Source organism: Ischnura elegans, chromosome 8 (genome assembly GCF_921293095.1).
Source record: "Ischnura elegans chromosome 8, ioIscEleg1.1, whole genome shotgun sequence".
In the NCBI taxonomy this organism is placed as follows: domain Eukaryota; kingdom Metazoa; phylum Arthropoda; class Insecta; order Odonata; family Coenagrionidae; genus Ischnura; species Ischnura elegans.
In genome coordinates this window covers 104,463,567-105,032,006 of record NC_060253.1, presented here as the reverse complement: position 1 = coordinate 105,032,006, position 568,440 = coordinate 104,463,567, and the positions used below count along the sequence as shown (strand labels likewise).

Genomic DNA, 568,440 nt, shown 5'->3' with positions numbered 1-568,440 from the left:
GAGCTCATACTCAATCAGTTCGACCTCCTGGAAATTATGAGGAAACCAATATTAATCACTGCCGAGGAATATTCGGGTCTCAATTACGTTTGTGGGTATGCTGTCAGGAAGGCATTGCAGCACTTAACCATTGATATATGTGCATGTTCATGGCTTCAAATGAGGGTAGTGAAGATGCCTATTTCAAAGACTTTACACGGCACACGGAATTGCGCAATCTGACGTACGTGCGAAGGAGCAATCAAAATTGCGTCGTGTAAAGCGGTGAATTGCTAGAACACATGCGAGAATGCGTGGACGCGAGACGGCAAAATAGCCCATGTTCTATTTTCGTTAGAACAGGGGCTATTTTGCCGTCTCTACTTACTACTTCCTCGGCACCACAGCCCGGTATGGGCTTTGGCCTCCGTCAAGACGCCTGTCCATTCTCTCCTGTTCTGCACTTTCTCCCACCATCTGACAATCCTCATAGCCTTTATGTCTTCTTCCACATCCTGCATCCATCTTTTCCTCGGTCTTCCTCTTTTTCTCTTTCCATCCATATTTCCATGTAGAATCTTCCTAGGCATCCTTTCTTCACACATTCTTTTTACATGACCTAGACAAGCTAGCCGTTGGGTCTTCACAAATCTCGCTATGCCTTCGCCTCGGATAATATTTTCTATTTCCTTGTTTGTTCTTATCCTCCAAGTTACCCCATCTGTCACGGGACCATATATCTTTCGCAAAATCTTCCGTTCAAATATCCGCAGAGCTTGCTCGTTTCCAGCGGAGATGCTCCATGTTTCTGCTCCATATGTCACGACCGGTCTGATAAGTGTCTCATAGATCTTGAATTTCATCTCCTTAGATAGAAGAGTTGACTTCAGGAGCTTAATATTAGCAAAGTAAGCCCCATTTCCAGCCATTATCCTCTTGTCGATCTCTTCTGTCATTGAGTTCTTACAGTTTAAATTAGTACCGAGGTAGCTGAAATATTTTACATTTTCAAAGTTGCACTGCCAAAATGTAACGTTTTGAGCCCATTTTCTGTCTTCCGTGGTCGACATTTTCATGTATTTTGTTTTTCTCTCATTGATTCTGAGCCCTATATTCTTACTCTTCTGTTCTAAGATTTTGAATATTTCTTTCAGTGAATCCATATTCCGTGCCATTAGAACTATGTCGTCGGCATAGGCACATGCCTGAGTAGATTTATGCACAATTTTCCCCTCTAACCCCAGTTCTTTCATGGCTTCATGTAGACACAGATTAAATAGTACTGCTGATAGAGAATCTCCTTGTCTTACTCCAGTTGTTATCTTAAAGGCTTCACTAGTCTTGCCCCCGATATAGGCCTTAGCTTGAGATCCTTCCATAGTCATATTTATCAACTTAATTAGTTTTTTTGGTATTCCAAATCCCTCCAATGCCTTCAACATTTTTCTTCTATTGACACTATCAAAAGCTTGCTGGAAATCAATGAAAAGCATATGTAGGTCAATGTTGTACTCATAACATTTCTCCTTGCATGCATGTCTCATTACAAAGATTTGGTCGGTTTTTCCTCTTCCCGGCCTGAAGCCACATTGGTATTCACCAAGGATTACTTCTGCATACGTGTTAAGTCTCCTCTGCAGTATACAAGAAAGTATCTTATAAGTGACATTTAGTAATGTGATTCCCCTATAGTTGCTGCATTGCAATTTATCTCCCTTCTTGAATATAGGGCAAATTAAACCAATCTTCCATTTCTCAGGCATCTCTTCTTTCTCCCATATTTCACATATCAGTCTACGTAGGTTCTTTGTTAAATTTTTTCCTCCATACTTGATTAACTCCGGTAAAATTTGATCTTCCCCGGGAGCTCTCCCATTCCGCTGCCGTTTCAACGACTCCTCCACCTCCTCAATTGATGGCCTACTAATACTGGTGTCCACCCTCATGTCCAACATTTCTCCATCCTCCTCATCTATCTCATTGACATTCAGTAATTCCTTAAAGTACTCGGCCCATCTTCCCATTACTTCTTCCTCTGTTCCAACCAACCTCCCATTCTTATCCTTACATGCGTTTGTTCTTGGTTGAAATTTATTCGTCATCCGTTTGATTGCCTGGTTTAACTTTCTACTTTCATTTTGTGTGTTCAGTTCCTCAATCTTTTCCACATACCCTTTTAAGTAATTTTTTTCTTTTTTCGTAGTATTTTATTTGCTTGTCTTCTGCTTTCTTTATATCTTTCGACATTTTGTCTTGTCTCTTTCTGGATGGTGTTTCTTCGATCTATATTCTTCCTTTCTATAGCTTTTATGCACTCATTATCAAACGATTCTTTATTCCTTGTTCTCTTTCTTTCTCCTATGGTCTCCTTTGCAGCCTCTTCCATAGCCTTCTTTATATTAAGCCATTTTCTCTCTACCGAGTCATTTACACTCAGGTTCTCTGCTCCTTCTTCTAGTTTCTTACCCAGGATTTCCTGGTATTGGGCTACAATTTTGCCGTCTCGCATCTGTTCTAGCAATTCACCGCTTTACACGACGCAATTTTGATTGCGCCTTCGCACGTACGTCAGATTGCGCAATTCCGTGTACCGTGTAAAACGGACTTATTTCTCCTTGTATGTCTGTAATAAGTGTTGGTCTTCATGCATTGGCCATTGTGGTGACTCTAGCAGAACCCAAGTATGAGGCTACATTTCTTAAAATTATCCTCCTTGACGATAATTTAAGAGGAATTTATGAAGACAGCTGTTTTCAGTGCAATGTACCGAACAGTTATGTTTTTGCAAGATTTATTAAAACTCTGACAAATGTATTTCTAAATAATTATACTAAAGTGAGGAATAACAGATTGGATGTCGCTAGACACACTTCCAATAAGAGAAAATACTCTACAATAATGCGACTGCTTTCAATTCGGTGACTATATATTTCAATAAAATCATCTGTTTTATACATGACTAATTTGTATCATTCCTGTCTGCTCCTGCTTCACGATCAGCAATGGATGCACGATTATCCCGTGGTAAGTAAAACAGCAGTTTTTTAGTGGATTTCCTTGCCGCAAAGCGATTTCTTTTGCCGATATTCTACGCCGAAACAATAGACTTAGTCGCAGGTGATAGAAATCCCGCAGGCCTCCTAGATGACGGGCGCGGGACGTTGCCACATCGGTCACTCCGGCCTGTTTAAAGACGGCCGTGCCATGACCATACATTCGCCAGCCGTGCAGCTATTGCTTCAGCAATTTTCCTGTGGTCAAAAGACACTTCTTAATAAGCCTACACCGCGTCCATGGAAAAATGTATTCCTCTGCAGGAAATTACGTCGAGAAGCAACACCAGTTTCATAGCTTTCGGGTGAGTAGTTAGAAAAAAATCGGAGGCCTAAGTACTCGAATTCATCTCGTAAATGCTTAACATCTTAAATTGAAGATCTTTGCAACACCTAGAGTGATGTAGATGTGTAATTAGGCTACAATGGAACCCCTCTCGTAAACTCATTTATGGCACCTGTAGTTCCAGTTTGCAATACATTCGAAGGATTTACGTGTTTATGGCAGGATTTACTCCACGGAATTCAATTCATTGGCTAAAATTGCATTCCAAGTAATCTGCCCACTGGATTTTAAGGTCTTACTTTCTGCAAGAAACAAATCCACGAACTCTTGTGAGGAGGTGGATGAGGCTGTGTTACGAACGAGTGTAACCACCCTCACGACGATTTATAGTCGTAATAACCAACAGACCGCAAGTCCGTCTAATAATTCATCAAAAAGAAGACGCATGTCTTATACTATACCGGTCTTCTTTGGTCACTCGCTTAAACCTAATTACATCATCTTGACATTTTGAAGCATATAAATAACATAGCTGCCAACATTTTCCTGAACATCGAACATGATTTTTTTATTTTTAACTCTTAATTATTTTCTCAGATTTTATGCAATGTTTTTGATATTTCAGAAACAGTCAAATATTAAAAAGGGTCTACTCCACTTCCCCTGAACATTTTTTGATTTTGACGTGCGTTTTAACGTCCATGTCCAAAGATTGATAGGAATATATCCGCCCTTATATGGAGCCTTAAAAGATGGATCACATGAATTATATCATCTGGTAGAAAACCTAACATCTGTCGTTTTTGAAGCTGCCTACGCGCTCGTGATCGAAAAATGTCATTCAAAATGGATTTTTGAGCAATCGATTTTTTTCCGAAATGAAAAGCGGTTTTTCAAAAAAAAAATCGAAATTTGAATCAAAAGATCGATTGATCAAAAAATCTACGGTTATATTAAAAATCAGTTCGCACGAAAAATGCTTATTTTTAATTCGAAAAACGCTCAGAATAGACGTTTGAAGAGTAGGGACGAAATCCCAATAAATCTTCTTCGAATACCTGATTGAAGCATACAAATTTACAAATTCACAGGTTTTGGGATCAACGCTTGGAACAATTCAGCTTCAATAAAATTTTTAAGAAAGATCAACTGATTGAGATGCTTTCTCCTTCACAATTTTACCGGACTAAAATAAATCTTTCCCTCGGCGTTATCATACGCCGCGACGAGGTCATACGAAATCGACGAGGTCAGGATCGAAATTGAAAAATCGAGTTCGGATCAGGCATAAATGATAAGCAAAACAGGATTTTTCGTATATAATTTTGTATTTATATTTAATTATACATAATTTCGTCATTATAAATACCGAGAGAGTGTTGGTTGGATTACCTTGATAATGACAAAGTGTTGAAACCATGGTCGGTCGTTGAGTGTTGAATTAAATGGTGTGGAAATTACCATTTGTGTTTTTATCATTTGGATCGAAAGTCGAATATCATGGCTCGATTTCGATTTCCTCAATCTTTGATTGTCAAAACGTTTTTTGAGATTTCCGATTCTAATCGAAATCAATTTTTCCATCACTAGTAAACCCCGCAGGTGGCTCAATTGATCGCTCTCTCTCGATTATCATCGATTATCGCAATTGACTGGAGGTCAAGCGATCATCGTAAAGGAGGATTGCACCAGCGATCCATTTATACTGCTTGAATTTATTGCCCTCCGAGATATCGGATTCCTCAAATGATTATTGCCGCAATATCACTAGTGCACGAGCAGTTAATTGGTAAGTGACAGATAATCTATCAAATATACCGGTTTTTGTACCATGGAAATTATTATGTAAAATTTGAAACATAATTATCATTTTCAATGAGCATTAATACGCAAAGAAAATGAAATTAGTGCTCTTAGGTTGATTTTTGGCTAAAACATACCTATAAAAAATCCAGTACACTGAAACGGAAGAGGAATGAGTCGTTTGAGACGTGATCATAACGTAAATATAGGGAGGTGAAATGCGCGGAAGATAGAAGAAAAGTTGAACTTAAAGAAAGGTTGAAGAAATACATAATATAGATCTAACATACTTCACTATTTGGACCTCCCTTTGATCGAAATAATAGTAGCGCTCGGCAATAGTTCACATCGTAAATTTATACCCCTTGCGCTGCATCTCAAAAAATTTTACTTGTCAGTATGATAATGGAACTCGATTCGTAATGAGTAATCAATTGAATTCACGACTTAACTCAGATTTAGTGAATCATTATGAAGTGAAATATTTATTTTCGTGGAATGAAAGGCTGGACTGAAGTATTAAGAACTCGTTAGGAGAGAAAAAACGAACAGTTGGAATGAACTCCAGAACATAACGAAATGTAGAGAGAATTCTTGCGGAAAACTCGTGGTAGTAAATTGAATTCATCATCATTAGGGTGCCTTCATAGCTCGGCGTTGCGTACTTGGGGGCGAAGCTAACTCATCGCAGCAAGTTGGAGCCCTTCACAGCTCTGCGTTACGAAAACAAATGAAAGGCAAAAAGCGTTGGCTCCTAAAAATCGGCCTGGGAGCATATCATCTTATGATTTCGAGCCAAACGCACAATACATATTTTTTTGAGCATTTTTACGCAATCTCATTTCTTAAAATATCTTCTTAACTATAAATAGCATTTGGAGATAATATGGCGACCATAATGTCGATAACCATGAATGTAATGATGGCCCTTGCCTGTGCATTATTATGATCTTTAAATCTTATTTCCTAACTCGGAATATTCGAAAAATAGCTAATTACATACACTCTATGAATATGAGTAACGTGGAATGTTATCATGAATATTTATTAATGATAACTGTCGTTCAAACAGATTGTCCTAGTTATGTTATCTAAATAGCTCCAACTGAGTAATCATGAGGACACAACTATTAGATATCAATTGGAATTTAAACGACCGTAGTCACCAACCAGGAGCTCTCACGCTGTATTTAGCTTGTGAAACCATTGACGGGTATATGCTAATCTATGCTCCTCAGTGATTGTAATCTAATTTAGGGATATCATTTATCTTATGTTTAGGAAAGATACGAAATATCTATACTTAACACTTCAAAATAATAGTAAATAATGAAATAATTAGCATTTGTCACTCCAATTAGAGCTAATCTTGCATATACCTAAGCTTCCCATAAACAAGCATCAATTCGAAATCGTCGGCATGCTGCCGCCTTCACGCAGAGAAAATCCGACAGGTTCAGTTTTTCTGCGATGACGCAGCGAGCTGGAGACGTGACGTCATCAATTCTCAAAGACGGGCTCTGATTGGCACGCTAGCCGCGGTGTCAACTCAACGTCGAACTGTGAAGGCACCCTTTCTCAACAAACCTAAGATTGGTTAGACGCAGCTCTCCATTCCTCTCTCCTATCCGCTAGCCTTTTCATAGCGACGTATTTCTTCTCTTTTACATCCTTTACAACCTATAATATGTTACTCATAAATTGATTAGCTACGCCAATAATGTTTCAAGGGAAAGTCCTCTAGTGGGTCATTGTTTGTGATGTCACCCGCCGCGCATTTAAATGAGTTTACATAAGCTGCCAACCACGTCGCTGTCAAGCAGAACGATCCGAATTTCACGAAGATATACGGTTTTCAATCGAAATTAGTCCCCTTGTGTTCCTCAAGTCCTCCATGGTCGACCTGTGGAACCTTTCGATATTTCGATTTCTCTCAGAGGTCAAAAGACGTCTCCATTTCAGACAATTAATTTGCCTTCATCTTCGTGACCTCATATAAGCCATTATCAATATTCATACCAATGCCTCTGGCTTTCATGCTAATCATTATTACAATTATTTCTCATCGAATTCCCAGTGTAATTTCTGAATAACTTGCCATCTTCACTACTGACTGTGATGGTGATTTGTCTAAAGACTTTCGTCAATACCCGTATCATTATTAGTTTTATTAGCCCCTACTAATATTTTCTTCTGTCAAATTCCACTCGATTGTATTTTTTGCACTGTTGCTCTGGGGCTTTACAGTACGTGTAATTTTGGAAGCCTAAGAAAATGAAAGGCTAAAAAAAATTCACCGAAAGTGATGTTTAGAATATATTGAATTAGTTCGGCGATTATTGTGAATTTTATTGATGACAAGGTGATAATGGAAATAAAAGGGAGTATCTTTTAAACAAATATCTAAAAATTAATTAAAAATTAAGGCGAAGATATAAATATAGATAGGAAAATTGTAATTTCAGCACTTTAAATTGGACTAAAGTACGTAAATAATACGTAAAATGAAGTAAAATGGCAATGCAATAGAAGTTAAATGCAAAGATATTGGGGCATGCTGCAGCAATTGAAAACTGCCATGGAATGGCAAAAGGGCATAGAAAAATTCGAAATAAATTTGTTAAAATCTTAATCGATAGAAATTAATGGATATAAATGTTAAAATATCAAACCTTAAATGATGTACAAAGCTGTCACAATTATATTTCTTAAATTACTTTTCTGTTTCAGGAATGAAAAAAGGTGGAAAACAAATTTCCATAATGTTGATCATGAATCCTTTTATCTTGGAAAATTCAAGTCCATATCGACTGTGAATAATGTAGATACATTCTCCAAGCGAATTATCATAGATAAGAAACCAAGTTTCGTGGAAATGGCGGTTTTTTGGCGTAAGGAAAAATATTTCATAAATGTTTTGAGTAATAACTGATGAAAACGGTATTATTATAGGTCTATAGATGGAATTATTAGAAATTCTAACGGTGACTGTGGCATTAAATTTGCGGCCGAGTGATAAATATTCGTTTGCTTGCCCCCTCCGATCCTCCGACTGTCCCCTGTGTTCTGGCAACCACCCTCACCTCATAGTCTCTACTTCATGTCCGAAGTATTTTCGTCGCTACATCTCTCCCGAAAACCCTTTAGATATTCAGTGGGTCAGTCTCCCTCTGCAGCAGTTGTTCCTTTAATGTCGTCCTGATTCTCCTATCTCAAAGTCGGGCACACCTGGTCTCTTCGCTATATCGCATTTCCTCTTCACAACAAAACAACTGTCATGAATTTAAAAGGGAGATTTCACTGCAGAAACTCGGTTGAAAAACGATGCTAACTTTTTTTCAATATGAATTTAAAAAATTAATATATTTAAAACACTTAGTATAGTAATTAAATTCATTCTCATATAGCATTTATTCTCACCGTTTGAATCGACTAAAGGTCTATTTTGATTCGAGTAATGTATTTTGACCTCATTTGATCAATTTATTTACTTGGAACTCGGGAATTAAGTGATGAGTTAGCGTTTAAATTTTTAAGTAGTTGGCTGATGATGCTAATGCTTACACTGTTTTTTTACGAAATGCATTCTTCATTTTAATGTAAATTTCAAAATGTAGGGGCAAGGAGGCTCGCTATGGCAGCCAATGGATTTTTTCCTGAAGAGATTACTGAGCATCGGATTCGTGTAAAATCTGAAAGCTTTGCATGATGTCTTATTCTTCACTATAATTTCCGTAGGGAATAAAATTTAATTCATGTATTTCTGAAAAATCATGGATGAAAACGGTTATTTTTGATGTGGCACCCTGCTCTGTCTTTCTTTATAGTCTACATACCATACACTTCCTAGACCTTGAACGGTCACATTGGTATCAAATATTGCATTTATGGACCTTTTTCACTCTTATAGTACAATTATATCATTCCTCAAGCATTAGATTGAGCCTTTTTCTTCTTTTTCTAGGACCTCTGGATTTTCCATTTTAAGTTGCAGGGCCTCGTAACCTCTTCTTCACATAATGTGTTTGAATAATTTACTTTCATGGCTTCTATGCTATTGATAAGAGTTCTCTTGGACTTGGGCACGTCGAGTACTTCCTTGTTGGACGTTCTTGCTTAAGTTTTTTTTGTTCTCCAGTTTAAGTTTTAGCTCACTTCTGCAGCTTTGCATTTCCATGGCTTATTATCAATCATCCCAAAATTATTTTTCAAAGTTATTTCTATTGAGCAATGCAATAAGTTTGTATTGATTTTGAATGGGATCACGTGAAGCGTTCAGCCCGCCTCGTGAATAGGGAAGTGCACTAGTGTTTCAAATGCACCAAACACATTTTTAAAATTAGAGTTCAGAATAACATAATGTCGTAAAACCACAGTTTAAATCCTAATAATGAATACTTGATTCGAGATGACCGTCTGAAATATGGAAAAATTCAAAGGCCGCTAAAACGGGTGTCCATGTTGAATATTGGCCGTGACGTCACAAGGCAGTAGCAGAAGGCAGCTTCTACACCGTTTAGTTCTACCACTATTATTGCATAGAAAAATTACAGAATTTGAGGGTATCCGTTTTTTGCTGTCATAAAATATCTTCAGAATATATATGTGGCTGCTTCTCTTTTGAGTAAACGACTTCATCATTGCGTAATATATTAATATTCATTTACGTGTCAACTTCAAGTTTGGAAAGAGTAGTACGAATAGCACATTGAATCTTTAATAAATGCATGATGGCGTTTATTTTTCGCTGGGTATATTTGGGCACAATGCCGTTTATCATGCCAAAACTTTTTTTGTAAGAACCGAGTCAAACTAATAAACCTATTTCAGACGTTTGCTGCAAGACTTATTCGTTGCGTATGTATTCACGCCGGCCGGAACGTTCGCCCTTCGCAACTAGAATCATGGAATGTTAGCCTTATTTCCGAGCTGGCTGGTTGTTGCAATGGTTCGCTGTCCAGGATGGGTTCAAGAAAAGATAATCTTGGTTGGGAGAAGGAAAATTCCAACGATTTATAAATGGTATACCAAACGTTGATGTATTTATGGTTACTGAATTTTTGAATAAGGAGGACAGGTTCAACGCTCCATAGAAATGCGAGACGTTAAGGCTAACAAGGGGAGACCGCGTAACTTGCTGCATCTTTTTCAATTAGGGCGTTAGTTAGGCTGTAATTAATTAATTTTCATGCGTTACTTTTTACAATTTAATATATATAAATCCAAAATATCCACAATCTCCTAATGGATCTGTTGGGGTAGCGGTAGCGTGCACGATTCAAAGGAAAGACCTCACCCGAAGGACCGTGGTAAGACTACGTCATGGCATTATTTTTTGTTGTCTTCATTGTGATCATACGGCATCAAGTTTATCATTAATTATAATTACAGCAATCATTGACATGAGACAATTTTTTTATCATCATTATGGCGTTTAGGTATTTTAGCAGTGTCATTACAAACGCAGAGATACGATGACTACAAGGGTTGGTGTGCGCTAAAATGTTAATTTTTTCTTTGCTTATACTGACCAACTTCCACATTAAAAATGAAAACCACTCTTGCAAGAGCACATACCATTAAAGGCTCGCGGCAAGCAACAATATGCGTACAGGCATAATTAATAAGAACACAAAGCGAATATAAAATGCCATATATCTCGAACACTTGTGATTCACATTACTCCAAAGGGAGTTTACTTACTCAGTACATACCTCAGTACCTACCAGTTTACCTCAGAAGCAGTGCTAAAAGAACCATTCTGAAATATAATTTCAACTAACAAATAGGATGAAATAAAAGTTGATAACCCTGGCCCGGGCGCGCTGGCGTATAAAATACGTCAATCTTTGAAAACCAAGGATTTCAACATTGTACGTACATTCTGGGCTAGAATGGTCTCGTGTATTCCTACAATGTACTTTGACTGCCTATATTGCGAGTTTTCAAAGTTCGAGGTATTGTAGCTAATGTTTTAGATCAGCAAGATGAACCCGTCACCAGTGGAGTACAAATTACGCCGCGCGACCTGCCGTGTACCTTTATATCTGTATCACCTATAAATGTACTAATTTCAACAAATAAAGATTAACTTTAACAATAATCGTTTGTTATCATATATGCACATATCATGGGCAAAGTACGCATTTTGTCCGGTCGTGTAAAAAAACAGTCGCGCCGTAATTCTTTAACCAAACTACTTTCAGTTTATAAATTACGTAGGTCTACGCGGAAGATGCTATATTTTGACTCAACACACTTTCTGATGTGACTGAGGTACCTATTAAGTAAATTATTATAATATAAATATCAATTTGATCTTACAATACCTTCAAATGATCTTCAAAACAGAATATCATCGATAGGTAAGAGTCAGGAGCAGCCTTGAACCATTTATTCCGTATAGCTTGTGCTTAAGGCACGGGAATGAATATCTTCTCCAGGCTTTTGTTTCGACGTCGAGATGAAATTTGGAACAAAAAATCATTTATAATTCTATTTTGAATTCATGTTTTCGGTACTAGACGACATTTTTAGGAAGCAAACTCCACCGATTCCTGGAAACTCTCGCCGCGCTAAAGAAGGCGACGGAATACAGCGATACTCCACTGGTGACTACTGCCTTGTGACGTCACATCTCAATCAAGATGGAGGCACTGTGTTTCAGCGCAACATGAAATTTTCCGACTTTCAAAACGTTTTAAAGTACATACCCCAGATGCAGAAAATAAAAGTGACTATACTAATGTTTCTTTTTTAGGCTAAACTTTCAAATTCAGCAATAAAAAAAAATTAGTGCACTTCCCTATGTTATTCGTTATCCCGAAGAGCAACTTTACTTAAATAGCGAAAATTATTCTCATCATTCTACTTCCCTCATCGCAACCATCAGCTATTTTAAATCTATTTACTTCCACGCCAAAGCTTCATAAACAACATAAAACGAATAGTTAGGTGAATAGTTGTTACCCATTTTGGTTTTCCGAATAGGCCTTTTGCAATGATGGAACAGAAGAAATTTTTTAAAAGTAGCCCTAAAAAAGTAATTGAAGATAATTGAATTCGATCCTTAAAGTTATAATATTCTGCACTGTTTACTGCACATCGGAACGGCTTTCTGATATAGTGCCTCTCTGATATAGTGCCTTTCCAATCTCTTATCTAAATTTACTGCTATGTTAACACAACTTTAGCACAACAGCCAATAAATACGGGCAGACCAGATCGAAAGCCGTTCCGATGTACAGTAAACAGTGCAGAATATTATAACTTTAAGGATCGAATTCAATTATCTTCCATTACTTTTTTAGGGCTACTTTAAAGAAATGTCTACTGTTACATCATTGCAAAAGGCCTTTTAAAAAAATTTATTTCGGAGTGAAATAAAATGTCATTAACAAAAAATTAATTAAAAAAGGTGTTAAACAGATTGTAAAAAAGGTACCTACTGTAGAAAGTATCGTGAATTTGTCGCTCGTTGATCATTATAGATGAACCTGTTAACTTTGTGACGATACCTTGGCCCCTTTTTGTTGGGGCCTTTTGGAAAAATTCCCTGATTTGACTTCGTCAGGTGAAGAGGGGATTAGATGCACATTAATCACGTTGCAACCCATTTCGTGATTTATGCACAGTGTACGCAGGTAATGATTCAGGGATTTTCCCGTCGTGGTGCGGTGATGAATGCCCTTCGCTGTCCGTTTGGATCCGGCCAGCGGTGAAAGATGGAAATTTTACATCTTGGCTTGACTGACTGAATCCATACCTCTGGATTTGAAGGATACCGCCGAGAATTGCAATATTGATTTTACGCCATTCAACCGTTAAATAAATAAATCGAAATAATTAGAGTTCTCCAGATGATATAACATAAGTAGAATTAATTTAGCACCATATTTTATATGACATGGCATGTCGTACATTAGAAGAAATATTTTATACGTAGCTATTTATATTGTTATTTGCCAACTTCTCGATTTTTCTTATTCAGTTCCTTACATTTTGGTCGTTGGTAGATTTTGCGTGAGAGATATCCATTAAATTCATATTTTACATTATTTAAACTTTCAAGTAGTCTATTTTGTGTTGTAAAATAATTTATGACGCCATACTCTATTTAAATGACTGTATTTTCTCTTAATATGTTTATTAGTCTATTAAAATGACTGTCCTGCAAGAAATCATATAATCAACTGGCTAGTATTACGTTGATTATCATCAGTCAGTTCGTCATAATTTAATTTGTGGCAAGTGCTTGAGTTAAGACTTGGCCTAAAAATGTTGATAACTATACGAGCAAAGATCTGTTTCGCCGAATAGTACATATTTATTATTTTTCACAAGCTACTTAATACTCTACGCAGTAATTAATACCGATGTCAAATTCCATACGCTTGTTAGAGGCTCTAGATTGTATAATTACCTTTTTAAAATGAGTAAATGAAAAAAAACACATTAACAATTTTCTAACCAACCTCTGGGGAAATTTAACATTAACAAAAGTAAAAGAAGCTATTTAATGAGCGAAATACAAGTCCGCTTATGGAGCTTACAATAGGGTGGTTTCCTTCATCAAAGAAAACGAAAGGCATTGATTGCGATTCGTTACCCACCATTAGTGTATTCATAATATACAAATTATTTTGTTTTAGAAATACCGGGTTAGACGAATGGCAATGGTCCATTTTTATCCTCATTTGAAAAGGGCCAGATTGGCGCCCATGCGATGCCACTCCACGTGACGTCACAGGGACCTAGTTTCTATACGAGAAGATAGGAGTTATACGTAGTCTGAGGTTACCATTGCATGCATGAGGCGCAGAGCTCAGGGAAACATGTCTTAACAATCACTTATTAAAACTGGCTAAGGTCGGAAAGTTTTCCTCGTTTGATAAGTTATTAATAATCCTTATTTAAGCCAAGCGCTACCAGTCAGCAGGGTACTAGGCTAGCCGCTAGCAGCCTGCGTCGTATCAGCGCTAAGCCTCGCCTCAAGGTCACCTCGCAGGGCGGGAGGGGGAACCAGAAATACGTCACGCGGAGAGACTTCCCGACATTCATACTTAAGCGTCGCGTTTTCGCGCGCTTGAAAATTTTCACTTTTCATTTAATCGCGAAAAATAGAAATCGTTATTTAAAAATCTAAAAGCGTGAAATACGTACTCCAGGAGTAATAATCTTTCGATTTAGACAATAAAAAAATAATAGGAAACCACCCTATTCAGCTTATGGATTTCGGCATTACATCAAGGAAGGGGTAGAATTGAACCAGAACCTGTTAGAACGAAGCAATCAAGAAAATTTTATAGAGTGCGAATTTCTAATATCCATTAATTGTTACAAATGTTGACTATTTTAATGTACTACTACGGAAAAAGCTATGTGTACCTATAATTTAAGTGTACTTAAAGAACAATAGGACAATGTTTTCAATGCAGAGGATATTTATAACGACAAAATCATTTTGAATTTTTGAATTTTTCATTTAAATATTTTCCCAAATGAATAATCCCCTTACTTGTCAATGGCATAGTGTACACTATTTATTTTGAGACAATCATAAAGAATCGTATCATATTTGTATTGCCTCTTTTCTAACGCTAGAGCTAAACTCTTTGCTACTTTTAAGTTGCTTCAGCCATGTACGCCGTAGTCACTAAGTAAACGAAGTCCTTGCCATGGAATTTTGGTAGTATAATGTTATTTAGCCTGCATTGAGATAATTTCTATGAATTAATTATGGGGATTTACTAATGACTTTGTAGATATTAATCAACATTCATGGATCATTAGAGTAATTGGAATAAAATTTTTTTGATTTGCGTTGTTTCCCGTATATCATTATCGCGTCTGTTATGGAATACATTATTCCTTCCATGTTTGAAAATGTCTAAATTACCATTGTAATTTTCCTGAGTAGCGCTGAATCGCAAGTTTTTTTTTATAAAACGATCAAAAATGAAAGAGCATTTTCACGGTGTATTTCCCCAGTTTGGATGAATAGAGTTGAGGAATGAAAACGACAGCCTTTCCTCCGCTGAGAGGAGAATCCTTCGGTGCTATCTCATTCGCGTTCGCTGCTTCGGCATTTGACCCACTTCGTGGCGCGACGGGTGAGCTGAGTCGCACAATGAAGTTCTTATCTGTATCTTTGGAGGCAATGCATGCGATGATATGAGTATTTGAAACTCAGAGGAAAAGAAATGTTTGAGGCAATAAAGGTGCTGATTAAGCCTCAGAGATATAAGACAAAATGCCGGTGAAGCATGTGAACATTTGTTCTACGCATTCAATGCAAATAAAAATAAAGCATTCTGGTTTTACTGTATGGAATTACGTCTTGTTGATGGTAAAGAGAGCACTCACATGGCATTGACGTAGACATTTGTATTTTAGAACACCGACCCAGATTTCAATTTTTAACCGCCATTATCAAGGTCATTGGGGTAGCCAGGAATTTCGTTCGGGGGGGTCCAAAACCAGGGTGAAAATGTTTTGAAAAACAGGGTACTCAATATATGGTTTTAAACTAATTTTAACTCTTTTGACAATCTAAAAAATTTCATTTGTCAAAGAAATCTTTTGTAAATCCATGATTTTTCAATATTTTATTTTCTTTTATGAAGGAAAGAAATTGTGTTTTTTTCGAGGGGGATGGGGTGTTCGAACCCGCCTGGCCTTCCCCCTAGCTACGCCACTGTACGGAACAGAGCGGAATTTCGTGGGCTTGTGTAAATTTTGGTATTTATAACATATTAATTTACGATTTTGTTGATTTTTGATTAATCACACCACATGGCTATGACCTGTTACATCACATGACCTGTTACCATAGGACTGTGGCGTTACAGAAACCTAAGCATTACTGGTCCTTGATTATCATACGCAGCAGAAGAAAAAAGGCAAATCATGCTGAATGAATTAAAAAAGCCACGTTTTTATCCAAGTAAAAGGAAAAGAAACCACCTTTAATAAAACTAAACCACTTTGAGTATGCTAAAGGCACAGCGTTTTAATTTTACAGATGAAATACTGCATGTTCGAAAGCAAAAACTTGGTGCACATAAATTTCAACATCTTATGCCAAATCCTTTCTCTGTTAATATTCATTACTATGCTGCAAATAAAATCTCAAAAAATATGATAGCGAATATCACTCAATGATCAATGGAAGTGTCAAATGTAAGGCGAGAGTGCATCGTGTCTTTGGCTTTGTTTTTATTTGTAAATTTCGAACGCGAGACCTAGGCCAAGGCTGCGTGGTTTATTTTCTTCTTTTTAGTTTAAATAAAAACGTGGGTGTGTTCAAATTAATTATTCAATTTATTGCAACTTTACCGTAGTGAATTGTGATACCTAGTAAAAGTTGCCTACTAGAGTTGATTATTTATGTTTCTGCAAATGCTATTCACATCTGATTACTCTACTCATAAAAAATTTTTCACTGATCGAAAAAGTAAATGAAAATTAATTGTTTTATTCAAATTTTTTAGATTTAGGCAATAAATTTTGACGCAAGGCAACACTAGACTTTTTTTAAATTAACGCATCTGCAATATCGATTCGGATATGCCCAAAATTTGCGGATATTTCAAATTGCTTCGAGGACTAATTGTAAGTGGTCAATCTAGACACCTTAGTAATTTAGTACACTCACATGTTCAAATTTTTGACACATTTTCATTTAAAGTATTGAATTTTTTACCCAACTCAATTGATATTACCACCGTATTGATTTCCTTAATAGTATGATGCCCGAAAGATATCTGCCAACAATAAAGACTTGCAAACTCAAGGGATAATATCCATTTTTAAAAACTGGAGAGCTAATTTATTCGCCTCCATTGTGGCAAATATTCGTGTAATCATCAATTTGTGATATCTATTCCAATTATTGATGCCGTAAAGTATTGAAAATGTTTTTATTAGAAATCCGTTTCGGTGAAATTATGCATCTTTTACAATCATGTCATGGTTTCCCAGCCATGAGCCAAAAGCGAATGGCACCTCTGCATCTTAATCTGGTAAAAATGATGAAGAGCGATTTTCGCTTCGGCACATGTGATCAAGATTTAAAAAGGAAATCCCAAACTTTCATGGTCTCCTACTCCTGACATTTCGAAGATAGAGAAGATGGCCTGTTTGCAGATTTCGTTCTCAGCTGTACCCGAATTAAATCAATGGTTTCTGTTATTTCTAGCGAAATTTCTATTATTTTATCTCCATTGCATAGAGGAAAACAGAAAACAGTGCTAATTTTGTGGGAAAAAGCTCGTTTGAATATTACTATGCCAATAAATTCCTTCATTGGATGGATATAAAGACAATATTAAAAAGCTAGGATGTAAGTAAGCAAGTTTACCAACGACAAATAAGCTATTATCGTGGAAGCTGAGGTTGCAAATGAGGTTTGTATGGTAAACAATTTTGGTCTGAAATAAAGTAACTATGAAGGCAAAAATAAAAAAGGTGATAACTGGCTATAAAGACTATCGTGAGCAAGTAACAACATTATTTCACCCAGAAATATTGTTTAACGTCTTATTTCCCATGACTATGAGACAGAATTATCGAGACAAAGTCAAGCACGTGTATTTTGGATTGCGCCACATTCCCACGGAGTTCCATGTTATCAGGCAACGAATAGGGTGGTTTCCTATTATTTTTTTATTGCCTAAATCGAAATATTATTACTCCTGGAGTACGTATTTCACGCGTTTATGTTTTTATACGACGATATCTATTTGTCGCGATTAAATGAAAAGTGAAAATTTTCAAGCGCGCGAAAACGCGACGGGTAAGTATGAATGCTGGGAAAACTTCCGTGTGACGTCGTTCTGGTTCCCGCTGCCGCAAGTTAGGTGACCTTGAGGTGAGGCTTTGAGCGCTGATACGACGCACGATGCTTGCAGGTAGCAGAGTACCCTGCTAGCTGGTAGCGCTTGACTTAAATATGGATTATTAGTACCATATCAAACGAAGGAAACTTTCCGAACTTAGCCAGTTTTAATAGGAGATTATTAAGACATGTTTCCCTGAGCTCTGTGCCTCATGCATGCATTGGTAATCTCAGACGATGTAAAACTACTATCTACTCGTATAGAAACTAGGTCCCTGTGACGCCACGTGGAGAGGCATCGCATGGGCGCCAGTCTGGCCTTTTTCAAATGAGGTTAAAATTGACCATTGCCATTCGTCGAAGCTGGGATTTTTAAAACGAAATACTTTGTATATAATGAATACACTAATGGTGGGTAACGAATTGCAATTAATGCCTTTCGTTTTCTTTGATGAAGGAAACTACCCTATTCCACAGTTTCACGTACAATTATCTCGTACTATAAATATTTATTTCTCAGGATCCACATTACCAAATACTTCCATATTCTTCATTAATATGAACGATGTGCATGGATTTCTGAGGTTGGTCTTCAGATCATAATTATTCGTGAACTTTTCACCGTCACTTCACTTCACTCTGTTATTGCAGCCTCGTAAGGATTGATGACAAAAATTTCAAGTTCCTCAATATGTTTTGCTGCATAGTTACCAAAACAATTTGAGCTAAGACTTATGATACTTCCAAAATTTTCGAGCATTATAAAAAATACATTAACTTAAGTAATGTAATTACTGTTTTATCATTGTCATGCTTTTATACTTAGCCACGGTGATGTTCAAATAAAGGAGTGATTTTTAGTTAAAAAAAAGACGAATAAATATAATCTGAAAACCAAGCCTCATCACGGGGGCAGCTAGGAATTAAGGCTGGGAGGGGTTTAGGTGCAACTAATACCGGGGTGTGTGGGGGTATGGAATACCCACCAGGATAAGCGGTAGGTGCGAGATTAATAAATTGCGGAATTTTAAGATAAACGGTTCAAAATGGTGAGTTTTTCGGCTTTCTGAGGGATATTTTATTAATCCTTACACTATTCTATTAGTAATATCAATCCAATAAAGTAAAATGGATTAAACTTAAAAATTTCTCAGAGCTCTAGGGGGGGGTTTAACTCCCCCCCCTAACAGCGCCACTGAGCCTCATCAACTCATCGTCATCAGTCCTAAAGAAAAAAAGTGGTCTAGATCTGCGACAAAGTAGTCTTTCCGAATTCACATGGATTCTACTTTGGGATTACGAGTAGTTTTCGGGTTATGGAGAGACACGCTGGCAATATTGAACGCTATCTGTTCCTACTCCGACTGCCATGATCCCCTCTCCATGCATCTACCCACCGATGAATTTAAGGGGGTGGGTTGCTGATGAAGTCACAATGGAATGGCGGTTACTCTGCCCTCGATTCTGTGCAGACAGTGGCGACGCCCCTCGGCTAAACTGGTCAACTGAATCCTCCGTGAATTACCGCTCAAGCGAGACCTTCAAGGCCGAACGGGCTTTAAATCAGACGAGATTCCCTTCCCAGAATTCCCTCACGTTGTCTGGAAACGAAAACTCGGTTCCACGAGCGCAAATGTTTTTTATTGCTATCCACACATTCATTCACCTTTTGAGTACGAAATTGTTACAACGGAAAATAACCATTTGGCCTAATTTGGTCCTATTGTCTCATTCAATCGTATGCACATTAGATATTGGTATTAATAGTTGCATTGGGAACGCATATTTTCTACCTTATGCCAAAAAAATATTTGAATTTTGCCCCTTCTGTGTAATTACATTAAAAAGAAGGAACATTTGAGAATATTTTGCTATTTTACGTATGGCTCTTCTCGGAAATATTTCAACAAATGTAACAAATTCATCATACTATGCAGCCATTGACCTCGAGAGTGTCATTAAAGGAGGATTTCCACCGAATTTTTGTCAAGGAAATAAACATTTGTCACATCAAATGTGAATATTGGATTGAGTTGGAGCTCGCGATGCTTGAGAACATAGGCGGAGTCAGGGGTGGGGCACGGGGGCACGTGCTCCCCCCCCCCAGACATTCAAAAAATGGACAACAGTTTTAGTACGGTTATCATTATTTCATTTTTTTTGTGTATTACGGATCCTCAGTCATTTAATTTCATATGAATAACTTTCATGTTAAAATAAAAGAAACATTTAATAGAGTAATTGTTGTGTGCCGTTTTTAATCTCAAATATGAGAATACCGTTTGCCTATCGTGCCCTTGTGCCTCCTCCCCCCCCTAGCAAAATAAATCCTGGATCCGCCTTCGCTTGAGAAACATCAGCGGGATGATATGCGCGTGGGAACGGCAGAGAGCAAGCAAAATACAAGCGAATCCGATCACCTCACCCGATAGATGGAGCTGATTTCGGGAGGAGATCTTTTCAGTCCTTTTATTTGGGTGGGAAAAGGCGGCTACGCCCTGCGCATGTCTTTTTTTTTAGTCGGGGGAGCGACCGCCGTCACCAGCGCAACAATCGCCGGGCGCCGGAAGCTCACAATCAAATCAACTTCCGCCCCACCCCCTCGCCCCACTCCGCGAAATACTCTTACACGTGTGCCTTATGCTCGTGGTGTATCGTCATGGTAATGATGCGCCCGCCCGCAGATAGGCTTTTGTTTGTTTCCCTCCACCATGAGCCACGATAGCGCACGCCGCTGACAAGGCGCTCTGTCTATGAGACCGAAGCATACTGACATACTCGCCGGCTGCTTCTATATCCCTATCGCTACCCGTTCCAGATACAGTTGGGACGTATACTGCTTCAGGCGTCGTTTTCCAGGGGCGCTGCTGATCGCTGGCCGCATTAAGGGCAGAAATTGTATTACTTATATGGTTTCATGTCATCAGTAAATGCAGACATAGAAGGGCTTAAAATGATGTGATTTGCTTTAAAATCAAACGAGCCGTCTTTGAGATATTGGTCTTCAAACTGTGGTGATAGAATATCATAACGAATAATACTTCTGTAGCCTTCCAAATTCCCTTCTGCTTTTTTTTGTCAATTTTTCCGCTGATCTAAAAAATGAATTTAAGCACAGCAATTATGTACGGTGTTTTTGCAGAATTATTATTTATTAGCTATCAAATATCACTCTGAGCGTCACACAGGCAATACTTCCGGTACAAAAACAAAAATAAATAAGAAGAAATACCAAGGCATCACATTATTATTAATTATTTTTTGTAGCCTTCAAAGGTATCAAGTTCTTCTGAGTGCTAGCTGAAATAGAAATGATGGAGATGAATGTATTTGGATTCAGCGTGTGAAGAATATAAATCACCGTGAATTTATGAATTTAAGCGTGAACGCACTTCGCTTATAGCGTCGCGTCTTCTTCGAGTCACGTCGCGTCGCTTGTCCCCGATCTTTTATCTGCGACCCTTCGGTCTTCTGCCACACTGATACGACCAGGCGTAAGATTCGCTGAGGACGTCGTGCATACACCACATTCCCAAATTACGAGGGAGGAATGTGGGAAACCTAACGAGATAGTATAACGAGACAGTATCAGGTGTCACTCCAAGACTCGTAGCCGTCATAACGCCGCTATTCACGTTTCCGACAAAAATTTGCAATGCCTCGTCTAACCTTGAATTTATGGGCAGACCTATCTCATTAAGGCCGTTTTACACGGGGCGCGGAATTGCGCAGGTTTGAGCTGCATTAATTTCTAAAATGGCGTGGAATTGCGCGAATGCATGAACGAAATTAGAACAGGAGCTATTTGCCGTCTCGCATCCACGCATTCTCGCATGTGTTCTAGCAATTCACCGCTTTACACGACGCAATTTTGATTGTGACTTCGCACGTACGTCAGATTGCGCAATTCCATGTACCGTGTAATACGGCCTTTGAGGCTATGGTATATGTCTTATTTCAACCTACCTCAGTATATGCTCTCAATAAATAATTTCACAAATATTAATTTTCTGTATGTTTCATTTAAATGGGCAAAATTTCATTTTAAATAAGGGAGAGGGTTTAAGAATATGCTGTTAAGTCGTCAACCATCGGTTTTGGGTGACACAATCACGGAAAGTTGAGCTCTTTTTACTCGATGATTTCAACATTTGAATTGATTTCGGTTTGTATGCCAGATTTACAAGTAATTTAAACATTTTTATTGATCGGAAGAAATTGATACCTCGCCTTCAACTGAGCGAAAATTCTCAGGGAAATGGGAAAAAAATGATCTTCATACGAAAGAAAGTTGTCACAATCAGTATTACCTGAATTTAACAAATTTAATAACTATAGCAAGGGCAAAAACATGAAATAGATACAAAAATTTTGCCATTCTTCTCATTCAGAAAGAAATCTTTTTCAAAACACCCAACAGCTGACAATAGCCAGTGCAAGCTCTACGAAATGCGAAGAAATGTTATCAATATAAATGGTGAATTGTCTCCCTTAGTTTCGATAGCATTAAAATAGTTATTCATCAATATTTATTTTGAGTTATACCTACAGTTGCATTAGTTTCTATTTAGGCACCTCTTTTCTTTAAAATTACAGTCTGAGTTTTTCTGTATTAAAAATCCTTAGCTCACCCATTGAACTAATTATAAGCTCAATATTTGTTCACAGGTATTATTTTATATCCTGCTCGATCGTTCAAAAATTACTTAATCATTGGGAAACATTTTTGCCTCTAAAGATACTTCAGAAACATTTCGGAGAAGATAATGTAATAATTTTATGGCATTATAAGAACTTGTGTTTGTAATCCAAATATATATTGACGTAATACTCTGAATAAAATAATTTAGGCCTGCGTCAAAATTCTCTACTCAAATTCTCTACTCTCTAGTGAAGTTATACGGGGAAGGTAATGTAATTTGTTGCGGCCGTCAATTTGCAAAAGTATATTGTTAAAAGGTTTTCCTTAAGCAATTCTTATGATAATGATTTTTAACGCGATTATTTAGGGTTTTAAACTGAGCGCAAAACACCTTCTGCCAGCTGGTCACTTCACTGAACGCGGCAGCTATATCATTACTCTCCAGTGATTGCAATAAGGGAATCGAAAGGGGATAGTTTCTTCGAGGCAATCGTCGACTGATTTTCCCGCAGCCGTCATTTGCCACGCAGAGATGCAGCACACTGCGAGTTTGCACAAGAACACAAAATCAATACGTATAATTCCCTCTATTCATTTAAGATAAAATATGCATATATTTTTAAGATGATAGGTAAATGCATAATGAAACTAAAAAAATATTTTCTCCATTTGGATAATTTGGAAACTAGGAAAAAAGGAAAAAGTAACGCAGCGTTATCTGCTTCGCAGATTGGTGGGCATTAGCAATGAATTTCAGCTCTATCTCTCTGATCAATGTTAAATAAAATGCTCCAAAAGCCGTATCAAGTTACACTCATCCGTTTTACACTGACCCGGAATTTGCTGCAATGGTTTGCGAAATGGAAAGGACTGCAGAGACCAAACACAGCCTCTCAACCGGTAAGCCTTTGCACTCACTCACACGCCAAGATGAAACTGCCGGGAGAATAAACTCGAGAGGAGCGGGTCAATAGGAAAGTGAGAAGCGAAATAGGGAATAGGAAAGTGAGAAGTCATACATCTTGACCCGCTCTTCTTGAGCCTAACCTCCCGGCAGTTTCAGCTTGGCGTGTGGGTATAATATTTTATTTTGTGAAACAGCTAAGTCTTTTCTTAACCTTTGTGCATCATGAAGGAGTTTCACCATGTTACGCCAACCACCATCGCATTTTTCAGAAGTATAGATTGAATACTTAATCATTGCGTAAAACGGATAAGTGTAACTTGTAACGGCTTTCCGAGCATTTTATTTAACATTTACCTGTCAAGGCCGTAGAGCTCTCTACTTCATATTCAGTCTATCCGTGTGAATTATTTATTCCCGCTTCACCTAACGACGCGCATATAGTAAAAAACATATGCTCTCAATAACTGCAATTCGATTAATTTACAACACAGATGTCAGCTACTGAAATAGGTCCTTTTATATTATTTTTATATTATTTTTGAATGCTCTGTGGTTTTTGCTCCCCTAAAGATTTTATGAGAAATGTTTTACTTTGGTTTATTAAATACTTGATGATATCGCATAAGTATTATACATGCTTTTCTTATGTTTTCAAAGACTTATTAATAGCCATTATCTTATACTTTAAAATTTTAGGTAAAATTATCCGAAATGTAGAACAGTATCCCCAGATCAGCAAAGCACAAATTGAAATAACTTTGGTGTCAGTCCACCCTTTATTTAAATCCTATCTAGGTTGCAGTACGGCATGCCATTACGAGGGTACAAACTGTTGCATACCCCATGAAGAGGTAGAAGGATGGGGCAGCTTAGAATAACAAGCGGGGGTGTGATGTTTTTTTGGAGGGGTGCGGAGTTGCCTTGGGGATGTTTGCGTCCGGAAAATGAAGATTTATTAGTATCAAGATTTATGCTAAAATTTAGGCGCAAGAATACCTGGGCATGCACAAAAATATACGATTACTTTAAAGAATAACAGCATATTAGAATTACAACATACCGAATTATGACAAATATACCGCAATACTGTACTATATCGTTCATCTCCAACAAAGTGGGTGTTGCTGTTAGGAGCGGGAGACCAATAGCAAGGCATTGCGGAGAAGTCGGGAAACATAAATAATATGCGGTGACGTTTCTCCGCCCTATTTCTCTTCATCTGAAAGACCTTTTGAATCAACTACCGTACCACACGGCTATTCCTCCTAACAGACCATAATATATTATAAGACCTTTTCTCAAAGCTTCTAAAAGAACCATAGGATGAGAAATTCATGTGCCAAATACGTTTCCTGACGACTTCCTTCCGGCAAATTGCGTAGTAAAAGTTTCGTGAGCCAACATATATCAGCAGCGAGCGTATGGAATCCGGTGCAGAAAGACTTAATCCGTGAACTGAATAAAATACAAAGTAAGGCTGCGCGTTTCGTCAAAAACTGCTACGGGCGTACAGACAGTGTTACCCAGATATTAAGCGAATTAGGTTGGAAGCCGTTGGAGACTCGGAGGCTGCGCGCTAGGCTTAGATTGCTTGAACAATTGAGAATGGATATCTTTGAGAGAGACACAGAGAACATAATATTAGAGCCACACTATATTTCCAGGTCCGACAGAAGCGATAAATTAAGAAAGAGGTTTTACCGAACGGATAGATATGCGAATTCATTTTTCCCCCGAATCATAAAGGACTTTTATAAACGCTAGTCCCAACCTCGTTCGATCACTTCATTTTTTTGCTGTAAACGGCTGGTGTCCTAACACCTCCTGCCACACGTCTTTTAGGCGGCTTGCGGGGTATTATGTAGATGTAGGTTTGCACATTAATTCGTGGAAATCGAAACGATATCGAACCGAAGATTTTAAAACCTTGCTTATCATAACTTTGGTTGAACAGAACGGGATTAGTGAGATATCTTTCAGAGATGGTCATGCAGTGGCGGTTTGCCCATAAGGACTCTCGGACGCCGCCCCTCCCAAATATTTGAAAAAGTAAAAAAAATAAGTATCCATTAATTTATAATTATACATCTGATTAATCAAAGCGTTTTTTCAGTCCCATACATCGAAAGTGTTGGAAAAACACGAAAAGAAATAGCGCGAGAAGTTCGTATTTGTAGCCGTGGGGCGCTGGCCAGAACGTCCCAATCCATCCCCATGCAGTTATATGGAGAGTGGTAGTGGTGGGGGCCGCTGGTGCTATGACGCGTCTAACGTTGTGTCTTATGGAAGTCTTGGGACGTCGTCCGAAAATGCGCAGAGCGACGAGTGAGTTGACATCGCTGCGCAGGCCGGCGGGCGTATAATCTGGCGTCTACTTGGTGCTGCCACAGAAAAGGGACCTACGGACTCAGAATGGTCACTGTACTGGGTGTAGTTATACGATTTTAATTTTTAATTACTGGTAGGTATTGCTACAGTAAATAAATTATCCGATTATGCTTGCGTTTTTTGGTATTTGAATTCCGGAACACATAAAATCCAACCAGTTAAAGGCCGACGAAGGAAAACTATTCTCGAGTATTTGACACAGTTCTGTTATGATTACGAATTTCAAGAACCTTGGGGAAACTAATATTATAATATTTAGGCCTTAACAATGTATTCATATCTTCCCGATGATTAGAAATGCGGTACCTATTTTTCAGATAAATTTATCAAAAGACCTGCAGTATTAGGAAAAATCAGTTAACATTCCCCACTGATTTATAATTTAAGAAATAGTTGCGTGCGTGATAGGGTGAAGGATTAAATATGATTTAAATCGTTAAGCGCGAATTTAAATAGAGTCATTCAATTAATGTCATGAAGTGCCGCGTACAATGCACCTTTTGTGCGTAGGTTCATCATTTTTCTAGCCGTCCTTGTTGTATTAGTTCATGTTCACCTAATTCCTCAGCGGCAGAGTGGTAGCTGTCTGACGGAAAATGCCCACTTGGGTCTGATTTAAGTGGCCTCGAAGAGTTCATATCAGTGCGGAAATCCTTACAGCTCCCATCTGTGGCTCAGTCGAGTCGTCTTCTTTTACGATCTAGAACTTATTTTCTATTATATCATGGCAATGATTTCGAAGACACGGTTATTCCAAATGCGACCCGTTGGCGTCTCGTGTGTTTACCACATATGAATCTTAGACTCAAGGAGATGGTCCGTGACGTCCTTTGTTTGCTTGAATGCCTTTGCTGACCTTAAATTCGTCCCTCAGCTGAATCAGCATTAGTGGACCACGACTTCTATCTCCCTCGAGTCGTCCTTATAGTAACGGCAAGACTCTCGGAAAGAACGGAGTGAAATGAGTTCAGACATCATTTTCGAGGAGTTAATTGTGCGTAATTGCCGATTAAGAAGTTTCTTAGTGCTGTGTGTACATTCAAGAAGACAATTTTGAATTAATCAACAGTGCTCGTTTTTTTAAGGGAAATATAGGGAAAAATTGTCCCAATTCTGTGTCCTGGCACCTTGTTCTTTTTGGTCGTATTTTTCGTCGGACTATTTTTTGTGGAGTGCGCCCCCCCTAGCATTTGACGCACGAGCCGCCACTGTGGTCATGGTGGTTATGTTGGGACCCCTTAGGCCCATGTTATACCAGACGCGAGCCAGGGGTGATGACCGCTCGAGTGCGACTCTTTCCTGGACCCTTCCTGGAACTTTCTGCCATAATCCGGGTCCTCGGGAGACGGCGGTCACAGCGTGAGCTTACCCAAACGATACGACCTATTGTAGTACATTATTTACTTTACTGATTCCAATACTAATCCAACCATAAAATCGTTTAAATATGTACAAAGTTAAGCCCTGATGATAGTTTAAAATAAACAGGAATGTTGGCTAAAACTTTTTTGCGTAACATACGTTGACCTACACTCCAAGAACTATTTTAACATGAATTAAACGAGGTCAAGATAAGGAAGAAAAAATAATTAGGACTATTATCTTAATTAAACTGAGACGGGATGTTTTCAAACATCAGATGTAAGGCATTTTTTCTTATCTCCATCCAACATATAAACAATGATACCTATGTCTAAACTGCTCAATAAGTTGTGTTAGGCACAATTTATATTTTTATACTTTTTTACAACGCACGTACTTCTGTTATAAAGGTATACTTAACTACGTGCGTGATACTACAAACTAACTACGTTCGCACGTGGAAGAGCGTGAAAAATTTGTCATCATAGTTCTCATCTTTCTTGCCAAAAAATTTGTTTTAGCAGATTATTGTTAGCTCATCATTGGGAAACTAAAGGAATACAAATCCAAGTGATTTTGCTAAAATTTAATATACTATGAACTATGATGACGCTAACCCAAAAAAGAAAATAGCCCTTTCTTTTTTATCATCATCAGTGGTCAACAATCCTGAGTTTGGTTTGACGGACAATTAGCTAATGTTTTTCACGCCCACGTATTTCAACCTCTTTCTCAGCCTTCTGTTCCTGCTCAAAATATTTAATTCGAGGTCTTCCATTTCTGTTCTTGCCATCCACTGGTCCCTTGACGATTGTTTTCTTCAGACCAAAATGACTCAAGATATCAATTCTTTCTCCAGAATAAAACTATTTCGAGGAATTTCAGGCGGCATAAGAGAGTGCAGATTATAGTAACTACAAGGGCAGAGAAACATTGCTTAACCTGGGAGAGATTTTTCCCGCTAGCACCCTTACGAACGGGTACCACCAAGGATTCAAGGTGTTAGCGTGGGCCTCTCTCTCTGTGGGGTCACAATCGGGGGCCCCACACCCTTAGGAGCCCGCGGCTTGATCTCTCAAACGACCAGACGCATCGCCCCTCTTCCAACCCCCCCCCCCCCCCAGGAAAAAAAGTAAATACTAAGAAGTAAATATACTCCTAACGGTGGAGCGAATATAAGTGCGTCTTTTGATCGAGGTTCTACGATGAGAAATAACGATTTTACTGACAGTGATCAGATTTTAGCCGACTACCTCCAAAAAAATGGCTGTGCCGAAGCTGTGGGAGGGGAGAAGGGATAGCAAGAGTCAATTTTTCCTTCCTTGATCTCCGCTTTTCCACGTGGATGCTGAATTCAGGTTGCAAGGTTGCTCAAAAGGTGTTTGACAGGAAGTGATTTTTCACCGTTTTACATTATTTTATCCATTCCGTCGCTTGCAGATGGATGGATAAAATTCTAATGGTAACTGATTGACAATGCCCTTTTCACCATAAGTATTGGTTTGACTGGCTTTAATTTGAATGGCCATTTAAATTGATAATAGCGGTGGACTTGAGAGCATACAACAATTTCCTGGAAAAATAGAAGTTTGGAGTGCCTTGGAATACATTTTTAACATTCATGGCCATTTAAGTTCGGTTCTCAACTCAACTTTTACCCTCTTAACTGCGACATTCTGAAATTGAAAGGTTGTTTACTGAAATTCCAGTTTTTTTGCAGAAGAATGTAAGATATGGCAGCATTCCAGTCACTTTCCAGGGTCTTATACAAAGCTGATAAGATTTCTGTATTTGAATGCTGAGTTAATATTTATATTGAGAGTCATGAAAGATGCACATGTATTCCATAAAAGGATTGGTTCAGCAATAACCTGGTGAAAGAACTGGAAGCTCTTATCAGCTTTGTGTTGTCTTTTATACTCTTCGGTATCCAAGTTAGAAGACACAAACGAGAGCGAGTCAGGTGAAAACCTTTCCTTCATCACCGTCTTCCTGCTTCGCTGTTCGCCACGTGACATATTTTCCCGGTAGATGTTTGCACGTGGCGTTTTTCTCTCTCCAGGTGTTTTATATTCCATAGTTTCAAACCTATCGTGTGAAGCACTTACAAGACATATTTGTGGCAGGACTCTGAAGAAAGTATGCGTGAAGATTGTGGTGGGAAAAATGTCGGATGAATAATTGAAAGTGAGGCGCTATTTCGCACTCGTCCGGCCACAGTTTGAATATGCACATGGCAGAAAGTCTCAATTCGTGAGCTTAATAATATAGAAAGGTAAGCCACGGAATTTGTTTAATATCGATAATAAGAAGACATTGCGAGAGAGATGTTCGGGATCTGGATGCGGATGTTATTTTCTGAAACTGTATAGGAGTCAGATTTTAGCATTGTCCAACTCCATTTTTATTTATTCAGTTTTACTTTATTTATTTAATGTAGTTGGTTTTTTCATTTTTTGATTGTATTAATTCACATGCTAATGCATGTTTTGCAAGGTTGATGTTTCCATTGTTTAAAAGATACAGTGTCCGGCGTGGTACGGTGGAAATCTTTGATATTCAGCTTATTTAGCTCAGCAACCACTTGTCTGTTTCCACACTCTTTTATTTACACCGACCATGGTTTCGGCCTTGATAATGGCACAAGTTGCCGAAACCATGGTCGGTGTAAATAAAAGGGTGTGGAAACAGACAAGTGGTTTTAATAAGCTGAATTTCCATTGTTTATTATTTATATAAAAGAACGTTGCTATGGGTTTTTGATAAAAAGAAGGGAATTGTTGAATAGATAGTTTTCAAGAGAGAAAACGCATAATTAAGAGGGGAAATGCCAAATTGAGATTTCAAGGACGTTTATATTATTTGAGGGATTCCGACGACACACGAGCGAACTCAGAGCGTTATAAATATTTCTCACGAATTAGGCTGGGAGTCGCTTGGTAATGGTATTGGCCCGGCTTAGATTGTTTGAGCTACGAGCAACACGTACCTGTCATAGTGACTCGGAGAACATAATCTTAAGAACTAGGTCCAACAGAAACGATAAATTAGGAGAGATGATTTGCCGAACGGATAGGTATAGGAAATCGGTTATCCCTCGAACAATACTTGCTAGGTGGCACTCAGTACGCACATCATCTTTTCGTATTTTTGTTATCGGCTGCTGGCGTAACCAGGGGCGCAGCTAGGAATTCTGGGGGGGGGGGGGGGGGTTTAGGTACAATTAATACCGGAGTGTGTGGGGGTATGGAATACTCACCAGGATAATCGGTAGCTGATAGCGATTAATAACTTGCGGAATTTTAAGATAAATGGTTCAAAATGGTGAGTTTTTACGGCTTTCTGAGGAATATTTTATTAATCCTTACACTATTCTATTAGTAATATCAATACAATTAAGTAAAATGGATTAAACTTAAAATTTCTGTGAGCTCCTGGGGGGGGGGTTTTAACCCCCAAAACCCCCCCCTTGCTGCGCCACTGGGCGTAACCACCTACCCCCCAACGCCGATTTAGGCGGCTTTTAGGGAAGTATGTAAAGCAATTAAACACCTTACCTATCACTCTAAAGCTTGCCTTTAGGAACTGTCGACCTGCTTGGCCTGGTTAAGCATTCGCACGACACGTTGCAGGACTTGAATGTGAAGGAAAGTAGAAAAATCAATATTAGCTACGGAAATATGTATGCTTTCGATGCACTGATGGGAGCATACGAGCTTGGGGGAATGATATAGAGAATGAGAGAAGTTTTTTCCACCTCCAGGAAGACCTAGATAACATCCTGCATAACTACGACAAGTGTGTGTAATATTTCTCCAAAATAGGTATCCTGCGATACATGTTCCATTGCTTGGGTAGCTTTAAAACTAACGCTTAAAAATATGTTCATGGATGCATTATATTTCCGTCGCAAAATTTATTAGACCCAAAGCTACAACCTCCTTGTAACTTTGTGCATGTAAAAGATGTGGTACAGAGTAACCTATTAGAGCTCTTCTGGGAAGATTCCTTGGCATAAAAGCGACAAAATAGCCACACTTACTGAAAAAAAGGCCAGAAATAAAATTGTTCTTACCAGAAATTCTGAGATCTTTCAATATTTGGCTTAGAAATCAAATTTTGAACCTCTTAGTACTCGAATGCATTATCAGGGATGATGTAATTTATTAAGAATTCTATTCTAGAAACTACCGCATATAATCAGAATAGCGTAATCTGGAAAATAATGTGCATTTATCAGACTACCCGAAGCAAAAGACTTGTGCACTTGAGTTGGGAAATGTGCTCCAGGCCATTTAACCTGTCCAAAAGGAAGGATGTTGCTGATGAATGGTCGGAAGAGTGCGATATGTCACATGAATTATGGAGAAGCTGAAGGGAGGCGTGGCACTTGGGACGGAAGATGAGAAACACTTGTATTTGTGCGACAGTGTGCAATGAATTCAGGGCGCCTTGCGAGAGCTCCAATTTGCATTTTGCGAAGCCGTCATTCAAGGTGCGTTAGTACACATACGTACATGCTTAGACTCTCGGGTCGCACGCGGGCGGCTAGACGTTTCTAGGCTTCCTCCGAGGATTTTCCAACGGCAAAGTAAATGCTATTTGTTGGACTATCGTCGTTAAAAAAATATATCCTGAATGATTGATTTCTTTTTTTAGCTTTAAAGTCGTATCTTAAAGGGACATTTCACAATAGGTACGTTTTCACAAAAATAGATAATATCTTACCATTTTAAACATATGATAAGATTATTTCATGAAATATATAGCAAAGGAATCCACCATATGTCATGAGCCAATGGCTCGTTAGAAGTTGCTTATATTAGCAGCACACGTGAAATATTCGGTTGTTGTGGTTAAAATTAATATCAAACAACATAATTAATAACCTCATTTCAATGCTATGAGAGAACAGCAAACCATTTACAAGGTGAGTATTTTTTCAATAGTAACATTTTAAAATCACTCTTAAATGTCGAAATGGAACTGATTCTGAGTATCTCATCATATGCATATTTCAATAATTTCGGTACAACTACGTTTATTGCTACCAACCTATGTTATGTATGCATTTAATACTCATGACTATAAAAAAAGCAAATTTCTATTTTCCTCGGTTTTGAATTTCCGAATATGACCGTATTTGATTTTTTCCACCGGTCACAAGAAAAGTTTTAAAAATAAGTATTACCTTGGTAAATATTCTTGATCCATTTCATAATCATTGAGAACTTTTAAAGCTGATGTAATACATGGAAATTAAAGTTGAACGGAAATTTCAAATTTTAAAATTTACTTTTTTATCCAATTATTAATATGTTAGTCTATGTTTTCAGTTAAGTCTAGTATTTAATCAAACAATGCAACCAATAGAGGCATCTAAATTAGCAATTTGGTGTTTGTTTGATTCACGTATTGAATGTTGTCTCCCGTCAAGTTCATCAATGCTTGCATGTGCGTGGAAAAAATATTGAACTCAATAAAATAAGTGCCGCATTGTCAAAACATTGGTATGCAATGAAGCACTGGGTATGAGTTACTGTAAATAGTGAAGGAACTCTACCGTCGTTTTAAATTCAGCAGAACTCAATGATGTAATTGCTATCAAACTTTGTTTGTTTGATGAACATGTTGCCTTTTGTCAACTCCTATGCGTAAGATTTTTCCTGCGCTTAAGGTAGCTGCATCTGCCACACAAAATTTCATATTTAAAAATGTGGTTAAGAATTTAAAAAGACATCTGCATTAAACGTCTGCCACATCAACTTTCAGATTTAAAAATGTGGTTATTAATTAAAAAAGGGAGTGTAATTCTATTCTATGACAGTCTGTGGAGTATAACCGAAGGGCCAGCTTGGAGTCTTTTATGAAAATGATGTCTATCTCAATTGTGGCTGAATCAAGCGCGCAACAGGCTTCGCAGTTGATCGAGGATATTTGCTCCTCTGTGGGCTCAGCTGTTTCGCCATTCAACAAGTCTGCTGCATGGATGCATAAATATCCGGGACGCAATTCACAGTTTTGGAACTTTTAATGCAAAACTCATCGTCGCGTCGGGGGAAATGAGAAATGCCCGACATTGAGAAGAAACTCAGTTTGTGGCCGTGTCGTCTTAGAAACACCTGGATAGAAAGTTTAAAAAAATATATAAAAACGGCATTTCATTCCGTCGTCCACGTAAAATCCTCTCGAGAATTTCGCGAGCAGTTTGAATCCGGCAAAGAAAAGTTTAATTTAAGAAATGTGGCACCACGACTCGCATAAAAAAATATTGCCTCTAAAAGGGAGTAAAATATCTTCTACAGCCATTGCTGAGCGGAGAGGAAGAGAAAATACAGGCGACAAGTCGGAGCGAAAGAAACTGGATGAATTAAAATGCAGAGAGCCTGAGAGTAAATGAAGTTGGAGAGTTAAAATCGGATCACTTCCTCTATCCGTAGATAATGCCAGAAAAGATGTAGATGGACAACAGATGCTTAGTGCTTAAATGTTTCTCCAAGTAATCCCCATGAGTGAGCCAAAAATATGAGATCATTAAAAATTATTTAAAATTATATAGATACAGGTCAAGAAAGCTAATCATAAGATCAATTTTTAAAGCAATGTGAACCTGTCTTTCTTGGATTAATAAGGATGATTTGAGCCCAGGGTTGAATATTGTTTGCATCGCAATCGAGTAGTAGAGCTAGTGGTGAGAATTAATCCAATTGAATATTTCCTGACACCAATAATAGTAACAGAGTATTGGCATATGAAGGGACTTAAGGAGTATACCTAGAAAGTCCGTAAGTCCCTGGTTTCGTGTTATCAGACTCATGACTTTATTATAGTTATCAATGTCAGAATCGCTTTAGTGTACTTAACTCTTTGGTAATTTAACTAAAAAAGTAATATGGCAGCGTATGAGAGGTTACAATAATGGAATCAATGAATCGTGTCGTTTCCACGCAAAACAAGAACCGAGCGTTTTTATTTCTTAAAGCAAAAGAAACATCACATAACCTAATAAATGATTCACGAAATGCACCTGGCAACAGCGGAATATCGCATTAATGAAGTAATAACGGAAACTACAACAACAGTTCTCATTTAACGTTATTTATGATTTTCACTATTAGTGAAAACAATTCAATGATTGTAGGTTCGAAGATTTTCGCGGCGTTGATTGGATGATCTCTCCATTCTTTTCGGGTTTTCTCCGCGTCCGTTCTGTTTTAGTGACAACAGTTTCGCTCAAATTGCAGTAGCAGCAGCAGCGGATCAGGAGCCGCCGCCGCCTATATAAGGCGGAAAATTTTATGCCTTTAAAAGGCGGAAAAATATTTTCCGAGTTTCCTCACCTTCGCCCTGAAAACGCTGACTGCAATGTCAGCGAAACTGTTGTCACTAAAACAGAACGGACGCGGTGAAAACCCGAGTAGAATGGAGAGTAATTCAATGATTGGTTTGACGTTGCACTCAGTTGTGTGAACAGCTCGCAAATTTCTCCTCTTTTATTCCCTCATCACCTGCCATATACATTTCATCCAAGGCCCGTATTTCCATTCCTCTTGTATTTCTGCAATTTCCTTCATTCTCACAGACGTTGAGAAAATTACTGAACAGTTAACATTCAAAGACACCAAAAGAGGTACTTACTTACATAACTTAATAATTTCCTTGAAACAGTGGCATTGAGTTTTATCTCCATATGTACATATGTATGTTTACTTCTGCCTTTTGCTGTATAATATAAAGCATAGGTTACCCTAACTCATCAAGGTTTGAGGTAGAATTTTAAATTACGTATCACACTTACTTCAAAATCGCAGCTTGACAATCAACCATCGCGTTTTTGATGAAATCACATAACGCATTGCCGTTGGCATTTTTTCTCTCCATTTCCCCATCATTCTTTCGTTGAGTTTGACCTTCGAATAAGGTTTTTTCGCAAAATGAGTTTACTCCTGCAACAATTTGTGTGTTAAGAAACCAATCTTCCCATCATGGGATATGCACACAGAAATAGCCACTCAAGGCTTCAATCCAAGCAGTGGTTTGGATTAGATCTTATCGTTTTATTGTTTCCAGTTCAAATTGTCGTGATTTGTTTAACGTGCAACTATCGAAATTACTAATCCTTTCGCAAAATTAATTACAAAATGTTACAGGCGTCACTTATTGCTATATTAAAGTCACTACGAGTGCTTTGGGTCATTGTTGTGCCACGCCTTTGGGCCGAAAAAATGAGTAATCAGCTGAAGATCTGAAAATATCAAAGGAGTTTTTTTGAGGGCAGCAAATTTACTTTTTCATCTTTGATTTAAAAGCAATTGGCTGAATGCCTTTTTCTACACACTTATCATACAAACTATCGCTCCAATGTGTGTAGAAAATTGCGATTTTGCACTTGAATAAACGGTTGCTGTCACAGGAAAGACTGCTGAGTTATTGTTTCAAAACCCAGCTTAAAGCATTATCAAAAAATACGGGACGAATTAAGGATTTTCTTTTCAAATGCACGAAATATTATCTTTTTAAGGAATTCACAATGAAAATAGTTTCGCAAAAATGAAGGAAAGCAAAGTTGAAATTGAATCGTTGAGTTCCGGTGATGAAATTTGTAACAATCATTCATAGTTCAAGATAAAATTTAAAGAAAATGCTGTTGGAGGGAAAAGATTGGCTGTGACCGATAAATTCATACATTTATTGTGGCATGTGTTGACACCAAGCTGACTGGACATTCGGCTGAGACTAATTTCAGGAAATTTAATCTATAATTTCAATGATGGGATATGCGAGGTATTAATTTCTCAGCCAATAACTTATAAAATCATGGCTTTAAAAAAAGCTCATCTCTAACGCCTGTCACGCTACTCACTCAAATTCATAAGGAGAGGAAGTTGATAAAACTAATTTCGAAAAGTAAATTGCGACAATCCAATATGATTTGCATAAGATGTAGATATTTTTAAGAAGTAGGATTCAAAATCTTTTCCAGTAGGCAATTTCTACCTTTGAAATTTACGTTTAATATAAATTGAACACGCATTCGCATGATTATGAGTGAGATAATTCTGTGCGTGAATTGTTTGAACAAATAGTTGTGAAAATGAGCAGTTATTGGTGTGTTACATTGCGTTTGATTAAGAATTCACGGTAAGAAATATCCTTATATCTTTCTTAGACCGGTGGAAAAAGTCAGCAAATGTATTGCAAGTGCTTTGCCACGGTTGTCCAAGGCGAAATACTGTGAACGTCAAATGCTGACGAACATTTTATCATTTTTAGTCGCGGAATTTGGTCTGCTTTATATCAGTATTATGCTAGTCTAAACTTTTAGTGCATGACAGGATGGATATATATTCCTAGGGAAGAATTCAATGAGCAATTGTTGATCAGAATATTCATGAGTGATTTTGAGTCTATTAATGAGTATTCAATGACCTGGATTATTTACACATATGTTTCGCGAATTATTTTTTAAAAGACGGCGTTATTTGAAAATCAATTAATTCATAACAAATTTGTAAATGTTAAATGGAAATTGTTTTGTTTTTAACATTTCCTCTTCAGTTTAAAATTTCAAACATCTTGATTCTAGAGCATTTTTCCCATCATTAAAATTTTAGCTTATATGTTGCATGATTTTAATGCAAATTGCCAACACAGATTGGTATGAAATACAAATAAAACGGAAGGACAAGGAAAATCGTCTTTATATCCCATCATTTGAACTTCCATTGCATTATCCTGCAAATGAACCTTCCTGCTTTAAATTATTCGCAAAGTTCGGTGCTTTTATGTTCTTTTCTCTAGGCATAGCAAATTTCCCTAAGGTATCACATCTATATTATTATTACTTTTGCAAGTTTTTCCATGCGAATGAAAACATTGAATTGATACATTTATAGTTCTGTGATCCTTAATTACTGTACACATGTATAGCACTCTACAGTAGGGCCCCATTTCTTCATTTCCCTAGATAATTCCATCTATTTCCTTACGTTCTCCTTCCTAGTATCCTTCTTTATTTTCCCTAAGAGCTTATTCAAGAGATGAAAAATAGTTTTAATAAAATATTTTAAAACATTTCCAAAGGAAAATCTTAAAATAATTTCGAATGAAATCATCCCTTCTCTTACAACCATTTTATTCCCCTCCTAAAATTGAGGGTGTGGGAAGGGGGTAAGTACAAGTGATTTTTTTTCTAAATAGAGTTAGTCACTGAAATGATAGAAGAAATATACATAAACTTATTGGCCTACTGATACGAGTGAGTCCCTCTTCTTTGCTGACATCGAGTGGAAAATCTAAGCCACTACTAAATATCTAGTTTATTTCGTTTGCTTTATTTGCCTAATTTCTCTACCTAACTCTGTTTAGAAAACAAATCACTTGTACCCCTTAGCTTCTCGCCCCCTCTAATCTTCTCGCCACTTCCTTCGGCTCTTGGTTTGAATTTAATGTAACTCATTAAAAAGGAAAAGCATTATCTGCAGTACTATCTACTTTTTTCATTGTTTACTTAGTTTTTTATGTTTGCGGCCAATTAAGCTGAAATATCATTCCTTATGTAAATAAAATGCTGGCAAATTATATCTCTTCCGTTTTCCGAGAGAATACCAGAAGTTTTGGGATCTTTTCGGAGAAAATCCTTTTCCTTCCAGTCGAATATCCCGATTTATCCCCAAAATATTACCATCATGTTTCTCCATTTTATTTTGTTAGAGAAAATAAATAAGTAAATTTGATTTCACCATGTTCATCTATGCAAAGTAAATGTCCCTGAATTATGTTGCATCCATATTTTCGTTACTTTTGAAAGATTTTCCATGCGAATGAGCACATTGAATTGCATTGCTTCTAACCATCTACGATAAGAAAAATTACAATTCTTATTAAATATCGAAACAGAAATACTTTAAAGACGTAGGGAAAGAAAAAATAAAAACGGATAGTTTTGTGAATAATAAATCGGGAATTTTGTGTTTTTCGCTTGCTTTCCTTCGCTACTTCTATTATTGCGAAACCGGATGATGTTTGATTTCAGATATGGAGCACGGCCTAGTGCCGTGTTTTGCTTCTAACCAGCTACACATTTTCCAATGTCAGTTACTCAGAAGCCACTCGTACTAACATGAATCTTTTGGAAGGAATGAAGAAATATTTAGGGAAAAAAGGGTCCAGAGTAGATTGTGGTGTGGTGGTCGTTGCGTCGCCTCAATCGTCGGCTGGAGACCGCTTCCCATGTCAATACAACCTAGAAGCACACGCGTAGCCATGGAAATTGATGAATCCTAAATGGCAATTCCATGTTCGGCTGCAGCAGCTCGCCGTAATGCCGTGAGAGATAGGGAGGGGGAAGGTTAGGCTTCCAGATACTGCAACACTGGATCGAGAAATATTGATGGTACTTTATCGATGTATTGCGGGAATTATGACTGCAAAATGTAATAAAATTTACGCAAGGCCGAACTATATTTCCTTAGTAAAACTAAGTGCAATTTATCGCGTTTATCAAATTTACCATGGGGTCAACGGAACCATATTCTGTGTTTTTTCTATGATAAAAATGATCACTGTAGGTGATGATTTTTAGCCTAAAATTTACGCTTTTTTATGTAATTTAAATATAAACGTACCATTGTCATTTTAACAGTTAATTATTCGGTTCATGTCTCGACGCCTTAATTTTATTAAAGTAACGTGAAGAGGGAAGGAAATTTGGCATTATTCTAAAATCTCATTTCATACGACAGAAATGTTGAAATTGATGGTCAGATTGCTATTGCTATTCCATAGGATGTGTTGCCTCAATAGCGAAATAAGTTAGTTCATGGTTTTTCTTTCGAATAAGCATTGTTATACTCCCATTATTTTTCAACTCGTGGTTTTTTTCTGTAGGAATTGCATTTATTTGTTCAATCTTAGTATTAATTAGAGTTATTATCTTTTCTACTTTTATTTTTTCAATTTTGCAGTGACCTCTGTGTATGCCTAAACAGTTACTATCCCTAGAACTAAAAGAAAACATAGATTACTTTTCTGTTCCTTAAATTTTCCTATCATTACGAGCCCTATTTTACTGGAGGAATAACCAGTGTCAAGCGGGGATGGATGTAAAATAATGAATGCGATGTTAGCAAAGTTCTTGGAGGAATAATGTGGAATTGGATAGAGATCCCCATTCCTTTGCCTTTTCTAATGTCATTCACTGTATTTTTGATTTGTTTTAGCCGTTTAATACCCAGTGGAAGTCGTTTGAAACCATAGTTAGGGCAGTTTTCTCCTCAATTATTTATATTTTGGTCAAAATAAAAGGAATTGGATAGGAAAAACATTATTCGGATGAAATAGAAACGTAGCTTTACTTTAAATATTGCAAAGACGTCAGTTATGCATAAAATTACAAATTAAGAATCTGTCGCAGAAATGGACTTATTTTAAAGTTCATCATACGATTTTATACGAAGAAAATAAGAAACATTTAGTGTGCATTTGTCCATATAAATAATTAAGATACAATATTTTAAAATTTTACTATATATTATTTATAAATAAATTTTTAGAGTAAAAATTAATCCTACGAAATCAGAAATTTTCTAGATACCTATTTACGATGTATCTATCCTATTCAGCGTTCAAACTATTTCTTCTACACGGAGTTAGGTATTTTACGATTGATACTCGGATACATTTACTTGAAAGTGCCATTGAAAAAGAGAAAATTGCTGACATTTTCTAATTTGACTTGAAAGCAGTGGCTATCGTCGGCTCAATTGGAATATATTTTTTTCCCATATTTCTTCTCATAAATTGCCAAATTAAGTCATCTTCATCGCCTCGCATCACTCCATCGACGTCGCATCATTTCAGTCACTCAAATCACTGTCTTAGTCCTTTAACTGCACCGTTAGTCTTTGATTAAAAGTCAAGAACGCTCCTACGGCAATCGCAAAACGAATTGATATCAAAGGTAGGTTTCGCACTGCAAATTCTCCAGTGGATCTTGGGTTATTCACCAAATGAGGCGCGTTATCTTAAGATTCAAATCTTACCTCGAGGCTTAAGCTTTAAAATTTTAACAACCGCGCTCCTCCTCCTGCAGTAGGTAACGTGGGCGAAATGCGGAAAAGTGCCTAAATGCTGAGGGTTCGCCATGTCAGTCTCGTGGTAAAGGATGGCGAGTGGGTCTTCGCGGCGTATGTTTCGGAAATTAGCCGCTCCCCAGGTGAGCGCAGTGAAATGCGGACGCCAGGCAGGTACTACAACGCAGGGAGGGGGCGGAGCGCTCCGTGCGATGTCATTTGTTTCTCTCTCCAACCATTTCGCTCGCTTTTCAACATTTCGTCTTCTCGGAATCGACCGCGCTAACGTGGCGCCGCCCGCCCGCGCGCGTAGAACCGTGGGGCGGCGGAGTGGGGAACTATCGCGCAGCCTCGCGGGTCCGTTAACAGAGGTCACCAGCAGCGCCTCGGCTGAATTTCTTCCGTCGCCCTCGGCGTTTCTCCACATCTCTCTCGACGGAAGTTCAAGGAGGAGGGCGGGGGAGGGGGGGGTTAGGCGAACGAGTCCTCCTTGAAGACGTTTCCTCACCATCCAGCCATCTCTCAAGCTCTCTCCATTTTTATGGAAAGAAGAAGACGCGCCCGTTTCTCCTTTACGCCCTATGAATAGCGGAGACGTGAGCCCACGGCGACCCCCCCCCTCCTCCTTCACCCCCCCCCCCACTCCCCGTGTCGAAATACTCGAGAGCCAGAAAAGCAAAAAACCCACCCCATTAAGCGGGCGGAGGGGGAGGGGAGGCTGAGAGGTCAGGGGGACAGTAGGAGCGTGAAGTGGACACCGTACACTTGCTTCTTCAGTCCAAAGAGAGCGCTCCACTACGCGTATATGTATCTATGTCTTTGGTGCGGAGATGGGTCACAGGGTCTCTCAGTGCAAGCTTGGTTCGACTAGGTGCGGGTAGAATTCATAGTAGCCTGATGATAGCATTAGATGCTGAAACCCGGGTCGTGCTATTTAAAATATAGTTTGGAATAGAGCAAAGTAACTTTATTTCATTCTATTCATAGTAAACCACAAGCGCGTGAATTTTGCAATTGCAGTCTAGGAGGGAGCAGGTCCTATCTAATAAGGGAATCGTTCTGAATTGAATTCTGCTATGGTAGTTCTACTATGCGTCAGCTCGCAGTATTTGTAAAGAAATTATGTATCGACTACAGAAAAGTAAATGCTCTCTCCTTAGTCTTCCATTTAAATGACGCAATAAAGACGAAACTGATGAGGTCTAATCGGTTAATAATAGAAAAACGTATGTGGTACATAGTCAATAAGTAGCAAAAACAAAGTAAAATCGTGGAAAAGTATCTGTTACTCTGACGACATGCCATAAAAAGATTATCTACTCAATTAAAAATTAGTCACTATTGAGATGAGTCAAAGGGTGTCTCAGTGCATCAAACCGAGGATTGGTTCGGTTAGGTGAAGATACAGTTCACAACTCAGTAAACCACGGGTGCGTGAATTTTACATATGCATGTTTTAGAGTGAACAGGTAAAAGTAATTGAGCTAAGTCAAAGTTATTATTGTTTTAGAAGTATTCTATCGATTATGGAAGGTTTTCATGAAGTATTGAAGAAGTATTCTGGCAGTCTCCCTTCCTTCAAGCTCTTCCCTATTCAATGCGCTATAAGACCCACTCCCTTTCATTCTATCTAAAATTCCTATTCTCTTCCTCCCTCTTCTTTTTCGTTTATCTAACATTCAACCCCCTAACATCCACATCCATCCCCCACTCAGTACTCGCTCCTTTCATACCTTCTATTTCCACCGCATCTCAATTTCCTCTCATCACCCACCATGCCCAGCACTTCGTCCTTCGTCCTTCTCTTCGTCCACTTCTCCTTCTCCATTCTTCTCCACACCCACATCTCGAACGCCTCCAGCCTCCTCTCGTCCTCCTTCCTTAGTGCCCACGTTTCCGCACCGTTACTGTTTAAAACATTTTATCAATAAATTGTATCTTTTCTCTGATTCCACAGCCCGGTAGGGGCTTTGGCTTCCCTCAAGACAGCCGTAGATTTCTTTTGCTGCACACTTAAGTCTTCGATCATATGCCAGTAATAGATTTGTTGCTAGATATTGGTCCCACCGTCAAAACTTCTTCGTGTGTAGGTTGCTCTAAAACCCGGGCGTCATGCAGATCGTGCGTCGTGCTGTTCATAGAAAAATAAAATTAACTAACTGAAAGCCAATCCCTGAGAGTCAATCTCCTAAAAACGTTCATTTTCTACTGGCAAAATTCAAAATATTAATATTTGTTTATAAAAGTCCCAAAATTGTGTAATTACAGTTTGTCTATCATCATATCCGTTACCATCTGTCATGTCCGTGGACTGCAGAGCTCACGGAAATAATGTCCACGGACATGATGATTTCCTCTCAATTAAGTTAAAGTTGAGACTGACAATAGGTTAAGACACTGTCCTTACTACGTTGCCCTTGAATCTTATAGCCGTAAATGAAATCTCATTCGTAATTAATAAAGCAATCAGAGTTACCTCTTGTTACTTGGCCAAGGTAATGACTTATGATCTTGAATATTTCAAAAAAACTGAACAGAACCTTTTCTTTCAGCATTAAAACATTCACTAAATCAAGTATAAGCGCAAAAAACACAATATAAATAATAATCTCCTTCTCCAAACACTGGTAATTCAGGGCTGCCACCATCTCCTGTGGATAACTCCCCCTTTTTTTCAGTGTGTCCACGGATATTACTTTTTTGGAAGGGACAAATGTTTATTATATTTTATAATAAATATAATGAAGTATTAGCAACCCAAAAAGGCTATTTTGTAATGTTTGTACTGTTGTAACTTATGTAATAAGAAATTTTAGAATAAATTATTTAGTGAAGCATGTTAATCCAATAAACACCTCTTCGAAAATCTATGTGGGACTGTCTACGGACATGACGAATCATAGTCTGTGGGCATTGAATTTGGGAAATATAATTTTTCCTTTGCTAATTTTTTACTAAGTAAAAGATAACATAAACTAATGAGCTACTTTAGTTTTGTCTTGATAGTTTTAGTTTTCATGGCAGTCCGTGGACACAATTCTGTGCAATTGTGGGAGAGTGACCAATGGGATCTTCAGCTAAAAATACAAATGGCGTGATGTTAGTGACCCGAGCAACAATGTTGGCAACAATTTCATCGATGGTGAAGCTTGTACTATCATTTGCAAAAGTCTTGCAACAAATCGAGCGGCGCCACTTTCGCTCCACAAAGATTGTGCCCGGAAATTGTATGGTTTTCTGGTGTATGCAACAATCCAATACTAGTCTTCATGGTTCAATGCATGGAGAACGGGTCATTGGGTGGATGAGGTATTTTGTCATCGTTTTCAGTCTCGGGATTTGACCGCTTCCATTTAAGTGAAATTAATGTTCATTATATTCCCCCAAACACATTGTAGCATTTAATGCAGTAGGAAAGATCGAAGGTAATTCCTCGGAGAGATTTTAAAAAGTTGGTAGCTTGGCTCTTTTTGAGTGATCTCAGCTCTTTTCAGAGAGCTGGAAATCACGAGTCGTTCACTGTGAATATGGCAGACTTTTGTTTACATCTATCGACTCGGGTTGATGTTTTAACACAATATCTACGACATATGATACGAGGCAGCTTTGAAATTCCCAGTGTTTCATCGTATAAATATCTGAGCAAACACGTAAAATATGAATTAGTTAAGCTGATCGGCATTAATCGTTGCGTAAGTAATAACAGAGTTCTCCGACGTCCGTCAATCGGTAAAGATGTATTCCTTTCCACTTATTCAAAGTATGACGAGGAAAACTTAATTCCAGCTAAAAGTCCCATTTTTAATGATTGTCGGATTTCAACAGGTATTGTTTGATAATATGTTCTACTGCTGAATTAGTGTGAATGCGAATAATAACTCTAAGCTGCTATGTCGTTGATGATTAAGTTATCTTATTTAGATGCAATCATTTACATATACACTGATGAATTCGGGATAATGTAGGATACTTACTTAGCATTATTAATTGAATTATCTACTTGCATTAAGTAGGTTACATTGTATTAGGAAATGTGTTTGTTGGCAATACGTTTTATGTTTAAGGCATCAGTGGAACTGCAGCTCATTTCATAAAACCTTTCAAGTCGAGTAAGAAGGACGTAAGCAAATCGTAACAGAATTTCTGTTTGTAATGAATGTATACGCTTGCTTCATTAGAAATACAAATACCGAGTTTGAAACATAATAACAAATAATAATAACTTAAAAAGACGATACCATACCGAAGTCGCAGGCGACAACATCATTATATTCCTATTGTATATACTAACCAGCCTAAACATAGAGTATGCGAAAGCCTCCGTGCTCAAGTTATAATCATATAAACGAATAAAAGACTAATATACCGAGAAAGTGATTATTTTGATCAAATTCGTTCAAGTGAGATGCCGTAGGAGAAGCACATGAACTAACATTAAATAATAAAAATTACCGCATGATGACCTTGAGCTAGAAATAGCTCAGTGGATAAACATACGGGCTGGTGATTGGAGGGGCCCGTGTTCAAGTCCTCCCCGTGGCCGAAATTTTTTTATCCTCCGCACAGCCGTATTTTATTTTAAAGTTTTTTTATTTTTGAAATTTATGTTAAGAGGGTACCAGCTGTTAAAATTGAGCATTTTTTGCAACAATTTATAATTTAAATGACCGTGCGACGGGAATCATGCGTAGTTAGCGCGGTAGGACGAATCAATTGCATTTTCTTGAAGGAACTCCAATCAGAATCACTGGTGAATGTAATTCCTAGTGCTATATGGTTTCCTTTACAGGTCCGTAACTGCTCAACATTATTAACCTTTGGAATGAGAACTATCGTAATAATCTAAGGTTCCATATACGTAATTTCTTAAATAGATCAATTTTATCTGATTAAAAAGAAAATTATGAATGATATTTTGCAGCGATTATGCTGTCCGTCTATGTAGTATGCTGCCTATTTGTCATAAACTTGCCGCCATTTCCTACCAAGTTAATTTTTCCAGTAAAGTTTTTCAGAATAATTTTATCCTTTTCCGTTTCGTAATTGAACAGTGAAGGAAACTTTTCTTAGAGATGGAAAAATATATAAATTAAATGAAGAATTTTACTTTTAAACTTTAGGCCTCAATTCTATAATCAGTGATTTTTATGCAGTGATTTTTATGGAAAGGGACAGAATGTGAGACCAGCTGATGTACTCAGTACAATCTTAGGAATAACCTATGTAATGGTAATCCTTAATCGCGCACGCACCACGGCGCTCATTTTTAAATATAGGAAAGGCTTATCTTGAGGATTTATCAACTATTTTTCTAGTGCGTACTTTCTTCAAGCAAATTGTGGCATCAACATGTATATGATAGTGCTACAAATTGGCCCTATTTACACTATTTTGGAAGGACGTGAGAATCACTTACGGTCTGCAAGTTTTACTCCAGATAACCTACTTCTCGTCCCTGGCTGGTAAGGTTGCGATAAAGATGTAGGGCAAGACGAGGTGCAGGACCTATAAGCTGACCAAAACTACGGCCCGGGAGCACCCGATTCAGCGTTAAGAGCTGAGGGAGCGGCTAAATTATGCGCAAAGTATTTTACCTCCCTAATAGATGCGCAAAGTATTTCCCTCCCTAAAAAAGGGCGAATATTGGTTTAAATTGACTTTCAATTTAATCTCTGTCCGTTGTTGTTATTGGACACCTTACCAATGGAGGCATTCATGGATAGGGAAAAGTCGTACTATTAAGTCACTCTTTAAGTTGGTTGTCCTTAATAATATAATAATGGCCGAAATATTAAAATCGAAACAATAACTAATTTATTATAACAAAAAGAAGATTAATGCGACATGATCACTAAATATGTTAGTGCTATCGTAAAAATTGAAGCCTCTCCTAGATATGTAAACAGTAAAAATAGAGACACATTCTGCTTACAACGATGAGGCCTAGCAATTTTTTTTGGCAATCAAAATTACATTTTTTTCCGAAGAAACATTTCCATCGGTGTAAATATATTTATCCAATTAACAAATTGATAATTAATGAAGAAGAAAGCTTATGGAGCTATCTTTATCAGCTTCAACCTACGTAAAGAACTATTTCATGCCAATCAATTAAATATGGTGGAGACGACAGAGTCGTGTTTTTTTCCGGAAAATTGCCAGTTAATTTTTTTTCATTTATTAATTTTTCTATATCGAACAAATATTTCAACAACTTAATATGAAGTCTCCTGAACGACGTTGAATCCCTAAAAAAAGGGTTACGAGCGAGTTGATTTCCGTGTTCCTAATGGCGAAATCGTGCCCCCAGCCGGCCTTATGGGGTTTACCATTGGAAGCCAGGCGTCATAGGTACCCACTCTTTTAACGGGTAAATATTTTCAATTATCTACTCCAGTCAACTACGGGTACAAAAATAATCTCAAACGCCGCGACGGCTTAACAACATCTACGCTCGTTTACTCAACTGAACATCGTAATGATTTCCTACGTCTCACTCCCGTGTCACGATGACCCGTTCGTGAGTCGTTCCCGAGCTACCATGAAGATTCATACCTAGATAGTGATCATTCAAACTTAATGGTGGCCAGAAATCGACAATGGAGCGAAAGTGGCGCCGCTCGATTTGTTGCAAGACTTTTGCAAATGATAGTACATTGTTTACGTACTGTGGGTAAATCAAGTTTCACAATAAATTCTATGGCGCCAAAGATCTTCTCAAACCAGAATCTTCTAGTTTGTGTTATTATTACTACTTGTAGAATTTAAGTTTTTCCCGGCGTACGCTCTGCAGGAATAGTTCTCGGGTTTCCCACCGGGTGTAGATTTTGGTCACAGGTCCCAACGTTCCGATGGCTAAGATCAATGATTATGAACAATAAGAATTTCAACTCCTGAAGACGATGGTGGACTTATTCATCGAAACAGTGGGACCTGTGAACAAAATCTACACCCGATGGGAAACCCGAGAGCTATTTCCTCTAATTACTACTTGTGAGGGAGTACTATTGAAAGTGCAGTATCGAGGATATAAATATTGTATAAATAACTCGGACAACGTGCGCCTCCCTCTATTGCTTTTTTTATTATTCCAAAGCCTCGCTCATGAAGAACGAAAATCGATCAGTGTAATGTTAAATGGTCTTGGTCGAGATTCGTGACGTCAGCCGCTAAAGGCGACGTGCTCGATAGCGATAATAACCAAGATAACTTGATTTCAAATGTACTTGATGACGCAGGACAACTATTTTATCTGACAATTTACGAACTAATTGATCGAAGCTTTCACGGACTTGTTAAAAAAATGAACAACGAATTTCCATTATGTCCCATTCATATCTCTGCGACAATCAACGTGCATTTACGCTTCCGAACCCACTGCTGCCCTCGCATGTGGAAGTTTTATAATGCGTCTGGATGTAAATGACAATAAAAAATTATATTATATTACGCTGCAAATAACTTCACCCACATTGCTTTGACGTTGCCACACGTTTTTCCTCGGAATGACTCGAAATTGTCATAATGTCCTTCTCTTCATTCTTCGTTTCACGGTTGTCAGCCGCGGCAACAGCGTTGACAAATTATCAGTAGTACCCATTAGTACCTTTGCATTAACAAATAACCGCAACTTCAACCAAGGGGCAATTGTAAGGACACAACGTTTGACTTGGCTACGTCTTGCGGAAATAAAATAATAATACAAAATAAAAATTAACTTTTATAAAAAACAACGTTTTTATCGCGATATGAAAAGAATACAATACATTTTCCATGAGTCTAACAGAGTCTCTAACTACATTGCTCTTTATAAAATGAAAAATAATATCCGCATGCTCCACTAAAACACTCAATTTATACTTAAAATGCCCCGAAAATGCTTTAGTTGAAAAAAATCATCATCTCTTCTTAGTGAACGTATTCTTAGGTTGCGAATAAAGTAATTTGCCACCCTTACGTGCTTGAGTCTTATGCGATTAGGTCGCAAAATCTTGCTATTCGACTTACCAAAACTAATGTGATGAGTCAGGCATTATCAATTTGTTACCATAATTACCATTAGTACCCATAGCACCAAATTCATTGACTTGTTATATTGGTGCCTCCCCGTTGGAGGTAGATCTTTGATTGTCATATGGGATCGGTGTTGTACGCCGTTAAGTGAACTACTCGAAATAAAGTTATTGGCGATTTCGAAAACGCCATAAGGAGAAAATTAAATTTCCTGACGATAGCGAAAGACATTTCAAAACTCTAGGCAACATTTGATAGAAAAGCCTGCTCTCCTTGCTCTGCTATATTCTTTTCTCGAAGTCATGAATAAAGGAACAAACTTGTATCCAATTTGCCTCGCAGCTTAAACTTTCCGAAAAGCCCATGGGAGACAATCATGCAGTGTTAAGCAGGAAGTAGGGGAGAGAGCAATTTGGTGGTAAACAAATTGATTCAATGCTGAATGAGATTTTCTCGGGTAAACATCCGCGTGGGAGCGTCTATTTTTTCCAATGCGTCGAAACTCGAAACGTTGAAGAAATTGAACTCCAAAACCCGGCTTTTAACTAAAAAAAATCATCCTGATTCGATTCGCCGGGAGAGCGCCAGCTCTTTCTTCGAATCGATTCATCCTATATGAATTTTGGTACGTCGATTAAGAAGATGTTTTGAGATTATCGCGTAAAACTGAAGCGCGTGACTAGGAAAAATTTCTTTTGTCCAAATGAGGCCTAAGAATATGTGTAATAAGACAAAAAAGATGATTTTTATACTCAAGCATTTTTGGTTCATTTTTTTATCTCATTTGATCGACATGACCTAGCCAAGCTAACTGTCGGGTTCTAAGTTAGAACTTCTAACTAATGTCCCCATGTCTCAGTTATGGGCGTTGGTTAACATTTATTATAGGAAATAGTGGTGATCGTGACTATAGGTTTGGGATAGGGTTAGATAATTTTGTGCTTAGCAGAGAGAGAGGAGCCAGCGAAGTATTCGAAGTGCACCACGGTTGTCCAAGTCCAAATACTGTGAAAGGCAAATGTGATGAACTTTATATTGACGATTATCTGGAATTTTACGAATCAATCCCAGTGGTTAAAGAAAGAATTTTGCTGCTAATATCAGGGACCCTTAAGGAAGGAGCCTTACGTCCCTCCCAAAACAAAAATCATCGCCTAGCGGGGTGACCTAAGGGAATGCCTGTCTACCGCTACCCTTGATGTGTGGACTTCATACGCCTCTGGCTTACGTAGGAGTGAACTCTACCTGAAACTATGGTAACAATACTTAGGACTGAAGCATGGATTAGTTGAAGAAGCCAGTTGGAATTGAAAATTATGATTACTTAACATGTATATGTTTGCACCGTAACATTAACTCTCATGGTATCTATCTATAGATACGAAGTAACTGCGTGTGTAGTGGTACATGCAAAAATTTCAAAAGAAGTATGTAGTATCTGAGTATCCTGTTGCGAATTACTCATGAGATATTTTTAATTGCTGTTACTAGATTAAAAGTTAAGAGGAGATTACAATAATGCAAGGTGGACAAGCTAAGCGAGATATTAATCGGCCATTTGAGTTTTTCATTCGGTATTGTATTTATAAGGCTGTAGAACTCAATCCCTCCCTTTTGCACGAAGACAAAGATGTAAAAGATAGGTTCGAAGGAAAACCTAGCTAAAAATGGAATGTCACCGGTTACTTAGCTACTTTTACTCAATTTCTCCCTTAACTAACTTTGGTTATGCGTAACACGTGAGAATATATTCCTAAATTCCATATGCTCGCTTGTTTATATAAAGTGAGGCCGAAATAGTGTGTAATAGAACCTCTTGTATAATCTTTCATCCGAAAACTTTCCCACAATCCCCTTGACGAATAAAATCCGCTCTGCCATACATTATTCTTATGCTTTTTCCCCACTATATGTTTGAAGTTATCGTAAATCCCAGATATTTGTAGCCGTTATTCTGACACCATCCAGAACCAACACAATTAGAGTTGGACGACCTGCGCAAGAAATTTACTGCCGAGCATTTGCTCAGACGAGATGTTTCCACGCGTGAAAATACATCAGTCTTCCACCACATAAATAGCTAGTCTGACCAATCCAACAGATTAAAAATATGTGTTGATGTTGCACTTGAAACTATCAACAGAATTAGGTTTCTTCCTGACCTTACAGTACATTAGTGGACGTGTTTTCGGATTATTTATCTCTTTCTATTGTTTCATGGCTTAAAAAACAAACAAATATGCGTGTAAAGCCTACTAATCGTAAAATTTTTTTTCGATTATCAAGGCTTTCATGCAGCAATTTGTTTGTATTGACCACACTCTTGTGGTACTCCAAAAACTTATATTTGGTTACAACCTACAAATCATTGCATGAGAGCCTTGTAAATACAAAAATGAATCTAAAAAAAACAAATGAATAAACTAATCTCAGGTTTGCGCGCGGGTTGGAAAATGGCCTTGAAAATGGGTGACGAGACGAAAACCGAAACGTCGGCTGCCTTAAATTTTCTTAACCGCGCGAAAACCCGAGAAAAGTTTATTCATTCATTTCGCCGAGAAAGTTTTCAATTGTCCTCTCATGTTTTTCGTTTGCTTTTTTTATAGTAAAATAAATGGAGAGCTATAAATAATCAATGATCAAGTCTACATGCAAAGTTGAAACTATCCTAAAAAATAAAAATTACCGCAGCTACATTCAATCAGCTCACTACTGGCTTCGTTAGCCTATCCAGTTCATGAGGTTGAGTCGGTGTGTCACCACATTTGCCCGCCCCCCCCCTCCCGCCCCCTGACCACGTGCAGTTCCCCCACCCTCTGCCCACCCCATTACCCCCACCCCCAACCCACTCGTAACACGGACCCCACTCCCCCTTATGACGTCACGCTCCGTTCGCGCACGGCCATTGGTCCTTGTCCCCCGTGACCTCTCCCCCCCCCCCTCCGCCCCCCCCCCCCTGTCTCTCGAAATATGAGGCAGGAGTGGCATAATGTTCGCGGAGAAACGGAGCGGGTCGGCGTTCCCACCCACCCTCTCCAAAACGCACCCTTTGACGAAAAGGGAGGAGGGAAAGGGTCGGCGGTCAGCTCACATTAGACCAAGGGCTCCCTTTTCTCTCTCTCTCTCTCTGGATATTCCCTGACCGATGCACGTGCGTTATAAATTCAGGGATACACTAAGTTTGCGATGTTCTACAGGGAATCCATTCGAGTCAGGATTTCGGTTGTTGATGATCAGCCCTGATCTGCATCTACATACTGACCCGCAAACCGCCTCAATAGACGTATGGCGGGGGGTGTTAGGACACACCAGCAGTTTACACATAAAATGGAAATGCTCTAACTTAGTCACGCCTCATATTAATTGTAGTCTATTATCGTGCGGGGGAAAAGAAATTTCCACATCCATCCGTTCGGCAAAGTATCTCTATCACTTTGTCGTTTCTGCCACACCTGGAAATGCAGTGGGGTTCTAATATGATGATCCCCATGTCAATCTTAAAGATATCACTTTTCGCGCTACGCTTTGATTTACTTAAGCAATCAAAGCCTAGCGCGCAGCCTGCGAGTTTTTAGCGGCTCCCAACCTGATGACTTTGACAGAAGTAGCGCAGAAGAGAGCCGAAATCGTAACCCGGAAACAAACTCAAGTGAATTTCGTAAATATCAACCGCTGCGAAAGCAACTAATCCAATAAGTAAGCATTCTCGGTAAATGCCAGATAAACGTGAAAGAGATTAGCCAGATAGACGTGACTGTGGTAAGGCCTCATTTGGAGTAGGTATACTGCAAGTGTGTGGTTGAAGCAGGACTGATAGTTGAAATCAACCGAGTACAGCACAGTGTTGCCATATTCGTGATTAGAGTTTACGATAAAAAAAGCAGCGTTTCCAACATGTTTGTCGAGTTAAGATGGGAACCTTTACATGATCGTGGGGCAAAGTTTACGCTGAATTTAATAAGCTAATTCGGAGAAGAGTTTGTCTCAGACAACGAGGCAGGACACACCAGCAGTTTACACATAAAATGGAAATGCTCTAATCCTTCTTATCCTTCGTTTACCGTCGTCCAACCATAGAAGACGATTAAGACTGCAAAACACAGAGATGTATGATGTCATCCTTACATTTTACTATCAGGGGTAACAACAGTATACCGATTACTTAAATTAATTGTGTCAATAGGTGGGACGAATAATTGCATGTTTTTATTTTCCCCATTGTTAGTTTTGCCTTTGCATAAATGTGCACGTATTATTTTTTAATTACGAGTAGTATTTTTATGATCATGAGGTGTGCATGTAGGGATTGTCGAGCATGCTGCGTGCTGGTTATTGATCACCCCCTACCAAGTGGTTTGCGGGAAATTATGTGGACATGGATCCCTCAAATAGTAAGCAGTGGAAAGATGAGTGGAAGGGTAGATTCTCGCCCATTCCCTGGGATTGCCTATATTATCTTCGGAATGTCCGACAGATCCTTCGCAATTTGCTTCATTTCGTTTTATCTTGATGAACATTGTGAAGGTTATACGGATCGTCCACCCAGCCTGTTGCCTTATTGTTACCAATTATTCCAATCACGAGTCTTCTCTAATCCTTACAGTTCAATGAGGTTTGGACCTGAGGAAGACGAAAATATCATAGACGGAAATGGATGAGAACTCGTCGCATTCAATTGCTTGCACACTACCTCTTTGGAACTCACTCATAGTTGAATCAATATGTTAATAACTTTGTGCATTCCATTCGGCTTTATTTAGGAGAACCTCGACCGCTTATAACTCTCCCCTGTCATTATCAAGAAAGATACTCACCTAAGGATCAGCAGACTCTCATTTCCATTCAAAGGGAACAAAAGTAGTATAGATCCTTTTAAGATTTTTAGGGGCAACTAGTCAAGCTTAATATTCCTCTTTTTTTGTAGATGAATATACTCTCATTTTTGGGAATTTTTTTTTTTTAAGTAGAGCTCCTAGATGCTTACAAATGCCAAAAAATATGTTTTAGAAATAAAACCAAGCCGGTTCACTTGACCACACTAGGTCTAGACGAGCGGTCGGTCGACGTTTCGATTCGTCAATAGAGGGGGTAGGGGTCTTTCTTTAACTCCTCCTTCCCTAATAGAAGCACCCCCACACACGCCTGAAACGTTCCGCTTCCCTCGGCAACTTGTTTGAGCCAACGGCGACGAACGGCGCGCCTCCCGAAGGACCAGCGGGATGCGCCCGAATTATATCCAGAGAGTCTGTGAGTGTGAGAGGGAGAAGATGCCACTAATTTAGAGCACGACTCCCCTCGCCACCGCAGCCGCTGTCAGTTTAAACTGAAGGAGGAAAGGACGGAGATAAGGGGATTCCGTGAATACTCTTCTTCTGCTTTCCCTCTCACCCCCCCCCCATTCCTCCTTACACTTCCCAGAAGCCTTGACGTCTCAGCCGAGCCGCAGTGTTTTTTTTCTCTCCCTCCAACAACGTTGTCAACTTGCTGAAATCCAGGCAGTCCATGCTTTTTTTTTGTTTCAGCCATATTAAGTTCTCAAAAATTTCTCCAGAGACTTGGAAGGCAAAGAAAGGGACAGTTAAAATTGGATTATTATTCCACCTCAGTCCTGTGACGTAAAATTAAGATGTCTGACTGCGTACTAACACACTCAATTACGCCCAAAAACTTTTTATTGATCTTAATGTTAGAGAAATCCCTTTGCCTTACCATTCCGGCTGATATTGAGAGACAGGCCCCTCGTTCAAGGAATTTAAATCTCCAAAACGCATGTCCTAACTTCAGTTAACGAGACCCGTTGCCTTTCTGTATAGTAAATACTGTTAAGGGAATAAATATTGAGATAAGTTACAGTTTAAATAAAAAATTCTAGTTTCCTCAAAATGCTCAATATGCATGTACCTATCTCTCTTGTCACGAATTTTTGCGCGATATATGTGATTGTTTCAGCAGATATGTTTCTTAAAATTTTTCAAAATAATTTTTTTAATCAATCTTAATTTTTCTATAATCATTTAAATTTTTGCAGTCATCAATACTTTTTTCCTAATATCGTTGCAGACTCTTCATTTCTCATGATAAGATATTGCATTCTGTACGTCACAAATGAATGCCCTTAATTTTTCGCTTATAATTAACTTGAACAGGTATTAAGTCGCGTTTACATAGTTTCACTGTTAATATTGGAATTTTTGTTTCATTACGCTCCCAAAGCCGTAAAATGTTTTCATTTATTCATGGACCTGAAGACCGAAAATAGTTCTCTAATCAATTAATTTTCACTTATAAAGCTCTTCCAATTTTTAAAAATCATTTTCGTAATTACATGACACCTTTCTAACAGGATTTGAAAGTCGTATTATGATGCATTTATTGTTTTTTAAATTATGATTAATCACTTATAAAATGGATCATAAAATATAGCACATTAAAAATTCAAAAAGTAAGGTATAAATCTGATCTTATGAACTCATTTAGAGATCCCTATTTCCAGTTTTGGTTTTATCTAATAAAGTTAAAAAAAGACTACTTTGTTAAAGGAAGCGTCTGTATTACGACTGAATTATTTTCTGTGCTCAGAACCATACGCATTATCATTTGCAGAAATTTTCAGTTCCAGGCTGCAATAATATCATCGAACTCATTGATTATGAAGTAATTCCCCTCATTGTTCCCAACGCAAATCTAAACCAATAGGTTCGCACTGGCCCTTCGCAATGCATTTGTTAAATTTAGAATTCTCCGTGAATATAGCTAATAATGTACATGCAATTTTTAATATAATAATTTATGATTTTATTTCATTCATTCACATGATTCATAGCATACAATAAGTAGCAGGTAAAATATAATGGAATAAGACACCCCAGGAGACCATTCTCATGGTGGGTTTGGCTTCCGATACATAATGACAGCGGAGAGAAACAAAAATATCTGAGCTGATGGCGAGAGTATGCACAGAAAGATGTCATTATTTCAATAATGTCAAAATAGCCGCACAATCCGAAGGGGAGACCCAAAAATAAACGGACGCAATTTTAAAAAATAGTCAAAATTTAATTTACACTGATATATTGTTTCAAACGTTTTTTCGCTGCACGAAACACCGTTGGGACTCGTCGTTTCCGATGCCTTGCAGCGCCGCCTACGATTTTATTTCCACCTCCGTCATGTGACCAAAACATTTCCCTTTCATCACCATTTTAAATCCTGGGGAGCAAAAAAGAAATCACAAGGTACGAGATCCGATGAGTAGGATGGGTCAGAAAGTAGTGTCATGCAATTTTTTTTACCGCTGTTTGATCGGAATTCAAGAAACGGGGGACAAAGTTCACCGCAATTCGTCTCATTTGCTAATATTCAGCATAAATTCGATGCAGCAAACTCCACGAAGACCAGATTGTTCAGCTAGTTCGCCTGTAATCCTCGCACACAAGGGCACGAGTTTTTTCCCATATTTTCATCAGTTGTGGACCTGGCCGGCCCGGGCGTTGAGTGTCTTCGATGTTCGTCCGGTAAATTTTAGGTCCCTCTTCGTAGCAACAAAATAGAAATCATTATAACAAAAAAAAACTACTTATCCTATCAATCCGTAGCCAATAGTTTCATAAATTATTTCAAAAATAGGTTTGAAGAATAAGCATTTTATTCAATTCGAAGTTGTCTTAATTGTGTATTACCTATTGCGTTGATGGCGGGAGTTTCTTCATCCGGTCACTAGGGCGCAGGCGGCGAGTGTGACCCGAGAGGATAGGCAACCTTATCAGCTTTCGTGTGTGGCGCGGTGGTCTCACGTCGCAGGATACCTTTCCTTTGCCACGGCTTCGATTTCTTCTGCTGAATTCTGGAATGTCTTGCGGCGAATCGATAGCCTTCGTCCGAAACAGACGATGGACTTCGAGAGGCCACGCGAGATCACTCGCACGTTGGTTTTCTCCGATAAACCTCGAATCGATCGCTCCGTGATTGTGGCTATTGGAGAAATGGTATTCCGTGTATTTTTATCGATACGGGCTTGTTTATGCCAGTCGATAAATCACAATGGCTTTCCAGTTATCTTGGTTCGACGTTTAAGAATATATTGTATGAGATATCAGGAAGGTTGTTAGATTTAAAACGTAGTATGCACGAAACTTGTCGGTTCTAATCCGGGGCACTCTCATTCCGGGAAAGCTGTCTGCCGGAGAAAGAAATCGTGACACCAAAGCGTAAGGCAGAATAATATTCATCCGGGATTGGAATAAAAAAATTTTTTTCCTTTTGTCAAAATGCTATCAATACGAAAATAAAAATTTGGACAGCAGGTCCGAGGTATTTCCATATGGGGTCAAACAATAAATAGTTTGTACACAGCTGGAATAATTTAGTGTTTCCAAAGGAACAAGTAAGAGCAAGCAGAAGGAGTCAAAATCATTGGTAATTTCTTCGACGACAGTAAATTTATAAAATCAAGCTATTTCTTTTCTTTCACGATATCTTTTAAGGCATAAAGCCAATAAATGAATGCAGTAGCAGCTATAAGATCAATAATTAGAATTTTGAGCACTGTGTTGCATAATGGCCCCTAGCTTAAGGTAAAGCACACGGTTAAACATAAAAAAATATTTGTAGAACCAATCCTGGAGTTCAAATGCTATAAGTATTATGGTTACAAAGATATTCGAATTCGTTGCTAACGAGCAACTAGTTTTCTGATTCCTATTTACTGATCACCTATGGCATAGATTTCATCGATGAAAGGTTTAGAAAAAAGTCGCTTAGTTTCCATTTTTATTTTTTTAGCAGCAATCGCGACAGTTACCATCACTTAATTTTAATATAACCAACAATAATTACTTGAAAAATTTTTCAACGTATTTTACGCATCACACTAGAATCCACCCTCAGTACCCTCTAATGAAATAAGTCAAGCTCTGGATCAGTTATGGTACATTATTAGTTAATAATTTGAATTTCCTCATTTTACAAGTAGGGGTAAGAACCAGTTCATCGTGTCGAAAGATTTTATGAAGAAAGAAAATTATAGAGTAGCCTAAAAAGTATAGAGTACTAAACTGTCACAATGTTTAATTTACTTTGGAAATTAAATAATGCAAAAAAGACCATTTCCACATGAAGACATCGCGTGTTTACAAGCACTTCATTTTTTTCCACTTTTCGTGACATCTTCTTATACCCGCTAACTTCGAGTAATGCTGTTTTTGATTTTACCTGTAAGTACTTACTCAGTTACTTTCCTGGTAATTTTTTTTCCAATAATAATTTAAGTTTATTCTAATTTTAAGATATATTCAGCCTCTTTGCGCGGAAATGAAAACTTTACAGCTGATAATAATAAGGTAGTTGAAATTATTATATGCTATCAATTTCAAAGTAAATTTTGCATAATTTAATTTCGGGGGTGAATTAATCCCTGTTACAATTTAGTGACTGTGTTTTGGGTTATTTTAATGTTTTCCCATGAAAATATCTAAAAATCAGCATTTTTTGATCACTTATACTTTTCTTTACTCATATTCTTTCTAAGTAAGCTAAAAAATAATGGCATTTTAATTTAAATCAATTTGCTTGAGTTCGGGTATTATGGCAGCACATACCAACTACAAACTTTAAATGGATTTCATATTTTTGTTTGGATGAACTAATTATTACAATGGATCAGCAAATATAAAGAGCATTCTGAAGTATCGAAATTCGATAAAAATTCAGTTTTTTTTAGTGGGCCACTCTGGTGGTGAAATCTAAACACTTCCTGGTTGAGTGAAATTGGACTCTATTCGAGGCAAACGGTAATCATTATGCACGAAGGGCCCTAAAGTAGTATGTCAAACCCGCATCGTTGATTTTTCAGTGGAAGGTCCGCCCACTTCGAAGATAACGCCTTTCAATTGGAAATTGGGGTGGCAAGAGGGCAATGACCAATCAATTTTTGGACACTTCAATATTTTTCCATGAATTTGGGACCCCGACACTTCCTTGTTCAAATAGATTACGAATCGATAATTGTGAAGCAAACTGATTTATTTGCGCTAGATTTTTCGAATTGCTTCATGGCTTAAATTCCCACTATGTATCTGAGTAAAAATACGTATTGGCCGACAGTTTGGTACCATTTCGTTGATTTGTATACTTATTATTATTTTTTAAATTGTTCCCGAAATATTATTCAAGAATATATTTTTTGCGATAGATAATGGCGACACCGTGTGGCAAAACCGCAGTTACTAAATGTTCTTCAGAGATAGAATTTTTCTTTTTGTCCAAATAAAACATTTAGAAATGCATTTTTATCACAATGATGGAAAGCTTTTAGATGCTAAAAATGCTCAGTATCGTTGTCAATTCTCTCTATCGCTGCTTCTAACAATGCGGCATTAATCTGGTGAACAGGGCTCTCGCAAAGCATTGTTGACGTTGACCGCGCGACATACAATTAAAACTTTCGTTGTCGGAAGAGCAGAGTAAAAGTTCTCGGAAGCTTTCTCTCTGGTGTAACCGCGTCGACCGCTCTGAATTGGGTCTGCAGCCCCAGGAGGGTCAATGCTTAATCAAAACACCCAATGCACTGCCCTGCGAAGTGCCGATTCAATTAAGCTGCGCGCGAATCTGACAAACGGGCTCCGCAAGCCAAAATGGTCGGATTTCACTCACCAGGAACTGCGTCCACTTTAAACGGGGAGAATGACAGAATGAAGTCGCTAATTCCATGACGACTGGCAATTTTGTGTTCTGGAAACATTCATAACGTAAGAGGTTAACTGATGAGTAATTCTACGTTGATTCTTAAAATAGGAGTTGGTTGTTCATGTTCAGGGTACGTTGAATGGTCTTTTAAAAACCATTTTTAAACTAATTTTGTATAAAACCATCATTTAAGTTCATGATCATCATTTTTAATCATCAATAGATTTAAAGATCAATATATTTCACGGAAAAAACCTTAAAATAATTGAGGATATTCTAAAGAAAAACCATTTTCCAAAGAAACTTGTTCATTCTATACTTCACAAAAACAACACTAGATTTTCACGTACTCAAAATTCACTAAACAAAAATGATTCAGCAAATACAACATCCCCATACCGTGGAATCATCTATATTGGTAAATTATCTGCACAAATTACGAGGGTATTCAAAAAAATCTATATATATAAAAGAAAGTCGAAAATCGTGTTAGTTAGAACACTTATAACTCGAGAACGGCTGCACCGATTTCAATGAGATTTGGTTCTTTGGATTCGTCTCAGGCGGGGTTAACATATAGGCCATTAAAAAAAGTATAATTTCACAAAAAAAATTCATCTCTTTCCTATGGACATGCTATTAGGAGTTATAGAAACACAACAATTGATAAGTCGGTCAAAACTACAAATTAAATAATTTGTTTTGTTTTTACCACTTTAATAACTGAATTGAGTAACAATATAACATTTTAATTACTAAATATATTCAAAATATTAATTAAATTGAAATTACATTTTAAAAATTTAATTCGAGCTAATTGTAAGCCCAGCCGTGGCCCAGCTCGAGTTGACACTTCACTACCGTGTTTGTAAACAAATCTCCAAGCAATTGTTGACAAACGGTAATGTCCGTGTTCCTGTCGAGGAATCGCGTAGTTTTAACTCATTTCCTTGAAATGATTGCAAATTAGTTACAGCGAAAGGTGAGCTCATCAACAAAGAGTTCCAGAATATGATTGATCACCAAAAGAATCAAAGATGGTTGATTAAGCGAGCAAGAACGAAGATGTGGATGACTAAAACGAGGTAAATTAAAATAGTTCGTACTCTGCATGAATTCGAATCTTTTAAATGTGTAACAAACGAAGACGAAATCACCAACTATCTATCTGAATATTTTAAGTCCTTGGACGTACCTGGCTTACCAAGGCATGATTCACAGAAAAATGTAGTTTCTGTGTTCATGATCTTTCGAAGCCTAAACCAACCATAACTATCCAACGGAACGTGTTTGGTGATTAAAATAATTGGTAATGAATGTGATTCACGCAACTTTACTCAAAGGAAAATTCAAAGGTGAGGAAGTCCTTATTCCGTAGATTCCATGATCTCAACTCATATGCCCTTTTGAGCTACGTATTCAATTTCCAATTCGTGTTGCATTCGTGATAACGATTAAAAAAATCGCATGGTCAGTCTTTCAGTTTTTTTTTTGTTGTTTGTGCTCATGTGCTAATGAAAACCCATGATTTTCTCATGGTCAATTTAACGTGCTATGTTCACGAGTCGATAAACCATCCTCTGTATTTCTTCTTTCGCTTCAAGTGCGTAGCTAGGATAGGGGGTGTTGGGCGCAGCTAATACCACGGGTCAGTAGGGTATAGAAAACTCGCTAAGGTAAGCGGGAAGTGTGGGGGCACTTCCCTCAGACATTTTTTAAGATAAACGGTTCAAAATAGTGGGTTTTGTGGCCATGTGAATATTTAAATATGTTTTGTTTGTTAGTCATCCGTCCCCCTAATATTAATAACAAAATCTTTCATAAAAAAATTCTCTAAGCTCTTGGGGGGGGGGGGTTTATCCCCCAAAACCTCCCCTCGCTGCGTCACTGCTTTGCTTCGCTATATTTATTTAGCGTCATCCGCTTCATCTTGCGCCTTATAACAAAACAAAAACTGTTGTTTATCAGAAGGTGCTTGACGCAAGACATTAAACCCGAATGTGTAGGGCTCACCGTGGTGCGTTTACGCATGCAGTACGTTAACGCAGTGCATTTTTTCCAAACAGAGATACTAAAACTGGCGCGCCTTAAGTCATTTAATGCGAATGCTGCCTCAAAGGGGCTTTTCTTGCACGATTTTGAGCATCAGTTAAGCGTCAGTCTGGGGTTGTGTCAACCTGCCCCCTGAATGGGCCAAGTGTATGCAACAGACTTGGACCTAAAAACAATTTTTTACAACTAATAACGCAAATAGCCAACAACTGAATGCGTATAATTTTTATTTCATGAACTGCTTTATTAAACCACAATACCCAAAATTTCTTAAGCTAAAACGTAAGAAAATTTGTTGAAAAAAATCCGCGTAAACGTGCTCCGATTCACCCTATGTAGATTTAATAAAGAAAATGTCTTTCTGACAAGCAATTTTGGTACTCATTTACGTAGTTTTATTGAATTTGTATCCTTATTTTATTATAATAAATTAAACATGATTAAAAACGATACAGCCGCTCTTGATTTATAAATGGTGTAAGTAAACTGTAAGTTCATTGATTGTTAGGCGGTACGAAGTTCGCCGGGTCAGCTAGTAAATTATAAAATTGCACACAAAAATCATAACACTCTAAACAAGCTCCTACACACAAAAATAAAATCTGAAACCCCTAAAAATCTAAACAGTAATATAATATATAAAATTTCTTGCCTCGATTGTGACACTTGTTATATAGGACAAATATCACAATATTTAAAAAATAGAATTTCACAACATAAATCAACAGTAAAAGGTGGTATAACTCTGTGTGCTCTTGCTAGCCATAGCATAAGCAATGGCCATAGGCTTGATTTTGAGAACGCCGAAATTTTAGATCATGAAGTTATATTGAAAAAAAAGACTTTTCAAGGAAATGGTTTATATTTCAAAAACAAAAATTTGTTGTAATAAAAAACAGACATCGATAACCTCAGCAAAATTTATTTTTATTTAATACATCAAAATTAATGGTAACCTAGGTTGTGGCAATACCTTAGAAACAAAACATAAATAAATATGTTCAAAGTTTAGAGGTATGTCAAAAATTTTTGTATATTCCATTCTGTTCTTATATATATATGTTTATATATACATATTTCTTTAAATTATATTGTATTATATAAAAAAAAACCAATTGTTCCTTCTTTATGTATAAATATTGTGTATCGTCTTATTCTCTGTATTTTATATTGTTTCACACTTTTTCTAACATAGCCCTGAAGATGATTTAAGAAAATAAATCGAAACGTTGGCTGCTAACTTTTGTATAAATGACCTATACTCCAGGAAATACCATATTATATATTAAATAAGGAAAAAAATATTAATAATTTTGAATTTAAATAATTTCCTTCTTCATTTTAAATGCTATCAAAATGTGTTCATACGTGCAGGTTTTCTGCGCCAGGCTATTGTCTAATGAACACTTATCAGTATATAGTATTCTACCGATTAAGGTAGGTTTCCATGGAGTGATCTGGGAGGCTCCCTTTCCTTCCAGCACTACCTTCTTTAATTCACTGAAAGGCCTACTCTCTTTCAATCTATCTAAAAATTCCTATTATTTTCCTTCCCCTCCCTCGTTTCCCTAACATTCTACCCTCTAACACCATTTTCAACATCCCCTCCCCCCTAAGCACTATCTCCCTCCATACCTTCTGTCTCCTTCGTATCTCATCTAAAAGCTACCTCTCCTCACCCACCATGTCCAGCACTTCTTCGTTCCTCTTTCTTTCCGTCCACTTCACCTGCTCCTTTCTTCGCCACACCCACATCTCGAATGCTTCTAATCTTCCCTCGTCCTCCTTCCTCAGTGTCCACGTTTCCGCACCGTACGGAGCCACACTCCAAATCAAACTCTTCACTAACCTTTTCTTTAAACTCCTACATAACGATCCTCTTGAAGCTCCTTCCTGTTCATGAACGCCTCCTTTGCAAGTGCAATTCGATTCCTGATGTCCTTGCTACTGTGTGCGTTTTCCTCTAATGTGCTGCCCAAAGAGTTAAACTGCTCTACCTGTTCAAGTTTTTCTCCACCTACTTATATCTTTTCTCTCACATTCCTCGCTCGCGAAACTTTACAAAACCGCATTACCTTAGCCTTCTTGTGATTAATCCTCATCCCATACTCCTCGCATGGGATGAGGATTAATCACAATTATCAGCATATATGGTCCTTCATTTTTTTAGATCTGCAAATCATTGAAAACTTTCGTAAAATGTGTGAATCATGTCCTTATAATGCGTTTCTATAGTCAATTTATGAATAGCTGAAGTTGCGATCCGACGTCATCGATCATCATGGAAATCGAGAGTATCCATAACTTGAAGAAACTGATTCTCTCGTTAATATTTGAGCTCCTCCAAATAAAAGCACCATTGCTTTGCAAATAACTCAAATCTATTAATAAAATTTTGAATATTGGGGTAGTTAATTTTTATTTCTCTAAAAAAATAGTCAACAATGGGGTTCAAAGCCATTTCTGCCTCATGTGCACTGAATTGTTAAACAAACAATGGAATGCTGGTCGCTAGGCTCCATGCCTGTCTGAAGTCGAAGCCTGGCTTTTCGGGCCACTTTCGGGCACTCCAAACATGGCCGAAGCCAATCCATCTTAAAACGGTTTTCTTTACTCACTTTGCTCTCTTTCATTTTATCCGGATCAAATCTTACGACTCAATTCACTTTCCGATTGGAAATCAAGCTGAAAAGTTTAGTGAAACTAAAATCCAGATGAAAATGAAATATTATAAGACTTTTATCATGATTTTGCCTGTATCTCGACGTTTTTCGGAATTTAAAATAAAATATGGAGATTTGTTTTAAAAAATGACCACCAAAATCCGATGCACTGCGATCGATAAAAGGAAGGATGATACTAGAAAATTACGACATACCAATAGCCTACATCAAAGTATATTGAAAACTTGATTGAACAGGAAATGTTAAATGTCTATGTGTATTTTGAGCTATAGAGTTTAGCAACGAAACGATAGGAAGTATTTACCACGGGAGCATTAAAAAAGTTTAACAATGTCTGTCTCGAAATCATTCGTACCAAAAAATTATACTACCTTAAAGCCCGCATGACACTTCCCAATTTATTGGCCAATCTATTGGATATTGGATTGTGGTCCAACTGACACACAACAATTTCTAGTCCAATATTCTTTTCACAATATTGGACACAATTTCCTACCCAGTTTGGAATTTAGAACAGGTTCTATTTTTTCGCGGCCAATCTCCAATCAGAAGTCAGTTATGTTGACTCCTAGTGGCCAAAACAAGAAGCTCTACGCAAAACATCAGGTTTGGCTGTAAAACATTGGATTTGTTCCGAAAACTCGCTTGAAGTTTCTAAAATGTGGACGAAAGAATTGTTTCAATATTGATTGAAGAGTACTAATCACACGAATGCTTATGCAACGTAAAATCATCGAAATACAATGGCGTTCTCTAGCGGGACATTAGTACACTACTTCGGCCAATATTGGTGTAAATATTGATGCGTGTCATACTGTACGTAACGCCAAATATTTGAAACAATATTGCGTGCCGATTTATTGGCCAATGAATTGGAAAGTGTCACACGGGCTTAAATATTTCTAAAATTGCGAAAGGGTAGTTTTTGTAAGATTCGCCGAGGCAATTACTGAGAACTATTTCTCAAATATTCCCGCAACCAAACCACTCCTTTAACTTTAACAGAATCAAAGAGATCACTCTGGCATCACCGCATAGCGCTCGAAGTGAACCTTTAGTAATCATTAACTCAGGGTAGCCAAATTTTTGATAAATGCCTAGGCCACGAGAAATTGCCTTGGTATTGAATAAATAGTAGATATCTTTTTTTAAATGGAATTAAATTGGATAAAAGTCCCTTTGAATGCAATACTTGGCCTTATGAAAGTTGTGAGGCCATAATTATACTGGTGATCATAGTTTTATATTAGGTGCCCGGCTAAGTTCTCGCTGTTTTATTAATGAAATCACAATTTTATTGTAAAAACATTGATACAAATTAATCATTCAAAGTATTTTCTATCGCTAGCTACAGCTTTTTCCCATCTTTCTGGCAGAGCTCGAATAACGTTGCGGGAAAAGGTGTTCGTCTTATGTGGCTATCCACTAATCAAGCCATTTTTTTGAGGTCTTCATGTGAGTGAAACTGCTGATCTGCCTGTCCATGTGCCATTAAACCGAACAAGTGATAATCGGAGGGCGCAATATCTGATGAATATAGCCAGTGACTTCCCACTTGAGTGTTTACAGGTAGGTTTTAACGGGTTTGGCAACATGAGGTCGGGCGTTGTCATGCTGTAGAATCACTTTGTCGTGCCTCTGCTCGCATTGTGGCCGTTTTTCGCACGGCACTCAACTCAGGGCGCGTCCCGTAATTCACTGGCAGTACTGCTACTGCTGCTGCAAAACGGAACGGAAAACAATACTGCCACTGTAAGCAAATCAGTGATTTCGGAACGGTCAACAGTAGCTGCTGTTGATAATTTCGCGGGAAATAGTGGACATAGAAACCCCTTTGACAGAGATTAATTCTAGATATAATTGGGATTTTATGGATTTCAAAATACGGGTTTAATACAGATTTAATACTTTCTGTGTTTGTAGGGAATGAATCGTGCAAATACCATTTTCTAAGTAAATTGAATATATATGTTGTAAGCATGAAAGTTCGAAATTGATGGATTGCAGCCTAAATAAATATTTTTTTTAATCCATTGCAATTGAGGATAGACATGTAAAACTTTTAAAATTAAAAGTACTTCAATCTCAGGTTGACAAATGCCTTCAAACAGTGCGTAAACATAATCAAGAGCAATTTACAAGGCACCAATACAGGAATCAGGTGTACCTCAATATTCAAGTTTGAAGAAAATTTAAACGCAATACTCGCTATACACTTCACATATTCGTACTTCATGCAATGGCACAAAACAATTAGGTCAGTATCCTGAAGCTTAAGCAGACGATAACATACGTACAGTTAATATGGTAGAATAATGTAGTAATATTTGTAGGCTCGGCATTAACAACGGCCGTATTTACGTCCTCAACCCGACGTTGCCACGTCTATCGCTCGGGTTGAATAACACTCGAAACCGACAGTCGGCTGGAAAATTTCAAGCACACCAAATCCCGAGCAAAAAGATTCCGACACGGAATGAGAGATCGGGATTATTCCGTGCCGGAATTATTCCCGAGCGATTCAAGCACACCCCCCTGGTCCCACTAAACAAACAGCATAACCTACGAGGCGGGAATATCAGCCGAGCCGACGACATAGAGCTATGACCACGTAGTCCCGAAGAACTTCTTTTCTTTAAGTTTCTGTAATTAATCCATTTTTCATCACTAGTCATGATGCGATGTAGAAAACTTTTTTTTTCACGATGGAGCAGTTTTTCATAGGTGACAAAACGTCGATCAACGTCCCTTGGCTTCAAATCGTAAGAAACCCACGTTCCTTGTTTTTGAATCATTCCTATCGCATGCAACCACTTGGAAATGGCTAGACGAGTAACTCACAATGCTGAAACAAGCTCTTCTTGAGTTTGGCATGGATATAGAGTTAGGCAATTTCATAGAGTAATGCCTCCATTTCAGTGTCTTCGGAGGTTTCTGGTCTTCCTTCACGCGGACGGTCGTCAACGTTGAAATGACCATCTTTGAAGCGACGGAACCAATCACGGCACGTTTATTTAACTTGTAACAGCATCTATTAAAACATTTTGGAGGCTTCGATGCACTTCGACCGCCGTTTTATTCGAATTAAAGAAGAAAATCAACTCTTCCCGCAAATGACGGTTACTTGGCAGTAACTCGGACAAATTCACGCAGCAATAAGGATTTGACGCCAACACAAACTCACCATTGTCGTGAAGCGGTTTGTTTACCAAATGCCTCTTGGTTCATGACGTGTTCGATAAGTCGAAGTCGACCTCGAATCACTGATAGAGCCATGTAATAATAAACAGCGGGAACTAATTATTATTATTATTAATTCTTATGCCTTAATATAACTAATTATTATTAGTAATTCTTATGCGTTATGAGAGAAAGTGTGTAATGAAAGTGTGTGTGTTAAGAAAAGTTATCCATGTGTAAATTACTGTAAATTCACAATCGAATGCAATTGTCAAGAAAACAAATCACTCAATTAAACGAAATAAATGTATTTTTTATGCATGTTAGCACCAGTCATTTTCTAAATAGTGTATGATGGTAGCCTCAAACCTTTCCACAAAGGGGTACCTATATATTATACAATTATTACAGGTTTTTTTTTTATTTTTCTCGGTGTAATGTATTGAATATGAGTGGAATAAAATTATATTATTAAAAAAAAACTTAGTTGCGCACCTAATAAAGCCTGAGAAATACCTATTTGTGCAAAATATGTTGAAATAATGGATAGTCGATTGAATCGAGATGCCTGGATTTCTAAATTTAACCACCTAACTGTTTGTCAATCCGACCCACATCACCTCCCGTAGACTGAGCATGAACGTTGAGGTGTGCTGGTAATGAGATTCCTTCGCGTCGTCCCACTAGAATGAACGACGGGCCTTACGCGGATTTACGCACCAGGATTTTCAGCATGTTTCGAGTTTCACCTGAGGTTTGCGTTTCAGATTGCCGTGGTCACTCGAGGTGCCGAAATTGACGCCCAATTTCGACAGTGAGGAGAGGAGAAAAAGGCCAACCATAGGCTTCGTATTTCTCTCATCTACACACGCAGGAAAACTCGTCCTTCCACAGCGAACCACAGTGATGAATCCAATACTAAACTGCTTGAATACATTGGTGGACGGGATGAGTATTCAGTGGAGGGATATATTATAAATAATTCATAACTTCACATTAATCAAAAACATTTTTGAATTTCTCATCCATAATACAACCGGCCTCGGTGGTGGTGGGGTAGAGTTATCGCTTGTCAAAGCGAAGGTCGCGGGTTCAACTCCCACCTGAGTGGGCTGCTCCGGTACAGGTTAAGTGTAGTTGTGGTACGTTGTTGCTTGTGATATTCGCCTATTGTAAAAGCCTAAAATGCGTTGTTTTCGGGGAGATAAAGATTTGAAAAAAAACTAATATATATTTTAAATTAAACCGACCGTAGTTCAAACTGTTTGCATTCACCGTTAAGGTTGTACTCTGGTCGCTAGGTGAGCTCATTATGTACATGCATGTCCAGCGAAGGAAATTCAGAACTCAGTAAGGAAGGGAGAAAGTGAAAATTAAAGAAAAATGAATATAAGGAGGGGCTGAGGGCTGAGTTGTGAAGAGTAGTGGAAGTGAATCATCTTGAAGTTAACGGTAGGGTCTGAATTGGAGAGTGGGAATGGGAAAATGTGTTCATTTAGAAGGTAAAACGTTTCACAGTTGGTGGACAGTACGATTTAAAGCCACCCCAGGAAATCAAGCTGACTTAGCACTACCGGGTTTTAGACAGTATTTGTTGTTTCACTCGAGTGGGAATGAATCAATATAGTGCAAGATTTTTTATTGCTATGAGCACTTCAAACTCTATCTTTTTTTCCACGCCATATTTAATTTCAACTGCCAGAATTTCACTCGCACAAATTCATTTTGTCAATTGACGAGTCATCGATTTTGGTATGTTTGAGAAATTTTCCTTCTAAGGTAATTTCTGCGGAAAAGCTATAATTTTTTCCAAATACTGAGAGAGTTTTGAGGTATTTTACAATTTAAGCTGATATCAGGAAGGGATAAACTATTAGACAGAGGAAACATAAAACCTTAAATGTTCCTAACTCGGCACTAATCCAGGATTGAGCGAGTAGAAATGTTAAAACACTACGCCAGAAATATGCATTGGCATCACAGTTCCACCTTTTTGCTTTCATGATGGTCATTAAGTAAATGAGATAAATGCATTATAAGTTTTCGCTATCAGGATTTAAACAATTCATTTAATGAATAGGAAATTTAAACAATTGGTAAGTAGTACAACGCATGCGGAATTACTCAGGGTAAAAATAACGTTCTGAATTTTTCAGTACATAAGTGCTCCGATGTGGATTACCAGGGAATAAATACCTAATTTGTGACGGTAATTTTAAGTACCACAATAATTTATGAAACCGATCGCGGCATTTTTCACAGTGACCTATCTTTTGTATAAACTAAAGTCAGAATTACAAGAAACTAAACTTATATATCCCATAGAGCAAGTGTAGAATGGGATCTTAAGTCACTCTAATCCACTTCTGGTCAAATGATTAGAGGAAATCAACCAAGATTTGAGCGCTTGTTGGTACATGAATTAGAAATAGGTAAGTGAATTTTAATTTCAGTACCAGAGTTGGTAATTGGGGCTCTTGAATAAATTAAGAGGAATATATTTTTGAAATTTTGAGTTGATTGGAAAGGGGACTGGAGTCGGTGCCCGCAGAGTATGAAAAAAGGAACAGCGCTTTGTAATTAAAAGTTGGATATCTGAGCAGGACGCTTCGCTCCAAAAACAAATCTCAAGGGAAGATCTCGTGGAGCATTAGTTCCTTGCTCATGTCGTCTACATTGGGTTTGACCTCGGCGCATGGCAGTAGGAAAGCTTAAAGGTTTTTCACAGGAAATGCCATTAAATAAATGTGCATATTTGACGCAAAACGAGACACTGTTGTTCCCTTCCTAAGTTCAGTTCCAAGCTCAGAAAAGTCTCCATTCCTGTGACTTCATTCAACACTCATCGGGAAGACAGAATGTTTTCGTTCCTGATTCAAATTTATATTCCATCAAATTTCCAACTTTATTTCAGTAAAATGAATGTCAGCATCAGAGTATTTGATAGATTTTTCTCCTTTATTATTCTACCAGTTAGACAAGATAGCTATGACAAAACTTCAAGCTGAAATTCAGGGCGATGCGAAAGTTATAGAAAAATTGTTGCTGCAAGTGCGCCGGAAACTTCAGAATGGGAAATACATATTTGTTAAAAGAAAAGGAGGCGCAAATTCCTGGAAGGGCAGGCGACGCAGCTGGGGCTTGAATGGGTGGAGTTTTTAGCTATCGACCGTGTGGAGTAACCGAATGACTAGCTAGCATGCACAGCAACTTTGAGAAAGCGTTTGCTTATGTGAATTGGATGAGAATTCTCACGGTCCGAAAAGCATGGGCTCTTCTAAAGAACAGTATAAAAATATTACGCAGAAAATCTGGAGAATAATTGATACAACGATTGCTATTTTAATGTCTCCAAATATTTTGACTTGCAAAACGAGTATCACGGAATAATCGAAGGCAAGATTAAAGTTTTAAAAAATTTAAAGTGATTAAGTATTAAGGAGACTTCATTCAATAATCGTTGATGCAGTCAAAATTCTGTTCAACCGAGCCTATTTTTAACGGTATTTTGATATAATTTCGTTCTTTTATACTGACTAGCACGAACAGACCGTACCAGAAACTGAAAACTTACTTGCTGGCTTGCACATTGATACGAGTTCCAGGCAAGTCACTGTAAAAGCCGTGGGTTATTGTTAGCTGAAATAAAAGCAATCATCGCGAAAAAATAGAAAATAGAAAAAATAGAAAATCGTAGCATCCATGTCGATTCGTTTTAGATACATGCATCTAAATTGACTTAGCGCGGGATCTTAATATTATTGTTCATTTTGGCCATCTTCCAAATTCCCCAAGACCGTCTGTCATCATTTATGGGAATTAGACTTTTGGTTGACTGTTTTGGATGAGTTATTGATAGAATGAAAAGAAGAAAGCCTCATTGTGAATTTAAGAGGGAAGACCAAATCTTGGGGAGGGCGAGTTGGCGATAATTTGCAAAATGCTCCATGGAAACCTATTTTAGCCGGTAGAATAAAAAAATAGTTGCATTGATTAAGCATTGTTTTATAAAAATGACTGTAATCTCCATTGTAGCAACTTATTTTCATACCAATAGCCGAGAGAGCATATGGTTATAATATTGCAAAATATTTACTCATTTATGAATCTAATTTTTAAATTTTATACGATCTTATAATTTTTAAGAAACTTTTATGTTTTACAAATGTTTAAATTTTCAACTAATGTTTTCATTTGTTATTATGTTAGCATAGTGATTTAATATGCATAGAAAATAAATATGATATAAATTTCAACTCCACGACTCAGACGGAGTCGGTTCTCCTTGTTATTCAGTTTTTATCGAGATGGAAATCATTTAACTCCAAAAATTTGATCACATGCATGTTTTGCATTTTAATACGTAATTCAATAAGTAGAACTTGTCATAAATCTTATTCACGATGTGGTGTGGGTTATTCTCATTTTGTCAACATGTGAGAGGCATTCTCTTCTTATTTCCTGAAGATGATAGTATTCGTCAAGCATGTTGTGGGAAGGCTATCGGATGAGAAAGTAAAAGAAAGGTGTTGTATCGCTACCGTCCGGCCATAGCTTGAATATTTTGCGGGGCGCATGGGATCCGGCGCAGAAAGACTTAAAACGCGGACTCATTGAAATACAGAGAGCGATACACAAATGCTAACCGAAGCAGACTCGCAGACTGCACACTAGGCTTAGATTGCTTGAACAATTGAGAATAGATATCTTAAAAACGATATGGAGAATATCACGTTAAAACCTCTCTAAATTTCGAGGTCCGACTGGAACGATAAATTAAGAGAGAATAATTTTGCCAAAGAGATATTTAGCCAATCGGGAAGATATGGGAATTTATTCTCCCTCAGTATCATAAAGGACTTAGATGAATGAACACGAGAATTCGTTAGAGAATTTCCTTTTCATTTACAAACGGCTGGCGTCATAACATCCCTCGCCACACGCCTAATACGGCTGCTTGCGGGGTAGTATGCAGCTGTATTCGTCCACACCTACGACTGGAGCTGAACAGTTGACTTATATAGGATCCAACGTGTGAACACAACTTTATACTGTAATATCCATTAAAAGGACAGCGATAATGCAAGATGGACACCGATAGTGCAGCAAATTGATGGGAATATGATTGACTTTCATTAGGAATGTAAGAGAATGGACAATACAACTGAAAAGATTGTATAATAGAAAAAGGTCATTTTTAGCTCTTTGCATTGATATATTTGATGCTACATCACGTAAAAAACTGCCGTATGCGTCTCACACATGCATAATAATTGGAGCATGCATGCGGCTTTAAGGCGAATTCCAAGGACTGCCGACAGCCGCTGCTTTCCTTCCAACATTGTCGGAGCGGCAGTCCGCAAATCCGTGAGAAAAACTCGGCAGATATGCGTGGCGAAAATGGGCAAGGGCAGCCACCAAGGACCGCCCCCATCCCTCGCAACTAACCCACCCCCGCTGCTTACAGGCGCCGGCGCCTCCCCTTTCCCCTCTTCTGCCGCCACTCACCCACCCTCCATCGATCTGAACCACCCCAACCCCATTTCCGTGCAAGACGCACGCAATTTCGTATTCATAAGGGCCAAAGGGTCCGCCGTGAATTCTTTATACATATTTCATACATATATATGGATTGGCGTGAGCTTATTCGTGACAGTTTATTCCTAATCTAGAAGATTATGTTCCCGAAAAATATGGGGGGATGATAAAAACGAGAATAATTTCTGGGGAAAAAATATAAATGCATAAAAATAAGAGGGTTGACGGGGAGGGGGGGTGGGAGGTTACAAGAGAAGAAAGCATTTTTGATCACGTGACAAGAGGGTGAGTCACGATAGGGGGAAGGAGGCAGGTGGGGGACCGCCCACCCTCCCACCCTCCTCCCACCCTCTCTATCTTAATGGTTTCCCTTAATCATAGTGATCGGTGACGTCATGCGTCACGTGACCGGCCGGAAGCGGAGTTGCAGAGTTGCCGTGGGACACGCACAAGGCGCTGCGACCCCTCCCCCTCCTCCAGACCGACCTGCTGGACACCCCCAACCACCCCACGCATCTAATTCGTGGTTTCCACGCTGCCGATACATGAAGGCGGGCCCAACCAAGAGAGACACATTTTCCACCGACTCAAATTTTACCCCATGAAGAAAAGTCATTGACCAATATCAGTATCTCAGATCCTTTTTTTTCCCCTTTGGAAATGGTTGGAAATAAACCACTCCATATCTCTCCCCCTCTCTCTCTCTCTGCCTCTTTAAAAGCTTTTTCCAAATCTAATGGAGTGAAATTTTGAGTTAAATTGCCGACATGGTTTCTTGACGAGGATTCAAGGGTTGTGCCATTGATCTTGGATTTATTATAAAAGGTTGTCATCGAAATTCATCCCTGCTGGTAAATATTTTATGATATCCTGAAGCCACCTTAAAAGTGGTATATTCTTCATAACCTACTTGAAGTGTCTCCCTATATATGTATTATTACTTGTACAAGTAGATTCTCCTTTCAATACGAGGATTAAGTTATTTTTTCACCGAAATCTCGTTATCTGACCAACAGGAAACAAAAAAGTATTTTTTGGAAAAATCAACTATGAAAACTTAATGTAGATATGACAGTTTAATATTTATGATAGCATTTGAGGACCACAGAAATCAACTCTCGCATCAAAAGAATTCAATTTGAATTATATTATACGAAATGTATAATTTGATGATGCCTGCAAGAGTTTAAAACATTTTTAGCGTAGCAAACCAGGTGACATGCCTTGTAACGTTTGGCATAGCTTCAATTCGCACGGCATTCAGCAATACAAGAAAATATTACTTGGATTATTCATTTTATTCATATCCCTCCTTTATGAGAGACCTGTAAGAGTAGTGTTGTTAATTACTGACTAAAACTTAAAACGTTACATTGTTTAAATTTGCATTGTGTTGCCTGGGAAATTTATTTTCTATCATTTAATGCTGTAAGAAATAATTATTAATAAACAGACACCCATTAACGTCTTGGCTGTGTAAATCTGTAATGAGAACACTATCAAGGTTGGCGTAGGTTTGAAATGATGCTAATGCGGGCAGTCAGAGGTGATATCGTGCAGCTTACCTAAGCCAGAAGATAAAGTTTCAACGTATCCAGTGGTATGAATACTCTTAGTAGAACTTTGTAGGTAATTTAGCATAAGTAGTTGCTTAGTATATGACATTTCCACAGTGAAGAAAATTCCATGACTCAATCAGATTTTCCAGGGTACGGGACACCCATTGTGTGTTTATTATCGTATTTCTTACAGAGAGAAACGTAGAATTAATTTCCAGCGCTCACGGTAATGAATTTAAACCAGTGTAACTTAATTGCACCTCCAGCTTGAGAACAACTCTCGCTTGCAGAGTTATTTTCCTAATTTAAAAATAATTTCCGTCGGAGCTAAACTGATCTATAGTTGTAAGTGCTACCATGGGAAAGGGTAGGGGTGGATCCAGGATTTTTTTCTGGGAGCGGGAGGGGAGATCTGATAGACAAACGGTCTTTTCATATTTGAGATATAAAAAAACAACATACAAAAACTAATGTACGAAATATTATCATTATTTTATTATGAAAGATATTAATATGTAATTAAATGATTGGGGCTCTGTAATTCACAAAACAAAACAAAAATTATGATAATCATAGTAAAAATCTTCTCTATTTTGTAAGCGTCTGTGCTCCCGTGTCCCTCCCCTAAATCCGCCTCTGTAAAAACGTAAAATACTGTTATAACCATTAAAATCGCAAAAGCCTAGTGAGCTAATGCCATCAGAATAGATTCTATTCTTATCTTCTACGAAGTCATTCGATTATAATTCTTTTCCGCTAATAATTACGGCCGCTAGATATTAGAAAGCTACGTGATAGTGAGCCTGTCGGTTGCTTGAGCAGATTTTATTTTATTCTCAAACCACCGGATTCAGCTCTTATCGGCCGGGGCACTCAACCGGGGTATTCAACAAATTTAACAAGTAAACGTACACGAACAACCATGGCCTGGATCGGGGAAACGTACCCAGACGGGTCTCGAACCCGCGACCTCTTGTTTGGTAGACGATGGACTTTCCCCCGCCATGGCGAGGCCGACAATAAGAACAAATATCTTTTTAATTTCCAGGTAAAAAATCGTCTGATAATCGCAGAACATTTCAAGGTCCGACGGAAAAAATAAAATAAAAAAGATATTTTGACGAGCGGATTGATAATTAACTTTCATTTCATTTCGCTGTATAACCTAGGGCCTTTCTGCCCCTAAGGGCATCACTAATGCAATCACATAATTTAACACAATCTATTAAAATATCTAAAAACAAAATTAACATCAAAACTCAAAAGATAAGTAACTTCTGTGAAAAAAAGGAAAAAAATGGAAATCAATGGTGAAGGTACAAACATTTAGAATGGACAAGAGAAAAATCTCGTGTTACAGCAAGGAAAAGAAGAGTAACAAACTCATTTATCATATAAACTTTTGGGAAATACAGTGCTAAAAATTAGCAATGCCTTTACCTATTTTAACTAAGGTACGGGTATTCGTTTTTCCTCAAAGCAATAAAAGATTTTAATGAACGGTATCCCGAACTGAAGCTGTAAAATATCTCAGCAGAGTAATTCTTTTGTTTTCTCATACAACTCAACGGCAGGTGTCTTTTCAGATACTCCTCCAAGGGTCTATTGAGGCTAGTCGCGAGGCGGTCTATAGATTTCTCATGATTCTTTCTCCCTGAGACTTCCTGACTCCAGACCTGCCACTTTGGGAACGTATATTTCGATTGCCTGCCGCGTCCAATGTGCCCGTCCAAAACGACCCAGATGCAACATTATCGTTCGATCCCATCTCTCCTCGCTCACTGCTTCGCGCGGGTGTGGTTGGTTGCGCTGGGTTGAACCGCTTGGATCGAACCATTCGTTTCACTCAATACGCATCACATTTGATCCCTTCAACCCCCTTCTTACCCTTCTTTCATTGTTGCGCAATGGAGGAACGTCACGTGAGGACACAAACATGCAGTCTGTTGCAACACGGCTGGGATTCCCGATATTCTCCAATTTATATTTCTCTCACTCTCCATAAAAAGAAAACTTCGATTTTTTTATTTTTTTGTTGCTGTCATTATGCTGATAAATGTCGCGTGGCTGGCCTCTCCCTTCCATTCTTTCCCTCTTTTAAGTGCAAGTGCTCGTTGATCACGATGGGACATCGTGCGATTTCCAATTGCTCCTGAAACCTTACTTTACCTGATCAGTATTTATCGTGCGCGTAACTTGCTAAAAATTTTGCTGCCGCCATTTCATAGTTGAAAAGGTGAAACCCTTGTAAACAGTTTTCTATTGCCAATTCAAATTTCTTTCTATCTGCAAAAACCATGAGAGTTACTATAGTATGGCGTACAGAATAACGAATGATCTTTAGTACCAAGTGTTAGTGTTAGTGCATTATGGCTGCTTTAAGATTTCTTTTTAGTATCCGGAAGATAGTTGATCCTCCTTTCGTAGATGAAAATTGCATGTATATCGAGAGCGTTACAAATTTGTATTTATATTCCATAAGAATAGCAGAAAGTATGAAACCATTACTTATATTAAAGTAGTTTAAATTGCTTAGACCTAATGTAAATTGTCTTAGCAAGTATTTTAATTATTCTGCTTGTAATTGCAGTATTTCTTACGTAAATTAAATAAACAGCCCTATAAAACTTAATTGCAGTTAAATTTTCATTAAGTATTAGAATAACCTTTTTTTTAAATTCGATTTGTTCATGCAGGTGTTTTCCCTAATTGTCATTACATAATGAGAGACTTTTTGTAATTGCATGTAGAAATTCTGCTGCTGGCATCAATGCATTAAAGCTCACATCATTTTGTTGACGGGAAAATGTTTCAAAGATTTTTGGTCACTTCGCTTGCTTCGCATGGTGAGTTCTTTGATTTTAAAAGTCATTGGTATCAATTTATTTAAAAATGTATTTGCGAGGGAGGAGTGAGATATTCAAATGATTGTCAAGTTCTTTGGTTAATAGAAAATTTGAAGGTTGACTTCTTTAACATTTCCGTACGAGCACAGCATAATACTGAGGGAAAACATGAGAATGCAATATCGAATTAAAAGTGTTAAGAAAGTTTAGATTAGACCTTAGCAACATAAACCATTTTTATATACGTAATGTTTTCATGATTTCTGCTCTTCTTATGGTCGGCGCGAACTCTAAAAAGACAAAAATAGGTGGGGAAAACTGCAATTGGAAAGTTTATAACCCTGCTAGAGTTTACCGTTAATCGAAGAATTGACTACATATTCATTCATGTGCTGGTGATAAGCTTTGTGATTTTGAGTGGATTTGAGCCAGATGTCGGAGGGGGGAAGAAGGGTGATGAAAGCACAGTAAACTTTGGAGCGAGGTAATTTTCCTTTATCGGCGATGGCCGGAGGCAACTCTCCTTTCCTTTTTCACACTGGTCACTTATCAGGTCCCTCCATCCAATTGCGTGCCGAAATTATGGCAGACCGTTCCGTGGGAGACTTCAACAGCTGTTGCCACGGCAAAAACCTCGCATGTGCGTGAATAGCAATGTCGTCACGGGGGAGGAGGGGCGTTTACGTATCATTCGATGAATTCCACCGGATTGCGTAATAATCGTCTTTCCCTGAGTGACGCCAAAAAAATGACTGCGTATAATAATTCTCATGCTGCTGCGCTGGGAATGCAAGTATAGCGCTGCCTTGAGGCACATGTAAAATTCATGGTAGTATTTTGATAAAATCACTTTATTTAAATCTGATTAGTATAAGGGCAATGAAAAACTACTCTCCTTTTCGGAAGGTTACGTGCATCAAGTGGAAAATGGCTCATATTTTGGGTCGGTTATGTAATGTCTCGTGAAGTGTTTTCGGAGCATGTAAATCAGTGTGAATGGTATGATCTACCTGAGACAATATTTATCTACACTTAATTCTGAAGTACTTTTCGAAATCCTTACTTTAAAACATTCTCGAGTAAACCTTATTCCTGTATCGTGCTCTGGTAACGCTAACAAGACATTATAAAACCGACCATTAAAGTATTCCATTTTGGTATGCAGAAGTAATGGACCGCAATCGTGCAAAATGTGACTGAGTTGGCTTTATCTAATCCCTTACTTGGTTTAAAGCCCCCATTGTTTTCCTGCATAGAATCGAGTATATTGGGCGGAAAACGATTTTCAAGCAATGTGGTAGCTCAAAATTCAATGAGAATTATCAATAAAAATTGACTTTTAAAATGAGAAACAAAAGTAATATTGGCTGACATACTAATGGTAACGATTTCAGGGAAGAACAGTATACCACCATCAATAAAGCTAGATATGAACGCTTCAGAAATGTAACTAAGGAAAGGATTATTCTCATCGGCTATTTATCTTAGTTAAGGTTACGCATGAATGCCTTGATTAAAGCAAAAACAAATTTCCAAAACGTTGGCTTTGCGAATTTATTAACTTAGCCAAAATATAGAGACGTGTGCTCTATGAAACATTCTACGAATATAATAAGAGATTAGGAAGATTACTCATCCTATTGGAGAGGATTGTTTGTAAATAAATTTAAACTTATGTATTCTAAACGTTATCATATAGTTAACAGATGGGACGTTTCAAAATAACCAATACTTTATCCATGCAGCGAGGAAGAGTTAGCCATTAAAAATATCCTAAGTCCATCAAATTTTCACTTCGATTTATAGATTACAGCCGTCTCAGGAGAAATTTTGGATGAAACCCCTTGCCGTTGCAAATTTTAAACTACAAAGGTGATTTTAAGAGGAATTTTCAGCCCCCATTTTAATTCCAGAGAAGTGCACGAAACTTAATTCCTAGTAATGGTGGCGATAATTCAAGCATGGAATATGATTCCATTTATGTCCATCGGTTTCAGTGATGAACATGTAGCCACTCAATAGTCAGTGAATCAGTTGCGTTGTGCAATTCGTCCATTCAGAATCAACACCCGTTTCACATCTGTTGGGCGTGCTTCAAGTAAGCTTCTTGGTTCCATGTCCGCTTCTTTACATTTCCTTGGTATCTCTTCTGGTGTGAATCTTGCAATTGCAGTTAAGTTCAGCCTGAAAGAAGAATGAATTGCATGTTCTCTGTTTACAATTTTGTAAGTTGGTTGCAAATATATTTTTGGTAATGAACGAGCTTCAAGGATATGACCCATCTGACGATAATGAATAATGAATTTAACTAAATTTAGGGGTTGAATTTGTCATTGAATCAAAATGTGGAAAAAATGACCCGTAAAGTAAAAGGCAGGCACGGAAAATGAATTAAAGAATCCTCCCATTCATATAACATTTTGAATTCATTTGTGGCTACCTTGATAAACAAATACGACCTCTCATATTTATCATCTTTTAACCTTATTTTACTATTCATATTAACTACGGTAATACAACTAAACCAACCTTAATCACTGCTATGCCTAGATAATGCAGAGGAAGAATGATCACTTATTTATCAAAGATTGAATAGTACCTACAAGTGATGTAAAAATCTTTTCATTTTTGTACAGAGCCAAAAACGAGTAATGCAAACTAAATAGTTAGCTGTAATTCCTGCCATTTTGGGGTATCAAGGTCTTTCTGAGATGAGGACGAGCAAGAGAAAAGTCAATCAGTTGGAGTTATTCCTGGACTAACGGCTTTTAAAGTCCACGGTTCTTCACGCTACTTCCTGGTCCAATTGTAAGATATACTGTAAAGGTCTTGCTCTATGCAATTCCCTTCTTTGAATGGAAATAGTTCCAAGGGCATTTTAAATGCTTCCAATTCTACCTCTTCTCCCGGAACTCCCCACACCACAGTCCAGGGTTACGAAATCAACCCCTCACAAACAACCTTCCATCCCTCTTCCTTCCATTATTGATGCTTATACATGGGGGAGATTTTTGGTCTGGATTGACTCCCGATTGTAATTAAATATCTCCTATCCTCTAAACTACTCTATCGTTAAGAAAATTAAATATTACTACCATTAGTAAAACGAATGCTTTAAAGAAATCCTTCCAAGACCAAAATACTTCTAATAATTACTGCGCCATAAGAAAGGTTGAATAAGATTACTTTATAAATGCTATTCCACGAGGCAATCTTTGGGTACCATTGGTGAAAGACCGTAAATTTGCTTTTATGCAATTTAGCGCACATATTCGCATTTTTAATGCGCCATGAAGGCAGTGACAATTAAGGGAACGCATCAATTGATTGTATGATCAAAGTAATTAATTAAAATCTTAGATTTATTATGGTCTTATTGAAATAAAGCTTTCTTAGTGGTGGCCCTCGTCATCTTAACATTGCGTAGGCCCCAATAATCCTCAACAGATTATCTTACTGAGGAAACTAAGTTTCTAATTTAAGTATACCGGGACTAGCCACGGTGATAACTTTTACGGGAGTCACCCGCAACGCACATAAGTTTCTAATGTTTACCATGAATGCTCCTTTCCATTCTTATAGGTCTTTCATTTGATGCAATGCATTTGTCTATTTAAATTATTATAATTTTAAGGCACATATTTATTTTTTTAACGCATGTTAACGATTTAACAGTAAGTAAATTTGTGTTTGTTAACACGCGCAGGGTGGCGAAAGACCTGCATGGCTGGTGAAACACTGCTAGACAGATAATTATGAAAAATATTTATTCAAGGTGATTATCAAGCATTGGATGTTTATGGCATTTGGTCAAGAATATAAGAAGTACGAAAGTTTCTGGTTAAAATATAATCCTGGATGCTGAACGCGTTATTTTTTGGCTTTTTCTACATTTGTCTATATTTCAAGCGCATATAAGTATTTATGTAGCACAGTTTGTACAGAATATTTTAACGTACCAATGGCGTACCTTTAATATCTTTCATTGTAGCAAGTATTTGAATGAGCATTTGTCCTTTGTCTTCTAGATGTACTCCTGAAACAACTTCAAAATATTATTTCGACTGCAAAAACACGTTTCACCCTATCATATTACAAAATAATACTATTGCATCTCACGTAAATTTCTTAACTTTTCTCCGCGTGAAACATTTTTGAAACATGTTTATCTTGGTTGAAAGCGTAAGGAAAAAATGTACCTTGTGCGATATTGTAGACATCTTCTTTATCTTAAACGTTATGACCACGATTTTGGTATCGAGTAAATGTGGAGGTCTCTTGCCACATGGATAATAAATATTTATGTATTTTAGGAGCTAAGTTTAAAACATTTGATGTGTTAGCAAATTAAGCCATTCAGCAAAAATAATCGAAATACATTTTCACGAGAATTTAAATAGAGAAATTTCTTTCCTTCGTTCTACGTAAACTCTTCCATTTTTTTGGGAAAAAGTAATGTCAGTTTGATGATGGTATGAGTGTGTTATTTAGGGATACACTGTGTGCCATTGATTTTGTCTCTTCTTCCGGGTCTGAACGCGTAAAGTTAGTGCCGTACCCTAGGTTGGGAACCACTGACACGTGCCTGCTTCGACCACATACCCTCTCTCTCTCTCTTTGTTTCCCGCGTCGCCACTAGATGGTGCGCTAACCGTATCATTTGCCTTTCTCCTCTCCCCGCTGCCTATAACTCAATTGCCAACAATTGAGTGCCTATCGAGAGAAAAAGTTTCCATGCATCTCAAAATGCTCACAACATGTCGAGGAAACAAATAGTCCATTAACATAGTGAATAAAACGAAAAATTAATAGTATATACTTGTTTCGCGAAAGCCTTGCGGGCCAGCGCTGCGGCCGCGGCGACTGCTAAAGGACTGAATCGGAAAGCAGAATCACCTGAAACCCTGCGCGCCTCCGCCTCGCGTCGCCTTGACACTTCAAGACATTACGACGCCGCAGCAATATGGAGTTCACCCTGCTGGACTACAAAAGTTAGTTTTGGATGTACAACCAAAAGCAGGTTATGTGCACTGCACTGCTCACAGTTTAAACTTGGCAGTTGTAGACAGTCTCCGCGCTCTTACATGTATGAGGGATATTATGGCTTTTGCCAAGGACTTAATAAACACCGTAAGGGAATCCACCAAAAGGATGGGACTTTTCAGAAGCATACGCTGTGAGAGCGCCAACGATCAACCTGGTCTACGACCTCTTTGCCCGACTCGATGGACAATGCGAGCTTCCAGTAGGTGAATTCTTCTCGGGTTTCCATCCGGGTGAGCTCCATCTCCATCGCTGCCGACGTTTCGATAGAATCCTTTTCTATCGTCATCAGGGCCTTATGTCACCGGCCCTGATGACGATAGAAAAGGATTCTATCGAAACGTCGGCAGCGATGGAGATGGAGCTCACCCGGATGGAAACCCGAGAAGAATTCACCGCCATCATACGCCGGGAAAAAGTGAAATCTTGCGAGCTTCCAGTATTTTGAGAATAGTGAAAAACTTTGAAGAACTTCTAGAGTTTTTCAAAACATTTAGTGCAGAGGACAAAACAGAGGCTGGTTACAAATGTGCAGGCTACCTTGAGTCAATGTTACAATTTAAGACTCATTTATTTTTACGTCTTTATTGCCATGTAATGAACCTAGTAGAGGATGTCAATGAAAAGATTCAATGCTCTCATCTAAGTGTTGCTGATCTTGGAAAAATATATGAGGGCTTGATTTGTATATTGAATGGAAGGCGTGATAGTTTTGAGCACTTTTGGGAATTGTATTTTAAAGAGAAACCTTCACAAGTTAATGATCCTTCGCTTCCTCGGAATCGACTTATGCCAAAGAAATATGAAAACGACAAAGCCAGCTCACCGCACACTTTCAAAACTCCAAAGGATTACTACAAAGCTATCTACATTGAAGTTTGTGAAACGGTGCAATCTTACATTACTGAGCCGTTTGCATCCACTGGACTCACGCAGGTTATTGCAGTTGAACCAGAGTGTTTGCTTCCAAAGTAGTTCCATTAACGACAGCGACAGCAGAACGGTCATTTAGCGCCCTTAGACGTCTGAAATCATGTCTTCGATCAACAATGGGACAGAAGCGATTGAACAACTCGGCTGTTCTCCATGCCTACCGAGATGTTTTGGATGAATTGGATATCCGACCAGTCATCAGCGACTTCACATACAGTAATCCGGTCAGACGGTCGACATTTGCACCTTTCTAAAGACACTCTTGCACTAATCATGGTATTAATAGAAATATTAAAAATCTTTATAAAACAGATATATTCATACAGAATGTTACATTTTCAGTTTCAAAATGTAAGTGATAGGTCAGTACTGTATTTATGTATTATGATTATATCTATGTTTCGTACTATAGCACTGTATTATTTATTTTCAAGTACTTCAGTATTTTTAGAGAGTAAGACCCAATTATAACCCGCTATTTACATACTTGTTCACTGAAAGTATTAGGCGTACTTTATAAACGTTGCTAACTGTATTAAAGGATTAACGTTGAGCTATTGTTTTAATTCAATGAACCCGGAGTCTTCTTCAAAGTAAACTTAAATTACCTACATCACTTATTAATAAAAGTGCTATTGCTGTGCAACAGCAATATTTTATGTTTTATTCTTTTTATGATAGTTTAGGATTTATTTATATATATTTTAATTTGTTCAGAGCTACATATTCACTGCTCTGTAATAGTCTATGAGCGTAATTATAACTGTAAATGAAATTAGCTTTTTACCAAAATACCGTGCTGTTGATGTTTTGTTTCTTTTTTCAAAGTCAAAAAATGTGTCAGGCTTGTAGAGTTTCCCGAAGTGTCGAGTTATAGAGAGTCGAGTTTTCGGGGTTCTAATGTTGATCACATGACCCCTCTAAAAGGCTTAAAAAAACACTATTTTTTATCTAAAATTTAGAAAATTTCCCGAGGCAAGACCGGCGGTATGGGCCCCCCCAATATTTTTTATAAGTCGGCGCCCCTGACGATCACCAACTCTTGGAGATATCCCGATCCACAATGTTGCTTCGTGAATTTCAACATAGCCAGGAGCAGACCGTCTGATTCATTAGTAAGTTTTGCCTATGTAATTTATTGTTCAAACCCATATCATTCTGTCTTATTCCCATTATGGAGTATCTTTGAATTTATTTTCGCCAGTGTAAATTAATTATTAAGCAAAATGGACAATGTATCCTAGGAGATGCACTGAATCATTTAATAAGTAATCAACGTTTTAAAAAAAAGCTAATTAATGACGTCTTCTATACTATGATCTAATCTAAAAATAATAATTTTTACCTCAAAAGCTGAATTATTGACCGATGATGTGTTCATTTTGGTGCCAGGGCAATGGGATAAGACACCCCTCGGAATTTTAATAAGGAAGATCAATCCTCGGAGTAAAGAAAATCTAAACCACAGTCACCATTATTAATGATTGTAATCGTGGTTTAGATTTTAAGCCAATTATTAATAATTACTAATCACAACCCCGTAGACCATTTCAGACTCAAAGATAAAAGCTGATTCACTGATTTTTTAAATGAGTGATAGGGTTTTTTTATGTGAAAATTATTTTCCCATTTGATAAGGCCACGCAGAATAGAGAACGCATCAGTATATTGATGAAAAATCCTTCAATTTATTTTATAATCTTACTTTTAAGTTCATGAAACATGCATATTCTTTTGTTTCTTTTGACCTTAAGGTCACTTCTTAGTTTAAGCAGCATCTGAATACCCGCTTGTCTTCTATATTTACTCCCGGGCACATTGTAGATATTTTTTCGACTGCGATAATGCTTATCCCTTTTTTTCCCGAAAAATGGCACTTTCAAATCCACATGTTTTCTATGTCGGTCTTTTATTTCAGCTACTGATTCAATTCGAATGAACTTTGTAGTTCCCTTTGAATGAGATCCCCGAAAGAACTTGAAGCATCCGAATTCCATTGAAAATGCTTTTTAATATTTATTCCTTAACCGTCTGCTTGATGCGAGGAAACTTCATCGATTTATCGGAAGAGCACAAGCGTGCTATCGATTCTCTCAGTTCTTATTCTTCGGAACGCGGGAGGTTAGCGGTTTACCTAAGGCTGGCAGCCACTCACTCGGAACATGGGTCTACGTCTTCTAGAAAATCGCGTCATTTTGGTATCAGGATCACGGCATAAGGTGCTCCTCAGAGCAAGGGCGGTTGACAATTACAGTCGGCTTTTGCGCATGCGCGGCATAGATCAAAAGTTTAAACTACCAGATGACTTGCTCCCTATCCTCGTTCTTTGAATCCCGAAACGGATATTTTATTCTTGTTCGGTGTACTTGCTCTGTGGCCAGGAGAGTCACAATTTTGAAGAATGGCATCGAGCTAGCCGATTTAATTGTCTATCACCTCCTGACTTTCACCCAAAAGGAATTCAATGAGAATCTGTGATCAAGAATTGAAAATGTTCCAAAAAAATGCTTAAAAAAAAAGCAAGTAATACTTGACTATAGCAAAATTTCACCTATCGATTTCAATTTATTTTCGCAAATAAAATATATTTTTAAGTGCTTATAAACTTAGTTGCATTATTAATAACTGTGGCTGATGAAGAAAATTAGTATTTATCATACGGATAATGTGAAAAATTAGAGCTTTTACTACCCTAAATATGCAAGGTATTATTCTAGATGCCAAACAGTCATTGTGTGAGGTAAGTCTAATGCCAAGTAGTCGTAGAGGGCAAGGAAAGATCGATTTATCGGAAGGCACGTTGTGCTAGCAATTACATAGTCGTTCTCTCCCGATGGGCGAAGAGCAGTAGTGGTTAACCCCAGACGGAACCACTGACACGAAACACGAGCCCAGTGGCGGCTCGTGAGCCAAATGCTCGGGGGGGGCACACTTCACTGGGGGGTCAAAATTTTTTAATATTTTGTGTATTTCAGTGAGTCTTTAAGGCTATCTAGGTATTGAATTTGTTTAATTTAAAATAATATAATTGAAATATTTATAATAATAAAATTTAAACCAAAACGAGGTATTCTGCAGCACTGCAGCACCAATTAGACGCCAGGTTATAATGCCACCAGCCGTAGCGGCGATGTCATCTCACTAGATACGTCGCTCTGCGCATGCTCGGGCGGCGTCCCAAGACTTCCATAAGGCACAAACTTAGACGCGTCATAGCACCAGCAGCCCCCACCACTGCCACTCTTCATATAATAGCATCGCGTTGGATTGGGACGTTCTGGCCAGCGCCCCGCGGCTACAAATGCGAACTTCTCGGGCTATTTTTGCGCTTTTTTTCTACGTTTTCGATGTATGCGACTGAAAAAAAACACTTTGGTTAATTAGGTGTATAATTATAATTGAATGGGTATTTATTTTGTTTTTCCTTTTTCAAATCCTTGGGAGGGGCGGCGTCCGAGAGTCCTCATGGGCAAGCCGCCACTGCACGAGCCTATTTCGACCTAGAAAATGGAATATTTTAGTTTCCAAGACTAGTGTTTCAGTTTTGATTCGCTTACACAATAAAAAGTTATGGTACATTTTCACACAATTTATTTAACTTGACCGATTTCGTTCGGTTTCGGTTTGATTCGCTTGATTTTTCCGAAAACTTCCGAGGCTCTGACGCGCTTCTCAAAAGTCTTCCTCGCCGAATGAGGGTCTCTCCTCTCTCTTTCTCTTTCCCTCCCTACAGAGCCACTCCGCCGTATAGATGGCGTGCAGACTGTTTCCATTCCTCCCTACCCTTCCTCAAAACGTCCCCACCGTACCCCGCGAAAGGGGGGGAAGGGTGAAGTCGGAATGGCCACAGGGGATGTATATCCCGCGGAGGAGGGATCGACTCCGTCGTGCCAAACATCTACCCTCACCACACCACACACACACACACATGTAGCGGAAGGCTCTCGCCCCATACATATGTAATCAAAATTTAGTGCACCCCCGCCCCGAGACACGCAGAGAGAGAGAGAGAGGGGGCGGGAGAGTGTAAGGGAAGAATCGACCGCCGTGGCGCAGGGCACGCGGCTTGCAGGGAAGGGAGGGTAGGAAAAGGTGTCACTTAGCGCGATGAACCGCACAAAGCATAAAGGGCCATTGCCTCCTCCTCCTTCTTCTCTGCTACCTTCTCTTGTTTTATTATTTTCACGTGCGAACGGAAGGAAACCGAAAGAGAACGGTATATTGTTCACAGTCATTTGCGTAAATGTGAAGCAACTTTCTTCAGAGCATAAAAAACTTACTCCGTACGCACCTGCATAAGGTTTTAAGGATATGAAATCATGATACTTATACATAATGCTAATTTTTAACATTAATTATTTTCCTTTAACTAATAAAACTGCACATGTGAAAGTTTAGCATTTAGTATCTAATCTGGCTATCATGCTTTATAAAAAATACATATTATAAAAAATATAAATTTAACCAAACATTGAAAACATATTAAAATTAAACAAAAAAGTATTCAAACTAGCTAAAAAACAACATTTAACATTGAAAAATTATGCTTTTAGACAACATAAATAGAATTTAAAAAAATGAAAATAGAGAGAAAAATAATAAAGATTACTTAGCAAGGGTGAAGCTTAAAGTATTTAGGCATTAATAAAAATACACTACGACAAATATCCTGGCCATTCCAATTAAAGGAAAACAAAAACTAGTTTTGTGAAAGGAGGTTCCCTTTTAGAAAAATAAAATAACTAAGAAAAAGAAGTCACTCACTTCCTTTATAGAAACATTGAGGTTGATGAATTGATGAATATAGTATAGGCTAAGTAGTTGGGCTTTGAATAAAATGTTCTGAATACCATTATTTGTTCTTAAGATCATTCAAATTTAACGAGAAAATAGCCAATGGGAATCGGCAGAGATGAAATTGATATGGCAAATAAGTCATTTAATATCATTTCATTCTAAAATATACATAAAATACCACCCGAAACGTCAGTCTGAGGCGCTTCTGTAAGTAATTATCATATTATCATCATAACCATATCTTACTGTTTAGTTTCACAAGGAATAATATCACTATTAAATATCATTAATGTTATTCTTTGAATGTAAACCTTTTACTTAAAATCAATTGATGAACTAAATGGACTAATATATGCAATAGTTTAGTATGTACAAGGATTTAAAATCTTTTCATTGCATCTTGCATCCCCTCCGTTCCGTTTTCCTTGTAATATGCTTTTTGGCTCTCGCGGAATAACAATGGAACTACAAAACATATCGTGACAGCAATGTTCAGAAAAAGGAGCTTAAAAGACCAAGTCCTCTGGCGTGCTTGTTTACCATTTTTTGAAGTGAGCGGAAGAGATTCAAAAAGAGACTCGTGTTTTTCATCATATTTTTGTAAATCCGGCGAAAAATTTTCAAGGATATTAAAAAAATATTATCTTACCTATTTTCTTTCTTTAAAGCTGAAAAATATTTCCTTCATTCAGTGGGCATGATGTATTAAGCTTTTATGAATTAGATAGAAAGACAGGGTTAATTTTAGTAATTTATGGAACTTATAATGAACATTTTCACTATTTTAAATTTATCCTATAATTATGCATGTATGAAAATTCTTAATTCACCAATTGTAAGCTTTATTGAGCTTCCTGTTTTGTTTTGGTGGTAATCAACAGCCTATGGCTAAAACATTCCTTATTGAAGACAGACGACTATTGTTTAATGGTCACCGAAAAAAATAGTCATTTTGCCATTAAATAAAGACATACAAGTCCAAGGTACATAGAATTCTCCAAAGTTAATATTTTTACAAGTTAACCCTCGCTTTTTGTCGTAACGTCTCATTTTTTGTAATAAATAGTGTAGTCAAAACATTTCCATAGAAGTAGAATCTTTTATGCGCTGTAAATATTAGCGTTTTTGTAGCTACCTCAAATAAATTTTTTTTGCATTTTGATGCAAACTCATGAGTTTTTCCCAAACTAAAATATTCAGAAAGTACAGCCCCTCTCATTAGAATAGTGTTCGTATATTCCTCGTTTTTCTAATCTTAAGCCCTGAATAGCTACAGTGAATTTCTTTAAGCAAGAAATGCCACCGATGAACCGAAATATTGCCTGTCTCCTAATCAAAAATGTTAGTACATTTTCTCAAGTAAAAAGTTGGAAAGTAAAATAGAATCAACTTTGTTCGCTCAAATGAAGATCATTGTTCGTTGCATGGAAAAAATATTATTTAATGTTATCCTAACTTTTTAAATCAATCACGTTTAAAATTGTTGACTGATCCTAATGCGTGTTATTTAAATAAAAAACTGGTTTTAGATAAGCATTTTAAAATTTATTTATTAAAATGAAATTTCACCTCATAGTTAATCATATAACGACTGCCCTAATTTTTACTCATATCAATATTAAATACTGGTAAATGGATACCTATTATACTCTTAAATAAAGACCCATTATTCAGGAAAAACGGTTTCTATTGGCATTGGAAGAACATGTGGGAGATATTTCTATTAGATTTTTCAACTGATTTGAAATTTTTCGTAATATTATTTCTGTTTATAGAGACACTCCAACGAAGAAGTATGTTGCCTAGTAACCCAGTTTACCTCTCCACAATTTACTCTGACGTGTTAACTACTCCAATTAATTCAAAATTCATGTCGTTTCTGTGATACTGCTACAGCAATACTCTGTGCCTTTTAGGTTCAATTGTGGAATTTGAGAATTGACATGAATTTCATTCATCCTTCTAGTGGCATGTGGTGAAATGAAATTATTTTGGTTGTACTCCAGACTTAAAGAGATAACTGATTTTTTGGTATTTGTCGTGGTGTTGACCCTTTCGTATGAGCATGAGAAAAACTCATTAGGTGGTTGAAATACCGGAATGGAATACTAAAAGAAAGATTCAAGTGACTGTCTTACTGTTCCTTCTTCCTATATGTGGTGATTATTTCGTCGACATTTGAGCCCTTAGCATCCTAATCATGTATCATTGCAATTAAATATACCGATTATTGAATGAAGAATAAAATACTCAATAAATCGGTTAGGAAAGACAAATAAAAGTGCAGCAATCATGTGTAGACTTCACTATTTATCTCTTTAACCCTTAAAAGCGGAAAAAAACTTTTTGCTTTTTTGCTGTTTTGTGCTAGGTTTTCTTTGAAATATGAAGCAAATTGATTGGAAAAGATATCACTCAATATCAAAAGAACGTCTACATACGGGAGAATTATTCCGTTGGTGTTGATTCTCTGCCCAAAAGAGAAGCTTAAACTCGAAGCGAAATTAGTCTAAAGTATACACCAGGACTAACCACGGTGATAACTTATACGGGAGTCACCCGCAACGTGCAATCGTGCGAAAGATCCACAGAGAAAAAAAACATTCGCCCGTACATAGAACGCATTGAGGTATTCGCTCTTGACTAGTTTAAAGTATACCGGGACTTTAAACTAGTGGATCTTTCGCTCGAAGCGAAATGTCAACCTAGCTATGGCTACAATGAAATGCAGTTCAATGTCAGGATAGAGTATACATGCTTTTCCCTGAGAGTCTTTACATAGTCAAAGTTGTCAGTTTAGCCTAAAAAATATGTAAGAGTCTTTAAATAGTCAAAGTTGTCATCGGGAGAAGTGGAGTGGGGCTCTGATTCGAAATTTAGGGCTCAAACATCGCGATATCTCTAATTAGAGCGCAGTCTTCATCTCCTTCGTCGCACGTAGGTCGTCTCTCTTCCTCTTAGCGAGCATATACACCTGCGGCGAAATATATCTCCTTACGTCTTCCTCCCAAGAGTACTCGCCTGTCTCTTGTTTTTTTTATTTAGTTCCATCTCAATTGCCAGTTGTCGCTTCAGTCGCGGAGAGGCCCTTCCGAGAGAGGGCCCATATATCCGCGAGAGACAGATGAAGATCGTGAGGAGCGTCGGTGAGGGGTGGGCGTGTGACGTCGTGGATGGGCACGCCAGGGGGCGCTTTGCCGTGCGAAGTGCAGCGTGACACGCGTGTCTTTTCACAAACACCCCCTCCACGTCCTATACATGCGCACCTCTTTGTCATACCGTGCGAATATCAAGAGATAATTCACAAATTTGCTGCGCATAATAAACGGCCATGATTAATGATTTGACAATAACTGCGAAGTTAAGGCGACGAGCGCGTAACGCTTTAAAGTAATGGAGTAGATTGGTCCTTGATCTTACCATGAGAGCATTAAGTAATGCTGATATCATTATAGAAATTAACGATACACATGTACACCAGGGTCGCAGCTAGGAATCAAGGCTGGGGGGGTTTAAGCGCAACTAATACTTACGGGTGTAAGGGGCATTGCATACCCACCAGGATAAGTGGGAGTTGCGGGGGCCCTCCTCCAGAAAATTTTAAGATTAATGGTTCAAAATGACTAGTTTTACCACTTTATGACAGATATTTGATTAATCCTAAAATTATTCTATAAGTAATACTAATCCATTAAGTAAAATGGATTGAACTTAAAAATTTCTCTGAGCTCTGGGGGGAGGGGGGATTTATCCCCCAAAACGCCCCCTCGCTGCGCCACTGATGTGCACAATATGCACACAGATGGAAATGTACGAACAGGTACAGGGTGAGGAAAAATTGTACCACGAAATTTTAACAATGGAGAGATGATGCGAGTTGGAACCAAAATTATTAATTATGTTTAGGTCGATAACGCACCATTTTTAAACTACAGATACTTTGAGCCAAGCGCACCGATTGGCCGCGAGTTTGCTCTGTTGCCGGATGCTCTGGACAGCTCATCACTTCATAAACTTTGCCTGCCGAGATCGCATTTCGTATTTTTCATCAATGCTGTGTACATCTCTGTGAAAAACCTGAGGTTATGCGATGGTTAATCCATGAAACAAATTCTCTTTTTTTCCTTATCTTGACCTCGTTTAATTCATGTTAAAATATTTCTTGGAGTGTAGGTCAACGAATGTTATGCAAAAAAGTTATAGCCAACGTTTCTGTTTTATTTTAAACCATCACCAGGGCTTAACTTTGTACAAATTTATTGATAAAAAATAAAAAAAAATAAAAATAAATTTGTACAAAGTTAAGCCCTGATGATGGTTTAAAATAAAACAGAAACGTTGGCTATAACTTTTTTTGCATAACATACGTTGACCTACACTCCAAGAAATATTTTAACATGAAACAAATGCATGCAAAACTTTTACTGTCGGAAGCGTTCCTATGAACGAATGGACACAGCGATATGAATGGACAGAATTAAGTCAGATCTCTTATCGCTGATCCGTGATAGGTTAATTCTTTCCATATAATGCACGAGGAGAATAGAATTAAAGATGAAGTTACATTTCAAATGATGATTATTTTTTATGATTAAGTTATGTGCTCTTTATGAGGAAAAAATCCTGATCACCATGCCAAAATGCATTTTATTATCCGGTGCGTACAATAGAACGAGAAAAATTTTCAAGAACATTCTAAATTTACTCTTTCTATCCATAGGTTTCTCCAGTAAAATAGAAAACTAGTCTATAAATTAGTGGCAGGAAAATACGTGAAAGCAATCAAAATCAAAAGATATCAAAAAGATCAAGCAATTTGTGCAGTGATTACATTTTAAGATGATAAAGCAGTGATGAGAATACTTTTAGAGGATTGTATCAATAAAAGTAACACCCATACCAGCGTAATCAGCTATAGCCGTGAGGATTAAATGCCATTGTTGGAAAAACCGTTTATAAATTCAATTTTTTCTGGAACTGAAATTAGTTACCTTTTCAACTGAACATGGGCAGGAAATATAATGGATCGTTTATAAACTCTTTAATTGAGATAAATTACAATATAATCGGTGACTTAAAGGGTAATATTTTTCCCCGGCTAGTTAGGTACTCATGAAGAAACAAGAATTTCTTTTTATTGGGATGCCATTCAAGGGAGCCCTGATATAATATCTTACTTAATTTATCAATTCGCATCTCATTTTCAGTCCCATCCACTTCTGCTTTCTCTATCACCCTGTATACATCTCTGCACGTCCACTTGCACCCCCTACCCCTTCCCCCCCCCCCCCCCAAAACCCAAATGGGAAATGAAAACAGTGGCGACGACGAAAGAATCGCCCGATTTTTCAGCGCATTCGTTATCTCGGGTCGAGTTACCATAACCATTCTTTCTCATCGGACATAATCACTCGGCTAATGAATCGTGGCGCATAATAATATTCGCGAGGGTTTTCCGCTGTCGCGACGTGATCTAATTACCCGGCTCGGTTCAAAGAGCGAATGAATTTAGCATCGCATGAAACTTTCCCGGCGCACATTTAATTTTTCTTCCCTCTCTTTTTCGGGGCCCGACATGTGTTTAGCAATTGAAACATCATTCCCAAGCGAGTCATAAATTAAAACGCGTGCCCTTGTATCGCTGTTATCCAGTTTTATAGCGGCGGGGAGGCAGGGGCGGTGTTGGAACGAACAAGCGGTATCCGTGTGGGGGGGAAGAGAAGGTTAGGAATCGGGATCCACGGTCGATGGGAGTGTTGGTGGAGGGAGGAATGGGGAAGGGGGTGGTCGGAGAGTGGGGACGGAGGGTGCGTTTGTCGGATGAGGGTGAATTCTGAATGGGGGAGAGAGAGAGAGAGCGCTTTCAAAAAGGCGTGTGGCAGTGGGGGCGGGCGGAAGTTTTTTCCTCTCTCATCCGAGTCGGCTGCGTTTGACTATTATTTGCTCGCCGCATCCATCTCCTCCGGGATTTGAAAAGTCAGTTTTTTTTCATTATTTTCGATGTCACACATAGATGCAGGGTAATTCTGAAAGGGAGTATGCATGCAGAACTCAACTGAGAGCTACCCCAAGTGAATTTCTGGTGTTCTAAAATTCAAAAATGGGCTTTTTAATCGTCATCCAAGTATACAAAATGTGAAAATTTATTCGAAATAAAAATGATATTAAGTGGAGAGGTTATTGGAGTAAAACAACTCGTAGAGTAAACATGCTGTCAATGACATAAATACAGATTGTCAAGTTCAAAACAATGGGTGAAAATACGATTTGTCTCTGCAAAGAATTCATTTGATTTGACCGGAATTCGATGTGAAAAATGAGGGCTCATTCCTTTCAGCAGTAGCTCAACACCATCTCTTGTGCCACAATGTCGAATTGATACGAAAATTCGCATGTTCCGGAAAATAGCTTGGCACAACAATGGATAAAAAGTTAACAGATTGCGTACCTTAGATCGCGATTTTTGTGATCCGGGCCCTATCTGGTCAAATAATTTGAGTTTTCCATGAAAAATTACATTCGTACGCACTATAACCTTTTCAACCGTAGACGGAACCGCTCTCTTCGTTATGCCTTAATCTAGCAACACTTCATTATATTTCTATTACAATAGTCAATGATTTTGCGTGATGTACACATGAAAACATATTAATGATTCCTACCACCTACAGTACTAAAATCCTTGTATTCAATAAAGCCAAAGGGGTAATCTAAATGTGGATTGGTATTGAATATTTTAATTCTCACAACGGCACTCAGCATTGACGGTAATAGTTTTTTACTTGTATGCCATCAGTATTGCACGTTGACTGTTTGACAATTGAATTTATTTTAGTAGCTACGGTAACAATAAAGAATTAATTTTCAACTCTCATTTTTCAAGGGTTTTTATATCATTTATATAAGGTAAGTTCAAGTTAATTAAGTATATAAGTTATCAGATAAGTTTTTGTGAGACTCATATTTTCACTTAACTCAATATTTTTTAACAAAAGAAACTAATCCAGGCGTTTTTATACTAGTGAAGCTGAATTATTCTCAGTCAGTGTCTAAAGCATACGTCGGAGAACGTCATAATGCAAGAGCATTTTAAAACGAGGAATTATTCGATGCATATTTATTTATGGATGTACAATTCTAAAGCTCTTAGCTCCAATTCTCATATTCGAAGATCGATTTCAGAATATTATTTTTTTACGAAAAACCCTCCATACGCTACCCAGACGGCACAGAATCCTCCGTATCTAATTCGTATGCAGATAGTATCCATCGACAAAAAGCGACGGAGCGGTAGTCAATGGATACTATCTACATACGAATTAGATACGGAGGATTCTGTGCCGTCTGGGTAGTCTCTCTACTTATATATTCCACACCATTTTCCTTGTATCTTTTGTTGGTATCTTCATGTTGATTAGCCACATTTCCCATCCATTATCGATAAACTTACCACACACCCTTTTTGCAGCTAGATTTTTTTATCATATCTATGATGTCGTCTCTCGCTAATATGAATTCTTACATTTCTCAGAAAAAGGCCAGCTTGAAACGAAATGAAATAATCTTTATGGAATAGTAACAGGAAAAGATTTGGAGCCAAATTGCAGTCTTAACGATATCGTATATAAATGAATCCTTCGCAGTAATTTTAGAAGCAGCTCAAGCAGTCTGACATTTTCAATTACATACGTGATTATTGGCAAGAACCTTCTGCTATTAATAAAATATTAAATCTGAAATGTAAATATGATTAAAAATATAAACCTGAAAATTATTTCTTACCCACAGTTAATAGGTCTATTTAAGGGATTTATGCGAGAACACAATTCAGAAGACTTTTTGGTTCTCAACAACATTAATCCATAAAAGATGTGCAATAATTATTGAGTCCTCACGATAATTATTATTGCATCATTTCCTTGTCTCTCATTAGTTAAGCAGAAGCAACTCAAAGATAGGGATTGTTTTCTTAAATCCATAATTCTGCTTGAAATTTAGGATGCAGTCGAGTAGGGCCAAGCGACTATGTAGCAAGCGAAATATTTCAATATGAAAAGATGATATATATTTTAGGGCAATTCACGCATTCCCTCTTGTCTAGTAATTGTAACTAGTATGAATAGTATTAATACGCTTCTATAAAAAGAAGGAGGAAGAGAATGTTAAAAAAACAAAGTAAGTACAAATTCATGATTCCCTTGTTATTTAAACATTATCTGAAATGAAATCCAAATATCTGAAATAAAATCCGAAGGTCCAAGCCTGATGGAATGGAATTTTTCCATATGGATATAACACTTATAATTTTTCAAGATTATAACATTTATTACGAGCTAGGTTTCGATGTCACCGCATCATCTTCCAGTTACCTTGATGATAATGTAGCTATATTGTAACCTAGGTAGGAAAAAAATTTATAACCGAGAACAATTGGAGTTATTTATTTCAATATTAGCTGAAATACTTTTAAAAGCACTCAGCACTTTAGAAAATTTTGATGAAATGGAAAAATAGAAAGGATTTCCATATGAAGTAAAGGGTGGGAAATTGTGTTTGTTGGGTTGGCAGCATTGACTCTCGGATTGGGAAAGGGAAAGGTGTGCTTGGCACGAACGGAGGGGGTGGGGAAGGGACACTGGGGGGTGGTAAGGGACCCCTGCCATGTTGCGTGCAGGTGGAAGATAGAGGGGGTGGGGAGTGGAGGGCGTGACTTCCCCTCCCCCGTTTCCCTAGAAACGAAAACGTAAAGGCATCCATCGACTCTCGGAAAGGGAACAGTGCCTCCTCCTTCCGTACGTTCGCTCCTCCCATGCCTGAAAAAGCCCCATTCTCCCAGAACTACGTCACGGGACGCATTAAACCGCAACAAATTCGTGAAATCATTCGGTGTTTCCCCTAAATAATGGATTTTTCCTTCTTCGGAGTCTTCGCCGATAGGCAGGGGTGAGTAGGGGGAGTTTCTATAAACCCCACCGGCTTTCAGTGGCAGCAGCATCGGCTCTTACCTGCTCTCTTTCTCCTCCCTCCATCCGCAGGAGAGCAGGGGCGGGAGGAAGAGAAGGCTCCCTAGTGTTCTCGGCCACGACCACGAACAACGACTCTGCCAAACAGAAACACATACATTTATAGACACTGGATCTGCGACACCAGCCCATAGGTAATCCAGAACATTTTTGCCGAGAAGCGAAGTATGCCGTAGTGATCCAGCAGTTATAGTAAATGTTACCACGCTTGCAGCGGGATAGGACGGCCACAACATAAAGTTCCTTTGGCATTTCTCTTGGATTTTGCAAATGATATTCACAACATATTAGAATAATAATTATTTTGTTACTCCACACACAAATCACATGACAATAGCAAAATTGAGTAATGTTAGGTAGCCGCGAAGGATAACCTGCTTGAGGCTACCATCCAAAATAATAATACATTGTGCTTTACATACAGTGTAACTCATTTTGTGTTACCTTGGTAATCTATACTAACAAAGCTTAAGTGCGTACATGAAAAAAACAACTAAAGTAGTATTTATAATTCATTTACATCAGTATTTTATAACAATATTTGTTCTACACTTTCTTCAGTGAGAAGCCAAGAATGTGCATTTTGCAAAATCTTTTCAAAAACTTTTTAATATGTTTAATAGTTGCTGCCTACTAACTTTAAATGGAATAAAAGGCCCTTTGATGCCCTTTGCAGCAGTCTTCGTCTATGTCTCTAATGATTAAAAAAAAGTTCTTGCTAAAGTCTCTAGTATCACTCATTTCATTCTTCTGTAAAGCATTGAGTGCCGCCGCACTGACCACTGTGCTCTCCACCTTCACTCATATGTCCCTATTTTTAATCATTAGTCCCTATTTTTACAAAATTTCCTCCACATCGGGTTTTGGGAAACATGTTTTTGGTGGCCACCCGTCGCAAATTCAAGCCTTCTTCACAGGTTTCGGTATCTTTTAAATGGCCTTCCTCACCCGAGGATAGACCAGCACCCCGGAAAATGCCGTCGCATAGATTTTGCCATATATTCTCCATAAATTGTGCATAAAGACTGACGGCAGCTATATAAGGTTTTTTTGCGTATATCTTTTGGATCTTGCATCTGGAATTCCCACTTTTTACAAAACATTCGCATAGATATACTCGTCTGAACGTAAGAAAAATGTTAAATAATGCTACAACACTATGCGCTGACTATACTATACTTAATACCATATGCTTCCTAATGCTAGAATATAGTAGGTATAATTCTTGTTGGCGTAATACAAATGTAATATTCGTCATGCCTCTAATATTTTGAAAATAAAAAAAACTTAGGCTCGTCACCGGACCAATTTTTGAGTCAAAAACAAATATTAAAATTCGATAGATCTATAAATATGTCTAATTTAAATTTAATCACGTAAATTATATTACCAAGACCTGTTATCACGTAATCATGTAAGCGCAGGATTCATAAACTGAAACAATAACTTGTGAAGGTTTAGTTTTTAAATGGCGGGGCTCTCAATGAGAAATTTGACTTTTTCTGCCGTACTTGCGAAGACCAGATGTATATTTCACTTAAAAAAAAACTCTCCAGTAAAATTTAAAAATAATAGCAACGCTCGGAAAAATTCGTCTGATCTAATTAGAAATGCAATGGTGTTGTTGCAATTTTTAAAATAAATAATTGAATGACTCGACAACAACGCTGTGGTTCTGAGGCAGCTGCAATAAGTTGCCCTTTTGCGTAACTTAACATCCTCACTCACCCTCACTCTTTCCGCGAACCCTTCGCAACTAATTAGTGATTCTCAAATGGAAACCTCCAGCTTATTATGCATGCGCCATGAAACTGAGGCCTTTCACTTTTTTGTAGCACATCTTCGCAATTTCCCTTCCTCAAACATTCTCTGTGGCCATACACTCGTATGGCATAATAACGGGTGAAAATGCAACTAATGCATTGGTCTCTCACTTCATGAATCTGGCTTCAAACCCCGGTTTTAGTGGAGATATTATTTCACAGATCCGCAAAATGAGCTGCAGATACAGCACTCCTCGTCTTTTTTGTTCTTGTTATATTATATGAATTTTGCTGTCCCTACGAATCAGGAGAAATATTTTTCGTTTTTTTCCTGCTTCAATTTTTTCATACCTTTTCATTATAACCAACCAGTTACTGATTACACAGGCCAACAAAAAATTTTGTTTGAAAACTTTTTTATTTTAATAGCTGATCTTTATAGATTTTTATGTGCCAAATCCAAACCTGGCCTTAGTTTTTTTGTATCACCCATAGTTTCCAAGCAATATGTATTTTATATTTAGTCTAATACCCCTATACGGTATATAGGGAAATCGACGAAACACTGCATAAAATTATCATTTACATCATAAAATTATTTGTATTTACTGTTCACTACATCGTGATAAAATTGTTTGTATTTACTTCAGCGTGATAATACAGGGTTCACTTGTCAACTGGAATTGGTCTACATTTTCTTTCCCTTTTTTCCTTGAAGCTTCTTCTGTAGCTTTTTCTGCGATGAATCGCTTGCTGAACTTCTCGGTGAAGTACCAACAGTAATCCCCATTATCTTCGTTCATTAGACCTACTTTTTTAATTTTATTATAACTATAAAAAAGCTGTTAAATTGTAAAAATATTCCTTGATTTCATAAATTTAACTGTAAAATTCGAATCAATGGTGGGTGATACAACTTTAAACCATCATATTTGGATTCAGCAACTTTAAAAACATAAAAATAAGGTATTTTCAGTAAAAAAATTTTTTCATTGTTGGCCTGTGTTATTCTTTTACTCGTCGATTTTACATTCTTTTGGATACATGTATTTTTGCTTGGAGCTCTTTTTATGTGCACCAGACTTTGGACTGAATATGACATATCATGAAATAAATGGACTATTGATCTTATTTAATGTTAATATCAAGTCTATAAGTAGTACAAGTATTCATAGAAAGGTGAGGTAAAGGTTCTGAAAACATTGCGTTGGCCTGCGAATTTGGAAATCAACATTGCACAATTCCTTTGCACGTGGGCCGCATATTGGTAGAGAAATACGATTTGGTGCGACCAGAGCTTAAATCTGTCTTACATTTGAGTTACTGATAATTTTACATCTCCTTTACCTAGTTAAGTAAGCTAGCTGTGATTTTCGCGTAGAATTCACCTAAAATTCGATAGTCTCCAAACCCTTGTTCATCCAATGCATAGAACAAGTGAGGCTGACGGTCTGGTTATGATGTTCTCATACAGAACAATATCCAAATTTACTGCTTTTTGACTTATTTCTATAAAAATAAATATACTATGTATGGCAATGGCACAGCAGTGCTAATTAGTTGAAAAGTCTAAATATTACCTGAAAATATGAGGAAAACACTTTAAAAGATCTAATCTCGTCTTTTGCCACAAAATGATGACAATTGTGCCTTACATTTTCCCTTACCCTTAAATTAATGGCGTCAATATAAGTTCAGAAACGGTTCTTTCTTGGTCCAGCTAAGCGCTAATTCTCGTGAAAAAACTGTGAAAATTGAAGCCGGTAGATGCTAAGGCCCACCAATCGGAAGGCGAATCAGTGAGTGTTCCCCTTTTTCCATCGGACAGAGGTTCTTCAAAATTTCAGTAATGAATTATATTGCCATTTATTTGGGAAATCAGACGCAAAATAATCTCACTGTTACCGTTTTGAAGTACGAAGGATTATTGGGAGTCATCGCTGCTGAGTTTTAGAATACAGCAACATTCCAGGTGTTTAAATTGACATTTTCCATGATATTACTTTTTCTATACTATACTATATAATTCCCAATGATGGTGTGATGGCCAATGACGAGATGAACTCGTGCAAACATTCGCCCTTGGAGCAGTAAGGTTTTGATTTTAATGATCAGCAGGGTGAGTAAGCACTGTGATTGGAGTAATTACGAAAGCAATAACAGAGAAAGTTTTGTCATACTTATTCTGGTACCGCTTCATCCACAGGGTGAATTTTAGTTCTGTTTTTGGGATCACCGCACTACTCAAGCGTTTATACTTTTTCATGATTTAATGAGATAAAATGATTTTACAATGAAAATGATTTTACCTCATATATCACTGCCTTTTGCTCTACTCGACAGCATTTGTTATGAACTCCGCCAAAGAATTTTCTTAACACTAGAACCGCGGACGGGACTTTTTTGTCCCATAGCCCTTTGCAAATGTGTGCCATTCATGTACTTGTGGTTTGATTCCTTTGAAATTCAGTGACTTTTACTCATTTTTTATGCTCATTTGAATGGTCATATTGAAAGTATTGTGCGATGTTTGGTTCGCGAAAAAAACGACGATTTACCTAGAGCCGCGGGATGGGACTTTTTTGTCCCATATGGGGAAAACATTTAATTTCAGTTCTTTTGCACACTTATTTTTTATTTAGCATAATAACAGTTTATTACGAAGGGGATCGATGCACAGATACCGTTATTCTGCCAGTTAGAAGCGCAGAAGAGAATAATCTGTGCCCTGCGCCGGCCGCCTACTCACGCAGCGCCGTCACCGTCACCTCAACACTTTAGCTGTCAAAATAAGTTTAATGTATTCCTAGTTATACTTAATAAAACGTTTTAAACATTACCTAAGCACATGTTTTGTTCACACAAAGCACAAAAAAACCGTCATTTATACTTAAACATGACAGGATCAACGTATTTTTACAATGGGAGAAAAAAGTCCCATGCCGCGGTTTTGATGGGGTTGGAAAGTTCAGCGGTTCTAGTGTTAATAGGAACAAATTTCAAATTAGGGCGTTTCCCGGAATTATCCTATTTAATGGAATAAAAAATCAACTCCAAAATGCGATTTCATTTGCGTATATTGTGTTGAATGCAACAAGTTGAGAGCTTCGCCATAAGTGCGACGAGAAAGTTGACTCAATGGTAATGGTGGCCGCTGAGGATGAACGTTGAATTTTTGTCTGCGACCGGTGGACCAGTTTTGGTTTTATCGTTTAAAATATTAACGAATGAATCACTCCGATGAATGAATGTTGGGGATTCTTTTGAAGCTCCATTTTATGTGGTGTTGATTATAGAGTTTGTATTTCACTGAGGTTATCACTGACTGGTATTTATTCTTGATTTTGTCTTTTACTTTGTAATTATATGTAATGGTATACGTAAGTAGTTTTACTAACTCATAATGCTGAAGTGTAGTATAACTAGTCGTTAATAAATGCGATTGATAGCCACTTTAGAATGCTAAGTTTTTATTAGTCGTCTTATAACTTGTGAATTGGGTTTATAAGTTGTCATAATCATTAAAAAGCGCAGCTAGAGCGATACGATAGTTTTTGCAAAAATTTTTAACATTGTACTTATGTTTTCATGATTTGCTAAAAACCCTGTGGGAAACCGGATAAATATTCCTACAGCGAAAGTACTAGATATAGGAGAGGTCTTTATGACAGATAAGCCAACGTGATGCTAGTTTTGATATCGTATAAAATATCGTACACCACCATCATATCACTAGTAAACAATCCTAATCGGCTTGACGCAGCTCTCCACTCAGTTCTGCTCTTTTCGAACCTACGTAGTTCTTCTATTTCACATCCTTATTTACCTACTCCATATATTCTACTCCAGATTTTATTCCTTAAAATAATTTCCTTTATGTTCTTGCCATCCACTTGCCACTTGACGATTGCCTTCACACCTCGAGATAAGGACGATTGGGTTGCTTTGCCTTCGTACTAAGGATCTCACTAGGCTTCCTTTTTCTCCGACCTTTATCAAGTATTAGTAAAATATAGTGAATGCAAAAAGGGAATGCAAAAGTCGGAATACAAAAAATACGGAGTGCCACAAGTGTAGCTCCTTCAGTATGGCGGCAAGTAGTACATTCAATGGAAACGAAGACGATTTTCTGCAAACATCCGATTCATTTCTTCGATAAACGTCCCATTTTGGTGCAGCGAAGTGGTGACATCGAGACCAGCCGCTAAGTGGAAAAATATGGATGATTGCCAAGTGTTCCATTTCGTTATGGAATTACTCCAAGGCGCCATTTCTCCGGCGATGAGTTTATGACCACTGGAAGACAAAAGATTGGCCCACCAAATAGTGGCGCTAAATTTATCTGCCATCGTGTTCCAATTCCGAAGTTGGCCTTCCAGAAATAAAAAAAAATCTCCATTTCTAATGGCGAATATATCCTTCAACGTCTGACGCCCACGTGAATGACCCATCTTTACCAAATTCCTCTTCATTGGCCGTGATGCCAACGCTGCTTTTTCTCCATCAGTTTCATGCATCCTTTGCGTCCACTTCTAACCCAGGTCATAAGAGCCTTCTTAATGCAAAAAGGTAAAAAATGCCTATAATATGAGTGAACTTTCTTCTAATGTCATCTATACATTGCAATACGACGCCACTTCAAAGTTCTCTTTACTCTTGGAAATAGGAAAATGTCAGTCGGAGCCGTATCTGGCGAATAATAATAATAAAATGTCTTTATTCGGGCGAGGTTGAGACTAAGAAGTCCCCTCTTCCACCTAACCCCTCCATAGCGTCAATGCAAACATATTAAAAAATGGTGGACAAACGTTTACAATACAAAGAATATATAATATACACTGTTTGTGAAATTCCAAAAATATAAACAACTATATGTGAAAATTTTGTGTAAAAAAGATTTCTGTTTGTGGGAAAAAAACATGAGGATAAAGGTGTAGTATCCTTCGGCGAAAAAACCCACTGCAGGAAAACGCCCACACAAGAAGGGGGGCGTGAAAAACCTGCGAAAACCTACTGAGTGAAAGCCAAAGTCGTGTTATTTGTAAAATACAACATAGTAAATGAAGTACAAAGTATACACAAATATTACTCATGCAATTAAGATATAAAATATAACATATATATATATATAGATATATATACATGCTTTCAGAGATACATATCACTTTGTCGTAAAATATGGAGGCTGGGGCATCTTAACAGTATTGTTTTTGGCCAATCATTTACGAACAAGTGTGAGCCGAAAATCAGCGAGCTCATAAAACCACATCTAACTCTTGCGGCTGCCACAGACAATGCAACCGATGAATACAGCTGAAAATTTTATCAATCCTTAGGAGCAACAAAAAAACAAAACCATGAGTAAAATACGAACACAATAAAAAAATGGCAATCGGACTCTCCAAACTCGAAAGAAAAAATGCAATTCCCATTATTTTCTAAACAAACCTCGCATGTGCGCTAATGTGTGCAAGCTATAGTATGGTATGGCAAGAACGTGCAAGTTTGGATTATTCCGAGAAACAATTATTTTACTTTCTTAAACGCTTTAATGATAACTCCTTTATTCCCATAACGATAGCATAGAATTCGGTTCAAATACTTTTTCGCATAGCAAGTTTTACGTTACCTCCACTTAAGTTATAGTATGATGACATGTATTCTTGTGTGAAGAAGGAAATGACGCATGAGAGCTGTTTTTTTCGACCTCTAATAGGGTGGTTTCTTATTATTTTTTTATTGCCTGAATCGAAAGATCATTACTCATGGAGTACGCATTTCACGCTCTTAGATTTTCAAATAACGATATCTATTTTTCGCGATTAAATGAAAAGTGAAAATTTTCAAGCGCGCGAAAACGCGACGGCTAAGTATGAAATCTGGGAAAAAGCCGTGTGACGTCGTTCTGGTTCCCGCTGTCGGCGTGTGAGATGACCTTGGGGCGAGGCTTTGAGCGCTGAAACGATGCAGGCTGCTAGCAGGTAGCAGAGTACCCTGCTAGCAGGTAGCACTTGGCTTAAATAAGGATTATTATTACCCTATCAAACGAAGGAAATTTCCCGAACATAGGTCATTTAAATGGGTGATTATTAAGAGATGTTTCCCTGAGCTCTGTGCCTCATGCATGCATTGGTAACCTCAGACGTTGTAAAACTCCTATCTATTCGTATAGAAACTAGGCCCCTGTGACGTCACGTGGAGTGGAATCGCATGGGCGCCAATCTGGCCTTTTTTTAAATGAGGTTAAATTGACCATTGCCATTCATCTAAACTGGGATTTATATAACCAAGTAATCTGTATATTATGAATACACTAATGGTGGGTAACGAATCGCAATCAATGCATTTCGTTTTCTTTGATGTAGGAAACTATCCTCTTGGTCATGAGCGGAAAACAAATTGATTGAATAGCAATTGTTTCTTTGCTAAATTGAAGACTTCGGTAAGGGATACGGCAATAGAATGCCCCTTGTCGGAAATATATTCCCATGTGACCACCAATGCTTAGGGTAGCATGACCTTCAGCACTAAAAGTTCATTTTTGATGTTTGAAAAAATTCAACACTGCTTTTTTCGCTACTGCTCTGTTTTTCGCTGTAATGAGACCAGTATAACCGTTCTCCGCCCGATCAATATTAGAATGATGAAGCAGGTGAGATTAGATGTGGTTAAAATTCGTATGCTCAGCTCTCCGATATTCACTCGTGACACAGTGGGGGAAAGGACAGCTCATTTGCATTTTCAAAGCATTGCACACAAAAATAACTGGTTATGGAGAAACGCAAAGAGGTGCAATGTTATGCAACTATTCGATGAGTAAATATGGACCTGATTTTCATATATAAATAATAGGGTAGTTTCCTTCATCAAAGAAAACGAAATGCATTTATTGCGATTCCTTACCCACCATTAGTGTATTCATAATATACAAATTATTTTGTTTTAGAAATCCCAGTTTAGACGAATGGCAATGGTCAATTTTATCCTCATTTGAAAAGGCCAGATTGGCGCCCATGCGATGCCACTCCACGTGACGTCACAGGGACCTAGTTTCTATTCGAGCAGATAGGAGTTTTACATCGACTGAGATTACTAATGCATGCATGAGGCACAGAGATGAGGGAAACGTCTCTTAATAATCACCAATTAAAACTGCCTAAGGTCGGAAAGTTTCCTTCGTTTAATAAGGTATTAATAATCCTAATTTAAGCCAATCGCTACCAGCTAGCATGGTCCTCTGGTACCTGCTAGCATCCTGCGTCGTATCAGCGCTCAAGGCCTCGCTCCAAAGTCACCTCACTTGCGGTAGCGGGAACCAGAACGACGTCACACGGAGTTTTCCCAGCATTCATACTTAGCCGTCGCGTTTTAGCGCGCTTGAAAATTATCACTTTTCATTTAATCGCGAAAAATAGATATCGTCATTAAAAAATCTAAAAGCGTGAAATACGTACTCGAGGAGTAATAATCTTTCGATTTAGGCAATAAAAAAATAATAGGTAACCACCCTTTTTGGTCATTTGAGTTTTTCGACACCGCGCTCCCAACCTGCGCAATTCTTTTTGCACTGAAATAATGTCTGCTCTTGCATTGGACCCACTGCCCACTAGTAGGAATATCTCTGATCTTTGATTCACTCACACTACCATAAATGGTACGTACAGATCCTCTGAAATACTCTCATTCTCCTCACATAGTATAACCAACATTTCCCATCTAAAATGTTGGCTGATGGCTAATAGTTCAATTCGACAATGAGCGTCTGTTTGGCACCCAAAAACATTAACCCTGGATCTCCTAATTGGAACATACATTCACACTTTTTGGCTCATTCCGAGGTGAGCTTTTCGCTCTGCTATCCAAAGAAATATTCGTCTTTTCAGCTGTGATTGTGAGTGAGCATGGAGAGGTTCACGTGGAGAGAGCAATAAGATTGCTGACTTTACTCACACATGACTTTGGCCTGATCTGTCTTATTAAAAATAACAGCAAGCTGCCGCTCACCTAGTCAAAGTGTCTCATTAAAAAAAAAGGTTCATTTTTCTTTGGAGAACGTGAGCATTAGTAAGTTCAACCGATTGAGACGCGATAGCGTGGAAGTTTGACATATTGAAAGAAAATGTTATTGCACTCTTGCGACGCGTTTCTCCTCTGTGTCACGTGACGCGTGCTTATACCACATGGCTACTCTGTGGGCTGAAACTTGTAAAATAATTGCGGTAAAGTGCAATAAAATTTTATTTTATTTAGAAAATCAGTACTAATACAGGCACGGCACAAGAAAATGCGCTTTGGACCTATTGCTCAGAAGTTATCATATTCACAATCTGTGCCTTAGTCCGAGGTGAGCTTTTCCTCTATAATTCAAATAAATCTTTGGGTTTCGATACTGATTGTGAGTTAATGATCACCGATAGCCTCGAATTGAGTTTAACATCATAGGCAATACCTTGTGGAAATCGAGAATCGATATCATGATATAGATAGTTCAGTTGTTTTATCTTTATCAAGATACAGATAGCCTCACCAGTAGAGAGCAATTGAGGATAAAAGAGGTATGGTATTTGGAGCAGATGACTGGCGACTAAAGCCATTTGTGCCACGAGGGCAGGGACGGGAGGGTGGAAAGAAACCCGGCGTCGGTAATAGCGTGCTCTTTATCGCCAAAGGGACCCCTGCTTAACGTCCCATTCGACGGACGGACTGGTATGCTTTAAGTGTAGTACTCCACACTACACTCAGGCAATGTGAGTGACCTCTGAAAATTATCTGCCACCGACGGTATTTGAACCCAGGCTCACGGGGTGTGATTCCAACACTCTAGCTACCGAGCCAGCCCGATCCCCTGCAGATAAGCAGCAGAAATTCACTAACAATTGACAGTGAAGATATCTCGGGTCTCACTACGAGTAAGGTCCTCCATAAGTCCCTCCGACGTTTCATTGTGCTATATGGAGGACTAACATAAAGTGACCATACGTCCCAGTTTACCCGGGACAGTCCCGTTTTCAAAACGCTTGTCCCGGTGTCCCCGCGATGTTCCCCGGGACAGGCAAATGTCCTGGTTTTTGACTTGTATCTGTGTGAAATGCTGAAACTTTTATTTTGCGTCCTTTTAGAAATTTGTTGCCCTGACAATAAAAAACAACAATAAATAATCAATAATTACGCCACTAATGGTGCTAGTGAGCTATCTTACTGCCTTTATCCTGACACTGAATCGAAAGAATATGGAGGGAGAAAAACTGGTATCCGACATTAACGACATTAGTGTCTCTTTTTGTAATTTCTACTTGCAGTTAACGTAAGCAACACAATAAATTGAATGTTTGAAAGTCTCCCATAGTTTAATATCCTGACCATTTTAAAGGGCAATGTTTAAAATTTAAATACCCTACTCCAAAAGTTGCGCGTGCGAAAATGCTTTGTGTCTATGTGTCCCGCTTTGTCCCTTCCAAGATATGGTCACTTTAACTAACACCCGGTGTGAGGCCCGAAAAGCCCTCACTGCCATCGCATCGTTCGCCGGGAAAAAAACCTAACATTACATCACTCACATATGACTTTGAGGCGACTTTTGCAATTGAAATAGACGACAAGATGCCGCTCGTGTAGCCAAAATTTCCGATAAATATGGATCCGATGGATTTTGGTTTGGCAAACATGGGGATTTGCATTAAAACATGCGCCGCGGTGGCCAATGTGGAGCTGGCGTGCGCTTAGCGGCGCCTCGTAGTCTATCGCGCGGCGCCGCAAAAGGAGCCAGGCGCCACCCACCCACCCCCACCCCCTTCACCACTTTTATTTCGTGTTTTTTTTATAAAAAGAACTCCCCCACACTCCAGGGACACGCCATGGGAGAAATTTCACCTTATCTGCAAAACAGTTTGGCGTTGGAAGGGGGGGGGGGGGGAGTTTGAAGGGGTGCGAGGGAGTTTAGGGGGTGGGTTTTTGATCGATCGGTGGCCGCGGACGATTGTTTACGTGACGGCTATTTTGGTTTATTGGGGCGCTGTTGGAGGGGATGCAGGACAGGGGGCGGACGGAGACGCACCCCTTCTTGCCCCGCGCGAAATTCGGGCTCTCTCTCTCTCCTACCCCCCGGGTCGATGAAGGGCCGCCAATGAGCACATCCATCCACAGTGGGTGGTGATGAAATTGATATGGGGAGGGAGGGAGAGGAGCCGAATGTGTTGGCAACGCAATTTTCATCATCATCATCATAGGATTGGGTGTAATGCTAGAACGGCGAATAGAATAGAGGGCAATGGGATTATTGATTTTAGTTCTCAAAGAAAACATTTTACTTACACGCATTTTTAGAGGGTAGATTGTTTGATTAAAGAAGAAGGAGGAGAAATATTTTTAAATGTCATGAATCATCAAAACAACATAGCAATTCTCATCATCATAATTCAAAAATCCAATTCCAGGGGTGCCGACTTGCAAAAAATATTGGAGGGGCCCAAACCGGGTATCTTGCCCTGTGACATTTTATAAGTAGTGAGTTTTAATTTTTTAAGCATTTTAGAAGAGTCATATGATCAACATTAGAATCCTGATAACTCGAATCTCGATATCTGAACACTCCGGGGAAAATCGACAAGCCTGACACATTTTCCTCACACCCATAACGAATTTTTTAGGGGACTCGGGCCCCCTCAGGCCCCATGGATTCAGCGCCACTGAATCCAACACAAGATTCGGTGTAGTGTCTTAATGGGGTACATATAGTATAATCAGCGTTACATTTATTACTTTAAGTTCTCAATGGAATCATTTTACTTACTCACAATATGAGCTAGTAGAATGTTGAGATAACGAGGGAGAGGAAGGAAGAGAATGGGAATTTTAGAAAGAATGGAAAGGAGTAAGCCTTACTATAATAAGCTCTTATAAAAAAATTTTTTTAAAAACCAACCTTTATATTTAGATTACAGGGGATGAGCAACGTTAATATATGACACAAAGCAAAAAAACTCAGTGACCCCGAAAAACCAAAAGTGACTATAGTGACTACAAGTTTTGGGGGGCTATAGGTTGACTGGGGGGTGGTTAAAGGGGGGTTGGAGAGAAAAAGTTATATTTTCATGTATTGTCATCGGAAATGAAGAAGTGTGCAAAATTTCAGCGTTTTTGCTTCACAGGAAGTGAGTCAAATTTGAGTTACAAGATTTGTACCAGACAAACAGACAGGTTGGTGAGTTGATATAAAGGCTGGAAAAAGCGGGAAGTCCATGAAGGGAGGGGACACTTCTAGAATACTTTTTAAATACGCCATGGAAGTGATCCTACCTTAATCGGTGGAATACGTTCATAATAATTCAAATAACAAATACAACTTTATTGTATTATGATGAGGAAAGAAGAAGTTAGCAAAAGTAGTAATTTACAGTATATTTCATCGATTCCTGCGCAACCTCTGCCGTGGTGTTAAAGTGGATACAGTCGATTCCCTTACAGCGCTGCATTATTGGATAGAAATTATGTGAATAGAATGAAAAAAATATTATGCTCTTAGGATATGCTCGGTTGGAGGTCATTCCAAACACTTTCACATGGAAGCGAATACTTGGAAGCGAAGCGAAGGTTATCGTCGCATTCAGTCAATAAATCCCATCAGACACATCACATTATCTTCGATGTTGCCATTTCAATCTCGGTCTCAGGAAGGGTAGCTCATCATTGAGAACTTTACACCAAAGATTTGACCTACCATGGAAAAAATCATTCAGCTTTTTAGATTTGTATACTTAGAGCCCAAACTTAGTGTTTGAAAGCGTGTGCATTCCTCCTAAATTCAGAAGAGATGAGATGTTACATCCTGTAGGGCCTGGGACAGGATCGCATAAGCACATGTTATTAGTGACGCAGGCCTTTCCACTGCCACCGCCCAAACCATCAGTATAGAAGCCGTGGTCAGTGAGACGAACCAAATCAATGCGTGTTACTTCTGGAATCTGGACTGGTGAGACAGGCAAGAAGAAAAATCAAAAATACATATATGAGACTCTCCAATTTTATCCAGACAAACACCGCTCTGAGCTTCTATATACCAATTTAAGGCGTATTATTTTCTAATGATTAGTGTAAAGTCAGTTTGATTTTGATGAGTATTAATGGTAAAAGGTTTTGAACCAACAAATTGACTAGACTGTATGCTTGCCGTAAATAAACGAGATCAGCTTCTTTTTTATGTTTAGTCATCGAGCTAAGCAGTAGCGTTCACACAATTACCTGGCTTACACTCTACACCATGTCTCATGCAAGATATCGCGATTGAGTTTGTACAGAATGTTTCACTTTGTAAAACGACCGAAAGAAAATACAGCTTGAATCTCGCGACTGAAGTTGAATGACACCAGAAATGCAGCATTGCCAGCACTGGCTCACCAGGTCTATGGAGGCGTGCTACATTAAATTTCTCAAATTGATTCTACACTTAAATTGCCAGGGTTGCAAAGAAAATCATTCAAAACAGCATTAAAGAGGGCGAATGAGTTCCTCATCAGAGTTTTTTGGCTTTTGTTCTTGTCGTTCATTGACAAAAAAGATAATTTTTAGTAATGATGTTAATATCAACATTTACATTGAATTTTTATTGTGCTCAGTGTCCTTGCATCACTGAGAAAAATTTATGGGCTTACAGAATTCTCAGAAATAATATCTTCCCGACATCTTATTTTGCTGTTTGTGGGAGGCGACCGACAGCTTAAGACATTTCCGTCATAGGAAAAGGTGAGGTAGATGTAGAGGAGGGACACCGTGCATTAGTCTGCTCGTAACGAAGGACGCCGAGGGGAACATCGCCTCATCCGACGGAAGGAGTTCTGTGCTTGAGGTGCCCTCCACAAAGTGATCAAGGAGGAGATTCATTGGTGGCCAGTTCACTTTGTAGAAATTCTTTGCGATAAGATACAAACAACTGTAGTAGTTTTCCACATTATTTTCATTCGCTCAAACGGCTCAACCTCAACGTTTACATGTCATTTTCAAGAGCTGTCCGGTGACATCTTTGCACAGATCATTATTCAAACAGCTCGCGATAATGACGTTTGAACGCTGAAACCGTTTGAGCAAATAAAATACAGTGGAAAATTACTACAGCCGATTGCGTCTTATTAACACTAGCATGCCCGACCTATCCTTAAGGCCTGGTTACAGGGTTCATTAACCCGTACGGGTTAATTTATGAATGCGTGTCTGTTTGCATGTCTGAATTCATGGACGTTTGCGTGAACGAGAAGCATGAATGAGCGGCTACACGGTACATGCGTTCGCACAAGTTTTCACACATTTTCTCATAACGCGAGGCGTTTAGTTTTTGTTTATTCCCTTTACAGTGCGCAAAATTTAAATGTGTAAACAGTATCATTAGGTAGGAAGCAGACGATACCTACCAGAAAATAATTTTCTTTTCGTTGTTTCCTGTAGGGCCAGAAAATTTCACATAATGGTAATATATTTGCGCTGCCGTGTAAACAGTTTTACACCCTATAATTCCCGAGTGGGTTAATTTGTTTTGGGACCAATTTTGGAACCATGTTTGCATATCTTACTCAAAATACTTAATTACTTCCCAGTTTATTTATTAATATTTTTATAAAGTATTTGGGAGGGTAGAAGAAAATTTAATTAGACAAAATTATTAAAATTGTAGTAATTCAACAATTTCTATGGTGTTATGGGAAACTAGCCTCCACAAATTTGTGAATGCCTATCACTTTTCCTCTGATAGATTTGGGAGGTACAATGGACTTCAATGGTGTCAGAATAAAAAAAATTACAATAGCATTGTGTCAAAAAATCAGTAAAAATCATACCGTTACATTGAATAAAAAGGAACAGTAAAAAGGTTTCAAATGGATTTGATAGTCCGGGTGAAAATGGGCATGGGTATGATACGAGCATGGCAGGCATAAGTGATGAGAAAAAATATAAAAAATAACAACATCAGGCCTAACTTTTGCACAGTGATAAACCAAACTAAATAATTAAAAGTCATGAAATATGAGTCTGAACTTTTCTTACTTTCAAAATAATCAACATAAATATTCTCTTTTGGGCCAAATTGACGCAGCTGGGCGTTCTAGTGTTAAAACAAGAAGGAATCGGGAAGTCTCGTAATAAACGGCCATCGCGGACTAAATTTAAACTCGGGGAAAAAGCCGAAAACTGCATCCATCGCACCTTGCCGATTTCCAATGAGACATACATTGGAAACATTTCTTAAATCGATCTATACACTTTGATACACCATAACATTTCCCTATTAATAAAAGATTCTCAAAAAAGGTGTTGAAAAACGTTTTAGTTTTGCAGTGGGCCATTTCTTGCGAGGCGGAAAATTTTCCTTGAACACTATCATTCTAACTGTTTCCTTTGGCGCCTCACTTGTCCTGAAATGCTTGTGAGCGGTCGAAGGATAGAGAATTGGAGGAAATGCATTTTTAGAGGCCTTTGCGAGTCGGAAAAAGCGTGAATATCGACGGTATACTTCATAATTGCCTCAATTCCACGAATATCGCGTCGCGAGGTGGATTTTATCTGGAGGTAACCAACGCTTAATGCCACGACTGAGCTAAATTTACCTCCTCCTTCGTAGGCCTTTTTCAGGTGGAACGCAAATTTTTTTACCGTGTCTCTCGAAAGCTTTCGCAGCCTGCGAGCTTTTTTTTGCATCACTCGAACGCTCTGCAATTCATCTTCATGCCAGATTTCCCGCTGGAAAAGATACTTCTCATTTCTTACCTTTTAATCCCATCGTCACTTCACCTTTCATTTGCACTTCTCAGCTATCGAGCTGGAAATCGCAGTCTGGAACCTTTTTTACTTCCTCACACGTTATCTCATCACTCCTTAAATGGTAATGGTCACCTGTGCTGACGTCCTGCGGTCAAATGAGAAAATACTCAGTGGTTCTTAAGGTCATTCAACAGGGTTGATGTAATTGGAACAATTATTACTTACTCTCTCTCATTCCATAATGTTTATTTATGAATTATATATTTATATTATTTTTTCATCTGTCAAAGAGGTTTTTTATGCATTACATATGCACTAGCATTTGTATAAACTATACAGTTTCCGGAGTAATTCGGTGGAAATATTTGAATTATAATATAATGAAAGCACTTGCCTATTTCCTCAATTATTCATTTCACCGACCCAGGTTTCGGCACTTAATGCCAGTCACTGTCAAGGTCTTAAAATGAAATAGACAAGTGCTTTCATTATGAATAACTGTTACTTATTATTTTTCTATAATTTATGTATATAACTTTATTTTTCAATCACATGTTTTTGTAGTTTCTTGATTTCTTGAACTGTATTTCGTATGATTAAGCTCTTCATTTAACTTTAATGATTGTTCTAAACATTTTCCTTATTTCAAAACCAATTTTATATTTTGCAAACGGATTACTTAAACCGCCCATAAACTTTATAATAACTCTTTCTGTGTCATTGCAGCCCTCTCAGTGCACCTTGGCCCCTCCTTCCTCAATTTTCCTCGAATACTACCTGTCCTAATGTCCTATAATTTCCCCAATGCATTTCTCGATGTTCATCAGCCTCAGGTCAACAATAACATCTCATTCTTGATCTGCCCTTCTGTTATTCCATATTGAGCGTCATCTCTTTCTCCTTATTGTATTTTAGGCAATTATTCTTCTTTTCTTCTCTCAAAATGACCTAGATACTCTGTTCTCCTTAATTTTCCATACCTTGCAATGAATGAAAGATAATGAATGAAGTAAATCAAATTTTCAAAAAATTGAACTTTATATGAATCCAGGCATTTAAAATGTTATATTGGACAATGATAAACCTGAAGGTGAGCGGTCGAACTACAAAGGAACAGGCGTTTAAGAAGCAAATCAGACCGATGTTAGAATACGCCTCATTAGCGTAGTACCCGTATGAAAAAGGACAAACAAAATCCATTCAGAAAGTACAAAGAAAGGCAGCAAGGTAAATAATTGGGAAGCATAAAAAGACTGAGAGAGTCACTAAAACGCTGCAAGTACTGGGTTTGGACTCAGAAGGACGGAGAAGAAAATAAAATTGGCTTTCCGCACGCCTGCGGGGGAAAGAAAGCACTGCCAAGGACTACGGCGTAAGATTGAAACCCCAACTATATAGGTCGGAATGATCACCAATACGAGATGAAATGCTGGCCACAAACGACCATACTAAAAATGTTCTCGTATATCAACAGGACGATTGGAGATTGAAATATTGGAAATTACAATATTTGAGATATACGAACATATACATCTACATAATACCCCGCGAGCCACCTCTAAGACGTTTGGCAGGGGGTGATCAATCACCAGCATGCAGCATGCATTTGGACTCCCACATGCACACCACACGATCCAAAAAGCGTCACGTATACTAACAAATCATACTACCATATGCTGTTTGAAATAAAAATAAAATTAAGAAACATGCAATAAGTTTTACATAGGTTAGTAGGCTACACTACAAGTCATGCACTTGCTGCCGCTATAATCTCTTATTGATCGTGGAAAAAAATACATTCTGAATCTGTCTGTTCTACAATCTATCTCTCTTATTTTATTTATATGATCTTATCTTCCGTAGTATGTTTGCGTCCGTAAGATATGGTTAACTTCGTTAAAAAAGATACTGCTCTTGAATTTATCTAAAAGGTTTAGTCTATTTTTCAATCTACAGAGATTCCCATCCGAGTTTATCAAAGAGGTCAGTTACACTAACAAGACCATCGTAACGACCTTTCACATACCTGGCAGCTCTTCTTTGCACGCGTTCTAACTCTGTTACTAAGCCTTTTTCATGAGGGTCCCAAACACTGGCAGCGTATTCCAAATGTGGTCTAACGAGGGAAAAGTATTTTAAAGTATACCGGGACTAGCCGCGGTGATAACTTTTACGGGAGTCACCCGCAATGCACAATCGTGCGAAAGTTCCACAGAGAAAAAATCATTCGCCTTGACCGGGATCCCGGTCAAGGCGAATGATTTTTTCTCTGTGGAACTTTCGCACGAGGGAAAAGTAGCTAATTTCTCTCACTTTGTCGTCGCACTTTCCTTATATTCTTTTAACAAAACCCATTTTACTCTTAGCTTGACCAAAACATAGGTTCCTAGAAAATAGTTCCCCTGATTTTCAGCTGTGAAGTCAACGTATCAGTATCTCTTGGCGTTCTCATTCGTTATATCTCATATCATTTACGTAATACCCGGCAACCCGCCTCAATAGGCGTATGGCGGGGGATGTTAGGACACCAGCTGTAAACAGATACAAAGGATATGCTCCTTGTTCCGCCAAGCATTCAATTTAATCCTTTATGTTTCGGGGGAATAACAAAATCCCTTATTAATCCTTTCGGCAAACTATCTATCTATCTTAATTAATCGTTTCTGTCGGACCTGGAAATATAGTTGGGTACTAATATGATGTACTCCGATTCGATGAAATACAGAATGTGAAAAGCTACAGCTACTTGGGAACTACGTTAACTGAAGACTGGAAAAGTATAGGAGAAATAAAAAGAAGGATAGGAATGGCGAAAGAAGTTTTCAAGAAGAAGAAAAGAGCCTTGTGTAACAAGGCACTGGAATTAAAATTGAGGAAGAGATTGGTGAAATGCTATGTGTGGAGTGTGTTTATGTATGGATGTGAGACTTGGACGATGGGGGAGAGAGACAGGGACGGGATTGGGGGACAGGTTTTAGATGTGGGTTTGGAGGAAGATGGAGGGGATACGGTGGACGGATCGAGTTAGGAATGAGCGAGTGTTAAATAGAATAGATGAGAAAAGAACGTTGATGGACAAAATAAATCAAAGGAAGGGAAACTGGCTGGGACATTTGATGAGAGGGAATGGCATTTTGAAAGTAGCTTTGGAGGGATCGGTGGAAGGGATCAGAAGAAGGGGAAGGAGAAGGCTGAAGTTCATTGGTAACATAAAAATTGGAAGATATGGAAACTTCAAGGAGATGGCCGGAGACAGGAGGGAATGTAGGCAGCATTGGCGCGGGGGACCTGCCGACGGGCAAAACACCACAAGATGATGATGATTCGCTCTGAAAGATATCGACCTCCTTGACGGCGAGGAAAAGGTCTCACCTGCCGAACCGAAGCTCACGGGTTCGAGTCCCACCTGGGTAGGTTACCCCTTTCTAGGCCATGGGTGTTCTTGTACACTTAGTTGTTGACAGTTATGAACACCCAGATGTAAAGGCCAAAAAAGACCTTTTTTTCGTTGGTGTGGCAAGGTATAAATAAAGCTATTCTTAATTATTCAAGCAATCTAAGCCTAATATTTATCCTCCGAGTATTTAGCAGCTCCTACCTCAATTCGTTTATCATCTATGTAGCGCAATTATTAGGCCTAAGTTATACTGAAGGGAGGCTCAAATATTGCATAGATAAGAAATTTTAGAAAAAAACTAGGAAATTGTCTTCAACCATGATATGGCCAACCAAGCGACACAATAACCACACGTTTATTGATTAATATCCTAGGTAGGTCACATTTCACCGTGAAGAGCCGAGCTTCTTCCAAATCCTGCTCATAATAGCTTCCAACTTCTATCGGCTGAAGTATTTTCATTTATTTTCTCCGGACCACTCCGGAGAAATTATATCTAAAGTTCTCGCAACATTAGAACAATTCACAATGTATTTTGCATTGCAATAATTTTTGCTTGCACATATTACTCAATGAATTTAATAAGCAAAATTTGGGTATATGGAATTAGAAATGATAAATATCTCTTTTCTGCAACTTCGAGTGAGAAAGTAAAAGGAAGGTGCTATTTCGCATTCGTTTGACCGCACCTTAAATATGCAGCGAGCGTATGGGATCCGGTGCAGAAAGACTTAATCCGCGAACTGAATAAAATGCAAAGGAAGGCTGCGCGATTCGTGAAAAACTGCTACGGGCGTACAGGCAGCGTCACCCAAATGTTAAGCGAATTAGGCTGGGAGCCGCTGGAGACACGGAGGCTGCGCCCTAGGCTTAGATTGCTTGAGCAATTGAGAATAGATATATTTAAGAGCGACACGGATGACATCGCATATAGAGCCAACCGCACTATATTTCTAGGTCCAACAGAAGCGATAAATTAAGAGAGATGTTTTGCCAAACGGATAGATATGGGATAAAAGATACAGTGTCCGTCGTGATACGGTGGAAATCTTTGATATTCAGCTTATTAAGACCAGTTGTCTGTTTCCATACACTTTTATTTACACTGACCATGGTTTCGGTAACTTGTGCCATTATCAAGGTACATAGCCTTGGGTGACAGCCTTTTTATATTGGTTTTTCAGGAGGGGGGGAGAGGGAGGGAGGGGTGGGGTTATTGGGGTGTGTTCATTCCGAGATTACTGAATACGTCAATGGGCGTTGGGTTGGAGGTAGGGTAATGTTCAGAAGGGGTGAGTGGGAACATATGGTCGTTACATAATTTAAAATTAGCGGGGTAATTAACAATTTCAAACTGTTCTAAGAAATCCAGTTTCCGCCCCTTGTCATGTACATGTAAAATTTTTGCATCAAAATTGCACTTGTGTTGTTCGTCATTCAAATGTCTTCAATTCCTGATGAGTCGTCGTTATTTAAAAAACATCGTCCATGCTCTCTCATTCTCGTTTTAAAGATAAGACTTTTTTATATTTTAAAGGTAAGGCTGTCACCCAAGGCTATGTAGCTTGATAATGGCACAAGTTGCCGAAACCATGGTCGGTGTAAATAAAAGTGTGTGGAAACAGACAAGTATTTTAATAAGCTGAATAGACATGGGAATTCGTTCTTCCCCCGAACCATAAAGGACTTATTTAAATGTTATTCGTAAATTCATCTGAGTATTTGCATTTTGTATGCAAACGACTGGTGTCCTAGCACCCCCTGTCACCCGCTCTTCAGGCGGTTTGCGGGGTAAAATGCAGATTTATGTTTTTCTTAAAGGTTGTAAGACATTGATTTTGCTCCAATAGCTGGATATGTCCCTTGCTCACCTCAGCTTTCTTTTCTCTTAGCTCTCCCCCTCCTCTCGTGTAATTGGCTATGAGTAAGATTGCTCGATTATTGTTGAAAGCTCTTGATTATGGCAATAAGTTGATGAAACCGATCGAGCTCAATTAACCGTGTTTTGCTCTGTGAAAAAGTACTAATTCTTTCCCTATCATGGATAATTTCCCCAAATTAATTACTCTTTAGGAGTGATTTTATTCAAGGTGCAAATATTTTTTTTTAAATAAGGGCAGTGATAATCCTAAGATTTATGTCAGTTATATATTTTATAATATACATTACCCAATTGCGAATGGTATGAGACTGGTATGACATTTTGAAATAAAACAGACTGCGAGGTGATAATTCCCTTTTTCATAATTAAATATTTCGTGTATGAAGGAAAAAAGCTTCAATTTGTCCGTAAAGATTGCTAGTTTCTCAATGCTACGGAGGTAAGCTTTTTTCACCCATTAAAAAATTAATTAAAAATTCAGGTAAGCATATGTCCATGATAAAATATACTAACAAATTGATCCTCCCCCTACTCCCCTCACGCCTTTCCATATACCCCCTCCTCCTCCTACCTGTGGCTCAGGTATACCTACATGAGAGAGTGTCTATTTCATCACCTTGAAAATGGCATAGAATGTAGAAAACATGGTCGGTGGTAGACTTATACATTAATTAAAGTGTGGCATTACTATTTTTAATTCATTTTTTATCATGGATATATCGCATTCCCACCACGTCAATCCTCAAACGGTTTCATTCGTATATGCGTACATGCTTCCTACCCCCTTGAATTACGGGATGTAGAGCAGGGTGCGCAGAGGCGCTCAGTGAACGCACGGATGGTGGAAGCACGCGTTTGCGGTCGCAACTGTTCAGAGCGAAAGACGGGCGCTTGGGAGTGGGCAGCAGGGCGTGAAACGAGCACTTGAGCCGCCCTCTCACGGAGCCAAGGCGAACCAACGCATCGCGAAATCGGTCACAGGCGGAGCGTCCCTCTGTGACTGCATCGCTAGTGCAGCTTCCTTCGTCTGAGCTCAGCAATTCCGAGATGGGGATTATTCCTTAGGAACCATAGATGCGCCCAGACCTACGTCAGCAATTAAAGGGTCTAGCAGGTTAAGATGGTGAAAAGTGCCCCCCAATATTTTGAGAAATAAAAAATATACACTTAAAGTGCATCCAAAATTATGTGTAAACCCGAAGTTTCAGGCCTCAACAATGGAAAATAACCCCAGAAAAATCTAAGTGTGATAGGCATTGTTTATGTTAATGTTTATTCTTAATCAATAATATTAGAAACTGACCATCAATAGTTGATCTCAACAGTCAAACCAAATATCCTCCTGGAATGCATAGATGCAAATGACGCAAAGCAGTTATTCGTGTTTTTGACCCTGTTCCACCAATTTTAAAAATATGAAAAAAATTAGGATTATACGTTAACATAGGGGTAACAACATATATTTTTTCGGCGTGTCTATTGTTTCCTCAAATTTTTAATTTAATTTTGAAAATTTCAATCTTATGTAAAAGTTTAGTTTTCGTTTCAAAAATTTTGAAAAAAATCAGTATGGTAGACCAAAATAGTATGCACAATTTAAAATCAAGAAAACGATTTTACAAAAATAAAAACTGGAGGTATGGTTAAAAAAACTAAAAATCGTGTTTCAATTTTTTCTGGGGTAAGTTTCCATTGTTGAGGCCTGAAACTTTGGGTTTACACATAACGTTGGATGCACTTTAAGTGTATATTTTTTATTTCTCAAAATATCGGGGGGGCACTTTTCACCATCTTAACCTGCTAGACCCCTTATTTTTGTGGTATGCCATGAAAAATTATCTGGGAAATGTTTGTCTGATGTACCTCTTCCTTCTGATTATTACTCTATGATGAAATAAACACTTGCAAATTTCCACTTCTATAAAATTTATTCCGACCTAGCTGCTACATCATCTTCAAGGTGTCTTGAAGAAGAGGGAGCCACCGTGATGATGATGTAGTAATATCGAATCCTAGGTCGGAATAAAGTATATAATCGTGGAAAATCGCCATTTTTTATTTCAATATGGAAAATATTCCACTCCATCACGCTTGGATCTTCGGATTTTATTTATTACTGTATTCTCTCATTACGTATGTACTCGGTGCAATTTTACTTTTATGTTTGATTGAGAAAGTAGGAGTAAAATAGCAGTGATGATGATGATGATAATAGATGCTGATTTAATTATTTATGGGTAAAATCCATTCGAAAGTTTTACGTAGTTATTATAAATGAAGCCCGCTTATTTCCGCACTCACTGACCATTTAGACCGTTTGGCTGCTTTGAGGCGGGGAGTCCCGAAAAAAATTAAACGCTATTAATTTTTGCGACCACTCTGTTTTCCGTGGTACCCCTTTGTAATACTTCCCGTAGGGTCCATTGACAATGAATAGTTTCTTGTGCTTAAGGTAGTTACAGCGCCTTGGTAAAAATCGCAAGAATATGATGAAATTTTTGTCACATATTTTTTGAAAGACATACTTTCAATTATTCAAAGAAAAATAGATTCCCTTATGTCGTTTTTGAGATATTTGACGGTGAAATTAAGATAATTTAATAGTAAAGAGAAATACCAAGCTGCTTGTAACAAGTTGTTGCGACGGCACTCATTTGAAGTAAAATTTAGTGACGACTCTAAATATATGTTCTGGAAAGCATAATTTCATAATGAAATGAGATACATGTTTGCGAAAAACTGCCTGAAACTGGCAAGGCGGCTGGGAATCTCCGGTACAAACATCGCAAAACGAAAACCACTACACCGATTTCGCCTCAATTACGCAAATATATTTCGTTTCCAGGCTTTTACATACGTCTTACATATCCTCTCTTTATAAATAAATATATTTCTGCAGGATTTACCACTTAGATTGTGAATATTTAGTCAAAAGTGTCATCAACAGTTCAGTGTGTAAAGGTTAGCAGTAGTGTTGAAACTAGTCAATTTGACTACTGCAAAAACCTTTTAAAAATCATTTTTGACGCTTGCATTTGCTGAGGTCCAAAATTGTAAACACACATCATTCCTAATTATGTTTTCTTTTGTTTAATTATTTGGCGACTCTTTTGCGTAAACAAAAGATATCTCGAGTACACCACTTGACTTCAGCCGATGCCGCTCCAGCTACTTTAATTTTCAGTCAACCAAAATGTAGATTCAGGTCTCGTGCTTTCCCTAACTCCGCTTCAAATTTGATTTATCAGCACCATTCGCCAGAAATAACCACACCATCGAGGTGAAATGTCTGAATCAACGCGCATTTCCTCGGTTGGTAGGCGCAGATACGACAAAAGAGTGGCTTCGGGGGTCGATTTCCGCTTTCTCATCAATAAATTCATATGGTGAGTATTTCAGCAAACCTATTTTGTATGAAAGCTATTACAATGAGGGCAGAATTTGCTTTGTGCGAGGTTTTTACTGGGTAACTTCTTCTGGGTGACTTTCCTCTACCCTGTTATATCGGTGCAGATATTTATTTTCTCCAAGATTGCAGCATACGTGTCACGGGGGCGTTACTTCTCACTGCCCGTGATATCAGCCACTGCCGGGTTATCAGGCGTGTGAGGAAGTGCGTCGTTACTATGCAAGTCCGAGTCGTTTCCAGGGCAAATATAATTACCACGCATACTGACGAGGAACGAGCTTTGAGAGGTCGGTTTTCGAGAACAACTTCACTCGGACCAAGAAAATTTTCGTCCAAAAAATTGGAAATTTTGCATGGGTAACCATGTTGCAAAGCGTACCTAACGTTACACATAACCCTGTGAATAAGTGAATCACTAGCCTCCCTGATAACGCTCAGAAAATTTGCAATACCTCAACGCATAATATAACAATTGGCTTTCACTCGCAGACATTCAATCATTTGATACTAAAATATATTCAATGTACCCATGTTTGGGTGCATTGTATATATTTTAGTTTCGGAAAAGTTTGCTCGCCGCTATTCTGAATTGGTCGCAGCAGCCAACTTTCCTACGCTCGGAGTATTTGTTTGGTTTCACGTCCAACTATAGTAGGTATAACAGGATAAAGAAAGATTTCCATTGTGGTCAATAGTTGGGAAGATATCCTTAACAATTATAATATGAGAATAAGCCTCCTGATGGCAGTATCCTTTCTTTTTACTTATTCTACCATCATTGTGCATGCAGGATACTGAGGTATTTGCTGTTTATCATTATCCCATGAAACTGGTGACCAGCAACAGCAAAACAGTATCACTCATTCGCTCGCCGATTCAACCCTCAGGTTGGTTTTGATAGGTGAGGGTAGAGGTCAACCAAAACTAAGCCACAGAAGTGTGAAATCACACATTAAGGCTAGTTGAGGAAATTCCTTTCCCTGCGATATGTTAAGGGGCGGTCTGGCGGCAGGTCGGCAATCGCCGAGGGCCCCTTGATTAGGGCCCCCTACGACGCTCGAATCTATCGTTAAGCGCAGGGGTCTCCAAAATACGGCCCGCAGAGGGCTTTCATCCGGCCCGCGCACTCGTTTCAAGTATTGAATATTGTATACTTCAGTAATCGGCAAATTTGCTATCCGACCCGCGGGGCGATACGGAACTTGGAATGTGGCCCTCGTGGCCTAGTGAATTTGAGACCCCTGGTTAAGCGTATAATGAAAGAGACGCAGATTACTTGAACCAATATTTTTTCTTATAAAATTATGTGTTTTCATTAGTTTTTTTTACACTTTACGCATACTCGGAGTAAAAACATTATATAAATAATAAATAAAAGTGTCAGAAGACGAAAGAAAACACGAATCTTTTTGGAAAGGGTTATTCGAAAAGGTTACTTCAGAGTTTATTTTAGATTTCTGCGCAGTTTCAAGGAACAAATTCACTAAATAATACGTAATAGAACCGTAATACATAATAAATATTATGAGGTGTGAAATTCTCACTTTTCATCGTTGTTTCTTACGAAATTGCTATTTTTTTATTGCTATTTTATTTTCTATATGAATTGTAAGAGCCAGAATAGCGTCAAAATCTATTTCCGGGAATGCAATTTTCTAAATCTTTCCGGGTGAGGACTCCCGTGTCCCCCGGATTAGAAGGGCCCCATCATCAGCCCTAGGCGGGGCCCCCAATCAGCCTAGACCACCTCTGAACATCATGAACTAACAATTAGAGGATTTTGGGTGTTCGAAGGCTTCAACTGGGATTTGAACTCGATTATCAGACAAGGGCTCCATCCACTTCACCAACACGCTTGCCAAAACAAAATATTAATTACCAGATAATTTTTTTGTGGACGACCTTCACTCAGTCACAGTTCATGAATTTTCACCTACCTGTACTTACGTCATCACGTCGCAGAACACATCATAACCTTAAACGATGCAATAACGATTGATGTTAAAAAAAATCGAATCTGAAACACCCTTGAATTTTATCTATTATTTACGATGTGACGGATGATGGCAAGAGTTTACCAACTTTAAGAAGAGAATATGATTTCTCAATTTCAGTCCTGATACTATGCCTAACGAAACTGAATACACCTTAAATCCAATTAAAACTGGATACCGTACTCAGTCACTTTTTCCAGTATGTACCTATGTTATAATGTGCGAATCGCCCTCGGCTGAATGATTTTTTTGTGATTCGCCACACTATTTCGGGATCTCGGTCGCCTTTGCTTCCGTTCTCGTTTGTTTCTAGTTCAAATTTCCCCCGCACGAGCGCAGGAATCGCGTGATCCAAGGTTGGAACAACTCTCGCCTCGGTGCACAGCCGCCCTTATCTCAACCCCCGTGGCCCTTGGGGAAACGCTCGCCATGCGACGCACCGCTCCCTTCAATTGTTTCTCGATAAGTCTTTCGTAGTTTTCCACCCGATCGATGATGGAGCCACGATCTTTCGAGTCCATTTCCCCGTCTGAGTCGCGGGAGAGCTAATCGCAGAGTGGTTTGCGGGGAGCCCGCTAGGGGTTTCCGTCCTTTGCGGGATATACGCCGATTGGAGGAATCATTATTACGAAGGCAAGGGAGAGAAAGGAGGGTGGGGGTTGGATTGGAAGGGATTGGCTCAAAGGGGTGGCTTAAAAGGGGTTGAAGAAAGGACGAAGGAAGAATAAGATGGGAACTGCAGGAAGGGTAGAGAGAGAGAGAGTAAAGAGATTGGTGAGGATAAATACTTGGCCTTCAGACGAGGGAAGATTCCTTCTTTAAATGTGGGATGGGAATGACAATGGTCGGCTTCTTAAAGACATTCATAAACACAGTTGTCGGTGATGGAGAGTAGTGCAAGTTTTTCGATAAGTTTTTCATTCGACATTCACCGTTGCATCAAAAATGATTTATAATCATTTAAGAAAAATCCTTTGAAAATTTCAACGGCTTTAAAATTGCCGAGAAATATTGTACCATTTTAAATATCCGTGGCGTATCGTGAATTTGATTAAAAATCCCTCATTCTCAAATTTAATCCGCTAAACATTGAATGCCGGAATATTCATTGTGAAGGTGACTCTCAGGTGTACTTACAAAAGTATTAACACGGAAAACAATAGCTTGAAGAGGTGAAGGAGTTTTATCACTTAGGATGCTGAATTACCAACGATGGACGAGGGTAAGAGAGAAATAGCCAGTAGAATAACACAGGCGAGAAGGGCTTTCCACAAAAATTAGAATATTCTTAAATATGAAAAGTTCAAGTCAATATCAATAAACATAAAGAAATAAAACAAAGAAACACTCACACGAGAAAATAAACTCGGAAGCTTTCGGAACTAACTTCTTTCTCAACCTCGGTAAGAATGGAGAGGATAGGAGAGTGTTGGAAAAGGGAAAAGTGGGGAGAGGGGGTTAGGAAGAGACGTTAGGATGCGACGTTCAAACCCGGAAAGCCATTGGCTTGCAAGTGCCAAATACATGCCAATTCGAAGGCGTGGAGATTGAATATGAATTAAATATGAAAGTATGTACAAGTGTAGTGGTTAGGAAACAAATTATCAGATACTAAAATGTGGAGCATGTTTCTCTATGGGAGGGATATTGGTCGTAAATAGGTGCAGAGAAGTCAAAATTGGAAGCATTCGGAATAAGATGCTACCGAAGAATGTAGAAGATAAAATAGATTCACTGAGTGAGTGATGAGGAAGAGCTAAGGAAAGTGAGAGAAAAGAGAAGTCTTATAAAAAACTATAAACAGAATACGAGAGAACTTAGCTGGCCGCATTCTGAGACAAGATGGCCCGATGAAAACAATCGTAGGACAGGTGGAATGTAAGAAGGGCAAGGGACGGCCCCGAACGAGTTGCTTGGGACAGTTTAGAAGGGATGTAAAAGAGAAGAAATACGTTGCTATGAAAAGGTTAGCGGATGGGAGAGAGGAATGGAGAGCTGCGTCAAACCAATCTTGGTTTTGTTGACTAATGATGATGATGACTTTTTATCGTCTTCTTTGTTCTGAATCTTGATTGCTGAATGAAGTGGATCCTAATTTGGAGTAAGATGTGTTTAAATCATGATCAAGCTTTTACTGGAGTGCTAGCTTAAATGTAGCATTCACAAACTTTAAATTTCGACGCATTATTAAAACCATAAGAAATGTATGGCCTGAAAATGTTTGCAGTTGCACAATTTTCTGCCAAAGTTCCTCCCAAGATTCGGATTTAATAGAGAAATGTCATTTCAACTTTCTGTGTGGTATAAAACCATGAAAATATGGTGAGCATTTAACATAAGCACTGAAAATATGAGATAAAAATATTTTTAGAGCGAGATTTAAATAGTAATTTACGTCATCTGTTCATTCGCGGCCTTGCTGTCTGTGTTGACTGAGCTATTTGCTGACAGTGCTGAGGTATTGATTACTCTGTCAGTAAAAAAAACCCTCAGTACCTTGATACAAATAATTTACCTTCGTTTTCACTTGAAAACCATTAAGTCTTGCTTCTGGAAGTTAAATCACACTCAGAGATAGGTATAAAAATTACAAAGTTAGAAGCAATAGTCATAGAAGAAGTATAGAATAAAAGAATAGAAGAATTGTTGACATGATGCTGGAGAATGATAGTGAAAATGAAAGGGATTATTGAGAGGGATTACACTGTTTTTTGGGTAGGAGTGGTTCATTAATTTTCGTGGCACCTTGGTGATATGCAATAAAACTAAAGGATAAATGTCGTCTGGTAGGCACAGACAGATGGCTTTTAGGCATTAATCTATTAATTTTGAGTACCCTACGTTAACCTGGTAAAGTAAAGACTTTCATTTAAGAGCCACTTTAAAAATCTTGCGCCAAGGCTATTTACTAACAATAATATTATTAGAGGGTATAACTCAGAAAAGCATTTTCCACACACATTCCTGTTATTAATTTTGTTAATTTCATTTCAATGCCATTTTTCTTCACTAATCATCACCGTATATTTCTTATGCATCTAAAAAGAATCATTTGGAAAATATTGTTATTCAATAATATACATAGTATTGCGATTGTTTTCATAAGGTTATCCAACCGACATGCAAAAGTTTCTGGAGTCACCAAAAGCCCCATTCTTTTTCGATCCCGGACCCATGGGCTGCGAAGCCATTCTCCATCTTATGTCATTTCAAAATGTTTATGAGCAATAAATATTGTTATTACATTGAAATAATATTGAAATTAATATTTGTAATTTTCCACGATTTTCAATTTTTTTCTGCTGTTATCAATTATTTCATTACATTTGCTTCAGCTTTCTCTAATTTTTTTATCTAAAGAGTACGGGCTGTTGAGTTGAGAAATTATCTCAGATTATTATTAAAAAGCATTCTTTTGAGAAATTATTATTATTATTATTATAAAAATACCAATTTTCCATATATTACGGGAGAAGAGCAAAAAACGCTTTCTCACTTGCCGCTACCGCTAACCACCACTGCTCCCCTATCGACCGTAGAGAGGAATCGTGGATAAATCCAGAAGTACCTACTTGTCCTTGTGAGGACGCAAGCCAGCGCGTGTTCTCCGCATAGCCGTAGACACTTTGTCGGCGCGCGGAGGGGAAGGGAAGAGGGGGGTGAGGGGGGTTGGGGTTGGGGGGGGGGGCGTGGAGGGGAGGAACACGCGAAGAAAGCCACGGCGCGTGCAGATTAGCGGCCTCTGCCCCCGACCCCTTCCCCTCGCCCCCCCCCTCCCTTGAGTCGGGGGGAGGGAGGGAGAAAGGGGTTGATTTGGAAACGATTGAGATCGGAAGGAGAAGAAGGTGGGGTGGGAATCATTGGGTGAGCGCGAGGCAAAATAGACATTCCGTGAATACTTACAAGTGCGCAGATGTTCCGACACCATGTACAGTCGCAAGTGTATAGCATGGTATGGTATAAAAGGGTGGTTTCCTATTATTTTTTACTGCCTAAATCGAAAGATCATTACTCCTGAAGTACGCTTCGCTTTCACGCTTTTAGATTTTTAAATGACGATATCTATTTTTCGCGACTAAATGAAAAGTGAAAATTTTCAAGCGCACGAAAACGCGACGGCTAAGTATGAATGCTGGGGAAACTCCGTGTAACGTCGTTCTTTGGTGAAGGAAACTACCCTATTGGAGAAGTCGTTCGACAGATCAGGTCATCTGTGCCGAGGATGGGACATTAAGGACCACGACCAAAACAGTTTTATAGTGACATTTTCAATATTTTTGTGGATCTCTCAGAATTGGATAGGTAGAGTAGGAGTTTACTTCAACGAGTTCAGTGGGATTCAGATGAAATGTTCCTATATCTTTTCAGTTCATGAAGAAGCATCGCAGAAGCAATCTGTGTATTATATGCGGCTAACGAAAATAGCGGCTTATAGCTTAACTAGCAGCTTCTACTATCTATTTGAACTGTTTCTTTATGTAAATGTTAAGGTTTGATTTATACTAATCACTGGGATTATATTCATATATATGTGGCTGTGAATATATTCAGCAATCTTATTCATTTTTGTCTGTTAGAGGATAATGAATGCCATATAAGTGATCAATTGATGGGCCTTAACGTCCCATTCGACGTAAAAATATACTTGAAGTGCCTGAACACAGCACTCAACACACACCTCTGAAGAGTTTGCCACCTCTTTGCCATCGCCGGGGTTCGATCCCGGACCCGTGGGCTGTGAAGTCTACGCTCTTGACACCGCTCCATCCCCAACCCTGAGTTATCAGTGGAGGTTTCACAATCATAGAAAAGACCTTGAGAATTACGCAGTACACTCAATACCAGTCTTTCGTAAGAAATAATGACACCACTCATTTTGGTTGATTTTTCATGTGATAATTTTTTCCCGATTATTGGTTCATTTAATTGAATGACACAAAGTTAATGCAAAAATATGATTCTTCGTTAAAACTTTAGCGGGTACTCGTCATGTTGGATGGCTCATGGGCTATGTCGCCGCGACAATTACTGGGAGGCCCAGTAATAGACGGGGCGACATAGCCCACATGTTTTTATTCCACAAAAATATGATGTCCAAAGCGTCGCTTTTTATAGTCCTTGCAACAAATTTCCAGGTATCCTTAGCTCATCCAAATTTATTTTATTCTTCATTTTTGACGGGCACAACTTTGAATTACTTGATAAATATATTTAAAAATCAGGAAATCGACTCTTTGGACGAATTATGACTTTCGAGGGTCTACATTTTTATATGTATCCGACAACCCTATGAAAAGGCAAATGATGGAAATGGTCACTTTATGTTCGAATGCCCCCGATGAATAAGTCAGCGGTCGAAAAAGAGGGAAGAATTAAAGTGCGACTATTTATTCTATTGTGGCGTGTTTTCGAGTGATTTATCGGGGAGAGAGCAGTGGTCAGGTGAGGTTGACTTTAATAAATACCTCGCAGGACAACCTTCTACAGCCTTTCGCCGATAAGGGTTGTTCACGAGAAAAAAGCGAAGCCGATAGATAGGCAAGGTGAGGAGGGTTCAATAACATTGGGAGGAGGGTGGGTGGATGGGGTGAGGAGGAGGAGGGGGAGATAGTAGGTGGGGTGGGGGGAGTGGGGGTGAGGAAACTAACTCCGAGAGTCGCACTTGAGTGGTTGGATGAAAGGCGTGCTTAAAATATGAGAGAAAGGAGGATAGAATACTCGAGCTTTCATCCAAAAATGCTAAAAATATACGCACTACTCTTTTGCAGTTTCACTTATTTAAATACGAACTCCCAAGGTCATTTATAAAACAAAACATATTCCGACGTTTTATAAATTTATAATCCATTTTCAAGGTTTATTATATGAAAAGATTTGAGGTAAAATAAATACAACAAACAAATGAAAATGACATTTAGTCTAAATCATGATCGGTAGTGAAGTTATGCATTAAAGTGTGGAATCTATTATCTGTTGTTCATATTTTAGTATGGATATGTTGCATTCCCACCTTGTCAAACATGAAATGATTTCAAATGCAAATGAAAAGGTCTTGTATTAAACATTAAGTTAGCATTGCAAGCAATATCCAATAAAACATTCTGAAAAATACATTTCAAAAAAATAAAATGAAGAAATAATATTATTTATTTCTTTTATTTTATGTATTTTTTTACGCTCACTCTCGGTGCGACTTCTCGGGAACCAAAGGGCAGAAAAGAAAGAAATTTGAGGTGATACTCTGCAAATGTCTGATGAGTAGTGCTATGCGAGAGTCTCGTCTCGGCGGTCGAGGCGAGACTCTCGCACAACTCTCGTTCAACTCTCGGCATTGTCGGGACGAGACTGTCGGCGCGGCGAGAGTCTCGCCTGGGTCGAGAATCTTGACGAGAGTCGAGAAGTCTCGCCCCTTCGAGATATCTCGACACCGGTCGAGACTCCGGGGCAATGCGAGAATTTCCGATGAATACCGTAATCGTTCGATGATAGAGTTTACTAAGGTACTAAGGTAATTACCCTTACGACTTTTTCGGATTTATTCACACTATAAAAATATTTAATGATTCACCTTCTGCATCCAATTTTTTTAAGTGTTGCATGATGCTAATAGGAATCCTAACAAAAGATTTGGGAAACACTTATTTCCTTTCCCTGACCTCAATATTTAATATAAAATTTGACTCTTGAAGTGTAGGCCTTTAAATGGAAATGAATATTTTTCCGACGTTTCCGTTTATTTACAAACCATTATCAGGGCTTAAAATGCAATTGAGCACATAATTTTGATACACAGGCATGTTAAAGGGTTACATCAATGTTTCTGATTATAGTAATATAATAAAATAAGAAACATTCACTTGTAAATTAACAAAAAAGAAGAGATCATAGTCTAATTCTATAGCATTTTATATAGTACATTTTTTCAATGTCCATTTATGGTAACTAAGGTTCATGGTTACCTGTTGATTTTGGTTAATTAAATAATAAAATATGCTTAAGTTGTCAATGTCGACCATATATTACAACTATTTTTGGTGCCGGAAATATGTAACATGTCTTAAAATAATCTTTTTGTTAAATTATTTTCAATGACTAAAATAGAAATAGTAACATTGTTTTGAGGAGCCGGGAGTCTCGAAGGGTGTCGAGATATCTCGAAGGGGCGAGACTTCTCGAGTTTCGTCAAGACTCTAGACCCAGGCGAGACTCTCGCCGCGCCGAGTCTTTCGTCCCTGGAAATGATATTCTCGTCTCGACCGTCGAGACTCACGGGTGGTCGAGAGTTATTTTCACAGATTTAATTTCACAGCAACTGTAACAAAACTGGGGGCGTCACAAAAGAAATTCGAAAACTTTAAAAATAAGGGCCACTCTATTGCATTACGATCCATTTTTTGAAACCATTTTTCTCAAACGACTGATTTTATTCGCTCTTTAAACATCTCCTGACTTTCATAATCTGATGAACCCAAATAAATCTCGGTTAGCCATCCATAGCATAAGTGCAGTGAGATGAATTGAACTAAAGAATAACCGCAAATACCTGAGTTTAAACTTCCGCTTTACTTTCCACTTGTATGCCGAACAGTCCCTAGAGACATCTTTTTATTTCAAAGGTTTTACGTCGATTTTTCTTGAGAAGTGGAAATATGGGGTTATTATTATACAACCGTCCTTCCTTCACCCTACGAAGATCACGTATTACTTTACTAAGACCTAACCTTATGCTATATAAACGCTGTTTCTTGTTTATAGGCCCAAAAGTGTATTACTTATTACCTGATTCATGACTGAAATCAAAAAATAATAACGCAATTATGAAAAATATACACTCTTCGTTGTTTACAATGCAAAGTATGGAGAATATTTTCTGTGATATAATACCATGTAATACATGTATCGTACTTAGTTCAATTCAAATGCTGTGCCTAAAATGTTTCTATGTCAGCATGACCCTTTGTAAATGATGGTAGCCATAAAACAGGTTGTCCTTAATGGCTACCTAAAGTTACTCCTTTTTATGTAATTAATTCTATTCTGTACTTTTTATTTTGTTTGGAGTAATACAACAATTTATTTTATTATTATTATTATTATTATTATTATAGTAATACAAGAAAAATTTAATCTTGTAAGATCAAATCCTTGAGTTTGATTTAACGAAACAAATGCAAACCGCTATTATTTACTGAAAACCTAATTTCACGCATTGATTCTCGGTTATATAAATGGCATCACCGTAGAAAGAAAAATGTGAAAGGAAGCCAAAGAAATGGCTGTGATAGAAGAGAAAATCAGTCAAAATTTCCCATTTTCAGGGGTGAATGAATCGATCGAATAATTCTCACTTGTGTTTACATTGAAATTTATTTATCACCATGAGCAAATTTATTGGCTATCGATTAATCTGTCATCCGCCTCAGCTCATTGCTTTGACGTACCAGATTTTAATTTCACAGCAGGTAATAGTTATCAAGAGGTTATGTTTGGTAAAGAATAGGCCAATCGGTACAAATTGTTTGGCCATAAGTTCTAAATATAGGTCGTAATCAATATTTTATCAATGTAGAAACGTCCGCAACGAAGAAATTCGTTGCATTTATTGAATCCATAATTTTCAAAGTAATTTACAATAACGGGCATTGTCACTTATTTTAACCATTAAATTATCTTCCCTTAATATTTTAAATTTCCAAATTTCATAAAGTCATCAAATCGCTCATGTGTGCACCAAAGCGTGAACTATTATTTTGTATCTGGTAGGACTAAAATACATTTTGGCTGCCAATCGCTCCATTAATCGTTGTTTTTGTCCATAAAATAAGCACAGATATAAAATATCAGTATTAATACAAAAGAACCTCGATCATCTCCATCAAAAATTCGATTATCAATTTTGCCCTAAATCCGCAAAATATATGTTCTCTTCAAATACCTGACATTCTGACGTTTAAATTATTTATCAGTTGTTTAAAAAAACTGCATATGTATTGAAAAACGGAATATTAACTCTGAAATTTTATTGGTGATAGAGTACTTCTTATATGTTATGTAGATTACAGAGAACTATCCCTGAGATATACATGATGATGGAAAATGCTTTATTTAAAGAAGTTTTGAAACGAAGAGCAGGCAAAGAAGCTAAAGTAGTAACTATGAATGTAGTAATTTCGTCTTAAAGTAAGTCGAACTTAATTATGCCACGATTTTGATAATTTTTTAGTAGCTGCAAGTTTGGTGTGTCTATATATATCTTGAAGATTAGAGTCAGAAGCATTATCTTGTGCCTTTTCGAATATGTGCTTTGCCTTCAAGAAATTTACCCATCCAATCCGTTTCTCAACCTCGTGAAATTGAATTCAAGGAGTTAAGACTTGAATTGGTAATTTGAATTACTTATGCACATGAAATGAGTGCAATCGATTGTTGGGAGGGATAGACCTAATATTCGTACTGCTCAAGGGAAATAAAAGAGTGCATCACCTGTTTTTAGAGCGGCTCATTTGTTTGGAACGGTCGACTCATTTGCACGCGTGTGTAAAATACACGCAGACCTCGATGGAATGTACCATAGAGTGAAGGGCTTGAGGTAAATATTCATCAAAATATTTAGACATGCAATCCTCAGATTAGTTGATTGAACGGCTTCTCCGATAAATCCTTCACATGTTGCCATTTATTTTCATAAACATTTTTACTTGAACTATTAATCACACCAGGTTTTTCCTCGGAGAAGTGCTTCCTGTTATGTTTATCAGATCATTGATGACTAATTTCCTACGAATATTTAGTTATTACTATCTATCTATCAGATACTGTTCTCAAAATCACTTGACGATGGCATTATGAGAAGATTGTTTTTTGTTATTTTCCGATTTCCGAGAAGCAAAACAAATGTTACATGTTCCAGGAACTATTCATTTATTAGTTAGAACTATAAAAATCACTCAACTTTTAACTGCATTCCAAAAGCATATTTCATACAACTGGTATTGAGTGAATATCGCTCGACTTTGCACCGAAAGATAAAAAACGGAAATGAAGGAATGTGGGCTTATTCACGTGCAGAATGACGTCAGGTCGGCCGGCTGCTGCCTCAATGCAATTCACGGGCGGAGATTTTATCAATACAATGTGTGAATACAGGAAATTTGGGTATGATAAAGTGCATTGGTGCATTACAATAAAACTAGGGAGAAATTTTCCATGAAGAAATATTTTACGAGTCCTTTTTTTATTCCGGTCAAGCCAAATTTTGAAGGATATGTAATCAAATAAAATATTTCATTTTCTATGTAGAATTACCTCTCTTAAAAAAAACTTTTTCATCCAGATTTTTATTAATGCCCGTTTACTAATTCTTCTTCAGCTTTCTATAAGTGGATATAGTAGGTGCATTATTTTCCTTCTCAGCAGCTCCTCCTCTATCCGGTGAAGTTATGCTACTTGTAATTTTTTGTGATTGATATCTTCAATTTGAGAATTTATTTTCATTATCACGTCATCCTAAGTGTTGTATCGTAGCCAAACACTAACGAAGGAAGACCATGTCATGCCTATAAGATTAGCGTCTTCCTAAATAAAATAAATCCATGTAAATGTCCTAGGTAGATTATTTCCTTTGAAGTCGTAATACGCTTATTTCCGTTAATTATATCGATAGCGAGAATATTATTGCATTCAATACTTAATAGAAATGCTATCCTAAGAATGGTATAATGCAGACCTCCATTTTTTCCTCTCCAAAGATATTTCCTTCACTTTCGTTATGATCGTCTTCCTTATTCATCTGTTCCAAGTACTATTCTCTTGGCCTACCTCTGCGCCATCTCTCCTTCTATTTATCCCTCCATTACATCTCTATAGTTATCTCCATCTTGCGGCATGGCCTATCCACCGGACCCTTCTCTGGGCAATAATTCTCCACGATTCCATCTCTTCTCTTCTATCTCTGAATCATTCTTCGGCGTACCTCCTTTTGTGTTGCTTTACCGTCTATTTGACCGATCCAGCACCCTTCAACAGGATCAGATCTCGAAGGTTTGGATACTTTTAAGGTTATTCTGATGTCCGTTTGTTTCTGATACGTAGTGCACCACTTCCCGCAAGAGTGCTTGCACATACTATTTCTATGTGCTCATTCAAATGTCCTTGGACAGGAGGATGTTTTCTTCGTGGAACACTTCTTAAATTACATTTGGTGAACCCTTTAGGTCTTACTTATTTCCTGTTGCGATAGCGATATCGTCAGCGAAGCATAAAGTGTTCATATTTATCTCCACTTGCATAGATTCCTTTCATTCCTCGTTCTTATATCCTTACCTCATCCGAGCGGGTACAATCATCTTGCGTAGGTTACATCAATGGATGGAGCATTGCACAGATCCGGATTAGAATCCCAGAGGTGCTCACGGATGCCGACGCACAGAATATCGGTAAAAAGCCCTTCGGGGTGTCGCTCGCTATAGGGGGGGGGGGCTCCTCCTACTGCTCAGTGCCGGCATCGAACCCTGGGGACGGTGAGGCTCATTAGCTTCCCTCCTCTCCGCTCTTCCCACCGGAAGGGGAGTGAGGTCGGAGGCCGAGCGATCAGGCGCACGCTTACGCCGCTGCTGCCATCTTCAGACTGGGGCCCTGGGGCAGCACACGGCTGCACGCACTCGGAGAGGGTAGAGCACGCCTCCGTGATGCGCCCGTGCCGTGCCGTGGTTGAGGGGGCCGTGCGGCGCCACCCGAGAGTCAAAGGAGCACCCTGGGTCGAAAAAATGGAGCGTCACCGCGCATGCTTGTGGACGATTTTTTTTATTTCCTCCCCTGCTAAGGATTATTCAAAGGCAGCGAGAATGGAGATCGTATGCAAGAAAGTGTTGGTTTGCCAAAAAATACTTTACTCTGCAATTTTTACTTAACCCTCAACCGGTGACGTGCGGTCTGAGAGACCGCTGCGTTTCTAAAATTGTGAATATTTTCAAAACTGCTATTACAAAATATCTATAATCCTCGTGAACCTCAAAATTTTGTATAATAAGGACATAGATTCTTAACATTTAACGTTTCTATTGCTTATTTCTGAAAATTTTCTACTGAATTTTAGTAGTGGTCTGTGAGACCTCACGTCACTAAATTGGAAAAACCAATAAACGTAATGCTGATGGAAATAATTCAAAAAGTTGCCAACAGAATTCCTGGTGATTTTTCAAGAATAATAATAATAAAAATTAATAATTTGTAAGGAAGTATTTTTAGTTGCATAACGTGGATAATTAAGTACATAATTTAAAAAAGTACCATAGCAAAAATAATAACTCAAGTATTTTTGATATCAGGTTTTTGATCCTGTTTCAAATAATAATGTTTAATGAAAAGGTTGGTTCGCATTGGGAATGCATAATAATAAATATAAGTTTTATAATAGTTGAGAAGTCAATGAAACATGAAAATAATCAATAAAAATGACTACGCAACGTTTTATGAAATTTTGTTTTATTGCGGCCTCCCAGACCGCGCGTCACTAGTAGTGTAACGAGAATTTCACGTCACTAATTAAGGGTTAAAAGTTGATCCTCTATCAATTTTTGGGGTAAATTTGAGAAAACATTCCTCCCCCGTTACATCACCGTGAAGGGATGGCAACCACACCCAGGATGGAAGCGTTATTTGGTGTTATGTCATTGTTTTTTTTTACTTTCTCCAACTATGTACATAATTTCATGCCAATTGGTTTAATTTCAAATAAGTCGTAGATGAAAAGCGTTAAATTTCCCCGACCCTGGGTGATTGAGAAACTGTTATAGAGTTGTTATAATTTTGAAGAGCTGCACCAACCAACTTCCCTCAAACTTTTACGCCCGTGGACAGAGGCAGAAATATTTTTAGGTTATCTTCGCATTTTTTAGAGAGTTTTTCCAAGGCAATGGATAATCACAAGATCATCCTTGATGTGGGTGAGACATTACCAACAGAGATACTTACGAAATGAATCATTTAATCACGTTTTTACTTCACTTCTAGTTCATTTAGGGATATAGACCTCCTCGCACCTCTTCACTGAAGAGAAACAACCACTTTGATGTGACAATACCCTCTGAGTGTGCGATGGAGTGTGATTAGGTGTCCTCACCAATGAATTAAAAAGTTAACGGGTCAATCCTCGGCGATTCTCCTTCTGCATGTAAAAACATAGGGTCGCATTGTAAGAGATTTCGTTGCTTGAGTTTGGCCCAACGTTTATTGAAGCCCTTTACAGTTCGGGGGAAAAATACCTCCCCCGGCCTATCCGTTGGACAAAATATCTCTCCTATTCTATCGCAGCTGTCGGACATGGAAGAAAATGATATTCACCGTGTCGCCTTAAAAGATACCTGTTCTGAATTCCTCGACATGGGCTAGAATTTGTTAGTTCACTTCAGTTAGGGGAAGTGTGATTACCTGTGAGTGCTTAGCTTCTGTTCAGAGGGATACTGGGTTCGAATCCTGGGTAAAGCCTTCGGACACCTCGATTACAAAATTCCTCGAAGCATGAGAACCTCCAGGGAAATTAATAGACCATCGTGGCCTGAATGTGTGGAATCCACACGTGGCCTATACCTTAGTTAACGGTGAGATCGGTGGGACTCGGTGGCGGCGGGGTTGAGTCCTCGCGAACCAATCTGATGGTCGCGGGTTCGAGTCACGCCTGGGTAGGTTGTTCGTATTCAGGACATTGGGTTTTTCTGATCATCTTATCTTTTATTCGTTGTTTGTATTTGTTATTGTTATTCGTTGGATTCCCCCGATGCAACTGAGCTGTTTTCTGGGTGGTAAAGCTATATGAAGATATGTTTGTCATTCTTGGGCGTCAAGTGCTTTGGGCCCGAGAGGACTTTCACTACCCAGCCCACGGTTGATGGCTAAAGCGTTGCCATGTCAGAAGGGGACTTTTATCGCAGATTGGACAAAATTATAAAATATCATCGTAGAAAGACGATTAAAAACGGCCGTATTTCTGGTGTGATCAAGAAGACGATAAAGCCAATAAATTGTTGATAGCACTAAAAGAATTGTAAAATGCAAAATGTACTGCACGTGGCCCAGATGGGTGGGGGCCCTCCCGGTGTTTCGGGTTCGTCCGTCGCGAGCTCGGGTCCTCGGGAAAGGGTCGGATTAGGCTCGGAGTCGAGGGTGAACCCTAATTAGAGCGACTGACCATCGGTAGTCCCCACGAGAGCGACATTACCCATATAAAATACAACGTTTAGGGTAAGCACTGAGTGAGAAGCAAGTAAAAATCATTCCATGACTAATTTATGCTTTATTACTTAGGAAGGAGGACGAGAGAAGACTCGAGGCATTCGAGATGTGGGTGTGGCGAAGAATGGAGAAGGTGAAGTGGACGGAGAGGAGGAGGAACGACGAAGTGCTGGACATGATGGGTGAGCAGAGGCAGCTTTTAGATGAGATACGGAGGAGACAGAAGGTATGGATGGAGCGAGTACTTAGCGGGGTTGGGATGTTGAAAAGAGTGTTAGACGGAAGAATGTTAGGTAAAAGAGGGAGGGGAGGGAAGGAAAAGAATAGGATTTTTAGATGGAATAAAAGGTAGTAGGTCTTATTGTGCACTGAAGAGGGAAGTGCATGATATAAGGGGAGCCTCCCGGAATTCTTCTTAAGCACTCCATGGAAACCTACCTTAATCGGTAAAAAACTATAATAACAAATAGGAAACAATAGAGTGTATCCAAATGATCGTAGCCGTCGAAACACCACGAAAAAGAAAAATACTGTTCGCTAACCTTCCACGCGGCAGCGGCGCCGTTCGCAGCATCAATTCCACGAATGCAGAGGGCGTTCGTGGAGGTCGCAGATGGAGGAGTGGGGTCGGGATTCATCCTCCTCTGCTCCTTGTGTGTCTTTGCGAGACCCCTCATTAGTCCTCGCCCGTCCGCGTGTTTCCATGGCAGGGCCCATTTTCCCAGCAGCCCAGAAGACTGCTTTTTGAACCCTCCACACTCGAAAAGGCCAAACACCCCCTCCCCCACACGCCCCGAATGCGACAGAATCCTCCACGCACGTGCGCCGTGTCACGCGCCGTGTTCCCCAAATTGCGTCGGGATCACTTCTCTCCCATTATATGATCCAACTGCGCGACCAGCGCAGGACCCACTTGTTCCCCAGAGGCCTAACTTGATGCTTCGAACGCAAATCGGAAATTGGGGCGCGTCGACCCACGGTCCGCGAAAATAATTAAACGATTCACCAAAAGCACGCCTTCATGGTTGGACAATCGTAGACATTAAAAATTTATCCAAGCATACATTAATGAGAATCTTAGGTACTACCCGTTTTTTGACCAAGATTAATCATCTCATATGATGTACTACCGAGATTTGGAGTATCAACCGTCGTAAGATTGCCGAAGAAAAGTTTCTCGAGTTTTCCACCGGTTTATGTCTTTATTGCCTCCCGACGTTTTGAGCAGCGACTTGCTGTTAATTCTGATAGGTAGAGGGAAAGGGGAAGATCCCGTTTATTTGGAAGATCCCCGGAGGATGATTAGCAAGTCGCTGCTCGAAACGTCGGGAGACATGGGAGACATCAACCGGTGGAAAACCCGAGAAACTTTTCTGCAGCTGATACGCGGGGAAAACCTAAGATCATACGAGGTAAGATTGGCTTGACGCAGCTGTCCATTCCGTTTACCTATCCGCTGGCCTTTTTAAAGAGACGCATTTCTTCGTGAAGATTTATCGGGATCGCCACCGGGTCAGGAACAGCAGTGCTGTCGATATTTCAATGTTTGACTCGGTCATCATCCTCAGGGCTGTGAGCAAACTCATCGAACAATAAAAATCACGATATAAAGAAAACTAAGACCAATACAAGACGTGCTCATTGAGTTATTAGGAAATAGTGTTGTATTTTCCATCACATGACGTTCGCTACCCATAGATAGCCCAAATAACGGTTTACTCTGAAGATTATAAAGTATGGGTTTCAAAACTACTCGTTAAATTATCTACATTTTATGTCAACAATTTCAGGAAATCCCAATCTAATATTATATTGAATTGGCAAGTGTCCATTTCTCTCCATTGATTTTCCGGTTAGCTGCGTCGAGTTTGAGTTCTGATGACGTTTCGTGGCATATGCTGGTCGCATCTCCAGATCAGGTCTGAGACCTCAGGTTCTGAAGATAGCATAGGCCACGAAAGCAAGATAGCAAGAAGCATAGGCCACGAAACGTCATCGGAACTCAACTTCGATGCAGCCAACCCGAAAAGCAATGGAGAGAAATGCAATCTAGCGCTGCGAAAGCTTCAAGCAGAAATTTTGGCGGGAGTCCAATCCGCAGAAAGTTATCGTAAAAATTTTTAAATGAATTTTCGGCCCAACTAGAGCTATTATTTTCTATGAACGGATAACGAATAGAGTTTTATGTCTAAACTTTGAAAATGTACAGTGAAGGTGGTTTGCTTCAAAATTGTGTTAAATGAATGCATGCTGTATATAATCTGATGTTTCAGGCGAGATGGAGTGGAAACGTGACATAATGAAAAAGCCGGAGCAATTTCCGCAATTTTAAATTTATTGGTACTACCGGTTTCGCTTTACAGCATCATCAGGTACTTGTAAAGCAAAACCGGTAGTACCAATAAATTTAAAATTGTGAAAATTGCTCCGGCTTTTTCATTAATGCATGCTGTTTTGGAAGTCGCCGCTTTACTGGACTGGGGCATCCATGAGAGTGTAGTGATAAAGGTGACGGAGGACTCGAGGTTGGATGGGTGACGAAGAGGAAGGATCGGTGGAGAGGAAGGGGGCGCTTGAGGTTGGGGGTACAGGGGTGGTAACCCTTGCGAGGAATACGGAAAGGCAACCCTGTGACAAATTAAGCAAGGGCCTGTCCAGAAACTCCCCGATCGATAGTCAAAACATCGAATGAGTGATTGGGAAAATCTGCGTGTTGTGTAAGGGAACGTGGCGACCGTGCCATTATACTGGAGCGAAAGAAAAATGGTTATTGGAACGCGGATATTGACGCGATTACTGTGGACGAAGAATGCTTATAGAAAGGTTTAAACATCCACGTTCCACGCAAGCGACAAATGCCACAGCAAATGATGGCATTTAAAAAACTTAATCTTTTATTCGGTGTTTGGTTCCTATTTCTCTATTGCTATTCACATATCCAATAGCAATTACGGAAAGATAGCTTACAATTGCTCCACGTCTCAACGGCAATATCTCTAAAAGCAAAGATAGATCTATGCTCTTCCGGTGAATGGACTAGGTAAAGTTTTTTTCGGGTTCCCATCCGGGTGGGAGCCATTGGAGTCTCGTGGGCTACGCGGTGGGATTGGTTTGCTTGAGCAATTGAGAAAGGATATCTTTAAGAGCGTCACGGACAACATCGTATTAGAGCCACACTACATTTCCTGGTCTGACAGAAACGATAAATTAACAGAGGTATTTTTTCCTAACAGATAGGAATAGGTTTTTCCCCCGCACTTTAAAAAGACTTTCATAAAATCTGGGCGCAATTTTGTTACAGAATTTCCTTTTCATTTGGAAAGAGCTGGTATCCTAACACCCCTACACGCCTAATACGCCTATGGACGAGTCTTGCAGGGTATTATGTAGATGTGTGAGGGTCCATTTTCTCCAACGTGTCGAGGTCCGGCAAGGTCTTCGCCATCAGGGAATGGTGCTGGTGCCATGACCGTGGCCTTTAATGATACTTGTATCGAAGTTGCGTTATGATCAGCATCATTCTACATCTACATAATACCCTGCGAGCCACCTCTAGGGTGTTTGGCAGGGGGTGATCAATCACCAGCATGCAGCATGCAATTGGACTCCCACATGCACACCACACGGTCCAAAAAACGTCACGCATACTAACAAATAATACTACCATATGCTGTTAGAAATAATAATAAAATTAAGAAACATGCATTGAGTTTTACATTCTCTGATAACTAAGAACGTGGCGGAGATCGAAACTTTGGAGAAAATCGACACTCTCAACTGGATGGAAATCTAAGAAAATCGGAATCTCCCTTGGCGTAATACCATGGGTAACGATTATTGATAGCCAACCTCAGCCATGATACATTCAAGGTCTTGAACGGTAGAATGTACTGAAACTGCATTTATGCATGCAGCATATAGCTCAGAACGAGGGCGGATTGAGGTCGTTGTATTTTGGAGGAGGGAGGGATTCATTACTTTCCGCGGTGCCTTGCTGTTATGCAATCCCATTTAGAGTTATCGTGCCTTGGGTCTTATATGCTAGGTAGACAAGTGCCTAATTTCCCGTTGTCCCGTTGTTTCATAGATGGAATCCGTTCCATCATAAATGAAAAGGATTTAGGACGTCTCATTCACGAACTCCATTAAACACACTACACTATTCGTTCTGACGTTTTCACATTATTTTTTAGGTGTCTACTCGGGTCGATTCTTACTAACCGACGTTTTTAAAACCCTGAAGACGATGGGCGAGACAACGGCATCTTACATGCATCTCTCAACATGCAATGAAGAAGTGACCCGGTGGAGAACCAGTGGTGATAAAATATGCAGGGAAAACACCAGGTTTCTTGCCATAACTCTACCCTACCTCCCGCAACTTTACACGGAGTCGTGTGTGAGTGCCTTTACTCATTCTATGTACACGCATGTGCAGTGAGTGAGTCCACAACTTCACTCGGAGGGGAAGGTCGACATTTCGGCGCGAGGGGAAGTAATAGTGCCCCATCCCCCCTCAATTTCCCCCACCCCCTCCCCTCATTTATCCACCCCTCCTCTTCCCACCCTCCGCCGCCGGGCCTTAGTATTGATTTTCGCCACCGGAAGTGCGGGGCAGCAGCATGGTTGAGCGCCGGCCGAGGAGGAACTGTGCCCGTACAGCGCCACGGCGAACGGTGCTGCCCTCTCGCGAATGACGACCGATCACGTGACACACAATCACGCGCCGCCGAAACAGTATCCTTCACGAGGCTTCCCGTAACGTAGGTATGAAGGAATAATCCTCGGTTGTGGTTTTGGGTAATTGGTCCCAACGCTAATAAGGTTGGGTCTGCCATATTCTTCGAGGGTAGATTATAGAGCCAAATTCTTATCGGTTTTTTTTAAACTCAATCTCTACACCTTCCGGTAACGAGTTGAAATGTTGGAAGATATGCAGGTCTTATACAGGGTTAAAACTTCCATTGTCACCAGCAATGTTTCGGGGCAGTAAGTGGCCCTCATCATTAGGACTAGTAGCCTATTAACATCTACATCAACGACAGTCACCAATCAGCCAAAAGATTGGATTGATTTATCACACCAATAAATCCTCCGATCACAAAATATTGTAATATTGGCATTATTCTTTTGTTTTACATCCTTCGTCACCTTCGTAATCCTTCGGACTTTATTTTCCGCGCTTCCTGTCCACCTTTACTTCAACGATTGTCTGCTTCAACTTGCGTGCCTCACAATTTGTCCGTTGGTGTAGTACCTTCATCGTCCCTAAATTATAAATCTAAGCAATAATGCTATATAGAACTACATATGCTCTTTAATTAGCCCTAAGCAAAGCATAGCCGCTGCGTATTAACACAATAACAACTGTACTAGTAAAAAAATAGCCTTGTATTTTTTTTATTTCTTTTTGAAATGTAATCTTCTTGTTGAACCCGCAAGGAAAAAACTTTGTACACTTCCACATATTTATTTTATTTTATGACCATGGTTTCTTCCTTTTCTAGTTTTTTAGTCATGAATTATAGGTTCCACATTGCTACGCCAGGCACCATCCCATTTGTGAAAAATGCTAGTACTGCATGTTAGTTCAAACTAAAATTTATTGGACTAGCATAAATTTCTTGGTGATGTTAATGACCAAAAGTTAATTGCCACTATCAAGTTAGTGAAGCTGGAGTTGAGTGGAGATCAGTCACCTTGATGACGGAGATGATTAGCTGAAAATGAGTTCTGCGATCAAATAAATTACGAAATTTGAAATTTGTTTCCGTTGCCATGCCAGCGACACACATCTACAAAAAATCGCAAGAATATTTATAATGTATTGCCATAAAAGGATGAAGAACGACTCGTGCTGCAATACGCCGGCGGCAATGGGACTTTAAAGCAGGTGCAATAGATGCAACATGCAGATAAATCATTTGCACCCGGTCTCGAAATTAGTATTTTTCGGGAACTCCTTCGCAAGTGTCCAAATGTGTCCAGCGCAGCAGCTGAGTAGGTTGAGCGCTTGCCTGTTTTTCGATTGGTTCTAGGTTCAAATCCCAGTTGAAGCCTTAGGACACCCCCGAACTAAAATACTTCACTCGCCTGTGTCTGGTTGGTCTCAACTCTCTGCCCATCCGATCCCACCTGCGGGATTAAGCCCTGAGAGATTGAGGGAGTCCTTCTGTTCAGATGGTTATTTCGCCCGCATTGCTACACGGATCTGCCGGTTACTGAAAGCCTTCAAATAGTCTGAAACCTTCAGTGATTTTAAGAGTTTTCCATCCACTCGATGCCATAAAAACAAAATGATACAAGGATCTTCGGCAAGGACTATTTTTTATGCATTTCGCTGCATATCGAATAGTTTAAAGCGATGCTACTACGGCGGCTCGGATACATGTGGCAGTGGCCAGCTGTCACCGAGCAAGCATTATAAAACGCAAGTTTTCTATGGCTATCCCAGATCAATGCATAACACATAAAAAAGTATTAAAAACAAATCGTTTACGAGTAAAATAATACGAGTAAACTGGGTACGTTATTTGGTGATAATTGACTAAAAAAATTAGTCCGGAGCCCCACATCCGAACGAAGGAGCAGGTTCATAATCATGGTAAATTGTTTGGAGGTCAAAATGAAAAATAGACAACTTTGGTAACTTTTCACTGGAAATTTTTATTGGCACGAGGCGTTTCAACGCTGAGGCGTCATTTTCAAGGTACTTAGTTAAGTTTCCTGAAAATATTTCACTCGTCAGCGTATGTAAAACATAAACTTACAAGGTTAGAACGTCATCCAAGGGTGCGTTGTTTATAGTTGCTTCGGTGGATTCGCCATCATCACAGGTCAGAAATCCTAGGATTGGTTTGACGCCTTTCTCCACTCAATTCTCCTATCAGCTAATCTATCCACGCCGACGTATTTCTTCTCTTTCACATCCTTCTTTACCTGTTCCATATATTTTTTAGAGTTCCCCCTTTTCCGTTTTTGCCACATACTTTTTCCTTTATCAGGCCATTATGTCTCAAGATGTGGCCTATTAGGTTGCTCTGTCTTCTTATTAACGTTTTCCTGAGGCTTCTTTTCTCTCCTACTCTTCTTAGGACTTCCTCGTTACTAACTCGTTCAATTCATTTCATCCTCATCATTCTTCTGTTGCACCACATTTCGAAGGCCACTTTCTTTCTTTGCTTTCTCCGCTGCGGTCATTGTCCATGTCTCAACCCCTTAGGGGAGCACACCCCAATTGTGGGGTCTGATAAATTGTTTCCTTATTTCTATGTTTAAATTTACTGCTGGAAGTAGATATTTATTTCGATGGAATTCTCTCTTCGCCTGGGGTATTCTGTTGATAATTTCTTTCTTGCATCTATCCCATCGCTAGTTATTTTGCTTCCCAAATAACAGAATCCATTCACCTCTTCAAGTTGTTGTGTTCCCTGTTTTAATGTTAATCTTGACTTCATCTCCTCTGCTGAATACTTACATCTTGGTTTTCTTTGTGCATATTTTTGATCATATTTATCCCTGACACTACCCATATTAACCGGAATCTTTTTCAAATCCTTTCCTGTCTCAGCTATGACGGCTTAGTCATCGGCAAATCGTAGCGTAATTTTTTTCTACAGTCATATTTACTCTAACAGCCTTTTCTTTTATTTCGTCAATGGCTTTCTCGACGTAGACGTCGAAAATAACGGGTGACAAAGTATAGCCTGGTCTCACTACTTTCCTAATTCTTGCTACTTACAGCTGGGTCCTCACTTAGTAATCGCTACTCAATTTTTGTATAAAATTTGGATTATTCTCCTATAATTGTACAGAATTTCAAAGTCTTTCCCAACATTTTGTTCCAATTCACGTTATGAAAAGCTTTTTTTACATCCATGAACGCAACAAACGTCGGCTTGTGGTTTTCCGTTCTCTTCTCTATGATCAGCCTCTGGGCCAATGTTATTTGCCTAGTGCCTTTGCTTTTTCTGAATCCGAATTTATCCTCATCCAAATATTCTTCTGCTCTTCGTCCCATTCCTATATAGATGTTACTTTTTACGCATATTTTATCAAGCTTACGGTTCCAAAACGTTCGACGTTCTCCGCTCTTTTTCCCTTAGGAATTGGTATTACCTATAACGCTTTTTCCTCTCATAGCCCTTCACTATCTCACCTGTTGAATACATTTCATTATGATTTGGTATCGCTGGCTCAACGTATTTTCTACAGCATTAGTTGTTGGCCCTGATAGAATATCGTCAATTCAGATAGTATATTCATCCGCTGGTCTCTTAATGCCGCGTCAAATTCTGACCTTAAAATTGGAGCTTCAATGTCATCTGCCGTCACTTTCCTTTTGTATTCAATAACTTTCCTTCTTAGGCTCTTTCCGCTGCATAACTCTCCCAGTTATTTTCCATCTCTTCGCTTTGCCTTCGTTTTCAACCATCAGTTATCCATTTTTGTCCCAAAGGGTATTACATCTTATGCCCCTTTCCTTAAAGTGGTTCCTCACTACCCTATAGGTGTCCTCTACTTTTTCATGCACAAGGCTAATCAGTACATCTTCAAAGATATTTTTCACCTACGCTTACCTAATTTACGACATATCTCGTTTCTTTTTCTCTTGCAACTATATATATTTTTTTCGCATTATTGTACTATCTTTTTTTCAATGAGATCTAAGACTTCCTGCGAGATCCATGTTTTTTTTCAAAACGACTTTTCTTCTGACAGGAACTTCTTCAGCTGCTGCTTTTTATCCATGTCTAGTGATGATTATGAAAACTTATTCGATCGCCTCCCTTAAATACTACTGGTTGAACATCACTGGATGCAATCTAACTCGATGATTTGACCCGCTTCGAATAGATTCTGAATATTGGCTGCGTACTCCATGAGATATCAAGATGTAAAAATATGACACTAATGGTCTCGGTATGTAATCGCAATATCAAAAATTCTATGATCATCTTCACTCTCGAATTCATGTTCTTGATTCTGTATTCAATATCCAAGCTAAGGTTCTACATGTTCTGTAAATACCTCTGAACTATGTCTGCTAATATTTCAAGTAGAAACTTGTGCAATTAAACGTTCAATTTAAGGCTGCGAGAGCTAAAGTTCCGGGAACTCTGTCCTCCGCTGGTTTGTGGCCATGGATTTTAATCCCAAAAAATATTCATCACCAGCACCGGAATGATGAAATGCTAAGAGTTGCCGATACAATTCCGTCACTTTTTAATTCAATGTCTCCTTCGCTTCAGTTTATTTCATTTTTTTCAAATGTCAACTTCGGACGGAGGTAGAGTGAGTCGCAAACGATTCTCTTATGCGGCAAAACGCGGAGAGGGAGCTCTGGTGTGAACAGCAGTGGGTAATACAGGCCAGGGAGGAAAGAGGGAAATAATGTCTATCTCGCATTTGGCGAGGGGGAAGCGAAACTCTTTGAAAGGTCACACGCCACGGGAGGGATGCCGTTGTTTCCCTGACACAGCCGTGAACTTTTCCTTTCTCTGAAAATTCGACCATTCGGGAAAATTCTGCTCCTATCCATGATTAATAATATTTTACCATAAACAATCGCAAATTAAATTGACCCTGTAAGTGCATGCCAAATAAATGTATCCAAGCAAAACAATGTTCTGTAAAATCATAGAATTCTGTAAACTCGTTTTTATTCCAAAAAATCGACTGAGATACATAAGCTTTAAATTTTATGGAATAGCTGCCTAGAAAGATGTATTTTGGAATGGTTAAAAATATAAGGCGAGAGATGTATTCGCATCCTATTAGAGATAGGGTATTTGAAGAACCTGCCGTAGGTGCTCTGCAGCGGAAATAAGAGATTCGAATTCTCCAAATGTGGTGTCACGCGAATAAAAAGAACCAACGTTCCCCGCGATTTCTGTATGGCATGCATTGGGAGGAAGCGACCGACAGCAGAGATTATTTCCGCCATGGAAGGTTTTTAGGGAGGCAAGGGTGGAATGGAACGGCATTGGCCATCTCTTCACGCAAGTCGCCTAGAGGACCACATCTTAGCGCCCCATCCGGCGGACAGCGTGCTGCAATTGGACTACCCTCCACAAAACACCCGAGAAAGGATAATAATAATGATAATAATAACAATGATAATAATAAAAATAATAATAATGATAATCGTCAAAATAATTAAAATCGTCAAAAGATGCATTAATGAAAGAGGTAATAAAGGCTGACGTGGGATACACACCATTGAATTTTGGAGAGAACCAAGATCGGATTCAAATACCAGACCTAAACCAACAAAAGCAGGAATCGAAGTCTAAAATCTTGCATGGAAAGTTCCCAACAGTCATACAGGAGGATTGGGTTGACAGAAACGCCTCTCTGAAATGGCTCCAAGATGGCTATTTATACCCGGAGACTGAAGGGTTTGTGATGTCAATTCAAGACAGAGTTATACGAACTCACAACTATGAAAAAAATATATTAAAACTTGAAATTGCAGATAAATGTAGAAAATGTGGGAAAACGGGTGAATCCATTGAACACATAACTTCGGGGTGCTCAGCTCTTGCTGGTAATGACTATCTCAATAGGCACAACCAGTTGGCCAAAATTATCCACCAAAACCTAGCAACTACCTATGGACTTTTAAAAAATACTCCACCATATTACAAATACCATCCTCCTGCCGTACTAGAGACAGATACACACATCCTATACTGGGATAGACCGATACTTACAGATAAAACCATAGATTACAATAGGCCTGATATTTTATTGATCCACAAATTACAGCAAAGAGCAAACATAGTCGATGTAGCAGTGCCTCTAAATCACAATGTTGAGTCTACGGAAAGAGAGAAAATACAAAAATATCAGAATTTAGCCGGTGAAATAAAAAATATTTGGAGGTTGAAAGACGTCAGCATACACCCACTGATAATCTCTGCGGAGGGAGTCTTGTCTAAAAGATTCAAAAAAGAAGTTGAAGACCTGGGAATTAAAAAACAACTGATTAACCTCGGGCAAAAAGCTGTTTTACTACAGACCTGCCAGATCGTGAGAAGATTCCTGGGTCGGGCATGATCGGACAGTGTAGGATAGGGTGAATTCTCTTCCTTAGCATCCGAGCCTAATCCTAAATTGACCTTGGGATAGGTGAATATTTCCAGCTGGTTTTAATCAACTGAGAAAGTGCATAATGATAATTATACTAATAATTATCTCTGCCACTAGAGTAGTGCCTCATTCAATCCATCAAGGTTTTAAAACTATTGGATTGCCGAAAAACTTGTTCATTTCAATACGAAAAGCAGCAATTTTAAATAGATGTCGGATTGTCAGAAAATTTTTCAACAGAGAGTAAAAAGACGAGAGTGCTTAGTGACACCCGTACCTCGCCTAAAACCAGCAAAAATGCTGTTAAAAACTTTTTTTTAAATAAAAATAATAATGATGATAATAGTAATAATAATGCTATACCACTGTCGCATAACATCGGAAAGACAATAGCCGAAAGGATAAATAAATACCAAGAATTGCAAAGCAACAGAAATAAAAAAATTATGGAATATGAAACCGGTTTTTATAGCTCCAATAGTCATCTCTGCTACCGGTATCATCCCATAACATATACAAAATAGTTTCAAAATACTCGACCTTCATCCAAATATATTCATCAAATAAGAAAGGCTGTATTAATTTCAACCTGCTATATCACAAGAAAATATCTCAATGAATGGGGAGAGAATTCAAAGAGTTACCTAGGTGAAAACCAGTGCTCTTTACAATAAAACAACTATGTGAAAACTGAAGATAATTTAAGGAAAAAGATAATAATAGTAATGATTATAATGATAATAATAATAAATGCATTTGTTGATACAGTAGTGATATCTATTTGAACATAGTATCGATTTACAATGGTCTGAAAGACAAGCCAATAGAACGAGAATAAGCCAATCAGACACTCATGAAACAAATGAGGGAAATTTTCATGTCAGCAATAGTCATAGAGGTTTCAGCTTTAACGAACAACACTGTGAAAAATAACAGAATTTCTTCTTCTAACACAAAAATGAAAATTAAACATATCGATAAACAAATAAATCAATTAACTCGGTCAGTAACAACGTAACAAAACTCAGTAATTCATTCACAGAAACAAAAACTCAATAACAACGCCACTAAATTAACAACTTTTTTCAATCAGCAGTGTGAAAAAATAACTGAATTTCTTCTTCTAGCACAACGATGAACATTAATTGCATAAAGAACATATACGTAAATGAATTAGTATACGACAATCTCTGAAAATTTTCTGCCACCGCCGAGATTTGAACCCGGACTCAGGGGTTGCGAATTCATCTCTCTAGCCATCTACATCTACATAATACCCTGCGAGCCATCTCTAGGGTGTTTGGCAGGGGGTGATCAATCACCAGCTTGCAGCATGCAATTGGACTCCCACATGAACACCACACCGTCCAAAAAACGTCACGTATACTAACAAATTATACTACCATCTGCTGTTAGAAATAAAAATAAAATTAAGAAACATGCATTAAGTTTTACATAGGTTAGTTGGCTACACTAAAAATCATGCAATATATTTATGAGTTCTATCGCTGCCGTTATAATCTCTTATTGATCGTGGAAAAAATGACATTCTGAATCTGTCTGTTCTACAATCTATCTCTCTTATTTTATTTATATGATGTGATCCTCCGTAGTATGTTGGCGTCCGTAAGATATGGTTAACTTCGTCATAGAAGACACTGCTATTGAATTTATCTAAAAGGTTTAGTATATTTTTCAATCTACGGTCCGACAGAGATTCCCATCCGAGTTTATCTAAGAGGTCAGTTACACTAACAAGACTATCGTAACGATCATCACACCAACTCGGTCGATTCCTCGTTGCATGTGTGGTCTCGGATGCATCCGAAAAAGACGTCGTGATCCTCGAAGTTCTCTTCCTCCAGACAGAAGCGGCGGATGAATCCTTATCAGGTCAGCACATGTCAGCGTTTCCTTCGGCTGATGCGGAGGGTTTTTCGTGCGCCCTGGGTGATGCGCTGTGCCAATTTATTACGGATACATCCGTCGTGCGGCTTCACCTGTGGCAATGCGGACACAATCCTCGCATCAAATTACACCGGCAGGCTAGAAGAACGCAGTAAACTAGAAATATCGACTAGTTTGATCCCCGGGGAATCTCTAATTCCTCTCGCAGCGTTTGCTACCAGTAAGGAAAGAAGGAACGTAGGAGGAGGTGTTTCAGGCATCATGAAGATGAACGTATATACTCAGTTACCCAATAAGTCTATCCTTTGTTACACATAGGTAAAGGTTGCAAATTTTCTCAATCCATTATCATGAATTGCGTCAACATTCGTTACGATGCCGTTAATATTACCCATGTCATTGCAGGGCACTTATTCTACTCTTGCAGTTCGCTCTCGTTGGACGTAACTGAAGAAGTGTTTCAGGACAAGAAATTTGCGTACAGAATATACATATCATTTTCCAACGCCGGTCCAAGAAGATGCTTTGGAGCTGGTTAAGTTATTAGTCCGGAATACAATTGGCTTGGATGGAAAAAGAAAAACAAGCATTAAGCGTTGTACACCCCAAGTCAAGACGGCATTCGAGATGAAAAGGCCGCTCTTCAGCTCCAAAAGCATTGGGAAAGAGACAAGGATAAGGTATGTGAAAGCATTCGAGTGAATAGTGAAATTGTACGGATTAGAAATTACGGGACCTGGAGCTGGAGATCAAGTGGGCGGGTGGTGCTCCGAAAAGAAAAAGAAGAAGAAAGGGAACTTGGAAACACGGTGCGCCACAGAAAGACTTAACCGTGTCACAAGGCAGAGATATTGCGTGAAGGCCATAATGAAGAGACAAATAGAGGGCGGAGAAAAAGGTTGTCACGAAACTATTACCCTGGATAGTCGATGAATGGAGGAAGCAAAATTACTAGTCAACTGGGAAATGAAAAATTTCCAATGGCCGTAACAGGGGACCTCGTCACAGGTATAAACAAAACACTGTGTTCGTATGCTGCAACGGGAAGATTCACAGCAGTGACCATCCCCAGCCTCTCTACTGTAAACCCTTCATAAGCACTCGTTCAACTATGAAGGAAACTTCGCGAGGGTTTTGGGGGACCTCGCTAAGGTTTTTCCGTTGAATAAACTCACACTAAATCAATCGCTTAACTCCGAAGGAACCTTCGTGAGAGTTTTTGGGAGGGCCTCGCTAAGGCTGCTTCAGTTAAAAAATCACACACACACACAACACTTACTCCGTGGGTTATATTCCGAGAGAATTGCTCAAAATCGAGCGATGGAAATGCCACCTGGACGGGAGAAGCGTACCGGTTTCGGAATCCAAGATTCCCTACTCAACGCCACCGAGGATTGAATTAATAAAATTACTGGTGATCCATAGGTCGAAAACGGGCCATTTTTAAACTAAGGAAACTTCGATTGGATAAGAGTTTGGTCCTGTTGCCGCGCTACCACTGAGCTAGCGAGCTGCCTAGAATACATCGCGATCTCCAGGAGAAAAGAAAGCAGTCGAGGTCATGAGTTGTCTAGAGCATCCGGCAACAGAGCAAGCTCACAGCCAATCTGAGCGCTTGTCACTAAGTTTCTGTAATTCAGAAATGGTGCTTTTTCGACGTGGACATTAATAGTAATTTTGGTTCCTTCTGGCATCTTTCATCTAGGGCTAAAATTTCGTGACGCAATTTTTCGCCACCCTGTATAATGGAGGAAGACAAGCGATAAGTGCTTGAGTAAAATTACTTGAAGTACTACCAAAATAAATAAAAAAGCATGAGTGAGATAAAGGAATTCTCCTAAGGTTAGGTAGAAATGGAGAGCTGCAGAGCATGTTTATGTTAGCGTTGCAATGCTATGGTTTCCATGGTCACCTCCCCTCCTCCCAAATCCTCGTTTAGAAGAGAACAACGTGAGGCGACTTAAGAGGAGTTCAGAGGACGCCCTCCATCTGTGTTTTCGGCTGATGATTACTCGTTCCAAACTTATGTTTTCATTTTGCAATTCCCATAGCGTATGAAGCACAATTTTAAAAGTATTTCACTTTATCTCAAATATAATTCATAAATCAAGGCCATTTTTACCACTTTAAAGTTATAGGTCAATAGATAAACACCTCAAAATAACTTCCAAAGATGATGCAATACACTGCTCGTTCAATCTTTCTTTTACTTTGTGCATTCATATTGAAATGTTCATGTTGTATATTATATAAAATGTTTATGAATCCAGGATTGTTACTAAAGTCTGTCCGCTAGATCGATTTATATTGGTGATGGATTATTTGCTAATAATCATATCATGATCTTGAAATTCTCAGGGCGTATAAAGCACCGCTTTAAAAATTAGACTCTATTTCAAATACAGTGAAACCTGCCTTTAGCGGAACCTGAGTTAAGCGGAAACCTGTCTTGTCCGGAAAATTTTGTTGGTCCAGGCGGTCACATAGGGTTTTACGTGCATTGGTGCCCTCTGTTAAACGGAAACTGTCAAACGCGGAAACGGAATCGATTCTCGGGCACGTGTTTCTTGGTTAAGCGGAATTAAAAAATAATCCATGGACAATTTTTACCGTAAGGAAATAAAATCCTAAAATGTTTTGTAAAGCCCTCCATAGAAAATAATCCAACGGAACCAGCTAAATGTGTCTTACGTTCACTATGCTCTACGTCATTATTGACTGACATCATGTCGCAGGAGGGACTCAGGACAATATTGCATCAACCTTGACCAAAACACTTCCGCGTCTCCCTAAACCTAGTGCTAATTCTCTTCCAGTGCCTCGTGTCCATCGTCCCTAGTGTAAAGTGCAGTTTCGTTTCACGTACATTTTATCAAATGCTCCACAAAAATCTCCACCCCTCTTCCCTCCCGCCACCTCCTTTCTTAACCACTCCGCCAACCAATGCTTGCACACTTACCTCCCCTCCAACTCGTAGAACCCTCTCTCTACATGCTCAATCATTTTGTGCATCCTTACTCGCAACTGAGTAAGAAGGAGTCTTTCTCCAACGTGCTGCCGACAGCGTAAGAATACAACGCAGAATGCTAAGAATAAAGGGAACTGCTGATTGATTTCCGCCATGCCACGAAACGTATTAACGCTGAAAAATAAACTGGACTTGATTGAGTGCTTTGAACGAGAAAAGCTCTCCGTGAAGTAGATACAAGAGAAGTTTAAGTGCGGAAAGATTCAAGTTTACGAAGCAATTAAGAAGAAGGACGAAATTAAGAGACTTTGAAAGAGGTAGGTTCTAAGAAACATATTTCTTCTTTTCCCATGCCACAATAGTTTTCAAAAAAGACACACCATAAAATAATTGTTGTTTGCGTCGATTATTTTAGGCCTTAGTTTAAATTCAAAGAGGAAAACACCTCTCTGCGAATATGAAGAAATAAACGAATTAGTTTGGGAATGGTTTGTGCGAGCAAGATTGTCCATTTCATTGTTCCATTGTCAGGTCCAATAGTCCAAGAAAAGGCCCAGGAATTAGCAATTTCTTTGGGAAAATTGGATTTTAAGGCCTCCAATGGATGGCTAGACAGCTTCAGAGCAACACGCAATGTTGTTTGGAGCAGTGTTGTTGGCGAGTCAAATGACGTTGATATGGAAATCGTAGAGTGGAAATGTATGGTTCAAGTAAAAATTAAAGACTATCAACCATGCGATATCTACAACGGGGATGAAACCGGAATGTATTTTAGGACTCTGCTGTCTAAAACACTGTGCGTAAAAGGAGAAAACTGCAAGGGTTTGTATGCATTTCCGGGTTCTACTTCTAGAAATTAGGGTAAAAATTCTAACAATGATGTCATATTTACACTTATTCTTTGTTCTGTAGGAGGGAAGCACTCAAAGGAGCGCTTGACCATTTTCATTTGTGGGAATATGGCAGGGGAGCTTCTAAAGCCTCTTGTCATCGGGAAATCAGCTCTACCACGATGCTTCAAAAACGTTGAAATTGAGAAGCTACCGGCCAAATGGATACATAGTAAAAAAGCATGGAACACGGCTTCAATCATGGAAGAGTGGCTTAAAAGTTTCAATGCCGAAATGAAGAGGAAAAATAGGAAAGTCATACTTTTCCTTGACATTGCAACCTGTCACCCTAAAATTCACCTTACGAATGTGGAGCTAGGTTTCCGGCAAACACAACAAGCATCACTCAGCCAATGGATCAGGGAGTAATTAGATCGCTGAAGGCACAATATAGGAAGTACATGATGCGACCATTATTAGCTGGTGCAGATGCTGCGAATTCAGAATCGGAGGTGATAAAAAAATATCAGTGCTGGATGCCATTAATTGGATTAATTTGGCAATGAAAGATATTAAACAATGTTTCGCCAAAGCTGGAATTCTGCCAGAACTGATCCCCGAGAAAGGTAAGGAAAATAATTTATATCCTAATGTATCACCAATGTAAATGCATATTTACGCATTTACAGGATTATATATATTGTTATTTTAGAGCCAATGGTGGATCAAAGCGAATTGCAGCAAGTAATAGGCATTGACATGAATGCTGAGACATTTGTGGATTTCGACAACGATCTCCTCACGAGCGATGAAGATGGTTCCTTAATAGCCAATAATAAAGAAGACGAAAGCTGTGACACCGACGAAGTGACCAAAATATGTGAAGAAAATAAAAAATCGCATAGAGAAATGTTGGTTTCATTAAAAGAATTAGAAGAATGCAATCTCAACAATGGTAACACTGATTTGTATAACATCTTACATGGGGCCATTGGCAACGTAGAAAATTGTATTCTACAGGAAAAAAAGGAAAGACAGACAAAAATGACTGATTACTTCAAATAAAAAATTTAAAAATAATGCGATGCTGTTCCTTTATTATTTCGTCTACGTGTAGAATTTGAGTCAAACCAACCTTTTAAGGAACGATTGCAATAGACGTGATATGACTTTCGCGGTCTTTTTTGAATTGTCAGACCCTGAGTTAAGCGGAATACTGTCTTATCCGGAAAAAAGTGAAGGTCCCGAGAGATTCCGCTTAAGACAGGTTTCACTGTATTAAAAAAACCCACACCGGAAAAAGTAATTAAAAGGGTAAAGTTTAAAATTTAGATACAGAAAATTTTTGACAACAGTTTCTGTCACTCGCTATGTTGTCCGTTTTTTGTGACTTTTTTAATGCAATTGGCTAATGTTATTGTTTCGTGTAGCATAAGTTTGTTGCTATATATTTTCTTAGATTTGTTGTATTTATGATATGGGTTTCCTTCACGGTACAAGAGGGGTTACTTTAGAGGGCTATGAGCTCTTTATTGGGAAGTTTCCTCGGTGATGTTTGAGAGAAACTCTGCTACGGCGTCAACCTGCTCTTAACGAAAGGCGCCAAGTGGACCATGGTGGGTTAACCACCATCCGAAGGACGGAGTTCTGTACATGAAACGCCCTTCACAAAGCACAATAGCAGGAATTGGGCAGTTTCCTTCATTAAAGAAAACGAAAGGCATTGATTGCGATTCGTTACCCGCCATTAGTGAATACATAATATAAAAATTATTTTGTTTTAGAAATACCGGTTTTGATGAATGGCAATGGTCAATTTTAACCTCATTTGAAAAAGGCGAGATTGGTACCCATGCGATGCCACTCCACGTGACGTCACAGGGACCTAGTTTCTATACGAGTAGATAGGAGTTTTACATCGTCTGAGATTACCAATGCATGCATGAGGCACAGAGCTCAGGGAAACATGTCTTAATAATTAAAACTGGCTAACGTCGGAAAATTTTCTTCGTTTGATAAGGTATTAATAATCCTTATTTAAGCCAAGCGCTACCCGCTAGCAGGGTACTCTGCTACCTGCTAGCATCCTACGTCGTATCGGCGCTCAAAGCCTCGCCCCAAGGTCACCTCACTTGCGGCAGCGGGAACCAGAACGACGTCACAGGGACTTTTCCCAGCATTCCTACTTAGCCGTCGCGTTTTCGCGCGCTTGAAAATTTTCCCTTTTCATTTAATCGTGAAAAATAGATATCTTCATTTTAAAATCTAATAGCGTGAAATACGTACTCCAGGAGTAATAATCTTTCGATTTAGGCAATAAAAAATAATGGGAAACCACCCTATTGGGTATTCTCCAGAAAGAAAATCTCTGCCACCGACGTGATTTGAACCTGGTCCTTCGGTTTGCGGAAAATAAGAGAAGAGAGGGAACTCAGAAGCTCGATGCGCCAGATATAAGGCGGATTAAATCATCCCATCGAGTTACACCAAGTTGCAGGCTAGAAGAAAGCGGTAAAATAGAAATATCGACCAGTTTGACCCCCGGGGAATCTGTTATTCCTTTCGTAGTAGGGTTTACTACCAGCAAGGAAAAGGTTTCATCATCGTCCACTAACTGAGTGGATGATGAGAGTCTCCATTTTTATGAGAGGAGTCAAACCCTATCGCAACTACTCAGCCGTGGCTATTAATCCATGCGCTTCAGTATTAAGCCGAGATTCATGTAATATTTCGCGAGGGTCATTAAGGGCGCATCCTCTCCCCGCTGATGACCCCTCTCTCTTCTCTCTCTTGAGGATTTCTCCCGACCACGCACTTATATTTTTCTCCTGTCTTCCCCCCTTCCCCCTTCAAACCCTCCTTAGCATCGGAAAGTGGAGAAGATGGCACCCGCGCGCAACCGCGGCGCGCAATGATAAAATGAAGGCGACACGCGCCCACGTCCCCACGAAATAACCATGGACTCACTCATCCCAAGATTTTATCCTTTAAAGGGGAAAGGATAGCAGTGGGCCAACCGATTGGTAATTTTGATGGTAAACCTTGACAATGTTACGCTGCACAGTGTGCTAGAATCGAAAAAAGCTGGCCAAAACCTCAAAATCGATTTTTTTGAGCTAGGAAGTTGAAACTTAGCATACTTATTCTCAAATAAATTGTGCATAACTTTTCAGATTATTTCTTTCCTGTGTTTTCACGTTAACAATATATGTGAGGTCAAAGTTGAACAAATTTAGCGAAAAACGACCAACCTAGATTTTTTCTGAAAACTGCCAACTTTATCCTTGTGCAGTGGTTTCGTGAATATATTTTTTGGACAACACTGTTATACCATCTTAATTGATACTTCTTTTCTTCCAGTTGAGGGGTTTTTAAAGATTTTGTTTCATCAACAACCATAGATATATAACAAAATGGCGGAGCCTGTTTTCAATCTATTTTTTTACATAAGCGTAGAGAAAAAGTAGATGTTTCCACGGACTTCCGCCAAGTGACTGATACCACGTCGTTCTATGAAGCGTCTGCATTGTGGATCTAAAGTCAAACCTTGCACCAACCATGGTCGGTCTCAATAAATTACCATGTGGAAATAGCAAAGTTGTTGATCCTTCTATTTCTGCAGCTCACAGTGATCCGCTGGTCAGTCTGCGCAGTTGTCAAAGTATCAACTCTTTATGCATATAAGGATTGTTCTTGTGCGAGCAATGCACTTTTTTCTTGGCGTAAAAATATTTCCACAGCTTCTCATCCAACCTAAAGGCTTGTTTACACGAAGCATTAACCCGCTCGAGTTAAAGCCTAAATGTATTAACGCGAGAATGAACACGAAATTGTACCGTGTAACCACCCTTACCTGTGCGAACGCACGAACAGTAAATGGAACCCGTTCTAATTAGGTCCATGCTTTCGTATACGTTTCGTTCCGGTCCACCAAAATCATTCATGCAATCAGAAAGTAACTCGCCTGTGTTAATGTATCGTTAACCATTCCTTAAGAAATGGATTTCCCTCCTGAAATGTGTTTTGTAGGGAAATATTTAAGAAATCATTTGGCATAGCAACGTAAAAACTTTGTACCGTACCACACAAAAAATTTTTACTCATTGGACCACCCCTAGCCGATCCAAGTAGGGGTGGTCGCATTAGTAACTAACCGTCGTTCGAAAATCATTTCTTTGCGCACGATGAGTGTTATTCCTGCTGGAGGCAGAAGAGAGGCGAGTGATGCAATCTGGGCCGGCTTACATCACGCGTGGACGAAGTGTCACGCGGATCAATCATTTTGTCACGCTTAGCTGGGGCAGTCGCTAGGGAGGATGATTCTGTATTATATAGAAAGAGTGCAATGGCGCTGATTGAAATAGGTCAGAGTGGCAGATGGGGCAATGATTATTTCGTATTCACGGGCACTTAATGACTTTTATGAATAATACACGAGCTTATCACTCAATAACACCTTCACATTTCACGTTTAACATAAACTCGTTATGAAATAATTTGAGTCCAGAGTGTGCAGATGTGAAAACAGTGAATTATTGATGACGCTTTGGATAATTCATGCGTGAATTCATCTGTTTTATAACTCTTGTCATATCATTTTTACATTTATAAAATAACAACCGTAATAATTTGAAAAATAAATATATTTGCATAGTATTATATACTATATTTTTAAGCACACGATATGTAAAAAAGTAGTTTTTTTTAATCAATGCCCATCGGTTGTGAGCGGGAAACGTACCCTTACTAAATGCATTATGCTTTGGCTCTGAGTGAATTAATATTCGGCATAGATTTTTCGAACATTAGCAAATTACATTACATGTTTTCAGGTTGAAATGGCAATTAGAGTATTTTCAAGAGTTTTAGAATAATTTATTGGCAATTTATTTTATGCTTGTGATTTCTATATACCCACAGTTTAAGTGTAAGAAAGTACGCCAGGCTTATCTCCCTGGCAATAATACGAAAGAACTTGACGTCTGAATATCTAGTAAATAACCGCTCACTTCTCAGCACATTGTGCGACCCATGAAGCATACCGACACCTTAAATGTAAAACTTCGTAAATCAAAAATATCAAAATTTGCAGTATGAACAAAAACTTTTTATTTTCCTTCCTGTACAACAATTGAATAACTGATTTGGTTTTAAATTCATTAAATTCGATTTTAAATAATATTTTTCAGCTGCATTTTACGAAATACGAAGGTTTAAAACTAATGGCATAAAACTCTAATACTCTAAAACTCCCCTCCTCGCTAAGTATTCGCTATTAGGGGGTAGAATTTTGGGTATACGAGGGAGAGAAAAGAATAGGATATTTAGCCTTTATAGGGTAGTTATATTAGGATAACACACAAGTTCAATTATTTGGGCAGCACCTAAGGGGAAAATGGTTATTGCAGTGAGGTTATCAGGAAGAGAATTCCGATAGAAAAGGAAGGTTTCACGAACAGGAAGGAGCTTATTAGGGAATCATTTTGCATAAGTTTAAAGGAAATGTTAGTGAATAGGGTTTTGCAGATGGAAAACCAGAAATATCCGTAAAAAGACACCCTATATGCGCAAAGTAAATACATACACATAAAATAACACCGAGGGATGAAAAGGCGGAGAAGATTATTCCCTAGCGAATATGTCACTTTCCGACAAGTTCCTGGCTACTAGTGATTTAATCTATCGGCTGCTCCTAGGAATGATGTAATTCAGAACTTTGCTTTAGAGGACCTACACGTAGCTCTGAGAATAAACAATTCTTCAATAATATATTTTCAAAAATTGATAAGGACTTAACTTTTTGGGAATGAATTAATAATCGTATGCTTTATAAATGTAGAAATTAATGTCTGCACAAATAAATTCTCGCTGAGTTAGTTTTGATAACATTAGTACGAATGCTTTCCATCAGCAAGGGTGCAAACATTCCCTAATACGCGATTATCCAGCTTGTTTTCCTCGATTGTTATGGGAAATTATGTCGGAATAATTTTTTTGAGCGTTCTTTTATCTTTAGCTTCAGTATTCAATTTCAAAAATCTGTTTTACAGTGCTCCGGGAAAAAATATTTGTATTCTTAAATATTTAATTATTTATGGAAAATGTGAGGTGATTAAAATTATTAAATATTTTTTCGACTGTTTTGATCCAAATGTATCCAAAAGCATCGCATAATAATAAAACACCGCTAGGTTTTGCATTTCGTCAGGCAGTTTTACGTTCGGTTTCTTCTGTATTATCTTTTGATAATGAAATTAAAGACGTGTTCTAATTCATGTTAGGTAGAATTTTAATCTGACCTCAGAAATTCACTATATTCATTTAAAATCATTCTCAATATTGAATTCATTTTCTTCATAATGCCGCAAAACTTAAGCAAAAGTTAATGATTATTTTCAACATTTTCAGCCTTTGTAAATCATAATGAAACTTGTCGCGAAAAGAGAAATTATTGGATAATTCTTAATCAGCAGAAAAATTGCATTATTCTCTTCCTTGAAACACAACAAAAAATGGGTTCTCATTTCAAATTGCTATACTTTTTACAGTTTTGTGTCGTGATTGCCTCATCAATCCATTATACTGCACTAAGAAAGAGTATAGTCAGAAGTCATTTAAGTGTATAATTTAATTAACGCAAAGGACAGAATTGATGAATGATATTAGTGGTTATCTTAAATACCCAAACTTTTTTAATGTTGTATTTAATCTCTCTATCCTATTCATTTTAGTTTTTCTATTCTCTAATCCAATATTATGTGACTTAACTTTTTAAGAATCATGCCTTAATTCACTTTCAAACCGTTGATCATGCTCCGTCAAGTTAATGCAAACTTTTTCATATGACTTTTTTTTTATAGAAAACCGATTATTTTCCTTGAGAGGTGCTCTATCAAATTTTCTTTTCCTTCTTTTGATAGAAGCAATACTCCATCAAATCCTTGATCTCCCCAAAAGCTTCATCAGTTTTCTCAACTATCTCACAGATACACCATCCCTTCATCTTTTTAACGGAAGTAAATTTGGCAGAGCAGGTATAAAAGAGATATTTTCTATTATATCTCCTATGATGCAAAAGAAAATCTTCGCATTTTCAGATTTGAAGTATTGCACGCAAACCGGTATCTCAGTAATTCTCTGTGAATCTTTACGTCATCTCTGTGTAATGGATTGCCGAAATGTTTATGCCTTTAACAAATACCGTAAATAACCTTGTGGTTTGATAGTATTTACGGTGTGCCGATTGAAATATTTTACTGTTCCCCCCTTATAATAGTCAAACCATTAGTTTTGCACATCCAAATACCACATTAGTGTTCGGAATTCAGTACACTTTTGAGAAACGGGTTTTTAAGTTTTGGTCATCTCATAAGAAAATATACAGAATTGGAACATCCCTAAAATATCTGTTTTTCGATCTCATCCATCTACTGGAAAACCCACTTCCGACAACTCACAGATTCAATAACTCACTCATACAAATGTTTGGGGTGGACGAGACGAGATACGACAATTATTCATACAATCGACGCCCTCTATAAGCGCCTGAAACCCTAGTAAAAATTGTCGAAACACTCAATTTTATATTTTCTATCTCTTGGAGTTTTCCCTCTAGAGTCCATACTTTTTGGGGAGTGTAAGGGGGGGGTCACAGTATCGATTTTTCAAAATAGTCCCCTTACCCTAGCCAGCATCAGCGAGTATGGTACATATTAATATATCCAAAGCATCATATTAATTCAAACCATTATTTCTGCACATCCATTTACCACAAGAGTTTTCAAAATTCAGTGCACTTTTGAGATACGGATTTTAAGGATTTTTGTGATATCATAAGAAAGTAGAAAGAATTGGAATATTCCTCATGAATCTCTTAAGGCCGTTTTACTCGGTACATGGAATTGCGCAATCTGACGTACGTGCGAAGGCGCAATCAAAATTGCGTCTTCGCACGCAATTTTGTGTGAAATGTAAAGCGGTGAATTGCTAGAACACATGCGAGAATGCGTGGGTGCGAGACGGCAAAATAGCCCCTGTTCTAATTTCGTTCATGCATTCGCGCAATTTCGCGCCATTTTATAAATTAATGCCGCTCTAACCTGCGCATTTCCGTGCCCCGTGTGAAACGGCCTTTTTGGTAGGTACATATAAGTTTTGACGTACACTCACGAAACTATTGGTAAAGAAGAGTATAAGTGCTATAACTCCGCGGTTAATCCTCTCTCATGAGATCCTCAAACACTGGTGGTGCTTTCCGAATGAGTCCTCGGGGGAAAAGAGCAGCTCACTGCTCCAACTTCATCCTCGTCTTTCCCCGAATACGATTCTCATAACTCCTAATTTTCGCTTAGCTTGACCAGTCATTTCCCAAGCGTGTTTTCCCCGAGAGAGGTTATTATCCGCACTCCCAAAGCAACGATTCCATGCTTTTAGAATTCTCTCCTTCCAGAGGAGGGATTTAAGGATGTTTCTTTCTTTATTCACAATGATCATTACTGTGCCTATTTACCGATTTAATTAAATTTTTTTTTTGCCTAACACCGGTTGCTATTGATTCACTTTCCCCATGCTGAAGAAATACAATTATTTGTACACAAAATCCTATTGTGCATGACCTTATATAGAGGACATCAGCCATCACTTTTTGGAAATCCATCGCACTTGACACAATGAATTTTGTACTATTCCACAGTAATTTTTTTATTCTGCAATTATTTAGTCGCGAAATTGGTTTCAGAAATTCTGTGTAATTTTCAAATATTTAACAAGACAAAAACTGTTTGGCCGAGCAGAAAGCGTTGCACAAAGGCCAAGTGAATTATGCTGAGAGCGGCTATTCTCTCGGAGGCTGGGCAGTAGGCTTGGATTGCTTGAGTTATTGAGAATATATATACTCTACCTCATTATAATTCCGACAGAAACGATAAATTAAGAGATATTTTGCCGAAGAAATAGGTATGGGAATTCGTTCGCCCCGAAGAATAAACGACTTCTATAAGTGCTGGATGGAACTAAGGGAATAGGGTAGTTTCCTTCATCAAAGAAAACGAAATGCATTTATTGCGATTCCTTACCCACCATTAGTGTATTCATAATACACAAATTATTTTGTTTTAGAAATCCCAGTTTAGACGAATGGCAATGGTCAATTTTAAACTCATTTAAAAAAAACCCAGATTGGCGCCCGTGCGATTCCACTCCACGTGACGTCACAGGGACCTAGTTTCTATACGAGTAGATAGGAGTTTTACATCGTCTGAGATTACCAATGCATGCATGTGGCACAGAGCTCAGGGAAACATCTCTTAATAATAACACATTAAAAATACCTAAGTTCGGAAAGTTTCCTTCGTTTGATAGGGGAATAATAATCCTTATTTAAGCCAAGCGCTACCTGCTAGCAGGGTACTCAGCTACCTGCTAGCGGCCGGCGTCCTATCAGCGCTCAAGCCTAGCCCCAAGGTCACCTCACACGCCGACAGCTGGAACCAGAAATACGTCACACGCACATTTCCCATCATTCCTACTTAGCCGTTGCGTTTTCGCGCGCTTGAAAATTTACACTTTTCGTTTAACCGCGAAAAATAGATATCGTCATTCGAAAATATAAGAGCGTGAAATGCGCACTCCAAGAGTAATAATCTTTCGATTTAGGCAATAATAAAATAATAGGAAACCACCCTTTTACGACACCGCAGTAACCTGACTGGTTTTTATTTTTCATAAACGTCCCCGTTTACCAATGCCGACTGCTTTCGATGCTGTTTCGTCCTCATCCATTGACTCAGTCTTTATATCCCTAAAACCTATTCATTACTGATATCCCAAACTGCTCTCCTATTTTTTAAAATAACTCTTATGCGCCAAGCGAAGGCAACTGCAGATTTATTCACATTGTATTCAGTTTTCTCCCAGGCATGTGATCCATTTCTTCAAGGTTAAAATGCACTTTTTCGATACATTTCATGTGGAGGGAATATTAACGTCCAACTGGCGCCGTGGCTTAGTTGGTTAAAGCGCCTGTCTAGTAAACAGGAGATCGGGAGTTCGAATCTCCCCGGGGCCTATTATTTTTAGAATTAAATTTGAAAAAAATGCGTCGTAATGAATTTCTGGAAGAAGAATAACTCCCTACAACATAGCTATATATTCGGGGTATCCAGTTACAGACTGTTGAATCCGTGAAATATCTAGGAGTTAGACTCAACAATGACAACGAGAAATAACCGGTCAAGCTAATCGTAAAATGGGTTTTGTTAAAAGAATATTCGGAAAGTGCGACGACAAAGTGAGAGAAATTAGCTACTTTTCCCTCGTTAGACCACATTTAGAATACGCTGCCAGTGTTTGGGACCCTCATGAAAAAGGCTTAATAACAGAGTTAGAACGCGTGCAAAAAAGAGCTGCCAGGTATGTGAAAGGTCGTTACGATAGTCTTGTTAGTGTAACTGACCTCTTAGATAAACCCGGATGGGAATCTCTGTCGGACCGTAGATTGAAAAGTAGACTAAACCTTTTAGATACATTCAAGAGCAGTGTACTTTCTAACGAAGTCAACCATTCCTATGGTAGCATATGGTAGCATAATTTGTTAGTGTACGTGACACTTTTTGGACCGTGTGGTGTGCATGTGGGAATACAATTGCATGCTTCATGTTGGTGATTGATCACTCCGTACTAAACACCCTAGAGGTGGCTCGCAGGGTATTATGTAGATGTAGATGTATTTTAACTTCATACAATATAATTCGTCTCTGTTCAACTCCTCCTTTCATTCCGGTTTACTATATAGGTTGTCTTCCCATACTCAAACATCTACTTTTACATATCAATCCACAATCCGCCTCAATATATGTGTGGCGGGTCGTGTTAGGATACAAGCTGTTTAAAAAAAGGAAATAGGGTGGTTTCCTATTATTTTTTTATTGCCTAAATCCAAAGATTATTACTCTTGGAGTGCGCATTTCATGCTCTTATATTTTCGAATGACGATATCTATTTTTCGCGGTTAAACGAAAAGTGTAAATTTTCAAGCGCGCGAAAACGCAACGGCTAAGTAGGAATGATGGGAAATGTGCGTGTGACGTATTTCTGGTTCCAGCTGTCGGCGTGTGAGGTGACCTTGGGGCTAGGCTTGAGCGCTGATAGGACGCCGGCCGCTAGCAGGTAGCTGAGTACCCTGCTAGCAGGTAGCGCTTGGCTTAAATAAGGATTATTATTCCCCTATCAAACGAAGGAAACTTTCCGAACTTAGGTATTTTTAATGTGTTATTATTAAGAGATGTTTCCCTGAGCTCTGTGCCACATGCATGCATTGGTAATCTCAGACGATGTAAAACTCCTATCTACTCGTATAGAAACTAGGTCCCTGTGACGTCACGTGGAGTGGAATCGCACGGGCGCCAATCTGGGTTTTTTTTAAATGAGTTTAAAATTGACCATTGCCATTCGTCTAAACTGGGATTTCTAAAACCAAATAATTTGTATATTATGAATACACTAATGGTGGGTAGCGAATCGCAATCAATGCCTTTCGTTTTCTTTGATGAAGGAAACTACCCTATTAATTGCCAAAAATGTTAAATGGCACTGAGGTTTTGCAACCGGTTGGGTAATAAAATGATTGCGAAATAGCAAGAAGTCTACTTTCAACTGCATAATTTGCAGCTAGCCGTGGGATTTCTGGAAGTATGTATGGGGCTAAGAATAGTTCGCTTCCTATTGCAGCGAACCGGGGTCGAACACCGATCACATGTTTCAGAGGAGATCCAATCTCAACTCGGGCGATGTGCAGTAATCATTTTGAGCAAATTGCTACGACCGTTAGATTGGACGTCAACCTGTGATCCCCTCGGTGTCTTTCGTTTAAAACAGTCAACGCCAAACTCCAACTTCAAACGCCAACCGGTTGGACGCCAGGTTTCTCTCCACATGAAATGTTTCGAAAAATTGCATTTTAACATTGAAAAAATGGATCATACGCCAGGGAAAAAAGCTTAAGTGCATCCTCCAGGCAGAGGTTGGCCATTGCTTTTTCAATAATGCGGCCATATCATGAGAGCTTTGAGCAAGTATCCAAGTTGCGAAGTTGTTTCATTTGAATTTAGAACTCCACTTGAATAAAATTTTATGACCGAACTTCCTCGTGAAGGAAAATGTGGTAAGTGGAGAAGTGTTTCAGGGGTAATATTATCGTAAGAACTTTTTTAAGGGTAGTGGTTACACTGCAGTTAAGGTATTTTACTTATCCGAGATTTTTTTATCGCTCCATGAAAGCAGAAGCGCTCCAAAAAACCTGAGTTACATGATGTATAAGGATAAAAATTTTCCTCATTCTACTCTTTTCAGTGCTGTCTACATTTTAATTATTATGATCTGGAGTAGGGTTTGGAATGATCGTTATGTTACAAGAGAATAGAATCATAGGTGAAATTATGCGGCGAGAGCTGGAGTCCGAATGTATTATGTTTTATGCTTATACCAATAGCCTGTCTGAAGTGCAAATTTTACGGCAGTTTTTATGATACTATTGGATTTAAAGGTGCAATATTTCCTTGCAACGATACACTGTTATGCAAAGATGAAACTCTGAATATCTTTCATTAAATGTAATCTAATACGTTTCTAATCAGATAAGAGCTTCGCGCGGTTCACGATTAATGCGATGCTAAAATTCTCATAGCCACTTCACAATAAAGATAGTGTTAAATTTTTATGTTTCATGAAAAATTAAGTCCTCAAAACTTTTATTGCCAAGATGAAGAATAAGATCCATTGTTATACTTACTGCAAAAAAGGCTTATTAGAATAATTTAAAAAAAGAGCTCTCTTGAGAGTTCCTTTCCTTTATTTTGTAGTATAGGTTTGCTTCCCTTGAGACATCTTTTTATTTCAAAGGTTTTACGTCGATTTTTCTTGAGAATTGGAAATACGGGGTTACTATTTTACAACCGTCCTTCCTTCACCCTACGAAGATCACGTATTACTTTACCAAGACCTAACTTCACGCTGTATAAACGTTGTTTCTTGTTTATAGGCCCAAAAGTGTATAACTTATTACCTGATTCATGTCTGAAATCAAAAAATAATAACGCAATTATGAAAAATATACAGTCTTGGTTGTTTAGAATGCAAAGTATGGAGGATATTTTTCTGTGATATAATACCATGTAATACATGTACGTACTTACTTCAATTCAAATGCTGTGCCTAAAATGTTTCTATGTCAGCATGACCCTTTGTAAATGATGGTAGCCATAAAACAGGTTGTCCTTAATGGCTACCTAAAGTTACTCCTTTTTATGTAATTAATTCTTTCTGTACTTTGTATTTTTTTGGAGTAATGAAACAATTTATTAATTTATTTGAAAGAATTTCTATATGGTCCATCTAAAAAAAGCCATCGTTATAAACTCATTTCAGATGAAATAGAAATAAAACGATAATGTTTCCACGCATGCGACCAAGGTTGAATTGGCAAAAGAAATCGCGTCCAGTGTTAAAATACCAACGTTTCTTTTCCAAGTATGTACACTTTGTCACTCCTCAACGCTAACGATCTGCCCTTATTGCGCCTGGAGTTTATATATTGTTTTAAGGCTAGGAGGGGTTAAAGATAGATATAGGATACTTTCTGAACATTTCTCTCTTACTAGAAACAGTACTTACTTACTAGAGAGTACTAGAATGAGCTAATCTTTTGTCCATCGTCTTTGCTGAAATCGTTGACGTGCTTCCTATCTCCAACGCCTCACTGAATAATTGGATTCTACATTATACCTTATTGGCTAAGATTTTTGCATTCGTCATGTCGACGTCGTGGCCAAAGGTGGAGTGTTCTGCGACTGCTGATTTAAAAAAAATAATAATTGCCTTTTTTTTCATATACGAACTTGGTCCTTCTAAGCCATATGGCTTGTCAGAAGGTTCCAGTTATTCAATACAACATGTGGCACATTGAGAGCATAGCATTTATATTACAAGTTTCAACTTCAACTTTAGGGGCTTTTAAACAAAACTATGATGATTTAATATATTTTGTACATTTCAGATTAAAATAAAGAAATTAAAGGTTTACAATATCACTTATTGACCAATCTTTCACTTTTCTTTTAATGGCGGCCAAAGATTTGAGATTACATAAAGCCTTTGGCATACAATTAAAGGTATGAGGTACAACATACTTCAGCAACCTTTTACCGTCCATGTTATTATAAAGATAAGTTTTCAACAAAGGACTGTTGCGTTTGTCCATAGAATGTGTGTTATTACATTTAATTATTTGGAAAAGGTTCCAGTAGTTATGTCAATGAGGATTTAGTTCAGCTGTTCTAATTTGTGACGTTTTAATTTTCTAAATACACTAATCTCATTTCAATTTTCCGGTATCGTCCAGTTGCTATGATACCCGGCTCTCACCCAGGTTAGAAACTAGAAACCTTTTTGCCTACCTCGGTGGCGGCGGGGTGAAGTCCTCGCCCGCTAATCCAGTGACGGGTTCGAGTCCCGTCTGGGTAAGTCACCTCTACCCAGGGCGAGGGTGTTCGTGCTTGTAAAATTGTTAGTTGTTGGGATCTTCGATGCAAAGGTCATTGCGAGCTGTTTTCGGGGAGTTGGAAATAAAATTTGAACGTTACTTGGTGGAGCGATGAAATGTTCAAGGTGAAACATAACCCAGTACTGTTCCGCAAACTTTCTATTATTAGATGTCAACTAGTTTACACGTCTATACGGTCATTATCAAGACTAATCTTGGCAATGATCTTGATAATGGTTAGTCTTGATAATGACGGTATAGACGTCGAAATTTAGTTGAGAGCTAATAATAAAAAGTTTGTGGAAGAGTACTGGGTTATGTTTCACCACTAAGCAAATAAACGTTTAAAAAAAATTACAGAAGAAGTCGGTGCAATCATTTCCCAAAATGTTTCATCTACGATTGGGGTTTCTCGAGCATCCCTCCCCTGACGCCCGCTGTATTCTCAAGGAGATCAAACATTTCCGCAAGATATCGCCGGACACTGTTCATTATGTAAGTTAAAGTTATTAACGTAGGTATGCAAAATATGACTTCATGATTCTCAATATTCTTGTTACTACACAGCTTCAAAGTTCGCAAAAATTACTAAATTCTCTCTAGCTACAAGAATTCCCTGTGACGTCAGAATGCGAGTAAGCAGATTCGCTCCATGGCAATAACAAAACAGTAACGACGATAGCAAACATCTACCACGCTGTAAACATTCAGTGCCACGTGGTATTCCCGCTCTTGTGGCGTGTTCCTTGTCGGCTGCATCTCTTGCACATGATTCGAAAACAAGCGGAGGAGAGGGAGGCCACGTGCGGGAATGCAGAGTTCGGAGCCGAGGCGGCCACGTCACACACGTCGGATTGAACCGCGCGATCATTATCATGCTCCCTTGTGCGAGAGAGAGTCTTTCTTCAGAGATGAAGGACGGACGAAGACGAAAAGGAAGGAGACTCTTCCGTGGTTGGTCCTTCGACACGAGGGGGGTGGGTGGCATTGCCAGAATGGTGGAGAGGGTAGTGGAAGGGTAAATGCATCTGCAGAGATAATGGGGAACTTGCATGAATTTTTTTTATTTCACAGGCGGACAGAAAATTATTTTCTGAATTCAACAAAGGAAAACGCATGTAAATCTTAGTTTTCCTTCGCGAGATATTCAATGATAAATATAACGAATTTTAAAGAGCGCCAAAAACTCCCTCCTCTCCCCCCCCCCCCCAAGCCTCTGCCGACGAAGCCTCGATGACGTCATAGGTGCCTAAATATCACACGAAGCAATTGTTGTGATTGTTTGTAATAGTTGCCAGCACTCCAGCAGTTGTGAGAGCTTCGTTTGTGAGGCGTGTTGATTGTTGTCTATTTAAAGCAAAATATCCGACGATAGAGGCTCGGAAGCCCTCATATTTCGTATTATTTATAATATTAATATCTGAGTAAGGGCATAAAATATAAAACTGGAGCAGTTCACCCAAAAATTTTATAATACCTAAATAACATCGTTGTAGAAGTCTGAACCACGGCCGTTGGAAGGGGGATACATTAATTGTAAGTTGATGTTATCGACGGCATATCATTCATTTAAGTAAGTATGTAATTAGAACAAGTTTGATGTTTACTAATTCCGCTATGCTTTTATATGCAATAACTTCATCCGTTTATTCGTAGGTACCGGAGAGTTCGTCGTTTAGGACTGCCTGTGCTTGTATTATGAGGTGAATTCCAGTCAATGCAACTTTCGCTCGATGATTGGAGACATTCAGGAACATTTTTTGTGCCAAAATAGTGTTATTTTCAACGTGACATCTCCCGTTAAGCTACTGCTAATAATCACAGTGCCAGTGATTGTAATGCACAAGGTTTGACAAGGTTGAAAAATATCGTCCAAGAGTTGTTAGTGTTCCATAGTCATTAAATTGTAAAAAGTGCTATTACGCTATCGATAAATTTCTAACAGTAATGTAAAAATTGTCATAGATTACATAATGGTCCGCAAACCACCTCATAAGGAGTGTGGCGGTGGGTGTCAGGACACCAGCCGTTTACACATAAAAAGAAATGCTCTTACGAAACTAAGCCAACCATTTATTACAACTCGATATTGTTGGGGCGAAAAAAGAATTCCTAAACCTATCCGTTCGGCATAATATCTAATTAATCGTTTCTGTCGGACCTGGAAATATAATGACGTTCTATCATGATGTTGTCCGCATCGCTCTGAAAGTTTCCATTATCAATTGCACAAGCAATCTAAGCCCAGCGCGCAGTCTCAGAGTCTAAGTATGTTCAGTTTATGCTCATTGCATATTCTACATCTATACGTCTATACGGTCGTACTGAGATTCATCTTTAATTTACGGCGAGATGAACACATTACCCCTTATTTTAAAAAGCTGTCCTGGTTTGATCTTAAATCAAGGAGAAAATATAACATGGCTTGTTTTATGTTAAATCTCTTCAAATATGGTAGCCCTCTGTATTTAAAGGATCATTTTTCCCCAGCTGTAAACACACTAATGTTGTTACAAGACAAGATCCTAGTTTTTTGTATGCCCCACAGTTGCGCACGGCTACCGTTCAGAAGTCATTTACTGTTGTTGCCTCAAAGCTGTGGAACGGTTTGCCGAAACATGTAAAAGACAGTGCATCACGGGAAATATTTAAGAAAAGGATTGTCACCCACCTACTTTCTGGCTACCCATGAACACTGGTCATGTAATTAAATAATCATTTATATGCTCATTGATGGGATTAATACCTATTGTTGTGTGAGAAGTAGTAATCTAGTTCTTGTTTCATTTGTTAAGCCAAATTTCCTTTTTTAAAGTTGCATTATTTATTTCTTGGTATGTTTAGTGTTCGCTTTTTCTGTTAGAAAAAGAAATTATTCTTTTCCAGCTTTACTATGTTAATTCTAGCTCACTATGTTAATTGTATTGCTCACCACTTTAACAATTTGTATGTTACAAAGGAGTTAAAACTCCTAGAGCAATAAATGAGTTTATTATTATATTTATTATTATTATTATTATTCAACGTGCTGCCGGACGAGTGCGAAATAGCACCTCTCTTCTACTTTTACATTCAAACATCTTCCCACTACACGCTTGAAGAATTCTATCCTCTTCAGGGCTCCACCACAAATTTTTCTTATATGATTTTTTTCTCACGATAGTTTCGAAGTTATTGTAACTCCCAGATACTTCACTTCATTTGTCGCATTTATGTCGACACCATCCACAACATAGACACGGGAATAGTTGGACAACCTACGCAAGAAATAAATTTACCGCCGTGTACTTATTTGCTAAGATGAATTTCTATACCTCACTCTTGGCTCTGCACATGAACGTTGGTTAAATCCGATGATAGCATTTCAAAGTCGGAGTAGTCGCTAATTTCGCGATAGATGACAGCGTCGTCATCAAATGAACAATGTTATTGTTAATTCGGGAGTAGAGGGCATTTATGTATATAATGAAAGGGGGACGATCACCTTACGATTATTTGATAATAATAATTAAATATTGATCATAAGAGTAGTGCAGTAGCCTATTGTGGTTGCCTTCTAAGGGTCACGGGTTCAAATTCTGGACGAAGCCCTCGGAATTCCGAAAAGAAAATTATGGAATTGCGAGGAAGTTGAACTTGCTACCCTACACTGAATATATGCAATTCACAAGACTGTGGCTTGGATCGTGGTGAGCTCTATCGTAACCTATCCAAACCAACCTTCGTACTGAATCACTGAGTGAGTGGGTTGCAAATTATATCGGGCATATGGCCCGCTAGTGGGACACAAAGTTAGGCGATCCATTCACCAATACTAATTGTAAGATCTCTGCAATTCATCTCCCTACTCAACACAATGTCGTGGTCAGAAATATTAATGGAGGTTGGGAAAATTTCTGGTGGGAGTAAGATACAATACAGCTCAATTCGTTGCAATACTTTTGGAATGTTCTGTACATATATTTTTATCAGTACATGGTGAGATGCATGCAGTGGCGCCGACTCCATGGGGCTTGAGAGGGCCCGAGCCCCCTCAAAAATTCGTTATGCGTGTGAGAAAAAATGCGTCAGGCTTGTCGATTTTCCCCGTAGTGTCCAGATATCGATAGTCGAGTTATCAGGGTTCTAATGTTGATCATTTGACTCTTGTTAAATGCTTAAAAAACTTAAAACTCACTACTTGTAAACTTTCCAAGGCAAGATTCCCGGTTTGCCCCCCCCCCCCCCCAATATGTTTTGTAAGTCGGCATCCCTGGATGCATAGAGCAGCAGATGAGGGACATTTATTTTCACAGCCACGAAAACAGCGCCTCTACAGCGCAGGAATCAAACGAAAAACAATATAGGACGATCACAAACATCGATGCACTGGAAAGAGGCAATCAAACCAGGCGGGACTCGATCCGCGACCTCGGGTGTGGCAAGCGAGGATTTTACCCCGCAGCCAAGGAGGACAGCGTAACATTCTCGACACGAAACAGAAGAATTATGTGGGTGTTTAAAGATTATCCGATAGATGAGTTGAGTGTATGTGTAGCTGGTCAAGCCAATCTATGCACTGATGGTGGTGATGATAGTAATGGGACGTTATTTTTTAACGCTATTTTTTTGTGACATATTAATCGCTTACATCTTACGTGATCATCTTGAAATCTTCATGGTATATAGGTTTGACCGATGTATACATTAGCCTGTGTAGCAAGGATAAAAATTAACATACAGAAAGCATTTGGTTTAGCCGGGATTTGAATCCTACCTTATCCTAGATACTCTACACTATCCTTAGACCGTACCTTATTGTTCGTCAGGAATGCCACCAGTTATAACACCAAGCCATCTAGTTCTAGACCGAACAGACAGTTGTACAACAGGGATTAGCCTGTATGTCAAAGTTGGAAATTGTACTTTTAATAATTGTACAAAGTGTAATTTTCTATGCTTTATCTAGATTCAAATGCACATTATAGTCCACTCTGTATGCTCCGAACATTTCCACGTAATAGCCGGTACGGAGAAAAAGTTAGTAGTAGATTATCTGTTGGTAGTGCCTCAGCGAGAGAATCCGGCACCTCTGCGCAAATGGCGGATTTCATGGAAAGAATAGTGCAAAACCTGGTGACATTAGCGCGAAAATCGTGGAGGGGTTTAATCGATTTTGAATTAACGGATAATTGGCGTGATCCATTGAGAACGCGCACAGTCGCATTCAAGTTTTTCATGCGCTTTTTACGTGTTTATTTTTAGTTAATTAAAACCCCGAATCATTGGAAGACGACATCTTTGAATGACGAATAACATGGATATTTTATGGAACGGAGAAGTGGAATACGGAAAAGACACCGAGATACCACTCCACTCAATATGAAGACAGTGTTGGTGCGAATGTTTAAGGGTAGTTCTGAAGAAGAATTATAGATGGCGTCCCGTTCACGATAATTTTTTTTCTATAAACGCCTCGAACCTTAGAAGTGATTTTTATGTCAAGTGTTTGACTTAAACTTATATTGCTAATTGAAAATGGTTTTCTCGGGTTCCCTCCCTGGTGAGAGCATCCATTTTCTCCAACGTTTCTTGGTTCGACTCGTTCCTTTTCCACAGGGAATGATACCGAGGCAGCATAGATATCACTCCACTCAATTTTGGGTAAGCATCGGAGGACAGAGAGCGTATCAGAAATGTTAAAAATACTGGGTTAGGAATCTTTGGTGGGCAGTAAGAGAAGAAAAAGGAGAAAAGTAAGAGAAGAAACCGACTCTGCGGCATGTATAAAACATTTAAAGGGGATGAAGCACGGAGAGAACTAAGCAATTAAGTGGGAAAACCTAATTTCATTGGTAGGAACGATCATCAGTTCAAAATTAAATGCCGGGCGCAGAAGACGAATCTTTAAAAAAATTCCTACCTCAATAAAACAATTATAGATTGGAACAGGTTGCCTGCAGAGTTATTTTAGCCCTTTACTGGTAATGTAAAAATATGCTGAAAAAGCTGAAAACAGTGACTTAATTTTTTTAGAAATTTTAATTTAATTTTTAAAATGTATACACTGCCTAGTTAATATGTGAATTTTTGGATATTTTGTGTTTTCTTTTTTGGATGTGCATGTTACCACCTGGCCAGTTGCCAAATTGTAACTGATTACGATAATGATATTGGTGTTTTAATGGTGGCCTGAAATGTAGATGGGTTCTCTTCCGTCGCCGATTCTCGTCCTCCAATGACTTAATAGTTTCCAGCTTTGGCCCCTTCGTGTTCTTACCCCTTGCCTCTATTTCTAAATACCGCCTTTGCAATCGGATATCCATTGACTCTTTACATATTTTCGGCCATGCATGGGGTGCTCTCATAAAATTAAACAGTTAATTTTTTTAATGTCTAGATAAGTAAGTTAAAGTTCTCCATGAGAATAAACTAAAATGGTAAAATTCCACACAATTTTATTTATTTAAGTACCGACCCGGTTTCGACACGTAGTGTCATTATTAAAATTCTGTGGAAGTTACCCATTTTAGTTTATTCTCATGGAGATCAAACATTTCGGCAAGATATCGCCAGACACTGTTAATTATGTAAGTTAAAGTTATTAACGTACGCAAAATATGACTTCATGATTCTCAATATTCTTGTTACTACACAGCTTCAAAGTTCGCAAAAATTACTAAATTCTCTCACGCCACAAGAACGCCCTGTGACGTCATAATGCGAGTAACCAGATTCGCTCCATGGCAATAACAAAACAGTAACGACGATAACAAACATCTGCGAAGATACTGGTTCATACCTTGAAGGGTGTGTCAAAAGCAGTTGTGAATAGTTTTAAAGTTTTTACGGTGTGTGTATTGCCCAATGGATTACTTCGACTTCGTAAAGACGCATTATGGAAACATTCGGAAGGTAGATTAATTCATGGTCGCTCATTTCTTCTCCAGTAATAAAGATTTCTCGGCGCGAAGTTGATAAACAGCGAAATTCAAGTGTAACATAAATTAAATAAACAATCTCGTTCGCAAGTAATCTAAAGCTTGGTTTGTATTTCATTTAACTACTGTCATTTACTCATTGCTTTTAATGTTTACTTGGTGCAATATTAGAATATGTGAAGTTAACTTTTTGGAGAAATACAACAGATCATATTTTACGCCGATTTACTTAGCATTCCTAATGGACGAGAGACATGCGGTGTTTCAGCAGTTTTTTAATAAACGTGAGCGCTTGCACTGCTGGGGCTAAGGTGACACCAGAACATGAAGTGAAAACAATAGTCTTATAAATACAGTGGAAATCGCCGTAGATAAGGATGATAAAAAAGTTTGCTATTTGTCAAGACTGTGCTGAATCTTCCAGTATGTATGTATACATTATTTAAACCTGTCAACTATTCAGGATAAATATTTCCCATGACTAATGATGAAATTAACATATAATGCCATGCAAAAAATATATTGTACTGAGAGATGCATGTGTTTTTCTAAAACTGAGACAAATAGTCTACTGCACGACGTAAACGTATTGTTTACTGGACTCTGACGTCACGCATGGCGATGGGTCGTTTGGAGCGCAAGATTACTTTACAATTTTCAAAGAGGAATTTTACGAATAATACGCAGGTAGGTTAAAGAAGAACTGCTTTTACTGTAATTATCATAACTAAGGATATTTTTTTATCGCTTAATCATCCATTTTCAGTGGAATTGAACGTTCGGAAGAGTATTTCCGCATCATCAACATAGATATCTTTTTTATGTGCTATCCAATGCTCGGCAATGGTCGGCTTGGTCGCTCGGCTAAACGCAAGTGTCGCCGATGTTCCTATAGTCGCGTTACAATAGCGATACCAATCTCCCCGATATACTCCTCCCGAAACATTGGAGAAAATGGACGCACTCACCCGGCGGGGAACCCAAGAAACCCTTATTCAGCGTATTCGCCCGGGAGAGCACAAGATCTTCCTCCTTGATAATTGTTTTTGCCTAAAGTTGAGTAATATGTACGTGTAACCCGTGTAGAAAAATAAAACCAGTCGAGAGTTATGAGTCTTCTGAAGAGGAGGCTGTTTTGCTGACGCTCCGTCTACCACACAGCGCACGTATGAGAATCATATCTCGTCCTTTTCCTCATCTTCCTTTTTCCCGATCCCGAAACACATCGCCGATGCATCGAGTACAAGTCTCTCCCACGCCTAAATCCCTCCCCTCCCGTTTCCCCCCCTCTTTCCCCCTTCCACACCTGTCGTATGGCGGCCGTAGTCAGTCAGTCTGCGCGCGGCGGATGAGGGGAGGGGAAAAAAAGGCTCACGGTTTTGGGCGAGCGTCGCTTGGCGGCGCTGGGTCTCTCCCCTCCCCTCCATGCGCAGGTGGATAAGGGCGATGGAGGGGAGGGGCGCCCCTCCCCTCCCCTCCGATCATTCCCTCGCAAGCGGGAGAAAGGAGTGCGCGCGAGTCGATGTGGGAAGTCCGCCGAGAGGCCAACACCAGCTAGCTGTCTGCGTCATTGTTGTTTCGGTTGTTTGTTGTCGTTACCGTTGTTGTACGTCCTCCGGTTGTTGTCCATTGTTGTGTTAGTGCTGTTGCGCGTACGCCGCTCGGTCGGATGCAAGCGTACTCGGCCCGTGGTTCAGTAGTGGGCGCGGGAGAGCCTTAGCGTGTCATCCGCGGAGGCCCCGGGGGTGGGGCGGACGGTGGGATGGGGTGTCGGAGGAGGCGGAGGAGGGGCTGCATTCTCAGGAGACGGCCGAGGTTCGACTCCCGGTGGGAACAGAGCAAGATGATGTGAGGAAGAATCTAGAGGAGGAGACGTCTAACCCATACATATCAATGAGCTACGTCCATCTTTTCGTGTGAATTCCTTAAAAAAGTAATCATCTTCATCAAAAATATTACCCATCGCATCAGATCCATGAATATCTATATTTAATAAGAGAGAAATATATATTTCAGTATAAAAAGTATTAAATATCGATAGTTTTATCTTATTTCTAAACCTATTAGATGAAAGTGATGTCAATCGAGTGATATTTGTATTATTATCGATATATATGTGAGAATGATCTCGAGTTGAAGTGAGGACTTTTCGAATTTGGCACAAATTATCTCTCCCGAGTGTTTCTGCCCTGAAGGAAGTGTGCTATGGTCCAGAGGAAGTGATCGTGGCGAGCCGAAGACCCTTTTAAATCCGTGGGGACACCGCCCTTTCCATTGTGCCGAAAACAACACCGCCATTGCTTTGCGCTCCGTCGATCGTCAACTGGTGCACAAGCGTCGTTTGTTTTAAATACGCAGTAGTACGGGGCGGGGGTGCACAGGGTGCCGGAAGGAGTAGTGGGGGCAGGGGCAGAGCAAACACCTGCCCGGGGCAGGCGCCCAATTAGCAGCAGAGCCCCCGAGGGGCCGGCTGTGTCGTCCTGCGACCCCTTCCGATATAGAAAGGGTGTATTCTCAGCCTCCTTTGTGTTCGTCCACTCGAGAAGAGGGGGGGCCACTTGACCCCCCTCTCACACACGGGGCCACCCCCCGCACAGCTGAGGAGGGGAGGGGGTGTCACGCAAGTGCACGCAACGCGGACTCACGCTGCACTCAACGCGTCACGGACGAACCTGGTGTACGGAGAAAAAAATTTAATGGGGAGAAAGAAATGAACGAAGTAACTCCCTCATTACTTGCTACTTTGAACCTAACCAATACACGCATTGAAGAAGTGTGAAGAGTAGTTGGACTTATAAACCTAGATGATACTCTGTTCGAAAAGACTCAGCAGATTCGTGTGATCATTCGATTTGTTTGATCACACGCACTTCGTTCACCGAAAAAGGTCTGGTGTTGTTTACAAAAAGCGTTATATTTACGCCCGTAAAATAGTTAGGTCACATCGTGTCCTTAATACCCAAAGTAAATAGCTGACCAATCCGAAGCTGAGGGCAAGGGTTTACCAGAGAGAAGATTCGTGATTCCGTGAGGCGCCGGGGTCGCGCAGTTTCTCGGAAGCACGCGGGAGATAATCTGGGAAGGCTGCACGGCCTCTTTGTCGCACTGCCGAGTCATTCGCGCAAAATTCGCCTCGCGTCACTCCTTTGTTTCCACTCCATTCGACGCCCGTGACGTTTCATATCGCCCCCTCCCACCCCTCCCCTATCCCCCCACCCACACTCTCTCCCCCCCCTCCTACGGCGAATAATATCGCCGTTCGGTTACCGCTTTTCCGTTTCCGCCTCCACCCCCTCCTCCTCCTTCCTCTCCCCCCACCCGTCCTCCTCCTAATCGCCCTCCCCCACCCCCTGGTGATTATTTCGCCTCCTCACTCGCCATAAGCCCGCAGTCACTTTACACAAGGCTCGCAACCATCCCACAATTCCTAGCACGCCTCCTTCCCCGTCCCCCCTGACACCACCAACCAGGCCGTGGGCAGCGAACCTTGCCGCAGGGCCGGCTTATAGCAGTGGAGCGTAGGGAGGAGGAGGAGGAGGATAGTCCGCCGGCCGTGACGGGAGGAAGTGTCGTTTGGTGGAGGTGGGGGGGCACAGGAAACGCGTGCGGCCCGTGTACGGGGGGGAGGGGGAGTGCAGACAGGTGCGCCGTCCTGGTGGAGATATCTCCTCTCTCTACGCGCCCCGCGACGCCACAGCCCCGAGTCCACGGTGAGGCGCCGAGGAGTGAACAACAGCACGCCAGTGGACGGAAACAACCAACTCACCGCCGCCTCACGAACACAACCAAGAGCCAGACATCCAGACCGAGAGAGAGATAGAGAGCGCCGGGTTTCTCTCCCCGAGGCGCTGTTTTGTAACAAGTGATTTTGGAAGAAGAAGAAGACCTTTTACTAAGGGATCGAGAGGAGTTGTTGTTGAATGTGATTTTCGTCGAGTGGTGCCGTCGCTTTTTATAATCGCCCAGATCAGCCCGTTTGGTGGATTACGCGTCGTCCATTGCGTGTAGAAAAAGAAAATAATAAAAATAAACAACGCGATCGCCCTGCAAAGCGGAGCACAAGCGATCACGTTGATGCGAGCGGCTCGTGCCAGGCTCTCCCCTGAAGGATAGCGGCGGCGGCGGCGGATATAATATTTCATTCCCGACCGTCCAGGAGATCTGCCAAGAGGGTGTGGAGCAGTGTGTGTTTTGACGTCGACCTGCCACCACAGTTTTCTTGTGCGAGTGGGGTTCAAAGCGCGGTGCCAGACAGCGGCATTTTATATGATTCATTAATTTCCGTCACCCTCGACCTGTTTTCCACGACGTCTGCGATGACGCGGTGTTCCCCCAGAGTGGTAGTGCTCCGCTGAGCGAGGACGGACATCGGCTTGTACGAGCAGCAGAGAACGGAAGAGGAAATATAGAGCAGTCGTTGTTCGCGAGCAGTTTTCGTTCGCGAGCAGTTGTTGTTCGCGAGCAATTGTTGTTATCGCGCGTGTCGGTGGGAGCGGAGCGCGAGTTTTCGCGCAGTCGGGCTTTGACTCTCCCGCGGGATCAGGGGTCGTGGAAGGGAAGGACCGGCATCTAGGTGGACCGGGCTCTGCCCCCGCCGCCGGCCCGGTCTCCGCAAAGGCGTCACCACGACTACCCCGGCGTGCAGGCCTGGGGCCCAGCTCCGGGGTTTTCCCCCAGCGCCGGACCCCTGCCCGGAGGAGGCCCTAGGCGGGCCGCGGAGCAAAAGGCCCCGGAGGACACCGGAGGAGGAGCAGCCGGAACCGGAGGAGCGCTCTCCGTGCAGCAACGGCGGCGTCGTCGTCGTCAACAACAACAACAACAACAGCATAACGACGAGCGTGGATCAGAGCGTGGCGCTCGTCGCCGGAAACACAATTAAGCTGGAGAACCACGAGTCGGGGGCGGGGGCCGGAGGCGGCGGGGGCGGCGGCGGTGGAGGCGGCGGGGGCAGCGGAGGCGGTCTGATGACTCCTGGGGCGCTGGTCGCGATGGAGGCGCCCAATGCGCTCAGCCAGAGCATGGACTCTGTGAACACGGCCGCCGGAGAGGATGAGGTACGAACACTCCTCTCTACATATTTCATTCCACTTTCCTCTTACCTACCTCTGGGCAATTGTGCAGGCCCCTGGCATGCCAGTGGGCGTTCATTCTCTTAAGGTTTTCAAGGGAATGCACTAAAAGATCTTGACTCTCAATCATGTCATTTTGTAGCTTCTCGGACCTGTTACCATAGTCTCTGCAATCCTCACAGGCGTAGCCTTTTGTCCTGCGCAATAGCGCTGGTCTTTGAAATTCCAGTGGGCCTACATTCTCTTAAGGATTACAAGGGAATGAACGAATAAATCTTGACTCTCATCCATGCCATTTTGTAGCTTCTAGGACCTGTTACTCTTACCTCTGCAATCCTCATAGGTGTAGCCCGTCATCAGGTTTTTTTTCAGACATGCAGTCACCCACAACCATGCTTTTATTAACGAGAGACTCACTCAGGATTCGAACCCGCAATGTCAGGGTAAGCTGCCGTGGACCTGCGGCCAGTGGACACAGCACAATATTGTTATTACTCATTATTTTCGCACAGATCTTTGTCCTTTCGATCGCACTCGTACTAATTTCCTAATAGTTTTGAGTAACCCTAATAATTGCATTGGTTAAAATTTGGCATATGTTTTTACTGTAAAACTTGAATATCCTACTTTTATCAACGATTTCCTTATTATAGCTTTGCGTAAAACTTTATAAGAAAACACCGAATACGAGGGCGAATGGCTTCATTGATTTGTTCACTGTTTTTATATCTAATTAAATAATTCCATAATGATCATCGTGTCGTTTTTGTATTTTCTCAACATTTCTGGGGCTGACTTGTATGCTAATAAAATTTATCCAATCATTTTAGCCGTAACTAATGAATATGAAGCATACGGGCTGAAATAATGAGGTATTTTTAGTAAGATTTTATTTTTGGTAGTGGTTTTCCCAAATATATACGCATCGCTTCCTTGGAAGTCTCGATGTTCATGCAAGCGAAAGAAGTATATAGGTTCATAGAGGAAATTATGTGGAAGGCGCGTGAGAAATTTCTTTTCGTGTTGGGTCTTTTTTATACCTTTCCATCAACGTTTCAGTTATCTTCTGGCTGACAGGTTTCACAGTCCTGAAGGTAATAAAAGATTCGATCGCTGAAAAGTTAGGAGGGGTGGTGAGCCTAACCCAGTATAACTATAACGCTTTCCCAGAGTATTAATCGATTAAGTTTTTTTTTAGATTTAAAACCTTCGCGTTTTATGAAACGTGGGGTGTCTCTGTACTAAAAATTTGACTTATTAACTGGATAACTTCGTTCTGGCTTAGCAATAACAGTGTTTGAGGAACAGTTTATCGGGATACATGAAGGAGAGGGATATTCAAGGCTCTGACGAGAATCCACCATCAGTTTCTTTCTCACCATAAGTAATTGTGTCTGCATGATGGCCTACGTTTCACTCGAATACCTTCTGAATACCGTTCGACGTTTCACTCGAATAGCTATTCCCTTCCTCCCTTCAAGGTTAGTTTTCTCTGGAAACGTCATCCGTGATCGACGCGAAGCAAAACCCGCGAAGAATCAATTATTAAATAGGAGGGTGTTTTACATGCTTGTCCTCCAACACCACTTGACCGCCTCCTCCCAAGAGAAATTCTTCCTCCTAACCCACCCTTCATCTACCTGAAGTCGAATTCAGCGCCACAGAAATTAGGAGATCGGAAATCAATATCCCTCGAAGTACAACTTGTTTGCCTGTCTCTTTTTTGTGGTAATTTACTCGACAGCTTCTGGAATCTTTCCAGGATAATAGTTTTTGCAAACTACCAGTGATTCCCAATCTGCAAGCATGCATTTTATTTTTCCTCGAATGGTTTAAAGCCGCCTCCCATTAATCCTTGAACTATGTCATTTCGTCATTCTTCCTATGTTGTATCCTTCTTCTAGTCTGCTCCTAGTTCTTGTCTCTTGTACTTCCTTCGAGGTCTCACTTTCCACATTTTTGTCAGTCACTATGTAGACTCCCTTGTATCATCCTTAAATTCTGTAATGCATATTTAATTCGAATGAATTAACTAACTCGCCCATTCCATGCCTCCTTGTAAAGACTTTAACGTTTAACTGTACGTAGAAGTAAGTGTATAATTTGAAGCATTTGGAGTCGCTCTCTTTGAGGAAAATTAATGTTTCATCCGAGTAAAAAAGATAAGTTTAAAGATTATTTTCGTCTTCAGTAGGTTAGCCTTCGTTAAAATCACTTTCAAGTGCTTGGGGGCGAGATGTATATTGGCAGGTTGAAAATTTTCCGAGTATGAAAATTGAGTTAATGGCGTCAGCCATTTTAAGTGACCACTGTTCTGAAATACTTTAATTCAATCTAGCTTTCAACCTTTTCCTTGTTATGACAACGGCTTTTGCTAGTTAGTCGGTGATTGAGTCAGGTTTGGTTTCCCGTCATAGATTAAAACAGGATGTAGCTTTCATAGAGGGCTATTTTATCGCCAGTGCACGGAATATTTGTAAATATTCTTAAGATGACATCCTGTTCCTAACTAGACATTTTTCCCTGAATTCGAATGCTTTGTTGTTATTGAATTGGTAACGTGAAGCAAAGGAGTGTGTCAACAGTGATAAGCAAATAGTTTCTTTCTTTTTTTATACATTTAGGAATAGGAGGCTTATTTCTGCGTGCATTATGTTTACTTGGTGACTGTGGTGTAAGGTGCAGAATCACGCATCGTGCTTGCGTCGTATTTTCTTAGGAAAGAAAGGTTATGTTTATTTGTTGTGGGTTGCTATATTTTCCTGAGTATGACGTTGCTATGGAAGCTAAAATTTAAAGGGGTTTCACTGAAAGTTTTCTATTAATCACCCTGAGGTTAACTTCTACACAGCCGTTCTCACCTTTAATTACTTCCGGTTACAGATGTTAAAGCCTGGATAAGTTGAAGTTTAAAAATGTTTTTGGTAATCCTATTAATTTAACTTTCCTTCTTGAAACAACTCATTTCAGCTCTGTAAATCAATGGAATTCATTCATTTTTAGTCGATTTTCACTCCGATAGATTTAGATTTTATATTGATCAGTGAATGTATCAGTTATTGCAGACTTCAACCGCTTATACACGCCTTACGTGGTTGAAAGACCAAAAAATGTGGGATTAGGGTCCGTGACCTGTTTTTCCCTTTTCATACGGGTCCCACACTATTGACGCGTACTCTAAAATCGGCCGGATTAGTGTCTTATACGCCTTCTCCTTTGTAGTTCAATCACTTTCCTTTAGATTCCTCATCACCCAATGTAACATTTTGAACGCCTTTTTTGTTAATTGTTCGACATTTGCCTCCCACCCTAAATCTTTCATTAAATACACCCCTAAATATTTACATCGGTCGCTTTTTGGAATAACCGTTCCTGAATATAAATATTCTCTCCTAGTTCCATTTAGTTTCCTACTAAAAGTTATAAATTTACACTTTTTTACTTTTATGTCCATTCCATTTTTTGACACCCAAACTGTCATTTTATTTACGTCATTTTGAAGCACTTCTCGATCGCTTTCCCTTTCTATTCTCCTGTAAATAATGCAGTCATCTGCTAAAAGCCTAATATGGGAGTTAATGCTATTTGGGAGGCCATTTATTTAAATTAAGAATAAAAGCGGTCTAGGGACGCTACCTTGTGGGACACCCGACGTTACTTGTGCTTCTTCGGAGCACATTTCCCCCACTTTAACCTTTTGCGTTCGACCTTAACAATTTCGACAAAAAAATAAAGTCTACTGTCTGTTTGAGGTGGTAATTTTCTCATTTTTTCTAAAAGCCGATTGTGCTCTACTTTGTCGAATGCTTTTGACAGGTCGACAATTATTGCATCCACTTCTATCCCTTCATCCATAGAGTCTGCAATTTCTTGGCAAAAACCCAGTAGTTGCGTTTCACAGGAGTGCCCCTTTCTATACCCATGTTGAAAATTGAACAACCAGTCTGTGCTCTCCCATAGTTCCCAAAGATAATCAGCAATTATCTTTTCTATTAATTATATTAAGGTTTAAGATTATTAGGTTTAAGATTATCTATTAATTATATTATGATTATTAGGTATTAAGGTTTGCACATGGGGTCCATCGCTGAAAGACTTAATCCGTGAACGTAATGCATAGGAAATCTGCATGATTCATCATAAAAGTGCTTTAAGGGGACAGTAAGCTTGACACAGCTTTTTCAAAAAATTAGGCCGCGGAAACGACAAATTATGAGAAATATTTTGCCGAACGGATAGGCATTGGATTCAATTTTTCCCCGACCTGTAAGGGGCTAGATATAATACCGGGTGGGACTCAATGCCCGCATCTCCAATTACGACTGCGTCACTGTTAACAGGCTGTTGTGTCAGCAGTATCGTAACCAAACCCCTATCGAAGCGGATCATATAGATGTAGATGAAGACGCGATCACAAATTTATTTCACGGCAGAGGATTCTTCCCTTGTCCTCTCGATGTGACCGCACATTTAAATTGGTTCATAGAAGTCGCGTAACTGCCGGGCGCAGCGATCCTAATTTCATGGGGAAATAAACCTTGATTAGGTCTGCTAACCGAGCACGTGTTTCTCAATGGGAAGGAGGCTTGAACGTTGACAGGTGCAGGAAAGTGGAAGCATTCGAAATGTGGTGCCACCGAAGAATGGCGAAAATAAAGTTGATTGACCGAGTAAGTAATTAGGAAGTGCTAAGGAGAGTGAGAGAGAAGAGAAGTCTTCTGAAAATCTTAAGGAGAACTTAGTTGGCCACATAATGAAGCATGGTGGCCTGATGAAAACAATCGTAGAGGGACATCGTGGAAGGGAGGAAGGAAAAGGGATGGCTCCGAATGACTTACAAAGGAAAATGAATGATAAAGGATGTAAAAGAGAAGAAATACGTCGCTATGAAAAGGCTAGCGGATAGGAGAGAAGAATGGAGAGCTGCGTTAAATCTATCTTAGCATTTTGACTATTGATGATGAATTGAAATTTGTTGTCGTGATGTTGTGATCTATCAAATTCAAAGCTTTAATCAACTAGTCTTCATGAGTTCAGATAGTTACTCAGCTGGAAAATTCTGGGGAAAAGCTGGATCGCTCAGCTTTCATCGCCGCGCCGTGGACAATTTTGGAAACTGATTAAGAAGTAAGTACGAAAAGGCACGAAAAGGCACGAAAATCAAGCTCCGAGGAGACGGACTTGCACTTCCTTTACGCAGTGGTCCCATTGACGCAGATTATAAAAGGCTCGCGGGCCGCGGGAGGAATGACTCTGGGGCGTCTGATAGCGGTCGTCGCGCTCTCTTGCCGCCGCCGCCGCCGGCGGGCCGCACTCAGTCGCGCTTCGCCGCGCCTCTGACCCCCGCCGTGATTCGCTCCGCGCTTCCATGGAAACGGGAGCTTCTTTTAAAGAGCTCACCGAGGATAGGAAAGTGCTCTGCATGGAAACTACCACGAGTATTGGAACGGAGAGCTCTTCTAGATGTGTTCACTCACTCATCGGGCGTTTAAGTGTGTTTACTGAAGTCGCCGCTCGCGTTTGCTCACGGACGAAACGATCCAAATTTCAAGAGGGAATAAATAAGCTATGAATAAACCGTAAACCGAAATTCATGTTCGTCATGGCACGATTTAGCAAAGTCTTTTCAATGCTATTCAAATCGATTGTGAACACTATTAAGTAAATATTGGTAATAAATGGACCTCTCAGGAAATCGATTAAAAATACGCCTCAAGAGGCAAAAATAGTCGAGATTCAACGGAGCGGTCTGGTACATCCTACATTTTCCCCCCTTGGAATCTACATTTTTATCTTGCTGATTATTTTTGGCAATATACCTAGATGCAACTAATTTGTCATTGATATAAATTCAGGGATAAGTGAAAAATTTGGAGTATAATTCAGAGAAAACTAAAGGATATTGAAAATAGACTGTTTGTGTGAACCTTGTATTGGTGGCGTCCTGTCGTAGGGCTCGGATGCGAATCCCTATAAGAGAATATAAACGGTATGAGGGTATGGTACTATGAAATTGGTTTTTTTCAACTTTTAATTTCTTCTGAAATTATTTCTTTTCTAACTCAATGTTGTAGCTAAAACATCGTTTTAATTTCCCTCTGTATGTACAAGAGGGAACTTCGGCCTGGGAGCCATTAGGAAATATTCAAATGTCGCGTGGTTCAACCGTCTGCGATGATGGTATCAGTTTTATATAATGGAACCTTTGCTTGCGATGCGCACTCCACAGACATTATATTGAATGAATGTACTTTCTAAAAGCAAAGTAAATCTTATTTTATCGAAGAGCACCAAACATGAAGCCGTGAATTCCGAAGAGGCATAAGTCTACTTGGCGAGCATTGGAGATGAATAGCTCCCCATGTTGCTTCGAATTTTTCTTCAAATGGTTACTTAACAGTGTAACACATTAGTTCCCCGGGAATATTTGAGATGATATCTGAATGGACTCGCACTGTTTTTACATGCACGGCTTCATTAGTCCTTCCGAAGTAGTACCTACTCTACATATTGATGTTAAAAAATTCTTTTTTTTCGCTTTAAGGGAGAAACTCAATTCTAAAATCAGAAATTTCTTATGAAGTGCAATCATGGGGGTTTTCTAACTATCGATATTAAAGCTGCATTGTTAGATATCTTTTGGTACTTCGATATCGTGATTACTCGTTGAAATATCATCCGAAGAAGTGATGAAACGACGCAGCGAAAACTCCAAAATTCGTAAAGGTCTTATGTTGCGTTTTCTGGTGTTCATTTTATTTGCGTAGAAATTATAAAGGCCACAAATAGTAAATAAATATTGTTGTGACAAAACTTATAAAAAGTAATGACTATAGAATCGCGGTGAAAATTAAACGACGGAATCTCACCGCACCAACTTTCCTCGTGAACTTATACAAGAACGAAAGTCAGCATGCGTAATTTCGGTGAAAATGGCGCCATAGTCGATTTATACTATCGGTGAAAGAGCCAATTAAAAGACAAAGGGCAATGCGAAATAGTCTTTAATAATGTAGTTCAACTTTTCTTCTTAAGAGAATGTATCAATCCTGCCACCAGTGGTATGGGCCTAATTTTTCTGTTTTTATTGGTGATGAAGGTAAATAAACAGAGATGACACCCTCGTCAATATTTCCCTGCGCCTCAAACTTTAAAATTATACCACAGTGATTTTTCAGATATAAAAGTTTGTTATTTGGCATAGAGACAAATTATTCAAGGACCTACTCTATATACTTATAATGAAAATTTTAAAATACTTGCTAATTTCCAAACGAGCAATACGTCATGACCATTTAAACCGCTTTATCATATACGTTTCATGTGAATTTGATGGTTTATATTCGAAAAATAGTTTGTAAAAGATGAAATATAGCAGGCATGTCTGATTTGTATCACATTTTCTCGGTGAATCATTTTGAAGCACCTACAAAGCACTTGGTGACCGCGGGTGTCATGGGATTGCCATTGGGTCAAGTGGACATTCAGTATCTCGCCATGAGATAGATAGGTGAGCTCTGCTCTGCTCCTCGCGGGCAGTTGAGGATAGCATACGTGTGAGTGAATGCCATTGATTTGCGACTCTTCTCTTTCGAGTGACCCTCACCGATGAAACGACTCTCATTTTAACGGCAATTTCCACCTCCCATTTAAAGACCTATTAATATTCTGTTCTGCACGACGAGGTTGAGCGTCTATCCCCAGCAGCCATGGATTCATAAGTACCTACGTCTTGCAGTGAATGATTTTTGAGAATTTTCCACGCTGTTGTATTCGATAAAAAACCTGTTATTTTCCGGCTTTTCTTCATTCTGTAATCGGTTCTTTAGTGCATTTAATCTTTTTCTTAGTCTGGTTCATTATTGTTAATGTTTACTTCATTATGATGTTTATGTTCATTATCATGTTAATACGTAGAACTCTCCGCATGATTTTAGAACACTTGTCAGTCGCGGATATTCTATCCTTCCCTTTGAAACGTTCATTCAACCTTTGATGGAGCAGGTGTTCCATCACCTGCTCCGTGTGTCGTTCAAGGTGTGCCATAGGGGTCATGTTCATTCAAACAGATATTGGTGACAGTGTTTGACAAAGGGCAATGCATTCGATTCTCGGACAGTGAGCACCGCCTCCGTCTCAGCTTGTGCTCCGACTTGAGACATTGTTCACTAAACCCAATCTGCCATCTGGTGATGTTACTGGTTGGCATACCTGACCGGCAACCGGGAGATCTGGGTTCGAATAACGGCTGAGCCAAACTATATTTTAGTGGTGAATTTTATCCTTGGTTTATATAAATTAGTGAACTACTTACGTATTTGAAGTGGAGGCCCGCTGGGAAATTTTCGATCGGTGGGCGTTGTTAACCGGAGCGCAAATGTTATTAGAAGGTTCTGGGTGGTCCTTTTCCGATGTTTGGCGCAGGTTTATGAGGTGCAGCGTAGGTTTATATATCAATCCCAACGATTCAGAATTTCAACAACGGGAATCCTAAGAATTTCCAAGATTTTTATTTGAGTTGTGGGGTACGTTTACTGCTGAAATGTAGGGGACAAATCATGTTGAATGGAATAGTAATTAATAGTACGGGTACATGTAATTAGCCTTGGAAGAGGCAATTAGAACCTATTACCGATGTCACTCAGGAATAGTTGTTGCAGTACTTTACCACTAAAAATTAAGCATTTATCTTAACTAATAGGGACTAATTTGTGATTGGGTGAAATATTAAGTGCTGTTTCAATTACGTATTATCACATTTTCTCATAGCGTTGTTTCCTTATTGAAAGTAGTTCCAATTTTGGGGATAGCAATGGACTGGATTTTAAATGGTAACTTTAAATTAAAAAATTAAATGGTCCAAATGCAATGATGTAGTGAGTAAATTCTTTGGTGGAAAATTATTAGCCACGACTTGGATTCTAGCCATTAGTAATAATACCTGGAGCCGAGTGCTTAATCCCTGTTCACTTAAGATATCCGTATTTGCCGCAGCAAATCAGGAGCTTTGAATTTTGTATTCAGAAATGCGTTATTTCGGTGCAAGAAATGCAAAAATGGAGATTCCGTAGAGAAAAAATTTTGAACAGTCTCTAATTGTTTCATAGAAATGTTGTCTCGCTTCTTTGTGGGTTTTCAGTCCAATGAGTTGTTTTTCGTTGTCTGAAACGCCTATTTTCTATTCTCTTTCCCTTTTCGTTGTTGATAGTGACTCAGTCCAAATGTTCCACAAGAAGGATGTATCATCCCTTGAGACTGGTCCTGTAATTTTTTTGTTGTTTTTTCCACGACAAATTACTTGATAAAACCAGCGTTATCATTGAATGAGTAATGCAAAACTTCGTGGAATATGGTTATCAATTCCAATGAGAGCAAAACTTTGTTATTCCTCGTAAAGTTTATCTACTATCGGCTTCGACTTGCGAGGACTTTCCCTTAAGCATAACCTTAAGAGTCAAAATTGGTCGAAAATAAATGTTTCGTGGAACAATAAATTTTTCGATCTCATTCATTTGAAATTCCATGGTTATCTTGAAAATTTCTAAGCACTAATACTTGAACTTTTTCAGCAATTAAATTTTCCCTCTGTTACTGAAAACTTTCATCTGAAAAAATACTGACGTATTAAGTATTTCCAATTTTATGATGCAAGTGGATGTTGGCAAGGATGTGCCTACTTCTTACCATTGACAATTACAATAGATAAAATATGTTGGTAACGAATAATTCTTCAAGTAAGAAGGCCAACCGAGATGATTCACTTTAACTCTCATTACTATATTTCTCCTTTTATCACACTTCAGCCTGTCATTTCATATAATATGTTATTCATCAGGTTCCCTTACTGCCGAGTGCGCCCGGCAAGTTATTAACCTCTCTTTCTTATTCCTCGCATTGTATCATTGAACTCCCCACCAACTATCAAACTTCTTCATTCATTATTTATTACTTCAACGGTTGACTTAATTGGTTACATACGTGGCGCAAATTCATCGTATTGTAGTTCAACCATCGGATATAACATATAATTTTTCTCCGCCAAAGTTACGCTGTTTATCATCTGAACAAAGGCGTCTTCAGTTTTTAGTAAGTAATTTGACTTTATTAATTACCTCAATATTTGATCCAACGTCATTTTCATCGTAACGGAGGACTTGTTGTTGGTCAAACACTCAAGCACGGAGTTACTTCATCAAGATAAGCTACGGCATGCTTGCAATTTAAAATTTTCTCCGCCAAAAAATCGAGTTAAACTGAAGAATTCGATCAAATAACCGTGCCACCAAACACTTGCCCTCACCATGAGTACAAACATGACTTATTAAGCAAATTTTATATAAATTAAATTATAATTTCGCATTAAATATGTTAGTAGTCGTTTATAAGGTTAGAGTTATGTTACTTAGTTCCACTTTTTTTCCGAGAATTAAAACTGATTATTAAAAAGTGTCTGTTTCGGAGGATTTCCCAAAGCAACATACGACATGATTCACTCGTCCAATCATTTTAGTATCGAGACTTTTTTTGAAACAAAGTCATTCTTCAGTCAAGGCATTTTTCTCTCCAAACATATATCTCTGCCTTTTAGTCCATGTATACATATAACCGAAGAATATAATTCAAATGTAAAGGTAGTCCTCAGCGGAGAACTGGGTGCAATGTATGTGAATGATGCTTGTCTTGGGAGTTGGTTACTCGTCGAATCTGCGTATCGAGAGAATAATGAGTCCGCGAGTGCCTTCCGCCTTTTGCCTTCCACTTTATTCATTGGCCTCTACCGCTGAAGAGGGAGAGAGATAGGCAAGAGGAAAAGCATCACTTCTCTCTCTTTCTCTCTCTCAGACAGACTCGAATGCTTATAAACTTGAATGCACTCCAAAATCCCTCGAATGTCTGCCCCGATGACACCTCTCAAGTTTTTCGATTCGTTTAAAGAATCTCCTCCCCCTCCCATTTGCTGGCGCGTGCATGGCGGACCGCCAGACCCAACCCCTCCCCTTACGCTTGCGTCTGCCTCCGTCGCCCCTCCCCCCCAACCCACCCCCCGACGCGAAAGATTTTGGCGTCACCCCACTACAGCTCCCTCCTCCCACCGTGCGAGGGATATCGCATCAACAAAGGCCCTTGTGCCCACCGCCCCCTTCACAATATATATATGTGTGTATGCATCCACTAAGGTAGCTTAAAGATACCTACCACCCAGCCACCACGGAGAGTGTCACCCGACCTAGATAAACAGTTTAAAACTCGACTCGCACCGCGAAAAATATTCTCAGACTGAGATTCAAGGGAAATTAAGGGTATTTCACAGAAATGTTGGAGTCCATGTTCGTACCTACTATCCCGCAAGTCGCCCTAATAGGCATGTGGAGGCGGGTGTCAACGCCAGCCGTTAGCATAAAAAAATAAGAAAATAAAGGAAGGGAGATGCGCGCACTAAGTTCCACCTAGCATTTTTTAAAGTCCTTTATTGTTCGGGGTGAAAGAGAATTCCTATACTTATCCTATTAGGCAAATGCTCCTCTTAAATTATCGTTTCTATCGGACCAAGAAATATGCAGTGTGGCTCCAAGATGATGGATCCGTGTCACTCTGAAAGAGGGTATACATCACGAAGAATTCACGCCAGAGCCCTTCGTGTTTATGGCTTCTTCCAGGTTAATTTGTTGGACAAGTGAAATTTAGTGGCTGATTTACTTCAAGTGAATTTTGATGACGAAAATATGACCGTCGATCAACTTGGCAAATCACATCCTCGTAACCAATTTTAATGTTAAAAAGATAAAAAGTTAAAAAGATTTGTGTTTAATGTTTTAAGATCATTAGCATATTTTATTCCGGGGATGCATCGTTTGGTTTGTAATAAAAGCTCATTCCTATACGATACAAAATATGATCATGCGATGACCATGTAAATTATTACTTTGAGTCGATAAGGGTGGTGGCCATTTAAAATATCTTAGGTTTCCAATGTATATTAACGTGCTCGTTCTAGATTTCAGTCCCATGCGATAAAATAGGGATCATGGGTATCAGGATACGTGCATTTGGTTCCCTCTCGCCCTAAAGAATACTTGAACAATTTACTAATGAAGAGAATTAAATGTTAAATTGATAGGCGTCTTTTCATTTGCCCGCGTTTCGGTTACACGATAGCAATAAAGCTTAGGATACTTATGATATGATTCTGGAGAATCCTTCGTTGTAATATTGATGATCCTAACCTTCACTTCCGCTGGGGTGTTTGAATTCCATTGTGGGACTTGTACAGGGGCGTTTTCTGTTGCAGAAAGTATTTTCCGTTCCGCAATGGTGTACACGCATGAATCATCTGCGCCCAATGTAATTCATTGCACCCGGCGCGGGCGGTTAAAGAGCGATCGAGCGCGGCGCGGCGCAGGACATGCCGCCGCACCCGGGTGCCGCTCGCGAGTGTGTGGATGGCTGCGCGTCGGCGGCGCGGCTGAAAATGGCGATGGGGAGCGCGCAAAGATATGAATTCCAGTCGCGTGCGCGGCGAGCGTTGCGTCATTCCTACTTGCCGACGCCGTGCCGTTAGGAAAGGAGTTTGATCGATGTGCCAGCGATATTTTGGCCTTGAATATCCAATCTCGATTGCATTGTGTGACCGCTTTCGAAAAAGGAAAAGTGTTCTGTGACGAATGAAACTAATGTGCGGGTGAACTTCGATAACTATGACTTCCGTGTGCCGATCTCAAGCGAAACTGAAGTTGCTGCCAAGCAAATTGAAACAATTGAAACATGTCGGCGATAAAACTAAGTTTTCTTGGATATCACATATGTACTTGTACCACTTATTTTTTACAGAGCGCAACCCGGGTTTCAATGAATTATCATCATATTCAGGCGCAAATTAATGTGAAGATAAATTTTCTGAAACCAGGGTCGCGCTCTGTAAAAAATAAGTGGTATAAGTAATTGTGTGATATCCAAGAAAACTTATAATGTAATACCACAAAGTTAATCAAGAGTTAGTGAATTTTGATAAAACTGTAGTAATTTTCCCTCTAATGTACACATTTTTTAATTTGGATGTAAACTGTAATGAACAAATTGCAGGCTTTAAGTCAGGTCAACATTTGCTGAGCTTGGCGTACCCTGACGTAATAATTTTCATACCTATGAGTAAAATATTAAACCAATGCCTCAAGAACACCTCAACCACTCTATTACCTATGTATTCGATTCAAGATTAATTAAGATAATTGATGTGCCTGTAGATAAGATGACTGAATTCTTGAGTAAAATGAGAATGATAATCAGGCAAATTTCAATAGTATTCCTATACTAATATCATTAGTATTATTACAGTAGACTTCATCACTCCGAGCCAACGCTCAATTCAAGTTGATGCGAACTGAATCGAAACCGGTCGCCAACGAAACTTAAGTCTTTATCTTTGAATGGCACCCATTTTTTTTCAGGAAAAGTTTCAAAGATGTTGGTTGCATGTACTGCATGTTTGGTTGCTTGCGTGAATGTAATTCACCCCCGATAGTAATCAGTTGATCGGATATGTTTGCCAAGAATGCACTCAGGTTGTCAGTCCATAAACTTTATTTGACAGTCATTCACATTCGACACAATACAATCAAAAGTAAAATTTTCCTTAAAGGGTCATTTCATTATTGTAACCTTCGAATTCAAAGTCAAGAGTCATCACATGATTCGTTAGTGCGTACTTGGAAGTGATTTTAGGCCTATTGGTATTGTATACAGACAATTATGGTGTATTTAGGAAAATTGCAGGTCATATTAGAAATACCTTAGTTACCTAACCTACCAATTTGTGATAGTTTGGTGTAAATATATGATTAGAGATATTCAATCAGTCTTAATACACAAGCCCGCTCCGTTGTCGCCAGAAATATTATCGTCTGAGACCGATCACTACTTTACCCGAAAGCTGATTTTGTATGAGTGCATATAAAGTTAATAGATGTAGTGCTTTGAAATACGTCTGTCGCGGAATAGCGACAGAGGACGGTTTCTTTCTCCGACAGTAGCTTATTGTTATGTAGTTCCTCCATCCTTCCGTTGTTATGTAAACCCATCCTGAGATTCTCATGCTGGTAGCGTACCTGATCAGTAATCGGGAGATCCGGGTTCGAGATCCGGCATATGTTTGCCTAATATTTTTTCATAGTGAATTTATTCCCTGGCGTGTATAACTTCGCACCCGTGCGCGTGACTGCTAAGTTATTTGTTTCATGCAGTGCTTTGGAATATCTATATGGATGGATTTAATATGAACCTTAAAACTAGCATGCTCGACCAATGCTTAAACCCTTTTATGCACGAGTTGGTCATTTTGACCCAATATGATCAGGTTTGCATATTTTACTCAAAACACTTCATTCCTTTCCAGTTTATTTATTAAAATTGTTTATAAAGCGTTTGGGAGGGTAGTAGAAAATGGAAGTAGACGTAAAATATAAAAATTGTACTTGTTGAACAATTTCTATGGTGAAATGGGAACTTGCTTCCACAAATTTGTGAATACCTTTCACTTTTCCTCTGATGGGTTTGGGAGGTACAATGGATTTCTACGGTATCAGCTTTAAAAAATTACAATAACATTTTGACAAAAATCAGTATAAATAACACCGTTACATTGAATACAATGGAAAAGTAGAAAGGCTTCAAGTGGATTTCATAGTCTGGGTCAAAATGAGTCATCCGGGCATGGCAGGTATAAGTGATGAGAAAAAATAGAATAAATAATCATATCAGGTCTAACTTTTGCACAGTGATAAACCAAACTAAATAATTAACAGTCATAAAATATGAGTCTAAAACTTTTCTTCCTTTCAAAATAATCAACACATATACTCTCTTTTGGGTCAATTTGACCCAGCCGGGCATGTTAAATAACGGTGGAATTCTCCTGCTTCCTGGCTACACACCTTGCTCTTGAATTAGATTTCGGAGGATTGTGATTATCGAGGGGCAGGCACTGCTTTCCACCACACAGATTCACCACAGCGCACGCAGAGGCTTATAGCATTATAACACGCATCATCACCATCCCAATCCATCTATCCTCCATTCACTCTTCTCTATTCGCTAACCACTCCCCCTTTTGCACCCTCATCAGCCGGTGACCCGGTCTCGACCCCTTTGCGCCCCAATATGCAAACGCGCGCCTTCCAAAGGGCTGTTTTTTGCCCCACCCGGGTCGACCACAAAGAGACAATATTATCTCACCCACCCGTGGCTTTGGGTTCAAAGACTTTTCCCGCTTGATTTGGGCCTTCCAGAGAGGCGACTACCCTCCCTTCGCATGCTGCTCTGGCTTTCTCATTCACTGATGCGTAGTCCTTTGACTGGAACAGGGTTCGGAACATCGGTTTTTCTTGCCTAGGAACTGTGGGTACAGCGAAACATGGGGGAAATGAGATGCTGTGTGGAGGATTTCAATTATTGAAGGTTCGTATGAATTCATCATCGTGCTGGTTAGCAAAAAGTGCAAGTGCTTAATTAAACTGACGCTCTGATCTGCTTCTTATGATATCCTCAAAGTACTCACTATCGGTTATTGAACGGAAGGTTAGTTTGGTTTGGGGAGGGTAGAGCTCATCCCATTATAAGCAATTGGCGAGTGAATTTCTGACTTTTAGGGCGCTGGGTCCAGTTCCTTTCCCTGCATCATCGCACACTTCCAGGATTTTTTTGTGTCCGAAGTCGTCACTGAGGATTTGAAAGGGGTGTCCTGTTCAGGCTTTCTCATTCAGCCATTTTGACTGGACTACGGTACTGAACTTATTTTATTTTTCTTATTTATTTTATCATTGAAAATACGGGTAGTGCTAAACCGTAGGAAAATGATATGCTATGCAGGAGAATCCAATCATCGAATAATCCCACGAATTAATCATCTTAGTGTAGGTTCGAAGATTTTCGCGGCGTTGATTAGATGATCTCTGCATTCTCTTCGGGTTTTCACCGCGTCCGTTGGGTTTTGGCAACAACAGTTTCGCTGGCATTGCAGTCAGTGTCTTCAGGTCGAAGGTGAGGTAACTCGGAAAATTTTCCGCCTTATATAGGCCTCTTCATCCCGCTGCTGCTCTCTCATTGGTCGGTGGTTGTCCATCTCTCATTGCTGGTCTCCCATTGGTTGGTGGTCGGAGAATCCTTTTCCATGCGATATGCAGGCGGTAGCCTTGATCCCTGTTGAAATTCGACGGCGTTTTTCCTATCTCAATAGCTTCTCTGATAAGGTGAGGGAAGTATTTATTTTCTTTTGCTATTATCCTGGCGTCTTCAAAGAGTATGTTGTGTCCAGGTTCACTCCAATCATGCTCAGACATGGCTGAGAGTTGGTGCTGTTTGTTTTTAGTAGCCCTTCGATGTTCCTGCAATCGGATTTTCATTGATCTGTAAGTCTCGCCGATGTAATATTTTCCGCATGAGCAAGGCACTTCATCTTATCATTTTGGTGGTTTACAAAAGATGCAAGTGCTTCGTTAAACTGATTATCTGATGTGCTTCATATGGTATTCTCTAAGTACTGAGTGATTGAAACGGAAGGTTTGTTTGGCTGCGAGAGAATAGGGCTTACCCTGGTCTGAGCCGTGGGGGTGTGAGATTGGCGCATTCAGGGTAAGAGGGTCAGTTCCTTGGGCAAACTCACGTTTTTGTTTACGGTTTCCGAAGGGTTCACCCGAGATATAAACCAGTGACCGCACAGTGGCACTTTTGGGGCTGTTTCCAGTTCACTTATTATGAACAGCCCTTTCGCGAGGCCAGGGCCCGTAGCTATTTTCTGTGCCAGAAATCGTGGGTAGTGCAAAGCCTGGAGAGAATGGTATGCCGCTGCAGGGGTCTACAAGTACACTGGGGAACAATTTCATATACAATTTCTGTTGAATTCGATTTCTGAGGTATTTAAGGTGAAATAGGCTTGTTGATTTCAAAAATTGCGTTACTTATCTTCGACCGCGTCAAGTTTTTTCTCAGCACCTTATGAATGTGCATCTGACCACACCCCGCTGGATTGAGCGTGGATCACAGGGTTGCTCTACCATTGGCTAACATTAACCTACTCCGCCTGGCATCTTGAAGTCCGTATTTTCACAAAAGTTATTGAGGTGATGCTAGCTACAGCGTAGGAACAATGTTGGTTTACATGTAATACAATATATAATTCATTTTGAAAAAATAATGATTCAATGCTCGTTATACATCAAGTAAAATTATAACTTAGGCTGATCGCCAGACTCGAACTTAAAAACATAGAGATTGAATGGTACACCTTCTTTGTTCCCTTTTGTTGTTTTTACAACCTCAATGGTTGACGTCGATTTCAGCAGTAATATTTTTTCGAATAGCATTCATTGAAATATTTTTCTGATCGCGGAGTTGCCGTACCTACCTTCTTAATCTCTCAATACGAAAGTGGCAGGATCGTTTTGCCAGATAAATTTCTTATTTAATTTTCACTGCAATAAACCAATGAATTTAGAGATAATATAGGAGTAGAAGCGTCACGCTATGATCGAAAAAATATTTTTTAAGTTTCATTTACTAACTACTTTCAAATCTCCGCATAAATATCGCCATTTTTCCCATTTTACAGGATTTCATTGTCGTCTTTGCAGCTTTTGATTACCACGACGCCAAGTCGGGCGACGTACTAGAGTACTTAAATCCTGTAGGGAACACGTTTATTCACGGTTTCGTGTGATTGTAAATTTTCACTTGCTTAATCGTTACTTATCAGCCTCCGCTCCGTAATTGACCCCGTCAGTGTGAATTCGGCGAATGAAGTGACTCCGTATTATTCTCGCGCGGGAGCTTCATTTATTTCGCCGTAATGGAGTCGCCCGCCTTTGAGTTCACCACAGCATGTTTATTCTCCATAGAATCACCTTGGAAGCGAGAGGGGCGCAATTTTCTTACCCCACCCCCCTTCAGGGAATCTTCCCACGGTGCATTGCGGAATCCATTCACTGAAAAGCGCGAGGGCGCCCTCTTTCCCAGCATTCCTCAAACACGCCGTTCCCCCATTCGTCCCTGCGTTGTCGTCGCGAGCACCGAGAGAGGCTTTGGATATACCTACATGAGGGGAGGAGCGTACCCAAGATCATAACTAGGTGGGGCAAAGCCAAGTTGTGACATTAGTTTATGAGATTATTTCCTTGAAAAAATAGCTTTATTATAGTTACATATTTTTTTATCTTATTTTATTCTCAAACCACCGAATACAGCTCTTATTGGCCATTTTATATCGGAGTTTTCAACAAATTTAACAATTAAACGTACACGAACAACAATACCCTGGACAAGGGAAATCTACCCAGGCGGGACTCGAACCCGCGACCTCTAGTTTGACAGCCGAGGACGTTACCCCGCCGCCACCGATTTTATATCTTATGCTAATGCATATGATTTTTCGTGTGTTTAAATAAAATTTGTTGAATACTTTCGTTTCAATGCAGTACTGATTTTTCTTGATGACTTTTGCAATTTTTGCTTCTAAGGGGGGGGGGGCGGCGGCTGTCCCCCCCTTCCCCTCGCTGGGTACGCCCATGGGAGGTGCCAACTCATCGTCCTATTCAAGCTTGATTTTTCTTGCCTCGTTTTTATCGGTTTCCAAAAATGTTCACGTCTCGGCAATGCATAGTGAGCGATTGGCGACTTGTTTAAATCCATTCGAATGCGCGGTAGCTCACTTCACATCTACAGGCTGTCTAGAGAATCCTGTAATATTCTGCAGTATTTGTAGCTGGAACTATACGCGAGTTTGCTATCGGTGTTACCTCAGCCTTGGTGCGAATTCTTTGGGATTTAAAAAGACAATTACGGTTGCGAATCGCATAGGTGGAACAATTTTTGATTTACTCCCCCAATAAATGCAAAGTACCAATCCGAAACAGGATTGAATTACTGAGTGGGTGAGTGCATGTAAAGAGATACGTGTTTTGCCGTTAAGATAGGAGTCGGCCGAGTTTGACCCCGAGGAAATTTCACTCATCTCGCATGGCCGTTATTTTTCAGTAATTTTATGCAAAAAAATTAAAAATTACGTTTATATGGTGAAAACCCTATGTTAAGCGCTCAGTGATTCATCCCCAAGGTTGGTTAGGATAGGCAAGGGTAAAGCTTGCACCAAATTTAACCATGGGCGAGTGGATCTCATACATTCAGCATATCCGGCCCGTTTCTTCCACGTCGCACTTGGATAATTTATTCTTGGGGGTGTCCGCAGAAATCACTCGAGATTTTAGTACAACCCCCTCGGATGAGCGACCCTACGCTCTACCCACTGGGACACCATGTCGATCGTCTATTACGTACACATTTGAGTGAATACAAATTTTCTGTTTTATGATTCAATTTTTATACATTGGGTTTTATTTATGCATATTTTTAAGGTAACAATGGTGGTTTTTTCATCAACGCAACTGGATGATATCGGATACATCTCATCCAGTCTCCTTCTGGATGTAACCGGAGGGAGGAGCGATACTAAACATTAAAAGTTATTTCCGCGTTGCAGTTCACTCGATAATGGTCGATGCTGATATATTACTGTCTGATATTGAGTGCGTCGTGTCGTAGTAAACTCATTGTAATACTGTGGGAATGATTTTTTTATTATTTTGAATCAAATTAGGTAATCGTATAGAAGATGATTCCGTTTTACGAATCACTTGAACTGGCTTCAGCTCATGTTATCAATTTCCGGTGGCTCTTTGCCATTCAACCCTATCGGTTCTATTGTCCGGGAGCAGCCAAGCTACACTTCCGCAGTGAAGTTGATGGAGTGGTCCTGTGTCTGCGATTGTGCGCTTTGGGCGATACCTTTCATAGTACACTCCCTTCTTTGTGTTTACCTCTGGGTCCACCTCTCACGGCCAGCCATTGGACCTCTTCAAATCTAAAAGACAAAGGCCGCGTCACAGTTGATTGCCTTAACATGGAAAAAATCTATGGAGTTAAAAACTTGAGAAGAGCGTCTACTGGCTCGCAATAACTAAAAGCGGCATAAAGTCCAAGGAATAGTTAGACGTCGAGGAGAAGCTAATTTCTCCTAAAAGCTGTCAGCAGAAAGGAAGGGAGCAATGTCTCACGATGCTTACCCGCAACACATAAATTACCTTAATTAATTTTGAATGTGATTGATGGAATATTTCACTTATAACTCTCGGTGATTTTAAACCCAGTTAAGTCAAGTTGAGTATTATTTCATTTAGCCTATAGGACAGTGTGAGGTGAAACTGGTTAAGTGTAATCGTCAAATGCTTGTGCCAATGTGCAGAAATTTTGGAATATTTCTCAATAAAGTCGAAAGAAGATGGATTAAATCTCATAAAAGTGAAATTTTATGGAAATAATTCGTTGCGGAGTAAAATTACCCCAGATTATATGATATGCATGCTTAAAAACTTAAATAAAATCGTCTACCAATTATTAATTAAGCTATCTTTGTCCAATTAGCTTTGTAAGGTTCATCATCCAGAATCAATTGTAGGTACTGGGAGGAAACACAGTTCGTCATTTAATCAAGTTGAACATCAAGTTAGACTTGTGGAATTCCAAGATTTCATTATTTTTTCCCCGCTTAATACAGATTCACTGTCCGGAGGAAATATGGAACAGACGATGAATGAAATGTTTTCCTGGAGAGTTGTGGAATGCTGTAAAATCAGCGTGGGGGTTGAAGGAGAGAGTTATTGGAGAAGTGGGTAGGTGGCGCCATAAGGCTCCTTTCGGCATTCTTGCGCTCTTCGCTATTACTTCCCAAATAGTTGAGCGATTTAATGAAATAAGCCGTTCGGGCTTCCGCCGCCTACGCTTCAGAAGTGGCGGCGGGCCTTTCATTTTCCTTTGAGAAGAGCGCGAGAAAGGGGTCTTGCCCTATTCCCGAGACTCGAGGAAGACTTCGTCCGAAGGAAGACGGTGGCGGAGCATTGACCTCTGGGTTTTCCACCATTTTGCTGCTGACCCCGTTACCTAATGATTTTGAAGAGCATCCGCACGCCCTCCGATTCTCTTCTTTCTTTCTTTTCCACCCACCCAGGGGCAGGTATTCCTTTCCAGCATCCCCCCAACCCACCCACCCCTTCCCTCTCGCGTTCCATTTGGAGAGCAGAATGCCTCCTGCGGTGAGCCTAATTGAAAAGTCGCCCTTGAAAAAGTGAGAAGAAAGAGTCAGGAAAACGGATGTTTCCGAGTTGGAGATCAATGAATTCGTTTGCATTTGGACGAATCGGATGGAATGTGGGGGGGGATGAATCCGAAAATCAAGAGAAAGTGAAATTGTAGGATATCGGACTGGTTTGAGGGTTAAATTGCTGGCTGCCCACCCGATGGGCCCGGGGTCAAATTCCAGCGGTGGTAGTGATTTTTTCAGAGATTATCCGATTCCGGCTCGAGATCTTTGTGAAGGAGGAACTTCAAGTACAGCACTTCGACCGTCGAATGGGACGTTAATCCGTGGTCCCCATGGCGGCTTTCGTTAAGAGCAGGCTAATGCTGATACTTGATTTCTCTCCAATATTCCTCCCTTATCCATCCCTCATTGCACGAATTACATCATCTATAGATTGCCTCTTCCAAATACCATACAATACCGTGAAATCGCAAAGTTGTCAGTTTAAGAACTCCGGTGAAAATAATCCTATTCTTTTCCTTCCTCTCCCTCGTTTCCCTAACATTCTACCCTCCAACACCATTTTCAACATCAGTACGTGTAAAAATGGGACAGTTAAAGATGCATCAAAATTCATAAGCATCTCAATATTGAACTGGATTTTAAAAGCTAAACTAATAATTGAATCAAAATAAAACTAGACATTCACCGCTAAACCTGCAATTCAGAAGTCAACAAAATCACAACCCTAGGGAAGCCGGCGACACAAATTTATATGACCCGCAAAGCAAATAAATGATTTCAACCTGTAGGTTGAAAAAAATAATAGAATAAGTTAGCTCTCTTTGCCACTCGTCTGATTTTTTTCTATCACCTCTTTTTAGTGCGTTGAGAAGTTGGCGAAGGTCAATTTATAGCACTCGAATGGAAGAGTAAATATATTCATAATTGTTCTTGAATAGAATGAATTATAATTGTTATTTATATCAGTTTTCGGAAACGTACTTGGCAATTAATTAAGCTCCTCAGTTTGTGATCGATTATTCTTCAAACTTGAGTGAAGTAACATTTGGAGACATAATTGTTAAATAAAACACTGCAAAAAGAACTCATAGTTACAGGCCGTCGAGAGATATGTGATATTTTTGGGACCCGCACTTAATGATTTCTGGAATTGCTAGCGCATCCAACGCATTTGCGTGTATAATTTCATTGCTAGTCCACAAGGTGAGCTGCGGTTGAAAAGGCAGCGGTAGTCATGAAACGAATGATAAATTCGTTGAAATAGCCAGCGCCTGCCGGGAGAGGAATGGGGGAGAGTAAGAGCGGAGAGGAGGGGGGCAAATAATTGAACAAGTGCATCAACTGGGGCGAACGGTGGTTGCCGTTGGGCGCAAACAGCGCCTCTCGTGGCCGTGTGCGACGATTAACGATGAGTGCCCCCTCCTCACCCCCCCCCCCCCCCATGGGACCGAGGCATAGGCGTGCTGAAAGTAAACCCGCCTTATTGGATGCGGGTGACATTTTGTTTTTCCTGGAATAGGTGCAAATAGCATGCTCAAAAACGGCTGCTCGCTTCATTTCAATTGGTAATTTAAGAACTCGAGGCATTGGGTGACAAGCATCTGGTGGTTAAATGATGAACGAGAACTAAAAATAGTATCTGTACTTCAATTCTTCGACCACTATCTTTTGCAATCAATGACATCGGAACTGTTTCCAGTAAAGGTCACTAACCTTTCGGATCATTCTTGCTCGAATCGACGTGGCTACTTGGGACGCATGTGCTTCTTATGCGGAATACTTCTGTAATCATTTCACGTGGTATATTTATTGTGTCTTATTTTAATCAAAATCATTCTTTATTTGTTGGGTGGGCCCTATCATTTAGTATCGTGGACTTCACGGGGGCATTGCTAGTCTTGCACTTCTGAAATATAGGTTTAGCGGAGAATTAGTCACAGAAGAATTTGCAATATCAGTGGAAATATTGAAATAACTCATTTAACTAATATTTATAACGACCATATATCACACAAATATGAGCAATGAATGTCATGTTTTATTTTTATTTAATTATTAGTTGAGTTATTTAAATCCAGGTCGCTAGTAAGGTTTTTTGAAGTTTGGTGCGTCATAATTTTTTTTCTGGTATATTTTCAAAATTTTCACTAAAAATCTTTGGAGGCTACCAAATTTAGTTATTTTAAATGTCACAATTTGAACACTTATTTACTATCGTATGAACATTTCTATCGTAAAAAAGATTTCACGGACTTTTAGCGAGATTATTAAGTTTACCATTCGAGTGCCTGGAGAAATTTTTGTGTGTTTACCTCACATGAGACAGGCCTGGGGAAGGAGTATGGCGTGAGGTTCTTTAGAATTATGCTTACGTCCCCGTCTCACGTCAGATTCTAGCTGTGTTCAATAACGAATTTCTTCAGAATATTATGATATTAAATACGTTGCCTATTCCAGTATTTGGATACCTTTGCACATAAATTGCACCTTAAAAGAACAACACCTCCAATGGTATGATCGAGGCGAGAAAGTTAATTTTTTATGACTAAAGCGTAGTGTAAACCCACCGCATCGAATTTCCTTAAATGGTTTCAATTATTCAGATAAAAATTAATTGCCGATAAATAATTTTTAAGAAATTACAATGCTTTTTTTCCTTGTTCTCTGCTAATGCCGTAGTATATTCCTCAATATTATGAAGAGATTATCTGAAGAATTATTAAGAAAAGTCTAAACGCTATGCGTGGCGCTGATCACTCCCATTATCACTTAGGGAGCAACAATGTAGATAGCAAAACTTGCTGATTTTTTTCGAATCAATCGGTTATCGGCATCTGACACAATGATAGAGATAGGATGATAGAATGATGTAAACATCAGCATGTGTTTGCATAGCTACTTCTCGGTAACTATGAAGTTTTAACATCAGTTTTCGTGGGGAAAAAACATACTTAAAAGTTTCCTTTTTTCCAGAATAAATATTTCATATTGCAGGATCCTTTAGAATAAATGTATATCGTGTTTTCTCATGGTCATAACGACTAATAGTTGAGCAATATCACTTGGCACGGCTGGAATAACTTTCTAACATTTTCATAGCACCCACATAATAAAAATTTGTACAAAAAGAGGAAGAAAATGAAAGCGAACACTGAATAAAAAGCATCGATAATTTGGTATCAATTAGCCCGAAGACGATAAAAAAGTAATTCATTCAAAAGTCGGCAGAAATGAAAAGCCTGAACCAATCGGAGGCTCGAGAAATATTCATCGCATCAGTTAACCAGGACAACATCAAACTCTTCTTGGAATAAGTTGGAATAAAGTATTTCACGGCAGTAAATTTCAAACCATTATAGCCAAAAAAAATATTCTTTCATTAAGTATCTAAATGGAATGTCCGTGTAATTATTACGAATGAGTGCAGATGAACAATTTGGGTAAAAAATACAAAAAAGCTACGGCGGTAATATTGAGTACCGTTCTAGTGTTTATATAAGTATATTAAAATACGTAAAATGGGTAAAACATTATCCTGACGAAAACAATTGTGGAGCGACGAGTAGATTACCTGAATGGAGAAAGGTAGGCTTCGAAAAAAATGTATGGGATTGGTAAAGAAGGATATGAAAGAGAAGAAATACGTCGGTGCGAGAAGATTAGCTGATAAAACAATTGAGTGGAGAGCTGCGTCAGACCAATTAGTTCTTAGTATCGTTGACCATTTATGATGATGGGTAAAATAAATCGAGCTAAAAATATATTGAATAATGTAATAATATATGCTTGGTACCCAATACATTTGGATGTCTCTTGAGAAAGTTTGTCGTCTGTTTGAGGATTCTGACACAAAGCTTTCCAATATCCTCGAAGGATTCCCTTTCAAAACCGAAGTCAATATTTCTCGCGCTTCGGTATATTTTTTTCGTTTTATCTCGGTTCTGAATCCTTGGGGGAACGCGTGAGTGTTCGACACGCATCTCCGATAAGCCCCTAACGAATGGATCTTGGGATTCGTAAATATATTTATTTATATGTGGATATGCGCGTGGGTGTGCGACCGCTCGTGTTGATATCGAATATTGATGGCTCATAAAGCTTCGAACGAAGGAAGTCTCGGTTGAAGCGACATTGCATTCTAAGAGTTTGCCGTTTGTATTTCTATTGCTATTCGAGTTGCCGAATGAATATCCAGGTACACTAGGATGAATACATGAGTTTTATTGAAGTATTCTAGCGGCGAAGTTTGGTTCACAGTGTTGTACAATTAGGCTGATCCAGCCCACATCGGACCTTTGTCTTCAGTTCACAATAGTGCCTACTCCCTTTCATTCTATCAATAAATCCTTTTCTCTCCCTTCTCTTCCCTCGCTTTCCTATCTCTCTTCCTAATGATGTGGATTTTAAAATCCTCTCCCACCTCAGTACTCGCTCCATTCATCCCCTCTGTCTCCTCCGTATCTCTTCTAGAAGTTTCTCCTCACTTCCTCGTTCCTCCTCCTCTCCGTCCACTTCACCTTCTCCATTCTTCTCCATACCCACATCTCCAATGCCTCCAGTCTTCTCTTGTCCTCCTTCCGAAGTGTCCACGTTTCCACGCCGTAAAGCGCTTAACTCCTGGTCAAACTTTTCACTAGCCTTTTCTTAAAATCCTTTCAGAGTGATCCATTCGTAAGCTATTTTCTGTTCATGAACGCTTCCTTTTTCCTTCAAAGTACTGCACAAATAGCTGAACTACTCCACCTTCTGAAGTTTGTCACCTCTAATCTTGAGATTTGCATTCCTAGCTTTTAGTTACTTTACAAAACCGCCTAACCTTGTACTTATTGTGATTAATTCTCATGTCATATCCTTCCCACCGTTGAATACATGACTATTTGGAAGAATGAAGAAGCACTTGAATTCATAAAGTTAAACTCATTAGTATGAGTACTCAATGAATAATAACACCGATGGGGTGAATAAACGAGTACTCGATTGAATTATTGATTCTAGTATGGCTAAATGAGCATTAAAATGACTTAGAATGAATTTTCAATGCGAGAATATGTGTAGGAAAGAAGCTTCATGACAACCTTGATAAGAATATGGAACAACCTTATAGGCCATATCTTGAGATATGATGGCCTGATGAAGAGATTGTTGACCAGTGATGATGATGATGTCACAAATTCACGAAATTTAGCCTGGGACAACTCCCTCTACTTCCATTAAGAGCCGTTCATTGTACCATTGTTATTTTTTAAGAGGTTACCATGGGGAATGGGGTGGCGTGGCCCAACGAATCCCGCCCCCAGCGCGAGGGCGAGGGGGCGGAGGTCCCATCTGGCACGCGCAAATCCGCGAGTGTCCAAATCCGGATTAAGTCAATGGAGAGCAAGCGGCGGAAGTGTTATGTGTGGATGCGGTCGCCTATGCCGCTCCTCCTCCTCCTACCTCGAAGTGTGGTGCGGCAGGAGTGGAGAGAGCGGGCCGCACCCGATCATTCACCGAGGGAATGCGATGATGCCGCGCCCGGACACTTCGCTGCCATGCCTCTCCCACACTCCGCATGAGCCACTGAAGGGCTCACTTTTTGCGACTCGAAAGCCCATGCATTTATTCCCTAAAGGATGATGCCTTGTCGATCCAACCATACATTTATCTCTCTGATCTGCAGTTCGCGAAAGTCCCTGGTAGTTGCTCCATCTTACCGTAGCATCAGGTTGAGGCAGCTATCATGGAAAGAAACATAGGTTGGCGGCAAAAATATCCTAAATTTCCAGGTCCTTGGGATTATCCATGAAAACGATCATCACCATCGTAAATCAACAATTGTTAGATAGGATTTACGCAGCTCCCCTACCTGCTAGCCTCTTCATAGCAACGTATTTCTTCTCTTTTGCATCCTTTACAACTTGACCAATATGACTCCGTCGGGGCCGTCCCTTGTCCTTCTTCCGTTTCACCTGTCCTTCCACGATTATCTTCATCAGACCATCATGTATCATGATGTGGCCGACCAAGTTGACCCATAATTTTCATTGGGCGTTTTGAAATGACTTCTCTTTTCTCCCACTCTTCCTAGTATAATGCATACGTTCCTTAATTTAAAAATGCATAAAATGTGCAGCCAGGTTTTACTTTAATTAAAATATTTGTCCAACAATTGGCTGTACAGTATCTTTCCTTCACTATTACATGACTACATCATAAAAATGGAGTATATATTTGCGCATTAAGCAAACACTTGTTCTTAACCTCGTTCAAATACTAAATACCCTTATCCGTGCTCTTGCCATCTTGAATGCCAGTTACTATTCAAAAATATTTGTTATAAATAGATTACGTCTGATGAATCGGTCAATGAGTTTTATGCGTCTATTTTCTGTTTCGGTCAGAAATCTTCTATCATCTTGCTTTTCCCTTTCAAGTTCTATATTTGTTTTATAACGAGCTTGCTCTTACCCGTATCCACATCTCAACGGCTTGTAAGCCTGCTCCTCCATCAGCCAAACCATATTACTCTTTTCACTCAACTTTCCGCGTGAGTACAGTCAGCCATGCGTTGGATGAGTTCTATGCTTTTGCGGCGCCTGGACAACATGCAGATCTCTCTTCATTTGGTTATTTCGAAGCGTCTGCTCAGATTATGAATAAACGCAATAGCCAACCCTGAAATACGTAAATATTGTCTGCTGAATTAATGAAATAAGCGTAAAGGCTAAATAACCATGTCAATGCTCGCTTGTTTCCCATTCTGCCTGTGATTGACTGGGGGGTTTCCCATCTCCACTCCGCTCAATTCCAACTGGGGTGGCTAGCCAAGCGGATAGATTGTTTAGCTTCTGATCGAAGGGTCTCGGGTTCGAGTCTTGTTGTTGCCTCGCCATAATCACCGGATCTTTTCACCACGGTTCTATGTCGCCTCTGGGAAATTAACCTAGAATTAAATGTGTTGATTTCACATTTCTGTGGCTTATTCTGAGGTGAGCACTATCCTCACCCATCTACGCCAGCCTTCGGGTCAACACTGTTGATTATCTGTGTGTACTCAGACGCCTGGTGATCTCTGGAGATAGATATTGTTCTACCGTTACCTAAATCTTTAACCTCGTCCCTGACGGACCCTACCCTACGCCACTTCGCATTAGAAACGCATTCTGTGTTTGGATTCCCTCGAACATGTTTGGCCCACCAAATGGAACGGAACCATTTTCTCTGATAGGTCTGGAGAGTTTATGAGCATATATTATTTCCCATGAGATATATTGAAGATTCCTAGGGTATTTTCTGCATGACTTTTAAACATTTAAAATTATACGCTACAAATACCTTCTCCTCTAATTTAATGTTTACCTATTCGAGGCTAAACTACAATTTTCCGTCAAAATCACACCATTCATGTACCTACCTAATATTTAAAAAAAACTGCAATTAAATGGCAATTAACTACTTTATCGTATCGTATAAAACTTCTCAAAAAAGAAAATTATCACTAATATAGCAAAGCGTCATTTTTTGCTATTATAGAGTTCCTTACCGTTTGACGATAGTTAGGAGAATTTATAAAATAGATTTACGCAGTATTAAATTATTCATCTTTATGAAATATATCGTGAGAGAAAGCAGGCAATTGAAATCCTAGTGGAGATATTTACTGTCATCTCATTTTTATCTAATCAAATTTAGTACGAAATTGTGCATTTTATCACTGTGGCTAATACCAATGCTCTTAAAAAAAAAATTTTTTGGAAACTCAATTTTTCATCTGATTCTCCTAGTGATACTTTCGGTAACTGTCATTGCTCCTTCATAAATCTTAGAATAGCCCTCATGCTAATTATGGCAAATATATATTTCATTCATGCTTACAGTTTATATCAATCGGGTGATAGATACTTCTCTTGTGTTGAATAGTGCCTCGATGTCCGTGAAAGTGGGGAGTGAGGGGCTAAATTGGGTTTGCTTGCGTACGTTTACTGGCGGCCGGAGCGGGATGGAGTTGCGCTCGATTGCTCCCGTTGCAGATCGAATTCAAGTGCGTTTTAATGGGCTCTCGCTACAACGAATGGGAAGAGTGAATGGAGGCGCCGCTTGAATGACCAGCGGCGGAAGAGTTGGGAGCGGACGGCCACCCTCGGCTGTTTTTAACGCTTTCAGATATTTCGGATTTCGAGGGTACGCGAGTGCGAATTAAGTGCTGCGGGTGCAATGTGTGCTTAATGATTGGCCGAGTAATTATAAGGACGCTCGTCGGCAATTGGGCCACTGGTGATGGAGGCTTTTTTGATGGACTCGAAACGTTTCAGTGTGGGTCGTGAACGACTGTTGTTACTGTAGAGCAAACAATTTTCTTAAATTTTTATGCACTTTAATGCCTTGTTGCCCTCATCAAGACAATATGGCATGTTTAGGCACAGCGGAACTTCTTTTAGAGACGCTATTTGCGTCAAAAAGACTGAAAAAAGTGAAGAAGTCACGTCACCTACGGGATACTAGGCGAAATGGAAATCATTGGAGCCTGTTTACAACCAACCCGCTCCCTTCAAAAACATTTCACCTTCCCTTATTTAGAATAGCACGCGATATAGAAGTGTGTGAATGCTTTTGAATACTGAAAAAATAGTAAAAGCAGAATTTGTCCGACAACATCGCTGAGTTGAGTATTTGATCCAATGGTGTTTTTTTATGACGTTGATGCTGAATGAAGTTACTACTGTGAAGGTTACTTGTGGTCGCCTCTGGGACATACGATCGTAGTTCTGTGTTTCCAAACAGGCATATTTAAGATGTAGTTTACTATGAAACGTGTTTTTAATGCGCAGCTTTACGAGTATCTATAATATTTAATGGGGTAGATAGCAGGGATGGTACATTCATTTCCCAATCTTTCCGAAAAAAAGATGTTTTATTACGACTATTACGTCTTACGGTCTATTTTTTGTAAATCCCCACGCCCTTCGAATCCTCGCTGATCTGCGTCCTGGTGTCCGTTGACCTGTCATTATAGGGCTCGGGGTTGAGGGTGGTTTTTTTGGCTGATTAGAGGGCATTTGGGAGGCGGGACTTTTCCTTCTCCCCCTTCTCCAAGCAGTGCCTATTCCCACCCCTCTGTCTTTCCCCCCATGGCAGACAGGAGCGGGGGTCCGTCACCATACACAGACAGACGGAAGGGCGTCTCCCGAAATCACGACTCTCTTCTCTTCTTCCGCGGAGAACTGGAAAAGCCTTCTTCTCGCCTTTCGCCTCTCGTACTCAAGTTGCGCTGCGTCGGCCCCTGCCTGCCACTTTGAGCAGATGAGAAATATAACCCTTCCTTTTTCTGAGAGAGAACGTTCATGTCATGATGAGGATGATTTGTTTTTGGGCGAGGATAATATTGAGCTGCTAAAACACATTTTATGAATGTTTAAAAATCTTTTAGCTAGGGATCATAGTTGTAATACTGTAAAAACATTGTAAATCCAGAAATAACTATAAAATTTTGTCTAATATTTTATTCTTGATTCCCCAGTAAAAAAAACAGTTGATCGATGTGGTAGAAATCGGAGAAAGGGCTGAATAACGGATATTTTCTAAATGGCGGTCATCCCATAGAGAGCCACAGGCGTGTTATATCGCTGTAAATTAAATCTATAATGAAGCTATTCCATTCAATTTTTTTTAATCGACCAAAGCTTTGGCGTCGAACTTCATCAAAAGAGGCAAAGTCAGTTACAAGCCCGGATGAGATGCTGAGGTTTGGTCGTTTAGGTGATAATTCGTCAAACTTTACCATCTACAATGCGCTCCTTTATTTTTCTAGTGTCCTAAAGGCTAAGTACAACAGCATTTAATTGAAATAGCAATTGTGACATTTCATTTGTAATTGTATAATTGATACTGCAAAATTTCTATAGCTACCGTATAGTTTTGCACTGATTGTTTTTCTGAGTATCATTCTATTATGTTATTACTAATTTTATGTTGTTTATGCTGTTTTGTGGTAATATTGTTGAATTTATCTCTCAGGATGTTCGCAAAAAGGAGCGTAGCGTTGATGAATTCTTATCTAAATGACCAAGCCTTTTATAATTTATCCGTATCGTTTATAAAAGGAAACGTTGGTCGATAAACTACAGCCATAGGTGAATTACGGCTGTGGTTTACGTTGTTAGCGTATACATATACGCGGTAATTTATATTACTCACCGCGGCGAGATGGTAGTATGCAATACATTGCACTGATAATGCGTGAGAGGTCTGATTTGCGTAGACAAATGGCTTTTCATTCATCCATCAATATTAAATATTGTTTTTAAAGCTGGTGAAATATTAACATTCATTAGAGAGCCACCTTCAAAATTATCATCTTTTAAATTTTTATAGAAATCACGGGGGAGAGATGGCCACCTCTTACCCACCTCTTAGTTATTCAGCAAGGATTTTTCAATATATTGCTATTACCAAGTACTTCCAGAGCGGAAGCGCTTTACGCCCTCTCTCATCTACTTCCCAAAACTGCTTCCTTCCTTCTCAGAACGGAGGGCAGGAAGCAGTTTTGAGGAGTCGTGTTCTCATTTTTGCCTGGACCCTCCTCCTTCGGGGACTCGACTGTAAGAAGTGAGAACTCTCCTCCCCAAATAAGATTATTCACCTACGCCGAGGATTTCGGGCCTTGGGGTTGCTTAGCAACATGAAGTGGGGCTCTCCAAAGTCCTCTTCTTGTTCCCGACGTATCGCATGCACGCAGCGCCCTCCCGTGAATCATACTCGCGATTCGTGACTCTCAGGTCGTGAAGGATTTTCATTTTCCCTCATCTTTAAGCCCTGAAACATTCGCTCGCGACGCTTCCAACAGAGACCTCAGGGAACACACTGCATACTATACTCATCAACCGCACCTGATCCTGAGATCATGAGGGTTATAACATATAAATGAGGTGTGTCTATGAAGTAGGAATTTTCAAGTTGAAATTGTTTGTAGCAAACAATAAGGTAAAGTCGAACTGTGGGGGTGGAGGAATAAGAGCGCTCCTCCCTAATCCCAGAACGTTTATCGGCAGATATTGAAAATTAAAATCTTCTAAAAGAGGGTGTGATTTATTTCAGTCCATGCGTGAGGAAATAAATACAATGTTAGCCGTAAAATATCTCCCCAACGAATTAATTAATGAAAACGTCCCTGCTGTGTCAGTGAAATATTTTGCTAATATTTCACGGATTTATTTCGTGAGCAGGGATATGTGCCCATGCGTGATTCACTTCAGATTCAATTTCAGAATTCCCAATAAACTTGTTACTTTTCGCTATTGTCAGAGAAAGAGTAGCGAGTTATTAGTCTCCCTTGAATTCATACATTCCTGGGTATTGATGTAATATTTATTCGCTTTGAGATCAGATTTATTCTCATTTTTAATTTTACTCAACACTTAGGTCCTTACATTCGATATTTTATTCGAAACTTGGACCTTTTCTTTCCTCCTAAAATATATTTTTGATTCTCTGATTCTCTTGGAAGTGCATACTAATGGGGTAGAAGAAAATAATAATGTTTGTCTCTTTTTTCACGTACGAATAAGTTCTCATTTTAGGCGTACATGCAATTGAATATTTAATTTAGAATATACAATATAGAATTTTTTTAGATGCACATACAATTCAAAGTACGAAGGAGTATAGCCAATAGGAGAGAAATTGCAAAGACTGTGAGAGTGGTTGTCTTTTTTTCGTACATTCTGTACCTGTTACGGAACTTATCCTCTAATGGACTTGGAAAATTAAATAGAGTAGTGTTTTCTACATTTTTTAAAAATAGCTGTGTCAGGCGCAGCGGCAATTCAGCCATTTTCGTGAAAAAGTAGTAGAGATGTGACCTTCATTCGTTTTCCTAGTTTAGTCGATTTCCGTCAGTCTCCGATCATATTTGTTCGTTGGGGTACGATTTTTAATGCCCGTCGACTTCCTGTTGTCAGTATCTAAACACATGACGAAGGATAAATCCATGTGCCTAATATAATTTGATCATCATGGCATTTTTTCTTGTACCCGTCTTTTTCCGAAGTCGATAGATGAAAGATCGCTTCAGCGAATGATTTAGAATGTATGAATCTGTTCTTTCGGCGTCTCGCCTGCATTGGATTTTCATGTAAGGTTATTTTTCACTAAAACAATCGCGAAAAAGAATCAGCAGGTTCAGCTCCTTCTACTAAAGGCCATATTTTTCTTTGTCTATGGTATTAAGTTGAAACCTCTGCTTAATTCTTATTCATTCACTTTGTTCTGATCTGTGATGCTTCCACGTAACTAGCATTTTCTGGTGGCATACTGCTATCACCTATTGCGCTAATAGTAGCAGTTACTCATCTGAAGAAAATCCATCCCAATGTTTTATAATGATTTATTAAGTTCCCCCAAGATTTAAAGTGAACCAAGGAAGGTCGGTGTAAAACATCGCCCATTCTATCTACATCTACATAATACCCCGCTAGCCGCCTAGAGGGCGTGTGATAGGGGGTGTTAGGATACTAGCCGTTTACAGCTAAAAAAATGAAGTGCTCTAACGAAGTTGGGATTAGCGTTTATTAAAGTCCTTTATGGTTCGGGGGAAAAACGAATTCCCATATATATCCGTTCGGCAAAATATCTCTCTTAATTTATCGCTTCTATCGGACCTGGAAATATATTGTGGCTCTAATATTATGTTCTCTGTGTCGCTCTTAAAGATATCCATTCTCAATTGTTCAAGCAATCTAAGCCTAGCGCGCAGCCTCCGAGTCACCAGCGGCTCCATTGAAGAAAGCTGGATGCATTAGCGCCAAAAATTGAACAGTTTGACTTGGGAGTGTTAATTCTTGTCTCGGGTTCCTTGAAGCCGCCTCCCCTGCCACTGCACTCGTGATAACGCAAGGGGTGGGTAAATGGCTCACAAGCACACGCGAGCGAAGTGTCTCTCGTTTTCCGGCGCATCTGGCTCCCTTCACAGTTTCGGCGAAAGCTTTTCGAGGTGAGGCGAGGGAATGTGAGGGAGCGACCGTTATGACGCGGCGGGAGGGAAGGTGTTGGGCTGGTGGCGGAATTAAGATCGGACGGAATACGGCCCACCTGCCTGCCATTGCGGGGTGGAACTAGGGGTGAGCCCTCTCCAGCATTTCGGTCGAGGCGGAAATTGTGAATTGTTTCTGGAAGAGAGAATCCACCTCCACTGAGAGTGAAATTGACAAATACTTTCATTTGCTTTTTCTAATCAATTATAGGTTACATGCGAATTGAAATTAATTTATTAATAATTTTGGGGTTTAATCATCATTACAATTTTCACAATTGAAGGGAAATTCAGTTTGTTAAATCCAATTTCCGTAACTGTCGCATAGTAGATATGTATTTTTTTTTCTTATACACCCAAGAGTATTTTCTTCCGCAATTCTCAAAATTTTTTCCTTATTTTTCAAAATTATGTGCAGTCACAAAATATTATTATTATTTAAATCATAAACTCGTAACAAAATCAGAACGCGCAATTATCCTTTCTCTATACCTATCACATCACCATCATTATTTGCGATGAAAAATGGATTTTCTTCTGCAGCCGATTAAGCATAGTAAAATGGAAATTTTTTTGTCATTTTCACAAAATTAATTTCTCCTTTCCACAAGTTTTTTTTCCTCTAGGAAATCTTGTTTAAATAATGATATCATATGGTGTGGGGGCGGTGGGGGGAGCATACATATTTATATACCATCTGTTTCAGGTTGTGGAACAAGCGTTACGCTACGTACGTTAGCCCCACCCGCCCCTTAACCCTGACGTAAATGCAAATGCGACGGCGTCTATGGGGATACGTACGTGCGTGCGAGTTTCGGGGATGATCCGCGCGGCGGCGCCAGTGAGGCGAGACCTAAAAGGGGCGGGAGGGGGTCTCTCTCTTGGCTCACCTGGCCAAGGCACACACTGCCGCCACGCCACGCGAGAGAGGGTCGACCCTTATATCGATCGAGATATATATGCCCCCCCACTCCCACCTTTGCCTGAGCACCCCCCTCTCCATCGTGGAGGGGGTAGGGGGTGGGAGGGGGACTCTCTCTCCCTCCCCTCCTCTTCTTGTGTTTGTGAGAGTGTGTATCGATTTCAGAGCCACCCCCTCCTCCTCCTCTCCTCCCCCTCCTCCCCTCCCACCGCCCTCCCTCTCCACAAAAGTAGTCTTCCACGAGTGCGAGTCGACCCTCTAAACCAACCACCCCCATCTCCAAACCCACCCCCTCCCCTCCTTCATCCCCCTCCCACCCTCTCTCCGCATTAAGCCTCGCATGTGATTGTTGTCCTCGTGCACACTTCCACATGCATGTGCACACACAAACACACACTTACCAACAAAATATAAAAGAGAGAGAGAGTAATAATTACAAGCAAAGGAAATAAAATATATAATAAATCAAACGGGAAAAAATGTAATATTTTCAAAAAGTGTGCTCTAATGCTTTCCCGGCGAATGTATGGTCAAAAAAGGCTCTTTTGGGGTTCTAGCCGGGCTATCTCTCTCCGCTCGGCTGAAGTTTCCGAACCCGATTCGCGTTCCATCATCATTTCCCACACAAATTTTAATCTACAGTAAACTGGTTGGTTAGGGTGGACATCGGAAGAGCATTTGAATAAAAAACTCGTAATAGATACAGAAAGGTATCATTTTCGTGTTTCGAAGTGTGGAGTGGTATTTGGAGCTGGCGATCGACAGCTTACGGCATTTGCGAATCTATTAGGGGAAGCTGGGGAAGGGTGAACGAAACCCAGTGTGTCGGCATTAGTCTGCTCTTAATCGAAAGGAGCCAAGGGGACCACGGCTTAACGTCCGATCCGACGGACTAAGTGCTGTACTTAACCCTCCGTAAAGCACTCAAACAGGGACCGGGCGGTCCTAAAAAAAAGTGTCTGCCACCGCCAGGATTCGAAGCCGAACCCACTTGGGTGGGAAACCAGCACTATAGCAACCACACCAGCACGATCCCTTCAGTGGCTCAGGGGTGATCAGAGAAACAGAATTTGACTCACTGCTAGGATGACATTAAGGTAGCTTAGAATTGCTGGATTGCTGCGATCACTAATATGCAAGCACAACTTCCACGAATGACTTATATATGACAATGGAGCTATAAATATGTGATTTTCGGTGGCTTAACCGCCTTCACCGGGGTAAGGTTTGCAACAGAACTTGATTTACTGTCAGTGAAATATTGGTGCAAGTAAAGCTTGCATCATTTAATATTTGTCGTGCTCATGTTAATCATTCCATATATCTTGGTAAAACAAATATAAATATTGACATGAAAATTAAATAAAAAGAAAAAGTTTATAAAAAACGCAAAATATCGAGTGAAGCGGTGGTTTGGAAAGGGGATGAGGGGGAGAAGGGAACAGCACGGGAAATAACTTTGACCTTGCCGGGGAATTGAGGAAAAAACGTCGAAACTTTGCTGTTTCGTTAATGTGCACACAAGCTGATGAAAATTTCTACTCATAATGGGCTTATCTTCAAAAGCTAATCGAAAATTGCGGTGTCCCTATCGCCCTGGTCAGTGGATGGAAGGAACCGGAGTCCGCTGTTAGGGACGTTATTTTACAATTTCCTTTATTTTGTCATGCAAGCAAGAGTTATCGTGTTGTAAGGCTCACAGAGAAAGTACCAAAGTAGAATGGACAAAAATGCTCTTCTAACCGTTAATGAATATGAAAGAGCTGTGGTTTAATGTAGAGCCATTAGGAAAGGTACGGAGAATATAAAAAAGTGCAATTAAGCATAACATAAATGCATAGTTTCTACTTTTGATTAATAAAAGGACTTATTTTAGGCTCTTTGTATCAAGATTCTTAACACCATTTTTAATCGCACTAGCCATTTTTTTCATGGTCGTGATTTCTATATTTATAGATCGAATGTTTCCTCTATTCAACTGACGAAATGAAAGCACGCATGTGTTGGAGTTCATGAACGAGCAAATGCGATTTCTTTCCGTGTTGAACTGCGGGCGTGTAAGGTCGCAGCCTCTCCCGTCCAGAGCTTAATCAAAGCAAATGTTTTGACGTGTGCACCGCCGCGTTTGCTGCGAAAACACACAGTTTCGAAGGCATTGGTGTGGCTTCTTGAAAATGCCCCGAGGGTCAACGTCTGAAGACTGAGAAACAGTCACTCATGAGGAAATCACAGCGATCGGTCGGTGGACTTCCCGGGTTTTGTCTCACTTTAATCTTTCCTTTCAGCCGTTAAAACTCCTGGAGAAGAGTTTCGTAACTCCTTGCTTACCGGTGAAAAGAAAGCATTGGGCGCAGCCTCATATGAAGGTGCGTTAAGCGTCTTGGTTTTTATTGATGCGAAAGCATGTTGGGAATTATTAAAAATTTAAATATGAAAATGTGATCGATCTCTGGAAACATCTCGGGCTAGGAGTCACCAAGAAGAAGAGTCTCTCTTGGAGAATTCTGAATGCTTTTTACGTATTTTCTGAAGGTTTCCTATGACGAGATTCAGCAACTTAGCCAGACATGCGTGAACGATGTGAAAAAGGAAATTAAAATCACGGCCATGGTCAACTCGCAAAGAAATGGGTAATTACAGCAATTCATCTTGGTGGTGGGAACCATTTTGGTAGGGAAGTAAAAGATATTGAGAAAGCTACAAAGGATATATATCCGGAGGCCTTGACCCTTCTTTCAATGGAGAATGAAACTTTCAAGCACTCATAATTCAATTGTGAGTTCGCGGAATGTGTGCCACGGACGAGAGGCGGCGGGTTGGAAAGTTCCAACTTCTCAACAATCACACATTGGACCGTTTGAATGCTGCACCGCAGTCGACTGTCGTGGCAGATGAGATACGTTCGATTCTCGATACGGAGAGAGCAATATTTTCCGCTTTGTCGACCTCTTCAATACGCTTGAACGCCTCTGGTATTCCATAAAAAAATCTGGATGCGTGGGAATTGATGTGAGGAGATTTTTACTTTTGTACTGATCTGATTTATATTTGAACGAGAGAAAAATTGACTCCGCGTCGCAGGCTTCTTATTTCTTAACATTAATTTTATTCCCTAGGCCTTTTGTACGTAAAGAGCTCATCTTATGATGGCTATTCCGACAACGAGTATATGGTCATTACGTAATGGAAGTGCGCGCGACTTAGCGTCAGCCTCCACTAGAACTCTTACCACACGTCCGAGTAATTGCCTTTGTCGATATTTCATGTGGAAACAGCATTGTAGAAACATTTTATTTGACATTATGGTTTTTGACACTTGATTATATGCTTATATGTACTTCCCTCCATTTGCTCGAAAGTTTATTTGCATATTTTTTTCATTCCAGCCAGAAAACAAGGCCCATTACGCCGGTTATTTTGTTGTATCTGGTCGGGTTACTCACTTCAAAATGTTCATTTTCGTTATTTTTTGAGTCGCTTTTATAAAATTGCGTGTACAATTTGAAAAATATTCCATTATTATGTCTTTGAAAATAATCAGTTTTTACATCTTATCTCGTTCTGTTTTCGGGTTCGAGGTGTAAAATTGAAAGTATGCGTTTATAAACAACTCTCATACGTCAACTCATCACCCTCCTCACAACTTCATAGCTAATCATTCTTTTTAATATAAATATCTCATGATTAACAACTTTGCAAAGTCGCAACACGATGTGACGGTTCACGTTTTATCTGCTAAAGGATAATTTGATTTATTTTTTCATTGAATTGAAATGTTTCATTTAGGAGCATCGATAAAGTTTTGCTTTCAGCACTTTAATACGATAGATTTTTGCCCGTCATTTAATCGATTTGTCAGTTTTAATTAATGCAGTTGCATTTTTTTGTCTGATCGCGAGTTTGAAAAATTAAATGATTTAATTTTTATAATACGCTCTTAGTATAAATATCTTCAATCATTTGTGTGCTGAGTGAGTGTTGAATCCAGTCGGGGTTGTACCATACAAAGTTGTGTGGAGTACGCAAAATTATCGATATATAATTATTTAATCCTCGTATAAATTCAACCAACATATACGACGTTTACGGCACCAGCTATTCGATCTTATCCCTCTTACTCATTTATCTTACTGCATTATTTCTCAGCCCAAATACGAAAATATCCAGCCAGCTCATACGGAACCACAAACTCGTACTCTCAGTGGTGAACCTTTGATCGCTTGCAAAGGGATACGACACCTATAATCCTTCGTTATCGAGGTGGTATTGAAAGAATGAGCGAGAATTTGGCGAAAGTTTTGGTTTTCTAAAGTAATAACTGGCGTAAAACCATCGTTTCGAGGTCCTATTGATTCACCGGCATTAAGGTTTACGCTCAATTGCACGTTTTTCCTCTAATGATGCGGAATGAGTGAGAAATGAACTTATCATTTATGCTAATGAAGGACCTTACCTGACTCACAACATGAAAATATTTATCTCACCAGTAAATACAGAAATATTTCTTTCTCAGACGAAATTTCATCGGCCCAATTCGCGATGGGGATTGTTTCTCTCATGGAAATTTTATTTCATCTCTCTTCAATCGACTGACCTGCGATTTCGCGAGTAAAAATAGAAAATGGAAGGCCTCAAAAAGTTCGAGAAGTGTGTTTGGCGTGGCGTGGAGGGGAGAAGTTTATCCTACCGTTGGAGCGGCAAGTGACGACATATGACCGCAGTATGCACACTTATGCTGCGGTATGATTTCTTAGCATTTAATCGGGCGAGGTGGGTGTCGTGTGAAGGCCTGTGGGAGAGCGTGTGGCGTTGAGAAGGAGTAAGGGGGGGGGGGAGGACTTAATGGCAGTCAGTCTCTCCTCCTCCACACTGCAAGGGGGTGGGGCAGAGTGCGCCTCGTGACGTCAGACCCGGCGGCGCAGGGGGTAGGGAGTTGTTGAGTGTGGACATGAAGCCTCCTTCTCTCTCTCTCTCTCCGGCAGAGGGGGTTGGAAGTGAAGGGGGTGGGGGAGAGAGAAGTCGCTGGTGGTTGATGGTGCCCCATGAATTAATAAACCCGCGAGAAGTCTTCGCAGGGTACGCCAAGATGGCGCCTTTATTCCCCTTCCCAACGGAAGAAACAGAAGAACAGAGCTGCGCGCACGACTCCTCCGCGACAAACGCCCACCAGCGGATTATTATTATTATTATTCCAAGCAATCCTCCACAATGCGTATCATCTGCATAATATATTTATACCCTGGAGATTGGTTGCCACCGCACAATTTCAATGGTCTGTAGTGAATGAATTTCAGTATTTAAGGTTCTACGTGTGCCCTGCTGGTAACATATGAGAAACTTCAGAGGCATGCGGAAAACAGCCAAAGGTTTACCGGCGTGATGGGAATTTTCTTATATTCATTAACTTTATGGGTTTCCGCGCATTTTTTCAATTAATAACTTCACGTCTCTCCTCCTATTGTTTGCTCACTTGGAGGTGACACGTCAGGCTAAGAAATTGCCCTACAGTTTCTGTGTGATAAAATAATGGTCCACGATATCTTCAGAGAGTCATTAAATAATTTTTCACTCCTAAGGTTCTTGCAATAATGGGCTACACATTCTGTCTTTTCCTAATAAGGCGGACTAAGCAGACATCATTCATAATTGTTGCATGATATTAAATAAGAAATCGTAGAAGGAAAAGCTTTTATAGTTGAGAGTACGCTTAGATAACATGCATTAACTTAAATTCTGAGATTCATATAATGCACCTCACCTACCACCAAAGGCTGGAAAAATAGGGAGTAAAAGGAATATTTAATTGAAAAATAAGAGGGACATATGCTCAGCTGTCTTGGTGATAGCATCCAGACGCTATATGATTCACAACTTTTATTACCGTTCATGATCTCAGGGAAGGATGAAATTATGAATCCTTCCTATTTTTTATGGCATATTTTCATTAAGTCTCTCTTTTTATAATAAATACGACGTAAGTTGCAAAATAACTTTGTATCATTATCTGTCAGCTTCTTCATTATCTCCAAATTGCCTCGGTGCGGATGTACACTATTTTTCCTGTCTGATTACCTTTTCATAGTTATGCTTGCCTTCTTCTCCATTACATCCAAATCTTTCATGCTTACCTCAGCTGCAGAGTTGCTTTGTCACTTCCCAATTTTACACCTTTCCTTCGATGGCAATCCCTTGCTATTATATCTCTCTTTGTAACCGATCATGCTGTCTCTTTTTCTCGAAATGGTTTGCCCGAGACGTCTCATATCTTTCACTTTTCCTAGGTCTTCCTCCTTGCCAACTTGTTATAAGCATTTCCTTATTATGTTAAGAAGTCAAAAAGTAGAAATCACACCTGAATAGAATTATATTACATTCGGTGTTTCCTTTTCACTTTTGAAAAGGCGATGGGAAAATATTAGCTAAATAATTTCCCCCTTGAAATCGCCATCCAAAGCAAACTCTGCTCCCAAAATCTTCTTCTTCGAGAAATATATTCCCAATGTGACGATCTTCGACGTTAAAATGCAAGTTATCGTTGAATATCAATAGTAATTGACAGTGACGGATCCAGGATAGGGACAAGGGGAGGCTAAGTTGGGGTTAAAATTCCAGTAGTAGTGAGTGTCGGAAAAAATCGCCATTCTTTCTAGTGTAAATTGGATACCCAAGGAGAGGGGGCTATAGCTCCCCCATAGATCAGCCACTGTTAATAGATTAGTCATGCAATGTTTTCTTTTCATATTCACTTTTTCTAGCAGCTTGAGTTGGCTTCAGCGTCAAGCACCTTTTTTTACGCCTAGATATTATGAGGCATTGACATTTTTCACGCTGTCCGGTGACGGGGAAAACTGGGAGAATCCGTAATTATGCGTGGATTATTCTTGAATTCCTTCCTTGTACCTGGAGTTTAAAAATATTTTATTTCAAATCCATTTCACATAAATTTTGCCAGTTCAACGCACATTTTCGGGCTTAGAATGTGTTCGTAGTAATTTTAAGTGCAGTAGCTCAGTATAATTTTTTTGAAAACTGGAATGTCTGACAAGCCAACAGAATCGAAATGCTTTTCTAAGGTTCGTAAATACGAAGAATAGTGTCGGGCGGCGTCAACATCTACTTAGGACAAACAGCTTCTTGACATGCATTGAATAAATATAAACAAAGCATTCAAATTAGGCACGTAAAATAATACATAAATATAATTCTATTTAAAAGTAATGGATTAATATTGGGTGTTTTTAAATAAATATTTATCGTCGTAATCACGTAAGATTAACCTGGAATTTTGTAAAGTTTCCCTGTAAAACTTGGAATCATGCCTAAGTTTTTCTACTTTTTTTTATTTCTTGGACACCGTGTTTTTATTTTAGTGCCATTTTCTCCGTTGCTTGCGTGATATTGGGTGTATGTTGTGTCAGCCGTGCGGTGGAGGAGAGAGTGGCTGAGGGCACGGCCGTGCGTTTTATGTGGGGCGCGATGGATTGATTGCGGGTGGAGGGGGGAGGAGAAGAAAGCGACGCCGCCGCCCCTTATGGCGAGGCGCACTCTCAGGGCCGGCTGCAATTTGCCCACTCCAAGAGTGCGCGGCGTTGCCACATCGACCCACTTGTGCACCACCTCCTCTCTTCTTTTTCCGCGCCGCGGCGACGACAACGCAGTCAGCCGGGCAGGCAGGGGTGGCGCCTAGGGGCGAACGGAGGAAGGCCCGCCCCTGTCTTCTTTCACTCAGGTGGAACGGAGGCAGTCAGGCGCAGGCACGCAGAATAGCGGAGCCGAGAGCTCCCGTCCACGTCGTGGAGGTGCATTGTTATCGCCTATTTCGAACTGCAATTTGGCATCACTGTTGAACGCGTGAACGGGTTGCTTGTCTCTAGGATACCACTAACTTTTGGATGGAGAAATATCAGCTAGAAATTTCTATAAATTAACTATGCGCGTAAGTTTGAATGCCGTGTAGATGTTCCCTCCTATAAAATTGTTTAATGATGAAATTGGATTTTTCATTATTTTGGGCTACTTTTTAAATTGTCAATGAAAATAAGGAAGAGTTCTGCAAAATATGGAGCTGTTTCTGCAGACCTCAAAGTTATCCTCCAAAATGATGGTAAATGTACAATCCCTATAAAAGGATAGTCAGGTGAGATATTCGATATTGACATCAGTTAAATTTGCAGTAAAGTCTGGGAGAGTTTTTTTATTGGGAATCGCTGTTATTATTAAATCCAGTTGGTAATAAATACATTTTTTTACACATTAGCGTATGTGCATGATGAATAAAATGAATCCAATATTTTATAATAAGGTGATAATTTGCTCTTAATCTTTTTATTTTCAATTTTGCAATGCTAACACGGTCAGTGACTTTTGTAGCACCGCGCGGAGGGACGGACACGATTAATGAAAAAACCTTATAATAGTCATTTGTTCTAAGTAATTCAAAATTCTTACGAGAAGGAATGGCAATTGAGAGTGTAGTGGAGAAATTAACGTCTCTATTTCGATTACCGTCTGAGATGAATTTATTTTTTGTGGCAGTTGATGGAGCCAGCACTCATTTCCTGTGGGAAGATTTCAATTGAATAAATTTAGCCCCAACTTCGAGGAAATCCCATATGCACTAGATATCGAAGAGAAAGATATTGTAATATTTAATTGGAGAAAGGATATGAAAAACATGGAAAAGGAAAGAAGACTATCGAATTAATGAACAGAAGGAAAGTAGATTATTCATATGCTCCGGCTTAAAATATTGCTGGAAGCGTAATTGTTTCTGGAGGTTGTGCCTATATATTTTTCTTTCTGTCATCAAACCCTTTTTAAATAGGCAAATCAGGTTTTGTTCATTTAATGAAATTAGTTTCTGTTTGCTCTTACTTTTTTTCCTGGCCTCTCTTCTTGATTTATGTCGGTGTAAGGCCGGAGGGGGCGCTTAAAATTTCAAAACTGTGATTTATGCTATGGGATATGGCCACTCGCTTGAAAAAAGGGCCGATATAACTCATTATATCTGAGGAGTGATAAAATACACTGAAATTTTTGAAAATTAGCCTTTGGAGTCGAAACTTTTTGTATCTTCTGAGAATACTTGAGTGAACGTAGGTTTTATTTCGTTATACGACGTCTGTATAGATCCCAGTTTACATTACGCACACCAACTCAGCCTAGAGAGAGTCAGGAGCTTGTGGTGTGAATTTCAACCCCTTCCAGGGGTCAAAGCCAGACCCTCGAGATAGGGAGCTGCTAATCCAGCCGCTACTGTATCCCCGATCCCCTTGTAATTCAATATTCTCCCTCGCTTGGAGGTTATCAGGAGGTTGCTGTAGAGTATCCACTGCACAGGGAGATCACCTATCTACCCTTCTTCTTCAGTTCTGAAGCTCTGTTAAACCATTTCCGCTTCACGGACAACTCTTGTTTCTGAATTAGTTCTGCACTTGCGCAATTATTATTTCTTCCTTAATGATATATTTTTAACTTATAGATGCATTTTAATACATTCTTCAGCGCTTGGTGATTTGTAGGATGCCTTAAATATCCGTGAAATAATTGGGCCTAGCAGCGGGTATTATTTTTTCTGAAAAAAATCGTTATTGTGAAATTGATGCATTTTAAATAATTTTTCTCAGTTTTTATACTTTTTATGGAAATTATGAAGCAGTCGTGAAATGACATTAAAATTGTGTCACGGGTGGGAATAAAAGCTATTATTCTCCACCTTTTACACATTTATGCCCTTCAGAGGAGAGAAAAATTTAGTATATAATTTTCATTAAATTTGAATGAAGAGCTTTAATATTTTTAGAGCCTGATGCTAAAAGTAAAATGAGCCTGTAAAACAATTGTCATTCGTAGGACTTCCATGTACTACGTGCGCTTCTCTTCTATCTCTACCTTTTATCCATGATTGCTCTCTGCGATGCCCTCGATATCCAGGTCTTCTTTACTTTTCCCAATTACTATATTTTTTCTTAACGCACTCAATCGCATATCTAGCAACTCATTTCTTTTTCCAAATGGCGTATTACTGGCTCTACAGAGACATTTTTGTGTTCGGGTAATTTTTTATTTCAATTTGATGATTTTTTGTTATTATTTACCTACTGTTATAAAGCATGGATATTCGTAATTATTGTTGTTACTTAAAATCTAAGGTACTTGACAATTATATCGTATGTTCATATAGCTTCTTGAGTCCATAATTCCTTGACTCATCACCCATTCATAACGATATAGCACAGCAGCAGGGGTATAAAAAAAAGGTTTAAATTTATTACAAACATGAAGTTTCTAACAGAATGATCCTCCCGATTCTGATTGATCAATTCATATTCAAGGCTTACTTTGTATTATGACCATTTCATGTACATAAGTTGCATTTTTTTTTTTCTTGCCAATTTTCAGTTTCAGTTAGAATTTAATATACTTTATTTCTCTTTTCAGGTAAGTGTCAACCCAGAGCCATCGCTGTTGGATTATAATTTCCCCCACGGGGACTATATCAGCTTTGTGAGTAAAAACCAGCTCAGGTCAACACCTTCTCATTGTTTTTGTGTTTTGGCCTCACTCCGCGGAAGGATCTAAGAAAATTATTTGTGCCCCTGAGAAATCTTAATTCCTTTTTCATCCGTGCAGTAGTTCGAATCTTCCTTCCTTTTCTCCCTGCCTAATAGTTTGAACTACGTCACGCTGGAGACAGAGGTGGTCTCCACGCTCTGGGTGTCACTTATGCATTTTGCTCCCGCATTCGCGAGCTCAGTTCCCCCCACGCGTCGGGTGCTGCTTCTCCGGTTGACCTTTCGCCCCAAGACCTTCCCTCAAATGTCACGCTGCCGCCTCGAAATGGGGCTCGTAAGTCTTCATTGAAATGGCCGATCTCTCGATCCGTCCGTGCTGCCGCATGGCGCCCCTCTTTTTTCATGTGTTTTGTTACCGTTGAGAACGCGAATCATGCGTTCGAGTTACATGAATTACGCGATACCAGTGCGCGATTACTATATCTTCTTCAGTACGTGGTGACCATAAGTGACAGTGGCGCAGCGAGAGGGGGGGTTTTGGGGGGTAAAACCCCCCCAGAGCACAGAGAAATTTTAAGTTTAATCCATTTTACTTAATTGGATTGATATAGGATAGTGTAAGGATTAATAAAAGTATCCCTCAGAAAGCCGTAAAACTCACCGTTTTGAACCATTTATCTTAAAATTCCGCAATTTATTAATCTCGCACCTACCGCTTATCCTGGTGAGTATTCCATACCGCCACACACCTCGATATTAGTTGCACCTACACCCCCCCCCAGTCTTAATTCCTAGCTGCGCCCCTGATAAGTGGTGCCATCATGCTTTATATTGTTGTGTTTGCTTACGTATCTAAGTGAGAGGCAGCGATTGTAGTGAGGGCCTTGCATTAAAAAATTAATCAGAAAAACGTGGAGATCTTCTGATTTATCCACAAGTATAGGGTGCTTCAATTAGATAGAATTTAGACCACGGTGGAGGAAAGTAGCATTTGAAAAAATCCAAGGATTTAATGGGGTCGAATGAGTCCTGGATTCAATACCCGGCTTAAGCCTTCCGACAGCACGAAATAAAATCTTTGAAGTTGGAGGTGCCCCAGGGATAGGAATTGGCTGAAACGTGTGATTTCACGCGCCTGTGGATTAGTTCGGGTTGAGCTCTATCCTCATCCATCCATTATTGCGTTCGGGTTCGAATTGCTGTGCTACTATCCAGAAAATTATATAGAAATAATGGCCATTTAAAGTGGACTAAGAATTCTCCATTTAAAAAAGTCACAAAATATCAAGAATTTCCCATTTAAAAAGTCACAAAATATCAAGAATTTCCCATTTAAAAAGTCACAAAATATCACCTCACAAATTGAATGTTGGGTGAATTTCGGCGTAATGATTTTTTAAACTGATGAATAAGACCGGTTTCGGATTTCTAGTGTTAAGTTCCTACGCACTTTTCAATCGTAATTCTAATAATTATTTTGTAGCCTGAGTAATATGTTCAATTAAATATCTGGTAGTTAATCAGATTTCCTTACTTAATCTTAACAGCCATGGCTAAAAAAATCCCTTTGACAGGGAATGGAGCCATGGATCTCTCTCACTTATCCGGAACCGAGTAGATCTATTCCCTTATCGGGTTCCTTAATTTTAATGGCAACTTTTAGGATTAATTTAGGGACCTGGAGATCGTAGTGATCCGGAGAGCCAAGTGTTCGTGGTTCGATTCCCGGCCCCTGGAAATTTCCCCTCTAGCAATGAATATCACCAGCCTATCACTCGGCAGCATCTAAATTTATCATTGATCTAGTGTCATCTCTGAGTGGCCCCACTCTCGCAAAGTGCGTTTCTTGTATCTGAAGGACAGATAATGCCTAGGCCAGACACAATGCTAATACGGTAGTTTCCTTCATCAAGAAAAAAGGAAACGCATTGATTGCGATTCGTTACCCACCATTAGTGTATTCATAATATACAAATTTTTTGGTTTTACAAATCCCAGTTTAGACGAATGGCAATGGTCAATTTTAACCTCATTTGAAAAAGGCCAGATTGGCGGCCATACGATGCCACTATAAGTGACGTCACAGGGACCTAGTTTTTATACGAGTAAATGGGAGTTTTACATCGTCTGAGAGGTAACATGTCTTAATAATCACCTATTAAAACTTCCTATGGTCGGAAAGTTTCCTTCGTTTGATAAGGTATTAGTAATCCTTCTTTAAGTCAAGCGCTACCTGCTAGCAGGGTACTCTGCTATCTTCTAGTAGCCTTTATCGCAGCAGCGCACATACCCTTGCCCCAAGGTCACCTCACACTGCGGGGCCGGGAACCAGGATGACGTCACACGGGGTTCTCCCATCATTCATACCTAGCCATCGTGTTTTCGCGCGCTTTTTTCACTTTTCATTTAATCACGAAAAATAGATATCGTCATTTAAAAATATAAAAGCGTGAAATGCGTACTCCAGGAGTAATAATCTTTCGATTTTCGCAATAAAAAAACAATAGGAAACCACCCTACTGAAATTGAATGCCAGCAAATCATTGCTCACTAATAGCAGCTATTAAGTTTTGCCTCCACGTGATTTTGGCGTCATTCAGTCTTAACTGTCCCTTACAAATGTTGGTTTTCCTACAGCGATTGGATCTCCTCACCCTTAGTGAAAAATGTCTCTAAAAATTACAGGGCAATTGATGCATGGGGTCGGAGGTCGTGCATCGCCTAATAACTGTGGAGATTAAGGTTTCGAGCACTGGTAATTGATGCGCGCTGCTGCACTGACACTCGAGGGGGAGAAAAGCGTTCGCGATGCAGCGTTGCCACATCGTCGCTGATTACGTTCCTCCCCACTCCATTTCCTCTCTCCGCATCCTCCCACAGCCAGCTGACTCGACAGCTGAATTGTTGCCGAACAAGAAATGTTCCCTCTCTTTCAACCGTGGCGAATGCTTTTCAAAAGTATGCAATGACGATTCATGTGGAGAAATATTTCATTATCATAAGACAGCAATCCAAAGATTGGTTTGGCGGAGGGGTACTTAAATCCGCTCCATTATAACTGATAGCCTGTTCACATTGACGTATGTTTTCTCCTTCACATCCCATGCATTATGTCAGTAGACAAAAAAAAAAACATTCGAAGTGACCTCTTGTCTCACATTTTGTTCTAGTTTCTTTTTTTTAATTGTGCATTTAAATGTGGATGCTTCGAATCTCTTTATCAATTTGTCGATTTTTACTTAATTTATTGAGATAATTTCTTTTTCATTTTCTGATTTATTATTATTTATTGATCTAAGCTCTAGTAAAATAAAGAAATAGGTGCAAATATTAACCAAATGGACCCAGTGGCGCAGCGAGGGGGGGGGGGTTTGGGGGATAAATCCCCCCCCCCCAGAGCCCAGAAAAATTTTAAAGTTTAATCAATTATACTTAATTTGATATTTGATTGATATTATTAATAAAATAGTGTAAGAATTAATAAATTATCCCTCAGAAAGCCGTAAAACCCACCATTTTGAACCATTTATCTGAAAATTCTGCAATTTATTAATCTCGCACCTATTGCATATCCTGGTGGATATTCCATACCCCCACACACCCCGGTATTAGTTGCATCATAACCCCCTCCCCCCCCAGCCTCAATTCCTGGCTGCGCCCCTGAATGGACCTAACGTACTGTCATTGCTCAAGTATAAAAATGTAGCTACAATCAGTCATTGTTAAATTATTATTTCAATTTTTAACTGTCGGGCTATAATCGAAGAAAAAATCGAAAATTAACCAAGTAGGGGAGACAGGGGCAAGATGACGAATGACTTATTTCAAAATTATTATTCCATTTATCCCTACATTAAAAGTCAAGTAAAAGTAGCATAAGCAATGAAAAAATTCGAATATCTTCCTTAGACATTTTCAAACCGTGGTTTCGACTTTCGAGGCCAACATTTCTACGCAGTAACATATCGATCGGTGAAGTCATCCCTACGATTTCATGGTTATAAGGTAAAAGAATTATTTTAACCATTCCTGTTATAATTTTCTGGCACTCTGCGTAAGCTGTCAAAGGTAAACGAGAATGAAATTCCTAAACGGCTCGCAGTACATGAAGAATTTCGGTACCTGTTCTACATGTGGCCATTAATTTTCTGCTACAATTGTTCACAAAAATTTACTCCTGCTTCTATCTTCTGATGCAATTTATCGGGGGAAAGATGACGTTTTTGCATCAGTTATAGCAAACGGTAAAATTTTCTATAATTTATTCTAATAAAAAGATCCTCTCATCAGGAAATTATAACAAAATCATCGTAGTAATGTTTTTAAAGAAAACTAAGTAACCCGCAGAAAATGAAAAGGATGATTTCTTATAAATTTTCTGATTTATTACTATTTTTACTGAGATAATCTAGTCACTAGGGCGGAAAAGCCGAAGAAAACAAGAGCAATTATTAACCAAATGGGTCGAACGTATTTTCCTTGCTCTCGTATTAAAATATTGCTACAATCAGTTATTATTATGTCATTATTTCAATTTTTTTATCACCCAATGGAATTAATTCTTTCAAATGGCTGATTGTTGACCACTTGTCCCATCTTTCCGTCCGTGCAAACGAGCCCGCTTTCTTTGTATGCATCCCCACTCAAGTCCCCCAGAAAAGGGTTAAAAAAACACCGAAACACGGTGGAATGGGAGTTGCCCCCTTGCAGTGATCATTGCCATTGAACTTTGACCCGAAACTTTCTCTGCGAGCGCCGATCGTAGGCGGCTGCGGTGGTGTCGTGGTGCTCCTGTTGAGAAATTGCACCCTTGCCCCTTCTAATGCACCCCCCTCACTCCCCATTCGAACGGACGCAGGGGTAAAGTGTGCGCACGGCGTTCCTCACGGCGCCGGTGTGTGTGTGTATGTTGCGGAGATCGGCCACCGCCGCCGAGCGGCGCGCCGGTCGGTGACGTCGCCACCGGCGACGCCGTTCCGTCCGTCACATGGGGGAGGGGGTGGGGGGCGCCAAGGCGGCGTTTTAAAGGCGCCTGCTTAAAGGGGCGCACCCGACTCATATCGCACTGCCCATGATACCCATGTGGTATGCAACGGTGCGGCATACACAGCGGATATAACAAGGGTTTTCAGGAGGAATCTGCAATACTTCAGGAGGTGGGAGGGGAGACATTTTTAAGCATTTCATTTATCCCATAAGTATGGGGTCGCCGCTATTTAGTAACTCTCAATGGCCCCGCAAACATTCTGTTGGATGCAATTTTATAGGGTTAGCTTGCAGTTATGAAGGAAACACCAACATTTGTTGCAGTTGTCGATGATTTTCAGCATTAAATTTTCAATTCCGAAAACACCATTTAGCTTGATAAGCAAATCCTGATTCTCATTATGGGCACGGAATTGTATGGAACGAAAAATTTTCTTTTCTCTTGTATTTCTACATAATTTGGAAATGAAAAAAATAGATTTTTCAAAAGAGAAAAGTATTAGTTAACATTGCAGTTTTGAAATTAGATTTTGTTGCAAAAAATTATATTTTACATTAACATAATTAATATTTAAAGTATAAGAACTTGCATTACTTGTTTCATGATCTAAAACCCAAGCTAACTATCTTTTCATTCACCGACGATTGCGCGGATGAAGAACTTAGTTAAGCATGTCCTAAGATGATATTTGGACGTGGGGACATGGTATGGGAAACTTGGAACTGAGAAATTCGAATCGATGCGATATCTCCTGGTTCCGTTGATTCGGTGTGGAGGTGTATCACTACAAATAATTTCTCGTGGCACGTGGAGCTCATGTGATGCACCTTGGGGATGCATGGGGACGAGGTTACGTTGCATGGCGAATGTGAAAACTATTTATTCGTACTCCATACGATTGCTGAAGCTGTAAATTGCATCTGAACTGAGAAGAACAAGCTTTTTCCGAAAACTCCAATCCCAAATATTTTTGGTGCAAGATAAAGCATTTCCTCTTAAAATTATACGGCAAATTGGTGTTTTTCCCGTCTTATTGGAAATTCCCGAGGTGAAAGAATCTATTTCATGGAGAGGTGGTTCCGTTCCTGTCCTTGCAAATCTTTAAAGTTGGCCCGCATCACGACGGGACGACCTCCAAATCCCTCAAGTGGATCTCTCTGAACAAATTCGAGAATACCTGCTTTGCTGCTTTAGGTTGAAGTGTCTTCTCTTCACCTACGACACACACTCGGCTCTTAGAAAATTAATTTTGAATTTTGCTGTCACGTGGTACATTTACTGACCACTTTACATGACGCAGTCAACATAATTTTGAAGATAACTCGTAATGCTCACTTGCTTCCATTTTTATGCGTTTTTAAACCACGCACTATTAAATACAAACACGTCCGAAAAATAAGTAAATCTCGTCATAATGGAATAATCCGTGCCATACATCGATAGGAAGAGAGAAAATATTTTATTAACCGAGCTACTTGCATTTAGGAAGTTGGAAAATATTTTTTCCAGCATAAACGGGTTGGAATCCACAAATCCAATTCCTAAAATCGGTAGCAATGTGCCTGCAAACAAAAAAAAGACGTCACGCGTCACGGAATCTGATCTACGGCGGGGTTCGAAAGGGTCCGATGGGAATCACACAATCGCTGGGAATAAGGAAGGGAAGAGAGCACTCGTTATCCTCGGCTGATCCGCTGGATTACTGAGAGTTATTGCCCGCTTCCACTTCACCATCTCTCCTCCCATTTCAAACTCCTTCCCGCGTCTTCGTCCGCTCTTCCTCCCTCACTTCTCTCAACTCGTCTGCAGGGTTCATACCGGTACGGGTAAAAGAAATGTCAGGGAAATTAGGGAATATTCAGAGGAAAACTGCAGAGGTGCAGCGAAAAGATGAGGTTCATGGTTATAGCGGTGAGGTAGGCGTTTGTGTTTCCATCGCGACTGGGCACCGAGCTTCCCCTTGTCTTCATTTCTATCTCTATTACTTGATTTCATTTCTGCTATTCGATATTGAAATAAATACTTGCAATTTTCAACATCACCTTTAAGGTACAAATGATTCCTACTTATTACAATGTGGAAAAATTCCGCTTCATCATGCTTGAATCTTCGAATTTTAAAATATCCTTTGACTTTGTTTCGCCGTTTTTCTAGCTGCATTTTTCATTTAATTATAATCCAAAACTGCTTTTCCATTTATAAAAATTAGGGACTCCCATTCTGAACCCATCCCTCACGAAATTCCCTTTAGCTCTTGAAAATTCTAAATACTAATGGGGAACATTTGTACGAATTAATTCTCAAACCGAGCCGACAAATGGTACGAATTTCACCAATGCCATATCCTACCGTTTTGTGCTCAATGAAATCAACCCTGTCATTGATGCTACTACCGCCCTGGAAATATCATTGTTTGTAAGGGTGAGTTTTTTTCTTCAACACGCTATATTTGTCGATTATAATAGCTTTTGCACGGAAGCCTTGATGATGGAAAAATAAAGTTCCAAAACGTTGGCCTTGCACGTTGGTTTTTTCATTTATAAAGAAATAGGAACTTGTACTCCAGGGAATAGTCTACAAACCGTCTCATTACCTTTTTTCTGTTTTACCTAAACTATTAGGTGCATCCGCCATCCTAAACCGCTTCATGCGTTGTAATAAATTAATTTCCTTGGTCATTTGGGCTGTTTTTCTTACAGCTTATTATTTATTTGATAATAATTTTTCCACCCTCCTTATTCCATCTGTCCATATCTACCTCACTGGCCATATCTATTAGCCGGTGGCGGATACAGGCTATAGGTTAAAATTCCAGCAATGGTGGGGGTCGGAAAAATTTACCATTCTATCTTGTGTAAATTAGATACCCAGGGGGGGGCAATAGCCCCAGTAAATTCGCCACTGCTATTGGCTATACTTCTCTACATCATCATCACGTAATATTTTCCATCGTTACTTTCTTTCTATTTTTATAAAACTGTCTTACTGTAATGATAATTTCAATTGCAACTTCATTTCTCTTCATTGGCATAATATTTTAACCTTTTGAGCTCACTTTTTCCATCACCAAAATCTGCCTGGCTACAGAGAGTGAATGAAAATCTATTCTTTTAGCCATCAGTATCTTCCTTGAAATGATTTTTTTCTTGTACCATCCTTCTTCCAATATTCTTTTAGAACTCTAAACCACTAATCGTACTATATTTTATCTCAAACCATAAATCCACTTTGCATCTTTGCAAACTGATTTTCACCGAGCTTCCATGTGATGCGTTTGCCAGCGTTTGAGATGAGAACGTTCTGTTAAGCAAAGCCACGTAATCCCATTCCATGGGATCGAATTTTTAGCCCACGTTTTATTGATCGATACAGGATGTCCGCTGATCTCTGTGTCTTCTTCTTTAAAGGAAACTTTCCGTCAAAATGTGGCTTTCACATTCCAATCATCAGTTTGACTTTAAAAAATTCTTCCTAAAAGTACTTTTTCCATCACAATTTTCTTGACCAAAATAGAATGCATCCACAAGCTAAGGTAACTAAATTCTTTTTCCTACATATTTGTCTTGGAATCTAATATTAATGTAATATTTATTCAATTCTCGATGAATCTTCGGTGACATTAAATATGACCATTCCGTCGACGCACCCTAAATTTAAATACTAATACATTTAATACTTCATTTTCGAGTTCTTCGCTTCATTTGTGTTCCAAAAGTTTTGGTCAATACTAACAGTTGACATTAGGAAATGTTACTTTACGATTTAAGAAAACCTACCAAGAATAATGGGCAATTTGAATTATTATAATCGGCTATTTATCATTGGATATAACCAATCCGATAATACTGGAAATTATTTTTACGATAAGGAACCATATTGTTGCTGTGGAAGAGGTTTATTCCATTAACCGTTTTGTATTTCACCACTTAACGGCGTTTTCTGGCGACTGCAGAATTCATCGTGTTGCCGTTTTTGCACAGGGCACAATATTGCACATTTTCAATAGCAGTGGTTTTGTAACTAGGCCGGGTGCAATTTTTCCACCTTATTACTTCCACCTTCCACATATTATGCATTGGTGAAAGCGTTTAAGCGATTCACGACTTTGCGAAAACAATTTTAAACAACAGATCATTAAGCGCAATAGATGGCAAAACTGCTTTTTCATTGTCGTTGCTTGGAATCTAAGGGTTTAAAACTTCACAAAATGTGCTTGAAGGAGTATTTTAAATAATTTGTGAATCACTATATAGGTAGTATATCTCTGTATTTTCCCCACGTCACTTCACTTCACTTTATCCCTTCCAAATCAGTTTTATCCTCCGACCCCCTATACGCAGCTACGCTATGGAAACTGAAGCGGGTCACGGTGGATTATCAACAAAAAAATACTATTTAATAATACGAATTAATTGGAACCGTATTCCCTGCTAAGAGTATGACCCCTTCATACTTGAAAGGAAAAATTTCGTTCTACTATTCCGTCAAATATAAAATAATTATAATACTACATATATAATGGGCTCACAGATGATAAAATCGACATCAAATTTTGAAAATTGAACCGCAAAATAAAGTTAATGTCTTCATTTTACCTATCTTGACCTATATTTTTTACCAAATTTTAACCAAATTGTTACTGTATCCGCGAGGAATCTGCTACTGTATAATGATTATGTTTAAAATTGACTATCACCCATAAAAATGACCGCGTTTTACCAAGGAAAACCTGAGGTTTACGGAATAACTCGAACGATGTAACTTAAATGGATAATATTTAATTCCATTAATTTAAACATTATGTAATGATAATGATTACCTGAAATTATTGCACTATAATTTCATGCATCTCTATAAATCTTTATTGATAGAGATGCAATGCGTTTTGAAAATAGATTGATAAAAATCCATAAGTACTATTTTTTAAGCATTGATTTTTTAACAATCCCCGGGTGGCTATTTCATTTCAAACGTGATTGAAGTTTTAAATTTAGGCGATGGCACATTGTTCGATTAATAAGTTTTCATTAGCACTCAGTATTAGCGAGTCGAGGCCGTAATTGGAGAAAAATATTTGGAGGGAATTTTTAGTATGTTTTTTCCCGCATTGAATGGAATTTTTTCTGTATCGTATTATGGTGTAGAGGTGTTTACATTTCTTTTAGAGAAGGGTAACAGTTATGAAATGCATTAGTTGTTCGTGTGAAGTTACAATTGAATAAATTCCAGGATATTGCATTAAAACAGCGTCCAGACTAGATAATTAAATCATGACAGAAGCCATGGGTTTGCAGGATCGAAATATTAGATCAGCGGTTACCGTCGGGACATGAGCTGTCACATCATCATAAATACCTAGTTTTTTTTAACATTGGGTACACAAATTTCGAAATCCTTCACGAAACAAATTTTTTTGATAATTTTGGGGGGAAAAGTTTACCTTATTTGCGTCAAATAAAAGCAAAACGACACTGGAATGATATTTGTGTGTCATAACACGCCACCTACGCGAGAGAATGTTCCGTTCTTTAATATTGTAATCTCAATTTCGCTGGAATGCTGCGACACGTTGCTGTCTTCTCAGGAATCTGGCTGGATGAGACCCGCCCACCTTCCCCCGCATCACACTGTGGAGCAGAAGAAGGAACTGATCTCACGCCCAGGGTGGCTCATTTCGTGAGGCAATTTTGGCATCAAATATGCGAGCAGCAGGGTTAAGGGAAGGAAGAATGCAAGGGTGAGAAAATCACAGGGACAGGGTTGATTGCGAGGGAAATATTTTAGTAGACAACGTCACTATTACATTTAAACCGCCCCGAGTCCCTCCTCCCGTTCATAAAATTTTAACAAAATTACGTTAACAGTTAATGAATAAATATCAGGAGCTGAGAGGTTTCAAAATGAATTTTCCTCACAATGAGTGGAGTGGATCAACCCACTGACCTATTAGTCCGCACTATCCATGGTTAGCTAGGTAGTAACACGTATAAGAAAAAGCCCTGAAGTGAATAGGATTCTTCAAGTGTGTGGTGGGAAGATTTTCGGATGAAAAAGTAAAATAAAGGTCGCTTTGTCGCACTCGTCCGGCGCACAGTGGTCCCAAATCGAAAAAAGCTGGCCAAAAGTCGTTTTTTCGAAAATTTTCAAGGAATTTTTGAACCTTATTTTCGGATTCTACAGGATATGGTCTACAAAATACACTACTAAGTTAGTATTTTTGTTCATCAGAGCGGCTGCAGTGATCCATCAAACATGGAGCATTCACCGTAAAAATCACAGTTGCGTGAAATCGGTCGATTTTGAAATTGTCTACTTAATTAGAATTAGATATTATAATTTTTAAACAATTAATGCAGTTCAATAATATTAATAATATACTTATAATATAAATTTCCCGTTAATATTAACTTATTTTTCGTATCAAATACGATCAAACATATGAGAAAGTAGAAAATGTTCTCTTGGTTTATTCAAAATAAGTTGTTCAAAATTTGTCCAAAAATAAACAATGCAGTCATTTTATATGCATTTATGTATGTTTTAAATAACTAATTCAGTTTTATGATATGCATAATTTTAATTTACTATCACCAGTATAATCTCAAATTCCAATGTTAAAAAAATTAATTGTTTAAACAAAATGTGAAATAGCAATAAAATTATTGCAAATACATAAAAAATAGTTATAAATTCAGAATAAGCGGGTCAAAAACAATAAGAATAGACCTTTAGGTCAAATATATACATAATAACAACGGCGTAATTAATTTTGGCCAGCTTTTTTCGATTTGGGACCACTGTGCGGCGTCACCTCGATATGCAGCGAGAATGGAATCCGGCGCACAAAGATTTACTCCGTGAACTCAATGAAATCTAAAGAAAGTTTCGCGATTTGTCAAAAATTGCAACGGGCGTACGGAAAGTGTTACACGAATTAGGTTGAGAACGCTGGAGACTCGGAGGCCACCCTCTACGCTTAGAATGCTTGAGCAATCAAAAAAAGATATCTTTCAAAACGAAACGGAGAATATCATATTAGAACCCCATTATATTTCCAGGTCCAGAAGCGATACATTATGAGAGATATTTCGCCTAGCGGATTGGTATGGGAATTCATTTTTCCCCTCAAGTGCCAAGCGGTACTTCCTCAGAGCATTTCCTTTTCTTGTTCACGGCTGGTTCACCCTCCGCCTAAAGGCTACTTAGGCGGCTTAAGGGGTGGTTTGTCATCATCAACTGGTTATCTGCCCACTGTTAGGTTCCAAGTGCCAAAGTCGTCTCCATCACACTCTGTCCAAGCCTCCTCTTTAGTTTCCCCATGGCTTCTTCTTAACCTCACTTCTTCTGTCATCTTCAACCTTCTGCTTCCTCTTCCCTTTTCTCCTTCCAGTGTTCCCTTAAAACCTCTATTTTAAAATCTCCTTCCATCTTAAAATATGCCCGATCCAATTCCCCTTTCTCTTTAGTACAGTAGTATTTACTTAGGGGTAGTGTGTAGATGGAGCTTATTTTGGTGGAAATTTGCGCACGTGCAGATTTCCGCGGTCTTTTTGGAGCTTCCCCCCATTCGCTTGCCAAAATATTTCCGTTATTTCTTTCTGGGAAATAAATATGTAAAGAAACGGATCTTGTCCATATTTTATTAGAAAATATCATTTGTGCGCTACCGTCATCAGCCAATACTGGTCATTATTGACTGACAGCTGAAATTTTGACACATTATTTGGCATGATATTTATTAAGCCAACTTATGAGGTAGGATGGTCTGGTGAGAACAATCGCATAAGGGCAGGTGGAAGGGAAGAAGGGCAAGGGACGGCCCCGAATGAGTTACATCTGTGTCAAAATTTCAGCTGCCACTCAATGATGACCAGTTATGGCTGATGACGGACGGGTTATAATGGATGTAAAAGAGAAGGAATACGTCGCTATGAAAAGGTTAGCGGATAGGAGAGAGGAATGGAGAGCTGCGCCAAATCAATCCTAGGATTGCTGACTTATGATGAGTATGAATAGTAATTTGGGAAAGAAAATTTGCTTTCAATCACCTTTTTACACTTCCTCAAATAAGTAATCCTTCCTCAGAAATTCTCGTTGACTTGTGACTTCATTTTTGAATGAGATATCCGATTCTTCACGAGCTTAATAGGTACGTAATAGGAATGCTAGATGTCAAAGTATTTTCTGCATTGATAAAAATATCAGCGATGTAAAGATGAATTATTTCTCTTTAATCCGAAAAATTAAGAGCACGCATGATGTGAATTTCGAAAACATTTTGCGTTCATAGGGGGAGTTGCGATATCCTTAATCAAAGCAACCCGCTCACCGCCGTTGCCAAAATGGCGATTCTAAATGCAACTCGCCGCCATGGATAAGAGATGAGCAGCCCACTGTACTGTTCCTCCACACCCCCGCCCTCCTCCCACAATTCCCTCTCCAACTTCCCCCGCCTCCCATTCTCCGGCCGCCCGCGAGTTGCTCTGGCTTCTGCGATTTGCAGCGAGAACATGTTCGTCTCCTCCGTTTCCTCTGTTTGTTTAGGCCAGTCTACCGATCTTCTAAATTAGGCACTCGTACGGTTTCCTCGCTGTGGTGATGAAATCGATCAGACGAGCCGAGGACTATTCCGTCCAAGGATACTTCTTCTGCCTCTTTCACCCTATTTTCACGTTGAGGACTCGCGTGATGGAGGAGGTGGACAGTCCAGTCTGCGTCGGGAGCTCATAGAACTTGATGAATTTCATGCGATCCTTTAAGCGGTCGTTACAAATAATATATGCAGTGATATTTAGAGTCCTCGAATTCTCCCGGCGAATCATACCCGGAGTGGTCCTTTTGTTGCGCTACTTCAATTGCATCAGCTCACCATTGCATCTTCACATGTGTCTTCTCCATGTCCTTCTTCATTTATTCTGTAACTGGTAAAACTCATTCGAAGGCTTCCTTCACTGTGTTTCCCGTTCAACAGTTCTTCATTGTTTGTATTTTTCAGATCATCTCATGATTCGTTTGACTATGCGATTCGTTTTTATGGTGTTTTTCACAAAAATTTCCCCATTAAATAATTCGTCTGATGCGAAATCTCATCAAAACCTTTTACGATTATTGCTAATCAATTTTTCACTATCAATCTAAAGTCTATTCCAGCGAGGGCGTTTCCTTCGTAGGTGTCCAAATTACCGTTTCTGAGCAATGTACCAAATACCATAGCCTGGGTTAGTATTGACGGCGTGGCGAGGGCCTTTGGAGTGTGCAGCAAGGCATTCCCGTTGGGGCAGGAGGGCGCCCCGGAGTATTTCAGGCGGATGGTTGGTACAGTGGTCTCGGCGGCCAAATAAAGCGAGCGATCGATATGTAAGCCGGGAGGGCACTACCACCGTCTCTCTCTCTCTCCCTTCCCATCAACCCCCGCGGCCCACCCCCGCCCACTGAAAAGCCCTCTTTGCCGTGGTCCTCCGGAATGCCTCCAATTAACCCGACGAGCAAGCAGTCCTCACCCCTGGTGGCCTCAGCCTACAGACAACGCCGCTATCTCTCCTCTGCACGGTCAAGCATTCTTTCAGTCGCAGCGGTGAAGTTTGAGGGAAAACGAACGGTCTTGTGGGAGGCTTGATACCGAATAATCCGTAGTTATCTGCCATCACTATATTCAGTATTTGGGCGAGATCCATAACCCTGAAATATGCTTCCGATTATAACCTCATTTTGACGGGAGCATTGACTATATCTCTGAAAACAAAAAAAGCTGCAATAAAAGATCAGAAATTGGCAATTTAAGTATTTTTTTGTTTAATAAATCCAAATTGATGGTAGCTATGACAATATGTACCAGCTTAGTTTCAGTCAGTAAACAAATCATTGCAAAAAAGGCATGGCAAACTTTTTGTCTCTTCTTTTTCATTTTTTACTTTTAAATTCTTAATATTTTTATAGTAAAAAGCATTGTAATCTTATAATATTGTTATCATAATCTTTCGTACCATTCATGTATCAATTTAATAATAAATAATATGCCTTTATTCGGGCGTGGTTGAGACTAAGAAGTCCCCTCTTCCACCTAACCCCTCGATAGCGTCAATGCAAACATATTAAAAAATGTTATATAAACCTTTACAATACAAAAGATATTCAATATACACTATTAGTGAAATGTCAAAAATTTAATGTAATTATATTCATTAATAGCCCTGAAGAAGATATTAAAATAATATATCAAAACCAAATTGGCCAAAAATTTTGCATTACATTCGCAGACCTATGCTTCGAGGCGTAATCAACACTATATCAGTACTCATTCAGTCAGTGATTCAACCGGAAGGTTGGTTTGGTAAAGTTAAGACTCGAGCCTAAGGTAGTGGTCACCCCGGACTAGGCGTGTGGACTTCACATATTCAGGGTAAGAAGCTATAGCAGTTCGTTCCTTGTGGCCACGTCGAGGATTTTTGTTTGAAGGTGACCTAAGACTTGGGATATGAACCCGAGACTCCTAGACCAGCAGCCAAATTCTCAATCCATTAGGCTGTTACGCTCTCCAATATCTGTTATATCGTCAGGCAATTGTTTTTTTCCCAAAAACCTTTTTATTTCTTCAAAAAACAGTTTTTTTGTTGTATCACTCCTTCAAGCAACTTTCTTTCTTCCTTTTCTTCCCAACCATCTCGTTCATATCAACAAATCTCTAAACGAAAATAGCAGTATAAAATATCAAACGTTACTCTGCCCTCATATCCTGTAATTCTGAAAAAGATGGAAGTATTATTGTGTACGCCATGCGTTATGATTTCGGCAGCTGTTACGTGTTAATTATTCTAGCGCCACATTCATTAAAGAAAAATACCTATTTGTAAAAAATATAAAATAATTGATTAAATAAATTAAAATGCTTCATGATGATTTACCGGGCAATAATGGTGGTCTAGCGAGGCGTGCCTTCTCGGAGTTACCCGAAAGTTCACATAGTGTGCGTAAATTCCATTCACGATAAAATCATTTGCCTTTACCGGAATCGTAAATGACTCCTTAGAGGAAGAAAATGCCTCAATGGGTCTATTTGTAGTTCACCTGGCGCGGATTTGGGAAATCAAGGGGTAGGATTATGGTAGAGTGTATATTTTTTTAGTGTAAGCTGTTGCTATTTAGTTAGATACCACCACGTTACTCCTAAAGCATTTCACAGCCAAAAGAATTCTTATTTACTGTACTGCAGCACTTTCTTGAAGTAATACTTTCTTTACGTGAGCTTTTACTTGTATTTTGGGAAATTTTTACCATTTTAATCGGAAATTTTGTTCCTAATTTATTATTTTGTTTTTTTTTCGGCATCATTTTCACTTCAATTATGCGTTTTATCTTATGAAGTTTGTCAGAAAACTTTCCACCTTCAAATTTTTTGTCAGAGGCGAACTCGCATCAAAGCCTTTTCTCTCATACTCAATGAATGGCCTTCAAAAGCCTGCAATTATCGCTGTGATCCCACAACTTATTTAACTTTGGCCGCCGCTCCGGAACAAGGGCATCACTGTGCGTCAGCGGTAGTGGGATCATATGTGTAGTTGGTTTTTTAAGTGGTTAGGGCATATTCTTCTCGGGTTTTACACCGGGTTACAGTGTTGGTATGTGGTGGCTGCATTTTGGCCTCGCCTGCATGGGCGAGGGGCGATTGTGGTGCCCCCATGTGGGTGGCGGCGGCGTCCGAACTAGGCGCCGGCATTGATTGGCTGAGGGCTGTCTTATCTCCCTCAATTCGTCTCCTTGCCCCTCTCGTCAATGCCCCAAGCCCACAATCCACGCTACTCACCCGGTGATTCGGTCTGAAGTTGGGATCGGGTTGGTGTGGTGGCTATAGTGTTGGCTTCCCACCCCGTGGGCTCGGGTTCAAACCCCGACGGTGGCAGAGAATTTTCAGAGACTGCCCAACCCCTGTTTGAATGTTGTGGGGAGAACATTTCAAGCGCAACACTCCGTCCGTCGGACGGGACGTTAAGCCGTGGTACTCTTGGCGCCTTTCGTTAATAGCAGGCTAATTCTGACGCCGGGTTTCTCTCCACCCTTCCTTACCTACCCTTCCCTCATGGGGCTAATGACCTCAGCTGTCGGTTGCTTCCTCCAAATAACGTACTATGCAATCGTTTTGAAGTTTGTTTTGGATAGCTGAAGGTAGAGCTCATACCGAAATAAACTAAAATAAACTTCCCAGCGAGTGACACCCAGAGTTGAGTGGATTGATCCTCTGCCTTGGCCATCACGCTGTTCGAGTATTTTTATGGGGAGTTCGAAGGCTTTGCTCAACCCGAAATCTTCGGTTAGTAACCTCACGCCATTTGGGCACCAAGGTCCTCGATCCATTCCATACTTTCATAATTACAGGGACGATATCCGTGGTTGATATGAAAGTAATTCAACGGTGTCTACGGGGATTAGGTTCACCTTACCTTTTGACCTTCGTCCCAATTTCATTATTTTATCCATTTTCATTTCCTAGGCCACCATGAGTATTCATCTCTAATGATGTGCATATTTTTCTCCGATTGCTGGGAATGCTACCATGTAGATAATTGGTACAGATATTCCACTGGGAAATTCGATGTCGCGCCGTGCACCATTGAAGCTTCTGTGGTTAGGGGGCTCGCGATACTATTTCCTGGAGCAACAAATTGAAATTCATGTAAAAACCCACGTTGCTCCGTGGTTGACGAACTCAATTGAAACCTTCAAGCACCCCTAAACAAAGTTCACGTAGTATGAGGTGTCACAGGAAAGGATCTTCACGATAGTACAGGAAAAAACGGAAACCGTTGTTGCCATATTGTGGATAATTATTGGAGGAATGTAGCTGGAAAAAATCTTATTTATAAACAAAAGCTTGAGGGCCAATTTTTGACAATTTTCTCATACCCTTCAAAGTTTATCAAACTGAATATTGTAGCTAACATTTTTTTGCTCTTCTGAATTTTGGTGGCTTAATTCCAAAAAAATAATTCGTGCAGTGAATTGTTATTCTTTTTCTTTTCTCATTGATTCATTTGCATGGTTATCCAAATAGGATCGTTTTTTATTAATAAAATTCGAAGTAATAGAATTAAAAATGTTTTACCCATACGAGTGTATAAATAATAATGTTATAATTTGGATTAGCGTTATCCCCAATTATTCATATCAATCCAAGACCTTTGAATGTAATAATTTACGAATGAAATGGGAGATTCATGTTCTTAGAGTATATTTGCTACTGAAGAATACGCAGTCAATAAGGCAGATCGGATCCGGACATGGTCAGCTGGCGATAGCCATTCTATCTTGTCCATTATTTTTATGGCTGATGTATTAACTGAATATTAACCTCTATGTATGAGTAAATTCTTCTGCAGAGAGAGCATTCCTCTCAAAGCACTTACAGCATTGACTTAGTTGCCATATCGTAGTAGTGATTCCGCCCGAGGTTGGTATGATTGAATGAGAGTCCGGCTCTCCACAGACGAATCCAGAGGCGTGTGAATTTTCGCAATTTCAGGATAACTAATTCAGTTCTCGTCCATCTCCGGGCCATCTTGGGTATCGAGAATTATTTGGAACCCAGGAACCTTCGTTCAGCAGCCCGAGGCTCGACACACTAGGTTACCTATTTCCCATTGGTTTCAATAAATTGGCAAACATCAGCTAATTGGTTCACAATTTAATTAATTTTAAGAACATTTGTTCGACTTTAAGGTCGTTTTAAGCGATATACCCTTCGTTACTGCAAATTGAACTGATTATGAACTGAAATTCATTCTTACAAAGAAAATAGAATCTTGCGTAACTTCGTGGAGTCTGTGATTCATGTTGAGCAAACGAGAAAAAAAAATTGTAAACTTCCACAGGAAAGGTTTTTGCTCAAAATCGTGCATCACGAGATCAGCTTAAAGTGGAAATAGGGGAACCCATGGCGAGACCATTATTCTCTTGGTATTTGCTGCCGTTTTATGGGAGGAAATTTTGGTCTATGTACATTTTAAGGAAGATTAAAAATGCTTTAACTATCAAGAAGGGCAACAACTGCACTCTCAAGAACTTAATTTGTTACCCGAATAGTCTCAAAGATAAGTATGCCGGTGAAACATTTGGTGACGTCTAAAGTATCCTGTTTTCGTTAAAAGTTTTTCCTTGTTGTTTCAACATACAATACTACTAATTTATAGAAAACGTGCAGTTAATATTATTAAAATAAGACATTGCAATATTTCCACTGAGTTTTATTATTACACTACGCGTTTCGTCGTTACAAACAACATCATCAAGTGTTCATACAGGATATTCGTACGGTTAAACATGCTTATAATGAATTTCAGTGGACCATCGTTCTATTTTGTTTTAAACGGGACTTCACTACATCCATTATAAAGGAATTTGCCCAATGCATCATAGGATTGTCGACAAATATTCCATATGTCGTCTTTTTTTAGCCACCGATCCGTTAAAGCTAACCATCGTCCCAGGCTTTCCATCAAACGGTTGTCAAGGGAAGGATTTTAAGATCAACGTTAGAAGTATGTTGTGATGGCCAGTCGTAAGAACAATGATGATAAGGTAAGGAACGGCGAAGATGTCGTCATTTCTATTTATTTATAAATATATTTATGTATAACTTATGAAAGAGGAAATAATTCCCCCAAGGGACCAAAGAACAGTTCGTAATATCGGGGATTTCATACCATCCGAACTCGTTACATGGGCGAAAATAAACATTGGCGATCATAGGAAAGTCAAAAGAACTAGTAACTCACCTCGTTATAGGAGGGATTTCGTTATAAGCGTGATCGCTCTAAGCGAGTTTTACTCTATTGGAATTAACGTAAGCATTTGGAGCGTTGAGGAATGATGAGCGTAAAGAGAAGTGCGACGTCATGTGAGGCCGTGAATGGGGATGGAGCAGGTGTCGCCACTATCATCTGATGCGGGAGAGGGGAGGGGAGGGAGGTGAGGGGGGGTGGCCTTCTCCCCCTCCATGCATCTCCTCGCGTTCCCTCACCCCACCCCTCATAATAGCACGCGCCGAAGGCAAGCCACGAGAGATATGTTATGACGTGTTGATTGCATCGCGGCGGACATATCTTCCGGACTGAGCGAGCGACGAAAAAAACATCAAAACATCGCTGGATACACGGGGGACGTTATTCTCTTTTTAAACCTTCTCTTTTTAATTCTCTTTTATATTCTGTTTGAGGGGGAATGGTGTATATTTTAAGGGTTGCGGGAATTTGGACACTTGTCCGATTAAACAAAAATAATAGCTGGGGTGGATTTGCAGCGGTGTGAATGCTGGCGATCAGCGAAACCTGGCATAGATAATACATACAAATATATTCCTAAGCACTGCATTTAACAGGTAAACTTGCACGCAGTCACGCGCACGGGTGCGGATTTTCACTGAGAGTGAAATATTCCCAGACGAAATCGTTAAATTCCTTCTAAGTCGCACTATTTTTTCATCGCTAATATCAGCCTCGGTACAAATGTGGTGTTGAAATTCTCGGATGGGTTTACTGTGACCCTCCATTTCTCACTACCCTATACTACTTCTTCCAGTTCCGTGACGCTCTTCCTCATAACATTCTTCTTAATATTTACCCATCTATTTGGTCTCCTCAGGTACTTTTTCGTCAACTTTTCCCTTCATAACGCCCCCTATCCCTCCCCAAATGCCTCTGCTTGGGATTTCCTAGGCTTTTTCTTGGATTGATGCCGTGGTCAGATTTATTTCTATGTATTGATGAAGCCCTACCGTTCTCTGAAAAGGACTTCGGAGTAATTAAAGTAGATATTTAATTTATATGAGTTGGACATGAGATGCATACTTAAACGAGTGTAATGGGAGATAGTATAGTTAAAGAAGAAATAAACATTTGTCTTCGAGAATATTTCACATATCCACTAGCAATTGAATATCTGTAACATTTTGAATCTCTTAACTGCTTCAACTCAAGAGACGAAGAGCGTGATCTCGTGGATCTAAGAATCATTTCTTGGTGGTTGTGTTCATCATTTTCTCTCGATTACTTCATCAGTTCTCAAACACCCGTTTTCAATTCTTGAAGAAAGACCTAATTCCCAGGCGGCCGCCTCTCTGCCGTTAACATCTAAGCCCAGGCCCCTATTCAGTTCAATGTTGAAATACAGCTAATATTGAGACAGCTAAAGACCCGTTCGAAAAACTTTACTTAGCGTAAGTTTACTCCTTATGGCTCAGAGCGATGGCTGACATAATCCTACCGTTACAGCTTATTCGTCGTATCAGTGGTGAAATTGATTCCGTATGATGTTTGTAAGTATATGAGACTCTTGATAGGCACAACTCTCTCCCTTGGCACTGACTAATCTCTAGGGAAATTTGAGATTTTATTATTTAATCACTACCATTAATCCAGTGGCGCCGTTCAAATTTTACGTGAAATAGCAAACAGCGTATTAATAGATTAGAAGATTCTGGCAATATTCCACAATCACTTAAAATCACTGCACGGCCTGAAGTTCCGCACCTATCCTTTCCCAGAGGCGTCGTCGGGCTCCTATTGCGGCGGCGCCTCTTTCCTTTTTTTCTTCCTCTCCGCCCCCTCCCCGGGTGATCGGGCGTATAAGCCACGGGCTTGGTTCCCGGTCCCGGTGTGTTGTGCCCTCGAAAGGTTCGCCCTGAACCCTCATACTCTCTGCACGACCTGAAGATCTAGCGATTTGATCGTTGGATTATTCTTTCTCATGGGGTAATCCTCTAAAATCGCAGGCACCGTAATGGCTTTGCCTGGTTACGCTATTTAGTGGGCCCTTTTTACCTTATATAGCGTTAAGGTGTTTTTCCACGTCTCATCCCTTCCAACCCTCTTTCCTTTTTCCTTCCTATCCTCCCCCTACCCGGGTGATCGGGCATATCAGGAGGATTTCTGGGTCCCGGCCCCGGTATGTTGTACCCTCGAAGGGCTTCCCTTGAGCTCTCATTCTTCTTGCACGACCTGAATATAATGCAAAATATATTGAAACCGATCATTTATGGAAATAAAACTATCTGTGGCAAATTGGCAGCACTAACTTTAAATATACTAATATGTTAGAATTCCATAATACTTAGCCTGAAACGACTCTCTGTACTCTTGCAAATTTTTCGAATCCACGGTTATGTCGGGTTAAGTTTCTGCCTCGGGTCGTCGTGTTGCATCGCGCCCCGTGACCCCTGCACGCGCGGACACGCGTCGGCGACCACGCCTCACGGCGGCGCACGCGAATGCGACACGCGCCCGCGAACCGGCCCTCCCTCTAAGGGGGAGTTGAAGATGATGCCAGCCACTGTGGCGAGAGCTGACGGACTGAGGAGATAACTCTGGGAAATAACCGTAGGCTAGCCTGCGGTGAACCTTCACGGCGTCATCCAACAATAAACGACGAGAGTGCGAAAAGACTACAGTGAATAAATGGGGTAGGAAGAATTTGGTGAGAACCCATACCAGATTCTGCTTCACCAATTGTAAGATCCGATGCATCCCTCGTGAATTGCTTCAGGTTTCTTCTCTGGTTTACGAATAAGGTTTCTATTTTCCCAAATCCATCAGGTGCCTTCTATTCTGTCGTTGGCGAGGTGCGATTTGGCGCATTTTTTCAATCGCGGAGCCGTTGACCGAAATGTTGCCGAAAATGAAGTGTAAATCCGGTGTGGAACCCGCAAACAATTCCATCGGGTCCATTCCTCTTTTCAGATCGTCTCACTTAAAGGCTTAAAGATTACTGGTTGCTGGAGGATATTTCTTCTGACAGAAAGTTCCTTTGCCTGAGCTTGTGTCCTAATTATTCCTTCCTTCCTCTAATACCATTCGCGTTATTCTGCCTAAACTAATTTGGTGAAAAAAATTCCTACAGAATTAAATTATTTGACTTTTCACCGAGAGCATAAAACCCACCTCATACAAATGGATCAAAACATTTTTTTTTAGGATTAATGACATTGTGCTCGTATTATGGACAGTAAGGAGGCTGGATGAATAAATCCAAGGACTTTATCCCAATAATTTTTGTCTACGTCTTCTTCTGAATGCCCTCGTCTATTGTTGAAGTACGCGAAGCACTTCATCTTCATGGCTCCTGCCTCACATTCAGCCCAAAGTCCTGAGTTTCCTTTTCCGTTTCTCGCATAATCTTCTATGGATTATTGGTACCGGCAGGGTAAAATTTCTTAACAGTAATGTTCCAAAATTCCAGCTAATCCCTCAAAAGGGATTTTTCTTTCCCAAATCAACAGATTACTCTTTCTTTAGTTCTAGCTCTCTCAATGTTGCCTTTCCCATATTTCCAGGGTGAGGCAGCCTAAAAGTCTTTTGGTATTTTCATCTTTCTTGTGCATAGTAAATAATATAAGTTGAAATTTGAAATGTTCATTCCCCTTAAAATGCTTCGGTTCATGATATATACTTATAAAATATTTTCTACAAATAATTTATATAATGGCCGAGGATCAAGCGAAAAAATCAATGAAGATAAAGAATATTGTGTAAAGAATCATTCATTGTCGAGTGTGGTACTCTTGTAGGCCACGGCATCCTAGCGAAACAACCCCTCTCTTTCTCCCCCAACCACGCAAGGTGTAGCGTGAAGGGGGGGGGGGAAGGTCTCCGCCTCATCTTCCTCCTCCTCACGACGAGGCCTTCCGCTTTCATGAAAAAAAATCACCATTCACTCAGCCACCGCCAGCACCTCACTGATTTTTCGCTGAGACCTTAAACCCGCAACTAGTCGGTTTAAAACGAATCAATGCTCATTTCGAATCCTTCCGAGTGAGGTTTGGATTAAAAGGAAATAGGATAGTTTCCTTCATCAGGGAAAACGAAATGCATTGATTGCGATTCCTTACCCACCATTAGTGTACTCATAATGTACAAATTATTTGGTTTTGGAAATCCCAGTTTAGACGAATGGCAATGGTCAATTTTAACCTCATTTGAAAAAGGCTAGCTAGATTGGCGCCCATGCGATGCCACTCCACGTGACGTCACAGGGACCTCGATTCTATACGTGTAGATAGGAGTTTTACATCTTCTGAGATTACCAATGCATGCATGAGGCACAGAGCTCAGGGAAACATGTCTTAATATCACTTACTAAAACTGGCTAAGGTCGGAAAGTTTCCTTCTTTTGATAGGGTAATAATAATCATTATTTAAGTCATGCGCTACCAGCTAGCAGGGTACTCATCTACCTTCCTTCAGCCTGCGTTGTATCAGCGCTCAAAGCCTCGCCCCAAGGTCAACTCACACGGCGACAGCTGGAACCATAAATACGTCACACGGACTTTTCCCAGCATTCTTACTTAGCCTTCGCGTTTTCGCGCGCTTGAAATTTTTCACTTTTCGTTTAATCGCGAAAAATAGGTATCGTCATTCGAAAATCTAAGAGCGTGAAATGCGAACTCCAGGAGTGATAATCTTTCGATTTAGGCAATAAAAAAATAATAGGAAACCTTCCTATTGGATGTATCACAAGTCAAAATTTTCACATTAGACAGTAGGAGCCTTCTGTAAATTGTATGATTTTTAGCCATTGAGGATGATGATGGTGTACAGATTACGTTCTGAACATATTTTAACGAGTATCCAACTCTCAATAATGCCCAATTCCCAAATGAATTGTAGCTCTAAACTTTCCCTGGATGGTATAAACTTTAAATTCTCGTTTGGCATTTGCGCCCATGCCTCCTCTGGCCTGTTCTCTTTTTAACTATTTGACGAGACATCCGTAATTTAGCGTACTTCTGTTGACTTAATAAATCACTGCTCAAGTTTCCGTTTCGTCTCGATTCACCTGACGCCTTTGAAGGCTTCGAATGCATCTTCGATCCAGCCAGAATTGTGAGAAAACGGTTTATCTTCGCTGTGAAAAATCTCATCCTCTTCCGAAGTAGCAGGTATCGTGTGACCCATGCTCGTTCAAGCGGAAAGCAAATAAAAAACTCGTGCGTTCAGCGTCGATGAGGTGAATTACTGTGCCGTCCACGTGTGAAATGGGGGCTGTGCAGGTTGGCCGAGTGACGCCCGTGGGAAATGGTCGTTTAGTTGCAAAGACATTCGTGTTTAATGTCAGGTCTCTACTGCTGTGCAATGCGTCGGTGACTTACTTTAAGTTTTGGCTGAATATATCTCATTGCCATGGAAAAGCTTGCTTGCCTAAAAACACCTGCAGGAGAGGTGGCTAAACCGTCATGCGAAGAACGGCAGTAATTAGAAGACCGCAAAGGTGCCTAACAGCGCAAATTAAAGCTCCAAAATTATGATTTTCAAAGAATTCCTCCCATCTGTGGTAGCTTTTCACATTAAAGTGTAGGTATTGTTAGGCTGCGTAAAATGGAGACTGTTCGGCGATAGATTTTACTCGACTCCAATTTATTCCCACAGTCTAAGTCGATTGAAGCGCATATTTTACTAAACTGAGGTATTTTAGTAACTCTTACGGAATGGATTTGTTACTTAAGAAATTAGTGGGTTTGGTGAGCTGTTTAAAGTTCATATTTTGTCATAATATCAACACTTTCCTATACCGTATGATAATCAATTATTTAGTCACTTTGAAATTTACGTATATCTTAGTTTAAATGTGCATTTTTAGATGTATCAGTATATTTACATTACAATTTCAGGAATGCTGCTGTGTAGTTGTACTTTCAGACACCTTTTCTCCTCCCGTAGTCCTCACTCAGGTCGACGATCACAATTAATCATCAACTACTCGTCGTCAATTCCTCATAGCTAAAATGTTTTATTTCCCTCGAAAAGGATCTCTTTATGAGCATTTTAAAAATGTAAATTTTTGTGCGAAATAAAAAAAAACGATAAATAAGGTCAATTTTATGAATCGTTGCTTTTGCATGATTTTTGGAAGCCATGCGGGCGCTTGGGGTGGCTTAAGGATGAAAAGTTCTGTGATAGAAATTTCGTTTTTCTCTAAAATATTGCCAAATATGAAGATACATTCCAAAAGTTTAGCGTAAAGGGAGGCTCAAAATGATGACGCGTTCCTAGGCTCAAATAATGTTGTCATTTCATCAGTTAATCAAGCAGTTATGGGCTCAGGTGACCTGTGATTACTCCCCCAATTCCCGCCTAATTTCATGGGTCCTCCGATGCTCGGGACTAAATGAATTTCTGAGGGAGTACTTATCTAAGGTCGCGATTCAGCAGTTCTCTCCTGCTGACGGATCTCAATGGATTATCCCGTCAACATTTCCCAAAGTGTTTCTCCGTGACTCAGGATCTTAGCCTCGTGCAAAACGTTCTGTGCTGGGAGATGCTGTGTTCAGCAACGAATGATATTTCAGGCTGACACAACCTTATGGCCAACCTGTCCGGTATAGTCCACAAATCTCCGCGGAAGGGAGAGACGCGTCATGGATAGCCATGGAAGCCTCGCCTCGGTAGCATAACTGGTTAATGCAGTCGACTGGAAATCGGGAGATCCGGGTTCTAATCCGCCATCAAAGTGAATGATTTTTATCTCTATGGAATTCTCGCACAATTTATGCATTGCGGGTGACTCCGTAATGTTTTCAACGTGGCTAACCCCCATATATTTAAAATTTCTCCTGTTTTCTGTGATCCTCGGCATTTAAAGGAGAGCCTGTCCCGGCTGCAAAGCCGACATCACGATATTAAAATATTTTTTTGGTGGTGGGTTATATCAATATTTGTGGAATAAATGCCGGAATTACATTTCGTGGGAAGCCCTTCTCGTAAAATTCGGATTTATTTTTGGAAACATCGCCTCCGTTTTTCGGATGGCCCGTGGGAAATGTCCTCCTCGCGGCAACCGTGGTTTTAGGAGGAGCGCATTAGCTGCGGGACGCTGAAATTCTTCGGTTGGGCCGTTCGGCCGCGTTTTTCCTTCGCCTCGGACTGAGAACATTGCACGCTGCTCTTCGGCGGGAGTCGTTGAACTTATCGCCGCGAGGAGGCGGAACTCTTGGGAGCTCTTTTTCATTCTGCAGCCGGGGGGGCGGACAATGCCACCCCCTCCCCTCCCGCCCCACCCACCCCCACCACCATTCTTCCCCTCAAACGAAGAAGCGCGGGAGGGGGGCGAAGAGGAAGAGCAGCGACCGTTCCGCCATCACCACCCCTTTTTTCAAACCCGGAGGCATAAGCAGAACATGCAGTTAAAAACCAACGACTTACGGGAACTCTTCACAGGCATACTTCACATTATTGCTGATTTAGGTTTAGATGGAGCATTTTTGCGAATCAGACCGATTGTCTCCCATCACCGAATTCAACGCTGTGAAGCCCAAGCCCAAGTATACATCTACATAATACCCTGCGAGCCACCTCAAGGGTGTTTGGCAGGGGGTGATCAATCACCAGCATGCAGCATGCATTTGGACTTCCACATGCACACCACACAGTCCAATAAAACGTCACGTACACCAACAAATTATACTACTATATGCTGTTAGAAATAATAATAAAATTAAGAAACATGCATTAAGTTTTACATAGGTTAGTAGGCTACTCTACAAGTCATGCAATTTATTTATGAGTTCTATCGCTGCCGTTATAATTTCTTATTTATCGTGGAAAAAATGACATTCTGAATCTGTCTGTTTTACAATCTATCTCTCTTATTTTATTTATATGATCTGATCTTCCGTAGTATGTTGGCGTCCGTAAGGTATGGCTAACTTCGTCAGAAAAGACACCTCGGGACAGTGGCTTAACTATGGGGGGGGGGGGGGGTGAAGGGGACAGATTCCCCCCTCAAAGTTTCAGAGAATATCATAGTATACTGATGTTTCCCTGTTTTGATGATTTCCCACGGAATTATGAATGAAACCCAAATTTGAAGTGCCACATATTCAATGAGGTTGGCAACTGAGCGGTCCAAAGTAAATAACAGTAAAATGGCGAAGAAAATTTTTTCCTTCATAGACCACAACCATAGAGATTTGAAATCAGAATTAGGGCATGTACCTACTCTTATTTTGGATAATTTTAAGAGCTATTTCAGGCTTAATACGTTGGATTTCTATCACATACAGCAATTTCAGTAAATAAAATTTGGTGGAAAATTGTCTCAAATTGCCCATGACCGGTTTCAATAGATTGACCAGTAGATAATGAAGAATGACCTGAAGAAAATAAAATATACATTGGAACCGGTTATGTATATTTGAAAATTGCCTGTAACTAGTAATGTACTTATTATAATTAAATCCTCATTTCTTTTAGGTAATATCTGTCCAGTCCTTTTGAGTCAATCGCGCCGCCGTCATCATGTAACTAAGCTTCTTTTGCTAAGAGAAGGCTAATACGTTAGCACTTTGAAGCCCGTGGTATTTTCATGTGCGGGCTATGTGAACCCCAGGGTTTTTAAATATGTTTTGCATAAAATCCAGTTAGTTTAGAAGTAAGTACTTTTAGAAGCTATTGAATAGTAGCACCTTGCATAAAATAATGTCGGATAGCTGAAAAAGAGGCTTCATAGTTGGGGCATATTGTACGGAATATTTTCCACGGAATTTAATCCCATTGGTCGGGTCCCTGGCAGAAAATATACATCCCGAGGAAGACTCAGACTTGTACTTCAAAGTGTAAACCGGGTTTCTCTCCACCCTTTCCATCGGCGCAAATGACTTGTGTTGTCGCTCAGCTACTCCAAATTTCCTCTCCCCTTCAATGCTCCGCCCACCGCTCTCCACTTGGCTTGGGCCACCTAGATGACCTTTCTCGTTTGCCCACCGACCCGAAGCGTTCACCACATCACACCAATTCCTCCCCAAAAATAAACTGCCCACGTGTTTCATCTGGCCCGAAAATTGCGTGCGCGCCACGCCATGACACTAAGGAAGCTCGATCGCCTCGCTCCACCGGCCCTGCCGCCCCTGGCTCACGCTAAGGATGTTTCCGCCAACTTTTATCTACCTACCAATGAGTTAACGTGCTCATTTTATTATAGTTAGTAATCTACCGGTTAAAGGTAGGCTCACGTGCATAGGCAAAGGGAATGAGGCGTAGAAAGACTTGAAATCTAAAGCGATTACATGTATTGAGAGTTGTTTTAGGCAATTTCTCGTGAAATTTCAACGCATTAATAAAAGTGACTGACTTTTTTCCGATAATATGTCAACATCAGCTATAAGATTAATTAACAGCGCCCTGGATTCCCACTTTGACGATAATGATATTGTTTCCTTCATCAACATTTGAGTATACTAATGCCTTCCCGACACACCCGTGCGAACTTCCTACTCCAAATGCCAATGCCTTGGCTGTCCATAATTTAGCGTTATCTTTCCTACCGTCTTTCGGCCCTTTTAAGTTCTGTCCCGACTGATATTAATCGCATTTCTTTGTAAATTTAATAATTTACCGTCTTGGCATCATCTCATTTAATGCTAAATAACCGAGTAGCTTGCTAAATACTCAGTACGTGGGCAACGTATTGGTTCTTTATTTGGCTGCATAATTATTTTGTTTTATTATTGAGGGCAGTCTTAACTGCGTCCGTCTTAATTCGACTTCAACAGATATTTTCTCCCAAATGCGAGAGGATGAATTTCTAAGATAGCAGTCTTTCATTTATTCCCTTTCAGTCTTAGAAATCGAAATCATAGTGGATTTCATTCCTCGTCATTTACGGCGTCAACATGCCACGCACTGTTGATGAGTTAGTTAGCGAAGTTAATTCCTCTCTCGAAGTTCCTGGAGTTAATTCCCTGAAGCATTCATCTCGGAGTTGTGATTGCATTCTTTGATGTCATTTGGTTATCACTGAGGGACCTAACTTCTGAACTTAGATGCGTATTTCTGATTCATCCCTCAATAGTACTAATGTACTACTTGAAAAGTTTTACGCTCGTTTTCATCATTCATATGGCGTATGACCTACGTACTTACGTACAGATTGTTCAAATACAAGGAGCAATCAACGTCAGCCTAACCGAATCCAGTCCTTTTAAAGCACTGCATTACAAAAAAGTAACTGTGTTCGCAGCACGGCAAATTTTATCCTTGGTGTATATAACTTTGCACACGTGACTTTAAAAAGTGACCTGTTTCACAAAGTACAGTGCTTTGAAATACGTGCGACGCGGAATAGCGGCAAATAAGGGTTGTTTTCCCCGCAGTGGCTTTATAACCCCGAACTCGGTCTCCGGTGTCACAGTGTGGACTTAAGATTTGCCGAATAATATACAGGAGAGTAGGTCCCCGAGAAAAAAATTTATCCGATTGTTAATGAGGGTTGTTGCCTCGAAATTATCAAAACTTTCGTTACCTCCCCGACCCCCACTACTGTTGGGAGGTCTCCCCAGACCCCCCCACCTAGCCCCTTGTCCCCATCCAGGATCCGCCAATGATTGAGACGTCAACATCTTGTTCGGTATGCCTAGTCTAAGAATTGTCTTGGAATAAGATTGCTTGGTGGTGTAACTAGCAACATACCTGACCACTTCTTCTCTTCATAACCCCTCTTGTACTTAGTTGCTCGGTCTTTCATGCTTCTTCCTGTCTGACCGAATAATCAAACTTCGCTGTCTCCACACATAAGTCTATAAATTTCACTTTGGTCCGTCATGACCAATGTGTCTGTCACTTTGGAGAAGCGGCGTTTAAGATTTAAGCCGTTGCGAAAGTCTGCCTGGATATCCAGGTGCTTAGGGTAATAACCATGTCATTCCAATTCAATTGACTGAACTGTTAATGAAGTGCTGCCGATGTAATTAATTAAATTCCCGCCTTACATGCTTCTCTTCACAATATTCACCTCCTCCCCTATGCTCTGATTTGATTTTTCCTCCTTAAAAGAAACAGCCAATAACTGCTTCTCCCGTAAACCAGAGACCACCACGGTCACCTCCAATCCACGGGAGTATAAATCTCCGCTCAGTTTCTTCGGGACGAGATGGAGTAAAGGCGCCGAAGACATCGCTGCGAGATGGATTCCGGCGAATTTTGCAAAATGATTGGGGATGTTGTTGCCAGACCGTTCCCGCATTCGAGACGAAAATGAAATGACTCTTCAAACGAAGTGCTCCTGGGGTATGGAGGTTGATTAGGCTGCCGTCGCGAGGGCATATTGCCTGTAGCATCTAGATTTTACTTCGCAAGTCGCTTCAATCGGCGTGTGGTGGGGGGTGTCAGATTACCAGCCGTTATGTGGACGCATTCCTCCCGCCCGATTCGACTTTGTTAGATTACTCCCTTTAAACTGATGTTGTCATTTCCAAATGTGCAGTGTATACAGGGTGTCCCATCTATCTTGACCACCCGAAATAACTTTTTGTCCAGATGCAAATTCAAAAATGTGTCAAGCAAATGTTCATAAGCCGTCAGGGGGACATTAATCAGCATGATTGCCTTCCTTGTAGCTTAGTTATTTACAAAGATATGAACAGCAGTATGTCTTTTTTAAATGTCACCCTATACTTTTAATTCGGCAATTCATTTCCTCTCCTAAAGACTTATTCAAAATTGTAGCACAGTGGACCATTAACATAAACACAACGTTATGAAAACATAAGAAACTCGTCCACTTACTCGAGTTAGCAGTAAACAAATGACAAGCAAGTCAAAACATAACACAAATGTCACTCTCCTTTACAACAGTACTGTACAGTACAGTACATGTACCTTGCCCAGGAGTCGATCATTCAAAGGTGCTCAAAGTGGTGACCCTGTACAACGATACACTGCTTCACTCGTTGAATGAAACACTTATTTACTTCTTCCAGTGTTGCCGGCTGAAGAGAATTACAAGCACGTACGATACGTTCCTGCATATCCTCCTTAACACTGTGTTTATGTTAGTGGTCCACTGTGCTACAATTTTTAATAAGTCTTTCGCGTTGTATGCGAGGCATCCGGCAACTGGGCAAACTCGCGGCCAATCGTTGCGCTTCGCTCAAAGTTTCTGCAGTGGAAAAATGGTCCGTTTTCTTCCTAAATATTATTGTTAATTTTGGTTCCTGCTGGTCTCAACCATCCAGAGCTTAAATTTCGTGGCATGGCCTCTAGAATTAACCTTTTTAAAATTTTCTGTATCTCAAATATAAAAACATACATCTGAGGAAATAATTAAAAGGCGAAAAGACCTACCTAAGGTTGAGTGTGCGTCCTCTAAATTTAGAAGAGAGGTTAAAAGTTTATGCTGGAATTTTGTAGTTAGGTATGGCCAAGTTGTTGTGAAATTCCCTTCTTATCCCTGGGCAAAACGTATTCCTATCCATTTGAGGAAATATTTCTCTTATTATATCGTTTTTGATGTTCCTGAAAATAGAATGGGGCTCCAGAATTATGCCATCTCTGTCACTTTGAAAGAAGACTGTTCTCAATTGTCCAGCCAATCACTGTTCATATAGCCTTTCAGTCTCTGATGTCTTGCTGATGTCAGTTCCAATTAACGTTGAATTTCTAGCGGGAGGGGCAGATGTGCTCAAATATTACTTCCATGCGCGATATATCCATTTGCCTATTTTTTCCCAATAACTGCCTATTCTTTTCCTTTCTGAAGAATTGGACAACTTTTTTTATCTAATATTTTTCTAATGAGTCGATTTTTTACTTGTTATTGCCGTCATCTTAAGACCCACAAAGCAACAACACCCAATGGTGTATTTCATGATGACTTTTGAGAAGGATACAACTTCACAAATTCGCTTTTTTTTATTACCAAGGCTTTTGATAGAAATCAAAACATGTAATTGTGTCATTATTATAAAACATGGCATTTCCGATGGCTGTAAATCCCACTTTTTATTACAGCCTTAGAATGCCACAAGTTATAACGCCCTAGCATGGCCTTCTTTCATAAGTGGTGTCCTAACTGAAAATGACGGAATATGTTCTGCCTTAAGTTAACCTCGTAAATGAAATGACAATACACCCTGGTTAGTGCAACCATGGGTTTTTAATATCATCAGTATCAGCCACAGAGAATCATCAAATGTTGACGGAGATTGGAGAATAGATTTTCGATGCTGAGATTTCCTGAATATTTTTGCAATGCCCATTTTCGCCGCAGGTTACGTAGCACTAATCAGATGTCGCCTGTAAGGCTTCTGTGCTAAACGCTTCCAGATGGCGCTATAAAACTTGCGCTAAAATATATATATATATATATATATAACCTGTTACTTCGTTTTATCTACATATTATTATAATTTATTACAAATTCCTCCTCCCGCACCAACTGATTCTCTACTCGTATTTTAACAGATTCATTGTGCCATTAATGGTTTATGTCGACGTCGGAACTTAAGAAATGACTAAGACGTTGTAGCGATGCAATTGGATCATTTCCGGAGCAGAAGGTCACGCATGGAAATTCTTGTAAGTGATGGATGACGGCCTTAACATGTTAGGCCGTTTTCTAGGTTTTAAATGACGACAGTTTTACGTCGTCAGTGACATTCTAGTACGAGCCTTTTACGAATTGCTCGCGTTTCGTTGAACAATGGTGGCGCCAGTGTTCTCTTCACGCTTGACTCCCTCGCGAAATAACAGTTCCCTTGCGAAAGCATTCGAAGGTGACGCAAACCAACGTCGACCTCAACAGCCACCATGGATCGCATTTTTACTTCTTTTCATCCTCAGAAAACTTAACTTCCTCGGTTACCTGGCAAAGACATTTTTCTCTCAATCACGCACGCAATGACAGTAATCTGTGTTGTCATTGTTGGAATTTGCTTCAGGTGTGACTATTTCGACGAACGAATTTTATTCTGTACCTATTGTTTCGTTTTTCAACGTCATCTAGCCATGCCTTACGTCGAGGTATCCATGTACTGTTGTCTCCAATTATACCTATGATGTTCTCGGTGTTGACGCTAGAATTTAAGATGAGAAATGGTTACGATATAAGGAAATAAGGCATTTATCGAAGATTTGGTTTATTTTTTGTTAGAAAAAGTATTTCCTGATTTTCATCCACATTATATTGGGACTGCAAAATTCTATTCTTCAATTGTTATTTTTTTACGTACGCGATTGCAAACATAAGAATTATTTGCACCCTGTGGCATGAGGCTTCAGATATTTCCAATGGAATAATAGGAAAAAAGGTGGAGATAGATAGTTCGTCAAACAGGCAAGTGAAGTATTCCTTGATATGGCAGTCTGCGTGGGAAAATTATTGGATTAGTAGGATAGGAGAAAAATGAATTGATTGACGGTAATCGGAGGAAGAGGGCTTCCCGTGATTGAGTGAAGGATGCGAAAAAGGCTATTGAGGGAAAATAGAACAAACGGTTTTGTGAAATAAAGTGAAGATGTTGAGTCGGAACACTAGGTTAATAAAAGGGATGGAGTCGGAAAATTTTGGGCTTTCAATACAATAATATTCATTATTATCCTGCTCCATGATTTCGAAAACATACATATTTTCTGTTATGTTATTCCAATTTTTAATGAGAAACCCTATTACTTTTGTGCGATTGAAATACGATAATAGTCACGCAGTAATACAATAATAGTGTTCTTACAATAATGGTATGAAGCCCCTGAAACCAGAAAATGATATAAACGTATGCTTTATGCTACTGTTTATGATCAATTATTTCCAGCGAGATAAAGGGGAATATCATTTGATAATAAATAATTAAATATTAATGTCCTCTGTTTTTGTGTTTTCAAAACAATTCATGGCTGCATGAAAGTTTATCTATGTATTGTAACTACTAAATGCATGAATTGTTATCGAAGATTTCAATATAAATTAATCATGGAGAGCATTTAGAGTTATTTTTCCCCTAAACGCCGAAATCTCTGAGGCTAATTTTTCGCAAGGGCTTACTTTGAACGAATTGCTAATTTTGCCTTTCAGAAAGTCTATTCATATGCGTCCGCGAGGCATGACCCCCGATGGAAAGACTCTCGACACGATGTTCATTTGGACCAGGCGATTTTCACGTGCGCACGAAACTTAATCGCCGCTCGAAATTAGCCCTACCTCGTACGGCAACAGTTGCCGTTGTTTTCCATATATTCTCGCTTTTTCTTAAAAATTTTTTGTTTTCTTTTATTTTTCTTAAAATTTTATTTTATTATAATTTTTATGTTAAAATATTTCCTGGGGTTTAGGTCAATGTAAGTTATAGCCAACCAACGTTTCGATTTATTTTAAATCATCATTGGGGCTCTTAACTTTGTACATATTTATTGATGTTATGTTACTAAGGTATTGCCACACCTAGTTACCATTAATTTTGATTTCCTGGCATTGTATTTTTATTACATTTTGCTATGGTTTTTGTTCACATGCGTATTATTCATTTTATTCGTTATGCATCGACAAATGTTACTAAGATGAGTCATATATGAGCTACTTTTGTTTAAAACTTATTTGTAAAATGTACTGCCGAGAATTGACTTATTTTTATCGTATGGCAACCCGTGCATAAGATTGTATCTTCTAGTTGTGCCTAATTTCACTGATAATCTTTGTATTTCGGTGTAATATTTGGGCAGTGCAATGAATATCTTTTTTATTATTATTTTCACGCTCAAAATATCTGCTCTTTCTAGCAGAAATCATTTTATTATTTTAAAAGGTTCTAATGCTAAATTAATATTTTCTATATTTCAACGTCTTAAATATGACCCAAAAAGACCATGGGGCAGGGCTGTGATACATCCGCAGGTCGGAAAATGTTGATGGCCATCCCAAATACCCTTAATTTCATCTTCTAGCAAAACTCAAAATATGTGACTATGACAGAGCACCAATTACTACCCAGAATTTATTCGACGAGGCAAAGGGCACGGAAAAACAAGAGATCGCCTCGAAGCGAGATGTTCTCTGATGAGAAAAATAAAATAAAATCCTTAAGAGCTATGATTTTTCGACTTGCGTGAATGAAACATGAGCGTTCACCGTGTATATTTTTTTCCACACAATCGCTCGATACGGATGCAAGGAGTGGAAGGAGATGGCGCCGCTGAGTCTGGCAGTTTGCGCAGCAAGTTGAAGGAAGGCCTCGCGGAGTGTGCGTCACAATAGTCTTCCTCTTCGGCGCAATTCTCGCGCTTTCCTCTTTTCCTCGCTTTGCGTCGCCGTCATATCAGATGGTGCGCCGTGGACGCTGCTGCTATCTGATGAGGTCACTGCCGGAGAGGAGGGGGGCGGGAAGGGGGGAGGGCACCGTTGCACAAATTGGAACTATCGCCCCCGCGTAACGCCTCAAGTCGGCTTCTCTCTATCTCAGGTAGAAAGGACACTTTGGCGCGGAATTACACGTATTTAGAGGATGCACAATCAATTCCCCTGGCACGAACATTACACTAAAGACTAGTTAAGGGGGCTGGCTACTTCCCGTCCTCCAAGTAATTTCGCAGAGTCTGAACTATTCATTATTAGCAAGTAAAACGACGGCGGGAGTTTCACACTGCCTAGTAAGCCGGAAATTCGTCGTTTTCAATGTGATGGATGTTCTCTATCTTTATGCTTGTTTTTTGGCCTCATATCTACCCGTTTTTAGTTATAAAAATTCAATATGACGCGATAGAATTAAAGCATCTTACCACCAATCACATTCCTCCTACCAAATACATTTTTTAGCTGAACTTAGTGGAACTAATTGGATTTTGATCAACTAAGCAGTAGATGCTATTGATGAAGAATAAAATCCAAAAAGAGCCTAGATGTTTCAAACATTGATGCAAATGTATTAGATTTTAACATTATGTTAGGGCATGATGAAATATCTTCTAGCAAACAAGGAAAAATATAACATTGAGCTCAGTAAACGTTTTCATTTCATGAAGTTATAATGGATTACCAAATGAAGATAGTGATTGGCAATGTTGTGAGTTACACCATTTCACACGTTCTAAAATAAATTTGTATTAAAACTTCTACGCGGGCAATTTTCAAGAATGAAATGCATTTCAAGAATCTCTTTGCGTCTATTTTTTAACCAGAACCAAAAAACATATATTGGCGTATACATACGAAGCGATCGTGAGCGCTCGCATGAAAGCGAACACCGTTTCTCGTGTTTTTTATCCAATATTTTCACACCGATCTGTCGCAGACACCAGCTCCGATATTCCAAGAGCCGACGAAAGAGCTCAATGAACAAGGCTTACCTCCCCTGATCCCTGGACATGCACGGGTCCATGTAGCAGTCCTCTGTATCTTCAACACCATACAAGCTTCAGTTGTTTGGGATTTATCACTCCCGGCGGTGTAAAGGATAACACTGACACTCTTCGGCATTTTTATTTGAGTATGTTTCGTGTATAGATTATGGACAGGGTGGTCATATTTTAATAGATCATCATAGTCACATAGGTGAGCTTCTATGATGGTTTTGACGAGGTTTCGCGCTATGCAATGAAAAAAAACCTTGCTCTATCTCTTCGTAAATAATGCAGTAAAAACCTGCTCCAGCTTAAGTAAGTATTACTTTATCTAATAATTAAGTCTGGATACCATCAATGGATCTGTTCTTCCATTTTCATTAATCTCCGGGGTCCATTATTGTAGGATTCAACCGTCATGTTCTTACTTCAACAACAGAAGTAATTTTATAATAATTCAAACATTTTCGTGGCGAGGATCCAACATATCATGTTTAGCAGTGATTTTATGATATTGCGCGGTCAATATAAATTTTTTTAAACGAAAGTTTGTCATATTTTATACTCCTTCAGCAAATTCATAGACATTGCTTAAAAAGTCCAAGTTAACTGTGCATTTTTATGGAATTTCCAAATGAAGTATTTCATGAAAAGCCCAATTTTTATCTTTTAACAAAGCAGTCAAAATTTTATGGAAAGGATATTATATTTTTATGGATATTCAATGGCTCCTCTTTCAATGAACAAATTAAGATGATTTTTCGTACCGTGGATCCAAAAGAAGGGGAGGATTCAATGCCCCCTAGTGTTATACAAGAGAAACTGTTGCTTCTTGAGGTAATGAGAGAGAAGACTGAGCCTCCACATTATATCTTGCTGTCCCAAGTAGACTCCAGTCAAACTCTCTTCTGAAAAACATTTCAAATAGCAATTCCTACCTCCTTTTCCTTGTCTAATTTCTCCCATAAACCCAGCCACTAATGAAAGAAAATTTTGAAAGTTTTGTATTAATTGTTTCTTTGATTTCTCTGAAAATTGCTCGTTGTTATACATTAATCACATATTATTCCACTCAGTTGATCAACAGTCTTGGGCTTATAAATCTGCTCTCTGGTACGCCATGACTACGAAGCACAATGCATTAAGACATGTTCATTACTGGGGAAAATACGCTTCTCGTATGATTTCTCCGCTTCATAATTGACAAGATGGATAGGTTACCGCTTCATTTTTTCTATAATTCCATGTTTCTCGATGGAGTTTACTTTACCCAGTGCCAGAGATTGAATTTAAAATATCATTCGAGAATTCCAAACGTGTAAAACTCCGTATTTTTGGCCAGAGGAGGAAAGTATTGATATTTGTGTTTGGATAAACCTGTGTTGCATATCGATGCATTGTTTTAACAATTTTCACACTACTCCAGAGTTCAAATTATTTGACGGGCAATGAGATTGAGTTTTTAAATCTGCTTTAATTTTGGCAAAACTGCGTTCACCCTCGTATCACTACATTACTTGTTTTGTTCAACATCCGTAAAAATGCAGAAAGATTTAAATTACTGTAAAATATAACATAAAATAAGAATCAAAATCGCAGAGCTCATCTTCCAGCAAAACATGGGTTCAAACCCTGTGGAACCAACAGAGGGATGAATTTGTCCCAATTATTCGTCTTGCGTCGCGCGAATAGTGAACCATTGGCCAAGTGATGTGTGTAGCACGTGACTGTGATCATGTGTGCAAGCGGCCTCGTGACCGATCAAGTTCTCCAGGGTTCGGAAGTGGAGGGGGTGGGGGGACACGTGCGGGCGATTCCATTTCACAGAGGTCGCTGCTGTAACACATCAAAACTACGCTTTCCTTCCCATACGTTTCCAAAAAAAAAAAAAAGAAGTGAGGATGATTAAATAGATGTGTGAATCACCGCGTGCACGGAGTTTGCATTTGAAGTGGATCACTCGCGAAAGGGTTCACCCCGCGAAAAGGAAGGTGGAAGGGAACTGGAGTTGGAGAGTTTTCATTGCTTGATAATTTTCGTATTCCTCTCGGGTGTTTAGTTTTCCCTGTGTACTAGAAATAACATTCAATAAAAACTATTTGAAACGAGTGCGGAGCTGCACTTTTTGGCCAGAGTAGGATGATATTTCTATTTTCATTTTACTTGAATTTGGTTTTATTACTTTGTGAATAATGAGATTTTCAGGTAATTCATTTTTTTAAACAGAATCTCTCTCCTTTACTCACTAGATTACTCGGTAATTTTCCCAATAAATAAAAATTGAGTAAAAATAACATTCACTAAATTTCCTAAAACGCGCTCCATTTCTTTTTTTCTTCCAAAATTAAGCTGATATTGTAACTTAAAGCGAGTAATACGGTGAAATGAATTAATGGCATTGCCAGAAACAATTTACGATTCATTCATAGAGGAAATATATTTTTGGCTTGTTCCCTCATAAATTTCACTAAAGACCATGTCTCAAAAATATTTTAGGGGTTTACTCACCCTTAAACATCTTACACACCCCTCGCAACCTTTCACCTGCTCTGACCTTGGAATTGTCTATTCTTAGGTGCTCATGGCGTATATATGTCAGCTATATCTTTTGCCTGCACACAGTTTATAACCCTTAACCGGTGACGTGCGGTCTGAGAGACCACTGCGTTTCTAAAATTATGAATATTTTCAAAATTGCTATTTCAAAATATCAATAATAATCGTGAGCGTCATAATTTTGCATAATAAGGTCATGGCACTCTTAAAATTTAACGTTCGTATTATTATTTATTTCTGAAAAGTTGAAACTCAATTTGAGTAGCGGTCTGTGAGACCTCACGTCACTAAATTGGAAAAAACCGATAAACGTAATGCTGGTGGAATTGAGTCAAAAAGTTGTCAAAAACAATTCCTGGTGATTTTTCAAGAATAATAATTATATTATAAATTTGTAAGGAAACATTTTTAGTTGCATAACGTGGATAATTAAGTAGTTAATTAAAAATAGTACCATAGTAATAATAATAACTCAAGTGTTTTTTATATCAGTTTTTTATCCTGTTTCAAATAACAATTTTTACTGAAAAAGTTGGTTCGTATTTGGAATGCATAATATTAAATATAAGTTTGATAATAGTTGAGAATTCTAAGAAACATTAAACTAAGCAATAAAAATGACTCCGCAACGTTTTATGATTTTTTTCATTGCGGTCTCCCAGACCGCACGTCAGTGGTGGTGTAACAAGAATTGCACGTCACTGGTTAAGGGCTAAATGAGATGATGTTCTACATAACTCATTTAATTCTTCAGGACTAATATATCCTTCCCTCCCACACAGAATTTCTAAATCCTACACAGAAACATAGACTGCCAAAAAATTGACAAGAAAGTATTTTGGGCAATCCCAACAAATATGGTACGGACGTTCTGAGCTGGATTATCACAAATGCTGAAGATCCGAAGACGAAATGCCTCCTCCTGATGTAATGTTTGCGAGTTTGGTAGGATGTTACCAATGGCGAACTCAGTCGCCGAAAATAAGTGTGTAGTCGAGCATTCTGTACACTCAATGTTAACGTTGGAAGTGCACACTTTGCTGCGCCATCCTAAGGGCTTTAACACATGTTTATATATAAGTATATTAAAGTCATTAGACCAACAGAAAGGGCAAAACAATAGATTTTAAAATTAAATGAAAATAGCAACTCGACACCATCCGAAATACGCTCTCACATCTACAATACGTTACATAATGCCAAAACTAACATACGCAATACCGCCGTGGGTTGGATTAACGAATAGGTCCAACCACGAAAAAATAAATATTACAGAGCGAAAGTGCTTGAGATCAATCCTGAACATAAAATTGCGGCATCACGACATTAATGTGAAGGCCTTGTATCAAAAGGCTGGAATAAAAAAGATCGCAAAAGACATTATATGGGAACAGTCGGCAAAATATTTCGAAAACTTGGAAATGAATGAGGAATTTATCATCAGAGACTTATCTATCCCGAAAACTGACAGTTGGGATAGATATAAAAAGGACGGAAGTTAGGCGAGAGTAGCCTAATATGGGGAAAAAAAGAGGTCAGACAATGCGAAAAATCGAAGACATAATCGGTAAGTGCAAATATAAGCTACTTGCGGCACCGACACAAATAATCACGAATTCCGTGAGAGAACATGAGGGTTCCAATGAAACAATACTTACTCCTTATAAAATCTGTAATTTTTACGAGTCGCTACAATTGATAAACTCAGTCACTGAAAATAAGTATGTAGTCAAACTTAATATCAACCTTAGTAGTACACACACAGCTGCACCGGCCTAAGTGCTTTAACATATATTTATTTGGAATTGTATATAAACGTCATTAGACTTAGAAAAAGGACAAATACGAGCGGTTGAGCGAGATTGGTGTGTCTTCCAACTCCGTTTGGTGCTCGGGTGCGCGCGTCGTGAACGCCCCCCTTCCAGTGAAACGTTCATTACCCCTCCGCCAAATTAGTGTATGGCAGAGGTTGCTACTCCCTTCACTTTCTCCCCTCTCGTTCACCCTTTTGGGAGTTTTCGAGGGGAATGGTTTGGCGGGGCCGGAAGTCGGGACGCAAAGGGGGAGGGTGCCACTACTCCCGCCCCCTCCCCTGCGTGTCACGTCAAGTGCGGCCGTGTTCGTCGTCCAAGCAGCCCTCTCCTCCCCTGGCACGGCCCTGGCGTTCACAGCCAATGGAGATTGATCCTGCAGCAGCCCACGCGCCCAAATGAATTTACCCTTTCATTTACTGCTCAGGAAATTACATCATTTTTTCCTTCATTTGGATTTGGGATTTTTCTGAGAATTTTCATCCCAATCCAAGCTTGAGCCCATTTTTTTTCCTTCCGTTGAATATCAGAGCAGCAGAGAAGTTATGAGTGGAAGTATTCGGAATGTGGTGGGGTAGATGAATGATGAAGATTTAATGACGGACAAGCGGATGGCAAGAAAGGCTAAAGGCGACACAGAAGGAGTTTGTCAGCTCAGACGTTAGACGTCACCTGATGATGACGTCTAACATTGAAACCATTGTCGCAAATTTGGGAATAAACATTAATGTGAAAGCACAAAATTCTTCTTTTTAATTTTAATAATGAATCGCTTTCACCATGTTACGCCTCAAACAATCGATTTTGTCAGCTCAGGTTATCATGGACGTGAGAAAAGAATAAATACGCAAATATCTTAAAGTTAGCGGATAGGAGAGTGGAGTGGAGAGCTACTTCAAGCTACTCACCGCAAGTTCCTATAACTGATAGTTAGGTATGCATTTACCTTGTTGTATCCCTTCTATTGCCCTTGAAAATACCCTTCCATAAATGCGAGCTCGTAGCTGAACACTGCTTTGGATGAACATTGAGCGTTACTCAGTGTTGCTACGGATTAGGATGGAAACGGGTGTGGAGTCATGAGCGGAGGAAGACATATTGATTGAGCAGTTGAGAGCCAGCAAATTTAAGGGTGCGTGATATATTTTAGAGACTTAATATATTTTGAGGCCCGATGCGTGCGATAAAATACAAAATACACATTCATTATAACAAAATACATTAAGTAAAAATACATTCAGAAGTAAGACGGGTGGATTTAATATAAATCATGTTTTCAGGGAGCAATTTAAGACCACAATGAACATATTCCCTTAATTCTAATAATCCCAAATCTATTCAAAAAATTATAATCGGCCTCTTTTGTAGGCTAGCGGATAATGTCCTGGCTAACACCCTTATAACCCAGCGTTATTTCTGAGAAAATCAGGCTTAAAGGTTAGTCACTTGAAATATATGAAAATTTTCAGATAAATCAAAATTATTAACTGCAGCTTTATATTTGACCATTTGTTAATGAAAATGACCAGTTGTTCATAAATATATATTTAATTTGTTAAATTAATGAAGCACAAATAAGTTAATGATGCACAGTGCACACATTTGTAAATGACGTTTCTTCATGTTGCTAGAGGCAGCACTTGGTTAAAAGAGTTAATGCCACTCGCCAAACAGAAAATAGATGTTCCCTTGAGTTAAGCGGCGTGTCCCTTGAGTGTGGGAAGAACACGGCCAATGGAGATGAATCTTCGAACTTCCTGCTCATTCTAATGAATTTGCCGTTTCATTTACGGTGGATAAGCGATTAAATTGAGGTTTTATATGGTTCAGGCCGTGACGTAACCAGGATGCGATTTACACAGCATGTGTTTTTGGAACCAGTTTTAAGGGTACGCAGTTTAGACAGTTGAAATATAACGAACTTGTGAATTATAAAAAAAATATTTCCATCCCGAATTCAGTTTTCAGTTATTTTATTTCAAATAGCATTTTATACTTTACATGCTCTTAAGGCCTGTTTACACGGTACATTAACACGTGCGAGTTAATGTGCAATTGCGTGTATGATTTTTTTGGACCGGAACGGAGCATGTACGAATACATGAACCAAATTAGAACAGGTTCTATTTTCTGTGCATGCATTCGCACAAGTTGGGTGGTTACACGGTGCATTTTGGCGTTCATTCTCGCATTCATACATGTACATGTATGAACGTACGAACGGTAATTAACACGTACGTGTTAATGTACCGTGTAAACAGGCCTTTATACATTAATAAAATTGTGGTACATGAATCACTAGGTCATTGGCCTAAAATTCGAGTTTTAGTTCATCAAATCTAATGGTTCAAACCAATTATAATGCTGTTCTGCCGTTCAAAACAAATGTCCACTGCAGATATGTATTTTGACGAAGGATTCATTTCTCTGTCTCTTAAAAAAAACCTACGTACCATCAAAATTTGTCATCTTAAATGAGGACTGCGTGTTATTCTGTTGCTCAATCGATCCACTTGGTCTCCCAAATTCTTCCGTGGTGCCCTACTTCAAAGGCTTGCTTGCTCTTCCCTTCTGTCACATTTATCATCCAAGTCTCACTGCGATGTTGGACGATACTCAGATGAATGCCCTGATAAACTGTTTCCTGACTACTTGGCTTAAGCTTCCGGCGGTCAGTAGATTTTTTCCCTGATATAAAGGTTCTTCACCTTTGCCATCCTGAGGATATTTCCTTCTATGTATTCGTTAAAAAAATGCTTTGCTCGAAATATGGGATGCATAGAAAACCTTTTGACACCATCGTTCCCCTCTGGCATTGATGACTTTTCACAGCATTAATTACGAGATTAATCGATATGTTACACCCATACTCATTATCCCATTCCTATGAATTCATTTGAAAGCTGATACTCTAAGCAAAAAAACTAAATCAAAAAAGGGAGAAGGGTTCTAATCATCACTTCGCAACCGGTATCAATAAATATTATCTTTATGTCCTTCACCAAACGTATTGAAATCAGTTGGTGAAGTGAAATTGAAGAAATTGTGGAAAGTTACCAGTAACCATTAACTTACTTATGAGTTAGAGCTACACCGGATTAAGCTTGTAATAACTCTTTACATGCACACTAAATGTCTCGGTCATGCGCGGGCTGATAGCTCACGGTATATTCCCTGTTGGTGATTACAACAGCTGATCGTAATACCGGCTTTTGAATTTTTATTTTCGTATCATTTTCCCTAATAAAAGTATTGCAAATTTTGAGTCTTAAACTTTACGTAGGTACTCGGCACCATCTACGCCCTCATGCGAATCACATCACAATGATAGCTATAGGGACCAGAAGACTGACCGCTCCACCCAGCATGCATCAGTAATCGCACGCTCCTTCCCGCCGTCACTTTTTTCATCGCATATTCCGTTCCTTTCCACAACCGTCATTCATTTAAAAGCTTAGCGTGGCGTCACGATTGCTGTTAGCGGCCGTGCGTTATGATTGGCTGAAATACGGTGCTTCTGATGGTTTTAGCGACGGAAAAAGGGATGGGGTTTTTCCATCCCTGGAGCCATCGCAGAAAATTATCGCTTGAAATGGTCCTTTTTTCCGCCATCGTTCAGTCGTTTCGTCGTTCAGTCGTTTAAAAGAAGGCTGTACTCCTATTTGAAGCCTGGGGCTTAATTCAGTCTCCTCTACTCATTAGAGTTATCATCTTAAAGTTGTGATGTTATCAAAACTCTCTAGATAAATGTGTATATGTATGTGTGTGTGTTCATTACTGTCGAAGTTAAAACTTATATTTTTGTGTTATTAGTATTGAATATTTTACATTTTTTGTATAAATATCTACTACTTGTTAGCCTAGCAATATTATCCATAATGCCTTATTTTTGTCAAAATGCCTTTTATTAAGAGTAGAACATTTCCTTTATTTTTCATTTTTTGCTCTCATAGGTTTTACCTAGAACAAAATAAAACTATTCTATTCTATTCTATCGTTTGGCCGATCCCTGAAACTATCTCTCAGAAGGGAGGGATAAAATAATCGTGTGATCAAGGCTCTAACTAGGAAGATTGAGATGATATTAAGGAGAGTTCACTGCTGAAGCTCTCCCCTGCCCCGGGTTTATCGGGTTGCCACTGGAGACATAGAGAGCAGCAAATGGGCGGGACGACGAACGACCCGAAGAAAACAACTGGCCCATGAATACGTGACATCAGGCACTCGTGGGTTCCCTTGGATGATATCTACTCTCAACTCTCCAGACTAACCTCCGATTTCACTAACTGGGTGATTAAATACATTATTAACTGGAGTATGTGTCATCTTGTATTTAATAGCCCAGCGGATGGTACCTGTTTAAATTCACCTGAGGATGATATAAATGGATTTTTTATGAATGAAATAAAAATTGATGGCATTGATGCTACATAAAATATAATGAATTGCTTTTGTAAATTTGATTTGGAAGAGCGTCTTGTGGCTGCGATTAACGTCCATATCGGAAATCGAATTTAAATAGATAAATTTGGATCTAAAAATATAACTACTAAAGACAAGGAAGACTGTTTAAAAATTGAACAGGAGGATTTAACTCAAAAATCCCTTGTTCCCTGCCATGATATTAATTTCCAAAAAATATCTCGAGCGGAAGTGGTTCTAAAATTCGAAAGGTCTGCATAGAATTCTATGCTATGCACAAGTGAGTGGAAAAGTTAACATTAATAGGGTGAAAACTACCCTAAAAATTATTTATCGCATAAGTTTTTTCTTATTGTGACTATGAGTAATATATGAACTGATTATTAAAAATTCTATGATTACACTTTTAATAATAATTTGTGATGTGTGTAGATGAGGCAGTGAGTTAGTCAGGACACTTTAATTTTTATTGGAGATGAGTGGTTGATATGAGGATAGATAGTCGGAGCCTCGCTCCCTGCCTTGATCTTGAGCATGATCACGTGTGGATTTGAAGTTGGGGTGGGGAGGGGTGGGGAGGGGATCGGGCGCGTGGCAGCAGGGAGCTCAACGAAGCGGAAGCGGTCTGGGTTCGAGATGTCGCGGACCGATACCTTTCTGGATTAAATAAGGCATCCTGGATGGAGATGTGTGCAGGGGTCGTTGTCCCTCATTTCGACCCATCGACGAGCCAAAGCGATCGCATGAATAGCAGCCGTGCCATCTCACATTCCCTGCAGATGTCATTACTTTTTTTACTTTCCTCAGGCAATACATGATATCGTTCAATAAGGTTTTCAGCCGGGTGAGAGTGTGCATTTTCACCAAAGATTTGAGGTCTGGCATGTATCTCATTATCAGGGGTCTGATGTTAGGATTTATCAAATATCCCTCAGAAAGACGTAAAACTCGCCATTTTGGACCATTAATCTTCAATTTTCTCTGGATGAGGACCCCCGCATCTCCTGCTTACCCTGGTAGGTATGCAATAACCCCAAGCCCGTAAGTATTAGTTGCGCCTAAAACCCCCATTGCCTTAATTCCTAGCTGCGCCCATGCCAGAGATGGCATTCCCTGATGACGAGGAACGTTTCGGACCTCGAAACGTTGGAGAAAAAGGAAACTCTCACCCGGATGAACACCCAAGAAAACCTTATTTAGTCTATTCGCCGGGAAAGCTCCTGTTTTCTCTTCAATACATGATATGGTATGGTGCTTGGAGGTGGTGTTCGGCAGCTCATGTCTTCGCGCCAATGGGAAGGGTGGAGAAAAACTAACTTAAGGCGCCATGGGGGCTACAGCCGTACGGCCCATCCGACGGGCGGATTGCCGTAGTTGAAGTTCCCACCACAAATCACTCAAGCTAGGATCGGGCACTTTCTGAAAAACCTCCACCGGGATTTTCAGCCCTTCATGTTGTCTTTTACAAATTAATCTGAATACATACTTGGTATTAAGGCTTGCATATTCGATCTTTTTCTTCGTGCTAATTGTTGTACTGGGTTGATTCTCAGGCCCCGATGGAAATTAATTTGTTACTTCAATCATAAAAGAACACGTATTCTCCGTTGTAAAGATTCACGCACACTGGAACTAATATTTTTTTAAAATCAACAAAACAACAATGCACATGGTAACACAGAGAAATTAACATTGAAATTGCATTCACATATATACTTATATACCAACTCTAATAACTTTTTTTTCCATTGTTTCAGGTGAGTCTTCTGATTGCAAATCCGGTTGGGCAAACTTTCGCACATCGATCGGGTGGTAAGTGCTGTCCGCTAATGCAAAGTTTGAATCCCAATTGGAGGACGATAACTGTTTGTTTTACGAGTATCATCTGCCGAGTTCCTCTTCAAAGCCAACGGGTTAGCCGCCGCGTCGGGTGGAGCTCAAAATCCAGCCGGCCGCTCGCCACTTAAAACTAAAACCCCCTCATCTCACACAGAGAGAGAGAGGGGGGGCGTCTATCCCCCCTCTCTTCCATTGGCAGGGCTCATCGGCCAATCAATCGATCAATGAGAGGAGGACGGAGTGAATTTTTCATCGGTTCCCGTGTCCTGCCGCCGGCGCTACCGCGGTTTCCTTTAAGCACTCACTCCCCTGTAATCACCAATGGGTTTACTTAGCCGACGAAAGTGTGCAGTTGCAGCGCGGATTTAGTCCCATGCAATTTGGATAATTCTTTTGAAAAATCCCCACTCATTCACGAATCCATACGAAGAGGTCAAATCTATATGTGATCAAAAATATTCATTTTCTTAAATAATTTTTTATCGACCAAAATTACGAAATCAATGTTTCGAATCTTTTAATAAATCTGTTTAAAATGCGACAAGGTTTAATTTTAATCTATCAGGACCAAAGTTACGCCTAAATAACATTTTTACATCTACCCGAGGCAGACTTGCACGTAATTTTCCTTTAGACATAGACACACTGGAGCTGCAGTCCTTCGCTGACACGCTCGAAAATTCAGCCTCATGAGGTTTTAGGTAAATATAGCTGTCTGGAGCAGATAGTCTTCAACAAATACTCCTGTTTGCCAGCTATCAATTGTATAGGATGTAATTAATTATTTCATCTCAATAAAATGATGTCGTGCATTATTTCAAAGACTTTTGGCCAGCAGCAATGTGTAAAAGACATCAATTATCGGAGCCATCGCCAAAAATAAATAAACACGTCGTCAACACCTGATGGAAACGGTCGCTTGGACCCATTACCTTTCCACTGCTGATTTTGCTGCCACTATCAGAATCTAGAGTATTCGGCAATCGAGCATTACTTTAGTTGGTTCCCCTTATGACGAAAATCAATGTTACATCAAAGACCTAACATAATTGAGCGTTCGCTGAATCGCCGATTGGCGCTCAGCGCATCATTTGAATACTCCCAACACGGCCCACCGCAAGGTGCTGTAAATGGTATTCAAATTTGAATGTGACGATATTACTTTTTGAAGTGCTTGAGGTCCAAGGAACTAATTTGAAATCATTTAACGACATTTCTAAATTAATGTAACACCATTAACTACTAATTGTAAGTATAACGCGCCCTGATGCGCAACGTGCAGGTCAACTTTTGGCTGTTTTCTTTATGCATCAACACAAATTACTGTTTTTTTTAATACCTTTAGTTCCTAATTGTCTTTTGCAGATTCTGGTTTGTAAAAAAGAGACGTTAAAAATTATTTGCTCATTTTATTATGAATTATAATCCTCACACCATGCTTTCGTCTTCAAGCGATACCTGGATGTGATGCAATGTAACGAAATCTGGATCGTTTGACAACTAACATTAATAACTGAAATTAGAAAGTTTTGTTTCTATCATGGAAAAGTTTCACATACATACTCCGGATACAGTTCAATTTGTTAAAATTTATGAGTCAGAGCACTTTAAATTTAAGAATCTAATCATGAGAACAAAAAGAACGGGTTAAAAGAATAGGAATATTTTTTTAGCGCGATTTGTCTTTTCAGCCTCTTTTTTATTTTTATAACCAGCGCCAACGATTGGGTGCATTTTGGAATACGTGGATTATTTTCTACGACGATGTTTGAATGGGGTGTATAACGTATGCGGTAATGATTCTAGTGAAGGAGACTATTGTCGATTGCCACGAAAGCCTTCATCATCATTAATCCAATTTCAATAATCAGTTTTGTGTTCCGTCGCACCCGTGGTGTTGGCTCACTTGGTGCAGTGCTTGGTGCGATACGTCTATTTAAACCTCCCCTTCTTGCCTATCGCCGCGTGTCCAAGTGGGGTGCGTGCGACTCCGTGGGAGCGCATGGCAGGGGGTGCTAGAATGCGAACAAACATGCCAGCTGTCCCTCCCCACCATCTCGTTATAATCGATTGTCCGATTTGTTTAGGGAATTGAAAGCCAGCCGAGGAGAGAGGCTCGCTTGGGTGCACGCATGATGACCCTTTATTGCCGCTGCTCTCATTAACGTCGTCATCGCACGGGACCCTTAGAAAAGGCGGGAAGTTTTCGGCTAGTCCCATAATTCCGTGCGATCACGATGGCTGGAGTGAGAAGTAGAAATATGTCTTAAAATAATAGCTTGAGTTGAAATGTAAACGAAGAAATCTAATCTAAATATGCTCTTAAAAATGCATTTCATGAAATAATTATTTTATCGACTAAAGTTACGTATGAATAGCATGCATAGCATATTTACATCTACCCTAGTCGGACTCACGCGTGAGTAATTTTGCAGTGTGAACCCCTAATTTGCTAAAGTGAATACGCCCGAATAATGGAAATACTAATGCCAATTAAAGTTAGTGGGAAATATATCTCAGATACCGGTTTTTTTTATTAACTTAGATAATCGTCAGTGCTGATTGTCATAGGCTGAGTGCTAATGCGCAGGAACTCTCTTTCATTACAGTGTGTATTGTGGGAGTTAAGGTCTGTAGGCAGATCGCCTTAGTATGGGTGAAAAAATGACGGGCTTTGAGTGCGCTGACCGCTTATTAAGAGTCGGAATTCACATTGGTTATACGGGAAACACGGTCAGTTCTAGGGATATGTGACCGTTGATGGAGGTGGCTGCTGAGTAGATGTGGTCGTTTAGGCAGGTTCCTCCGTATGCATTCCGATTTTACCGCATGTATGTTCTATCCTGCCGGCCGCCTCAGAAGGCGTGTGGAGGCAGATATTAGCACAATAGAAAACAAATGCGGCTAAGAAGTTTCGGATTTTCTAAAGTCGTTTTTGGTTCGGGGTAAATGAGAATTCCAAAAGCGATCCGTTCTGGTAAATGTCTCCATTAATTTATCGTTTCTGTCAGACCTGGACATAAATTGGGGTTATAATATGATGTTCTTTGTGTCGATCTGAAAGATATTCATTCTCAATTGATGAAGAAAGTATCCCAAGCGGGTAGCCACCGAGTCTCAAGCGGCTCCTATTCTAATTCGTTTTATGACAACGTGGAATTTCTCGACGCCCGTCGCAGTGTTTGACGAATCGCTCTCCTTTCTCTTTTATTAATCTCACGGATTAAGTCTTTCTGCGCCATCCCATATGCTACTGTATATAATGAATGATTAATTATTTCTAAGCAAAACTACCAAACGTCCTCTGTAGTTTTGAAAGCTGAAGTTATTCCCAGTAGCATTCCCACTACGTATTATAATTTCGTACGTGCCTTTGTTCCGTGTTTATTATATGCTTTCGTGTATGTTCAAAGCCGCAAAGAACATCATGAGCTATCTATCCCTTCTAGAAGCATCTTTCACAACTCTAATAAATTATTAATAGTTGAAATGCGCCCAAAATGGCAGCATAAATCAGGCTTTTCTTGACGGCTGTGCTGGTGGCTCCTCTATGTACTGTCACTTTCAAATATTTTAGGACAAAGTTCATGGTGACACTTCTGCTTCTCTAGGAAATTTAATTTCCCTAACTCTTCTTGTTGTCTTCATTCGCAGAATGTTTTCGGACCGTTCACTTTTTTAAATTAATTTACAGGTTTCTAATAAACGTAAATCCGTTGCAATTATAAACTCGCCTCCCGCTTTAATATCCATGGCAACTTCCTCAGTCTCTTGTCCAGTTTCCTCCGTGACAGATCCCAAAGAGTAATACTCGCTGGTGTCTCATCTTCCTGGTCTAACGTTACCTCCGGAGTGCCTCAAGGTAGCGTTCTTGGACCTTACCTCTTCAACCTATTTATTGATGACCTTGCCCCCATTGTCCGTTCTTCCCAAGTCAATACATTACTCTATGCTGATGACTGCAAACTATTTAAAAAGATAAATAATCTCGCAGACTGTAATATGCTACAGGATGCCGTAAAAAAGACCACAGAGTGGTGCATTCTCTGGAGGCTGCAATTGAACTTAAAAAGTGCACCACAATGACAATATCTGCGAAGAAAACTCCTATCCTTTTTGATTATGCAATTAACTCCTTGCCTCTTAATCGTGTGTCATCCATGAAAGATCTTGGAATTATTGTGGACCAAAAACTTCTGTTCTCTGAACACATTCATGCGATCAAATCGAAAGCCATGTCACTCTTAGGACTGCTCTACCGGTTCACGGATATCTCCAGGACTAAGGCCCTCCAATCCTACTTCTCAACCATAGTTCTTCCGGTGATCAACTATTGCTCCCCAATTTGGTCAATGTCTGCCCCCACTAATCTTGCCACCCTTAAAAGTGTTACAACTTTTTTTGCAAAAATTGTAAAATTTAGAAACCCAAATCTCCGCGAGTCACCTACTAGTGAAGTTTTATCCTCTTTATCCGTCCCTAGTCTATCCCTTCTCCGACTTCAATCAGACATAAAATTCATTTATAATACCCTTAACTCCCACTTCGACAGTCCTGACATTGTTCCCTTCCTCAACATTAGAGTACCTTCCCGCCACACCCGATCTACTTCTTTACTCCACATTCCTACACCCAGGCTATCTGTAATTAAGCGCTCTCTTTTCCATAGGCTTTCCCTTTTAATAAATACTCTACCCAGTGATATTGATCCGTTTGCTCTGACACTTAAAAATTTTACTCATGGGGCATTAACATATTTATCGCATTAATGACTAGGTAGCCGGATAAATGTTTGTTTTTCTTTTTTATTCTATTTAAATTTGTAATCAAATCATTATTATTTAATTATTTAATATTTGTTGTAATAAGTGCACTTTAAATTGGCAGTATTGCTGTATGTGTATCTCTTTATTAAAATAAAATAAAATAAAAATAATTGCTTTAGATATCTTTCATGGTAATGAGTCATAAAAATTAGGAATTGGGCAAATATTCATGAATCCTTTTTATGGATGGATACATTTTGAATTTTAGGTAGCTTCAGTGGTTAACACAAGAGTGGAAGTCAAGAACATTAAATTTAAACTCAAGGCTAGTCACAAAAATTATTAATATTTTTAAACATTATAAATATGTCATACATTATGACACGTGGAAAAATAGCACATGATAAGAGGGAAACGTAATTAAAATAAGAGAAAAAAAAAAGAACATACAAGGGAATACAAAAGTGTAACTCTTTTAGTGCAAAAATTTAACTTTTTATAACAAAAGTGTGATGATAAATTCATTTATTCATAGTAATGAAAGACACAATATAAAACAGTCACACCACTAAATTTTCGGTGGCACCACCACCTTCCTCGGAGTTTGGAACAAGGGTGTTTGCATTGGATAAAGGGCAGCTGAGGGAGGAGGGATTATTGTGGGGGCCTTGGGTCCAGGGGTGGGGGGAGAGTGGGCTGAGGTAATTAAAGTGATTATCCATTGATGCTTAATCCGGGATGATGAAATGCTTTGAATAGCCAAATGTATGTTAATTGAATTAAATTGAGTTGAAGTAGGTGATCACACATATTCACACACAAACACGCATCCAAAAAGAACATTTAAGAACAGTTGCGAAGACTAACCATATCCGTGCTCAGGGGCGGTTAGGAGTGATTGCGGGCCCTTAACCAAGGCTGATGATGGGACTCCCCTTGCCGAGGGATTCGGGAAATTTTAGAAAATCGCATGCCCGGAAATGGATTTTGACGCTATTCTGGCTCTTAAAAACCAGGTAAAAGTTAATGAAAAAATATCAATTTCGTAAGAAACAATACGATGAAAAGTGAGAATTCCACGCCTCATAAAATTTGATAATGTATTACGGCTCTATCATCTATTATTTAGTGAATTTGTTCCTTGAAACTGCGCTGAAATCTAAGGAACCTATAAAATAACCTTTTCGAATAACCCTTTCAAAAAAACACTTATACTTTATTATATTTTATACTTTTATTTTATTTATTTTTTTTAAATAATCTGTTTACACTGAGTGTGCATAAAAGTGTAAAGAAACTAATAAAAACGCAGAATTTTTTATTGCAAAAAAAACTTTGGGTAAATCTGTCTCTTTTAATTAAGCCTTTCACATAGGCCTCACCATAGACGCGAGCGTTGTGGCAGCTCCCTAAGCTCGGGGCCCTGGGCGATTGTCGCCCCTGTCAAGACCGCCCCTGTCCGTGCTGGCAGTGTCGTTCGTTCTTCCTTGCTGGTGCTCTCTCTCTCTCCACTTGTTTCTTCGATGAGAAGAAGGAGTCGCAGTCAAGGGCCATGCCACCTACCTACCTACCTCTCTCTATCTCTCCAACCCCCTCCCTCACTCCCCCCCCCCCGTCATATTTCCCCCCTCCCTCTCCATATCCCACGAGTGTGACTCACCTCGCCACTCGAATCGGAGGGGAGGGGACGAAGGGGAAGGGCGGGCGGGGGAGGGGAAAGGAGAGATATCCCTCCCCTCCTTCCGCTGGTTTCCGAGAATAATAAAAAAGGGGTGTTGGTTCGCTCTGTCCCCGCGGCGAGGCGTTCTTTTCGCCCGCCCATCCTCTCTTGTCTTTTTTTTATTATTTTTTTTCGGCCCGGCCGTGGGAATTACATTGTGGCGTCACGCGCCCGAGAAACGAGCGTGTGCTATCGTAAAAGGCGAAAGGGACCTGCCTGCCTTATTCATCTCTATTCGGTTGGTAAACCTGTCCGGATGGTAATAATTTAGATGATTCAACTTGTTTGACGATGATCCTCCACTTCGGGGCTTCTTCCGCGTTGGATAATCTCGTTCAGCACTCGGAGGAAATGCATGAGAGAGCGCTCGATGAAGCTGGACAATCGTCGAAAGCAAGGCCAACATTGACGACCTAACTTCAGTAATAGTATGGGAAATTGAAGAGGTTAGCAAATGAGGAACTTGTATGATGATTTTAGTATAATCCTGACACTTATACTCCTTCATAAGCGTTACATTTGACGGAAAAAATTCATTATCGATGTGGACAACAAAAAAACACGCCATTGTCTCGTCGTGGTTGAACAACCACACCCATTGGAACAATCACGTAGCATCTTAATATGCATTTATAGTCTGGATCAAATGCGATGAACATGAAAATCGCTCTTGCTTATGTTAACTCTGTGGTCTGACCAAAGTTTTGTTTACTATTTAGCAGCCTTCATGAAGTGGCCCAAGTTGCGAAATAATCTCGGATACAAGTGAAACTAATGTCGCACGATGACATGATGCGACGCCGAAGAAACCGCAAAAGATTTTCGTCTTCAGATCCATTTCTCACCCGTTATTCTGTAGTTCAACATGCAAGCTTTTATTTATTATATTAAATGCTACTTTACACTTGAAAAAAAACTAATTCCCTCTTGATATTTTCGATTACAAAACCGCTATATCAACAACTGAGATGTTATAGGCAACTATGAGCGGTGAAATCGACTCCTCGAATAATAAATGGCCACTTTAATGTTGAATCGTTTTAATTTTCCCCCGCATCTTACACAGCATATCTTCTCCGACTGTTGAACTCACTGTGTCGGTGTGGACTGAGGTGCCCGTGAAAATGAACGGGTAGAGGAGTAGGTTGTCCGTGGGAGGGGAAATGTTGAGCCGCGTTCTCCTTTCGTGAGGAGAGGAAATGTATTTTTGCGCCTTTGACTTTTTCTGACGCCTTCCGAGGGCGCTGCTGAGGTTGTTGCGCACGGCGACTCTCGGCGCCGCCCGTGACTCTGTCCACACAAACATCACGAAAGCGAACGTGCCTTATGCCTCGTTCTCAGCGCACTTTTCTAAGCACTTACTCGTTAGGTCTCACTCTGGCAATACTTTTTCACTGAAAACGGCAGTTGGTGCCTTCGCGAGTGAATTTTTTTTTACCATTCCTGTTGAGAAACTCAAGATTTCTTCTTTTACAACATCATAAGACAACAATACTAATACTGTATTGTTGCAGCTCTCATATCTAATAGCCTAGAGACGTATTTCTTCTCTGTTACATCCTCCATAACCTGTCCAATGTAACTCATTCGGGGTCGTCCCCTGCCCTTCTTCCCTTCCACCTGTCCTTCTACGATTGTTTTCATCAGGCCATCATGCCTCATGATGTGGCCAACTAAATTTTCATATCTTCTCCATAATGTTTTTGGAAGACTTATCTATTCTTCCTCTCTTCCAAGCTCTTCATCATTACTTGTGCTCTCTTCTTGTACATTGAATCAATTTTGAAAAATTTCAAAGTATTGTTTTTCCGCGTTTCGTTGCCCTGAGCTGCTTCGCCGACATCTTCATAAATCCTGACCATTATGGTGTCCTCAGCATTTTCCAGTTTTTCTCCCTTTGCAGTCATATGTTGCAGTTACCACTCCTAAGTCGTCCTTAACTGATGGGTGTTCTTCGATTAGATCAATATCATCTGTATGAATATGTGAATTGGATATTCGTATCCTAAAAAGCATTCCATAGAGGACAAAAATGAAAGCTAGCCTATTAATGGGATGAAGAAATAACTCAGGTATTCCAGAATCCGATTGCCGTTTACTATGGGCATAAAAGTGGGAAATTTTAGGATCATACGTAAGTTGCCGTCAAAATCTGTGGATCGCGCGTTCAGGCAAAGAAGACAAGGAAGTAGGTATTGTAGGCAAATTGGTTTAGTAGGTGTTTAGTCACTAAAGTATAGGTGGACCAAGAGGAGCATAGAATGCAAGCAACGGGTGCTCAACGCCGGGAAAATGGAGTTGGGTATAACAAATCTCAGTTTAATAAATTGAAAGAGGGCACGACACGCTTTTCGAGATTTATTTGTCTGACGACGGAGGCCACCCCATATTATTAATTCAATTGGCCCGTATCATCATTCAAAAACAACCTCAGAGATTAACGGTCTAAAATAACGCAGCTCATCGAACACGCACCGGACACAATCTCTGAGCTTATTTTTTAGGCCTTCTAAATTTCCTTGCCGAAGTTTTCTCTGTCCATTCATTAGTATGTAGCATACCTATCCTGGAAGGATGACTAAGCCTTTGAGGAAGAACCTGAAATTGATGGAAGTTTACATTTTTCGGAGGTGAATTTGTTAAAGCCAAATAAATGGAAGTAAAATGTATCTGGCCGTCAAACTTGTTTTTACACCCCTTATGAGATTTAAAACTACTTCTGCTCAAAAGGACCAAGAGTTTTTCAATGGAAAAATGAAAATTATGCGATAAAATAGTGCTCTTGAAAGTGATTGTGTTAATTAGAGTAAGTATGAGCCCTAAGCAATTCTAAGTGGGCTGTAAAAACGGAAGGAACTTAGTCATCCTTCAGTTGGGCTATCGTCAAAGCGTAGAAAAAGAGTTAATCGATGACGGGGAGGAGTGTGGGGGTTCATATAAACTTTTTTAAGGCTGAGAGATCCAGAGACGACCACGCGTTGGGAATCACTGCTCGTAAGGAGCAGAATAGCATTCCTTTGGTCGTAGTCATTCGCTTCTCACACCTCACGATATCTTCCTTTCAGATGAACAACACTGTTTGAAATCTTTGTTACCGATTTTGAGTCTTCACCAAAGGTCTTTTGTTATACTTCTGTTGACTCAGTAAGTCAAATTTTTGACATTGCCCCACATGTTCACGTGCTCCGGTGCCGTTGGCAGGCAGTCAGCTGCAAGACGTCTTATAGAATGGCTGTTATACGAGAGTTATTCCTTTTGTGTCGTCATAAAAGTTTAAATCTGAAGTTCGTGTTTTAATTATCGTAATCTGGATGGTGCTTCGGAATCGAATTTAGTACCTTCCGCGTGCAAACACAATTGAACAAAATACATGGGTTTGATTTATTTTTTTCAGGAAAAATAATAGATGACGCATGGTACGCGTTATTTTACGACATACAAGTCCCAGAGTCTATGAGCTAATTTTTCGTGCTTAATTTAAATTTGCGCTGATTTCACCCTGCCTTCGCCTCAGCGTCTAAAGGCCGTTTTACACGGTACACGGAATTGCGCAATTTGACGTACGTGCGAAGGCGTAATCAAAATTGCGTCGTGTAAAGCGGTGAATTGCTAGAACACATGCGAGAATGCGTGGATGCGAGACGGCAAAATGGCCCCTGTTCTAATTTCGTTCATGCATTCGCGCAATTCCACGCCATTTTAGAAATAAATGCAGCTCTAACCAGCGCAATTCCGTGCTCCGTGTAAAACGGCCTTTAGAAGCGCCAAATGAGTGGATGTCGTTCAGCGGAATCATTGCGCACTCGCCTCGATTGACGTGATCCGCCGTTCGGATGAAGAAGATAGAGGAAGAAGAGGAATCCGTCTTCTCGGTCGTCGAACTCATCAGTCCCGGGGGGCGTTTCTGCGGCGCGAATTGTTGCTCGCGAGGAGGATTGGATTGCGGATGGGTGATGAGGGGGACTGCGGACGACGATTTCGATTCCGTAAAAACTGAAAGAAAGGGCTTTCTGGGCTGATGCAGCTTAGCACTTATAAACCGGAGGTCATCGATCGATGACTCGCCGAATTCATTCACATGAATTGGTTCTCCAATGCGAAACAATGGCAAAATTAATTTAAGCAGAGCCAAATAAGTCCTTCAGAAGGCTAAAATATCTTTAACCCTTTCTTACCTGGCATTGCTTCCAAGGAACATCAAATTTGAAGGTCCATTGTAAAAAAGGGGTTTCTTTTTAGCTCTGTAAAAGACAGATCTGAAATGGAAATTATTTTATTCTCGAATTGAATGGATATATACATAGCTGCCATGAAAATAATGATGTGTGGAAAATATATCCATTTTAATTTTCGAATCTTAATATTTTATTTTCTTCAGAAGAAATACTGGGACAGAAGGGGTTAACGTAGAACCTATTCCTGTTATTCTTACTGTCTTTTCCTCTTAGAAGTTCATCATCCCCGACATATATATAGAGATCCTCGTGTTTTCTGTACTAAATAAAAATCATTGACATATCATCAGCTGTTTTAAGCCCCCACCAAATTCTTCGTAGTATTCTCTCGTCGGTAACCATTTCTGTCCATGACATTTTTATCTTCTCCTCTCTTCTTGATGACCACATTCCTGAACATTACAGATTTTTCCTCTCTTTTTTCAGAGTCCACTTATCAAATCGACGTTTAAATTAAGGCCCAAGCAAAAAAGACTTATAGTATTGGAATTATTAAAATTGAAGTGTTTAAGGTTCGGACGCATTTAAGCTAAAGATGTATATTTGCCTTATACTTGAATCCAACATGTGGGATAACCGCACAAAGGAGAAGTACCGTTTTTCTCAAAACCCAAAAAGGAAGGTTCAAGGAGCTTTATGCCTTGGGTGACTTGTACCCTTTGGTGGATGAACTGTCTGGATTTCATATCTGTAGATCATTTCTTTGACTTAGTCTGTGGTGATCTCTATTCTCGCCTGTCCTAATTAGCCATAGCGCTGATTTTCTGCGTGAGTGATTGAGCTGTGGCTGTACTGTTCTTTCACATGAACCATATCGTGGCTTCCCAATTGAAACCATGATTTTCAAAATTAAACCTGTCAACGAGGCGTGAAATTTGGGATGAACATTTTTTTTCCATATCTTCGGGGTCATTGGTACTTACTCCTATGATTTCATTTTCTATGAACAGATTTTACGTGGAGTAGCTCACCACCTATTCATGGAGAAAAATTGACGTGACGTCACAGGGACCTAGTTTCTATACGAGTAGATGGGAGTTTTACATCGTCTGAGATTACCAATGCATGCATGAGTCACAGAGCTCAGGGAAACATGTCTTAATAATCACCTATTAAAACTGGCTAAGGTCGGAAAGTTTTCTTCATTTGATACCACTAATCATTCACTAAAATTACCTAAGGTCTAAAAGTTTTCTTCGTTTGATAAGATAATCCTTATTTAAGCCAGGTGCTACCTGCTAGCAGGGTACTCTGCTACCTGCTATCAGTCTGCGTCGTATCAGCGCTCAAAGCCTCGCCCCAAGGTCACCTCACTTGCGGCAGCGGGAACTAGAACGACGTCACACGGAGAATTCCCAGCATTCATACTTAGCCGTCGCGTTTTCGCGCGCTTGAAAATTTTCACTTTTCATTTATTCGCGAAAAATAGGTATCGTCACTTAAAAATCTAAAATCGTGAAATACGTACTCCAGGAGTAATAATCTTTCGATTTGGGCAGTAAAAAAATAATAGGAAACCACCCTATTCAAGTATTCAGTTGTGTATTTCGTGTTTCGGATTCCCCCGTGCGCCTGTGCACGGCTCTTTCTCCTTTCGCCAGTCATAGTCTTCCTCTCTCTCTCACTCAATCTCTGCTCTCTCCTCGCTCCGTCGCTGCCCTCTTGGTGGTAAGGGAGGGGAGGGGATTGGGAGTGTGAAGGGGAGTAGAGGGGGGGGCGCTGTTTTTGTGCAGCGGCGGAAGAGAGAGCGGTCACCACGGACGGTTGATCGCCCCGGCCTTGGGGGGGCGCTGCTGCTGGGGGGGGGGGGGGAGAAAAAGAGGCTCTCCTATTGTTTGAGGCCGTGAAGGGGGAGGAGCGCTTCGTCGTCTCGGAGCGGTGCCTGCCCCCTGGGAAACGGTGCCATTGTGGTGCACGGGGGGGCGGTGGCCGTGGTGCTCTTCCATATCTCGTGGTGGATGGGAATCTCGCGCATGCGCGGTCGCGACAAGCGATTGTTATTTTGGAATCCGTTTCGATCACGTTAACGGAAATTCTTGAAATTAATCTCAAAGGTAGAGATTATTATTGCAGGAATTTCATTATTGTCAGTGTTTTACAGCGAGGAAAAAGCTGAACTCATGAAAGCATTAAAGAAGATTAATACATTGTTGTGCAGGTTTTTAACGATTTTACGTGCTCGTAAGTGCATTTGGCCTCTAATTTTTGTTTTAGTATACTGTGATTAGCCACGGTGATAACTTTTTTTCCTCTCTCTCTCCTTTGCTCTCCGACTGTGGCGCCGTGCGCACGACTTGGACTGCTATTCTCATAATATGCTCAGCAGTCCATACCACCTTGTCCGGTATAGTCCACAATTTTCCACAGGGGAGAATGACTCCTCGGCCGGAAATCGAGGGATCCGGGTTCGAATTCCGGTCAAGGCGAATGATTTTTCCCCTATGGATTTTTCGGACTCTTATTTTTGGTAGCGCGCACGTAATTTCGAAGTCATTCATATATTTTCGAAGCAGGAGAAGAGTTCGATTGGCTAAGCGTTTAGCTATTGATTGAATAGTTCATTTTCCGCGTGTAACATTTCGAACACACACACAAAATATCCTTTAAATTTAAGGCAACTTGGCAGAGGAATTGGTCTCCTTTTCCTGTGCATTTGAGCTTCACACTCCTAATGCTCTGTCTGGGATGTCTTCCTTTCTTCTTTAACCGAACCAATCCTCAAATCAACGCACTCGGCGATTCAATTTACTATCGAGGTCCGACGCATTCTTCGTCTTTAGGAAATCATTTCCTGGAAGATATTAGTGCAGATTATCTGCCAGGTTCGGTAGGTTAACATTTAAGATTATACAACAAATCATCGGTTCGCGAGTATACTTCTTGGAAAGGTGACATGGTAGATTAAAAAATAAACTTTGTTGTATGCCGCGCAGTGCATATTAAAATCTCTACCGGTTTCGATCTTTTCAGATCATTATCGAGATGTAACAGAATCTTGTTTCTTTATTTTTCTGTTACCTCTTGATAACCACCTGAAAAGGCCGAAAGCGGAAGAGTTTTTAATAAATACTGTAGATATACAACAAAGTTTGTATTGAATCTATCATTATATATCACTTCTATTTTTTGAGTTACCAATGCTAAAAATATCCTCAATTATTCTATGGATATGGAGGAACGTTGGACATCGAAACTTGGAAAAGAAAGTGGACACTCTCACAAGGCTGGACACCCGAGAAAACCTTATTAAGCTGACCTTCTTATTTGCAAAAGACATGATATTCGTCAATTAACCTCTTTGGGAGTTCGATCCCATTCAAGCTTTACAAAGAAGGTGCGAGAGAGCAAACGTTGAAAATTCCTTAGCATTAAAAAAAATTCACCGTTTCGTCCGGGACATGATCCAGGAACTCGCGATTTCACGCTGCGGTTTTTTAATCTGTCTAGCACAAGCGGGTAGGTACGTTTTTTTCCTGCTGGGGCATCTTCGCTTTGCACTGCCAGCGATTCCGCGCGAAGGCCACCATCGGCTCTGTCGCACATCTTCCCTTCCGTCAGGATAAAAATCTTTTTCCGCTTAACTTGATATCCAGAGTAATTTTCACCTCTTATTCTCAAGCAGGGAGGCCAATTCTAGGTTTCTTATTAATGTTACGGGCCGGGAGTAGCTGGTTGATAAGAAAACATGTATTACTGTTGTTATTTCATGTAGTTTTCGTGCATATGGATGAAACAAAAAGCGAAAATTCAAATGACGGAAAATTTTATTATTGATATTGGTAGTTGTCAGTGCAGACTACCTTTCAAGTTTGGTGCGCTAAAATTAAAGATAACGCAACACTTATATATTTTGTGATCATGATCATCAGTCAATAATTCTAAGATTGGTTTGGCGCAGCTCTCCATTCCTCTCTCCTAGAGCCCAGGCCCTGGGGAAGAGGGGGCCGACTTGTGGCCTCACCTAGGCCTGGTAAAATAAATAGCAAAGTCAAGTCCTATCCGCTAGCCTTTTCATATTTATGTGTTTCATCTCTTTTTATCCCTTACAGTCTTTCCTGTGTAACTCATTCGGGTTCACCCCTTGCCCTTCTTCCCTTCCACCTGTCCCTCTACCAGGGATACTGACTTACAAAAAATATTGGCGGGGCCCAAACCGGGGATCTTGCCCTGGGAATTTTTATGAATAGTAGGTTTTAAGTTTTTTAAGCATTTTAGAGAAGTCATATGATCAATATTAGAACCCTGATGACTCGAATCTCGATATCTGGACACTCCGGGGAAAATCGACAAGCCTGACTCAATTTTTCCTCAGACTTCCTTTCCGAAGGCTCGGGCCCCCTCAAGCCCCATGGAGTCGGCGCCACTGCCCTCTACGATTGTCTTCATTAGGACATCATGTCTCATAATGTGGCCAGCTAAGTCGCCCCTTCTTATCCATCAGGTTTTTAAAAGTGTTCTCTTTTTTCTCACTCTTCTCAGAACTTTCTCATTACTTACTCGGTCTAACCATCTTGTATTCATAATTTTTTTTGTCTTACCTATGCAGAAGATTAGTCTTCAATAATTCTATGAATATTGTAGATTCACATTTTCCATTCCGTAACTATTGTTATCGCCATTGGTCCGAGAGTAGGTCAATCATGGCAAGTAACAGTCGTGGAATAGGTTGAATGAATCCCCTCTCTCTCTCTCTCTCTCTCTCTCTGCAACAATAGAAGGCACGTTTTTCTCTTTGATTAGTAACGATTATTTATATTTACTAAAATTTTCATGGGTTTCTTATTAACGCAGTACTCATACTTCCTTAGAAGGCGGTGACTTACATCAGAACCGCCAAGGTTGCGTATTATCCTCACCGATAAGGTTTTTTTCTTCCTTTCAACAAATTAAGCTAAGCTTGCTTGCGCAAATGGAGTGAATCGCGCGGAGGACCTTTGGGAAATCTAGAGATGAATGCACAGGAATCACCCGCGGCTCGCGCCGTCGTCTCTCAGCCAAGATTCAATGTTTGCTCGCGTGGTTTCGCTATTTTCTTTTCATTCGTAATGAGAGAGACTTCCTTCGAACTGATTAGACTTTTCCAGGAGGATACATATGTGCTTCGGCATGAGGAACTCTTGGTGAAAGGAGACTAGAGGAGGTTAAAACCTCGTTCTCAACAACTTTACCACGCGCAACTTAAGAGAGAGAAGAGCGCCATTTGGTTTAGAAAACTTAAAGCGGCTTAACTAAACTAACTGGTAAGCTTAGCTTGAGTTTGAGATCTGCAACACCGAGGTAGATTTAGGACTAAGGATTGAGTCCTGTTCTGAAGTACGGCCTTCAGACTCAAGTTGGGTTTGAGTTAGAGTCGTATTTTGAGAAAAAAATAACGGCGACTCAAGTCACTTTAGCCAGATTAATTGTGGTGACGTTAAGTGGTTAAATTTACAAAATAATAATATTCTATCTACGCTAACCAAGTCCAGATTGAGTTATAATTACGAATTTAGTGATGTTCTGTAAAAGGGTCCCTAAGAATAAAGTGCGACTGAAGAAGAAGGTAAGATATTCAACTGAAGCATTTGTGTCGTCTCTCCGTTTCTTGGAAAACTTTTTTGATCCGTGGTGAATATGTGTATAGAGCCGATCCCTTCTTCTGTGGATGAGAGGTGGAGCAGCGGACGTGAATAATAATATCCTCTCCTCTCTTTCCTCGCATGCTGCCTCCGCCACGGTGGGGCATACTGACATGAGTGGAGGCCACTCTCTGAAGGGAGAGGGCGCCTCCCACGGCCAGAAACAAAACTAATTGGGGGGGTGGGAGAAGGCCCTCCTTGTTTCGCCTGCCCTCTCCCGAAAACAAGAGAGGAACGCCACTCGAGTGGGGGTCGCCCGTCCACCCTCTCGCCGAGTGGGGTGACAGTTGTGTGCCTTGGTGCCAATTAGGACGAGAGTGGGGCAAGGGGCGGCTTCGGCCGGCCCTGAGGCAGAGGAGGTTTTTGCCAGCCCTCTCCCACGCTTCTGCAATCATCATAAAAATGTAATCATCTAATTATCAATTGCTTTCCCCGCGTGTGCATAACACAACCTTGAGAACCTTACGTACGATATTCAAATTGCTCCGAACCGATTCCACAGGTGGTTCGCGACAGTCACGGGAGCGGTACTCATAGGTGCAAATTAAAATATTACTATAGTGAAGAGGATGGAAGGATAGGATTTTTTTAGGGGATCGTTTTGGTGAGGTATTATCTTTCTATACCTTAGGCTCGGGTTCAAATCCCGGAGGTGGTGGAGATGACTTTTCATAGACTGCCCGATCATTGCTCGAGTGATTTGTGGAGAGCGTTTCATGCACTTCGTCCGTCGAATGGGACGTAAAACCGTGGTCCCCTTAGCGCCTTTAGTTAAGGTCATACTGATGCCGACGCTGACGCCGGGTTTCTCTCCCCCCTTCCTTCCATTACCATTACCTCATGGCGGAAATTACCTCAGCTGTCTGTCGCCTCGTCCATATACAATACCATCCACAGCTTGCGGCTTGACTACTTGAAAATTTTTCATGTCAAATTGGAAAAGTATGTAAACTACTCATACATAATTTTCATACGACCGGTTTCGTCACGGTGCAACGTCCTATGATACAGGTGAAGGAGAAAGCAATCAACTAGGTTGCTTTACTTAGCCTACCATTATCTTTTGTCAACATCCTTCCGCAACCATTGAGCATGTGTTCCTTCTCCCCCTACCAGAGGATGTCGCATTGGCACGAAACCGTCGTTCAGGATTGTCTATGCGGTTTTTGCTAAATTTTTCGCTCTGACATTGTTATGTACCATTGGTATGTGTTGTATTGGTGCTTTTATGTTATTTTCCCATTCTAAGTATTGAAAAACTCAATTCGCCGTCGTCAGTGGACAATTCCCTGGGTGGTGACCTTCGGCGTGGAAGCCGGCGGGCAGCCAAACGACACAGAAATTACGCCGTTGCTGTAGAATTGTAACATTACGAGAACAGGACTAGAAGAAAAACATGTGAGATACAGGTAGTTTTGATACAATATGGGTAAGTTGAGCTTGTAGTAGCTCTTCAATGTGTTCCAATCAAAACTGTTGCGCTTCATAAGCCATGAGTAATGCACTCTAGAACGGGTTTTCGCCTGCGTTTTCATTAGGGGTTGTGTGAGAGTATGATAGAGTGCGGTTTTAATGAATTTAGTCGCATTATTTCACTTTTGGCAGTGGATTATTACCAATTGAGGGGGACAGCGTTAGGAACCACAGCAATTAGGATATCAGAAGTACTTATGTGCATCACGAAAAGTGACTCCACGTACCTACATGAAATTACGTCTTCTTAGCGTTAAATATTGTCATTATCGTAGTATTCTACCGGTTACCATAAGTTTGCATGGAGCGATTTAGAAATTTTTCGGTCCTCTTCACCGCCATTATATATTTCCCTCTGCATTTCACAATAACTCCTTTCATTTTATAGTGAAAAAAAATAAATCTTTTTGCAAATGTTCCACGAAACCTTTTTATTCCGACCCTGAATTTCATCTATTATATAGTCATTAAAGGACTACATAATTCTTAGTTGAAACCGAGGGTCGGAATGATAAAGTTTCGTGGAACATTACGAAGGTGTTTATTTAGCACTATAGATGCAATGTTAAGCCTGAGCACTTGATATATATCCTTTCATCTGTCTAAAAATACTATTCTCGTCCTAACCATCCCCCACCAACCAGTCATTCGTCTCTGAGGTCCGGCAATTAACATTAATGGATTATTACGATATTTTAATATAAAATTAATGTGAAAAAACACAACTTTTTGAACAAACTGCGCGTGGGTATGCAATAGCGTTGAGCTGAGATAGGCTATTTAAGTCTTTCTTCAATCTAGACTGTGTGCGTTGAGTCGATATTCGCTCTCACCTATTCTTACCCCTTATTTTTCTGCCCATTAATATTCCCGATGATAGCTTCGCCATGCGATCGTCAGCTGTCGACTGCGCATGGAGAAGCGGGTCGCTACAAAGGGTCCGCTGGGGATTAAAACGTCATCACCAGGGGGTGGAGGAGAAGAGAACTTCAAGGGTGAGATGGTGTTTGCGAGCGGAAGAGTAAGGGAGGTGGCGCCACTGTAGCCACGGCGCGGTACAGCCGCTCGTGCATTCCGAGCCCTCGGCGCGGCAACAGCTGTGTGCTCGCGGCCAAAGGTCACTCGAGGAGTGGACGTCACCTCCCGCCATCCATCAGGCACCTGCTTAGGTGGGACGAATGACAAATTGGTACAGAAATGCTCGGGAAATTAAAATGAAATTATTTCGATCGATATTTCCTATGGATAATCAATTAGCTAACTCCGAATGAAAGGCCAGAATTATTAGGGGCTACAAGAGGCTGATGACTACCTGATCATAGCCTAAGAAAACAGTAACAAAAACAGCATAAGTTGAATTTGATATGGAATGAGAAGTCGGAGCCCATTGTAGTGAACAAAATTAAATGCATAAGAAAACCTTAAAATCGGCATTAAATTGATATGCCGATGGGGTTATTTATATAAAATACGGCGGTTCTCAGATTTAAAAAAATAATGAAGAGTTTCTATTTGAATGATTATGATAGCAAATTCATTTTAATCGATGTCTAATCACGGAAGAGCTTGGAAAGGAATGAAGTAAAAATTAAATGGAGATATCAATTTGTATTAAACTTGTAAACTATTTTCAAAAGGATATAAGCCATTGCTAACATTTATACTGTCATGAAAAAAGTAGTGGTTTTGCGGGAGCATCTCATTATTTTCTTTCATCAGCCTTGAAATCTGTCACTCATCGGATTACATTTACACTTCTGTTGAACCTCTTTCTTTTCATACGAATTTCTCTTGGCGTTCCTTAGTATACTTCTTGGAATGGTGACATTGTAATTTAAAAAATAAACTTTGCTGTATTCCTTGCAGTTCATATTCCCCCATTTTTGTTCATATCACCTGTGTAGTTTGATACTGTCACTGTGAATTCTTCTTCTTTGTCCTTTTTTGTGGTTTATTAATTTTGTAGTTCTTTACTGAGTTTCTGTAAAACGGCATTATTTCAAAAGATAATATCCAAGCAAAAAATTATTAGGGTTAATAATAATTAATAATAACAAAATGCCCTTGTTCGGGCGAGGTTGAGACTAAGAAGTCCCCTCCTCCACCCAGCCCCTCGATAGCGTCAATGCAAACATATTAAAAAATAGTAGGCAAACGTTTACAATACAAAGGATATACAATATTTGTGAAATGTCAAAAATATGAACTATTGTGTTTGTGATAATTTTGTGGAAAAAAATTTCTGTTTGTGGGAAATAGCATGAGGAAAAGGGTGTAGTATCCTTCAGCGAAAATACCCACTGCAGGAAAACGCCCACACAAGAAGGGGGGCGTGAAAAACCTGCGAAAACCTACTGAGTGAAAGCTAAAGTCGTGTTATTTGTAAAATACAACATAGTTAATGAGTTACAAAGTACACACAAATATTACACATGCAATTAAGATATAAAATATAACATATATATGCAAGCATTCAGTGATACATATCACTTTGTCGTAGGTGCTGCTCAGTGTCATGTATATTTACCAGCTAGTTGTGAAGTGAAAAGTGCTTTGTGTAGCCTCCTCTTAAAAGATGCCAATGATGATGAGTTCCTAGTTGAAAGGTAAAGATTATTCCATAAGGGTTGAGTAATGCATCTGAATGTCCGAATTTCCAAATCACAAAGGGAGCAAAGTGAACGATTCGGTCGTGCGATCCGCTCTCTCTTGCGTGCCTTGATTCCAACGGAGGCTTTTCTTGGAGGACGAGGAGGACCACGAGCGTATTCAGCGGCGCTGGACCCGCCGCCCGCGGGGCCTATCTCTTGCAGGTATGGGAGGGAAGCGGCAATTGGAACCATTTCAGCGAGTTGAAGGAAAAATGCCGCTTGGAGTGTGGGATATTTTGGCAGTCTTCTTGGCTCGGAGCGCCAGCGCGACCCTTGGCACTTATCTTATCCATCATATCAGAATAGCGCGCGCACGCCGGAGGCCACAATTAGATTGCCGAAAGATGCACGCAATTTGGCCCATCCGGCGGGGAGGGAGACGATTATGCGGATCGCTTTGTGAGAGGAGGCGAAAGTGCACAGGCGACAGCTGTTCGTTCCTTTATGGCTCGCTCAGGGCGCGATATCGCGGTCTCCAACCTAATCGGCGAAATGCGGGAAAAATCGCATCGGTAGGAAGCGTGCGGCTGGCGAAAACAGTTTGCTGTGGCTTGCTCAGTGATTGGGTATTTTTACTCTTTAGATAACGGGAGTGCTAAATATAAGTCACTTCCGGTCTCCGGTTTTTGGCCTCTAAGAAGCCAGAAAGTTTCCTCCATAATTTACCTACAAAAAACATTATTTATCATTCAAAGAATACACATTCTTCTTGGTCATTAATTAGTTCATTTAGAAAATATTTTCCCTTTGTAGAATATACAAACGAAAAATTGCGAAGAATGTTATCCAAAGTCATTTAACCATCTGTTTCTTAATATTTCCATGAATTTAATTGAAAATTAATATTATTAATTTCATCTTCGTTTATTTAAATGTATTTTTTTCCTTTTATAGTGGCAATATCTTCAATTTCGTTTTTGTCGTTCGTCATTTTTATAATTTCGCTTTCAATGGACGCTGGAAAAAATGTCATGGTTCCATTTTCTCAGGCCTCCACTGTGTGAAGGCGGATTCCCACAGATGAAAAAATGGCTTTCTTTTGGGCTATTCAGCTGGTTTATTTAGGCCTAGTCGATATAGCATATTACGACTGCGGATGCATGAAGGGTGTCGGGTTTAAATTCCGGCTTAAGTCTTCGAACACCCTCAGCAAAAATCCTCTGGAGGTACCTGATGATTATGACTGTCCTCATACCCTGAGTCACTGAAACCACTCTCCCGTGAATTGGAGTGAGTGAAATGCAATTGATTCTACTCACTAAAGATTCTACGTAGTGCTGGTCTGTATCCTTAACCCTTAATAACCCAATGTTGCTTCTAAGCAAAACATCAAAAATGCATAAATTTTCAGCCTTATTTGGGGAATATAAAAACTACACATTAATTTGTGGTGCAAATTTTAATGGCGAAATATTTAGCTACCACGATAAACATGATTTGCTGAAAAATTTTCAAGTTTTCGAAATGAAAAATCTTGATGTTTGATTTCTTTCTGAAGTAGCTCTGGGTTAGAAAGGGTTAAGCTTGGAAGTAGTCTACACCTGCAAGGTATTGACAAAAAAGTAAATGCTCTAACGAAGCTCCGAAGACTTATGCATTAACGTCCTTTTTTGTTCGGGGGAGAACGAATTCCCATACCTATTACTTCGTCAAATTATTATCTCCCTTAAATTATCGTTTCGTATCCATTCTCAATTGCTAAGACAATCTAATGGTGCTGTGTCCATCCTTATTTAGGTACAGTGTTTGACATTTAAGTCAAGGTTCGTCTCCGATGCGTTTTTCTCTATTTAAGGAGGTATATTGAAGACTGAGCAATTCATAACAAATACTTTTCGCATGTATGTTATTTATGAAATACTTTTCCAAAATACAGGATATCCATCAAAGTTAAAATCGAAATAATTCTGCAAGGTGTAAGGATGATTCTACCCTAAGTGGCCCACTTTTTCTGGTCGTCATTCTAAGTCGATAATTAGGGGATCAATTTTTGAAATAGTGATGATGATTTTTTGATAATGGTTTGATTAAATGGCCAAATAATTACTGCTACGAAACATGGTTTCGATAACGGCAACAACCAAAAAGAATTCATATTTTGGTTTAGTTTAGGGTATGCTTCGTAGTTTGTAAAACAAATCTCTCGGGAACATTTTGCTTGCGCCAGTCGTGTAAATGATGAGACTGTCATTTTTTTATACGCTATGCATTGGACTACATTTCTCTAATTAAGCCCAATGAGTTGGCAGAGTTGGAGTTATCGAGAAATCTGAAATTCTTCATTGCCCTATTAAGTTACGTAATGAAACACTTAGGAGATATGTCACCTACCAATGTTCCACGGGAATTTTTTTATTTACCGACCTGGTCTCGGCCCTTAGCAATTCATTATCAAAGTATCACTATCTTACCTTGTGATGTGACCATTGCGAGCCTCTATATCGTCTCTCACTGAGTCTGGGTGTATAGAAGATGGTTCGTTGTGAGATGCTGTTCCCTTGATAGGGACTTGTAGAATTAACGCCTAGTTTGGAAAATAGAAAACTTTCTGACCCCAACGTAAAATTCTTCTTTGTTTTACCCTCTATCCAACTTATTTCCCATCTCCTTCGCAATGTCTCACTAATACCTATTATGGAGTTTTTGAATTGTTTTACGCCATAAAGCACATTATCTGTAAGCATCTAAATTTCGAAGTAAATATTTTTTTATGGGACTGTCATTATGGATTTGTAACTAACAGGTCAGCCACTAACAATCTGATCATCCTTACGGAGCATGTGATTAATTCAATGAATAAGGGATGCCAGGTGGATGTACTGTGTGGTGTCTGGGCTAAAAAAAGTTTTCGACCCAATAAATCATGATATTTTGATTGAGAAAATGTGTAAGGCTGTTATAATGGGCAACTTGTCTAGCTAATTTAGATCATACATGTCTCAAAGAAAGCAATTCGAGAACAGTTTCTTTTAAAAATTGAATTGAAGAATTTCCGTAAAATTCAACTCAATACGCTTTTATGCGTCAATTAATTCATCGGCATTATTTTTTCAAACGCCCATCTCTAAAAGATTGTTTTATTTGGGGATATTGGAGCATCCATTTCGTGAGCGTGAACTATAGTAGCCACCATCGAACCCGGAACGCTCGAGAGGGAAGATTCGTGTGGGAAATCGGTTTGGTGAATTGAAATAGGATACTCAATGGGAGAGGCTCGCAGAAACTTCGGTGGCTTTGTTTCCGGGGGGAAGCGAAGGGGCCCATCCCACATTCCCCCCACCCTTCCTCCCACGCTCGCTGCCTCCCAGAGTTCCGTGCGCGAGTTTCAATGCCACAAAAGAGCGGTCGGCCAGCAGTTCCGCTCCAGGCCACCGGAGCCGGAAGTGGCGCTGCTGCCCCTCGCCCTTCCGCTTGACGCGCCTAGGCTCATGTCGTTGTTCTCGTCATTATGTGTATTATTGCCTCAGCGCCGCCAGCGTTGCTTTAAACCCACAGCCACCCTCCCACCAGCAATTCTCTCGTGAATGTCTGAGGCCCTCGCTGTTATGTCATCGCTACACTTTAATGCAGTAGTATCCAGCACATTGTGAGCATTCATTCGCTTTATAGCAAAGAATTCTACACTTCGTATTTCCATTAAAATGTTCTATACACAGGAAAATATAGGGACTTCAGAGAAATGGCCGGAGGCAGAAAAGAATGGAGACAGTGCTGGCCCTGGGGACCGGCCGACGGGCAGAACACTACAAGATGAAGATGATGACACAGGAAGGAGAATCCTTTGTCACGAAATTTTAACCGTGGATGCTGATGCCAGTAGGAGCCGGATTTACCATGATGTTTCGGTAGAAAATGCACAATATTATTGAACTATAAAAGCGTTGAGCCAAGCGCTCCGATTGGCCGCAATAGGGTAGTTTCCTTCATCAAAGAAAACGAAAGGCATTGATTGTGATTCGTTACCCACCATTAGTGTATTCATAATATACAAATTATTTGGTTTTAGAAATCCCAGTTTAGACGAATAGCAATGGTCAATTTTAACCGCATTTGAAAAAGGCCAGTTTGGCGCCCATGCGATGTCACTCCACATGACATCACCGGGACTTAGTTTCCATACGAGTAGATAGGAGTTTTACATTGTCTGAGATTACCAATGCATGCATGAGGCACAGAGCTCAGGGAAACATGTCTTAATAATCACCTTTTAAAACTGGCTAAGGTCGGAAAGTTTCCTTCGTTTGATAAGGTATTAATAATCCTTATTTAAGCCAAGTGCTACCTGCTAGCAGGGCACTCTGCTACCTGCTAGCAGCCTGCATCGAATCAGCGCTGAAGGCCTCGTCCCAAGGTCACCTCACACGCCGACAGCGGGAACCAGAATGAAGTCACACGGCGTTTTCTCCGCATCCATACTTAGCCGTCGCGTTTTCTCGCGCTTGAAAATTTTCACTTTTCATTTAATCGCGAAAAATAGATATCGCCATATAAAAATCTAAAAGTGTGAAATGCGTACTCCAGGAGTAATAATCTTTCGATAAAGGCAGTAGAAAAATAATAGGAAACCACCCTATTTTTCCCCGTTGCTGGGTGCTCTGTACAGCTCGTGACTTCGTACCCTTCGAATGCTTTGCCTGCTGGGGATCGCGATGTATCCAAGATATCCGGCAAATGAGAGAGAGAGGTGAGAGTGACGGCTTTCACAGAGTTAATGATTTCAGCGGGGATGGCAGGGTAGCTTTACTAGACACATAACCACCCTCAGACGACCATCCCTACTGCACCCTTGACTGCATATCTATGACTCTCGTTGTCATTTCAGCGCAACAATTCATTGCAGAAGAATCCAGCTCAAGATTAAGGTTCACGCGATTTCCAGCAAAGTACTCCACACTCGTCATTTAGTCTAAAATTCATTATTTCTGCTCAAAAGCCCTAAAAATGGTTTGACGTAGCCCTCCACTCAATTCTTGTATCAGCTTATCTTTTCACGACTGAATACGAGATTGAAGAACATTAGATTAATTCTTATTAGATTAATCAATCATTAAATGTGAAAGAGAAGAAATACGAGATTCGTATTTCTTCTCTTTCAGTTCCTTCTTTGCCTATTCCATGCATTTTGTTCGCTTTCACCTTTTCCGTTCTCGCCCTCTACTTGTTCCTCGACGATTGTCTGCATCACGCCGTCGTGCTTCGGCCGGTTAAGTTGTTCCGCCTTCTTATTTAGGTTTTCATACGGAGTGCATTGAGGAGCCATTGATAGAAGGGTCGTCATCAACAGGCACAGCTAATTTCAAGAATCATTCATAGTCCTTTGGGTCATAGAAATTTTCAAATTAGTAACGTGTATTTAGAAGGATTTGGTGCTTTCCCGGCTAATGCTGTTGATAAAGTCTTCACGGGAAATTGGCCGGGTAAGGATGGACATTGCCGCAAACGTTTCAATAGCCTTCTCTGCCAACGTCTTTAGGGCGAAACCTGAAGACGATGGCAGAGAAGGCCATTGAAACGTTTGCAGCAATGTCCATCCTTACCCGGCTGATTTCCCGTGAAGACTGTATCAACAACATAGTATTATTCTCCGACCGTATAATTTATCTATACATATTTTATTAATCTATATTTAAAATTTTTGGTGGAATCATTTAAAATTCGAGAGTGAAAAGTGAAACGGGTATGCGATATATTATGAGTAGTATGTATGGCTTTAGTAGTTAGGAAAACGTAGCACAACCAGGATTTGTATTCTTTCTATGAGTTTTGAGTAAGTGTTCAACCAAATGAATTTCGCGACGAGTATGTGCATCCTGAGGAAAATAGGTATTGGTCTGTGAAACAGATGACTCATTCGCCTACGGCTTTGTTTATGGTGCCGAAAGTAGGAATGAGGGTTATCAACAGATGTTGTTTTGCCGTAGGCTTGTGTATAAGAAGAGTGTCATGGCTAACGCCCTTGCTGCTTAACTTGTACGTCGAGGAGAGAGTAATGGAGGAAGGGAAATTGTGAGAGGTCGGATTCAAATAGATTTAAGTAGAATAGATTTATGCTTAAGTTAGTTACATTCTTTGAAAAATCAGTTATCGATAGGTCAACATAGATTAGACAGCAGGCAAAAAATCCTAAAATGTTTTTAAAACTTTGGAGTTTTGGCGAAACTTTATTGTGAGATCTTTTGCGTCTTTCTTCCTCAATTTTCTACTCAATCTTATTTCATAACTATTAGAAAGTGGGAAGTAGATAAAATTCAGAGCTATGACCTGTGAGTAGCGATAAACCTCCAGTTGTTGATGTTGAGGCTTCCGTGAAAAACAATTTCCTTGCGATAAGCATTTTAGAAGAGAAGTGACGAAACTATCCACATCCTTCTATCGAGGGGGACAGAAATACCTACGCTACCTTTTGCGGCTCTTCATTCGGAATTGTAGGTTCTAAATCAAGACTTTCTATGTATTCATTACATCGAGAGGAAGTGAGGGTAGCGTTAACTTCATTTCTAAGTTTTTAGAACACTGGTTGAATTGGGTTGCTCTTAGCTACCCAAAATATCTTATAAAAGGTTTTTTATCACAATCATTTGGTCATATACAATACTCTAATTACTAAAACTGCAAGGAATATCTAATTTTCGAACTATGAATAACGGAAAGTTTCCCATATGTTTCAGTTCTACAAAATTGTCGTTGGTATGCTTGTTGATGTCAAACGATTTGTCCAAAGGTGATGCCGAAAGGTTATAAATTTTGGTTCACCGAGTATAACTTAGGGATAATATGTTTGAATATAATCAAATACAGAACTAAGACTTAACACAGAACTTCGGATATTGTCAAGTTTCTATTAATGAAATGCCATTTGTTTATTGAGAGCTGGTAGCTGGCAATTATTCCTTCGTTTACTTATAAAGAAGTGCATGTATATCGGGATTTAAAAACTCTGGCTTATAGAGCATGAGCAGGAGCATGTACTGTCACCTTGCTAGCGTGGTTATTCTTCGTAAATTCATCAAATTGTACTAATCAAAATAATATTTGGTTGGCATATTCTATCTTCATATTGGCCACTACTTTATCCATTTACTCTCGGTTGCTTATCGCTTCCTCTATCACTCATGAAAACGAGGTGGTAATTAAGGGACTCCCGCCGTTCTTCGGACTTCTCCATGCGTGGAAAATTTGAAAGCTGGACGTTGATCTGCGGTCATCGGAAAGTCGTAATTCTCCTCAATGTAACATATGAAATGCGGAAGCCGAAGGATATCTCCAACCGTCATCTAGTCGGTTGCTGCGAAAAATTTGAGGGCCGAAATCCGTAAAACGCGCGGAAGACGGACGATCACGTTGCGTGAGTGCGCCGCGGCGTGAACAGTTGAAGGGGAGGAGCGCAGCATGCTTTTCTTTTCACCGTGGTGACTTCCAGCAGAGAGATGTATTTTTCTCTTCGGATGGGATCATATTGTAATTCATATTACAGGCACTCGAACGGTCTATTTGGAAAGGAGCAATCGCTTATTCATGCTGTTCCATGGCAAACTGTACGTAGCTGAAGCATGCCACTATCGATAAACTTCATGGGTATAATTGTTTTTAATCGTGAATCAAATTAAATACTGAGGAATGTGGAGGGATTATTTAAAAATCGGTGGAGTGAGCTGAGCTCTACTAGGATGAGGTTTAGGATCACAAGATAACGGAAATAACGCGTGAGGCTTAAATTTGAAAAATCTGAGTTAACGTGTTATGAGCTATTTAAGTTTAAGAGTTACAGGAGATATTAGCGAAGCTTTTCACCGTTGATAGAAGTTAAAGTAGCATGCATTTCGTTATATCTCTTTATGATATTTACAATATCGTTTTAATTTTTACTTTATATTTATTAAAACCAGAGTTATATAACTATCATGCATAGACTTCGACAGTTTCTTCAATAAATCTTAATAAATTCTTCTTCTCCATCAACTTCGTAATTCTAAAAACTCGGACAATGTTCATTGCTGAAATCTGGGAAAAAAATTCTTCCATACAGAGTTGAATGTGTTCATCACACCAAGTTCCTCAAAAATCGGTGATCGATTCCACGTGGAATTACTCATTTTTCACATTGTGTTCACTTGCGTGTAGCAGCTACACTACACTGTAGCTCCATAAAGGTACCCCGCTGGCTACTCCTCGTTTCCTTCAGCATAGTTCACCATTGTCCTCCAAATTTTTCATCCTCCCCCAACCCTCGAACGCCCCCCTGCTATCATCATCCCACAACCACTTTCATGTATATCATATCACTTATTTTGGATTGAATTAAATAAAACTTTGCGTAATGTTCACTTTTTTAAGTCCATTCAAGTACGGTAACATCGTTGAATAAAACGTGAACAGTGCAAAGGATTCATTTATTTCCATTCGAAATTTTGGTACACCACATCTCACCTCAGACGTATCATCAATTGTTTTGGAGGTAACTTTGTGGAACTTGCTCGCGGTTAAGTAAATATATTGATAGCGCCATCCATTCCACACAGTTTATTCGGTAGAACCTCGATCGGTTTCAACACTCCTGCGTCTGTTCACAGAGAGGAAATTTTAGAATAGCATAACCGGTCGATGTTGTACCGAATAAGGGTGCAGATGGGTAATAGCCAGAATTATCAATTCATATGTGATTGCCTCATACAGATGAAATATCACTTCATGAATCGTGCGCTGGTCATTCACGATCAGCAACTTAACTATGCGGCCGAGATGAGACGGGTAGCGCGTGGTGTAAATAGGGCGTCTGTGAACGGATCCTTTTTTCGCAGCAGACTTGGCGCATGCTGTTGGCGCCACAACAATCCAGAGCGCCGCCCCGCGGTGATGCCAAGAATCTCCTCTTTATTACAACGCCAGTCGGGGACCCGACCAATCTTTCGGAATCAATATCGGACACTTGTCGGGGCGACTTCAATTCAACACCCTTGAAGGATAAAAGATAACATTACGCGCAACGCTTTATTTGAATGTGAAATGAAAACTAATAATGCATGAAAGAATCCTTTTTTTTTCAGATTTTATCAATGAAAGTTGTCCGAGATACTGCTATTACAAAATTAATATCTTTTGTAAACACAAATCTTCCATCGTGACACAGAGGGTATTTTTTTAGAACCATTGTCTTTTCCCAGGTCCTTTTGAAACGATTTCATAACTGCGGTACGCTATCTAACGGATGACTATAGTTATTCGGTCATAATGTAAAATTTATCATAACTTTGACCAATATCAAACCAAAACCTGAACTTCCAGAGGCTCGGTTTTGTTTTCCTTGAGTGTAAATGATCGGTCATGATATGTCCAATAATTTAAGGATCATACATTTTAGCCTTGTCCTATTACTTGACTCGACATGACTTGCCGTTGCTACGAAGTTTAAAACTCGCACAGATCGTCAGGCAGAGCAACTTCAGATGGTGTAGGGTGACATATGATAGTGTTTAGTTGAGAGAATTTAAAATATCTAACTGAAATAGAAGGTGTCAAGGAAAATATTTGTTTAATCAACAAACAGGAAAACTCGAGTTAAGTTCTCAATACTCAATTTCACGATTGATTATATCGCTGGCGCTGTGATCGAAATAAAATTCTATCAATTAGTGTGGTTTTCTCTCATCTGAAAAAGCCTCCCATGTGGGAAATTCATTTCTTTTACTCTAGAAAGCGAGTAAAATGTTTTACGAAACTTCTTGTTTGTTAGCAATTTTAGGTGGCGTCCATGAATTAAGTGATAAGGTGATTTTGGCGATATTTGAACCCCCTCTCCCTTGACGAGATATAGTGAGAATTCGTTCGATCCCCTCCCTCCCTCTAATCTCACGTTAGAATGTTCAAAATCCTTATTTTCACTATGCACACGTTAATCTGCGCTTCATTGCCTTGGATTTGTTTTAATAAGGCAACTTTTAAAATTATTTTTATTTAAGATTAGTCGATTCAGCCCAGTTTTCTCGCAATCGTTTACCCTGTTTCTTGCGCAAAAAAGTTTCGTGAAACTTTCCAGGGCTCCCCCTCGTGAGATTGGTTGAGAATCGGCTTGACCCACCAAACGCCTCGCGTAATTAATGGATGCCACTTTATGAGCTGAAACGTATTTTATAATAACATGTGCTGTATATTAATATCTATTTCGGGAAAAATGTGGTAGACTGAAGTATCTTAGCTGTCTGTAAACTAATACTATGGTAGTGGTAGTAATTTTAGCCCTGAATATATCCCGAGTGAACTAAAAAAAATGTATGATTCGTTGACGACAATTTTACGAGGAACCGATGCAGGTGTGAGACAGAAAATTGCCAAAATAAATAAAGAAGATAATAGTGATAGGTCTAAGACTGTCTGAAAATGGGTTAGAGTTTTAAAAATGGCGCATAAGGCCAAAGGCGGGAAGTAAATGGCGGGAAACTTTGAGCAAAAGCCAAATCCCTTTTGGCAACATCCGTCGCATTCGCTTTGGCTTTAAACTGAGGCCAACCCTCCGCTTGTAATGGAATTGCAGAGGAGTATGAATATGGCAATTACACTTTGATATTGAGTTTGTAGTGCTAAAAGTGTGGGTCCCATGAGAAAGGTCACCGCTGAGTCAATCACGGCAATACGGAGAGGGTGAGGTTGACTTAGGTGGGGCCTTTATGTGACGAAACCAATATCATATTCCGATCGGGTGCCTAATCGTGCTTCATAAAAGTATCGTACTAAGCAGTGGAAACGAGACTCCAGGGCGGGCTCGCGAGGTTACACTCCTGGGGAAGGGACTGTAAGCGCTAGCTTTTCTCCTCTGCACCCAGAAGGGGGATGACAGGAAGGAAAAAGGAAGGAGGCGCCGCCGCGATAGGAGCCCGACGACGCCTCCTGGGAGGGGATAGGGAAGGAAGGGAAGGGACGAGGAATTCCGCACCGCCACAAAGGCGGGCGGGTCCTACTATTAGCGAAACCAAGCATAAGCAATTAATGTGCCAGCGATTTTAGTGCATTTTCCTATGAGGAAGAAAAATCCATCTATCAAATCGCTAGATATCTTACTAAGCAGTCAACATGCATGGGTAAATGACTATGTAAGAAACATTCTAATTATCGTAATCGATTCCGGAACACGATCACCAAGGACCTTATGCCACAGTACAATTCTCAGCAATTAGGGGTGTACCAACTTATCATTAATATTATTAAAACGCACACTTTTACGCTCTTCGATATTAAGAAATGAAAATTTTCGGATCGTTTCGATTTAATAGCAATATTTAATAACCATTTTTAAGTTGAGATTTGCATCAATTTCAGTTGGCATATGTAATCTCACGTAACTTTTATTACTTATTGCGATTTAATATTATCGCAAGATACCTCTGTAAACATCATTTTAATTTCGTCATGACGCATATTGTATCACTTTTTCATCGACTTATGATCATACTATTGTTGTGATCTACATTTTTATGCACAAGCATTGCCGTGAGAGCATTTCAGAAATTTGGAAAGATGATATTCCAAAGACGACTTTAAACTACCCATAAGCTCAATTTTTTAAGGTCTATTGGGCATGATGAGAGGGACATATTTTGAAGTTTCTCCAAAAATTTGCTATTAATGCGTTCTCGGAAACTTTTCTTCTTCTCCCATTGATATTTTATTCGTTCTAAGAAATGTTGTCTCTTAGGTAAAGTTAAGTCTCCCTCAAAAACCTTGAAAAACTGTCGCCAACATACAGGCTGGCCAACGCAGCGAAAACGCCAGATATAGCATACCTATAGCATACCATCGCATGGTATTTGTACGAGGCAGCGGACAGCCTAGGTCATTTTTCCCATGAGAGGAGAGTGGGAAGGGAAAGGTGGGAGAAAAACCCGGCGACGGAAAGATCCTGCTTAAGACCTGGAAGCGCCTAAGGGACCCTGGCTTAACGTCTCATCCGGCGGACCAACATTTTTCCTTAAATTACCCTTTCCTCTCAAGCGAGGATCGGACTAACAGTGATAAACCGTTGCAAATTGAACCCGAGTCCCCGGGGTAGGATGCAAAACCGCACCAACCCGATCCTCAGAAATTCATTCATAGTCTAAGTTGTAATCCTAAGATTCGTGCACGTACACCAGCGCTCCCTTTCCCGTATATATTCCAAGTTAGTTCTATTACCTCCCTTAAGGCTCTTCTTCCCCTTGTCCTTCTTCATCTTTCCTATTGCTACTCATCCCTTGGTCTTCTCCTGGGGACTTTTCCTTCTCTTTTTCCTTCCCCTATATTTCCCCCTTATCTGCTGTGCGTGGCCAATTGTGTGGCGTTCATTGCAGTGCAATTGCGTGGCGTTCATTACGTGGCCAATCCGCCGTTTTCGTCTTTGACGTACAGTGATCCATGCTGCCCTTTCTTCTCCTGTTATTATAAATACATCCTCATTTCTCCCCCTATCAGTCCATTTCATCTCCACAATCTTCCTCCAGCATCAGATCTCGATTGCCTTCATTCTCCTTATGATACATTTTTACACTTAATGTGTCCTCGGTATTATCCTATGTTTTATGGATTATTTTCTGGGAAAATAGTGTTCTTTGCAAAACACCCCAGACTTGATGAGTATTCGATGCATCCTTAAGCTGTATGATTGAACACGAAGGTTGCCGGTTATTGGAGAAAAAATAGGAATATATTATCCTATGAGAGCTCTTAGGGTAAGAACATATTCGTCAGTGAGAAATTCATAGAAAAACTTAGCCTAGTGCTGTAATTTTCGCCAAAATTTCCATGGGGTTTGGTTTACTTTGAATTGACCGAAAAATCAGCGTGACTTGGAACGTGCAGTGTCGAAGCCTTTTTTTCATGCGATTTTCCTCCGTGTTTTGTTTTCTCACACCGTGAAACCTGGAAGATGACATTTGGAAATGAAAAATAAGCTGTAAATGATATGGCATCTAGAAGTAAAGTTTGGAAAAGGCGTCGATACGATTAAAAATACTCAATTTCAGCACCTGTTCGGCAACAGGTGCTGAAATTGTGCGGCAAGTTGCTATTATATCTCTTCAGAAGAATGATAGATGGTACTGATTAATAATAAATTGTTTAATACTCCATAAAAATAAAAAGTACAGAATTAATTACATATAACAGAGTAACTTTAGGTAGCCATTAAGGACAATCTGTTTTATGGCTACCATCATTTACATAGGGTCATGCTGACATATAAAAATTTTAGGCACAGCATTTGAATTGAAGTAAGTACGTACATGTATTACTTGGTATTATATCCTCCGTACTTTGCATTCTAAACTACCAATACCGTATATTTTTCATAATTGCGTTATTATTTTTTGCTTTGAGACATGAATCAGGTAATAAGTTATACACTTTTGGGCCTATAAACTAGAAACAACGTTTATACAGCGTAAGGTTAGGTCTTGGTAAAGTAATGCGTGATCTTCGTAGGGTGAAGGAAGGAATCCTTCATTTTTTTATTTCAAATGCCCCTAAGCTGTGCAGATAATTTTTGTTAATTTCAGAATTTAAATTTGGCGCTAATTTTTCCATGAACCGTGCGGTGGAGGTCCATCCGGTGGAAGTAGAGAAGCCGCAGAGATGCTTCACGTGATGCTCGTTTTGGCGCCCGGGTCGCTCGCTCTCCCGAGTCGAATGGGACGCGCGTGTAAATGTCCCTCCCTGCTCTGCGGTCGAATGCGGTCGCCTCGTGGTCACCTTTGCCACCGAACCGGAAAGCACGAATTAAACTTACAAGGCGACCGCATGGGGCAAATAAAACAAAGACCGCGCGGTTCCATGGCTCGGGTGGCCGCAGCGATGGAACCTTGCCGACACTTGGCCTATTGAAAAGCCTGAGTGATAGCGAGCAGCAATGCAATAACTTTGTATGTTCGACAATTATAATCAAGTGGGTGAGAAGCCAAGGGGTACAAGTGGTTTCTTTTTTTATACGTAGTAAGGTACACGAATCATCTATAGAAAACAAACGAGACCAATTAGATACTTAGTAGTGCATTTGAACTTCTACTCGATGTCTTCACAGAACAGAAACTCGCTTATGTCCCTTGGCAACCAAGTTTTTGTGTATTTCTTCTGACAATTAACATTACCTAACTCTGTTGAGAAAAAATCACTTGCACCCCTTGGCTTCACACCCCGTCAATTTTAATTATGCGTTACCGCGGCCGCGGGGAAGCTTGGTAGCGTAGAGGGTGGAGCACTTGGATCGGAGGATCTCGGGTTCAAATCTTTGCTGAAGTCTTTGGACACGCTAAAAAAATAATCCTCGGAGTACAAGGTGGCCCATGGGAAGGAACTTTCACCAACTATGGGTGAAAATTTCACGCACCTGTGGATTGATCAGGTTTGAGTCCTTCATTTTGAGAATTAAAAAAAGGTTGATGATATAAAAAAAACTTACAGGTGCACGTGACGTGAGACAGAGGGAGATATCTGTTCGGGAATGGACAAGGGGATGAAAAAAGAGCGCTTCGCCTTTGTTTTAGGCGAACGAGATATCGAGCTATCGGTGTATATGGGAAAAAAATGTCATCGTTGGTCAACTGATACCCATTATTGTGGAGGGTATTCTTCAACTTCTCATATGCATCCATTCTACATACTTTTTGCGCGAAATTAAGAGGATGTGGAGATGGGTAATTGAAAACCTTTCCATATCCGTCACATCCATTTATCAAAGATTTTTTAAATGTTACGTAATGCCATCTGCAGGCTTGATCCTATGACTTAGTTACATAAGCATAAAAAATGATCAAAGACTCTTAAAACACGATGACACTACAAGGATTAGCCGGGAACTCGTTGCAATTTATGAGTCTATCAAGAGTCTTGCTAAGTGGTATTTAGGTATTAAGTATGTATCAGTATATTTTTCCTTGAGTTTTCCCTTTTTTACCCCTGAAAGTGTTCAACGTAGGTGGTGACGCATTGTCCCCGAGGGAAAATCAAATGTTTTTTTCATTTCTGTTTCGATAAATGTATGTGCCACATTTTGTGATGGAATCTAAAGAAATCGGATTGTTATTTTGAATTATAATAATGGGTGAGCATCTTCCACGAAATAATATCATCAAATATTAGAACGAGAGTGTTTTATTTCTTCTTGCACTTCATTGCATGTTTTTAAATTTTTGATTATAATTTTGGTTTTACCTAGCCAAATATTATGTCCAGATAGAAAGAGCGTACTTCGCGATTTCGACATGAAGTCGCTCCTCAGAACAATGAAATGTTTTCGTACGCGGAATGGAATCTCATTTTGTGAATGCTGTAAGCGCAGGGGATACCCTTGAGTAACAATGGCTGGCACTAGTCACTGGCGGATCATTTGTTTACTCAGTTTTGTTGAGGTAAGGTTAGCAAAACAAAATGGACTTGATACGGGCTAGGGTGAATAGTTTGCGATGATTAGACACTATTAAAGAGCTGAAATGCAATAATTGCTATGTTAATAAGGAATGCCAAAGTTTTAAGTGATAATCACGATCTATGCCAACCCCGGACTTAACTTCGATTGTGAATAATAGTGTTATTATACAGCGAATAATAACACCATTGCAATAATACAATTAATACGTCATGCGCTAGCTCCTACGTTTCATAAATTGTAGTCGTTAAAATATTAGTCATGTTCCCATCGTCAATAGAAATTATTTAAGGATTTTTAGAGTGTTGTCGGCGTTTCATAGCTTTTATAGAGCGGTTCAAATCAATTCTTAAAAGGAATATCCTGTCTCGGAAGTGAATTTAACGGTACGTATAGTTCTCTGCTCTTTCTCGTCAAATTTAAAAATGACTAATATTCCCTCATTAAGGAGTTTCTTCTTTCTGAAAGTTCATCGTCCATCCCATGTACTGATTTGTAGAGATCTTTATAGATATAATCATCATTATAAGTGGTCAACAATTCTAAGATTGATATGATGGAGCTCTTCTCTAAATTCTCCAGTCAGATAATTTTATCACGCATGCGTATTACTTATCTTTTACATTCTTCTTTGCCTGTTCCATTTATGGTAATAGTATTATGCAAACACTAGAAAGATAGATGCAATGCCAATAAGAAATTCCTCGTGCAATTAGGCATAAAGATTAAATGTTTATGCAGTACGCCTTCAAAAGAAGAGAAAGGACAATGAGGGAGGACTGGGAAAAGTGCTAATGATTCCTCTGTGAAAGATATCCTCTCTGGTATTCGCTCCATCATCTCCACCTTTTCATCTGTAATCACGCACCGCAAAGACGCGAGTGTTTGCGTGATATTTCGAACAAGGGGACGTGTGAGTGAGTGATAATCAGAGAGGCCTTTGTTTCGGCAAAGAGAGCGATGGCATCACAAAGACATCGATCGAGAGTTCTGCTTGGACTTAATTCACGGCGCGCCGAAGCCGGGGCTAGTATATCTTCCGGGCGCAATCACCGGCCGAGAAAGACGCAATCATCACTGCACAGGGACACCAGGACACAATGGAAAGCTGAAATTCTCACACATCCGCCACAGATCCTAATACGTTATTGTCATAGTGAATCCTTTGCGTCTGAAATCATTGCGGAGCGGCAAGCCGAAAGAAAAATTTAATCCTCGAATTAGGAAACGTAAAAATCTACGATTGACAAGGTTAACAGGTCTACATTTTTGAAGAATTGAACTGGCAATATTTATGTCTCCCATTAGTACACGACGGAGACAAAGATATTAAGTTGAAATTCGTTTCATATTTTGAAACAAGAATATTACACCATTTGAACTGAGAAAAATGTATTTATAAGCCTTTATTATTATTATTCAGCGTTATCGGTAAAGGGAATAGTGGCTCCTTTGAACTCACACTTCTTTCCGTAAAAATATAAAACTCTCTCCTCCTCTAACGATTCAAAGCATTCATCTCACTCTCTCTCCAACTGAAAATGTTCATTATTCACGTCAGTTCCATCACACCACTCTTACCCGCCCCCTACTTTGCTGTAAGGTATAAATAAGAAAGACTGGTGTTTCTCGATGTTTGCAGCAAACTCTTGGCAATGACGATGAGTGGATGAAACCGGTCGAGGATAAATCGTTTCTTATCTATTTTCTTAAAACTATTTAGCTAAATTAATTCCCTATCTTGGAAAATTTCTACAAAGTATGCTTGTCGATGATTATTGTTATTTATTTCGGAGACTACCATTCCATGTTAATTTTTGGTTCTTCATCTAAATCCGTTTCCGTGACTACTGAATCGAGTAATTGTTTACCTATGAATCCCCTACTTCCTCGATTTCCAAACTTCTTCTCTCTACTTCCCTTCCAATACTTTTCAGTCTCTTTTTCGTCTCACGTTCCTTTTGCAATGCCTTCTTATTTAATTATAGATTTATTCAAATAACTTATCGTGGAGTGGTCAGCGGCTTGTATTTACAGATTCACCTGCAAGAATACAAACAGTCCGAAGATTTCACCGTAGAAAAATCATTTAACTTGTCAGGGACGAGAAACTTGATCTCCCGAATTCGCACCGGGCTATACCCTGCTAAATCCTGAGCTAAGTGATCCACACAAAAAAGTGAATGGCGATATTGAAAAATAGATATAGATGAAAAATTGTTTTCGCCAGGGTTTGATTGGATCGGTCAATTCGATCGGATTTGGTCGGGGATGGCTGGAGCATTTCTTTGAAACTTTACCAAATCTATTTTATAGAAATTCAATGCAATTTCAGCACCATTCCATGGTAATTTTTGGTTAAGCCTGAATCTTTTGAACTTAATTTTTGGTAATTACTTCATTAAAATCCGTTTCGGTGAGTACTGAATCGAGCAATTGTTCACCTATGAATAAAGTGACGCATGAAGTGCTGTATAATCAGTTAAAGTGTACCTTATACGTAAGATTTAATACGTATAATATAATCATAGAGCTTCCCAAGAAATATCAATATCGCTTATCGATCGAAATAATGCAGCAATGCATCTAAAGATAACAAGTCAACTCTTGAATTCCTAATTCCTGTTGATACTTACAGGAACCATTTTTATTATACTGCTACTTTAGTTCCTTTTTCCGCCTTTCCTTCCCGTGCCCTTATCAAATCTCAGAACAGAGGCACACGCGGTTTCAATTCCGGGAACTATTCATCTTCCCCTCTTATCCTTTGTCTTTCCGTGTGTGCGAAGAGCGAGTCTCTGCGGCGCGCAATGTGTCCGTGATTGGTATGGGGGTTTAGGGGAGGCAATGGGCTGGCACCCGGCGAAGAGCATTTCGGGAGGACGACAGTGGACGCTAATCTTTATTTAGAAGACGCACTATTGGCGCCGCGAAAGACGAAGCGATCGCACTATACGACCTCCCCACCCCCTCCCCCCTCTTTTACCCCTTCTGCGATCACTACGCCCTCTGACGCTATCGCGAGCATTGCCTCCTCGTGGCCTACCAGCCTTCGGTCTCTCCCTCGTAGCCACAAAGTAGAATAACAATCGCAGACGCATCTGGGGGGGGGGGAATGTCCCCCGCTCCCATACACTCAAAAAATGGACAAGATTTTTAATAAGGTTATCATCACGTTCGCTTTGTTTCGTGTATTAAAGAGCCTCAATCATTTCAGCCTTGAGCCCATGTCAAGAAGACGGATTTGCCGGTCATTCGCTAGTCAGCGTTTGAGAAAAAGCATCGCCCAAGTGGGGAAGGTCCTCGAAAACTGTCGTTATTAACGTATTAAGTATTTCATTTTATAACTTATATATTAGAATAAAGGGAATATTTCGTACACAAATTGTTGTATGTTGTTTCTCAAGTATGAGAAGACCGTTTGTCTGTCAGTCACTTGTCCCCTCAGGAAAAATCCTGAATCCGTCCTTGATAACAATGGACCTTAGAACTTCATCATCTCCTTAAACCATCAATATGACACCCTTTCCCACTTCGCTCTCATATCTGCTAATCATTCCGTATTTTTGCATATTTCTTCTCTATTACACATTTGCTTACTAACTTTTCCGCAGTAACTTTTTCGGGGCCGTACATCGGGCCCTTGGCTCCCGTGAACCTGTACTTCGACAATAGCCTTCATCGGGAAATCATGCCTCAGGATATGGCCGATTAATTTATTTGATCGATTTCATGAGTAATTTTTTTCTATAAATTCCTACAAAGGAAGGCTCAAATACTTTGCTCTCTGTAATGCCACTTTTCGGACCATTTTTATCACACTAACTAAGAGTTACTAACTACTGATATCTAGGTAACCATCGCGCGTTGGCGAAGCATCGCTTTTACCGACAGACGGTGGTCAAGGGCTACCACGGTTACGACGGAAGTTGTGTGAACAAGTGATTATCATTGTTGGATGAACCAAAATATATGAATTCCCGTTTCATTTCCTGAAACGCAAGCGCTTTTGACTTCCGTCTCCGCGGCTGCACCCTCATTTAGAGCCCTTCGCATGAAGTGGATAAAGTATTCGTCCCTCTCTGCGCGTGGGGATGAGGGCGGGGAAAGGGGGTGGTCGGGGGATAAACACGGTGGAGAGATGGCACGTGGCCACGGGCTGAGAGCGCGCCAAGGCGGATCAAAGGGAGAGATGGCTGCTCCACAATGCCACGCTCTCCCACATGGCTATTTCAGGCCTCCCCATTTCTCTATGATACTGCCTTGAAGCAACGCGCCCGTGATAATAGTGCGTGGACATTGGCTGCGTCAATGAGAGTAGGCGCCGTCATAAAACAGTGACCGATATTAAGAGGGCGGGCGGCCTTCGAGCAGAGATTGACAGGTGTGATTGGTGTCGATTGCGGTGAGCAGCACTGGCTTCATACCAGGATTTTTTCAATTCATATGCCGGCAGTATCGCTCATCACATAAGGGGTTCTATTTGATGGGTTGCTGCATCAAATTCTTATTAAAATTGTGTTGATTGTAGTATGTGTCAGAAATGATTATATTATAATCAGTAACGAGTCTAATTAAATTAAATTTCTATTGTGGCATAATCATTTTCATTTTTATGTAGTGTAAGAAGAATATGTAACTATTTTTATTTTTTTACATGTTGTTGTCAGATTTCTGTGCTGCATTTTTCATGTATTACTATTGTAAAAGCGTGAGCGAACGTTGTTCACTAACGAGTATATTATCCCGGGAAACATCCATCTTACTTATGAATTGAATATTCACCTTTGAATAAGTCTATTTAAAATACTTGTGAGAGTATTTCGACTTTATACTATGCTTGGCTCGACGCGTTTCATGTTCCGCATAGTTCTCCGTTTACGACTCCTCCCATGGTATTCAGTAATTTCAGCGCCAAAAGTTTCATTTGCTGAAAAATGGTTTCCAGTTAGTTAATTTGATGACGCGTAGTAATATTTCAAGAACATGATAACTGCTATCACGCCTGTCATTTTTTCTAAGGCGAGGAAATAAGAAAGGAGCCCTTTAGATGCTCTTAATGCATGGAATTTCTAGATTAGAAAACATCAATTCTTAAACGGTGAGCCAAAGTATTGTTGCGCGCGCGAACCCTTACCCGTCCACTAATTTTGAAAGTGCCAGAGCAACGGACGCACGCCGGGGTTATCCGTGCGTGGTCGGAGGGCCACCTGGCGAGGGCAGCAGCAGAGCCACCTGCCGGCGACGGAGGCCGCCGCCGCCATCTGTGCCCGTGCCGGGGCAGAAGGCGAGAGGGGGGGGGGGGGGAGCCCTTTCGGAGCGGCTACTGAGCGTCTGCGGCGGCGAAGGAATTCCCGGCGATGCATCTGTCGCCGTAATATCGGGCCGACTCAAAAGTCAAGAATAATAGGCATTGAGCGTTTATTTTCGTACGACTATTGGCCTCTCAAACTTAATAATAGCTCTATCCATTTATTGCGTTTAGCATACACGGTCCCTCTTAGCCACATGGCTTGTAAGAGGGTTCCACACACGAACATGGCATGCGGCAAAGTGCAGAATGATATACAAAACACTTAACAACAAATTACATTCATAAAATTAGCTAACATTAAAAATATAGATAGTAAATTTTGGCATTCCACGTTTTGAAGACACAATCTTTCATACCAAATATATTGAACATAACTAATTTAAAAAATTTAATTTCCTCCGGTAATCTTGCATATACCCCTTTCTTTACTTCTGCCATTCCTTTCAGATATCTAAGGTGTGAAGGAATGCTATAAAAATGTCTGGTACATAGTTGTTTGCTAATCATTTGCCATATAAATTATTACCCGTTATTATCGATGAATCGATTGGTCAGCAGTTATGACATTATATTTTTACTCATGTGTTTTAATTCAGAATGCTTACTCTTAATTAATGGGTTCGATTCCCGGTCAAGGCGAATGATTTCTTTCTCTGTGATATTTCGCACAATTGGTGCATTGCTGGTGAATAAGTAAGCAAAATCAGTACTGTTGAAACGAAAGCATTCAACAAATTTTCTTTAAACCCACGAAAAATGATATGCACTAGTAAAAGATAGGCAACTAAAATAAAACTATTTTTTCAAGGAAAAAATCTCATAAACTAATGTCACAACTTGGTTTGCCCCCTCCCTAGACCATGGCCTGTTCCCCCCCTAGACAATGGCTCCCCCCTCCCCAGGTTATGATCCTGGGTACGCCGTTGTCCCGGTTACTTAAATTAAACAACTTTTCAAATAAAATTTTCTGCCGCCTTAAAGACTTAAGACTCTATGCTGGTTTTCCGCTCACTCTGTTTTACCAGGAATTTGGACTGTTCAGAGAAATGAATGAGCAGCAAGAGAGAGGGGCAGCACTTGAGATGATTTTTCATGATAAGCAAGGCAGAGTTCTTACTTGTTTCCCGAATTCTGTCAGGCAGGTAACCTTTACTTAGGCAAGGAGTAATGTATTGGCTGAGCTTAATGAAAAATCGGAAGTAAACCTGTATTTTGGGCATAAAGTGAAAAATATTCCAAACGCGCCGCGATAATGCGTTATAAAGAAGCATGAAGGTGCGGTGAAAAAAATAGACAGCGCACACAACGGAAAGATTTGAATTGCCATCCTTCCCTCGATCAAACAGAAAGAGTAGCTTTTGCGTATTTTTTAACCGAGGCTCCCGATTTTAAAGCATGTTTTTCCCATTCAAATTATTATTTGAGTTTCATTTTCCTATATTTTATTCGACACAAGGGTTGCATGGGTGAACTCGACTTATCGTTTTCGTTGCCACTGTATTTTTGTTTCCATGGAAGTGCTCGTGAGTGGTTGGAAGTATGCTTTCGAAGCGGAACACGTCAGGAGAGGAATCACATCACACGCCCACACATATTCGCGCACGTATTCAATTCAATATTTTTTTCAAGAACGTGCACTGAACCTCTATCGCGTGTCATGCTGGTGAAAACTCACTCCTGCCAGACACCCTTGAGTTGCCTCGCACGGTGCTATGGAAACGTTTCCTTTAGAAAAGAGCTCAAGTGATCCCATGAGAATATGGTAAAATCTATAATTAGTTCTTCCAATTTGACTTTAACTCCGTATCTGTTTTTATTTTTCTTAGCAGTTAGTCCGTTATTTTTTTTTTCTTTTTTATTACATACCCCTTATTGTTTCTTACAAATCATCCTATTTCTCACCGCATATTTTCCTAATATTAAAATGCCTGCTACGAGTCACTAAAGTTCTATTGGGTATCATCATCACTGGTCAACAATCCTAGGATTGGTTTGACGCAGCTCTCCACTCAGTTCTCCTATCAGCTAATCTTTTCACTCCTACGTATTTCTTCTCTTTCACATCTCTCTTTACTTGTTCCATATATTTTGTTCGAGGTCTTCCTTTTCCATTCTTGCCTTCCACCTGTCCTTCGACGATTGTCTTCATCAGGCCATCATGTCTCAATATGTGGCCTATAAGGTTGTTCCGTCTTCTTATTAAGGTTTTCATGAGGCTTCTCTTCTCTCCTACCCTTCTTAGGACTTCCTCGTTACTAACTCGGTCGATCCATTTGATTTTCATCATTCTTCTGTATCACCACATTTCAAAGGCATCTTTGCTTTCTCCGCTGCGGTCATTGTCCATGCCTCACTTCCGTATAGGAGCATACTCCAGATGTAGGTTCTTATAAATTGTTTCTTTACATCCATATTTAAGTTTTCCGCTGTAAGCAGGTCTCTCTTTTGGTGGAATGCTCTCTTCGCCTGGGCTATTCTGCTGATAATTTCTTTCTTGCTTCTCCCGTCACTAGTTATCTTGCTTCCCAAATAACAGAATTCATCCACTTCTATCAGTTTTCGCCTCCCTATTTTAATGTTGGTCTTGACTTCTTCTCTTCTGCTGCATACTAAGATCTTGGATTTCTTCGTGCTTATTTTCAGTTGATATCTACTCATTACCCTAACCATATTAACCAGAATATTTTTCAAATCCTTCTCTGTTTCTGCTATAAAGGCTATGTCATCGGCAAATCTTAGCATGCTTATTTTTTCTCCATGGATATTCACTCCCAATGCCTTTTCTTTGATTTCCTTAATGGCTTTTTCAATGTATACGTTGAAAATTACGGGTGACAATGTACAGCCTTGTCGCACTCCTTTCCTAATTCTTGCTTCTTCACAGCTGGGCCCTGATTTTATCACGGCTACTTGGTTTTTGTATAAACTGTGGATGATTCTTCTGTCATTATAAAGAACCCCAATTTCCTTTAGGATTCCAAGCATTGTGCTCCAATCCACGTTATCAAATGCTTTCTCTAAGTCCACAAACGCAACGAATGTTGGCTTGTTCTTTTCCATTCTCTTTTCTATGAGCAGTCTTAGGGCCAATATTGCTTCCCTTGTGCCTTTGTTTTTTCTGAATCCAAATTGGTCCTCATCCAAGTACTCTTCTGCTTTTCGTTCTATTCTTCTATAGATGATCCTTGTCAGTATCTTTGATGCATGTGTAGTAAGGCTTATGGTCCTAAAATCTTCGCACTTCTCCGCTCGTTTCTTCTTAGGAATAGGGATTATAATGTTCCTCTCGAAATCCTTTGGTATCTCACCTGTCGTATACATTTCACTAATGATTTTGTATAGCTGGTTCAACGTCTTCTCTCCTGAATTTTTGATTAGTTCTGCAGGAATGTCATCAATGCCAGACGCTTTATTTATCCTGAGGTCTCTTACAGCCGCATCAAATTCCGATCTTAAAATTGGGGCTCCCATGTCATCGGCATCCACTTCCCTCTTGTTTTCGATAGCATTCGTTCTGAGGCGACTTCCTTTGTACAAATCTTCCAGATATTCCTTCCATCTCTTCCCTTTTTCTTCGTTTTCAATCAATAGTTCTCCGTTTTTGTCCCTAAGGGTATTACATCTTACGCCCCTTTCCTTAAAGTGGTTCCTCACTATCCTATAAGCGGCCTCTACTTTTCCATTTTTAAGATTGTTTTGCACGTCTTCGCAAATGCTTTTCATCCACGTTTCTCTAGCCTTCCGCGCTTTACGACATATTTCGTTCCTTATCCTCTTGTAACGATTCTGTCCTTCCTCTGTTTTCGCAGCCTTGTATTTTCTTCTTTCTTCAATGAGATCTAATACTTCCTGCGTGATCCATGGTTTTTTCATAACGACTCTTCTTTTACCAAGAACTTCCTCAGCTGCCGCCTGCAGACCACTTCTAATGGTTTTCCAACTCTCTTCCATTGGTTTGTTGGTCGGATCCTCACCTATTTTATTTTCTACAGCCTCTTTAAAAGCCAGTTGATGCTGAACCTCCCTCAATTTTTCAACCTGCCATATGTTTTTCACGGCTTTCTTCAACTTTTTAAATTTAAGGTGGCATTTCATCATAACTAGGCTATGGTCACTATCGATATCTGCCCCTGGATAGCTTTTGCAGTCCTTCACCTGGTTCCTGAATCTTTGTTTCACTAGAATGTAGTCGATTTGGAATCTTCTACGGTCTCCTGGCATCTTCCACGTGTATCTTCTTCGCAGGGGATTTTTGAATAAAGTGTTTGCAACCACTAGCCTGTGCTCCGTGCAGAATTCAAGTAGCCTTTCTCCTCTTTCATTTCGGTTACCCAACCCATATTTCCCAGTTATTATTCCGTCTTGAACTTCGCCGACGACAGCGTTCCAGTCCCCTAAAATAATAAGATTTTCTTCCCCTCTTACCTGCTTGATAACTTCCGCTATGTCTTGGTAGACATCTTCTACTTCTTCGTCTTCATAATCTGACGTAGGCATGTAAACCTGTACCACTACAGTAGCTACGGGTTTAGTATCTATCTTCACCATTACTATCCTTTCATTAAACTGCAGGTAGCTTTTAACACGCATCCCGGCGCTCTTTCTAAGCATTATGCCTACTCCAGCATTACCATTTAGCGATCCCGTGTGTATCATTCTGTAGCTTCCACTCCAAAAGTCTCCTTCCTGGGGCCACTTCATTTCGCTGATGCCTAATACATCGAGGTTCATTCTTTTCATCTCCACCTTCAAGTTCTCTAGCTTACCGCAGGTACGAAGTGATCTGACGTTCCATGTTCCTATCCGTAACATTCTATCTCGTTTGACCGATGTACCCTCTCGAGTAGTCCCCGCCCGGAGATCCGAATGGGGGACTAGTTTACCTCCGGAATATTTTACCCGAGAGAATTCCATCATGTCATTATATAAATTGAGTGGAGTTGCTGTGACTCCTCGGGATGATAATGTGGTGGTTTCCCCTTGCCTTCCACATCGCAGTACTACAGCCGTTAAAGTAAATGTTACCACGCCCGTAGTGGAATGTGTGTCGCTGTACCGACCAGTATGGTCTCCACCTTCGCACATGTGAAGAAGAGCTGCTGCCCTCTCCCCCGGGTGATGAGAGGCATAATTATTGGCGGCCCCCAGTCGCCAAGTCACGGTATCTTCACAGGTTTTGGTATCTTTTAAATGGCCTACCTTACCCAAGGGTAGCCCAATACCCCCTCAGAATACCGCCGCTTTTTGTCCACGACTGCTTATTCGACGAGAGAACTCGCTTATCTCGCAGCTAACCTCTATATCTAAAGGTCGACCCACAAATCCGCAACCCGGTGGACGCACTCGGCGGCTTTAAGCTCAGCCGCGAGCTATTGGGTATACTTAATTGAATTCATGTGTTTATAAGTAAAGTTCCTTGCCCTTATATTTTCATAGTATCAAGCATTCGCGAAATATAATGGGAGACTTAAAAGAAAGAAATTGGATTTAATTCTCTTTGCATTTCATGCCGTTGTGCGCACTAGCCTTTGCCCTCAATTATTGATTGGAGCTGTAATATATATTTTTACCCTATATTTTCACCACTAAATCTGGAGAGAGATAAAAAAAATATCTTGCCCCCGTAAAGAAGAGTGATAAACAAATTCCGGTGATAATGTAATCGAAAAATATGGTCAAAACTTTGTTAGAAGTAATAGTATTTGTGGATCACAAGTGTGTTTATTAAATTTTTAATGTAATTTTTGGTTCTCATCTGTGCATTTATAAACAGGATGTTCTTTTTCTCTTTGCAGGTAAGCACAAAGAAGGATCTCTGATCTGGAGGAAAGTTTGCGTTCGTGGAGCATTGACTCATGGCCTTGGCCGGGGGTGAGTGCTCGTTGATTGCTCAACAGTTCTTGTTTTCAGCAAATTGGTTAACGTCTGGGTATTGAAAAACATTTCTATTGCTTCAGTTATTGCTATTATTATTCGCAAAATCCAACTAAAAATAGATTTGTTGTAATCCATGATTATTATGTTCGGGTTTTATATCGAACTGTGAGCTGTCATTGTGGCCAAACTCTCTTTTATAAGTTTCTTTTGATGTTTCACCGTTCTCTGGAAACCTAGTCAAGGAAATTAAATTGTTATGGTAACTAAGGTTGAAGAAAATAGGGTCCTAATTTTTTCCTGGATCATGAAGCGTAATTCAAGGAGACCAGGATGGTAGAAACTAAGAATTGTAGGTTAGCTCTTTTCTGCTATAAATTTAGTTACTACTTTACTTGGTTCCAGAAAAATGGCAACTTATTACCTCTTTGCGTGCGATACACCTAGTTAATGTGCACATTGGATTTCATGATCAAAAATATTCAAGTTGAAATCATAATGTTGCCCTTAAGCATTTTCATATACCCACATTGAATATCTCTCAGTATTCTTCCACCTATTGTGCATTAAGCGTTAGGAATAACTTCTATTTTGTCATGAGAAACATTTGTATTCTTACCTTGGGTAATCTTATTCAAGAATGTAATATTTAACGTGCGAACTCGCCTGGTTTTATTGTAAATGCTAATGTCTATTCCACGCTGACTGAAGTACTATCCTTTGTCATTATTATGGGCCCCAGCAAGAACAGACGGATATTGGGATATGGTCTTGCCGCTGAAATGAACCTATAATGACAGATCGCAGTGATTTGTAGTAAAGTATAAATTACGCAATTTGGAGTACTTTCGCAATTATAAACACCTAACAACCCCTCCCCGCTTAGTACTCGCTCCATCCATACCTTCCGTATGTCATCTAGAAGCTGCCTCTCCTCACCCACCATGTCCAGCACTTCATCGTTCCTCCTCCTCTCCGTCCACTACGCCTTCTCCATTCTGCTCCGGATCCACATCCCAAACACCTCCAGTCTTCTCTCGTCCATTTTTTCAGGGGAGAGATTGTTGGTAGGGTTTCATTCCAGCAGTTTTTTTTTCGTGACACCATCACGTGGGCTACCTTTCGTCTCACTCCTATCCGTCAACCTATCTGGCATTGGTTGACTGGAAATAACTGAGAATCGATGCATGAATGCAGCTCTAAGAGTCATAAGAACGCGCAAGTCTTTCCACTGCGACAAGGCAGTAGCCTAAAAGAAAGGATGGAGTCACTGACCAGGCTAAAAACTGTGAACTGTTCCTTAAATATGCAGAGATACCGACAGTTCCATAGTTACCAGCTTACTTCTTAGTGATCACTGGTTAAAAGTGTGTGCCATTGGTAACAAATGATTACAATCATGTCGTCACCGAGGAAAGATTTTCTTGATAATAGCGAAAGCGATAAAACTTACGATTGCCCGGAAAGCTCGAAGTGAAGAATTGTTTTCACTCGCATCGTCTGTGTCTATATTTACACAATGGCATCAAGAGCTATTCATCAGTTATTTTTTGGAAGTCTAGTGGCAAGTTGTAAATCAGTCTCGTAAAAGAATGAGAGCGTGGAAATTGAAATGGGAACTAGTTACACCCCTCTCTTCTCATATTTGTTTCATCAACCATTACTTCTTTTGACGCTTTTTTTCCAATTGGTTTTACTATATTCTCATCTTTGCCATTTCTGTCAACTGCAAATGTCTAATGCGTCGATTACTATTTCATTTCAGTTTGAAACTAGTGTGCCACACGCTCCGTTCGTTTTCTTTAGGTGAAAGACAGTCTTTCCTATTTAATTTATTTTTTTACCCCGTTAAATCTTCTCCGAGGAGTTCCAAGTGGGCACGGACGGATAGTTAATTAACACGCCTCTTTCTTCCCATTCACTCTGAGACCCTTCCTCTTCTTTTCGCTTGATAAATCCCTGTCTATTTAAGAGAACGCATCTCTCACGTTCAACCGGTTGTATTTTCTTGCACGATGTGTTACTCCTAAACTATCATCCTGAAATATTCAGAATGTATACCTATAGAATACTGTTGTTATTATTTTTGTGTGTATCAATATTGAAAATTTTACATCGGTGAAAATACTGAAGCACATTTTTTAGCGCTGAAGTGCAGGGAAATAATGAAAAAAAGCAATTCTATGTGCCCTGCAAATTGTGAGATGGTATCGTAAGTTTTGGATGAGTGAGGCTTCATCACAAAGACTGGTGGAAAGTTACTAATGCTAAAATGTGTACGCAAAACCGCAAAACATTTTCTCAGCCCTTTTGTTTGCCTTGCTTTTGTTGAAAAATGAGAAAATGTTTTGCTGTAACGTGTGTACTATCTAAATTATCTATCAGAATTTCTTTCTTTGCATCTACTCGGAGTTGATACAGACTTCTCTACAAATGCCAGTGAATGTTCCATTAAGGTAGCTTTATAACCCCCGGTAGGCATGAAATTATCTTAATTTCAGAAAATAAATGTAGAATTCAACTTCAAAATTATCATTTACTTGATACTTTTATTTTACCAGCATTTATTGCATTTACCGGAAATTCCTTCCATTTCTCAGATCATAGTGCAAGAAGTGTTTAGCTAAATGTGGTGAAGCGATCATAAGAAAATTCATATCAGCTCTCAATGAAATAAGCCAACTGGTCCATTTCGTTCCTTTAAAGATTTCCTCATCGTTTTTTCGCTAGAGATTTTGGGACTAATAACTCCAGTTTTTCTCCTATTTTTGTTAAAAAGAAGCATATTTTTAAGCTTCAGGCATCAGTTGCGAGAAATTTTCTTCCTAGTCTCATTCCAATATAGACCTGATTGAATTAACTTTCTATGCGCCATAGTGCGTACTTTCCAGGATAAGCTATAAACGTTCCACAACTTAATTAGGATTTCACTGGAATATGTTTGCATTGAGTGAGGTTGAAAGGATAATATTATTTCTCCGATAATGAGTTTCAAGATTGTCTGTGATAAAACATGAAAGCAATTTTCGGCCGGCAATTAATGACAACGTCCGCCTCTTCTCGTTTCATGCCTGCTACGAGAGTGTGAAGTTTTGTTTTAGGGTTATTGTGACTGCTATGAAGTTTTATTACACTTGCGACTGTAGTGTACTGAATCGGTTAATTCCATGGCGCAATCTCAGTTGGGCAAAAAGGATTAGAATAGAGGGATATAGGAAATTAGAAAATTTTCAGACTTGTTCAGTATTTTCTAGTAGACACTTCAAAGTTATGAAATTACAATCTTACTATCTTGACCATTCTTTTTAACTTCAATTATTTACTAAATACGGAACACTCGTACTATTCCATGTAAAATAGATATTCTTGAAACTTGGAAATAGCATCTAATAACTTTTTTAATCCACTTAAAAATTGTAAATTTGGGCCTCAAAGCTACAAAAAGGTCGAAATTCTATAACGCAGACAGTAATTTCTTCGACCGGTCTGCCTAAAAATACCTTCGAATGGAGTAAAATCGCGGAAAATTGTACATTTTTATTTTAATATGGAAACATTCCACTCCATCACGTTTTGGCCTTCGGATTTTATTCAACCCAGATTGGTTTGGACTGTTAGTCTTTTCCTGGCCTTGACGGATGTTTTACATTTCTTAAGGTGCTTACAGATTAAAAAAGCGGGAAAACCAAGAAAGCGAAAAGGTTCTCTGGATGAAACAATCTGGAACTTTCAACCGTGTCAGATTTGGAAACACACGCCGACGTTTCGACAGCTAACTCCGTCGTCATCGTGGGGGAATGAGTGCCTTAACAAATTTTCGATTGTCTTATTTAGGTCAGGTAGGCCGAGGAAGTGCCACCTGATTGGTGGAGTTTTCCCTCGTTCTCTTCACGTGTCGCACGATTTGTGTCCACGAGCGGCTGAGTTGGAAAAGTACTCGTTTATTTCAAGAATTTAAGCAGGAAATTCCCTTTCTTACCGTATTGCGTGATATTTTACCAGACTATGTCACTTGTTTTGCTGCGTGCAGTGGAATACTAGAAACCTAAAGCTACTTTGCTTAAATATTTATGTATTATTATTTAAGGTAGTTGAACTAGTAGTGGCAGCTTATTTTCTTCGTTTTGTCTTTCTATTTTCGTTTTTTTTATTCTATAAATATGGTAGTATACCTACCCTTTGATTCCCTCGTCAATTATTTGGTTCTTGTTGATAAACGAAGTCAACTTTGACTTCGTAGATTACTCCCTTGATGGTTCTGGCGGCATTTCATTAATTTTTCTGCCGTTTTTTCGATTTCGCCTCCCACGTGAGCTGATAAAAAATATGCTTTTGGGTCTAGAACCTGCTTCCTTCATCATTGATGTCTTTGCCTCATTTATCGTTATCTCTCTCTCATTCACGAAATGCAAATTTCTCTTCTTCGCTCCATCTAGTGTGTCTGTTCGTGAAATGACTCCTCGGACTTTGATGTCTGTTTTAATGGTTTCCCCTGATCTTTTACAGCGATAGGGGGCCTCCTTTTGGTCTTATACCGCCTGTAACTCACTCTGGTGTTGACTTTCACGACCCCCTGAATTTCTTAACTTTCCTTATCCACTATCTTTATCGGTGCTGCAATAGGTGGTCGAATGTCTCATGTTTTTTTAATCGATGAATCAATAGTAAGACAGTGCGAAAAATCCACAGAGGAAAAATCATTCGCCTTGACCGGGATTCGAACCCGGATCCCTCAATTTCCGGCCGAGTGCTTTAGCCAGTTAAGCTACCGAGGCGTCATTCTCCCCTGTGGAAATTTGTGGACTATATATATTTATCACCGTGGCTAGTCCCGGTATACTTAAATAAACAATGATACGACGCATAAAATGTGTGAGCAATTTTTCATTACTCTCGAGTAAATCATTTTGTATTATCGAATTTGCTCCTGTAATGTGCGATTCGAGTACATCGTATTCGAGTCACTAAACGTGAGTCATTAAATGTGGATTTTTAGCCATGTCTCGAGTTCTAATTTTCTCCTCGTCACTAGAGTGTTCTAACCCTCCGCCCCCAACAGCATTTTTCTGGTTGAGACCATGTGAATGATATCTCAAATCGAGTTTTATTCTAAATTCTACTGCTCTCTATCGCTGCTTTAGTGGGCACATGACTGCCACTTTTTTCCTCAGATTTCCTTACACGCAATTTGTGTGAAACTTTGTAATATCCAGTATATAAAGGGCATACCCATGTAAATATATACCTTATCTCAAATACTAAAATGCTTCTCAGGAGTTTCTCTGAGTGAAAAAGTTTCATATTTGAGTTCCAGGTTTATGTTGGCTAATTACTTACACAATAAGAGTGACTTGGCTCAAATCCACGCGCTAATTTATATATCAATACGGGTTTCCGCGGAGTTGTAGTGCCATCATATGTGTCAAATATAGTGCGTTGAAACCCTGATCGGTTTATGAATTAAAGTGGGAGTTAATGATAAATAATTTTTCCTGATGAATGTTACATGCTTCCATAAAATGTTAATCCTTATACTATCATTCATATTGGAGTGATAGTTCAACTGGTAGATAGGTGTTGATGATCTCTCTTTTGTACTTCCGATATCCTGTGTGTGCTAGCTGCCCTTAACATATATATCTATGTACAAAAATATTTGTTCCTGCACGATTTCTCTTATGCATTTGCTAGTTAGTAATAATTCTTCATTTACGAGGCAACCATTTATTAAGTGGCCCATCTTCGTTTACCCGTTTACGCTCCATTTGAGTCTTTCTAACTATGCTGTTGCCACAGCTCTTCGTTAAAAACCTTTCAGGTTTAATTTAGGTTCAGGTAATAACGCTTGGCACGGCTTTAAGGGATCCTGGTTAGAATCCAGAGAATTGAATTCAATTATTTGGCCACTATGTGCTATACACAGCTCACATTAACTAGCTATAAGACGATAGATTATCGGTCGTTGTTATGGTCGATTATTTCTTAATCAAGATTCACATATTAACCCGCAATTCGCCTCAATTAGCCTATGGTGGAGGGTGTTAGGACAAAAGGAAAAAATATGTGCGTACTGTGTCCATTCAGCATATATTAAAGTGTTTAATAGTTTGGGTGGAAACGTATTGCTAAACCTGTCCTTTCGGCAAAATGTCTAAAAAAATTAGTTTATCATTTCTGTCAGACTTAGAAATATGGCTAAGTTATAAAATGATGTCCTCCGTATCGCTTCTTCTCCGTGTCGGTTCGGCTGAGAAAAAATTAGCAGTATACTACACCATATTTATAATTTTTAAGAATGAATCTGCCTCATTAAGAAACACACTTATTTTTTCTATGCAAATGTATCATGTCATCGCCCGGGAAGTTCAATGGATATTTTTTAGCATTTGTAGAGCGCCTAGTATTTCAAACAATTAGTATGAGGGTAGTTAATTCTCGGTTCTCAAGAGATAGGTCTGTGTGAACGCGTTATGTCCAATCCAATGTGTTATCTAGTGATCAGTGGCGTAGTGGAGGGGGGGGGGGGTTTGGGGGATCAATTCCCCCCAAGAGCTCAGAGAAATTTTTAAGTTTAATCCATTTTACGTAATTGGATTGATATTACTTATAGAATAGTGTAAGGATTAATAAAATATCGCTTAGAAAGCCGTAAAACTCACCATTTTGAACGATTTATCTTAAAAATTTCCTGAGGGAGGGCACCTCCTGCTTACCCTGGCCTTCTTACTCCATGACCCCATCCCTCCAGTATTTGTTGCGCCCAAAACTCTCCCTAGTCTTATATCCTAGCTGCGCCCCTGCTAGTGATTGCGACCTATTTTCTTCCTCTTATCGAATGCGACCAGGCTTCTGTGTGTGCATTAATTTTTCTCCAATGGCGGCTGATTGATAATGCTCTCTCCGCCACTGCCTGCAACCCCCCCAGCGGAATTATTATTATTATTAAATTGTTAAAAGTAGGCCATTGGCCTGGTGGTAACATGTACATATGATGCAAAAACAATAGAAAACATTATAAGAATCCCTTAGTCCCTACTTCTTCAACCGCTTTTTAAAAATACGTAAATTTTTAGGGAAGGGCTCAAATAGTTTTTCTGGTAGGTCGTTCCAGTCCCTCATGGTCCTATTCAAGAAGGAGAACTGCTTTGAATTTGTCCTTTGTGGTCGGCACTTATCTTGAACTGGTGATCATTTTTCCCAACAAAGCTGGGTTTTGATATGTTCTTCCCAAATTCTTTCCATGCCTCTTTGCATGCTTTCTTTGCCTCTTTTCCTCCTCTCTTGTAAACTCTCCCACCTAGAACTCTGAGCATTTCTGAAACACTTTCCGTTTTTTTATGCTTTCCCAACACATTCCTAGCAGCCTTCCTCTGCACCTTCTCCAATTTATGCGCCTCTCCTTTAAAATGTGGGTCCCAGACAGGAGATGCGCACTCTAATGTTGGTCGTACTAGGGTTGTATTGGCCATTTCTTTGGTGGCCATGGTGCTTCCTCTGAGGTTTTTCATCACCCAGTGCAATACTTTTAAAGATTTTTTGATTGCGTGTTCGATGTTTAAACCCCATCCTGAGTCACGGAATGTCGAATGGTGGAATGATGGACGCGACCTCGCGAAGGACGTCCTCGGTCGCCTCGCTTCGACCTCTCGCTCGCTCTGGACATCGATCCCTGTCCCCTCGACTGCACACCCCACCCTCCTCCCCGCCCCCAATCCCCCTCCCCCTCCCACCCTCCTCACATCCATCAACTCGGAACGCGCGCAAGACTTTATTATACGGCAACACCTTACTTCGGAGGAAGCAGGGGAGGGGTGTCATGGTGACGATTATTATGAGGCGGGGTAGTCACAGACCTACCCTCACATGCAATCAATACATTCGGCTTTCACCCGGTGAAAATTCATGCTGAATGGAGATTAGTAATCTTGGTAAATTTTCACTAGTTGATTATCTTCATTCATCACATACAATATTTCAATCGTGTCAGGCGAAACATGATGGAACTCCTTCATGATGAAACACAAAAGGAAAGACAATGGTAGGTTCCACAATTTAATAATTACTGCGACCGGTTTCGAATACATGGTATCATCATCAGGCACTTTTGATAGAATTGTTTCCACTTATATTAGTCAACCTGACGCATATGCTTATATGCCTTATGACGCTGCCAACCATTCCCCTAACTTTCCCTCCTCCCTCTTGACTACTATATAAGTTGAAACAATTCTATCAAAAGTGCCTGATGATGATACCATGTATTCGAAACCGGTCGAAGTATTTATTTAATTGTGGAATCTGCCATTGTCTTTCCTATTTTGATTCACATACAATATTTTTCATCACCCCATGGCGAGGACATTTTCATGATATTGTTTCAGCCACTTCAAGGATTTTGTCTGGATATTGGTCGCAATGAATTTAAAGATTTTTCACTAAACACAATGATGGGAACATGGGAGTGCAGGATAGAATAAGTTGATTTTAAGACTTTTCATCACTTTTCCTCAGCAGATCTTTTTTCATGACGTATTTATTACTCGTTTAAAGATGTTCACTATCAACTTGATTATTTCAGGGTGCATTACCTAGACCCTTCTCGACTGTCTGCCTGTCGCAACTTCGAAAATTATGGCTAAATATTATACCTAAGATAAAAATGTTCATGTTTGAGATACAGGAAAATGTCGAAATAGATGTGCTCTGGAAATTCCAAGATGATTGCGAGAGTAATAGAAACGAGCCATATGTATCCAAAATACGACCGGTTGAGAAGTAGTGATGTGTCATCTTGAGCGATCGGTATTTTTTATTTACCTCTCGCTCTGCACTATGGGCTACCTTGTAAGCATCATCAACCCTACCTAGGCTGTTAAATGTAAGAAACTGCCACTGCGTTCGGTCTCACAAAACGTGATACTGATGAATCAAGGTTTCGTCAAACTTTATTGGTTTATTGGAATTTTTTTAATTGTATTTGCTCGCGTTTATATTTTTATAACACACAGCAAAGTCCGCAAAATTTAGAATGTTATTGTAAAAAATGTCCGTTACCTGGTGTAGATATACTGCGCAGACCCTAGTTAATATTAGCCTGTCAACTTTGAAAATTATGCTTCAATTTTTCCTCACGTAAACAACTTTCATGTTCGAGATTGTGGAAAATGTTGGCGTAGGCCTTCATCATGTGGTCCCATGCAAACGTAAATAAATAAATGATTCCATCGAAATTCTTACTTATTTTGCTTTTCTTACAATCAGAGGCCTTGGTTATTAAATGAATGCACCGAGATTATGATTGTTATTGGGCAATATGAATAATTTAATAGTAATTCTCTTAAGTAAGAAAAAATTAGCACCAGAATCGTGCTCAATAATTGAAAAACTATAATTAATAAAACTGCTTTGCATTTTGTATACCTGATGGCGCTATAGTTCCTAACATCGGCGTGCTGCCAAATATTCATATAGCGGGCAACTTGAGTAATTTGGAGTTCATGAAGCGACCCATTCATAATGAAAGCTAGTCTAGCAGGCATTCTGAACGCAAGGATTGTCTCTCTCTGATAGTTACTTCCTAGGTCTTAAAGGGCATAAGAGCCTCCCGTGCATAAATATAGTGTGTTCATCGCCGAGCACACTATTTGAGCGAGGGTTGTTTTCCTTCTTACACAGTGGTGGTGGCCGCATGAAAGGCTAATGGCATACCTGCCTACTCTGCCCAGATTGTCCACTCAGCCCCATTATTCATTCAGAATTTAGATTGATGCATAAACTTGAGTGCTCAGGTGTCGCCTTTAAATAATGCCTTTTCGCGATGAAGTTGAGCCTTTTGTGTGGAATGAATGTCGCATCGTAAGATTAATGCTCCAGCCAGGCACTTGTGGGGTCTTGTAGCTGCAGAATTAGTTATCAAGGGATGCGACCGAGGTGAGTTTATGGCACCTCTGAAGAAGAAGAAGAGAGGGATTTATTGATGCAGTTAGGCCACCAGTTGAATAATAAAAAAAATAGGAGAGTCTATAGATGCTGCTGTTAGCTTCTCTTTGTAAAATATTTATCCTTAGACAAACAGTTTCTTAGCTATCACTGACTGCAATAGCAGACACAGAACTCATGTTATAGTGAGTACCGTCCAATGGAAAAGAAATTGCGACTCAGATGCTGAAAGCGCAGCTAAATTCTAGTTTGGTGGCATAATCTGAGGTAAGGTAGATTCCCAGATTTACGTCGTCTTTAAAAATCATATTATCGCTCTACACGTGCTTTAGAAGACTAAAGTATCGTCAAACGTGCGCTTACGTATTATTTATTAAGGTAAATGGGTGCGTAATGATGATTGAGCAAGCTGAAACATCAGATGGGGAGTTATATGTTTTTTAAATAGTTATTGGAAAACTGCAGGTTTTGTTTACCCTTTTTCTAGCTTCCTCAATAGAATAGAAGTATATGTATGCCGTGGGCACAAATCCCCAAAGAGCAAGGCAATATATTCAAACGACAATACTAAAGCGAATACTAAATAATAGCCAAGAGTTCTGTGCCTTCACTATCTAATGTCTTCACTGAGCTAGTTTTGTGAGATTTAATATGAATATGGCAAATTACAATTGCCCGAGAACTAATCGTTGGTGCAAAAATTTCACGATAGACAGGCATGTGGATAGTTTTCCTTGTGAGTCCTTGGCTTAAATCCGAATTCAATGTAATTTTTTCCAACCGAAAAGTGTAGTTAACCATCACACTCATGCATCTCATCGTTTCCATTTTGTTGCCCTAACTCATTTGGTAGGTGTATCCTTCTGGATTGAAATCGGCGTGATAGTTGAGTGAGATTTGCAGCCACTTTATCTTGAGCGAACTTGATGCAGTTGACTTTTTCATAATGCATCCTTTTTTCGCCAAGGCTTATAGCAGTCAATCACAAAGGTTGCCTTTTGCTCTCTTTCTCATGTTATAACTGCATTAATATGTACTTTCAATGGTTTTCTCCGCTTTACAAAGTTCCCATGGTAAATTTACGTTACGGGTCAATCCATTTCAAATCGCCCAGGCAATGTTGCTCGACATTTTTTATTATCCTGATTTTTTTATCGATGGTTCCCTACAAGTAGACAATCACAAAACACCATTTGAAAAAAATTTAGAGGCCATAATTTTTTTGCAGCCATTTTTAAAATGGCGGCTGGGCAAATTTTGATGAAGAACGTGTTTTGCAAAAAGTTTAAGTTCGAAGCTATTTTAAAAGATATCAGAATAATTTGAAAACCAATGTGTTTATCATTAAAATAAATTTTGAAGACATTTTTAAAATTTTACTATCATAAAAGACAGTCAAAATCTTTCCGTAAAAACTCGGGAAATTTTTCAAAACACGTTCTTCATCAAAATTTGCCCAGTCACTCTTTTAAAAATGGCTGCAATACAAAAGTATGGTTTCTTATTTTTTTCAAATGGTGTTTTGTGATTGTCTACTTGTAGGGAACCATTGATAAAAAAATCAGGATAATAAAACATGTCGAACAACAAATTTTATTGATATTGGGTGATTTGAAATGGAATGACCCTTACCCAGCTCTTCTCAGACACTATTTTCTAGTCTATATGGGTCAAATAGTACCTACGCTTTATCTTCGATCGACTTCCGTTAAATTGAATTTCAAAGTTTCCAGCGCCAAATGCAACGTCCTTGTCTCACAGCTTTGAAGAGGAGGGGCTCCTATTGTGGTTGGGGCGTTAATGTCGAATTTATTGTGTCAGGCGAAACTTGGTGGAACAGAATTGTCACAATAAGTAAATTAAGCAGTTTTGTACTGCCCGAGACGGGAGGTGATTCAATCGAGAAAGGTAATATCGACAGGATAGCTATACGATTGGGGAGTACCAATTCTATGAAGTTCAACTCACTCCAATGGAGTTTGAAGTAGTCCCTTAAGTAGAAGAGTTGCTACCTTGGTAGTGCAAAATATGAGTTTCTTTCCTGGATGTAATAAAATTGTGGGCAGTACAGAATTGATAAATTTAACTTATTCTGATGTATTCAGCTATTATATGTCTCTTGAATGGTTCGCTAGCCTGTGTCCTTTGCTTTTGACTGAAATTAATGGATCCAATGGGATCGTTTTATAAAAGATTGGGTGAAAGCTAGTTGCAAACATAAGCATTGTTTCCTGCAATAAACCTGGGCAGTAAAATAACAATGGCAATAAAATTGTGGGCAGAAATAACAGCATTATTTCACTTCTGATGAGGTGCTTAGTTTTAAAATGTCTCACGACTTGCTGTTCGCCAGTTCGCCTGCCTGCTTTTACTGTTGATTTAATTACATAGCCTCAATGAGTATCACTTTGAATGAATTGGCTGCAAAGTCGCGGAGTCATCCGAGGAGTTCTCGCGCGCCCTCTTGCGGTGGAAATTGTCTCTGTCTCTCTCTCTCCCGAAATCGACTCACTCCCTGCCACTCTCCCCTCGCAACAAAAAAGAAAGACCCCTCTCTGTCTTCCGACCCCCGTTTTTTATTCGCGTCACTTTCGTGACATCATTCCCAGCACCCCTTTTTCTTTATTTCACCCTTTTCGAAGCGCTACCAGCACTTCTTCACGCGGAAGGCAAGAGAAGGCGAGACGGTGGCGCCATCCGTGCGGGGCGGCGAGCCGGCCAACTAAAGTACTCGACGAATGCTGAAGGGTGGGAGGGAGCCCCCATCTAAAAAACATGGCCATAAAAAAAGAGGGGAAGGATGGTGGCGGTAAGGGGAGGGGGTGGGTGGGGGTCGCTCCGATACACCTGCTCCAAGGTGCACCCCCCTCCTTTTCACCCCAACTACTCCAATTTCCCCCTCCACCACCACCCCCTCACCAACCCTCTGGGCCGTGACGTCGACACAGGGGTGGCGCGAAGTGCGGTGTACGCCATGGGAGAAGCAGCGAGATTGCATTGCCAAGAAAAGAATTCCTCCGCTTCAATTTCAAAATTCAGCTCTCTTCTTCTCCTTCTTATTCTTCTCTTTGAAATATAAACATTGGAAATTATCCTCTTTGTGCGTGGCTGATTCTTCATCTTCCATGGGCGTACCCGGCGAGGGGCAGGGGGGCGGCAGCTGCCCCCCTAGAAGCAAAAATCGCAGAAGTCTTTATGTAAAATAAGTACTGAATTGAAAGGAAAGTATTCAACGAATTTTCTTCAAACCCCTCGAAAAATTATATGTATTAGTGTAAGATATGTAAAGAAATCAAATCTATTTTTTTAGAGAAATAATCTCATGAACTAATAAAGCGGTGTTATAATTTTCTTAAAATGTTGGTTTCATTCACCTTTTCCATGCTAAAATGTCACGACTTGGCTTTCCCTCCCCCCCCCCCCCCCCCCAGACCATACTTTACCCTACCCTCTAGACCATGGCTGCCCCCCCTAATTATGATCCTGGGCACCCTCTTGTCTCACCTTCGGTTTCCAATGGTGCTGCCGGGGTAAGGTTCCCACTTGCTACACCTAGTGGTCAAGAGATCGAACCTAGTCCGGGGGGGCATTTCCTCATTCAGGGCATGGACGGTCTTTATTTCCCAACTGTTTGTATCTTTGAGATTTCTGCCGCTTTCCCTGGTTTGTATAAGAAGCCGAGAAATAAATAAAATACCAAAATGTTAAGATTTTTCTTTTATAAATGAATTTCAGTTGTGAATAAAATGTCCTATAAACATTCTTTGCCTCTAGTTGAACGCAAAACAAACATTCTGCAAAATTTTTCAATGATTTTAATGATAGTACTACCTAATCGCTTTGAGCATTACCTATAATGCCTGATTTGAAGCTTTGCCTGGATTCTTATCTACTTTCTTATTAAGTAAATGACTATGTTACTTATTTCTGTAATAATTCTATTCCATAGTTGATTGATTTTTATTAATGACATTTTATTTACTTTATTCTCTTCTGTTAATGCATTTACCCCGATTGCCATAGATCGGTCCCAAAATTCCTGACCGTCCCCTCCTCTCTATTTTCTGTATAAAATTCCATCCACCCAATTCTGGAGATAGCTCAAAAAAAATGTGGCACAGCAGTTTCCTCTGAGAAATTAATGGGGACTAGTGGCCTGCGCTCGACTCACTCGAAAAATCCAGATCGTACGAGCAAGAGTCAGACACGGAGAATATAATTCAAGTCCCACGCTCTGTCTGCCGCGAGTGCATCGGCAGTCGAGCAGGCGAGATGAGGGACTCGTCTTCCGCCCGCCGTCAACTACAGCGCCTCGAATAAAACCACAATGGTGCCGAAATGAAACCGTGCATCATAAATTCTTACAATTGATTCAGAAATAGCGCCTGTTTACTTTATTCATCCCTATGTTTGGCCAGTGGCCTGTTCTCCTTGAGCACGTGTCATATTGACCTACTCTCGTCTTCTTAATCTTCCAGTACTTCATTTTCCATTTGGTACAACTTCCCAAGTACTTCCTCACACACTCACAATCAGCAGCATCAATCTGTCGTGCATAATTGCAGGTCATAAAATATTGTTATAACTTTTCGTGACTGTGTTTATTTTTTTATATTTTACTAGGTCCATTGTCAATACTTAACCTGTTGCTGATGTTAAAAAAATAACAATGTAAAAATGATTTTTGACTGGTAAATAGTTTACTATGGTGAAACGCTCATATGTTGCCGATGTATGGATATAAGTCATTGGACATTACCCTCTTTTCGTACCTACCTTAGAATCAATTGCTACATTTTAGGGATTACTGTAACTATTTTATTACTTTTTATGTAGTTTATTTTCAGCATATTCCATCTTAGGCCCCTCCATGTTTCAGTGGCTGATTATTATACATAAATACCTTGTCTTAGAAGGCATTCCTTCAGATGTTCCCCGACAATGTCAGCCTTAACGTGAACTCGGAAATGATGTGTCTTTAATGGTCTTGCATTCATGAACCACTCGGTCGCGTCAAGGATTAGGGACCCTGAAAATAGAATCTTTGCGGTGGATTTGAACTTGTGGAGCTCGAAAATGATAATCTTAAGAATTATAGGACTTGAGAAAAATTTAGTGATCGTGGCATAATGATATGACTTAATATGGTGCAAGTATTGTTCATTTATTTATCGTAATATCTCTTAAACGTACACCTATTTGCTTCGTATTAGGCAAGGCTAGTTTGATAAATGCAATCCACTCCATGAAAAGTCCATGTCTAGTTATTCTGTCTGGTAAGTAGTTGTGAAATATCATTCACATAATGTTAGTCCGATGTAATTTGGTAGAGAGGTCATGTTTAAATTGCATTTAGTGAAAGTTGATATTGTGATTTTGGCCCAAATGCATGGGGCGTCCTCCGTTAGCTGATTGAATCCTTGGCTCATTCATAAGTCTATTCATAGTTCAATAAAATCTTCCCGGGTTAAGGCTGTTTCAGGCCAACGTTTCGATGAAACACTTCCTCATCATCATCTGGGATAAGACTATGTCTTAAATGTTTATGACTCTTGTATTATTTATTTCTTCTAAAGTTATTTTTTATAGCAATGATTATACAGAAGGGGAGCATTTCATTGTACGTTTCATTTTATTGGTTATTATAACAGTCAGTCAAAGGCCTGATGACGAGATTTTTCGTCGACATCCCAACCCGAGAAGATTTCATCAATAGTATTCGCCGGGAAAATTAACGATCTTTTAATATTCATGGTTGCATTGAAGGGGACGGACATCGCCCGATTCTCCCGCAGACCATACCGAATCCATTGTCCCCTTATGCAATTCGAAGATATCGACCGCCATCACACATATTGTTAACAATGAAGTAGGAATATGTCCCTAAACAACATTTGCTCACGAAATTTGCTCCGTTTCATTTGCGCTGTTATTCGATGGGCGGAGAGTAATAATTGAAAATTTACCCATCAATTTTCCTCATAACCTAAATCATCTTGTCCATGAAAATACCTCCTTTGAGGCTGTGCAACACAAACAGTTTGTAAGGAATGAGCGTGAGTTGTGGATAGAGAGTTAAGATATGACTGCGTATAAATAAATTTAAAAAGCCAGAGTGCAAAGATTCATGGGAAACTGTCAAGTTAACATCTCCTTTTCTTCCTCAGCAATGCCTGCCCCTGTCGTCGCCTGCTCACGAGCCGTAACTTGGAGGCTATTCCAAGCTGGAATTTCCACTTCCACAATTAACCGTGACGATCATGAGCCGAACGGGAGGAAATTCGTCTCGTGGCTTACTGTATCAAAATTATGTGTCTTGTTACGAACGGGAACTTGCCCCAAAAGCATTCATGTGGACCTCCGCGCTCAAGTTAGCTGTCTTCCGGTGAAGCTTCAGTGAGTTTAACCTTCCGTCGTGGGCATTTACGATACGACCACTCGTTATCTTCCGTCCCTTCGTGCTTTATGGCGTTTATTCTGCTCCCAAAATCAGCTCGAATTTTTCACTTAGACCTCTGAACAATCAGTGTAATTACATTGATAAAGAGAGCGTTGCTATACATTTATCTCACCTGATACGGTAATTACATGTAATACACAATGGCGTACCCAGGAGCATAACTAGGGGGGGCAAGAAAAGTCGTGACGTATTATTATGGAAAAGGTGAATGAAACCAAAATTTTAAGAAAATTATAATAGCGCTGTATTTGATTATTTCCTTGGAAAAAATAGTTTTATTTTAGTTACATATCTTATACTAATATATATGATTTTTCGTAGGTTGAAATAAAATTCGTTGAATACTTTCGTTTCAATTCAGTACTGATTTTGCTTAATGACTTTTGCGATTTTTGCTTGTAGGGGGGACAGCCCCCTCGCTGGGTACGCCCATGGTAATACAGGTCATGGGCAGATTCTTCATTTATCGTTTGCATATACTCAGTGAAAACATTAACATTTTTATTAAATGATCATGTACTAGCCAAATTCTTCCTCATTCATATACGTAAGACAATACGAAGAGTCGTGACGTGGAAGTTTTGGCTAAGATTATTAAACTGATATTATGTAGGGATATCGATATTTTCCCATAGTCCTCCATGAATCAAGTTTTTTATCCGCCAAGCTAAGATCTTTGGAGGCCTAGGACGTAATTGATGCTGATTCAAGAAGTGATCCTCTTTAATTAGCAATCGCAAGAGTCATCGAAATATTCGTTTTACACGGGTTTTCCCGCTTTGGCACGACTCCGAGAACTCGAGCGTTTTCCAACTGCTTTTTTTTCAAAACCTTTTCCCTGGGATACCCGCGTTTGACATTTATTAATAGCGGTGGCCACTTACAAACAAAAATCCCCTTCTTTCTCTCATGAGAACTTAATTCGTCTTCTATCTGCTGTCGTGCTGCCATCTCTCGACGTCGTGCGAGAACATGCGCCGATCTTCGCGGGAGACATGTAGGCGCCTTCCCCTATCCCCCCCCCTCCGTCCCGCGCTGCCCCCTCCCCCTGCACTTTCCTCGAATTCAGTGCTCCCTGGCGACGTCGCTATGAATCACCCGGGAGCACGGAGCGGCATTATTCTCTTTCATTCCGCCCTCCCCTTAAGTTTCCGGCGTCCGCACTAAACAACAGACTTTTCTCTCTCTTCGGGAACAGCGGTAGTTTGGGTCAGGAAGGAGGAGGCTGATCGCCGGCTTTGAGAAATTATGGAGCGCGAAATTCTTGTGCTAATGACTCGAACTGCCGCCGCGTGCAGAGCGAAAAAATGGATTTTACGACGCCGTCGAGTTTGAAGGCGAAGTTCCCGCGAGGAGGAGGGAAGTTGGTTTTGCCGCTGGGACGGCGTGGCGCTCCGATCGGGCTGCTGACAAGTGAAGTGAGACGCCGCGCGTCACAAAATTCGCCTTCGGGTGGAAAAATGCGGCGTCAATGAGCGATGAATGTCTCTCTGTGTAATGGAACTCGGTAACGACACCTTTGTGCCATGAGTGAGGGTTCGTTGGGCAAATAGCACTGTTCTCTTCGATTTTCCTTCCTCCTCATCTCTCGTTGAATTGGCAATTACAAACTTCTCCCAATCTTCCTAAAGGCCTTTTAGAGTTTTGACTATCTCTAACATTTTATTTTACCCTAGGAGTAATATAGCGAGCGCACACTTATTTTAATTTTTCGGAGGCGAACTGCAAAAAATTAACGTTCAGCATCTACTACTCATCTTCATTTGCCGCTTTTTCTCCGCGTATTTAGCTGTAGAAAGGACAGATACGTTCAGGTATTCATATTCTTGCTTGCAACCCCTACGTTAGTGCCCTCGTGTTTGATTATTTGGCCCTGTCTTCACATTACGTAAAATAATGTAGTGCTTACTCCGATCAATGACTGTTCGCCAACAGTGGTGAATCATCCGTACCCAGAGCCAGTCTTACTGGAACTAAATATCAAGGGTAGCTTTTAAGTACCGGAGATTTTAAAAATTCTCTCGAGGATGTGTTCTTAGTTAAAAAATATAAAGAGATCTCCTCCAATCACCTGCAAAATATTTATCTTTCTAAAGTTAAAGATAATGCACAAATTGTATTCAATATAATGTAGCAATATTTTCCAAACTAATTTCATGGAAACACCCTCTAAAATCAATTGATTCAGTGATCTCCAGTTTCCGCACCTGCGATTCCAAAATATTTCCCCCATCAATTTTTTTCTTCGTTTCTTCCACCTTAGCATTTGTTTTCCAAAGCGATCCATAAGTTGTTCTGTTTTGGTTATCTGGTACAATGTTAAAATACGGTTTAGCAGATAGTAACCGTCTGCGTAAAATAATTAGTTAAGTGGCTAATTTTGTATTATTATAATAGATGTCATGTTCTGATGCGCATCATACTATTTTTTTAATTAAACGGCATATTTTTAGCTATAAACCTCATTTTTCATGCATAACGACTGGAGTAGTATTTTTTTAATTACTCATTTTAACTTGAAATTTCCATTAAATGTATCGAGAAAATTCCGAGTATTTTCAATAATCTTCGGCAGTGCCCAATTTTAAGGGCATATTATGAAACATTCTCCAGACTAATTTGTTCTTCGTTTTTTTGTGTGATCATACTTGGATGAAGTGATCAGTACAGTATCAATGTTCAGCTTGTAGTCAGGGTGGACGATTTCTCGTCTGCTGAATTTTGATGCATTTAGTTTATTCCTACATTTGAATGAACCTTACCTTATGATGACTGCCTGTCATTAGTGGAGGGATTAATGTGTCCATATTTTTTCTGGCATTACCTCATTACCCTCCCTCTCACCAGGCTTGTGAATAGCAGCATCATTTTTGACGGGCAATAAGGAGAGACTGATAAACAATCGAACGCTCTTTGAAAAAATCCCCCCTAGTCTTCTCCAATTCCTCGGTCTCAACTTTATCTCACATTCCAATGCATTCTATTTCCAATATCGCAATCATCCAGATCGTTTGCGGATCGAATCTCTAGCCAATGGAACTGTACCCGATAAGAGCCTGAAACTATATCCATACGACTGTTTATTTTTTAATTTGAGAGCGACGCGAGAATATAACGATATCCATTCATTAGAGAGCAGCGCGAATGTACTCATTAAACTCAATTGCTTCACCACTCGCCTTCGCATCTGCTTATTAATCATATTTACTTGCGCTCTGCTTCTCAGCATTCACAAAAAAAATATAAGTAGCTTTTTTTAAATAACTAAGGTACGTATAGCCATCATTACTTATCACGTAGGTAATTAAATGTTAACATAAACGAAATATTTATTTCTTGACCTAATTGAAATAGCTGTTGAGAAGTGGAATTTTGAAATTATAATATAGGTTGATTAGCATGCCTATGCATGCATTAGTAAAAATATTTCCTTTTAAGCTTCATATTATACGTCAAAATAAATTATGGTTATTGAAGACATTTTAGCATACAGTTATACTGAGCCTTTTTTCTGTTGTTCTTTTTTATCCAAGGAATTCTTATTGCAATAATTATTTTGTGTTAGTGACTCCTGTGCCAATGTAGCCACGATTCCCTAAATTGACTGTTAGTCCATGCAGTGCAAAGAGAGGAAAATATGCAATACCCGAAACCTTGGTCATGTTGTTTTTAACAGTCATTTCATTAAGATTTCTGATACCTACATCAGATATATCAATTCCGTGTCATTTCATGTGAAAGAGTAATAGTAGGTTTGGGGTTACGGGTGCGTCGACAGCTAAGGTCATTAGCACCACGCGCAATCAAATTGCGACATAAGCATATACTATAATTTCAATTTAGTGCGGCACTGTTGACAATATTGATGTAAACGTCAAGCCAATCAAATCGAATTCACAAGACCAGTTGTCTTAATGAATTCTATGACGCGGCATAGGCGGCCAGGGTCATCGCCCAGAATACATTCTAGGTTGCCCCTGACGCCTTTCCTGTCTCGCGTAAGCTGGTACTCATCACACTCCGTCACGAGGTGTCTCACAGTCAGGGGGCAGCCACAATAGCCACATCGAGGTGGGATCTTCTCTTCTTCATGTGAAAGAGAAGGGGAAAAATACTTACATTGGGTTAAGCATTTATGCATTTATTATACGTCATAATTTTGCATCTTCGTTTATTTCATAGGTGTCACAAAAGTCTTTCAATTAATTTTCATTAATTTCGCAGGTATTGAGTGTAAAAACTTGCAATTAATGTGATTGGGATACTGAAGTTAGTCGATTCCGCCTGTAAATATCGCTGTTGTTGATTCATCGTAGCGGGAAGGGAGTGTGCACTTTTTTATATTGTCTTTCCAACTTTTAGAAGTGAAATACTTTTTATAATTTTTAGAATGAATTATTTTACTTTTGGTAATGAATTTTTTAATTATGTGTTATTTGTTATCATAGTGTTCGTCGATCTCCGTCATAGCAGACCAATTCCATGAAATTTGGCCGTACACGGATTTATTATGATGATTTTTCTCGATGAGTGCTGTTGGGAATAGAGTATCAGTCGATGTTTTGTAATTATCAATGTCAGGAATTGAGTGTAAAGCGATCGCTCGGGGCTGCCTTTTAGAAACGGTATATCACGACTGCAGATTAATTGAATATTCACTAGCAATGCTTATGAATGACATCGAACCGTTTATATTAACACAGAATAGGGAATATTTAAGTCTCCATGGAGCTGAGTAATGTCCTTCTCTTCAGTCATGCTTCAAAGCTGTGTAATTGGTGTTTACAGCCATTTTCAATGAACTCTGGAAGCGCATGTTAAGGAATACCTAGTCATACTCTTTACCATTAATATTCTATATGGACACCAGTAAATTGCTATTATTTACATGTTGTTCAAGTAGCTGGCTTTCCATTAATTTTTTTCATTACAGCATTTTTCCACTCATAATTATTTATGGAGAGTTAATAAATCGTTATTATGCTCTTGGGAGTTCTATATTTTACGGAATGAATGAGTGAGGTGTTCGGAACCTAAAAAAATCCGTGTCACATTCGCAAGTCTTTGCTGAGTTTAGTGACGGCAAACGCAAGTTTTTAACGCATATACCGTAATGAATCATCTATATTTCCCCTGAAAGATGGAATATGTTTGGATGAGCTAAAAGAGTAAGGAAAAAAAATTTTTATCAGTTAACTGTAATCATCTGAACAACTTCTACGGAAGATAGGTGTTTTCACTCAAAACATTAGGTTATTTTAAAAATTCAATTTTTAAGGGTTGACATTTTGCAAAATACTTTTGCTTTGCCAGGCCTGTGGGAATAAGCTCAATAAATGAGTATGGTAACTATATAAATAAATTGCAATTTATGGAGAGTCTGATAGGCTGATCCATGCCATTTTTTAATCCATAGTTGTGCCATTGAAAATGAATTTTGCGACTTAGCATTCAATGGACCGAAATTTGGTGGTTCAAATACATTGATTTAATACATGTTTTTTCTTGCCTAGTGAAATGTTTGTGGAAGAGGGAAATGCACTATTCCCTTCCAAATTATCATCAAATATATTCATGGAATGTAATTTTTAAATAGGCAATTCTTCCTTCCGAGTGAATGATTATATAATTCGCCAATGATCTACACACTTTGCCCAACTGTGAAGTTGGTCGGAGTAAGGATTAGGGTGGAGGATTAGCAAGAAAAAGCATCGTCATTTCCTTGAAGTGAGCTACTTCTAGAGTCACTAGTGCATGCATCATTCAGGGCTGACTGAATTTTTAATTGATTGAAACATGGAGGCCTTTCCTTTCGATCGGCGCCCCTCTTGTTAATCTGCACTTGACGCCTGCATTCCCCACTTGAGTGGTCGACTACTTCTTTTTTTCTCCTCTCCTCAAATCGCACTCCGCCCGGTGATGAGACGACGGCATCGGAAAAGTTTCTTCAAGCTTTCCAGGTTGCCACTTGTTAAGACGGCGGCGCCACGCTAGGAGTGTGGCGACGAAGAACTTTATTCCGCTGGAGAAAATCCGTGCATTTGTGAGATGGAGGAAAGACGGCATGCAAGGCAGCACTGCGCTACGGAAGAAAGTCACACCTGCGTTTCAGCGTCAAAATCGGCCACAAGGTTACTTCGAATTTCTTCGGATGAAAACAAAAGTGAAGAAATAAAGAAACTTAATTCACCTTTTACATACCACGCTGAATATTTATTGACACTGATCATGGTTTTCACGCAATTATATCCAGACTATGATAGTATGAAAACCGTGGTTGGTTATCACAAATAATCATTGATAGCGTATGGTACCATACTTACAGCGGAAATTCGTAACATTGATTAAAATAACCGATAAATTTAGTGGTAAATATTGCTGGGCTTAATTTATTAGGGTTAAATATTCAGTGTGAAAAGCACGATGTGAATTGTATTTCCTTGTATCTTGGTCCCACATATTTATGCCGAAAACCTTTTTAAAAAAGTCAAGATTACACCAAAATTAATTTTAACTACGTAACATAACAAAAAAATACAAATTCCTGATCTGACCCACCAAAAATCTTCCCAAAACCCGCTTGACGAATCATAGCTTCTTCTCTAGGGGATCTCCCACAGATATTTGTTAAGTGTATTCCCTACGATAGGTTCGAAGTTAACATAACTCACGGATACTTTGCTTCATCTGCCGCCTATATGTTGACACCATCCACAGCTTGTGCATGGGAATAGCTGGACGACGTACTCAAGGAATTTACTACCAAGCATTTGCTCCGATTAAGTTCTAATCCTCAATCTTGGCTTCACACATTAATATTGTTTTAATCCGATGATAGAATGTCAAAGTCGGAATGAGAACTAATGTCGCGATAGATGACAGCGTCGTAATCAAGTAACTGTATTTTACCGCTGATTCGAGGGCAGCAATGCCTTTCCCTTCCGTCGTAATCCTTACCCTTTGATCGAGGCTTCGTCGCCGGGCTGCTCCATCGCGGCGGTGTGTCCCCTTTCTTTGTCCCTTCCTCTTCGTGGGGTCAGGGTAAGAGAGTCCTACGACTAGCACACCCTCAAGGACTGTATTCCCGCGAGACAGGGTCTCCATCCAATTGCCTTGGGCGTTGTCGCCTCGCCATATGCACCAGAGATGAGGATTTCCTCGGGTCGATAGCTGCGCCATCTGGCGGCTGGCCAAGGGCAAAGGTCACACGCCGACTCGCGAACCATGGAACGGGCGAAAGTTCACTCCGCGATTTTGCACTGGTGTAAATTCACAAGTTGGAAGTCCACAAACGGATCGATTTTTTTCTCCCGCCCGTGAAACTTTGAAAAACTTTTGCCGACTGTCGCTCCAGTGACTTCGCCATTTGCCCTCTGTGATAGAAAGCGCATCATAAGTCTTCCTTCCGTAATGTTGTTTCCACTGAAACTGAATTCCAAATTTTACAGCGAAAAATTCTCATGTGTCTCAGTTTATGGATAAAATTTCCGTTTCTAAGCCAGGGAAGTAAATATTTCTTGCATTTATGGGAGTTAATAGGTAAACCATACCTTGAAAATCTCTACTTAGTATAGTTAAGTTGGCATAAAGTGACGCCATAGCACTCTGGTATAGCTTCATGCTAAGTGGCTAGTTAGCCATCGTTTTTAGGTTCCTTCATTCATATAGGCTAATATTGGCATATTTCATTTATGATTAGAGACAATTACCTTGAATTGTTTGGGATTGATTACAATTACTTCGTCAATTTTTTGGGAATATTTTATGGAAAGATTTGAGTTATTTGTAAGCCTACATAATAGTTTGATGTCGCTAGCTATTTGATGGTAAGTATTCCATCGTTTACATTTAACATAAGTTTAGCATTTTGTATCCTTTTCATGAGCCAAAATGAAATTTTTGGAAGTGTCCTGTGAACTCGCCCCATTAATGGGTCATATTTACAAACATGACTTCGGCTGGCGACTCATAATTTTTGGGCACTCCAGATCATTCTGGAAGGAATTGATTGGAGAAAGGATTGCTCTGTATTTTGGCGTGAATTTTGTGTTTGAATGATGCATGAGAAATAAAAATTATTTTGTATAAAAAACAACGTTTTCATCGCGAACTAAAAAGAAGAAATAATGAAAGTTAATTTTTACTTAATCAATTTTTCAATGCACTTTGATATAAACAAGTTCGTTGCTATGACTATCATTCTCGTTCCTTTACATGATCGAAGCGCTGCCATCGGATTTTGTTGGCGTTTTTCAACTTATCTCCATATTCAATTTTAAATTCTGGATAACGATCGGCATACAGTAATAATCATAATGAAAGTGTAACAATATTGGATAGCCATCTGGTTCTGAGTTATTGTGAAAATTTCAGCAACTTGATAGCTAATCGTAAAGTGGGTTAACATTGAGTTGTAAGATTCGACTCGGACAAGATGACGAGCGGCAAAGCGAGTTTATGAAAACGTTATAAAAATAGAGAGATCAAATGGTGACTCGCGAGCGTCCTGTTCAATATCAGAGGGTTCAACTCCGTGCCATACGGGCCAACAGAACTAACGGGAGGATTCTCTGTGAGTGCAGAAGGCAAACGTTGTTTCCGCAAAGACTGCGTCCGTTTGAGGATGCCGTCTTCGATCGCTGGCTGCCACTGCCTCCGTCTGTCTCTCTCTCTCTCTGAGCCCAACTCCCTCCTAGCGATCCCCACTGAAATCACTGACCCAGCAGCGATATTCGCGCACCCAACCGCGAAATTCTCGCCCCGGCTCCGATATCTGCCCTCTCTCTCTCCCTCTCTCTCTCTCTCTCTCTGTGCTCTGAATTCACTTTAAGATCCAGAGTAAAGATTTTTGAGCGCAGTCGGCGAAATAATATCCAGCTGGCGAATTCCGTACTCGCACAGTATCAGTCCCGAATCTGTGACAGAACCTTGATCTAGCCCTGGATGATTTAACCCTTAACCGGTGACGTGCGGTCTGAGAGACCGCTGCGTTTATAAAATTATGAATATTTTCAAAATTGCTTTTTCAAAACATATATAATCTTCGTGAGCGTCATAATTTTGTATAATAAGGACATAGCACTCTTAAAATTTAACGTTCTTATTATTTATTTCTGAAAACTTGCAACTGAATTTGAGTTGCGGTCTGTGAGACCTCACGTCACTAAATTGTAAATCCATTAAATGTAATGCTGGTGGAAATTATTTAAAAAGTTGTTGAAGAAATTCCGAGTGATTTTTCAAGAATAACAATAATAATAATTAACAATTTATAAGGAATCATTTCTGGTTGCATAACGTGGATAATTAAGTACTTGATTAAACAAGTACCATAATAAAAATAATAACTCAAGTGTTTTTGATATCAGTTTTCATTGATCCTGTTTCAAATAACAATTTTTACTGAAAAAGTTGGTTCGTATTTGGAATGCATAATATTAAATATAAGTTTGATAATAGTTGAGAAGTCAAAGAGACAGTAAACTAAGCAATAAAAATGACTTTGCAACGTTTTACGAATTTTTGTTTTATTGCGGTCTCCCAGACCGCACGTCACTGGTAGTGTAACAAGAATTGCACGTCACCGGTTAAGGGTTAATGCCTGCTTGCAACAACTTTATTTGACATGAATTGGTTTATAATTATGAAGACCTATAGATAAAATATTCCAACTATCACAGGCCAGGGTCCTTATTATTCGTGGAATAGACTTTATTTCATTTTGGTACTAGAAGGATTGGTTTGTTCATTACGGACTGGTTACACTGGGATCTAAATATAATTATAGCACGAAGATTATAATGCCTAGAGACCATCGAATTTAAATTCGCGATTCCAGAGGCCAACATAGAAAAATGTGCTGCACTTTTAATACTCGGTAAAGTGGTCTCATTTGTTTTTGTTTTTAGTGATCGCACTTATATGGGCATATACATATGTGCTTATACGTGCTTTTTTTTCTTTTTTCTGACTTTCAAGGTAGTTTCAACTTTGGTTTTTAATTAAATGTCTCGCGTAAAATTCATGCTTTAGAAGTATTGACGGCGGTTAGTTTTTACTTATATTGTATGTTAATGATTTTCAGTAGCCAAAACGCATTTACCGAGTTTAATCGCCTTTGATCACTAAAAGAAAATCCGTTATGAATATTGGCAAGTATTCTAAAAAGGAGCGATTTAATTTAGTTAACAAGGAGATTGCATTGAAAATAACAAGTACCGGCGATTCTCGACTCGGCTAGGGTTGTCTTATGAAAACTTTTGACGGAAAATGTTCAACGTTTCCCAGTCTTGGCGCGCGGAAGAGAGACGTGAGTAAAATTAAATTTGGGCAAAAACAAGGATCGCTAAATGGGAGACTTTTCGTGATATTTCATGCTTTCAACGAATACTAGAATATGAGGATATATCAAAGTAATTCAGGGCTATACTATAAGTTAAATTACCTTAATAATTACGAAAGGACATTATCTTTGCCGATGATTACTGGATTTTTAATTGGTTATTTTTAGTGACCCTAAACACATATTCCGGAATATAAATTTTAGTCCTCAAATTTTAAGGGAAGTCGGAAGCAACGTTGAATTTTTACGAGCGATTGGCTGTATCATAGTCATTACCCGAAGTCTCTCCCTCGAAGAATCAAATGTCGCTTTTAGTTTTAGCAATAATTATTTCCTCTCTCGCTCATTTATGTCTGATTTCCACCCTCTTCACTGTCACTGTGGTTTTCACTTCGTCTGTCGTGTTTGCTCTTTGATTAGCGACCGAGGATTAGAGTTGATCTGCTAAAGCTTGTTTTTGGCCGAGATGATAAAACTTCCGCGCTCCGTGTGGAGATAAATAATAAAGGGCTGATGAATTGGACTCGACATCTATTCCCTCAGGCAGCATTGATTCCCGCTGTAAAGAGGTCATACGCACCGTTTATAGCAGGGCTTGATTAATTTACTGAGCCTTCAATCATTTCGATTATGACCTTGAAGGCAGATAGTTCTCATTGAACGAGGCTATTTGGGCTAATTGTCGCTACTGACATTTTCTTATCACTTTTGACCAATGCATCCTCCCAGGCAATCCCCGGAGATACGAACGAAGAATTAGTTTACCTCAGAAATATTTAAATGGAGAGAATGCTATCATGTTTTTTGTGTTAATGATCGGAGTAGCTGCGACTCATCAGGATAACAATATGGTGGTTTCCCCTTGCCTCCCGCATTACAATATCACAGCCATTAATGTAAATGCCAACATTGCTGCAGTGATATAATTCTCACTTTCCTGACCACAGTGGTTTTCACGTTGACTCATGTGAAGAAGAGCTGCTGTCCACTCCTCTTGGTGTTTGGGAGGCTTAACTTTTGGCGGCCTCCTGTCGCCAAATCACGGCCTCTTCACAGGTTTCGATATCCTATCCTACCTTCCCCAAGGATGGACCAACACCCCCTCAGAACACCGTCCCTTTTCATCCACGGCTGCTTAATGGACGACGTAACGCGCTTATCTCGCAGCTAACTTCTACATCTATAAGTCTACCTTCCATCCGCAACCCGGTGGACGCACTCAGTGGCTGATGAAGTATTTTCAAATGAAGAAATGCGTAGATGTGAAAAGATTAGATGATTGGGGAATTGAGTGGAGAGCTGCGTCAAACCAATCTTAGGATTGGTTATTGATCGTGATGTTTTCTCCACAATGGGAGTGAATAATGGTGGCCTCGTGAGTAGACCGCTTGGCTCTTGACCCAAGGGTCTTAGGTTCAGGTCTCGGGCGAGATGACTCCCTTGAACAAAAATCTTCCAAGTTGAGTCCTTGTATTCGCAAGGGTGAATATCTATCCCATCTACCCCGACTGTTTGAAAGTCACACATCCATGACTTAGGTTGAGGTGAGCTCTGCCCTTGCTCATCCGGACAAAACCTTCGCATCTATTCTACTAGAAAATAAGGGCCATATCAGTTATGGATCCGACCGCATTGTATGGCCTGGAATTTTTCCTAAGTGTTGAAAAATATTCTATGAATTTATTATTTCATTAATGTCACAAAAATGCTTCACTTCGGAGGTTGATTCGGAAAATTAAGAAGCAGAAATCAACCAAAACAAAAGTCACTACTAGCATTTTTGAATTTCTCACCCTCAGGGGTGTGAGGCCACTTATTGTTACCCGGGCGATCATTCTTCCCCGCATGTTGTGGTAGTCACCCATGTTGTAGCCGTCAAAAGGCTGCCCGTGGAATTGATATCCGAAACTCCTAGATCAGCAGGTAAATAAACCTCCTGCTCAGCAGCCACGTTCACACCTATGGCTAACACAAAGATAAAAGTATTCAGAAGGAATCCTTGCATTTATTTATATTTTTGGTCTTGCCGATATGTGAAAAAATCGGAAAACGCTGTAGTATATTGGCAACATGAGGAAGGATTAGACTTAATGATCTTTTACAGAGTTACGCCTGGAAAAAATGAATTCAAGGGTGAAAATTTCTATCATCAGTAATATCATCTACTATGTCTTTAAAAAATGTAAATTATTTGCAACCTGTTCATCATGTTTTATTTCATGGGCTAAATTTATGCCTGAATAACATATAAAAAAATGATGTTGATAAAGTGGAGATTTTGGCTCAACCTCTCTTCACTGAATCCGAAATGATCAGATGATATTTGGACATATAACAAGCTGATATCATTGAAAATTAGGGAAGAAATTTTTAATATCCTATCGTGTACACAAGATTAATTATAGTTTTTTAAATTTACTCTGTAACGCGATGAATCGTTTATGTGAGTTAAGGCATCGCGAAGTGCGGTGCCATTGTCCCAATGAAGTCGAGGATAAATGTTGAAGTGGATTCCTGGAGTATTCCATGAAGAATTCCTCGTTTTTCTATATTTTTTGTGGTACGCATGGAAATAAATAATTTAATATTCTTTCCTCATTTAGCCCTTCAGCTGAACCCTCAGTTTCTTCTGTAACTAAATAAATAGAAGTAAATAACGAGAAATATTTTCGTTTTAAATTTAAAATATATACCTGAGTATTTCTTAATGAAAAGATACTTCATGATTATGTGAAATATATTTTGAATTGATTTCGTAATCATGACAAGTGTGACTGAGCACATGAGAGAATGAGAGACTTCTCCTTTTTTACGCAATTAGAATTCATTAAGTTACTTATTAAACCAATAAAAATAGAAATTCACCTGCTTAAGAAATAAGTCCTCTTCTGCCCGTGGTGCTTATTCGTGGATCGCTTTAATGGCTCACATCGTTCAGAGAATTGATTCATTAAATGGTATCTATTAATCGTCTACAATTTTAACCACATGATATACACTCCATCCAACATGCACTAATTTAGAAGACAGCTACATTTTCAAGCTATAATTGTTCCAGAAGGAAGGACGTTAACTAAAACCTAATGCTCTTTGACCTCCTCGTAAGGAAGAGAAATTCACCGTCATAAGGCAATAATCAGATTTTTAGCCTCCGTATCTCTGAATGTCTTTGAAATCTATAATTATACCTTAAGTAATTACGTTTTGCGGTGTCATTTAATGATAAATCGCTTACTATTTGCTTGAGAACCCCAGCCATTGTATCATTCGGGTTTCAGTTGGACCTAAAAGTGAAAAAAGAACACCGTGTTCTCTGATTGTATTTATAAAATAAATTATGATACCTAATAACGAGTTCAATTTTGCGAAATTAAGTTGATGGTTTGAGGCGTTACTGAGTGGAACTTACTCATGATGAATAAAAAATTAAACTTTGTTTTTCCACAGAATATATTTATAATTACACGACCATGGTTTCGACGCTCCGCGTCATTCTCAAGCGTGGCTTGGGCTCAAGCAAGGCTTGAGAATGACGCGGAGCGTCGAAACGATGGTCGTGTAATTATAAATATATTCTGTGGAAAAACAAAGTTTAATTTTTTATTCATTGCGAAATTAATAAAAATCGAAGACGAAAATCTTAAGTAATTTAAAGAGAAGCAATTTTAAATTCAGGAGAAATTGAAAGCCAAGCACTCTATTAATCTGCCTTTCTAGATGATTTGTAAATTCAACATATTAGATCGATAACTCGGTGCTTTGACTCTATAACAGCTTCCTATTTCAGCGAAAGTGGAGAGATATGCTATAAATCATCTATTTGCCTATTCTTTTCTTTTTTTAAGTCGACGTCGAGAATCCCTTTGTTTACCTTGTCCTTCAGTTTTTTGAGAATTCAGAGTTTCGAATGGTAACTTGGTCCGCGCTTTATAACGAAGAGCGCTTCATATTTTTCTCCACTCGACCGCCGTGAGGCCATTAATTCCGAGCCGCGTGGCCTGATGCCCCAACGGCACGCCTCGATGACGCAATGCAGGTGGACACGCGAAGTTGCCTCGCGCGCGCGGGAAACGCCCAGTCCACGAGAGGAACGCACGATCGCAAACGCCTCGTGTGTCTATTCGGAACTTCGATTACGCAAGGCCAGATGCGTCGTTAGGGCCAAAATATCGGATCCGAAATCAAACCGAATTGTAAAAAATCGTGTTTCACAGGGGAGTTAAGGGGTTTTCGATAGTGCCAACAATCAAGTTGACTAGATTTCGGAAAACCACGATTTCATTTCACGATTTAACCAGCCACCTCTCAGTGGAGGAGACCGGTGAAAGCTGATTTTTCAATTTTTTTTATAATATCAATAGACAAGCTTTATTAGAGATCAATTAAGGTCAAAAATAGGTAAATTAAGCTATACTTATGTAAGCGATTCCACGTAATTGCGTTTTAAATTTTTTTAAAGTAATGTTTTATATTCATCTTCCTTTAGGTGACCGCCATTACCCCAGTCTCACCTACTTCAGATATAATTGCATGGTCAGAAAATAGCTGAGCTTTTCGTGAATCAGGATAATATATGATATAGTGTGTGTGCGATACATCTAAGGAGTATTCTTATGTTGTGGGCGAATCCTTAACGGACGAGAATCGGAATATGGGAATTGAATTTGAAATATTTGTTTAACATTGAAATATACTCAAACAGGGAATGATTTTTCAAGAAGTCGCGTTTCATGCATTAGTAACTTAATCAGTGAATCAACTCAAAGGTTGGTAGGGTAGGGTGAGGTTAGAGCTCTCCATGGACTAAGCCACCGCAGAATACATTCCACACATATTTCTATGTCTTTCCCTAGCATTTCGAGGATTTTATGGTATGGAGCGCCCGAAGGCTTGAGTCAGGAGTCGAAATCGGGACCCTTCGTTTGGCAGCAAAACCCTCTACCCACAATTCTACCACGTTCTCGGAATGAATTACAAGCAAGTTAAGAGGCAACCGAATGACGTCCAGTATCTGGTTTGATGAAAGGCCTTTGAGGTGGAGGATATGTTAGAGTACATCTGATTATGTTTGGGAACGAAAGCTTGGCACGAAGCACAAAATTATACTCATGTCCTGGATGAACAGAACTCGAAAAACCTCGCATTTTAGACGTGAATTTTTTTTATTGAAACAAACCCTCTTGCCCACTATTGCAGTTGGCGTGGGAGTCCAAACGTAACTATCCAGATTGAACCTGGTGTAATGACTGCCTTCTAATATAGGTAGATTTACTGGGTATGAATCGAATCATTTTCAAATTCTAGCGTCCCTAGAAAGCTCAACTCATGAGCCACAGACTTTCCAACGTGCGAACGTACCCTCGCATATTTTAATGCCAATAACCGCAATGTTCGGATCGCATGCAAAGTGAGCGTGTTTGTCTGGGACAAAACAACTGACGTAATCAAAGTTATGGCCGCATTATCATCATGCCATTTTTTGTGCGTGATTATTGGCCCGTCAATCACTTCGACAAGCCTTGATCCGAAAGTCCTGAAATTACCGTCAATTACGGGGCGCATGGAGTGAAAGGGGAATCAATTAATCAATGGATCAATCGCGTCTGCGTTCTCTGCCTCGTGATTGGACGGATAGCTCACCACGCGCGCCGCGGGAGGGTGCGCGCGACCGCCATGTTGGGACTCCATCTGCTTCAATGGCTGCTCTTTAGCGAAAGTGCAAAATAGGAAAAATGAAAGAAGTCCAACCTTCGATCCTGCGAGTGTCAACTGTGTGGAACCGGAGCTCAGGATCGGAATTTACTTGGCGTGGCGTGAGAAGGATTGATTTCGTGTTCAGCGGCGAAGCTAATACTTGCTACTAGCGCACGCATTATGTGCACCAAAATTTCGTTACGAATAGTATCGGTAAGGGACAAAAAGCGAATTACATAATCATCAAAACTTAATTTATTTTTTGAAATCATTTTACAAACTTGATGACAGCCCTTTCTCAAACATGCTGTGATTTTAATTTATAGAATTTATGGCCAAGTCTTACAAGTACCCAAATTTTTATGCTATTAAATGACTTTTTTCAAAGTTATTTGGTTTGCCAAAGTCAGTGATTTGCTCGAATGGCATCCAAAAGGTGCATTTTTTATTACGACCGCGCTAAAGTCACTGTGAAAATCCATTTCTCGAGATAAAATTCAGTCTTAAACAGATCAGTGTTGAACGAGAAAAATAATTGTGTAAACTATTTTTGTTGTCCTTTTCGGACATTTAATTATTTGTATCAAAAGGTGAGTGCACAACATTTTTAAGCTCACAGTAGGTTTATTCCAACCGGTGCTGATTCAAATTATTCCGTCCTTCCATCTTAAAACATTTCAAGCATTTATGTAAAATATTATGGAGTCAGTAAAAATTTTAGATTCCCACAGATGTTCCTCATCCGCTCACTCTGTGATTCAAACAGTTCCTTGTTTTGAAGGGTTGCAGGTTGAGCTTACCCAGGACCAAGACACAAACGTGTGACATTAAAAAATTGATTATTCATAGGGAGATGTTTTCCCCTTTCCTCATCACCCTTCGATATTTTCTCCTAAAATAATGTCAATTTAAAAGTTTTACAGTGAAGGAAACAAAATTCAGCCGCAAAATGTATGAATTATTACGTGAAAGTCTGTGTTATTACTACATGAAAATCTAGTTGCTATGTATCAATATCACTTTTAAAATGATAAATTGCATTAAATAAATCCTCTTTTTCAATTTTTTAAAGCTATTCAAAAAGTTTTTTTATATATTTAAATAGACGATTTTCACATGCATGATTTGGAAGATCTGCTTAATAGAAATAAATAAGTAGGTTTAACTTTTTTTGAGTTTGATAACAGCTATTCATTGTGCAACTTGAGCGCTCTCCAAATCGCAAGGGTCGCCCGAGCCCTCCCACCCCATCCCACGCCTCGCCACCACGTCACCTCACCCTCTTCCATTTAATTTCCGACGGAGGCGGAAATTTTTCAGTTTAATCCTTGTCCCTTCTTGGAGGCCGTGAGTGTGATCTGGCTCCGTGCGTTTAGTGTTCCCGAGAGGTCATCGGAATGGAAGCCAAGGGGTCGAAGGGTATCCTTCGTGTCTTCTATTGAGAGCAGCGTCTCTTGCTGACGCAAAATTTCTACTTTCCTATAATTTCCTCCTTCCTGTTATTTAAATCACTCGAAGTCCATCGCCTCGGTACTCGGTAACACCGATAATAGTGGTGATAATAACACGAAATACGTTAACGGAATCCACGCGGAGCGTGCGTGATATCGTAGCTGATAACCGCACCATTGCCATTTCGTATCAACTGGTACTGTGTGAGAAAAAATTGATTGTACTGAATTTTACAAGGAACTATGTGTAAGTATAACTATATAACTATTCGAAATTCCATGTAGTAATATATTAAATTACTTTCGTGCCCATTTTCAGTCTTTGAAGTCTCAGAATTCCTTTAATTCTACATCATAACGGATTGATTATCGTAGGAAAAGAAGAAATAAAAACTTGGCTAGTTCCACATGGTAATTTATTGAAATGGACCATAGTATCGTTAGTGCGTAACATTATAGGTAAGGTATAGGATTGATTTTATTTTCGTGGTGACGAGTAACAGAAAAACTTAAGAATAAGTTTTTTTAATAGCGGAATGTCATATGTATGAGTTAGGGTCGTTCATTTGTTTGAGCAGGAAAGGGTCGGACGTGTTTTGCCCTCTTTTTTCAGCTCGCCATTCTCGGTGGTCATCTTGTCTGCGCGCAGGTGGCTCCGTTTCGTAGGGGCATCAGGTGAATGGCGATGACATGCGCCCCCGCGCACTCATTTGTCTCCGCGAAGGCTTCGCCGAGGGCAGAGAGGGAGTAGTCTTCCGGAATGGATGTTTTAAATATTGCAGCGCGGCTTTAAGTGGCAATTAGGATTGCCTTCGGGGTGAGGGATGCAATTACCTAGCTCCATGAATACCTACCCCCAATTCTCCTCCGCGAGAGACGGGATAAGAAATTAATGCGCTTTTTACGGCGTGGGTGGAAGAGGGAGACAATCCGTCCGCGCCCCCTCCAACACCACTTTCTTCTCTGTCTCACCCTCCCCTCAACTCAATTAATATTCATTCCATTTGATCATTTTTCTCATCCACGCTCCCCATCGTCGCCGAATACAGCCGAAACCCAGAGTAGGAGAGGGAGACGTGACGTTCTTTTTTCATCGGGCGACCTTTTTCAACGCAGGGATTTGATTTTTCAGAGATTTAGATTGCTTCTCGCTATCCATACTTGGCAAACTTTCGAATTGTGAAAATATTCGAAGCACTCCAAGGATTAACGTGATCCCAGTGGGGCGTGTGCAAAGGCCTTCCCATTCTTTAGGGGCCCTTTCAAACGCATGATAAACGGAGGGTCGTGGTGCCGCTGAAAGAAGGTGAAATTGACATTGCTCCTTAGGGGAATACGTTCGGTTTTAAGGAAACGTGGCCACTCTTGGAGGTGTTTGGAGAGTAGAGTTGGTCATTCGAGTAGGTTTCACTGGAATTCCATCGTGCAAATTTAAGGTGCATCCTTACTTAGAAAATAAATAGAATTTAAATCAGGTTTGCCAATGTACTACTTTTCGGTTTTGAGGAAATAAAACTCTATATTTGTTATCAAACCACGTTTGTCGCATGAAATGGAGCTTTTTTTGCCACAAAAATGGAATTGGAAAGGAAATAAGTTTAAAAATATAATTATTGCATTTTCCATGTTGTGTGTATTAGCTCCCATTTGCTCCTTATCCTCCGCGAATGTCAACTTTGATAGCAAAACCTTTTGTAAATAACATGAGTGAAAATTATTTCAATTAACCGCGAATTTGCGACCTTTTAGTTCGACGAGGGTTGCATTTATAGTGGATTTCTTTATGGAATAGCATAGTTTTGCTGTTCATAAGTGTTATCCTGTAGATTCGCAACCATCACTGCAAGTATAATGCACCGGTGCAGCCAAAGTAAGGCTTGCTAGAAATACAGATGTATATGAGATAGATGTAGATAGTCACTCCTTATTTTGGTTTACCCGTTGAAAATGGTTTTGCTCTAACTCTCGCTTAATAGTGAATAAACGTGGTGGAAATGCTTACATACAATTCTTTCATAAAAATTCCTAAACTGTTATCAAAATTGAACAACTATCTCCAGTTAAGGTTTCTAAAAGGTAAATTCGAAGTTACTTTTATCATTACTCAGGCTAACGTGGAGTTCTAGGTTTCCATTTTTCTGCATATCTGCGTGCATGCATAAGATCAAATAAAGCTTTATCGGTGTATTTGCAACTCTTAAGCGGTTATACTCCGAAAAAGTAGGATTCTGTATTTTTCTCATTTATTCTCATTCATATTTTTCTCTTTTAGGGAGGAAAGTGGATAGTGACGTTAATTTTCGGAGGAGAGTTCACCGAATTAGGGGATCCACTTGAAATCGCTGAGATGATTTAGCCAAGCAGTTAAAGTAGTTGAGCACGTCGAATATATACGAGTATATGGAAATGAAAACTCTGTGAAAACTTTTAAAGGATAAAATCAAGATTGGAATGGGAAGAAGAGAATTGATGAAGCAATTTTATCCGGAGAAATCAGAGAAGAGAGATTTTTGTACAGAAAACACTAAATGCAGGAACATAACGGATGCTGTAAAAAGCATAATAGCATTTGATTTGCGGACGTGTACCGCGGAAGAAAACCTGAGCACAATCTGTGGTAGTCAGTATATGAATTCATCAACATCACCTGCGGCTCCATATCTCCACCTCTTGACTTTCAACTTCCTCAAGTTCTCATCAACGTCATCCTTGCATTTTCTTAATTTTTTTTGTCATCTTTGCTATGGTTTCTATCTTAGTTAGCAATTTGTTTGCTCCCATTCTCTTGCACGTCCCCCGTTCGTCTGTTATTCTAGACCCATTTTACCATACTATTATGCCTTCTGTCATCCTCAAACATCCCATGCCATTCCTCATTTCCACTCCGCCTGCTTACCCTGGCAAGTTTGCTATATTATTTTCCAATAATTTCAAAAGATTTTTTTCTCCTTTAAAAAAGTATCTTCTCATAATGGTTTCGTCGTATCACCAAGTCACTCATCACGATTGATCTCATGGCAGTTAAAATAAATATAGATTCATGGTGAAATAAAAACACAGTACTATTCCACAACCAATTTCTAGATTCTTTTATTCGTTTCTTAACGTTGATCATTAGCATTTAACACTTCTCTGATCATTGTGTCCCCTTTTCAGATATTATCCTTCCTATAATTTGGACTAACTCATCCTTGCTGTTACTAATTATTGCACTTATTAAGGTGGATGGCAATTTTTATTGAAAATCAATACAGTTGTGAGAAATTTCTCGCAGATTATTTTTTTTAATATCTGAAGGTAAAAGTAAAAATATCCTTCAATAATAATAATAAACAAGGACTTCATCGAGTAATTATGATAGATATTTAATTAATTTGTTGAGCTCATTCATATTGTGCTTAAATTAACCTATGTAATGATAATGAACTTATGTATATAACTTACGTTTAATAAGTAAATTGAGATTACCAAGGATTCTATTAAATATTGAAGAACTTATCCGCAAATTTCATCATTTAGGTGACGTCACGGGCCATTGTTAGTCAAACCATCTTTTTAAAGAAGACGAAAACGTGATATAAAATTCTTTCGTGTCTCACAGTGCTCCAAGATAAATGAGTCCCAAAATATGGTCTCTCGGAGGACGGAGATAACGGTTCGAACGACGTTAAGGTCGGAGTTAATACATCGCCGGCGGAGCGCTGGCGAACGTCGTCGTTCTCCAAGAGTCGTAAGGTGCGCTCGGGAAGCGATCCCCATCAAGTCCTCATCGCAGCGTTTTCCCCGAATTGCAGCGGGCGAGAGCACATTTTCAGGTCGCTCGTAATTCATTCATGCGACTCACTGACTTGCCTCGTGTCGCTCCTTCGCTCGATCAGCACGTCATCGATCCGCGCGCCCTCTCAAGTCGCAGGAAATGGCAGACGGAGAGAGCGATACACGGCGCCCCGGGTGGACCTGCACCGGGCAGAACTGATACGGCACGCCCCCCGTACCGCCCCACCACCACGACACCGCAACTTAACTTAACTGGAAGGCCTCGTTCGCAGCGCCTCAACCCGACTGTGCTCTTGTTAACGAAGAAGTTGATCACTTAAGAAGAGGGTATAGTGGTTAACAAAAACTTAAAACGGCGTAATTCGACTTGAAGTATTTATTGGACGAGAAAAGCATAAATTTATTTGAACCCTTATACTGCCCGCCCATTTCAGGTGGGATGTACGAAGACTGCCGTGGCTATTTTCCGGAATTAGCAACATTTCAGATTTAAAAATTTTTCAGCTACTTAATTTTATGTGATAATTCTAAATTTTTTCCCAATTCTTAAGATATATTTTCATCTTATAACCATAGGTACATTATGGGGGTTTAAATAAATTTCAGCCGTTGAAAAGGCCACAATCACGAAAAAAGTGAAAAAATTCGGGCCGATGAATCGGCCCCTGGCAGTTTTCGCTCAACCAGAGAGGGCCGTTATATATCGGCCCGTGGCAGTATAAGGGTTAAAAAGTCATTGACCGTCCATGTGCTTGAGTAGTACATGAAGTAAATGCAATTATTATTATCTAAGATACCCCTACATGCCCTCTCGTCTACTTGGCGTTTAAAGTTTAAAAACGAAGAACTTTAGGGATAAAGGATGGGATTTTTTATTCCTTCAAAAACTTACTGTGTCAGCCTAAAATTTTCAGGGTGTATAATGTAAATTCAGCTCAATATTTATCTGAATCTAAAAAATAATCACCTTTATGACAATAATGAGGTAGAATTTTGATTCTTAATCCAGAGCTAATTTTTTTCACTTTAATTATATTTATTTAGCTTTAAATTTTTGGGCAATCTCGTAGCATATAAATGAGTGATACATCACGAAATGAGAATAAGTTAGCGAAATCAATTCGTCTTCTTGAATGCGAGCCGATGTATAATATTAATAACATCACATTATCTTGAAAAATCTGAAATCCGAGAAATACGGAGGAAATATTATTTTTTAAATAGCGATCCTAGCATTGGTGATAAAAATGTTTTTTTAACAATATTTTATACGTGAAAACAACGTGAGTGTTGTATCCTATGCGGAAGCTACTTCAAAATCGATATGAAGGCAGAACCTGGGCAAGGACTGAAAGGTGCTATTCGAATCAGCGATTAAATCTTGAATTAAAACCGATTAACTTCGGCGGGTTCGCTTCCGCACGACAAGGCTTTAAAAAAAACTCATCTGCCGAAGACGCGACTTGTCTCAAGATCTAAGGGGTATTAAGGATACGTGGCAAAGGAGGGTAAAGGAAACAGTAGACGAAAGGCCTTGAAGAAATTCATTCATGATTAGAGATACGTGAAAATCGCACTTTCATTTTTATTTAATCGCACTTTCAGTTACAGTTTATCGCATTTTGTAGCGTCTATTTTTTATTTTCATAATGAGGTAGATGACGATGAAATGTAGTGAAACACAGTTATATGACAAAATGCAGAATATTTTAAATAATTATGTTGTAGAACAATAATAAATTAAGGAATAAGACATATAGTGGCGGAGATGTAGCTTGACCCTTGTAGTTCGCGGCCACGTAGAGTCCCAGCCAACTAGCAGCTGGCCATTCGCTCACATGCGGTGAGTGTCGGCGGAGCATTTAAACTGCGCTCGGCACAAAATGTACGAATTTGGCCGTCGAAAAGGCAAATTTGCGTAAAAATATCATAAAAGTCCAGTCATCGAATCTATGTCGCATTTATTTGCGCACATCGCATCTATATCACATTTGCGATTTTCACGCATCCCTATTCATGATATAATCACATACTTATTTTAATCTTATCTTTTATGGCCGATACACACAGTTTCAGAATTTATACACATAATATTTTCGATTCGGTGGTCGGTTTCTTCTCGAGTCTTTAATATATATAAGCTACCTATAGAAAATATGTTAACAGCTATTTTCCTGTGGTGATGGCTCTTGAACCGTGGAGCCTAAACCTCGGCACGAGAACGAAGCTATGTAAAATCATGAAGTTGTTCAATAATATTTTGCTTCTGCATTTTCACTGAGTAAAAGTAAAATTATTTTAAACGCGATACTGCATGTTGAAAGGTGAAAATTTTAGGTTATTAAGAAAGCTATAACCTAAACCTATAATGCCAAACTCTGTTAGGCATTCACTTTGATGAATTTATTTAAATCCATGGTTATATATTCGCACTTTTTTCTAAACTTAAATGTTTGTACAACATGTTTCACTACGTCATTATAAGGTACATTTGCATTACATAGCATTACAAATATTAGCAAATACTAATATTTAAAATGAAAATGTTAAATTTTTAAATAGTGTAAAATTACGAGTAAATCAGGGAGAGATGCCTCACACTTTGTAAAATACCTAACAAAATTTTGCCCTATTTTGCTTTTTCGATTAAACTAAGAAGTAAATATGGTGACTGATCTTCTTTCTGACGTACACACAAAAACGTATGCTTGTATCATTCTTCTATTGGCTCTAAGAATTATTTTTATAAAACATCACCTCGTGGCATCTATCACCCGCATACTGCGTGTGACACGCCGCACCTATATATAAGGGTGATACACCGCATGTTATTAAAACCGGCTAAAACTGATTTCTGTATTCTGCAGCTCAATTAGGAAAAAAAATGTCGCATTATTGAATTTATGAGAATATGCAAATACTTTGAATAACTATATATTTACTATTTTCCTAATTAATAGTGCATGTCTACGATTTTGATGCCACTGAAATGCAGATTGTAAAACTAGACTTATGTTTATGTATTTATATTATAAACATACACATGTAAAAACCAAGAAATTTAACTAGCATGGGATATACGTACCCAATTTTTATCGAAAAATACAAGTTGAACCGGAGAAATTCAGTTACCAGAGACTCAATCTAGGAGTGTTTTTAGAATTCCAAAATACAAGTTGAAAAATAAGTGAAGGCAATTAATTTAAGTTATACGTTGCTTAAGTGAAACTTGCTGTTGCCTACAAACTTATTATAAATGTTCAAACAAAAATTTAAATACTACACAACATAAAATGTTTAATAATTAATTTGTAATCATTTTTCATTCCGTGCGGCGTTTATTCCGCATGAGAGAAATGTAGCATGTGTACCGAAGTTTAGAACACTCCCTAAATCTGCGGGTGAGACGCCGCACTTCGTGGCTCTATGGCCTTTAAGGCCAATAAAGCGTAACTAGACTGAAAACATTCCAAGCAGAACTTACTGTTGCTGTAAACCTCAAACAATCGTAATATACTTAGCTGTAATTCAACGTCCAATACGAATTTAGTCCAAGGCGAGGAAAACTTTTGAAGGTGAAATACTAGAATTATCTCAGTATTCGCGCTTTAAAATCTGTTAAACCAATTAAAAACAAACGGAGAAACATCCTCGCTTATTCTCTGGCATCTACTTCGTCCCTGTATTGGGAATTTGCCCGAAATCTGTCTGGAAACACCGAAACTAAGGGGGCTGCGCAGTATATCCCGTCTCTCCCCGATCTATCCTACGTAATTATTAATGTGTCGATATAATATCATTTTAGCCACATATAGCGATGTTTATCAATTACAGAGGGCAGAGCCTTCCAAACCTAGTGCCACCGGTGGATGGTGCAGATCAAATGGATGGATAAATTGGTGACAAACGAGAAAGTATACTGTAGAATTTGGAGAAGAAATGAATTTGTGGAGAACCATACGCCAGGAACGGACCCTATCAATATTTCCAGAGACGTAGTAATTACGTGAGGTGTGATATGGAGAGAAATTTAGAAGGAAAAGTCCTCCAAAGTACACCTGAATGAAAAAACCTTAGGGCAGATAAGTATGGACACAGGGAAGAAGAACGTATTTGAATGAACTGGTGAAAAGGGAGAAATACATGGCTACAGAATTCCAATATTATGATTTCAGTGGCCTCTATATGAATTATCCCTCAGTTATAACTGCTCTTTCAGGCACCGCGTTATTGAGTGCATGGGCGCAGCTAGGAATTAAGGCTTGGGGGGGTTTAGGTGCAACTACTACCGGGGTGTGTAGGGGTCTGGAATACCCACCAGGATACGCGGTAGGTGCGAGATTAATAAATTGCGGAATTTTAAGATAAACGGTTCAAAATGGTGAGTTTTACGGCTTTCTGAGGGATATTTTCTTAATCCTTACACTATTCTATTAGTAATATCAATCCAATTAAGTAAAATGGATTAAACTTAAAAATTTCTCCGAGCTCTGTCTCATTCTGAAGATTGTTGATGGCCCCACTGTGGTTGATAGGTGAAAAAGGGGTGATTTGAATGATGAAAGGCAATGGACTAGAGGCGTAAGGCCGTCAAACGAAAACCGCGCGTAAGGTTTGATATTCGGAGGAGGCGACCGACAGATGAGGTTGTTTGCGCCATGAGGGAAGGGTATGGAATGAAGGGTGGAGAGAAACCCGGCGTCGGCATAAGCCTGCTCTTAACTAAAGGTGCCTAGGGGACCACGGCTTAACGTCCCATCCGACGGACGGAGTGTTGCGCTTGAAATGTCCTCCACACATCATTCAAGCGGGGATGGGGCAGTTTCTGAAAATTCTCTGCCACCGCCGGGGTCGAACCCGAGCCCGCCGGGTAGGAAGTCATTACTTTAGCGACCACACCAACCCGATCCCCACATGTGAGGTTAATAGAAAATTCGATAAATGGTGTATCAGAGAAGAGCTACGCTTATACAAAAAGATGCGCTGTTTTGGGAAAAAGTTCAATGTGTTACGTCAAAATAATTTCTGGATGGCTTACGAATGATACTGCTGATGAAAAACATCTTTTTGGTTGCAAAGTAGGTGCAAGGTAATAGGATTACATATTCGGAGAGCTTCCACGTGGAAAATTTTAACTTTATTTTTATGAAAAATTAAAACGCGTTTGTACCTTTTCATGCTCCTCACTGATTTTCGTTTGTGCAATTGTTTTTAAAAACCCACATATTTCTCTGAGCTCTTACTCCAAAACTTGTTTATGCCCATGTCGCTTTGACAGTAATCTTAAAAGTGTAGCATCGAAGGAAATATATCATGCTGGAAGCACAGCTCTCAATCACACTTTCTACAGTCCTCTCTGAGTGCTTAATAGTTAATAGTGCTTAACGCTATAGATGTACTTCATTTAAATGGAATTAGCTCTAAGGTTGGTTCAAGCTGCTGGGAAAGAAACTTGCATTAAGTTATCCTCGCTATGTATCCTAACTTTACACGCAAGATTGTCGTATAAACTCGTGGAAGCCGACATTTTTAAAACAATATTTACGAAATATTTTGATCAGGTTTTGCTTCATGAAAAAGTTGCGATGATACCTCCTAAATCGGCAGGAGTGCGGAAAACTAGGTTTGCTTGAGCCTATGCCAGTAAATTGAGCCCAAAGTGAAAATGAGATTATTGACACCGTCTGCACTTGGCAGAATGATAAGTCAAGTGCTCTTAATTCGCCTAAAATTCAATAGTTGCTGGCTCAACTTTGTAGGATTTTTTCATGAAGGTGGGAGTAATAATGGGTCAGTAATTTTCCACTAAAGGATTAGGTGTCGAAATGGTTGGTATAAAAAAATATGTAGAAATTTTGTGAGTCGCCATTTTCCCACCACCATTAGCGGCAATTTATCTCACTAGAAAATATTACCAAATTATCAGTTCTCTAGAGCGATATATTCTATTTCTCAGGTTGGTTCATGGGATAAATTGACCCAGGTTTACAATCCGCGAGTCCATCACAATGTAGGCGACACGAGCAGATCATTGCATTGCACTCACACTGCAGGGGCATTATCCGTCACTTAGGGTCGGACTAAATGCTTCGTAATGGAGGTGCACGGCTGCCATTCCAAGACAAGAGGCAATTGCCCGCTTTTCGCCGAGGCGACGAAGAAAAGAAGGGCCACCCATTTGCGCCCAGCCTTCCGCCTTTGTTTCAGCACCGGCGACCGCAGCGCCGCCCCGACCGAGCGGCCGTCGTGGGCGGCGAAGGGGGGTGGTGGGGGGTTGAGGTGGTGCATGCATGTTTGCGTCGTCATGGAAACCGCGCGCGTCGTCGCTCGGGCCGGTGGGTTGGGGAGGAGGGGGGAGAATGACGTGCTTGAATGCAGGGTGGGGAAACGAAGGAAGAAGGGAGCTAGGAGGTCGGGACGAGTGTATTCGTGGACGAGTCATGTGGAGTGAGCGAGTTTTCTTGAATAATCTTGTTCCAGAATGTTCTCAACGTATACTTTGTCTCATAAAATAGATTTTCGCAAAAAGCTACGCTCTTAGTGTATACACATTCAATTTATGATAGCAAGTGCGTTTAATGCGACATTCAAAGTGCTTCTAAAATCCACTTACGTTAATCTCCTTCGATATTTTTCAATCTTAGCTGTAAAGGTTCATATTTTTTTATCATGAAATATGTTAAAACTTTTTTCCAATAAAATATATCGCGCAAAGAGTCTATGAAAACATAAGCATTATATCGCAAAGTAGGATGCGTGATTGATTCGAAATACTCTGAGCCGAAAGGCTGTAGATTCCGCTTCCCTTGAATCATTCACCTCATCGTGTTTCAATTTGAGTGTAATGGATGAGGTCCACTAAACTCCCTCAAAGCAGTTGAAGAAGTGTTTCTGGATTACAGTTTGAAAATCGATGAGAAGAGAGCCAAATACAAGTATGTGGGGGAAAGAAAGCAGTAGATGTCAGCCTTAACCTCAAAGGAGAGACTCGTTGGACCAAGTGGAATCATAGAATAGAGAAACAATTATTTGTCTAAGGACAAGTCTAGTGGGACAATTATATGCTTATATTAATACAATTTTGTCAGTGGGTCGTTTTAACATCGAAACAATAATTTAAATTTACAGATGCATATTATTTACTTTGCCTCATTATGTCGTGGTAACAAAAGAAAATAAATGATGCAATTCACAAAAATGAAGATTTTTAAGTGAAATCGAAGACTTATAAAGTTTCCTCTATTTAACAAAGTGAAGAAATAAAATAACGTAATGATTACGAAGAAAGAAAGTAAATAAAGCAAACAATTGAACAGCCTCACTATTTTACAGTAAGTGTTCGTTCAATCACAGCAAAGAATTTAAATAAAATATGCAAGAATTTTTTCGGTGATTAAACAGAGATAAGAATCAATAGTAGGAACTTTAATGCTAACAAAGGTACCGAAATATAAGCGCTTCTAGTTTACCAATTCATATTTTTAGCTACTCTCAGTTAATAAATAACAAACCAAAACCAAAGGTAATAAATGAAATAAAACTGTAAAATATCAGTGATAATAGCTTATAATTTCGAGCAGATGACGCTTAGTCTTGATCGTGCTGATTAATCAAGAATAATTTTTTAATCAAGAATAATTAATTCAAAAATACAAGAATAAAATGTACATTAAAAAGTTAAATATTAATACATCAACCTAGGTCCCACTAAGCCGCTTGGACTTGCCATTGGTTTCCATACAAATTTTTGAGTATTACTTACAAATATACATATAAAGCATGGCAATGCATTTCATCTGTTATCATAATTAGGTCGGGAGGAAAAACAAATGTTAAAGTATATACATACATAGATAAAGGAAACAAATTCATAAGCAAAGGATGCATAAAATGTATTCATAAATATACATATATAAAGGATATTATTAAAGAATATACATGCATTGAGATGTAGTAGTTTAAATTTACATATTCCAGCCAAAACAGATTTTAATTTTACATAATTTGATACAGTATACACAAGAGAGCTGCAGACAATCACCCTTAATGAATTTAAGAATGTTTGAAAAATAGCGCTTTAATATAACTCATAAATATATTTATATCCTAAAATAAATTATTTTTCCTGAGGTAGGATCGTGGGAATCACCATGACCCTGATTGAAGAAGCACGACATATATAAAGCATCATATAGCACACGCTAAGGCCGATACTCTGGTTCAAGAGCTTAACACTGGAGGCAAGATAACAATGTGAATACATCAAGGATCTAAGGTGCAAAGTGGCAAACAAATATCCGTATGAAAAAATATGAGAATGTTTGGGCTACCTCTCCCAGAAAAAAAATCATTTTTTATGGTGATATTGGGGAGTAGCCATAAAAAATCTTGTCAGATTCGTTTACTGAGAAGGTCTTAAAACATTCACTACGATACTTTCTTTAATGGAGAAAAAAGCCTTTTCTGTGACCTGGTTCCCAACCAGTACTCTTCGGCTCTTTGTCTAGTGCTTATTTTTTTTAGACCGGCAGGAGATTACCAAGTTACACTTTCTGATTTATCATGCCTCATTATCATGCCTCATTCATCTGTACGATCACGCCACTGACCCTTGCATACAGCCAAACATCGAGTTCAATGTTCATTTCTTGAAGTATTTTATAAACCAGGGCGAGCCTTAAAACAGCGTTAAACCTTGTTGTTGTAAAGTCAAGCAATTTAAAGAGTCCTGCGTCTGCTACAAACGTCCTTTGTAGTAAGTAATGTATTTGTTTCTCTTTGACCGCTTAGTTTTATTTTCCCTTGAATGCAAGTCTTCTTTGTGAGGATTATCCATTGCTACCTTAGTCAGTCTATTTTTCTTTTCTTTCGTTTTCATACGGATTTTATTTCCTATCTCTGGCTCTCCGTTTTCTTTAAAAGCTCAAACTATTCTAATTTTGTCTTTCTGACGTATCATTTATTATCCTACACCACCGGAAAAGTTTTTCTTTTTGCCTTCATTGGTCTTGTTTTTGTTTCCTAGAATGTGCAAAAAGCATTACATCAAAATCTCTGTCTTTTTTTAGACATTTTATCGTTCCACACTTCATTCATTGCTAGATGGTAAAAAAATTGGCTGTTTTATTAATTCTTTTTAATTCAGGAATATTTTTAACTTTTTTTGTAATTTGAAAACTTTTCCCCAAATATTATTAACTTTCCACGTTTTGAAAGTCTTTCCTATTTTTAGCATAATTATTAGATTCTTGGATGCCCACCCTTTTAGTTTCCTCAAACCTAGTGTTAATTATAAGCAAAGATGACCACATGGTCATTGCTATGAAAAATCCTTAATTCTTCACGTTTGAAATCGATTCACATTATTCACTTTTACCGCAGCGAATAAAATTGAATTACAAATCATGAGCTTCTTCAAAAGACCAAATCGTGATGAAATAGAGACTGTACTTCCGATTTTTTACATTAGTGCACTCGCAAATTATATAATATTATTATAATATCGATATTCAATTGCTAATTTTCTATACATGTGCTTTTGCTGGTGGTTCCGTGAAGTTTCTGAGCCAATTCCAATAAAATTAAACTTGTATCTTGAAGCTGATTTAAATTTTAAGTGATATATCGTTGCAAATATGCTCTTATGATTTTATTTTACCCCTGTCACTGACCAGCTTCTCTTTTTTCTTTGCAGGTGAGTTATAATGGGCAAGACGGCTGACTGTTGACTCCAACCAAGGGTGGTGAGCTATCTCGTATACGATATTTGCACAGCACATCGATGAAACACACTTTCTCTCCTCTGTCGGACGCTCCAAGCTTCTCCAATCTCCAGTGGTATTGAGGGTATTCCGCCGCCGAAAACGACATCGGCTGGAATGAGTGGATGTTGAGATGCAATATAGATCTCTGCTTTCAGTTTCAAAGTCATTCCTTTTGTAAATATTCAAGGAGACACTAAATTTGAACATCGAAAATTCATATTTTTCATCTTGTAATGGTCCGTTTCATTTCCAGTGATAGTAATGTATTTTATCCCATTTTTCAATACTTTCTTGTGCTACATAAACTGTCTGTGAGCTTTAAGTGACGTAAAGGATCTATGCGAAACCTATAAATGCAGATAATAAAATCTTCATAACCAGATTTTTCGCTAGCTTATAAGCATTCGCGAAAGCCAGACTTGGAATTGCAATTACCCAAAAACTGTTGCGGATATTATATTTGCCGTTTTTATTGGCTTTTCAATTTGTACTTCCTTCAGGGTCTCCCCTCGTTATTTCTAGAGTAAATTTGTATTATTGGTAGGTTAGGTATATAATATTGCCTTCCGAGTCCAAAATTCTATCCACCCAAGTAAAAATATTTTACTTCTCCACATGTGAATAAAAATATCGATGTTTCAATTTTTTAGCAACTTTGCTCTTGTGAATGACTTGATACACCTAACCGTCGAGGTGAAATTGTATGGAAGAACAAACTCTACAGCCATCTCATCCGGAAATATTTAACTCCTGCTTTATATTGTTGGCACTACAGCGAAGTTAATCAGTGGGCAGATTAGTAAATTACCTTCCCGCTATCGCAAGGAAATTCTTTTCACCTTATGATGCAATGAATAATTAATAAGATAGAAATAATAATAATAAATTATTCATCCGTGCCGTCAATATTACAAGCATTTTTTTTATATTTCAGATGGAAGGGGATAAATTAGGAATCCCTTTTAGGCATTGCCTGTATTGGAATACCTCTAAATTAATTTCAATGTGAATTGAAAAAATTAAGTAAACTGAGACAATGATACGAACCATTAGTAAACACATAAAACATAACAATTTTTGTTTCGTTTAAACTTGCCGTGATAGCGAAAATACATTTAGTATTAATTGTACCATTAACAAAAAAAATCATCTGGATTTTCTACACTAAGTAACCATTTTTTTACTCTTTTCATAAATGATGCTACATAAAACATACAAGTATTAAAACCTCATATACTATCTAACAATTTAGGAAATAATATTGGCCCTAAATAAATGAATGAGCGTTTGAACAGAGTAGAATTCGGCTTGGGAAAAATGTCCATGTTTTATGGATTCTAAGTTGTTGTAATTGGTTTTTGCTCCTTCTTTAGGTTTATTACCACTGATTTCCTAAACATATTACTTCTTTGAAAGCGTACAGATAACGTGAAGATAGAAGCATATTCTTAAATTATGTTTTCGGCATAATATCAAAAAGAAGAGTTAAGGTACATCCCGGATTCGGCATAAACGTTTAAAGCAGCCCCCTCGCGGATGGAGTTTCAAATCACTCGGTCACTTCCCCTTCGTCCGTGTCAACTTTTCCGACCAATGAGAAGCATTCCCTCTCCTCCACTCCCTTCTATCTACCGCCCCCCCCCCACTCCTCCCCTTCCCCCCTCAGCTCCCCCCCTCCCTCCCAACATTTGCATTTGCTATGGGTTGAGTCACTTTCTCTCGTTCCACCGACTCGCTGCGGTGCAATGCAATTGCGAAAACAAGCATCTCTTGTCATTTTCAAATTTCTGCATTTCATTGCGAGTTGAAAACTACGGATATCACCGTGAATATGATGAAAAGCGCCTTCAGTACGGGTATTTAAGTTAAACCTCACTAGGTGTGGAACTAAACACGAGATGTAGGGGAATGAGAGGTAAAAACACGTATCAAGTAAATAATTATAAAAATTATGCATTCAGCTTCAAACAACAACTTTTATTTTTACACAATTTGTTCTCTGTTACATTTACTTCGATGCTTGTGTTCCATTTCTGCAGAAAAAATAAATAACTGCTGTTATTCATCACAATGTTAAAGAAAAACGAATAGGGATCTTGCCCCTCACGTGGGGCGAGTGTCCTACCCTTATGGGGTAAGAGTCTTATTCACAGTTTTCACATATGAACTTTCCCTTTCCAGAATATGTGGTACAAGGCTCTTCCCTCCATGTTTAACGTTCATAGCACAGTATCTAATCAGCAATTGGATATAATCTGGATACAATTTTCCACGACGTCCACGGTGATAACGTTTTTCCGGTGAACTGCATTTTCCGTTTACCGTCCACAAGCCACCGCCAAGCACCGCAACCATTTACCTTGTTTTTAGATGTATTCACGTATAGTTTTTGGGTTTAGGGGGTGCTCGTAAGAATTTCAGAATGCTTTGAGGCGGAGCAATGGAGGGTAAGGAGCTTAATATCTGAGTGTCCTCCAAAATTTGTTACCCTTATGCTTTCCGTTCGGTTTTTCTCTTATAGCTCCGCATTTTCATTCAATACAACTATCCGCAAAATATAAGTCATATTTAAAGCAGAAACTGTGAGGTCATAGAAAAATCAATGGTATAAATTGGGCAAGAGTCGGCGCCCGTCGGGCAAGAATTTTCATGCGGACACTATCCCCAGGACTCTTACCCCAACGGCACTTGAAATACCTAATACATCATTGCACAATCTCATGGTGAGCTGCGAACCGGCTAACTGCATGAATTTTCGAGACAAAGAATGAAAATATAGGAACGCTAGACAAAATTAGTACTTAAATAAACGCCCAAAACACAGGTCAAAATTACGCGGTCCTGCAATTTAGATAAACGTTGCGTAAAAATGAAAAATAATAAAAACTCACGTTCTGTTCACTCTTTCCGTTGAACGCACCACTGTGCTACATTCGGTCACGGAAATGACACTGTACACACTGACTGTAAGTTGCATCATCCCGGCATTTAGATAAATATTTCGGAAAAGGAATCTTGTCCCATGCGAACTCGTATCCCTCACTACCCTGCCTACTGAGCATACTGGGAATGATAGACCAAAATAAATGGGAATGTGACATAATCAGCCATCATCATCTGGGTTTTCGTGTTTCCATCACCCTGAAAGCGACGGCAGACTACGCCCTCGTAAGGCCGGAAGAAATCAACCCTTTGACCCGTTGAGAAACCCGGTAGAGAGAGGCCACCAGGCCCCCCGAGTCAAGTTTCATAATTTGGAAAAAGAATTTTTGAAAACATTTGCGTCACGCACTCTTTCCCCTTATGCCTCTCGGGTCATTTTGACTCATCTGGTCGTGGACCTGCAATTAATCACGTGATAATTGTTCAAATTCCTCCATAATAAATTTTATTTCTTCTGCTATATCATTTTTTATTTATTTCGTGTTATCTATGCTAAAATATATTCCTACCAGCGTCTGCCTTTATATCAAGGAAGGATAGTCAGAGCACGATCGAAAAAATGTTAACATGCTAATAGATGCAATATTTCGATGTGCCTTTCCTCTCAGTTATCCACGCAGTACTAATGCATAAATTCACAGGTTATCCTGAGTGTTTAAAGGCTATTCATTTCGAGAAATATGTTTTTCTTTGACACTATCAATCTTAAAGTTGAGTAGGCGTCAGTTTTTACGTGAAAATTTATTGTAATTTTCTATTATATTCCTAAATATAAGGTGGCTTCTCTTCATCTAAAAGATCATCCCTGATTTTCTGAATCTGCATACGAAATGTCTTCCCGTTGTTTGTTAGGTGTATTTTTCGAGAGCTATGATTTGTTCTCCAATCGTATGAAAACGGCTTTTGCGGGCGCTGGTCCTTCCTTGCGATCGAAGTCTGCTCTCGATCACATTTATGTGTTCACGCTACGCTTTTCCGCTCCATGTTCCTATTTTGTTTGCGACTCCTCGGAATAATGATCTGGTGCTTTCCCCTCGCCCTCCACATCGCTGTACTACTGCCGTTAAAGTAAATGCTACCACGCCTGAAGTGAAATGATTGTGGCTGTACCCAGTGGCGCAACAAGGGGGGGTTTTGGGGGATAAAACCCCCCCAGAGCTCAGAGAATTTTTTAAGTTTAATCCATTTTAATTAATTGGATTGATATTACTAATATAGATAGAATAGAATAGTGTAAGGATTGATAAAATATCCCTCAGAAAGCCGTAAAACTCACCGTTTTGAACCATTTATCTTAAAATTCAGCGATTTATTAATCTCGCACCTACCGCTTATCCTGGTGGGTATTCCAGACCCCCACACATCCCGGTATTAGTTGCACCTGAACCTCCCCCAGCCTTAATTCCTAGCTGCGCCCCTGACTGTACCGACCGAGATAGTCTCCACCTCCACACATTTGAAGAATAGCTACTTCCCTCTCCCTCGGGTGATGAATGGTGGAGGTGGAGGCCGCCAAGTCACAGAATCTTCAAAGGTTTCAGTATCATTGAAATGGCCTACCTTAACTAAGGATATACCAATACCCCCTGCAATCGCTGTCGTTTTTTGTCCACGACTGGTTATTCGACGAGTGAACTCACTAATGCCACAGCTAACCTCTGTATCTAGAGGATGGCCCACCATCCGCAACTCGGTGGACGCCCTCGGCGGCTTTAAGCTTAGCCGCAGCCGCGAGGTTAGGCGACAGAACTGAGTTTATGACTGTTAACCAGTGATAATGAAGGTTCAAATTTTGATTCTACTCCCTTCTTCATCTACCCCTTCATCTGTAACGTCACAGAATGCTATAGTCTAACAATTTCTTTCCAAAAGTTACCTGTCACAGCAGCAGGCACATTGCGTTCAACGAAAATTTGAGTTACTATTCCGTAAAACATAAATTGGCGGCATGGGCTTTAACCTCCTCAGAAAGTTTTTTTTCCCGAAATACTGTGATAAACAAAGCTCAATACCGAGTAAGCACGTGTGAATGGATAAATAGGCCTAGCCATTACTTCTAAAGCGTCCTCTTTCCACATTTATATTTTTTCAATCATTAAATCACGCCCTTTATTTCAGTGCAGGAGCCAAAGCAAAGCAATAATTTGGGAGATCAGTGGGATTTATCGCAGCATGCACTAATTTTTGCACCCTTTCACTGGATCAAATTTATGACACGGGAAACAATTTTTCGGCCTTAATACGAATTATTTTTAGGTATATAGGTGCCAATTAGTTGAAATCCAGTTACATCGAATTAGGTACGATTCGTTCTAATCAACGATATTTGAAATTTTCAAACTTTCTGGATGTGATCACGAATTATGGTAAAAGGTTTTTTCGCCGTAATGACCAACAATGAGAAATTAGCTGTAAATCCTCGCCGAAATTTTTCTCTTCTACTTTTTCCTCTTTAACACTGTGTAATATTTTCCATTTCATTTTTTTCTATTATTTTATAAATATTTCCACTTTGATTTGATTTTACTTTTAATTTCAAAATGATTAGTTTCGTTTACATTCATTAATCATTCAAGGATTAAAAAATCTCAAAAAAAGGTTGGGAATTGGAATGCCTTATTAGCTTATCTTTTCTATTAAGTGAAAAATTTCTCTCGTAAATTTTAATCTGTTTGCAACGCAATCACCCACTGGATATACCACACTGATTATATTTGCAGAATGCATTGTCGTGGATACCGTGTGGTATGGGCTTCGGAATGAATTGTAATGACTAAGACGATCCCATGTGCTGATTAGTTAAACCTCTCATGCATGGGGTCATTATATGAGGATGCCAAAACTTTCTCGCTATAATGTGACCAAATGTACCAATGTCGGTTTCCTGAGCTATATCTTGAACGTGATTACATGCGTATATAAATATGTATTAGCAAAATGTAATTACCAAAGCCCGCAAAATATGTTCCCATAAATTTTAACTAAACAATTAAAGATATAATAATAATCAAAGAGGTTCTGAAAAATTTTTCTAACTTAAAGATCCAATTCATAATTAAATTATATTAATTCACGATGATCTGTTTCAAGCATAATTTCCTCATATATGAACACGTCAAAACTAGACGTTACATAGCAAAAATGTTTATTCATAACTATATTACTTCAATATTATGGTCAATTACTCGTAGAAACTCGATTTAATAAATCTTTAACGTTCGAATTTAGTAATTCATGCATGGGTTAATGGTGTTTTTCTCGTTTGGTACGGAGAGAGTTTGAAAGTCTGTTTACGCTGTACACGTGGGTAACCCAGAGGGGCAGGCCATGAAAAGCTGGCTTGACCTCCGGTCATGGCCGCGGTTTTCGGTGCCATTGGGTGTAGAGATATCCTCCAAAACGGGTGAGTCTGAGGTGGGAAAGCTGATGGGTCAATTTTCCTTCCAGCGCCCCCCTGCTGCGCCGATTGACCCTGATTGTGGTTGTTCTCACCAATTGACTCCCTAGTCCTGCGAATCCCATCAATTTCACCCAACTTTACCCCCTTTTCCATTTATTTTTCTTCCTATCAAATTGCAACACTCAGATTATAATTTTCTCTTGTGCGTGTCGATATTTTTTATGTAATTTAATTCAATTAGTAATTATCTTTTGCCACGATGTTTGTTGTATTTTATAGACCTGAAAATATCGGCTAAGAATTGCAATATTACCGTTATTTATTTGTCCAAAAAAATAATTTTAATTTTGCAGTTCTCAGCCGACATTAGCTATAGTATCAAAAAATATTTTCACTCTTTATAAAACTGTCCTTAAATACTATCATAATACAATTAAATACTCTCATGAGTGCCTTAGATGTCCATCTCTGTAGTCACCGCTATCCTGTGTGGATGCCAATCCAACAAGCACCCTCAGACTGTATTTATTTCCCTCTAAATCAGCGATAAATGATAAAACGGAGGATTTTTCCAGCCAATGCTTAAAAGTTATCTTAAAATTTGTTGATTTTTTCCACACATGTGAGGAGTTTCCTTGATGGTGACATTGCTGCTTTGCCAATTAACCAAATTCAGAATCCCATTAAAGTTCGAGACCCGATATAGTTTAATCGTATACGTATGGCTTTACTATATTTTCTAATTTCCTCAACAATTTTATCACATCTTCCATGTCACGAACGGGAAAAAAGTGCATTCATCGACTCACTGCTGTGCACCATGGAGAAACATGTTGATATGTGTTGCAGGTTGCCAATAATGTTGGCATCTAATCTCGTGGGGAACCATTGAATTTCATACGATCTAGGAGAAATGATCAGTCACTACCTCTCAGAAGTTTTGATGATTTATTATACTGCAATAATTTTAGGTAAAAAATTCTGCTCACTTCAACCGGATTAGGCCAAGCACCTACAAGTACAGTTTAATTAAAACTTTCGACTTTTCAGGCCAAAACTTCAGAATGAAGAATTTTTATCCGATTTTCGTTTAGTCACTCCCTTTAATCCAAGTAAAAATCCTTGCAGTTCGATGTGGCACAAAGTGAATGAAACCTAAAAGGAACTCCTTAATTTAAAGGCTTGGTTTGGATAGGTGAAGGCAGAGTTCATCCCAGATTAAGCTACATACATCTAAAATTCATGCATTCCATGTGGGGGAGGGGCTGGTCTTTTCTCTGGGCCGCGTCACATTACGAAGATTTTTGCGCGGAGTCTCCTCAAGCTTCATCGGGGATTGGAACCCGGGACCACTGATCTACACGCTGGGTCACCAAACTGCACTCACTGTGTTATATATTTCTAACCTGCCACCTTATAGACGCTGAAATTCACAACAATTGCCATTGGAATGAAAGCCCTCTGGCGGAATCTCGCGGAGGCGCTGTCAAGGCAATTAAGGGCCTTGGATAGCGTAGTTGTCCGCGTAATGGCCCGGTATTCCAAATGCCCATGGTTCGATCCCCGTTCCAAGGGAATTTTTTCCCTTGGCAAGTGTTGTGAAGCTTCCTTCAGGACTGTTCTGAGTCCCTGAAGTTCCAGTCATTCAAGTCGCAAGTTTTTATTCTGCATTTGGCCACAGTTGTTTTCCCTCTTCCTCAACTCCGGATTATCCTTCGATCCGAAATTTCTTACCGTGGCGCCACCCACTGGCGCCATCCAAATCGACTCCCCCCTCTCCTCTACCCCCCCTCCTCCCCCAGTCATCATCACACGTGACTCATCCTCTGCCACCGCACCAGTTCGTGTCTTCCACCCTCTCCCTCCCCTCCTCCCTCCCACCCCCAATATCGCGGAATAGCGTGCCCGGCGCCGCCGAGCGCCTTTATTGCGCTTCGTCCCCATCTTGCCCCAGGGGCAACCCCCAGAGGAGGGGGGGGGAGACATTATTCCGGTGCTGCCTCCTGGCGACGGCGGGGACTATTACAGTCATCGGTGAAATGGAATACCTACTTTTCCGTTCATCGCGCTCGCGGAATATACTTATTCACATCTTCACAGCCCCTCACGAATCCTTCTCTCTAAATTCACGAACCACAACTTCAACTTTTCGATGCAAATTAAATTAATTAATGAAATTTTATAGGGCTTAACAGCAGGTAAATGGATTCATAAATGCCCACGTCTTTGTGGCTTACTCTGCGACAGTTATCAGGGCCCAAAACGGCCCAAAAAATTATTTTAAATTTGTATGTTCTGTTTTAAAATTTTCGTTTCATACCCTAGATATGATGGTACACTTAGCCACAGAAACGCTACGAAAAGATTAATAAACCGATTGACCAGGCCTAGAAAACATTAGAGACAAGATCCACCAAAAAGCATATAATCATGAATTAATTAAAAATGAAAATATTCTATTTGAACCAAACATTTAAAAATGTAGGTATAAGAAGGCGTCGAGGAACTGCTTAGGTCGGCTGTAACTGGAGGGAAGGTTGGGGAAGGAAAGATGGAAGGAACACGGCTTGGTCGTGAGCCTGCTCTTAACTACAGGCGCCAAAAGAACCACGGCATAAAGTCCCATTCAGCAGACAGAGTGCGTTACTTGGAGTGTCCTGCATGGACATTCAAGCAGGGATCTGGAAGTCTCTGGAAAATCACTGCCATCGCTTTCATTCGAACCCAAAAAGCAAGCATTTCAAACATCGAATCCAGCCGATCCAATATTTTCTCTTCTGCAATTTTAAATCAGATGAGAACCTAATAGAGTAGGATATGTTTCCCTGACTGTATATTAACACGCAAGAAAGAATTAGAAAGTGAAGCTGATTTTCATCATTTAATTAATTAGACTAAAATCACGAAGTAAAACCGTCACAAGCTAGGTCAAGTTGATCCCCGGATGTACTGTCTCTCGAGTTCGTCTGGGTCTGCTCCTCAGCGTTTATTTTCCATTACATTTGCTCTTTCTCTATCGATTCTAACCCGATAACGATTGAATTATCATCTGATTGATCCTATCAAAATCAAAAAATAAGAGAAAAACCATAGACCGAAGACAGGGCTCGCACTCAACCGTGAAAACCTTAAAACCGTGAATAAGCCGTGAATTTTGTCTACCGTGAAAAAAACCTGGAAAAAGCCGTGAATTTCGTCGTAAAACCTCACTTTCTCAATAAAATCTCTCAAAATCGATTTTATAACTACGTTTGACGGATCAAAAGAAAAATGGATACGTCGAGCATATTTCAAGGCCACGCGCAGACACTGTCCACGCAATTACCTGCGCACGTATGTTCGAAGCGCAAGTATCGGTCCGTGTGTCATGATGACACATTGACCTTAGGCCTGTACCAATGCATGAATACGGGTAACCAAAGTGTTCATCAACACTTGCGAAAATTCAGACACTTCTTCACAACTTCCCCGCCACCCTGGTCCCTCCATTTTCCCACTCACAACCTTTAGCTGGAGCTGAATTTTGCAAACGATATGTGACGTCTGGAGAGATAGCTCTTTCATTGCTGCATTTGCATTCACAGCGTCTGTTGCGTTTGTTAAATTTTTAGGTAACGTGCGACCGATGATTGTTCAATATTTCTGCCTAAAATGGCTTATCAAGAAACCGTGAATTTGACGACATTTAGACCGTGAAAACCTCGAAAAAACCGTGAATTTTAAGATTTACTTCGAGTGGGAACCCTGGAAGACTTTTTTAAGCATCTAAGAAACTATTTCATTGAGAATGTGGTGAGCGTTATAGTAGTGCTGAGGTTGAAAAAGACATTATTTGATAAATATTTATCTCAATAAATTCCAGTTTCGGAGTAATATGTGCACGTAACGGTGGTGATGTGTCAGTTTACCGTCTAATCTATGGAGTATATATGGTTTCAAACTAAACTGGCCAACTTGTCCTTGACGTAGGGTTACTCAAATTTGCATCAATGTTGACCTTCATATCACTCCTGCGCTCCAAATCATTGAAACACCAATGACAACCCAATTGAAGCTACTTACCTTAATTTGAAAATTAAAGCTACTGCTGACTTGAAAGTAACGGGAAATGCGTTAATTTTACCCTTTAACAATACAGACTAGAAATGCGTTAATTTTACCCTTTAACAATACAGACTAGTTAATCGGATTTTTTTGTTCTGTTACAGTGCTAAAATTTCCTTCCGAAAAACATAAGATTAATATCGCAATTAAATGCGACCTTTCTTTAGCTGGCATGCAAATTATTTATAACTTTTAAAAAATGGTACAATTTGGATTATCGGCGACGTGATACAGTTAGAAATATCTGTTGCCTACGTTGCACAATACAAGAAAAAAATTGAATGAGTTTTTTATTAACTGGTGCATCCTTCGTTCTAATCAATTTAGCAGAGATCACAGAATTCGCATACAGCATGCAAACAACATTCATTTCCATGACTTATTGATTTCTCGGACTGATTCAGTTAGTATCTACACTCAAAATGTTTCGATAGTGACTTCATTTTGTGTTTAAATTTTAGCTTATTGAGTTGTAAAACTAACACCACGGAGGTAAAACATCCATGACTAGAGAATTACGTATAGGTCTGTATTTTACATTAGTTAAAGTGGACAATATTCATTAATTAGGTAAACTTCCTGCATCTAATTTTTCCAATTGGGTTTATTTATTCTCAGCCGTATCGTGGGATATTACGTTCGCATATATGAATGGTGTCTCCTTTTTCTCCCTTTTAAAAGCTTGTTTCTCTTCACGTGAAGATCTCCTCTTCAAATCCCGACGTTCTCTCGTATTTTCACCAGTTAATGTAAGACAGGCACCCAAATGCATTATATTTTTTAAAGGGCCAACTTAAGAAATAAGCATAACATTAATGCGGGCACTATATTATAGAAACCATTCACAGCTCGATCACGGAATTTAGATAGAAATATTCCGTTGGATCCAGCCTCGCTGTGTATCAAGTTTTTTCCACCTATTTTTTTCAGTTAGCTTTTCCATCCATTTATTGTTTTACAAGCCTGGTAGTAAGTACCAAAATTCCGCGACGGATTTCTTATTGTTGGTATCAAAAGTAATGTTTAAGCTTCAAGTGGTGGAACGTGATATTTTCAGATGTTCTTACAGTATTTTCAATCCGTGCTCGAGGGAAAAAATCTGTATGCGCTCAATTAATTTCGTTTGTACCGTTCACAACTATATAGAAGCATTTATGTAATAGCCTTTTACCATGCGAGTTTAAATAGAAGAGCTTTTGATGGGAATAGTTGGTGAGTAAGAATGCTCGTTAGTTGTTCGTCGGTATTCAAACAATGTTGTAACGTGTTTATATTCAGCAAATGGCACTTTTGACGAAAGAATAAAAACGGCGTAGAAATCGGACATTACTGTATCTTTTTGCCAGCGGTTGATTTAGGTATACCTCCCGTCTTGATTGAAAATACTCATTTCCTCTTCCACAAAGCGGTGTCTTCGTCAATAATACTGATTCTCACCTTGATTGCGCGATATAAATTCGCACTAAAAAAAATCTTAAAATATAGCTATTCATTCAATATGTATTTTTTCCATGCAGAAGATACAAAATAGTCTTTTACGTCAGAAAATATGTTTAAGTTTACTATTAGAACACACGATGATATTCTTTTTGACACATCTATGTGATGTATTATATTTATAGTATATTATGTATAGTATTCTACCGCTTAAGGTAGGTTTACATAAAGAATTTGTCCAGTTCCCAGCTTGTCCACTATTCTACTGTAACGGCTTCAATTCACAGCAAGGCCTTCTCCCTACACGTATATCTATAAAGACTATTATATTCCTTCTCCTCTCTCGCTTACCTGGCGTTCTTCCATCAAACACTGATTTTAACTTCCTATTCCCAATCCTTACCTGCTTAATTCCAACCTTTCTTCTCTGTATTCATTTTTAATTGGAAACTATTAAATCTAATATGTTTATCCACTTGTGTTTTACTACTAAATATAAGATAACTAAAGATTAAAAAAAAATAATCTTACAAGATCTGTTGCCATATTAGTGGATCTTTCTTTGCCATATTAGTGGATTATTAGTAGATCTTTCTTGCATTCACATTTTTTTTACCATTAAAGTGAGTCAGAATTGTTTCGAACTTTTTTCTCTCACTTCCTGTGATTCTCGTGAATGCACGAGGGACACGAATGACGCGCTTTCATATCGCAATTGAATTCGTGAAATGTGACTTTGAGTTGATTATATCACTTTCTGTGGTTATCGCAATTCATCCAAGTTCCCCGAGCTTTTTTTGTTACAAGAAAATCTTTTATTCTCGAGATTTTTAGGAACGAGAGTGAATGGAAAAAAAGACAGATGACAGACGTTGCCGGGCGGGAATTAAATAAGCCAGTCAATTTTAAACGGGAGGAAGAGGCGTAAGGTTTGATAACGGCAGCAGAGGCGGTTGGAATGGAATGGAAGGGCCTAATGCGTATTGAGTCGTCCTGACAGCGAGGAAATAATAAAAGAGAGATCATAGGGATGCTTTTAGCAGAAATGGATTCATGAACGGGGAGGGTGATTTTTAAACACGGGAGGTCCTCGAAATTTATACGCGCCTTGATTTCATCAAAGTTTATCAATTCAAAGAATTTGCCGTTTGATTTTGCAATGCCTCGTGCACGGCCTTTGTGAAAGATTATTTGGGAAATGAATGAATTCCAATTATTATTTAGTAGTTATCAAACTGTCTCCTTTATCCGAAGGCATAATTTAGGTCCGTATATTAAAAGTCCCCAGACTGCTCATCAATCTAAATTGTAATTTCTATTTTATGTTACGCACCGCCGAGGAAAATCAAAACTGACTTGTTTTTTGTATGATTTTAAAACTTCAATGAAACCCATTGTCTAATCAAACTGATCATACTTCATTAGGGAATATTTATATATTTAGTTTTTTGCTCCCATATTGAAAAGTTTTAGTTTGCGCTCATGAAAATTGCTTATGGTAATGTCACATTTCATTGGATAATGTAAACAAATTATTGTTTTCTTTTCATTTTCTGAGGTTGAATATTTTGGAGTACCTTGTGAACGTGACTTATGCTTACAAGGGAATACATACTCTGCATATGTGTGTGTTACAACCCGTAGTTACGGTTTTTAGCTGAGGCTAGACCTCAATATGCGTCAATGTGTTTTTCTAGTGTATGGGTTGTAGAAACTAGTTCTTTTTTTCCTGGGACTATGATATATTTTGTTAAGTTCTAAGTAAATAATTGCACAAAATGCTGTAAGACTCGGAACCTAGATAGTCCGTATCAGATTTAGTTGGTACTTAAAATTGTTTTCGTCGCACATAAATGGCATTAGGTGCATTTTAGCCATATCCACTAACATTTGTTAAACACTCCTCTTCATGTCATGCGATTTGCATTGAAACAAACATAAATTTTGAAAATTTGAGTAAATGAATGAGGTTCTCTTACCTCTGGATATGTGTGATAAATATATTTTTAATCAAGTTCGAGATATTATGAGGTGTCACTAATTTAATGTTCTGAGGTACGTTAGGAATATTACGTCATACGTTGTAATACTTGCGTAATGAAAATTAAAAATAGTTTGTATGGCATTAAGGACTCCCAACTTATTGATATTGCTTCATACGATATGAAATTACCATTTAACCATGGACGAAAATAGTATATTATTGCAACCCATATATTCCTATGAATATTTGCCGACATATATTCCTATGAATCTTGCTTTATAAGAGCCCTATTTCAAATCCCTTCAATATTAGTGAGTCCAATTTTAATTAAGAGCCCTAATAAAGTTAAATTGTTTTCATAGAGGGAGACAACAATGGTAATTTTCCTATCATTTCATTATTTTCCTCTTTTAAGATAAAAAATGTGGATATCGCCATTTTTGCCTCCCAATCTGTGACGAATAATTTCCGCAAAGTTTACGCGTCAACAATTGATCTTATTGATTTGTTTTCTCTGACCCGACTCAACTTTTGGATTTCTATCGCATCCAGGAACATTTCCTAAGCTTCATTTATCGTCAATGTCTAAAAATTAGCCTCTCTTGTGCTTAAATTCGTGTGATCACAAAATGCGTAAAAAAAACTATGTCGGAAGGAATTGAAAAGGGAGGACAGCGCCCTTCGAGCGGACTTGGACAAGACCGCACGTGCCTATCAAAGCGCTTATCGCAATCCACTCTTTTTTATCCACTCTGCGCACAGTAACTACAAAACCGGTGTTTCTTTGTGCTCTCGTGTCTGCGGTGGCAAACACGACCGGGCGAGGGAGCTCGGGACACGTCGAGTGCGTTCTGGGGCGGAGAGGAGGGGCCGACGACCCTCATTCCTCGCAACGGAAGTCTCTCTCTCTCTCTCTGTCCGTTTCTCTTGATAATCGAGCGTCCTGCTCGCATTTTATCTCCGGTGTCCACCCCCATGCACTGGAAACTATAGCAATACGATTACGGGTTCAATATCTTTTTGTAGTGTACGGTATATTTCTCTACGACGTAATATTCCTGGAAAAAAATTGATATTGTAGTGTTTCATCTCGTTGCGGATTGATTGTCATAGAATTTACGTACGGTAAGAAAAAGTAAATGGCTTCCTACATTTTTTAAATATATAATTGGATTTTTGACACTTATTTAGGGTTGGTGTGAAAAAGCAGAAATATTTCCTCTTATAAGTCTATAGGATTATAATAAAATGTGTGTAATTTATCAAAAGCATTCACTATTATGGGTTGTTGATATAATTATGAGAAAGAAATGTCTATTTTCAGTATGGAGAATTATAACGCGAAACTCAATTATTTGACTAAAATAGTTTATTAGCATAATTTTTATCTAAAAATTGGCTATTTTCACTATCAAACGACTCACGAGAATTAATAGATCCCTGAGGACGAATTATTAAACCCCAAGAGCAATTCCAGCAAGAAAGACCAATTCAATTTACGAGTATTAAAATTATTATTTGCTTCATGATATTTTTATTTAGATCAAATACTTATTTTGCATGGCTTTATTTACCAAGTGGACGTAATTAGAAGCGTGCATGAAATTAGAGGAGGTTAGTTAATATTGATAACTATTTATTAATCTAGGAATCGAACATAAGTGGCGTGTGAAGTATCATGACTCATTTCTTTGATATTTTAGTCTCCTTTTCGTTTTATAGTATCATTTCAACTTGTCTCATTTGAGATAGTTGAATCTAGTTGAAAACATTTAAAGCCAATTCGTTACACATTTATGCAGAAAATGAAAATATAAAATAATGTGTTACTGCAGAGTTCCTTCCGACAAAGTTTTTTTTTACGCATTGTGTGATCACACGAATTTAAGCACAAGAGATAAAATTATATGTTACAGCAGAGTAACGTATTATTTTATCTTATGTATTATTAGAAAGATATTATTTCAGGCACATTTGAAAGTGTCTCCAATGAATATCATGAATTCCAAACGACCGTTCTTATTACAAATGTGCCCTAAGCGCATAAATTTAAGTGTACGATAGTAAAATATTTTTTTTTATTGTTTTGCGCGTTTTTAAATCCGTATGAAAATAATTCTTTCCAGTGCAGTAAGTTTGAGACGAAAGTTTTTTTTTCTCTATCTGGTTTCCCACGAACTCAGCTTTTAGATATCTAAGCCGGAGTACACCTTAATTTTGTCGAGTGAGAATCTTACGAGCCAAAATTTAGATTGAAGACGCCTATGGTTGCTGAGATATTTTGGAGGTTAGGAAGGACCTTTGGCAGCCAGCAGCATTAGCGTGCAATCTCGCTGCTCTCCGTCTGCCATGGCAACCGCCTGCCACTGACTCAAATTGATGTCCTTTGCTTTGCCTGTCTCTTTGAAGCCGTGGATCAGCCAGCGAGCAATCAGACCGCTAATTAATCATTCGATGATCCTTCTGATCACAGACGTTGGGGGAGGGAAGCATAGGAGACCCCTGTCGGAGGGGCCAAAGGGTAGTGATGAGGGGTTGCGATGGTCAGCGACTACTGTCTCTGAGGAGGAGCGGCTCGTTTCAACTGATTTTGTTTTGTGATATGCCACGAAAAATGCTTTTCATGCAATGCACGAATATATTTTATGGATAAAGTTCAACTTTTGTCGTAGAGGTTTGCCGCGCAGTTCCAATGCATGCATCATGGGATTAGTTTGCTACCACCTTCTATTTATATCATACCAATTCTTTTACCTCCCGCTTGTTCATCCCCATATTTTTTCCTTTTTTCCACATTTCCTCTGCTGCGTTTCACTCCAAATGTCTGTGTGTTTTGATGTCATCATCTCATCGTGCTTTGTTCAATATTTAGCGTGCATCTGCGCCCTTGATAAACTTTTATTTTTCTGGACACCTTCTCATTTCTAAATATCATTTACCTTCATCATCAGTCTTCAGCAAAAGTCATATGACGTAACTTACAAGCTTTTCAATGGCATATGGATTGGTTTCACAGGGTGCTTGAGATTTTGAAACATCCAAGAAGGCATCTTTGTTTCAGTCATTAATCTGATATCAATTCTATCGTTAGCATTATTCCTTTAATTGACGAATAGCTTTGGGTTAAAACTGGAAAATATTGTTGCTTGCCTTGGTGTAAATACTACATCAGACAGCGTATTTTAACGTCGATGTTAGGTTTCTTTCTAAGAACGAAAATCCTCTCTTCCACCTATCCTTAATGAGGCAGATGATCTTAGCCTCCTCCCTTGAGACACTCCACTTTCAGAGAAGTGTTATGAGCAAAGAGCAGCAACCTCAGTTGTTTTCTTAGGCTGAGTCTGGATGCCTTTGTAGCGTAGCGTTACCTTATCCATTTGTATATATGTATTCGAAAGGAATCATGCGACCATTAGTATTTAATTAATTACTATCATCGACAAACTATCCCGAAATGCGTTTTATGCTGCTTTCTCTTTCATGAAATTCTTTTTGCCAATTTTTTTGTGTTTACATAGTTCTTTTCCTTCCCATACATTATCAAATGACCCGCACGTGTCATACGAAGTCTTCTTCTCGTTCCCTGAGTCTCTTGTTGACGATGTTTTCACGACCAAAATTTCTCAATATGCTGCCGATTGACTTTTCCCATCTACTACTAGAGGATAAAGAAAAATTCACTTCTTCCAAACTCTCCAGATCACATCCTCGTTACTTTGTTTCTGATCTACATCGCTATTTGGTAGTATCACATTTATAATACTTTTCTAGACGAAATCTTTAGCGAATACATATATCTACGTTTTATTTACCGAATCGATGAAAATTTAGATTAAAACCCCAAAATTTCGCTTTACAAAAACTCCAGACAACTTTTTACGCCGCGCATATCTACTTATACATCTTCACATTTCGCTTTAGTTTTGGATTAATTTCCATCGCACGCGTCGCGCGTCGCTTAAATTGCAATTCGGACGTCCAATGCGCGAGGCAGCCAGAACGAACACTGAGGTAGACCCGAGCCTCGGATACCAAATCAAGGGGGCCATTTATGGGCGGGAGTTATTGCATTTGTTTCTGTGGGGGTGGTGGTCTTTTGCGTGCTTCTTAATGGTGCTGTGTGTGTGTGTGTCGGTGACGGTGCATGCGGCCGAATGCACGGGTGCAGAGTTCGCGATTTGTCATTCGGTGGGCGCAGGAATCTGGTCGTTTCCACGGCTTCCCTCCGTCCGGCCACACACACTCACTCTCCATGCGAACACAATGTCACTCAAGGCCTCTCTCTCTCTCTCACACCCTCCATTTTGCAAACTACTTTCCTAAGTCTTCTAAATGCTTTCCGATGTCGATCGCGGACTTCCTGGTCTCCTCCTTCCCTAGCGTTGGAGCCGCGCCAACGATACTGTGTCAACCGAACCCGTACATGTGCCGCGGATGAGACGGGCACCTCGCCCGCTCGCTTATTCATAATGGCCGACCCTCCCCCTCTTCCCATCATGCCCCCATCCCCAAGGATACGCATCAATGGTCTTCTATTTCCACATATTTCAACTTGTACGCACGCTATCACATTTTAATCACTCATTTTTCTGATCTTCTCCATTAATCTTGGATACCATCTCATTGTGAATGAAATTTGCCTTTCAATAATTCTTTAACACTCTCATTAAAACACGTTCTATTTATGCGGAATGATGAAAATTTGAGGTTGACGGTGAAGTTGAAATATGTAGCGAATGATGACGTGCGCACGCCGAAACCTAGGTCGTACTGCGTTGAATTTATCTGGAATTAGTTCGTTTATTTAACGTTTTATTGTACGACGAATAATTTGCCCTTGTCTATATTTTCACATCAAATATGGAAGATGTGAAACAACTCGTCTTCTGTCGCCACAAATTCAGTGGGTGGTTAAATCAATTGATTAAATGGGCTGTGTGATACCTTCGTTTATCATTTGATATGCAGTTCCACAATATCTACCCGAAAAAAGTTGACTTTAGTTGCGAGTTATATTTTGTGGATGTTTGTGATATGATGAAATCTGAGAGTGAAAGAAAGTATGTACCTAGCCAACCAGGCACTTATCCAAACAGGAGGATCCAAATCCCCCTTCTGCAATCCCACACCCCTGAAAATGTTCACCCGTAGCTAGCACCTGCGATAAATCTGCTTAGGAGACCGCTAGTCCAGGGGCATCTATCCATTGAAACTCCATTTTTCTATACCGTAATATTTTACAATGCCTGCCGATATCCAACTACGAATATAGCTTTCAGCGTCACCCTCGAAAGAAAGGTTTAGCAGATTTAATGAAATGTGTGGAATTCCAATGCGTACGAATTGAGAACAAAATATCAGTGTGAGCATCACCGCGCATACCGCCCGAGAAAATTCCTGCCTGCACGTTTGTGCTCATCAGAGGGTCGAGAAGGGTGGATTTCCCTCAAGGGGGTATTATTTCCCATCCCACGCGCTTATATCGTATCGCATCCTGGTTGTTGGACGCACTCAGGAGCCCTTCGCGTGCGGTTTTTCTTGACGGAAAGTCTTCCTTTTCGAAAGAGGTAACTCGGTGATCCTTTTTTTATAATCGCCCATGAACACAAAATTTCGACAGAAAAACAGGGTCCACCGTTTTGCATCGTATCGACGATAATTATCGCGAGAAAGTGACTAAATTAGGTTTTATGAAATGGAAATGAAATGTGGTAGTAAGATATTACAGCTTTTATACGATTAATTTGCTTTAAAATATTCAAGGTCCAACATCTGTCGAGCACGATATTCCCCGTGTCCAATAGCGAGCTGCGAACTGTGCCGCACGTTCGAAAAATCGATCTAAATTTCGGCGTCGCAGGTGGTCGCAATTCTCCTTTTGGTATCATACTGCATAGGTTTTGTTGTATATGAGGTGTAAATATCTCGAAGTAACTCGGTGATACTTTTTTATAATCCTACACGAACACAAAATTTCTACGAAAAACAGGGTCCACCATTTTGTATAATACAACTGAGTCGTGAAAGTTGCCAAGAATTAACAATAATGAACCGCATAATAATATTATAAATTTTTGTTTCTATTGAATTACTACAGAAGGGGTGGCATTAGTTTTAACATGCTGAACTTCGAAAAAAAATTCAATAAGGGCAATTTTTGCGAAATTTGTTCAACTTTGAGGCCAAGTAATTTGTTTTAAAAAAATTACATATGAAAAACGGTTTGCGTCAAAAAATGCACTAATGTACTGACAACAATTGTGCAACGTCTCAAATCCCGCACTCAAAAAAATATCGATTTTGAGGTTTTGTCCAGCTTTTTTTCGATTTCAGCCCACTGTGCGCCGCATGTGGCTCCCGCTCCATGTATAAAAACTTTGTGAATAGTTCCCTCTCTACACTATGTAAATCTTGACTAGTCACTGTCGTTGAATCCATAACTGAGCAACTACTCTGTGGACGTCCTTCGGCAATTCGACAAGGAATACTGAAAGGAAACTGACTCGGCTAGAAATGAGCGAGCCAATCGCTTAGACGGCTTATTTTGGGAAAATTAAATTTCTAGATTGGAAAAATTTGCACGTGTTCAAAGTAAAAGAACAAATCTGGGGACACAAGTGGGCAGCCGCCGAGTGAAAAGGGCTAGGAAAGCGTGCGAACCGTTAGGTTTATTACCGTTACCGTCCGCACGCGGCCTCCGCGCGAAGACCCAAGGGTAAAACCGTCAGATAAGGGTACATACCATAAAGTCACCGCAAATAATAAGTAGTTGAGTGCAATGCAACATAAATGTAAACCAGTGGCAGAGACCATAATAATTTATAATTTTAATATTGAAGAAATACTAGCTAATAATTTCACTGTCAAAAACTTGAATCAAAAAGACATTAAAAAATATCAGGTAATCAGTTCCATCGAAAACCGAACTATCATCATTCTTACATGGGTAGCAAAAATAAATTGCGGACTACAACTAGGAATCATTTTAAAAATTTTGCTTAACTTCGAACTGCTTCTCGCTACAATGGAAAGTAAAATCTTTTTCGATAGATGCGACGAACACTTATTCAAGTCACAACGAAACGGAGGTGGGTGCAAGGAGGCTTTGGTTCCCAGGAACAAGTAGGTAACTATATCCTCTTTTAAAGCGCTTCTGACGTTGAACAGATCAATCCAGTGTTATAGTGGATGTTCACTCGACACTCTCTCTAGGAAAACTGATGGATGTGGTACGCAAAAACAACCGAAAAACCCTAACTAAGAATTCCATTTGTCGGAACAAGTGGCGGTAAGGGTCGGCAAAAAGAGACAAAAAAGTGTAAAAAGCATAACATGGGATAGCTACCGATGAATTAGGGGAAGTAAAAAAGAGTCATTTCTGGTAAGGTTGTAAAACCAGCATTGTCGGGCCAGTAAGTACGGAGGGTCGCAAATCCTCAACCATTCGGCGTGGGCGCCTGTCGCTGCACGTGCATGACCTTCCTAAACCCCTCGACCGCAGCCTGCCCATGATGCTTTAGGGAAATCCGAAATTCTGAGAAAATCCTTTCAAATATATTTTAGCCATAACTCTGCCGAGGAACCTTCCAATGACCTAATCGTAGAATTGCCAGTCACCAATATAGCAAGAAATTCTTATTTGCGACAAGATGTTCGTTGAATTTAGCCATTTACAGTATAATGTGCAAAAACAATATGACAATTATTCATAAAATATGCATTCAAGTGACAAATGTCATTGGACTTTTAGTATTCCGTAGTCTTTATGCACGGATATCATATCCTTTCTTCGCTTAGTCCCGCCGCCGTTTCGTGGCCGCCACAGTGGACCGTGCGGCCGGGGTGGATTCACAGAAATATGGTTGTTAAAATTAGGATCGCAAGTTATCGCAAAAACTGCATTCTGGACATTATTCTATATGCTTTTGTCTATCTCACAGTGCAAATAACTCCGTGTATTCTGATGTATATACAAACGATAATTGCCGTTAAAAATGAAATTCAATGAAAAATCAACACAGTTTTTGAAAAATTATAAAAATATGAATTAAGAAGTAAAATCAAACAAACACTGTCCATATTCATTTTATGAAGACCAATTTTATGGATAAAAATACATTGAAACCAATATTCGTAACAACGACACTGTAATGAAGCTACAAATTTAGCTATTTTCAACGGAAAAAATTTGGTCGCTAAAATCACTCCGACATGCTCTACTTTAAACAGCTGTAAAAAATATATTAACGTATTCCATGCTTTGTATGGTATCCTATCTTATAGAGTACATGCTTAATAATGAATATCAACTGTTTTTGGTTGATTTGCGCTAACTTCATTTTTCAACTTTTGGCCAGCTTTTTTGGATTTTGGCCCACTGTGCGCCGGTTGAGTGCACGCATCTTCAGCGGGAGAGATCACGCACCTTTTATACACTAGGACTCATGATCTTTCATCCAGGTCGCTTTGGATCGGTAGAATGCATCAATAGCATTAATGATTAAATCGAAGAACGTACGTGGTGGATGGGCTCCATGATAATAATGAAGGACACTTCGTTTCTTCCACAAGTTTACATAAACTTGTGGAAGAAACAAAGTGTGTTACTGCAGCAGCATATATAGAGGCTCAGCATAGGAGTAGAGGGATAGCAGTAGATATAGAGGCTCAGAATTCCTAATACCGGTAGTTTGATTCGCGGCCAGAAAAATGTTTTCCGTGGAAATTATATCACGTAAAAGTGCTCAAAACCAAGTCAATTCGTCAAAATTCAGCATTTAGTGCTGAAAATTTAAACCTTAATGTGCTAATTTTCAACATTTGCACTCTATCATAGTTCTTCCAAACGCACTGCACTGCATTTTCCAAAAGGAGAAGATCCGTATGAAATTGAAACCAGTTTCACCTTCGTCGTATGCGTCGATGATTACGAACGTGGGCCTTTTCTCCCGATGAATCCGTCAGATGGAGATGCTCGGGGCATTCGGGGTAAACGCAGAAAATAATCGCTCGCCCTCCGCCGCTCCGGAGGTTGTGGTTTGTGTCAAAAGATGGCACCGGCGTCCGCCTCTTTCCACGTGGCGCCTCTAGCGGTTGGGGATTGACCCTCCTCCTCCTTCCTCCACTCGGCCTGCTTTCGCGAATTTATAACGTATCGATTGCTTCTCCTTCTCGCGGCGCGCCGTAATATTTGACCGCGCTTCGTATGCCATCCGCTCGGGAGTCTGCCCTGAAGTCTGCACCAGGGATTACGCTCCTTGGTCATCAGGGGCCAATGCGAGTCCATACGAACAGTCATGACAGGAGCTAAATCAGACATGAGGGCCACGGTAAGTTCTTTAAAAGATTTTTCAATGATTTAACGGCACAAAAGTTTGATAAAATGTTCAGCCTATATTAATCATAATTTGGAAGTTTTGCGTGTTAAATATCTCTTACTTAAAAAAATGGATATAAAATGTTTATGATAGGGCTTTTTCATCGTAATTAATTTGTTTCCAATGATAAAAAATTGTAGTTTAAAAATATATATAACCAAGTTTGAAGTAAGGCATACCAGTAAAAATTAATGTAGATTAACGATCCCGACATTTACAATTAGAGAATGTAAATGAAAAAATACGTTAAATGAAAGCAGTAGAACGGTTAAAAAAAAACATGAAAAAAGTAAAATCCCTTACCATTATCCACGAAAAAAATTATCTCCGTGGTGGTTTTCGCCTCGTACGGCTTTTGGAGCATTACCCCCAACACTGCAGTAGATGAGCCGCAGACTACCTATAAAGGTTGAAATTTAGTTTCCTAGTAACCCAATTATATTAAAGCTAATTTCGTCTGCAGTAACAAACCAAATACTATTACCGACTTAAATCCCTGTTTTAAGTCTGGGTAAAATGTTTATGGGAAGGAAAATACCAGATGACATAAAAAAATTGGCTTTCGGTTTGAGGGCTGTAAATAATTAATCCCAACACTGTTTCTCTTGGATTCTGTGGGAAATCACACTTCCCTCCATTGGTCCTCCACTAGCCATCAGGAATGCACTGGGAGAATTGTGCGACAACTGTTACATATGATTCGCTGCATCTGACCGCAATGTGGGGAAGTTCATGATGATATTTTTTACAACCAAGGCCACTGTTTACCACTGTTCTCTTTACACTTCTTTTTCTCGCCAGCCCTGTATTTGATGGGAATCTCAATTTCGTCTATCGTAGCCATCCTCTTTGAACCATTGAATCTTTCTCCTGCTTAAACCTCCTCTTATTGGTATTCTTTTTTTTTTGTCTCCCTTTTCCAGCACTACCCTTTACCACTCCTTCCATTATGGTTTCAATCTAGTCGCAGTGTATAAGAAAGCGGCCAATCATTGAGTTTCTTCTGTTGCTAATTAAAACTAGCAATTTCCCCCCCCCCCTCTCCCTAATTTTTCGATTTACGTCCAAGTTAGTAGCATTTTCTTTCCATGGCATTTTTGTCATGGCACTGGAGTCTTCTCCAGTTGCACATTCCTTAGGACTCCAGCTTTTTCCTCCCTGCTTTCAGTTGAGTCGAAATTTCTGAGATATGGGTGCACGTACTCCAAAAATATGCTTTGACAAAATCTTTCCAGGTTGATAGAGAAGCATTATTTAATGTCGAGAGACTTTTATCCCAATAAAAGCTTTTTATCTTGTGTCATTCTGCTTTTCACTGTACTTTTGCGCACTGCGCAGTTTTATTCATTGCCGTATAATGTAAATATATTTAGTAAATATACCAATCCATATGCATTGTCTTAACCTCTGGTCGGCAGTGGCGGATGCAGAGAGAGAGATCCAATATATTCTATATGAAATGGTAATTTTATTCATAACATCACTACTGCTGGGAGGTTATCCCCCGCCCCCCCCATCCCCCACATAACCACTAATGTCCCTACCCTGTTGAAATCAGCGCTCTTGGTCAGCAATGGAAACGTTGGATTTTAGTTCTTCACTCTGTCCTATTATCAGCCAATCCATTTTAGTGTTTATTTTCCCTACTCTCTATCATCTAATCTTTCATTCGGTATCTTTCATCGCTCTCCTTATCCGTTTTTGCTGTTCACCCTTGCCTCGACGAGTCATTGTCTATGCTGCATTTATACATTTGCTTTTCTTCTTCCTCCAAGTTACTATCTCGCAAGCGTTAGTTTTCCGATAGCAGTTACCTCAAGTCCTTTGCGTGCTTGTGAAGCACTGAACAGGAATTATAATCTTATATTCTTCATTACTAACTTAGTAATATTATCAGCTGGCAGGCATGCTGCATTTTTGTGTTTGGATGGATTGCTTCCTAGATTCTACGCTTATTTTCCTCGCTGCAGCCATACCTTACTTCTCTAAAAGTTCTAACGCGGAGTAAAGCACGTCCATTGTGTGGTTGTTCGCCTCGATGGCGGATGCGCGAGTTGAAGTCCCCGCGTGACCTTTCCTCACCGTCGGAGCGTGTCTCCGCGCCAATTGGAGCGAGCCGTGACCGTTTTGTAAGGGGTGGGTTGGCCCCCGGATAATCAGGCTGAGAAGATGGAGCCATTCGCTGCGACGTCATTTGCCGATTTTGCGTCTCCCTTGTCGCGTTATTTCCTCCAATCACAACCCCCTCTCCAACCTTTCCTCCCCCATCCAATTTTCTCAACACTTTTATCTCTCTTCCACCGTTATCATCGCATTTCCCCGTCTCCAATAGCACTCACGGTGGCAATCGCAGTCCTTAGGACATTTTTCTTCGACCCACGTTTAAGGTAACATGATCGGTCTCTCTTTTCCTTCCAAGTTGTTATTTACAAGTCTTAAAGCAAAAATCTATAATAGCCCGTGAGATTCTCACAACTTATATTACGTTGATTTTTCGCTAACGGTAACGATTTTCAGCATTTAATGCTTTAGCGGTTATCTTTATTCGAGTGAAAGAGGCCCTTGTGATTTCAAAACTGCTTTTGATATTTTTTTAACGGTCAATTAAAATTGGTTTACAACATGCGGGCTATGAAAATTTCTGGTCAACGAAGCATTTATTATTAATCCTATTTAAGCATACCACGCTTAATTATTGAAAACGTATGAAAATGAAAAATATTGGAAGAGAGATTCAACTTATGTTCTTAGAATAGCTCATTTTTCGATTAGGAACCAGAAATTTTTAATTTCAAAAATATCTTACTTCGCATAGTTCGAATGATTTCGTTGCGTATCGTATAGAATGACGGCTGTTTCAATGTCTTCAAGGAATATTATCCCAGCACTACCGTCTAATCCTCCAGTAATTTCATGTTTTCAGTACTTCAAGGTGCGGGAAGTGCAAGATGATACTTATTTACCGCAATACTATCAATTCATACCTGACTGCTCGTAATAATTCTAAAGTTATCTCAAATGAGTGTTTAAGCGAAGAAAATGGTACGAACAATGTTCAAAAACCCGGTACTGGGTGTTAAAACTATAGACGCTCTCAGGAAATTCCGTAGTGGATGACTTCTCCCTGCTGTCATTCCCCTACTCGTCTGCACTCCTTTCTCTTATTGTGTTCCCAATTTACCTTGTTATCATGATATCTAATGAATACAATAACACATAGGTAGGTGTTGTAGCGTCTGACCATTCGGTGGGAAAGAATTCTCTGTGGCTCAACTTAGCGAAATTACTTCGTATTCAAATGAAAACCTTTGTGAATTTTGCATAAATTATTCCGAAATTCACTGAGTTTTTTTTATTTTGTGAGTAAATAGGAGGAGGTGATATCAAACTTCTCAATATTTAATGTTTGGATTCAAGTGATGTATCTCATGGGACTTATGACACGTTGGTACTAATAGGGGGCTATATGATATAATTATTTTTTTTACTTTTTTAATTTATTTCTTAATTTACCAACATTTTATTGAATTATATCTAGTGTGAGTTTGTTACACTAGTGAAAACATAATGCGCAGAATGCGTAAAAGCTATCATTGAATGAAATTCACGAGAAATTCCCTATTGTATTTTTTTTTCTACCCTGTCATATTTTTGGTCGCATTCAATAAAATCAGATGTATTTATGAGTTCATACGTTTGTCTTGCTGTTAATTATTTATACATATGTATTTTTTTGTTCTACTCTGTCATATATCTGGTCGCATTCTGTGACATCGATGTATAATGTAAATATATGTATTATTGTAATATATCTGACTCTATTATATTTATAATCATATATGTTCCTAAGGGACAAACTTGTCCCGGAATAATAAGTTTCATTTTCTATTCTATTCTATTTCTATTATTTTACAGAAAATCGCATTTTTGTATTATATATTTTTCAATGCAATTTCATGCCATTTTATTTTTGGATACAGTTTATTGCTGCTCGATCGAAAGAGTTAATTTTTCGTTTCGCTCGTATCGCATGCTGAGCGAGGGAAGTGGATGAAATGTACGGTGAAATAGCGCCACCGCGACAAAGTTTCGACGCAAAGGTTCTCACTTTCATCGAATTCGGGATGCTGGAGGCGATAATTTGATTCTTCGCAAAGCGCAAGAAAAGTGAGCACCGGGACGCGGAAAAGTTTCGAGGTGGCGAATTTTCGATGGAGTTTACAGCCACCCACGCGGAAAGTCAAACGTTTTCACAAAGGATTGTTGTAGAGCACTCTTCAAGAGGCTATTGTGGCCTAAGCGATAAAATTTCGGCTATCCAACTGAGAGTTCCAGGGTTCAAATCCGGGTGAGTCCATTGAAAACCCTACGAAAAATTCATCATATCTTCACAACATGAAGTGGGCTGTGATATAGTGATTGGCACCTTACCTAAAAATGTGAAATTGAAAAGCAAAAAAAATTAGGATCGTGTCCCTTATTATTTGCCTGAAAGGGTGAACATCAAGAATTTTAAGAAGGTTCTTCATCAAGAAGGATCGCCTCCAATAAATATCATAAATAAATTTGACTAAGGATTTTTAAAAAAATTAAAGTTTACCCACCACATAATCCCTTAAATTAAAAATCCGCTGTTCCTGAATCTCCATGCATTGAATTAAGTAAGACCACTCTCTCCTGTTGTGAAATTAGTTCGTATTTTTGTTGAAGAGATTACACACAATCTCATATTATACTTATGTCACCCCAAATTCCTCACCAGCACACACTATACAATGTTACAAATCTGCTAAAACTCCCAAGCGCTAATGACTCCTCTTCCGTTTCTCCCAAATGACTTTCATTCCCAAAACTCATCCCTTCATCCCTTACTACAGGGTTCATAGCATAATCCTCTCCTTTAACTTCTTAAATATCTTCTTGATTACAACTCAGAAGAATTCTGCTTCTATCAGCCCAGTATAAATACCCGTACTAAAAATCGTGGCTTAGTCAAAATTCCATGAGTTTCACTCCTCTGTTTCAGGCTTGCATTTTTATTTTCTTTACTGTGACATATTTCTAACAAATTTGAATCCCTTCTTCCCTGTTGAATGTTTTTTGCTGTAATTACTCTGAAGTAAGATTTTTTTCTTACACACGGTCACATTATCAAGAAAATTTCGTATGCAAGAAATAGTATGCACAGAAATCGTTATTTCTTCATGTTATTTCTATTGTGCGAAAAAACATGCATAGCTAAACTATGTCGGGCTATTCCTGTATGTGAGATATATTTATCGCTCAATATTCTGTGCTTAAACTTGATACCTTTCTTTAAGTCGTTGGGAGAGCACTTTTTAACTAAATACACGTCCATTTAAATAAATTGAGAGATAAACACGTATAAAGGCGTTTGAAAAAGCCATGATGAAAAGGGAGAAGAGGATACTGACTAGCATATGCGGTCGACGAGAGTGGCACTGAAGTCGTAAGGAACGAATATTGAAATGCCTAGATATTTCTCTATTCGATCACTCGCATTCCAATTGCGTCGCAATAGTGACTCGCGACTATGTCGCTGAAGTGCTCCGAATTTTCAGGGAAATTGCCATTAATTAGGGCTGTTTACCGAACTTTATTTCCGAGATTACAGGATCTGCTGGATTCATAACTTCATTAGTATTCCTTTTGAGCGAAAATATTCTTTTTCAAACGTTAAGAATAAATGGATAACTCTGTGCTTATCGCCGTGCTGCGAACATTACTATGAAAAGCCAATTAAAAATCGAGCGAAGTGTAAGCATAAATAAATCTTCTACTGAACCGACTATGGTCTCTTCTATACAATCCCCTGAATCAAGGATTCCGCTGACGTCTGACGCTTACGTAAACTGTTCTGAATCAAATTAAATTTATTTCAAGTTCATCACCGTAAATTAATTCAACTAGCAAAATTCCACTCAATAATATATTTACTCTAATCTTTATATAATTTTTAGAGAGGGTGTCAGTATCGAGAGGAACTATGAGGAGTTAAATTACTTTTCTTTAGGTATAATAGAACTATGCAAAGTATTGGTCACTATAATCACTTTTACTATATCAAGATTCTTTAGGCTCGATCAGGTTTGCGCTCCAATTGGTGGAATATTTCAATTATCTGAGTCTGAGACTTTAGAAGTCAAGCGGCCCCTTGTTAAGCAGTTGTGAACGTGGCTTTAAGTTGCCTTAAACCATGTGAATGGGATCTTTTCTATAGTGCACGTCTTGTCAGCCGTATAGAGTCACCTGAAATAGACTGCTGTGTGGATGGATGGCGATTATGGGGCCTTTGGTGCAGCGGCGGGGCTGACCTGCAGGGCGGATGGAGGTGTCCCCAGGGCGATCACGCCGCGTGTTTACTTTAGCGATGAGTGAGGCGCCACGTGAAAGGTGAGGAAAGGAAAGGGAAGGAGACCCCCACCCCCGCAACAATTAAGCAGAGCCATCTATATGCAAATGAGGGCGGCTTACACTCGGCTTGAGATATGCCGGCCGGCGAGCCCACTCCCGCCTGCCTTCAAAGCTTTTCCCTTTCTTCGGCCTCGTGTGGACTTTCCTGTGGCACATGGTGGGCAGTGCAAACTTCCGCAGTAAATATTAAGAGATGCGAACGTCACAGATTGTCCGTTCCCTAGACGGCAGTGTTTCTCTTGGTTGGCATCCAAGAGAGAGGAATGTTGGGCAAGTTCGATTTTATGGTTCTGCGCATGCCGCAATAATCTCCCTGCATAAATGTTTCATTAGAGAATTGGTGGTGGGGAAACGTGCCGCTTCATGAGCAAAAAAAGGCCTACATGATATCTGAAGATAATAGTTCACTCCTGAAGGTAGTGCAGAATGTATTGGAACCGCTCATGAGGTTAAAGTATCTGTGAAAAATTGCCAGTAGCTCTCAGTATTATTAATACGTTAGAATTCCACAAGATTAAGCCTGAAACATCTCTCTATATTCGTACTATCATGTCTGCTTTCGCTGTGAGTATAACTTTTTTCGCACATTCGGAAGTGATTTGAGTGAATCTGAGATTATAAGGCTATGAAATGAAAATTTGGATTTTGGCGATCTAATTGACCGTTGCAATCGAGTATTCATAAATCCGTATTTTCTTCGCATGTCCCGTATTCCTCTTTGAATTGCTGCAAAGCCTTGAACTACGGAAGACTGAATCCGTAGCTTTGCTTAGCACTGCAGTGGAATGGAGGAACAAAAATTTGTTGAATTTTAATACCATAGGTTTTTCAATAATCTTTATGTGATCCTCCGCCGACTGAAAATAAACATTCCGATTGCATCAGCCAATCATGTAGCTCAAATTTTTCGTCTTAGCTCTCATGAAGTATGAAATCCGACGACAATTTTAATGAAATTTTTATCAGCACTGTCGTATTGGAGTTGAGTAAATGCAGATTATACCTTAGAAGCCAAGTTGCCAGCAATTTCAGTGCTGAGTGTTAGATGTGGCTCTCTAGCGGTGCTTAGTGGTGTATTTGGTACGATATTCTCGGCACCTGGGAATTTCTAATCACCTAAATATGTCAGAGATATTGATTGAATTTAAACGCTTCATTTTTAAAATCGGACTATAGTGGCCGATTAGTTGTAGAAAATTCCTTGTTAACATAACAAGCTGAAGTATTTTACGATAAGAAGTGTTCTGGTTCAACTTCGTGGATTATTTCTCTTTCGTTATTCGTCCATAGTGTATAAATTTCTAATAAAATGTCCCAATAAAGAAGTGTGCGATTGGGAAATGCATCTCTTTATGAAAAAAATAGGTCACACTAGAGACATTTTATATTTGAAATCAATGTGGTCCTTTTTTGATTCTAATTGCCGATTAACGTGATCCGTTGTAGACCTATTGAATTTATAAGTCCCATGTAAATGACCGCTATATATCTCAATGGACACCTAGTTGCGATTTTTTAGCGATTTTTCATAACTAATGGAAGTTCCTTGGTGGTGAGCATTCCCTATATATTTCTCATGGTGATCAGTGGGAAATTCTTAACGGGATTTCGCGGTAAAATATCGTCAAAAGTAGTTTTCGGCTTCTTCAGGAAAATTTTGGTATTATTTTTGTTCCATTCTCACAAAGTTGCCTTAACTTACTGACAGATTATTGAATAGTTAGCTTTTAATCGTGCTTTCTTTAGTGCTATTCATCATGCTTTCTCATTCGAGATTATAAGAGTTACGTAACATATGGCGACTGGCGCATACGGCGTGAACTGGCGGAATCACGAATCGTAATCGCACGCTCGCCGTGGCGACGGCTCGTTGTCGCAGCAACCGGCCAGCGCACATGCGCCAAATCGATAATTGCACTCGCAAGACCTCTCTGCATTTCCACTTCACCTACTTATTCTTTCGCTCCGACTCTCGCTCGTGTAGATGTGCATGCGACCAATTTTCAGACATTTTTTAAGATATCTGGTCGTTCATCTCCTCTATTACTCACGTTGTCTGTTGCACAAAAAAACTCAATAGAATTGACCACGGTAATTTTGTCTAATGATTGTGTGAGTGTGAAAAAAGAATTCAATTCATAAAAATGTAATTAAATAATAATGAGAGCGCGAAAACCCCATATTTTTGGTGACTGACAAGTAATTGTACGAAGTTATAGTACGTTAGAATGTGTAATATATCAATGAATACTACATAACTTAAAAATACCACTAGCCTCTCATGCATTGGATTCTTCATGCCCGCTTTTCTAAAACTCGTAAGAGTTCTTCTTCTTTGGCCCACTTGACCCACTAAAAATATGGCATAAATAGTAAACCTTTGTAAATCATAATTTTAATATTTGAACACTAAAAGGCCTGTTAAGATTACATTAACGTGTCTACGTTCCTATGAATTTAAAAAAATGTCTCCTCACTTGAAAATGAGAAATATTAGTTGAATCTGTTATTCCGGGTTGTATATTTGCGCCACTTACTCATATTTGTAAGTTTCTATTTTAAACGTTAGACTGGTGTGATTAGCATTAAATCAGTTGTTATTCTAATCAGATCAGAAAAGTGTAGCGTCTGATTCCATTGCTAAAATAACTGAATTACAATATTCGAATAATGATACTGGGAAAACTGATTGAAATGGTAAATGAAAAGTAATGGTATCCCTACTAAAAAGTTATTCGAAAGCTTTTAATCCTCTCTTGTGGAAACGTTGCCTCGACATCTGTTAGCCTTGAGCTATTGTTAAATGTGGCAGCTCTTTACTCTCCGTCATTGCTATAAGAATCTAGGTTATAGTTTCTAGAACGTTACCTCTTTTCCTCATTATCCTATTTTCTCAATAAAACATCAATGCTACTAAAATTTTTGTCAATCTCTGGCTATGATGTGTTACTGGCATCGAGTCCTTGTAGTAAAGTAGTCTCTCCTGAAAATTACCAGTTTTATCACTAAATATGTCCATGCATTGAAGCTTGTTTCAGGGTATAATGTTTCATGGTATAATGTTTCAGGGAAATATTTCTTCAACTAGAGAAATTTGAAAAAAAAGTTGGTGGTGGCATGTTTGAGTCTTTTTTATATCGATAGCGTTTTAATTCTTATGAAATTATCGTTGAGTAGGTGGTTTGCACCGGTATTTTTCTAGGCATAAGTACACTGGTTATATACATAGAAACTAAATTGCTTGAAAGTGATATAGAAATATGTTGAATTTGAAGGTAAACTCGTAATGGAGTTCTGAGTTTTTATTTTAGTTTCTTCCTGGTTCGAAAATATCTGGTAGCTTGCTTCGTTTAATTTAAAATCAGTTGGGTGCCTTGCCTTAGGTGAAATTCTTAGTTGAAAGTCGATGTGAGCGTTTTACGAAATACCTGATGGTGAAATTGGAATTCATTGGGTGGCGAATCATAGGCGAGCTGAAGGTTAGATTTATTTTAAAGTTGTAGAAATTAGCAGTGTAAATGAGTTTATATGAAATGCAGAGAAACTATACCGTTCGAAGATTTCCCGAAAGCTAACTTTAATGCAGTGAGGAACTCTCGCTGACCTCTCTCAAGGCTTTCGTGTCAAGGAAAAAATAACTGTAGTTTCGTACACTGAAATATTCACACGAATATATTTTAAATGGAAAGAATAATTATTGCCAAATAAATGTTTCTATTTTCAAATTTCGTAGAATTTCTTACCTGGCAGGTGATTTTTAGAATATGTCTTTACCGTGAGTATTAAATATGTTTTTACTCACTGTTGTTGTTTGCAAGCCATTTCAGGAAAAACAATTTGACATTCATTGTAATCCATAGGAGGCTGAGGGAGCCTTGCCATTAACAACACTTGCCATTAACCATTGTATCGATCTTCTATCTATTTTTGGATTAACTCTATTTTAAAGCACCTCGTTTTCTTTACTTCGATTCCGGCATTCATTTGAGCGGATAGAGAGAGAGGCCTGTTTCAGTGAATTATAGCTGTAGGCGATCGTTTCGCCCCCGGTCAAGTTAAAATGAAATGAATGCCGGCAGTCATCCGTGCTCTTTCGATCTTGCTTCGGAGGAAGGAGCAGCCTGAGAGGTTTTTGAATGCTGTCGGATGAGTGCGGTGCTGCACCGGCTCCCAGAAAAGGCCCCATCTCCCTCCCTCCCTCCCTCTTCCTCTCTCTCGCTCTCTGTTGCTCGGGCACGGAATTCTCTCTCTCTCTTTTTGTTGCTCTCCCTCCGAGGGTGGCTCCCTCTTTGTAACGTCATCAAAAATTCATTGAGAACAAGAAATGTGATCCGAGACGGCGGGAGAGGAGGGGGGAGGGAGGGGGAGGGGGTTTCGGACGAGTGCTCTCCAGCCCTTTCTCTTCCCCCCCCCACACCCCCTCCTCTTATTTCCGAACCATCCCTTTCCCATTGATATCGCATCTCCTCCACTCAAACCGTCGAGCCTGTCCCTCTAATTCCGTCGACTCACACTCCCTCTGCATCCAGCTACGTTAGTCAGGAAGTACAGTGGGGTCCCGCCATTCCGAACACGTTTAATCCGACACATCCGCTTTATACGAACAGCTCAAAGACGAATTTTATTTTCAAACAAAATTAACCTTTTGCTATTCACAGCACAGTTCTTTTCTTTAAAATTTAGGCCTTACACGGTGAAGTAATTCCTTTATGCGCAAAATTAAAAATGTACCACCCAATATGAACTATAGACTGTGGACAATATTTAATAATGAATATAACTGATGATTTCAGACTGAACTGTGTGAAACCTTTCTATTATGGAAAATGGAAGAATAAACTTTGTTTAGTTCTCTAATGTATTTGAAAAAACACGACCTGGGTTTTTATGACATAGTTACCTGACGATTTCAAATATAGTAGTGAAGCCTAACAACGTTTATTCTTTCATTTTCAAAACTGTATTTTAATTAAATGACAGTGAAGGGGGGGTGACGACTTCCCAAAGTGCAAGGCGCCCCATAATATGTATAGTCAGCGTGAATGCGGTGCGTCGAAGAAGAAGGGTTTGTTTGATTACGCTCTTGTCCAGTTATACACGCGGTCTTAGGCACTCCGTACGCTTGCGATTCGTTCTTCCGTTTCATACCGGTTTTTTTGCGATTATTTCGGATAGTCCGAACAGGGCTCTGTCCCCACTTATTCGGATTAGCGGGGCTCCGCTGTAATCGACTGCCCTCTTTCGCGCGCTATCTGTGAATTAGAAATGATGTTATTGTGAAAGCGATGGCATAGAGAAGACCATTGTAATAATTAATCGCTCCCAAACTTGCTTTAACAAGTCTCAGAGTATCAGAATCAGAATTCTGATTCGTCATGTTGAACTATGTTGAAATTCACGCTCGAATGTTGATACTTACAACTGTCTAGAAAAATACTTTCCGTATTGCGTGTATCTTATTTCTCTCAGACTCCTGTATTTTTATTTGCACTCATGAGCAATCAAAACGTCCAGGAACAATATAAAAGCATTAGTAATGCTCTATGTACTTGAGATAATATGAGTTACTGCTGACTTCGTTGTTTATTTAACTTTCCTTTAATTCCTGTATTCTTTCACGATTAAAACTGTATTTTCAATAATAATTTATCAATATCTTTGTAATATTGAATTAATTTGTTTGTATGCTACCAAAGTTGTATTCCTGCAGCGTTGTAGGGCGATTTCATTCAGAAAACATAATAAGATAGCCGGTTACACTGTGTAATGAAGTATATACTTATTCTTATCTTAATAAAGAGCAAGGAAGCTTTTTTATGGACTTTCAAATGGTTGAAACTCTGTACAGCATGGAGATGACGTAGATATGATGATATAAGTACCTGCTGAGAGCCTGGTGACTTCAACACCTTTTTCGTGTGTTACGGAAAAGTACTCTCTCGTTTTTTCATGCAGTAACGTGAGGACTTTAGTCAGAACTAGGAGGCAAATGATATCGAAATGATGACCGAAGTTGGAAATGTGCAACTTACGTATCAAGGCTGTGATTCGCTGGAAGGAAATTCATTCCAACTGTTGCGATGAAAATAACAGAAATGTACACTAAATATGAAGTTAGCGAGGTAATTATTGGAAGAATGGGAGTAGCGGAAAATAAAGTTAAAAGGCAGTGAGATTACAAACTTAGTTAGACAACGCGTACGTTCGCCTTAGACATAGGCAACCTACTGTCTACATACGTGTTCTGTGTGATTGCCTATTTTCCAGGAAAGAGAATATGCGCCATTCGTCCATAAGGCTTTACGACATGCCTAAGAAAAACACCCTGCAAATACATCACACTGCAGATGAACATTAACCGTTAAAAATGTCTCATGGGCAAAAATAATTCATGCGAAATGTTTTGAAGCATCGGAAAACTTCCACACTTTGTTAAACCCGTTTCGGCAGCTGTCGCCCGTTCAGTTCGGAAGTTTTAAATCTATGCGATTGTGCATTACGAGAGAAGTGACATCGGACCTTGGTCTCAGGGGTAACAGTGCTCTTTGCATCGCTTTTAATTTTCAGGACTATTGCATTATTTTATAGTGTTCAAATATGGGTTTCTCGATGAAAAAAATTCGGTGAATACCTATTATGAGGTTTCGTAAAAAACGCATTCCCGAATTTTTATAAGTTACCAAACAGGTCTAGTGCATATTTGTGGAGATTACATGCCCGTGCATATTCGTAAATAGTGTTATAAATATTTTAAAATTTGTGAATTAGCATTTTAGGTAGAGTTAGTCCAAAACCAATTTATGTAAAATCGGAGAAGGCAGAAATCAATATATATCCGCTATGTACGGTGACACTAAACACTCACTCGGATCATCTAATGCATTTTGTTTTTTACTGCTCATAGCATCGATGGCATTGTGAGAATCTACACCTCATTTTTAATTAGAGTATTAGACGTCACATACCTTCATCAGTATGTAGGCCGTGATTTTTCGGTGTATACCAAACAATTTTGAATTTCGCTGCATTAGATTTCGAGAATTCTCTCTGTCAATTGGTGTAAAATATCGCGAATCTATGGTCATTATTCCCTCTATCATCTCTTCCTCACCATTCTCTACTTTTTTCTTTACTTCTGGAGGTTGTTTCATTCGGCGGATGGTATACGAGTGGGGGTTTTATGTACAGTGTACACTATGGGTGGATGGGTTGTCGCTAAAACATTTTATTGTTCACTTTAACAGTTTTTGATTAAACAAGGCACTCAAAAAGAATTTGATAATGCAGAAATGCCTCAGTCAAACGAGAATACACCATGGAATTATAAGACGGAACCTTCTTGTCCTCTGATGCCATGTGCCTTGGCAATTTTTATTTTTTTTTACTGTGTACCATCTCTAGTAAAAACATACCCTGAAGGGCAAAATTAGATAAAGTGACAATCGCATTGCATGTGCTGAAATCAACAGTGATTTCTTACGGTAATTTGCTCCCTCTAAGTATCAGCATAGATGAATCAGCAATTAACGGAGTAAGCGGCCTTGTGAGTATTATAGACACTCGTTTTTGCTGTCAGCCTTGCTGGTTTTATGATGCACAAAGGTTAAGAAAACACTCAGCTAAGTGTTTTCTTAACCTTTGTGCATCATGAAGGAGTTTCACCATGTTACGCCAACCACCATCGCATTTCCTGGTTTTAATTCAGTCAGCAGTCGTCAGCTACATTAGCATAGTCCCGGGTATCTTTGGACTTGTCCTGGATGAAATGTCGCATGAAATAGACTTTAGAAATTCATTTTTTCAATACATTATTCAGCATTTTTCATTTCATTTCATTCAATGATTACATATCAAAACTTCAATCATGATTGAATCGATCGAATTTTACGGACCGAATCTTAATGATTATTCCTATTGGTATGGCAACAATGGTGGTTCATGAGAGTTACGGCTTCGTTTCCAAGTAATTCCCATCAAAATTGAAGCTTTCAATGCCTTTTTTTTCCTATAACAACTTCCGAGCTTAAAATTATAGAATTACCTGCATCTTCGTCCACTATCGTACCTCCCGCTTTCTACTTTTATTTTTGAATTTTCGTCATTCTATTCCTTTGGACTCCTTCGTCCACTGCGATAAGAGGGGGTCGTTTATGACCTAAGCCCGTGTATAGGCTTATCAGCATTCAGAAGAGGGTGTGGAGGCGGGGGAGTCCACTTAATATCCCCAACTGTGTGATATTCCCCATTATTAATCGCATATTTTCACTCGGCAGTATATGAGGGCCGAGAGCGGTGTATAAGAGGTATAATTTAAGTATTTGTGGAGGGCTTTTGTTTGGTAACCATGGCAACCCGCGTGGCCCCGGCGAGGTTTATTAAATCCGGAATGGCTCAGATGGGATCTAGATATATACACACTCGGGGCAAGTGGACTGCTCACGTGACGGGCCGCTGTTCTTTCGCCAGATAGCGTGGCTCTCCTGAGAAACACGAAAATATTATGTCCCCTCCCCACCCTCCACCCCCAATCTCGTCTTATCGGTGACATTAAACGGCCAATGGGCGCTCTTTTTCGCTGTCGAGAGAAGAAATAAAACTCTACTTTTCCCGTTCGATCGCGATTGACAGCTTTTCCTCCAACTTCCCAAGGTCGATAGTGTGCCTATTATTAAGCGAGAAAAATCGTGGGAGTTCGATTTTCTGAGAATTCGTTTGATAAAAGTAAAAGCGACCGTGTGGCAAAGTGAGACCCGATCATTATCGCATTTGCAGGAGTTTTACGGGCCTAAAATTCGTCGAGTTCCCAGTCATATAACCTCACTACAATAATAGAAGCTAACAGCAAATCACATCAACTCTAGCTCTACCAAAGAAGAGAAAACAAGTATACTTTACGAAAAAGTACACTACAAGGTAATGGTTTTAGAGTGAACAAAAACAGAAGATAATACAAAACAGCATTTTATGTTGCTTCTAATTGTAGCCATCCGATCCTTAGAACAGGATCATGGTCGTATCAGTGCACATTACCGCGGTAGGACGTGGGAAAATTATTTTTCACAGTCTAGGCCATTGATTAATCACTGGAAAAAGAATCGTAAGAGTATTTTTTTTGCTTTCAATTCAATTTTAATTATGATATTTCCTCTTCAATTGGCCTAATAAATATGTTACATGGAGTTCTTGATACAGCGTTTGAACTGTAAAATAGCATCTTCAATGACCTGAGCTATCCTTTCCCCAGAAGAAAGCTATTTACTCTAAATTCCACCAGAGGTCAGATTGCGTTATCTGTAAAACTCGAAGTGAGTTTTTTGTACTCTTATCCTAGGATTTGATGTGAGAATTTCTGAGCTTATTTCAATCTCTATTTGAAAAAAATGCTCTTTTCAACATAAATCCAAATTCCAATCAACATGCATGTAATATTGTGTTCCACAGAAATATTAAACTGCGAAGATGAAAATAATTTCCAGGAATGACAATTTGTTTCTTCCTATAACGCTCACGGCAAGCGATAAATAATTTCATGAAGATAATTCCATATTGAAAGAAACAGCATGGGAGTGGTCTCCCGAAAAAAACTTTACGCCTATAATTGCCTTTAATTAGGCTAATATTATTCTTTGAAAATAATACAGTTATCTATTTGAATTGAGCATGTCAAACGGCATCCCGGCTGCAATTAAGAGAGATAAGACTAAGGGCCAAGTAGACGTCCGCTTTAATAAAACACCGATTCAATCACACGAAGTGAATTTCTTGGAAAATTCCGATCGCTCCTGAAGTCAATTTTCTTCTGGCCTGCCATATTGCCCGTTATAAACTGGTTTGAATGATGAAGAAAAAACTTCGATGATCTAATATAGTGCCCTAACCTAAAAAAGACAAGAAGATCCTTGCATAAATTTCAAATGATTTATAATACCTTTCCATTGATTCATTCGAAGTTATTTAGATTATTTATTCAAGGGAAACTTTTAAAGCTCAAAAGGACATTCGCGTAGTTAAATTTAGAAAAATTATCTAGAATTAAAGGGCCTTACTCAACCCATAATAGCGTAAGAGTTCTCTTTATTTTTATTAAATAAAATACTTGCCAATTTCAGCCGCTAAATATCCTCTTTTACCATATCTTTCGTATCGAACAAGAATTTCTCGAGCACTCCTTTTTTTAGATAATAAATTAAGTAAAGTGGCACTATTGCTAAAGGTATTTCTTTTCACTTGACAGAAGTTGATTTTGTACAATAGTTCCTATAGGCCTTCGTGGCGGTATAACAATTAGGTCTAATGTATGGCTATACATTAGACCTAATTGTTTAGTTTATTATTCCTGTTTTGTTGCTCACATATGATGTTCAGTTCTATTTTTTCTTAATTTATGTGATACTTAATCTTTGCCGTGGGTTTTAAGGTTTCAAGAGCTTAATATTTCAAGAAATGAACACATACGATAGATCACTAATCTTTGTCCTTGAAATAAACTAAATGAGAGCTTTGAGCGAGTATAACAATACTATTGCGCAATTCTCCCATGTTGAAATTGTCGGAGAAAATTATAATCGTCCAACCTTAATTATTTAATGTCCTTAAAAATCCAGAGCATTGAATAAATGACGTAAAGACTGGATACCCAAGAAAATGGTAACTGCCAAGTGCATCCAACAATATGTTTGCGTTGCCATAGCTCAGTAACTAAGGAGTTACGACCCTATTTTTATGGACAAAAAATGCTTAAAAATATCTCCCCTTCCACCTCCCGAAATATTGCAGATTCCTCCTATATTTTGTTTTCATGATGCTGAAAATTAACTTCAACGTTAGTTATTGTCAGGTATTATGAAATTTAACTACATCGAAAAGTATAAAAATGGAGTGTTGGTGGATAGATAGATGCCCGTGGGGTAATGGTCTCATCAGCAGATGTATCGCGGGTCGTCGTCAAAAGGGGAAGCATTCGGAAGCGCCCAAAGCCCCCCCCCCCCCTTCCAGTTCCCCCTAGCTACGAGAATGCATCACTACAGCTCTGATAATCAACATCAACATAATTGCCTGGTGTCGAACCCACGACCCTTCAGCCATTCAGTTAGTCATCTGCCTGTCGTTTGCTTACATCGTGCTTTCAAAATTGGATTGGCCAACCGTGAATGAGCCAACCAACTCCATCCATTTTATTGACTTCTTGCGGTGGTTGCGTTCTGTGCTCGGATTTCATGGGGTGAGTCGCATAGGGGAGAACAATCATCCCCACCCCCACTCATCTTGGGACCGAAAAGGGGGTGGGGTGGTGGTTGTTGACGTCTCCTAGACACCCGTCACCAGGGAAGAAAAATAAACGAGCACGACTCACGTCGGCGACACTTTTGTAAACTCACGAAGTGTATCTTAGTTTTCGAAATAAAGTGAGCACGTATGCCGTCATTCTTCGCGTTCGAGAGGAAGGGTGGGGGTGGGGAGGAGATGGAGGGGAGGCGACGCGGCCACGGTGGTGTGCAGCTGGTGCTGCCACCTGTGGGTGAGCACGTGGTACATGAGAAGATGAAACCCCCGAAACTCATTGTTGGAGCGGGGAGGGCATTTCGCATAAATCACAATTACGGCTCTGAGGCTACTGGGGCAGATCAATCTGGAGAGAGCAAATCATTTATTCAATGGAACAGCCCGAAGGTAATAGAGACTTAGATAAGTGAGGGTAGAGTTCATCTCGGACTTATTCCAAGGCGTACGAAAGATCCACAAAGAAAAAAATCATCCGCCTTGACCGGGTTTCGAACCCGGAACCCCCGATTTCCGGTTGAGTGCTTTAGCCAGTTAAGCCTTTACCCAGGCGTCATTCTTCCCTGTGAATATTTTTCGGCACTACCGGACTACTGTCCGGAATTTTCCAAATCCTAAAAGTCCGATAGCGTCCAAAAATAAATATATTTTTCTCTGTGGATCTTTCGCACGATTGTGCAGTGCGGGTGACTCCCGTAAAAGTTATTACCGTGGCTAGTCCCGGTATACTTTAAATTAGTCCAGGGTGTTTGAATTTTCGCACATTCGAGTAGATAACCAGTTCCTTTCTGTGGGTCACTTTGCACTACGTGGGGGTGTGTCCAAACGCTTTATCTGAAATTTGAACCCAGGTCCCTCCGGTCAAAAGCAAAGCTCTATAACCACTGTTAAGCTCTTACAACGGACGAATGCGTGGTCACAATTTTTTTCCAACTGACAAATGAAATTCTAGGTAAAGGCCTTTCTTATTTCACTTACGGTAAATGAATATATATACGGTACGTATTTTCTTGATTTCTCCTCCAGAAGGTTGCGAAAACGCATTAGTTCCAACGAAAGTTTACCTTTTTCTATTGATTATGAAAAATATTCTCTAAATTGAATTCTTCCCCAAGCTCTTGCCTAATTAACTTGCATTATTATACCAGTATCAATCCAGCTTCAAAATCGTAGGTTTACAAATGTGTTCGATGTATTGACTTCTATAATTTACCGAGCGTTTTTATTAAGACAAATTGATTGAGCAACCGAGGTAAATCTCAAGCGTAATGAAATTATCCTTCCGTGATAGGGGATTGAAAAGGATTACGCAAGGAAATGCTTTTCCCAAGTTAAATCATGTTATTCGTGACGAGTTTTAAAATTTAAACTGTCTCGGTTTTTCATATCTAATGCCATTATATGTCCACCTTTGTTTATTCTATACCTTTTATTTTTTTAACTTGGTAGTTTCCTTTTTTCTCTACCTTCATTATGTGAATATTTTCAGTTCGCACCGATTATTGTTGCCACCCAATCATGTGTACATTTGCCGTCTTTTTTATTGTAATTTTGTAATTGTTTATCATAGATTTCAACAGATTTTTTTCAAGTGAGGTACTAATTATCAACAAAATAAAGAATGCTAAAATATAATGGATAGGTAACATAAGGAACTTCTCTGTTGATTATACGAAGAGAAAAGTTTTCTGCAAACAATTCAAAAAGAATTAAAAACTGTTTTGTAATAATTCCGTTCTACTAAAATGCATTATTTCTCGGAATGTTCCGTCAAATCTACTATTATATTTATATATTACTTGGCTGCAAAAATTATACTTCGAGTGCATAAATATAATAACTATAATATTAATAGTAGGTCGTCCGCCATTGCTCCTATCAAAATCTCATATTAATATGATGTTCTCTTTTTCGCTCTTGAAGGTTCGCACGCTGTTCGTCAGCGGCCTCCCAATGGACGCCAAGCCGCGAGAACTTTACCTCCTCTTCAGAGCGTATGAGGTAAGAGGCCAGCCAAGAAGAGGACACTTTCAGACGAGGAAAGTCCACCCCTCTCACAGGGGGATGTATCACTGCCAGCAATTCACCCACGCATTATTTGCAGCCAACTGAATGTCACTTTGTAACTCATACGTCATTGCATGACCTTCCAACTGCTATGAAATGCAAAATTTGAAAGTTATTTCAATATTTGTGATAATATTAATTTTCTGATAGACACATTAATGGATGGAATAATTTTAATGACATTACTCATGATATCAGGCTTAACTGTGTTAAAACGTTCCATTAAGAAAATTGAAAGAATCGACATCGTTAGGTTCACTTATGCGACTTAGCTGAACGACCGACAACGTTATAAAAACCCGGGTCTGCTTCTTCAAATTTTTAGTGAACCTAACAAAGTTCATTCTTTCATTTTCCATTATTTTAATAGTAATCATAATTCAGATTGAAAATGCTCTTGTTTACGTTTCCTAAGCGAAAAAGTAATTTCTCATTAAATTTTACAGTTGCACAATGAATTTCGATGAGGACTATTGACAATTTATTTAATATGAGTCACAAAAATCAATTTAAACTAATGCATTATACTCTACACTTAACACTTGTAGTAATTGGGAAAGAGGCTGTGAAAGATAACTCTGTTCTTATTTATGTGATTGTTGCACCTTGACTCAGAGTAACTGTCTTAACTTTTTATTTTGGTCGGGGTATCCTCTTTATTTCAACAAAACTATCAGTACTCTTTATGTGACTCAGTGGAATTGAAATACTAATTGTCGAAGGGTAAATTCTCTTCGGATAAGATGGGGTTTTTGTGATGATGGTCCTCAGGGATTGTTACCATCCCATTGTAGAGCATCTGGGTGTCACGTGATTACTTTGATTGAAACGGGATTTGGGACATGATTACTATGATTCCCTTTGTCTCTCCTTTCCCGCATTATCAATTACCTTTGCCCCTTTTGCTCTGTTCTGCTTCTGTTTCCATCCACAGGGCTACGAGGGCTCTCTGCTCAAAGTGACCAGCAAGAACGGCAAGACAGCCTCGGTGAGTCATAGTTTCGCCATGTGGCCGCAGCACGCCGCCACCTCCCATGTATGTAAATTTGACATGACGCCCGACATTTATTCATTCCGTATAAGCGCGCGATTAACTGTTGAAGGCATCACCAATACACGTACCCCTTCTCTTCCCCCCCCCCCCACTCACTTTGTGTGACCCCCTATCTCAGGCCTCCCCTCCCCATATTCCTCATCCTCCAAACCTTGTTTCCGGCGCACGGTGCGGTCCAAAAGGGGGCCAAACCTCAGGTAATTCGGAATTCGGATGCGTCTCCAACGAAAGAAGTTCGCCCCTACATCACAACGGTTTCATAGCAAGCTCGCCCAACCAGGAACATGAGGAATTTCAGACGATACTTTGTTGTAGTTGTTAATCTTCATTTTTTTTAAACTTATCTTAAACTTAACACTTAATATATAGCTAAGCGACCCGGGCTCATCTGGCTTGGTGCCATTTTCTGGAGAAGAGACCGAGAGAAAGTCTCTGAGCTGCGGAAACTCGGGTCGGTCAGGGTTGAATTAAGTGGGAAGTTAACAATTGTGTCTCATTAAGAACAATCAGAAACGTCACACTTAAACGTCGGATTGACGTCAGGTAGCGCAGTTGCCTTGGAACTACATGATACTTTTAAAAATAACACGAGAAAGTAGTCAAATTTCGTGGGGTTGTAAGTTTGGAAATAACCATTTGAGGCTATGGAAGAGAAATATAAGAAAATCAGTGAGATTCATTCGATTTTTCCAGCATCGCGTTTTTGAAAGTATTCTTTCATAACATTAGTATCAATATGATGGCAAATACAATACATAAATAGTGAAAATTTATTGACGCAGCCATTTAACCAACAAGATTCTAGTAGCTTGAGAGGTAAGTGATGACCTTATCTATTTACTTGTCCTGCCGAAGTGAGATATTCCAAATGAAATAGCTTACTAGTAGACCCAGAATCTTGGGAGTCACGCACTTCGTCTCAGAGGTCCCAAAACGTTACACAAATAAAGAAAATTGGCGATGGTTAGTATACTATTAGTATAGTATATATTATATTATATATGTTTTTGGAGTATCTACTGAGTTTAAGTATTGTGAAAATAAAATTTGGCCGCGATCTTCATTCATTGTGTGGAAGTAACGTGCGCAAGTGCTCTTATTATCTTTAGAAACCAGCGAATTTTGTCAAACTTTCGAAAATTCGTTCTTTTAGCGTAGTACTGCATTTGAGTAGTTTTCAGTTGACCCTTAAATCCGGCGTGCGCGTTTGTAATAGTGGTGCTCCCTGCAGCTGCAGTGAAGACGGTAATTTCCATGGGTGGAGGTAAAAGTTCTTAGTAAGCAGTGCTTTAAGTACCGCAATAAAACTCGATTATTTCGCTTCGCGATCAACTATTTTAGTCACTCCAATACGAACTTTTATTTTGAGACCGCGAGACCCCTTAACGCTTTAGAGGAAATCTTACATACTTTTCCATGGTTAATTTATTATGAATTTTCTGAATATTTAATTGACATTTTTCCTTCTCACCTTTACACGAATTGGTCAATGAACGCAAGGCACCGCTCAAACGGCTGAATTCATACATCCGTGTCCAGAAGCGGTGAATTAGTTGTGATTCGTTAGATTTTCGCTGAGAAAATCGCCCAAAATCCCATAAAACAGGTTGAAAACTATGTACAGCCCATGTTGGCTCATGTTTTCAAACTGACATTGGCAATAGAGGAGAAATTAGTTCTGGTTGCTTGTTTTATTGTGAATGTACCGACCATTACGTGAACAATTATGCTCAGTCAGGACTATGAGTTTCATTCTTGTACAGTAAGATTTTTTTAGGAAACTTTAGATTGTCGGTGAGTTAGTAGACGAACACTCATCAAACCTATCATTAAAAATTTATTTTTCTAGGAAAGATAAATGTTTCACCACAATCAAGTTTACGCTGATGACAATAGAGGCCCATGTGTTTTTTGTGTTACAAAGACTTTGCTAAATCCGACAGGAAACGGTTTACGTGCTGCTATATTTTTTGTTGGCTTATTTAAAAGACCTTTGATTAGCAGTCCTAAATATCTATAAAAATTTTCAGTTTTTGGAGAATTTTATGATCTCCAAGCTTAGGAAGGGCAAAGGTCAATTGGCTAGCAATATCGTCTTCAGTAAGTTGCAGGCGGTTGCAATGAAAGTTTTTTCTCGAAGACAGGGAAAAATATCATCAAATGGTTTAATCAAACATCTTTTTATATGTTGATTTTATTTTTCAAAATATCAACTAACAACTAAATTTATTCTTAAAGATGTAGGAAATTTATGACAGTAAAATTTTATTTTTGCATGAAAAATGCTAAATTTTCCAATAGCAACTAAACGAAACAAAACTCTGAATCGAAATTTCTTCCGGGCACCGCGCAATTTTTTTTTTTTTATTGAAAGTCATAATCCGAATTTTTCGGGTGTCACGTAATCCCACAGGTGCGTCAACATTCTTATAACGCAATACTGGCTTATGATGTCAATTTTTACGGTATCCGTTGAATCCGCTTTTATCTTAGCCTACATGTACTCGAGGGTGAAATTGGCCACTAGAGGCGCTTACATCGCCAGTACTTTCGCGTCTTTCCTCGCCGTGCGTCTCCGCATATCCCCATTCTGCATTCCAAAATCTCCCCTCCCCTCCCCCACTGCACTCACGCCAGCCGGCCTTCGTCTGTTTTAGCCTCTATCTATCTATCTCTTGCCTGTTAGCGCACTTTCGAAAATATTTTTTCACGCTCTCTCTGTTTTCGCAACTGCACACACACTGAAATGCAATATCTACTCACATCCGTGTCAGTCCGCCATCAATCAATCCTCCAATCCACCCCCCAACCTTTATCTCCGACGGTCCTCAGCGTAGATTCTCCGACACGTGTATCTGACCTGGGATATATATGTTTTTGCTCCTTTTTTTATCGGATTCTGTCGCTGCTGAAGGCTGCATTCATGAATGTAAATACGTACATTAGTGGGCTCACGTTTTTTGCGAGCGAGCATGCCGTTGGAATGAGCGGGTCCATCTTAATTATCTCTAAGTTTTTCTCCCGTCACCTCCTTACGTGTTCTACATTCTAGCCATCACACTTTCAACGCTCATGGTACCCCTGTTCATAAATGTTATTTCTCTGTCTGTCACCGTCACTTCGGAGTAGTAGAATGCTGGGCACTACATCTGTAGAATGCACTTGAAACAGTTAGAAACTTTTATATCTGGTATTGTGTTATCTTTGCATACTTGGGTTGAAAACTGCCTTTATTTGTTCCAATCGAGATCGTGTCTTGAGTATTTTTCTTGCCATTGATTCAGTCTCTTGTGAATCAAACTGTGAAAAGGCCGCAATTTTAAAGTTCGGTAAAAATACAGATAAAAATTTTGAGTGGCCAAATGGGAACGCATGATAAAGGAAATAAACAGGCATTATTATGAGATCTTCTTTGAAAGGATGGAATAGTAATCATGTTGTTTTTTATGTCCTTTTCTATAAACAAAAAAATCTTCTAGCCTTTTCAGTGATATTTGAGAGAGTGTAAAGAATTCATCTTCCTCTCATGAGCCCCTAAGCGGTGCTCCCATTTTTTTTGTCTCATTCTGTCTGTCTGAGTGGAAGGGTCCCACATTGCTGTGCGAGGCAATAGGAATGGTTGCGATGCGGGCCATGCCGCATGTTTTATATAAGGCGAGGAAATCTTTAATTTAGATTATATTTTACTAGCCAACCGTGACTTGGTCATTTGAATGGACACTATCCCGAGATATTGTGTACTCCTGATTCGGGAAAACTGAAGTTTTGAGAGGAATAACCAATATGGCATAACTTTCTGTCTTAAAGTTACAAGAATAACTCCGAACACAATTTCTCTCATGAACACACCTTACACATTAATAAGACATATGAAGGTTGTTACCTCGTCAGAAAGCGTCACAGTGCATAGCCATAGTATCCCCTTTCGTAACTTCACGCTGGCGCTCAGGTAGTTTTAGTTTGCGGTATTAACTTATGTAGTAAGGATCCTTTTCTGCAGTCATTGCGATACGTTGTTCATTAATGCGGTGATATTGAGAAGGCCTTGAGTTTGAATTTATATTTTTTGTCAATTTTTAAATTTTATGTACCTGAAAATCGTTACCAGTGTCCACTCTATATACCATGAAAATTTAATAACACTTTAATAATTTAATAACAAGGTAATAATTTAAGTTTCTGGCGAATAATTAGTCACCAAAAAAGACCGATGGGAGGCGGAGGAGGTATGTACACTCTTTTGAGGTCCCACGCCGTTAGTTGAAAAAATAAACTCAAAACAAGTCGTTTGTAGATTCTAGTCTGTAGCTTTCAAACTTTGCCGGCCTCGGTGGCTTTGGAGTTAAGCCTTCGCCTGCCAAACCGAATTTCACGGGTTTGAATCCCGCATGGGTTGCACATATCTATGGCATGGGTGTTCGTGATCTTCCAACGTTGTTATTCGTTATATTCCTCCGTTCTAAAGGTCTTTAATGCGCTGTTGTCGGTATTAAAGCAAAGAGTGTTGGCGGTGTTCTTAGGAAATATATTTGCATTGTTGTCAAAAAAATTTCTTGCAAATATATTTGGCAGTCAAATTTAAAGAATATATAAATACATTTTGCTCAAAGGTAGAGGCGAGGTCAATTTCTGAGATTACTTCTCGATCTTCGCGCATTCCGAAGAGGTAGTTGCCTCTAGACCTCCCGCGAGGACTGTCTAGCGCCCCTCATTGCAGGGGTGGTGGTGGTGTACCTTGTCTCGCATCGCATTAGGGCGGCCCTATCACTTAGAGAAACAGACCCCCCCACTCCCCTGTGAACTGCCCAATTGGAACGCACCTCTCATCGCCTCTTGCATTTGTTTTTCTCTTCCCGCGCCTCCGCTGCCGCTGCTGCTGCCATCTGGACGTCTGGCTCGAGCAGCCCGTGGGCTTTGTCACCTTCAGCACGAGGGCAGGCGCTGAAGCAGCCAAGCAGGACCTCCAGGTGAGACAACCACAAGAAATGGGCTCGATTGCTCATACAAAATTGTTAGTGGTTATGGTATTGGTTGATAATTTCTTGGTCCATAATGTCTGGCGATCTTATTTCGGATACACCCACGTCACAGTTTAAAATATCTACCGATTGTTCCGTTTCGGCAGATGGAGATCGAGATTCGTCACGTTGTGAAACATTGAGGTGCGTAAATATTGAGTGGTTGAGAAGCCAAGAGGTAAAAGCGGCAAATGATTTTTTTCTAAACAGAGTTAAGTGCAGAATATAAAAAATAAATACACAAAAGATTTGTGGGCAAGGGATACGAGTGACTCTCTGTTCTTTGCTGACACCGGGTGCAAAAATCTAACGCACTACTTAATATCTGGTTGATCTCGTTTGTTTTCTTTACCTAATTTCTGTACTTCACTCTGAGTAGAACAAAAACCACTTGTACCCCTCGGCTTCTCGCCCCCTCGCCGTCATTGCTGTGAGAAGGTCTCTAGCAGCGGAGAGAAAACTGTTGGCAGATAGCTTAAACTGTGAGCGTGCATTTATTGGACAAATAGTGTTAAATTTCATTTTGATAGAAATGCCTCTTCCACGCTTTTCTCAATGATATCAAAATATATGCAGCCCTTTCAGTACAGCACATATTTTTATCCCGTCAAGAAGGTGAATAAACTCAGCGAACTATATATATATACCTAATTTGAAGTATAATATTTCCAATAATACTTTTTAGATAGATGACAACAGTTTTTCTTCATAAATTTGGCGTGAAAAAATGAAATATTGTTAAACGATTATGTAATCATATGTTTTTGATCTTAAGACGTTTTTATAAACTCGCTTTCTTGTTTGTCATCTTGTCCGGGGCAAATCTTGCAACTCACTTTCCAATTAGCCATCGAGCTGATACTTTCAGGACAGCTCCGAGCCAGATAACAATGTAAAATTCTAACACTTTTATTATGATTGGATCTGTGTCTCGAATCTTTTTATGCAGAATTGAAAATTAAATACGCAGTTGAGTTTTAAAAAATGGCCACCTAAATCTGATGGCAGTGCTGCCATCATATAAATGAAGGATAAATGATAGAAAATCGTAAGAACATATTTGTTTGCATCAAATTTTATTGAAAAATTGCCGCGAGAAAAATGCTGTTTTTATACAAATTAATTTTTATACCGCATTCTTTTAAAATATCATCCCTGCTGGAAAAGTTTTTGTTCTCTCGAGAAGATGCAGCTGCTTTCCGAATGTGAACATTTTCATTTGGCAACGCAGAATACCCCTAAGTCTGACTCTGTTGCTGATGTTGCTGTTCTCGTTGGTATTTTTGCAGCAAGGCGTCCGCTTCGACCCGGACATGCCGCAGACGATCCGGCTAGAGTTCGCCAAGAGCAACACCAAAGTGAGCAAGCCGAAGGGGGCGGCTGGAGGCGGCGTCGGGGGCGGCGTTGGTCCCGGGGGCGGGGGAGGCGGAGGCATCGGTGGGGCGGCGGCCGCCGTGGTTGGTGCCGGGGGCGGAGGCGCTGGGGGTGGTGGGGTGGGCGGAGGCGGAGGGGGCGCGGCGGGGGCGGCGGGAGGGGGGGCGGCCGGGCTGGGGGCCGTGGTGCCCGCGGGGGCGGCCGGGGGCGGAGCGGCTGCGGCCGTGGCAGCGGCGGCGGCGGCAGCGGCGGCAGGACACCCCGCGCTCATGCACCCACTCGCTGGACGTGAGTATCCCAAGGCCTCCTCCCTCCACCTCCCTTCTCATGCGCTAGTCGCTTCTTAGCCATTTGTCTACGGAGAAAATCTGTGGAATAGTCTTATTCATAGGATACTCTTCCATTTTTGTAGGAACATGCATTTGTTCACTTTTCAATCAGACACTATAATCACGGAGAATTCGTCTTTTCATTGGCTGTGATGGATCGCTTTACTGGAAAGAAATTGCAGCTGTGGCAATTTCATTTTTCGTCTCCATTTTCTTAAATTCTATAAGAAATAACTACTGTTAGAGTTAATGAAATCCTAGAGTATCCGCATTACTGATCATATTTTGCAAATCGTGCTTTCATTTATTATTATAACGTAAAACAAAGAGATATTTGGATTTGCTATAAGATGTTAAGAGTCGTAGCGAGTTAATTTGTTGATAAACTTTTTTGATCCGTAGTATGTTCTTTAAGCGAGCTAGTACGTGCTAAGTGTACCTCAAGCAACTCAATGGTAGGTTTGATATCTACTTAAAAATCTATGGATTTTTTTGTGCATAGAATATTCTTCCGTTTCTGTGCATAAATAAAATTATGATTTCGCTAATGTTAGCCCACGTCGCCTTAATGACGGCTTTGGAATTCTTCCACCCCAACCCCTCCGTCCCTATCCTTACCCTGGAGGCGTCGCACAGTGGGGCCAAACCCCACTTTAGACGGACAAAAGTCAAAAACGTTTACTAACAACCCTAAAATATTCATGTATATGCTTTAGAGATCGCTTTAATGAAATCCAATATTAAGTTTTCAATATTTTCGATTTTTTTGATTTTTTTTTTCAATTTTATTACTTTTAGAATTTGAAAAGTAACTTGATTAGTTGTAAAAATAGATTATATATAAAAAAATAAAAAAGTTCACGTCAATAATCCTAGTGGCCAGAAAAAATCTGATATAAAAGTTGCAAAATTATTTTAGCAATATCTTTGAGAAAACCTTCACCCTTAATAGAAAAATAAAGATTCGCTCTTAGTTTGCATGTACAATTTTCCAATACACAAAGAAATAAAATACCGCATTGAAGAGGTAGTTGTAACTTTCAAAAATAAAATACAATAGAATATGGTTTATTGCGCGTAGAAAGCTAAAAAGTACTAAACTGGCATTTCGGAATCGAATAAGTACACCTTAGTTGAACGGAAATACTTCGATATTCGAAATAACCTTTTCGAGCACTTCATTCACGACAGGGTGGGAGCCTCTCTACATTTCAAAAATCTCACCCCTTGTGTAGAAAACTTCACCGCTTGTATCTATGAGTAGACAAAATACATAATGCATGCAAATTTCATTCATTACAAAATAATAATATCTTAATGGACACTGTTTACATTATAGTTTACCCGTTGCTATGCTGCCATAGCGGCCGGATGGATTCCCTTTCGGCTTGTCATGCACTGCTAATATTTTATCAAAAATCTCTTTTTGCAACTCGATGGCAGCTGATTTCTTTTACATTATTTAGTCCATTCTTCAATTAATGATATATCTAAAAATCACGTTACGATTCCGTCCGATTATATAACTTTTCTCTAATTAAATAAAACTTTTCATCGTGAAAAATCAACGACGGTCCATTAATGATAATTAATTTCTCCACGGCTATTTTCTCCAAAATATAAATAGTAAAAGCAAATTCATATTTTCCATACTTATTCCAATTGATTACAAGTTAAAAAAATCAAATCAAAAGCGCCAGTGTACTGTAATCATAGTTTAAAATCGACCGTCCATTTAGGTGTCTGCGACTCCGGGACCAGTGCTTCGCTTTTCTCTCACTTTGACACTTATTTCCACGCGAAGGTGCACACATACCAACCTGTGAAATACACTGTTATGCAGTTCAAACATCCTTTTACCCAACCTATTATTTAAAAAACCCCATTTCAAACTTTCATTTTTGGACTTTTGTCCACTTAAAGTGGGGTTTGGCCCCACTGTGCGTCGTTGGGCTCACTTCGCAGCGCGCTTTCGTTCCTTTACTCCTTCCTCTCCACTCCCCTCCCGAGGCGACTGGGCGATTAAGGTGAACGGCTTGGTTCCCGGCCCTCGTGGCTGTGTCCTCTAGGGGCCTCCACCCTTTGCTCATTAGCCAACCGTCATAGGCCTCTGAACGCGTGCTTCATACGGGAGAGTGGCATCAAAATACATAGTAGAGGTACGACTGATTTCCAGGCACAATTTCATTGCAATGAAGACATTTCAAGACCCCATTCACGACAACTTAGCTTGGCGAAACTTTTCTTTATATCACCTTCACCTTAAAATGAAATATCTCACCTACCTTAGTGCAAACTGTATCTCAATAATAGAATCGCATTAAGAGAACTTTCAAGAGCTCTCGTGTCTATCAATAGACATTGCTACCTTCCAAGCTACTGGCTGGTTTTATGGAAAATTAGTGGTTTTCTCAGCCAATGTTCATTCCTTATCTACTTACGCCGGAGTTGAATTAGTAGATTAATTTTTCATACTCTCAAATCCTCGTGTTCGCCAAGTTTAGACATGTTTCGTTGTCGTGAACGAGGCCTCACTCTCGCTCGACTTTGCTTCTTGAAATTAAGGCATTCATTTTGATACACATTTTGTTATATCGCAAAATAAACAGGAGTATTGTTGTACTTACTCTATGTGACTCCACCGTTGTGCGGTGGTTTCTGTGGACATTCCATTTCATCACCTTTGGGCCCTCATAACTTGACTACCTCCCCGTGAAATCACTCCTGACTAGCTTATCTCCCATTACCACCGAGAATAACAGCAACTTAGAGGCGCATGTTCATTGAGTTCGACGCCGACAAGAAGCCCAATTAATTTCTGGAAAACTTACTCCCTGAGGCTCTCTTGCATCGCCTAGATTCTCCTTCCGTTGGAGCAGAAACTTTATGTTTCGTTTCTTCCGGCATCCTGTTGCTTTTGTTCCTCTACCCGAACAAAAGAAGTGATCATAAGACATGAAGAACGGAAGGCGTCGATACTCAACCCACATCATATCCCATTTGCACCCTCGCTCAACGAATTCCCAAACTCACCCTTTTCAGTCCCCCCTGGCGCCATTCAGCGCTCACGCAACAACAAGCGAAAACTTTTACAGAGGCAGTTTTATTCCTGAGCAACGGGAAAGATGCCCGATTCTTACTGCATTTCAAACATCCTTCACTACTCCAACGGTAGATGGTGGTAATAAAGAAGACTTCCTGCGTGATTACAAGTTTCAAACGAGGAACAACCTCCTTTCAGGCTTTACTATGGTCGTAGAGGGAATCAAGTAGGTGTCATGACTAGTTTTACCTTCCCACACATTTGGGCCATAATCACTATTATTCTCGAAAAACAAAATCTGTGCAAAGGTGTGCATTTCTGCATTTGTCAGATCATTGAAATGTTTGCGTTACTATCTGACAGGAAATATTGCGATACATCTGTAGCACGTTGACATACATGTCATCATATGTATGCCTTAAACATTATCCACGGAAATGTCGGCGAAAATTTTTGTGTGACAACTTTACAAGTTTTATCCAGAACACAGTTTATTGGCTGCCCCTTAAGCTAGCTGATGCAGTTTTTGTCTCATTAGCTGCCGAGAGTGACATAAGTGTGGAGCTGCACATTTTGAGATGCAAGAAAGCGCGAAAATATTGCTGGACGTCGAATTCTCGCGTGGACGAGAACTTCAGTTCTTATAGACGATTATCTTATTTCCATCATAAATCTCGGTAGTTTGGTAGGCTTGGAAATGTATATTGTTCCTTTTTATTCCCAGATCCTAGTGTACTAAATTATTATGCATGTTTATACCCATAATTGGTTTTCCCTGGTTGGTGTTGGGAGATTACTGTATGTATATTTTTATGTGCTTGTGTGTGTTTGTGTGTGCGCTACTCTGATTGGGTCATTTTCTGCACCTCTTTTGCTGCTTTCCCCTCAAATAACTCCTCTCCAGCGAGGAAAGTGTAATTGGAGTATAGTCATAGAGCAAGCAGTCCTTAGTCCCTCAAAGCGGTTCCCTGTGGCCCCTAGCAGCCCCACCCTCTTCCCCCCCCCCTCCCCTTCCCACAAGGCACGAACACCCCACCAATCACATATCCCACCACACGGCCTATCCCCTAACCCGTCCACCCCCTCGTGTTTTTCTAATAATTCACTCCCCTTCACCTCCTGCCGATGTATTTGAATATGTGAGGGACTGTCACCCCATATACATTCTAGGGGCAACGTATTCATAGCCGTTCGCTTAGCGTTATCCAGCGGGAATATTCTGCATTTCCGAATTCGATCTTAAATTCGGATTACGTCACAGATATGTCCAAGGACGGGCATCACTTGGAAGTTCAATATGTGACCGCCCGCAGCGCACAAGAAACAGCTACGTGAAAGGGTCAATTATTCAGGAACGGTTCATTTTCATTGTGTTGTATCCCCCCACAATGAGTGACTCATAAAACGGATTATTTTCGGATCTAACAGCTCTTTGAATGTGGTCATTTCCGTTTGGAAATGCAGAATATCCTCATCAGGGCTTAGAGCTGGTATATTCCGTCGAAAATGAATGCTATTGTCGGGTTCCATCCGCCACAGGACTATTTTTCCACCATCAGGCAGGACATACAGCAAATATATTTTATTAAAGTAACATATCGGGTGAAAATTGAAAGCCCCTATATGATGTGCACTAACTGAAAGATGCATAATTAACGGGAACATAGTGTTTAGGTAACTTAACTTTCTTCTCTCGCGTTATTTGATATATTTTGCTGGAGAATACACAGTCTGGTGAATGGTTCAGTATAGAGTCCTGTTGCATTATAAATGAAGCTACGATATTCATTTTCGAACTAAGGGGCCTATTGTAGGCCTTTTGTTGAAATTTATTATTTTAGCCACCTATAGTTTCCGCTTTACCCTTTACCGCCTTCTTCACCTGGGATGTTATGCATTTTCCAAAATCTGTTTGATATCTACCTTTGTGGGAAATATGATATCATTTTTTCAACCTGGTATGCTCTGTTTAGGGAGCAATTTTAGACCGTGATATTCATATTGGCAGTCAATTATCATCCAGCACGTTTTTCAAAGGAAATGTGTCCTCTAAGATGTGTTGGAAGTAGTGAAAATGATCTCATGGCGGTATATTAGCGACGGCTATAACCATTATCTATGAAAAAGGTCAGCCAAGGGCTTATGTGGGATCACCTGTGGAAGTTTACGAACTACCTCCATCGGAAGAGACATCTAGCGGTCATCGCCGAATTTAAATTTTAAAATGAGCATCTAATTCCCAATAGTGTCCATAGTAACGTCATAAAACGAAAATCTTCGAAGTGCGAGGTGACCCATGGAAAAGAACTGGCTGTACAAACAGCTGTGGCCTAGTCCGGGGTGAGCTCTACCTTCAGTCATCCCAACCAACCTTCGGGTTGAATTTCTGAGTGGGCACCCGTAGTAACGTGACGTAGACTGCTAGATGTATATTTCTTTGGTGGTATTTAGTTCGTAAATTGTTATTGAAAATCGTTGCTCTGAATCATCGAGAGATCTAGTAGAAATCAAGTTAGCTGGATAACTGGCGCTTTGGATAACGGCCTGTGAACACTGCCCTGAATAGAACTTAGGTGATTAATCCTAGAAGACCCCTCTCCCATTAGACCCCCCCTCTCATTCCCATTAGGTGACAAGCACTAAGAGTCCCGCCTGGTCTTTTTTTTTCTTTGTTTCCGCAGATCTCGGCGCACCGTTCTTCGCGGGTGCGGCTGAGCTTTGGCACCCGCACCACCACCACCCGCACCATCACCACCACCCGCACCACCACCCACACCACCACCACCACCACCAACTGGCTTACTCGGCCGCTGCCGCCGCGGCCGCGGCTGCCGCTTCCGAACTCCCAGGCTCATCCAGGTGAGTACCTACACGGTAGCCCACTGCAGCAGCAGCCCGATCCAAGCGTCGTCGTGGTCGCGTTTATCTCATGCTAAAGAGGCCGCTTTCAGACGAGACGACTTTCCGCCACGATAGCAGAGGACTCCTCATTGGGTGCATACAGACGCACGGAACATTCGAAGATGGCAGAATGAATTAAATGACACTTTCTTTGTCGCGGACATTAATTGCGCGTCCCGATGCGTTGCATCATCATCGATTGGATACGAATAGAATATACTCGATCTGATGGGGATGAAGCGCATCGAAGAGCATAGTTAATTTTCGCAATAAAAAAGTGGGCGGTGAGTTTTTCTTAATTCATTCGCCATGTTGTCCCACCTCATCACGCCTAATACGGTTGAACTTAAAATTAGAGTTTGACTTGGAGGAGGTTCGTAATAGTTTCACCATTTCCGTACTTATCCACTCATTTATAATGAGCTGTCGCCAAGGAAGGAGCTAATCAAAATTTTCGGGGGGTTTCTATACTTATTAAGATTATTTTGCATATCTGGGGCATCAATGGAATAGGGCACACCCCCCTTGAATTTCTGGACCCTTCCACGCTCGCTACGTCCTTGAACGCCTTCGGTTTGACATTTAAGTTACCATCAAGCGATGGTGCTTGGGTGTCTAGGGGTTGGTATAGAGCTCGCTCCTCGAAATTCACTATCTTCCGCCATTTATCTTAAATAACCCACAAACTAATTCAACATTGGCGGGTTATCACTGCTCTTAGGCTCCCAATTAACAAAAGAATTGATAGAAACTTCTACGCATGTGTCCAAAAGATGCTGAACGTCTTGCAAGGGGAAGAATTAGCTACTAAGAGCATTTTTATTCTGTTTGGGTCTTCTTAAAATATATATAATTAGTTAGTTATTTTTGCGGTAGGATAGAGTAAAAAAAGGACAATATCTGATGTCTGGATTTTCACCCAGAATCAAATTTATCCGGCTTTAGATTTAGCTGGATCTTTGCTATTAATCCTTCTTCGCCCAAAGCATCTCCTCCTCGTCTTGCAGCGCCCCGTGGCCATTTCTACATACGTAGACCCCACCCATTGAAACTCACTCAGCTGATGATAATAGCAATGTCAATACTGGTCGCAACTCTCAATGATTGTGTGGAAAATAACGTATTTATTGTGATTGCATTTGGGATGATTCTCGGCTAACTTTGCCATTGTTAGTCGCAGTGATCTCTACTTCACGGAGCGCAACAATATCACCTTTCAACTCCCGTTCGAATGAAAGCTGAGAAACAGATTCGATTGCTGTAGGTTATCGGGATATGTGGCAGATCGATCGGGATGGAAAGCAAGCACGTTGCTCGGACACATCGAGCGTTTGAATCTCCCGTTGAGGGTCGGAAGGCGCACGAGCGATTCCAAACTGTCATTTTTTTAAACGCGATTTATTCAACTTTAAGTAAAATTTCCCGTAAATGTGACCATAACATTCCAATTGCATTCATCATCTTTGATTGGCCTAGAGATGACACTTACCTCAGGTTTTCGTTAGCCAAGCGCGTCCTGTAAAATACTCACTCTTTTTTGGGCACTGAATGGGAAATAGAGAAAAAATGAGCTTGAAGTACAACAGGAGGTAGTGCTATATTTTAATGTCTAGATTCATATTGTGGCCTGTCAGAGTGTCCTATCCTCATTTAGACTATCACGTTTAGGCCATCCTGCCTTACCCGGGCCAGCCCTTTTGAATTCACGCTCAAAGTAAATACCAACAAGAGCGCGTAAGTGGACTGCGTGAAAACCAAAATCTGAGGACGACATTGGAAACTCAATTTCAGTGTAACAATGGGAAATGATTTAGTTAGAGTGAGTGTAGAAAGTTAGCGAATCGAATGCCTTATGGCAGATTTCGTAAAAATCCTGCTAAATCTCCTTCCTCGTGAACATAAAATGGAATGATAATTAAACCATTCAGACTCAACTAATCATCTCTTTTATTTTGTTATGGCCCCCCGCAGCAAATCGCTTTTTTTTATTTACCAGTCAGGATATGAGGATGCGTCCGCCGCTCTTCACGGCAAAAAGTCGCCTCGTCTGAAAGTCAGTCGCGGTCGTCGTCAGCGCCTCATCTCGAGCCTCCACGGCCACAACAAGGGCACAGAGTGCAGCCGGAGTGGCGCCCAAAAAGAGTCCATTTTCTTGAGCCATACTGACACCTACGCCAAGCTGATTGCATAGCCCGGGGATCTTAACTGATCTAAAACTAACTGAGTATTGACTTCGCCCGGAAGCAGAATTCATAATTACTAACGACGTGAACAGGCGTTAAAATCACCGGCATTCAGCGGCGAACGCGGGGAATGCGTAGCTTAAGCCTGGATCGCACGTGTGTACATTTCTTCCGTTCTCAGAGATATCGGGCATGATAGCTCCAAAGATTGATATCGAGTTTGCAGTCAAGCGGCTAAAAATCAATCCGTCTCTTTTCCCTCATTCATGACCTTGGCGTTTTGCGCACTTTTGAAATCCCTTCCTTTGTTCAGTGCACAGCGGCAAATATATATTGCCTTAACGCCAGGTAACGACAATAGTTAAAACGGCGCATATGACTGTGCGATATACTATGCACGTACGCTTGAGCTATCGTTTTCTCTATCACCCAACAGGGTGGTTATATCATGGATTCTTGGACTTGTGAGGGAAATGTGCTCTTATGATTCCGGCTTTGCAACATTTCTATGTTGAATATGGGTTTTGTGCACCACGCTTAGCGAAGTACACAAGATGGCTCTCGAAAGTGGACTCAACCGCACCACCGAGGCAGACATTACAGATCGGCACTCTGTTCTCTGATACAGACGCACACCCCCTGGCGGCGCCACTGTCGGCGACGGTCTCCTCCAACCCCACGATATCTCCGTGCGCTTTCTCTCTCTCTCTATCTCTCTCTCTCTCTCACTCCGCCGCTCCTCGCGACATTCGTTCGATTTTTCGGGCTAGCATCAAAATACCGTCAAGTAGATTCTATAAATAAACGCCAGAGTTCATACCTCGGAATAATATCATTCTGCACTAAGCTCAACGCTGACCAGAATAGTTTGTTACGTCATCATGGAACAAAACGTTTTTTTACAGGTGTCACGATTCCTGGTGCTAAGAGGCATTAACCCATTCTTTTTATTGGAGCAATTGAGCAGTATGCTGTACGCTTGGGGTATTCAATACGTCCAAACTAACTGTAGTTGGAGTTATAAAAAAATTCCCCTCGTTAAATTTGTAGGCATGAAACGTTTGTACATTCTTTTACGAGCTGGGTTAGCGATGACTTCACATGAGATAATTATTGGAGAATACCTCGAATGATTTCGTTTTTCTTCTCTGGAAAGAGGGGTTACAAGAGGCGGGGCTGTCGCATTTTCTCTTAAGCCGGCCGAGATCCACTTCTCTCTTTGAAGGAATCAGTCTTCGCCAGTCGTTAGGATTCCCCAGTAATTTAGGAAAATCCATGTGGTGAAGAGTGGCAGACAACTAGGTTTGCGGAGGTTGTTTATTTTAGTAAAATATGGAGCCACAGAGTGAGATATGTATTAGCAATAATGGAGAGTTTCAAGTAAGAAGAGATCCCGTCGGCACTACACAACGACTGGAATCTCAAGTAGCACTGTGGTCATGTGATTTATATAGGATACCCTTATTTAATTAGTTACTCGAAAAAAAGCAAAATCTGAACTAGGAAACTAGAAAATGGCAACTAAAAATTGCATTGAAATCCAAATTTATTTGCTTCGATTAATTGATGAAATCATGTGGATGGACGTAAATGAATGTGTAGGTGGATTTCCCACACAAATGAATCTGCCCATATTCAGAACCGCATTCATAAATTATAAACATGTGATATCTTTTATACTAATTTACCAACCTCTTGAGATTTTTTGCACCATTTTAATGCTTCATTCATCATCATTTGGAGAATAAGGGAAATTTAAGTGGCGCCATCGTAGTAGAACGGGAGGAAGAAGTCGGTAGACCATGAAAATCATCACAAAAGGATAAAATACGTAATATAAGACGCAATACTTTCTCGGCGAATTATTTGCGCGGAGTCTTCTCGGGTTTTCCACCGGTTTACATCGTTGTATTTCAGAAACGTTTCAACGGACGATTCATACATCGTCATCAGGGTGAGTGAATAAGTTTGACTGAACAAAAAACCCGAGAACACTTCACGTAGATAAAATACTTGTCTTCTTTCTGATTACACAAAAAGCGACCTTTAAAAAAATCATGGAACGATCCCATCTCCGCTTTGATTAATTTATTCATGTTCTTGTTTTATGCTCGCAGTCACGTCGAGCATATAATATTTTTTCGAAAGCTGTACTGAAAAGGTATCCTCTTAAATTTTTCGTCGAGTCATTAGTATACATTGTCAAAATGATACTCCCTTGCACATCACTCTTTTGAAAGCACTGTAGCCATTTATGCACAGTCTTCAATCACCACTTTGGCTAGAGTTTGCACTTGCGATAGCTGAAAGAATATAGCCGGTATGAGCTCTCTTGATTGCATATCAAAGGAAGTTTCTGAATGCGATTGGACGGAGGTTGAAGTGGGAGGGGGATTGAATGTTCTGGTTCCACCATTACCACTTGTCAAAGATGGCTATAATCACCGTTTCCAATTTTACCTCACTCCATGTGATTCACTTTGTATATAATTAATTATAATTTGAGATGTATAAGTAATCCAACCCTTTTCTCAGTGATATGAAGATCTATTAAATAGAACTTTTAAACAGGGAAACATTTTAATGCCAAATTTCTCAGCGTATTTCTTTCCAAGTCATCTACAAAAATGGCTCATTGTAATCACGTATATGCACCTAACTCGAATCAACTCCTCTGTTGATTCAGTTCTAATTTCAATGCTCATTACGGATTTTTATAAGTGGCTATCATTCTTTCGTTTAAGTTTTGATAGGTAACTTTATTTCCATCTTAACAGCTGGAGGGAGGCAAAACTTGTCTAAGTCAAGTATCAACGCACTAAATGTAATTTCGGGGGTTATGATCGGTTTTTTTTTTTTCATAAATAGCACCATTTTTATCCTTGACTGATCCATGATCACTAAATAAATCTTTGCTGGAATTCGAATCATCTCAATCCTCATTATAATGTTTACGAATAATTATTATTCAACGGTGTAACTAGTAACAAAAACGCTATGCACATTTGTGGAAAGCTTCTGAGGTTACACTCTCGGATATTTTCCCGCATTTTATGAAAGAATCTCATTCATTATAACGCTGACCTCTCACTACCTCAACCTCTATTTCCCACTGCAAATTTAATGGAAACATTGTTCTTTAAGAGGTTCCATCTCCCAGTTTATAGCACTGAATAATGGAACTTTTTCATGACACTTTTTCTGTCCCCCGTACATGATTTTGCCACCACTTTGGCTTATTCTGTTGTCACAATTGTTATCTTTCCTATTCATTTACAATGTATATGTTATAATTTTTAGATGCAAATTTTCGTTACCTCACGGCTCTTTTCGCATTTATTTTACTGAATTTGCGTCTTGTGAAATAAATACGGTTTATTGTAGAGAAATATCTGAGGCTTAGTTCTTGATTCTTTGTTTGTAGGCATATTTTTGTTCTCCCATCCATAAAATATTTTCCACATTACCTCTTCTTCTACAGCATCTTGTGCTTTTACAACTTATTTCAATCTAAGCTGGTCTAATTTGTCTCTCGTAGTCAATCGTAAGACTCCAAATGAATTTGGTATTTACTATAATCCGACGAATGTCTCAATTAGGCGAGCATAGGAACTACTAAAAAGTCCATCTTCAGAAAATTTTCCCCGAGAAAGGCTACTCAACCGGACTAGTCCATGCCCTATACAGTTCATGACTTTACTCGTACGTTCAATGGTGTAAAATTGTTTTTTTTTCGGGTCTTCGAAACTGTCCTTTTAGGATTAGATCTGACGATTGCTTTTTTCTCCTCCCTATTTATTTGAATTTTCGTTTTGTTCCAATCCCAATGAAGCCTTTGGACACCCAAAAGCACATGTCCAAATAAGATGTGGCCCAGGGAAGGGGACTGGCCTCCATTCCCTGAGTGGGCGTTCACTCGTCTGCGACTTAGTCTGCGCTTAATCCTGGGTAAATTTATTCGTACAAACCTTTGGATGGAGTCACTAAATGAGAGAGTGAGCAACATTTTAGCTGGTAGATTCCCAGCATCTGCACCTTTTGGAACTCATCATTTGCAAAAATAGCACCAATAAGGTCTGGTACCTTCTAACTTTAAAAATTCCTCTTTATCTCCCCACGATTGTACCCCGATTTTTCAATCCCTTAGAATTTTCACGCCACTTCACCACCAAAATATCTCCATAATCTTATTGATTGATTTTCCCACGGATCCTTGTATTTATGGACCTAGAATTCTAGTGACCTGACTTGCATACTAGGATCATTGGCCGCAGTTATTAATTAATATATGAATGAATAGCATGGACGGTTTTCAGACTGAAGTCTCTAAGACAAATGATCACTTGCAGTCAATGATCATTGGCGTATATTATTATTCCTTCGTCGCTAATGGTTACATTATCTAACCGTAATTCAGCAATCCTTGCATGAGTCGCTAATTTCGTTTCTGAATGGATGTGGCAACAGCTAATAATAAACATAATATACCCGTGGTCTTCTCTAGGAGATATTTAAGATTACTCTTCCGTCGCCATGGTCAAGATGAAATAGTTCCCGAATTTGCCTTGTTCCGCCTAATGACGGACGCATTTCAAATGAGGACGATATGTTTCTTTGTTGTGAGCTAGGTGAAGAAGTTACGTGCGTAGGCAAGAAGGAAAATCCTGAGCGTTTAGAAGGGCTAAGAGTAGATACTATTTGATCATATAATGAGGCGGCAGGGGACTGAATTAGGTATAATGAGGTCCACCGATGTACCGAAGTCTGTTTCAAGGGAAAGAATGCACTATGAACGGTGAATGGCGAATTTATGGAAATAAGCTGCATTGATTATTCTCAAATGCAGAGAAGAAAATGTTGGATGAACCTGTGAACATTGATGAGATATTCTATCTTTCATTTTAATGTGCTTAACAGGTTGATTCCACCAATATTGATTAACCTGTAGAACTTCCCATGGTGACAAGTTTCCCTGGAATGAGGTGGACAAGCTGAACAGCTGTCTCTCCCGTTCATACAATTCCACAACCTATCCATACAACCACAAGCGGTCAGTCACCTCTTAATTCTGGTCACCCTATGTCCTTCTAGTAATATTTGGTCCACAATGAAACGTGAATGTATACCATAGTCGAAATCGCCCCTAGTTAGTGACCGATTTGAAAGGCGTCTCCTGGTTGTCTCATACGAATTCGCCCGATTTTCAATAAAAGAGTTACTTACTGAATGCTCCCCTATCTTTACCTCGTACCATCCACGCCAGTTGAACCCTACTTTCTAAAAATGGAATCGTTTTGGACGGCACTCTGACCCAATGTAAAATTCTTAGTCCACAAATATTCAATTGGGTACCTGATAACGATCTCGACATCAGCTTTAAGCGATTAGTGCGAAATATTTTGACTCTAACTTGGGGAAAGGTCACTTAAATGATATAGAGAATAAAACGTGTATTTGAAATCATCAATTTCAATAACTATTCGAGCTGAACTTCGTTATAGTATGCATAACGACCGACACAGATGGGCCAATCGTGAGAAACTACAACGCCAGTCTCCATGAGTACATGAGCCCTCGACTCTTCCTGTACTTCCAGTCCGTATTTCTGGACTGCTGAGCGGAACCTTAAGTCTCGCCTATGTGAATTTTTCTTTCGTGTATTTCAATCATCATTTTTGAAAATCATTTTTTACGGTCAGGTCTTAGAGTACTTAAATATCCTCCTGTAACCGTAGCTACATATTCGGCTTTGACCTGGAATTCGTCCCATCTAAGGTTGATTCATTTTCGAGTAATTTGTCGGAGAAATGAAGGCGAGGGCCTTCTTCTCCTCCGCTTCGCCTTCGGCTTCCACTGTGGCCTCGTCCGCAAGAGTGACAGCGCCCTATAATGAGCATCTCTTCTCCACCCGCTCCCATATCGGTTGTAGGTGCACGTTGGGTTTATGAGTTCCATCACACTCACGAGCAGTTCTTAGGGCCATGGTCATTGCGTCAAATCCCCATCCTTCATTGGGCACCGCGGTCACATCGGATTTTCGTCGGGCTAACGGGCTCTGTTTTTTTTCCTTCCACTCCGAATAAATGTCCCCAATATATCCATTACCTTTCCTTGCTACACGCCACCCGCTACAAGTTCAGGGAATGGAATGGAAATTAATGGACTCTGTGAGAAAAAGAAATGTTCTTCGTGGTCTTGGATTAATTTACCTAATAGTGAGGAATCTGCCGACATTTTCACAGCCAAATGACATTAGTTCGGCTCTTCATCATCGGTTGGTGCTGTTTTTTTTCCTGGCATGACCCACGGGCCTCAATTAGCGAGTGACCTCTGATTTCTTCGCCGGGCGTCTTCTTCCCACGCAATTTGCACCCGCAGACATGTCCTCTGCAGCGCGCAAACACAAACACTAAGGTGGAAGAGAGCGAGGCGTGCGGTGTTTCGTGGAGTCACGGAGTAAGAGACGAACAGAATCTGCCTCTTTGCAATTTTTCGATAACCAATCCATGTCGAAGCTGCTCAAAATGACGCAGCCACTTGACAGCGTCTGCAAGTTTCAATTTTTAATTTGAACAATTTTAAAGTTTCATTGCATTTGGTTTTAAGCCACAGGAATATTTGCCCTTCCATTATTGTTTTAGATCGATCAAAATGAAATTCTCTTTGTATCCCTGGTGCATGCGAAGAGATTTCAGCTGCTAAACTTTAAACCCCTTTTTGATTCTCGCGTAAGCATTTTCAGAACCTCTGTTCGAATAAAAAAATAATTTTTCCATCCCTCCCACCCTCCTCCTCCTCCTCCTCATTGTCCGGATACTGCTTGTCCGCCACCGCTATTGAATCCCAAAATTTCCTCCGAACACAACACGTGCACAACATGGCCGCCATCCTTCCTCCGCCCCACCCAATCAATCACCGCCTGCAGCGCCGCCGCCCTGGCGAACGCCATCCAGCAGCACCAACAACACCAGCAGCAGCAGGCGGCCCTGGCGCACCAAGCGGCGGCCGCCCTGGTGCAGCAGGCCGCCGCCATGCAGCAGCACCAGCAACAGCAGCAGCAGCACCAACAGCACCAGCAGCACCAGCAACAGCAGCAGCAGGCGGCGGCCGCGTTTGCCGCGCACCAAGCGTTGCAGCAGCAGCAGTCCGTGGACGACTCGCTGCGTTGGTGCTGGTGGCAGATGGACGGCGGGGAGCACCAGCACCAGGCGCCGCAGGCACCCACCTCCCCCTCATCCCTCTCCTCGCCCCCGACCCCCGCCTCTCCCCTCCCCCTCCCTCCACCCTCCTCCGCGCCCTCATTCTACTTCTAAAGGCCTCCGTACAAATACAGCAAACATATACATATACACACAACACATCTCTCTCCTTCCCTCTGCCTCAGGATTATGCCAAATACACTCTGTTACTAGTATTCAAGTACAGGTTCTCGGGTACCCCTGTATTTATTTCGGTACTCGAGCTGCCAAACTATTTAACAAATACTTCTCGAAATGAAACAAGTACCTGAATGCCTCCGTGGGCATTCGATGATCTCTTGGGGTACAACACGGGTGTCTGGAAGAATACCGCCGCTTACCAATGTACTCTTTTCATTACTGGAATATCTGTACTCGAGTATATTTGGCACACTCCAGTTCTACCTCCCTATGAACACCCTTAACTGAACTCCACTTGCCCTGCGGAGATGCCCCTGACCCACACTGAATGAATGGCTCAGGATCGCAGTCTGACAAAGCGACGTTTTCGCTCGTTGATTTTTGTGCTGTGTCGCCGCCGCTTGTTCCGTCTTTGGAGAGCCCTTGTAGACTGCTGTTGCAATTGCAGAATTACATGAAGGAGAGAGTAAATTTCTGCAGTATTGTTGTGAAATGACTGAGGCAGAGCTTCAGGTCCAGTAATAGCAAGAGCTGGGTGATTTCCCGCTTCATTGGAAGAAGAAACAACAAGAAATATATTAAATTAGTCAGAATACGCAGCGTGCTAATTTCGGCGCCTTTACATGGATATCGTGGATGCCTGATTCAATATTCCTTCTCGGGAACATTGAGAATCTACCTCAGGGAGGATGGAAAATAGATTAGGGATTATGAGTGACCGTAGGTCAGTGACCGCGAGTTTGGTTATGGACAGAGGCGATACAAACTATCTTTCATGACAGCCAATCCGTCTTGAGTGATCGTAAATGATAAAGTAAGTGACTGAGCGGTAAACTTAGAATTTAGCTCTACTTTTCTATCGGCTAACGTCTATTGGCTACGCTGATTGAAAATATCTCTATAGTCCGTTGTGAATTTGGAAGATGAAAGTCAGCTGCGATAATGGAAGTCAGTGTTGTGTTTGGATGCAGTTGACCTGATAAACTTACAATAATCAATTAAACGTGTGTGATAGTCTTTTAAATGCTGAAATATATTGAAGTTTGGCGTAGTTTATTATGTGCGTTGATATTTTGTGAGAGTAATTCCGTCCATGTAGCATTTTTAATGCCAAGATTTTCGGGGGTAACGCCCTTTTCCAATTCGATAGCCCATTATTTTAATGTGCAACTCTTTACTATTACGTGTGTAGGTACCTCTATTGATGAGACGAATATATAAATAGAATATGATTATACAGGGAGATCATTGAGTGACACCTTTGTTGAGGCCTGGGGAAGTTTTCGATTATATTTTTTTAATCTTTCAAGGCTGAAAATTCCCCGTGGGAAACTTCAACTCTTTCTCTCTCTCTCTCACACACACCCGGGGAGCTATAAGGACTTTTTCATGAAAAGAAGTTCATGTCCGTCGAAATTTACGCCGAAAACGGAAATAATTTAACACCAAAATTAGTATCAAGGATTGAAAGAAAAGATGAAAATATTTTCGTAGATGAGGTGCACTGTGAATACTAAGCCTCACTGGTGAATAGTCTACGTCCATAGCATTCATTTAAAGCGCACCGCCTCCATTAAAAAATGCCCTTTGTCGTTGTGAATCAAGTTCCAGTCGACGGGCATAGTGGGAGGTCACTCGCCGTGGCTAAAAAGATAATTCATGAAACAACCGATTGCGGACCTGTCAAAGGCATCCTCTCGGCTGCAAACTATCCAGCAGTATTGTAAAATGTATTTTCGATGTTGAACTCAGAAACTGAAAGCGAGCAAAGACGCGCGGGACAGTCCACATACAGGAAGGCGAGCGATATCGAAATCTAACCCGAAAGTCTTTCCTACATTCTTCTTCCTCACTCCTTTTCTTAAGGATAATTCCTGGTTTGAGCAAACGTGTATTGAGCAAACGCAAACGCTCCGTGCTTTTGAGTCTTTTCCATTTAACTCGGTGAATTATTCCCTAGGATCACTTCATAATAGGCGCAGGCCCCTCTTGTCCTCCTCTCTGCCGGACAAATTAATCGCCGCACACCGTCTTGTCGCCGCGTGGCGATGAGCGTGTACTTCTCTCCCATTCTCTCCTTCCACTCGCACGTGATTCCAGCATAGTTGGTCCAAAGCGGTAGTTGAAGTCTCTCTCAGTTGATCTTTCATGTATGAAGGCTCCATAGTGTTTATGTAGGGTTCCCAAGTCAGACGTCTACCAATTTTGGCAAGTAAAAATTTATATCCATAGATCTCTGATCAGCAGTGACGTAAAAAATTCTGTATCTTTTTTAAAATTCACATCCTCCCCAACCCGGCTCGCATTCTTCACAATCAATTCTAATTTGTCCCACTCCTAATTATTCCCTCATCCGTGGCTCTTTTTTCTACCCACACATCAGCTCACACCCTTACTCAACCGTTCCGCTTACCGTGTTGCACTTCCCTCCTCCTTACGACACCTCATACTCTCAGTCAACGTCTTCCACCCCCCAATCATTCAGGCCTCACTTCGATTTCCTACTTTCCCTTCTCGCCTTATCAAACTCCAAGTTAGAAAGTACACGTTAAACTCCAATTCGTTTTGATATTGAAATTATGCGTGAGCCTATTATTTCCTATCACGCCACTTTTTCTTTTAATCGTGATGTGATTAGATTATCGCCCTTTTTTAATGCCCGAGTTGCCGCGATTAGCGCCCGACGAGACCATTTCCCTGTTCCAGTTCGGCGGCTATATGTGGAGCCACTCGTTCATAATGTGGTTCTTACCTAATTTTGAGGCAGGTGGCTGTTTCTAATGCTTGAATTCTGTACTCTGAGGTACTGTACTTGTGGATACTGGCGGATATCGCTCTTCTACATTTTAGAGGGCAAAATACTTCGCATAGAACTTATATTTTGATATTAAAACGCTTTGATTTCAATGTCATGGGGGTGCTTCTAATTCAGTCGAGCTTTATATTCGATCCAGAGGACTATATAATACGAAGTTAAGAGTAGGTTGGAATGTCTATTAAGGAAAGATTTTTCTTTTAAATGTAAACTTATTCTTTCGTTTGGGACTTGAAAATGTTTTCTGGCTTAAGGGCGTCCCAATTCTTCTCAATACAAACGTCTATTTATCCTTTCTTCCGTGATTGCCGAGATGGCACTCTTTTTCCAGTCGTTCTCATCTTCAAATGACAACTAAGGCACTTACTCTCCATCAAGAATTCCTCCTCTTTCTGTTTTCCTGAAATCCTGGATTTAGCTCGCAGGAATCAATATCTCCGCCCGCCACAACTCGTTCCATTGTATTCATTGTTGCTCTACGCGGAACTTCCCGACTGCACCTTGGTTCCTCTTCAAGTCCATTCTACATCTCGGTGTAAGCGGTGGCCACTGCCGCACATAATACACTTTTCCCCTCTCGCAGGCAACACGAAAGAGTTTGTGCACACATATTTTCACTTTGAACTCTTAATGTCAGTTTCTTGCCCAGCCTTTCATTTGGATAATTCTCTGGCTTCATTAATTTGTTACCCACCGTGGCTCCGATCCAATTTTTCTGGTGTCCAATGGCTTTTTATGACAAACAAACCTATCCTTATTATTGGATTTAAAGAAGTGAACTGTTTTGCAGTCATTCTTCATGTGGACCGTCAAATATGCATCTTTAATCCTAAAATTTGACCCCGGATATTTACATTTTTCACTTCGATTGCCCATATGCTTGCAATACGTCCAGTGAGCGTGAGAGCGTAGTGATTTATGGGGCTCGTTAGGGTTCAGCCACCTATCGAAGAATTCCAAACTCAAAACTCTCTGTTGTAGTCTTTGGAGTCTCCTGAACTCCGAAATTCTCGAGGCAAAAGGTTGCCCAAGGAAAATAACTGGCCCTCTACCCTCAATATCTGAACTTCACACACCAGTATTTTACACACCAGTAGGGTTCTCGACCGTCCACTATCCAAAACACCTCTGGGGTAGGCGTATGCACAAATGCGTCCCTGAGTCTTTCGTGTTTTTTCATACGCCATTCGTCGCGCCCAGTTGAATCTAGGGATGGAATTTTAAGTGAACAATTTTGAATTTGCGATTTTTTTATCTCTTGAATGGTGTGATAAATAACATCCCTTTTTTTCAAAATCGTGCTGCATTACCTACTTAAAATCTATCGGTCACGTTTAACATTTATTTTGTATTACTGGGAATATACTCCCTTCTTACGAAATTATTGGTTCAGTCTCGCGTATAAATTTTATTTTTGTAATTTTTCACTTTATAATATTCTCATTTGGTCATATCCCTATTTCATCTTAATTCTGTTTACTTTCCGCGGCATATTGCCGCGCGCTAGTTTTCTCTCCAGTCATTCGCCGTGAATGAATACACGTCATCTGTAACTGTACACTCGAGTGTAATCGTTTTGCGACTCCAGGGTAGACTACTGACTATAGTTGACTTCCCCTTGCCTCTTTGAGCTCGTTTATAGAATTCAGCTCGGTTGTGGGGAAACATGCGTTGCCTTAAAATGGTCTTCCACGGAGACTCGGGACCCCTGCTGCCGCCTCTATCCATAGAGTCGGTACACCTATGCCGCCGTGGTAACTAGGCTTACCTTTAAGGGAGAGAACCTTGCCAATAGCTTGGTGGATAAAAAATAACTTGAGCAACCGACACTCTAAATCAGAGACGCAAAGCTACCAAATTCTGTTATTTACTGCTCGTTATCTTTGATTAGCCCATATGTCGAAGAAGTTTGCAGTTTTCTTTCCAATAAATGAGAGGCGTCAAGCATACTCCATTTCCGTTTCGGCAATGAACCTACATACTGACTTCATTCGCTGAGTTGTCATTCTTCTCCGCCGCTGTATGCTGGCCGCTGTGAGGGTATGAACCCGTAGCCTTCCGCCCTTGGCTCGCCTCCCCGTCTTGATGAAGGTGAATTCGGCCGTCAAACTCGTCAAGATTCTCTCCTCACCAGAACCTAAAAGAACTAGGTCCTTCCAGCATTGAGGAAAGGGATTTGATGCATAAAGTCTATCATTTCTGGAACGGAGTGGCTCTTCGTCAGAGGATTCCATCTTCGAAGAGCAAGGATAACCATTGGGAGGGTTTCGTTTCCATCCAGAGGGAAGACCAATGACCTACTTATTTTAGAGGTTTATTGCATCGAATGGTTCAATTTTTTCGAAGTCTAGCAAGAAGCGCCGTATCGAATATAAGTTTTGTCAACTTGACTACAATTTATTGTAGGGCATCACCAAGTGTTAGCGCGGATGTATAGAGCTCCAGTCATTGTCCGCAATGTAGTCAGTAGGGCGTAAGTTGATGCAGAAGGTCCCTCTTTTTCGAGCGCTATAGAAAGGAGCTCCTGTTAGAATGTGGCTCTCTCGATATTGGAGTTTCGTTCGATACGATAGGAAGAGGTTGGTGGGTGAAGAAAGAAAGGGATCAGAATGGATGGGGAAGAGAGAGAGAGAGAAAGAGAGAGAGGAGAATGTGGGAATCAAAATGAGAGGAGAATAGCGAACAGCAATTGGATGTTATAAGAGAGAACATTAGTTATTCCCAATCTCGTTTTATTCAAGTTCTAACGCGTCTCTTTTGCTCACTCCTGTCCCCTCCTCATCCCATCCCCCTCCCTTTCCTCCTCCTCCTCACTTACTCCCAACAAAACAAAAACGCCCCGCGCCACTGCTAAAAAACACACTCCCAACAAACAAACCCAAAACGCAACCTCACACGCTGCACTCTCCGAATCAATGCTTTCCCTTTGGTTCACCACCGGCCAACCCAACTCCTCACACGCAACACATAAAAAATGCTCCGACAACAATGCACGCAACCACCGTGGAAATTTGAAAAAAAAAAAAACCAACCGCTTCCAATGACGTCACCGTCCCTTCCTCCCCCTCTCCCCCTTCCCCCTCCCTCCCCCACTTTTTCTCTCTCTCTCTTTGGCGACTCGCGCGCGCCTTCCCGTGGTGCCGTGGTGCTGCCGTGACCATGTGGTTCCAGGGACAGCCGGAGGGTGCTGCCTTTCGCGTGGCCGGCGTGGGTCTCCTACCCGAGCACCAACTGAAGGGGAATACCCGCAGGTGAGAGGCACCACCAAACCAACCCCCAACACCACCTCCCTCCTCATTCACCCCAATCATTATTCGCCCATCAACCCTTCGCTCGCAATACGCGCGAAAGAATTAATAAATAGACAAGGACAGATCGCAGGTATCTTGATGGTAGAAGAAGGGACCCTCGCGGAAACCCTTGATTGCACTTTTTTCGGGATAAAACCGGAGTATCGAGTGGAGGAGAAATGGTGGAGGGTGTTGTTGGTAGTGGAGGGGATTCTCTCAGGATTTGGTAGGACTTTTTTCTGGATCAAACGGCGGTACAGCCAGTGGTGTACAAGTCACAGGGGTCACTATGGTAGTTGAAATGATTGTGTCAGGATTTGGCGGCGCTTTCTTGAGAAACTTTTATAGAAATTTCTCTGCGGTGTACTTGAACAATGTGAATATACCTCAGGGGTTAGAGGCATTAGCTATGGCCTCGACTCCGATCAGTATCACGCAACTAGTTTGCTGTCACTTGGCGGCGTTATGCGCAATTTCGTCAGAGATCGATCGGCCAGGATAGAAGACCCTAGTGTTGATTCAAGGCATCTTTATTGTCTTCCAACTAACAGCGCTAGGTAGTTTTTCACCAAGTCGCATTCCGCGATGGTCAGAAGTTTTTCAAGCTGATCACTGTCCCTACAAGAAGGAGAGATTAAAACCTTTTGCTTAGAAGGAAGGGAATAAAGGGAACGATTTAGTGCAGAAATAAATCCTGGGTCGGTGTTTATATTAAATCGTTGCGGTCTAAAACCAAGTTATTTTGATCATGAATTGTTATCTTTGAAATATTAAGTACAATACAAAGTTTCCATGCTCCAAGAATTGCCAATTGCCTCACTGTTTAATGAGGACAGTGTCTCTTTCGTCACGAGAGACACTTCTTAGAGTTGAAAGTCACCTCGATGCCGGTGCATAGCCTGTACGAGCACAGGGGCCGTTAGTCCCCCCCGAATTTCCCTTATGGCCAGTGCCCGTGATATATCCGCTCAGAAGACGACTAACCAAGAACCCTGCAACCTTTCTCTTCACTTAATGAAATAAATAGTTTTGCTATGCCTGCAAGCTGACAGTAAATTACCAATGTAGTTCACCCGCTTACTACCCAAACCCTTCTCGAGATAAATTTCTGGCTGCGTGCCTACCTCAATGAAACATGTGCCACATCTTTTATCGTTTCGCCATGTACTTGTCATTTGGGTGCAGAGGAGAATGGAGGTGTCGTGGACGGAGAGGAAGAGGAACGACGAAGTGCTCGGCATGGTGGGCGAGGAGGGGAAACTTTAAGATTAGATACGGGTGAGGCAGACGGTTTAGATGGAGAGGGGAGTGCAAAGCGGGTGGGGGCATGTCTGAAATGGTGTTAGAGGGAATAATGAGAAGTGTACAGCGGAGAGGAATGTCGAGAGCGGAATTTATTGATATAATGAAGAGGATGGTGCATGTTGTTTGATTGTGCGGTGGAAAGGGAACTCCAATTGGAGGAATTGGGAAGTCGGAGTTGTTCGAAAAATGCTCCGTGCTAACCTACAGTAACCAACAGATTACTTCAATGAATAATTTTTACTCAAACCGAACGATTCCTCCACAACCCGGGGTGCAAAGGCCGAGGAAGTTTAGTTATTTGTGAAACTTTTTTGCTTGTTTTAACCCAGGAATTGTACACATACAAAAGAACTCATCGTAAGCCTGAATCACACGATCATTTTCTTTCAACGAGAAAAGTGATCACTAGAGCGATCGATTTTCGCGACGGGAAAAAATTTTCGCTCTAGTGATCATTTTTCTGAACCACACGGTCCCTCCCGCCGTCGCCTTTCGCATCACTTCATATAGCACAGCTCGTTGTCATAGGACCCGCATCACGAAAATATATAGCGTGTTTTTTTATCTATGTCATTCCCACAATTGTCAAATGTTGCGCTGCAATCGCTCCATACGGGAATGCGTTCCGATTGGCTGATATGGGGTTTAAGTGACGGTTTTAGCGACGGAAAAAGCGACCGGACGAGTGATGAAAAAAGCGATGGGAATCCTCATCGCTATCGTGATCGCGAAAAACAATTGACGGCGACGATCATTTGCAAGTGATCACTCTAGTGATCGCGATAGTGATCACTAGGAAATGACGGATAATGTGATCGTGTGATTCAGGCTTTATTTGTAGAATCTGCTTAGCACATTGAAATATGGTCGAAAGGGAACTTATGACAACAACTTCGGTCGGTAGACCATCGTTATGATGCCATTTTATGCGTCGCTTTAGCCAGTAGCGGGATGGCCGAGGTGGGCCGTCCAGAATATAACCAACGATTAATGAAATGGCGCGGGACAAATAGGCGTTTTTAAGTAGATTTATGTGTATATTTAATAGTGAAATTATTGTCTTCACTGGCTCAAGAGTTACATGTCGACTGTGTAAAATCAATACCAACTTTAGTAACTATCGTCACTATAAATAAATTAAAATTGAGTATACCCCTGAATGGGAATACTATCTCATCAGCGCATGCGTGAAAAATTTGCTCCATTTTCACTTCTTGGCCCCGTCATGATCCCGTACGCCTTCGTTTCAGAGGTCGTCCTGTCACTACGCTGTAGGTCTCCAAATTGAATCGCAAGTTTTTCTGACTTTTTGGTCTATTTACAAACCACCATCAGGGTTTGAAATGCACATGAGAATACAATTTCGACTCGCTTCCGCCCCCCACTCCCCGGAAATAGCATGGGTATTTTTTGGCCACTAAACAAGTTCTTACCATTTTTGTTTGCCGTTTTTTCCTTAATGATCGTTTTTTCTCAAATAGCTAGATTTTAAATAAGCAATAGTTTCAATTTCTCTGGTAAAACAATCGTATACTATACAGATTAAAATATAAAAACTTCAAAAAATAAAATTAATTTTCTATTAGCTGACATAGTCTCTAAATTATTTGCTTCTTATACAACGAAATATGTTGGGCGCTTGTTCTTCTGTAACATTGAACTCATACGTAACGTCATACCATAATGGAACAAGGAAATACAATGAACTACGGTTGATTTTACATTTTAATTGATTTTACGTAAAACTTGAGAGTATAGTGGGACATTCCCCAGCGTTTTTCGTTGCATCTAAAGCAAATAATTTAGAGAATCTTTCAGGCTCATAGAGAATTTATTTTATTATTTTTGGTTCCTTATAAAAACGTTTGGAGAATATCGAGTTTACAGTGATTACAACTACAAATAAATTTCCCACCTTATCTGACTCCTCTTTTCGTATTTCCTCCTTCTTATTTTCCATTTTCTCTTTTTCTATTTTTCTCCAGCTTATTTTGAGTGAAACTTTTAGTTCAAACAATTTTTAAACTCAATGTTCTCAAGAAACTCAATCAATTTCTCAATTCGCTTTTATTTAAGTAAACAAATTTTTGTTCATATGGAAACCAATGGAGGCAATATCAGCAGCGCTGCCATCGGATTTTGGTGGCCGTTTTTGGAACTAATACCCGTATTTAATGTTAAAAAAATTAATAGATTTTAAAAAAATGGAAAATTTAGTGCTCTGACACGTTTTATAGGGTTTCGGATGATTTTCTTGTGGTCAATCATGTGTCCTTTTTTTCGTATCTCGTCTCGTTCATCCCAAATATTTGTATGTGTGAGTGATTCTGTGAGTATTCGGAAGTGGGTGACAGTGTGTGTGGATAGATTATCTTGTCATCAAATTTATGGGGATGGGCGATGATTATCCATATTTAGCCCGCTTATCATACTATTATGGATATGATGTTTGTTTTAGTGAAGACTGAAATGGTGGCCTCAGTATAATAAATTTAATAATTATCACAAAAAAATTCCAACCAATCTCTGAGGACAAAGAAGACATAATTGCAAAAAATTGTTCAAGTCATTTCTTATAATTATTAACTTCTAAATTGATAGCAGGGGCCTTATTGTGGCTAATTTTTTCAAACTGTTTCAACCGCTACTGAGTGCACGTACTTTTCTGGTACCCTTCCCTTTTTGCTCGTTACGATGCGCAGCCTGTCAATGAACGCGTTTCAATACACCTCGTTCGCGCGTGTTGCATAGCCAATAGGCAAAACTGATGCACGATGTTCGTGACCCCTCGGACAACGGATTTTCAACCTTTCCTTCCTCTACATTGACTTGCTTTGGCGTAAATACCTTAGGCTTTCTCGGTGAAGACTATTTACAAAGCTTGGTCCATGCAGGTTTCCATGCCTGGCCAAAGGCAGTCGAAAACCCGAACTCATTTTATTGAAGCGTTAATTATTAATGTGAAAAGATTAGCTGATTGGAGAACTGAGTGGAGAGCTGCGTCAAACCAATCTTAGGATTGTTGACCATTGATGATGAATGTCTTGAACATTTCGCTTGGGTGAAAATTTCGAAAAATATCTGTTTCTAAATAATGTGTGAGTTGGCTGGATAAGAAGGGATTTATTTCTCTCCTACCTACAGTGGCGCCGACTCCATGGGGCCTGAGGGGGCCCGAGCCCCCTCAAAAATTCGTTATGGGTTTGCAGAAAACATGTGTCAGACTTGTTGATTTTCCCCGGAGTGTCCGGGCATCGAGATTCGAGTTATCAGGATGCGAATGTTGATCATATGACTCTTCTAAAAAAATTTGCTTAAAAAACTTAAAACTCACTACTTACAAAATTTCCCGGGGCAGGATCCCCGGTTCGGGCCCCCCCAATATTTTTTGTAAGTCAGCATCCCTGCCTACCTATGATGATAGAAGGAAACAAGCTTGTCCATGGAGTGGCTCTAGGAATTAAACACCTTATCCCCACCCTCCCGAAAAATTTTCTTCCTGCGGCAATTTTCTGTAATCCATTCGCTTGCACTTCCGAATTACCAAAATGTGCTTGTCACTATTCAAATGCTGATTTTCTTGAAACATAATGACTAGTTATATGCATGAGTGTGGTTGAATACTTTCTGTTTTTTTTCAATTTATAGACATGCATGTTTTAATATTATGTTCAGAGGCTGGGTGACGAAACATTTTTTAAAAATTCATTAACAGTTTTTATAAGCTACAGATACTCTGAGCCAAGCGCTCCGAAAGGCCGCAAGTTTTCCCAGTTGCCAGATCCCTTGGACACATCGCGATCTCCGCTTGGCAAAGTATTCGTAGTCATAAGTTGTCCAAAGCGTCCGGAAACAGGGCAAACTCGCTTGGCTCAAAGTTTATGGAGTTTAAAAATGGTGCGTTTTCGACCAGAACATCATTGATTATTTTGGTTCTTACTGGAATCAGCTATCCGGGATTAAAATATCGAAGATTCAATTTTTCTCAATTTCATTCGATTCAAACTAAAACAAATGAATGCGACTCTGCGCGTTCCTGAAATCTCTCGCTAATTTCCTGTCACTCAAATACGACCGAACACCACGTTTACCTTAGCGCTAATTAAGCGCTGGTAATATCCGCGCTAATTTTTTCAATGAACGTCTCCATTGACCAATCGACCAAGTGCTCCCACTGTTACTTTTTCCCCCATATCGCCGGTCTGAAGTCTGCGATCATTGCTCCAACACCGTCTCAATGACTCTCTCTTTCTGCATCCGCAGCTTCCTCGGATTCTGCCGGCTGGGGCTCATTCCAGACGGGAGCTGCATATCGCCCGGGGGCGGAGACGGAGCGTGGTGGGGGGAGGGCGGGGGGCTGGGCGGCGGGGGCGGCGCCGTGGGGCTGCCCACCCTGTAAGCGGCCCCCAACGGCGAGGGGCAGCGGTGGACATCAATTGGGGCCGCCCGCCGCCGACAGCGACCGCGCCCCTGGCGAACACATTCCATTGGCCGCTGACCCTCCTCCCCACAGCCACCTCACCTCCGCCCCCGGCGGCCCTGAGGCCGGGCCCAAGGCTGCTGCGGGCATCGGTGGTGGGGGAAGGCCCTCCTCCCAGTGCGGATGAGGTGAGTGTCCAGAGGCAACAAACATGTGGGGGAGTTTATGAGGGAGTGTGTGGGATGAGCGCTTGAGCGGCTCATATCCTGGCTGATCCCTTTGCACGCACCTGAAAAAAATCTTCAGAAGTGCTAGGTGGGTCAGGGTAAAGAATTGCTCACCCCACCCTGAATGTGTGAAATTCACAAGTCTGTAGCTTAATTTGGGGTGAGCACTACCTTCACCTAGATTAGATTAGATTGAAAAAGCAAGGGAGGGGGGAGCTAGGCTCCCCCAGCACTGAGACCAAAGGGTCCATTATGCCAACTACCAATGATGGACCATCCATAAAGGCCTGTGTCTTCAGTGAAGGCCAAGAGATCTCCAATCTGATCTCTTGGGCTCCATGGAAGGTGAGGCCAAGTGTCTCTATCGAGTCCTCATGATTGCAGGGAATTTGCATATTAAATAGGTTGTCATTTCCTCTCCCATTTTGCACCGTCTACACTTGTCCGAGTCTGCCGCTCCCAGTAGGAGCAGATGTCTCATTATGTGACGGTGTAGTCCAGTAAGCAGGCCTACAACCATTCGAAGTTGACTTCAGTTGTAAGGAGAAGTCTTCTCCCAAGTCTAGGACAAGTTTCTCCAATACGGAGTGTAACTTGGTGTAGCCGTGGTGTTTTTTGCCAGATCTTTAAGTGTTGGGTAAATCCCCATAATTTGATTTCGACCATCCATGCTGAGGTTGCGACTGTACCTTCGCCTATCCAAACCAACATTTGGGTTTCATCTCTTTGTGAGCGAAGGTGTTTACTTATTGGTTTTTGGAGCTTTAATGGGGACTGAGAAGATTTTTCTTCAGAAATTTAAAAGAAATGAAAAATTCATTATTATGGGTCATCTGATAATGATGGTTGGGTGCATTTTTCTCATCACCCTGACCAGTCACTCTTTCTGGTCTCAATTTTCCATCCTCCGGCTATTATTTGGCTTATAAGCTGGTGTTAATCGTGGGGTTGTTCCTTACACCACAACGGAATGCATGTGATCCTCATTATCAACAATTTCACAAATTATTCATTGGTAGGATAATATTCACCTCTAATTAAACTCATGCCCAGGATTGTACAGCTCAAAGACAACTGGGGTGTTCAGGACATGCTGTGCAAGTAAAGCCGCCCGTGAAAGTGGAGAGAATGCGGCAAGAAAATTTTTCCAGCAGATGGAAGTAAAATACAGGAATACATATATCAATGGCCAAGTTCTAACTACACGTATCTGAAATTCACCTGGTTTGAGACGGGTATCTTAAACAAAGTGTAATAGCATTTAAAAAATAAAGTACAAGCAAAGAATAACTCTTTATTTGCAAATGAATGCTTCTTTTTCATGTTTATGAACTTTTGGTTTTTAATTTTAGTGTGCAAGTAAAAGAAATCATTAGTTTTTTTGCTCTCCTTAAAAGTTGCTTATTTTTAGACACGTGTTTTAGAACTTAGCCATTGATATGTTTTATCACAGCCAAAATGTCTGACTTACAAAATCATAGCAGAAAACAATGAGGTTTGGAAAAAAATATTGGAGATTGAATAGTATAAACATAATCCCCTTTTGAAGCAACTATGATGGTGGTTTCCAAGAAACTCCTGAGGTTTTTGGTGTCATTTGGATGAAAGCATACCACATTCCAGCTAATGAAGAAGAATGATCTGTGGTGTTAAGACTGATGCATGCAATGACAGTGTGAAATATAGGATGGTGTGTATGGTGCACCACACACAAATACCACCTGTATAATGATCTTCATTGTCGTTGTTTGCCTGGGTTCAACTGTAATCAATTAAAATCCATATGCTATTGAGACATTTATTCTGCGAGTTCTTACAGAAGAGTGATGTGGACTGGCAAACAGGTGCTTTAGTGAGGTGGAGCTGAAACCATCTCACGGCCACATCAATATTCATGCTATTCCTGAATCCTGCTACCTTACTCGTTCACCTTTCTTTTTGCCAGGTTCACAACTTCCATTCACTTGCTCCATTCACAACTTCAGTCCCCTCCTTATCTCATCCAGAAGTTTCTCATCCCCATCATCACACCTAGTGCTTTCCTCCTTCTTGTCATCCATCTTGCCTTTATCACTCCCCTCCACCACCAACACCTCGAAAATCTCCAGTCTTTTCTACCCTTCATTTATTCTATTCTTGAGCTTTTACAATTACACAGAATTTTTCTCTCATAAACTCTTTCCAATTCACTATCATCAACATTGCAAATGCAATTCTCATCATGATATCATTACTGCTAATAGTTATCCATTCATGTTTTGCCCATGTAGTTAAATTGCTCCACTTCTAGGTTGTAATGTGTGTAAGGAAATTCAAGTTGCAGGAATGATAGAAGTTTCATTTTAAAATAAGTCTTGAGTTATTTTTTTCTATTTTATGTTGAGTATTTTACTACTGTGCATGCATTTTATAAAAATTCTTTACTCAATGTTGTCAGAACTGGGCAAAATACATGTGCAAACGTAGTTAAACTGCAAAATACCAAATCCAGGTACTGATCCAAATGTATTTAAAATGCAAAATACAAAATACCTTTGACTTGGGTATTTGTAAAAACAAACTACAAAATGTTATTTAAAATAACTTTTGAAATACAAAACAAATGTATATGGAAACCAAGAGATCTTAAAAAAAATATAACTTGCCTTGGCACTTTATGGATGGTGCAAATATGAAGAAAAAATTCTATAATAATGGAAGTAATCCTTGAAGCATAATGTCACAGAAGTGTTATCAGAGCTACTTCAAAAGTATTTTACAAATGTATTTTTTTATTTTAGAATAGGAAAATACCAAATACTAATTGCAAGCGTTTTTCTAATATGTATAAACCTCTGCTGAAATCATGGTAGATCTAAGCGTCCTGATTGTGCAATAGGGTAGTTTCCTTCATCAAAGAAAACGAAAGGCATTGATTGTGATTTGTTAGCGACCATTAGTGTATTCATAATATACAAATTATTTGGTTTTAGAAATCCCAGTTTAGATGAATGTTAATGGTCAATTTTAGCCTCATTTGAAAAAGGCCAGTTTGGCGGCAATGTGATGCTACTCCACATGACGTCACAGGGACCTTGATGCTATACGAGTAGTCAGGAGTTTTACATCATCTGAGATCACCAATCCATTCATGGCGCACAAAGCTCACGGAAACATGTCTTAATAATCACCTATTAAAATTGCCTATGGTCGGAAAGTTTCCTTTGTTTGATAAGGTATTAATGATCCTTATTTAAGCCAAGCACTACCTGCTAGCAGCCTTCATCGTGGCGGCGCTCATCGCCCAGCACCATGGTGGCCTCACATGGCAGCAAACAGAACCATAATGACGTCACACGGGCTTTTCCCAGCATTCATACTTAGCCTTCGGGTTTTTGTGAGCTAGAAAATTTTCACTTTTCATTTAATCGTGAAGTATAGTCATTTATATCATCATTAAATAATCGTCGATATCGTCATTTAAAAATCTAAAAGCGTGAAATGCGTACTCCAGGAGTTATAATCTTTCGATTCAGGCAATTAAAAAAAAAAGGAAACCACCCTATTCCCGAATTCATCTATATCTACATTCTACCACGCGAGACCACCCAATAGGCGTATAAACGTGATTCTGCTGCCACCAAATTAGGACACCAGTCGTCAACAATAAATAGAGAGAAAAAAAAAGAAAAGTAAAATGGCTAACAAATTGTAAGTATCACCAAGTTTTTAAGCCCTTTTGGGTTTGGGGGAAAAACAAATACCCATTCTTACCCGATAGGCAAATTATCTCTCTTATTTTTTTTCTTTTCCGTTGGACATGGAAATAAATTGGGGATATGATAAGATCCGTGTTCATCCTAAAGACCTTTATTCTTTAGTAGCAGCTATTCTCTCATTTAATCGTGGAAAATAGATGTCGTCATTTAAAAATCTACAAGTGTGAAATATGAACTCCAGGAGTAATCTTTCGATTTAGGCAATAAAAAAAAATAGGAATCCTCCCTATTGATAGAGCATCCGGCTGGCAACCTGGAGGTTCTGGGTTCGTGTTCCAGTCAGGTAGCATTTTTACCCCCTGATTTTCTGGCTTTTCCCATCTACCACAGCACTGTTGTCCTCGTCCTTTTTCCGTTATATGTTGCTATTCCTTCCTTTCCTTCTGTATGAATTTATTTGTATTTTAAAATACTTGTATTTGAAATACTGTACCATGAATGTAGTTCAATGATTATATCCTCCTGTATTTTTACTATACATTTAGTAGTTTTCATTAATGGTATTTATTTTTCTACTTTTATTTCAGATTGTTTCGGCAAATCCTGCCAGAAACGGGACAATCTTGGGATCATTTATAAAACTCAAGAACTTTGGAAAGGAGGATTGGGTAATTAGATTTATCAAAGACTTCTTGTCCCAAATCCTATGTTGATATAAGCCCCAACAAGGTTTAAACACATGGTTGGTGTAATGAGGTTCCTATGCCATGATGTTGGATTTCAAGAAACAATTGGAGAAGTCCTTGGTTGCATATTTTAACCTCCAGTGAATTTATTGTCTGGAGCATGCCCCAAGTGCTTTTAGCAGGAGGAGTGTGGCCACAAGCAAAGTGAATAAGACATCTCCAAGCAACATGCTCTGAGGGGGCACACACGCATCAGTGAGAGAACAATGCTGAGAAGACTCGTGAAAACGGTGCCGTGGGGGCTGAAATGGCACCAATCCGGTGCATGTCTGAAGTCGGAAGGGGCAAGCGTGCACCCAGCTCCCACCACACGGTGGCGCCCGAGACGAATCAAGGCATTTCATCCTATTGTCAATTTACTACTCCATGCATGCAAGAAAGACTCCTCTTGAAATTTTCTAACCAAATTTATAGGTGAGTCGTCAAGGTGGCAAATCGTCTCAACAGCAATAAGATCAAAGTTTGATCAATACCTCATTTGAATCCCTCATGGAAAGATCCAAACATCCCTCAAATTGGGGAATGCTTTTGCATTTTGGAGTGTCTGAAAGACAATCAATAAGAACTAATTTGACTGTTCTCCATGAATTCGTTGCATTAAGGTTTGCTTTTCGACCCTCTCACATATTGTGGCAACCGTTGCCTCAAAAATGAGTCTGAAAATTGGATTGAACTCAGAAAAAGTGAAGCCAATGAGGTTTTGAGACCATAAATGCCATTCCCTGGGTGAACATTGAGATTGGCATGTACAGCATAGAGTGAGGGTCTAATGTGTTTACATCTATAAAAGATGATACCATGAGTTATGGGGTGAGATGAGGTTTTGGGTATTGGGGCAGAAGGGTTATGTGAAGGATTTCTCTTTACCAAAGGTGCCCTATAAAAAAAAACTTGAGCTCTTTTTATGTTCTCTACTTTGATAATAAAATACCTTTTCATGATGAAAGACTTAGAGAAAGTAAGTTAAAACTTTGGTAGATAAACATTTAATAATTAGAGGCAGCATCATTAGCCTGTTGATTTGTTCATGTTTGAGACTCAATAAGGTGAATAGTGAGTAAATATTAAATGACATATGTAAACATATATTTAAATATAGACAGCGATTTTTGACTTGGAAGTCAACCTCGTGGTTGATATGTCATGGACACATGAATGATTTTGGAAAAATAGGGTGAACTTGTTTGATAAAAAAATCCAGCAAAAGTATTTAGTTAAAATGAGAGCTTAATATATATATACATATATTCCATTGCTGAAGCCTTTTGTTGATAGGCAGACTCTTCAAATACCTAAACTAAATGGTATACTATGTTTATAATGCATATGCTTTAATTTTTTCAATCATAGCAATAACATGTGTTTGAAGACACTCAATACACGACTTTAAATAGCTAAAATGGAGTGTTAAGGAACTCACTGCAATGAAGAGACAGGAGTCTTATATTTTATCTTGGCTCTCTACAAAATCTGAAACATCTCTTCTTTAGCCTCATTTTTTTGCATATGCCTGATGGCGAACTTAAAAGAAAAAATATTTGATGGAGTTTATATATCAATAGATGAAAAAATTAAGAATGTCATTGATGGTATATTTTGAAGACTAAGATACAAAGGAATTTTTTTCAATATTAATAACCGTTTTTAAAATGTTTTAACCTAACTAACAAGCGCCTACAATACGGGTTTTTATCAGAAGAGGGAGTGAGGGTAGCCCAGCCCGCACTGGGCTTCGGCACGGCCAGGCACTAATGGCGAGCACAGAACAGGCGCACAGAGATGCGTTGCGTCAGGGGATGTTGCGTGCACATGCGGGGGTCACAGGCAAATCCTTTGTTGTTGCTAGCACAGGATGCCTCTCCAACCCAAAGCTTGCTACTTTGCCTGTGCCACTAAAGCCGAGGAACATATCACTTTGAACCATATCAAAAAATAAGTACTGTCAGACAAAGTATCAGCCATCCATCCTTCAAATTTTACCACTTGTATGATGCTGCTGCTGTTCTCTAATGTGATTAATGAATACTATTTCAAGATTAAAAGTTGGAAGAGAGATATACAACAGGTAATCAGGAACTCTATAGTAAGTCTGCATTCAAACAGACTGTCTGATGTGTTGTTGTATATAGATGTTGTCAGGCGTTTTCATTTGTGGGTGTACTTGTGTTTGCATCAGTGAATGAGTGACTGAGTGTGGTTGTGTGTGCAACTGCCCATTGATAGGTGGTAGGGCAGGACTTGAGATGAACCAAGGGGTTTCTTTCTGACTGGAAGAAGACGTGTAGCGTTGTCAAAACATTATTTTTCCTGTGCCTAGACTTTAGAGCCTCAAAGGAAGATTCGTTGTCATTAGCAACCTATTGAGGAGTCATTAGCCAGAATGATAGTGGCCTGAATAGAAACATGGGCTTGGCACCGATCTTTTTTTTTCTCTTTTTGTTCAAGCGGAGCCAAATGAGCTGCTAATCTTTCTCTGGAGGAGGCAGTCCCAAAGCATCAGGGCTTTATTTATTGTTAGAAAAAAAAAGATGAAGGGAAGGGCTTGTAAGAGGAAAATTGCTTTCAAAAATGTAAGTGAATCCTGTAGTGTGTTGCAAAAATACTATTATAGTAATCATAATGTAATCTAGAATCAATGAGTCCAGGAGTTAATATGTACTTGGGAAAATTAATAGTTTTGTCCTACTAGTTGCTTTTTGTGTAAAGTTTGATGTGATATTAATGACAAAAGAAGATGCTGGAAAAATTTGTTAAAAGAAACTTGTGAAGATTCTTTTTGGTGATTGGGTTCGCGACTCATGGAGGGACGTTAGGGTTTAACACTATCTTCTACTTCGGCTTGTTCTTTGGTTCCTCTTTGGGAATGAAGGTGTTTTGGCATCTGACCAAGTGATGAGAACTTACGTGTTGAAGGAATGTTAACTAGTGTTTATTTCATCAAATTGTTATTTTTGTAATGTTAGGAGTTAGGAGAGGGTTTGGCTATAGAACTTCAAATTAGATGCAAAAGAATTGACAAAACTCAGAGGTGGTACATAAACACCTTTTGATTGATCATCTCTTTACCAATTGATAAAAACTCTTACCAAAGTAATTGATTCTATTTTTTGTGGGAAAACTCATTTATTCTTTGTTATGTATTTATTGAAAAATATTAGCCATTATAGTTAAGCCTTCCATTTGAAAGGCATGAACACTTTAATGTTATTGGTTTATGAAAGCTATACTTGATTACTTCTCTCGCAGCAAAAGGGGTGTCAACAAATATGCCTCTCTGCGAATGTACCAGAACAATTTGTTTTTCATCTCTGGTCACTAAAATTTTTAATAAGCTTGACTCCATTTTGAGGGTAATTACTTTAGAAAGTTATTCAGTGAGCCCTCTAAAACTCTTGCTGATTAAAACCTTTTGTCTTGCGTTAGGAAAATGAAATGATGTGACCTTTTAATGTCCCCCATGGAAGCCAGCCTTACCCTGCCACCAATTTTATACTGAAGGAGTCTGCAGAATCTATTTGCATTATTTCCAAAACTGCTCGTATGTAATGATGTCCAATAAAATTGTATTTGTATTGGATATAAATTTTAGAATAACAGTGAGGCAAGTTTCTCAATACAATTGTGGATCAAATTTTCTCCATTTGGTAACAAACATCTGATAACAGAGAAAAACTTGAGCTTTGGAAAGTGATTGCAAATAGATTGTTGTTTTTTGACATAATCCGTCCATTGTTGGTCTCTGGTGAAAGACAACATTTAAAAAAAGTGCAGCTCAATGCTTGTGAAAGAATATCTCATATCCATATTTGAAAGTGAGTGGAATCCTTCTCCATCTCTTTCTCTTTACGTAATACACGTGTGAAAATGAATACATATCAGCTTTTAAATATAAATATATATATATACATATATATAAAATTGTTAACATGCAATCCGAACCTTGTACTTTATAATCATTTTGATTTTGGAGCTACTTGTCTTTGTCTTAAAGAGTAGATTTGCAGAAGGGCTCAAGGGTGAAATTTTATTAGCAAAAATTTTAGTCAAACATAATGATTTCTTCGAATATAGAGTAGTTCCTCGCTGTCATCAGATGAAAACCTTTTTTTAAAAAAAAGGTGTTAAAGGAAAAATGAATGCTCTTTTAGGGACATGACAAATTTATGTGACGAATTAGCCTATATAAACATATGCATATAAATGTATCTGAAGTGTTGCATATCACAGGGTGTCAAAAACATGTGTATCAAAAAAGGTCAGAGAGATAGATAGATCCTGCTCCTGAAGATGAAAAAAAAATGGCAGGGAAACAATCCAATGTTTAAAAAAATGACAATGTTGCAAACCAAAAGACACATAAAAGTCTGTTGTGTAATGTTTAAGATTTGAGACCGTGCTGTGTTTTCGACTTGGGGAAAAATCTGTTGCCTTAGTATCGCTTCTGTGTGCGTGCATGTCGTATGCAAGTGGAACTGATTACATTAATAATAATAATACAAATAAATATGTCTACAAAAAGATAAGGAGTAAGCCTTTTACATAAATTTATTTACTAAATGGAAGTTTTGGTATTTGATAGTTCACAAAATTGTTTTACTGTTAACTTTGGAAGCAATTGTTATGACTGACTGTCAATAGGAGTCAAGCACTGACTAACTAGGTGTTGGGTGATTTGAAATGCATTTGAAAAGCTTACAAACCTGCATCCATGATCATTTGTAATGTGCTATGATTTGATGAGTTTGTCATATCTCAAGTCTAGCTTAGGGTGTACTTTTCTCCTTTATTTATTTATTAAATCGATTTTAATCTAGAATTTTGGGCTTCTTTGCTCTACCCTAATGCTCATTTTTCATTGTAAGCTAGCATTTGATGCAGCTTACGCATTGTCTTATTATTATAATTCCTCCATAAATCTTGCCTTTAGCTATTTCATTTCTATGAGTGTAAGATGAAAACCTTTAGCTCAACCTTTTTAATTTATTTTATGATTTAGGTTTTCTGTGAGGGTTAAGTCTTATGTACATTATTGAATAAGCTTTCAACTTTTTGCCAAAGAGCCAGACCAAAATGATTACCCTCACAGATGCCACGTCTTTGTGTATGTTTTTATATTCCCTTGCCATTTAATAAAAAAAAAAGACAGTTGTGAATTTTATTGCTCTTGAGCCAATTTTGCTAGCTGCAGGAATCATGTGATACCTATATAATAAATGTATATATTTACAATCCATGGTGAGGCTGACAGGAGAGAGGGGGTGTGAAGTGCAGAACTTGCCACAACTCAAAAAAAGCGCCTTTTCCCTCCTCAAGTACTGCTCTTTTTTAAGTTTTATTGTGTGAGCGAGAAAGGTGGTAGGGTTTGAGGGGAGAGAGGAGAAGATTGTCGAGAAGGACAATCAAAATGCCAATTATGCAATTGAAACACCACTTATAAACATATCAATTGAAACCATGTGCCCCACTCAATTGTATTCTCTGAGATTGTGTTGAATATGAAATTATACAATGTTGATACAAAGATGTATTAAAAATGTGAATGGAAATGTAGATTTTGATGAAAATATTGGACTGCAAGTTTGATGAAGAAATTGTAACTATGGTAAGGGAGTTTAGTAATACTTTGTTTCCTAAGCTATTATGTATAATTATTTTATTACTATGATAATTATTATTGTAAGACCTTTAGTATTAAGAGGGATTTTAAGTTTGTTGACAGACGATGGACATTGTTTACTGACCAGTGTATGATTGTGTCTTTGTCGGTACGAGTGTGGCTGTGTCTGTAACTTTTCAGCAGTGGTGTCTAAGGGAGTTGGTAGAGATGGTTACTTTCAAATTCCCCTCTGATACTTCTATCAATGGAGTATGTGTTTACTGATTTCAGTTCTCCCCCTACCCCTTCTTAAATGTTTTTATGTGACATACTTCGCCTGATAGGTACTATCTACATACTGTTGAACCTTTCGTACTATGCTCCAGATATCTTGCATGAATTACAAAATTTTACATAAAGTGTGTAAAGTAGTCAATCAACAAATTTGTACAGGTTTTAATGACATTTTTTTAACTTTAAATTGTAGTGGCCTTGGGCATTTCCCATGATCTAGAATTTGTTTACTTGAGAGGAGTGAGTGTAACAAATATTTTTGTGATTGGTGATTAAGATATTTTAAACAGATATTTGCTCTATACAAAACAGGCATCTTTACAAGCTCTGTTGCATTTTGATTAATATGATTTCACAAATGCCTAGACAAACTTTCTTTTTTATCGAAGCCAAGTAGGTATTTATAATGGTGATGATGAGATTGGGCAGGGGGATGGATTTCAAGTAACTGAAGGGAAGAAACATTGAAATAATGCATGAATGTAGAGAGCAATTATTTTGATTTGGGGAATACTTTTGTTTGCTCGCCGATGATCTTCATACATAGTATGTGCCCATGTGAGTTTAGTTTCTTTTAACTGCAGATGCTGAAGTTGATATGTGATGCTAGTCATGTGAGAAGTGTTACTATGGCCACATCAACTGCCGTGGTCTCCAATATCCTGTGTTCAAAATTATTCTGTTTAGAAAAATCTTTCCAGTGGTTGTGTGACTACCCCAAGTAAATTTGTTGTATGTTTAACATTATTATTATTATGATCACTATCATTAACATTATCATTAGATGAAATAAAATTGTATAGGGTCCAAGAGTGACAATGGGGAAAATAAACAAGAAATAAAGTTCCATTGAGTATGTTATTTCATGAGACCTGCAATCTGTCTTTCTCTTTTGTTTCAAAATCCATACATCTTCTTTGTACTCATTCGCCTTTTTACTATTGGCCTTCTCTGACTCTTTTCATTCATTTATCAGTTGGACATTATGTTTAGTGCATACACACTTTTTCTTTGGGAAACCATATCCCAGATTGTTTACCTTTTTTGCATCCTGAGGTTTTTTCCACCACTACTCTGAAGACTCAGTTACCCAGAACTCTTTCATATCTCACAACTGACCAGCTCACAATGTCCGACTAAACTATCTAGCTTAGCTCAAGTTTTTTTCTGGACCCTACCAAATGGAATACACCTCTTGAGGAACCCAACCGAACATCATTCTATCTGGGCCATAAGTTTTTTTGTTTTAAAAATGCTGATAATATAATCTCATATTACCATATTAAGATGAAAATTCAGTGTGAAGATTGCACAAAAAAATGTTCACATAATATTCAGGAGAACCGAAAATATGGCTTGAATCTAGTCGGTGTTAATGGGGGTCTTGCTAATATAGTTATAGCCAGGGGCGGATCCAGGATTTTTTTCTGGGAGGGGCACAAGCAAGGCCGTATCCAGGATTTTGTTCTGGGTGGGGCACAAGGATACCTCGTAATACAAAACGAACGCAATGATAATGGGACCGTATTAAAAATCTTCCATATTTTTTAGGGTCTGGGGGGGGCACGTACCCCCCCCCCTGGATCCGCCTATGGTTATAGCATTAGAGTATTGCTAATACCAGTGACAGAGATATTGCTATGCGCAAAGGAATACATTATCTTACACCAAGTCAAAACCGGTTGGTGTATTATATTTTCATACTTTTCAGAGTGATAAAGGGCAAAGCAGCACATATTCCAGTGGGATCGGGTCAGTGTCACTGATATCATCTCTATCTTTGTGAAATAACTCATTGAATTTTGGCTGTGAAGCAGCAGCATTTGAATGTAAAAGAACACCGGGAGCAGGCGAACACCTCAGCACCAAGGTGCCTCAATACACTCACAAACCAGTTGAACAAGAGTAAGGCAATAGATGATGAATGCATGGTTTCAGGATTATTCAGCCACGGTTCTTGTTCATAAGTAACCACAGTTTTGAAAGTTATCCTGCTTTTCTCTTCAGGTCAAAGGTGAGAATCTTTGATTTTTCACCCCCTTAATTGCTGATTGGGTAACCAAACTAAAGCCATATATGTATTGGCCAGCGGTGATAGGTGGCGTAATATTTTATGATAAAAATTAAAGTAAAATCTGATGATTTGAGGCGTAACTTTTGAAAGCAATTCATTATTAAAAATTAAAAGTATTTTCATTTTTTTTTAAAGTAAAATTTAAAAAATAGAAAATTCAATAGCACTAGATGATGGATAGAAAAAACCATGATAATTCTTGAGTGGCACGTGCCTCAGACCTTGAATGGAAAAAATTTTCCTCATATAGTGGGGGGCCCTCTGGACCCCGACTTATGTATGTACCTATAATAATAATAATAATAATAATGTTTATTTGTCCAGAGATCTAGAAGTACAAGGGGTACACTGATATAGGACACGTCAGGTTAAAAAATATATATACAATAAATACAAATATACAATGATGCAGGATACGTCAAACTTTGTTTAAGAATTCATCTACAGAATAGTACATTCTTAATTTCAAATATTTTAGTAGGTTGGTCTTAAAAGTAGTGACACTTAATGGTGCCTTAAGTTCAGGAGGCAATTTATTGTAGAATTGAAGGCCCATACAATTTGGACCAGCACTGGTATTCTTGGTGCGCACATACGAAACATGCAGCTGGTCAATTTGCCTGGTAGAATGATGGTGGACATCACGGTTCTTAATGTAATGAAATAGATTTCTTTTTGTGTAAGCAAGTAAATGAAAAATATACACACATGGTAGTGGTAATATGTCCAGTTTCTTGAACAAGGGACGACAAGGTGAATCATAGGGGGCATTGCACATCAGCCTTATAATTCGCTTCTGAATTTTAAAGATTTCAGTAGAATGGGGAGAGGAACCCCAAAACAGGATACTGAAAATAATGTGCGAGTAAAATTCACTATAGTAAATGGACAATAAGACATCATTATTTACAGTGTTCCTGATGCTTCTTATGAGAAAGCATGTTGAACTGAGCTTGCTGCGCAATTTGCTGATGTGCTCTACCCATGTCATATTTTTGTTCAGGATAACTCCGAGGAACTGTGAACTGGAAATTTGTGGGAGTTGTTTCCCCTCTACAACAATTGGTATTGCTTCGGATGCTTTATTTTTGTTACAAAAATGAATAAGGCCAGACTTTTCAAGGTTCAGTTTAAGAAAATTATTTTGACACCATTCATATAAGAGTTTAGTGGCAGTGACTGCTGTAAGGGACAAGCTATTCAATGATGGGGCAGATACAATAACATTAGTATCGTCAGCATAGAGTATAGGTTTGACACCTGTGACAGATTTAAGAGTACCTGGTAGATCATTTATATACAGCAAAAACAGAACAGGACCCAAGACAGAGCCCTGTGGCACACCTAGTAGGACTTCTTTACCAGGAGAGATAAACTGAGTGCCATTTTTGTATAATACAATATGTTGGTGACGTCCACTCAGATACGATTCAATCCACTTATAAGGAGTACCTCGTATACCATTAAAACCCAGTTTTAGTAGGAGTAGTTGGTGATTGACAAGATCAAAGGCTTTAGAAAAGTCAAAGAAAAGACCCAGAGTCTCCGTTCTTTTGTCCAGATTTGAAAGTATGTGGGTCACCACTTCATAGGTGGCTGTGGATTTAGATTTTCTGAACCCATTCTGAGAAGGGGACAAGAGACTAAATGACTCAAGGTATGATACCAGACGGTTGTAAAAGACCTTCTCAAAAATTTTACTGAGCTGGTTTAACAAGGAAATCGGACGGTATGAATTCATGTCCTGTTTGCTTCCTTTGCCTTTGTAGAGAGGAACAACTTTGGCAGTCTTCAGAGAGTCAGGGAAAACTCCCAGCCTTAAAGATTCATTAATGAGGAATAGGACTTGATCCTTAATGACAAGGATAGATCTTTTTACAACTCTCCCGGGGATACCATCTAATCCATGACTATTTTTATTTGGCAATTTGTTAACAATATTGGTCAGTTCAGATTCAGTACAAGGAAGCAGGTACAACGAGTTGCTTGGCGATTGGGTTACAGAGTAGTTAGGGGAATTGCATGGGATTTAACCCCAGGCTTGGGAAAAATACTACTATACATATACTGGGGGGGCATTTGCTGTGAATCAAATGTATCTCCCATGTATGTAATGCAAAGTTCACCTCATTCCCTTGGCTTCCTCCTTCAATAGCCAGTGGGGAAGTTTTTTTGCCAAACGACCAATCCTTAAGCCCCAAAACTTATTTCCACAAGATGAATTGATATACAGTAGATTCCGATTAATTGGGACCTATCAGGACGTGCGCACTTTGCCCCAATTGAGTGGCTGCCCTAATTAGGCGAACACTCTCGTATATGGGCATAAAAACTTTGAAATAGTAGAAAGAAGACTAAAGAATGTTTATAATGCAAGCAAAGTTTATTAAACTATTAATTTTATTAATAAATCAGCGAGTTTAGTTAATTTATTATCATTCTTAAGAATTATATCAAATTTAGTTGAAATCATTTTTCACAGCCTCGGGCGATGCTGAATGAATGTCTTTTACTAAGTCTTATTAAAGAAAAATATCATGGTTAGTTAGATGAGAAAATATGATTCCTAAATATTTCTTATTGTTATAAACGTGCAGAGTACTAGCTTTTCAAATCATATTACCTCGTCTGAGAAATTGGTCTAATGTACTCTGCTGCCCTCTCGTCATCCTCGTTATACAAAAAAAAGTCGGCATGCAAATCCAATGATGACATTGCGCTACCTTCATCGCCTTTTGCATGAAGAAGAGTCGTAACCCCTTGTATCAATGAACCTCCTTGCATCCTGAGATGTCACTCAGCTACGCACAGGTGAGATTTCATCTCCATCACCATCCTCACCTTCAGCTTCACATTGTTGCCTGTATAATGTGATTCAGCAATATCAACTTCACTGTTTTCATTGATCCAAATCGCAGTCCATATTTTCGAACTCTGCATGGCTTGTTATTTGGTACTGTTTAGAGTTGATTTCGCTATCAAATTCAGCTAATGTTGAAAACTATGAAACGGAATCCGTATCCTCTCATGGATAGTATAACAACAACAGCTTTAACATGTTGCGTACGGATGGCGAGAATTCTCGTCATTTTTTTCCCGAACGTTCCGGACGGATGACGAAGATTCTCGTCATTTAGGCGTGTCAACCTAAACAATTTTAAAGCATACAATACGTATTCGTTAGTCCGTTTTCAGTTGTTGTTCGTTATTCATAATGAATTGATGCATCATAGTTTGATTGGGTAAAGTTATATTCTAAACATTAGCTTTTTAACCATGTTTAAACCAAAGGCATTACGCCCTAATTACACCTCCACCCAGAATCGGCGTTCCTGGGAATTTAAATACCCCGGTACCTACGCAACGTGTTAAGAAATTGGGCAAGAATAGAAACACTTGTGAAAAATAAGAGTAAATCAAAGGAGGAAAACATAAAAAAAACAGTATCCTGAAACCAAAAAATTTTAATTTCGTCGCGAGTATAGAGTCAATGTTACCGACTCATGGCCCAATAAAGTGGCATGCTGTCCCAATTAAGCTGAAAATACTCTGGAATATGCCTCTATTAGGTTCTGTTCTTCAAGATCTACCCCAAGTAACCGATGGACCCATTAAATGGAATCTAATGTATCTTTTTGAGGCTAATCTACTCTAGCCTAGGAACAGTGGGTTATAAGGAGCATCTAAAGAACGTTCTTAAGAGCTCCTACTTATAAAAACAGTCTCCCCTTCTTACCTGCGGCCAGAAGTGATTTTTCCATGCCCAATTGTAATGGCACTTATGCATGGTATTAAAGTTTAGAAACAAAAGCCAGAAAATCATACCTGCTTTAGTTGGGAAATAAGTTGATGGCTCTTTTTAATGTTGCTACCGAATTCATTTAGGTCTCTCATCATCGGCCCTTTCAGTGGCCACTGTTGGTATTACCTGGTTCATTGGTGTGGCTATAATGATGTAAAGTTTCTATGCTTTCTATGAAAAATGGTAAAAAACAGCACATAAGATAATATCTGAGAGCACCACCATTATTTTTCTTCTACCATTATATTAACAAATTCAAGTTGCATAATGATAGGTTTACTTCTGATTCCAGTCAACTTCATAGATGAAGGTGATACTTAGTGGAAATTACGAACATTAAGTACCTATGGTAATTGAAACTAACTGTGTGCTTTCCACATATATTTTAAGTATGTGGAAAGAGTATTTATAAGATTTATACATACCCCATTCCAGTGGCATAACAATGAGGGGGAGAGATCCCCCTCAAAGCCTCAGAGGAATAAAAAAAATATTTGAAACTATTGTCTAGTTTTGACATGTAATAATTGCATCTGCTTAAATTTAAATTTTGAGTGCCAAAGTGATGTAAAATATATTTCCAGGCATGTAATTTCTCAAAAATTTTCGCGTGCCCCTTTTTTCCTCACTCAATTGGCAGGGGGGGGTATCGCCCCCCTGGCCCCGACATCCCCCTCAAAGCATATTCCTAGTCACACCACTTCCTCGTTCGATTTCAACAACTAAGCACCATTTTCAGCTTTGTTTCATTAGCATGTTTAACATCCGGTTATTAGTCACAAAGCTCTCAACACAGTCAAACTGCTATGCAGAGTTATGATCTGTTACCTGTGAATAATTTAATTGCAGTTTTCCTGGTAATTATTAATATCCTCTGCCAAAGATTTAAATACCACATCTGAGGTGTAGAAATTGGTATGGCAAAGCTTCGCGTCATTCAAATGGTGAGTAACAGGATCATTGATCATATGCGTTTACAAATATGCTCCTTTATAGACTTCACTTTTTGGAGGCAGTAAGTCCCGCCATAAACATGAAACACTGACATCACACCATAACTTTTGCCTTGGGAGCTCATTAGTTTCGGATTGAGAATTGAACTATTACGTGAGGCGTTTAGGGGAAGGGGAGGGGATCAAGCCGATTCTCATCCAATCTCACAACGGGGAGGGGGGAGGTCCTAGTAAATTTCAGATAGTTTTTCCCCAAAAAAAAGCATTGAAAAAATGTGATTCTGGACTACGATCTTAGTAATCTTAAATACTAGTCTTAACTAATCTTAAATAAAAATAATTAAACAAATTGTTTATTCCAACGCAATGAAGCATATATTAACGTATTTACACTGCAAATACGCATTTTGAACAATCTCACGCAGTGGCGTAACTAGTAATATACTTTGGGGGGATGTGGGGGGTATTGGGGGGGGGATGAGGGGAGTTAATGGGGGCTACATCCCCCCCCCCCCAGGAAACGGGTATTTCAGGAAAATTTTTGAAAAATAGCATGCCTGAAAACGCATTTAATATCATTTTGACACTTAAAATTTAACTTTTAGCAGATGCAGCTTTTATGTATCAAATCCAGACAAGATTTTCAAATAATTTTTTGATTTCTCTGAGGCTTTGGGGGGGGGATACATCCCCTCATCCCCCCCCCCCCAATAGTTACGCCACTGATCTCACGTGATATTAGTGGGAGGTAATCGAGTCAAATCATATCAGTCATATCTCACTGAGGGGGAGTTCAAAAATCGACAAAAACACCTCACGTAATTAATAGGTGCCCTCCAAGCGTCGAAAATTAAATGTCTGGATTCGTAACCACGCTACACATGCGCCGGAGCTTTGCAGATTCTTCTCCGTGGACTCCAATGGTCACGGAAGATCAGGAGACATCTTCTACTGCACAATGAAGTAGTTATAACGGTATACCGTCGACCCGAAATCACAGTTTTAATGCATAAATAAGATGGATAGATGATAAATTAGATTTCCCGTGGAAATCAAATCCATATTCGTCCAGCCACTCACTTATATATTAAATGGAAATAGATGAAAATATATCGCAGAGGAGATAGTGACGCTATACGCTACCGACGGATCTGTCGGTGGAAGAGTTCAAATGGTCCATGCTTGGCCGCCGATAGCTAGGACAGTATGCTATGAATAAAAAACTGATAAAATGCGTCTTTAAACTTTACAACTTTCATCAGAGACAACAGGTTAAAAAAATTAGAACGATTACCGATTTTCGCTGCGCGAATGACAACTACCGCCCCTCTCCGTCTACGCAGAAGCACTGGCTCACCAGTAGAGATCGCACGCCGCACGTCGGTTAAAAATGAGCGCCGCAAAGTCGGCGCATGCGCGGTGCATATGTTTACGTCATAATTTCAAACTATTAATAGCTCGGATGACGGCAGCTTCCTTTAGCGAAGTGATAGCGCCCTGCCGCCGCGGTGGGCGCACCTTGAAGTAGGGGAGGGAGGGGAGGGTGATGTCATCGCTCTCAAAAGCCGCTGTCTTCCGTCACGCACGAAAACCGCCTCCGAAAGCAGAGGAGAGAGGGGGCGTGAGCGTTGTTTGCCCTCCTCACTTGCATTGGCGATGATGTCGCTGCTGACCCCGCACGAGGAGGCGAAGCGATGATGATCTGCTCGAGCAAAAGCCTCTCTCCCTGCGAATTCCTCACATTTTTCCCTCATCCGATCTCAGAATTTCACGCTGGATCGATTTTGGACCCAGACATAAAAGCGAAATAAAAGTTACTTGAAACGTCCAAATTCTAGACTCTTCTTTTTATTTAATTTACAATTGCATTCTTTTTCTATGTTATTATTTGTAAAAAAAGAATAGAAATAATCTTTCATGCCCTTGTGTACACAAGTCAATATAATCATATTCATTTATGAAGGTATAAAAATATATCGAAAAGTTGGCCAAAAATTTTGGATTTGATTCTAAAAAGGCGTGTACTACAAGACAATAATCAACGCTAAAAGTTATCGGCAATTTCCACAAATTCCTAATTTAATTTCACTATCCGACCGGTTCAATATTTTATGTACTATCTTCAGGTTGGTATTCATTCATACATTCACCTGAAAATGATAACAGAAGGGATCTAGAAACCGGTAATGAAGTGAAATTGAAGTATTCATGAAATATTTTCAATATGTCTTTATAGAGTATAGTATATATATAGTCTATATAATATATCTTTTATTTTACTAACAAGTTGGAATTCTGCCCAATAAAGCCCGAAACAGTTGTCGAGCATAAAATTTGGGGGGGAGGAGCCAAGTTCCGAGAAGCGCGGGCATTTAATCAATAGGTACATGCTTGGAAAAGAGACTGATGTGTTATTGGCGGTCAAGCTTTTATCTTTTAATTATTTTTTTCAGTTATTTTCAAGTCGTACTTCAGAGGTAATTGAAGGAATTCGGGTCATTTGGGAGTAAAATTTGTATTTCATGGCCATTTTTGCATTGATTTTCATTTAGATTTATTCTCATTCGGGGTAAATTCGTCTAGTGGAAATAATCGATTTCAAATTTTGAATTATAAGCACTATCAAAAACTTTCGCTGTTGAATTTGAGGCGGTTTAAATCGGCGACAGTAACGCTTGATGGATCTCACTAATCTAGACTTTGATTATCATAAAGTTATAGAACAGTATTTTTTAATCATTACATGAGCAAGTTCATTAGGTTGAGCAACAGAATGAATCAAATTGACTTATTTAAAAAGTGGTAAGATCATTTTTACTCACATACAGTTCACCTTTTGTTGCCATGGGAATAAATTTATCAAATCGCGTACTGGTTCACTAAAACTATTTCTAGACTCCATATCATCATTGATTCCTTTTTTCAGTTGTCTCTGTGATTTTTAGAAAAGGTAGATAGTTACTCGGTTTCATAATCTTTTTCAAATATAAACTATGTTTCGTGTAAATAATTTTTAAATGCGCTCTTTCGGTTTCGAATGAGATCCGTTGCCTCAATATTACATTATCCCCTGAGCTCATGAGCGCTGGCTTTACTCTTCTCGGGACACTGTTTCACTCGTGGTGTTGGCATCGATGAATGCCTTCCGTTGGAATGAGTCATTTTGCGAACACATTGCTCGACATGTCGATTCCAGCAATCTCACCTCAACATTTCCATACCATTCGAAGTTGGTTGTCTCTCTCGGGTCGTGATAATAATCGGAGAAAATCCTCGTGGAATGTTACAATATTGCACGCCAGATTAGGAACGCTTTACACGAGAAATTACTACCTAGAGAAAACTCTCTGGATCATTCTCCTCGTAGAATGGGCCACCAATTCTCTAGGAACAGTACCTAAAAATGTAAATGCGGTTTCCCTATAAGTGGTCCGCGTTAGGGTAATGCTAGCCAAATTCATTCTTTAAAATGATACCAAACATCTGTTGCTCGCATCAAAGGTTGGTTGTTAAGAAATAGCACAAAAGTATTGGAAATGGCCTGCACTGGAGTAAAGATCCACAGTACTAAGTTCAGCAGGGTAAGTCTTAACGACGGAGCTAGATTTTTCCAACCCTACTCTATGCTTACCACATCTACGGGCCTCACTCCGGAGAGTTCAGAGTAGGTAATATTAGGGGGCTAGTAAACCTAGGGGCTAGGAATATTCCCCAGTGAAACGGGGGGGGGGGTCCCCGGGGACCTCGCCGGGAAAATTTAATTAGCCTCTGATAACAGAATTTTAACCCAATGTTGCTTCTAAGCAACATCAAAAATGTCTAAATTTTCAGCCCTATTTGGGGAATATCAAAACGACAAATTATTTTATGGCGTAAATTTTAATGACGAAATATTTAGCTACCATCATAACCATGGTTTGATGGAAAATTTTCAAGTTTTCAAAATGAAAATTCCTGAAATTTGATTTCTCCCTGGAGTAGCTCTGGGTAATAAAGGGCTAAGCACTATCTAAGACTAATGCTTTCTAACTTATTTAAACTTTCGATTTTTTTGTTTTCATTGTGCTTGGATGCAAAGGTTTCGTACTTTTATCGGACAAATCACTATTTAAAGTGAGGGGGCCGGGCTCCCCCTCGCTACCCACCCCCATCTCTCCGTCCACGCTCCGGAGGCGTCGCGTCGGCGGCCTCCCATCCTTCCTTCCTCTTTCCTCCCATGCTGCTGTGTTCCCCGCTCCTGAGGCACGGCAATAATAGTCCCTGACTTATGGGCTCAGGAGCGTGTCCCCGCGGGTCTGCTCGGGAGTTCCGTTTCCATTCCGCCAATAGGGTAGTTTCCTTCATCAAAGAAAACGAAAGGCATTGATTGCGATTCCTTACCTACCATTAGTGTATTCATAATATAAAAATTATTTTGTTTTAGAAATTCCAGTGTAGACGAATAGCAACTGTTAAATTTAACCTCATTTGAAAAAAGGCCAGATTGGCGCCCATGCGATGCCACTCCACGAGACGTCACAGGGACCTAGTTTCTATACGAGTAGATAGGAGTTTTACATTGTCCGAGATAACTAATACATGCATGAGGCACAGAGCTCAGGGAAACATCTCGTAATAATCAAACATTAAAAATACCTAAGTTCGGAAAGCTTCCTTCGTTTGATAGGGGAATAATAATCCTTATTTAAGCCAACCGCTACCTGCTAGCAGCCTGCGTCGTATCAGCGCTCAGAGCCTCGCCCCAAGGTCACCTCACACGCCGACAGCTGGAACCAGAAATACGTCACATGGACGTTTCCCATCATTCCTACTTAGCCGTCGCGTTTTCGCGCGCTTGAAATTTTTCACTTTTCGTTTAATCGCGGAAAATAGATATCGTCATTCGAAAATCTAAGAACGTGAAATACATACTCCAGGAGTAATGATCTTTCGATTTAGGCAATAAAAAATAATAGGAAACCACCCTATTGTAGTCTAAATTAATAATTTATCGTCTTCTTTAGGGCGGTGTTAACCTTTCTCTAGGAACATTAAATCTCAGCTTTCGCTCGCGTCACCTAAACACTTTGCTTGCTATGTGGGTGATATTACGCCTCGTGAAATCCTTCGATTTTTTCCACGGGCGTAATATTACACCATCCGTCCTTTGTAAATTCGTAGTGTTCCTTATTTCAACCAAGTGTTACTAACCTCTAATTTAACAAATGAAAAAAAACAAAAGCAAAATTCATTCTTTAAAACGATACCAAACATCTATTCGTCGCATCAAAGGTTGGTTGCTGAGAAATAACACAAAAGTATTGAAAATGGCCTGCACTGGAGTAAAGATCCACGATAATCTTAATGTCTTGATAATCTTAATAAGGTTACGTTAAGTCTTAATGACGGAGCTAGATTTTTCCAACCCCACTCACTTCATCCTAAGCCTAAGGTTATCGCCATCGCGGGGAAGAATATTTCCTTCGATACTTTCCACCTCCGATCCCGGTTGGGGAGCAAAAGAAAAAAGTCCCCGATCCGACCCCAGACGCCGAGCCTCGCGAAGTTGAGATACGCATCGCAGAAGAATCCGTAGGCTGACCTCCCCTCCCCTTTGAAGATTAAATCACTGCGATTAAATTAGAATTTGAATAATATTTTCACTAATTTTTGTAGAAATATTGTCGAATAACTAATTAAATCAGGGTTAAGAATTTCCACAACATCGCTCTACAAATCATGCATGATGTTAATTTCTTAATATTAATTATAATTATAATCTTATATTAGTTAATAATACTCACATTTCGCTAGATCTCTAGATTCTCTCGCCACTTCATTGATGGCGCGTATTTCTCCTATCATAGATCATTCCAAACATATCCTAGCTGTGGGGAAACGTTGCGCTCTTCATGGCGTAGTTTCTTTCCTTAAACCCTTCCAACAATACAGTCCTTCTCGGGAGACACAGGGTAAAATATTCCGTTGGCGTGTACACCATGGTCTCTGAAGAGTAACCGTGCAAGGTCAGAAGACTTCGATTCCGTTACCGCCCTTCCATAATTCTTCCGATAGGTTATGCATATAATTCCATGAGATATTTATTCATTATGGACGCGAAGTATACGAGAGAATCTTATTTGAGGCAGTTTAATTAAATAGAACGATCATTATGCGAATTAGCCAATCAAAATGCATTGGTATTTCTTCTAATGGTTATTAAAACTCAAAGTGTCAGGACAAGAGTAAAAAGAATGAAGTTTTGATTGTTTTCACAGTTTAAAAACATTACACTCATTATGGCATATATATGGCACTAAGGAAGAGATGGGCGTCTCCTTGACATGACTGTAAAATTTGCATTTCCCACTCAATTCCTCCCTATATATTCCTCCCATCTCTAATAATATTATTGATAGGTCATTACATCAACATTTGAAACTCCGTTTATAAATGTTCATTCGCTTCACTTTCCAAATGTGCATGTGAGGCGCTTAAGAATTGATAGTTTGCGAAAAAATCCTCCGCGAGGTTTATATACCTTGTTTTAATGCTTTCCAATTGTATATCAATCGTTTTATCGATGATATTTTCCACTCATAAGGAAGGCTTCTAAAACAGTCGACCATTTTCATGTTAGCGTTAACTGTAACATAGGAGCTCAAGGAGATCATTAACTTGAGAGAAGTTTATTTATTTCCATAACAACCCTGAAAACAGTACGGTACAGCCTTTAAAACGATGGCTCCAACGCTAGCAATACGCAACAGGAACACTGCCGTGCCCTGGGCATGGGCCGACCACCCAGACAGGACACGAACCCACGACTATCGGTTTGTGAAGAGATGGCTTTATCCCACCGCCACTGAGGCGGCCACTGTTGAAAATCATTGCCAATCAGTGCGCTCACTCTAGCGTTTAGCTGAAATAGTGGGCTGAAGGGGAAGAAGCCGTCTTCATGCTCCGCGAAATTTTTACTTTACGTTTTAAAATTTCCCCTAAATATTGCTTCGCTAGAGCGACGACGGTGTCCTCCGGTCAAACCGCGAACACTCCTCGCCCTGCCAACCCTATCCCAGAGTTATCTCCTACTCTCCCCTTCCCTTCCTTGTTTTTTCCAGGTTTAAATGAAGAACACACGTCTGACAGTTATTGACCCTTGAAAAAATAAAGAGAAAACCCTCGCGGGGTACCCCACCCTGACACCTTTGTCGCCAAATGTATCCATCGAATTTTCTATGTCACCCTTGAGACTGTCTACAGTTAGCTGAAATTAGTTTCACTAGGGTGATGAGGCGCCCTTCAATGGCGACATGTTGGTTTCTCTTTTCCCATTCCCACTTCTCCTATCCTTTTCATCTTCCCTCACACTCTTTTAACTTCTAAATGACAGTTTTTAGAAGAAGCCTTAGCATTGGGGGAAACGTATTCCTATCTGTTAGGCAAAATAGTTTGTGGGCAATCGCAGCATTTTCAAAGATTGAGTAGCTCTGATCATAACATATGATCATGACTCAACATGAGTATAAGTAATTATTAAAGAAGTATTGAGTAATAATTTGGCAAACTCCTGAGCAACCGCTATTTCAGGTCACCGTTGACAAATTTAGTAATTCTAGAACCGGAATTCGGCGCGTGATAATTATTTGCAGAAAGGATTCTAGGGTTCTCCGCCGGGTAATTGGCTGCTTTAATCAATAGATGATTATTTCCGTCTCGCATCTCAGTTAATCAATCATTCTAGGGAAATTCACCGCCCAATTTCCCTCGATTTCTTACGGATTCATTCCAGAGTTATGAATCATTACTTAAGTGAAACAATTATTAAGTGATTAAGGAGAACATGACAACTTTTACTGCAAGTTTAAGCGTAGGTTAACGGCCCAAGTCGGCAGATAACACTCAGAGTAAACATAAACAAGACCGATTTTTGGCTTTTCGCATGGGACCAAGATTGAAATGGTAAAATCATGGGCATATCACATGATGGGTCTGTTTGGCTGACTTCGATGATAGTGTGTGTTTTCATGCTGTTCATTTCTTTTATAACTCCTTATTATCATTAAAAAATTGACGCTCACGAAAAAGAAGTATCAGGATTTTTATTAAAATCTATTTTCAAGTACATATTTCATTCGATAGTTTTGAACTTTTCCTTTCTTACAGTCATGGGCGTACCCAGCGGGGGGCAGCTGAAACCCCCCTCCCCCGCCAGAAGCAAAATTAAATTTAGTTCAAAACGAAATTCTCGAACAAGTCTTCTTTAAATCCTAGAGAAGTGATATTAACATAAACCAAGTGATTAAAATAAAATTATTTTTTCCGTCTAAATAATTTAAAAAACTAATAAAGCGCTGTTAAAATTTTCTTGGTACTTTGGTTACATAACCTTTTCTGTGTTGCAACTTGAACAACCATGGCTGCCCCCCCCCCCTAGTTTTGATCCTGGGTACGCCCTTGCTTACAGTATGTGTTAAGTTAAACGATCATTAAGTATCATGTATTTAAAAATTTCGAGGCATGCATACTCCCTGGATCTGCGATTAACTATTCTGGAATATTGAAACGTATCAGTAAAAATTGTCGTTTATATATAATATTTTTATGAAAATATAAGGCATTTATCTCCTACAGTTGGCATCGAACGGGTATTTCTATTCTAAATTTTAAATTTAATATCATCACTAGCAGCAAGATAGGTATACTAATAATATAATCAGCACATTAATAATGAAAAACACTTTGTTACTTCCACAAAATTGTGGAAGTAATAAAGTAATAAATGAAAAACACTTTGTTACTTCCACAATTTTGTGGAAGAAACAAAGTGTTTTTCATTATTAATATGGAGCCCTTCCACTACGTAAATGCTTCAAGTTTCTATTTAATAATCAGCACAAACAGGTACCCTAAACTACCTGGGCCTCGTAATAGAAACACAAAAATACAAATTTAAACGTATGCCTATCTAATAAAAACATTAAAATAAATAAACCTTGTCTGTGAAATACCCGTACGATTTATCTTGCAAACAACTCCGAAAGCTATGAACATAATCGGCAGAGCTATACAGTTCGTCCGCTGCGCCAATAACTCTTGGCCTGCAGGAGTATTTTACTATTTTTTGAGATGGCACAGCGGACCATTATATGCTTCGCATGCGACAGAGACCAGCTTTCCCGCATCAAGAGTGTTCACCTTTCGAAAACCTGGCTTCTCACCGCCCGTCCACATTCTTCCATGAGCCAACCATTTGTCACCGCTATCCCACCCGCTGCACGCGGACCCACTTCGCAAGCGCCTCCTAAATACACAACAGTTTTGATCGTGGAACGATAGAGACCCCATGGATAAAAATATGACATGACCCAATTGGGATGCTCGCTCAGTCTACACACACCTTGATATTTTTAGACTAAAAATGGCGATAAACCACGTAAATATCCTATATCGATAATTATCGCACAAGTGGCTAATTCAGCTAATGGCATGATCTAAGCTGCGAAAAGCTAATTTCCATGCCGTGAGAAGCCAAATTTTCGGAATCCGTCAGTTCGCCATACCAGACGCTGCTTCGTTCAGTATTCTTAGAACTCGGAAAATGACGATTACGCTACTCTGACTTACTATTAAACATTGAAATTGGTAGCGAAAAACAGCAGAATTTTTGTTTAAAGGGAACTATTAATACTCAAAATGTCTGCAATAAAGTTACCGCTACCGCTCACTCAAAAATCGACAATTATATATGCAGATGTGGTTTTGCTTGGAATATGAACTTTTCCGAGATACCTATTTGCGCGGTTGACATCATTAATTGGTAGCGCGACTCAACTGGAAATATAACCGCCTCGTCATCATCCCGCAGTTCAAAGAATCGCCTGTCCTTCCAAGCCGCATTATCAAGCGAGAATGAAGTGCTGCAATCGATGCGAATGATGAGCTATCGAAAGATGAGGGAGATGGAAGGAACACAGGGAGTGAAACTTCTTTGCTAAGTAGAGAGAAAATACGAATTCTTGTAAACCATGCGAACTGGATCTACCACCTCTTTTGATGCATTAAAACTATTTGAAAATGAGAAGGACATAGACGGCATTGTTCGAATCTTCGAGGAATAAAAATGAAGATGAGTCATTGCATTCAATAAGGAACGATTGCGGAAAAGGAAGAGAGAAAAGCGATTCACTCAGGAGAAGAGTCCAATGAAAACTGCAAAGAATTTGATCATTATATCATCTGCCTCCACAAAGACTTTTGACGCAAAATACACTCTTCTCATTTTCTTGTAAATTGCACACAGGACACTCACGTTTTAATAGTAATTATAAAATGCTAATATGTGTTTTTTATTTGCACTAGAGAAAGGAATGGGTTTTTCTCGGAAAAACTTGAGAGAAAACTCTTCGTTTCACATGGTATCGATGAGGACTTTGCTCTCTACTCTTTCACAGCGGAGTTGATCTCATTTGCTGCACTATTTTGCTGAACTAACAATAAGTCATTCGGTAGGCGGTTAGGAAATGAGGATTATCGGTGGAGCGAATAATTTTTGCGATGTATTTACTCGCAATTTTTACGTACGTAAAAATTTAATGTTCATTTGCAATGTAATCCTTGTTTTTAAAATGTTATTTCGTTTTCTGGTCTCGAATGATAATTTCGCACTCAATTTTTTAAGACACTTGTTTTGCTATTCTATGGCAATTTCCCGAGCATTTGGTGATAACGATGCGATTTTGTATCTTGACTGAGGAATCTTCGGTAAAAGTCACTTTATACTTAACTTAGTAATTAATGGTATGCTGAAACAGCTGTTAATGAGAAATGTTGCAAAAAGATAAAATCACCATAAAGAAGCAACTCATCCATTGACCCCTAGTAACAATTTAAAAACATGAGGAAAATTTATCAGTAAAATTACTTTTTCCTCGAGACTTGGTTCTGGTGGCGGGTGACGAAGATAAAACGGACTAACATCTACACAATACTCCGCAAGCCGCCTAAAAGGCGTGTGGCAGAGGGTGTTAGGACTCCAGCCGTTTACAGCTAAAAAATTAAGTGTTCTAACGAAATTGCGACTAGCATTTATTTAAGTCCTATTTAGTTCGGAGGAAAAACGAATTCCCATATATGTCCGCTCGGCAAAACATCTCTCTTAATTTATCGCTTCTATCGGACCTGGAAATATAGTGTGGCTCTAATATTATGTTCTCTTTGTCGCTCTTGAAGATATCCATTCTCAATTGTTCAAGCAATCTAAGCCTAGCGCGCAGCCTCCGAGTCTCCAGCGACTCCCAACCTAATTCGCTTAACATCTGGGTAACGCTGTCTGTACGCCCGTAGCAGTTTTTGACGAGCCGTGCAGCAACATAGTGAGAGATGAGGAAGTGCGCCGCAGAACTGGAGAAGAATTGGAAAGTTGGAGCACAATACGTGAAGGAAGGATCCCTTGATTTCATAAAACAGTGATATCGTGAGGAAGGAAAAATTGGAGGAAGATTCCCATTCGGAGGCCGAGACGCAGTACTTGACTTGACTTGTCTGATTATTTTACCAGGCCCAGGTGAGGCCGCAATCCGGCCCCCACTTTCCCAGGGCCTGGGCTCATTTACATGGTATTTCTTTTGCTATTGAACTTAAATACAGGAATTGGTACTAATAAATTCTTTCGTCTAGCTGTCCATCGAGATTTTATAGAATTTCTCCTTCCTGGCATCTTGTTGAGCCGGTAAAGTCTTTGAGTGGCCTCCTGTAGCTGTCACCGCTCAGGAAGTCATGATACATGGTAGGAATAAATTATAAATTTAATCTAAGCCATTAGAAGTTAACACAAACCAGGTTAAAATTGAAACAGATAAAGAAGGACAAATGGAAGAAGAACGCCAGGATAAAGGAGGACATATAATGGGAAAGGGAGTTACTAAGGGCTACAGTGTACAAATCTCAAGATTTTAGGAAAATGGATAAATTCTTAAGTGATTGGTAGCACTTGCAAAAAATATTAGGAATTAAAAACAATGCCTGGCTGGGCCAATTTACATTTACTTGGAACGCGACCAAACTCTTGGTTTCCACGCGTCAGTTTTAATGTCATATGTAGCCCAATTCTGCCCTGTAAACGCACCGACATGCTCATTGCTCATGGCGAGCAAAAGAAATGCGAAAAAAACTTACGTCTGAGTTGGAAGTGGAGAGAGACAGTGTTTTGGTATGGATTTGCGGAGGAAACTCTCGTGGTGTGTTGCATATTGATCACTCGTGTCTTCCGAATTCGCTTCCTTTGACAATGTGCCGCAATCAATTTCCGCACATTCCTACCTTTGCTTTTCGCGGCTGGCGACGCGAAATGTCGATAACAAGAGACGTCGACGAAGCGGCAGACGGAAAGAGGAGGCGAAGCTCCAAGCGATAGGAACACGGCCAAGCAACAGGGGTCCCATGCATCGGCCGCACGCAGCCAGGGGCGCTTGCACAAGATAATTGAACCCTTGAAATAAAGAAAATTTTTAACGTAAAATCTGCCCCTAACAATTACGACTACGGTGATAATGGCATTTATCTATGTTCTAAGGCAAACCACTTTTGACATTATTACTGCATAATTTTGGTATCTTAATTTTTTTAGAGGTTCGAAAGTGGGTATTTCCACAAACATATCTGGTGATTTTTCCGGGTATTCTTCCGCGTTTATCCATTTTGTAGTACAATATTTCGCCAACGTTCCAGTTGACTTCCTCAGGTCCACTCAGGTCACCACTTCAGGTCAGTGGACCTGAGGAAGCCAACTGGAACGTTGGCGAAATATTGTCCTACAAAATGGATAAACGCGGAAGAATACCCGGAAAAATCACCAGATATCATCATAATCTCCGCGGAAGCCTACTTGGAAATTTCCACAAACATATCAACTAAAAGTGATGGTTGTTGGTTTTTGAGTATATAAAACATGAAAACCCAAAAAGATGTATCCGAAAATTTTTGTAGTACTGCTTAATCATATATTAATCATTTCCATTGAACTTCCTTAATTTATTTTATTTCACATGTATTTTTTTGTATCAAGATATCAAAGGGATCCTTGTTTACAATCGCATAAATTAACCTATACGTTAAATTTCCCCGCTCTCCAAATATATTATCAATGTGGGAAACCGGCTTCGGTCTTGTGAAATTCGTGCTCCAAATGCCTCAAGACCAGTGGCTCTCAATCCGTAGAAATGCGCCTTCCTCTCACCCAAATCTTACTAATTCTCAGTTTGAATTGTCTTCTTACGCTTTTGTCCCGCGGACGCCTACAAAGGCTATCGCGGACTCAGGCTACCAGTTATAAACTATTGCCCTACAAGGTTGAAAAAAGCCTTCGAAAATATTCTCCACTCTTAGGTAGTTCATAGCTGTTTCAATGCATTGACTTATCCAGGCAAATGCAAAGGGGAAGCTCTTAGCAAATGCTAAGAGAGCCTCGGGGAGAACTTGTGTAGAGGATCATAATATACAAGATGCAATACATATTTGGTAGGTAAATGAAGATTTTCTAGTCCTTGTGCGTGGTAAATTTCGTATTTCTTCAGTTCAATTAGTATTTTTGTGTATAAAAGATCCTTCACCATGTGCATTCCGTCCTTGGAATAAAACTCTTTCCGTCGTATATAGGACGCTAAGGATTTTCGGTTTTGAAACCTTAAACTATTGCTCTCAGTTTAATCATTTCATTCAGCATTGTTTTTCCAAGGCATAATTCCTTCCTTCCTACTCTCTAATTGCTACTGACTCCGTAATTATTACTCAGAAGGCTTTGAAGGAGACTTTTCGCATTACCATGCATGAATTCCCTCTTTCCGGGCGAACAATATTCGCAAAATTTTCCTCGGGCTCGCCGCGGGGTTAGAAATATAAAAATGGTAACCCAATCTTTGGAACGCAAACAGATAAGATGCTTTTACAGAACCAAGGGAGTTAATTCGAGGATACATAGCACAGAAGACCTAGGTTTCACCAGGGAGGAACTCATTGAACTATAGTTTTTAATGCAATCTACATTTACATTCTATCCTTCAAGCCGCCTATATATGAGTAAGGCAGGAGGTGTTACAACACCAAAAGTCCCATCTCATCCAAATCCTTCTTATCATCGTCTATTACTTTTGGATTCTTAAATAAACAAGCATCTAAATAAATAAATAATTGCCCTATTAAATACAAATTTGGCACCAAATCCTTGAGTAACAAAATACTTAATACATTTTTCACTCCATGATTAAATATCTCCCCTTGTTCAAGATATTCTGCATTTTTTGTATCGAAGGCTCTCTCTTTATACCCATTTTCCTATTCAATTCTTGGTAAGTATTATTCACAATAATACAACGCAAAGAATTGCAGAAGAATGCGCAGAAGATCAGAATTTAAAGTCTTAGGACTTCTGACAATTTGATCCCGAATGATAAAGGATAACTGTCTATGCTTACTTTCATGCCACTGCCAGGATATTGGAATGTAAAGGAACAAGGATCGTGTGGAATAGCTCTCATCATTCCCTTAGAGACTTGACGGAATATTTCCCTAATGGAGGGCAACCGACCATGATCTATGCTTTTTGCTGGCGGGCTGTAGGGTCGCGAATTCTCAGGGTAGAAAGCATAAATTAATACGTCTCGCCTGATAAGCCCGCATCTATCGAATGACGCTGCGAGTGAGATGCTCTCTGTGATTCCTGGAGTGAAACCGAAGAAAGTGATCTTGCACATACTCATCAAGTTGTACGCATTGTACCCCATTATTTGACTAATCGTAATATTTTCTAAATACGCATTACTTACGTAGGGATTTTTTGTTTTACGTATAAAAATGGATGTTTTCATATCCGAGATCAATCGTCTTCGACAAGATGCCACCAATCTTCTTATAATTTTGCACTTATAAATATTCTTTCATGGATAACGTTTTTATCTACTTTTACGATATTTATTTTTATAAGGTTTTTATCTCCTTTGTTGAATTTCTCCCATTGCTAGTGTTGAGCCCTTCGATGATAACCAATGGTTTCGATGCAGAGGTTTCAAGTACTTTCTGTCGGATGATTGAAGAAATGAAGTAACTAATTTTTTCAGCGGTTTTTCTATTACGATTGGTATTGATGTGAAGGTCATTTTCAGACGAAAAATCTCGCATATTTCACTGAAATCAAATATGACTTATTCCTTAAGTAATTGTGAATTCAATTTGTAAATATCGAATGAGAGAAATTTTTTACCAGTTCCATTAGTATTACGTTGAGTGATGGACGTTTACACAACTGACACATACATTTTTTCATGTTTCGATTGATGTTTTTTTATGCCGAGATGAAATTCGCACTGGCAGTGTGTCTGCCGGGTTTCAATAGTGATATATATTTAAGTTTCAATAATCGCATCATGGGTGCGGACACAGTTCTCCCATTCACTTGCGCCACATCTTGCTACGACCGTGTTGCCACGGGCCATATTGGAGACATCGGTGCTCGAATAATGTGAAACATTTCAATTCTGTGTGAATGGCAGTCAAGTTCACACTGATGACCATGGAATATATATATTTTGTCGTTTAAATAAAAAATGTGAATTTTATGGCCGTTCGCATTCGGTATCGATTGAAAACATATCACATTTACCGACGTGTGCTGCTTTAGTGCTGGTTTGCGGTTCTCAACAGGTGTTGGCTTCTTGGAAGCCCATTCTCCCTTTACTTGAAATTTTGGATGGGCCGCGAGGACGTATCAGTAACCACCATCATGAACAATTTGAGCACAATTGAAGAAGGAATAATGGAATCTGAGCAGCAGCGTAGTGATCTGCGCTATGGTCCAAATGTCCGCGATCCGTTTCCCGATTCGGGGGAATTTTTCCCTGCGGTAAATAATGTGAACTGATGTGATTTTCGATGCTGCATACGGTTGAAATTCAAACATAAAAGTAAGGAAAAAAATTATCGGAACTTATATTTCGAGTGTGCTTCTCTGCGGAAGTGAGGTATGCAAAGTGACAGCTGCCCAGAAATCAAGGGCGAAGGCCTTCGAAATGTGGTGGTGCAGAAGAATGATGATGATCAAATGGATCGACCAAAGTAATGAAGAAGTCTAAGATGAGAAGGAGAGAAGAGAAGCCTCATGAAAACCTTAACAAGAAGACGGAACAACCTTATAGGCCTCATCTTGAGACATGATGGCCTGATGAAGACAATCGTCGAGGGACAAGTGGCAGGCAAGAACGGAAAATGAAGACCTCGAACAAAATATATGGAACAAGTAAAGAAGGATGTGAAAGAGAAGAAATTCGTAGGCGTGAAATGATTAGCTGATAGGAGAGAGAAATGGAGAGCTGCGTCAAACCAATCCTAGGATTGTTGACCAGTGGTGATGATGATGGCGATGTGATTTTCGATGTTGCAAACGGTTGTTTGGCGAATCTTCGGTTTCGCACATTATTGCAGCTTTGAATAGTCTTCCCGTTGGTACCCGTTAATTTGTGACTCTCTTTTCGATACAATCAACTATGAAATTGACTAAAAAGGCCTACCACTTTGATTTTTTGCGTACGGCAAGTAACGACTTCAAAATACATTTCATCTAAGATTTTTTTAATCTTAGAACATGTTCATTTGAAACTGCTAGTTAATTCATATTATCCCCATAGGGATGTTCATGAAGATCTTGATTTTTTTAATATTTCGTACGAATTTGGTGTGTGCTCTTTTGTTTAATCTGGGGAAACTTCGACCTCATAGTATTGGTATGGTATGGCTGTCGACTTTTAACCCTTTCTAACCCAGATGTGCTTCTGGTAGTAATCAAATTTCAATTTTTTTCATTTTTGAAATCCTGAAAGTTTTGCTCTCAATCACTACTATTGTGGTAGCCAGGGGCGGATCCAGGATTTTTTTCTGGGAGGGGCACAAGCAAGGCCGTATCCAAGATTTTGTTCTGGGTGGGGCACAGTGATACCTCGTAATACAAAACGAACGCAATGATAATGGGACCGTATTAATAATCATGCATATTTTTGAGGGTCTGGGGGGGGGCACGTGCCCCCGTGCCCCCCCCCCCCTGGATCCGCCTATGGTGGTAGCTAAATATTTCGTCATTGCAATTTACGCCACAAAATAATGCATAGTTTAGATATTTCCAAAAGAGAGCAGAAAATTTATGATTTTTTGATGTTGCTTAGAAGCTACATTGGGTTATAATGGGTTAATAACAAAGATTCAACGGAGGGCATTGTATAAACTTAATTCCAAGGAAGAATTTTTTATCATTCGTAAACGTTTTCCGATTTCAGCTTATTGCCTGAGGTACCCTTGCTCCGACATGTTCATTCATGATGTCATTCTTTTCCGGCGAATTATTTTCGTCAAGTCTTTTAGAGATTTCCACCGGTGTAAATGAATACGTAGGTATCACCAATGTTCCAACGGACGACTGTTCCATCTTCATGCGCGTGACACTGAAGTTGAGGTCGTTGAAGGTGAAGTTGAGTCGTCCGTTTAAACTTCGGTGATGCCTATAGTGCGATTTTAACCATTAAAGAAAATTTTATTAATAAAAATTGGAAACACCTTTTCGTTCTACACTTTTTGAAGAGCAGTGTTTTAATCGTACCCTCGAGCTACTTCCAACCCAACTCCTCAGAGAAACAGGAAAATAATCTTGAAGTCTATAATAGCTCTCATGCCTACAATAATATACGATCACACAATATAAAAAAGAAAAGATTTACAACGGAATGGTTTCATTCTTCAACCTGGAGAAATACTTCGATATGATTTGATAATTATGGCACTTTCGCATTAATTTTATCATGCAATTCATCTAATTATCATTATAGTTACTCCCCGATGTACCACCGTACAACTTATGATAAATCCGAGGCAAACCAAAGTTAAATGAAAATAAAAAATTTGTTTAAAATCCAAATATTTCTTTACGAAAATGCCCCGACAATCCTACGCAAAAATTGTGGAAACTTTTTCAATCAACGACACACTTTTATTACTTTATCAATCGTGGAAATTCAACAGTTCCGTAATAAATTACCATAATTACAGTCTAACATTAATTATCGAATTATTCTCCCTTTTCTCGTCCACTGGAGCTAATCCAGTAATCAAACCAAGGAGATGAATTCGTGATGCGGCTTGATAATTTCAGCGTTGATTGAAAGTTTCCTTTGACAAGTTGAAATAAAGTCACACCAGCCTCATTAAAGAAAATTTCCTATGTTACCACTCCAACGGAAGCCCCCCGCTTACACCTTATCTAAAAAAAACTTATTCCGCAAGGAATTGAACGAAATTAGGATATATTAGTCGCTATTTCCTCCTGCAGCCACAATTTGTTTGAAAATGCCTTCAAGAGACTATTAATTGCGGATGATCACTTTACGATAAGCACTCAATTACTTTTCTTCAGTAGGTTCTCAGCTGTAATTTCCTCCCTTAATACGTAGTTTTTTAGCTGGTGAATTACATTCGATGATCAATTACTATATCAAGGATAAAGAAATTGTATTAATTTTATCGAAGTAACTCAATGAAAATAGGGTAGTTTCCTTATTCAAAGAAAACGAAAGGCATTGATTGCGATTCGTTATCCACCATTGGTGTATTGATAATATACAAATTATTTCGTTTTAAAAATCCCAGTTTAGACGAATGGCAATGGTCAATTTTATCCTCATTTGAAAAAGGCCAGTTTGGCGCCCATGCGATGCCACTCCACGTGACGTCACACGGACCTAGTTTCTATACGAGTAGCTAGGAGTTTTACATCGTCTGAGATGCATGAATGAGGCACAGAGCTCAGGGAAACATGTCTTAATAATCACCTATTAAAACTGCCTAAGGTCGGAAAGTTTTCTTCGTTTAATAAGGTATTAATAATCCTTATTTAAGCCAAGCGCTACCAGCTAGCAGGGTAATCTGCAACCTGCTAGCATCCTGCGTCGTATCAGCGCTCAAAGCCTTGCCCCAAGGTCACCTCATTTGCGGCAGCGGGAACCAGAACGACGTCACACGTAGTTTTCCCGGCATTCATATTTAGCCGTCGCGTTTTCGCGCGCTTGAAATTTTTCACTTTTTATTTAATCGCGAAAAATAGATATCGTCATTTAAAAATCTAAAAGCGTGAAATGAGTACCTACTCCAGGAGTAATAATCTTTCGATTTAGGCAATAAAAAAATAATAGGAAACCACCCTATTCGGCGAAAGAATTCTTTCTTAAAGACTAGCGCCATCCTGCTGGACGTAGTTATGTGCGCTTCGCCTGCGTCAACTCCTATAAGTTATTGCGTTCCTCGGTGCAACTACCATGCAATATTATGTTGGACGATGCTCATCTCGTATTTCATTTTGATTATGCTGTCTTCAATGTTTTAAAAGGAGAAAGGAATTTTACCACGGATAATAATCACATTATCCTTCTAATATTTTAAAATACTACTTTTATTTCAAGATGGAAATTCCAAAGTTTTATTTGATTTATTTTATTATGAGATAGGACCCAAAGATTCCGTGTAAAATGACTCAGATCCGTCTAACTTAGGTAAATTATATTTATTTCGTCATGTTTAAAAAATAACAATTCAATAAACAAACAATAAAGTTAAGAAGGCAACAATCAATTTTATTCATTTTCACTCGCGGAAAATACGCAGCTTTTGAAAATGAAGAGGATCTGAATAGCACCAGTATACGCGAATATATGTCAGTTTAACAATTGCACCATCATCATCGTTAGTCAACAATCCTAAGATTGGTTTGACGCAGCTCTCCTTTCCTCTCTCCTATCCGCTATCCTTTTCGTAGCTACATATTTCTTCTCTTTTACATCCTTTATAACCTGTCCTATGTAACTCATTCGAGGCCGTCCCTTGCCCTTTTTCCCTTCCACCTGTCCCTCTACGATTGTTTTCATCATGCCTCATAATGTGGCCAACTAAGTAGTCCCGTCTTCTCCCTAAGTTTCGCACCATCACATCCAGCGAGTCGGTGGTCCATGTTTTCGTGTGTCCCTCTGGCCTCTCCACCGGTTGGGTCATTCGAGTTCCCACGTGAGCGCCGAGTTAATGAGGTCGTTGGAAAAATCTGCGCGCCTTATGGAAAGCGAGTCTATCGAGAAAGGGAGGATACAAGCTTCTCTCTCTCTCTTGCCGCGCGTTCTAATGCCGAACATTTCTCTGTGTTGCGTCATTGTTCGCCCCTACCGGCCATCCCACAACAGCAGGAGGAGGAGGAGGAGGAGGTTGGGGGAGGGGAGGGGCGAAGCGTCAAGCCACAGGAGAAGAGAGACTCGGAATAGAGTCAGTGAGTCGCCTACTCGCGCTCGGAGGAACATTCAAAGTTCAGAAGGATAGCAGCCGGCCGGCGAGCAACGCAAACAGATCCACCGTGAAATATATATTTTAAGAGAGGTGAGTGCGAATTATACAATACATTTTTTCATGAAATTTTCTTCTTTTTTTAAGTTCAAGTTATTCGATGCTTTTACCTCTGTCATATAAATGGGTCACACAAGAATTTAAAGCGCAGCTTTTTCGGCGCTGAGGCATACGTGACCCCGAAAGTTTTTCGTTGAATGACGCATACCTATTTCTATGTCGCTGGTAAGGTATTTTAAAATAACCGTGAACAGTGCGTACTCGTGCTCATTAAAAAAAACAAATGTGAATAAATTCAAGACCGCTGAAGATTCTATAAAGTATTTCCGGAAGTGCTGAAAAAGTTCAGTTCACTTTGTAAACAAAAATAATGGCGCCTCAGAATCGCATCATCAATAAAATTAATTCTGCGTCCACCTGACTTACATTGATGGCTTGATCCTGAATTTATTTTGACGTTATACAGTGAAGACATACGTAGTTGGAATACCCATTATTTACATTCGCGAAAAATGAATTCACGATCGGCTCCATGAGACGGAAGAGTGTCGCCAAAACAACGTAACTACGCGCGGCGTCGAAGAATGCGAGCTTTCGATTTATGAAAGAGGATTTAATGCCATTCATATCGCCAAACCATATCAAAACCTCATTCAACTGTTTTTGTGTTTAAGTTATCGTTCGTTTTTTTCCGGATCCTATAAATGGGTCACCACAGAGCGTCACTTCGGGAACCGTTCCAAGTGTTCCGGTCCCTGTGATCCCGTAGGCGCACGCGCTTTCATTACTCTAATGTCGCCTCAACACATACCTCACCTCAGGGGCGCAGCTAGGAATTAAGGCTGGGGGGTTTAGATGCAACTAATATCGAGGTGTGTGGTTGTATGGAATACCCACCAGGATAAGCGGTAGGTGCGAGATTAATAAATTGCGGTATTTTGAGATAAATGGTTCAAAATGGTGAGTTTTACGGCTTTCTGAGGGATATTTTATTAACCCTTACACTATTATAATAGTAAAATATCAATCCAATTAAGTAATATGGATTAAAATCAAAAATTTCTCTGCGCTCTGGGGGGGTTTATCCCCCAAAACCCCCCCTCGTTGCGCCACTGCCTCACCTCACATAGGCGGGCGCTCAAACCCCGAAAGGGTTTTGGCCTCACCAGCAGCTGCTCACCATCCGTATCGGTCCTGCATCAGCTCCAGTGTTATGTTGAGCCTCAGCGTAATATCCTTATGCGCTTCCATCTCCCCACCGCGCGCGGTGCGCCCGCAGTCTTTGGCGCTCCAGTGGTCGACTGCCTCGTGGAAGATTCCCCGCCACTATACTCAGCGATGAGTCCAGTTCTCTCCCGCTCACGTGGCCATCTTCTACTTTTAATATGGGCAATGACGTCGGAAACTTCCTTGAAAACTATCAGTTTTCTGTAGGGCTGTATTCTGGAGTTGCCTAGGTCACATACTGGACAAATACGTAGAATTTGGTTTTATGAGTCCAGTTCCCTCCCGCTCACGTGGCCATCTTCTGCTTTTAATTTGGGCAATGATGTCGGAATCTTGCTTGAGAACTATCAGTTTTCTGTCGGGCTGTATTCTTCAGTTGCCTAGGTCACATACTGGACAAATACGTAGAATTTGGTTTTCGCTTCAACACATAGGCATACTCTTTGTTTTGGTTCTTTCAGCTCATTTTTATTAGATAGACCATATTAGTTTCACCATTGAGTATGTGTCATGTCGTACGAAGAAGATCTTACTTTGTGCAATATTTCCTTATTAAACAAAGAACATCTCTATGTCTCCCACTGATTTATTATAACAATAATTGAATTCCATTGGTTTCGGTTGTTATATCATCATCAGGCACAATTAAAACACAGTTGTAATGGTAGCCTTCCCCATGGATGGCGCAATTACTGAAATCAGGAAACTGCTAGCATTGTATTGTAATAAATCAGTGACAAACGTAAATCTGTGATCTTGTTTTAGTTGTTTACATCATAATCGTTGACGCAACTTGTGTTCTAAGATTGTCCAAATAAAAATTAGTGGATGGTATGAAATTTTTGTCGTTGCAAATTGGTTGCCTTTAACCTATATTTCTGCAAAATATCGCTGTGTACACTTAAGTAGGTTCGTGCTGTTTTCTCAGCCGAAATTTGCGGATTGGGGTTAATAATGAAGTGTTTTAAACTCACTGTTGGTTCGGAAAATGCCGTCTTCGGAGTAGGTGCCCCTCCAAATGAACCCTCAGAAATGTATTCCCCCTCCAAATACAATTCCTGGCTTGTTTATGAGAGCAATGGGGAATGCATTGTTTCGTGATATCATCAATTGAGCACCTAAAAATCCGTGGTTTCAAAATAATATATTCAAATTCCTAAGAGAGGCGGCAGTGTTTAATCCAAAAGTGCCGAGGAAGAAGTATAAAAAAACGTCTAGTCCTCGAATGCGTGTTTTGAAATGTCGGTTTATTCATCCCTTTCAACGATACAGACCGTTTGGAAGCAGCGGCGATGAATGAAATGACGTCACCCATAAAGAGGGCATTTTTGCAGTCACTTGAATTTATACTTTTTAGATCTCAACATCATTGGACTTTTTCGCTGATTAAATGTGTATCATCCATGTGGCAGACCTGTTCTTAATATTTGTAGTTTAAAATAAAGAAAATATTTTTATGTGAATGTTTTAACCACGAGCTTGCTAGACTTGTTTGCCCAAGTAAATAGAATAACGAATAAAAATTGTTGGCACCAGTAGGTTCGTAAGCGAATCAGAACTTATGAATTTCGGAACGACGCGATTTTTCGTGTATCTCCGGCGCGGTTTTACACGACTCCACGCCCATGCTTCGCTTCTGGTCGCGCGCCCGTGTAAACAAGTTTCAAGAGCTTTCTGCTGAGCTAACTAAGAGCTCTATCCAAGGTCGATTGAACTCCACCCTCAATATTGATCCGTGCTCTAGCCCTATCCATTGTTTACATACGCATCCAGGGGTAAACATTTGACTGACTTGGTTGCTGAATGCTGTTAGTCAAGTGCGCCTATAATTGGGAAAAGGTAGCGATAATCGTTTGCTGCGTTCATTTTGCTAACATATAGTAATGGAAGTTGGTAAGAAGCCCTTGGCTATGAATTCGCTGTTTCTTTCAAGTTCGGAAGTGGGCTGTTTTCGGGGTCTTGTTGACTTGCAAGCATTTTCAAAACAGATGAAGTCCATCAGCGAGTGATACTGAGATTGAAATGACAAAATTCAAGATCACGTGATGGCTCTGTTGGATATGACTATCATATTTTTCATGTTTTTTATTTCGATTCAAAAATTTTATTCAGTATACAATTTACTATGAAGGAGAATCATGATTTTAATAAAATATATTTGAGAATATATATATCTTTAACTGGATTTTACATTTTTCCAAAGAGTGTTGACAAGTTAGTGAGGTGAACCACTAGAGCAATGATCTTTCAAATGAACGCTCGTTGACACGAAAATTGAATCATGACCGTATTTTGCATTGCAATCATCGGCTAGTCTGATTGTTTTATCCGTTGAATTATCAGTTCATTTCTCGGTGCGTTCAGGTAGCGGAATCCATAAGAAGAGGAAAGCTACCCGAGAAGAAGAGTGTCCGCGAGAAGATTTCGGAATATTTAGACTCAGGAACGTTCAATAGGAGAAGATAGAGATATTTTTTTAAATGTGGCGCCGTAGGATGATAGCGAAGATCAAGTGTGTCGATGGAATCGCTAACTAACTGATTCTGAGAAAAGTGCACTCATTGTCAGTACTATTGAGAGAAAAGTATCGGTGATATATTTGGACTTCTAATTATAACACGAGAGCATAATAAATGTTGTCAAACAGCCGTCGAAGAAATATTCAGTGGTCAGTGGAACTAAGGCATACCCTCGTGGAGGTGTTTAGAGTTAACAGGCCATATGAGATTGAAAGAATATTTATTTGGAGGCGAAGTAATTAGCCAATAGATTGAACTGGTAAAGAAATCAGCTCAAAAACAGTCCAATGATTCGCCCACGCTGCAATTCAGGCGTCTGCGACAGGACCACGGCCTATTCGGCGGCGGCAGAATTTAACTTACTAGTCATGTGTGTCTAGGGTGATTCAACCCCGGGGAGATTACTTAGGAGATGAATGTGAGAGTAAGAGCTCGTCCCGAAGTCAGCTACAAGCGTGTAAATTTCACGCATTGAGGTTGAGAGGCAACTCGCAATTCGAGGACTTAATTTGAGGGTATTCAAAGGCTTCGCCCTGGAATTGAACCTGGGCCCCTCCGATCAGCCGCCAAGAGCTCTACCTACTAGGTCTGACCGCTGCCCCCAACCATACGGTTAATGGTGGCTATTTGTCAGCAGGCAAATTTCGTGTTTCAATTAGTTCCTCGGTAGCTTTTCGATGAAGCAATTCCCGAATTCATCTAAATCTACATTCTACCCCGCGAGACACTCCAATAGGCGTACAGTAAACGTGATTCTGCTGTCGCCGAATTAGGACACCAGCCGTCAACAATAAATAGAGACTAAAAAAAGAAAAGAATAATCGCGTACTATGTCTCACCAAGTTTTAACCCTTTCGCGCCGGGCTCCTTCACGGAAAGTTGGTTTTGGCTGTACGGGGCTTTGAGCATTTCTATTTCGCCCTGTACGGAGTTGTTTTTCGGCAAGGAATTGTCCAGGTAATCGCTTCCTCCCTTTATTTTTCGGGGAAAAAGGGAATACCCATTCCTACCCGTTGGTCAAAATATCTCTCTTAATTTTATCGTTTCTGTCGGACCTGGAAATAAAGTGGGAATATGATATGGTGGCCTCCGTGTTGATCCTAAAGACATCTATTCTTTAGTAGCTTAAGCAATCTAAGCCTAGAAAGGTGGCGGATTCGCGGAGCCGGCCGGTGAAGGAGTGCTCAATTCTCAAGGACCGCCGTGAAATATCTCCCGCAATAACGGTCTCAGCCTCTCCGCGCCCACGTCCACTGTAAAGTGGAAGCACTGCTGCCCCTCTCTCTCTCTTTCATGGCCCTCATTTGAATTAGCCCCGGTCTGCAGCGCCATCATTTCTCGCCTGTCGTCTCCGCTGACTTTTCTCACGCTTTCTTGAATCGTGCGATAAGAGATTCCCATGAAAAGAAATTCCACATTTCATTTTTATAAAAAATGAGTTGTTCTCTCAGTATTCTACTGGCTAGGGTAGGTTTACATGGAACATTATGAGAATTATGCCATCATACCTCCCCTCCCAATTTGCACTTCCCTAATGTTACGGTGTCACCCGCAACAAAAACTGTGCGAAAAGTTCACGGAAAAAAAATCATCCGCCTTGACTGGGATTCGAACCTGGATCCCTCGATTTCCGGAAATGATTTTTTCTCTCTGGATTTTACACTTCCCGTTTCAGTACACCATAAGGCCTTCTTCCTTTCGTTTGTTTCATATTCCTTTCTTCCTCTCACTCACTTCCCCAAAATCCTTTCTTGTGACACCAGACTTCAACATCCCCTCCCCGCTCAGCACACGCTCCATCCAAAACCCGCCTGTCTCTTCTGAATCTCACATAGACGTTTCCTCACCCACCACATCCAGCACTTCTTCGTTCCTCCTCTCCGTCCACTTTACCTTCTCCATTCTTCTCCACACCCACATCTCGAACGCCTTAGTCTTTTATCCTTCCTCTCCCTAAGTGTCAATGAAGAAAGATTTCTTGCTTTCCCGCCGAATAGACTGACTGAGTAAATATTCTCGGGATCGCCACGGGGTCAGGCACTGCATCAGTGCCGCAGCGAGGGGGGGGGGGGTTTGGGATATTCCCCCACCCCCTCAGAGCTCAGAGAAATTTTTAAGTTTAGTCCATTTTACTCAATTGGATTAATATTACCAATAGAATAGTATAAGGATTGATAAATTATCCCTCAGAAAGCCGTAAAACTCACCATCTTGAGCCTTTTATCTTGAAATTCCGTTATTTATTAATCTCGCACCTACCGCTTATCCTGGTGGTTATTCCATGCCCCCACACACCCCGGTATTAGTTGCACCTAACCCCCCCCCCCCCAGCCTTAATTCCTAACTGTGCCCCATGCACTGCATAACTGCCAAAGTGTCAATGTTTTCGCTCCGTAAAGCCCTAAACTCCATTACAGATAAGAGACTTCACAATCCATTTCTTTGAAATCATCCGTATCGGCCTTCAAAGACTCCAATCCATAAATATCTCCTCAGGTAACCAACATTGATGTTATTCACGACTTTGATAAGGTCTTCGTACCCACGAGAAATATCACCGAAAAGCTATGGAATCAGTGAATAATTTAATCCGGAGTATAAACTATCGTTAACAGTTCTAATCTTTGTTGAATTAATGATGAACATTAATCAGTATTTTTCCGTCGATGTAAAAAAAAGTGAAAACGCACAGCCATTGGATCCTCGCAACGTCACGTCAAATGTCGTCATTAAAGAAAATGAACCTTTTTTCTGGCTTATATTCGCTTATATGGAGTAAATAATTGGAATGGGTTTTTACATGGTTGAGTGGTAGAATAATTTTGAACGGAATGGTAATGATCTGAAATTACATTTCTATAGCGGCAGAAGTCAACTTAAAAATCAAGTCATATCAGCTGATTTTAAACACAAAATTTAGTTTTGATCTCATAAAAATTTTGCCAGTATCATTTATATGTATTATAAATAACTAATATTTGCAGCGTTAGTAATATATTATTTTAACTGTAGATTTAAATCATTGACTTGATTTATCAGTATGCTGTATGTGTTTTTAATATATCAGCCGAAGTGTTGAGCTGGGAAAATTGTGTCTGTTTTTTTTTATACTCATTCATAAGTTGCCTCTAATTTTTCTAGCATGGTAAGGTATATATTTATATATTATAGAATAAACTTTTTAATTGAAAGAAATAAATACATCAAAGTTAACAATGTTAGAAAATGGCAATAAAAATGTTATTGATATCAAATATCGTAAACAAATTTGAAGGCTTGAAAATGAGATAAAACTGAGGCTCTAACGAGGTTGGATGGAGAGAGATTAGGATTTTTCAGATTTAAGGCACGTGTGTTTTGGAAAAATTGGAAAAATTAAAATTCGCGTTGATCGCCCAGAGTACTTTTGGTAAACTATCTTGGGTTATCAAGTTTAATACGAATGTGCAATTTATATACACCCATAAAGAAGACATTTTGATCAGAATCTGAGTACCTCAGAGGGGATAATGTTTTGAATTGGTAAGGAATGACCCGTATGATTTATATACTTACAGAACTCGCTGAGAGTCTCGTTGAGTGACGGCTGGGAAGGGGGCGGGTTACCCCACGCAAAGAAACCAGATTGTCGGCGGAAGTGTTCCTATCTGATAAATTCATTCGAAGAAAGCGACTGCTTTGCGAGAAATTCTTTCGGAGCGTCTCTGAATGGAGAAGAAAATGTATTCTCCGTGATTGTCTACCTCACGATGGCACCCACGAAAATCATAAGAGGGGATTCCTCAGTCGGCCACTGAATGTGCTGTCATTTACCACGCATTTTAGTGCGTTTACTACAGTCGAAACTCACGTCGCGGACGGGTATAACCTTGTTCATTTCTTGGGAAAATAAGCTACAAATAGGCCTGTTAACCTAGATTTATGGTTGATTTCGTAATGATGTGGTTTCTTATACTGATGATGTATTACATGATATTTATCGAGATTTTAAGGCCGTTTTACACGGTACACGGAATTGCCCAATCTGACGTACGTGCGAAGGCGCAATCAAAATTGCGTCGTGTAAAGGCCGTTTTACACGGGGCACGGAATTGCGCAGGTTAGAGCTGCATTTATTTCTAAAATGGCGTGGAATTGCGCGAATGCAGGAACGAAATTAGAAGAGAGGCCATTTTGCCGTCTCGCATCCACGCATTCTCGCATGTGTTCTAGCAATTCACCGCTTTACACGACGCAATTTTGATTGCGCCTTAATTTTTGCCGAGAAATTAATGCAGCTCTAACCTGCGCAATTTCGTGCCCCGTGTAAAACGGCCTTCAGAAACTGTATTGCAAGTCCTGAGAATAAATAGATTACTCAGCACCATTAGCCGCGCTGTAGGTATTTTTGAAAAGTGTAAATGGATGGGAAATGCGCCCAAATCGGCAGCAAAAAATCGAGCATCAACGGGATTGACTGGTGTCTCCTCTATGCAGCCGCCTTGGTGATACATTTCAGAAAGCAAGACCTTTCGTCGTCATAAGCTTGGGCTTCAGTGGAGTCCCTCTAATCCGAACTGATTGGGATCGAACCCTGATCGGATTACTTGATTGTTCAGATTAGCCGAAAAAATCGGTTTGATACGGGTGAATGCGTACACAGTGCATTGGAGCGCGTGACTGCTCGCGCCTGGCACATTCGGAAGTCGTCACTCCACATTACTGTTATTTACTTTAAATACAGCATTGAATGTTGTAATTAGTCAGCAGTTTATACTGTGTACTATATTCTCTAATCTTTATAAATTCAGGAATTATTGTACTGTCTTTAAGGACTAAATATTTGAGAAAATAACTGTACTGTAAATAACAAAAAGTTAAATTTATTTGAAAAAAAAAGATCGTCTCGGAGCTGTTCGGATTAAGCAAATTTTTTGGATTAAACGCCTTCGGATCAGAGGGACTTCAGTGTACCTACTTTGGATATATAAAGAAGGTCACAATGAAGAATAATATCAGGGAAATGAAGGACTAGTTCGCGAAGGAAGAAATGCAGTGCTGCCAATTACACCACTATTAGGATTGAATTTACACAGTGAATGAATATCAGGTTATGCTGAACCGTTCAGTTCGACCGGTCATTCGTAAGCGGGAGTATCCCGAATAAATTCAACCGATTCAGGCGTGATATAGTGGATGTTCGCCATATTGAAATAAGAGGTAGATGAACAATCCCACAATAATTTAATGCGTACGATGCGTTTCGGATCACAGAGCCATAATCAGATACAGTGGAAAAGTGAAAAATACCTTTCATTTCATTATCGGGAGTATCCACTGAAAGTGACCAATTAGCTGAAAGCGTTTGTGAGCGTATTCTGATATTTGCATTGGAAACGCTAGATTCATGTGTGAGGGTGCGGTGCCTTCGTCTTGAAAGGTTACTCGGGTTTCCCACCGGGTTAATGTTGGCATGGCTGCCACCGTTACGGAAACCGAGTATGTTCACATCTTCAGAGCAGCAGGGGCGCAGCTAGGAATTAAGGCCAGGGGGGGGGGGGGATTAGGTGCAACTAATACCGGGGTGTATGGTGGTATGGAATACCCACCAGGATAAGCGGTAAGTTCGAAATTAAATAGCGGAATTTTAAGATAAATGGTTCAAAATGGTGGGTTTTACGGCTATCAGAGGGATATTTTATCAATCCTTATACTATTCTATTAGTAATATCAATCCAATTGAGTAAAATGGACTAAATTTAAAAATTTCTCTGAGCTCTGGGGGGGGGGGGTTTTATCCCCCAAACCCCCCCCCCTCGCTGCGCCACTGTAAAGCAGATCATACCCTGATCATCGAAACGGACTCCAAAATGTCGGCAGCCATATCATAGCATTAAACCGTTAGGGAACCCGAATAGCCTTCCAAGACGCTATTAGCCGGGGAAACACCAGAGACTACCTCGTGCGGTGACCTGTCACAGTGGCGCATCGAGGGGGGGTGGGTTTTGGGGGATAATACCCCCCCCCAGAGCTCATACAAATTTTTAAGTTAAATCTATTTTACTTAATTGGATTAATATTGCTTATAGAATAGTGTGAGGATTAATAAAATATCCCTCAGAAGGCCGTAAAAATCACCATTTTGAACCGTTTATCTTACGTTTTTTCCGGCGGAGGGCCTCCGCACCTCCCGCTTACCCTGGCGGGGATGCAATACCCCAGGCCCCCCAGTATTAGTTGCGCCTGAAACCCCCCCTAACCTTAATTCCTAGCTGCGCCCCTGACCTGTCATCCCATAAAATGCCTGAAAACCTCCTTGGCTCCCCTCGATCGATCTTTTATTTCCGTTGTCCTATGATGATGTGCTGCGTTCGTATTTCTGGATGGATCAGAAGGAATTTTCGTGAGGGTTAGGTGGGATGGGTTTGAGGCGCCAAAATACAAAAAAAGGTCCCCGTTTCCCGCTGGCAGCGTTCCATCGGAAGGCGTCCGCCCGCGGGGAGGAGCCACTGGCCGAGAAGAAGCGACACCTGCCCCGTGGTTGTTGCCGGCCGAGCCGAGATGAAACTCATTGCACCTCGTGGAATACCGAAAAGTAATCGCAACCAGGGCCGGAACTAGGAGTTTAGTCAGGGGATGGGTAAAGATTAGCTTGCCCCCCCCCCCTCTCCATCCTCCCCCACCACTAAATTGAGTAGTTTCCTTCATCAAAGAAAACGAAAGACATTGATTGCGATTCGTTACCCACCATCAGTTTATTCATAACATACAAATTATTTGGTTTTAGAAATCCCAGTTTAAACGACTGGCAATGGTCAATTTTATCCTCGTTTGAAAAAGGCCAGATAGGCGTCCATGCGATGCCACTCCACGTGACGTCACAGGGACCTGGTTTCTATACGAGGAGATAGGAGCTTTACATCGTCTGAGATTACCAATGCATGCATGAGGCACAGAGCTCACGGAAACATCTCTTAATAATCACCTATTAAAACTGGCTAAGGTCGGAAAGTTTCCTTAGTTTGATAAGGTATTAATAATCCTTATTTAAGCCAAGCGCTACCTGCAAGCAGCCTACCTCCAAGCAGTGAATATATCCTGATGGAAAACAATTTGAATAATAATTTTAATTTAATAATAGTGAATAATTTGTATATTATGAATACACTAATGGTGGGTAACGAATCGCAATCAATGCCTTTTGTTTTCTTTGATGAAGGAAACTACCCTATTGGTGAATATATCCTGATGGAAAAGGTAATTTTTTAGTGAGCAATAGAAGTGAGGATGTTAGTCTGTTGCGAAAAGGGGAATAAGAGGACGGAATTAATGTATGTTGTGAATCGCTTGACCACCTGAACTGGCAATACATTTCTGTTGAATTTACCTTACGAGAGATTATATGATGGATTGAAGCCAGTGCACGCGTATCATGAAAATTATCTTACATATCAAGTTACTTTGGTTGTTATCCGTCACCTATTTAATCGAAGATTCACAGTTTGATTGAATTCCTCCCTATCAATAATTTGGTCCATTAACGCTGACTGGGCTAAACCTCCGCCTTTTGACGTATTCCCCAGAAATATATGGGACATTTTCAAAATAACACCTTGTATTTAGAACAAAAACATGAATTTCGGATAACCAGAGCCTTATCTTATTTCAAATTTAACGAATCAATGCATAATAAATTCTGAAATACATAGCATTTTATTTATTTGGTATAAATGGTGTGCAGTGACTCTTCCCTTGATCCATAGCTGGCGAATGTCAAAAGGGCCAAAGGAATCTTCATTTCCGTTCCCTTACTATTCTATGAAATTTTTATTGCCAGAAAATATGTGGGTAGGTACTTGCTTGGAGCAGGAAACGTCTATTTTCATCCTCGGAGTTCCGCAACCACCATATCCTACTTGAGGTAAGCTCTCAACGCTGCACAACTGATTTTACGAACGTATTTGGCCAATAGCGTACGGTAATCACACTGTCATAATCCCTAATTCTTAGATTTGAAATATCTCATTCCACAATTTGACAAAATATTATTATTTTTGATATTAAGATATTAATGTTAAAAAATGAAGGCATATGGTATACGAAATCGTTTGCAGGATAAAGCTTCTGGCGCTTCTGACCTTCGAATCGGATATTTGAGTAATTTCGTCGCGAAAGTAATCACTATCGAGATCACTTTTCCCGTCGCCAAAAGCAATCGCTCTAGTGATCATTTTTCTGAATCACACGGTCACTCCCGCCGTCGCTTTTCGCATCATTTCCACAAGGCCATTGCATTTCCAATATCACAGCTCGTTGTCATAGGACCCTCATCACGAAATTATACAGCGTGTTTGTTTATTTATGCCGTTCCCACATTTGTCAAACGTGGCGCTGCAATCACACCATACGGTCATGCTATCTGATTGGCTGATATGGGGTTTTAGTGACGGTTTTAGCGACGGAAAAAGCGACCGGACGAGTGATGAAAAATAGCGATGGGAATCCACATCGCGATCGCCATCGCGAAAAACAACTGCCGCCGACGATCATTTTGCGCAGTGCTCGCGATAGTGATCACTTTCGCGACGAAAAAAATGATCGTGTGATTCAGGCTTAATATTCGAAGCCGCTCACCAGAATCACTCACTATCTCACTACTCACTATCGTAATATTCGGAGGAATTGCATTTTAAATTTGCTCATATTTCTGAATCGACAGATCGATTGTTTGTACTGTTTCTCCCTTTTTTATTGCCAAAGAGATAAGTATACCCAATAACCCAATTTCGTGTTGTACGTTTGGCCGGACATTTTCAGTAATTACGTTATTATTCAATGTATTCGACCCATTACTGTGCGATCAAAATTTATTAGGCATTACATAAAATCTGCTTACTGTTCAAATACAATTAATTGACGGTAATGAATACAATGAATGCCTGGTTACCTGTTATTGCTAGTAACTACAAATTGACAGTGATGAATATCTATTTTGGTAATGACGAAGAGATTCTGGCCCCTATATTTTCAAACTCAGTCGTTCCGAAATGTGGTCTATTTAGCAACAGTACTTCCAAATTTCGTAATTTCAGTGACTTAAAATATGTAAATGTGACAGTGGTTGAAATAGCTGCGATGAAATTGAGGTACAATTTAAACATAGGTAACTCAAATCTTAAGCCTGAATCACACGATCATTTTTTTTTTCGTTGCGAAAGTAATCACTATCGAGATCACTTTTCCCGTCGCGAAAAGCAATCGCTCTTGTGATCATTTTTCTGAATCACACGGTCACTCCCACCGTCGCTTTTCGCATAATTTCCAATATCACAGCTCGTTGTCATAGGACCCTCATCACGAAATTATATAGCGTGTTTGTTTATTTATGCCGTTCCCACATTTGTCAAACGTGGCGCTGCAATCACACCATACGGTCATGCTATCTGATTGGCTGATATGGGGTTTTAGTGACGGTTTTAGCGACGGAAAAAGCGACCGGACGAGTGATGAAAAATAGCGATGGGAATCCACATCGCGATCGCCATCGCGAAAAACAATTGCCGCCGACGATCATTTTGCGCAGTGCTCGCGATAGTGATCACTTTCGAGACGAAAAAAAATGATCGTGTGATTCAGGCTTTATCAATTTATTTTTTTGAGAGAGTCTGAAGCCAATTTGATTGCTTGACGGAAGATGAGAAAATTATTGCCCGTGAATAATTATTTTTAAAGCATTATTCATCGGTCTCTTTACTAGCCACATATTTGACTTTTATAGATCTATACTTTCCTATTTGGTCGTGTTGTACTTTATCAGATACGTTCTACTCATGTAACCCACCTGCGACTTGGGGCCATACATTTAAAACAAGTTTTAACAAATAAAGAAAGCGCATATTATAGAGTCCCTACTTATAATTCCAATTATATTTTATGAACGGTTCCGGCTTATCAAAACAATTGGCAGGAGTGGACTCTCATTTGTTGCGCAGGATTATCCTCTCGATTTGGATCACGAATAAGGATACAGAAAAAATATCGGGATTTTAATTTCTACTTCTGCGTTTTTTTGCTCGCTCAGTTCAAATTTTATATATGCATATAGCAGTGTTTATCACGGTCAATGGAAAGTACCTGTGTATGAAGATGCTCGAGCTAATCACCGATTTGATTACTCTTAACTCCAAGGTGGCGTAAAACATTGAAGTTTCAATGTTATTCTTGTTGAACAAACATCTTCACCATTAATATAAGTTTCCAACTTTAATCATTTGCACAAAAGTAGTTATCATTGATCACGTTCATTACAAGTAGGCAAAACTTACCATAAAGAAGGAAATCTGACAATTAATACGGGCGCATCGCGACCCTTTGGAAAATTGCTTCAAATTACGGATTCATATCAAGAAAATATTCTCTCGATGGTTTTCCATATTTTATGATTAACTATAAATCAATTAATAGCCATCATTATCCAAATTTGTTAATAACAACGAAGCAAACTAATAGGTACATAGCAACCAAAATAAAAATAAAATACCGCGGAAAATTCATTTCTACATCATTTTAAAACTGCTATTATGTAACAAAAATCATATTGCAGTTGCAGTACATTTGAGAGCTACCTCCGAGTTTGTAGTAATGTAAATCCGTGATTAGCTGAGCACCTTCTTTTGTTATCCGTGATAAACAGTGTTATTATGAATATCTAAAGTTGAAATTTAGTGGAAAAGGTGCACAAATGGTTCGATTTTGATCCATAATGATATTGATGTGGTTGGTCTTTCTTTGCAGATGCCGAAGGTGAAGTCGGATAAGAAGGAGGGGGAGAAGCCCTACGAGACGGAGGGTCGGAAGGGCGGCTGGGGGCGGAAGAAGGCCCCCGCCGAGGAGGAGGGGGAGAGCGGGGAGGCGGCCGCCGTGCAGGGGGCAGGGTTCAAGGACAAGGAGAAGGCCCAGGAGACGGTGAGGATCCTGGATGGGAGAGATCCCTGCTACGCCTTCTACGTCGTCAACTCCATGTTCCACAGAGCCAAGGTGAGCTATCTACAACCGCCTCAATAGGCGGGTGGCGGGGGATGTTAGAACACCACATGCTAACAAATAAAAAGGAATTGCTCTGATGAAGTTCCGCCTAGCATTTCTTGAAGTACATTATTGCTCTTAGGAAAAACGAATGTCCATACCTATCCGTTCGGCATAATATCTCTCTTAATTAGTCGTTTGCGTCGGATCTGGAAACATAGTGGGATAATGATATTCTCCATGTCGCTCTTACAGATTTCCATTCTCATTGCCTAGCGCGTAGTCCCCGAGTGTCCAGCGGCTCCGAACCTAATTCATTTAATGTGTTGCTCTCTAAACGGTGCATAAACGTGGACATTGAGGAAAGAAGACGAGAGGAGATTGGAGGCTTTCGAGATGTGGGTATGGAGGAGAATGGAGAGGGTGAAATGGACGGAGAGGAAAAGGATCGACCAAGTGCTGGATATTGTTGACGAGGAGAGGCAGCTTTTAGATGAGATACGGAGGAGACAGAAGGTACTTTACGGAGTACTTAGAGGGGAGGGGATGTTGAAAATGGTGTTAGAGGATAGAATGTTAGGGAAACGAGGGAGGGGAAGGAAAATAATAGGATTTTTAGATAGATGGAAAGGGAGTAGGCCTTACAGTGAATTGAAGAAGGCAGTGCTGGACGGAATGGGAGGCTCCCAGATCACTCCATGGAAACCTACCTTAATCGGTAGAATACTACAAAGAAATCTATGGAACGCTTTCTGTTCACCCTTAGCAGTTTTTGACGAATCGCGCAGCTTTCCTTTGTATTTTGTCAAGTCCACGGATCCCAAATTCTCGCTGCATATTCAAGTAATGATAGGACGAGTACGGAATAGCACCTCTCTTCTACTTTTTCATTCCACTATCTACCCACAGCACACTTGACGAATCCTAGCCACCCTAGAATCCTAGCATGGCACAGCCACAAACATGTCCTATGAGTTCCCCTTTGGGGGATACGTTCCAAGTTATTAGACTCCAGACAGACAAAATCCCAGATACGTCACTTTACCTGTCGCCTATATACGTATGTTGCCTTTGGGATATGTTGCGGATGATGTTACACGATGGTGCGGATGGAATGTTGTGGAATTTGGACGACCTAAGTAAAAGAGATACCTACTGATGGATTTTCCAATTACATTTTATAATTATTTTCGAAATCCTTTGTTTACATGGAAAGGTTAAAGTTAAATCTTAGGGTTTTAGTCAATCGAAGAAATAATTTTGAGACGAAGTAAATCGAAATAATTTCTCTTTGGGGGTTGGATTGTCGTGGTGGCCAGTGTGTTGGCTTTTCATAGTGCTTCCTGCGGCGCCAGAAATTATTCGGAGATTTTTGTTCGATCTCTGCTATACGGTTTTGAGGAGGGTACTTCGTCTCATGTAGTAGGTGCTCCTGGAGTGCTAGATGGTTTTACCTCATTTTAAAAGGTTTTCATTCATTTCTATCCCCGCATATTTTTTTATTCTTAGGCATGAGGAAATATAAACGACAGTGGGGTAGCCAGGGGAGGGGGTAAAGGGGGTCCGGACCCCCCCCCCCCCCGCCCCGAAATATACAAACACAATTATTTTCCTCGATAAAAAAACAAAATATTGAAAAATCATGAATTTACAATATATTTCTTTAATAAATGAAGTTTTTTCGATTATGAAAAGTGTTAAAATTAGTTAAAACCCGTTACTTAGTATCCTGTTTTTCAAAAATTTCCCCCCCTGGTTTTGGACCCCCCAATACCCCGAACGAAATTCCTGGCTACGCTACGATTGAGTATAATGAATCCCATTATATTTATCTGTCATGTTAAACCGGGACTTGCTCTCGATATACCTTTATTTTTCTCCCCATAAGCTGTGCATCAAAAGGACGAAGGATGAGGAGAAGATTAAGCACATGGAGGAGGCAATGGCAGTATTTGAGGCGTGGTTGGATGACTATCGTGCCCACAATCGCGCTCGAGAGAACTGCGCTTACCTTCCCTTAGATGTCATCGAAGGATATCTTCCGCTGGCAAAGCGATACGGTCTGCCCAGTGAGTCCAGTGATGAACCGACATTCCTGAATGCATATCGCAAGGCTGAAGGAGAGATGAAGAAGTTAAGAACGGTTCCTGTGGATGAGAATCATAAGGATGAAGTCAATGGACATGTTTTAACATGGGACATTGAAAGGAACAGAAGGGTGAGTGGGTATTCATTACAAAGCTTTATGGAGTAAAACCTTGCGTGATACTTCAAGCTAATTGCCTCTTATTAGAAGTTAATATATTTATTAATTCATTTTTGTTTAAAATTTACGGATAAACTTATTATATACTCATTTTTATCGGTAATATTATGATTAAAAAAATCATAAAAATCTTGTGCAAAGCCTTTTTAAAATTTTCATTACGTAATTATGAAACAATGCTGAAAATTATTTCGTTTTTCCTTTCATTTCTTTTGAGGATTTAATGATGCAAATTATGTGATTGTATGGATGTGTAGTCACCCCTTGATATAGCAAGATTCCCATCCGCTCCTTCACTAACCCCTTCTAAAATATATTCTGATATTCCGGCAAAAGCTTCAGTGGGCTTACCACCTGATACAACTTGTAAATGATGGATTTTATTTTCTTGTAACGCATTAAGCAATAGCCTCTTTGAAACCGTTGTTGAAAGCAGGCAAAAGCCGATGCAACGTTTAAACCCACTTTCTCCTCCCTCCTTTTCATTCATGCCAGATATTATCTAAGCTGTAGATCACCTGCTCCAAATGTCATTTAATACTCAACATACCGCCATCGAAGGACCACCCTCCAAATTTGTCTTTCGGCTAAGCCTTTGTAATCGCTATCATCTCCTTCTTCCTCTCCTCTTTCAGCTGAAAGCTAAATTGACTGAGATAAGAGAGAATCACTTGCCTCTCTTCGAGACTGACATAGACCTCAAAGGCCTGCCAACTAAAGATCACATGGAGCTAATACTTCTTGCCTACAGCCCAGATGTGACCAAGACTAAGAAGGCTATGTCACTTTTGAAAGAAAAGTTGGGAGTGTCCAACGGCGAGGATAGCAAAGGCAAGGAATCGTCATCGTCGGCAGCAGAAGACTCGTCCTAAAAGTGAAACATTACTCTGCCCCGGCTCCCTTTTAGTGAAACAGTAAATGCCGGTAACTTTTCTTAGTTCAAATGGAAGTTGAAAAATATTTTCGAAGATAAATTTTAATTTATTTTTTACACTCAGGAGGGTAGACTGCAGATGCAAAATCTTCAGCTACCATTATAATTATAGTATTAAATCTTGTTAAAATGGTATTTTATACCTTTTCATGAAAGTTCGGGAGGACATTCTCTTGCATCGCCAAGAGGAACATTTCTTCAAATTGTTGTAAACCTACTACATGTTGACATAGTTACTGTACATTTGTAGTTTCGCTACAAGTTCATTTTTATGAATCATTGTTTGATATAATTTTCACACATTCATTAATATGCCTTTTTGCATTTTCTACGATGGATGGCTTAGCTTCATTAATGGATTTTGACTATTTGAAGCTATACTGTATTCTCCAACTGAATGTTCCATGAATTAAGTACCTTTCATGAATCAAATATTGAACATTTTTTTTATATTTTCCTGTGTGGAGAACAAGCATTTCCATTTCTTTGTTTTTAATTGCATTTTTGTTGATGTTGTTCAAACCCTAGTGAATAAACTACCATTTGGCATTTTTGAGCAATACATTTCATTATTTTCCAGGTCGACAAATGAAAATCAGTAAGATGATGCAATATTTTCCTTATTATTTCAACCCAAAATGTATCTAAATACAAAATATTAGAGATAATTCTGTACTTCTAATAGGCTATAGCATATGAATTTTAGATTACTGATATCATGGCTACCACTATCGTGGGCGACTGGTGAGCGTGACACAATTTCCGTAGATAATATAATCGTTGGAGACCACATGTGGTAAAGTAAGCAGGTAAAGGACATCTGCTCAAGTGTTATGCTCTCTAGCAGTGTAAAAATATTCCTAATTGACAGAGGGAGCTTTCTAAATCGAAAGTGGAGAAATTCAGAGTGAGCCTAAATCGAAAGATTATTACTCCTGGAGTAAGCATTTCACGCTCTTAGATTTTTAAATTACGATATCTATTTTTCGCCATTAAATGAAAAGTGAAAATTTTCTAGCGCGCGAAAACGCGACGGCTAAGTATGTATGCTTGGAAAAGCCCGTGTGACGTCATTCTGGTTCCCGCTGCCGCCGTATGAGGCCACCTTGGTGTGGGGCTATAAGCACCGCTACGATGCAGGCCGCTATCAGGTAGCAGAGTAACCCGCCAGCAGGTAGTGCTTGGCAAATGATTTGTATATTAAGAATACACAAATGGTGGGTAACGAATCGCAATCAATGCCTTTCATTTTCTTTGATGAAGGAAACTACCCTGCTATTTTGAAAATAAAAGGAAATTATTTATTAAGACCATTATAGTGTTATTTAACCGTTAAGCTTATTAGAATTTCAAAAGGGTCTCTAGTTAATGTTTATTAAGTAATTATCAACCCTTGGTGCTAATTGCTTCAAAATCAGACCCTATAAGGAAGCATTTTCAACACCAGGAACCTCGCTCTCGCTAAGACCGTCACTTGAAATTTGGTATAGTAAATCACTGCTCTTTCTTGATGCCATAGAACTTACTAAATGAAAGTAAATAGTGAAATTTTCAAGGGCACATTATTATGGAATAAGACTACTGAAACAATCCCTAAACATTAATAATTTGAAAAAAAAAACAACTATTTTTAACATAACAGCATCCTTTATTAATTTCCAGAATAACGCTTCTGAATAGCCATTAATGTAACTCGTCATTGGTAAGATTATTTACATTAGGAATAACTCGTTCTTTTTAAATTCATTCTAGGTTAATGCGAACAACTTTCGTACTATTCTGTTTGAAAATCGGTAACTCATGCCGCAATTGTGAAGGAAAAATTATTTAAATGGAACTTTTAACATTAGGCTCTCTGAAAAATTATATACTGCAAAAATACTGCGTCACGTGTGTATAAAAATAATGCAGCATATCCATTCTAAAATATTATTTCTGTACAAAATGTGAAAATAAGCGAAGGTGAGCGATAACGGATATAAATGCTCAGAAAGTATTAGTGTCCGCAACTTTATCGATACGAAATTTGCGCCAACTGAAACAACCACGGTAGTGCTGCCTCCATTGGCCACCTCTAGAACCATCATTTGACATTTGACGTGCTAGTAAACCCAACATGGAGTCATGTAAATAATAGTTAAGAAGTTACTGTCATAGTCCAAAATGGTGAGTGACACCTTCTTCCATTAAAGTATATTGGAATTGTAATAATGAAGTCTTTAGTTGTTGGTGTTCAGTATCAAAATTGAATGATCAATTTATCAATCGCTATTTGTGTTGGTTGTATTGTATTGGGTGTGTACATATGGGTTACACAAGGAACATATTTCAGTTGAAATACGCCGCGGCCAAGATAAATGTATACAATGGCAGGAATCATCAAAACAGAAGATACTGCGAGTGAGGCTGGATCAATCAGCGAAGAGGAACGGATCCGAAAGTTGTTCCAAGTCTGCGATGGAGATGGGGACGGTTACATTGACAGGTAAGCATTCTACGGTCATTTTCTGTTTTCACACGTCTAAGGTAACAAGTTATGCATTTTCAAAGTTTGTATTAGTGAAATTCTATACTAAGTTAATATCCTATACGAATAATATTGAAGGAAATGAAGTTTCGTTGATTAGATTTTATTAATGTGGTTTGTCAGCAAATAAATATCTCATACGAATTTAATTGAAGGAAATGAAGTTTCATTTATTATATTTACTGAATGTGGAATGTTAGCGTTTACCATTGCTCTGATGGAGAAGGTGTGTGCAAACAAAGTTTTGATGCTTTTTTTATACGCACGTTTTCTGACATTTATCGGGTGATTCTTGCAAATTCTGGGGAAAATAGATATGTAGGTAACCCTTTGTGTCAATTGTCCTACGAGTATATTTATGCCCACATATTTAAATATATCAGTGAGCTGCTTATCTAACTGTCGCATCTGTCAAACTGGGTAATGTGAAGTGTTAAAAGACTATCAATATTAATCGAAGGCTTTGGCTTATGACCGTTATGAAAGAGGTGTGAGGTAGAAAAATATGGTGATCACAATATTTGTTGATCTTGAATGGGTTCAAATGCATGTACTATCTGTGGTTGTGATCTTTCCATGTGATCACAATCGGTTCATCAGTACATTCCATGATCATGATGTGTACTTTCCTGCCCTGACTGCAAGAGTAGTCAATTGATCTCTTGCTCCGTTTTTACCTTATACTGTGTCCCTATACACATCAGGTGGTAGGACATAATCTTCATATCAGGCGTTGCACCATCTTTTCACATCCCTTCCACTGTGCTTCAGATTTTACCTCTGTTTGTCATGACAGTCGATAGTGTATTTTCTTGTAATTCCGATAGCCTTGCCCAATGTCTCCACAAACTATCTCGAGAAAATCCTTTGAGCCATCACTTTTATTCGGTAATATTCCCATTCTGGATATAGAATCTCGTATATCACTTGTTGTTCCTTGCTCCATTTGAATGGCCAGGATAATCTGATGCCTTCTATGGATGACCATCAGTGGTCAATTGACTGCTTGTGCTTTCCTTGTTCTCTTTCGCACATTTTGCCTAAATTGTAATTTTTTTCTAAGGTTTGTGAGTGTTCTGATAATGTATAGTAGTTAGTTGCAGTCCTTTAGTCAAACAGTTGCTTTGGGGTTTCTTGGAGGGAATGGAGGTTGCCTGTATTGGCATTTGGTATTGTCACCATTATTATGTATCACAGATAGTAGTCACTAAGGATAAACTTCCAGGGGAGGGCTGCAGCCCCCGAAGCCCTCCTTCTGACTACATTGGACATAGTGTTAGGACACAAATCATATCCTATAATCGATATTGATTTCTTAAATTAAATATTACCCCTGCCAAAGTTTTTAATGTGTAGGCGAGGCAACATACATAAAAGATGAGAAAGATCAAGGGGGCATTTTTGTTGGGAAAAATCAATTTGAATATTTGAATTTGTTATAAAAAATATTAGATTGTGTTAAAGGACCTTGGGTATTCTCTGGAATGAGACTCTCTCCTTCGCTTCGATGTCACTTTATTTGTCACACACATGTACAAATAAGACTTGAGCAGTCCCCGACTGCCCCAACACTCCCAGTGTTTCTCTTCTAGACTCCCTCGACTTGACTCCGGCCCCTCGTCGTGACCCCTCAAGCCACCCCGATAGAGTTCACGCTTACTCTGCGGGGGGGCAGCATCTCCCCGGGGGGACACGCCGCCTGGTGGCTTGACAATTGTTTAAATTTCATAAAATAATCCATTAATAATCTTATTCATTTGAGGACCTTTAAATTGTAGCATTGTATGATTTTTATATCTTCCCTATTTCCGGAGGTATAACTTTTGTGCAAAGATGCTTTTGTAAAATTGCAGTTTTACAACCTTGCAATACCTTGTAAACAGTTGTATACGTTACAACTAGACTCTGGGGATTTTGTTTTCCAATTAAATGAAAAGGATTTGCCCAATGTAGTGGAAATCTGTGATAAAAAAAGGGACAAACACTTGTTGAGATTGGGTGGAATGTGAGCAAAAGTTAGTGAAGTTGGCCGGGATTGGCTGCTTCGAATGAAAAGTGTTTATTGTTGATCTAAAGATGAGTTTGCAAAAGTCAAGGAAAATGAAGATTTTGGTCAGGTTAAATTCAGGTAATGGAATTTTGTAAAACCCCTGCTACTGGTCCCAGTATTACCTTCTCAAAAAGACTTTTTTTAGTGCTTCAACATTCCAGTTCCTCCTTTACCCTTCTGCCTTGAATGGCATTTTTAAACCCTAATGAAATAAGTTGTTAGAACTTTGGCAGTTGGTGATGTTTATATGAGCTGGTTTTTCGTCTCCTCAAAGAAGTTATTAAAGAAAGAGTGGTTGTAAAGTGTCATAACATGGGGTCCAGATTATTTAAAGATGTATTTTTATACTGGTTAATCTGGCTGCTTCTTTCTCATTAATTTTTTTTGTTATGTGTCTTGTTAAATTATGTGTTCTAATGGAGAAAATGTTGCTCAGTAGGTGTTAATTTTCCTTTCCTTTGAGGAGAAACAATACTCATGCACTCACCACTACCTCATTGCTCCTAGTTCGCTTTGCCACAAAAACTTTTACATCATTCTCATTTTTCATACTTATTCTTAATTCGTGCAGTGCTTGTTTTTTAGGTGCATCACAGGATTTCTTAGAGTTACTTACGGTGGCATTGACACTGTTGGGGCATATTATGACACATCATGATCTATCCCTCTTCATGTAGATATTTGGTGACATTTCAATTACTTATCCTTACAATTGTGAGATCTCACTTCAATTTTTAATGGAACTGTTGCATTAGGCCAGCACTTATTTTTTCAAAATGATCCAATTGAAAAGTTCGTGCTCTGAAAATGTGCAAAGTGGTGAGAAAAAAATTGGATTTGAAGTTTCAGGTTTGTGCGACGTCGGATAGCCATGCCTGAGGTGCCTAAAGGCGCCTGTAGGACCCATTTTGAATGTTGAGTTTTTCGACATGGATAAAACGTTTTTTTTAAGTAAACATGATATTGTAGTGTTCTCAGTCTGGGCAAAATTTTCAACCATTTAGTCGTATCGCGACTCCTTCATGGTGAAACGCTGCCTCAAAGACACCCGCCACACCCCCCTGACTCTATACCTACAAGCGCGCTGTGTGTTCCTTGATTCATGCATGCATGCATCCCTATACATGCCACGTACGGAGGCGGAGAAAGAGCTCCCAGCCCTACCAGCTGAGCACGTCAATTGACGTGCTCCACATTGAATACGTATTAAAGTGGGTTCAACGTAATGTTCCCATTTTCTGTATATAGCAAAATGACATGGACTTACAACTCTTTTTAATGTTCAATCATTTTTGGAGGCAGGCTTATTGCTTAAAATCTCTTCAAACTCCTGACGCTATTTTAACAGGGAGCAAGAATTACATTCGTTATACATGACAGCACTCAAGGAAATATTTGTACTTGAATGCAAATAATTGGAGGCAGGTTTTACAGGACTGTTAATGATGTACCATAAAATGAAGACCACCCAGAAAGGTTGCCTTTGTGGGGAATTCTATGTCAATCAGCCATAATTCAGCTTCAATTAATCAATATATGTCGGCTAATGGATCTAAGGATCCCCTGTTATCAAGTTGTGGAAACTGCTGTGTACAGTCTCATTCCAAAAGTTTTATGACAGTGTGTGTGTGGTGCCACTTCTGTTTCTCAAGGAAATTTAGGTAGTCTACATTACTCATTCTGTTGTCATAACTTTGTTCAAAAACTTTTGAAAGTGACTGTATGTTATCGGGCACTGCAGCACTCAGCTGTTTGGAGGTTTTAATATTCAATACGTATGTCAGCAGTTGTTATTTTAAGGATTGATTTCTTTGGATTTCCAGCCATTGCTGGAAAGTGGTGGTGCTGAAACTAGCTTGTGATGCCTGGTCAGGTTAAACAATTACATCGTAGTATCCCTAATGTTGGCATCACACCTACAATAGGTGATCCCAAATATATATCAGAGATTTGAGCCATCATGTGACTCATTAGGCCAGTATTCTACTTTTAGATGATGCTCACACCATCTTTTAACTACATATTTATTTTTTAAATTTTTTTAAAATTTATATTACCCCCGGAAACAGCATAATGAGGCCTTTACATCGGGAGTTTTTAAATAATCAACAGCGGACGATAACACACACCCATGTCCTGGAAGGGGCAACCTATCCAGGCAGGACTCGAACCCGCGACCTTCAGTGTGGTGGGCGAGGAATTATCCCCGCCGCGACCGAGGCCGACATAATGAAGGTAGAGGTAGGGTGAAACATAAAAACATATGTTTCACTCTACCTCTGGGCCCTCAATGTGCTGCCCTGGTGGAGTGCAAAGTTATCCGTGAATTGATATTGTAGGCATTGACAGTGCACGATAATGTATGGTGCCCATTGGCGCATTTATCACAAGATTCAGGTGATTGGCAAACACTCCCTTGATGTTTCGTAATTGAGCAATTTTAATTGTGATTTTATTTTACTAGACTTAATTGTCTCTTCTCTGATTCTTCTACTTCCCAACATTAACGATATACAGTAAAACTGCCACACAACGCATTTGTTGGGACTGGAAAAAAAACGTGACTTCGCTTTAAGGGGTTTCGTTGTATGGAAATTGATGTGCGGGTTGCGTCGTCGCAGGGGCATCCAAGTGTTCCTTATGTTTCACGATGCAACTTCAGTAACTTTCTCCATCTTGCTTTATTCACCTTGAAAACCTTTCCTGTAGTGATGATGAACGATTTTCATTATTTACCATCAAGTACTGTGGCTCTCACCCCATGATTTTCAATCTGCATATTTCTAAATGAAATTAATGTTTTTCTCATCCATTCTTCTCTACACCTCATCGCTTACTTTTGTTATAATCTGAAATTAAGGGTAGGGTCATTCCATGTCAAATCAACCAATATTTTGACCAAATGACACCCACCGACTCGGATTTTCATGAAACTTGCCATGGTCAAACATCATGGTATGATTAGAGATTGTGTGCAATTTTAGCCTCCAATTGTCAATTGTTAATGAAATATGAGTAATTGAAATTTGAGCATGACCCCTAAATTGCCGCAACGTGCAACACATGGTGATTTTTATTTTCATCCATAACTCCATTCCTGTGAGATGAAAAGACATGATTTTTTTTTCTAAAGCTAAGGAGTCTATAATGATCCCACGATTGTCATTAAATATTCACTGCATGAAGTAAGTCAGCTGCAAAAAAATAAAGTTTACAAAAAAATCTCGCTTGTACCATTTTTGATTGTGAGCATCCACAGGGAAAGGCCATGCGAATACAGACTCATGGTTCAGTTTAAAATAATCATTAATGTATGAGCAAAGATCCTGATGAAAAAAAATCATGAGTCCGGCGTTCCTTTTAGTAAAAAAAAATTCTCATTCATGGTCACGGGAAAAAATGGCATTTTTTTCAAGGCACATAGAAATTACACAATTTAGAGGAGAGATAAGTTTATACTCTTGATTAAAAAATATTGGAGCATGCATTATCTCACTATAGTGTATGCTACTGGCTCTTACAGTAGGAAACACATAAGCAGTCATGTCAATGTACTCCCCCACATACTGCTAATTTCGTGCTATCAGGGCTATTTGAGTAGAGGGAGTTGTAATTTAAAAAAAACTGCATGAGCCATGGTAGACACATTCTACATTCCTTTTAATCTTAGTCCAAAGACCAGATACATTTCATATCCAGATGTATTGTCATCACAGGAATGTACATTATTGAATGTCAAAGGGAACCGTCATCAAATCATTTGAATTGAGAAATCTTTCAGGTACTTCACACTAATGCTTATTTTCAATGTTTCATTTAGTGATTCTATGCTTATTTTCAATTTTTCATTTAGTGATTCTATATCATTGGAAATTTAGGTAGAAACAGTACAATTAAATAAACAACCTTACCAATTGATTTGAAAGTGAGCCTCCTCTTTTTAACTGACTGATCACATTCTAAGATGTCTTAGTGTTTTTCACAAAGTCTATATATATTTTTTGAATGTGGTCCACTTCCTCCCTCAAGAAGTAGTATGACCTCCCAGAGCTTGTAGTTGCAGGAGAATTAAGCACACACAATATGTGTCCTAGTGGCACACAGCAAACATCATCTCTCTCAGGCCAAGAGAATGAAGGTGAGGGTCCTTTAGGCGTCATGAATTTAACTGAAATATCACTTTCTTCATGGTTGAGAGCTTCCACTACTCCAATGTACCACTGCATGCTGTAAATACAAGCTGCATATGAACCAACAACCAAATTATCTGGGAAATTCACTGTTACGGAACAAAAATCAAATATAATGCTGTACTCATCATCCAGGCCAGTGAACTTTGCAGCGACTTTTCTATCCGATAAAGGCACAAAATGATGGAAGTTTCTTGTACCTGTAATTGTTTTTGCCTTGGTGGATCTTTCAAGAAGTTTACTACGTGACCAAGCCACATCACTAGACTTAATGTAATGGATGTTGATGTTTTTCACATTATCTCTACAAAATTCATACATCCCGCTGCTGTTTGTTATTTGCTGTGCCATTGGGCGTTGCAGGCTGGCTTTCCTCGCCATTCGTTTAATTGTACCACCTATACCATCACAAGAAGACTTCCCATGGCTCATGGAAAAAAAAAGACCAGGTTGCATTAATGCCATAGTCATTATAATGATGGCACAAATTTAAAAAAGACTTGCAGTTTTTATATTGCCCAGCACATCCATCTGTGAAGTACTGAACTTCTTGGATCATCGGCGAAGTTCTCTTTAAAATTTCTATCAGGTGGCGTTGCACTTCCATAACAAAGGCCACATCATGGTTAAGGTCATCAGATATGAAACAATGAGATGAGGCAGTGAGAGTATACTTTCGGGGTTATACTTTAAGTCTCACTTGTCAGAGTAACTGACGAAGGTAAATCTTCTCCGGATACTTTATTTCTCCCCACTAGTAATCCGAATTCATCAGCTCATCTGGCGCTACCCTACTTAGCAATGAGTGGGTAAGTTCCCTTCTCTGAAGGACAAAAATAATTAATGGTGCAGTCATATGGTCATGCTTCACCCACTGCAGTATGCTCTGCGTACGCCGTACGCGATAGCATCAGTTCCGAACTTCACCTCGTACAAGTAGTTCCGTACTTTCCAGGATGTGTTGACTTCAAGCCAGCGAGTGTTTTCCGTGTGGGTTTAATCAAGTCCGGTTTCATTTTTATTAGTTTTATTTTTATTTATTTTCTGATCATGGCCCTTCCGAAGGAACAAGTAGGAACTTTAAAATATGGGCTCAAAATCATTGAAGATGAAGAAAAGAATCCGAGCTAGAAGTGCGTGGATATTGCAGAACGCCTCGGGCTGTCCGCTTGCACATGACGTTCGGGGTAGGGGTGGAGCGAGCTATCATGTGAAAAGAAGTGGGATGAAGCCGAGGATCAGGTGACCGTGCCGCTGACGACGTAACATTGTTCACGCTTTACGCATTGCCTCAATTATATTAAAAATATATTTATTAGAAAGGAAATTTTCAAATAATAAACTATTTTTGGCCTTTGTGATCGATCTCACAACCAATCACTTCGCCGGCAAAAGCGGTTGTTTTAGGCACACTATACATAATGCTCTCGTAAATACGTGTATTTAAATGGCGTTTGATGTATAAGAATTTTTATATCAGACAGAAATCCATAATAGCAGTGCAAATGCCGAGTGGAGTACAAACATTTTTTAGCGAGGTGGCGTGTTCCTTTACGACATTTGAAAGAGATATTAGGCGAATCAACAATATGACCAAAGTGTTTCGATGCAGTACTAATATTTCTGTATTCGGCTAAAATCTTGTTTGAATCCTGTAATGAATATCATAATCACTCGCAAAAAAAATTCCTGCGTTTCCTGTAACATAGGCAACCCAGCCAAACATTCCCGCATTCATCGTTTTTCTTTGTTCATCCCCATGAAAAACAATAGATAGAGGTTCCACTGTAACTCCTTCATAAGGTACATCTTGAATGTTACAATGTTTGATATTCAGATAGGTGTACTTACTTGTGATTAACTGCTTACAACATAGATAATGGTGTTCTGAATATTTTCAGAGAGAACTGAGAAGTTCATTTGTTTTGCTATTATGAAATATGTACTTTGAAGACAGACCTCATTGATACGAACAAGAGATATTACAACGTAAGCCTGGCTATCAGACGCACTAACATGAGTTACTTAGTCTGAAATTCAACCAGGATATCACTAAGGCAGCACCATATAAATGAGAAATTAATGAAGAAATTAATTAACTTCACTTGGACTGAAATTGGAGAAAACTTTCTGATGGCTCTCTTCTGCCTTTATATTTTATACCATACTATTCAGTTACCCATTACCCATGGAAGAGATAGTAGGAATAGTCCTGATAACACGAAATTAGCAGTATGTGGGGGAGTACATTGACATGACTGCTTATGTGTTTCCTACTGTAAGAGCCAGTAGCATACACTATAGTGAGATAATGCATGCTCCAATATTTTTTAATCAAGAGTATAAACTTATCTCTCCTCTAAATTGTGTAATTTCTATGTGCCTTGAAAAAAATGCCATTTTTTCCCGTGACCATGAATGAGAATTTTTTTTTACTAAAAGGAACGCCGGACTCATGATTTTTTTTCATCAGGATCTTTGCTCATACATTAATGATTATTTTAAACTGAACCATGAGTCTGTATTCGCATGGCCTTTCCCTGTGGATGCTCACAATCAAAAATGGTACAAGCGAGATTTTTTTGTAAACTTTATTTTTTTGCAGCTGACTTACTTCATGCAGTGAATATTTAATGACAATCGTGGGATCATTATAGACTCCTTAGCTTTAGAAAAAAAAATCATGTCTTTTCATCTCACAGGAATGGAGTTATGGATGAAAATAAAAATCACCATGTGTTGCACGTTGCGGCAATTTAGGGGTCATGCTCAAATTTCAATTACTCATATTTCATTAACAATTGACAATTGGAGGCTAAAATTGCACACAATCTCTAATCATACCATGATGTTTGACCATGGCAAGTTTCATGAAAATCCGAGTCGGTGGGTGTCATGGCCTGGTTGATTTGAAATGGAATGACCCGGTACGGAAAATTTGAAGCTTGTGGATTACATACTTTTAAAATACTCCATAATTTTCTGGAGTATCTAGTCAATAAAATTCTTGGAGTGCTGTAATTAACCCGGTAGTGCCTGAATTAAAAAGTTTCTGCGAATTTTGTGGTAATCATGTATTTAAATTTCAATGAAATTCTGAGTCATTAGGTGCAAAATTTATCCTTTTACTAGTTACGCCTAGCGGTGCCATATGGTACCACCAAAATGTTTTGCATCATAACACCCCAAATATTAGGCTCACATCAAACAAACATACCTATTTTCTCGGAGCTCTACTTCTGAATTCGACCAATAGTTGGCGTATTGCTTGTCTGGATTCTCGAATCGGCATTCTGTTGAAACAGCCGTTCTTCTGTGCCAAAATGCAGTACCATTTGCAAATACACCAGGTAATATTTGAATCCATGTCTTGTCGGCGTTGATCCAGCAATGCAGAGCAGAACAATTGATGGAGCTGCGTGGAGCGAAGTAATAGAGCCATGCAGAGGGAAGCAATGGAGAGAGTTGTGTGAAGTGAAGCAATAGGCAGAGCCGTGCAGAGTGGAGCTTTGGCTTCCTGTGCACATTACTTGTGGTGGGAACCATAAGAGTCGACTATGTATAGGTCTCAGATGTAAACCCTTTGAAGCTCAGAGTGGAATGGTGAATATGCCGTACCCTCCATTGCGGTTCTACTTATTATGTAAACTACATTGAAAATTTACCAGTAAATACAAAATATTTCATATTTTCCTCAATCATTCATTCTACAAGGGCACTTACTATGCTTTGGGCTCACATATAGACTTCATTGTAGGGAGTTTTTGTAATTGGAGAGATTCATGGTGGGTTTTCTTGCATGCATTGTTCATTCGATGGGTCCAGGACTGGGTCAATGACTTGGAAATAGGGTGATTTCCTTAAAATTTTGCTTTATGGGGGTTCCTTGTGTAGAGGTTTTACTGTATTATATTTATCTTCCAAGGTCATATCTTCTTTGAAACATTGGACAGCCTTGCATTAAAATTTGGTCAGTAGCTATTGACTTTCCACTCCTTTGACTTTGTAACACAGCTCCTTTACTTCATAGATAATGCTTTAATTATAATGAACTTTCAATATTGCCTAGGTTATGTGTAGGGTGTGATTGACACTGATAAGAATTACTCCCTCTGGTTATGGAAACCAGCAGAAATAATTCTGATGTGTGTCAAACATGCTCCCACTGGTCCCACAAATGGAGCACACCTCTAAATGTAATCCCATGCAATCCTGGGCGGAGACTATTAATTAAACAGACGGACATTTTTCCTCAAAAAGGTATAATCGCTACTGGTTTCAATACAGTTAGTATCCTCATCAGGTGGCAGTAAGCCTTGATACACAGTATAGAGACACCCTGTATTTTGCTATGTTCCTCCTGCTATTCCCTGCAGCACAGCAACGCCACTGAAGGTGATGGATGGTACTTTGACGATGCGTACTTTGAGAGTCACTCATGTTGACCATTTATTCCCCATAGAGACCTGCACTTGCATAACGCTCTGTACTTGCATTGTACTGCATTTCACTGTGCTTGCAGTGGGCAATATCAAGTTTTATTTTTTTTTCCTCCCTTCTCTGAAAAGCGAGGATCTGCTGAGCATTTGCCGCAAGCTGAACCTGGAGCAATGCGTGGGGGAGCTGATGCAGGAACTGGGGGCGGACGAGCAAGGTCGCATCTCGTACCAGGGGTTCCTGCGCAGGCGGCTCGAGTTGGCTGGTCAGGTGGAGGCGGCGGCCAGGTGCCTGGGGGAGGGGGACACAACAGCCACCGAGGAGGAGGAGGAGGAAGAGGAGGGGGGGCACTGGGGAGGGGGAGGGCGGGGGGACAGCGAGCACACCAAGACCCCCCTTAGCAACGCCAACAGTGGCTCTGGCGGCAACATCCGGCAGCCTGAGTATCGCCAACCCACGAGCAGCGAAAACAGTCTGGGTGAGTGTTCCCGTGGCCATAACCTTCGTCCCTCCCATGCAGTCAAGCAGTTTACTTTTAGCCTGTGTAATCAAGGAGAAGTGAAAAGATCTCTTCATAGCAATTAAAAATGGCTGTTATCACTTTACTTCTTATTTCATTGGTATTAAGTTGAACATGTTGTGTAGCTTTTCCTTCTTTTTAATCTCTAGTAATTATTTAGTGTGATGAGGTGTCGTGTAAGGTCTCAATTTGTTCAAGATTCTTATTTTGATCGTCAAAGATCTTCCTCTACTATGCTTTTATATTCCAATTATATTTTCTTTCCTTTTTTTTCTCTTATTAAAAAAATTCTTGGTCATGTATTTTGGTGGGAGACACCCTAATGTGAAACTGCTTTTCTGAGAGGTGGATAGTGCTTTGTAGGGTTTCCATGAGAAAAGAATCATATCAATTGCTCTTTGGGGATTCATTATTGCGATTGATTTTTTGTTGTAGCTTGAAACTCTCTCCCCATCCAGACAGCTTAGGTTTGAATCCTGGCTGTCACCAAAATTTTTTTAAGAATATTCCCGATCTGTGTTTGTGCCATATGAGGGAGGCTTTGTTCAGAAGTAAGCCTGTTGGAGGCAGTGATTTCCCTTCGCCTGTGCTCTTCCCTCGTGGGAGGCCCTAGCTACTGTTTCTCCACTCCAAATGCTGCTCCATCTGATTCAATTGGATGTGTTCTTTTTCAATTCAGGCGCTGGGAGTGGTGGCCGTCAGGAAAGGTGGGAGTTTGACAGTGGTGCTCGGGACTTGAGCCCAGAGCCCCAGGCGTCCCCTGGTGCCATTCGAGGTCAGACCCAGGCACCAGGCCAAGGGCTGCAAGGGTCCCCCAACGTGCAGGGGCCTCCGAGTGTCCAGGGGCCTGGGGTGGGCGGTTCCCCCATTCCCCAGGGGGGAGGGACTGCCAGCCTCCTCGATATGGCCAACAAGGTGGGTGTAATGATAATAATAATATCTTTATTAATCTGTAGCACAATAATAAATGTGGGAGATGTCGTCAATTAATACACCTCGTGTGAGGACACAGTAATAAGAAATATCCTGGATTTAAGAGGCAGCAGAATGTACATATACAATACAAATAAGAGAGAAATCATACAATTTGAATCAAAGTGCAAAAGTACATTTAAAAGCTGATAGTGGAGAAATCAATTTCCTCCAGTGATTATGTGGGTTTAGATATTAGAAATTTTTTTAAGGCCCTGCGGAAGACATTGTTGCCAACCATTCTTGCTGAGTTGGGCCACATGTTGAAGTACTTAATTGCCTGGTTTTCATAGTTAAAAGATTTGACCAGCCTACATTGAGGCATATCTAATTTACTCTTAGCTCTGGTGTCATGGTTATGTACATCAGCTCTTGTGGAGTACAATTGCAAATTTCCCTTGATGAACAACAGAATATGAAATACATATAGGCTGTATACAGTCATAATGCTTAATTCGACAAAAAGTGGTTTACAATGTTCAGTACATCCAGAGTTAGAGATAATTTGAACCACCTTCTTTTGCAGTATTAACAAATGTTTTACATCGGAAGCATGCCCCCAAAGTCTGATTCCATATGTAAGGTGAGATTGAAAGAATGCATAATAAGCATAGAGAAGATGGTCCTTAGTCACACAGCAGTTGAGCTTCCTAATTAAGTCTAGGGCTCTGGCAAGTTTTTTCCTAATGTTAAAAATATGCAAACTCCCAGTTAGTTTAGGATCAAGGTGAAAGCCAAGTAGTTTAACAACTTCACTGTCAAACTGTTTGGCTTGTACAATCAAAGTTCTTAAGTTTTTTGTCTAAGGATTAAGCAAACCAGCACATTTTGTAGCAATGCTGGTATGGCATTAACCCTTAGACTGTGGGAATGTTATTATACACATTTTGTACGCTGACTGCCGAAAAATGTTTTTAAACATTTGACCATTGCTCGACTACCTTCTTCAGTTTCCCAAAATTTTATTGCTACCCGAGTAGAACCTAAGCATACTTCGTCCCTCACTGTACGGATTGATAATGCAGCTTAACTTTCCCTGACCATCCCAGGTAAACAAAATGTTTAAAAACGTGTTTTTTCAAATACATTTGAAGTTACATTTGGTGTGTATTATACATAGGATGAACAAGTGAGCATTATCGATTAAAACTATAGTAGAACTTCTTTGGTACGTTTTTGAAGGGACCACAAAAAATGAACATGCTATCCAGGAAATCGTGCTAACCAGGGAAGTAAACAATAGAAATAGGGATTATTACAATCCGTGGAAAAGTCGTCATAACTACAATTACTGTCTGAAGTTCTGGTAGGATTGCCTTCCTGAACTCTTTTCACATTTAAAATCAAGAAAATTAGCGCTAAACTGCCAAAAAAAAAACCTGTGAACGAAAATCACTATGTTTTCATAGATCTCCCAGAGACAATGGCATAAAAAGTCATCATTCTCCCTTGATTTGTCGTATGTGTTTTAAAAGGACAAGTTTAGCTGAGTTATTTCTTCATTCTCAGAGATTACTCATAGAAATGACAATTACCCTGAGTATATCAATTAGTTGTTTTAAAAAATCATAAAAAAATGTGCTACAATTTCTTTATTATTTATCTCGGCAACAGCCGTATGCATTTGTGCTCTGAATGAACCCTTATCGATCAATATATCGATTGATATATCGATATTGATATGACGATTAATAAGACATTTAAAGATTATTATAAGCAGATTTTTATATTCTACAGTTGAAATTCTCTTTAAAATATTGTTCAATGTAGCCTGCTTTCTATATCTTATACTGAGATCAAGTATTTTTGCGTTAAGTTTCACATGGCGATCCAAAGCATCGTCTGCTCCCGCAATACTTGTCAAGTAATGACGCGCGTACTCTTCGCATTGAGAAATGCATTTGGATGCATCACGGTCGTAGAAAGAGAGGTGGGGGATGAATGTGAGAGATCAATGGCTGATGATAATAAAATAACTAATGAATTTGGAGGTTTAGACACTTGGAAAATACTAGGAAACGACTTGTGGGTTTCTTCATGGCAAATTATTGAGCATGCTAACCAGGAAAGCGCCATTATTTAAAACGTACTAATCAAATAGTTTTACCTGTATTCCACGCGGATGGGATCTGGAGAAATCTTTGTTCTATGGAGGAACGTACGAACCAAGTTCCTTTGTACTTGGTTGGTACTTTCTATAAAATGTATTTATGCATTCAAGTATTGAATCAGTGAAATGATGATATTGCTTGAGCATTTCAATGGTTCCGAGAATATGTGTGTCAGCCATCAAGTTCCTGGCGATTTCCTGCTTGTTATGAAAGAGAGTATGTTATACTTGGGAATGTAGGGTCGTAAAAAGTAAGAAAACATGTAATGTGAAAATGTTGGAAAATTGATGGCAGAGAATATTTTAATGTATTTCTTTGTAAAGTGTTGGATCTATGATTGGACCTTGTAGTAGGGGGTTGCACACCTAGATCTTGGGTTCTTGGGATACCTCCTTGTGAAGTGCAGTAGACTCTTAAAGATTTAAAAGTGGTGGTCTAAGGCTAATTGTTAGATCAAAAATCTGTTAGCCTTTGAAAAGATAGTTCCACCGCTGGTTATGCATTTGTGGTAAGTCTCAGTTTCTTTTTCTTCCCCATAGCTTCACTTGGCAGCCCTCTCCTCCCTTAAAAGTGAAATCCAGGACCTCAGCGGACAGTTGAAGGCTGTCACTCAGGAGAGAGATTTCTTGGAGCGATCCTTGAGCAAAGCTCAGGTATGGAGTTTATTTTTATTATTAAAACTTCTGTCCTTTTTACTTATTAATGGAGTGATAAAGGCTCAAGCAGAACTAGAAGTGGTTTCATTCAATTTTGTCCCCTCCACTCGCAGCTGGAGAAGCTGAGGCTGGTGCATGATGCAGAGGAGAGGCTGGACTCACAAGCGCAGCGCTATGAGGGTCGTCTCACGGAACTGCATTGCGTGATTGCAGAATTGAGCCGCAAGATACGTGGGCAAACGTCTCGCATGATCACAGAGGAGGAGGAAGAGGATGAGTCGACGACAACTGCAGCCGATGATGATGAAGACGATGAAGTGGAAGCAGAAGCAGTCGACGTCGAAGATGAAGAGATAGACGATGAGGAAGATGGCACGGGGAGCCAGTCTGTGGCGGCAGACACCACCCAGGACGACCTCTCTGGTACGTGCTCCCCCTGCGCACCATTCCGATACGAGTATGATGCAAATTACCATGTATTATGGGTGAGGGATTGGCTCAGTTGCTCACTACTTTTGTGTGAAGAGACTTCATAAAAAGAGGCTGGAGAGCATGGGTTTGACTTACGATGGATTCTGCATGAGATATGAGCTGATTTTGCATACCCTTTTAAAATGTCAAATTTTAATGATTTCTCCTAATTGTATGTGCACAATATGTCATCAGTTATGTTATTCTATGCTGTATTTGTTGGCTAATCACATTTATAGCACAGTAACATTTACCTACATCCTCTAATGCTGTTTAACTATTGTGGATCTTCACGATGTGTACTCAGTTACAGTGAGTCCTCGTTTAACGTCATTTCGCGGTAACGTCATGAAAATTTTGAGATCGTCATTCGTTTATCGCACCTTCGCTTCACATTAACGTCAAGTCTTTTATATTTTTCCTGAGAAAAAAGGCGAAGCGGCAGGCGTTGCAGGTTCTTCGTTTTGTGAGAGGTAATTCAGTCAGTCTTACAAAGTGAAAAACGGTGTGTTTATTGTTAATTGCGATGACGGTTTTAGCAACTTTTCTGCAAAATGGATTCTTAGGTAGGTGGACAAGGTTTTACTTGACATAATGGTTTTCAGGAACCTAAAAAGTGATTTCAAGGCATTTTTCCGTGTAGAATTCGGAATTTTTGTCGTCACTTTTTTCACTACGTTCACAATAATTTTGGTTCCTGTAACTGTGACGATGTTTCAGCGATGATGATGCCCAGGCGACGCTTGCCCGGACAACCACCATAGCGAAGCCGTAAAGCAAAGGCGGGAAGATACAAAATGGAGAAGGATTTATGTCACTGCTGCTATTGTCATCAATGAAGACAGGAACTCGTATTTATGCCAGAGTTTGGCATTCCCATCGTACAAAATGCCCCAGATATGATATGCTAAAACTTTTTTGCTTAGGAATTGTTAGGTCTAGGAGCCGATATTCACTTTTTACATTGTTTCTTATGGGATAGTATGTTTCGATCAACGTCATTTCGTTTATCGTCACATATTTCAGGAACAGTAAGTGACGTTAAACGAGGACTCACTGTATACAAATTATTTGGTTTTAGAAATCCCAGTTCAGATGAATGGCAATGGTCAATTTTAACCTCATTTGAAAAAGGCCAGATTGGTGCCCATGCTATTCCACTCCACACGACGTTACAGGGACTTAGTTTCTATACGAGTAGATAGGAGTTTTACATTGTCTGAGATTACCAATGCATGCATGAGGCACAGATCTCAGGGAAACATCTCTTAATAATAACACATGAAAAATACCTAAGTTCCGAAAGTTTCCTTCGTTTGATAGTGGAATAATAATCCTAATTTTTGGCAAGTGCTATCTGCTAGCAAGGTACTCAGCTACCTGCTAGCAGCCTGCGTCGTATCAACGCTCAAGCTTCGCCACCGCAAGGTCACCTCACACGGCAACAGCTGGAACCAGAAATACGTCACACGGACGTTTCCCATCATTCCTACTTTGCCTTCGCGTTTTTGCGCGATTGAAATTTTTCACTTTTCGTTTAGTCGCGAAAAATAGATATCGTCATTCGAAAATCTAAGAGCGTGAAATGCGCACTCCAAGAGTAATAATCTTTCAATTTAGGCAATAAAAAAATAATAGGAAACCACCCTATGATGTTATTCTATGCTGTATTTGTTGGCTAATCACATTTATAGCACAGTAACATTTACCTACATCCTCTAATGCTCTTTAACTATTGTGGATCTTCACTCATCCTTCATGTCACGATGTGTATGTACTCAGTTACATTGAGGTCTCTTTTTTGCAGGTGTGTGTGGAGAGGAGGAGGGTGTGGAGACAGAGACGCAAGATTGCTGTGAACTTGAATCGGGTCGCACTGAGCTGGTGGATGGCGAAGGCACTGTGGTCCCTGACGATGCAACCGACAACACGCACACTCAGGACCTTGCAGTCGTCCAACGAGAGGAGGAAGAGGGCCTGGAGCAGCAGAGGAGGCTCCACCAAAAGGTTTCTCTCTCTTTCTTTCCCTTTGCACTTGCAATGTGAGTAGTGCCAGCAAGTACATAATTAATTTTAGCAAAAGCTGTTACATTTACATGTGTTTGATAAATTGAAGTTAATTATTTTCTCCTCATTGAATATCATTTGTCATCCTATCACTTAGTTTTTTTTTTAAATAATGCTTTTGTCCTCAACTGTGTCCGTCCGTCTTTCAATGGTTCAACCTGAAAGTTATTTTTTTAAGCGAGCATAAAGGGCACCCATAACCAAGATATAGGATTGTAAATTTTCACCCATTCACCGTAAGGGCTAGTGCCTTTCCTCGTGCTATCTTTCTTGAGGATTTTTCTCAGGGGTATCCAGCAACTCAATCCTGTTTTGAACTCATCAGCCTTCAATCAGCAGCCCATCTCTCTTCCCACTGCTATCGCCGCAAAAAGGTAGAACACTGAACTTTAAGCATTTGTATGCAATTCTGCCAAAGATCCAAAGGGTCGCGTCATATATCATTTTTCTCATGGTTTATTCGACTACAACCATGGTTCATTAAACATTGTTTAACGTAAACGTTTAGCTTCTAAAGTTGAAGGAGTGAAGAAGAACACGCAAAAAGCCATGAAATGGTCGTCTTCTTCATCTCATCACTGGCAAAATGTTTGGTTGCTGCATTTCATTTTATAGAGAGAATGTCATATTCACATTACAAAAGCTTCAGTTATATTTTCTTTCGATTCATCGTGTATTTGTTACTAATGAAGACAATTTCAATGGATAAATGATTTGAAATTAAATGTTAACTGCATGTATTAAGAGTTTACACACATGCTTTTCTTACATAGTTCTCGACGGACAGATTTGAGGCATGTGCGACAATGGAGTTTCACCATTGCCAACTGCATAAAATGGTAGTGTGCATTTCCTCAAGATGATTTTCGTCTTTGTGGTTTATTTTAAGTAAGAGGAGCAGTATGAAAATTTCCTTACATGTAAATTTTGGAAAATTTTTTTCCATATAGCATACGCAACTTCGATATTCATGTACATACTTTTCTACAGCTCGGAAATTGAAATCTACCTTTCAGCCATATTAAAAATCAAGGAGTATATAAAATTTAATTTTAGAAACTCTTTTTAATGCAATCCTCAAAGTGAGGACAATTACTCAAGCTATCAGGGAAAATGTAGGTTTTGGGAAAGGTCAGTGCACTGGCTAGTGTTTCTAAGCATAATTAACGAAAGCGAATGCATATGTACTTCTTTTTATTCTATTTTGTTTCATAACTTTTTCATTAAATTTGTTGCATTAAAGTATTTATTGGTTTCTTAGCCTTAATTTACTGTTATAATTATTTATCGCTCTCAATATCATACTGCTTAAGAAACTTTCTGGTAAAGTGACAATTTTTCTGGGTAATTTTGAAAAAATTAGTTTGCCTCGATCTTGTATCAGTGTTCACCCATCTTTGAATGATGCTTTCCCTCTTTCTCGGTGATTAGGTGAAGGAACTCCAGGGCAACCTCCAGCAACTGCAGATCATCACTCCCGTGCCCATCGCGCAACAGTCCCCAGCTTCAACCCTGGATCTCAAGTGTGGTGGCGTGGTTCCTCCCCTCGCTCGCCAAGTGGTCCCGCCTCCACCGCCGCCGCAGTGCTGCCACAGAGGGAGTGGCGGGGGGTGCCACCAGCCGAGGGGAGTGGACGGCAGCCCACGGAGGAGGGTGGGGGGGAAGGGAGAGGGGAGCCCGTCCAAGGGCAACCACGCCTTGAGGACCGGGGAGCAGCAGTCCGTGGCCGACTGCCACGCCCCCCCCATAGCTGAGCGTGGGAGCATCACTGCTTCCGAATTAGTGGATCTTGGGGTAAATGCAACGCTGCTTAAAGTGGTCATTAAGGCCACCACACACTCAGGGTTCCCACACAACCGTGAAAACCTTAAAACCGTGAATAAGCCGTGAATTTCGTCTACCGTGAAAAAACCTGGAAATTGCCGTGAAATTCGTCATAATACCTTAGAAATCTCTCAGACTTGAGTGTAGAACTATGATTGACATATCAACAGAAAAATGGATACATATTTCATTCATATTTCAAGGTCAGTCATGCGCAGACATGGCCACGGATTTACCTGCACACACATATTCGAAGCACAATTATTGGTCCGCGTGCCATGACGACACATTACTTTTATGCCTGTACCAAAGCCGGAAGAGTGGTAACCAAAGTGTTCATTAACCCTGGCAAAAAATCAGACACTTTTTAACTTCCCTGGCACCCTGGTCCCTCCATTTTCCCACTCACAACCACTAGCCGGAGCTGAATTTTACAAACGATATGTGACGTCTGGAGAGATAGCACTCTCATTTCTGCATTTGCATTCACAGCGTCTGTTGCGTTTGTTAAATTTTTAGGTAAAATGCGACCGATGATTGTTATGCGGAAATTTTTGTGCCTAAAATGGTTTATCTACAAACTGTGAATTTGACGACATGTAGATGGTGAAAACCTGGAAAAAACCGTGAATTTTATAATTTAGTTTGAGTGGGAACCCTGACACTAAAATGTATGCCACACAATGTCACACTAAACACATACAATGCCCAGCAACGTGGGATCGCAGGCCAAAATGCCATGTAGGGTGGCAGTGGTCAAAATATTAGTCGGTGCAAATGCAATGGAAATGTGACCCTTCTGATTTGCCTAATTTTGCCGAATCGTAATTGTAAATTTTCTCTAATTTTTATGCCACAGTTCCTGGAAAATTCATAAGCAATTGAAAGAATTTATTTTTGACAGAAAGACATTCTAAAAATCTATAGATAGTGTTCCCAATCAATTATGTCTCAAATCTGCACAAGTATTATACTAATGCATTATGCTATGTATGATGTACTTCACTACATATTGTCATAAAAGTTTGCTGGCATAGAGAGACCTGTAGAAATTTTAAGCTCAGAAAGCTTCAGCTTCAGCGTGTTGTACAGACTGGCATAATGAGTGATATATGGGTACAATGTTCCTGAAATTTTCCATAACATACAATATTTTGGGAATGTTCCTATCTCCTATGATCAATACTATTCAGGTAAGTATGTACAAAGCTTTTACTTGTGTTGATCATTATTTTTTGTCCATATCATGTCATTTACATTTTTTCTAATGGTTTTTTAATATTTGCTTAGCGTGACACTTTTTCATGACGCATGAAGTGGATGATATCTGTATTGGATTCCAAAATTCTATGCCTAATGGTTTTCAGCTGCTAGTGGAGCATTAGTATTTACAGTCGGATCCGGATTTAACGTCTTCGCATTTAACGTTTTTCCGCATTTAGCGTTTATTTTTTAGGGTCCCGATTCATCCCCTATTAGGGAAATGTAAAAATTATCCGTATTTAGTGTTTCCGCATTTTGCGTTTTTCCGCCGTTATGGTCGTAAAAATTTTTCCCGCACAAGATTTTTTTGCCCGATTTAACGTTTTTTCATGACGGCTCATGCAAATGATTATCCAAATCTTCGAATTTCTGCTCATCAACAAGAAGAGTCTCATGAAAGTTTACCAAGAGTCAATAGAATCTACCGGGGAACGCTTCTTCAACTGCTTTCTTCCGCGAATGCAGCGCTGGGACCTTGAACTCGCAAGCTAGGTGATTTGTCTTCTCGTAATGTTTCGCTCCCCTTCTGATCCAAACACCAGACACTTTTTGTATCAGATCCGATCTAATGGAGCAAATTCATCCCTTAATAACCTCTAACTACCTTATCCTTCACTACGTGAACTTCGATGATACGTGACGACTGATGACACGAGTTTTACTCCGAGGGCCGCTACAATGATGGTTTCCTCGTAATGTTTTCAATTGACGGCTTATGCCCCTTTCAACTCTACTCTCTTCGGGTAGTCCATTGTTAGCCCAATATTTTTCCAGTCGGCTACTTTCTCTTTTCAAAATAGGCCCAATATACATCATGATATCATTTGCGCAGTTCACTAGATGATTCTTTTTATAATACATTCCAAGGTCAGTTTCCACGGAGGAACAGCAAAAGAAACAAGGAAGTGTTTCCCTTGTCATGATCGTGAGTGAAAGCATTCTTTCCTAACGGAACAACATTATTTTACATCGTAATTTAGATATCCCGGAGCCCATATACCGACATGCGGCTGGTTGATATCGCTGCCGATTCAAAGATAATTATCTGGTGCTATTTTATGTCAAAAGCGAATGAAAATCGGAGTTTTGACGAACTATCATGGTCCATGACTCTAAATAAATCGCTCATGCTGGAAAAAAATCACCGCATATAATCACGGTAAAATAGATGAGCGCGGAAAAATACGAAAATCCAGCAGGAATCCCTTGGTGGTTGACTGCGACATCATTACTCGGACGAAATTGCCAAACTCCGGAGGCATTGACAATTTTTCAGATGAAATCCAGTTCTATTGAAGATTAAAACTTTTCACTTAACAGAGTTTAGCTAATCGTTATTCAAGGTCCAACCAAATTTTATTAAAAGCTGCCGAGAAACGATGAGTCGGAGTCAAGGTGATCACCGCGCCGTGTACCTAAGCAACTTCTCCCGGCTCCATTCGTCCTGTATGAGGCCGCGGATATGACAACAAATCTGGTGTTATCATCGAGTTGAATCACCATCGACTTGTACGCATACTAGAAAAAAGATTCTCCATTTTTGGATGACCTTGAAATCCAAAATGTGTGCACAGGAGGCTCATAAAATGCTTGTTTTCCCGAGGCAACAGAAAACGTTAAATTGGCAAAATTCCAGTAAATCTCCCTTTTCCTAGATATTCGGTAGTTTAAAATTCGGGATTAGCGATCTTCTGCTGTCCCTTTATTTCACTCATCTTCATTGATGCAATGACGATTTTTTCGAGTACCTACTTACACCTTTTTTATTATATTAGAAATGCTATAGTCACCTACATGTCACTTTTACAGAAAAAATTTTAAATTTTCTTCGAGGCCACTGAAATATGCGTAAAATGGAATCACCAATTTCCATAATAATATTCCGTGTGGGAATGCTTTCAAGTTGATGAATATTATAATTTTCTTAAAATATTCCATTGAAACAATTGTCATCTTCTCATTACTTATTTTTACTACCCATTTTTTTAGCTGATTCCTGAAAAGTATTATCCAACCTTAATTTGGCAAATAACATTTAATTAATGAATTTGTTGCTGCATGCAGCAACTTTTAGTTATTTAAAATAATATCTTTTATTTATAAAAAGCCATTCCAATCATTACAGGCCCTCAAAACTGAAAAAAATGGCTGGTCCTCATTTAGTGTTTTTCCGCATTTAGTGTTTTAAATTGTGTCCCCGCTGAAAAACCTTAAATCAGGACTCTACTGTATTTCCCACGTAATTGCTGATACATATTGATCTGCGAAGTGGTCCTGAATCTAACATCCTTCCAGGTTTGCTGCAACTCTCGCACTGCTGAGCATCTTGTCCGAGATATCCGCGAAGAATCTTCAGCTCAGGAGCTTCAGCTGGCTGCCAGGCGTGGAGCTGGCGTGGAGGGTGGAGACATTACGCCAGTGTGGGCCTCAAATCAGGTACTACAGTCATATCACAGTAGCTACAGGAAATGTAATTGATTAACCCCTCAAGCGCGGCAGGCATTTCATTAAATCCCATCTCAGCGGCCGGATGAGATTTAAAAATCTTTGCCTTTTTGGTATACTATCATTCAATAATTTATATCTTTCATAATATACGATCAGTATCGTTGATAATTTTTGTAAACTTGCGTATTATAATGCGCTACTATATAATAATTTTTCGAGCGATTGGAAAAAATATTTGTTGTTTTATGTATCTCTTTTTATGAACTAATGAATAAATTTTCAATTTTGAAAGATTTTTATTTGGTTTCGAATATGCTACGAGATCTCTAACATTCCATGCATTTAAAAAATACAACTGCATGATGTAATTTAGTTATATGGGGTTGAAAATTTCATAACAGATTGGATACTTTCAATAGGATTACCCGTTTCGCCTCCTTGAAAATTTACCACTCCGCCCACTTCTCTGACTTTGTTCCATTATTACCGTATCATTTCATATAGGTAATCACATGCTAATGTTTCAAACGTCAATATCCAAATATTCAAACGATTTACCTTAGAAAATCTGCTCTGACATGATTTGAAGCAATCCAAACATAATCCCACTGCACATTTTTCACAACAGTACACGCAAACTCTTCATTTCCCATGTTACGCACAAACTGCACACCTCCTTTGAGACTTTGATTTCTTCCCAGCTGCAGGAATTGTCTTTAGGAAATCAATTTTTGTGAGTCTTGGTACTAAATTGTGTAATGAGTGACGGCCAAGTCCAAACAGTTCGTATGACGTTGGATATTTCAAAAATATTATCTCGCCCAATGGCACGCGAAATGATAAGTCAAATTTTTATACGTTTTTTTCCTGTGAACAACATATGAGTTTAGGACTGCCTCATTCAATAGTCTCCTAAATAACTTCATACATCACTTGTAATGGCGTTTTCTTTCCATTACGTACGAATGCAATAACAGGTCCTTGAAATTCACCCCAACAATGAATTTACTATAACCTAACACACAAACAGACTTCCGAGTCTCTATTTTGCCTTTCAATACTGTTCCCATTTCGTAGGATCTCCAATTATAAAAAATACCACTCACAGGAAGTACACCCGATGAGAATTTCAACATATTGCCAGAAAGAACACCACACAGCATGAATGACTCTAGTGGACTGAAGCTCGTGGTTTAGAAGCTCCCTCAAGAGACGAGAAAATATCTCGAAGGGGCCCTGGTATACGCTGACTGTTTAGATGGAATCTTATCTTCGTTGATTACTGTCCAGAAAAAAAAATAAAAAAATAAATGCAGAGCGAAGCACATGGCCCCTTCGCTGGGGACGCTTAGGACTAACGAGGCGGACCAAACACATTTGGGGCTCGAGGTGACGACAAACAAGGAGAAGACGGAGAGATGGCATTGAGCTTCGAAGATACCGTATCTCAAGCTAAAGTAGCTGACCCTTCTAGACGTCTCTCGAGCAGAATAGGCGGAAGTTTTCATGATAGAACAGTTGAAGGAAGGCGTTGAGTTTTTGGACCGAAGTCGTCAAGGCGCTGGTTTAAAACGGAATTTTATCGAAGCATTTTTTTTAAATCTTGAAGGCATAAAACCGCTATGAATATTTTATTGGAAAGGAAAAACATTTCTTCAAAAGATAGAGCAATTAGTTTTAATTTAACATACAATATCTGGCAGGGAAAAAATATTATAAACAGTAGGTCAGGAAGCGTACTGGGTATGCATGACGGCGGCATACGAAATTTAAAGGGCGCGTACTGGGTATGCATGACGGCGTTGAGGGGTTAAATGTTTGGAATGAATGTCTGTATGAGGAAAAATAATCTTTTAACAAGTATTCATTGACTACTAGTTTTAATATTTTACTTTTTAGGCATTCAACTACAGTATTCATTTTTCCATTTTACTGACAATAATATATCATGTCGAAATTATTTTACCGAATACCTCAGCATAAATGAGTATGACATTTGTTGGCACATAATAACCAAAATCTACTAATACAGTGAGTCCTCGTTTAATGTCACTTACTGTTCCTGACAAATGTGACGATAAACGAAATGACGTTAATCGAAGCATAATATCCCATAAGAAACAATGTAAAAAGTGAATATCGGCTCCTAGACCTCACAATTCCTACGCGAAAAAAATGTTAGCGTATCATATCTGGGGCATTTTTACGGTGGGAATGCCAAACTATCGCTTAAATATGAGTTCCTGTCTTCATCGACGACAATAGCAGCAGTGACGTAAATCCTTCTCCATTTTTGTATCTTCCAGCATTTGCTTTTCGGCTTCGCTATGGTGGTCGCCCGGGCGAGCGTCGCCTGGGCATCATCATCGCTGAAACATCGTCGCAGTTGCAGGAACCAAAATTATTGTGAACTCGGCAAAAAAAGTGACGACAAAATCTCAGAGTTCTACTCGGAAAAATGCCTTGAAATCACTTTTTAGTTTCCTGAATACCATTATGTCAAGTAAAACCTTGCGCACCTACGTAAGAAATCATTTTGCAGAAATTTTTGCTAAAACCGTAATCGCAATTAAGAATAAACACACCATTTTACACTTTGCTAAGACTGACTGTATTACCGCCCACAAAACGAACAACCTGCAACGCCCGCCGCTTCGCCTTTTTTTTCGCGCGAAATTTAAAAGATTTGATGTTATCGCGAAGCGTAGGTGCGATAAACGAATGTCTCAAAATTTTCGTGACGTTATCGCAAAATGACGTTAAACGGGGTGACGTAGAACAAGGACTCACTGTAATTAAAAAACATTCATTCTTTTAACATGTGAAGTAAATATGGTTGGAAGGAAATTACTTTGCTTTTCTACAAACATGTTTTGTAGAAAAGCAAAGTAATTTCCTTCCAACCATATAATGGAATTCTACTAAGTAAAGGCCTCAACAATTCAGTGCATGTGAAGTAAAACCTTTTTTAATTTGATCATTTAGATTAGGAAACAAAGTTCTTAGAAAGCTGTTCCAATCATTACAAACTCTCAAATCTCAAACAAATTGCAGGTCCTCATTTAGTTTTTTTCTACATTTTGTGTTTAAAAATTCCCCCCTTGAAAAACCTTAAATCAGGATTCTAATGTATTCACTTTTCCGCAGTTGATATTAGTTTTGTTGATTTTATCCACTATGATAAAAATGATTAGCCCTCTCAAACTATTGACACCATTCACTACAATTTGAGAGATGCTTTGTTGATGAGGTTCAGGTGTCTTGTCCGATACCTCTGTTCTGCTTTTGCTATTGCTGGGGCGATGAAATGACTTAGGTCAAGTATCATCTTCTCTCTTGCTGCAGTGTGGAGGGAGAAGAGCCGTTGATACTTGCCACAGCAGCAGCGTTGTGAGGTTGCAGATGGAGAGTCCTCCAGTGGGTGAGCCAGGGGCCGAGACGACATCGCCTTGTGGCTGCCTACCCATTTTGCGAGCCCTTGAACTAGAAGTTGAGAGACAGGTGAGGCGTTTTGATGTTTATTTCATTCAATCTCATTCTCTAAGGGGTGACTTTCTCTTAGCAGATTCACTATTAAACTCATCGCCTACGTGGGTTTTTTAATTTCTTTCTTTTCCTTTGTGTTATTGCTTTCTCTGCTCTGTACATCCAAGAAACTCTTACCCAGGACCTATTTTAAATAAAAATATAAATAATATTATATTGATAAAATAATCTATTAGTGTTTTGGTTCATTTACTTGATGAGAAAGAATTTTTCAGCAAGATAATGAATTGCTATCAAGAGTGTGGAGAACAAAAAACGGCACTATAGCCAGGCACAAGAGCTAAGGGTTGCAGTGAAGCGGTGATTTTAAAGTGATTGAGTAATGTAAGTGTGCCCCAACTTAGAGAGTACACGTTTAATTGTTGTTTCCAGGCGAGCCGTGCTGAGTCGCATCGTGCCAGCGCTGAGCTTGCCCTCCTCTCCCTGGACGAGTGCCGCTGTTCGTGCGAGCATCAGGCCCTGTTGCTGGGCCGCAGGGGCAGCGACATAGTGGGCTTGGCCACTGCCATGGGCTACGCGATCCCTCTTTGCAGAGCCTTATACATTCTCTCTAGGCTACTGGATTCAAAGGCACGGGATACTCCTCCTGCCCCCTCCCATCCAGCCTCAACGTCTGGCACTGCAGCCGAGGGCCAAGTCGGGGCTCTGCCCAAGAATCTCATCCCGGAGTTTCAGCCAAAGGGGTCCGAGCGATCTCGCAGTAAGAGGAGACAGTCGTCCCGAGGGGGAGGCAGTCCTCCTCGGCAGTCGGACGCCGAGAAGTCGTGGCTGTGCCGCAAACGGGAGGAGCTGGGAAAGTCATGGAGGAAGGAGAGCGCAGCGCCCTCTGTGGTCGTGGTGGATGAAGGCGGCGGCTACGGGAAGATCAACCGCTCTGTGGCCACTGAGGAGGCCGAGGGCAGCAGCAGCAGTGGAGAGCCAGGGGAGGCAGTGGAGGTGGGCGCAACGCACAACAGGGCATTGGATTCGGAGGCAGCTGCCTTTGTTGAGGGTCTGGATCGGAGGATGCGGTCGCTGGACATGTCGGAGTGGCGAGCGGAGGAGGTGGCGAGGGGAGGGGTGGTGGAGGGGGAGGAGGAGGAGTGGGTGCTCACCAAGCAGGACTTCCTCTGGTAACTAAGGCAGCGAGAGTCGATGAAATATGTGGTTCAAATATGGGGAGGGATGAAAACCCTAAAAATTAAAAAAATACAAATTATCTCAGCAATCTTACTTACTTTTCTTAGTACAGTAATCAAATGTTCCATGTTTAGTGTGACCTCACTAATACAGGCGGTCCTCGACTTTTGCACACTCGACTTTCGTACAATTCGCACTTTCGTATGTTCAAAATTGACACCTTTTACTTGACTTCCGGACTTACGGATGTTGGTCTGTATTTTTTTTTAATTCCCGCAATTTTTACTGCGCATACCAACAATCAATTGTTTTAAATGGCAGTATATGCAAACAATGCGAATGTATACAATGAAGGGAATTATTGGTAGTTGACTCTAATCTAGGTGATTTATTTGAGAGAGAGACTGCCTGCTTTAGGCTCCTTCATCAAGAGAAGAAGAAAGCCTTCATTGGAGAGATTTTTCAAAAAAAAGTTGACTAGACATCGTCGCATAGCTTTCAATAAATCTAGTAAGACCTTCTTTCTAATTGTATTTTTTCGTTTGAGTGCTGTTTAATTCATGTAAACCTTCAGCAACGATATTGCACAAAATATCACCCGAATTCCATTTGTCTTTTGTCTTTTTTGAATAACATGCGAAATATATGCAATCACGAATGTCACCTGCCGAATGTCTAATTTTGGTGTAAAAATTAAAAGGTATCCAGAGTGCGGGTTCAACAATTACATTTTGTTATACTTCTTGATATGTCTTTTTATTTATAGTGGACGTAATAAGTGGAATGTCAACTTAAACGCCAAGAGGAAGTTTCACTCGATAGCCAACGGAGCCAACTTGTTTTTTTTTTTTTTTTTAGCTTTTATTTACATTTTCTGCTTATTTTCGAAAGAAATTAGATGATTTGAGGAATTTTATTAACTTATTATTAAAATTAAGTGAATTTAAATAAAATCTGTGAAAAAAAAGGTTTTAGTATGTATATTTCGCTCTTTTGGAACGCAACCTCTAATTAGTATGGAAGTTAATGATTTGACTTTCGTACATTTGTCTTTCGTACAAGTTTTCGGGAACGCATTGTGTGCGAAAGTCGGGGACCGCCTGTATATTCAAATTAGTATTTATTTATGTAATTAAGGAATGCTTACTTGTTTCTTTAATTGATACACCCTGTCCTTTCTTTGTCTACTTCTTATATTTCCAATAGCATCACTTTATCCCACTAAGCCTTCAACATCTGTTGAAGGTGATACTGTGTTAGTTCAGGTGATTGTAGCAATGCTGGCAAATTCAGTTGATACTGGTAAATCAAATGATTTTCTTTCTCTGTGAATTTTTTTCACTCTCTAGGATTATTAGGAAATTCTAATTTAATGTGATGAGAGGTCTTTGAGATGTCATGTCCCTTACAGAAATCAATGGTTACAATGACAGACTCAAATCTCATGATGAGAGGTACTTACGTAATGCCTTTCAAGTTGTAATTCTGTGTACCTTAGTTCATGTGATTCATTATATTTCATGCAATGTTCTTTTGTTTTATTTGGTTTTCCAAATTTTAAAATCATGGAATCCAGAATTTAACGTTCAACTCATCATTGCATTCCTATGCTGATATGATACCAAAAAAACATCCCAGTTTGTTGTTGAAATGTTTTATTGTAAATAGAAATTCATGACATTATTTTCAGTTAATTAGGTAATAAAAATTATTTAATTCCATGCAAATATTATTTTTGTGGTATTTATGGACTTTGAAGGTATGCAATGATGAAAAAAAAATACTAAGCATTCTTATTCATAAAAGACACAGTGTCCGGCGTGATATGGTGGAAGTCGTTGATATTCAGCTTAGTAAAACCACTTGTCTGTTTCCACACACTTTATTTAAACCGACCATGCAATTTGGCAACCTGGATAATGGCACGAGTTGCCGAAACCATGGTCGGTTTAAATAAAAGTGTGTGGGAACAGACAAGTGGTTTTACTAAGCTGAATTCTTAGTCAGTAATACCACTTCTATCAATTGTTTCCATAAAAGCCAACATCATCAAATGATGGATAATCATATCGTGGAAACCTTGAAAGTCTACTTTCTCAAAACTAATTAAGTCCTATTAGTTCAAGATTTTAGCTTCAACTTATGGTGAAATGTATTTTGGGGGTTAATTGTGTCTTTGTGTGTTATTTTAGGCTTGAGTCTTTGGGGGTTGAGGAGGAGGATGGCTCCCCAGATATGCTGAGACGCCTGGGCAGGCACATATCTGTCCTGATGAAAAAGCTTTTCACATGTGGCATTGGCCTCAAAAAGGCCAAGTTGATGGCCAAGGAAGCATCGGCCTCGGAGGGCGAGCTAGGCCTCCCCCCTCATGACCCCAAGTCGGAGTCTCCCAGGCCCACGGCTGCGTCGTCATCCCCAGGGGGGAGGAAGGCGGACCTAGAGGTGGCAGTACTCATGCAGGTGAGGAAGCGAGCGCTCTTCAGTCGTTGCCCTCAAAATTGTTTTGATGGCAGGATTCTGCAAATTTCGGATGTAAAAGCAGATTTATAAAATGCTCCTGATAGCGCGTCTCCCTATATATATTTTTCCAATCAAGAAAAGTCGCGTTAGAAACCACACAGACTCTTCTTGGGCTTCCGCCACTTTGTGCATATTAAATGATGTAGCATAAACCAGGCATAAGGTTGTGAAACTTCCAATACTTGCTCAGTACAAGAAGGCAAAATGATCATTCAATCATTGTTTTGCACTTTCGATTTCCCTAAGCTCAATTTTCATACGTAATTTACTAATTCATGACTGAGAGACCAACTTAGTATGCCAGGGTGCGGCCACACACCAAAAATAATATGCACTGATGTAGTCTCCAACAATAACTATGGCCTGTACCAGTGGTGTCACGGTGCTGGGACGCCGTTCTGGCACTGATAAACAAAAGATTTAACAGTCAAAAAACACTTTGGTCAATTTTGTTGCCTCAGAATTTCTAATTTATACATTCATAACCAAAACAAAAAATTTAGTTATAAAATGTAAATAATGACTTGTAATAAAAAAACACAGAGAAATATTTCACTTCAAAGAAAGTTTAGGAAAGTGCATTCCGGCACTGCTAATTTTGCCATGATGTCACTGGCCTGTTCCCAAGTTTCACAAATAACATTGATAGACTGTAGACAACAAATACCTTGACCATTTTTTAATCATATTTTACTAGTTGAAAAGGGAGTATTTTAGTAATTATTGCCGTCTAATAGTTTCTTCCGAGTACTAAGAGGCGTGGGTGTGTGGTAGAGCATCCCTAATTACTGCTCCCTTTCTCAGGAGCTGATGGCAATGCGTGAGGAGCGGGCCGCGCTCCGGGCTCGCCTGCACACCCTGGAGGGCGAGAGGGAGGAGCTGGGACGGCTGTGTGAGTTGCTGAAGCCGGGCCAAACGGCAGACGGCATCGCAGGCGCCTCACCCTCAGCCGTTCCTTCAGCCAAGGTGCGAGGAGTCTCTGTGATTCAGGGCTGCCGTAGTAGTCCTTTCTGGCTGTGGTTGCCACTGATATGGAGGCAAATCTTTGGATCACTCTTCTCATGAGATGGTCGACCATTTCTCTGGGAAGAATAAATTTGGTCTTGGTGGTGGTAGCCCACATTGCCTTAATGGTGGTGGCATCTGTCCTTTTCCCTCACACATCTATCCCTTCAATCAAGGCATTGTGAGGCTCCTTATCGGCGTGACAGTGCCTCCTTCATTTCTCCATCCTTCTGTCCTCTCTTGCCCTGGGGTCCAGGCTTAAAAAAGTCTTGAACTTATGAGGCTGGGCCCAGGAATGTATCCCTTTGAGCACTGCCAAGGTTTTATTTCTGTTTTGGTTGCAGCTAATATTCAGGTTACGTTGAGAAACTCAAAGAGACTTGGAGGACGTATGTGCTAGGCTTAGATAGCCTGGCATGTGGAGAAAGTACATATTTCAGATTGTATTTGCGAGGAAGCCAGTACATACATATATTGATACAATACGTATGTCTATATATTGAAGTTGAAGGGGCCAGAAGGTTGCTTCGTTACGTGTGGGCCCACTCTTTTGAACTTTGAATTTTTAGCCTTTTTAATGATACTGAAACCTGCAAAGAGGCCATGACTTGGTGTAGCCAGTGCATTAACATTTGTTTCACTGCAGGAATGGTAACTTTGACTTTAAAAACTGCAGTAATGCAATTTTTAAGGCAATGGGAAACCACCACTTTCTTCTCCTAGGGTAGAAGGGTAGCAGCTACTCCACCCGTTACATATTTTAAAGAAGACTGAATGTAAGATGTATGGGGAATGTAAAATAGTAGGCTAAAGTAAGTGTTAAATGATTGGCTAGTGGGAGAAATGAATGGAGGGCTGCATTAAACCTATCTGTGGATTGCTGACTGATGATGATGAGAGTGGTGTTGTAATACGTACGTTGTATGTGTCTTGGTGCAGGACGTGATGGAGGTTGGGCGTCAGCAGCGAGGAGAGATTGCCCCTGTGGAGGCTCCTGACGGCATGGCAATGTCGTCTCGAGAGCAGTGGCTAGAGGGGCGCCTGCAGGAACTGGCCTTGGCCCTTGAGCAAGTGGCCACAAGTGCTGACCTTCGGCTACGGCAGTCAACTGCTGTGATGAACGACCTTCGGCGCACAAATGGGTATGCTCTCAAATCAAACCATTTGGCTATCTTTTATCCTCAAGTGATTTGCTTATCTGACGGTGAACTGACCTCTTATCAGTACTTATGATGGTGTGCAATCTTCGTTAAAAAGGCCATCAAACTCAAGAATTCAAAGGGTGGATTAATGGATGGGATAATGGTTTGAAGTTTACATTATTACGTGGAAAAATTAATGCAAAACTTCATTCCTTCATTCAATTTTCTCATATGGCATATTTTCTTCTGATAATTGTATTTTTTAGACTGGAAATTATCCATTTTTCTTCCATTACAACAATAGAAAGTAGGCGTGGCAACCAGAAGTAATTACATAAATTTTAAAAAAATGTTGAAAACAGTCAATAAATAAATGTTTATATTCATGTCTCCAGAGTCATTTATATTTACCATAGAATTGACTAGAAATTAATGAATGAGAAGAATGAACTGAAATGTGAAGAATGTTACGAGAAATTGACTAGAAAAAAATGCTTTTAGGGAAAGCATTTTTTTCTAGTCAATTTCTTGTAACATTCTTCTCATTCAGCAGATTTATTCTCCTGCCAATATACATTCAAATGCATTTTAATAGATTTTAAAGGATATTCATGCCTTTAGTATTCGATGTACTAAGGGAATTTTTAATTTTAATTTGCAATTACAGTAGACTCTCATTATTACGAAGTTCACAGGACCGAAAAACTGGAGGTACGTAATAACGAAGTTTGTATGAACGTTCCTTTTAGGAATCGTTAAAAAAAAACAGTATATAATAAACGCGTTTAAATTACACGAAAATGTATATAAACAGGAAAATAGGTTTCAGTTTCTTAATAGAAGAATGCAGCATGACACAATCTAGGGTTGATATCTTCCCGAATACATTAAGTCCGATATACAAACTATATGCATTCCAAGACCTTGTTCCTAAGTTGATAAACCTGCAGTCTGGTCACCGAGAGTTGTCCAATGACCAGCAGAATGGTCTAGGTCGGAGTAGGGGGCAACGTTGCCAGGTAAGGAAGGGAAACGCCTACTTCACTTGTAAACAAAAGGGTACCGTGAAGAAAGGATCCGGAAGGGATGACAAGCGTGAAGGACCCAAAGGAAGAATCACTTCACAGGAATAGAAGGATCAACAACTTTGCTATTTCTACATAGTAATTTATTGACACCGACCATGGTTTTGTTACAGAGTAACGTTATCAAGGCGTGCCCCTTGATAATGTTACTCTGTAACGAAACCATGGTCAGTGTCAATAAATTACTATGTGGAAATAGCAAAGTTGTTGATCCTTCTATTCCTACAATTATGGATTTCCACCAAGTTATGCCCGCTACGATTAATTATATGAAGAATCACTTGTTATGGTGTTTAAAAGAAAGGGCTTGTTTTAGTGGATGATGCTTATTCCATGGTCCATATGCATCTGGCTCTGGGTTTTCCGCCCCTCCTATTTTTCCGTCATCGGACAACTCTCACCAGCCTGACTGTAGTGTGCGGTTATCCTGCAGAATGCAACACTGGATCACAACTATGTGCTAACTCACGATTGTGACGAACTGATCTAGCTGGGTGGGCAACGCATCGGGAGCCGAAAAAATAGCTCCCCGCGGCAAGGAAGACGGGTGAAGCACTGAACACAGGGTTCCCACTCAACCGTGAAAACCTTAAAACCGTGAATAAGCCGTGAATTTCGTCTACCGTGAAAAAACCTGGAAATGGCCGTGAATTTCGTCATATAACCTTAAAAATCTCTCAAACTCATAGAGAAAGAACTACAACTGACAGATCAAAAGGAAAAAAAGATATTTCAATCATGTTTCAAGGCCGAGCCACGTACAGACACTGTCCACACATTTATCTCCACACGTGTATTCGCAGTGCAATTATTGGTCCTTGTGCCATGACAACGCATTGATCTTGAGCCTGTGATTGGAATACCGGCAAACAAAGTGTTCATTAACCCTGGCGAAAAATCAGACACATCTTTACTTCCCTACCTCACTGCTCCCTCCATTTTGCCACTCACAACCTTAAGCTTCACCTAAATTTTGATATCGATAGGTGACATCATGAGAAATAGCACTTTCATTGCTACGTTTGAATTCATGGCGCCTGTCGCGGTTGATAAATTTTTAGTTAACGTGCGGGCGGTGATCGTTACGTCATCAATATTTCTGCCTAAAATGGCTTATCAACAGACCGTGAATTTGACGATGTTTAGACCGTGAAAACCTGGAAAAAAACCGTGAATTTTATAATTTAGTTAGAGTGGGAACCCTGTGAACAGTTCCTAAATTCACACCGGATTCAAAGGTACTTTGTTCAGATAATGCCCACAGTGAGAGTTTTTCTAAGCCACACCACATAGCATCGGCCAAATCGAAAGATGGCAATTTGAAATTTGACAATTATGAATGCTCGTACCTCTGAAAATTCGTAAATCTAATGTGCGTAGGAAGAGGACGAACTGTACGTCCAATTTACGAGCGGCTATTTGTGGTTCACTATGACTCCTCAGGAATGAAGCTTATTATATGGCGTTGCGTGTAAACTGAATAAAGAACCATAATTGACGCTCTTGGGCACGGTACACGAAAAGAACTGATACGTGGCGCAATTATCAAAACTTAGCATTCTGAATATCCACCTTAATGCCGTTGCTTATGCATGGAACTTCGTAGTAAAGTTCATTTTGTAACCGCTGGGACCGGGACTGAGGTTCGTAATTTCGTAAAAATGAAAATTTCGTAATAACGTTTCTTTTACTATAGCTTGGATTGGCCTTTTCGTCGGGACCAATGATTTGCTTCGTAATTACGAGAACTTCATAATAACGTTGTTCGTATTAACGAGAGTCTATTGTATACTTTTGCCATGATTAATTTTTCCCCTAATGCTCTCTCAACTTCAGTGTATTCTCTGATACCTTCAAACTCAACCACATTTTTGGGACTTAATGGAAGGAATAAGCTCTCTAGAAGCAGATCCTTCCTTGATTTTATTATCCTAGTTGAGAATCAATGGAATCTCACACTAGTATTCAATATTATGTATCTGTCAAAGAAACTTTTCAAACCACTTTTTCCTTTGGTGAATATTTAAAATGGAATAATTCAAAGTTATCAAAGAATATTTTGTGGTAGTATATCAGATTCAGCCCTTTAAAAAATATACTAACCAGCCCAGTGCAATAGCTGCTTCAGACTATAAAGTGTGTAAAATTTTCTTTGTCTTATAGAATGATGATGATCAGCAAATCCAGTTCACATTCCATAGGTTCACTCATGAGCAATAATTTTCTTTCAATCACGAGAGCCTGGGATGCTATTTAACTTAACTAACTAATTTTTTTGGAAATTTTTAGTGGAAAGACAGCAATGGTATTCCTCTGTTCTGTAGTTTAGTACGTTATAATTTTAATGAATGAAATTTCATGACAATATTGGCCATGTGCCGGAGATTGTCGAGTCTGGATGGGATTCAGATTTGATTCTATTTTGTCAGCACCCTGGCACATTCGTTGGAGCGTTGTCGTCGGAGATACCAGCAGCGGCTGAAAACACTCGAGGGTCAGATGGAGAACCTGGTGGAGCGACATGCCTCACAGGTACACTTCACCCTTTCCCTGCTTTCTCCTTCCCCCAATCAATCGCCCTGCCAACAACTAAGGAAATGTGTTACAGTAATGCGGTAATTTAGTTCAATGGCATCACCTCTGTTTGGCAATATTGCAATTGATTTTTTGTCTCATAAAGCCTGCAGAATCAGGCTTGTTGTGGAATGTGAATTTTCTGTGATCAAGAAACTGCTGCAATTTGACTTACGTTTGCTGTTTAACTCATGCATAAAATATCAAAACCTTGTTAGTAAATCATATGCACTGTTATAAATCATGGAAAATTATATATTTTTTCTTTATTTCTACCTATCTTGAGTGTTGTAATCATATTATGACTTAAATGTTTGGAATACTCTTTATTTATGCAATAATCACAGTCAGAGAGAATTCTAGATGCATTTTACCCGCACTAAACTTGTTTTTACGAAGCAGGATAATATTAGGTTAGGTTGATATCTGGAAAAACTGTCGCTCCCTATGAAAATCGCATGCTAAATGTGCTGCAAATTTGAAAATGCTAAGTTTTGAAAATATGAAATTTTTTCTCAAGAAGTCAGATTGCAAATAATTAATGGGCGCAATCACATTCTTTCTTTTGTAGGTTCGCACTCTGAGGCAGCGGATAAGTCAGCTGGAGGAGAAGGGTGGGGGTGGTGCATCGTTAGACATGAGGTGCCGTGGAAGGGCCAGCGCAGAAGAGACTGCAGCCCTGTGAAGCGCCCCCTGCGCATTTATCTATTAGCATTTGAGGCTCTCTTGGAGCACGGACACCTGCAGCGAGTGTGTATGTTTGCGAGTGCGAAGTTTCACCTGGGTGTGTGTGATCGTGAGTGAGTGACGATGTGAACCCTGTGACTAGGGTCACGTGAACACTGCCTGTAAATATTTTTTGTACCTTTTTTATAATATACATTTATCTTATAGCCTTTACTTATAGGGAGGACCAAAAGCTTATTACTTCTAACATTTAAGTAACTCAGATCGTTTAATCTTGTGTACCAGGCAAGGTAGCACTGCTTATCTGTTAATCCCCATCAGAGTGGAATTATATTATATATTATACATACATTTCCCCAAATATTTTTCCATTGTAATTAACGTCACATGCAAGAGATGCCATCTATGGGTATTCAAGAGTAACTTCCATGTGCCTCCCATTCTTCTAATCCCTTCTCGTAGACAGTGACGTAGCACCACCAGAAAGACTGCCTGCCTTCATCCTAACATCTCATTTTATAAGCTCTATACTTTGTGAGACAGTGATACTTGGCTATAAGTAATGTATGTGGTGGAACGATTAAATCTATTATCACCTGGCTACTACTCATGCACATGAAGCCTTTCATTGCAATTCCTCCCCTTTTTTTTCTATTCCATGATAGTAAAATGGTAATCTCCACTGGAGAGCAAAGTGATGCTAGTGCTGGAGTACTGGTTTTATCCTGATCCCTGAAGGTTACAGGGGCAAGACTGTCGATCTCATCACTTGTCGTTGTGGTGATGCAATCATTCCTTTCACTTTGGGAAATATATTTTGAAAGTAAAAATAAACTTTGAACTCTGATAATAGTATTTCAGCTCTGCCGTTGAAATCTTATGTTTACTAATTAGTTTTATGGTCCGGATGGGAGGATTCCCTGTTCACAACGTTTTGAAGAATACTCTTTGTCCCTTTTATTTTTTTCAGGTAAATACTGCTTTCTTTGATAAAATGTGGAGCAGGAATGGGTTGAAAGATAGCTCTGGGCTCCTCTCTCGAGCGTGGATTCTCAATGGTATCATAGACTCAGCAGCGGCAGAACGAACAAATTTTTAGGTTAACTTTCCCAGTAGGATTGGCCATGTCAAGCTCATTAGTGGGGTGAATCTTGGGGGGATACAGCTTTCTTCACTTTCAGAAGCTTTTAATTATATTATGAACATGTATATTGTGACACACAACTACGCGTAAAAACTGTAAAATTAGAGCAAGAAAGTACCTCAGGGCGGGTGCGATGTCAAACGATTAGATTTTAGATGCGAAACGACAAAAGGAAGGAGATTGGAGGGGATGAATTTTAGGGAAATCACGTGTATCTCTGGATTGCGTGGAAAATAACACATTTATTCACGAAAGGCATGAGCAAAGAAATAAACATGAAAGCCAATTGTAATATGGGGAATAGCACTTAGGAAAAGGGAAGTTAGTGGGGCAGGATTGGGCAACTTACAACTAATTGGCTTTACAAAATTATACAAAACACAGAGAATCGTCTGGATCAAATAAGACACATTGAACTTGAACACAGGCTCACAACTAATTGACTTTACACAATGATACAAGAAAAATCGTCATGATCAAATATAACAAATTGAACTTGAACGCAAGCTTGCAATTAATTGACTTTTCGTAATTCGTGGATTGTTCCAGCACGTGGTTTGAAGAGGGCCGCATGGGAATAAGACAAGGTCGAACCACCTTGAACGAACAAAGGGGGGGAGGGAGCATTGTTTCGTACTTCACCTTTGCGTTGGGGAAATCTCGTCGGGTATGGAGGGGGGCGGCATCGTATGGCAGACTTCTCAATGTGCCGGGTGCTCCAGTTGGGTGGATCAGCTACAAATTCTCCAGTGTAGAATCCCACATTGGTTGACAGCGATGGATCTGTCGCGAGCCTCTGGATCCTATTTCCTTTCGGAAGGAGGGTGGTTTGCCCACCTCTTCCCAAACCCGCCTGTATCAGTATGCTGATGACACAACCCTTTTGGCCCAGGAATCCAATCCGTACAGAACCGCGGACAACCTCCGAGAACATCTGGATGAATACAAAGACTGCTCAGCAGAGTGGAAGCTCATTGTCAACGCTGAAAAATGCAACCACATTGTCTTCACAAGACGGCCGAAAGCTGGCGAAGGCCATGACTTATTCTACAGCAACAAATGAATGCCAAAAACTCATCTGCAAAATACTTAGGCGTAACTCTTGACAAACGCCTCACTTGGGCTTGCCACGTACAACTGTCTGTTAAGAAATCGCATGGAATATATGCCGCTCTATTTCGACTGTTGAAATCAACGTCTCCTTTGGTGCTAAAAACCAAACTTCTATTATACAATTGTCCATTAATTCGCTTCTATTGTACACCTCTCCAGTTTGGCTTCATGCCGCCGCAATGCACCTGAAACGCATTCAGACATGTGAAAACAAAATATTAGGAAAATAATAGGTGCCCCATGGTTTATTAGCAACCGCCAAATTAGAAATGATTTAAAAATCACTCCCATTTTAACTTTTCTAAAAGCTGCAGTTGAAAATTTTCATATTCTTTTGGCAAAACTAATAATGAACTACTTAAGAATCTATGGGATTATGTAATTCCAGCCAAACCTAAACATAAAACTCCCAAATATGCCCTAAACCCTTCCCATATTCCCTTTCCCACCTAACCCCTGCAATGCTCCGTCTGAAACATCAAGAGAGAAGTCAACCATAGAAACCACCCAATTGCAGAAACCCCAAGAAGACAGCTGATTTGCAGGGAGCTCGGATCAACACTACTTAAGAAAACTCTGCTTGGCTTGGGTGGTTTGCCCAAGGTGGCCTCTCGCCAAGTTGCAGCCTCAACCTCGACGACAATCTCTTGGCTCTGCCGCCAAGATGTAGCCCAAGCCAAAAAAAGTGCTTGACTTTCCAGAGTCGCAAGTCATTTCTCACTCCGTCCATGCCAGCTGCTGTGATGTCTTACCGTGAGAGGGGAATGGAGAGGAGGGCGGTAGCTTCACAGACGCACTCTTTAGCTAATGCGTCGAACTCACCCTCGTTGATGCGTGGGGTTTGAACATTCTTCACACACGTGCATTCGCAAAACTTAAAATTAACAAAAAACACTTAGAATTAAACAACAACAAAAAAGGGGATGGACGAACTGGGAAACAGTGCTTCTCACCAAATGGTAACAATGAGAATAGTGCCGCTGTTATATTATATATGGAATAACTTAGTCTAGGCTTTCACTATCAATGATTGCACATGATAAAATAAACTTTCTTAAGGCTTATCTAGTAATTTTTCAGCACCCCAGGTGTACCTTGAATCCTACTCTCCACTTCATGGCAGAAACACTTGGTATCCAAGCTGAAATTGAACCCATATTACATGAGGCTCGAAAATGCTCGACCTGATGCATGTATGAACATGCAGGTGGAAATCAATGAAGTAAAGGTATGAATGAATTTGTAAATGAATGCACTGAAGGTGGCAAAATAGCCCCTGCTCTGATTTTAAAACAATAGCTGGCCTGATTGAGAAAAGCATGCAGCTTGAAGGTTCGTACATATGCAGTTTCATTTCCAGTTAAAAACAGTTACATATAATGAGGAGGTGCCCACTGGGTTTGCAAAACTTGGAGGTTCCGGATGAATCATGAGGTAAGAGCTAAGAAAGTACCTATTTATCTTCTGTATAAAATACCACATTTTCATCTGATACAAACTTCAATTTTAACAATGATGAGCTGTTTTAGAAAATCGTTAAATCGTCTGAAATCAAGCATCCATATTCTCAAGTGAACGGTGAACAGGAACTACATGCTGACTGCATTCCTATTTAAGTGCCAGCGGCAATCTCTAATTCTCTCTTTTATTATGATTTAGCGACAGGTGGATTGAGATCCTGCAAAGAGGATCTTTCTAGGTTAGACTCGTGAGCCCAAGTGGGAGACTTTAGCGCCCTGAACCTTAGGACGGGGAGGAACGGGAAGAGGCATCTCCACAATGGAGCCCGACGACGCATCCAGGATAGGGATAGGAGACGATGGCAGAATCTGGCATTGTCAGTGAGGTATGATTTAGTGCTAGTGTGACGAATTATCAAAGTTTTTCCTATAATTGATACCTGATGTAATTGAGGGTTACTCTGCCATTGCAGCTCTGGGGGCAAGGCTGGCTCCAAAAAAATTTGGAGATGTTTATTTAGAGAGATGGTACATAGATGCGTGGTGGGGGACTCAATTGGAGGGAGAAAGGCTATAATGAGCGAGGGGGTGAGGACCTGAATGAGTCGAGTGTCTCAAACCTCCATCCTCCCGTTAAATGCATTGGTGATGGTCATCAGTGTACCCCCTCCTGCTGATCCTCCCCTGAAATCAACCCCATCTCCAGGTGAACTTCCTTGAATAAATTTTCATGCTACAGCCTGACGATATTCTGAGCATTAGAGTTTTTAACACCTCCCCTCATCATGGCCTTGATTTGGAATGATTCGGATGTGCAAGCCTTTCCAACATGACATGGTCTTAGCCAAAGTTTTTCGGCATACTTGATTGGTGTGGTGGCTGGAAAGTTGGCTTTCCACTCCGTGGGCTCGGGTTCAAACCCTGGCAGTAGCAGAGAATTTCCAGACTGCCTGATCAACACTTGAATGCTGTGTGGAGGACATTTTAAAGGGCAACACTATCCATCAGATGGGACATTAAGCCATGGTACCCTTGGCTTCCTTCGTTAAGAGCAGGCAAATGCCGATGTAGGGTATCTCTCCACCCATCATCCACGCACTTCCCTAATTGCGCCAATGACCTCAGATGCCAGTCTCCTCCTCCAAATGCCATCCCAAGTACATATGGTCATTTTGGAATTTACTAATCCTCATGGAAGAGTTAACTTTCTGAGATAACTTTCACCAGTAGGGCGAATAGTGTGCAAGAGTTGCTTTCTTCTCTCACAGAAGCTTCTTATCTCTTTTGTAGGAATGTAAATACTGGATAGGTTTTCTGGGACTGAAATATATTTTAGGTTTTCACAGTCCACGATTGCAGAGGAAGAAATACACTTTCTCAGGCCTTACTGAGTCATTCGTCATGATCCCAGGCATATCTGGAATGCTGTTGGCCACAAGAATGTATTTCACAGACATTGTGTTCATTATTTCTTAGCATGCTTTTCAAAGTTTCTATAATTATCTAACTTTCTAACTATAGTAAACTCTCGATTATACGAAGTCAGCGGGACCGGAAAATGGGCACTTCGTAATATCGAGTTTCGTAATTTCTAACCATTTGATAAGTCGCGAAAAATGTTTACTGTAGTTCCCACCGCCCTTTTTCTGTCATTAGTGGCCTTTTTTAACGTTTTCGAGGGTTGTTTAACATGGAATTTTAAAGAATGCTCTTTCTTATTGATTTTATGCTGTGAAATATCGTTAAAAATCTCGACCTAAAATGTCCATTATTTATATCCATATCTCAAATATCTACGATCTTTGCGCTAGCGAAATCCATTTTAGAAATGGTATTCAGATAATATCTTGAAAATTTTTGTAGAAGACTTTAATCTAAGAATTTTGTGGTCAGTAGCTAATAGCAGCTATTAGCTACGCATAAGATAGATATTTGTTTCCAACGCCTACGGAATGTTATCGGCAGCCCGCCTAACCGCCAATTGTGTCGTTCCTGATCAACACTTGAATGGCGTCGATGACGATTGAAAAGTCTTCGATTGAATTGTTGGCAGAAAGGTAGATGGAGTGCCTTACCCGGGCAGAAACCCGAGAAGACTTTAATTCGATCATGATCTAGTGTTTCCTTTCTTCCTTCCGCGCTAATATTTATTTCGTTTAATGCGCGTCTATTTCTTGCGCTAAAACTAAAAAAAAATCATTTTCCATATCAGCGTTACATGGCATCGTTTTAAAAACGGTGAAGAATGAAACCCGAAAACTAAAGACGGGCAACCTATTGAGGTATAATTTTCAAGAGTTCTCGAATGTAAACCAGCATCACAAAATTTTTAATGCACCAGATATTTAGAAAACAATCAGCTCAAAACACGACGTATTTCTGGCATCATTTAAGTTTTTTGATCATTTTTATAGTATGTTAAGAAAACCAAAAAATAAGATCATAATTTCAGATTGACGTCAGGTTTTGGCTCAATCTTTTCAAATACTTAGCAGATTGATAATCTTTTAATCCGATGGACATGAAAGAATTGATTTTTTTTATTGTTGTTTCGTTCAGTTTTCCCCAATACGCGTAATACTTTTACCCACCCCTCTTACTCGTGCTGCCTAACTTGGCTAAAATGATTATTGTCAATTACGGAATTGACGAGGCCGGTAGCCCAGCCGCATCTCTGCGTGAACGGAGTGTGAAGGCAGGTTAATCCACCAAGTCTCACGGGGGCAAGGGCAAGCTAAAAAATATCTCTAGAAATGACAAAAACACGTGTCGTAGCCAATAAAACGGATGTGGATAACGAAGTTTTCCTCTTCGTTTCCCCGATAATGAAAAATACCTCTCCAGCCTCTCTCCAGTTAGAAACTAAACCCCGTTGCCGGTAGAGATGAACCTCACTGGTGGGAGGAAGAGGGGTGGCCAAAGGGCCTTCAGCCTTGCCCGAGACTACGTTTGGTGGCCGTGTTTTTTTACGACGCACTTAAGCTCCGTCACTGGAGAGGATTGGGAAACAGTGGCGCAGCGAGGGGGGGTTTGTGGGATAAACAAAACAACGCCTCCCTCGTGGATAGATAGCAAGGTGACGATTGATAGCAACGCGAAAGCTTAATGCACAGAATCGTCAAATCCCCGTTCAACAATTTGAACCATTTATCTTTATTTTTTATGGCGGAGGGCCCCTGCACCTCCCGCTTGCCCTGGCGGGTATGCCACACCCCGAGGCCCCCTAGTACTAGTTGCGCTTGAAACCCCCCTTAGCCTTTATTCCTAGCTGCGCCCCTGGTGGGAAATGCAAGGGAATGAGAGAAATGCTAGGGGAGGGAGTCTCGCAGAATGGGGGAACAGGTAGGAGTGCTACAAGAAAGTTAATGGTTAGAGTTGGATGTGCCATCTTGATTACGAGTAGCCTGCAAAATAAATTGGTGGCTAATAGAGCCCAACATTTAAGATAATCCTCCTCTTTTTCATCTTCGTCGTCACTGCTGTCATGTCTAGTCCCGGCCGCTGCTTCTTCTCCACTGTTTGCTGCTTAGACACTCGTTAGGCGCCGACTGAAGCCCTTCGCACATTCTCTCATTAATTTAGTTCAAGCCCATACCTTACCATTCAGAGCTTCCAGGATGAAAGCCAGCCAGACAACGCCTCCCTCGTGGATAGATAGCAAGGTAATTACGCGAAAACTTAATACACAGAATCGTCAAATCCCCGTTCAAATTGGCAATAGAGTAGCCATTTCGCCCTCAATATGAGCACGTGTGTAAAGTATTATATCATCTGTGGTATCATTACTACATCTACTCACATAGTCGTTGACAACCGCAGTATTTTCCCCAACCATTCCCCCCTCAGAAATGTAACTTTGTCTCTAAAATGAAACTTCATATTGAAAAATATTTTATCTATCATTGAGTAACTTATTTCTCTTCCTTCCTCACATTTCTAAATGTCGATTTAACATTTATTGCCGCGAGGTCGCTTATTTACCGTCAAGAACGTTGGAATATGAGCGATTTTGTGGGCTTGCTGAATTTTATGGGTATGATTCAATTGTGTAGGGTTTAAGTAGGAGTGTAATAAATACCTAGCGCGACAATAAAATACGGAAATTGTGTCAGCCACAATATTTTTACTGAACTCCTACTTCTCGATTCCTACCGTAAGTTTTTAGACTAGCCTTTTCCCTCCAAAGTAGCACTATCATCTTCAATCTCGCACGTTTGATGAATCACAGGCAGAAGGCTGATTATTTAGCCACTACTTATGCCGGCATAACTAGTTTTTTGACAATTTTTTGCCGTTATTCGTTTAAACAAATTCCATTTGATCCTGGGAACTGAGCGCGATGTTCGTAATTTCTAAACATTTAGTTTTTTAAAAACTTTGTACTATCGAATAGCGCCATGTATTTACCATTGGCTTTTCGTATGGATCGCAAATTCACTTCGTATTATCGAAAATTTCGTAATAATCGTTTAATCGAGAGTTTACTGTATATTTCCAACTGTTCTCCTTGCTGGAAAAAAAACCCAAATTCGTACTTTTCAGTAAGTTTTGAAATAGCTGACATGAAGCGAGGTGTGTTGCTCTCTGGGTTAACCATGCGCACTTGATTCTTGGTTGAATTATTGGTTGGTTTGGATCGGTGATGGTAGAGCTCACCCTATCACTTTGAGACCGAGCGTCATCTACAGACGACGCGCCGAAATCCAAGTGTCATCAATAGATGACGGCCGACTACGCTACCAACAATTTTCGGACCTGGGCAAAGTTAAAATTTTTACCTTCGGGTTGAAAGTGCTAGACAGCCTCGCGTTTGAAAAAATACTTTCAACGTTGGGATCTAAATACTTTTCTTGGCCAATGTAACAACTTGTATAGATTTGCTAGAGATGTAAGAAGTGTATACCAGGCTGTGGCGTAACAATGGGGGGGATGAATGGGATAGAACACCCCCAAAAGCCTCACAGAAATAAAAAATATATTTAAAACTATTGTATTGTTTGGACATTCAATAGTTGCTTCTTCTCGAAGTTAAATTTTCGGCGCCAAAATCGTACACAATGTATTTTTAGGCATGTCATTTTGCAAAACTTTTCCTGAACCCCTCGGGGGGGGGGGGTCGCCCCCAGGCCCTCCCATCTCCCCTAAGGAATATTCCTAGTTACGTCACTGATACCAGGTATATTAATAGAGTTGGAAATAGTAAGAATGAGCATATAAAATGGAATTTTAGAGGCATGATCAATGCTGTAGTTGGGCCGGTAGGGCGTACCCCCTAAAATCCAAATTCGTTATAAGCGTACCGCTTAAGCTACCTGTTTAAATCTTTAAAAAATAGCCCTACTGTAAATTGCCCAATGGCTTTCAAAAAGAAAAATCGAAAATGATTATTTACTTGTTCAGAGTTATCTCGTGGCACAACTTGGATCTAATATAAGAGTTGGAGTTTGACATTTCAATCGCGGCCGGATGTATAATAAACGTTCAGCTGTTGGCAATTTTTGGTGAGTACCGCCTAAATTTTTTTTCCCAACTATAGCACTGGGCATGATAGCGGTGGTAAAATGATTTCTCTTACTTACCACTCGAATTATGAATGCAGAGCGATGTATTTATCTCCAAGAGGTTTCAACAAAGTTTACCCAGCTAGCACATTATAAGTCATTGAGATAAGGTGAAAGGAAGAAATAAGGAAGTCGCTTCTCAAGTAAGCTTGTTATGGGTTTCTTACGGCCAGGGCGACAAACATCCAGAGTAATGGCAAAATGGATGCCAAACTTTCAGCACTTCCGTAGATGCTGTTATTATCCCATCGTTACAGAGTGTTAATTAAGGCCTTTATGCATTAAAACAATGTTTTTATTATTGGCGCTTCTATATTATGAGGAGAAATAACATCATACCGCCATAATTTGAAAATCATTCACATTTATGAACTGATAGCGAAACGAAGGTCGTAAGAAAAACACAATTTCACAAGAATACCGACGTAGAATAATATAAAAATGCCGGAAGGAACATCTAATATACATATTGTAGTCATCGGGTTATCAAGCCATAATTTAAAATTCATAAATGTTAAAATGTATGGACCTTGAATAATTTCAGTTTTTCATGCACATGCCAAACAAGTTTTTTTTTTACATAATTGGATATTTAATTGGTAACTACGCCCAGTTCTTAAGAACTGCCGTGGTGTAGTGGTTAGCGTACAGTACTTCTGTTACAGAGGTCACACGTTCGGGTCTACCATGACGTTATTTTTTTTTCTTTCCGCCGCATGGATAGAGTACTTGTATTATGCTTTATTTTTTCATCAGCCGGTCGCTAGCAGTTATTAATTTTTTTCTATTTACGGGAAAATCTGTTATCAATTGTTAAGCCCATACATAAAAACTCGCTTAATTTCACCAATAGCCTTTAAATTCATGTCAAGATGAACCGCGTAGCATGTGTAGTACGCTGTTCAGCCGCCTTTGGCGCTCCAACAGAAGTGACTTACATTGCCTGAGGATATTTGACGGCATTCCTTACCTAATCGTCCCTAACGTCTTACCCTTGCCTTATATAAGTCCCTTAGCTTACGATAAGCTGCTTATCTATTTTTTCCGTAAGAAAACCATAAGAAACGGTTAACTCACTTACTTTGTGCCATCTGGGTACCAATCACTAGTACGATACTTCCAATTACTGCGTGTACTTCTCTCCTTGCTTGCTGGTTTTGTCGTTATTTTTTTACGATCTTCTAATCATTTCAGTCGCATTTCGGTCGGATTCCAAATGGTGGGATTCACAATCAGATCGTCAAGTAAAGATACATTTATTCAGACGGCGTTGCGTTGAGGTAGCCCGTGGCTTGTCTCGTGGGGTTGTCTACACGTGCACTTGTGACGAACCGCTACTAACCCCACGTACGTTGGCCCAGCGGATCCGCGCTCGCCTTTCAAGTTGTCAAGCCTGGGCTCAAGACTCGAGGTGAGTGAGCGGTCGAGTGCTGCCACCGCTGCCACTCATCGGTCAATCAGAGACTCGCGAGTGATAGGGCGGTCGGCAAGAGCTTAGGGTGGGTCACAATTCTCGCGCATGTGAAAGGTGTAATGGAAAAAGATACAGATTACTTGAACCAATGTTCTTTTTGCTATTATAATATTCTACGTTGTCATTAGTTGCACTTTTTACAACATACTCATTGAAAAAAGGTATGAGAAATAAGTTAAATAAAGGTGTCAGACAGTGGCGCCGACTCCATGAGGCTTGAGGGGGCCCGAGCCCCCTCAAAAATTCGTTATGGGTGTGAGGAAAAAATGTGTCAGGCTTGTCGATATTCCCCGAAGTGTCCAGGTATTGAGATTCGTGTTATCAGGCTTCTAATTTTGATCGTATGACTCTAGTTTTTTTAAAGCATTTTAGTAGATACTAAAATGCTTTAAAAAAAACTTTAGAACTCACTACTTGTAAAATTTCCCGGGGCAATATCACCGGTTTGGGGCCCCCCAATATTTTTTGTGAGTCGGCATCCCTGGTGTCAGAATATGAGAGAGTACCTACACTATGCTTTTTTGAAAGGTTTATTCGAAAAGGTTAAGATTTTTCAGATTGAAGTGCTGCTTCAAGGAATTAATTCACCAAATATATAGGTAACAAAGCCATGATACTTTATTAAATTTTGTAAGCTGTGAAATTCTCACTTGTCTTACAATTAGTAATTTTTCTGATGAAATTGCTATTGTTTAAAATGAACTTTGTCTAGTTTTTACCAGAATAGCGTCAGATAACATTTCCGGGCGTTCAACTTCCTTAAATCTTGTGGGGAAGGGCACCTGGGATAAGGAGGGCCCCGGTCGTGGGCCCCCACACCGCCCACGCTTCAATTTCATCATCCGATTCCTTCCCCCAGGGCCGGCCCAAGCAGGTGCGGGGCTAGGGGCGAACCTTCAGTGCGGGGCCCTTCACTAAAAATATTAAACTCTATACCCCATCTACAAACTCCTCCCCTCGCCACACTACGCCTTCAACTACCTAGCCGCGCCCGCTCTCACTCATGTCAAGTTCTCTCACTCATTATCACTCACACGACACAGTATTGTACTGACAAACGCAATTGCACATAATTCACAGTGTCCGGCGATATATAGTGGAAATGTTTTATATTCATGAGGATAAAATAAAATGGTTAACTTCCACACACATTTTTATTAACAAACTACCGACCCGGTTTCGACACGTAGACACGAAACCGGGTCGGTAGTTAGTTAATAAAAAAGTGTGTGGAAGTTAACCATTTTATTTTATCCTCATGCAATTGCACAATAAAAATTACTGCATTATTATTCCTTTTTCATAATATTATTTTTTGTCTAGCACGGACTTAAGAATACCGTAATAGTTGAAATTGCGTTTTCAAAACTATCGTATATTTTAATTTTTTTTTCACGAACGCGGGGCCCCCCAAAGCGCGGGGCCCGGGGCGGTCGCCCCGCCCTAAGGCCGGTCCTGCCTTCCCCAATCGAGTGGAAGAAGGCTAGGTTGAAAGCCTCCACACACCGGCGAATTCGGAGGAATGCCATTTGACCATCGTCGCCCTAACAATTCTCCCCGCCTGCCCCATCCGCTCCTTATCGCTGTGGGGGAAATTGAGACGTGTGTTGCAAGAGACTAGGCAGCTGCTCATGTAACACGATCCCTCTCTTTGGCATTTTTGGGTCTCCCCCTTCCTTACGAGACCACCAAAGTCGTCTGGTGCTGTCGGACAAAATGTGCCAGGAAAGTCTTCTGATATTTCTGATTTCTTCTTACGACAGTGGTTTTAGGGGCGCGGAATACAAATTTGAGGTTTAACGTATTTAACAAAATTTCTTGACGCAACATTGCGAAAATATCGAAATATTGCTAATGTGTGGCGGTTTTTTTCGAGCTCGGAATCTATCAACTTTAAGGATATGAGTCCAAAATGTTCAAAACTTACGCACATGCGTAACTTCAGTTCAAAATGAAAGCTCATGCATAAATTTTCCTGCAAATTTTATACCTTCGGTGACGAACCGTTTATAATAGATTGGAGCGTCATTAGCAGGGGCGCCGACTTATAAAAAATATTGGGGGGCCCATATCGGAGGTCTTGCCCCGGGAAGAGGTTAAATTCAAAGTGTGTCTCAGCACCGAAACACTATCATGATTCTCACCACTTGAGTCAGTTAACCTGCTTAACCTTATAATTATTTGTTTCAACACACATTGTTGAATTTATTTTAAAAGGTAACTATCGTAAAACATGGGAAATAAAAATAACAAATATATTTATGTGATTTCACAAAGCATAATATAACTTAATTATTTTCTTGAATTATTGAGGGGGCTCCCCCCCCCCCCCCCCCCCCCCCAAACGAATCTTTGAGGGGGCTCGGCCCCCTCAGGCCCCATGGAGTCGGCGCCACTGGTCATTAGAAAATAGGTTTTTTATGTTCGTTCCCGCAATAACCCAGATTCTCCGAGATTAATAAAAAAAAAGCTGACAGTATGACTATATTATTAGTTTATGTTGTTGATTGTTGTAAATATTTTTCAGCGCTGAATCCCAGAATGATCTTCATATTTTTCCATCATATCAACTTTTACAATATACGAATTTAAAAATTTTCAAAAATTAAAAAGTGATAAAGCTTTCTTTTAAATTTTTTACCTTTTGCGTATCTCTTCTAAACGCTTTAACAGGCTGTACATAGGGGATGGCTCATTGGATCCAAATTTCTAATAAAATGCCAAAAATTAGTCGAAAGATGGGGATCACTATGTTGACATTCCTCTGGTCAATAACTCTGTTTTGCTCATCGCTTATACTTGTCACACTTCAACGTATCCCTGTAAATGAACTTATCTACCGTTTTTGAGTTGAGAGTCGAGAGAGGCGAGTGGACAGAGGCGCTAAAACCATAGAGACAATTAAAGCATGACTTAGGGGACAGAGATTATAAATAAATACTCTAGTGTCTGCTGTCCACCGAGGGATTTTTAAAATACCAACCCGTCAGGGGCGCAGCTAAGAATTAAGGCTAGGGGGGGTTTTAGGCGCAGCTAATATATAGGGGTTTGGGAGGTATCGCATACCCGCCAGGGTAAGAGGGAGTTGCGGGGACCCTCCTCCAGAAAAATTTCGAGATAAATGTTTCTAAATGGCGAGTTTTTACGGCTTTCTGAGGGATATTTGATTAACCCTAACACTATTTTATAACTAATCCAATTAAGTAAAATGGATTAAACTAAAAAATTTCTCTGATCTCTGGGGGGGGGGGGTTTCCCCAAACCCGCCCCCTCGCTGCGCCACTGTAATACGTAACGTAGTTTTACCCACAAGCCCTCAGTATTTCATACCTATCCAAATTAAAAGGTTTTCACTTGAGCATTGAGAACGTTATTTCGTGAACTTGGCACTTCTTTTCAGGGGCGCAGCAAGGAATTAACGCTAGGGGGGGTTTCAGGCGCAACTAATACTGGGGTGTCTGGGGGTATGACATGCCTGCCAGGGTAAGCGGGAGGTGCGAGGGCCCTCCGCCAGAAAAAAATTATGATAAATGGTTAAAAATGGTGAGTTTTACGGCCTTCTGAGGGATATTTTATTAATCTTTACACTATTCTATAAGTAATATTAATCCAAATAAATACAATAGATGAAACTTAAAAAATTGTCTGAGCTCTGGGGGTGGGGGTTATACCTCAAAACTTCCCCCTCGCTGCGCAACTGCTACTAAGCACACTCTTTGTTTCGAAGACACGAACGGCGTAGAAAGGAAGCAGCTGGCGATCGCATGGCGAGGAAGGGGAGGAAGAGTGAGCTGTAGACTGCTCGGTGTCGAATTTCACTGGTTGCGAAAGGCACATAGTGGGAGGGTGGAGGGCCTCCCTTTCCCATCTTAAATTTCGCCTCCTCTCTGGGGCTGTCTTGTCTGTCTGTGCCATAGAGGGTCTGTGCCCAGGGGCCTCGACCGTTGAAGGGGCTCCGAATGTGACGAAAAATAGACGGAGATTTCAGCGGAGGGTGTGGAGACAATAGGGTGGTTTCCTATTATTTTTTTATGGCCTAAATCGAAATATTATTACTCCTGCAGTATGCATTTCACGCTTCAACGATTGGGTGGATTCATTCGATCCGACCCGATCTCTTGTTTACGATCACTCTCGCGTATTTCAACTAGGTCAATTAGAGAGTGGCCTAAGTTTATACTCCATTGCCTCTTTTGTTCTAGTTATGCAGCAAGACGAATGAGAGAAATTGTAATACATATTTACTTTTTGTAACCGTTTGCCAACTGATATAGTCATTGCTGGAATCTTCATTCATAATGATTTTCATTTAAATATTGTTAAAATGATGTCTGTGTTTATAATTTTAGATCGCAGGTTGGAAATGTTGAGGTATTTTGACTTGCGCCGTAATTCCATTTGGGATTATAATAGAGAGCGTTTCACTGTGGCTTGGAATAGAGCTTATCGCAGAGCAAATTACGCAGTTTTGGAATGGGATGAGGAGGGGTACCCCAGATGTCCACCAGTCTCATAGATTTTCGAACGACGATATATATTTTTCGCGATTAATCGAAAAGTGAAAATTTTCAAGCGCGCGAAAACGCGACGGCTAAGTAGGAATGCTGGGAAAAATCCGTGTGACGTATTTATGGTTCCAGCTATCGCTCTGTGAGATGACCTTTCGTTTTCTTTGACGAAGGAAACTACGCTATTTGAAACCAAAGATCTTGCTCTCTTCCCAAGTTCTACGTTGAAAATGTTTGCTTCTTGCTCTTCAGTAGCAACGGGCGGATTAAAGATCATTATTTACTTCTGCGACTTGTTGGTTTGCAATTCCTCGATGCTGTAATGCGTGTGATGGCTGATAATCGTAGATTACTTGTTTTAGATATTCGCCAATTATTAAAGTATTAGTTGAGTGAAACACTGTAATATTTCCGCAGGATTTATTCGAACATGACGCGTTTCCTTTTTTCAGCGGCATTATCAAGTACAACTTGTGCAGCTGCAGTGGCGTATACATGCGGGGGCGCAGGGGGCGCGCGCCCCCCCTTGCGTGGCTGCCCGCATTGCCGAACATTGCAGAACCACAATTGTGACTTCTTAATATCATAAGATAGCATTGTCTTGTACGTGCGTAATCACTTTAAAGAAGATTATCTTAAATTTGACATGTAACTTCATTATTTTTCAGTACGATAAAAGTAAAGGTACCTCTAAATATCTTTTGCGCTCCCCCCCCCTTTGAATTTTAATTTTTTCTGTATCCGCTACTGTGCTGCAGAGTTCTTCCTTAATTATGTCCTGGCGCTTAAGGAGAGGGGAAAGAGGGAGGACGGGGTATGGGTATCGGAAAGTGATGATATTGAAGTTTGTGGGAGAAAGGATCGTTTTTTGGGGTCTCGGGAGAGCAGTGGCGCAACGAGAGGGGTTTTGGGAGATAAACCCCCCCCCCCAGAGCTCAGAAACGTTTTTAAGTTTAATCCGTATTAATTTAATTAATCCGTATTCGTATTAATTATCCGTTAATAATTACGTATTCATTAGTATTTTTTATCAATCATCAATTTTTTAAAGAAATCTTTGTTATATTCATGATGTCCCACATTTTGTTTACTTTAATGATAAAGCAAAGTAATTGCGAGTTTACATTGTGGGGGGAGAGGTCAGGAACCCCCCTAGCTACGCCACTGGATTGGGTGATGACCGGTTCATTACCTTCTGCGGCGCCTTGGTGGTATGCAATACCTCTCACAATCAGCGATAATGCGTAAAGCCGCTATACACGGCGAATGATTTCATTCTCATGATCATTCACCGTGTAAGACGGAAAAATTCGCGAATGAACCTTTATGCGCATGATCATTCAGTGAAAATTAGAACATGTTCTATTTTTCTCGCATGATCCTGTGAATGATCACGGGATCATTCAGCATGATCATTCACCGTGTTTATAGGCCTTAAGACGTCAGACTCATTATCACTGATACAGACGCATTAATATTAAAATTATATGTAATGAGAAGTCACTCGCACCTTCCACGGCACCTGGGGGCAGTATCAACGGGCCACTGAACCAGGGGCGCTGCTAAGAATTAAGGCTAAGTGGGGTTTAGGCGCAACTGATACTTCGGGGTGTGGGGGGTATTGCATACCCGCTAGTGTAAGCGGGATTTGCGGGGACCCTCCTCCAGAAAATTTTTAAGATAAGTGGTTCAAAATGGCGAGTTTTACGGCTTTATGAGGGATATGTTATTAATCCTAACGCTGTTCTATATGTAATACTAATCCAATTAAGGAAAATGGATTAAACTTAAAAATTTCTCTGAGCACTGGGGGGGGGGGGGGGTTTATCCCACAGACCCCTTGCTGCGCCACTGCACTGAACTAATGCTTTGATTGATTACTGATTAATACTCATAAAACGGCATTAGGTGATGCTCTCATGTGCCATTATTATCTACTCATTATATCATCTCTAAAGTCCTGAACGTGCTTATCTGCAGGAATTTTTTGCCATGCTCCTTCATGGATCACTTACTACGTTAATTTTTCGTTTTTCTAATGCTAACTTTTAGTTTTATTTGCACGGTAGCATGTTCGTGTCCTTAGCACTGTTTTATTTTCAAGTATGACCGCGTGTTGCTGCCCTGTATGATTGGCCTGTGTCCTGCAAACGAACTCGTTTCTGAATACGGTTAGGATGAGTGCTGCATCCCTGGTGTGGAATCATCCACAGGGGCGGATCAAGGATTTGTTTCTGGGTGGGGCATAAGCAGGGGCGGATCTAGGGGAGCACGTGCCCCCCCTAGACCCTTAAAAATAGGCATGATTTTTAATACGGTCCCATTATCATTGCGGTTGTTTTGTATTACGAGGTATCCTTGTGCCCCCAGAACAAAATTCTGGATATGGCCTTGCCTATGCCCCCCCAGAAAGAAATCCTGGATCCGCCCCTGGGCATAAGGGTCTGATAAGCAAACGGTCTTCTCAAATTTGGGATTAAAAAACATACAACAATGACTGTACAAAATACCATCTATATTTTTGTATAAAACGTATTATTATAAAAAATATTAGTAAGTTAGATACATGTACAATAACGATTGTATTTTTGTTTCTAACTTAAGATGTCCATGACTTCATTGATGATTATCTTTGACACAAGGTCTTGATTGATATGCATGAAAACCAACCCATTCAAACGTTCTTGTCATTTTGCTGCGAAGATGTATTTTAAATCAGCGTTAGGGGTCGAGAAAGACTGCTGAGTTTAGCTACATTTTTTCACACATGCAGTTCCATAGACACGCACTCACGGAGGAGTAAGAAATAACCTACGACGGATAGAATGTCACCCAGTTGAGTGGGATGGTCGTACTCGCAGGCGCTAAGGCGGGAGTCTGGGGGAGGGGGGGGGGGGCACGTGCCCCCGTGGCCCCCCCTAGATCCGCCTATGCCGTGCTACACACCCTGGTGGTGGCCTGAACGGCTCCTGATACATGTAGATATTTATCAGTTATTTTAAGCATTGTTTGTTAATCCGGTGAAATAAAAAATTTCAGTTGAGAGCCACCTCGAAAATCAATCTTTTCAAACTGTCGGCCCCTCCCACTTCCATGGCTTTGATCCACCAATGTAACAGGACGATCTCGGAAGGGACTTTTCATTTTTATGTATCGCCACACCACTGAAAAAAAACAATAGTTGGCCTTTAAATCGAAGTTTTCATAAAATTTAATCTTTAAACGTGCACTTTTTTTTTCTTTTTCTTGACCTCAACTATTTAATCAATATTAAGATTAAAAAGTTGAGGCCAAGTTATGCGCATTTACTTAAGTAATGTTGATTTTGTTAATGTTCTTATACCTTTACTCCGAGATGTTTATCAACAAGTTCAAACGATTCAGGTGAGGGAGGAAGTTCGACGTATTGAAATATAGGGTAGTTGCACTTTTCCACAAGTATTTAATATGAAGTTGGTGCGAAGGCTTCTGCGGTGCGATGGTAATGAAGGCTGCCTTTTTTGGGTTTCACCGCGTCGTTGTTGTTATGGAGATAACACATTTATTATGAACGACACGTTACAGCTCACAGACCCATTATCGGGTGCAAGACATTGTGGTACATGAGCACATTACATTTATCGCTTTGAGGAAGTGGTGGGAAAACATCAGAAATTATATCAAAGTAATACTTACTTTGAATATTTTCTCAATGCTGTCTGTATCTCTTACAAAAAATATTGGAAATCCCCAATCCACCAACATAAGACCAGTTCCATAAGGATTCCATGGTTTTTCATCATTACATATTTGACTTTCAAGAGATGACAACCCTGTCGTAGAGAAGGTAGTTTAAAAACAAAATAAAAATTATATATAAATACTAAATAGGTAAATCTTACATAATTTGTGATTATTTCCGGGAGAGTCCGTGAGAAAACATACAGCTAAATAGATACGGGAAAACCCAGGGGTGGAAGGAGGACTCTCGTCATAACTGTAGAAGAACAAGTCTGCGAAAAGAACCACGTAAAGGGGAAGGCCAAGGAGGTGGGAGAGAATGGAAAGAGCAGGGTAGTAAGTGAGGTCGCGTGTCAATAGAAGTGGAGAGGTGGGAGAAAGTAGAGAAGGAAGGAGAGGTGGGGGAGAGAAGTCCCCGAATGGGTAACTGAGGAAAGAGCGAGGATAGAATAAGCAGGAGTTCGGGGAAGGGATTACCAGTGGAAGATAATGGTCAACACAACATGGAGGATGGAATAGGGAGGCAATAGGGTAGTTTCCTCCATCAAAGAAAACGCAAGGCATTGATTGCGATTCGTTACCCACCATTAGTGTATTCATAATATATAAATTATTTGATTTTAGAATTCCCAGTATAGAATAATGTCAATGGTCAATTTTAACCGCATTTGAAAAAGGCCAGATTGGCGCCCATGCGATGCCACTCCACGTGATGTCACAGGGACCTAGTTTCTATACGAGTACATTGGAGTTTTACATCGTCTGACGTTACCAATGCATGCATGAGACACAGAGCTCAGGGAAACATGGCTTAATAATCACCTATTAAAACTGGCTAAGGTCGGAGAGTTTTCTTCGTTTGATAAGGTAGTAATAATCCATATTTAAGCCAAGCGCTACCAGCTAGCAGGGTACTCTGCTACCTTCTAGTATCCTGCATCGTATCAGCGCTCGAAGCCTCGCCCCAAGGTCACCTCACTTGCGGCTGCGGGAACCAGAACAACGACACACGGGGTTTCCCCAGCATTCATACTTAGCCGTTGCGTTTTCGCGCGCTTGAAAACTTTCACTTTTCATTTAATCGAGAAAAATATATATCATCATTATAAAATCTAAAAGCGTGAAATACGTACTCCAGGAGTAATAATCTTTCGATTAAGGCAATAAAAAAATGATAGGAAACCACCCTCTTGGGTGAGCTGACGGAAAAACCCCGTGGAGGTGGGAGTCGGTTAAAGAGTGGGTGAGGAAAGAATTTGACTATTTTTTATCGCGATGGGGATCTTAAGCAGAGGAGAGTGGGGACCAAACACTTTTTCATCCATGAGCATATTAGTTTCAATTTGTAGTTTCGAATTGCTCCAGCCCTTTGCCCATATTGCTAAGGTGGCGTATTTCAGGATGGAAATGATAAGTCTATAGCAAGTGTTTGGGGAGAAGTGACATTTCATCCCCATTTCTCCAGTACCTTTCGTGTTCTTTATTTTTGTTAAAAAAAAGCTTCTGCCTGCGTGGTCCATGTAACACATGTTGCATTAATAACAATTAACTCTTGCCGGATTGATGGAAGGCTTCTACTTTATCTTTGCTGCGGCACAAAACTTTACCGAGAGTACATGGGTTTTTAATACGAATAATTCTGTGGTTCTACCGGCTTTTTAAATTTGCGATAATTTATTTTTTGTCAATTTAATTTATTAATTCAGCATTGTTTTAATGTTATTGCGCGTGCACAATGTGCCTACATGTTACATGTTTTACATACCGATGTAATGCCAAAGGCCCTCATGTGTGCCCTATTATTTCAGAATCTTGTACTCTTTGTGGACTCCCTCACCAGGACTCAAGAGGTAGGAGGTATGATTGTGAACCTGATTCTTGTTTAGACGATGAAAAGGAAGAGTAGCCGCGTACTCAATTACCTGTAGTGGGGGGCTGGGAGAGGGCGCTCGCCTAAAGGGAAAAGTCCTAGACGGCTGGCGGCAAGAGAGGACCACGCGACTGGCGTCACTTCGACAAGGGGCAGCCTAATCTTTGAATTCTTTTGATCACAAGTATCTTAATCACACTCGGACTCTTTGCACACTTCCTTCTTCCTACAAAACCGAAATAAATTACAGACACTGCTAGCATTATAGCCTGTGCTAATGCAAAGAGGGGACTGGGAGAGATGGAGCGGGTATTACTCGAAGATTTACCGAAAATTCATCTGCCAACGTAAAGCATTTTACGAAAGGGTTCAGCATCCGCCAGCTTTATTGCACTTCGAGGTTTTGGCTTATTTAACTGGCTGTTATGCCTCTCACGTAATTCTATAGGTCGTTTTACACGGGGCATGCAATAGGGTGGTTTCCTATTATTTTTTTTATTGCCTAAATCGAAAGATTATTACTCCTGGAGTACGTATTTCACGCTTTTAGATTTTTAAATGACGATATCTATTTTTCGCGATTAAATGAAAAGTGAAAATTTTCAAGCGCGCGAAAACGCGACGCTTAAGTATGAATGTCGGGAAGTCTCTCCGCGTGACGTATTTCTGGTTCCCCCTCCCGCCCTGCGAGGTGACCTTGAGGCGACGCTTAGCGCTGATACGACGCAGGCTGCTAGCGGCTAGCCTAGTACCCTGTTGGCTGGTAGCGCTTGGCTTAAATAAGGATTATTAATAACTTATCAAACGAGGAAAACTTTCCGACCTTAGCCAGTTTTAATAAGTGATTGTTAAGACACGTTTCCCTGAGCTCCGCGCCTCATGCATGCAATGGTAACCTCAGACGACGTATAACTCCTATCTTCTCGTATAGAAACTAGGTCCCTGTGACGTCACGTGGAGTGGCATCGCATGGGCGCCAATCTGGCCCTTTTCAAATGAGGATAAAAATGGACCATTGCCATTCGTCTAAACCGGTATTTCTAAAACGAAATAATTTGTATATTATGAATACACTAATGGTGGGTAACGAATCGCAATCAATGCCTTTCGTTTTCTTTGATGAAGGAAACCACCCTATTGCGCAGGTTAGTGCAGAAAACATTTTTGAAATTGCGAGAATGCGAGCTCGGAATTGTAGAAGGGGTTATTTTGCCATCTCGAATGCTTACAAGCAATTCACCGCTTTACACGACGCAATTTTGACTACACCTTCGTTCATACGTCAGATTGCGCGATGACGTTCCCCGTGTAAAACGGCCTTCAGAAATTAATATTACTTAGAACTTATTCTTTTCTATTTGGGTGCGTTGAGCATCCCCGACTCGTTGTCTTTATATTCAGTGTCTTCTGCGACGGCGACAAGTTTGGAACTTCGCCTGATGTAAGTAATTATCTCCATTTATAAGAAATGCGATGGAATTACTAATTTTTGTCTATATATCTCAGTGCATATTTTTTACGTAAAGGTAGAGTAAATGCAATATCTGATATATTGCATTTACTTTACCTTTAGAATTGCGTGAGAGACATAACAGTTTTCACTAAATAAGCCAAAACCTCGAAGTGCAGAAAGTTTAAGGAGCTTCGTTTCCGTGAATAGTTGGATGTTTTGTTTGTGAGTCATCCGTCCCCTAATATTAGTAACAAAATTGGCGGCATTAAAATATCATTATGAAAACTTTCTCTGAACTCTGGGGGTTTATCCCCTAAAACCCTCCCGCGCTGCGCCACTATGATATCTGGGCTCTCCATCGACCTTTAGCCCATTAGTGCATATCGTCCGATATATCGGACGCGCGTATTTAATTTTTTTCTGGGCTCCAGTTGACTTGCGCTACATTTTGATACTATATTAAGTTCAAATGGATGTCTGTCTTCACCGCCCAGCTAATAACATTTTAGTTGACTCATTGAATTTATCGACTTGAGAAGCATTTATGTGAGACATGACACCCGTACGGGGTAAGTAAATAATTTTTTATTGTAGTATTTTGCTCAACATGTTGATAACTTTTATCTCATTTTTCTTCAAAAGGTCGATCTTTTTATTTTCTTTATTATCAAGTTTTTCTGTACTATTTTGAATCTGTAATCAACGCTAAAAACTGATGTATTATTTAAATTATTGATTGTAAAATTTAAAAAATTGTAGAAATAAGTTAAAAAGATCCTTATTAGCCAGAATAATTATTTTCTAAATGAATATTTGACAAAAATAACTTTAAAAACTAATGGGTCGGGCCGACCCGACCTTCTATTTACATGGATAAAAATCTATTTGTTTCCTTAGTTTTCCCTCAGTCTAATTCTTCGTACATTTTAAGGGGTAACCTGGATCACTTCCCGGTAGAGGGATGGGGTGTTACCAGGAGAGGATGAGGATATTAAACACCTGCTCGCTAATAAAGTGGATGTTGCGTCTGGGCCCACATTGCACAAAATACCTACTAGATGTCAACAAAATATCTAGAGTCTTCAGTTAATATCTAGAAAATATCTTACAATATCTTCTAGGCATTTTGTAGATATCTGAATTTCCGCTTTTCTGATATGTATAAGATATCTTGAGAAGATATTTTCTAGACATTCATATTAAAATTGGACCCACTGCGAAAGTTCAGTATAAATGACTCGAGTAAGTATATAATTTTTCGGTATGACAAGAGTTTATTTTTCAACCGACAGCCTGCTGGTGGAGCAGGAGGTGGCGGTTGAGTGTCTTTTGGAGATTCTTCCTGTATATTGGAACCTTTCTGCCATCCACTTTCCTCTGATAGGGGCTTCCTCCTCCGATTCCAAATTTGAAGTTTCCGAACCCAGGCGCGAGCTTGGAATTAAGGCTGGGGGGATTTACGTGCAACTAATACCGCTGTGTGTGGGGTTACCCATCAGGATAAGCGGTATGTGCGATATCAGTAAATTGCGGAATTTCAAGATAAATGGTTCAAAATTGTGAGTTTTACGGCTTTCTGAGGGATACTTTATTGATCCTTACACTATTCTATTAGTGATATCAATCCAATGAAGTAAAATGGATGAAACTTAAAAAATTCTCTGAGCTCTGGGGGGGGGGGGCTTTATTTTCCTCGCTGCGCCACTGTCCGAACCAGATTACAATTTCCTATTAGATTTCTCAAAGGAGTCTGCAACAATATCAATGAATGTTGATGCAGTGCCTTGCAGTATAGGCCTTGAAGAATGTTTAATACAAGTTTTTGCTAATGTATTTTAACACCTTCAACAGGGATATGAATGAACATGAATACATTAATGTGATGCATAAAGGTTATGGCAATGTTTTTTAAGATAGTACATAAAGAATGTAGCTGTAAATTAATTAAAAAGAAGAGACTAAAATATTTTGACATACCTTCTATTCCACTGAATTGGATTATTTTATTGACGGTAACTAAGCTTAGACAGCTCATATTTACCTATCAGCTTCGATTAATTAAATAAAAATAAATTTTACTTAAATTGTCGATGCCTGCTCTTTTTTTCACAAATATTTTTGTTTTTCGAAATATGCATCATTTCTTTAAATAATCTTTTTGTTAAAATACTTTCAGTAAGTATCTAAAATTCTGGTATTTTAGGCTAAGCACAGTAGCTATAATTTCATAGAATAGACATATTCTAGACATTTTGTAGATATCTAAGAAATAGCGACCATAACTTCGAATCGCTTTTATAAACATTTGCCAGAAGAGTTTGCTCTTGTAGTGCTTGTGCGTACTTTACTTTACTTCCTTTATGTATCCATCCACCACAAAGCATTGCAGTGACATTTTTTTCAAGATTCGGGTGTTTTTTGGCTAATATCACTGACATATTATACAATAACGGTCTCTGCTCAAAAAAGACACATTATAGACATCTAGTGGATATTTAAAAATTCCAAGACATTGTAGGCATGCTCTAGGTACCTAAAAGATATTTTATGCCATGTGGGGGAGGCAGGGGTGGTATGCAGTAGCGTTGCCAGTATTTTGAAATGAGGGAGGGAGGTTTACCTGGGATCTAGGATCCCTTCCGTGGTGTATGGAAACACCCGAGGGCTAAGGGGAAATTTTGGGATTTTTGTTGATGAAAGCGTGGTTTTTAGGCCCGTTTCACATGGACGCTGACGGTTCGCGCTACGCTACTCCAAAACGGAAATAATTGAATTAATCCTATACCCTTCTAAAATTTGAAAATGGCGCCAATTTCACCAAGTTGACAATACTTTAATTTATTTTATTTATTTATATCACACCATAAACAGCACTAAGGCCTTTACATTGGGTTTATAAACAAAATAAATTATGTAAATATAATTATAATAAACATGTATAAAAATAATCTCATAAATAACAAACATTTTCAACATATACAATACATACAAAAGGTCGGTGTTAAAAAGGTAGACTTTTCACTTGGTTATTAAAATTGGAGCGGGAGGCAAAGATGTCAAGAGAGGAACAAGTATTGGAGATTGAATTGAAAATAGAAGGTAGGCAGTGGCGCCGACTCCATGGGGCCTGAGGGGGTCCGAGACCCCTCGAAAATTCGTTATGGGTGAGAGGAAAAAATGTGTCAGGCTTGCCGATTTTCTCGGGTGTGTCCATATATCGATATTCGAATTGTCAGGGCTCTAATGTTTATCATATGGCTCTTTTAAAATGCTAAAAAAAACTTAAAACGCACTACTTTTAAAATTTCCCGGGGCATGATCCCCGGTTTGGGCCCCCCCAATATTTTTTATAAGTCGGCGTCCCTGAAGGTAGGCGGAAAAAAGAGGGATCTATGAGATATTGCCAGGCGGAAATTGGGCTGGTGTAGAGCTGCAGTATTGCGGGTTTTGCGAGCAGGGATGCGTAGTGAAAATAATGCTAGGAGATCACTGGATCTGAAGGACCAATTCATGATGCGGTAAACAATTTGATGTCTAATGTCAATCTGCGGTGGTTGGGGTGTAATAATCCAAGTGAATGAAGTATTTCGGCACGTGAAGAGAATCTGAGGTGAGGTAGGTATGCGATGTCGAACTATTGCTGAGAAGAAATTGAGTGGACGGTTGGTTAAAGACTTTCAGGCGATAATGAGCGATGTTTTCAGGTGCTATGTAAATCAAAAGTAGGTGATATTACGAAAAATTGACTTAGGGCTTCAAATAAAAGCGTTGTGCGATGGGTAAGGCCCGTTTCACACGGACGCGTACGTAGCGGACCGTCTGTGTCCATGTGAAACGGGCCTTAGGACTCAAAAACAGTAATTTTGTACGAGTATTTATTAA

General features: G+C 39.7%; 3 protein-coding genes, 2 long non-coding RNA genes and 1 other non-coding gene across 6 annotated transcripts; 5 read left to right on the top strand and 1 right to left on the bottom strand.

Moving 5' to 3' along the window:
• The first annotated feature begins 164,893 nt into the window (after nucleotides 1–164,893).
• On the top strand, nucleotides 164,894–164,967 carry Trnat-agu. Its single transcript has one exon. It is a non-coding gene; the product is annotated as a tRNA-Thr (tRNA).
• Nucleotides 164,968–179,678: 14,711 nt separating this feature from the next.
• Nucleotides 179,679–447,232, top strand: LOC124163192 (protein couch potato-like). Its single transcript, XM_046539928.1, has 9 exons — nucleotides 179,679–181,411; nucleotides 412,053–412,130; nucleotides 413,131–413,184; nucleotides 418,155–418,217; nucleotides 419,558–419,657; nucleotides 419,889–419,930; nucleotides 425,696–425,873; nucleotides 441,464–441,543; nucleotides 447,151–447,232. Exons 1-8 carry the CDS (start codon nucleotides 181,322–181,324, stop codon nucleotides 441,525–441,527), a joined length of 669 nt encoding a protein of 222 aa, XP_046395884.1. The 5' UTR covers nucleotides 179,679–181,321; the 3' UTR covers nucleotides 441,528–441,543; nucleotides 447,151–447,232.
• LOC124163193 lies at nucleotides 420,060–444,947 on the bottom strand. Its single transcript, XR_006865727.1, has 2 exons — nucleotides 444,803–444,947; nucleotides 420,060–420,136 (listed from the first exon to the last, which is right to left on the bottom strand). It is a non-coding gene; the product is annotated as an uncharacterized LOC124163193 (long non-coding RNA).
• Nucleotides 447,233–447,255: 23 nt separating the features above from the next.
• On the top strand, nucleotides 447,256–458,717 carry LOC124163191. Its single transcript, XR_006865726.1, has 2 exons — nucleotides 447,256–447,495; nucleotides 451,820–458,717. It is a non-coding gene; the product is annotated as an uncharacterized LOC124163191 (long non-coding RNA).
• Nucleotides 458,718–485,007: 26,290 nt separating this feature from the next.
• LOC124163883 lies at nucleotides 485,008–503,601 on the top strand. The gene is made up of 4 exons (XM_046540990.1): nucleotides 485,008–485,124; nucleotides 499,611–499,853; nucleotides 501,730–502,059; nucleotides 502,743–503,601. Exons 2-4 carry the CDS (start codon nucleotides 499,611–499,613, stop codon nucleotides 502,977–502,979), a joined length of 810 nt encoding a protein of 269 aa, XP_046396946.1. The 5' UTR covers nucleotides 485,008–485,124; the 3' UTR covers nucleotides 502,980–503,601.
• A 1,214-nt stretch (nucleotides 503,602–504,815) lies between these two features.
• On the top strand, nucleotides 504,816–542,869 carry LOC124164476 (colorectal mutant cancer protein). Its single transcript, XM_046541804.1, has 16 exons — nucleotides 504,816–505,207; nucleotides 505,374–505,526; nucleotides 516,377–516,723; nucleotides 517,445–517,680; nucleotides 520,388–520,501; nucleotides 520,618–520,927; nucleotides 522,783–522,982; nucleotides 524,474–524,836; nucleotides 528,425–528,565; nucleotides 531,923–532,078; nucleotides 532,496–533,235; nucleotides 535,435–535,702; nucleotides 536,567–536,728; nucleotides 537,707–537,909; nucleotides 541,424–541,526; nucleotides 542,140–542,869. Exons 2-16 carry the CDS (start codon nucleotides 505,399–505,401, stop codon nucleotides 542,251–542,253), a joined length of 3,585 nt encoding a protein of 1,194 aa, XP_046397760.1. The 5' UTR covers nucleotides 504,816–505,207; nucleotides 505,374–505,398; the 3' UTR covers nucleotides 542,254–542,869.
• Nucleotides 542,870–568,440: the final 25,571 nt, after the last annotated feature.

Excerpts from the sequence above, each read along its gene's own strand:
- LOC124163192 (XM_046539928.1), top strand. The coding sequence starts at position 181,322 with ATGACTCCTGGGGCGCTGGTCGCGATGGAGGCGCCCAATGCGCTCAGC. Across the intron at positions 413,185-418,154 it reads AGAACGGCAAGACAGCCTCG|CCCGTGGGCTTTGTCACCTT; the intron begins GTGAGTCATAGT and ends TGGCTCGAGCAG. Across the intron at positions 419,658-419,888 it reads GAAGGGGGCGGCTGGAGGCG|CGGCGGCAGGACACCCCGCG; the intron begins GCGTCGGGGGCG and ends CGGCGGCGGCAG.
- LOC124163883 (XM_046540990.1), top strand. The coding sequence starts at position 499,611 with ATGCCGAAGGTGAAGTCGGATAAGAAGGAGGGGGAGAAGCCCTACGAG. Across the intron at positions 499,854-501,729 it reads CCATGTTCCACAGAGCCAAG|CTGTGCATCAAAAGGACGAA; the intron begins GTGAGCTATCTA and ends TCTCCCCATAAG. Across the intron at positions 502,060-502,742 it reads ACATTGAAAGGAACAGAAGG|CTGAAAGCTAAATTGACTGA; the intron begins GTGAGTGGGTAT and ends CTCCTCTTTCAG.
- LOC124164476 (XM_046541804.1), top strand. The coding sequence starts at position 505,399 with ATGTATACAATGGCAGGAATCATCAAAACAGAAGATACTGCGAGTGAG. Across the intron at positions 516,724-517,444 it reads GAGCAGCGAAAACAGTCTGG|GCGCTGGGAGTGGTGGCCGT; the intron begins GTGAGTGTTCCC and ends TTTTCAATTCAG. Across the intron at positions 522,983-524,473 it reads AGAGGAGGCTCCACCAAAAG|GTGAAGGAACTCCAGGGCAA; the intron begins GTTTCTCTCTCT and ends CTCGGTGATTAG.